At 41.2% G+C, this 465,717-nt stretch overlaps 23 protein-coding genes and 1 non-coding gene across 41 annotated transcripts; 12 read left to right on the plus strand and 12 right to left on the minus strand.

Annotated features, from left to right (window-relative positions):
- Positions 1–2,996: 2,996 nt before the first annotated feature.
- Positions 2,997–19,810, minus strand: fignl2 (fidgetin like 2). 2 transcript variants are annotated; one of them, XM_033629388.2, is made up of 3 exons: positions 19,655–19,810; positions 17,913–18,053; positions 2,997–7,683 (listed from the first exon to the last, which is right to left on the minus strand). In XM_033629388.2, the coding sequence occupies exons 2-3, from the start codon at positions 17,935–17,937 to the stop codon at positions 5,648–5,650; spliced, it is 2,061 nt and encodes a 686-aa protein (XP_033485279.2). In that variant the 5' UTR covers positions 17,938–18,053; positions 19,655–19,810; the 3' UTR covers positions 2,997–5,647. The 2 variants fall into 2 exon arrangements, with proteins under 2 accessions (XP_033485279.2, XP_078026192.1); XM_078170066.1 differs by lacking the exons at positions 17,913–18,053; positions 19,655–19,810 and adding an exon at positions 10,545–14,454.
- Positions 19,811–69,434: 49,624 nt separating this feature from the next.
- On the minus strand, positions 69,435–128,422 carry scn8aa (sodium channel, voltage gated, type VIII, alpha subunit a). Of its 6 annotated transcripts, none has more exons than XM_033628740.2 (27): positions 128,277–128,422; positions 123,933–124,266; positions 118,095–118,213; positions 114,015–114,104; positions 112,233–112,361; positions 111,264–111,355; positions 106,334–106,531; positions 106,000–106,063; positions 105,662–105,803; positions 103,091–103,297; positions 102,722–103,003; positions 101,042–101,323; positions 98,679–98,814; positions 98,202–98,440; positions 96,333–96,506; positions 95,068–95,424; positions 94,457–94,930; positions 92,452–92,569; positions 90,815–90,969; positions 88,625–88,798; positions 82,002–82,124; positions 75,180–75,464; positions 74,783–74,836; positions 74,163–74,300; positions 73,957–74,061; positions 73,566–73,836; positions 69,435–72,656 (listed from the first exon to the last, which is right to left on the minus strand). In XM_033628740.2, exons 2-27 carry the CDS (start codon positions 124,209–124,211, stop codon positions 71,497–71,499), a joined length of 5,847 nt encoding a protein of 1,948 aa, XP_033484631.1. In that variant the 5' UTR covers positions 124,212–124,266; positions 128,277–128,422; the 3' UTR covers positions 69,435–71,496. The 6 variants fall into 6 exon arrangements, with proteins under 6 accessions (XP_033484631.1, XP_033484627.1, XP_033484632.1 ...); XM_033628736.2 differs by having other exon boundaries at positions 101,009–101,323; positions 128,277–128,421; XM_033628741.2 differs by lacking the exon at positions 111,264–111,355 and adding an exon at positions 111,561–111,652 and having other exon boundaries at positions 128,277–128,421.
- A 108-nt stretch (positions 128,423–128,530) lies between these two features.
- LOC117257780 (transmembrane protease serine 11D) lies at positions 128,531–134,291 on the plus strand. Its single transcript, XM_078170412.1, has 5 exons — positions 128,531–128,546; positions 131,454–131,637; positions 133,128–133,405; positions 133,826–133,968; positions 134,055–134,291. The coding sequence occupies exons 1-5, from the start codon at positions 128,531–128,533 to the stop codon at positions 134,289–134,291; spliced, it is 858 nt and encodes a 285-aa protein (XP_078026538.1).
- Positions 134,292–140,174: 5,883 nt separating this feature from the next.
- On the minus strand, positions 140,175–191,760 carry dip2ba (disco-interacting protein 2 homolog Ba). The gene is made up of 38 exons (XM_033628693.2): positions 191,501–191,760; positions 164,215–164,286; positions 162,683–162,838; positions 161,913–162,038; positions 161,463–161,699; positions 161,260–161,388; positions 160,316–160,435; positions 158,703–158,900; positions 158,280–158,371; positions 158,090–158,200; positions 157,173–157,296; positions 156,743–156,852; positions 156,098–156,200; positions 155,702–155,766; positions 155,502–155,595; positions 155,202–155,321; positions 154,972–155,086; positions 154,453–154,592; positions 154,219–154,355; positions 151,935–152,015; positions 151,704–151,831; positions 151,202–151,316; positions 150,705–150,906; positions 150,476–150,588; positions 147,689–147,769; positions 147,413–147,536; positions 147,147–147,268; positions 145,945–146,056; positions 145,397–145,506; positions 145,121–145,251; positions 144,293–144,461; positions 143,570–143,740; positions 143,283–143,344; positions 143,121–143,178; positions 142,924–142,998; positions 142,552–142,726; positions 141,122–141,245; positions 140,175–140,986 (listed from the first exon to the last, which is right to left on the minus strand). Exons 1-38 carry the CDS (start codon positions 191,583–191,585, stop codon positions 140,734–140,736), a joined length of 4,740 nt encoding a protein of 1,579 aa, XP_033484584.1. The 5' UTR covers positions 191,586–191,760; the 3' UTR covers positions 140,175–140,733.
- Positions 191,761–198,329: 6,569 nt separating this feature from the next.
- On the minus strand, positions 198,330–217,519 carry atf7a (activating transcription factor 7a). 2 transcript variants are annotated; one of them, XM_033629583.2, is made up of 12 exons: positions 217,493–217,519; positions 211,689–211,760; positions 206,805–206,901; positions 206,450–206,562; positions 205,862–206,020; positions 205,629–205,777; positions 204,501–204,594; positions 204,270–204,389; positions 201,672–201,821; positions 201,209–201,397; positions 199,759–199,864; positions 198,330–199,592 (listed from the first exon to the last, which is right to left on the minus strand). In XM_033629583.2, the coding sequence occupies exons 2-12, from the start codon at positions 211,734–211,736 to the stop codon at positions 199,360–199,362; spliced, it is 1,458 nt and encodes a 485-aa protein (XP_033485474.1). In that variant the 5' UTR covers positions 211,737–211,760; positions 217,493–217,519; the 3' UTR covers positions 198,330–199,359. The 2 variants fall into 2 exon arrangements, with proteins under 2 accessions (XP_033485474.1, XP_033485473.1); XM_033629582.2 differs by lacking the exon at positions 217,493–217,519 and having other exon boundaries at positions 211,689–211,802.
- Positions 217,520–222,058: 4,539 nt separating this feature from the next.
- On the minus strand, positions 222,059–226,787 carry asb8 (ankyrin repeat and SOCS box containing 8). 2 transcript variants are annotated; one of them, XM_033630159.2, is made up of 4 exons: positions 226,640–226,787; positions 225,038–225,214; positions 224,838–224,942; positions 222,059–223,948 (listed from the first exon to the last, which is right to left on the minus strand). In XM_033630159.2, the coding sequence occupies exons 2-4, from the start codon at positions 225,164–225,166 to the stop codon at positions 223,313–223,315; spliced, it is 870 nt and encodes a 289-aa protein (XP_033486050.1). In that variant the 5' UTR covers positions 225,167–225,214; positions 226,640–226,787; the 3' UTR covers positions 222,059–223,312. The 2 variants fall into 2 exon arrangements, with proteins under 2 accessions (XP_033486050.1, XP_033486051.1); XM_033630160.2 differs by lacking the exon at positions 226,640–226,787 and adding an exon at positions 226,399–226,630.
- A 1,992-nt stretch (positions 226,788–228,779) lies between these two features.
- On the minus strand, positions 228,780–243,848 carry larp4aa (La ribonucleoprotein 4Aa). Of its 2 annotated transcripts, XM_033629078.2 has the most exons (17): positions 243,293–243,848; positions 240,746–240,863; positions 240,263–240,421; positions 238,429–238,516; positions 238,174–238,310; positions 237,980–238,083; positions 237,771–237,881; positions 237,629–237,682; positions 237,314–237,523; positions 235,818–235,921; positions 235,352–235,393; positions 233,349–233,594; positions 233,186–233,240; positions 232,925–233,083; positions 232,683–232,822; positions 231,647–231,851; positions 228,780–231,326 (listed from the first exon to the last, which is right to left on the minus strand). In XM_033629078.2, exons 1-17 carry the CDS (start codon positions 243,407–243,409, stop codon positions 230,934–230,936), a joined length of 2,442 nt encoding a protein of 813 aa, XP_033484969.1. In that variant the 5' UTR covers positions 243,410–243,848; the 3' UTR covers positions 228,780–230,933. The 2 variants fall into 2 exon arrangements, with proteins under 2 accessions (XP_033484969.1, XP_033484970.1); XM_033629079.2 differs by lacking the exon at positions 235,352–235,393.
- Positions 243,849–245,793: 1,945 nt separating this feature from the next.
- pfkma (phosphofructokinase, muscle a) lies at positions 245,794–259,545 on the minus strand. Its single transcript, XM_033629747.2, has 22 exons — positions 259,348–259,545; positions 256,990–257,063; positions 256,691–256,768; positions 254,284–254,473; positions 253,718–253,883; positions 253,507–253,551; positions 252,014–252,122; positions 251,809–251,904; positions 251,624–251,716; positions 251,404–251,529; positions 251,215–251,279; positions 250,732–250,795; positions 250,466–250,612; positions 249,505–249,575; positions 249,314–249,401; positions 249,049–249,201; positions 248,801–248,965; positions 248,650–248,711; positions 248,453–248,564; positions 248,250–248,349; positions 246,275–246,380; positions 245,794–246,194 (listed from the first exon to the last, which is right to left on the minus strand). The coding sequence occupies exons 1-22, from the start codon at positions 259,436–259,438 to the stop codon at positions 246,053–246,055; spliced, it is 2,343 nt and encodes a 780-aa protein (XP_033485638.1). The 5' UTR covers positions 259,439–259,545; the 3' UTR covers positions 245,794–246,052.
- Positions 259,546–263,035: 3,490 nt separating this feature from the next.
- troap (trophinin associated protein) lies at positions 263,036–273,780 on the minus strand. Of its 2 annotated transcripts, none has more exons than XM_078170068.1 (14): positions 273,642–273,780; positions 273,072–273,158; positions 272,446–272,683; positions 271,862–272,354; positions 270,688–270,806; positions 270,437–270,488; positions 268,245–268,390; positions 268,098–268,143; positions 267,915–267,994; positions 267,737–267,823; positions 265,846–265,953; positions 265,451–265,745; positions 265,137–265,339; positions 263,036–263,612 (listed from the first exon to the last, which is right to left on the minus strand). In XM_078170068.1, the coding sequence occupies exons 2-14, from the start codon at positions 273,131–273,133 to the stop codon at positions 263,538–263,540; spliced, it is 2,004 nt and encodes a 667-aa protein (XP_078026194.1). In that variant the 5' UTR covers positions 273,134–273,158; positions 273,642–273,780; the 3' UTR covers positions 263,036–263,537. The 2 variants fall into 2 exon arrangements, with proteins under 2 accessions (XP_078026194.1, XP_033484072.2); XM_033628181.2 differs by having other exon boundaries at positions 267,915–267,997.
- A 2,834-nt stretch (positions 273,781–276,614) lies between these two features.
- LOC117257784 (differentially expressed in FDCP 6 homolog) lies at positions 276,615–287,072 on the plus strand. 2 transcript variants are annotated; one of them, XM_033628105.2, is made up of 12 exons: positions 276,617–276,811; positions 278,502–278,642; positions 278,749–278,934; positions 279,797–280,024; positions 280,133–280,279; positions 282,387–282,446; positions 282,561–282,669; positions 282,770–283,068; positions 283,158–283,324; positions 283,797–283,995; positions 284,970–285,060; positions 286,271–287,072. In XM_033628105.2, the coding sequence occupies exons 1-12, from the start codon at positions 276,716–276,718 to the stop codon at positions 286,465–286,467; spliced, it is 1,920 nt and encodes a 639-aa protein (XP_033483996.1). In that variant the 5' UTR covers positions 276,617–276,715; the 3' UTR covers positions 286,468–287,072. The 2 variants fall into 2 exon arrangements, with proteins under 2 accessions (XP_033483998.1, XP_033483996.1); XM_033628107.2 differs by lacking the exon at positions 282,387–282,446 and having other exon boundaries at positions 276,615–276,811.
- Positions 287,073–291,703: 4,631 nt separating this feature from the next.
- On the plus strand, positions 291,704–300,735 carry ppardb (peroxisome proliferator-activated receptor delta b). The gene is made up of 8 exons (XM_033629083.2): positions 291,704–292,090; positions 294,571–294,972; positions 295,084–295,235; positions 295,352–295,490; positions 296,070–296,272; positions 298,254–298,460; positions 298,551–298,794; positions 300,355–300,735. Exons 2-8 carry the CDS (start codon positions 294,633–294,635, stop codon positions 300,600–300,602), a joined length of 1,533 nt encoding a protein of 510 aa, XP_033484974.1. The 5' UTR covers positions 291,704–292,090; positions 294,571–294,632; the 3' UTR covers positions 300,603–300,735.
- Positions 300,736–303,624: 2,889 nt separating this feature from the next.
- Positions 303,625–309,973, plus strand: mkrn4 (makorin, ring finger protein, 4). The gene is made up of 8 exons (XM_033628518.2): positions 303,625–303,761; positions 305,963–306,091; positions 306,198–306,442; positions 306,527–306,615; positions 306,716–306,966; positions 307,059–307,166; positions 308,896–308,995; positions 309,091–309,973. The coding sequence occupies exons 1-8, from the start codon at positions 303,730–303,732 to the stop codon at positions 309,235–309,237; spliced, it is 1,101 nt and encodes a 366-aa protein (XP_033484409.1). The 5' UTR covers positions 303,625–303,729; the 3' UTR covers positions 309,238–309,973.
- An 841-nt stretch (positions 309,974–310,814) lies between these two features.
- On the plus strand, positions 310,815–316,404 carry fance (FA complementation group E). The gene is made up of 10 exons (XM_033628341.2): positions 310,815–311,117; positions 312,659–313,244; positions 313,420–313,464; positions 313,545–313,601; positions 315,152–315,295; positions 315,371–315,494; positions 315,675–315,750; positions 315,876–315,942; positions 316,042–316,167; positions 316,257–316,404. Exons 1-10 carry the CDS (start codon positions 310,876–310,878, stop codon positions 316,359–316,361), a joined length of 1,572 nt encoding a protein of 523 aa, XP_033484232.2. The 5' UTR covers positions 310,815–310,875; the 3' UTR covers positions 316,362–316,404.
- Positions 316,405–317,438: 1,034 nt separating this feature from the next.
- rpl10a (ribosomal protein L10a) lies at positions 317,439–319,839 on the plus strand. Of its 2 annotated transcripts, XM_033628079.2 has the most exons (6): positions 317,439–317,520; positions 317,955–318,026; positions 318,257–318,337; positions 319,075–319,223; positions 319,324–319,496; positions 319,623–319,839. In XM_033628079.2, exons 1-6 carry the CDS (start codon positions 317,516–317,518, stop codon positions 319,791–319,793), a joined length of 651 nt encoding a protein of 216 aa, XP_033483970.1. In that variant the 5' UTR covers positions 317,439–317,515; the 3' UTR covers positions 319,794–319,839. The 2 variants fall into 2 exon arrangements, with proteins under 2 accessions (XP_033483970.1, XP_078026195.1); XM_078170069.1 differs by lacking the exons at positions 317,439–317,520; positions 317,955–318,026 and having other exon boundaries at positions 318,270–318,689.
- A 2,013-nt stretch (positions 319,840–321,852) lies between these two features.
- LOC117258793 (uncharacterized) lies at positions 321,853–331,584 on the plus strand. Its single transcript, XM_033629928.2, has 13 exons — positions 321,853–322,025; positions 322,121–322,184; positions 324,060–324,135; positions 324,233–324,260; positions 324,665–324,805; positions 324,898–325,029; positions 328,779–328,935; positions 329,013–329,053; positions 329,135–329,194; positions 329,274–329,422; positions 329,517–329,654; positions 331,128–331,241; positions 331,323–331,584. The coding sequence occupies exons 1-13, from the start codon at positions 322,011–322,013 to the stop codon at positions 331,471–331,473; spliced, it is 1,266 nt and encodes a 421-aa protein (XP_033485819.2). The 5' UTR covers positions 321,853–322,010; the 3' UTR covers positions 331,474–331,584.
- A 47-nt stretch (positions 331,585–331,631) lies between these two features.
- inavaa (innate immunity activator a) lies at positions 331,632–340,771 on the minus strand. Its single transcript, XM_033628469.2, has 10 exons — positions 340,698–340,771; positions 336,644–336,740; positions 336,025–336,158; positions 335,745–335,867; positions 335,413–335,647; positions 335,251–335,304; positions 334,871–335,096; positions 334,458–334,607; positions 333,665–334,364; positions 331,632–332,406 (listed from the first exon to the last, which is right to left on the minus strand). The coding sequence occupies exons 2-10, from the start codon at positions 336,705–336,707 to the stop codon at positions 332,314–332,316; spliced, it is 1,779 nt and encodes a 592-aa protein (XP_033484360.1). The 5' UTR covers positions 336,708–336,740; positions 340,698–340,771; the 3' UTR covers positions 331,632–332,313.
- A 2,471-nt stretch (positions 340,772–343,242) lies between these two features.
- LOC117258030 (protein FAM107B) lies at positions 343,243–348,684 on the minus strand. 2 transcript variants are annotated; one of them, XM_033628493.2, is made up of 5 exons: positions 348,499–348,684; positions 346,689–346,716; positions 346,142–346,292; positions 345,897–346,041; positions 343,243–343,919 (listed from the first exon to the last, which is right to left on the minus strand). In XM_033628493.2, exons 1-5 carry the CDS (start codon positions 348,520–348,522, stop codon positions 343,818–343,820), a joined length of 450 nt encoding a protein of 149 aa, XP_033484384.1. In that variant the 5' UTR covers positions 348,523–348,684; the 3' UTR covers positions 343,243–343,817. The 2 variants fall into 2 exon arrangements, with proteins under 2 accessions (XP_033484384.1, XP_033484383.1); XM_033628492.2 differs by having other exon boundaries at positions 346,689–346,719.
- Positions 348,685–350,650: 1,966 nt separating this feature from the next.
- Positions 350,651–351,019, plus strand: LOC117259007 (small Cajal body-specific RNA 2). The gene has a single exon (XR_004501809.2).
- Positions 351,020–354,310: 3,291 nt separating this feature from the next.
- smc5 (structural maintenance of chromosomes 5) lies at positions 354,311–367,655 on the plus strand. Its single transcript, XM_033629379.2, has 24 exons — positions 354,311–354,545; positions 355,943–356,084; positions 357,268–357,320; positions 357,566–357,728; positions 358,035–358,169; positions 358,408–358,548; positions 358,664–358,825; positions 359,383–359,454; positions 360,025–360,280; positions 361,160–361,314; positions 361,777–361,890; positions 362,047–362,141; positions 362,295–362,427; positions 362,854–363,027; positions 363,154–363,323; positions 363,432–363,555; positions 364,001–364,123; positions 364,236–364,361; positions 364,508–364,603; positions 364,892–364,996; positions 365,126–365,245; positions 365,431–365,610; positions 366,408–366,503; positions 367,197–367,655. Exons 1-24 carry the CDS (start codon positions 354,382–354,384, stop codon positions 367,329–367,331), a joined length of 3,234 nt encoding a protein of 1,077 aa, XP_033485270.1. The 5' UTR covers positions 354,311–354,381; the 3' UTR covers positions 367,332–367,655.
- Positions 367,656–367,799: 144 nt separating this feature from the next.
- cfap276 (cilia and flagella associated protein 276) lies at positions 367,800–370,808 on the minus strand. Its single transcript, XM_033629382.2, has 5 exons — positions 370,605–370,808; positions 368,530–368,646; positions 368,322–368,437; positions 368,099–368,208; positions 367,800–367,897 (listed from the first exon to the last, which is right to left on the minus strand). Exons 1-4 carry the CDS (start codon positions 370,677–370,679, stop codon positions 368,106–368,108), a joined length of 411 nt encoding a protein of 136 aa, XP_033485273.1. The 5' UTR covers positions 370,680–370,808; the 3' UTR covers positions 367,800–367,897; positions 368,099–368,105.
- A 755-nt stretch (positions 370,809–371,563) lies between these two features.
- elapor1 (endosome-lysosome associated apoptosis and autophagy regulator 1) lies at positions 371,564–386,260 on the plus strand. The gene is made up of 22 exons (XM_033629381.2): positions 371,564–371,680; positions 374,933–375,053; positions 375,532–375,712; positions 376,144–376,291; positions 376,382–376,462; positions 376,586–376,691; positions 376,786–376,935; positions 377,186–377,274; positions 377,485–377,662; positions 377,939–378,067; positions 378,365–378,455; positions 378,553–378,658; positions 378,750–378,887; positions 380,078–380,341; positions 380,842–381,018; positions 381,099–381,249; positions 382,605–382,698; positions 382,830–382,931; positions 383,130–383,256; positions 384,963–385,141; positions 385,250–385,415; positions 385,499–386,260. Exons 1-22 carry the CDS (start codon positions 371,609–371,611, stop codon positions 385,580–385,582), a joined length of 2,934 nt encoding a protein of 977 aa, XP_033485272.1. The 5' UTR covers positions 371,564–371,608; the 3' UTR covers positions 385,583–386,260.
- Positions 386,261–387,269: 1,009 nt separating this feature from the next.
- On the plus strand, positions 387,270–405,459 carry mapk14a (mitogen-activated protein kinase 14a). 2 transcript variants are annotated; one of them, XM_033629143.2, is made up of 12 exons: positions 387,270–387,658; positions 390,629–390,758; positions 390,944–391,002; positions 394,757–394,868; positions 396,885–396,914; positions 397,274–397,321; positions 397,427–397,541; positions 398,329–398,400; positions 399,171–399,250; positions 402,393–402,471; positions 402,631–402,804; positions 404,223–405,459. In XM_033629143.2, exons 1-12 carry the CDS (start codon positions 387,540–387,542, stop codon positions 404,285–404,287), a joined length of 1,083 nt encoding a protein of 360 aa, XP_033485034.1. In that variant the 5' UTR covers positions 387,270–387,539; the 3' UTR covers positions 404,288–405,459. The 2 variants fall into 2 exon arrangements, with proteins under 2 accessions (XP_033485034.1, XP_033485033.1); XM_033629142.2 differs by lacking the exon at positions 399,171–399,250 and adding an exon at positions 399,661–399,740.
- A 2,504-nt stretch (positions 405,460–407,963) lies between these two features.
- srpk1a (SRSF protein kinase 1a) lies at positions 407,964–421,616 on the plus strand. 4 transcript variants are annotated; one of them, XR_013491944.1, is made up of 16 exons: positions 407,964–408,073; positions 408,738–408,792; positions 412,254–412,381; positions 412,609–412,717; positions 412,867–412,954; positions 413,441–413,528; positions 413,994–414,100; positions 414,428–414,593; positions 414,677–414,702; positions 414,835–415,060; positions 415,197–415,565; positions 415,775–415,875; positions 416,118–416,225; positions 416,400–416,469; positions 418,634–420,713; positions 421,072–421,127. XR_013491944.1 is itself a non-coding variant. In XM_033628509.2 (16 exons), exons 1-16 carry the CDS (start codon positions 408,061–408,063, stop codon positions 421,254–421,256), a joined length of 1,932 nt encoding a protein of 643 aa, XP_033484400.1. In that variant the 5' UTR covers positions 407,964–408,060; the 3' UTR covers positions 421,257–421,616. The 4 variants fall into 4 exon arrangements, 3 of the variants coding, with proteins under 3 accessions (XP_033484400.1, XP_033484402.1, XP_078026196.1); XM_033628509.2 differs by having other exon boundaries at positions 418,634–418,726; positions 421,072–421,616; XM_033628511.2 differs by having other exon boundaries at positions 420,621–420,713; positions 421,072–421,616.
- An 842-nt stretch (positions 421,617–422,458) lies between these two features.
- On the minus strand, positions 422,459–429,086 carry lhfpl5b (LHFPL tetraspan subfamily member 5b). Its single transcript, XM_033628512.2, has 3 exons — positions 428,535–429,086; positions 424,781–425,020; positions 422,459–422,661 (listed from the first exon to the last, which is right to left on the minus strand). The coding sequence occupies exons 1-3, from the start codon at positions 428,941–428,943 to the stop codon at positions 422,654–422,656; spliced, it is 657 nt and encodes a 218-aa protein (XP_033484403.1). The 5' UTR covers positions 428,944–429,086; the 3' UTR covers positions 422,459–422,653.
- Between the last annotated feature and the right edge of the window lie 36,631 nt (positions 429,087–465,717).

Below are 465,717 nucleotides of genomic sequence, written 5' to 3' on the forward strand. Positions count from 1 at the left end.
CCATTGTTTTCCTCTCTCGATCCAAATCCCAGATTAGTTTATTTATCTGGCTTGAAGCTGCAGACTTCATCTGATGATGGTGATTCACTTTTTCCGTGTTCTCTCCTTAGATTTTACACCACTCGGTTTAAAATTGCCAAATGTTGCAGGGCCAATGGACTCAGTTTCTCTGTTACAATGTGCAGCACTTCCTCCATCAAGGACAAGAGTTTGAGGATACTGTGTAAAAGCTTTCAGCTCAAGAAATGCAGGTTCTTTTCTTCTTATATTAACATCTGCTGCTCAGGTTTGGTGTTGAAACATATTCTTCAGCTCCTTGTGTTATACTTTGCTGCATTTCCACTCCCTGTGCAGGTCCACCATCACTTTCGGGGTCCTCTTAGGTAAAGGGCCCTTACTGCAGCTTTGCTACATCTGGAACCAATACAGCTGTGCTACCAGGGGGCTTGGAGGTTGTAGGCTGGGTTGGGGGGGTGGTGAGGGCTTCGGCTAGTTGCTGCTTTGGCCCTGGGGGTCCATGTGTCCCTGACTTCAAAATAGACTTGATTGCTAACAGCTGGCAGTCCTAACTCACCCGGTGTCAGAGCTCTCCTCTGATGTCAACCTTGTCAGTATCAAGGCCCGGACAATGGAGGACCAGCAGCACGGCAAAGGTAGAGAGGACTGTGTCCGTGTGAAATTAGATCAGAGAACGACCTTTTCGTTATGAAGGTTGTTACCATAAATAACTTTGTCAGCTTTTGTCAAGCAGCCCGGTCACTAATAAAATGTTAGCATTATACATTTCTGCAAACTACACATAGGTTACATTTGTATGTTTCATATGTTTCATAGCCACATTTCTAAAGCGGTGTAATTCGGACATTTGAATATGAGCTGAGTTTCTCATCAGGAGGTGTGGATGGTGGATGGTGTGAGGCCTAGGTGAGACGGACCACTCTATGAGTCTTTTCCAGCCATGTTTGTGTGAGAAAAACATATTTTAAGCCAAAGTGTGATGTTTTTCTAAACCAAACCAAGCAGTTATTGTGCCTGCGCTTAACCACAGCATTGCCTCAACATAACACTAAAAACTGAAACATAAAGGAAGGTAAAGTTTCAACATATTGCTACACATAAAATACACAAATTTAACATATTTGTGGTTTGCAGAAATATACAACGCCAACATCTATTCTGGCGACTGTGCTGCAACAGGGCACCTCTAGCTCAGGCTGTACATGAACACAGTATTTATGTAGAGTGCACGCAGAAAAAATATTCTTTAATCACAATCACCACAGAAGAAATGCATAAATACTGAACACATCCATGAGCTCGGTGCAGTGACTAAAAACTTTGGTTTCCATTGTCATTAAACACCTTTGACATCAGATCATAAAAACATACTATACGACCATTTATCCCTATAACCTTTACTATCTATAAACCCAACTATGTAAAGCTAATTAATTTGATAATTAACATGTATATCTTTTATTTATTGCAAAATGTACTTTCACTATCAGTTTTTATTAGAGCAGTGTTGCGGTGAGGAAAGTGTGGCGGGGATGTGTGGTGCTATTCACTGCCACAGTATGAGTAAATAGGACAGCAGCTCATTAGCATCTTTTATTATCCAATTACAAACTCTGCTCGCCTAATTACCTCCAATCAGCGGGGAGACGAAAATGATTGACTTCCTGGAGGACAGAAATCACTCAGGACAAAAAGGACAAACTGGTTTTCAGTCACTTACTGGATGGAAAGTAACTCAGAAACATGAAAGGCAGGAGTTAATGTTTCTGCGCTTTGGTTCAGTTATCACAAAACCGGTTCATCAAACTGTGGAGGTAAATCTTTTTCATTTGTTGCAATGTACAAAAACATGAAAAACTCCAGCCGGTATATTCAATACTACACGTCTTACCTGTGGTGTGAAATTAGGATTTATGATACAAATAAGCCTCTCCTCATGTACCAATGTCACATTTCCACATGGTCTATTCTACCTTTGCAAGGTTATGTTGTTCTGTAGATTATGTCATTGAGTTTGTGACAGGGAAAGATAGGAAATAATTTTTAAACAGCTGCAGAAATGATTATCCTTCATCAGAGGATGAAGGGCAGCTGCAGCACAAGGTTGTGCTTATAACAGAGCTATGCATCATTATTAGACAATTAATTACTCTGTCATCAACACCACCAGCGTTACTGTTCTGCTGGGATTCAGTCGCAGATGTTTTGAACTCCGCTTTTGACACCACAATCCATAACTGGAGATCCTGTTTCAGGCCTCGCCTAAACTTTCACTTCTTCCTCCAGAGTTTCTCGGATTTACTTCTTCTCTCGGTTAGTTTTGAGGCTTTGAAAGATGTCAGGAAAGGCCAGAAATAGCACAGGGTGGGCCGCTGGGACGGGCAGTTGTTTACAGACAGTGACAGGGATGAAGGACCTCTGTGCTCTGGTGCTGGGCCTGAAGCCTCAGGGGTGTGCTAGCACTGCTTCTGTTGCTGTTCTGGACACGGCAACACACATAAAAACACACGCACACGTGCAGGCCGGCACCGGCAAATGTATGTGCACATAGACACACAAGACACGCACAGTATTGTCTGTTTTTATCTTTAATGCACACACATACACACACACACGGCTCACTATGTAATCTTTCACCCCACAGATACGCAGGACACACAAGCTACAACTGCAGAAATGCTTGCTTCAAATCTAACAGCACACTTTCACATGAACCCACTGTTTTATTTTTTCACCCTGACGTTACCTGCTGAGTTTACAGGCTTCTGTGCGAAGTCAAATCCAAAACCTTGTGATGTCGCCTTCGATTTAGCAATCAGTTTAAGTAACTGTGTTGACCTTAACATTGGGGTCAAGCCAGGCTCCACATACAGAGACAAAAGGTAAGCACCACCATCATGTCATTTGTGCACTCTGGTCAATTGCAGCCCCTCGACCACTGAAATCAGAGAAGAAGAAAAAAAGAAAGAACCGCAGTGCAATATTGACAAATTCTGTTTAATATTGTGTGATACTCTTCTCTTAAAATACAGTCTTTTCTGAGGTAGACCATTACAGTTCAAGAACATTATTATCATTTTTAAAACAGACATCAAAAAAGACATGAAATAAATACTTTCATGTACAATATGCCGCAAAAATGAGGTAGAAATGGTTACAGAAAATGTACAATAACCAAGAACAAAGTTACCGCCATAACAGATCAAAACGTAAAAAATAAAAACTTGTTTTGTTGGACAAACTGTCGGGGAGAAAGTGGGAGCAACAACAAATCAAAATGCTGCGGCTACTTGTACCTTTGAGTCATCGTTATTATTTAATTTCTGTGATTACACGTGAATAATTGCGAGCAGTATTTGGACCTTGAGGCAGGGGCTGTGTTGTATGTGTTTTCAGTTTCAGAGACAGTGATCAGTGTGCACAGCAGGGGTCACTCTGATTGATCTGGCTGTATGGCATGACTGAAGCCACCAGCTGGAGAGGGACGGCTGCACTGTGATATAGGGTTGCTGGACATCAATCAGACCACTTCCACTCCATGAGGAATCGGTATAAGGGGAGAGGAGGGGGAAGGGCCGGGTGGGGTGGGGAGAGGATACAACGCCACATGGCCACTGGGGCTCGTGGCTAGGGGGCAATCCAATCTAATGAGATTGCACTGGGGAGAGAGAAAAAGAGAAAAATAATGATGAGGGAGGGAGGGGGGAGACAGAAGAAGGAAAGGGCAGTGGGAAATATTACATCATTCTGTGTATACCTCCTCAGGACCATGGCAACAGTCTAATACGTACGACCTCTGTACCTGCAGTCCACTGACCGGGTTTTTCCAGCTTGTTAAAACACAACTGACGGACTGGTGGAAAAAGAGAGATCTGTCTGGATTGTCTACATGTTGGGTTTATCCACAATATGTACACATCAACTTTGGGATTTGCTGAAAGCTACATAACACGACTTCATCTTTAAGCTTTATTTCATTTTTTTTTTGCATCTGTGTTTGTATTTGTTGTGTTTTTTGGAAGGTATTTTGTGCTCAGATGTTCACTGTATGATTGTGTGCGTTGTATTTACATTTTCAAATAATATTTTGCTGTGAAACTATAAACAGAAGACATGCATATACAGGTAAACACGAAATAAGACGGGGATTTGCAGTTTGTCCAACAAAAAAAGGAATATTTTCTGTATTCTACATAGCATTTCTTGAAGACAATCATCACTTCACCATAAACTACAATAAAAATAAAGGGTAAAGAACAGAAAAGAAAACGTATTTATATATTCATATATAATAATACATGGATTTATGGCATCAAATATCCTTTGAAATACCTGAATTACATTCAATGTTACTCTTTGTAGCATATTCAAGTTTCTCTCCCGAGGTAAAAGCCCAGCTGTAGCGGGTGTTACAAGACTGTCAGGTTTCTCCTCGCTCCGTTCTCTCACTCCGCGCCACTCCTCTTCTAAGACCCTAAGATTACATACATTCTTTTTCGTATTTCATATTTCTGAGGTAAAGAAATTCTTCCTGAGCATTTCAAACAAGACTACATACTAAGAAAACAAAAGGAGAAAGTGAAAGCGCAAACAGACACGCTGTAGGAGAAGCTGTGTGTGTGTGCGCGCGCGCGAGTGGGTACGTTTTGTTCTGTGAGTGAGATTCTCAGGAAAACTGCAGACAATGAGGAATGTGAGATCGAGAACAAATGTATGCGGAAGTCAAGGACAACAACCTAACAGTGAAAAGTAAGTTGTCTGTGAATTGTACCATTTTAAATGTATAACTGTTGGTGAGTTAAATGTAGATACTTGTGAAATATATCTACAACCAGACATTTTGAGTGTAAGTGCAAGGTTTTACTGAAACAACTTAACTCCTGGGAAAGACAGCAGCATGTTCGGATTTAATACAAGTCATCTGATTTGATTTTATTTGTCAGAATATTAAGGACTAACTGTTTTGATTTGGTGAGAAGCTGTCAAGAGGGGTTAATTTATGGTGATTTTCAGGACCAGTCTGTTTTGAGAAATATAGCAACACTGCTGATTTGGTTTGACGTCTTTTTGGTCAAAAACTGTTTTTTGCTGAAATGATCCCGAGCCCTTCGTACTGAATAATTAGCAACAATCCAATGACTAAATCAACATTAGGACAACACGGTCGTGGACTGGCAATAAATAGGATCCTGAGAGTAGCAGTAAAAGGGGGGATTTTCCAAACCCTGATTATCCATAATCTTGGACCACGTCACCTAGCAACAAATAATTGATTTTGTCCCGGACCAAGGCTAATCAGGATCTCTGAGAGTATCCAAATAGTATATAATCTGATTTTCCCATTGGCCAAAAGACTAATACACTACCCCACTCAACAAGGCCTATTCATCTTTCTTTTCTTTGGGAAAAATAAAATATTGCGGATATTCATACGAAAACAAAAACAGCACACCATGGCATGCTTCTGCCAGGAAAACAACTTTGTCAGCTCTCCCGCATCGTTGAGCTTCTCTGGCTCTTTTGGCTGCATAATCTGTAATTACAAAACAACAAAACATTCCCAAGGCGTTCCATGTCAAAGCAAAGACAGGGTCGTGACGCAGTCCGAGTTCGCCGACTGGCTGCTTTCTCAGTGGTTATACATCTTGCTCCACTCTATACAAGTGTCCAGTTCTTTTGTGGTGGTGTGTGGGCGCACCTTGCAGAAGGCATTCTCAAAGTCTGTAAAGGCTGGGGGTTTGGAGGATGTGGGGTGGCCATGCATGGCCCCAGTGGGGGAGGATGCTGAGGAGAGTGCCTGCTGGCTGAGCTGCAGCAGCTCCCACACTGTGAAGCCCTCTGTGCGCTGCAGCACGGCGCTCAGCTCCCTCTCGCTCAGACTGCAGCCCTGGGGCGACAGCGCCTGCAGCAGCACCTGCCTGCGCATCCCCACATCTGGCAGGCCAACGTGATATCTCTTGGCAAAGCTTCGATGAACTGCATCTTGCAGCAGATCTGGCCTTCCAGTGGCACATACAAGAATCACCAGACCTGTGGTCCCCACCTGGGCTTTCTCCAGGGTGCTCAGCAGTGTCTGCCTCAGCCCCTCGTCTTCCATGGCCTCCACCTGGCTGAGCAACACCACTGAGGGCTGCCGTGCTTCTGCCACCTGCAAAAGAGACCCCAGAATGTGCTCTGCCTCAGCCTTCCCTTTAGAGGCCAGCATGGCTCCACTTAACCGGTAGAATGAAGCCCCCAACTGTGAAGCCAAAGACCGAGTCAACGTTGTCTTTCCCCCTCCCCGGGGGCCGAACAACAGGACAGTTCGTGGTGGCCGCATCACTGCGCTGGGCCTCAACACGGGCCACAACAGGTCCTCCTCCAGGGCAGCCTTGACATGGGTGAGCCCGGCCAACTCACCCCAGCCCAGTGCCGGGCTGCAGTCCAGTAACTCCCCATTCACAAGGTCCAACAGTCGGGGGTCTGGGCTCTTCATAGTCTCAACAGTTGGAGCACACAATGGAGGGCGTTTGTGGGCCTGGGAACGGTGTGGCTGCTGTTGGATGAAGCCCTGCTCTGTGACTCCATTCTCCCCCGTCATGCCCGCTGGAGGGCTGTACTCCCCTGCTGCTCCATACTGGGGAGACACCAGGGGCTGAGAGGAGGGCTTACTGGGCTTGAAGGTTTGAGGGTCTGTGCTGCCTGAACTACTGAAGCCATTTCCTCTGCACTCTGTTTTGTCACTCACACTGTAAGGTGAGTGTCCCCCGGTCTTCAACGGGTCATAGCTGTATTTCCTGTACCGAGAACCGTCCCCACTCTCATCCTCTTCTACACTCATCTCAAATGCTTTTCTTTTTAATGTCCCTCCAGACTCAGATGTCCCAAGGTTGGTGCTCTGGTAACTATAGCTGCCTCCTACCACTGTGGGCCTTGAGGGAATGGGAGTAGGGGCTGGTAGACCTGAGGGCAGGTAAGTTGCAGAGGGGTGGCTGTAGGTGGGGGCAAGGCTGGTCTGGGGAGGATACGTGCTAGGAGGGTAGTTATAGACAGGTGTGGTAGGGCTGTAGCTGGGCACTAGGGTGGGGGTGGATTGGAGGGTGTGGAGGGAGGCAGGGGGAAGTGCTGCACTGGGTTGGGGACAGTACCCTGAGGAAAGATAGGTGCCATTGTAACTAGAGGGGTACTCGCTGGAGCCGCTGCAGGAGCTGCTGCCGCTGTAGCCCGAGTCTGAGAGGTTACTGTTCACCACTGAAACACTACTAACCCCTGGAGGGCCTGCAGATGTGGCTACAGCCTTGGAACCATCATGGCCTCCAGGGGGCACCAGGGAATAGGAGGCATCAGTGCTGTGTGTCAGTGGCCAGGGCTCCAGCTCAGTCTTGGGGACGGTGAGGGCCCCAAAGGCCCCTGGCTCTGGGTAGGTGCCCACAGTAGGCGGCCGATCATATGGTGAGTCCAGCACACCAGAGTATTTCTCAGCATAACGCTTCAATAGGTTGGAGGCTGTGAGAGCAGAGATATCGTCATTGGCCCAGGCGTAGTTGTAGCCACTGCGACCGCGGCCAGAGTAGAATTCCGACTTGTGGGCCGGAGAGGAGGTGGTGGAGGAGACGTCCAGGTGCTGCTCAGGCCACTGGCTGAGAGGCTGGGCATGCTCTGGGTTCCAGTGCATCTTTAACAGGCCTGAAAGATGGAACAAAGAGGGAAACCAGGTCACCACCTTTATAAATACTGCAGAGTATATGATACTGAAGGTGTGGGAATTAGAGATGGGTATCAGTATCAGCATTCATTCAAGTTGTAGAGTGATCACATTGTTTTGGCTTTATTAATATATAAACATACATGTAAATCAACCCTGTATGACTTTTTTTGGATGGGATGTAGTGAATAAACCACTATATAAGAATATCTGCACAAATCCATAAAGCAAAAATGATGGATCTGGGCGGTCACTCTATCTAACGTTACAGGCAGAATGGTGAAAGGCATAAGAGTGAAGTTTGGAAATATTTCAACAAAATAAACAAAATCAGCAAGTAGTGAAAGCTATGTAATGTTAACCTTGTGTATCATAGCTAATCCCGACAATGTGTGCAGCATAAAAAGGCAGACTGACCTCATTTTCATTTGGGTGTTCTTTTCAGATCCCAGTCTTCTTTTTTGCAAGTACAAACAATTTAATGTGAGTACACAAATATGGAAATAACTGAAAATACCCTGTGGCAGAAAACTGATCTTTACAGCTTTGTGGTCATGATATGAATCATTTGGGTCCAAATAGCATCTTTAAAACTCCCCTGTGACTGGAAAGAAGAGAAAAGTTTCCCTGCATTTGCTTTGACTGATAAGTGAAATATTTCTTAAAGTCAAATTGGTACACTTCAGACACTCTTCCATGACTGTTTTCCCAATTTTCCTGTTCACACTGACACATGCTCTGAGCCCCTCCTCTCTGAGCAGCCAGTAAGAAGAAATGGTCTTTCTTCTGTTAGGAGAGGAATCTTTTTCAGTGTTGCCATCATGCATGTTAGCAGGAGGAGCTCACATTTCCCACAGAGGGATAAGGAGGTAAAGAGGAGATGGGGGGAGAAAGAGAAAGCTGCTGGAAGAAAGTGTGTGAAAGCAGATCGGTGAGTTGGATGTGTTGCTTTGTAGTTTCCCAGCTTGTGTTGGAGCAGCGATAAGATCCCACCACTATTCCCTGTGCTGCTAACATCTGCAGGTCTCCCAGAGGAGCTATTGTTATCTCCCTGTGCATGTTGCTCTGAATGCCTGCTCTCTCCGCCCTGCACCCCCACCTACCACCCACCAATCCACCCACCCACCGTACACCAGAGCTCCAAAGGTCCAGTGGCCGGCTGGACGGAGGGAGGGAGGGAGGGAGGGAGGGAGGGAGGGAGAGGGGAAGGGATAAGGGAAGGAGTGTGTGTTTTTTGTGTGTGGACAGTGGTGTGGAGGAGAGAGTGAGAAAAAGAAAAAGACAGAAAGAGAGAGGGGGGGTGGGTTTCGAAATGCAGCATAGTGTGCTATTCATCAGCACAGTCTCCCATGGAACATTGGGAAAGTGGAATGTCTGTTCCTCTGGCTGACTTCAGCACTGGCCGAGCTCTGATTGATCATGGCTGCTACGCACTGAGCACATCGCCGAGCTAACAGCAGAGAGGGCAGTTGAAAAGGAGGTTTTGTTCCATGAATTGTTTCCTCCTCATGTCCCCTCGTGCAAAGGTTTTATTTTCCAGTAAAACACTTGACTTTGCATCTAAAATAAGTGGGACATGCATGTACTCAGAACTCCTTTAAACAAATGCACAAGGCATCTGTTAATTATCAGTGTTGTGTTTATCCTGTCTGTGACTGTAGGCTCGACTGTGGATTTTCTAAATCTAAAGAGTAAGTAGATGTGTGTTATTTCACAGGATAGTTATATAGAATCATCTATTTTCATGAGACTAGCGCTACCTTTTGCTGAGGCATTACCTTGACATTCCACACATAGCTTTGCATTATTGAACTGTCACGATTCACCCTGAGGTGAGGACTACTCCAGCCAGAAACAGGGAAGTAAAAAGGAATATGGCAAAAGCCATCATTACTGGCCTCTCTGCCTTTCCTTCAGTGGACGCCTGACAATTCATTATTCATGGCTGTCTGTGTGTGTGTGGAGTCGGGCTCCTTATTGCCATTTAAATCAAATCTCAATATTCACAGCCTGCAATTCTGCTGCTGCTGCTGCTCTCACTCACTCCTTAACTTTGCCCTCTTTCTTTACCCGCTTTCCAAACCTTCCCATGTGTGTTTTCAGATTATGCCTGTTATTTATTCAGTCAGATGAGACCAGCAGACCAGATGGCCGTTGGATTATCATGTCCTTCATATTCAAATCCACTGCCTTAAGTTCCCAATGGCCAAACCAGTTCAAGTACTTCCCTAAGCCTCAGTCAACCCACACACCCACCACAGCGAGATGTAAAGGAACATTCTCACACTCGGTTCACGTTTTTTTTTTTTACAAACATGCTGAAGACATTGCCTTGTCCACACCCAGATGACCACATATTTTTGTGGTCTGACTTGCAGGTCTTTGTCCAGGCTGCAGAAACCATATATGTCCTGCAGGCCCTTCCCATCTGCAGCCCAACCAGTTTGTGAGCAGCCCCAATAATGGGGCCTGTGTGTGACAGAGATGGATGAGAGCCCAGGGGAGCTCATAAAACCTGCAGCAGGGAGGGAGGGATGGAAGAGGGAGGGGAAGGAGTGGACAGCAGGCGCTTCGTCCTCTCTAAGCGTACTGGAGCGGACATTAGAGGACTCAGTGAGGCGGGCTAACTGCTGTCCACTCCATCATCAGAGTAGCACCAACAGAGAATGGACTCCTCGCACTACCCCCTTGACCAACGTAATGACCAGCTGCCCATACCTGAGGAACCAATTCACTGTCAAATCTGAGAGTAATTACTTTCTATGAGTCTCTTGAAGAAAGTGCATTAAACTCAACGATTCTTTCTGCATGTACACTGTGAGTTAGATGAGTGATAGGCCGCCATTCACTTCCCTGATGAACACAGCAGGGTTGCAGAGCAGTTTAGCCCTTTCCATGTAATTAGATCTTGCCTTCTGCTAGATTGTGGTTTTTCAGAGCAGCAGCGCTCCACAATAAACTGAGCAAGCTCTAATCTACACTTCTGCTTAAATCAGAGCAATCATGTAGATTAATTCACTGGAGGAAGAAAGCTAAGATTAGAAGTGGGAAATCAGGACAATGTGGACATACTGTGTGTGGCAGTGCAATCATTAGATTAACTTCAATCTATCTTTCAGTGCGATGCCTCATTTTAAATTATCCCATACAACAAAGGAAAACATGCACAATTTGCAAATGACAAATTGTAATGTTGCAGCTTTTACTTAAATATTTTGAGCTCCAATGCTGTGACATTTCTCTCTCCTGCCACACCCCCAACAACTCTCTTGCGCAAATTAAAGGAGGATTATGGATTTAAAAAACACCCCACACATTAACAAAGAATGGAAAAGGATGTCAGTATGTTTGAAAATGGGAATCCTGACATTCAATTACTTTTGTTTGCTTTTGTTGTTGTTGTCAGTATAAGAAAACTGTCTCTGTGATCTGGTCACAAACAGGCTGGAAAAGTATTTAATATATTTTATCATTTATCAGTTGTGCTGTTGAATTTATGGTGAACACATATCTGTTGCAATGACCGAGTTACACAAATATGTATGGAAACTGCTTCTCTATTGACCACCGCCGGCCTTACTTGGTTGCGAGGAGGTTGATAAAAACCTTGTGTGTATGCACATGAAACTTCCCACTGCGTGTGGGTGTGTGTTCTTGGCCCCAGGAGAGACAGATGTTCTTCTGCTGACCGCCTTACTGTCTGTGCAGCCATTGTGGTGGACGTCCGTCCAGCAGACGTGCGCAGCTCGGACAATCCAGTTGGCCCTGAGACAAAGCCTGAAGGATCCTATTGTCAGGGGCCTGTCTAATTATGGAAATCTTATTAATCTATTCAGCAGCAGTCCACTGACAGCTTTTGTGTCAGCCTGGGATTTATTGAGGGACCTGTGTGAGCTGCATCCTATTGTAGGAGTGCGTGATGAAGACAGTGGCACGGCTCTCTTCAGCAGAAACCAGCTTTCCTTTGAGGAGGCCCTAAAATTAAAATTAGACCACTTATGGCTCAGGGGGAGTGTGTTAGGTTCATTTGCAATTTCTGCCCTCAAACGCTCCAATCTGTCATCTACAAAGTCACTGGATCTCATGTTGACGGGGTGAAGCCTCGGTAGTTTTTGGCCTATAAAGGCTGGTAGTACTCTAGACTGTGTTGTGGTTTCCTATAAAGAAGTATAAGTGGGTGAGGTGAAACGTTATCCTGGCAGGAAGCCCGGAGACGGAGGGCTCCAGTGCCTTTTCACAGCTCCCCTGTGGTTGCTTTCCCCTTCTCCCTTCCCGGCACTTTTGTTTTCTCTGCCCCGAGGAACAAAACGGACACGGATGCAACAACCCTTCTGGGACAGTGTGCTATTAAACTGTGCCGATTGTGAAGAGGCCGCTTGTAAACAAGAGCGCCGTGGATCAATCCAATCAGGGCTCTATTCAGGGCTGAGCTCTACCCCCACCCACCGAGAAAAAACTACATCTACGCTTCACCGTACACCTCCACACACAGGCACTTATAAGGAGAGCAATGTGCTTGTACATAGATCTATAATCCCATCATGCTCTGTTCCTAATATCTTAAAGAACATTAATAACAAGAGCTATCATGATTAGGACCTGCAGATGACTGCACTGGTGGTCAACTTTGTAATTTCAGAATAAACTACACCAAGAAAAAGGCAAGAATTTACTGCAGAATTCAAAAGCTGTTATAAAATTTATATTTTCTGCGGAGAAAGTCTGCAGCCAAATTTGTTTCTTTCTGATCCAAACGAGTCCACCGTTTCCAAAGCCCTCCACAATAACAGGGTCATTCTGTCTGTTCAACAAGGTGTAAAAGACGCTGAAAAATATTCAAGGGTGGGAACTCACTTCATGCTGAAAACAAAATACTTTCAATACTTCTAAACAGAAAGTTGCAGAGAGGGCAGTGTCAAATTGTTTTGAGAATGCTGCTCCGGCTGTTGTGTCAGCGTGTCAGGGATTCAATTTAGATAACATCTCACAAACACTTTAAAAAGAAAAGCTTTAAATGAACGCAGTTACAATACAAAGCACGCAGCCGTACCAAAAGGGGAATGACAGGCAGAAAGTGGAGAGAAGGGCAGAGTGTGACAGACAATATATTTGTGCTGATAAATCACAAACTTGATGCTCTGATGACTGCATCAGTCGTTCTGTATTCAGCAAGCGCGAGCTGATCAATGAGTTATTGGATGAAACTCCTGCTTGCTGGACATAAATATGTAGAGGAAAGTATGTCTTTCTTCTGGAATCTTTAAACACTTCTGTGCATTTAAATCCAATAAGCAGCTTTAAACAAGAGTTTGTCGTGCAGAGGGAGCAGCACTCAGAATCTGTTATTTATCGCTGTTTGTTATCTTGATTTGTCGCTCACTCTTGAAACCCCTTAAGTCCGCTGTTCTCAAGTTCACTGTGATTTATGACACTAATATCAAGCAGGGCATTCTCACTAGGCCTGCTGCCGTCCTGCCGCTGCATACTACCTGGTCCGTCATAAAAACACCAATCTGAGAGGCCGGCCACATTTCACAGCGTGGCAGGTGGAGACAGTGGAAAATTGTCTCTGGATGTTCTCTCACTTTGGTATGAAACACACATTTTATCAGCTGCTGCTGTTTCCAGCAGCAAACTGAAAAATTATATCGGATATATTGTGAATTCTGCATGTTTTAGTTACAAAACATGCAGAATTACCCCTCACATGCTGAATAATCATGTGAAGTATTGTCAAAAAGCTGCTAAAGGAAGTTCGAGGTCAGTCCTAAAGCCTCTTCCCAAAGCGCCTTAGGACAAGGATAATGCTCACACCGGACAACAGTGATCATAATTTATCAGACGTGCATAATTGGCCGTTGCTAAGGAGAATTATTATAAATCTATGTGTTAGTCACAGGGCTGCTATCAATCAAAAGAAACACAATCCCGCACTCCCACTCTGCCTCTCGCTCCCTCTGGCTCATCTGCTCCCTCTTTCATGGCCCTAAAAAGATGTAATAACAGAAGAGTGCGGGAGCTCTGGTGGGGAGTTTTCACACCTGCTGCCCAGCACACGAGCAGACGCAGCTCTTTTCAAGCACGCCTCACCAGTCCAATCCCAGGAGGAAGGAGCCCATCTCCTGCAGTGGCATTGAGGGATGTCCTCTATGCGTGTCTCTCTCTCTCTCTCTCCTTACCTCTGTACCTTCCTCTCTCTGTGGGAAGAGCTATCTGTACTCCATGTATCAGAATGACACTTTGACTTACTCTATTTTTTGTTTTATCCCCCTTTGGGAATGTTTCAGGCCAGCTGTCAGAATAGTTTTTGTCAGCGTGTGCAGCTAATGTGGTTTTATTAGAAGAGAAGGACATCATCGCACTGAGTTTTTGAAGAGAATAATGAAATCATTGCACCCTTGTCTGTGATAAATATAGTAAGGACAAAGAACAAAATAAGCTTCTATGTGGTAAATCTCCAATTCATTAGCGGTGAGCGTATATTCAGAGTGTCATTAAAAGTTGTTGTTTTGCAGAGTGGATGGAGAGGAGCAGCAGCCAAACTACTTGATGGCATTTGTTAAACATTGATTAATTGACAAACATGTTTAGAATCGCTAATGATAGTGCAGCAAAAAGCAAACTCCCATCTCAGAGCATGTTCATTTTACAGCCTTTTTCTCAGCACTCTCCAAAACTAGAAAGCCTCCAGAATAATTGCTGGATGCGTCACTTCATGCTCGTAATTTTAGAAACAACTCCCCCATCCCCCGTGTCTACTAACGCATGTCCACAAATGGCAGACCCACTATCCCCCCCTCCCTCTCAAGAAAAACAGGGTCCCTATTTTCTGTGACTGCAGGCTGGCTTTAGGGCATTGTGTCCACTAATATATCAAAGAACAGCTGTCCTAAGGCTCTGTGATGACCAATCACCCCCTCCATCTGTCTCACTCGCCCAATCTCTGCTCTATCTCCCCCTCCTCAGCTCTATCTTTTCCCTGCAATCTCCTCCTTTCCCAGATTCCCTGCTTCTCCACCTCCCTTATTCCCCCCATTCCCAGTGAGCATTCTGAATTCCCTCCTTTCTGTCCAAATCCCCCGGCCCCTCTGCGCTCCCAGCTTGTACTCGCAGCACATGGACAGCTCTGGGATTTGTTGTTTTCTGTTAGTACACACACAAATTAGAGAAAGCTCAATATATCAACAGCCACACTTCCCTCAGTGGCAGTGCATTTTATGATCACTGCACTACAAACACCTAATGGCATAACGATTAAAGCATGTTATTTCTCAAGCGTGCCTATTTACTAATTAGCTGCGCTGGTGTGAAAGAAGTTGTGTCTCATTGTCGAGCTCTGAATTCTGCTGCCTCAGGAATCCAGTGAAGTGTTGCCATCCAAATGAGCCTCACCACCTTTGCTTCTTAATTGGGCCCTTAACGGGAGCGGAGGTCTCCTTAATGAGCTGATGAACCCTCAGAGAGACAGAGCACAGGGCCAGTGGACTCACAGGACCCTGGTTCCCTAACCTTCTTTTCTTGTGGACACAAACACATGCAAACATCCACACAGACACACACACACAACCACACACATTGGGGGCTAATTAGAGCCCATTCACACTCCACACTAATGATCCCGTCTCTTATTCACACACACTTTAGCAGGCTGTGTGTTTACTGAAGGGCCTCACAGGCCCCTCCACTGCAGCACTCATACCACTCTGCCTACAATAGGGATGGACATTGGTGGAGCCTTCCAACCTGCTACTTCAGGGGCCAGGATGAGATCTACTCCTTCTTTTTTTCTATACAAACTACTCCATGACTTAGCCGAGTCATTCACAAAGACACTTGCACAAAACATAAAAACAGAGCCAGGGAGAGAAAGGAGAGGGAGAGGGGTCAGTCAGAGGAGAGCTATAAAAACTGCCAGATCTGGACTCCTGTGTGTAGTTGCTGTGTGTGTGTGAGAGAGAGAGAGTGTGTGCTGTTTTAAAAGAAAAAGTATCGCTACACCAGTGGGGGCCCCAGAAACAAGAGTTAGGGCACTCCTGTGTTGGCGGCCTGGGACTGATTTAAGAGTGTGTTTGAAGTGCAGATTACAGATTCTTTGCACCAAATCCCTCCAGGAGTATCCATGGCCCCTGGAATCTCTCTCAGGTTTCTCCTCAGGTCCGGCCGTGGTTGTTCGCCCCAGCTTGAAGTCCGCCGGACTGGCCGGAGACGAGGACCAAGGCCGGACACGCCAGAGAAGACTGAGACGTACACACACACACACTGGCTGAATGTAGGATCTAAACCACTGACACTGGATTATTCAGAGCTCCTGATAACAAAAAGAGCTGGTTGGCATACCTGTCCTAACAGTGTGTGTTTTTACACTGGGATACGTCTATGTATAGGGGCAGAAATGGCTACAGCAGGAGTTAGAAGTAACGCTGGGAAGCAGGAATGCTCCACATTCCCACAAATGGGATTCCAACATGGGGGTGAGAGTCTTCACATATCCTGCACATATGCAACGTCCCTCACGGTCGTATTTTTGCTCAGCAGAATCATGACTACAGTCTTTAACTAAAAGACAGTGAGCTGCAGGGTCACCAGCAAGCACAGGGGCGTGTTTGTGTGTCACTGGTCTGAGAGTAAACAACGTGACTACCTAACATTGCCGTGTGCGCTCATACGTTCCCTCTAGCTACACACACACGCACACTAGCAGGCTGTTCTGAAACGATCACAGGGCTGCAGAAGCTTTGCACAACAGAGCTACTCTGTAAATGAAGAACCATGAAGCTTCTCGACAGAGCGGATGAACACCAGCATTGTGCATCCAGATCATAAAAGCAAATCACACACAAAGGCAAGTACGTAGTGTACTGGAAGATTCCCATGAAGGACCAGCAGTGTGCCGGCTCTGAAGGCATGCTAACTATTCCACCAGCAGTCTGTGACATTCTTGGACGTGCTGTCAACTTTAGCAGCAGGGAGAGTTCAGTTAGTGTGGACTATCAGGGTGCAGGGAGCTGATGGAACGACCACTTGAACAGGCCTTGATGGGAAGCAGCATATGCATGCATGCGTGTTCTTACGAATTAATGGTCCATCAGTGTTATTTGAGCAAATCAGCTTAATTGGATTTACAACTATAAATATCTTCTAATGGGAAACAAACATAACATGTTCTGGGAGAACAGGCATTAAATCAACATCATCAAGAGCCACTTGTGAGAGACATATTTCATAACAACACATAAGGTCAACTACTTATTCGGCTGGCAACAATTCGAATTTCCACTCCTCTTATGAGCAGTCAAATAATAACACTGGCTATTTACAGAGTGAAATTTACAAAAAGCAAACAAAGTGTCATGGTTACTGTCAAACATCGGCTCATGATGCTTTAATCACGCTGTTTTGCCCAGTATGATTCCTCACACCCACACACTTCCCTCACACATCCTCTGCAATACATTTTTTGGATACTGAGAAACAGATCTGAGGTTTTTACTATCCATTATTAAGTAATACTCTTTAAATTCTGTTTGATTTCTTCCTCTTTTCTTGCAACTGTCATGCCGATAATGCTCCTTTGAGGTGAGTTAAAGAGCTGGGAAAAAGGGGCTGTTGAGGCCGAGGCCGCGGAGGCAGCCCCATGCTGGCCGGCAAACAATGCTGTTTTGGAGAGCCAGAGCACTGGACTCAAATGAAACCTGGTGGGAGGGTGCAAAGGGGGGAGGCCAAAACTGGACACGTCAGTTATTAGGTCAGCAATGAAGGGAGAAAAGGGAGAGAAGGGGAAAGGGGGGGGTGGGGGGGGGGGGTGGGGGGCAGCGTGTGTGGTGGTAAGTCCTGAGCTGTATTGGTAAAATGACACTGGCAGAATGGAGGGGTTTCTCCTGGTTAAACCATCAGCCCTCAAACCTCCCTCTGTCCCTCTTCCTTCCCCCCCTCTGTGTCTTCCGCCTGGTGATGAAACATTCAGACAGGGCTGGTGCCCAGGGTTTAGCATTTCCACAGTGCGCGTCAAGGAAAAAGTCAGGTTTCTGCTCTGAGGCTCGCACATTTGCACAGTTGGCTGAGAATTTTTTCCTTCTCTTTGCAAACTACAGCACACAGTGTGCACAAATGCTTATTTCTGCAGCAGGGGCTCATTGATTTAGGCAAAGTCCAACTAAGTCGAGTGGGGCTGTTCAGTGTGACATGCAAAGAGAAACAAGAGTGTACTCACTATAGGGGACAATAGGACTCAGCATTCTGTGGAGCTGGTCTCAGTAAGGAGGAATGCTGTTTTGTGAACGCCAGCTAAGGTTAGCGTCCGTCCGGCTGTAGTCCATCACTAGCATGAGCTTGCACTGACAACAGAACAGCCCTGAGAGAGAGAGAGAAAGAGAGAGAGAGGCAGTTATAGGCTGCTGCACAATGTCTGGACAAACACTCACATGTCAACCAACCCTTTCACACAAGCTCACACGGCAACACAAACCTAAACACACACACAAACACATGACCAGAATTCACCCAGAGTATGATAGAATTACTGACAACCTGAGAACCCTATCAGTGTAACACTGAGTTCACACACACACACACACACACACACACACACACACACACACACACATGCATGCACACAGTCTGCCAAATTGACACACACAAGGGTATTCATTATAGGCAGGCATTAAGCTGATTGTGAAGCTGCGTTCAACCTCTAAAGAGGGCTTTCTAAATCTGCCTCACAAAAAGACTCATGCATACCATTGCTCTGTGCACTGGGGCAATAAAGACTGCATTCTTATCAGACCAAACACTTTTGGAGCTGCATAAGCAAAATACAGAGTAATAAATATTTCCTGTAATGACAAAAATTTACTTTTTAAAGTTATTTAAATAAAATAACACCACTTACTGTCCTAATCTGTCTGAAAATTCAAATAACTCTTTTCAAAAAACAAAAAAAAAAAATTCAACCAATTATGTCCATTTTCAATGACCTGTTAAAGTGAAATGTAGTCTATCTGTGTCCTGCTTTGAGTTATAAACGTCGTATTTTAATCATGCACAGATTAAAGACAGTTTAATCCTCCATTGTTTTATTCTGATATGAGGCACCTCTCTGAGCAAACCCATGAGATTAGAGCAACTCTGAAAGTGTAGTTTTTTTTCCATAGCAGCTATTTGGATTATTTCTCAATTCTGTGGACACCAAGCACAATTTTTAATCCATACTGGTGCAAAAAAATATGGTGTAAAAACAATACAGAGATAACCAAAATTGTCTTCCAGTTTCTAAAATGTTTCAAAACATTTTTAGCAGCAAATAAACATGTAAATGTTAGTGCTGATATACAGTCTATCTATATGAAAATGTAGAGCTATTGTATATATTGAAAAACCAAAATCATAACACATAAACTCAGAAGTATCAAATTAACAGTAGCAATGCAACATAATCACATTTGCTTTTACACATGATTACAGTTGTCACAGAGACTCTATCCTTCTTAGTATGTTTAAAATCACGAGTCAATAACAGTTTACGTTCACTCATATACCACATGGAATGGTAAATATATGGGACATTACGCAATGACCACACGGCTGTCCCTGGACACCAACAGGCTTCACGTACAACGCCGCCTCAGACTCCGACCCCCTCTGCTCTAACTGACAGTCAACTTTTAACACTCAGCCCAGAATAACTAACTGGGCTACGGCAGCAAACCACAGCTTCCAATTAAAACAAACACAGCTCTGTTCCAGCACAGTTCAGAGAAAGGCTGAGAGGAGAAGGCAGAGTTTGGAGGTTTGGTTTGCTCAGGGAAATGTCTCATGGTCAGTGGCCAAAGAGGAGAGCTGCCACAACACGCTCAGCTCCTGTCCTCCAACTTAAGCCAGCCAGCGGAGCCAAGTCAAACAGCGGGCTCTGACAGCAGATCAACACAGAGATGCAGAGAAGACAGACAGCCTTACCTATTCATGCCTGCATGTCCTCCATCAGATCTGAAAGCGCTACGATAATCCCTGGAGCAGACCAGACTCGTGTGTGCACTGCTATGCTTTTTTTCCACATATGGGACACAACTCCACTCTCTCTCCCTCCCTCCCTCTCTCTCTCTCCAGCCAGTGACAACAGAGTGAGCACTCAGCTCCCCTCCCCCATGGATCTCCCATCCCCCTATCCCTCCCCTCCTTCTCTCTCTTTATGCTAAAAGTATTTAAGTAGGGAGGGAGAGAGAGAGAGAGAGAGAGAGAGAATGAGGGGAGGGCAGCAGAGAGGATGGGGGACTGACCAATCGTGTACTGAAGGAGAGAGAGGGTGATCATACTAAAACTTGGACACAGAGGACAGTGGAGAGAGGGATTTTTTGGTTGGAGGGAAATGACCAGTGTAAGTTTGGTTTGGCCTGACAGGATTAAGAAGCAGCTGAAAGAACAGTGGTGAGATTGTAGTGAAAACACAACAAGGAACAAACTCTTCTCTGACCAACTTAGACAGATGATAATCAAGTTACTTAAAAAATATCAGCAGCACCTTTTACACATACTGCTCAAGGTGGGAATGTTGCATTATTATTCTGACTTGCTGCTGTGTGTTAAGCTTTGTTGATACTCGCTTAAGACACCATGGCGCAGGCTTCTGTAGGCTCAAGAATGCACAGCGACTTAATGCGTTGTTCATTGCAATATGCTCCGAAACACTAGGGGGCACAAAAACAGGATATTCTGTGGATAAGCAACAAGTCAACCATGAATGTATAAAGGAATATGGATGTGTTGGAGGTGGGCCCCCATTTCTTTCTACGAAAGTTACATAGTGGCCATGAAGCCAAAAAAAGCTTGGTATGAAATCACCCAATGATTAGCACTGTTAGCCTATTTCCGGGTCAGCCCTCCGCTAACTTTAATGGGGATAAAATGATTCAGTCGTGCAGCTCTTCTAGACTTTCTTAATGTTGTTAGACCAAATGGATCCAATTCTGATAGTAAAACAAGTCATTTCGCGGGTGCTGTGATGCTCTAAAAATCTCTTTTCTTGTCTCGTTCACCAAGTTAATCAACAGGAAAAAGTCTTTCTGGGCCTCACAGCATCATGTGATGGTAATTGCACTGTTTGACCAGTACAAAAATTGGCGTCAAAGCCCTGTGCACTCCCCGGGGGCCTTAACTTCACAAGCATTATCAGAAGAACATTACCACAAAAGTAGGCTGCCTAGTAACAGGAGTTAAGATGATATAACGGCAAAAAAAAAAAACTGAAAATTGCATTTGTGAACTGTAATTATTACTGCTACTTACCTCTGAGTTGAAATTATTGTATACCGCTCTGGAGCCTGGTCTCCCTCCAACGTCATCGAAATCTAGCACTTGGGCAGTGACTTGTGGCATCAGAAACCAACGAAGAAAGACATCCTTTAATGTCAGCATGATACATGGCCGGTCGCTGTTATAGTTTAACGGCGCTTGGCGGCATCAGGGGGAAACACAGCGAGACAAAGACGAAAGTTAAGGCAGCGAAAATCCAAGGGGGGCAGGGCGGAAATGATGTTGACTGGGTCCAACAAACTTTGACTTTCACCCAAAAGAGCGGTGTTCACATCCTGCAAGATTCTAATGCCAAAACCTGTTCTTTTTTCCTAAACCTAACCATGTGCGTTTGTTGCTGAAGGAAAAAAGCGGCAATTTGCGGTGTTGTACTGACGTAGGGTGTTTATTCTGAAAGAGACTGTATGCACATGTTAAATTTCCTGTGAAAACGGAAGTGTTTTTTGAAAGAAGACGATGCATGTAACAGGCAGAACTTGCACGTCGTATGTGGATGTGGAAAGTCCATGACCAAAACTTAAATGTGATGAGGCTGGAGTGAGAATGTGTTGGCTTTGTCCCCCCGAGTTGTCCCTCTTTCCATTTTTAGCTTTTACAGCAATCTCTCATGTTTTTCCACACCCTGCGGCAAGAAGTCTCTTCTTTCCCCAGAGTAATCGGATCATCCCTGTGATGTCTCGATGAAGAGTTGAAGAGACGTCTGTACAAGCCAGTCTACTTTGCCAATCATCCCTTCGCCATGACAACTATCAAAGCCTACCCGTTCGACGCATAACATGTGATGATGTAATTTTTTGGGTGTGCGAATCTGGCGCCAGCTCAACTACAACGAACATAAACCCAACTTAAAACCTACAAACACTGAATGGGGGGGCTTTGTTGTTCCATTGTTAACCCGCAGCAGAGGTAGTAACAGAGACGAATCGATGTATGTGTAAAATGGGGAGCCAGCAGGACAGGACATAAGTATGTCACACATGTCGCAGATGATGTTGTGTTTCACGTCACACCTCTTTGGCTACCAGAACAACCAGCATGCAATCTAATAATCACACACTGGAACAGCATTATGCTGGTGCTGTTTGGTTCAGTGTAAAAAAGGCAAAGCCAGTGTAATGGAAAACCTACGTTACAGCAGTTATCTCTGTTTAAAAAGGCCTATCTGAAAAAGCTCTTTCACTACTAATATAGCTACTTAACAGCAGAAAAACTGTTAAGTTACTTGTTACACAACTTTTTTGAAACCTTGGCTCAGTTCCTTCAAAGGCGCCTTTGAACAACCCGACAGCTATCACACCTAAATGTTGGATCTTCTGTATGTTAACACGTTAAGGAAGAGAAAACAAGACTATGTGGTTTGACAAGCAGCTATCCTACAGTTTGGAGATATTACATGCGTAACAGCTAGCTGAACCTCTGGTGAAAGGTCTCCAGTCACTAGCACTCCAGAAGCCCTGTCCTCAATTAACCCTGATCCAGGATTGTCAGACTACATATCATAGTCCAGGTCGGTCTTCTCCCACAAACTACACACTGGATTCACTTGTCTTAAAATTCATAACAAGAAGGATGTAAAAGTGCACAGTCAATGAGGGTAGACAATCTCCTTACCAACTTATCAGTTGGGGGAAAAAACAACACATAAAAAACTTCAGTCAGTTAAGAGGACAAAACCCGGAAATAAGACAACCTTGGACTTTCTAATTTCTGGGGGGTAAGGTAGTCACGCGTGTTCACCTGGTGAGACAGCAAGCAAGCTGAGCCCCACTAAAGTGTTGAAGTTGTATTATTGGAGTCAGTTACTGTTATGTGACTATATGCCATATATTAATTTTAAGTAGTACCAACATTATTGTCACACTGATGATGCCAACAATAAATATTACAATTAAGAAAAGACGGACTCTAGCACTTCTCTCTTTAGCTGAGTAGGTTTCTGATTTTCATAGTTAAACTTTTCAGAGAGAACAAACTCCAAAAGAAAGACATGCAGTAGTTCTAGTAAACACTACAATAAATAGTGTTAAATATATTTTTTGTGTTTATGATCTGATAGTCTTGTCACTCAGAAATGTTTCTGAGCTCCTTCTATCTCATGGTCAGGTGCTGTTCCCGTTTCATTCATTCACTCTTCACACAGCTGTCAGGCTGTTTTTAGCGCCACACTTAGGGCCACATGGCCAAGTCATCTCCTCCTGTTACACGGAGCCGGTACTCCAGTCAGGCTTCAATGTTTCTGTGTTGCACAAGCTACAGAATACCACACACACCGCACAGTCCACCACATATATTCCCATACGAGTGGGCACATAGAGTGAGTGGACCAGCCGAAAATAGAGAGGGACATTGTGATCATATGTTTGGTGTCCAGAGCATCCCATGCACCCCATCATGTGACAGCATTACGGAAAGTGTTTGCTCACAGAGCAGCCTGGAGACCGGCTGACGTTAAATTAATCATCCAGTACTGTGATTTTACTTTCTCACATTTATCCTTATTGGTCCAGTGTGTAGGATTGAGGGGAATATATTGGCAGAAGTGGAATATAATAAAATAAGAATTTTTTTCTTTAGTGTATAATCACCTGAAATCAAGAATCACTGCATTTTCCTTACCCTTAGCCCAGTACGTAAAAACCAAACGCTGGCTCTAGATAGAGCCATTCACGTTTTCATGTCGGCCACTGTAGCTCTCCTACATGCTTGGCACATGGGAGAAGTTGCAGTTGGTTATAACCTGCAACCTTACTGCTAGATGCCACTAAATCCTACACACTGGACCTTTGAAGGATGATTTTGGTTTATTACAACTTACATCTTATTTTACTTGGTGAGATCTTGGAATGCACCAACATTTAAAAAAAGAAATCAGGACACAAGATCAGTTTTAAAGTGTTGTAAATAAACCCTCAAACTTGAATAGAAGATGAAATGTAAGTGAGCAGTAGAATTATTACCCAAACTGTCCGTTATAAATGTCCATGAGTTTACCAACCATCTTCCTGGTTCCACTTTGACCAGCCTTGATGTAGGGGACACACAATGCGCAGTTTCCTGTGCAATCTTGGCTTGTTTTCAAGCTATGTGATCATCTGACAGCTTGTGTTTCTTGCTTGTCAGACTCTCTTGTATCAATGTCAGGGTTTTCCTGGGTACTTCAGTGAGTACAATGTCGGTACAGATTGAAGTGACTACAAAAACAAAATCCAAGTAGTAATAAACTTTAATTACCTTTAAAACACATGGCCTCTAAAAATGCAAAGACATGTGGGTTGAGCTATTTTAGTAGATGCCCCAGCGGTCAGTGACATGGCTCAAATTGGAATGTAGGGCAATAAACCCATTGGAGGATACGCTGCAACTCATTACAGTGGTTACAAAACTTAACACACCCAGTAAGTCCCAGTTCAGAGCCACAATTAGACTCCTTAATGTTTTCCCTAATATGGGATCCTCAATAGATTTGCTAATGGTGTCTCTGTGGGGGGTTAGGTGAGAGTACGGTTGAGTAGGGATGTTGAAAGCAGACAACTCTGGCGCTCTCTCTATCACTCTATTGCCTTATTAGTGCTGAGGCAGCAGTGTGTGGACACAGGCAGCCTGCTGAGCCCAGCACTACTGGAGCACAAAGACTTCAGGGCCCCAGGACAAGAGACGAGCCAAAAACTGAGAAAAATAAGACTGGAAAAGAGTCTGAATTAGACAGAGACGGTACGCATGCACAGACCAGTGCCCCAGTCACAGGACTGATTTTGACAGGTGTCAGTCTTGAAGATCCCGCCCCTTTCTTTGACATGCATTAAGATATTTCTGCACACTTCTGACACCTCAGGCTCCCAAAACATTCAGAGGACATTTAGTCCAGTAGACAATGTGTGACATGGGTTACTGTCAGGGCTGGAGGGCTGCGTAGGTGCCTGGTGGTTTGAGGTTAATAGAGAGATATGAGAGGCAGACAAAAGAGCCATGGCAGGCTTAAAATGACTCCTGAATGGACAGAGGGTACAGGTCAACACGCTAGTGTTTGACCTCATACTCCGGGCCATGTCAACTCAACACCTCCATTCAGCAGGTTGTTCGCCCAACGATGAACTATGTTAGCAGGTCAGCTGGTTTCATCGAGCCAAACTGATGAATCAGGCTTATATTTAATTGGGTTAAACGAAAATCTGCATGCAGCACAGCCCACAGGGTGATTAGCTAAGCAGAATATCACGCTTAATGGCTTTATGGACATAGTTTCTTGACAGAGAGAGAGGGAGGGAATCAAAGTTGTAATTTTACCATGAAAGTACAGTAGAACAGACCTCCTTCACTGCAAAGTTACTTTAAACTGTGAAATGCATGCAGTGTGGTCGTGTGAGGTGACTATATTTTGAACCAGTCACATTAAATGTCTCCAATCACTTGAAAAGAATGTACAAAAATGATGTAACCAGTGATGCTTTTTGTGTTCGTAGCATCTTGCATAATAATATGTTCTTATTTTTAAAAATCAAGAAGCTTAACCGGGGCTCTCACTAACTTTTACAAACAGCTGCCAGGCTGGCATCCAGGAATTAGCTTTTGGTTGCTAAAACTCAAAATATTTTTCAACTTTGAGCGAGCCTATATTTTGAGTAATAAAGATACTATGGAGACTTACATCAGCTTAATATTGAAAATGTGACCTAAAAGAATGTTTAAAAGCTTAGTAATAGCATAATAATTGAACAAAATTCTTTGCGGTTTGGGGTTTATTTGATACTTTACAGACTTTGAATACAAAGTGTTATCTGTTCACGTGCCCACCCTCAATTCCTGGTATACAAAAGACCAGTAGTGCGCCTGTTGACCCTCAAAAATGAATACTGCTAGACACCAGTTGCTTGTTCATCCATTCTGTCCCTTTCAAATTTAGGTTATCCCGACCTTTCTGCTGATTTTAACCGTCATCCATGTGAGTTAACGTGCCAATGCAGGCGCAGTGTTGCCTGGCTCCAGTTCTGACTAACAGCAATATTTAAATGTAACTAATGCAAAAAATATCAAAAAATTGTATATTTTGGGTGCACATTTTGCTGGTTGATGTCCATATTTTTTATGTAACAAAGTGGTTACCACTGATGGCAACCAAAGGCCAAGAATTGGTTGCCAGTTTCTTAAATTGGTTGCCAATGGCAACCTGGTTATTGTTACTGTCAAGCCCTGGTTTAATTCTTACTATATCAAGCTGCTGGGGCCAACAAACATGTTATTTCCTGTCAAAGTTTAAATTTGCCAATCAGCTGTTGTTAGATAATTCATCAACTTTCATAACAGGTTAAGTACTGATTAAACAGTCAGATTTCTGACTACGGACGTGATGTCTGATCCACAGTGTTGTTTAACATGTTCAAAAGCTGCCTACAGAAAAAGTAAAATTATTACCCAAAGAGTGTTGTCAGAGTGACAGAATTGTAAAAACTAGGGCCCAAGTACCAGAGTCTGAATTATGTCAGTCTATCCTCTCCTTTTTTATCATAAAGAGTTTGAGAGTTTGAACGGGGTTCAGTGGGACGTTTAAGGTGACAGCAACGTAATATAGTAATATAGTAAACAAGCCAAGTTAGCCCTCCAAGCTAATGCATGCCAACTATGCTAATGACAGATCAGAAATGTGCTACATTTTTTAGTGACACTAGATAGGCCCTATCAAATAAAAGCTAGTGACTGTATCATATTAAGTAGCTGTGAGCTGTAAATTCAAAACTTCTAAACAGACAGCAGACGATAACGTTATTTCTGAGCATGACTGGGCAAAGCTTCTCTTCCTCCGGACAGCTACTCCTGTCTAACTCAGACTCATCCTGGCTCTGGGTCTGCAGCTGCCTGTACAGGAGATCAATGTGTAAGCTAGGAGCGCTCACTCTGCAGCTAAATCTGGGAACCAAAACATCCCCAGAAGTACAATGCACACTCACTGACAAAAATAAATAAATAAATAAATAAATAAACAAATAAATGAAAACAACTGCCCGACTTCAAGAATCTCAGTCAACTGAGGGGTCTCTGACTGATGATTTAAATCTTCGATTCTCAGGAGGTAGCCCCAGCAAAAACCTCAAAAATGTTTGTGTATTTCCAGAAACAAAGATACATACATACATAAAAAATGCACCTGTTTTTATTTAAAGTCTATAGATACTGTAATTGACATAACAGACACTTGAGATTGTAGGTTTGGGAATCAAGAGGCTGTAAACAGCTTTATGAACTGAGCGGACTAGACCTCGGGTATGAGACTTAAGGTTTCACTGCAGGAGACTAACTGTTGCAAGGACTGTGTGAACTGCCCAGATTAAAGCGACTATTGGAGAACTAAACATCAAAATCCAAACATGCAGGCCTGCAAGCAGAAAAAGATCACAGGCAAATTTTGTTTTTCAAAACACACATTACATGGAATTCCCTGTAATTTTCACCCTTCTGTGACATCATCTAAAAGCTGAAAGAGTCATGAGAAACAATAGGATGTTAAAATGTGTGTGTGTGTGTGTGTGTGTGTTGGTAGCGATAATCAGTTCCAGGCTCCCAAGGTTGGCCGATATCATTTCATTAGAGCAGAGAACGAGTGCCGGGGCTTTGGCTGAGATTAGGGCAGAGTGAGAAACTCTACCCCGGCCCCAGTTGCCCTGAAGAGGGCTGGTCAAGCAGTGGAGGAAAGGACAAAGTGTGTGTGTGTGTGTGTGTGTGTGTGTGTAAGAAAGCGATGGACGGACGGGGGGGTCAGCAGGATTATTAGTGGGAGGTTCAGCTGTTTATTATTCCAATTCTATCGCTAACAGCTGAAAATTGGAGAATTAGGCGGCAGCCCAGAGCAACCTGGAGATCAATCCAGAGGGGTTAAACCCTGTGGCATGGCTCCACACACTGACAGCGCTCACAGATACTGACGCAGCACATACACACACACCACAGAGGTCATTCACAAAACTTAACAGACACATTAGATTTACCGCTCTGAAGTGATAAGACACTCAGACTCCACAGGTCGATGAATAGCTTCACACTTCAGATGTGGGTGAGCGTTTGAAAAACACGCGGCTGTGTTAGCTGGCTGCTAAAAGCTTCAGGTTTTTGTTGAGGTTCTAGTGATTTTTCTCTTTCAAGCTACAGCTATGCATCTGCAAAGCGTCTAATTCAAACCAAAGTTTCTTGATTTTATATTCGTGGCATTTACAGAGAAACTGTTTTCACTTTACTTTTACGCTGCTGATCATGACCTCTGACCAGAGAAGAGCTTCAGAGAAAGGAAGCCGAACAAACACTTTAAACACATTTGAACACAGCAATCCATCTCTCAATACATCACAACACACATGGACTTTTTCTGTTACACTGGTATGAGCCTGTAGTGTCAGAGGGTCTCTAGTCACGTCCATGCATGTTGCTAATCTGGAGAGGGACATGTGACACTGGGAACTGTGAAACCTTAACTTTCCACGCCATGCAGGCATGTAGTCTGAGGGCATGGAAACAGGTTTTTGGACATATGGAGCTCTGTGAGTTGAATTTAGATTTTAAATGGGCTTTAGCTGTTTCAAATTACAATCTGTGTGGGTATTTTGTGTTGTTTTAGTGTCTTAGGTTTGTTTCTCAATCCTTACGGAGTTGAACATTAACTCCAGATGTGGAGATTCCCACATCAGCTCTGTGGATCAGTTATAGTGTTTGCTGGCATTTGGACTATAGCTCTTAATGCCTCTCATGTTGATTTACAATGAAAAGAGCTAAAATCACGGGCAGTGAAAAGCAATTAGATGGTGAGTGCTGCTTGTGGGATTGTCTGTGTGAGTGTGAGTGTGTGTCTGTGCATGTGCATCCCTTCAGCCTGCCAACTTTAAGCTGCAAATAAAGACAGTGAGCTAATCCACTAGCTGCAGGACCTAACACTAGTTACTATCAATAAGACACTAAATGTTATTTAACCTCAGAGTTCCCACAGTCCCTTTCCGGTCACTGAACGTTGTGTCTGCACACACTTGTGTAATGTACAACTGTCATTTTCCCTTTGAATCTACAGAGGCATGTTTTAATCTAATTAAAAGTCACATATATGTCTAATGACATGTAGCAGAGGCTCACTCCTCTTGTGTCCTACAAATGAGGGCAGGTTGATCAAAAATGATAACTGATGCAAAACAGAACCTTGCTTACTGAGGCAAGTTGTAACTTGACGCTAAAGTCACTGACATTAATTCACAAAAATGCTTACTTAATGAAGATGATTTCCTTAAATAATGCATGCATTTATTCACTGTGAATAGGTCAGCCGCAAATTGCATGAATGTATTCATTATTTCAAAAATCTTCCAATGGATTCCCTCTTTTGGCACGAGGCTGAACAATGACTCACAGAGCACACTGTGCTCTTTCAGCCTACTCAGCTGGTTGAAAGAAACTTTATCCTGGAGTTTGTTCACAGTCACAGAAGTGTTACAAATGGTACAAAGACAAGCTGGTGCTGAAAAGTAACAAATCAAAATAGACTGGCTTTAATGACAAGCACCTTGCGACAGAAAATGCTACCATGGTTATGTCAGTTATCACAAGAACATCCCACAGTTGACTGCAATAAACCTCAAATTAGCTCTGTTTGGTCACTAGAGTCGTACAGGTATGTGTGAATAAAATCTCACTTAATTATGGCTCAATCGCCATCCTCTCAAACCAGCAGTTATTGATAGATGGGAGAAAAGACTTCGAGGAAATTGATTGAAAATTGATTTAATTTTGAAAAGACAATTCATATATGCAGGGAAGGCATGAGGGAAATCAATGTTTGCCATCTGAATGCAAAACAGAGGAGTGTGAGAGAGTGCATCCAGTGACACTAGAAAGGACCTCACTAGGAGGAAATATGAGTTTTATAAATAAGACTGGTCATTTGTGTGTGTATATCTTTGTGTGTGTGTACATACAGAGCTGTAATGCTTTGCGTATATGTGTTGTACCATCACAGTATGAAGGTCATGATTTGGTGCATGCAGCGACTCTCAGATTACATATAGATTGATGCATATAATGTGGATACAAATATTACAAGCGCAAGTTCCGGCCAGACACTTTTATCTGTATGTTGTTTGCAACAGGTGCTGTGGTTAGCACAAGAAGTGACTGGTATGTGAGTCAGTCACATTAAGACGAATGCAAATAAAACACTAGAGCTGTAAGACCTGCCTGCAGCTTCCTGGTCAGCTACAACAACACTGTAGAGAGAGTTCCGTATAAGAGGAGGATGGTGTGTCAGTGCTGGTCAACCATTGTAGGCTATGTGAACCACCCAGATGTGCTGTTCACCGGACGGAACATAAACAACCAGGGGCCTAAGGGGGCGATCACACAGAGATGAAACGCTAGAAGCGCGACGCCAGTAAAACAATTGTTTTCCTATGATACGGCGTGTCTGACCGGCGTTCAAGCATCTTTTTAGACGGGCGTTTTTGTAGACGCTTCTTTTTAGACGCGCGTAGACGCTGAAAAGTTAAAATATTTTCAGCTTTTTTGAGCATCAGACACCAGTAGCTAGCGCGCATTGAATAAGCGCTTCCAGCGTTTCAAGCGTCTTCGAAGCGTCCGCGTCTCTAGCGTCTCATTTCTGTGTGATCACCCCCTTACTCCATATTACTGCTGCTATCAAGCAGTCTTTAGACACAAAAGCAGAACGGGATAAAACAAAATCTTAATGTGTACATTTGTTTTTCATTATTATTCTATTTCTTTTGTATTTCGATTTCATATCATAAAAGATGCTTTTCAGTTTCATCGCCAGTTGACAAAACGCTCTTGGTCCCCAGCAAGAGCATTTTGTCTGTCTGTGACACTTGCACTACTTCCTGTTCAAAGCAAATGAAAAGAAACTAATCCTTGTGCATTTGTTTTTTCCCCAATGTACTGAACTCGCATTGAACCAGGTTATGAACCAAACCGTGGCTTCTGTGTAGTTTTAGGTTGCGTGTCCATATAGCATTTTTTTTTGGCAGACAACCAGTGGCAAGCTATGCGTGGGTTTTGTTCCTATGATAATGATATCTTCATATAAATGTTAGCTTGGTAGCTAACGTAATGCTACATCTACAGAGGGTTGACTACACAGTTAACAAAAAGCTTGCAACATGTACGCTAATAAAAGGACAACAACAGGCAAACCTGCTCCTACAAATGGGTTTTTCTGTCTTTGTTGTAATACACTTTGGAGCAGACAGTAGCTAAAGAAGTGACAGTGACTACACAAGCGCCTTTCTAAAAAGTTCAGAGGTTTTCTACTAGAAGCGCGTGGAGTGGCTGCACAAGAAAAGTTAGAGCAGTCTGAAAGAAGACAGTGGGTGCGGTGCTTTTTCTCTAGGTGGCTGCATGCAGCTGCAAACACTCTCCTCATTGGGAACAACTGAAAAAAGACGCCAGCATTCAGAAAAAAGAACCTATGTGGACACAGAACCTTACACCTTTAGTGCAGCCTTGCCTGGCAGAGACATGAGAAAAGGCAAGATATCAAGAAGCTCACACACACAGCTCTAGATAAGTGAGAAACTGTCTACTGATCAGATGGGATAAATCAGATGATGTGTAACAACTTCAATTTTCTTTAAACTCTGGTTTCTTACATTCTGTAATGACTGAGGCCAAGTTGTTGATGGAGTATAGTTTCAGCTCAGAATTGGTGGACCAGTCAGGCTCAACCTCAGGAAAAGGAATTAGTTTCCCCTTACGTGATTGTCACAGATTCCAATGGTTCTTGTTGGTCTATTGGTCCCTCTATTTTCTCCTCCATCAACAGAGGTTGGTAGAGAGCTAATGGCTATTCTCCACTCCTTATTAAACCTTTTCTCCAGGGTCTAACTCGTGCCCAGTGTTCAGGGAAACAGGGGCAACAGAGCAGGGCACGGCTCACCGGGGTGTCTTTTCTAAAGTGTCCAGCTTGCTGGAGGACTGGACAAAGCGGGAGCCTGGTGAAAGCTGCCTGTTGTCCACCTAATCCTAGCTATGGCCCCGTCTCCATTGACAACGCAAACCCGAACAATGGTCTCTTTCAAGAGTCGTTCTCTTCACTGACACACTGACATAGACACAATACAAGAAGACACTTAAGGAATGGAAAACCTTGTCCATGATCACACATGTGCTGTTCTTCACAAATGATACGAGGAGAAAAGTGCATCTGTAAATGACTGTCTAAAATAAATAGAGTTTTCCTCTAAGAAAAAGCTCTGTGAGGAAGAAATGTGAAGGCACGTAAGATCTGTCTTCCATACCTTCACTGATGAATGCAATAAACAGAAGCCTCGAACAGCCAGTTGTACCAGACCAAAGGGTGAAATAGGCTTCACCGTGTGGTCTGGTATAAAATGATTTCTCTTCTTCGAGATCAGCTTTTCTCGCCTTGCTTTTTGCTTTCCTTTCAGCACATTTGCTGACCAACAGAAAAGGAAGATGAATGCTTCCATTTCAGATGCCGAGGCCCCCTTCTCTCATCTTCTTCGATCCAGATTTCACATTAAACTTGTAATAGCATACGACCCTGCAAGGCACAATTCTCATTCAGGTGGGCCATGTTATATGAATGAGATTTGGTAAAATGCCAATATTTATGCACATACATTCACATTCCTAGCCCTTCTCATCATTGCATCTTCTTTAGTATTAAAAGGAAGAGCAGCTGTCATCTGATACATCAAATTATACCGTGGAATACACAAACCCGTACATGTGCATGCACATGCACAAATGCAAAAATCCACCACAAACCACAGCCACGAAATGTACAACCACAGCACACAGTCCAGACGCTGGTTAGCCTGTAATAAGGTTCTCACTGCTCTGTGCAGCACTACCCAGCCAGCTGGCTGCCCAGCTTCAGCTACAGTTGTTGGGAAGGTCATCTGTCAGAGACTGAACTAGGCTGTGGCCGTTTGGCGTCCCCAGGAGGTCTGCAGAGAGAGGAGAGACGTCTCTGAAGGACACTTTCCCTCCTCTCCTGTGCTCTAATTCAATCGTTCTGACAGGGTAGCGGTGTCCCAGTGTCTGCCAGCCCAGTAATCTCTGTGTAATTGAGTTCCCAATCAGCCATCCATCAATAATGCATCTGGTTCCATGAGGGAAGAGACGACCACACTGCTCCGGCCCTCGGCATGGAGGAAGGAGACAGGATTCTGCTCCGACTGGCCAGAGAGATCTATTACTTCCTGGAGTTCACTGACTAGACTCCTCTGGCTTGTATCGGTCCACAAGCACAAGCTACTTGAGAAAGGGGATTATATGTTATATCAGACGGTATCGTGGTGGTGGGTGGAATGCAGAGCTGAAAACATTGTTGTTCAAGACAAACATAGAGATGTTCAGAAATCAGCCCACACATCGATGTTAAAAACATCACAATACAATGATTCAGCGCCAACAGATATGTGTTGTGTGGTTGGATGATAGAAAAGGTTCAAGGAAAATGTCAAGGGACATCACAGAGATACTGAACCACTTTAATGAAGCACCTCTTACAGTGTTTTGTAAAGCATGTCCATAAAAGCACACACACACAGGTTCGAAGTCTACCCACATGCTTCTCACTTTTCCGATGCATGCCAACCCATCAATTAGTGACTAAGACGATGGTCCTCCAAGGTTAAACTGTACAGCTGTCTGAATGATTTTCAATTATACAGCCAGGAAGCCCCCGACAGCTCGCTGGCTCCCACCTCCCTCTCTGGTCTCACAGGGTCATTTATAATACCTAACGCTTCCCATAGATAATTATGTATCACCACCTCCACAGTGTTATCTCCATTTTCAATTTCCGATCTCAGAGCACCTGGTATTCCCTTTTAAAGTCTCAGTTTGCCCCTGTGCCCTGTGTTATGAATAAACTGCTTTAGATGGAACATTGTGAGATAAAAATCACTGTCCAGCAGTGATACATGTGTGTTATCAGCCTTTTGATTGATGTAATGATTTGCAGGCATATTTAGTCTCATAAAAAAAACATCCACCTCTAAATATAGTTCAAATGTCAGGTATTCTTTTTAAAATATGAAATAACCGCACAAATAATTTGCGGTCATGTGCATCTCTCCACATCTTGGTCACATCATGCTCCCAGGATCCCTGTTGTGCTGTCCCTTTACCCTTGGGTCTGCCAGATTAATGGTTCATTTAAGTCCCCATTACATTACATTAGCTCTTTCAGCCAGCACACACTGTACACTCCCCAGCAAATAAATCACATCATGAAAATATTAATCAATCTCAATAAGTGACTGCACATAATCTGTTTGATGTTAAAGACTATGACAAAGGTTTATACTCAGAGCAGCAAATTACTGTCACTCACACGGATAGACTGACTCTAATAGCTCTGGAGCTATTGAAGCTATTGGCTTATCATAGCAATGAGGCTGTAAAGCTAAGGGAGGGAAAATATTCTCAGTGTTACTGCGACCAGATTTCACAACCTGAAAGCCAAGTATGTCAGTGTGAGAGTGTATTACACTAGTCAGTGGTCTGAGCCGATTCCTGTGGCTGGCTGGTTGGGCCAAAAGTCACAAAATGCCACAAAACAGCGCTGCTTGCTCAAGCAATTTCAGAAAACCGATCCTGTGCTGCATAATAGTGTGACAGTGTGGGTTCAAGAAAAATCTGTGAATTGCAGGCATGGAAAAGGCGTAGGTGTGGTTCACACCACACACCAACACCGTTCCCAGCTGGAGGTTAATTCAATCCCAGCGCGTTCCATTTTGAGGCTGCTGTCAGGCTCAGGTCTGCAGTGTGACATTGTGAGGGAGAGGTAATTACATTTTGGTCCAGTCCGGCGACTCAGCGTCTGTTCAGAAGGTGTTGTCAGTGCCCTCCTCTTATAGACCACAACCACCAGAGGAATATCCAGCTCTGGACATACTAGTGTGGACAAAAAGCTCCACTGACTGCACCATTACACTTTACAGGCTACAGAGGTTTAGACTAAAAAACATATATAAGCCAACTTCCCTTTAGAAGAATTTTTCAACACAATTATCCTGTTGTTCTATGTTAGATATCACAGGCTGCACGTTACATCACATAAATAACAAGTAGAAGCACAGAAAAAAAGCTCTAAGGTTCATCTGACAGCATTAGGGACGTCAGTTTTAGTTGATTTTGCTTTCAATAGCCCAGCACCCCTTCACAGGTAACTAACCAGTTAATTCTTAAGAAGAAAACACAAAATGACATGAAATACAAGAGGCCTTTTCTTTTAGACCAGCACTCCTTAGACTCTATGAGCTTTAGCGTCCCATTTCAAAGCACTATCCATTTAGAGGCGCTGTGATGGTAATGCCTGTTATTCAATTTTCTGTTGGCTTTGCTGACAAACAGATGGCTAGCCAGGTTAACATGCAGAAATATAGTGCCCACTGTGAGCCTTGGCCGCTCTGTACTGTACACCACCTGGGTCGGTTGAGAGCTGTGGTGCTGCTCATTAGCAATTACCACTGGTAACTCTGTCCCAGTGGTGGGGTGGCAGTGCTGCAGAAACAGTTTGGCCACCTTCTGGTCTTCCCCAGGTAGCCCCGATGAGAAAGCAGCTTCATTTTGACCCCTTTAGCATTGTTAACTGTTAGCACCTCTAGCCATGCTGGTGCTGTTAACGGTGCTAACAGAGCTAAAAGTGATAACATAGCTAACAATGCCAAAGGAGGTTTGCTGCTCAAAATTGAGCCACTTAGTCAGAGACCTGGGGGGAAACTGAAGGGTGGGCACAGTGTTTCCACAGCAATGCTGTTCGATCAGGATGGCGTTACTAGTGTTAATGACCAAATACACTAGCCCTTACTAGACCAAGGTGGTGCACAGTGCAGTAAACTGAAGAGTAATAAAATTACCCTATAGACTTACATGCATAACCTGTCAAAAATATTCTCAGCACTTAAATTTTTACATTCCTAGACAGCACACAAATTAATAACTATATTACAATCGTTCAGACTGAAATTCAAAAGTGTTACACTGTTGTGTTACATTGAGAAAAAAAATCCTAGATTAATGCACTCAGCCAAGTTGCCTCAGCTCTATATTGGTCTCTAACCGGCAGGCTGGAACAGACATATGAGCCTTTAAAGCAGCTCCTCTGCAATCAACAGTCACAACTTGTGCAACAGATCTGTCTTGTGACGGAGAGTGATATCATGGTGAGAAAGCTGAATGTAATCCAAGAGTGTTTATTTTCCATTTTAAAGGGCTTTTTTTGGAAGAGCTCTAACACTAAGAGTATCTAGTGATGACGTGAAGCATGGGGATGATCCATATGTCAGAACAAATGAGGGGACGACCACACAACACATGTAAAATGTCCTCTCTGCACACTGTGTATAAATATTTCACAATGAAATGTCACTGTGCTATAAGTCAAGGGCTGTGGACTTTGAAGTAGAAATGAAACACACCCTACTGTTTTTATAGTTCCTCCGCAGTTAGTATGAGCACCTGACCACAAAACTTCGTGATAGATTTACAGCTTTGCTGATGCTCTCAGTTCATGTGTGGTCATGTTGTACTTGTCCATTGTGTACTATTGATCAGGCCCTGGTGAAACTTGTGACTAAAGCTTAGCCCTATCCCAGCAGAATAAATCACAGTATTGACCCTGTGGTTATCAATAAAGGTAATGACAAACATCTGGCCCCACCTTTAATGGAATCGACAGAGTCTTCCTGGCAGCAGCCCAGCATTGGCCACACATAGATTGCCTTGATCTTTTCAGTGGGAACCCACTCTTAGTATGCAAATGAGAGGGGAGAAATGCAATCGCCATCTAAAGCTAAGCAGTGCTGCTATTGAATTAGAGCTGAAAATCTCCATAAACACCAAAGGAAAAACCTTAGAATGTCTGCTGACAATAAGCCTGTTTAGACTGACTAAGATTTATTCTGTCAAGGAGCTCTGACACAGTGTATCTATGTCAATGGAGGAATAAGTGGGGAGATCAAATCAATGGTCGCTTCACTCAGGTCCAGAGGTGCTGAGCTGGACTTATGGAGCGGCCTGCAGAGACAGCACTCTGTCCTGTGTGTGTCTTGCCAGACCTAGACCTACACCTGATATCTTATTATTAAGGCCAATGATCATCTGTGACAATATGCTGGCATATATGAAAACACAGACCCTAGTAATAGAAACTATATCCACAGGCTCAAATAGGAGTGTGGATATAACACTATTTGTGCAGAAGAGCCACATTGTTCCTCTAACCTTGGGATCGATGAGTGGCTGAGAGAAGCACACTGGAGTAAATGTCTGTTTTGTGTGTCTTACAAAGATGGGGCTACAGAAATTCATCATATTGAAGGGACAGCAGCATAACTGAAAACACAAAGCAGATGGATACCCTGCAGCCCAGTTAGCGTTTCACTGCAGATGACAATCAAAGGGAACATGCTCAGCGGACTAACAATAAATGACACAATTGCACTGTATTGACAGTATTGAATTCCTAAAGGTACTGCAACAGCAAGCAATTACAGCTCTCTATCACATACAATTTGAAATAACATCATTCCGCTCTAATGGAAATGTTACAACTGACATTTTCCTTCACAGGCATAATGGCAACACAACAATCTGGTGCACCACACAAAGAGAAAAGTACTGTAGTTAGGGTAATGCTGAATCTATGCAAAGCTGAAATGTGCAAAGTTTAAAGACTGATACTAAAGAACACAGAGAGGTTGTATGTTTTGAAATGAAATGAAAGAAAACAAAGCCATAACATATTTCAGCTGTATCTTTCCTGGAGTTATCCAATGACACCAGAGCTAGTGAAATTTTATCAGTGCATCATAAAATTCAGCCATGTGTCTCCAGGTTTTCATCATCATTTCTTTTGGGTTTCCACTTCATTTAGTGGATGGGCTGGAGCCCAGTGAGCGAGTGACTCATAAAGCAGGGATATACACACAACATGCAGGAGGGTAACACATAAAGGTTTACTAGAACAATTTAATTATGAGAGGCATTGGGGTCTACTTTGTCTGGGATCACCTCATTCAAATCTGAGGAGAAGCTGCACATGAGACAAACATAAAATAAAAGGTTTGTGTAATAGAACACCTGCAGATAAATGCACAGCATGAATACAGTTAATCTAGCTTTTAAAAATGGACAAAATCACACTGGTAAAGTCCACCTGATTGTGAAGAAAAATGTAGAGTCATTCTGATACAGACACTAGTATCAGAAATGCCTCTGATACCGCCTAAAATGCTGGATCAGGTGTGGGCGACTAAAGGAGTCTATGCAATGATCGGATACTTCTTAATTCATAAATTAACATTAGGGTTGTCGAGGTTGTCTCCACTTCGTTACTGTTGTAGCTTTTTAACATGCACTCCGGCGCAGATCATATCTCTTTTAGAGGTTTTGTAATCCAGTATGGAACAGCAGTGATTTTATAAAGACTTTATAAAGCTAATAAATCCAAAAATTAACATCTTCTGTGATTATTTATCTAGTTATCGGTGTTAAAAGGAGTTGTTGTTGTTGTCAGACATTAGCTGAGCGCAAGATGTATCGCATGATGCACTGTATCAAGTCAACAAATCAGAAGCTTTGTTTCTGAGTGTGAAATAGTGCTAATCCCAGAGGTCATGCGCAATAAAAAAACATTCACCCAATTCTAGTATCAGCAGATCTCTGCTCTTTGGGCATCAACCAAAATAATGCGTAGAATGTTGTGAGTGTTTAAGTAATTTGTAGATCATGTCTTGCACACTTGGATAGTGCTGTAATGCATGCGCCCAGGGTGTAGGCTACTGAGCAATCCATGGATACATATACCCCAAAACTTCAATTAAAAGCCTAGTCCCAATTAAACGCCCAGTCCTTTTTACTAGCTTGTCTCAATTAGACACCTGATCTGGTTGCCAAGCTGTTCATTTTTTAAGAAATTCTTCGCATGTATAAAGCCAGGTTGTTGTCTACCTCAAATTATGTGTCCATTCCTCGATTACCCTGCAAGTTATTTATATTCCTTTAGTCCACAAGGGTCCTCATAACAAAAGAATCAAAAGGGTTTTTCATAAAGATTAATTCAAGTTTTAAGTATTGTTTCAAGAGGATAAAGTGGTGTTTCGGTATGCTGGGTGCCGTAACTGCTGTCTAGTCTTGTCTGTCGGAGCTAGATCAAATGAATGATTCATAATTGATATATTATCTGAAGTCTAATTTTTAAAGAAGTGATTTAAATAAATAATTTGATTGTATTTCCTGACGCCCAAAATATAGGTTTGTTGATTTCAGTGATTTAAGCAAATAATTGCCTGGGCTATTAATTGAAGTTTTACCTTATATACCAATATATACGCAACGGCATAACGTCAGTACTCAACTGATAGGCAAGTTCAGGTATCGGAATCAGCATCGGAGTGAAAAGAAAAGTACATCTCTGGAGAAATGCAATGAACACCAGTAGTGGTTCATTGCAGTGGGATTATCCTAAAGTCTAAAATGAAAACTTCAAAAGATCGATAATGTTTAAACTTGTCAAACTGTAAAGTTTATCTTCATTTTACATTTGTCTCTGAGGCACTAGATAATCTATCATATTAATAAAAAATATTAACTGAGGACTTTTAAGACATGCAGTAAACTTATTACCCCCCTAAAAAAATAATGTTTTGATCTAAACAGAATCACTTGAAGAGAATCACTTATCTTCTGTTTATTTAATCAGTGAGACACAATCGTTTAGCAGAGTAGATGAACAGTACCAAACTCAGCGTGAATATTTTTCATCATTTTGTGTGATTTCTTTTATTTACGGTAAGGTGAGACAGCCCTGAACCTTCCTCTTCCCCACCAATCCTGTTACTGCCAGGATTTGTTCTGCTGGCCCTATAAAAGATTAGTCCTCCAGGAGAAAGAATGGACTTGATTAGCTAGACAGCAATTTAATGGGATTGTCAGAGGGCCTACAATAAATCAGCTTTTGTGATTAAATGGGATCTCCAGTAAAAGTTGTATGTCTCCAAATCAATAACTATTGAATGTTTGTCCCTTTGTTCCAGGCGAAGGGAAAAAAAGAAAAGAGAAAAAAGGCAAGAGAAACAAAGCCAAAATTTCCGGTGGGCTAATGACCCTGCAGCCAGTAGTGAGAAGCAGCTTACATGTTCAGTGGGGAGAGAGGGCAAGGAGCCACTCAGCCTGGAGACGAAAGGAGAGAGCGAAAAAGAGATGGATAGAGAGATTTGTATTTAGAGTAAAGAACAAAGCATCAGGGAATAGTTGGGGCATTAAGTAAAAGCAAATGGACTTAAGCAGATGCGGATGTAGAGCCATAATTGGACAGATACTGTAAAAGCTCTAAGCATCTCTGTAATGGCTAACCACAGACAGCACTGTCCTCCCTCTCTCTGTCTGTCTCTGTCTGTGTGCTCACAGGAGTATGAGTCAGGTCAAAGAGATACAATCCATGTGTATCTCCCTCATTGTGACTGAACACTTGGAGAGGGAGTTCGGCTTTGTCTATTAGCGGGAAATAAAATGGTGTGGAGGCACCGAGTCTCCAGCACAACTCGTGACCCCGTGCAACGATGGAGATCTGCCCTGGTCAATTAAGCAGCAGAACTCTGATTCCTCCATACATATTAACCACCAAACACCAGCGAGACACAGGAGGTAGTGCCCATAGATCATCACTGCGGGTTAAATAGAAAATATCATTGACCAACGGGTGTTTTTTCTTGCTAAATAGATATGGGATTTGGATTTTGCAAGAGGCATCACAAGGTTAAAAGATTTATTGACGTTCTGAGGCGTATTGTGCTTTTCTGCAAAAACACAAAAAAGAGGGCATCCATCACAGCATAACAAATGCTCATATAACAAAATGTATCCACACAGCAAAACATTAATGACTGCACTCCGTGAAAGTGGCCACTTCTTTTCCCGAGTCTGGTAACCAGCTGTACGTCTGCGGCCCTGGTCTGTATCTCGGGTGCTGTGTGCAGCGCTAAGCTCTGACTCACCCCTCCACTTCACACATCACATCAGATCAGAGGGTTAGAAGAGCGTTCCAGGTCCTACCAGCCCGCTGTACATTCCTGCTGCTTTGATACTGGGGGGGCTCCCCCGTGTCTGTCCATCATCATCGTCTCCCCTCTCCTCCACCTCCAAACCTCCCCTAACCCCCCCCCCCCCTATACACGCACCACCACAGCGCTCTCTCTCCCTATCCTCCCCCAGCTCAGAGGAATTCTCCAGCTCTGGACAATGTTTCATTTCTTCACAGGCTTCATCTTTGATAGCTTAATGGCCCCCGCTAAGAGGAGAACATGCTCTGAGAAACATGGAGCTTGTAAGTCATATCCTCAATATTAAAATCAAAGTTTCAACACTTTTGTGTGGGCCTGTGTCATCGCGAAACAATGTGCAAAACCACTTTGTGTTAGTGGAAAAAAAATCATGTTGACTCCCTTTCCATCTAAGTCCATATTACTCAGCGGGCTCGGCTAGATGTACCTTTCACAGGCTGCAGCTAGAAACACAAGGACAGTGCACAAAGAGAGAGCAGCCCTGAGCATTGTCCAGCAGTGAAAGAAAAACACAATCAGCTTGAACTCAATTCCATCTCCCTATTCACCTCCAATTCTCATTGAGCCATGGCAGCTCTGCTCTTTGTCAGGGCCATTTCAGTACCTTTCCCTTTGACATCATCACAAGACATCATGCACACAGCCTATGTGGCCCTCTTTACTTTGAAGGTCTGTTCATTTTCTAGGCTGAAGGCACAACACGCAGAGTGGCCATGCACCCACTGATCTTTCCATCTGACAATATTTTGCTATGCTTGAAAAGGAGTGAAAATCTCTCGCACTGTAGGGCTTTGCAGTGCGCTGGAAGATGTGAAAACATGCATTTGAAAAGATCCAAAGATAAAGTAATGATTTATTGATGGATTTCCGCTGCTCCGGAATGGGACAACAATCATAAAGCAAAACATCTAAAATGTTCTGCTTTTTACCTTCGCTCACCAACCTATCCAGCTAGTTTCTAGACCGGTGGCTGTCAATTCTTCAAGACCCTATATAATATAAAAAATACATTTTCACAGTTTTAATCCTGTGTCACCATGTTAATCAATCATTTACCTCTTGTTATATTCCAAATATATGTCAAAAATCAGTATCAGAGTAGGTTTATATAAAATTCCCAGTCTTTTCTCTTCCTCTAAGACCAGGTAAAACAGTTTAAAATGTTTGATGACTCATTCTGCACTCTGGGCATTAATGAAAGTTCACCCTATCAAACAAGACTTGGGGCAACAAGCTAGCCACCCTGGTCAACATACTGTAGGAGCTAACAGAGCAAAGTGGAGATTGATAGGAAAAGATGTGTGTTTCAATATCAACCTTTGTTTTAATTTTCAAAACAATGTGGCCAAAGTCTAATTTATTCATCCCTCATCCAGCAACTGATCTAACAACTAGGAGGTGTGCGTATAGCCAACGGTCCACTCAGCAGTGGACTCCGCTGTAGCTCCGTATTAGGGATATAACGAACCATCGATCTGGATCGATATATCGATTTAATTATCAATGATCCAGTATCATTGATGAAAAGCATGTCGTATATCATCATCTTTAGAGTATGCTTTTATTTTAAAAGTCTGCGTCACTGTCAAACAGTGCAGGCAGATGGCAAACAGCCAAGAGAAAGACGATGAGGATAATGTTATTTAATAACATTTGGATTTTGGAGAAAATAAGGATCAACAGACAGAGCACATGGCATATTGTATGTAAACAATGTCGTCACGAGATAAAGCATGACGTAACGTCACCTTATGCAATATAAACATGCTAAAGCTAATAATGGGTGACCAACAAAAAATAAATGTTTTGCTCATGAACCTTGACAGTTATTACTGAGCTGAATGTTGTACTTCTGTTAAATGATCTTGTTGTTAATTTGTGTTTTATGACTGGTAAAGTTGTCCTTCAGCGCTTTAAGCCAGATATTCCTGAAAAAGATGCTGGTTTGGGTTAAAATGAAAAGATTTCTTCCAGAAGGGTCTCTCTGATACAAAGCTGTGAAGGTTAACTTATCCCATTTGCTGCTTTATGTGTTAATGGAGTCAGTTTAAAGTGAACTTTACTGTATGTATTATTTATGTGTTGTTTAAGTGTTTTATGGCTAAAAGTAAAAAAGAAAGGGGTGGCAGCTTCTTCTGTAACAGACTGTGTTAAATGGGCATTTAATATCTCCTAATATTGATCGCAGACCCCTGAATCGTATCGCATCAAAATCATATCTTGGCAGACTTTGTAATATCTGAAAATATTGTATCATTGTCCAAAGAATCAATATAATATCGTATCGTAATGAAACTGGTGATTTACACCCCTAATTGTAACTGTTCACCACTTAAATATTCTGTTTCACTGGGGAATTCATCTCAATACAGAGATAAAGATGCTCTAACTTCTGTTTTATTGGGACTTTAACCCAAGGTGAGTGGTAGACAAGGTTAAAATACCTGTTAAGCAAAGAGCCTGTGTCTGGCCCTTGACCTCTTAGTTCAGTTATTTACCCATTGCACTTTGAGGTAAAATTGTACATAACATCGTAACTGGAATCAGGGTCAAGAAAAATTAAAGTCCAGCCACTATGACAAATGTAAGATAGATTTAAATAGCAAAGAAAAGTCCCTCTGCAAATGCAAAGTAGATAGAGAATAGTAGAGAATTAGGTTGAGTGAAGGGGTGCATTTGAGCTTTATACAATTGTTTGACGTTGCATTACATGCAAACAAAGGTATTAATCAAACGTAAAGGGAAAGCAAAGCAAATACAATTGGCAGTGTCTCTAAGAGAGGGTTGGAGCACAGCTGGCCACTGACCTTCAGGTGTCATTTGAGGGACAAGTCCATGATGCTACTTTTACAGCCACCCGCCGCTCCCCCTTCTCCTCTCTACCTCTGCCTGTAATAGTGCGGCTTATAGTCATTTTCAGCTATAGGACATTTTATGACAGCCATAGCTATGATTGTAGACCAGGCCAGTGGCAGCAGCAGAATGGCTGAATACATAGAACAAGGTGCAAGCTGACCCTGAACCAGCCCCCACACTACTGGTTCAGCCATGTAAGAGAAGATGGAAGGCTGGCGGACAGGCAAGATTATGGCAGGAGAGGTACGAGTGTGGGTTAATCTCAGGTGTTGTGAGCAGGTTTTAATATAGATGGTCAGCAGGGATGTGATAGGGGATAATTGCTTCTGGGGTTGTCACAGATGGTGCTGGTTGATCTGTTAACTATGGCCAGGCCACAGCTCTGTCAAGGACATTTTTACGGTTCTGATCTCCTTATCTCATCCCCACGATGTCAATCAGAATAGTATGATTTCATGTCTAATTCATTACACCTTAGTATTTTCTTTGCTGAGCAGTGACACCATAGAAACATGCACTATGAAATGGCTGATAATCAAATAACATGGAAAAAAAAAATGTGTTCAACAACAGTTCTTATAGAACAGCCACACTTTTGTACACAAAAACATAGGTGTGCACAGTAATCAGATTGTTCTGACTCTAACTCACTGATCATGAACCACAGTAATTTTATTCCCATAGTTTTCAGAGCTGTAACTTCCTACACAGAGACTGAGATACAAAATGCCTGAAAGCTGAAATAAATTCAGTCAAAACGGAAGATGTGAACATACAGAACTGTACACTTTAAAATGATGTCACACTGCTATTCTGCCTCGCCATTCAGTATAAAAGGTGCAATAACGGAATGGGGGGGACAGAGCTGTTGTGCCTTTAAGCCAGTAGCAGAAGACATAACTGCTGATTCTACGTCTGTGTAAAAGGGAGAGCCGGTAGGATGCAACCAGTGTGACGTTTTGACGATGTGTTACGTGTTATAGGATTTAAAAGGCAGCTAGCAGCAGTTAGCAGCTAACTTGAAGATAAACAGCAACCAAAAATGTCTGCAAATTGGGAAAACAATGAGGTCCGGGAGCTCCTCCTCCAACCACCATATAACCGGGACGGTAAATGTTTGTCATTGCCATATTATGTCATTGTTATTGTTTAAAAATGTAAGTGCTGCCTGACCCATATGTTATATACCACACTGGAGGCCGATGCTGTTGGGTTACACATCGTGCCTGTCACGCCTCATTTGCTTCAAGAAGGTGCTATCTTGGTAATCAAAATCACACACCAGAGCAGCATAATGCCACCGTTTGGTTCTGTGTAGAAAAGCAAAGCTGGTGTAATAGAGGGACTTTGATCTCTGTGTAAAAAGGGCTTCAGGCTAATTGGAAGAGCAGAAAGAATGAAAACGCCTTTCCCCAGGTAACACCCCCTCCAACTCCTGACTCCTAACCCTTATATTAAAAACATATAAGTAAACTCCTTTGCACTCCACAACTTTGGCATTGCAGAAATGCAATAAAAGTTACAGACATAATCCTAAAAGTTATGTTTTTTCATTTCTCTTTAGGCGGATCTTGAAAATCCCAGACTCTAATATGTTGGTAAATATCAGATTAAATCACAGGACTTAAATGTAGTTCATCAAACATGATATGCCTCAGCCGTACATGATCTATACTTTAATTATGACATTATTATGGCTGCAGTGAAAATCTATAGCTATATATTTATGTGCATGTAAACACTGTCACTGTGTCAAAGAGGTTTTATTGTTACAGCTTAATCACAGCAATTATTCCTGATGCTATCACACTTACACAAACATAAACCAACAGCGGAGAGCATGCACACACAGAAATAAAGGCAGAAAGCAAGAGTGACAGGGAGCAGCAGCAGAATGATAAAGGTCTGTGCTTGCCTCTCATCAGAGCTATTCCAAGCGGCCGCCCTGTCAGAACACGCCCCAGATGAGGTCTCTCAAGGCGGAGAGAGAGCTGTCATAACAGGACGCCTGGAGGGCCGTTCGATCAGACAGACTGCTTGGTGAGGTGTTAGACACACACACACACACACACACCCTGTCTGCATGTGAGAGGTCCTGGTTATAGCCACAGAGTACAGCCCTGCTGAAAGACAGCCATCAGTCAGGGGCCTTTATCTTTCTCTCTGTGCCTTTTTTCCCCTTTTTATCCCCTTCTTCCGAGAGAGCACTGAGAGGGAGGGAGCACCACTGACAGGTTTACTTAAATATTTATGCTGACACGGAAAAGACAAGAATGTTATCTCCAACGAGACGTGCTTCCATATCAACACATGCTCAGACTCAGCCACTCACATGAAACATTTGCTTCCTACAACCCCTCCACCTTCACTTAGAGCTAGTTAAAAAGTCATGTGCACCAGTGAAGAGATTAAGAACTCAGATAAGATCGCCTCACATGTCTGTAGCTGCTTTCATTGGGTGCTGTGAATATTAACATAATCTACCTATGTGATAAAATGGCCGCAAAAGTGTCAGGGAAGGAATCACGACCCTAATAAAAATGTTAAAACACTCTTCTGAGCTCCCCTCTCCATCCACATGAAATGACCTGCACCACTTTCACCTTAATCAGGCACACGCTGTCCTGTTGTTCACTCTCTGAGTTCATTTGGCTCTTCGCTTACACAACACAGATGGGCTGGTGTTACTGTGCGCTGGGCCCCGGGGACATGTGTGCGAGAATGAGGCAGCACTGTACACAGATGCCACATCTCATGTGATGCACATCCCATTAAAGAAGGAGGGTGGACAGCTTCTCCAATCAACAGATCACCTTTTCAAACAGCCCTTTGTTCCCCGACCCCCGGCAGCTGGCTGCAATTAGCTGCCAGGACAGGACACAGCAGTCCAGCATGCCAGTCAGTCCATTATGGTGCAGGGTGAAGCATGGGAGCGGAATCACAAGCGCCGGGGGCTGTAAATTAGATCTGTGATAGATGCTGTGGAATCTCTACCCCCTAATCATACACACCTAACTTGGAAACTTTTCAAGGCTGGTCGTACCCAAAGCAGGGCAGCACACAAGTTTAGTCTATACCATAGTGAGAATTTAGTCTTTTAGCTGGTTTCTGCTTTGTCAACTTGGCACTCAAGAGGTGATGAGTTCAGTTTACCCAGTGGACTGCCAAGTTTCCCCTTGAAAAGTCTTGTTGCTGACAGCAATAATAAATTGCAATCTGACCAATCAATTGCAGACCAGCTTGAACCCCTTAAGTCCTTAAGAATGAGAGGCTGGGGAAAAAATCAATTTGCAATTTACATCAGGCTGATGAGTGTTGAAAACACTGAGAAAGAGACAGCTCCAAGGATCCAAGTATAATTACATTCTAGCCAGTGCAGAGCTGTGGTCCTTACATCATCATGGGTTTGATAATCAATGTTACTGAGCAGAGTCTCACAGTACCTAAACTCCTGTCACTCGTGTGCACAGACTGCTCACCACACTGCCAGGTATCACACAGGGGAAGTGATTTGTGTCGCATCAACGGGCAGTAAGTGTGTGATGACAACCTCTTGGTGTTCTCGCTTCCTGGAAACGTGGCTACCTGGCTGAAACACAATGGTGCTGGTGGGAAGAGGACACCATTGTGGTTAAGGAGCATATTGAGCTGCGATCATGTCTCAAGTGCCAGAGGCTACTGCCATGTTGTGCTGAGGCCAGAGGACTCACATGCAGCAAAATCAGACCTGTTGGAGTATCACTCAGACTATGTGGCTTTTATTTGATTCACGTAGGCAGCACGGAATGATGAGTGCAGGAATCATCTCCATCCTCCACCTCTCATTTCTCTAACAAACACATGCAGCACATAAAGAGCGTCTCAACACATTCATGCAAACAGCGCAGTGCACAGCTAGAGACAGAGCCAAAAGTCATAATGAAAAACAGAAGCAGAGGGAGGTGAATGAATAGTCGCGGTTTCAACCATGTTTTGTTTTCTAGTGGAGACAGAAAGAAGAGGCAGAAAAAGGAGCAGACTCGAAGGGTTAAACGTTGGCAAAAAGCGGGGAGGGGACAAAAGGCCCATTGTAAGGGCCAGAAGTGTCCCCGGAAAGGAGGGGAGAGAAAAGAAAGCCACCACTGGCTGGTCCCCCGGACCCATTGTAAGCGAAGGGGAGTGCAGCCACGCATGACAGATGTCCCTGGCCATTGTTTCCCCAGCAGCCTCCTCTCTGCCTCCTGCTTCGGCTCTGGAATTCCATGAGATGGCCTCCGCCTGTGAGAGTTGTTCAACACATCTCGTCTCGTCTCTCGCTCTGCGTTCACCGCCGCCACCCTGGCCATGCACAGAGGGTGTATACAGAGACTGTGAAGGTGGGGATGGGCTACAGTTCTCAGGGGAGGGTTTCTCAGTGTGATGCCAGAAGTTATCCTTACTAGACACTGCTGTTCCCACCGGTCTATCACTCTGGTACTGCCTTTCTGAGACGTGTTTGTATACAAACAGAGCAGCTGTATGTATGCGCAAAAATGATATATACTTGTAATACATAGGTCACTTAGAACAGTACATAAAATCTGACATTCAACAACTTAGAAATCAATAAAAATAAAATCGATTGTATTTGTCGTCATCTCAACGACTTGAAAAAACAGCACTCACATTTTATTTTAGCCTCAGGGCTGTGAAACAAAAGCAATTACTAAAGTGTTAAGTGAAGCACAGGTGAAAGCTTTTCGCAACATAAAGAGTTGAGGTAAGCTGTTTTTACAAAGCAGTGACGTTTTGCATTCCCCATTCAGCGGCCCACCATGTGGCAGACCTACAGAGGCGGCTTGTCGGGCTGTCAGTCACAGCAACAGTGTGCCAGTGGGAAGTGAGCGCAACAAAGGCCATGTCTGGTTAATGGGTGAGAGAAATAGCAGACAATCCTCCATTTCTATGCCTTGCTACCACACTGTCTGTTCTCTGTCCTATTCTTCTCCTGGTAGTAACCACATTCTACCAACACTCGCTCACTCAGACTCCAATCAGTTCCCCCACCCCCGCCCGCCTGTTAACATTCATTTTGAAAACACACACCACACACACACTCGCATTCCAATGCATAAGTATGAGAGTGTCAGAGAAGGAGAGAGAGATCTAAACAGAGTGGAAAATTTCTTTGAAAGCAATGAATGTTTACCAGGTGGATCAATGGCTGGCTGTTAAATCATTTGGTGAATTATAATAGTGCTGAGGGTAGCTGCTGCTGCAACACCGCAAACTCTCTGCCACAATGACCGAAGCCTTGCTGCACCGACCCCAAACTAAACACTGAATCAGCACAAAATTAACTTTACCACCGGTGGGAGACACTTCCGGGTCATTATGAACAATACACATACAGCTTCCTCGTGTAAGTACTATAGTCTATACTTCTGACACCTTAATGCTCAAAGAGGAACTCCACCAATTTCACACATCAAAGTCTTTTTACAGGACCTGGGGAGTTATATTTCATAAGTAAAAAAAAAAAGTTATGTAGAGTGTATTATGGGTCCGAAGATCTGTGAGTGTGAAGTTAGAAATAAATATTGTTACCAAACCTCTGTAATCCTTATCTCTAACTTGAGGCTAAAGGCTACATTTGCTGCTGCTAGCATAACACACCCAAATCTACCACCATCAATGTTTTCACTGGAAGACAAATGTGTGGAATATAAAAGACAGTATCTCAGGTTCTGCTGCATAAATTGCTCTTCTCTTTTTTCCGGACAATGTTGCAGGAGTACAATGCTAAATGGGTGGAGTACTCTATTAACAGCTACATACAGCCTCAATTTTTGTAAGTATTTTTGGGGTATTTTTGCCTTTGTTAGACAGCAATAGCAGAAAGGTGACAGATAATGCAACAAAGGTCCGCAGCCACACATGAATAGGAGACGCTGCAATTAATTCCAACATATTGTGGTGTTAAGATGCTGTTGGGTATGCATATCAGAATGTTTGCTTTATTGTTGCTTAATGTAAATAATAATAATCTAAATAATTCCCCAAGGGATGGGTGCTTTAAATGAAATGAAAATAAAACTATCAGTTAATTAATTTATACATAGCACCTAAAATCAAGATGCCCCACAATCTCAGTTATAATACTGTATAACCAGAACTACACCATAAGTCACATCCAATCATGATTCCTCTCAGCAATGGCAAGTAACTACTTAACTAAATAAAAGTACTCCCTAATATTCACAAGAAAGTCTTTGAAGAGGGTGTTTTCAATACTAAAAAAACATCACAAATGTGAAAAGTATCGCTGAATCAGAGAGGAATGGATTCAAGTTTCACAAGGATAAGAAAACTCAATGCACTGCAACACAAGCACATAAAAAAATTCACAAGTAGATAAAAAAAACCATAGCCACCACTTCGACAACACATACGTTTAATTAATTTGTATGTTGGGTTTTTTTTTTTTCTCATAAAACTGACCGTGATTGGTCAGCTGTGCAGAGGTGAGAAAGGGGCTGGGAATTGAGCTCTCTTAAGCTCTCTTTTTTTTATTCTTTGCACAACTATTTCTTTTACTTTTTATGTGAACAACCAAGTGCAACGCTATGAATGCCCTCCAGGAGAAACAGTTTGAAAATGTGTCGGCATTATCCCCACACAATATTTAAACCTTATGATGTCAAGTCGTTTTCCTTCAGTCTGGTAAGACCATCCTGATGACATGAGCTCAACATTCTGTTTCGCTCTCTGTATCAGTCTGGACTCAGTGCTGCCCCGCCTGTATCCAGAAATTAAAATCCAATCCAGGCCAATCGATCTGCACCATAGTTGACAACGTAAGCAGCCGATCAGGAACCTCACTGTAGTAGATGACATGAAATGCAGGCCACCAGAACAGTAATGGCGGCCCTCAAAGCAAGAAGTGCCAACTCAAGTAGGGTAACGTAAGTACGGTAAACACAGCAAAAAGTGAAGTTATTGCAGAAATAGAGTCAATATAAACAATTGAACATTAACAATAGAAGGCACTCGCAGAGTTTCTTGGAGAAATAGATGTTTTCACCTTTCTTCTGACTGGATTTAGCAAAAGCTTGATTTATCAAGTGGCTCAGCGAGTGATGAAGATGTCCCCCAGTGTTTTGTTACAATGATCAGCTGAAGGAGTTTGTCTGTCAAGGCGAGTACTCCTGCCCATTTAAAGTGTTTGGAGCGGCACCAAGTCCAGGCTGATACAGAGAGCAAAACAGAATGTAGGGCTCACGTCATCAGGATGGTCTCACCAGGCTAATTCATTTTCTGTTGATCAGCTAGTCAATTAATCGACTAATTGTTGAAGCTCTATTGAGCACAATGTGACCCTTAGTTAGAGTTGACTTTAAAAGAACAGCTTTCTTCATTTTTTCTTCTACAACCATTATTTTTTTCTGTTAAATATTTTTGTATGTAAGTGACAGTGATTTCAGGAGGATTGTCTACTGACTTTTCACCTCTGCCCTCACTGCTGAAAACACATCAGTTCATGTCAGTCTTGTTTTTCTTTAATCTAACTTTTTATCCCTGGGGCTCTTTTTATTTTCTTTCTCAAGCTCAACTATTTTACATTTGTTCATCTCTGTTCTTCCCTGTCACATTTGGCTCCAGGTAAGTGCATGACTAAAACACTGTGTGCACAGGATAGTGGCTTATTTTTCTGTCATGACTGTCAAGTTAGTGTCAACAGAGAAGCAACATTAGTGTCATGCATGTTTCTCAACCCACTCATGTTAAAAGCCACGTCTGGTGTCACAGCTGAAAGCTTAGAGCCAAAACACAAGGGAAGGACCCGCCCACAAAGAGTATTTATTCTTCCTAACTAGCCTCCATAACCTGGTGGGTCTGACCTTCAAACCAGTGGTGATGTAAAGCATGACATATGGCCTAGTCTGCCCGTCCGGGCGATCTTGGATTGGGCCAGCAGACCCCTGGGTAAAGTCAAATGAATGCATGTAAACATTTAGCCCCCTGCGCACTGTGCCGTGATCCCCTGCATAGGCTTAGGTGACCCCAGTCAACATCAATCAGATAGAACACAATGGGAAGAGGCACATGGGGGAAAAACCGGGGTCAATCACACTTTTAATAAGCAAACACGGATGGCATTGTGGAAGCAGATCGGTCCTGTTCTCCTGATCGTGGGTAAGCTGGGCACTCCTGCCCCCTCAACTGCAAGCAGCAATTATGAGGAACCCTCAATGCATGAGCTTTAGAGATGAGTGGATAATCTACTTGGGCGGATTTAAGTCTAATCTGTCAATTCTGCTGTCCAAATCAAATCACAATAGGATACATATAGGGCTTGTGCACTGATATGATGATTTCAAAGCTTGGACAGAAGGAGGGCGACTCACAGAATGGCCAGGGGAGTATTTGCAAAGATTTGGCAGGAAAATGATATAACAACAAGATGAAATGCTTTTTTTGGTTTAGTTCAGATAGCCCAAGTGGTCACCGCCTCCTACAAGAGTCCAGCACAAATTGTACTGTGACAATCCATAACCTCTTCCTTACAGCTTAGCGAAGCTCTATCTCTCAGGAACATGCATCAAGTAAACAGACAGAGAGAGAATGACTGTTTTGACAGCTGCAGACAGCATTACCCTATTTTTCTGCCTTCTGAGATAAGACCTATCAGCAGAGCAGGAAATGCAGGAGCTGGTCACGCCTTCCCCGCTGTAACACGCTGCAGTTATGTTGTCATGCTGAGGTTTCAATCTATCACTGCGGCAGGGCTACGAACCCTCAGAGCTAATGACAGTTAGCAAACACTTACTCCTCCTGTGATCCTGTCTGAATGTCAGCAGGAGCAGTGACTCTGCGAAAGCGCTGTGTCTGCATGGACATAAACACGTGTAATCATATGCACAACTTCCCACACCTGTGAAAAAATATTCACAAACAGCACACTAGCATGGTGTGTGTATCCTCTGATGCAGGTGGCTGTCAGTTAAAATCTCTCGGTCTGATGGCCCAGGCCCCTCATTTCATTACCGCTCCTCCTCTCTGCCAGACACTTACAATCCCATTACCTTTCACAGATCAGCTATGGCCCTGGCCAGAGCCTCCATACACAGAGACAAACACATTGATCCAACATCTGAACCAGCAAACACCAAGGGCAGACACAAGAAGTTCCAGATTCACAGCTACACAATCAATAGGGGAGGAAGTGCGCAAGTCTTCAGAGCAAATTCGGACCAATCAGATTTTGTATTACAAGGATTTTACTTATGATTGACTGCTGCAAAAACCCAGAAAAGATTACTGCCATGTTTTTAAAGGCTGGGAATGACTGACAGTGAGCTAACTATTCCTAACTAAAGGCCAAAACACACCGGCGGCGTACGACGCGCGTCAAAACAGTCGCCCCCATTATTTTCTATTTACAAACACCACACCGCGCCGTGGCACTTTACACTATTGTCCTATTTTTCCAGCGTCGCCGCCCTTGAAAAAGCACTATTTTGTACTTCCCAGCCTAGCGGACTGGAGTGTGCAATAGAAATCCGGTTGACGCCCCACAGTGCAACGCTTTTTGTGTGTGTTGGAGGCGGCACTTGACTCGCGTCAATGACACCGCCATCATATGACGCCGCCGGTGTGTTTTGGCCTTAAGTCTCTCACCACCCTTGTTATGACAGGCAGATGTTTTAAAATCCTCCAGTTATAAACACAGAATCAATACATGAATCCTCTTTTAAAATACAGTGTGAACATTATACATATGAGCATTCAACTGCACTCTCTTTACCCCAAGGAAATGACAAGAGGCTATGAAAGAGGCAATCACTTGGTGGCTGAGGTTTGAGACCGCAGTTGTCCACAAGCATCCTTGAAAACTGCTGTAAATAGACGTCCTCAGCTGCTCCACAACCATATACACCCAAGCTGCACCACACCACCCCCTCCACCTAGTCCCCCTGTAAGGAAAAGACCTCACTCCATGCTGCAGAGCACGGTTCAGTATCCCTTTTTACACAAATGTTTCACTATAAAGCCGATACCAAGTCCCTACTTCATGCCGCCTTTGCGTTTTTACACAAAACCAAACAACAGCAGCATTATTCTGCTCCAGTGTGTGACTTTAGACAGCATGACGGCAATACGTAAGCAAAAGAGGTGTAACAGGGGTGACATATAACATACAAGTCAGCAGTACTTTATAAACAATAACAATGGCATTAACATGGCAATAACAATCATTTACCGTCCCTGTTACATGGAGGCTGATTTTGACCTCTGCTTGGAGAATAAGAAGCTCCTGGACCTCACTGTTTCACAAATTTACCAAAATTTCCTGTTCTTCTACTCTGAGTTAGCCGCTAGCTGCTAACAGCTACTTTTTAAATCTCCCACGGTGGGTTGCACCAATAACACCACATCAAAACTTCACAACCCTGCAGCTTATGATCCCTTCCTGCTGGCTTTCCCTTTTATACAGACATCTTTTCGGAGCTGTCACCATCTCCAAAGCCTGTATTGAGGCGAGACAATTTTATTCCCCCTTTCCATAATTATACAGAATAGTGAGGTGGCATAAGCTTATCCCTTTTTAGTATAAAGGAAACAGCATGTCGCCCACTTTTCGTTCACAAATTCTCATATTACAGCCTGACAGTGCACTGAAATATGTTTCTGAAGACATTCTAGACAAGAAAAATGCAAAACAGTAACAGAATCAAATGGTTTTATGTATTTTTTAAATAAATTTTTATATTGCCTACTGCCTACTTTTACCGTTTGATTGGAGTTTGATTTGAGTTTGGGGTTTAGTCCCTAGAGCCAGCGAAAATTCGCCAGATGACAAAAAGCACTTAATTTGGCAGATTTAAGCTGTGAGATGAGCAGGGAGATCTGGGCACTGGTAAGATGAAGGAAAGTTTACCACAGTTCATACCACATTGTTACGATACAAAGCTGGTTGAATATCAGCAAAATACACGTTTAATTTACAAGGAAGAAAGAAAGAAATTAAACTCCTTCTGTTCTGGTATAACAGGGTTAAGGACCAGCAGGACTGTCCTCCATTCTCACTAGAAAGAGAGGAGACAAGAAATGGAGGAAAGGAAAAGGAGAATTGAGGGCAAAAACATTTTGTGGGGACACAAATGTATAGAAGCAAATAATGCACTGAGAGAAAATTCACAACTAATGAAAGCTGCTGTGTTCTTGCTGGCTTCGTCTTGTCTCTCCCTCCTCCCCACCCCCCGCTACCCACTCACTCTCCTCTGTCAACCATGGCCGAGCCTCCATGCCCCGAGTGCGCTCACTGGAGCACAGGGCCCTGCAAGAATGGAGCCTATTCAACAGCCTGCCTCCAGATGCTCGCCAAAACAGTCCTCCAGGCTACAGCAGGGAGCAGAAGAGGGGAGAGAGCAGGAAAGGGAGATAGGAATCTGATATCCTATCATTAACAGCCCAAATAAATGGAAGGAAAAATCTCAGGCTAAACCACTGCCCTCAGTCGTGATGTTTATAGGTGATAGGCTTATTGTTTTGTCTCCTGTGGTGTTTCAAAGACCTGCTCTGCCTCGCTAGAGGAGGTGTTTGTTGTTGCAGGTAAATTGTCTAATGTGTAGCATCCACTGTGATTCACAGACACTGCCCTCAACCCCAAGTGATGCACAATCCATATAAGAGCACTGTGGGAGTTCCTCTTCAATCTAAAGTAATCTGTTATTTTATGTAACATCTGCCCTGATGCTGGGTACATTCTTTGCCTTTTCCATTCAGCTGTAGCTTAGAATAGTGAGAAAAGGCAATATCTTTAAATACTGGTTTTCTGTTTGTTATGGTTACCATTGGAAATCAGGTTTTTCCAGGATATGAACTCAATGTACAGGATCAAGCATAAAACAACACTAAATTCTCTGATGCTGCACCAAAGATCTCCCCCTCACCTTGCTTTTACATGATGCAATGTAAAGAAGTGGCCCCGTGTGAGAGAAAAGGCACGGATCGATGCAATATTAATGTATCAATCAGCACCAAGTTATCAAGCAGCAGCGGCAGAGAGAACAGCAGCACAGCCCCTGTAAGCATGACCCTCAGCTATATGATCCCTGCACTGAATTCCCTATCTTCTGTTAGTGATGATATAGATTGAATATAGACTCAAATATTTCTACCCCTCCTCCCCAGGGTTAATACCAGAGGAGAATAGTGCATGTGAGTTGTGAGGTTGGTGTGTGTATGTGTATATTTCTCCAAGGATCCAGCACATTTCTTATTAATACCATATGACTGCACTGTCCCAACATGGTACCAGAGCTTCTTTAACAAAGCAAACTGATCAAATATTTGCTTCTCCATCAGTTCCTCTATCTCATTATGTCAGACATCAAAATAGGGCTGAAAGATTGCTTTTTAACTGTTGATTAATCTGTCTATTATTTTCTCGGTTATTCAATTAGATGTCTGGCCTAAAAAATGTCAGAAATTGGTAAAAAAAAAATGTCAGTCAGTGTTCCCCAAAGCCCAAGATGACGACCTCAAACGTCTTGTTTTGTCAGCAGCCCAAAATTATCCAGTTTACTGTCACAAAAGCGTAAAAAAAACACATACTGATATCAGAGAATTTTGACTTTTATTTCATTAAAAAATCACTCAAACCTATTTATCAATTATTAAATTGGTTGGAGATTAATTCAATAGCATACAATTAAATGTCCAAACTACGAACAACGTACTAATCAGATCTTTGGATCTTTTCGGCCAGGCCTATTCAACTGGCAGCCCAGCAACACTCCTCTTTCATAAATGCATGTTTTCTCTTGTGACACAGTTCTGACCACACTTAGTACCTCCTACATCTTTTCCAAAACACTCAACCTCAATGGAAAACATCATGAGGTAAGGTGTGCAGTTTCCAACTCCAGTTTCTCAGGCGTCAGGTTTGGGACCCATTGGGTTGCTTGAAAGCCAGGTGGGACTGGACTCAGAAATTATTTGTTTGCTTTCTTTTTAATTCAAGTAAATAAAATGTTCAAAATGTAGCAACATGTTTTTATAATCAATCTGCAGCTCCCTCCTCCTTGAAAACAGACTATAACTGACGGAATTGACAAAGACTTGACAAGTTGTTAAAACTGCTGCAGTTGTATGAATTTAAGACCAAATAAAAGGACCTTAGTCTAGAAAAGGCTGGGCACTACACTTGAAGTTACAACGACAGGCTCTTCAACATGAGAGTGCAGAACTCACTGCAGTGCGCTGGTAAACTCTGACACCTAGTGGCCAAGGCCTAGAAGTACACTACATATAGACACTGGCAAGCATTAAAAGCAACATAAATAGATAGATAGATAGATAGATAGATAGATTACTCCCCTACTTACATCACACAAGTTAATTCATTTTTTGTCCTTTCCTTTTTTTCTTTATTAGATTTCCTTTAACCCGTCTGGCTTTCTGTTTGTTCCTGTATTGATGGGCGGTCAGGTTGTGACTGTAACTTGCCAGTCACCTTCCCTGTAATGGTGACAATCTTGGACCGCTTATATCTGCTCTTTGCACTCAAGTTGCCGTACTATGACAGCCTCTCAGTATCTCAACAAATGCTAACAAGAAAAAGTTGAAGGTTTTTAGTTGTTGTGGACAATTTTTTTTTGTACCATGTACCAAGTTGTACCATGAGATGGAAAAGGTCGGCCTTCAAAGTGAGCAGTCAGGTGTAGCAACTGCCCTCACAGGCTAACCTCTGTGAACACTGGAGACAACATAATCTTACACTTTAAAGTGATACAAACTTTTCATCATGGCTACTGCATACGTTTTTACCAGAGAAATGGCACAAGCCAGATAGATTGTTTGCAAACATCAAAAAAGCACAGTTTATTGAAAGTGACAAATGTTTGAAACTACTACTACTAATAATAATTATAATAACAAATCCAGTTACCCACTTAGGAAACCCTACTGAGGCCAATCAGGTAATTTCAATTAAAAGAGGCTTTACTGGCATGACCATATTGAAACATAATATTGCCAAATTCCATTTCAACTCTCTCAACTGTGTGAAAATTCACAGATCACACATGATGACGCCAGAGCTTGAGCTTGTCATTTATATGAGAGGCCAATTGAAATTTTGTACCTGACTTGTCTTTTGATTCGAATGTAAGCTTGTGAAAGTTACTAAGTAAAGCACTGAAAACAAACAAATTGGACTAGGCTGGTAATAGCGTGCACCTACCTGGACACATGGTTTAGCTGGGTTGAGTGAACCTCTTGCAGGCTGAAGAGGGGATGTCACCCTTGTTCTGTGCTCTGCTGAACATCCTGACCAGTCCACTGAGTCCTGTCCTGAAGAAACATTCATACTCCTCCGCTGGGGCACAAGCAGCAGGTATGAGGGGAAGACCAGCTCTTTGCCTAAAACATTTTGAAACCATCAAAATATTTAGTGAATAACATCATCCTATAACTTCTGTAGAGGTTACACCAACACTTTAAGCCACTGAGATGCTGCATCAAAATTTGAGTCCGAGTCAGACTTGCCAGTTGAACACTCTGTCCATCACAAACTTGTCAGTGTCCATCAAACTCGAACAAATTTCCAAGAATACTCAAAAACATCCACACATGTAACTACCATAGCAACAAGCTGCTTTAGTAGTCAAAAACTGTTTTTCCTTCTGGGTGGAACACCTTACAATACAAAGATGGGTTCCTACCATGTACAGTGATGACCGCTAATTACCTCGTGAGACCTGATACCCAATACAACATATACACCATACAAAAAACACAATTCATGCATAATCTGCTTCCACAACTTCCCTTTACAACAGCAACAAAATAATTATTTTCTGGTGTACAGATGAGCAAAAATGGCATAGCTGTTTAATTTCAATGTGTCAAAGTTTGCTAACTTTTTCTAAAATGCCTGGAAAAGAAGGCAATAAGGATTACTGAATTAATATCTATTCTGATTTCTCAGTACAATACAGTATATGTCCTTCTCAGTGGTTGATGAATTTTGTAGTACAAAATGATGGTCTGAGAATTTGATTGTGAAAGGCGCTTACGTTGCGTCTGTATTTTTTCAGTTTCTTTATTGTTTGGAAATGTATACACAGCACTCAGGCCCTAGCTTTTGTGAATTTATGGTGCCTTTTAGGCCCATGGGTGGGTATTACTAGTGACAATTTCTAAAACAATTATGATGTTATACTCAGCACTCATGGAGTGCCTCTCGTCCAATCAAATTACTCGTGCACAATTACAGACACACACAAAGTGCAACTTAATTAAAAACCTGCATACCCTTCAAGTACAGTTGAAAACCAACCAACCAATCACTACTACTAGTACTACTAGTAAAGGTTTTCAAAATTGCCACTACTACTAGTAGTAGTAGTGTTTTTAAAAATGTGTTCACTAGTAGTACTAGTTGTACTAGTAGTACTAGTGACAATTTCTAAAACAATTACTAGTAGTGCAAGTACTACTAGTAGCACTAGTAGTACTAGTACTAATGTGCTACTAGTAGTTTATTTAAAACGTCACTGGTTGCACCAAGTCGCATGCTTATAAGAACCTCAACTTGTACTACTAGTAGTACTAGTGCCATTTAAGAAGCCTTCACTAGTAGTACAGGGTTATAAAACTGGACTTTATATTTCAAATCAAATCAAATTACGTTTATTTATAGAATAAGGTAAAGCTTTCCACAGCTTGGGAGTGGCCACCGCAAAGGCCCGGTCTCCCCTGCCCCTTGACTTTGAAGGAGGGACAGCCAGGAGCAGCTAGTCTAAGGATCGGAGAGGTCTGGGGTTATTTCACTTCCCTCATTTAATTCCTGCACTTGTCACTTTGATATATTTCATCAAACTCTGTATAGTCTATATTTCATTTCAGGTTTTATATCCCATTTCAAAACTATTAGTATTCCATTATGTAAATAGATTAATTAATTAATTAAAAAAAAAAATTAAATTTCAACTTAATTCTAGTATTATTTTGTTGATTCTATCATTATTATTACTATTATTATTATTATTACCTTACTTTTGCATTTTAAGCTTCACTAGTTAACGAGTAAGACGAATTTGCACTTGACTAGTTAACATGTCGCCATTTTTTCAGCGCACTAGTTAACTAGTAAGACTTTGAGCTTTACTAGTTGAGTCCAGACATGAGTAGTGCGCAAAAAAGCCAACTAGTTGGGACTCTGGCGCTACTAGTGTGGCGCACGGCTCAACTAGTACCGCTTTTGTCCGAACTAGTCGGCCAACAGTGTCACTAGTTGGTGAAAAAGCGTTGCTAGTACAAGGTTTTGTTCAACTAGTACAGCAAAATGGCGAACTAGTTCAACTAGTGCTGCCAAAGACCGAACTAAGTTAGTTGAGGACACTTTCGTTTGATGTCAAGGATTTCTTATTAATGCTCAAAGGGCTTTCCATATGTCACCGCTCACAAAGACACCAGACATGTAACGCTAGCTGAACAACCCTGCTAACGTTATGGCTAGCTAACATTAATACTAGCTAACATCAACGCTAGCTAAAGTTAGCTAGCTATTGCAAGTTCAGCAAAGTTAACAGTGCCAGCTGTAGCATTTTTTTGCTTCATAAAAACACTCTTTAGCATTTAGATACTGACACAATATTGGGTTTACCCACCTCAAAACAACAGTTTGTTGTTTTCCCCAGAGCTAAAGTAAACTTAAATCAATTACTTATAATGTTGCTCTTCAGAGTGTGGATGGGGTGTATTGGCTACCTGTGTCTGCTTGGTGGCGTTTGGCGGTCTTGTACAAGTTCTTCCTGGTTCGTTTTGGACACATCAAAACTGATTCGTGCACACAAAAAAAAACTCTGCGATAATTTAAAAGCTTCATGAGCTGATAATATGCTTTTGTGCATGTACGAATTTGCATGCATGTATGTCAACAGTGAACACGATTTCTGAATGACTTATGTACTGCTGACTTTGCTCCCCTTGTTGGTATTTGTCCATCATTAACAGCAGTCTGTCTTCTGGTGTTGTTCCCCCGAGTTTGAAACATGCAGTGGTCCAGCCCCTACTTAAGAAACCTGGCCTTGATGGCAGCGTGCTGGCCAATTTTAGGCCCATCTCTAAGCTGCCTTTTATCTCCAAAATCTTAGAAAAAGTTGTTCATGCTCAGCTAAAATCGTTTTTAGATGAGCATAATGTCCTGGAGATCTTTCAATCAGGCTGCATAGCTTTACTAAGAATTTTTAATGACATCCTCCTGGCAAATGACTCTGGTGACCATGTAGTTCTTGTTTTATTGGACCTAACAGCAGCTTTTGATACCGTGGACCACAATACCCTAGTGGCTCGGTTACGCCACCTAGTGGGCATCTGTGGTACTGCACTGGAGTGGTTCATATCTTATCTGGCCGACAGAAGCATGAGTGTAAGCCTTGGAAACTCAGAATACAGCTCTGCTCCACTGCCGTATGGGGTTCCACAGGGGTCAATTTTAGGGCCCCTGCTTTTTCTTTGTATTTACTGCCCCTGGGATCCATCCTGAGAAAGCATGGCATCTCTTTCCACTTTTATGCTGACGATAGTCAGATATATGTGCTGCTAAAAAAGAAAAATGCCTTCTCACTCACACCACTTCTGGCATGTCTTGAAGACATCAAAGACTGGATGGCCTTGAACTTTTTAAATTTTAATGAGGAAAAAAAACAGAGGTGACGGTGTTTGGTCCCAGTGGCCTTTGTGGCCTTTCTCCACTGGCTACCTCTGCACTTTAGAGTTGATTTTAAGATTCTTTTACTAGTTTTTAAATCTTTAAATGGTCTGGCCCCACCTTACCTCTCTGAGCTTCTTCACCCCTACGCTCCTGCTTGGTGCCTCAGGTCAGCTGATCTGCTGCTCCTGGAGGTACCGAGGTCCAAACGGAAGCTCAGAGGGGACAGAGCTTTTTCCGTTGCCGCTCCTAAATTAGACAAGCCTCCTCACTGTCCATTTTTAAAAATCATCTAAAAACCCATTTTTATTCCTTGGCTTTCAACTCCGCATGAGACTCTGCTTCTGTTTTAGTGTTTTATGGTTTGTTTTATTTATTGTTTTATTGTTTTTAAATTGTTTTAAAAACAATAAACAATTATTTTAGTATTTATTTCCTGTTAATTGTTTTATGTCCCTGTGTTGCTTTGTCTATTTATGTACAGCACTTTGTTTCAGATGTGGCTGTTTTAAAGGGTTATATAAATAAAGTTGAGTTGAGTTGAGTTGAGTTGAGTCCAGTCTAAATTGTGCACTTAATTTATTATTGATGACAGATGTTTCTTATTGGATCAAATATTTTAAAATGACTTGAGTGATGAGAAAAAAATCTACCTGTTTGTCTTATTATGAACAACCTGACTGTTGACTGGATACATGTGCAGGTGAGGTGGTGCTGGAGGAGGAGAAGCTAAGAATAAAGTACATCAGAGATACTGATCTTGCTCTGCCCTGGGGCCACTTTTGAAAATGACAGGAGGCCAGGGGCCAGATACAGCAGCCCCACACAGGTCAGGAGTACATAGGGGCATTTCTAGGATTTGAGGACACTCTGGGCTTAGCCCAGAACTTTTCCAGGGGTCTTCTTCTGCACTTTTTTGATGCACTCTGGCACCTTATTTAGAGTAAAAGTACAAAAAAGTCCCAGTGTAAATCAGTCTATTTTCATTGTAAATTAGAAAATGGTTGGGGGGGCACCCAGCCCCCTACCAGGAGCCAGATTTGGCCTGCAGGCTGCAAGTTGAGTATCACTGAAGTACATGATAAAAGGGCACTGATGGGACAAGATGTAGATGAGTGTCTGTCTACTCTGGTGGATTCAGTCACCATCATGGCCTCTACCTTAAACCCTTTTCTGGGCTTAAATGCCTTATTAGTAGCTTCATTTGTAGTAAAATTGTTGGATTTAATCAATACAGCAACTGTACACTGTAGTTTGTAATACATAAGATGACTGAAGTATTAAAGCTTCTTGAGATAGATGTCCATCACTGTCTGATTTTTATACTTTTATTAGAGGTTTGTAAAGAGTGTTTTGTAAAGACAAAAATCTACCCTTTTTTTCTCAAATTTCCATCAAATTTTTAGTGTGGAGTTCTTGACACTGCAGCTGAATACACCCAAAGACCTAGATTTCAAATAATAAATGAATGAACAATGCACTTTAAGAGTCATTTCCTTGACGTCAGACGTCCGATCAACATGTCCTCACACCTGCTACTGTCTGAATAAGTGCGACTAGGCTCTAACCTTTGAACTCTGTGGAGAACACATGTCACATGTCATCCTAGCTCAGATAAGCTGTGATCCCGACCACCCTAATGAGGAAAAGGGTCACCTTCTGTGGGAGGTGACCTACAGTAGGTGTCACACTGGTACACCTGCTGTCTTTATAAAATGACAGAGATATCAATACTTGCACTCCCAGTGTATCTTCAACGTGTTGTGTCAAGGTGTAGAGGGGCTTTTCTGTGGCTACATCAATACAACACTGCATGTGCTCCAGACAAGCAAGTACAGCACTCCAGTGGACAAGTGTCAAAGTATCCACAGGTGAGTTTGTCCATTCAGACTTAACACAACTTCAGCTTTGTGATGTTTTCTGATTTAATGTAGATAAACAGTGTGTTTGTGCTCTTGGTTGTGTTGACTAGGCGACCTGAGGATGAGCCTGCACGTGTGGTGTATGTTGGTCCTGTTTCTCTGTCCGAGCACTAAAGAGATGGTTGTGGATAAAACCACACCAGTAAGGTGTGTATTCAGCCTCTTTTTGCATAATTGAATCACTGCATGTTTAGACATTTCTCAGCACATTTTAGAGCTGGAAATTAACTTTTTTGTCCACCTGCCACTGGATTCCAAAGTCTACCTGACACCCAATAAATTATCATTGATTTTTGGTGGGGGAGTGAAGCAAATCTAGCAGCCACTTGCATATTTTACCAGCATTTGGCTGGTGGCTGTTGCTAATTTACAACCCTGCACTTTAACATTTCAGCTTCATTAAGTTTCTAAATTCATTGTAGCCATTTTAACTGAAAAAAAGGAAAAACTAATATACTGGTGTCATAGATAATCCATGTCTGTTGTGAAATATATGAAATATGCAACATGATGTTTAGCACTGAAATTGACTGTAAATTCAAAAACTTTGCCTCTTCAACACCACTTTTCTTAGATGGCATTCATATCAGATGGAAAAAGGACAAAACATCATCCGGAACCTCAAAAGGCATTCAGATGGGACGTTCAGCAGCGACTTCACCCACTATCTAGATAAGATTAAAGCTAAAGATTTTGTGGATTGGCTGGCCAGCACCAAACGAGAAAGGTAAGACGGAAAGCAACATTTGAACCATTTTATGTGTCAAACAAAGTTTATTAAGTCATATTACTCAAATATTTACTTTTTTATCAGTGAACATATCTGTGTAAATTTGGATCCAAGTAAAAATGATTCACACATGGTGCCAGTATTTCAGATTGGATGTATGTTGGTTTTTGTTTTACTTAAATTCATTATATTTGACTTGCAGGTGTCATGAAGACCTGCTCCACCTTGCAGCACAAGTTTGAAACAACCCAGATTACATGTAATGTTTGTTTGATGCTGCTTTCCATCATCCAGCACCATAAAAGAAAATGAATCATCTGCAGCGACATAGGAAATATTGATCAGTTTATGTATTCAGTTTATTTTGAAATGAAAGGTACATTTTGCACAAAGTGAAGAAAAATAAAGATGTTGAATTTCTTATCTTATTTTACTTGTTATTTTTCAAATGTCCGTCCACAGGCTTACTGTTAATTTAAACGTAGTCATGTTTAGATAGCACGTGACAGAGGATGCAAGCTTTAATTATTGTTTTTTGCCTCTTATTTTGATTTTTGCTGTAGTATGAATAAACTAAGATGCACAATGAAAATAAATAACTTGAGACAATCAATTTAGGGTCTCTTTCTGAATGCATTGTGATTTTAACTGTATGCCTTGATGTTGTGATGCACACTATTTTCAAATGATGTAAGATTTTAGAATAAAAGCAGCAATGTTTTGTATTGACACTGCAGATTGATGCTTTTCAATGCAAATGAATAAATGAGGCAGTATTTAATTATATGCATTTAAAAAGGGCATGCTTCATACATACACAGGGCTGACCAGAGGTGGGTGCTGTTGTTCAGCAAATCAGAAAAATCAGGCAGCCAAACATCTCATGCTCAGCACAGGCTGATTTGGGAAATCGGCAGTGTGTGGGTGTGAAGGCATCTGTTTTGTTTCCTTTTGCAGAGCAGACTGTATATAGCATGCACTTTGTTCACACAAATTTACATCGTTGCACAATAAGGTTATGCAATGAGGCAGGCAGAAAATACAGTAATGGAGGTAACGTTTAAGGGAAAGGAGGGGCTGGTAGATTTTAGGTAGGTGGAGAGAAACTGTAGGATATCACTGCTGCTGCTGCTGCTGGTGATGGTGGTGTAGGTTTTTCTTTGGGTTCCGTCCTCCCTCCTTAGTCCGACTCTCCAGGGAGAAAGGGAGACCTGGGGAGGAGGGGGAGAAGAGGGGAGGGAGGGGAGGAGAAGAGGAAGGGAGGGAACACCAGCAGAGCACAGAACGCAGCCCTCTGATCTCAGTCAAGGGTTGAAATGGGATCAGATAGTAGGAAAACCCCCTTTTACTGCTGGCTATTCGCACGTAGTGCATGTCTGACATTTACCAGCAGGACTGCAGCAAAATGGAACAGAGGAAGGGAGTGAGAGCAATGAACAATGTAATCCCTGCATTGTGTTGCAATGGATGAAGAGTCCTTCTAAGTGATGTAAGGTTCTCATTAGTGATTAAAGGACTATAATAAAATTCATTGTCACTATCATGTGTATAAAAAGCCAGAGCCTCTCCTTAAAAAGCTAACCATGGCAAAGGGAATACTGTGGCACGTTTAATCGTTATATTTAGCCACGTTCAGGTCTGCCCACAGAGAAACCACATGCTATGTGGCAACATGCTTCAGAGGGAGGGAGAGGGGGTGAGAGGAAAGCGAGCAGAGGAGGAGGAGGAGGAAGAGGAGAGGGGAGTGTAGGTGTGGCTGTCTAAGAATTAGGTCGAGCTCCTCCGCACACTAAACACACATTTTATAGCTTGGTTTATGGCGCTGTCATCTCTCCATCCGACCCCACCCATGGAGCCTCAAAGCCGGGCAGAGGATGCCCGCGGGTCCCGCTCCCACCTCCAGCACCGGAGACAGCTCCTCTGCACCGCGCGCACCAACACCCGTCTGCAGTCGGCGCTTAACATGTCGTTAACGAGCCCAATTTTGGGATTAAATGTCCTTATATTTGGTGTGACTTTTTTTTCCCGAGCGTGGGAGCCGGTCTCCTAGGCAGCCGTGCATGGGCACAAAGTGATGGAGGCACTGGGCCAAACTGGGAGTGTGCTGCTGACTCAGCCTCGACTGCTGCATTAATTTATCTGCACTGCAGTGCTCCACCACCTCCCTTCCCCTTCTCTTTTCCTTACCTCCCCCCGCCTCCCCTTCCTGACTCTCCCTCCTCTCCACCTCACTGCACTCTCACACTGCCATCCTGGAGCATGGCAATGAAAGGAGCAGGTTCCCATTGCCTACATGTGATGGATAACAGAGAGAGACATTAAAATATCATGCAAAAATCCAGGGAGATGGAGGAAGGGCGGGGGAGGAGGGAGAGTCTAAAATAGAAGAGGGAGAGAGAGGAGCCAGGGAGACAACATTTTGTAATGTGAGGGAGGGTAGTCCATGGAGAATTTTCCATCTATTCAGTGTCTGAGGACAACTCCATGCATCATTTACATACAATTCCACCTACTCTCCCCCCCCAAAAAAGGTTTCTGACTTCCCATGAGAAGTACACACACAGATCAATATCCCCCAACATGGCTATTTCAGCCCTGTTCTCATGAGGTTGTGAGGTTACGAGGGCGATTACTGTAATATCATACCTCTGGGCTATTTACTTTATGGTGGACCGCAAACAAGAGCATCACAGCACAGATGGACTGCATAATAACGGGGCTGTAGTCCATCTTCTGCCTGTGAGGGGGATGTTAACACGGGGCTCTTAACAAATTCAATAAGTCCATTACATTTGAAAGGCTGCCTTTCACGACCCTGTTACCACAGCGCCACTCAGCTCCATTTCACAGGATGTTTTGTGATCCAGTTGCACCCACAAAAGTAAAATAATAATCACAAAATGGTGACCGCTACTTAAAGTGCACACTGAGAATATGAAATAAGCCTGAGGGAAAGTAGAGGAGGAAAGAAACCCAACACACGAGTCGTAACTGGAAGGCTGCTTTATTGGTAATAAAAAGGTTCGTGCTCAAATGAAGACAATCTTTCATATATTCTTACCAAGAGTCCAAGTGGTTGTGCAACACACCATCATATTGTACTGTATATCCTCTTTTTATCACGGTGTCAAATGATAACAGTTTGAAAAGCACTTTTTAATTTTTCAGCAAAAAGAAAAAACGCCCATAATAAACCATGCTAAAAAAGAATGAGTCCTATAATCAAATATTGATACAAAAATAAATTTCAGATGGAAACAGAAACATTGAAGAAATAAAACAGAAATATAGAAGGCAAGCTGCTTTTTCACAAGCCAAGTGGGTGACACACATAGCACTAAGAACAGGACATTTTTTGAGTTAGCTGTTTTTCTGTTAATATCACACACTGTTGAATATTAAGATGAAGTGGGGTGTCTGGATGATCCTCCGGCAGTATTTCTGACTCGACATCCCTGATTAATGTTGTGCTCACCCCCAAACCTACACCCACCACAGTTTGGAAATATGTTCTTTTTTTTGTTCGTTTTTTGTTTTTTTTCTTTGTTTTTTTTTTCTTTTCAGTGTGGAATCGACATCCAAATTCGCAGAAAAAGCAGAAAAAAGGCACATGCCATTGAGTGGAACACTAGAAACAAACCATTCAACAAAAGAAATGTGAGGATGGGAAGCAAGTACATGATTGTATGCATGTTGAGCTGTAATGGCACTGATGTGTGGGTATGGCGGGGGGAGAGGCCCTGGGGGTAGGAACCGTCTCAGGGTGTATGAGGCAGTCAGTCACACCAGCTGACGTCCTCCAGGGAGAGATCACTGGTAAAGTTGGTGGGCAGTGAGGAGTCAACTGTGTGTGTGCGTGTGTGTTTTGTGTCCGTGACTGTGGGTGTGTCCTGTATACTCAGTGAGGGTGAGAGATATGACAGTAAGTGAGAAATGTGCTGGTAACATTATCCTTTCATCATGATCAGGCTACAATCCATGGCAAGCAGCTCCAGTAACATCGCACATGAGCTATTCCCCAACATAGAAGGGTGCTGGAAACAACCAGTTTTAGACATCCACTGAACGTGTTGCACATAAATCAAATGTGACAAACAGTGTTCTTCTGTTTTATGTATATACATATAGACATATATGTATACATGTATATATCTTTTGTATTATATAATATCTATATTTCATTCAATTTCCGTCAACAAAGTGAAAAGTGTCTCAAAAAATCCAAAAGGTAACAAATGTGACAAAGGGCATAGCTGGAAGCCATTCTATATTATTGTTATTATTCATTTTTTGATTATTAGTAGTAACATTTTTAAAATTCCGTATTTACAAAAAACACAACAAAGCATGCCGATAAAATAAAAGAATATAGTACAATATTTATAGTTTCTCTCAAAAAGTTCGTTCTTTTTCAGCGATTGTGCCATTTACATCATAGCCTGCACTGTACATATACATGTTTTTGTGTTTTCTTTTTTGACTTTTTTTGCATGTTTTTTTTTTCTTTTTTTTCTTCAAGTGTGAATGTATCATTTTAAAACATTACATCCAAGATGAACATGGGTAAATTGGATGGCATACTCACTCCGACTGTGGTTTTCATTGGGAATGTATTTGGTTTCAGTGTGCAGCAGCCAAACTGATTCGGAGACCTCATATTGTAAACAGACCTCAGTTATTTGTTACAGACAGGGGGTTCTGGTACAGGCAGTGTTAAACACACCAAAATGGCATTAGTGGTGTGACGAAGGATGCCAGATTTTTGTCCAGTCATCCACTTATAAATAGGACCATCACTCCTGTGTAGAAAAAGAAATGGCAGGAACACCTAAGGAGGCAGTTGTGTCTTGTCTACCACTTGACAAAGCCTCAGGTTTTTTTATTTTATTTTTATGAAAAACACTCACAAAGCTTATTATACAACATAGCTGCGTCGATGTGAGGCCTGCTGATGTTTAATCTCGACAAGTGTTTGCATTACTACCTCCATCTCTGGCTAATTATTTTTGAAGCGGGTGATAGTACTTGAAAGCCTGCAAGTATGTGAAAAGATGGTGCGAGCCCGGGTCCAACACCACACAGTGTTTAAGAGGTCCCACAAAAGCACAATGATACACTGACAAACATGGGACTTTCAGCACTCTGACTCAGACCAAAGCTCTTTTCTTTTCTTCCGCACTTCCATTACTCTCTTGTATTCATGGCAGTCAGTCTAAAACCCTGAAGGGAGGGGCTCTACCTTTTTATTATTGGTCCACGTTTTGTGTTATTGATCACCCAGCCACCTCCCTGAAACATCAGACAAAATCCATTTGATTCTACAGTCCAAACCACAAAGCCCTTCATGGCCATCCACCTTCCATACATGCTAGGCACGACAAGGCATGTCCTTGTGACAATTCTCTGCTAACTCGGCTGTGTCAGATGGTCAGTGTCACTCTCACTGATCAAATCCTTTTCTGAGAATGATTGCATCACAAGGACATCAGAGATAGACTTCAAGGCTTTTTTTTTTCTAAAGCTGGCAACTCAAATTGTCCGAAAAGCACTACCTAAGACATCACTCACTGGGAAATTCTGATGCAGGTCCGACGGAGTACAAAAGAGGAACTTGAAATGAACGACTCAGTTAAGAGTACTGTCTAATGTATCTAACTAAACGTGGTTTTCAGTTTTTCCACTAGCCCAAAACAAAACAACAAAAAAAATATCAAAAAAATGAAACCATATTTTCGTCCCTTCTCCTGGAACTACAGCATTAGAGGGGATACCTATTGACACTTGGGTACACCAGACCCTTACTGGTGCCACTTATGGATTCCTTGGCGTGAAACATCACCTGCTCTCATTGCCGTAACAGGGACCACAGGTAAGTGACTGTATGATGGATGTAAGTAAACAAAGAGATGTAAGCCCCAGATTTGGTCCAGGACATGGCCCTCCAAATCTGTGCATCTTCATCGTGAGGATATTCTGTTTCCGAACACTCACACACTCCACACTCTGTCTATACTACTAACATTCAGAGCAGCAAAAAAACCAAACTATTTTCTAGTGTGTTGTTGGCTGATCCGACTGAGACTTCACCTCTGAGTGCTTACATCCTTTATTCACCTGAAATTTTAATGAAGGGCTGAATTAAAGATCTGTCAAAGAGCAAAACTAGTGAAGGGCAGGATCAGACAACTATCATTCCCCAAATATCCTATATATCATTATCCAAAAATCTCCATTTTCTGGTTATAGTACTCGTAATTTTTCCAGTGGACAGCCTCAAACTACAGTCAAGCCACTGCAGTGGTCTGAGAATTAGTGTCTTGTGGACTATGATTACTCATGCATGATTCCTGATCAAAACATGCCTTCATGCAAGTCATTTCTATGCATTGAACAAGCACAATAATTATTATTTATCTGGAACTCGGCCTGAGCAAGTCTCCTTCAGCCCAAGTCAAAACAATGACTAATGACCCCTACCCAGTCAGTGTGAAAGCCCATGTAGAAAATGTCTTTTTCAATGTCAGTATAACAAAGAGGAGATGAAAAGACCAGTGACATGGGCTAAATGTTATCTTTTTTGCTGCTCAAATAATGTAAAGATGCAAGTATACTCAGCACAAACAAACAAAAAATTCTTTGTCTACGCTTCTGGGTTTCCCCCTCCCTCGCTAGGGTTTCTGTCCTCGCTAAACTTGCTTGGTTGATTATTGTTTTCTTCTTGATAAAGATGGTAAACGCTGTGTTACAGACTCTCCTTTAGACTGCTAATACAGTTCTAGCAGGATCTGTATGATCCAGTCCCGTAGCATTGGAGCCTCGCTGCGGCAGTTGGCTGGGTCCACACTCAGGTGGTGGCAAGGATTTTGCAATTCTTCAATCATCTTGCAGAGATTTCTGTGCCTTGGCAGTTGGTCCCCAAAGAAATGTGTGTCATTGGCCAGCACACTGTAAGTCATTTTGTATTTGTTCCTCATTCCTCATTTCTATGAACTTGGTCACTATGAAGCAAAGTTCCGTGGTAAACTGATTGTGTTTGGTTCAGCTGTCTTTGACGACATAAGAAACCACATTGCCTCAGTAGTATTGAGTCTGTAAACATTTTTTTGTATTTTTTTGTTGTTTTTTTTTCTTACTTGCAAATGATCACTTTTTCTACATTTGTTGGGTTTGGGCTCAGAGTCTCATCTCACTGTGTTTTACTGGAATTTGAGAGTCACTGAACCTTAACACTTGGATTCCCACTCATCTTTTTGGTTTTTGTCCTTCTCTTTCCTCGCCCACTCCTCCTTGTTTTCGTCCTGCTTCTCCTTGTCAGGTTTGGTCACGCTGTCGTACGATGGGAGAGAGGCTGTGGATGGCGTGCTCTCCTTCTTCTCTTGGTTGGTCCCGCCATTCTCAAGCTTGTCGTTAGTGAAAATGTGACGCTTGAAGATGATGCCGCGCCGGATGAGGTGGCTGCGGTAGGCGTTCTGGATAGTTCTGGCGGAGACATCCTCCTGTTTGCGGCGAAGAGTGGTGGTGATGGGTTCATAGGACACCTTGGAGGGGTTGGCTGCCACAAAGCGCTCCTCCATCTGTTGCCTCAGCATGTCCAACTCACCACTATCACCAAGCACTCGCTTTGTGAAGGCAAACAGGATGTCCAGGCAGTGAATGCGATCACCACTCACCATGGGCATGTCCATGGCAATTAGTTCTATAGTGTTGGGCTTTGGCACACGAAGCGGGTGCTCTAGGGCGTCGGCAAAGTCAGACAGCTTGGCAAAAGTGATGAACTGAGAGGCAGTGGGGTCAAACTTCTCCCAGATCTCATAGAAGGTCTCAAAGTCATCCTCACTGAGTGGATCAGCACTTTCCTCTGTGGCCACGCTGAAATTCTCCAGGATAATGGCAATGTACATGTTGACCACAATCAGGAAAGAAATGATGATATACATGACGAAAAAGAAGATTCCCACTGAGGGGTTACCACAGTCGCCCTTCACAGATGTACCAGGGTTCTCCAAATTGGGATCGCAGTCTGGTGGGTAGTTGAGGATCGGCAGGAGCAGGCCGTCCCATCCAGCCGACGTGGTGATCATGAACAAAATGATCATGCTGTTGCCAAATGTCTCAAAGTTGTACAAGTCGTCAATTCCCGCTCCATGTTTTACGTAGCCAAAGTTAGACATGCCGAAGATGGAAAAGATGAACATAACCAGGAAGAGCAGTAGGCCAATGTTGAACAGGGCTGGCAGTGACATCATCAGAGCAAAGAGTAGTGTCCGGATACCCTTAGCTCCTTTAATCAGACGGAGGATACGGCCAATTCGAGCCAACCTGATCACCCTGAACAGGGTCGGTGACACAAAGTACTTCTCAATGAGGTCAGCCAGGAACATACCTGAGAGAAAGGACAGGAAAAAGGAAAAGAAAAACAAAGGAAGAGAATAACATTAGAATACAACAGACTTAACCTAATCCCATTTCGTATTTTTACCACTACCCCTTGTTTTCAAGTGCCACCTTGCCCCTCGGGACAGAGTTAAAACAGGCAGTGGTTGAAAACTTCCCCTATGACATGGGACAACCCTTCAAGACCCTGATACATTATCGGTATGCTGCATTTAAGTAAACAGATGCGACCAGTGTTGCCGGACATTGCGAATATGCTGTCTTCTGCAATGGAGATTTCTATAGCATGGGCTACAGGCATCCTTCAGCAGCTGTCAGGATGCTCATGATTTGTTCAGAACTTAAGTCTCAAGCTATCAATCAATCAAACAAGTCATCAAAGAAAAAAATAATACTGTTTCATTATCAGGCCACTAGCATTGCTCTGTAGGCGTTAGCAACCCGTGCTCCTAACCAGCCGTTCTGCAGTGATACCAATTAGAGGAGTGGTAACAAGTGCAGCAACTTCACTGCTAGTCTTTAGTTAAATTCCGGGTATCATATGCCATCAACGGAGGGGGGATGCGACATGGAAATATGAAAAAATGTGGGACTATCATGCACACATCAACAATAACAATGTAACGTTAGCTAATTAGCTGATTAGCTACTGAGTCATCAGCATACTAGCTTTTTTTATGGTAGCTATAAACAAAAGGATCACAAGGGCAATGTAGGTCCTACACTTCACCCTGCTCCTCTATCCCAACAAGAATCGGGACACCCTACCCCTAGATGTGAACACACAAAATGAAGGCGTAAGGCATAGGTGGTAGGGAAAAGGGATGTATTGGGATAGGGCCTTGTTATCATCAAGCTACTCCCTCATCGTTCTGTGTCTTCCACCTCCTTCACTCACCGACAATAGATAGAATGACCACCACCACGTCGAAGATATTCCAGCCATTGGTGAAGTAATAGTGGCGAAGGGCAAAGAGCTTCAGCAAGAACTCTGTGGTGAAGACTACAATAAAGATGAAGTTGACCCAGTAGAGGACGTTCTCCGTTTCATCTGACTGATCGTCTGTTTCCACCATCATGGTGACCATGTTGAGGCAGATGAGAATCATGATGGAAATGTCGAAGACTTGCTGCGTCACAAAGTCAAACACCATGCCCTGGACCTTGTTCTGCGAGTAGAGAGAGAGACACAAAGAGGGATGAAGTTTACTGAGGTTTCAACCCAAAGCATCATGTGTTGAAAAATCTGAACACTTCCTATGTGGGAACCCAGAAAAGAAAAAACATACCTGTGGTCGAGGAATAGGTTTTTGTGGCTTTTTAGACCCCAGTTTTTTCATGGCATTGTAATACTTTTTCTGTTCCTCTGTCATGAATATATCCTGACCTCCAAAGTAAAGGGACAAACACAGACTTGGTTATAATCCCATTCTGAAACTTTAAAATAGAAACTCCTAAAGCATAATAGGGGATAAGGAGACAGAACGGGTCTTATCTTTTTCTTCTGCTGGTTGAAGTTGTCAATAATCACACCAATGAAGAGGTTGAGGGTGAAGAAGGAGCCAAATATGATGAAAACGACAAAGTAGATGTACATGTAGATGTTGACTTCATAGTCGGGCTGGTCTTCCACCTTGGAGGGAGGTACAATATTAAAGGTAGTGTTGTATTTTAATAACACAATCAAAAAAAAAAAAAAATACAATATGACATTTCTGTAAATATGGTTATTTACTTTCTTAAGTTAAATGAAATTACTGAAGCTACTGCCAGCAGCCAGCAAACTTAACTTAGAACAAAGACTGGAAACAGGGAAAAACAGCTCATTCTAAGGTAAGGAAAACATGCTGATTCCTATTTTCAGGGGATTATACACAAAACATAGTTGGTATATTAGTTTCTGCCATATGGTCCACTTAAATCCTACACATTGGACCTTTAAGTCAGCTGGCTGCAGACAGTAGCTTCATACTTGCATACAATTTTCTCATCTAACTCTCAACAAGAAAGTGAATAAGCAAATTTCCACCTTTATCAAACTTTCCCTTTAAGACCTGCTTGTAAACAGTCTGGTATACAACATCAAAATATTAATTGAGGAAGCAATGAATATACCTCTCTGGAATCCACAGCCGCGTACATAATGTCCATCCAACCTTTGAATGTGGCCTTTCAAAAGAGAGACATGACTAAATACATTTGTAGAAACCAAAAATTGTAAATTAAAATCAAAGAAACTCAAACCGAAACTGATGCATGTCCTGTGGTACAGCTTGTGCATGGAAAGAAACAAGTAGATGAGGGAAAGGGTGTGGAGAAACACCGAATATAAGCAATGAATAAGAACAGAACTGCCTCAGAGTACTGTGAGAGCAAATGGAGTTTGAAGCAACAACAGACCCTCAGGTGGCGCACATAAAAAAAAACAACAGAAAAGTGCATAGGAAAATGAGAAAACCAAGTTAGCATGAAATTAGAAATGGAGTGAGGAGAAGAGGAGCGACACTCTCACCACTTGCAGCAGGGCCAGGTAGCCAGCGCCCACATTGTCAAAGTTGATCTTGACGTTCTTCCACCTGACCTCGGTATAGTTTTGTTTCATGAGGGCCTCACACTGGGTCTTGTTGTTGACCACGTCGACAGAAAAGTATTCCTCTGATGTCTCATTGAAACAGTAGTAGTACTTGCCCGCAAACAAGTTGACCCCCATGATACTGAAAATCAGCCAAAAGATGAGGCAAACCAGCAACACATTCATAATGGAAGGGATGGCACCCACCAAGGCGTTGACTACCACCTAGACCAGACCAGGGAAGACAGGATATGACATGAGGACCAGGAAACAAACACAGCTCTTTCAACCCCTCTGACAAGACACAACATACTGTTATGGCATTACACTGAGTACTTTAAAAAGAGCTGTTAAACCCTTTGTTACAGGTGGCATTAAGAGCAGCAGTTCAATCCTATTATGAGTTAATGTAGTCGAAAATAAGCACAGCTCACCGCTGTGATGTACGTACGAAGTGCAGGGAATTAATGGAAAGGGGAGCTGTATTGGTCCCTTTCTTATTAGAGCAGCACTGATGTGACTCTGAGATGCTCTTTGATCTGTTGAAGCATGCGGCAAGAAGTGCTTAAGGAATGCTCAAGCGCGCGCGCGCGCACACACACACACACACACACACACACACACACTATAGAAAGCACATATTTATGATGTAAAATGTACAATTCATAAACTTCTTTATGTAAAACATGATAATTTTGGGACATTTTGTGATTTTAAAACAAATAGTGTTTGCTACTACTGCCTACCATTCATTAGAAAACTTTAAAAGACTTTGAAAATGCATTTTAAAGACTAAAGGGTGACATCCTCTCTAAAACTAAAGAATATGTCAGTTTTTAGTCACACACTACAAGATTTTTCAAAGACTCGGGATCTTTCAGGGTTACTATTTGCAAGCTTATAACTAGATTCCTTTTGGGATTATTTTTCATCTTGCTCTTGGTGGAAAATATTTAGCCAAACTCCCTTTTAAAAAATGTGACATATTAATAGTTCCTTACATGTCTGCACACACACTATAAAAGACCTCGTATGTCAACGGTACTCTTGTCAATTGCATATCAGTATAATCCATAGAGATAAACTGTATTTACCTACAAACTTTACATTTTGGATTTTGTCGCCTCAACTCGCCATTCAGCCTTCTGTGTTTAGCTGCACTATTTTAGAGGGAGAAGACTGTGGGAATGAGAGGCAGACCGTTTCTATAATTTAGATCACTAAAATACACTCTGGTTGGTGGATCAGATACACGCCAAATTAATCACAGAATCTTGTTCACCCCACCAGTTTCTTCTCCTATTCCATAGTCCAATAGAACAGAGACTTGCTCATCCCCGGAGTTCCCTCCATATTCACTGACTACCCGGTTTGCTGCCTCCTGTTGATGCTGGAGAGAGCGCACCTAGCAGTTGCTGACACAGTTTAGTGAACTTCAGTGAACTTCACTATTTGCATGAGCCGAAACTAAAAACGCCAAGATAAGAAAAAAAATGACTTAAGACAGCTTGGACTGAGTTTTATGACAATCTTCCACAAAACGATTGTGATCATGGGAGCACACACCAACTGAGGTAAAACTCTCATTATGTTATTCCGACACTGGAAACTTGTCTGATGGTAACACTGCTTGCAAAGTCTGGGGTAAAAGTATAAAACAGAAATAGTGAGTTCAAACTGTACACTTTACAACATATGTGACTCTAATATTGTTTTTCAGGGTTCAAGGTTACAGACACACACCATACATAAACACACACTCAGGCACATGCTCACACACTGCTTCCCGGGGGCTCTTTTCTAAATCTTTATCTCTCCGAAGACTTAATGTAAAAAACTTTTAAATGCTCCTATTATTATTTCACCTTTACATATATTTATTACATTTATTTTAATCCAGAAATAATAACATTAAATAATAATGGGAGCATTTGACAGGTTTGTGAGAAACACAGTTTATAATATTTTGAGAAAATAGTTGTGCTCATATTTGTAAATGTTAACTTTGTAAGCTTAAAATGTCATTTTTAAAGTGTTTGCCATACCACTATGAAGTGTCCACTCTTACCACCCCAACCTTAGACAGTCAATAATCTTAATTTAATGACCCTTTCCCATAACTAAGTCAAACAATAACTCAAACTAAAGCAGTAAAAAAAATCAACTTACGAATAATAATTCCCACCACCCAAAATCTAGGCCTTTCAAGCAATCCAATCTGATTCCCCGTAGATTTATCATAGCCAGTAATAAGCTCAGCACATAGTGAACCGCTCACTACCAGTGTTAGGCAGGCCGACCAGCAGCTCTCAGGCAGACAGCTGAGCATGCATGTCTTTGGCAGACTCGTTTTATGGAGCCATATTCCCTCCTCATTACAGACACAGGGAGGAGCAGGATTCTCTCAGCGCGTACACGACCTTCACAGGCTAACTCGTGCTGAATGTTAAATTTGAGCTGTACAGAGGGCACACCGTTAAAATATTGTGCCTAATATAAAATGCTAAAATGTTTTTTCAAATATAATTATAGACCTATAAAAAACGCTCTTTCCCTCACGGTGTTGCCATTGCACTCGCTGAGAGAATGACTCCTTGCTTGATCTGAGATACAATTGAACCGCTTTCAAAAACTCAGTGTTTAAAAAAAAGAATTAGGCCATGCTGTGTGGAAAGCATTCTCAGAAAGAGGGAAAATGGCTTTCAAAAATGCATAATGTGCATCAGCAGTTATAGTACATGCGTGTTACATGGCATTGTGCAATCTCAAGAACCGCTCAAATCAATAAATAAATAAATAGAGAAATGTGTGGATAGAGAGATAGCGGCTAAAGAGGTAATGGTTGAAGCTTTGCTTGTGCGTCTGACGAGCCATTCTGATATTAACATGGTATCTGACAAATATCTGCAACACATGGCTGCTCATATAGCATGTGTTGACCTGCTCCTGGTGAAGACAGGCCATTAAAGTGATTGGGGTTTGGAGGTTACATCCAAAGGCCCCGTGATGACTGATACCCTTAATAGCTGGCAAAGATAAAACTACCAAAATCAATGTCATTTCAAAATCTTTGATGAAACTTAAAGGTCAGCAGGTTCGTCAGGAAAAAGGGGATTTACTGAAAGTGGGGTAAAGATGGCTAGAGATGTTGTCATTCCTGTACAATGCATTGCTTAAAAAAGTAAGACCAAGATTACAAAGCAGCATTGAGAGAAAGAGAGAGCAAAGTAGGTAGTCAGAACAGCCCGTTTTCATTGCATGTTAAGCAGTGCAATGTGTCCAATTGAAGCTGCACTGCTTGCTCAGCGCTGTTGAGTTGCGTTGGCCTCAGCGATGCGTCGTGCCGTAATACTCAACCAGCGGGGATATATATATACGTTCTCATCATTCTAACTCTCCAGAATCTCTTTCATACGGTGTCATCTCTCCATTCATGTACTTCCCTATTCATTTATTTATTGCTTTGACCTCAAATTTTCTGTTTTCAGTTCAAACAAAATGGTAACTCAATTGATGAACATAGACATTACAGTAAAAAATTGATACAGCAGGGTCAAATTCCTCTGTTTGTTTCCCTTTGTATGACTGGGCCACCCGCACCATTCTTACCACATACACCCAGTGAATAAGGTCATTCATAGGGGCACTGGTATTAATACACTCTATTAAAGCAAATGTGCCATGATGTCCAACCCCAAAAATGACATAATAATTAACAGGTCTATTTCCCATCCCACAATTAACGATTAAACCTATGAAATTTCAGTGAAACATTCATGACAACATCCATAAAGCCTATCCAGGGCCTAAAAGCATTGATGTCTCATGTGCAACGGCATCACATTTTAGTCGCTGGATATCTCGTATGAATGAGACAATAAATTTACAATCAATCCACCCACTAGATTAATGCACAGGCCTTCATCTCCTGCAGGTCTGTCATTTTTGGGACATACTAAAGAGGGGCGACACATTGTCTGTCTAGGGTTGAGAGTGTTGTCCGAACGCTGTAGTGCTAGTACACCTATGGGCCACCACCCACGAAGACCCAGAACTCAAAGTCAGAGTTTAACTGGGCCCATTGTTGCCTCCCAGTTTCACTTCCTGTGGGAGTGGAAGGCAACAGGAAGCCAGGGCCTGCTGTATGCGCGACAGTATGTGGTGCCATGACATGACAGCAGTAATGCCTTGTGTGAAATGGCAGCCTAGCATATTTGCTAAGCTTCTGCCTGCATTCCCAAAGGAAGGCACTAAAAATGATTTTACGTATTTAACATGGACGATGTTTACAAAAACTACAGTAATAACCTGCCACCAGAATGGACCGTTAGCGGATCAGTTGGTGGGATGGTGCAACCCAAAGTGCTGACGCCGGCAGAAGCTTAACAAATATTTTCCTCCCAAAGCCACAACACTGTGAGTGTGTGGTTTCTGTCTCAGTCCCTGATGCAGAAAGATCCTGGACAAGCAGGAGAGAGTGTGGTGACCCTCCAACGGTCCGGCCCAGCCGAACCGGGTCGAGGTGGAGTGAGTAGCGGAGGGATAAGGGGGTGTGGAAGAAGAGGAGAAGGAGGGGGAAGGGTGGGGTGGGTGCCGCACAGTGCTGCACATGTGGGGCTGAAGAGGAGGTGGGGAGGGGCTGAGGTGAGAAGGAGAAGCTCAAACTAGAAGACAAGGCAACCAGTCCAAGAGTAGTGAGTAGTAAAAGAGGAGATCAAGAGTTAGAGAGACAGAAAGAGACAAGGGAGGGCTATGGGTGACAACAACCAGGTGCAACCTATTGCTACCACCAGTCACAGAGACAACCAATTAGATGTGTTTGGAAGAGACAGCTTAAGCAACTAATCGCAAGTGATTACTCTTTGAACTACCAAGCCCATGGTTGGCCATCAGTCAATGTTGGGCCATCCATGAGCATCTGTTGCCTTTGCTTTTATGGTGTGTCCCACACTGTTGGCACTAGTTGGCTCTTCTAAGTTTTTTTTGGCCAATTCAGCATATTGAATGTGCGCCTGAGACAGCGAGCCTGGTTGTGAATAAAATCACTGATTGGCAGCTCAGCACATGAGGAAAAATGGAAGTGATGTGAAATCGAAACAAACTTGTTGTATTAGGTAATATTAATTTTTTAACAATTAAGCTCTTTTGAAGAAACGGCTCGTAATTGTTTGTGTTATTGTTCGCCGGCACACAGTAAATATAATTTGTTCTTTCAACATCGGGTTGTGTTAATGTGTGTTAATGTGCTAACTGGCTAACTTGCATCTTGAATCCATCCTGTCGGTCTTCTAGTTTCCCTTTTTGAATGACCAATACAGACTACCACTGCCTGCTGGTATGGAGAATTCTAATGTGTGTTCGAGTGCAAGTTTTTGGCCAAGATACAGGCGACGTGAGGCAATACAGAAGTCAGCCTTCATTGCTACCAGTTCTTTGATGTTGGTTTGGGGAGTCTGGGCCTTGAAGGCATGGTCACACATGAGCGAATGCAGGCAAGTGACCACCGCAAGGCGTTATTTGTTCTGAATGTGGGTAGTGCCAGATGTGATGCTGACAGTTAATGTTAGCTAGTTTGCTGGCTTACAAATGAATGTTAGCTTGCAAATCGATGGCGTGAAATATTGTGTTATTGGTACATTTTCCATTTTCTTATGTTCCACACCTGTCTACTGACTCACTGCCAGCCAGGCAGCATCTCTCATGTAGAGCAGTTTTTATTTTTCTTGGCCAATATCAAATAATATTGGCTGGTTAAACACGGCAAAAATAAATGTCTCTTCCACACATACTTCTTTGCTGCTGGTTGAGGCTGTGACTTCTCCAGTCAAAGTTCACCAAAGTTGAACTCTGTGCAATGCAAAGATGCAAATTTGCGCATTTGCGTTGCCACCAGAAGCAAATGTATATTCCCCCCTTCGCTAGCATTGAATAGAAGTGAACGGGAGGCAAATGTTTGCCAATGTTAATTTTGCAGATGTGTGATTGTGGATGGAACAGATTTCTCTGAGTGGTTATTTGGCAGCCGCCCTGGATGCAGAGTTTTGGTGTGACTGGTTGGGCAAAGGTTTTGTTGTCCTGCAGCTCCCTGGTTCCTGCTGGTTGTTCTCGATGCATTGAGAGATGGTGAGAGCTGGGGAGGGGAGGGGAAGGAGGGTGGGGGGTCTATGGGAGCAGGGAGGGGGGGGGGGGGGGGAGGGGGGGTCTCATTTAAAAGCAGTGGTTGAGAATCAGGCCAAATGAAGAGCTAACTGTTGATCTGGATGCTCTATGAAATGACATGTAAGTTTGGTTAGCTTTGACCAATTTCACATTCACTTTGGCCAATCAGGAAGAAACAAAGTAAGATGAAGTATCAGAATTTCTAGTTCGTCACTTATGTGATGAGGCAGCTTTGTGAAAATATTTCTGTTACTCTTTGGGTAATGTTTTATCATGAAACAAATCAATTTGTATGTAGATTGTTTTGTTTGTTTAATACAATTCAATTGAAATGCATGTTGTTCTGCTGGCAATACAACTTTACTGTTACTTTACTCAGTCTCCCAGCTGCATCATGACTTGTTCTTTCGCTCTAACAAAGGCATGGTACAGGATTGCGCATGGAAAGGTGACTTCTTGGCTTTCATTTCCTGGTTTTAAAAACAATCCCCCAATATTTTGGGTTTTCCTTATTGTCTTACTTTTTTTTAAGATCAGTTCTAGCATGCTTTAAACTGTTGAATGGGCATGCGGAAGGATCAGCTGCTTAGCTTTGGATCTTACCCTCATCCCTTCAAAACGTGACAAGGCTCTGAGGGGTCTCAAGGCCCTTAGTGTCCTGAGTGATTTAATGGGCCCTAGATCGGAGTAGCCCAGCGCATTAGCTACAAGGCTGACTATAGACACCTACACAAAAACAGAGAAGCAAAAGAGGTTCCAAACTGTTAGAAGTGAGAATATTCACTAGGGAAGAGAGACGGCCCTGGCATAGGCGGAGAGTTGCTTGACATACACACATAAATCTATGCATGTATATGCATGTATAATATTGCATTTATACATGTATATACACTGAGAGAGAAGGTCAATGTTTAGTATAGGTTTTATGTGCGTAGTATTTTTAGTAGCAGTACGCCATAGGGATTGTTTGTCTGTTATTTTGGGGCAGTTGACGTGGTGTGAAAAGTCCTTTGTACCTGCAAAGAAATTTGTGATTGAGAGAGAAAGAGAGGAGATAGAGACATAAGACTCAAATAGAGGGTAAATTAGACAGAAAAGAGTGCTACATGATTTAGTAAAGATACAAGCGAAGGGACTGGGGGGGCAGAGGAAGAGGAGTTGGGGAGGGAGGGAAGGAGAGAGGTTACCCTGTAGAAGCTGATAAAAACCCAACAGACTTGAGAGCCTTACCCTTGCCCCTCTAACATTGTCTCTCCATGTCGCTCTTGGGCTGAGGCATAAAATCCCATATAATTTAAGACAGACAAACTAATGGAACCTAAGAGAAAGAATACAAGTAAACATGTACAAGTGTGTCATTTTGCCATTCTCTTTCTCAGACATTAAATCAAATTGTCACACAGCATTTAGAGTCAAGTAGGAGAGCCACAGTCACATGAACCACGCACAAGAAACAGGGATGGAGGTTAAGGGCAGACCGGATATAGTTATTAGCACTGGATGGCACTGAAAGGACAAAAATACACAGAGTACAGTCGAGTTACACACAGTTAACAATAACAGCACACAACCTCAAAGAAACTGGCGCAGCCCCTCTCAAGTCCGACAGCAGCCACCGAACCATTGCTGCAGCCAAAGAACACTTTGTAGTGTGCTATCATTATTCAAAAACACTCACTAAAACACCTTATATTATGTCATTAATTCACAAAACTGTACATACAACCATTCACAGCACCATAATAAATGTACAGAACTGCTATAGCTGTAATAAATTAATGTAAATTTAGGTAAAGTGGACTGTTATGGTTTGTGAATCCCCGTATAGCTCTGGGCCACATAGCTGATCTAAGATGAACACATGTATAGTATTGCATTGTTAACAAAGGAGGAAATGGACAATGGTGATTGCGGTCAATAAGCTGCACTAATGTTCTCTGAGGGATGGTGAGAAGTGCAGAAATGACTTAGCCTTGATGAAGTCACTTCAAGTATGCTAAGACAGCCATTACATGCTGTCTGCTGCACAGGGTAGCTTTGTAATGAAGGATTCTTTGGCTGAATGCAGATTATTCTAGATGCAAAATGCAGGAGTGGGCAGCCGTATTACAATTAGGTCAAATAGAGAGAAATTTGTTTAAGATTGAGTACATGATCACAGGAACTGTATCCTTGGGAGGTCTTTTCATTTTTTTCCTTACTGTAATCTCAGTCTGGATGCTGGAGGGACGGAAACAGGGGGAGTACCAGTTCCTTACAAATAAGGAAAAATATCAACAGTGAACACATGTGAAAGCACCTCCAACCAGCCACCGACACCAACCGGTCAAACTCACCGCAAGAACAACATCCAAAGCTTACCAAAGTCACGGAGGGAGATTTTATAACAGGCAAAATCTTCATTTTGACTGATGCCAATATCAGCGTGGATTTCAAGAGACCAACTTTTTGACTGTTTAAAGGTGGAATGCATCAAAACTTATGGAAAGAACAGCAGAAAAGGTGGCAGCATGGATTCAGACTTCTTACTGTACATGTGAATGCTGGAACATGTTCAAACATCAAGTCCAGGATTTCTCTAAGTACTTACTCTCTGGCACAAAGCCCCTATTTAAATCAATAACCTCACCTTTCAAATAAGTAAGCAGCTGTTCTGGTGGGGGACAGTAAAATAAAGATTTTGCCTTGATCTACACTACAGTGTTTGGGGTAATTGTCACCTTCAGCCTGACCCCTTGGAGAGCCCCCCATTGGGGTGCCTGGCCTCTGGCCCCCCGCTGGGCCAGCTGTGTGGTAGTGACCTCAGCGCCTCAACGTCCTTCTCACAGAGCTCTGCAAGGCAAGGCCAATGACATCTGGGGCTGTGATCCCATGATGACGACAGCACAAACCAAACAGAAATAAACCAAACTAAAAACAAAGGGGAAAACACAACAAAACAATGATAATAATCTGAGTGAAAAAGAAAGATGAATGGAGTATGACACCTATCATCCTCACATTCATACTCAGCATTACTTTTTAACAAGAGTCACCTACCCTGGCTAGTTTGTCATTTTAAAAGTTTTGTATGTAACTTTTCACCAGTATAAACCGTTAGTTCTTGGCAATGGGTGAACAGGTTGTAACGTAATTTAAAAACTGAAACTTTCCCCAACTTCCTCTGTAGCAGCTTGGACTGACTTCTATGCAAAGGACTCGGGCAATATTTTTCACGGAAAACCCGAAGGTTGTGATGTTATGCGCTTGCCCATGCCTTGTCTCTCTTCAGCTGGGCCACAGTGCTAACAGTATGGAACAGTGAAGCCCCCAGAAATTCCACTTAGCCTTGCTTCCAATTTTTCCCAGTGGCCAATCGCGGTATTGAAGACAAAAAAAAAATCCTCTGCAGTTCATAAAGCATTTTCCCCATAGATCACCAATATAAAAGCAACATCTGTAAAACTGTTGACAGGGACACCCTGAACTGCAAGCAAGGTCAATTTCAACTCATTCTATTATGAATTCCTGATCCATAGTAGTTTTATGTTTTTTAAACTTTTCTCAAGCCAAGAAAAGCATTTTAAAACTACTACTGCGCATATTTACTGGGCTGCATACTGCTGAAGTAAACCCAGAAGCTGGAAAACTTTTTTTGGCAAGCAGCTCCATTGGAATGGATAGATGCAATCTTGCTGTCTGGTAACTAGTTGTTATTATACATCTATGGTTCAGCTCTGCCACAGCGCTAATAGTGTGCAACAGTAGCTAATGTAAGCTAAGAAATGGAGTGCGCTAACACCAACAAACGACCAGCACCAACGTTTGTTAAAGAGTCTACACATGCTGTTTCAGTTAAACATTTTGCAGCAACGGTTCAGCAAAGAAGGAGCTTCACTTAGCATCCTGTAGCAACTCGAATTCAGCCAGAGCAAGACCGAGCGCTCCAGTGCGGGGGGTCTGATCCCAGACTTTTGTCTCAACCACCCTAAGTCCCTATTTGATCAGCACACTTTGTTGCTGCCGCTGGCCACCAGCCTGCTATGAACCCTGGGGCTGGGGTTTGTGCTGGCAGAATTTGAGTTGCTACAGTGGCTAAGGTCTGAGCTGCTGTCCGTTTTGTGCCAGGGAAGTAGTGTCCTTGTGGCAGGGAGTGAGGCGGGGGGTCTGCGGGCTGTGCAAGCTGATTGAGATTTATTTTCCAGCCTTCTATCAATGTAATCATGGTCAATCACTGTAAGTCTCGTGTTTGTCACTGTTTTGGCCGATGCCTACAGTCAGGCACCAGAGCACGAAGAACATAATGCTGACTGCAGTTCACCGGCCTAAGGGACAGTGTCACTAGTGACAAGGATTTCTGTTTTCTGAAAGTTACATACAGAACCTTTAAACAGCTAATAAAAGATACATATGGATTATTCCTCATACAATATGACATCTTATAAAAATATACTACCTTACTTTGCAAATATCCAGCTGTGCTCTCCAGTAACTATGCTGCAAAGTTTATCTCTTAACTAATTTAACAAAATCCTCAACTTTCTGGCATTATATTTCTTGCGCCGCGACTTTTTAACCAATACATAGAAAATACAAAACCATTCTTATAATGAAAATCAGGTGGACACAAATCAAATGGGTAACAGAAAGATACAGTAACAGAAGGGAAATGAGGAGGAGCAGACTCACACAAAGAGTCAGGCACATCCACACTCAGAGAAAAATACAGGCCGGTCTAATGATGGTGCCCCCCCGTCTGAGTCCAGGGCAATGGTTTCACCCCACAACACAGAGGCACAGTCAGGCCACAACACAACCCAGACTCATCAAGCACAAGTATGTTTTTTTTTTTTTTTTTTTGGAGGGGGAGCGTTAGTGAAGACCAAACTTACCGCTGGCCGCCTGTCACCCACCATCATTACATCTCAGCACAACATCACCACATTCCTGAGGTTACACTTCCAAGAGGGAATGAAAGGAGGACGGGGAAAGAGGGGAGGAGGGATGTCACTCTCTGTGACATGTTCACAACTTGGGAGACATGGCGCCCTGCACTGTCCCAAGTGTTGGGCTTGACAACACACCTACAGGGAGGGAGTCTACAATGGCAATAACCAGAATCAGTACAGTGTGATATGATTATACTTGCTACAAGCTCTATGTGTGCTGTATGGGTCAACCTTGAAAACACTGTTTAAAAAAACTGTATGCTGAATCTTTAGGAAGTCTTTACAAACTGATGTGTAATTTTAAAGAAATACTTCACCCCCAAAATGATCATTTGTATATCACTTACTCGCCCTGATTTATGTAGAATTCATGAAGGAAACTGTTTTTCTTGCATGCCTACAGGGTGAACGAAGAATCCAAAAACTGAGAAAATCCTTAATGAATTGAGTCTGTTCTCATGCACTGTTCTTACGTATACCTACAAAAAATAATGTACCAAATTTGGTATATATCCCACTTAATCATGAGCCAGTAATTCATGTATAACCCATGTATTTGGGAGGGCTGTGATCACTTGATCAATGCGCTGATGAGAGTAGGAAAGGAAGAAGTCCGCATAACAAGGCTGGTTCGGGTGGTGCATGGGTCACAAAACACAGAACCTTCCCTGAGGAGATCAGTTTTAAATAGTTAGGTTTTAGCGAAAATGCATGTGTATGGGAATTACTGAGCATACAACTGGATAAATGACACTTCGGATTATACTGTACGATAAGATAAGATAAGAAAAGATAAGATAAGGTAAGACTGATATGTGTAAAAGTGTGTAAACAGATGTTTTGATACAGTTTTTAAAATGGACTATGACTCTATTCATGAATTGGAGACAGGCAAGAAAAAACAAGTTTTCATCACAACCGCTATGTAACAAGGGCTGAGCAGTTGTCATTTAGGGGGTGAAACATTTCATTTAGCCATACAAACTGTATATGAATGGATGTCTGCACTGTCTGTAGTAATAAATGTATGTTTGCTGCATGGGATCTGGGATACAGGAGCTTATAATGAATCAACATGGCAACCTCTGGCCATTGATAGGAGTCCATTCACAGGCAGTGGCTGAGGTGTTGGACACTGCGGAGAGGTGGTTAGTTCAAGGAGAAAGTCAGAAATCAGGGAAATTCTTATTCTATCCAATTCTGCCACTCAGGGCAGATCACTCCTTAATTCAGCATTTATGTAAAATTAAAATGCTTTCAGCTTCTGGCCATCGAACTGTTTCCCTTATTACTCCCCCATACTGAAATCTCTTATTGAAATCCCTCACAGACACCTCACAGTCTGAGGTTATGTCGTCTTTAAAACAGACAAATCAAGATAAAAACGTGGTAATCTATGTCACTAACAAGGGATAGATTTAAGAATTTTCCCTGTTCCAGTCTTTCAATCTTGACTGACACAAGGAGCAGAGAAGTACACAAAGAGAGAGGACAAAGGCACATATCAAACATCTTACAGGTCAGAGACACAGGCAAAGACAGCTTTACAGAAACACATCTTTGACACGCCCCTTTGCTCTGAGCATGACTTGAATATGGTTGTAGTCAATCAGCTTGGTTCTTGATTGGCTGACTGTAATTTGTGTTGACATCCATGCCTGAATAGCTGTGCATTCAAATGTGAATTTCTTCTAATTCTGCCTCAATACATTAAAATCGGTGTCTGCACCAAAAAGGAAAACACTGGAGAAAGTGTTTTAATTTACAAGCAGATAACTGTTGTACATATTCAAGCATCTCGGAGTGATAAACCAAGTACAAAATATGGATTGCTGCTTAATGGATTGTAAAAGGTGACTCCTGCATGTGTGCATGTGAAATGGACAGACTGCAGTAGAGTCTTGTAAAACACTGTCCTTAAAATAAACCAAATAAAGAGGCTTCTTATTCTAAACAACATGCTCTCTCACCTAATGCAAGCCACAAAGCAGATTTTCAATTAATAACCTGATCTTACAAACCTAACCACACCCAACAGACAACAATAAGGGCAACACTTAGAAATGTAAAACACTATATCCTATATCCATATCATATATATAGTCTAATGACGTCATAACAATCTGGTAAAGCAAAAGACAAATGATTACAGCAGAGATTAGCCTTAGCTCTGCTGCTTAATAGACTGTGTTTATCTTCAGTGTGTTGCTGTTGGACCAGGGTGTGGTTGAGGACCAAATAACTGCTCTTCTTCTCTACTCTACTTCACACACGAGAGGAAACAAGAGCTGAACTTACATCCACAATGAAGAAGTCCAGCCAGCACCAGGCATTGGTGAAATACTTCACAAAACCATAAGCCACCCATTTCAGCAACATCTCCAGGATGAAGATGTAAGTGAAAACCCTGTCAGCATACTCCAAAATGATTCGAATGGTCTTCCTCTGTTCGATGTACACATCCTCAAAGGCCTGTGGAGAAACAGGAAACATGCATCAGCTATAAGAAGGATGGCGAGGGAAATATTACACCTCATGATTTGATTCCACTAATGGAACTGTACACAGCACTACAGCAGTGATTTACAGTGATTTACTAGATTATGTTTGATGTGAAATATTTCAACTAACGCCTCAGCTCATGTAAATTTGCATCTGTCTCTGCTCTTGCTTTAGTAGAATTTGACATGCTTGTCAATGAAATGCATGTATCATTTAGAAATCAATATATTTTCTGCTCTCAAACTAAAGTCCCTCTCTAGACACATTTTAAAGTCTGTGAAAATACTCTCCTATGATTGATATTTGGTTTAACATGGTGTTCCGACATAAAAGGTAACCTCAATAAATAAATAAATAGGAATGAAAAAGGGGCCGGAAGCAACTCTATTCTTTTCCCCATGGATATATAAAGAGAACCGGAGACAGCGTTGAAGGTGGCCCAGGAAGCAGTTTCACCTATGGCACCCAGATGGCCAGCAGCGACCCAGGAGGTGGGACCCGTTCATTCCTGTGAAAGCTGCTCAGTGGCACAGGAGGCCAGAAAAGACCCCTGGGAATGCTCCTTAGCCACTTTTTCCCAGTGGCCATTTGTAGTATTGCAGCAAAAAAAAAAGGCTTTTTCTCACCAGACGTTTTGACATGCCATATTAGGAAAAGCACAGGTGTATTTTAAAACATTCATGAAAGCCGCATTCCACTCAGGGGAGGCCCTTGTAGTGCCCATGCTGGCTCACTGGAGTAGCTTACTGGGACACTTAATGGAAGGAAGCCATTGTTAACATCAGTTTCACCAGTGCTTTTCCTACTCTGACAGGCCAAAATGTGTGCTGAGAAACGGGTCTTTTATAAAAGAGATGTCTGTAAAACTGTTGACAGGACACCTCCAACTGCAAACATGGTCAATTATGACTCTTTCTATTATGAATTCTTTATCCATGGAGATTTGAAAATCCATGACATCATCACAATATAAAGTCTATGAGCCGAGTGGGAAGTCTCAGGCGGGGTCAGCGGGAGAAAGGCTATTGTTCATATTCAGTGGGCTGCATACTGCAGAAGTAAACCTGGGAGCTAAAAACTTTTTTTGGCAAGCAGCTCCATTGCAATGAATAGATGCCATCTTGCCATCTGTCTTGCTAAAAGTCTTTTTGGGTCCAATGGCGTCATGCGATGGACCTGGAAGTCATAACTCCACTGTTTGGCCACTACAAAAATTGGCTTTGAAGCCCTGTGCACTTCCTGGGGCCTGTTTCTCGGTCATTGACAAATTCTGGATCTGGTTGACTGATAAAATAGCCATGCGCATCAAGATGGCTATCGTTAGAGGAAACATCGGAGAGATTAAGCCATACATGTCTGAGCCTCACTCTGATCCAGACTCAGATGAAGACTCTGTTGTGCACCAAAACTGGCTAACATATGACATATCAGAATGTAAGTGTAGTTACCATCTTTTATTTGTTTATGTTGTTTGTTAGTTTGTTGTAACTGGCAGTGGCTGACATACAATAATATCTGATAAGATGCTGTTTTTGGTTGATGGTGGAAAAAAGCTCCAGGGTCCAGTTAACATCAAAAAACTGCACAGTCTACCATGTTTACTGTCAAAACTTTCTCTATGCTAACACAAACTCACGCTCTCTGTACTGACAAAAGTGCTCTGCCCTGGAAGTTTCAGGTTTCTTTGCTGGTATTGTGTTGAAGTCTGTTTCCCTGCCAGTCTGTGTTTCCTGTATCAGACAGCGATTGGCTTTCATATCAGTGATGTACCTAATTTAACATGCCCAATATACATCTGAATCTCAGATTTTGGGGAACTAAATAGACATTGCTTTTTCAGTAGAGGAATGTGAAAACACCTCTCTAATAACACTTTGCACAGATACAAGTCGGCAAAGTCAAGGTCAGAGACTTTAGGGGACATAAACTGAAGAAAAACACATCTTTGATGTTTGTATTTAACAGGCCAGAAGCAGGCCTCCTCACCAGGGCACCACTGCTGAGGAGGATCATAAAGATGATGAGGGTCTCAAACCAGTTGTGCTCCACAATCAGGTAGCAGGTTTTTCTCAGGAACCACCAGCTCTTCCACCAGCCCACAGTGATGTCGACGTCACAGCACTTATACTTTGCCACACAAGCTGAGGACACACAGGAGAAGACACAGCATTTAGTTATAGTCAGATAAGTTACAGTCCTGTGTTTAGAATTTTTTCTGCTTATCCTGAGTGGATGCCTTTTTTATAGCTCTGCATGCAGCTTTAAGTCTGACTGGTGTTTTGAACGTGGAGCAAATAGCTAAGTTAACCAAGCTTAGCTCAAATCCTGGATGTTTCTGGATTGTGCAACAACATTTCTACAGTGAAGAACCACAGTACACCTTCTCCAATGCTAAGGGTTGAATACTCTGCATTGTTATCCTATTTTTTTTCTTGGCTTTTGACAAAGTATTTGCCTATAAAAATCCTAAAGGTTTCTCTAACATTTGGAAATATATTGAACAGAATCCACGTATTTGTATTCACGCATTTGTAAGTTCGAACAGTCATCAGGCTTTTTTAAAGCAACAGAAGTGGAAGTACTCAGATGGGTTACTTAAAGGAGAACAGCACCTGAATTAAGAATTCCAATGTTATTTCCATGGCTGAGGAAAGTTCAATCAATATTTGTCAACATGAGCTGCTCCCTCTCAAAGCCAGAAACCAGAGAAGGAAGTCTCAAACTTGTGATGTCATAGGGTATTTAGTCTGGAGCTGCTCCAAAAACAATGAATGGGAGCCTGATTTTGTGGAGCCATGGAATGTTTGTTTAACTTTTATACCCAAATGAGTTATATTTTATTGTAGTGTTCTCAGTTCTGAAACAGAAAATGTAACCATATTCCCCTGGCTGCTCTCAGTGCAGCTCCAGACTTTATATGCCCATGACATCACAAATTTGAGTTTTAGCACTCTCATTTTTGGATTTGGGAGAGAGCTGTTTATGTTAACCTATTTTTATGGACTGTCTTAGACCTTAGGAAAAACATGTATGAATTTTGAAAATGAGTGTAGTCCCCCTTCAAGTAAAATTTGTGATACACACTTTAGAAATACCCTGTTACAAGTAAAGATCCTGCATTCACAATTTTAAGTAAAAGAACAATTATTACAACAACAAGTATTAGCATCAGAAAATACTTACAGTATGAAAAGTAATAAAGTACTAATTAAATTATTAAATATTAATCATTAATGCATTCATCTGCTCAAAGATGCTACTAGATCCCATAGACAAACTGGCACTGAACTGAGCTGGGGTGATTTCACAGCCCATACAGTACTGTACCTCCAAACCACATACAAAAACATAAAAAAATCCATGTTCGTCTGACATTAGGAGAGAAGGAAAACCATCCTCCCTGTTATATGTAGTTATGTATCAGTGTATTAGTGTGAGCATCATAGACAGAAAGACAGACAGACGGACAGACAGACTGATAAGTAGAGTCTCCATGGGTGAGTGGTCCTTCATAATGAAACTGCCCTTCACCCCTATCACTGCCCTATCATTTCCAAAGAGCCCAAGGGAATCTCTGTGCTGTGGAGTGGAGGTAATGGGTGCTATGGGAGCAGTTGTCTCACCTTCTGTCCAACACGCCTCGGGCTCCATGTATTCCTCCACTGGCTCCACAACCACCACCTCCTCCACATCTGGCTTGATGTCGATGGTGCTGCCCTCCGACGAACTGGTGTCATCCAGCTGCAGATACATGGACAAATGAGCACACACACACACACACACACACACACACAGATGCAGACGCACAAAGAAACACAGGAACAAAGAATCAGAGATTCAGAAACATTTTAGTTTTTATTGCATAGGTGACAGAACGACTAATTATGGAGAAAACTACGCTCTGAAGACGAGTGTGGACTTGTCAGGAAATGACAACTTGATGTTATTAGGGGTTTAAACCATTAGGGCTGAAACACTGTTTTAGTTTAGTGCCAATTTATTGTCCGTAATCTTCTTCCCAAATGTTTTTTGCAAATTCCTGTGAGACTGTGCACACATGAAATTTTTACCATTGATTCAAAGGTTCAAAGAAATATGACCCCAACTGGCCAGATGGGGGCGCTATAATTAAAGGTCAAAATGTTGAATTCTGAAAGGTCATAACTCTGACACCACAAGTGCGTTTTACACAAAATTTGGTACAGACACTCATCTGCACTCACTCTGCATATTTGCATCAGAATCATTAAAGTCAGCCTGACTAACTTTTTTTTGCCATTTTGAATTTAAAAAAACAACAACATTTTTGCAGTTTTGACATTTTCTGTTAAACCGTAGGTCCAATTTGTGCCATGTTTTCTGTGGGTCATTATTAGAACAAGCTTATTAAAAATGATCAAAAACTTGCTGATATCTCCTTGCACATTGAAGGTATTCACCAATAAATTTTAAACAGGGCGTGGCTCAGCATTAGACCTAACCCCACAGCTCCTGGGCCGAGCATCATATACTTGCAGGACATGTCCACATAAGGAACTGAAATATATCTTGAAAGTGTCTTCATATTGACCACTACGGGGCATTATAAATGCAAAAAAACGGGCGTGGCATAACACAAATCCAACTATGAATTAAAAATCGTTAGTCCAGTAATTACATAACTCACATGATACGTTTCATAACAATGCTAGACCACGTGTGTGAACTTATGTTGATAAACAAACAGGTACATTTTTGCCCGGCACAAAACCTTGTACAAATCAATGACAGTTTGTTCAAACATCACCAAAGTCAGAGGATATTTTTAATTACGCTGCTGAAACATGTCCCCAAAATATTTTCATAACTGACCAATACAGAGCAACGGCATTGCCGAAGAAGGGCATGGCTGGCACAGATATCGACGTAAATGAAGTGTTCGTCCAATCGCCATACAATCTGTTAGTTATCTTGCTGGTTTCACAAAACTGTTTAAGTTCTAGATCCTTCAAAGTGTTTAACTTCTAACAGTCTGTGTTGGCCTGAACTTCAGAATCACTGCTTGTGGCTATATTTTCCTAATTGTGTTGGCTCAGTCTTTAGTAAAGGAAAAAAACTTTGAGTTCTATTTGATTACACAGGGTTTTTTTCCCCAAACTGAGATGCACATCATAACAATCTTGGACATCACTTATCATCCACATGAAAACTGAGATGGATTATCAAATGGCAGATCATCTGCTCTGAAAGCTTCTAAATGCATTTCGTCAGAAGATGTACGTCAGCAGATATCCATTTCATCCACACTGCCTGCAAGGTCCAGCCACTTTAGATGACTTTATTGAGTAATGGAGTTATATTAGTGTCTGAACCGTTCAGAGTAGCCAGCCACACCCACGGCTTTACTGTCCCGAGAGAGGAAACTGCACAGTCTGTAGTAACTGAGGATCACAACAACAAAAACAACACCACGTGCAGCATCACAATACTTGTTGTTGTTATTCTATAAGTAAAATCAATTGTTTAGTAAGGGCTCAGATATGATGATTTTGTTTTGTAAGCTGCAGATTTTGGTCTGTTTTTGTCACTGTCTGCATGAATACTTGTAAACTATTAGAAGTGGATAATTTATGCGCTCTTCTCACTGACCTCTTTGCTGTTCTCATTGTCGGACTCGCTGCTGAAGTCCTCCGTGTTGAGGTTCTCAAAGTCAGACTCTCCCACAGCTATGGGCACGCAGACGGTCAAGTTTGGGTTGTGGATGAACGACATGTGGTCCTCATCGATCATATATTTGCCCACGCTGCTGCCAATACCGCTGGTGGTGCCGTTACCATTCTTGGCGTAGTCCAGGTCACGGTTGATGTCCACCCCGGTGTGGTTGGCAATGCAATTCAGCTTCTTGTCATACATGTCATCCAAAGGCTTCTGCTCGTCCTCCATCTGTGGTTTCTTCAGCAGACTGGCCACCAATATCCGCATCTTTGCTTTTATCCATGCAATGCCTATCTTGATACGCCTGACTGAAATCTGCAGGTTGTTGGGCTCTCCGTCGTCATCTGTTGCAGCCAAATTGTCAGCACTGAATGAGCTCAGCAGCAAGGCAAGGAACAGGTTCAACACCTGTGGACACAAAATAAGTAATCAGTTACTGGATGTCTGACCACATCATAATCCCCTAAAAGATGTGGTAGAGAGCCAACAGTCTACTGTTTCTTGGGAAAAAAAACCCTGCACACCCTCCCAGGCTGGACACTCACCACCAGGTTACCGATGACCATGACCATCATGAAGACAATGAGGCACATGGCCTGGCCCGCCACCTCCATGCAGTCCCACATAGTCTCGATCCATTCACCGCACAGTACCCGGAAGACGATCAGGAAGGAGTGGAAGAAGTCGTTCATGTGCCAGCGGGGCAGCTCACAGTCGAGAGAGATTTTACACACACAGTCTTTGTAGCTCTTGCCAAACAGCTGCATGCCAACCACAGCAAAGATGAAGACGATGATGGCCAGCACCAGAGTCAGGTTCCCCAAGGCTCCCACCGAGTTACCAATAATCTTGATCAGCATATTGAGGGTGGGCCATGACTTGGCCAGCTTAAACACTCTCAGCTAAAGTGGGTTGGGTGGAAAGAGTAGAAGGGATGCGATTGAGCCACAACATTTTAGCTGTACTAACCTGCTGCTTACCTTCAGTGGAGTTAAAACAGTATAAATAAACAGTATGTTGCCTGCAAGCGTCTATTGTTTTTCAAATCCAATTTAGTTGATACCACACCCACTTCTGCATGAAGAAAGCAGGCCGCCAGACTTCAAGGCCTCATGGTCGGCTGCCAGCCTACTGCTTGTGTACGGAGGAATTTGGGGGCAGGCTCAAAGATGCGTCTTTAGCTGGGAAACAGAGTTCATCAGTGGCTTTGAAAACCACTGTTGACAAAAAATACTGAGGAAATCTACTCCTTCTCATCCCTCTCCTTAAATGCACCACGTTGGGTTTCGATGCCCCTCTATATCCTTTATGTATCTATGTGTATTGTTTACATGTGTATGCCCCCCAGCCCCTGTTGTTTTACTAACAGTCGCTGGCTAAATTCGAGTTGCTATGGCTATTAATGAAAAACTTTGCTGATTTTTAACCAGCTCTAATATCGCAGTGTGGGCAATGTGTGCAGATGAATGGGGTTTGTCTTCCCTGGCGTGCCTCTAGTGCCCGGAGCTTCCTATTCATCTGCCAGCAAGAGCCAAACACAGTTTATATGTGCACACTTTCCACACTAGTTGACAGAGAGCTTTATCGTCTCTGAGCAGCAGGGAGTGGCTAGCAGTAGGCTGACAGCCAATCAGCAGGCCTTAAAGTCAGGCAGACTGCTTTCGTCATGCAGAAGTGAGTGTGATTTCATTTAAAGTGGAATACAGAGAATAAAGTAAACTTTAAGCTACAAACTGTGCATATTCCAAATGCTAAGATGCTAACTCTACATGCCTTCTCTATTTAGAGAGGAACTAAAATGAGCATTTACCAAACGGAATGATCGCAGGACAGACAGGCCTTCGACATCAGCCAGAGCCAGCTCCACTAAACTCAGCGTCACGATGAAACCATCAAAACAGTTCCAGGCCTCCTGAAAGTAGTAGTACGGATCCATAGCCACCAGCTTGAAAAGCATCTCTCCTGCAAAGATCCCTGTGAACACCTGGCAGGTAGGAGAGAGAACAGATTTGACCACACTGATTTGACTCAACACCTTGTTTCACAGGTGATGTGAGATGATGAAGCATGATGGACAGTGCAATTTGTGATATTTGTTGTAATCTGACTTGTGACATTATAAGCCTTGTTTCCACAATGCTGTCCACTTCAGATCAGTTTACATATCAGAACCGTTATTTTCACATTTTCCTTGTCAAAATAAAACGGTTCATCCTACTCACCCCTCTGCTGAGGTACCAAGCACTCTGATCCAATACTAAAAGATAGAGCTACAAACACTGCAGTCCATTGATTGGTCAAGGGAAAATCATCACTCTCGCTGAACAAGAGCTCAGTCACTCACTGAATGCACAATATTTGCTATGTTTATAACATCAATTGCAATAGATGTACTAAACACACCAGTCCTTTTTTGCTCTGAAAATGTCAGTGCACAACTCCATTCCATGGACGATCAGCAAGGATCAGACATTCCTCTAAACGGTGTAGAGGAAATACAGCGGGAGCTGGATGGAGCAGTGACACGGCTACTACCATTTGGTAAATACCTCGCCTGTATTTAATAGTACTGTCTGCAGTAAAAACACAAAACAGAACAGAACAGGTCTTAAGGGTACTGTGCTGAAAGAGATTAGACATTGTAAATTATCCCTATGGTAACTGCATGTTAATGAATTACCAGGAGGATGAATCCAATTATTTAAAGAGGCAGTACGTCTGAATTTTGTGTGTATGTGTGTGTGTGTGTGTGTGTGTGTGTGTGCCAGCTGTTCTGTAGTCAGTAAAGGTGAAATGGCACTTCTGTGGTCTTATAGCAGCTCTAATAAATTACTGAGGGTTATCCTCAATCATAGAGCAGACATAATGATAAAGCACACAATGTAAGTACATCCAAGGTTTGTGTGTGTGTGTGTGTGCGTGTGTGTGTGTATGTGTCTGTGTGTGTGTCTGTGTCTGTGTGTAGGACGATGACTCATATTGCATCAAGGTGACCTACAAATCTGCACCTGTGCCACCCATTGGCCTTTGCTGGTAAATGTCTCTGGAGCATAAATCATAAATAACACATCTCTGTGTTATTTCAGTTGTAAATTAATACCTGTCCATATATATGTATCCAAGCAAACACACACATCTACACTGAGTGGTTAATCATTACAGTAATTACATTTGTGATTTTTGGGATACATCTGGTTATGGGACACTGACACAACTTATATTTACAAATCTGATACTGGATAGTAAAACACCCATCATTGTGCCAGAGCTCAGATTTACTCAGTGTCCTTAAAAAAATGCTCATAGTGAAAATGGCCAGGTTGAGTTATCCAAGCCATGATTCAGGCACCATTTTAGAGCAGCTCATCGATCAGGCTCCATGAAATATTAATGCAGGCCTCCCACCAGTCAGCCAACCAGCAGAGAGGCAGGCTGGCCCACTGAAGCAAACAGCAACCAGAGAAGAGAAAGAGAGATCGCAGGAGAAGACAGGGAACATGTGTATGTGAAGAAATGCATGGATACAAGAAAACAGCAGGGGGGGGGGGGTGAGCAAGGAAAGAACTGCCAATTATGGTCCCAAAAACAACACCTCTGTATGGGCTGCAAAGAAGAAGCACAAGTGATTCTTAACTGGTTGATAAGATTAAAAAAAATGAACTAAAAGATTTCCACTCACCAGATTGCCTACAGACAGCATATCCTCAAAGTCAGGGGTCATGGGGTAGTGCTCCATGGCCATGAAGAGGGTGTTGAGGACAATACAGATGGTGATGGCTAAGTCCACGAAGGGATCCATGACAATCAGGTTCACAATCTCCTTGATCTTAATCCACTTGGGGGAGCACTCCCAGATCAGGAATGTGTTAGCAAACTTATACCAGCATGGTGGACACTTGCGCTGAGACTCCTCCAGTTCTGAAGACATAGCGCGGATCATACATCAAAACCAAACATACTAGCGTGCTTAAGCATACCGCATGCAATGGTATCAAATGATAAGACAAAATTGTATGCATTGTATGTATCTGGTACTGTTGGATATGCAAAGCAGATAAGCAGGAAATTCATGTCAAACTAATCAACCAAATGAAAGCAGCCCTAGTTAAAGAATAATGAGAGAGCAGGTTAAATAGCTGGGTTAAAGTGGCAGTACCCTCCACTAGTGTGTTGGTAATGACGCTCATGACACTGTTGGCCCGCTCTTTCCGCCCAAAGGAGGTATTGAGCTGGTCCACAGACACCATCAGGGAGCCCGACAGCTTCTTCTTCACCTCAACCTCAGTAGTCGGCTGTCAGGAGGAGAGGAAGAATCAAGCACCCATGGAGAGGACATGAACACCATCCCACATCACCACCGGTGGCCGGCGGAGGGAAGTGCACAACAGCATTGGCAGGAAAAAGTAGTTGATGATCAGATTTTTGAGGTGGGGGGGCATGTTTCAATCTTTTCTATATCAATGCTGGTTTCAAGGAAGATGTGTGTATGCTGTAAATGCATGCAGGTCTCAGCCAAAGTGGGAGCAGTGGTCTAGGGCTACTTGACCTAATTGTGTTTGAATGTAATTAGCTCATCCCGATTAAATAATAAATGGATTGTGCGATATTGTGCAAGGAGAACTGCTTCTGCATGAATGCATTTTCAGTCCTGTCATGCAAAAATGGAGGCTTTGCTGCCATTGCAATATAATCATTAGGTTATTTTACAAAATGTCTCCCAAATCTGGCCATTTTAATGTTACTCGCAAATTGATGCTACTGGATCTTCCTACTTTGAAACCATACAACTTATATTGCAACCATCAAGTCAAGAGCATTGTAAAGAGATCAAATGGAGGCAGATTGTTCAGATCCATCCAGTTGTCATGCATGAGCATGCTCCAAGTCAAAGAGAAGGAGAGGAAATTACAGACACCATAGCCATTGTTCTACTTGTCTATGTCATGCTTGTTCAAATTTAGGGTTTAAATCTACCATGCTAACTAGAATGAGACACAACTAATTCACTACTGTTGACCAGGGAGAGTTTGGAAAACAGAGAAAGGTAAAGACACACAAGGACAGCAGCCCTCCTTTTTTCTTACTTTATATATTAACAAGGCCTGATAGGATGGTGTGTGTGTTACTTGTGTATCTGTTTTGGGATATTAACAGTGTATCAGGGAAGCAGATAAAAATGTCTGTGGCTCTATAGAGCTGGTCCCCTCTGTTTCCTCTGCCTCCTACTGCAGATCTACCCACACAGGCTAGCATAGGACCTGGATGCCTGGAGGAGGAACACATCAACACACTAGAGAATGTTAACGCATCATTATATGCTGTTTGTTAACAAAAATGGTGTTTTGTTACTACAGTGTGTTAGGGCCCTGACACACCAAGCCGACGGTCAGCTGACGGTCAATGTCGAGCTGCCGGTGAGTGTCTGTTGCCATAGTTTTTGAGGTGTCCTGCACCATTGGCACTAGTTGGCCCTTGTGGGCATTTTTTTTGGATGATTCAGCATGATGAATCGGCGTCGGAGCCGGTGGAGCCTGATTGGCAGTCTAACTCAGAGCATCAGAAGATAAATGGAACCGAGGAAAGCAAACAAACAACTAAAATCAAGGGGGGGGGGGGGGGGGGTCGAAACAAACTTTTTATATTAGGTAAGGTTATTTTTTCAGGCATTGAGCTCTTAAGCTGAGACAGTTCGTAATTGTTGGTGCTATTGTTTGCTAGTGCATGGTATAAATCATTCATTTTCAACACTGGACTGTGTTTTTAGTGAGCTAACTAGCTAACTAGGGTCTTGAATCTGTCCTGTTGGTCTTACGATTTCCTTTTTTGAACGATGAATACACTGCCTGCTGGTAATTAGAGTTACTTCCTCTCACACAGGAAAAGAACATATGTGCTGCTGGTATGTCATTGGTTGTAATCTTTGCAATGTGTTCAAGTGCAAATTTTTGGTCGAGGCGACGCCTGTCAGTTTGGTGTGTCTGGGCTTTTAAACAGCACCTTGATGACATTCCACACATGAAGTTGTGTATTAAATATTAATCAGACTATAATATATGTGTGCCAAAATCTTCAATGAAGAAGAAAAATAGAATCATGTCTGTTTGATTAGTGCTTATGTGATAGTGTGAGCGTGGTGCATGTAGAAATAAATTATTTGATATGAACATTTCAAAACATTGACATTCATCGTTCAAATCAAACAACAAAATTGCCTGGAAGTCACTGATAGACCCAGTCTCACTAACCTATTAAATTAAGGGTTGGCTATAGTATATTCACTATAAAGTTTAATTATTTCTCCATCCTTTGCCTACTGTTGGAGGGCAGCATACACTGCAGGGCTGGGGGAGGGGAGGCGCGAGCGCTTAGCCAAGAGATACATACGGACTTGCAAAGATGACAGAGTAGAGGATAGAGAGCAAGAAAGAAAAGGAACGGACGAGAGGGGGGCCATGCCTAGATAGGTCTACTCATTGACTTCCTTACACTGTCGTCAGTAGCTGCCTTATCTATTTTCACCTCAGGCAGAAGGCGTCCACCGGGCCCAGGGCCGATGAGCGACACCACGCCGTTGCAATCCACCGTGCTGTTCCTCTTCCCATGGAAGCCACTGTAGCTGCTCCGCCGATAAGGGCTGAACAGGGAGCCCCGGCGCTCCTCGCACTCCTCCACCGTGCTGTGTTCGTCATCCGCAAACTCGTTCTCCGAGCCCACGTCCTTACCGCGGCCCTTGAAACTGAAGATGCTGCTCTTGCTGTTGTGGCGGGACAGGAAAGGCGAGCCGGGTATACTGAGGAGGGACTGGAGGTACAAGAAGGATGAGGAGAGGGGACATTCGTGTGACTGATGTAGCACAGGGTGTTTCTGAATTACAATTGATTGCACCATCATTTTTATGCTGTTTGTCATCAGTTCTAGAGGTCACGATGAAAGGCAACATCTGCGGGGTGTGAGAAATGTAATGCAACCAGGACGCTTTTCCCTCAGGAGGCATATTCTGCTGGAGCAATCACATGACTTAATAAACAAGAGGGAAATAGATAATTAGGTCAGTGATATCCCACACTGTCAAGGTCACACATACACATGCACACACACACACACACACACACACACACACACACACACAAACAGGACAGAAAGGCAGCAGAAACAACATGGAGTGGCACATGAGTCATGACAACATCAATCTGGGCTGCTGCTAGTATTGATCCGAATATTATTATAGCAGCACACAGAGTATACTCGCTCAACTGGAACCACATTTTTTGACAACAATCCTGTTACATAGGGCTTTTGTGTCTTACTTCATTTGGTAAATCCTGCACTATAAACCATGTTATAAGAGCCAGTGGAGCCCCAGTGAGGCCTAAGCAAGGCCACAGGATTGCTCCTTTTGAAACATTCATGTAATCACTGTGAATAATTCAGGACCTGGACATGTGTTTCTACATCACCGGCCACTATATACTCTATTATGTGAGTTCGTGCCACACCACACTGTACAATAGCAGCACTCAATCTGAAATATTCCTCACCAAAAAGTATTCTGTCCTGCAGCCACATATTCGTTGACATCTATATTCTATTCATATGGATAAAAAGCATCTCTAATCCAACTCTGGGGTTCTGGTATCTTGTTTGGTCTCTTTTTGAGTTTGGCACTAGTTACTGGTTTCTTAATGCCTGAAACATATGAACTACAAAACACTGTCATTATTGCAGCGAGCTGCACTTTGCCTCTGCTTGGTGTTTTTGGTGCTAATCATTTCGGTTTCTTTTTTTAGTCATATTTTGAGTGTAATTCATTTAATTAATTTGTCAAAAAGGAGACAAAATGCACAATAAACAAAGTTAAAGATGATTTTGACTGATAGCATTTTTTTCTCATATTTAACATTGTAATAGTGGGATCTCTTGGCCATGATGTGTGGTAAAAATCTGATGTCATGCTGAAGTTTTGACTGTGAAATTTTCTGCCACCGATCCACTACAATGGCGGTGAATTGAATTTCATGTGTGAAGCTCAAAGCATTAAAAATACAGTGAAAAACTCAAAATGTATACATGTACTTCCAACATCTTGATGACTTAAGATAATCTGTAAACGTCACTGTTTACATTGACAAAACAAAATTCTTTTGACTACAATTCAGAGGGGGAAATCTGACACTTTAAATAAGGCTGTGTTTTCCTCACCTGATTCATAATGGAAGACTTTCGACCCAGGCGATTATCAGGGAAACGGAAGCGGCTCCTTTTGCTGCCGTCATCTGACTCTGACTTGACAAACTTCTCACTGTCACCTTTCTCCTTCTCCTGCTCCTTCTGCCGCCACTTCTTCTTGCGATTACGTCGCTCTTTGGCACTCTTGGAGCTGAGCTTTGACATCTCAGAGGAACTGCATGACAGACGCCCTCCTCCATCGTCCTCTACTGCATCCTCTGACACTGTGCCCGCAGAGGTTGCCATGGCAGCCGTCTACGAAAAAACATAAGAGGGAAGTCAGAACAATGACAAAATATGACTCAGGAATACATTTTGTGCTCCATCTCTCAGAGGACTGACCTGAGCGTCTTCTTGCTGTTTCTTTAGCTGCTCCAGCATGGCCTTGAATTCCTCTTCCTTCTGCAGGGCCTCTTCCATGGTGGCCTGGTTCTGCTCCTCATAAGCCATGGCCACCACAGCCAGGATCAAATTCACCAAGTAGAACGAGCCCACAAAGATCACCAACACAAAGAAGATCATGTAGGTTTTCCCTGCCGCCCTCAGGGTCTGTTGGGAAGCAGTGCAGCAGAGGTGAGGGGAGAGGGGATGGAATAGCAGAGACACTCACGACACCTTAAGCCCCAAGTCACGCTCAGTGTCAACCTCACTGCTCATCTCTCACAGTGACTCATCAGAAATAAACAGAGTCAGATGCTGGTGGGGAAGAGGGGCCTGGTTGGGCATTTCAAGGTGCAAAAATCAATTTAGCATAAACATCTGTGACTTCCTACATGTAAATGTCCATTTTTGGTTCTACTACCATCTCATAAAGTGATAAATTTATACACATCCATCTGTGTTTGGTCTGCATAGGAATAATCTTGTACCCTGTGCTCATTAAGGTTCTCAGCATGAGCCCAAGGTTGTGCTGTTCATCAGGGAGAGCCATGAGATATGCATTTTGACCTACTTTTCCATGCACACTATACCAGCCCGTGCACAGCAAACATTTCTATGGACTGGGATGATATCCCCAGTGGAGATGGGAAGTGAGGAGCCTGAGCTACAGAGGCACGGCAGAGCAAATGAGAACATTCTGGAAAAATCTTGAAAAAAAAACCTAAATGTTTGTGCATGATGGTTATCTTCCTTTCACTGCGGGGTTTTGATCAATCTGCATGTGAATAAACAAATTTCTTATATTGTTTTATTCACTGGGGTATTTAAAGGAACACACACTTTCTTTAGTAACTGAAAAATGTGTTTTTCTGACTTGCCCCAATGGTTAACAAAGAATCCAAACACAGCAAACATTCTTGATGAACTGAAGCTGAGCAGGGATTCATTTAACAACAGCAAAATTATGTCAAAACATCCTTACAGTACTCCCGCAGTATCATCCAAGTCTCATTTATTCAGTTGTATGCTCAGTACTTCCCAAACACATGCTAAAATCTTACTATTTGTTTAGCACACTTGAGCAACCCCAATTCTAAATTAAAATGTTCTCGCTCATCAGTCTCCTTTGGTTCCACTTTCTAAAGGTGAACTACTGTCGTCAGGCAGCAGAGCACAAACAGAAAGAGGGCTTTATGGGATAGAGTAGTGAAATTCCCTCACACATCAAATATTAATTTAGTTGACATGAAGTGCTGGGAAGTGTATATAACACATTTCCAACAAGAGAAGCACAAACTGATTATCAGTCCAAACCATTGTCTTTAGTCCCAAGCATCACTAAATCTCAATTGGGCAGGTTAAAAAAAACACAAACCTCAGCAGCAATACTGAATGAAGTATGAACAGTAAGGACTTAGCCTTAACGGTATGTGCTCTTTCTGGTGAGCTACTGTGTCACCCTAACATGATTTCAATTCTGAACATCTGACAATGAAACATCCAACATGCTTCCTCAACACAGCTGCATAGTCATTATTCTGGAGATATAGTACACAATAGCTGTGAGAGCCTGTAGTTGGGAGGTGAATTTCAAAGATGGGGCAAAAATAGAAGTACGAGCTGGGATGCTCCCATCAAGTCTCATCTCCCTCATTGGCCACACTGTAATCCTGAGCTGTTAATATTTCATACTTCCTTCCTTCCACTCGGCCTCTGTATGTGGAGGTAGGAGTGTCCCCCACAGGCTTTGTGTGGAACAGGCTGACAGACAGGACAGAAGTGGCCTGGCTACAGTACACAGAGGAGGCGAGTTAAAGTGGGAACAAGGGGAAAAACTAGAGGCAGAATGATCCACCATTTTCTCCCTGACAGGTGGAGATACAGCATGAGCGAACTGTGTGCATGATGACACACATTAGAATGAGGAATCAGTGGAGAAACTTAATTTGTATCAGATCAGTCTTTTCTGCATGGAAACCCAAGTCTCAGGATATCTGCTACCATGTTCTATGCAACGGGACTGCAATGATGACTGCACAATAATGATAATTACCATGACTGATGAATCTACTGAGTGTGTTTTTAACTGATCAAAGTGGCACTCAGTCATCCAAACTTTGAGAACCCCTGATCTCAGATTTTAGTTTCAAAATGCCCTAAAATGTTGTGTTTAGCTTTTAAGTTTCTAAAAGTTTCTCCTGAGGGGAATTCCCTGCAGACTCCCCCTGGAAGGTTGGGTTGCAGGAGGTGCTGCCTGACAGTGGTCCCCCCAGTGTTAAATAGGTGGTTACGGCCCTGATTTACGGTGATATAAAAGCAGCAAATTTTCACATTTGAGGAATTAGAATCCGTGAATATTTGGCGCTTTTGCTAAATGCATCGCTTTCCACTGATCGACCAGTAAATAATGAACGAATCATTTCAGCATCACTCTGCTGTTTTACTGTTTATGGGCAGTAGTATTTGAGAACTGGCATGTGTTGCGTATGCCTCATATGAAACAAGATGAAGTCGTTAACACAATAACTTTACCAGCATGTAAAGGTTTTCCCAGAAGTCCTGTGTCATCAGCCGGAAGAGGGCCAGGAAGGCCCAGCCGAAGCTGTCAAAGCTGGTGTAGCCGTAGTTTGGATTCCTCCCAGCTTTCATGCATGTGTAGCCCTCTGGGCAGCGGCTGAGGGGTGGAGAAGGGGAGAGAGAGAGAGAGAGAGAGAGAGAGAGAGAGAGAGAGGAGAGAACAGGGCACCCAGCCCAAAAATGACTCAGCAATAATTACTTATAATGTAATCTGACTTCAGGCAGATCAAAGAGCTACAGCAGGTCTTTGTAGGATCAGCAAGATTGAGAGGAGGGCAGAGAAGGCAACTCACCCAGAGTCAGAGCTGTTCCCACAGAGAAGAGCATCCAACTGGCCAGGCAGGAAGTAGAAATTGGCTGAGGAAAAAACAAACAGCCATAATGAGTCATATCGCTCACATTCTGTCGCAGCTACAGTTGTTTATTCTGCAACGGTCTGTAAATCCATTCAGGCCAATTTCTGACTTCAGTTTTCCCATACATTTTCAATTCCGTTCATTTCAGACCAATTCCTTTTGTCTGTCCAGTGCCAAAATGACATATTGTTTTGTCGTTCCAGCATATGGGCTGACTCATACTCCTAGATCACTGCCAGCTCACCATTGGTTAAGGCCGGCCTCTACTTACTATCGTTCATGATGTACTCATTCCAGTCAAAGCTCTTGGTGGTGTTGATTGGCCAGATCACACACTTGTGGCGCAGGTTGCCCATAAAGAGCTGGAGGCCGATGAGGGCAAAGACACTCAGGCAGAAGACGGTCAGGATCATCACATCCGAAAGCTTTTTCACAGACTGGATCAGGGCGCCAACGATGGTCTTCAGGCCTGGAGAGCAGTCACGCACACATGCACACAAACCACACAGGTGATGCTGGAGATGCCAATACCCCAGGTGTGAATATTTGGAGGGTCTACTTCTACTATAAATTATCTTTTATAACTAATACTGTTAATATGCTAATCTCTTGTAGGGATGTATCACCGGGAAATATCCAGTTTTGACTGGATTTAGGTCAAAAGATGGGCGTGGGAACACTGTACTGCTTTTTTATAACATGTAACTACATAAAGAAATATATTTTCATTAAATTAATAACTTTTAAATGTAATAACACACTTAAATGTTAAGTGATAATGTATTTGTTTCATGTGCTAAACATCCCAACAAAGGGGGAAATTTATATGAATGAATCTTTAACTGGAGAAGATTTTTTTCAAAAAAAAAAAAAAAAAAAAAAAAGGTAGTAATACATTTTGGACAAAATTGACAGTTTACGTACATAACATCTCTAGAAACAAAACAAACAGGAAATATTTAGGAGCCTTCCCACTCTTCTCAGCTTTATCCAGACAGAAAATATTTTAACACAAATCAAATCAAAAAGATTTTCTTAACAAAATAAATTTGCATTTTATCGCCAATGATGGACGAAGTGAACAAGAGGGGGAAGACTGTAGAAAAGTGAGAGGAAATCCATAAGGAAGAGAGCACAGCAGCACAAAGAGGGGCCATGAGAACGACAGAGGCACAGGCAGGGGGGCTGGAAACCACATGCAGGTCATTTAAACTCCAAGGCTGAACAGGAGCAATTCAATGCCAGCGCCAGCGTGGGCACTTTCTTGAACTGTCTTGTAAAAGGTGTCATTAGGAAAGCACTGACTCCCCATACCGTGACCCTGCAGTCTGTCTCATCCACACCTTCACTAAAGACAAAATCATTTTACCTTCCAAAACAGGCATCCTCTGGCAGCGTTCACATCGGGTCCACAAGTAACGCAAACATGGAAGCAGGATGACCCGCACCCCCTGTTCTGTCTGGTCTCTACAGGTACAGTGGGCTTTACCCGCAGTACATACTCTGTCTTATTATTATAATATATGGTCTAAATTTAGGCGTACACATTTTGATAGTCTTAGCAAAGGTTACTTTTGCTTGGCAAAGTCAATTAAGAAAAACATTTAAATCAAAACAACAACTTTACTTATCTAGACGTTAATGACAAGATCTTATCGAGCAAATTAAATTAACAAAGTATGTTAAAGGGGACCTATTATGCTTTTTTGTATTTCGTGTCTTATATATAGAGTTACAGAGACGGACGTTAACATTAAACGTGGCCAAAGCTTCAAAGAATGATGTAAACGTATGTAGAAATATTTCCCTGTGCAAAAACCTCAGGTTTCGGCTCATAAGAAACAGTCCATTTCTACTGTTTCTTCCTACTCTGGCTACAGTATGACATCATAGCATGCCAGATTTCTTTATCTGCTTTATCTTTCTTCATCTGTTCCAGGCACACTACTCTAGTTCTAGTTTTGCAGACCGGGCGAGGTGGGGGTGCAGCGCACCTGCGCTTCGCCAACTGGGTGTGGCCAGGCAGATTTTGCAAGTTTGGCACACCGTGCACCTGGCGCAGCTACTCCTCTTTCCCACCTCCATCCCTCCTACCTGCGCAAGTTGGAAAGAGGGAGGAGAGAAGGCGTGGAGTGGGTTTTGCACACATCACACCAATCAAATGAGCCCCTCTCCTCACCCTTAAATGCGCTGTGTGAAGGTGTAATCAGAGTTTACTCAATTCGCCATGGCAGAAGAGAGTAGCAGCGTCAGACGGCCAAACTTCTCCCAGGAGGAAACTGATGTTTTGGTCCAGGAGGTCCAAGCTCGCAGTGTCCGAATATACGGAACTGCGAGCAGACCTCCATGGGCTGATGATGCAAAGGTAGCCTGAGAGGAGGTCACCACAATTGTAAATCAATGTTGCGTTTCTCTCGTGCGTGCACGCTCTCTCTTTCTCTCTCGCAGTCTCACTCTGTTTCTTTTCTTTTGACTTTTCCAAGATGACAGATGCTGAGTATATACTCCCTATCTGATGTTGTGGCTGTTTGTGGTTGGCTGAGAGGGATGTGAACTCATTAGTTTTGTTAATCAAATCAGGTTGGGTTTCCATTACGCGTGCCAAACATGCCAAACGGTGCCAATCCCCTTTGATCTGACATCAGATGTGACGGGACAGTCGATATAGAGATACATTTATGTGCTGATTGCAGATAGTTGCATTGAATAGTGTTTTTTTGGGTATTTATTGCATTATTAATGTGCCTGATATTCTGGAGACCTGCCCGTGAGGTTTTGGTGACGTGTGCGCACTGTTGTGCATGGTTTCAGTTGGCGAGCTTTTAGTGCACCTTGAAGCCTTTTGGCACGAAACTGTCACTGCGCCAAGCTGGATCTGTCGACACCTCCCCCTGCTGCGCCGCCACACCCATCTCAGCGCACCTCGGTCTGCCAAACTACCAAACTGAGCGCGCCTCGGGTTGCGCTGCTCAAAACTAGCTCTGCGCGGGGTTCGCCACCCTGCACTGCACTGGGAAACTAGAGTCCAGAGGGTGAATACGGGTGTTCCAGCATAGACAGTATGAGTAGCTACATTAAGTGTTTGGTTTTTTACCCTTAAAGCATGTAAACATATTCTAGTAGAAACCTTAAATACAAGTGTGAACCTGAAAATGAGCATAATAGGTCCTCTTTAAAATATCAATTGTAGTAGGGTGTTTTATCAAAATACCTCCATAACTGTCTAAAATCATTCCCTTCACTGCACATGGCAAATTTTTAGCTAGACTGAAGTGATACTTAAAAACTACATTTTCTCCACCCCAGAACTACAGGCCTTCATTAATTATTGGTAGAAGAAAAGTTCAACATTTTTAGATGAGAAGATTGATACCACTTGTGTGTCTGTCTGATATAAAGCTACAGCCAGCAGCTGGTTAGCTTAGCTTAGCATGAAGACTGGAAACAGGGTATACGAGTCTATCAGAACCTCTAAAGTTCATTTATTAACACCAAGCAACAACCTCTGGGACTGCAAAATGAACATCCAAAGCCATTCAACAAGAAAAACTACATAGAACTGTTAGAACTATGTATAAAACAAGTACAATCTGTTAAAAAATTTTTTCATTGTACCAGAGGCAATGCGATGTAGCAGAGCAACCTTGTGGGTGTTTTTACATTTCACATTAACATAAATCCATCGAATCAATGCATCCTGTAGTTAAAGTGATCCAGTTGTCTAAATCAATACCAGTTGTTATAGCCTATGCTTCCAAACCCTGCATATCTAAATGCGTCATCACTTGGCAAAACTCAATATACACAGTCTGGCTCATAACCATATACTACAAAGACAGTGTCCGTGTAGCAGCTGAAAAACACCTCACATCTGTGCCCCATGTATTTTGACTGTTAGAAGTGCTGGATTTTGTTACCTTTGGACAGAGCCTGGCTAGCTGTTTCCTACTGTTACCAGTCTTTATGCTAAGCTAAGCTAACTGGCTGCTGGCTAAAGCTTTGTATTAACTGTCCCGACATGAGAGTGAAACTGATCTTCTTACCTAACTCACTGCCAGAAAGCATGTAAGCATGTTTCTCAAAATGTCAAACTATACTTTTAAACACAGTTCAAATTACAATATGACCACTTTTTTTTGCACTTATACAATTTCCTTCTTCATATTTCCAAATGAATGTGCTATTTAAATAAAGCCATCCACAGCGGGGTTTTTTGAGTAAGCACAACATCTGTTTCACATCCTCTATCAACAGATAGATAGATGTGTGGTCAGTGTCACTCAAAAAAGGTCAAGAGGTCATTCAACCATCCCATCTGCGTCCCCAACCTCTAACAATGTGAGCACACCATTTCTTTTTTTCTGTGCAGTATATCATTCAAGTAGGTCGTAAAAAAAAGAGAAAGGAAAAAAAAAATCAATAATCAAACTAAAAAACAAAAGAGGGCAAATCAAACTTTCAATGCCATTTGTCAGCCAAGCTCTTAGTAGGCTAATATTGTAAAGCAAGTGACTGAAAAGCATCATGCAGCATAAGATATGTTCACAAACTAGGCTTGGCAGTCTTCATACATAAATAAGAGGTGTATTCTGTGGGGTCTCTGTAAGAGCTATGCCATATGAACATCTACATACAAGGTTTGTTTTGATCCCAAAATCAGGGAATGGTTGATTTCCAATTCAATCACTAGTTCTTAATGTGCAACAAAATGATTGATCTTTTAATTTTACTTGCACATTCATTTTTTAATAAAACTCAAGGGATTTCTGGCAAATTTGAAAAGCTATGATCTATTCTTAGCTGATAAATACAACATGTATAATCACCTGATTTTTTTTCCTTAAAATATTCTATCAACAGTTTTCTTTGCTACAGAACAGAGCATTTGCTTATTCCTAAAGCTGGTGAGAAAGGAGTGGCTATTTCTGAGGAGAAACACAGCTGCCTTGGAAACAAGCCTCGTAATGAGAGTGCTACTGGGGCAGAAGAGAGTGCAGACACTTTGGAGGGCCCTAGAGGAGACTGCAAAGCCTATCAAAAATGTATTAGTACCATTTTTGATAATTTTGGAGGAAAAATAAATCAAAAAATGGTTGTATCCAATTCTTTTTTGTTATTGCTTAAATCATAATTGTAATCATAATAGTGAGTAGAAAAGAAAGGGTGAGAGGATCAGCCTTAGTGTTTAAACTGAGTCTCACCTGGAATGACAGAGATAGTTTTCAATGCTCGGAGAACTCTGAATGTTCTCAGCGCAGATACATTGCCCAGGTCCACAAACTCTGTTATATATCTGAAATAGGGGAAGGATCACACACAGAACAAACACGATGACAATAACCACACACGCCAAGAGCACAACACCACCGAACCAGGAGGAAACGACGCCACTCACAGAGCCTGTCCACTGAGGAGAAGGGTGGAAGGTAAAAGGAAAGAAAGACACACACACCTAACACCGACCCCGCCCAACCGTCCCCCGCCCCATCCTGTCTTACCTGGAATTACAGAAATTGTTTTCAATGCCCTCAACACCCTGAACGTGCGCAGAGCTGAGACATTGCCTAGGTTTACAAACTCTGTTATATACCTGCAGGATCAAACCACAGTTACAACAGCTCATTATTTACATGGAGATATGAGGTGACAAGGTCAATTGACACACAGATGGACTTTGTGACTCAAATAATGACGATGTACTTTGCATGATGTTGATTACTAATGAGCATGTATTTGGCCGTGTAGAGGCAGGTACATCTGTAGTATGAATACTGGGTGATACATAGTTGACAGTGGGGACACTGGGTTTTAAACTGAATGTTGCAGACTGAAAGAGAAAAGGTCGATGAGAAGGAGAGTTAGATGACAAGAGGAAGATAAATTGAAAGAATGGGACTGAGGTGTGGGTGCTGTCAGGGAGGCCGCAGAGTGTCGGATGGAAACCTTCGATCCCCAAAGAGAACGACCAGAGGAGTCTCAGATCAATGGAGGAAACGCAGAAGATGGGTTATCAGACAGAAAGAAAGGAAAAAAGTAAGAAAGACGGAAAATGAACAATCATCTGTAACAGTGAAAGCATACTTTTTAAAACCCACCCTCTTAGAAAATAGCAATATTTGTGCACATTTCACTTCATCATCTGACAATCTGAATGACAAAACAATACTTACGCCATCGAAATGACCATGAAATCCAGCCAGTTCCATGGATCTCTAAGGAATGTAAACCCGTCTATACAGAATCCTCGTGCACAGATTTTTACAAGAGACTCAAATGTATAAATTCCTGTGAATGTGTACCTGAAAGAAAAGAAGCATTGACAGAATCAGTTCACCAGGCAGGATCAAAGCTCACTCACATCTTAATGTCTGCACCCTTGTTAGCTGTTGAAACACCCAAGAAATGACAAAGCTGGGCGTAGGGCATGGGATAAATTTGGGAGGTAGATTACTGAATATATTGTTTTTAACTAAGACAATGTGTGTGTGTGTTTTTTACAGAAACTATAAATTGGCATGATAGTTTCTTTGGAGTTAGCATTTGGCTAGCTCCAGTTTGTGCTTCTCATGCATTACTATTACATTTGAGTCACAGAGCTAGATATGCATCCTATTTTCTGAAAAATAAATACACACCAAACTTTGAACAAGACTAATGCTGCATTCACATGGAATCAGGCAGACGGTAAACAGCAGAAGGACAACACCTTCTGGACAGCACAGGATAAACAAACAGTCCGATCAGGCCCCAAGGAACATAGCACAGCCTTGCTTCCTTCTTGTCCCAGTGGCCACTCGCGATATTGCAGTGAAAAAAATCCCGTGACCCAAAAGCATTTTTTCCGTACATCACCACTGTAAAAGAGACGTCTATAAAACTGTTGTCAGGACTCTTTGAACTGCAAACAAGATCTATTATGACTCTTTCTATTATACATTTTTGATCCATGTAGGTTTTTATATTTGTCAAGCTTTCCTCAAGCCAGGAAAAGCAATTTAAAAATCTGTGATGTCATCACAATGTAAAGTCTATGAGCAGAGTGGGAACTCACGGGCGGCTCCAGAGAGAGAAACACTACAGCGCATTTTTAGCAAGGAGCGTACCTTGGAAGTAAACCCAAAAGCTAGAATTTTTTTGGCATATACATGTCAGGTGAGCAATTCTTGTTGGACAGAATAGGCGCCTTCCTGGGGTCTGGTATCTAAGTATTATTATACATCTATGAGTCTGACAGAAAGGCAGGACAGCAAAACAGAACTTGCATGACAATATGTTATGATGGTGATGTCATGTTGTTTACAAAAACATTAATAAATTATATAAAATAAAATCATTTATTGCTTATTATTTTATGTAATTATTCTAATAATGTCCAGTAATTGTCCAGATAGCCCATGTTTTCTCTTCCTGTGAGGCATCTATGTAAAATCCAGGTGTAACTTCCAGGGTGGACGATGGCAAAAAGCAAAAATATTTTAACTTACTAGATGTTGCTATGTTACCATTGGCAATATTCTCTGTGGGCCTCACCTAATTTTACTGTCCTGCTCTCATCCACTAAAATGATAGCAGGTTAATTGTCTACTGTCTGCTTGATTCCATGTGACCACAGCGTAAGAGTCCACATCCAATTTAGCAGCTCTGTGAGGATGTACTCAGGAACAACAGCGGTCAGAGATGCATGCTAACATGCTCACAGTGACAATGTTAACAACTGATGTGAAGCAAGTATAATGATTACCATCTTGGTTGTGCATGTAAGCATGTTAACATTCGCTAACTGGCACTACTGTGTCAAATTATATTGCAATCAACCCAATAGTTGTAAAGGTGTTTCACAAGAAGACTTAGCTCTGTGTCTGTAATGTAACTGTACTGTGCAGGCACAAACTAGGGGTTGGGGTTAGCATGCATGCACACTACTGAGTAAATAATATTAAATGTGTACTTACTCTACTTGTTTTGACCACTCGGGCGGATCACTGAAGGTCATGAATATACAGTTGGTCAAAATAGTACACATAATGATCATGCTGAAAAGAGTGAGGAGTGGGTTAAGGAAAATATGGATTACAGAGGCAATTACAAACATCACAATCTCATCAAACCTGAAAATGTAAAACACAGCAATACAAAACATCTACAGTACCAACAGTACAGTACGCATCTAATGTGATTATTGTGGTCCAGTGAACCCTAACAACCTTTACTGTAAAGTGTTAATGTCATAAAACCTACTCACTCATAGCACTTTAACAGGAGGTGGTTTTGTGTGCTTGCTACCACAAAGGCCATTATTTTACCCATGAAATATTTAAATGGTTTATATTTAGTGAAAATGCAATGCCATGAACGAAACAATATGTTTAAAAGCTGCAAGGGTTTCAGTGCAGAGAGGTTTACACTCACAGGAAACAAAGAAAACCTCAGTTAGCTTTAGATGCAGCCAGAGGTCGGTAATAGCTCCGGCTTGTGGTTAAGAATGGGAATAAATTAGGTAAATGTAGGGACAGAGCAATAGTAGCCTAAGTACTGCTAAGAGTAAAAAGGTTTTTATTACTAGTATTGCTGTAACTGATTGTTACGAAGGAAAAAGATCTGCATTGGACACTGCAAACAGCAGTAAATTTATCATGGTGGAGGGAGCCAATATGCTGATGATATAACTTTATTTTGACAAATTTCTCACCACATTTTTATGTCTTCGGTTTTAGTCCTGATTTTGGAAAGTTATTGTTTTAGGATGTCTACGTGAAAATTGTTATTGTTGAGATATATTTTGATTTTTTTTTTTAAGATTTTTGTGGAATTTCAGGAATTTATGAGATATTACTTTACACTGACACAATTTCAGGTGAAATACAGTTATCTCTTCAAATAAAGACAATGGTTTTGTGTGCAAACATACTGTACACTGAAATTATATTTATTCCTTCTGGTGTTTAATTGCTAACATATGTCCAAAAAATAATTTGGAGTATGTTCACATCAGAATCCTGCTCTATTTCTCTTCCTGTAAACTGTTAAAATACATCATTAGCAGTAGCTTGTGGGCTGTAATTGCTAGCAGAGCTAAATCATGGTAGAAGTACTCTATGTTTGAAATACTTGCATTTCCAAAGGATGTGGTTCAGGTCCAATTTATCCATTTCTCCCTCATCCTCCTAATCTAACAACCCTGCGAGGGAGGTGTCGATAGAGGCCAACAAATCCCTGCCGTATTTATACCTGGCCCATATTTTCCATTCCAATAAGAAATATGTCACATAACAGACACTAACTGCTGCTTCACTGTGATGGTTTGTTGTAAAAGTAGATTTAAACATTCATAGGAACTGTAAAACCTATTAAAACTTCACTGACACTGAGGGGAACATAAAATTCTGTTTACAGGCAAGCTGGCTCCAAGAGCAAATCAATCCTCATTGATACCCTTGTTAAAATGCTCAGCTTCACAACATAAACAAATAAACATATTTTCAGCCTACACAATAAATTAATGACAACTGTACGGAAGATTTTTAGATAAGTCACCTGGCTGTTTTAATGTTATTAAGGCTTAGACCTGCGCATAATTTAGGCTGTGGGTGCTTAGAGTGAAAGATGGGTGCCATCTGTTGTCAAGTTGCTACAATGGTGACAACACTGGTTAGATAACATAGTCATGGTATAACACCAGAGTTACAGTGTGGGCATATAAGTGTAACTGTAGCTGTTTTCGTTTGGGGACATAATTTGCAGTTGAAAAAAGGTAATAATTTGCAATATATCATAATATATTTCATGATAATACTCAGCATACCACAAGACATTCAAAATCGGAACAACATCGTATCGTGACTTAACTATCCTGATAATATAGGGCCGTAATGGTACATGTATTTGTGTCGAACTGTTCGGTACGCGACTTTCGGTTCGGCACGACCCTGTACCAAATTATTGGGCGCAGGATATTATTTTATTTTATTTTAATTCTGTTTTTGCGAGCCGAACCATTTAAAATACCTAGTTCTCCGACGGACATAATTGAGTGACGGACCGAGTCTGACCGTAAATCTCCGCTTTCACTTTGTGCAGCGCATTCTCGCATTTTGACAACATGGCAAGTGAGCCTGACGAACCTGAAGACCCACCCGCAAACCTTAAGTCCTCCGTTTGGGAACACTTTGGTTTCAGGGTAAAATACGAAGATGGAAATAAACAAGTTGACAAGACAAAAGCAGTGTGCCGACACTGCAGAACAGTGGTCGGGTATGTACTTGGAAACACGTCTAACATGCTAACGCATCTAAAGTGACACCACCCGAGTCTGAACGTTAACCAGCACGACTAGAAAAAGCAATCTGGTGCAAACTACGATATCGTCGTCATTTAAAAAGAAAGAGCGTTTCCCTGACCATTGCGCTAAAGAAATAACCAACGCCATCGGAGCTGAGTAAAATTGTTTAAGCTGCACTTTAGATATAAGTATGTTTTGTTTACTGCACTTTAACAAAGTGGGAAAGCTAAGTAAGTTCCTAGTAAAACTGAATCTGAGCAGGCTTTAAAGCTGACCAGCTGCACTATACTTTTTTATTTTATTTGAGTAAAATTGTTTAAGCAGAAATTTATATTTATATTTTTCATTCAAACAATGTGTTAAAAAAAACAGCAGGATTTTATTTTTCACTTTTATATTTCTATTTTCATTCAAACAATGTGAAAAAGCAGGATTTTATATATATTTGTTTCATTCAAAAAAATGTGTAAGAAGAGTTAACTGCTGGGGTGGTATGTTTTAATAAGGTTACCAATAAGTAAAAGATATTTAACAGTTGTCTATTTTTTTCATTACTGTACCGAAAAAAACCGAACCGTGACTTGTGTACCGAGGTACGTACCGAACCGTGATTTTTGTGTACCATTACATCCCTATGATAACATCATATCATAGAGCCTGTGGTGATTCCCACACCTACATGTATGTGTTAACCAAGCTAGCAGCTAGCATTAGCATTAGCCCCACCCTCCTATCCAAGTAAGGTCACTTTTTATCGCTTTTGGCTTAAAAAAACAAGATGGCGCGGCCAAATTGCTAAACTCGAGGCTTTAAACGGGTCCACAAACCAATGGGTGACGTCCCCATAGCTATGTCCATTATTTTATAGTCTATGTTTACTTGTCTTTGGAAGCATATATGAAAAAAGTTGTATAATGCCCTCTGACAGCGTTGGTTGGAGATGAAGACTACACGTTTGTGGTGTTAGGATAAAGTAGTAGTAGTAGTAGTAGTCCACTCCCTATCTCAGCTTGAGGCTAGTATCTCAAGAAGCTTTATTACGTTATGTAAACACCAGATCCCGAATGTGATCACAACCAGGATAAACCTTATAAACATGTTATTCATGTCCATATAATTATACTCATAGTGGTGCAATGCTATTTTAGACTTTTGTCTATGTATTGTAACCTTGTAACTAATGGCTGTTGATCAAATATAATTGTCAAAAAGCGGACGGTTGCTGGATAGGTTCCAGTTCCAGTGTCATTTTGGTATGTAGTAAATCAATAGTCAGATTTGGCCTACTTTATGGAAATGCTGCTTCGATCTGTTGTCTAAAACCGACGTCCTCCTTCTACCTGTTGAGTCTGTTTTTGACAGCTCTCTATATGAAGAAAGGTACAACCGTCAAATCTTCAATCTGGCTGCTGAGATGGACGGCACAGTGCTCAACCATAATAGGCTTATTGAAGAGATCCAGCCTGTTTTACTGATAAGGATGACTCATCATTTGTGCTAGCCTTCCCTTACAAAGATAAAATGGCTACCGCATGGCTTCCTGTATGCTCTTAAAGAAATTATCATTTTCTGTAATCTGAGATGTGATTAGTTTCCATCCTCATACCACCTCTCTGTATCCTCTCTTGTAGTTACAGTGACAGGGCACATCAATAGCAGTACGAGCAGAAAGACAGAACATATCATCATGAATAATACACATGAACAGGAAACCCGTTTGTCTCTGCTGTTAAGACACAATTTGAAAGGATATGAATGTATCAAAATTTTAATAGCTACTCTCCTAACCGGATTGAAAGGACTTATGAAGTACAAGGCAGGTGTGGCACTAAAACGGAAGATTGTCTTCCCCCTATTTAGCACTATAAATGTCTGTGGAGAGAAGAATAGGAGACAGAAAGAGAGAGGGAGAGTATTAATCCCTTAACAATCAGATAAAAAATAACATTTCAGTATCATTACAAACATTTACCAAAAGCAACTGATACAAAAACAAATAGGCCAGTCTTTTTCATGTGCTGTGTGCATCGTCTCTGCATAGATATATCTATACATAACTCATATGTAGATAATATGTAAAACATGATATGTGCTTTTGTTAAGTAGACAGGTGTGCATCTTCTGTTACATAAAATAATCTGAAACTTATTTGAACAGAGTGAAAATGGCTGCCAGGATGTTTCTAACATTGGTATGTTGTCCCAGTCACTCAGTCCTGCACATCACGGTTTTGGTGGTTTCAGGAGAAGGAAACGAGCAGAACCGAGAGGGGCAGGCAAGCCTCTTTCTGTGGATAACCTCATAATTGTTTAAATAAAACATGGCATTTTGCATGAAACTTTAATGAGACTCTGTGCATTTGCAGAAGTGATATGGGCCCTTGTGCTTTTAACAAGGCAACCCTCACTACATTAAGCCCTGCAGAGCTGCCAGCTCAGGGCTGAAGGCTGGAGACAGTGGAGTCAGAAGGGAGAGGAGGAGGAGGAGGAAGGATGAGAAGGGAGACGTACAGTAAGAGGCCTCATAGTGGTGTCACATGACTGCATGTAATTTGCACACTTCCAACAGAAATGAGATGCATGTTTAAAATGTTAACAAGAAAGGTAAACATCTTGGAGAGGAACGTGGAACCAAAACGAAGATCCTCCTGACCTTGAGGGCGAGACACAGATCTGTCACATGACCTCCCTGATATTAATTTGATTAAGATCTCCAGACAACTCAGAACAAGCCAGCACAGTTAAACACGATTAGATAATCTTACTCTCTAGTTACTATTATAGGTCAGAGCTGCAGCCTCTCCCGAGCGTTGATAAGCTCGTCTATACCGTAAACATTTCCAGTCAGCACTATGATCAGCCATAGTGGAAACGAAACAGTTGCTGGTAGCATGACATTTCTGTTTAACACAACCACTACACACATATGTTGTGTGCATATGCATAACAAATACACATAAACTAATGCACAAGCACACACATGAACTGTCACGTGCACACGAACCAGCATGCACAAAGCTAAAAAATGAACAACCGGGGTTGACATCCACACTCACACATGACTGCAATATATGGAGGGAGTCTTTTTTTGTAACGCATGACTAAACTGCTGCAAAGCTACTGAAAATTTCATAATCCAGAGCTGAGCAAAGAGGAGAGCAGAGGAGAGGAAAGGCAGAAAACAGGGGAGATGGAGAGCAAGTGAAGCAGGCAGGCAGGCAGCAACTGTGGCAGCAGCAGGCTGAGGAGAAGCAGGGCGGAGGGAGCCAGAGCGAGGGAGCTGGGCAGAAGACGGAGAAGAGGGTGGGAGGGGGGATGGGCGGGAGACAGAGAGAGAGAGAGAGAGAGAGAGAGAGAGAGAGAGAGAGAGAGACAGAGACAGAGACAGAGACAGAGCGGCTTCATCACAGAAGCTCCAGCCATCAGGCAGGGCTGCAGCATCCGTGAGGGCCACAGCAGCCACTTAAAGAGCCCCCTTCTTTCAACCCTTGTGGTAAATGGTAAATGGACTGCATTTTATGGCTCCTTTAGCCCGAGAGCCTCACACACACACACACACACACACACACACACACACAAAAACACATTAATACAGCCATGACGTGGGGCTCAGCTGCCATGCTAGGTGCTAACCTGCTCATGAATTCCTTGTCATGCCTTTTCCTGTCACTGCCATTTTGCTTTCAAAAAAAAATATATGTTTGCGTTCCAAAAGGAAAACCTGTTACCTATATGATACTAAAATATGAGTTCCTATGAATGTGCAAATGCTCTGCAGACATGCTGGCATGCCTTACACTGTCATCTACAATACATAAAGTGTTCTTACAGACTAAATATACATTACATGGTGGACCTACATAAGCCAAGATTTTATCATTGTATATATAGGCTACATCTTTAATCCACACAAAGGTGGACAGATGCACAGATGTTGCTAATCTTGTGTGGTAGGAAAGAGCATTTATTTCCCGATTTGACGTCAAATAATTGTTGTTGTTTTTTTACAAATACCTCAATATCGATATTGCTAAGTTAATGTTAGGTGTTGCAGAAAAAAAAGATGCAACATAGTTTCACAAAATTTGGTGGCAATTTTGTATCAGCACACAGAAGTATCAAACGTCACTGTACTTTAATGCAGCCTTCAAAACCAGGAAAAGACAACACTTTTAATACAATATCCAAAATCTGAGCCAATATCTAGTCTCATGTCACGCTGTCGTTCTGGGGAAGCTTAGTAGTGTTTCTGTGAGAAGTGCTCAGGTTTCGCACCTTCAGGTCTTCCCCCAGCAAAAACACATTTCAGTGAGCCTGGCTGCAGCAAGAAGGAGAACAAGTGTGCTCATGCATCCCTGCACATGTTGTCCATTTCATCCCTGTCCTCACTTCATCTCTCCCTCCCTCCCTCTATCGTTCCCTTCTCCTTGAAAATGATCTGTTTCACCGGCCGACGCTGACACCAGGACTATGCTCAGCATGGCACAGACCTGCTCGGGCCGCAAGCTAAGTGGGGAGGGCTGGTTGCTGTGTCATCACCCAACTAGCCTGCCAGCCCTCCGCCCCAGCTATGACACAATCTAAAGGAGATGCAACTGAAAATTTGCGATGAAGAAGATGAACTGCTTTCCTTGACAGTTATTCCCCCTCCCCTGCGAGGAATGTATCCAGAACCGGCCCGCCGCCTCTCAGTGACAAAGACACACAGAGCAACGTTCTTCCTTCAAGGTCACCACCTGATCTGACGTCACAGCTGCTCGAGCTGCCAGAACGAAAGCACGTCGGCTCCCTTTGGCATCAGAACGAGACTAGATCGAGGGCCATAATTAGATTTGCCTGAAGCTGAGAGCTGACAGGACTGCTGGTGGAGGAAAGAGAAGAGACGAGAAGCAAAACAGCACAAAGAAGCTTGCACGACTCACATGCATCAGCGACGGCAATGCAAGGCTGTGTGTGGAGACAAGAGACGAGTCAGTTGTGTGTTAGTCAGTGAATTTATCAACAGTCCCACGTATCGATGGACATGTTTGCCACGTGTCATCTGAATCGTGTCTCCTCCTTGTGCACTGGACTGGTGCGTTACATAACAGTCAGCGTGCACGATGTAAAGACAGTGAGGTATGAGACAGAAGGAGGGACAGATACTGTGCACCTGAAAGCACACACACAATATCTATCAGCTAATGATGATGACTAAACAGATTATCACAAGCGTGTTTTGTCAGGTAAGACTTGCTATGTTTTAAGGTACACTGTGTGGACAGGCACTGAGTTACACAACACCACAAAAGTGCAGCATTATTTAAAAGAATCTGTGATTGGAGGAGAGCATTCTGAATAAAAATGCCAATTTTGTTACGTAATTCTTTGTTAAAAATAGACAACAAACAGCGTTGCCATGGTAGAATATTTTGGCCTCAGTCCTGTTTATAAACACAACAGCATCAAACTGACCTCAGCGCATTTTGCATCTCGATTAATGCTGACGTTTAGACAGCCATTTTATGATAAACTATTCTTGCCTCTTTTTAAAGTAACAAACTTCACACTTTGAAACACAGAGTACAGGAGCACCAGAGTGCACAGATGGCTCAGATTTTGCAAAATGGCTGCAAATTTCAAGGAAGTTCTGAACTTTCTTGAACCTTCTTTTTCACCCTCTGTGAATATCTGGGAGTATTATTGGCTTTTATGTCTTTTGTTGTTTATATTCAGAGGCTGACTGTTCCAACAAGAGCAAGACACAGTCATCTGACATAAATATAGTGTCCCTTAACAGTTTTGGCTGACAGGTACACATAATGGGGACATTCAGGGACTCTCAAGGTCACCCGGCTGTTCTCACACTGACCGTCAGAGTTGACAGAAACCCAGGAGAGACATGTCTCCTCTAAGACAACCAGAGTCCTCTCAGCCTGCCACTGCTGCTGCTTTTCTCTCCTTCCACAGATTCATTTTTGAACAATTAGGAAAGTCTGTCATGTGGAACAACAGTCTTTCAACTGTTACTGCTTCTGACCTTTTCCCCAAAGCCCTGCGAGCACATCGGAGATACGGCCCACTCAACAGCTCAAGAGCTCCACTCTCACACTCCCCCAAGGTCCTCAAGGAGGAAAACATAATTACATTCTGCAACCTAATCATGAAATTAAAATAACCGTAAACACAGCACACCTGGAAGCCAAACGTCACAGACCATGTGATCTCTCTCCTTTGTCTGAGTAAATTCCATAGCCATAGTGTATGACTCAGCGCGACGTCATGAGGCCACTCATCTCCTGGCCATTGCGTCAGATATCAATATGTATGGTTAGACTCGACTGACATATGAGAACACCCGTTTATTTGCGTAAGCATCAATCTCCATCTGAAAAGACTTTGGTTGTTAGATACGAGTGAGACCAGAATTCTAACACTGTCAACTACAGTTGAGGAGGAAGTGGAAGAAATGAAACCTATGATCAGAAGAGTCACTCCTCTGACTAACCCTAACTCACATTAGGATCACCTCTATAGTAAATTAAACAATGAAAATACACTGTTGCCTATTTTTCTGGGGATCCTCTGAACACCCTCAAGGATCCCTAGTTGAGAACCACTAATTTAAATCACAATCATCTTGAAAATGTTCTAAATTATATGTTTGTTACCCAGAAAGATGCCACAAAATCTGTTTGTTTGAAGCACATAAGTATTAGTCTTATTAATAATGTTACAGAAATGTCCCAATCTCAAAACTCACACCTCAACTGGCTTTGCTATTACAATTAAAGACAGGAACAGAGAATTAATGTGATGCAATGTAATCAAAGAGGCAATATTAAAGCTGTTTAGCACATATACAGTCAGAATTTCAGATTTCGGGCGCCTGAGGTCGAGGGACAAATACCATTCCTACGTCGGGCTGGGTATTTGAAATTTTCTGATACTAGTGTTTCGGGATAGTTAAATGTTGTCTAAACATAAGTTGTCGTACAAGAATTGGTAAAAACAAAAACAACAAGTAATTTAAAGCAGGTACTACCTAATGAATGAGTAAAAAAGACTTTGAATCTGACTCTGCTATGGACACATTTTAAATGGCAACAATATGTATTCCGGTTCAACACCCAGCCCAAGTCAGAAACATCCTTTGCTTTAGAAGGCCAGTGTGTAGGATTTAGGGGCATCTATCAGCAGAAATGATATATAAGACTCAAGACTGTTTTCATTTTATTATAACCACCTGAAAATAAGAATTGTATTTTTTGATGCCTTAGAATGAGCCTTAATATCTACATTATGGAGCAGGTCCTCTTCCAAGGAGTCGACCATGTTGTTCTTCAGTAATCCAGAACAGACAAACCAAACACTGACTCTAGATAGGGCCCTTTGGATTTTTGCATCAACCATTGTACTTCTCCTACACACTTGGCACATGTGAGAAGCTTCAGTTGGTTGTAATCTGCAACCTCACTGCTAGATGCTACTAAATCCTATACACTGGACCTTTAAACAACTGTCGTAAAGCTGAATTGATAACGTCATTATTAGTGTGTGTGTGTGTGTGTGTGTGTGTGTGTGTGTGTGTGTGTGGGTGTTTGCAAACTCACTTTCTGAGAATTCAGGTAGTATGGGTCCAGGTCCTCCAGTGGTACCGCCACCATTCCGGCAGGGATGTCCCCGTAGATGTAGGGCAGGCTCTTCCCAGCCTCCAGGTCGCTGTTGGGCTTGGGCTTGTTCTCGTCATCGTCATCGCGGTAGCTGCTGTCCTGCTTGGGTGGCTTCTTGTTCTTCTCCTCCGAGATTCGCAGCTCAAGAGTCGCCAAAGATTCCAAAGTAAACTTCTTGAAGCTATCAGGTCCTGGCGGTGCGATAAGGGGTGCAGCCATGTTTTCATCCTGCAGCTACTTGGTCTTTAGGTTTGTACCATCCACAGTAGCAGCTCTGCAGGAGGTGCAGACAGAGAGGACAGATCAACCCAACTTCCACAGTACTTTCATTCTAAAGACCTTTTATCTGGTGAGTTGAGTAAGTGAACGCCATCTGTTTTTTAAATTTAGCTATAACATGTTCCTTTTCAGTATTAATCTTAAAGTCTTTCTTTGGGAAGAGAAATAGGTTTAGAACAAGTGACAAAATGTGTGAGGGAAGGTCACACACACCCAGAACCATGCATGTTCACGCAAACACACACATATTTACAGGTTTTGCTATGAAGTTGTAATGATTGAATAATTTGTTTAAAGTTGAAAAAATGCAATACAAACACTGCATATGCAAAATATCTGATCTCACTGAGACTGGAAAAAAGTAGCTATAGATAACATAAGGTACAACAAAAATGGCTGTCTGAATGTTTCATCCTTGCCACGTGATTTTTCTCAATCAAAAATAATGTAAACAGGAAAAAACACTCAATAAATAACAACCCCAGAACAGACGACTACAACAAGTAGACATCCTGATTGTATTGGGGAGGGGAAACATCATGATAGTATTCCCCACGATGTTTGTACATTTGTCAACCCACATTCAGGGAGAGGACGTGTCAAGCAGCAAATGAGATGCAGGAATGTTTACTTAAAGCAGCCTCCAACACTCACCACCTATGGACAAGTATTTATAAAGTCTTGCCCATTCTTTAAATAACTACAGATATAAAACAATGCTGTTTATCTTGTGCAACGCCTTTTATTTTGTGTACACAGGTAATAAATTAAAGAACAACCAAAATATAAATTATATTGCTTGTGTACTTACAAAGGCAGATGGCTGCCAGAGGCTATAAGTTACAGTAATTACAGTAAAGTGAAACATCCCTTTAAGGATATTAGGATATTAAGCTCCCTCATCCTACGGTATCTCTCTCCATTTGCCTTAATCTCAGTTAAGGAGATAATCTGAACAGAAACATGAAGAGACTTTTGTTTGATGATCCTCTAACGGCACCGGGGAAAAACCTGAACAATGGTACATCTAATATATCACATTATATCTAACTGGTACCTTACAACATGGTCAGTTGTTGGTTTAAATAGACTACTTACCGGTAGGTTTAAGACTGTACTGAGATGATGTCCAGTGGACCTTACGGTGAGCAGGTTCTGTATTTCCCACCACGAATCTCACCAAATGATTTAATACTGAATAATGAATATTGTATCTTTGCTGTCTACATAAAAAAAAGAACAGCTGGTCATTTACAGAGGTTGATGAGTTATAGAAGCCACAGAGCCTAAACAATAAGCCTCTTATTCAGCTATCATGTTTGATAGCTATGTAGTATGTGGTTATTTCAGGTCTCCTGATGCTATATTTTCCTCTTTATTAGTTATTTTGTGTTGTTTTGAATCTCAAGATATTTGTTTTGTTGTGAATCTCAAGATATTACAGAGTAGGGCTGAATATAACAAATATTTTCACTGACGATTAATCTGTTGATTATTTTCTCGAATAATCCATTAGTTGTTTAGTTGATAAAATGTCAGAAAATGGTGGAAAATAAAGATTAGTGTTTCCCAAAGCCCAAGATGACGTCCTCAAATGTCTTGTTTTATCCACAGCTAAAAGATAATCAGTTTACTGTCAAAGAGGAGTAAAGAAACCAGATAATATTCACGTCTTAGAAGCTGGACTCAGAGAATTTTGACTTTTTTTTACCCTACAAAAACACTCAAACGGATTAATCGGTTATCAGGTTAGTTGGTAAAAAATTTAACAGCTGACAATCTTTTAACCACTGCAGCTGTATTACGGGGACTTGAAAGAGCAAAATGAATGTATTTTACATATCTGAGTTTTGTCAGCTGTGTCAGGTCTTCAGGTGTGTAGGCAACAATGGCATAAAGGTGTGACTAAGTATGAGCCAACATTTCCCCCAAATGGGTCCTCCATTAAACCTCTGTCAACAAAGACCCCTTAAAGGACTCTGCTCCTTATGATTTTTTGAACAGCTGTGGAAACACCGACAGAACACACAGCACACTTAATGGCTGCATGACTCAGTAGAGCCATTTCTCAGCACACTTAGATGTAAAAAGGGTATGACGGTTACATGACAACTGTTCAAGCTGCAGGACATTTCAGGGTCAATATACTAATGTGATGGAGCAAAGAGGAGGAAGCTGAGAGGAGTTTAGTGGGAACACAGCCACACCTGAAGTGAGACATTACCTATTTGAAAAAATGACTGGAGCTATTTTCAACAATTCACCCTACGTCCCATTGGCATCCCTTGCAAACCTTTGTTTATCATCCTAAAGTGGTGGATGTAAAAGGGGGTGCAGCCTAAATAAGGAGACCACTACATCACCTATATCTGAATCACAAGGCCTGCCACTTCTTGGCTCTCCTCTTGCATAACACAATATAATCAAACATGCTCGCAGTGTGAAGCAGATATCACACACCAAAGACTCCCCTCTATCTGAAACAAACACATGAAAACATGCAGCCTGAGAGCCAAGACGTCTGTTTTAAAATGGACCCCGGAACCTCGCAGTCCCTGAGCCTTCTGCTGCTCTGCTGGCGCTGTCCGCTTCAGCACCACACGAGCGCGCACGCACGTTCACACAAACACATACACACACATGCATATGCACGAATGCATACATGCAGGGATGATAGAGAGAAAAAATCACAACCGATCTGTCTGGAAAATCCGTTTTGCTGTAAACTAGGCCTCCTAGCTGAGCTCAGCCATCGACGCCTGTATAGGCCTGCAATTACCCTGCAATTCTCTAAGTCATGATGACAACACTCGTCTTGGTGTGCCTCAGTCTCAGTCACATCCAGGTTTTGGCCGTGCTGTCATTTTCACCAAAAAACACAGGCACACGTCTTTACAGTGCCATTTTCAGAGACGCAGTGAGAAATGAAGACTTGTTTACTAAATCTGTTAATTAAGAAGGAGGGCCTGTGGACGCCATTGTCTCACTTTTTACCCTAATATATTACACAGAATATAAAAGTGCTGCTCGGCCACAGAGAGAAGCAAGAGGTTATATTGCGCAGAGAAGTGGCCCGCTACTACCAAATTGGCCAAAGCAATATTGCTGCAGTGGGTGGTTTGTATGTTGAAAATGTCACGCTGTGGTAAACGCAACCCTGCATTTGTCAAAGTCACAAGTGTGATGTCGATGTATCATAATAAATCACAGCAATATGTCGCTTTTGATATTCAGCAAAAGCCAAAAACGATTGATTTTTTTCGGGGATCTTCTGTGCGTTTTTTGCGCGTTGCCTTGAAGGATCTGCACCACACCCGTGAAGCCATGTCGACTGCCAAATCAATAAGGGCTCTATCTGTGCACAACATAGCCCTGAGTATGAAGCTAAAAGCAGCATTAAAACACACACACAGTCTGAAATATGAGGTTAGACATATTAAATAAGACGATTAGGGATCAGTTATGATGTTGCCACACCAATATCACCTAGAGGAATGTAAATTTCTTGGCTGTTGATGATGGAAGCAGGATCAGGCTACTCACATAGCATCGAAGCCTTGTGGTGTTTCAACAGCATCATCCTGTAGTCCGGGTGGTATAAAAAAGCAAAATCAGTGACCCCAATGTGAAATAAATCTTCGGGGTTTTTGGCTTTTCTTGGGCTGGAACAGTCAGACGGCGCCCTACCTGAAGCCTAACCTACGAGACATTTTCCCCCCACAAAGATTTCACCAACCCCTCTGATGCTCGACGAAATAGTTAATCCGATAAATTCCTCGCGATCGACATCAATTGATTGATAAATTTCTTTTTTCGTGCTCTGGTCCAGCCATGAGATGCTCAGCAAACGCAGACACCCTCTTCCATCATGCTCCAAAAAAAAAGATGCGGGGCAGTGTGCAGCTCTGCGACATTTGCGCAAGGATACCGACAGCGAGAAAATCTACCGTCACCTAACAACATATGCGCCGTTTTCTCAAACGATAAAAAATGAAGCATACTCACTTTGCAAGCGTTACAATGAATCCGGGAAGCCGTTGCAGGACTGCAGATGTGGAAAAGATTGGGGAGAAACTGCGGTTGTCGCCATATTGTTGCTGCTATCTTCCCCCTCAGCGCGAGCAGTTTCCCTGCATAATTGATGACTCTCAGCAGAATGTAAGGGAGTGTCGGCAAGTGCGTTTCGTAAAATCGTAAAGGTCATTTAGGCCTGCAGCCTCTAAACCTCAGTGTGTTTCACAAAACACAGCTCCCCGGGCATGGAGAGGAGCCTGGGTGAGTCTGTGCACAGAAAACGCGCACAAGGTTTTTCTGACAAAACGCATCGGCTCACAGTGTGTGTTCACTGTGGTGAGTTCACAGTGCAGGAATTTATTTTGCTGTCAGGCTGTGGGCACTCAGTCAGGGACAGCTTCCACAAGGCCACTGCATGTCTGAGATACCTCTGACACAACTGTTTAAATACAAACATGCCTAGACCATATTTATATATTACATTTACTACATATAATAATAAACTTTTACTTTGTCAAGTGCATTTTAAAACATAATGTGTCACCCATAAGTGGAATAGAAGATTTATTCCTGCCAATTTATGTCACACACGTCACACACCTCACATCTTGAAGTAATTACAAACTATTCTCATTTATAGCCTCTGCATCAGGCTGCTGCCCTCCTTCAGCACTCTGCTCTATAATTACACAAATTAATATGCAAATAGGCAGCTCTTAATCTGGTAACCTGCCCCCCTGTCTTTTGTTGTCACATAATGTGTGTGTGTGTGTGTGTGTGTGTGTGTGTGTGTGTGTGTGTGAGTGAGTGAGTGAATACACTTCAAACTAACTGAAAATCTTTTAAAAAGTGGATCATTATCTTCGCTACAATAAGTAGTAGAAGTAGTAGTTGTTGTTGCTGCTGCATTTTAAATGCTGTATTTTGTCATGATCTCATTTCAGCGTTTTTTCACATTTGATGCACTTACATCCAGTGGTGTCAAGTAATTCTACTTAGTTACAATACTCAAGTATTATTGGGAGTGTGTATAATTTACTTGAATTTTTACACTTCTGTCAACTTTCACTTTTACTACACTTACATTTCCCCTGAGCATCCTTGATACTTTTATAGGGAAGGAAGGGTGGAAGGAAGCAAGGAAGGGAGGTACAGACAAAATTAAGGAATGGGAGGGAATAAAAAACTGGATTTTGTTCTTTACATCTTGAAGTTCTTGTTTTTTTCTTCAGGTGTAATATGGGCTCCATTTGAAGGTGGTGCCCATGATAGGAGAAATCAACTTCGTTAGTCTTTAGATTGTTATTCCTTTCTTTTTATTACCAGCATTTACTTGTACTTTTACTTTCAATATTTACATTTAATATAACTGAACAACATTTGATTTTTAAGTGCAGTAAATGTCAGATATTTTAAGAATTTTCCTCAAGTAATACTCTAATAAGTGACTAACTTCTACCAAAGTCACTTTCTGGTCAGATATCTGTACTTTTCCTTAAATGTGGCGTTCAGGTACTGTACTTCATCTACCACTGCCTTCATGTGACGTCATTGACTGGAAAGAGCTGCCTTTGTTTTTGTTTGCGGTTAAAAAGATGTCTTAAGGAGTCTAACGTTAAACTAAATGGAGTTTAAAGGACTTGTGCTGTTTCTGAGTGCTCTGTGTTTGAGTGCTCTGACTTCACCACAGGACAGTGAGTACAGCCGGGGCCAGGGGTGGGAGGGAAAACATCCTGTAACAGTTAGCCTTTTTAATGTATTATTATTAGTTGTCTTTGCACTGTTTAATGACATATTCGGCTAAGGGCCGATTGTTCCAGAGAGTAGCCAACAGCTAGCTAGCTTGCAGTATTTGCCGTAACGTGTTGCCATGGTGATCGAGCTTGGTTGTTAGGCAAATGGATGTTAAGTCAGTCAAAATGGTTCACATTGACCATAAAAGTATAAATAAAAGTAAGAGCTAGTGTCTTTGAGATATTTAAAATATTATTTTCTAAAACTTCCTTTTGAACAGTTGAAAAGATTGCTCTTCTCTTTATCTCAGTGATATCTAAAGTGACACTACCTGTAACTGTGGAGAGAGAATAAATAACATCCACATGCAAATTAAAGATTGAATTCATTAGCAACAAAACACACTCTTGCTAAGTTTAACAGTAGCTAATAATAGCCAATGCTATCAAAGATACACTAACAAACTGTTGTGTCGGTTTACCAATTTTTTGGCAGTTGGGAAGATGCTAGTGCTTACGTTTTAGCATGTAACATTAGAACTATCATTACGCTAACTAGCTACATTCTAAACTGTAACGTTAGCACTAGCATTAAGCTAACTAGCTACATGCTAAAAAAATGTAACGTTAGCGCTAGTATTTAGCTAACTAGCTAATGTTACATTTTAGCATGTAACTTTATCCAAGAAACATTTGAATGGTTTTATCACAAAAGTAAAACAAGAGTTAAACATATGGTACCTAGTCAGGAGACGTGTTTGTTGTTTCCGGCTTGCAGTTCACGGAGTCCGGGGACACATAAATATGAAAACTGTTAGCACCATTCTCTTTCCGTTACATGACTGCGTTCAGCGCCGACAAAACGTAACAAAACGTTTATTTAAACAGAAATGGTGGTGTGTTGGACACCCAGCTGTGTTAAGCAGGCGCAATCCCTTTATGGCAGGGTTTAGTGCAGTTAAATTAAAATGGGTTTTACTGGAATGGAAAACATGTTTACACTGCCAAAGCAAATGTGAAAAAAAAGCAAAAATTTAATGTACAGTAGGTAAAGTTTGCCAGATATTGGTTTATATACCTGCTGATTGGGTATACCTCTAACACACACAGGTGTGACACACAGGTGTGGCCCACCAGGTGTACCCAATCAGCAGTGACATGCAGGCCAGCCCTTGGTAAATATGGGCAGGGGGACAACATTTTCATGGGTGGGCCCCTCATCCACACCCATGAGGGGGATCTATACATTTATGTATATTTATTTATCACGTAAATACATATAGCTTGTATTGCCAATGATTTAAGTCAGTAAGTAAAATGTTATACTTGATACCATTTAAAGGTTAACCATAGATCTTTTCTGCCTGCAACAACATAAACAACAGGATGTCATTTCAAAAGTGACATGTAAACTTTATTTGATTGTGTTTGTGAGGATGTGGGCAACGGCCCCTGGTTGGGCCTCCTGGTGCTTCTCGTATAGTGGGGGGCCGGGAGGCTCCTGAGGCGGCGTGGCCCTGGCAGGTCAGTATCCAGATCCAGTCCAGGCACCACTGTGGTGGGACAATCATCAGCAGCCTCTGGGTGCTCACTGCTGCACACTGCTTCCACAAATACCAGTGAGTATAACTTACACTCCTCACTGATGTGACTGACCTGTACTCGGTCACATTTGTTTAGAATTCACAATCTAAACACATCATGGAAAATTTTGCCTCTGAAGGTAACTCACAACATTAAAAAAGAAGTGAGATATATTTGGTTAAATGCCAGTTGGAAGCATTTTCCAGCTATAAAGATGTGCAACACCCAACACTTTTTTATTTGAGTAAAAACCACAGTCGGTAACTTTTATAAACATAACCTTTTGTAATATTTGTGACAACTTACACTACATGTACACAGTAGTGCATGAGACAGATAATAAAATAATAAAAAAAAATAATGTTCTTTTGCTGCCTCCTCCTCCTTGTAGTCTTTCTAATGGCATTTCCAATGATCCACAGAGGCTGAGGAAAAACAGCCAATCAGATCAGAATCGGGATTTTTTGACGCATTTCTCAGTCGTGTCAGTCACTGCTTGTGAACTGCAGTCAAAATGTCAAACTAGGCAACACTGATCAAATATGAATCAAGATGCTGTTACTGCATTGCCTATTTCTCACCCCTGATGTTTTCAGAAACATTTTTAGTGCACTGTGTAGCTGTAAAATGAGAAGTTTACCACAGCCAGTGGGCAGTGCTTCATTTTTAGTCTACTGTCAGCTGGGTCGCAAACTTTCTCACAACTTGGGAATGAGACTCAACAATCAAGTATCTTTTTCCAGCGTGCAAACTGAACCTTAAAGCAAACAACATGAAACAACTGATAAGCTCCAAAGAGGCACAATTATCTGTGAACGAAGTGCATGTGCATATGTTGAATATGTGAAAAGATGAAGGCCTGAAGCTTAATGCTAAAAACAAATAAATTTAGAAGAATGGTCACAAATTAAAACTAAAGTAACAGGGGTGTCACAGAAATACATCTGGATTTACCATTAGCGTGTCCTGGATGTGACCAGACGTCATAGTAATTTTACACAGATTGAGGGTCAGTATTTTGCTCCCTGTCTTAGAGTTTCACCAGTGAAGGTTTTGTAGGCTGTGAAGAAGAAAAAAAATGGCCTAAAAAGTGATGATAGAAAGGTAGTAGTTGGGTTGGAAAACACATATTACCTGTAACAAACTGTGCAGTAACAGTTTTAGGGCCCTCGGAGATGAAACACCCAGTGGTCCATAAATTCAGCCATGAGCTCAGACTGAGAAATACTGCTGTGATTCAGCCTAGTTTGACCCAGCATTGTAGCAGTGTGATTTCCACCTCTGAGCTGTGGTGATTCATTTTACTTTTCTTTTTCCAGAAGTGTTCATGCCTGACATTTTCTCCCTCTTGCAATGTGTGTGTAAGAGAGTGTGTGAGTGTGTATTCATGTTTATCTGATATTTATTCTCTCATCACAATATCAGTTTAATATTGACAAATTGCGGAGCCCTAATTTGTGTTCGTCTGTAAAGGAAAAGGTAGTCAGAGTCATAAACAGTCATATTTATTCTGTCCTGTGTCCAGATGGATCAGCAGGAGACATTTCCATGTGGTGGCAGGACTTCATGTGATATCCGCTCCAGGAGATCAAACCCAGATCCGCTCCATTAGTAAGATCAAAATGCACAAGGACTACAATAACTTCACGCATGACAACGATGTGACCCTCATGCTCCTCAGCTCTCCCTTCAACTTCACTGACCATGTCCAGCCTGTCTGCACTCCTCACAATGTGACTCATGAGTTCAGCCTCAACTTCAGCCACTGTTTCATCTCTGGATGGGGGAGCACGTCTTACAGAGGTTAGTTTGAAAAGTCACAAATTCACTGTCCATGAGTAGATGCATGTGTCCTTCTGCGCAGTGGTATGGTTGGCAGGTGTGGTTTGGTAGAAAGAAAATAGTTACATAAAACTGCTCACAAAAAGGTCTGTGGATTATCTGAAAAGAGATTTTATTTTTTGGCACACCTGCCTCCATGTCTAGGTGCCCACAGGAAGAGTTATAATTGTGTACAAATACTTAATAAACTTAATATCTGCTTATAATTACAATAAAGTGTTATAAATCATTTATTATTTTTATAGAGTTTTTATAAGTGCTAAATGGGAGATAAAGTTAAAGCATTGCCTTTTTCTGCTGTATTTTTAAATGTTGCTCTTATATATGATTCTTATATATGCTCTTTATAACTGAAGTACCATGTTGGTGTGTGTACTGCAGGCAGGCAGATGAACAGACTGCAGGAAGCTGAGGTGGAGCTCATTGACAGGAGAACATGTAACCTGATCACCTGGTACAACGGCCTCATCAATGAAAACATGATCTGTGCAGGACTGGAGAGCGGGGCGGCTGATTCCTGTCAGGTAATGATTCTTTTAAACATTTTCAGAACTCGACACAGGTTTTACTTTATTAAGACATGGCTGCTGTTTGTGTGTGTGTGCCTCAGGGTGACAGCGGGGGCCCCCTGCAGTGTTACAGCGAGGACGAGGACAGGTTTTATGTGGTCGGAGTGACAAGCTTCGGGGATGAGTGCGGACTTCCTCGCAGGCCAGGGGTGTATGCCAGAACCAGCAGGTTTGCAGGTTGGCTCAAGACGAGTCAGACATCATCAGCCTCAGCTGCACTCAGACTGAACACAAGACTGATCTCAGCTCTGCTCGGTGTTGCTCTGAGGCTGCTCTGAAACACACACACAGTCTGTCAGCAATAAATATCACTGCTACATACACCAGACTGTTTGGATATTTTTAGCCACCTGGATTAGTGTTGAGACATTCCACTCACATCATCGTGAATCTTTTAGCTTTCACAACATTACCAGTGAGCGTGATTGGCCTGTTAGATCTACGAGAGCTTGTTTTTAATGGCCTCAAAAACCAAGTATCTCAATGAGCATCTTACTCTGAGTGACTGTCTCCAATATGAAAACAGTGTTTTCTGCCAAAGTTACAACAGTTTTTGTTATTTCAGGAGAGATTTCTGTTTTTGTGTTTTATCTTTAAACAAGTGTACATACTACATCAGGTTCATAGGTACACAACAGAAGACGCAGGAGTTCTGATAAGACAGTCGACAGTATAGTTTCAAGGCATTTCTAAAGAAAGAACATAATAATAGAGAAAAAACATTAAATGATCAAAAGTAAATAAGTAAGTAAAAAACATAAAAAGGCTTTTCAAATATCAGTATATTTCTATTATGTTTTCAGAGTTGATTGCTTTTGTTTTTATTTGTAAGAGTGAGATAATTAAGAGGTGAGTTCAACTCTATTAACAGTAGAGGAAATATTAGAAACAAAAAAAAGATTTTACATAATCAATTTTCTCAATAGAATAAGAAAATGAATGTTTTAGAAATGTGTTGCTCATATTGTGGTCATTTATGGTATGTTTGAGACTGAAGTGGTGATTAACATCAGTGTGTGTGAGAAAGACAAAATACAAATCTGAAGAAAAAAGTTATTATTTCACTTGGAGAAAGATGAAAATTGACATTTATTTATGTTTAAGTAGGCTTAGGTACTATCAAGGTGTTACAGTATACCATGGTATTTAGAAATCATGAAGGTATGATTTTCAATACCATCAAAAATACAGCATTCCTCCTACTATTAAACTGATACGGAGATGCTGTATTGATGTATTGTAGTGCACAGCACTCGCCACCAGAGGTCAGTCTATACTGAAGGAACAGGCAGCTGAGCTGAGAAAGATGGCGAGTGGTGGGGATAACATAGCAGGAGTAGTAATAAAGAAAAATTTCTCTGCCTCTGTTTGGGAGTTTTGCCACATACAACTTTATCTTGAAATGACTTCCTCCAATTACAGAAGCAGTTTATCAGCCACATTATATTATTCAACACATTCTCATTATTCTGTGGGCCTTAAGTATTTATACCCAGGAAGACTTGTCTAAGTAGGCTGATTTCATATTAGAAACACATTATTGTAGGCTAGACAATGACATACATGCTACAGTAGCTCAGCGTCTACTTTTCAAAAAAAAAAATTATACAAATACCATCATATACTCGATACCTATGTGAAATTTCAGGAAGGTATGAAGATATGAAAAAATCGACACTGCCCAAGCCTCATGTTTGGTATTATTAGTTACACTTTGTGTTTTTTAAAGATATTTGGGGGCTTTTTCCTTCACTTGATAGGACAACTATAGCATGAAAAGAGCAGAGAAAGGGAGAATAACACACAGCAAAGGGTCGTGGGTTGGAATCGAGCCTGCAGCTGCTGTAGCATGAACATAGCCTTTGTACATGGGATGCCTTGGTATACCAGGTGAGCTAGCGGTTGCCCCATTAGATGCACTTTCTAATATGGTCACCTTAATATTGGGCCTTCGTAAGCAGGCTTTAAGCAGCAGGCAGGTATAACCCATTAATGAGAATAATTTTAGGTTGCAAGGATCTCCTCCTTCAGCAGGACACTTGCTTTGAGTTTTCAATTAATTATAAAGTCTTATACAGTGGCCTGTTAGACCCCTCACTTTTCTGGTAAAGGTTTCAGAGCATCTGGACCTTACAACAGACTGCTTATCAGACAGTGAGAAGCCCACGAGTATTTATAAATAGATCAGCAACAATCATAACTGCTTTATTACCAGATAAAATACTGATGTATTTCAAAACCTGGCAACACAAGACTTGTTCTTTTTACTGGTATGAAGACTCTTGAAACTATTAGAACTTAATTTAACAATTAATGCTTTAAAATAATATTAAAACATCTCAAACACAGCAGCATGGTTTGCACAAAGGCCAGCTGTGATGTTAAGTGAAAATTATTTGTAGTAAATATGATAAATAAAACCACAAATGCTTAGTGAAGAACCTGTCAGCCAGTTAATAAGCTAATTTTTACTATTATTAAAGATCATTTTTCATTATTTCTTAAAATATTAAGTGAGGAAAATTATGTTTTAAGATGTCGCTATTTCTAGAAACTTATAAATATCAGGTGGGTGTTGTTAAAAAAAACTGGGCTGTGATGACACCACAGAGGGAGCAAAATTCCTTCAGATGAAGTAGTCAGACTGCCACCTGGTGGTAGGAAGAGGCTATTTCACTTTAATGCAGCAGCTGCTTCCTGAAGCTTCCAGAAATGTCTGGAAGAGGAAATAAGGAAAACAAATACACACAAGAAATTCTGACAAAGGATTTTTTTTTATTTGACATGAAACACATCCAATGACAGTGTGACAGTGTTTTTTGTCAAGTAAGACATGTTGTTAGAAGTTATCGCACCATTGACTAGTTCAGAATGTCTTTGCTGCAGCTCGACGATGCATAGTGAACAGACAGTCGTTGAGGTATACATTGTGGGCCCTTGAGTTTGTTTTTGTTTTTGTGTGAAAGATCCTAATTTCATTACCTCACATGTACATTGACATTTTGTGCTTAGAATAACTTTGGAGGTTTGATATGCACGCCATTCCTCACAACACGACAACTGGAAAACTGAAATAAATATTAAAATGGAAATGGTGGATGTGTCAATTGGCATTGTCCATGTTTAGAAGGTTTTCATCAGGTCTCGGAGCCGATGAAATCGGGTGATGACGAACAACTTCAGAACTGAGTGGTGAGTGAAATGTTGGCATGGAAAAAGAATGACTTATTTTCACACAGAAAGGGCATCCAGGAAGAAACCTTCTTTGTCACGACATTGGAGGACAAAAGTCTGTCAACTTTCCCTTATTGAATAGCACCAATGTCTATTGAAAAGGCTTGACGGCCAGCATGACATTATAAAACTTTATTAAAACTTGTCGGAGTGAAACAGTAGCAACAAAGCAATTATCACACAGCAGCTCAGAAGCTTCACTTTGTTATTCATGAGTAACTCTAACGTGCCCCAGATACTGGCTCGCATACATGTCTTCGGTGTCCGTCACTGAACGGAGAGTGGTTTATTGATGTGTTGTGCTGTATGTCAAGCTGCTCCTAAAGGAAAACCAGCTGTTTGCAGAAGTTGTGCAGATTTAAAGGATGATTATATGAAGAAAATATGGATGAAACCCCTAAAAAAAACATGTCTGATTCCAATCATGGATGGAAATAATTAAAATACAGTGGTGGCGACATAAAAAAGAAAACAAATAAAAAAAATTCAATATTCTGGGATCATTTTCTTACAAAAGTCAAACCTTGTTGCACCAGAAAAAGCCAAATATCACTGTTGAACTGGTCACACGCACTCACACACTCCCTCACGCACACACACACACACACACACACACACACACACACACAAATAAAATGATACTGGGAAAGTGCACATCGTTCCCGCCAAAATAATCTGAAACCTTTTTCTCTTTTGCAATGTGATACCATTAAATTAACAATGCAGAAAAATGCTGTCAAGTATGAAAGATCAGTCAAGTTTTTATCGACAAAGTTCATATCCATGTACACATTAACACCAGTAATACAGTATTTGACCTCTAAAATACAGTTTACACACAACATCCTTACCCTCATTTATTGCCTCCATTTCTTTTATAAAGGAGGATTTTTAGCATTTTTAAATCACGGGTTGATTACTGATTGTTGCTCTTTCCTAATTTTTTTTTCAGTGTTACAGACATTCAGAAAGAATTGGTTTAAATGGTAATGATGAAATGAGAAAGGCATGACCGCAAACGGCTTCATGAAAAGACCAAGACACCCCCCTTCCTCTACAAAATGTGATATGAGTGTGTTTTGCGTTATAAACTGGCGTCCGATTCCACGTGAAAAATGTGGAAATAAATACGCTAAAGTACAGCTAGAAATGAGGGATTAAACATAAAGATTACTGAAGTTCCACAGGTTTAGTAAGGCAAAGTTCTGTCCTCTGTCTTGATATCTTATTTTTTTTAGAAATTCAACAGTCCGTAATCAAAAATGTCACAATGGTGCAATAAAAAGGCACTGACTTGCCTTCTGAAGATCTACGTTTATCTACTCGGCTGTGAGGCTAACGTTAAAGGACCAGCGTGTAGGATTTAGTGGCATCTAGCGGTTATGTTGCAGATTGCAACCAACTAATACTCCTATGCTCACGCTGCACTTTGCAAGCATTCAGGAGAACCATAGTCGATATAAAAATAACAGAGGTAGCCACCATGATGTCCCCCATTAATTTGTGGAATACCATCCTGGAGCCTCAAGTCTGGCATTTTGGCCATTGCCATCTTGGATTCTGGGAGCCAGAAGTGACCATATTTGGATGATAGGGTTTAGCTGTGGAGGAGCGAGGTGTGGGTCTGGCCCCACCCTTAATTACGCATAACTGTAAGCCTCAATAAATACAAATTCACCCCCTGTACAGCCTTCAGACATGTTGGAATCAGCTGTAGACATAAAACCAATTTTTGTACCAGGCTGTTAACAGCTGTAAAGTTGGGCATTTTAACTTGGGGGTTTACTGACTCACTCTTAGAGCCAACCTCAAGTGGCCAGTCGGGGAACTGCAGTTTATGCCACTTCCACGTTGGCTAGCCTCGAAAGTTGCCGCTTGAGGAGCACCTATGGTGGCTTTCAGGTGACAGAAGAACGAAAAAGACCCTCTTCTCCAGAGCCAGGTTTGTCCCTTAAGGACTACTGTAGAAACATGGCTGCCTAATGTGGTGGCCAAATCCCACTCCCTATGTAGCTATAAACGGCTCATTCTAAGGTAACAAAGACACAATAATTCTTAGTCTCATATGATTATACACTAATGAAAAGAGTTATGAATATCAGATTCCATTTCTGCCGATATATCCTCCTAAATCATACACACTGAACCTTTAAGTGAAAAATGCTTTTTTCTTTAAAGTGGGAAACTACACACGACTGAAAGCTAGCGGCTCGCTTCAGTTAAGCTAAGCAGGAAACTGGTGAACTATCCTGTCCAGCCTTTCACCAAAAAAATCTCAACTCAAGGTCACCTTACTCAGCAGATGGAGTCTGTCTGGAGTCCGTGATACTCCACCTTCTAATGAAGACTGAGCGATACACTGCTGACCGTCTAACCAACCAGTCCACTGCTGTGTGACCCCACGGCTTGTCACAGTTTTTGTTTTTTTGGCCTGCATGTTGACACTGATTGCATTCTAAAAAAACATGCACACCTAAACACCAGGTATAGTTTCAACTCGTCCTCTGAAAATTGGTGCTTTTTAAAAAACATATTAGTACTTAACAATCATAAGAACTATATAACAGGCCGAATTTGCCCATCAAAGATCACCTTTAATATCCAGGTTTGTATATTTATGAAGCGAGTCTTTCTTTTCCCACACCAACAAATAATTCAAGTGTATTTTTTTAGGACAGTTTGTAACGCGTGAATGCCGACAACACGTCTGCTGGCAAATCCAGACTCTGATGGGAGGTGAAAGCCACAGTGCACCTGGTAGAGGAAGGTAATTTGTCAGGAACGCCCCCGTAGGGCTGCACTCGCTGGTGGCACTTTTTAATACTGATGTGGATTTGCTCTGGTGAAAGCAGCAAACATGGAGGGGGTGTCTCCTTGAGGCAGGTGAGACAGGAAGTGGACTCAGAGGTGCGAGGACTTAAAGTGCATGAGGGTGAAAGTTCCAGCTCCTCTAAGCAGTTCCAGTGTGCCATCCTGCCTTCAAGAAGCGAGGGGGTTATTAAAAAAAAAAGAAAAAAAAGAAAAAAGAAGAAGCACACAAGGATGAATGGGTCAGGATAAAAACCAAGGAATGAAAGGAGGGGAGGATTTCTGTCTTTGATGAGAGCATGTTATTAAAAATGTCTTTAAAAAACATGAATTGAAAGCCATGAGGGAGAAGTGGGATGCAAGGAGAGGATAAAGTTTCCTCCATTTGACAGGTGGAATCTACTATCAAGAGGAGAGAGAATATCCTTCCCCCTCAGTAGATCTCAGTGAGCCTGGACTGCAGCGGTTGAGCAAGTGGAAGCAAAGAAGGAACTGTTTTCTGAGAGGGAAGCACGTTCTCGTTACTGGAACTGTACTCATTCCCACACTGTTTGGTGTTCTGAATGTGTGTCTGAGGTTTAACATCGGGGCTGCTACTGAACGCACCCCAAAGTTCTTCTCCCTCACGTCTGTTCTCAGAGCCTGGCTCAGTTTTCTGCATTTTCATCAGTTGGTGAATCACATGTTGTAGGCCACGTAGATGGGGTCCAGTTGGTCTGCCAGGAAGGAGTCTCGCAGGTGCATCCGCTGCTTCTCTCCTCTGGAGTTGATGGGGATCACCCCGGGGTCCACAATGACCACCACCCCGACAATGAGGTGGTGCTCCTCCAGGACCACGTTGGTGACGAGGGGCACCAGGTCCAAGGCCTCTTGCTCCGAGCCGCTCAGCTCCGCCACCACCACCAGCAGGTTGGTCCATGTAAACACAGCACTGAGGAGCGAGAGGTGTACAGTCACTTTTTCTGTGTGAACTACAGGCTATGGTTTTTCTCAGTGATTAAAGAAACATATATAAATATATACACATATATATATATCATGAAAATGACCGACTGAAGTTCCTCACCTTTCTGCAATGCAGCGGTGTGCTCGGGACACAGACGTCTCGATGTCGATGGGGTGATAGCGTAGCCCCCTTAACTCCAACGTTTCATCAAGAGAGCCCACCACAAACAAAGCATCATGACGATCTGTAACAGCAGAACAAAAGCATTCATTCATGGTTATAGACGATAGTGAGCAATAGTACAGATAAATAGAGAAAGTAAAAGAATAGAAAATGAGGTATATAAAGCAACTAAGTGACAGTGGTATGGTTAAGGTGCTGAAACTGAACTAACCCTTTAAAACACCAAAGTCACACAACACAAAGAAACTGCTGATCAAAGCAGCAGCTCCCTTGTTCAGCGAAGTAAAAATTATGTTTTTATCAATGGAGTCTGGCTTTGAAGGGAGTATAAATTAAGTTTCACTTTCCCTTCAGTTCCCTGTTGGAAATGACCGGATAAATGAGACTTAGATTATGTCGCACCAGTAAATAAAAGTTTTGATTTAGTTTGGCTGTTGTTACCGCGAACCCCTTTGACATAAGCTGGGTGTACACTGTAGGATTTAAGCACGTTTCTGACCTGTCACACCAAATTTTGCTGGGCATCATTTTTTGTGCAGTGCACAAGGGAGAGTGATCAACTGCTCCTGACCGGCTGTCGGATGTTTGGATAAATTTCTGACAGGTCACAAATTTTGAGCTAGTTTGTCAGTGCTGCTAACTTGTGCGTGTGTGTGTGTGTGTGTGTGTGTGTGTGTGAGAGAGAGAGAGAGAGAGAAAGAGAGGGAAAGAGAGGGAAAGGAAATTTGGACTGATTTATTTTTGCAGAGATGGAGAGAGCTCACTTTGGAACATCTGTCTCTACATTATGTGAACCATACCTCCACTAGCAAACAAACTTCTACCTGCCCTCAGCTCTGGAGCTTTCAAACTAATCTTAACTGACAACTGACAATAACTGGAGCAGTCCGCAGAGGCAAACGGACCTATTTATTGTCTATTTTAGAACCAAACAACATTTTCAAAACAGGCTTGAATCATTCAGTGTATGCCCAGCTTTTAAGTCATCAAGACATTTCTCTTTTTTTTTGGATTCTTCATTCACAGGAGGACTTCTTCATGCATTCAATGTATCATGGGGTGAGTAATAGATACACAAATGATCGTTTAGGGGGTCAAGTATTCCTTTAACATCTCTGGTTGTATTTTGCCATTGCGGGCAATGTTGCAATCAAAGTAGAGACATGCTTTTGATCCTTTTTGTATCACTATAATGGTAACTGGTTAACTGGTTATTTTATCCATCAGTAATTTCTCAATAGATTTTTCAAAAACTTAACATCATGATTCACTATATGCTGATGTCGTATATATAATGATTGTGGATGTTAACGATCAATCACCTCAACACTCCATAAAATACAGACTTTTTTTATTTGTCCTCTCACCTCCGCTCGCATCCAGCAGCTCAGTCCTCTTGATGAAGCCCAGGTAGCCCGTCCTGGCCCACAGTGTGTGAGGCTCCCCAAAGCTGAGTCTGGTGTTGAAATGATCCGCCTGCAGGCTCTCCTCCCCATAGATGGTGTAGTAGCCACTGGCACTGTGAGGGCTGTTCACCCAGATCTGAACACAAAACAAGACAAAACAAAAAGGTGAATGAGGCCTGGAGTATTTTATATTTGTGTGACCCCTATCAAAAAAATACATCCAAATGTATTGATTTTCACTCTGTGCAGGTGTATCCACACAATATGTTTCAGTCAGAGGAAAAGGTCTAATTTTGGTAATTATGAGCATCCCATGATCCTCTGATCACTCACCTCCCCAAGATGTGAATCTCCCAGTGGGCCTCTGGTCTCCGGGTTGACTATGATGACCCTTACTCCTGGTAGGATCTTGGAGGAGAACATAACAAGAGACTTCAGCTTTAGAGACAATACAACCACGTCTATAACCTCTCTGTGGCCTGTGAGAGCATCACACACATTAAGTCTTTTTGTCAATAATCAATACTTACAGTGCCGGACTCCATGAGAGGAAGACTTTGTGGCGCTCCTCGTTCCACCAGCCTCACCCTGAGGGACAAAAAAACGGCTGGTCAATCTTTCTGTTCCATCTGACCAACATGCCGTGTTTGTTTTCACCAGTTAGATCATGTGACAGCTGTCTCCAGTCTTACCTGTCATGACGCAGAGACTTCATGTCAACATAGACGGTGGAGGGATCTGGTCCAGAAGTGCCCTGAGGACGCAGAGAGGAAAATTAATACTCTGAAATCTAAGTTATCTGACTGAATCGGAAGCATTTTGACCTGTTTATCTTTCAGTAATATTTAAGATTGGAAAACTGAATGTTGACTAAAAATGCAAATGATACACAAGAATAAGTTAAATTAGGGAAAGGTGTGAACTCAGAAGATAATTCAGTGTGTGTGTGTGTGTGTGTGTGTGTGTGTATAAAACCAACCTGCATGCAGATGGCCAGGTTCACCCTGGAGCCAAAGGCAGTGCTGACGGCGCGCGGCGACAGGCCGAGATCTTTGAAGAGCTTGGAGAAGGACTGCGTGAGAGAGAGGCGAGGACGCTCCTCTGCTATTACCACACAGCTCCGCACACACGACAGATTCAGACCCCGCGCCTGGAGACACGCACGACTAAAGGTTATTCACACTTGGAACAGTTAAGCACAGACTGAGCCTGATGTGAACATGAACTCTGCATTAGTGGACATTTTTATCCAAAGTGCTTTGAGATATTGAGCTACGCTGACCTACAAGGACCAAATTTAGGACTTTAAAGTAAACAGACATAATCTTCCACATGCTGTCAACACTTACAGTCCATTTCATAAGTATGTGATTTATCTGTACAGTGACCATCTGCTTGAACTGGTTTGAATGGTCTGAGAGAATTGACAATGACAGTTTGTTTTTTCTTTGTATCGTCCAAATATCTCACCTCATTTCCTGTCTTCTCTCTACTGTAACTCACACAGAGGCATTAAGTGCCCAAAAAATAAATAAAAACTATGATTTTTAAATGACTGAATCGGAAATTAGTTGCCTTCACAGCAGATAAGATTCCTGTTTACCACTGTGTAGTTATTATTAGAATAATGACATAGCAGTAATTTCAAAGGGGAACCACATGTTGTGTCATTACTTCGGGTGTGTTTGAGTGTGATTCTGACCTTCAGTATCTCTGTCTGGGTGCCCAGGCCTTTGGTGCAGAGCTCCATGACAGAGTAGGAGCAGAAGGTGTCTCTGATCTTGTACTGACTGAGCGTGCTCAGCCACACAGGCAGCGAGCTCTCCAGCTCCAGGGGAGGGATAAGGATGGACTGGTGACCTGAGTAAACACTGGGCAAAAAACACACTCGCTACAGCAACAATGCCACATTTAACAGGAACGGCATGTTATGTGAAATATATTCTGTCTGTTAGGGCTTTTCCATAAACATGTGCTGGCTTGATTTGACTCAGCGTGTCAGCCCAGCAAAGCAGGGATGTATACCTCCATTACAACAGGACTACACACTGGAAGGTATGTCTTTGACTACTGACAGCTTGTCTTGTGTTGATGTTTAAAAGCAGCGGGCAGATAAACGGCTGAAGTCCCATGTTATTTTGCTGCGAGCGTTTTAGTAAGAGTAAGAGCCTTTTGTCTGCAGCTCTTCATCAACATCTCCCTGTAGCTGTTTCTACTTTTACTTTCCCTCCCTGTGGTATTAGTAGACTGTTTTTTATTGAAGAGTAGCCGCTGACAGAGTCCCGCTAATTTAGTGATTAACACATTTCAGTTCCTGTAAATTCTTCACAATAAAAGTCCCCCGTTATTTTGTGATTGAAAAGCTTTTACTGAGAAGCGTAACTCTATGCTCAGCACGTTTAAACTGACAATGGAAATGCAAATTGATGCAGCATGGTTTCTCTTGGTGTGGCCAGAAGTGCCAATGGGAAAGCCCTATGTTTGTGTTTGTGTGTGTGTGTGTGTGTGTGTGTGTATGCGTGCGTGCTACCTGGAGAGGCACCACAGGACGAAGCCCAGGCCACAGTACGGGTCCAGGCAGATGGCTATTTGGCGTGAGGAGTAGAGCTCACACTGCAGCTTAATGGAGCGGCACAGAGTGCTGACTGCAGCATGAGACATCTGACGAGGAAAAGACAAACTCTTAAAAACACTGCATGCTGTCATCAAAGTTACACAGAAAGATCCACCTTTAAGTCCCTCTAGCGAAAGCAGTTACTTTATATTATATATGATGATAAATGCATTATTTGTGAATTGAATTTACCTTGACTCCGGTCAACATGCCTGTTGTGGACACACTGAAGTCCAGGTAGGCCAGCATCTCGGCTGTAGGGGGTTTATAAATGTGCGGAGGCCGCTTTCTGGGGAGATCATCTGAGAGAGGAGGGAAGTGGATTGTTGTTATTTTCCTGGACAAAATAAAACACAGACTTGCACTGTTTTACTGTTAGTGCTGTGTTTGCTACTGGGAATGTGCTGCAACCTGGTAACTGTTAAGTGCTTTTTTTATGTTTCACATGCAACCTGCTGATCATATTTAAGACCACAGAGAGCAGCTTTAAGTCGACATTAGGCTTCCCCAACATGATCAAAGTTAGGCAAAGAGCAAACAGGACACCTTGTGGCCAGAAGAGGAACACATTTCTTAGTCTCAAGTTTCACTGCTAAATCCATGCACTGTCAGAAATGTGTCCTAAAGTCAGTGAAGCGCACAATCCCATGCTGACAAAGAACTGTGCTCAGTTGCTTCAAGTCATGCCTAATGCATCTAAGCTGTTCTAATTTGAACAGATCTCAAGTGATCTCCAGCACCTGTGTCGATGATAGTGGGCCACGTCTTGATGTTGACGCTGGCAGCAGCCTCCCTGGACCTGAGGATCCTCATGAGAGGCTGAGTGGTGAGGATGCAGGCTGCTTTGCTCACCTGTAACACCAAACAAACACACAGAGAAGTTAATTTAAAGATATAAACTACAATCCTTCAAAGGTCCAGTTTGTGAGATGCTATGGGACCTACTGGCAGATTTTTTTTTTAAATTTAACCTTTATCTAACCAGAAAAAACCTCTTGAGATTAAAAATCTCTAAGTATCCTGGCCGAGCAAGCAATATAAAACAGAAAATGAACACAAAATAAGATTACTACAAATGAAAGCTAAAAAGTATGTAAATATATGGAATATAATATAATATTCACAACTGTTTTCATTAGTTTATAATCACCAGAAACTAAGAATCTTGGTGTTTTTGGCTCAAAATGAACCCTTCATAGCTACATAGGGAGCAGGTCCTACAATATGTCATGTTACACTGCATGTTTCTACAGTAGCCAAGAATAGACAAACCAGACACTGGCTTTAGACAGGGTCTTTCCCGATTTTACGTTACCTGAATACCTCTGTAAGTTCTCCTTAACATTTGGAAACGGAGGGGTGAGGGGAGCAGTTGGTTGCAATCTGCAACCTCACTGCTAGATGCCACTGAATCCTACACACTGCACCTTTGACAATGACCTCAGATACAAATCCTTCACTCAAGGTGTCACTCAAATAAAAGGCATTTAATTATTGTTATACTTTATTGATCCCTGAGCCAAATTCAATTTTATTTGCTTCCCTCAGGGGACAGGACTTATAGGGGTCAGCAGGAATACTACTTCACTGAGTCTGGGTGGGCCTCAGTTACTTGCTTTAGGGTATTTCAACAATTCAGATCAATGGAGCGGTACATAAGAAGTAAAAGTAAGGTTTATTTTGCATTTTCTTTGCATATGATAGATGTTTTAGTGCTTGAAAGCGATCTAACATTGAAAAATTAAAGTAGTGTTACAATTTTCAGTGATAAACTGGCTGATTGTATGTTTCATTTAAGACAGATGCTGTAAGTGGCAAATATTTGCTTTGGTCTTTAGGAACACTGGATACATGAATTTCTGTACTATGCTTTAATGTTTGGTTGAAAAACGCTATTTAACAGAAGCATCATTAACTGGAAAAATCAGTGGTGCACACTCACATCGATGATCATGCGGACAGTGGGGAGAGTAGCGGCCAGGTTCTGTGGGTGAGGCGGCCTCACCGTCACAGGGATGACCCCCGCATAGAGACAGCCGTAGAAGGCAGCTATCAGGTCAACACCTGCAGAGCAAAAAAGAGATCAACAGAAAGCTTGGGTAAATTAGACAGCTGTACTTTTTCTACTGTATATTAAAACAAAGAGAGATGTCCGTCCACAGTGATCAGTGTGTGTGTGTGTGTGTGTGTGTGTGTGTATGTGTTTACCTGGGGGATAAAGCAGCACCACATTGTCTCCTGTGTTGAGGCCTCCTCTCTCCATGAGGGTCGCTGTGATTTTCTCTGCTCTCTTGTGCAGCTGAGCACAAGTGGCTGTGCACACTGCCACCCCCTACAGCCAGAAGACAGGAAGTATAGCTCAACTCACACCCAACAAAATGGATCACCATAAGTACCGTAACCGAAAGTGAAAGGAAGATAAGTATGCAACATCTGTGTGTTACTGTGTGTGTGTGTGTGTGTGTGTGTGTGTGTGTAATCTACCTTGGCGTTGAGCAGCACATACAGGACATGGTCCGGGTCAGTTTGAGCTCTGAACTGCAGAGCTTCAGACAGAAACTGGTGCTGGTAAAGAGAGTGTGACATCACATACACATTAATGGTGGACTGACTCGACACATTAATTGCACACTTAAAAAACACAAACAAAGTTGCATCAGTGGCAAATAATAATCCATTTAAAAATGATCCAACAGATAGAAACACATAAAAGCTCGCCACACTGGCACCTCATATACCATCCAACCAACAGCCCAAAATAAACTCTCTCAGTGACGACAGATACATTTGCTCGTTTGAAACAGTGTGGAAAAGAGGACGGAAAACATTTTAAAGTACGGCAAAGATATTTTGTGAAGCTTTTGACCTCTCACACAGAGACACACAAGCGCACAACAAGAACCAACAGAATATTTTTTTTGCCAAGTGCAGGGTCATGCTGGGACCATCTGCACCTGGAGCCACTAACAAGCTTTGGGCCTTTCAAACAAAGGGTCATGAAAACTTTGAAAAGCTTTGGAAACAACATGATAGTGCTATTTTTAAAATAAAGACAAAACAATATTAAATGTATTATTAGCCTCTTGATCAGTCGTGTGAATAAGCTGAGGAACTGGCCAGTGCACAGGATCGAAAAGGACAAGACGTGAAAGTAAAGAAAGTCCAGATAAAGGCAGACGCTAAGTGAAAATAAGGCAACACTTAAAGTAACAGAGAAATAAAGTTCACACTGTGACATTCTCTGGACAAACAGATATAATTTACAGTGGTGTCATATTAAAATAACGGGCCGAACTCATCCTTTGTGCCACTCTCTCTCACTCAGACAACAGGTCGTGCTCTGGTCAACATTGAATCAGGACTCACATCATGCAGACCGGCTGCTCTGACCACTCATCAAGCCATGCTACACGTGGGAGCATCACAGTGACACAGCGAGCAGAGGTGCACACCGAAATGTTCCTAATTATTACTTTTACTGTGGGGTTTATTTTAGGATGTTAGCATAATGCATCACAGTGTATGATTATATAGTCTTCAGCGGTCACATGTGGTGAGAGACATATAGATCTGCTCAAAGTCTCTGTTACCTCCTTAAAGCAAGAAAGATGAGAAACTTCACTTTGAGGGCACTACATTAATGTCACGTAATTTGTTTGGCAGAGCTCGGCAGCTGCTGGCCAATTCCCATCTTAGAGGTGATGGCAGAGAGAGTCTATTATGGGACACTAATAAATGCAGAGCGGTATTTAACTTCATTTTTAATATATTTCTCTGTATTAGTTTAATCGTGTGGACCCCTGCTGGCCAAGGAACCAGCCTGGACAGTCATCTCTGTGCGTCGGGCCAAAGCTGCTGCTGGTGGCCATCAGGCTGTCGCGGCTGCAAAAGCACATCTGACTGACAGAAGCAGCAGGAGCAAAGACGAGTGGGAGGGGGGGGGGTCAGGCTAGAGCCTTACCATCATGGTGGGCCACATACAGAGCTAAAGCCCAACCCAAGCAAAGTTAAAGGCAGAACAACAACAATAACAGAGATTTAGGATCAGACATCAGCATCCATTTTCCCCTGACTGTTACAGAGTCATCTTTAACCTGGCAAACACATTCAGAGCTTTTACAGTTTACACATCAGCTGTATAGATTTGTGTTTCCATGTTGTTAAGATTACTTTTAATAATCAATTTACGAATTAATGGGCTATAAAAACATAAGGGAATAATTAACAGAATATCTCAATTTCATAGAGCCCGATGTTACATCATCAGAAGATATTCACCTTACAATGTTGTTGAAACAGCATCACATATTTGGCTTCTTGATAAATCAAACAATTAAATTAATTATCAAAATAGTTGCCAAATATTAATCTACTAATTATTGCAGCTCTAACATAGTGTGTAACATACAGCAACTAGTTACAACAACAGTATTAAGTTTATCAGTAAAAATGTTGTAACACAAGTTGTCATAAGCTGCGGTTACACTGACAATATTTCTTCAATCCAATTAACTGATCAGAGATTCCAACTTAACTGTTTACATGGACATTAAATGACGTGATCTGATGTGCGTTAACATGCCTCACCTTTTTTGAGAAAATTCAATTCATTCAATAAACAAAGTAAAGAAGGAGAAGAGGTGGTTCTGCCTGTTAATACAATTTAGCATTAAGTAACCCAACTAATTACAGCTGCAAATTACAGATGTCCCTTAAACACCTTACATGCAGACTATCTGTAGATGCTATAATTTACTAATGTTTCCTAAATGTCTCATGTGCAGGCTACTGCTACTGGTAGGGATAGACGATTGTTATGTCCAGCGACTCCACAGTTCAGCTGGCAACAATACAGAGGACTACTGTTTCAATTTTTTTTTTAAATTTCTGAGCTATTCTGTTAAAATCAGCAGAGAGAGGCCAACCAGAGAGAAACCTTAAGATTACGCATATATGCAGTAATATTTTTCTACTGAAAAGATTATCAAAGGTTTGCACCACCCCTCTCAAGCCGACTGAAAATGCTATCTTTGATTAAGGTGGTTACATGAGACACTTTTATTCTTATTTGGCTATTATTCTGATTATTAGGGTCGATGTAAACGCACTTATTGATCGTTTTGGTTATAACAATTCACATATATTCAACTGTTGAAAAAGGGACATCCATTTTCCTGACACCTTGCTGAAAATATCTTACTAAACTTCTGATAACTATTCTTGGGTCGGTGTGGTCAAAGTGTGGTTCATGGTCTGTGTTGCAAACAGTACCTTTCTGATCAGGTCCTGGTCCTCCACCACACCCAGCTCTCTGCCTGTAGCCTGGGCAATCCGCTTCCCTGCCACCAAGTTCCCGACCAGCATTGAAGCCGGGCCGACATCCACTGAACAGATTGATGACAATCAGATTTTAATTTGATGACATACTTACAACATCGACTTTGTCTTTGGTTTGATGTTTAACAGTAAGCATCAGTAAATATGGTCTACGGCGGCCTACCTGGCTGTTTCTGGCGTGGCTTGGGCATGTTGGTGACACAGGTGTGCGGGCACATGAGGATATTACAGGGGTGCAGGTTTCCCTCCAGGAAGTTCTGCTTCGTTTCACAGATGTGGATGCCTCCGAGGGGCGTCTTTGGGAGGGTGTTGGCCGGGACGAGTGCGAGGCAGTACAGGCCGACCTGGTGGATACTGTCAATGGCCTGTGAAGAAAAAACAAAGTAGACACAGTTTATCAGACACTGTCCTTATGAGAAAAGGCTGCTAAGTGTTGTTTCTCATTGTGTATGTTTTAAGGTTTAAGGTTTGAGAAACTCTGTACAAACAAGTCTTTTTATCTTTAAAACTTATTCAAACCTTTTTGAAAGGCACATAACTAGAGGCACAAAAGGGAGAATCTGTCACATAACCAGAGTTAGAACACATAATAACACATCATAACAAGGAATAAAATGTATTGAAAATTTAAACCAAGTGATGCTTCATATTCGATTTTACCTGCAGCACTCGACTCATCCACTGGAAGCTGTCCTCCTCACTGGCGTCAGGCCTCTGCTCCGCCACAATCACTATCCTCTCATCATAAAACACCGTCACTGAGAACACAGCGATCCTGCATGAATGACAACAGAGAAATGAGCACTCACCCAGGGAGAGGCTGCAGGATGTTAAGAGTTGTTCAGCTGGGCGTTTACCAAAAAAAATATTTTTTATTGTTTTACTTCATTTAAGTAGTTAAATTTACATTTAAATTGCTGCATGCCCAAAATACCAAATACTCAAAAAGAAGAGATTATCAATTTAAGGGGATATACAGGAACTATTTTTCTTACCTATTTCCCAATAAAATATCACAAACATATAATTTCATATGCATCCACGCACCCAGTTATGGGGTGAAATTGTTCTCACACACACACACACACACACACACACACACACACACACACACACACACATATAAAGCACACTGGCTCACAGGGAGCAGTCAGTGTCTCACCTCCCCCTGTAAACTGTTTTGACAGGCTCCACTGCCAGCGCAGTGGCCACCAGGTCGTCAGCGTTGTGGCGCCGCCCGCTCACCATCAGCAGCCCTTCAATCTTCCCCACAACAAACACCAGACTGCCCTGTGGAGCAAACAGTTTAACTCAACAAGGATGCATCACGCCTCCTTTCTTCAGTCAAAATTTCAGAAAGATAACTCTTTATTTTAATCTCTGTGTGCCTTACCGGTCCTACAAATCCAAGCAGACCAGTCCGAGTGAAGGGAATTTCTCCTATGGGTGCTCCAGCTTGGTTGACAGGGATCACCTACAGATAAGCAGAGAAATCAAAGATTGGTCTCAAATGCTTACAATAAACATTGTGCTAACAGTTTAGTTCAGAGGTGGTTTACCTAAAAATACTTGAGTGAAAAAAAGTGCTGGACAGAAACATGGATATGTGAATAAATACAATGCAACAGTTTCATTGTGACTGTGTCTCCATCTAGTGGACCATTTAAACTTGTGCTTCCTTCCCATTCATCCATTTTCTAAACCAGATATTCCTGTGCAGGGTGGAGGGAGACTGGAGCCGAATCCGCACACACTCAACAAGAGGCAGGGGACACCCTCAGCAGGTGGTCAGAAAGTTCATTCTCAAGAGTTAATATGACTTTTTAAAGGTGCCATATTATGCTCACTCTCAGGTTCATACATGTATTTTGGATTTCCTACTAGATCATGATTACATGCTTTCCCCTGACCTGTTTTTTAATTCTGTTCTGTTTCTCTAATGCAGCAGGTGTGGGCGGGGGGTTGTCCCTGTTGTGAAAACCTGGGCTCAGTGCTCTTGGGCTATGGAACCCTGTCAGTCTGACTGAGACACTTTCTCTCCTCAATGCATTGTTTGTCACCTTCACACTTCCAACACACTACAAGCAGCAACTCTGCAGACACACACTTTCACTACTGATTGCTACTTTAGTTTGATTTTGTGTTTCCTGTGTTTGAAATGATTCTTTTTTATCTAAATAAATTATTCATCATTTTGCCTTCAGACTGCATCCCTCTTTTTTGTCGTGTCCTTAGAGCCAGGTCATGACAAAATTGGGGGCTCGTCCATCCTTTGAGGCCTGTTTTTGCACAAGGTGGTATGTAGCTTTGGTGTGTGATTTGTTACTGAGATTGTTTATGACTGTTTGGTTGCAATTTGTTCCGCAGATTGGCTTGTGTGTAGCGCATTTTGACACTGGTCCAAATTTGTGAATGAAGTGGTCGTCATAGCTGACGTCACTTGGTTTTGAAAGGGTTTCCCTGAGGAGTCCCGAGAGTGCGTTCTGGCATGTATAATTCCTTTGTGTCCTGTAGCAGGAAATAGGTGCTTTTGTTGGGGGAGTCGCAGTGATTTGTAATCGTTTTTTTGCATGATTATTTGGGTTGCATGGACTGAGGAAGTTTTTTGGGGGGGTTTCTGTGTGAAGAGGTAAATCAATGTAAGGTGAGTGTTGTCTGGCTGGTGTGCTTAAAGTTACTTTGACACAAACGGGTATTCCCCTGTCAGGTTCAGTGGGGTTACCCCTTTGGGTTTCGTCTTGTTTGTTGTTTTACTTGTTTTACTTGTTAGAATATATCTGTATTCACTCTCTGTCTGAAACGCTCTGTTAGCGCATCTCTTAAAGCTTCGCCTCCTAAAAAAGCCAAGTCTGCACCGACTGGTCAGTGTTTACGGGTCTTCCACATTTGTGCTCTCGACGTCTCTTTGCTGTCATTGCAGCCAGAGTAGTGTAAAGACAACAGCTTAGTCCATGTTTACTTCCTTTCAGCTGATGTCATTCACACACACTGCAAAAGATTCTAACAGGAAATACAAAGGGACCAATTTGGAACAGTTATGTTGTAAAGTTTGAAATGGTCTATATGGTATAATTTCGATATGGCAACTTCACGAATGTCCTTGCGGCTTGTTCAAAGGCACAGTTTCTGAATACAGGCTGTGTGCATTTCTCTATGGGCTGAGCGTTTTGATATTTTCACTGTATTTATAAAGCACTTAAAGCTGCTTTATAATATAAAAAGAAAAATGAAATATATATATATACACACACATATAAAAATGAAAATCTGACTCTTTACAATATGGGACCTTTAAGTATTGATTTATTGTCCCATGCAAAATGTTTATTCAACATGGGGCATCGGTGGCTTAGTGGTAGAGCAGGCGCCCCATGTACAAGGCTGTTGCCGCAGCGGCCCGGGTTCGACTCCAGCCTGTGGTCCTTTGCTGCATGTCACTCCCTCTCTCCCTCCCCCTTTCACACTTGTCTGTCCTGTCCATTAAAGGCTTAAAATGTCAAAAAAATATCTTAAAAAACAAAAAGCTTATTCAACAGCCACAGTATGTCAGATGATTATAATCTCTGCTCCACTATATTGGAAGAAATTCTATGTAGAGATTCAACATCAAAAACAGATGTGGAATGAGTCGCGTGATATATGCAGGTTTTGAACATGGGTTTCAAACTTTGACTGACCTCAAATGTGTTCTTAGTGACACCAGGCAGGCCATAGTACATGGTGCCTCCAGCCCGAGAGTTGATCACAATCTCTCCTATTTCATCTGTCTTGCACAGCTGAGGAGGCCCGTCCGGTTTTACAATGCACATCAGAGCTGAGACACACAAACAGGTCACAACAATAAGTAAGATCAGATAAAGTCAGAATGTGCAGTAAACAGGGCAGCTGCAGTGTTAACTGTAGTGGCCAACCTCCAGGCATGATGTGGCCCACATCCTGAACCGTGAGAGCAGAGTTCTTGTCCTCTGTGTTCACCCTGATCACCCCGTGGCTCAGCCCGCCCATCGACAGGATGGCTCTGGCTGGTAGTGGAGCTCCTCGTGCACCAGGCCTGCAGGGAAGGCACAAAGAGAAGTGATGGTGTGAGAGAAGTAATGACGGATCAGACGGTAAGGCTGCAGAGAGGATTGGTGAGGTCTGCTGATGCACAAAACAAGCCTAAGTTTCAAAGTGTTTTTAACTTGAACACGGGTCAGACAACTTTGGCGTGACCCTGATCATTGGTGTGAAAGAGGCATTATTTGTCCTCTCACCTACAATCATTTCATCCTAGACAACTCCCATATCCATCCCTAATGTTAAGACATTCTAAATTTAAGTGACTTAATGGTGACAATTATGTGCAAAGCTTCTCTTGTTGTTGCACTATATTTGACCCCCTTGTATCAGAGTGTCTCTTCCCACAGCATGTGAGTGTGCAGATGTGGTACCTGCGTATGGCCACAGTCAGGGCCTCAGGAGAGGTGGCACACGGACAGATCACCTCCGGCTTCAGACCATGAGACTGGAACACATTCAGGAAGGCATCACACGACGACACTGACCCTGATAACAAACAATGAGATAAAAGCATTACCAAAACAGGGTCATACATAGAAGCTCATATCATTGTAGTTCTTTCTTACAATGAGACCATGTTTCTGCAGGAGAGGTGACTCACATGGGTTTGCTCCATCAGCCACGATGAGCATACGTATGGAGGACAGGTTGGTGTCCTTCTGGTCTTTGTGGGCCATCATGGCCCAGTGGAGGTCACGGCACTTCACCAAGGCCACACGTGCTATCAGAGGGTGAAGGGAATATGTTATTTATGGTGCACCTACATATTGCAGTTTCAATATGCTGCATGTCTAATTTTGTTTTTGTTTTTTTCAAGCATATATATCAAATTACGTGGACAAAAGAATAATAAAACTATATAAACATGGAAGATAAGAGTAAGATTGGACATTGTCTGAACCTTTGTGAATGTGGACTCTCTGCACCCACGACATGGGACATGCTTTCATGACAGCGTACGGCACTGTGATGGTGTGGATTCTGTTCATTACACTCTGGGAAAAAAATACAGCATTGTCAATGTCACATTGTGCCACATACCAATGTTAAAAAGGTCAACTGCTCTGGATATACAGCAGAAATTGTTGCATTCAATCTCACCGTTAAGACACCATGCCACAAGCCCATATCCTTCTTGCAGTCCAACACATTGACCAGTGTCTCTCCTAAGACAGAAGACACAAAGAGACATAAGCGAGGATCAGTGCCATCATCACCAGCTAACTGTATAAGAGATGCATAATCTGGGTAACACTCAAAATGTAATTTTGTGGTCCATTAGAGTGTATATCCTCTCTCATCATGATTCTCAGCTAATCCTCTCTGAGGTGCCTCTCTGCTGAAGAGCTCAAGAGCTGAGCACTGCTGAACTTTTAAAAATCACTTTTAATGCTTAGTTTTCTAAAGTATCTCTCCTCCTTACACACACACACAAAGAGTGTAAGAGAGGCAGAGAAGCAGGAGAGGCACAAGTTATATAAGGAACTGAGCTCTGACCTTCACAGTAGTTGCAGGCCTGCGTCAGGGCCTGACAGTGGGTCAGCATGGAGATCTTGGACACAGCAACTCCCATCACCGTCCCCTCCTTACTGGCTTTGTACTTTGGTGGAACACATTCATTCACACACACCCAGACACAGACACACAAACAGAAATATCGACAAAGTTAAATGAAAGCACAAGCTATCTAAACACCCAAGTTGAACACACATTTGGTTGCCTCAAGTCACTTGTGATGCAATATAAAAAGAAATGACTCTCAAACCAAAAGTAAATGACAATGATAGGATTGCCCCATGAAAATCAAAGATTCAAAAGACCAGTCAAATAAGGGTCAAGAGTTAGATCTTAAACGTCTTTTTTTAATAGGCATAAAAAAGGCAAAAATCAAAAAGAACATATAGAGATTTTAAAAATTTGGGGTCGATAAAAAATAATGAGAAACTGGAGAAAAAATGCACTATAAAACACACAGAATATTAAACTTTAAAGTTATTACATGTTTTTTCAAAGTCGTTTACAAGAAAGCGTGTCACCTACTTTTAGTTTCTTGTGCAGGGCAGATGCAGAAAAATCAATCAAATTTTGTTGGATAACCAAAGTAGAAATGCTAAAAGTGTAAATGTAAGTTCTGAGGAGTACCTCTATGTAGGCGGTGTCTGTGTTGGCGGTGGGGATGTGAGGCTGCCAGTCTTTGGATGGTTTGGTCAGATACTTGGTGTCTGTCACTACCCATTTCATCCTCGGCCATCCTGGTGAACACAACCACAAGGAAACACACATTTTAGCTGACGCAAAGCAAAAAGAAATCGTGTTTAGATACACTCATTTGGAGGTGCGTTAAACTGACAATGTTCACCTTGCAACCTCCTGGTTTCAAGGCCAAAGGTGAACAGCCGATACTTTACGAGCAGAGTGAACACAGATCCACCCGTTTACACACTGTGTCCTAAATTGGCCTGTGAACACCCCACTGTGTAAATAATGAGTCCATCTAATGGCTCCCAAACTAAGACAGAAATGACTGCTGCTGAGCAAGCAGTATTGAATTGGGGCATTTAGGCTGACTGACCTTTGAACTGGATGATCTCTCCGTTTGGTGTCTTGGGCAGCCCTTTGAGACATACCTCACTGGTCAGTGCCAGACTAACACCACAGCTGCCCAATAGGAAGCCAATCTGCTGGCTGCCTGCATCCTATGGAGAGAGACAAGGGTCAAGAAACTTGTGACACACACAGAGAGGCCACAATACTGTGACAATTAAAAACCACACATGTGCTCCAGCTGTCAATATATTTGTCATCTGATAAATCCATATTCTTTATAGAGTATATGAGCAATAAGGCATTATATTTACCATATACACAGTGATGATTAAAGGACATATATGGCATTTTAGGTAATAAATAAAATAGTTGCTGAGTTACAACTGACTTAAGTTAAAGGGACAGTTCACCACAAAATCAAAAATACATTAGTACATATTTTTCCTCTTACCTGTAGTGCTGTTTTTCAGTCTAGACTGTTTTTGTGTGAGTTGCCAACCGTTGGAGATATCAGCGCCAAAAAAATAAATTTGAAAAACTAAACAGCAATGTCTCTTTCCAGAAATCCTGACCCCAGGTGTAGTTTTGTAGAAAGAAAATAGTTCCTACATGAAACTGCTCACAACAAGGTCTCTGAATTATCTTGAGTAACCGGATCATGATTTCTGGAAAGAGACATTGCTGTTGAGTTTTTTCAATATATTTGTTCGCACTTTGAGCACCACAAGCTGAGTGCTGTCTAGTTCCATTATATTAGAGAGAAGGCAGACAACTCTACGGCTGATATCTCCAACACTCGGCAACTCACACCAAAACAATCTAGTAGTGAACTTTCCCTTTAAGTGACACAACATTTAAGATAATTAAGATGCATATTGTCAAAAAATCTGATTAAATATTTCCACCACAGAGGAATTCATTTGACAACAGTGACATCATTACCTGTCGTGACAGTGGTACCTCAATGGGCACAGGGATGACCTCAGCCAACAGGCAGCCATAGAAAGCCACCCAGAACATACCAGGGTCGCTGTTTGGATACACCAGTGCCACCTAAGAAACAAAAAAGTTATTTTTCATGTTCAGTCATACTTATCATACAGATACGGAGTTGCGACGGACAGACTCTTACCCGATCTCCAGGTTGTAGGACAGGGTCTGTCTTGGTGCCCAGTTTATTAAGCAGTGTGTAAGCCAGTTTCAGGCTGCGACTCCATAGTTTTCCTGTGGAGAAGAAAAGCGAATGATGATTTTAAAATGTCGTGCTTATTGTTTATTTACCACGTTGTATAACTGATCCCGGATAGATCAACTCCACAACCCACTGTAGCTCGTGTAGGAAATGTACTGTACATGTAGGTGTTGTTCTGCTCAGGCGGGCCAACACATATTTATTCAGTTGAAGAGGCTCATATGCAAGAGATAAACCTCGCATTTACATTTCATGGGCACAGTAACATGACAGTAACAGTAACAGTAAAAAAAACAGTAACTTTGGGATATACAAATATGGGATATACTTTTTATTATTTCTATGAGTCGAGGTGCTGCTCACCGTATGTGAGTGTGTAAAGGGGTTTGCCGGTGATGTCCAGAGCAGTGAGGGCAGGGCTCTTGGCCTGGGTGGCCCCCCAGCGGGCCAGCGCAGCCTGTAGGGCAGGAGGCCAGTTACTGACCACGCCGAGGGGCTCCCCCTTCACTGGGATGATCTGACGTCCCTCTGGCTTTGGGGTGTTGGGGTCTGGCTGGGGCACTGGACAAATACAGAGGCACAAATGAGAAGGGAGGCAGGGGACGATTAGGAGAAGCCAACAGAATACAACATTGATTAGTTTAGTTTGAAATACTGGTTCTGATAATGACTTTATTTCCGACTTTCATTCCCTGTTGAGCATCCATTAATTATACATAAATACTTATTACCAGTTGTTTTTGCAAGGTCAATAGCTGTATAAGTAATAAGCATTTTTGTTACTTTGTTACTACAAAATAAAATTAGAAGGTTTGGCGAATCAAATCAAATTACATTATGGGTATGTCACACAAGGGCAAGTGCAAACAAGTGCTCTCAAAGCCACAGTTAAGTTTGGATTTTCAGTAAAGCCCAGGCTGCATGTCAGATTAGATTCTACCTGCTACTGACTACATTTTACATGTACATACATGTTAAAAAGAAGTAAATTTCATAATGTTCAGGAGTCTGACTGCTTTATTTTTTATTATCAGCATTTACCTCTACCTTTATTTTCAATACTTCATTACATTTAATATGTACAGTAGTATTATTAAGTACAGTAAATATCAGATACTGTTACTCTACTTCTACCAAAGTCATTTTCTGGTAAGATCTGTGCTTTTACTCAAGTGTGGTTTTCAAGTACTTAATTTACCACTGAGTTTTCTATCATTATCAGCAGAACTAACTTCAATAGGGGCCAATGGCTGCGCAGCCTCTACCAGTCATGCCGGGCGTACATCACTGACCGGAGCTGAAGAAGGGACGATTGTGTTACATGATCAGAGGGTACAGCTCCAGAGAAAGCAGGTCTCTTCTGCTGTGTGAGTGTGTCTCACTGTGATGTTCTTCATTTTAACATGTATTTACATGAACCTTCTGACTAGACCGCAACAGTCATACATATAAACAAATAAGTACGTGAATGTCACCACTTCCTGTTTCAAATTATAGCCCTCAAGGGTTTCACACGTGTTCAAGCCATATACTAGGTTTTGACTTAGTCTCATGTTTATTTGTTTAAAGAATCATGGGGGAAGTATTTTAAGTAATTTGAAAACACACACACACAAAAAGAGATTTTTATGGTAAGTTTGATGTTCAATTCTAAATTTTTATATTTCTTTAGGGATTTTTTCATTAGAGTTTGATAATCAGTGATCCAGATATAATTATTTGTTAAGGTATCAATTTCTTCAGTCATCCAGTTTTAAGTCAAAGATTGTTCATTTCTGACAGCAGCAAGGAAAATAACAATTGCGCAGGATTGGATATCATCAGATTAATCAGCTTCCCTGGATTTTTCCTGCTTCAAACTGCCCTTATCATATCGACCTCAAGAAGCGACCCATCCAACAAACTGTGAGATATTTTTTCAGCAGACTATGTGGGATTATAAAAGAAGTGAGTAAGATGCAAACTTTGTGTCTCACCTTCTACAATTTCCTCAGAGTCATCGAGGAAGAATTCGCTGAGTGGGGGTCTCTTCGGCCGTTTAAGTGTGTTCAACAGCTGCTGGATCTTAGTGGACACCCTGCTACTGACAGGCACGCCTGGACAAACACCGAGACAACAGCCCACCGTCACAAACATACGAAAACAAACAGCCCAGATGCCACAAGCACACACCCACACATGCATTTCTATTCTAACACAAATACTGATCTACTTAATCACGCACTCTCGCACAAGCAGAACCCTACGCACTAGCACGCAGTCAGGATCAGAATCAGCAGCAGGAGGGACTCAAAAGGGAAATTGGTAGGAGACACAGATTGGACAATCTTTAGGAAAATCAACTGTAGGAGATTCTCTATGTCTAAACCTACAACACGAGACAAACATGAAGACAGAGAGACAAACACCAGGCTGGAAAGCAAGCTGATTTGGGGCTCTTCAGCATCCCTCCCCTTCCCCGATTTCGACTTATATTACCTTTTCTTTTTCCTTTTTTTTAATGAAAGGCAAGACAGGGACGGGATTAACGGACCCAAAAGAAAGAACACAAAATATCTGTGATTAGCAGCATTCACCACACAGTGAGATGGGGATAATGTTGAAGATGATTCTGGGTGAACATAGACAGATTGTTTGTGGAACTGAACGTGCTCCAGTCAGCTTTGTCACTGCAATGCTGTCATCCATACGGCTGATGCAAAACAGAAAATGTCACTCAACTGCCATGATTAACACATGCAAATGGTTTGACTGCAAATCTGGAGAAGGTCGATGACCAGGGGACAGTAACCAAATTCAACACATTTCAGGAATAGAAAACTGGGATTCTTCTCCCTACATTAGTGCAAATGTACACCCATATATATACATTTAAAACACCAACAGACATTTACAGACATCTTAGCTTGTCTGAGTTTACCGTCAGCAGTATCCAGCATGCTGGAGCGGCTCTGTCCACGGCTCATGCCTCTGACCGCCGGAGGCAGGTCCACCCTTGACCCTCTCTCCTGGGGAGTGGAGGACGTCACATCTGGGGGGACGCTGTTTTCTGGAGGACAAGAGAAAGTGTCATAAATGGGAACAACAACTAGCCGTCACTGTTATGCATCTGTTCATATTTACCTATCCGTGTGTGGGCCAGTACATCTGCCAACAGAGAAGCTGCAGGTTGTAGCTGGGGCTGTGGCTGGGTTTTGGGCTCTCCATGGGAGAGGGTGGAGGAAGCAGACGAGGACGTGGAGGAGCTTTGGACGGAACGGTTGATCCAGTAATCAGGGCTCTGCAGGCTCTGGGCTAACACTGCACTGAGAGCTGCCTTTCTGCGCAGTGAGCCCTCATCCTCTGATGCAGAAGATGTGTCTGATGGGAAGAGAAAACCCCAAATATTTAGAACATATTTACAGTTTTGAACACGCTTATAGTTTTTGCTTGTCCCCCTTAAAAGGGGCGTCAAAAGGTAGAGTCAGCTGCAGAGTCGTTCGTTCAGTGGGACTGAAGGTTTCTGATTGAAAAGCAGGTCCCATTATCATTACAGTCACCAGTTACCCACTGAGTGGGAGGAATCTAGTTTACCTGGGGGTGTGCAGGTATCTATGGGAGACTGGACAAAGGCTGAGCGTCTCTTGGTTGGCATGGGCAGTGCCATCTTCTCCTCTTTGTGTTTGGCCAGTGCTGCCTGAACAGCCTCTGTGTGGATGTCTACACAAATGATACAAACATACAGACAAAGACAAATGAGTGAGATGGACAGAAAGACAGAGGAAGTGACAGGCTGATGATTTGTTATTGCTGGATAAAATGGCAATGATTAACTGATAAATCAATTAGCTGTCAACTATTAAATTGATTTGCGACTAATTTGATGATCAATTAATAAGTTTGAGTAATTTTCTAAGAAAAAAAAAATCTCTGATTCCAGCTTTTTAAATGTAAACTGCAGACTGAATATCTTTGGGTTGTGAACAAAACATGACATTTAAGGATGTCATCTTGAGCCTTGGGTAACACTGATCACCATTATCCACCACTTTCTGACATTTTATAGACAAACAATAAAAAATAAATCAAGAAAATTATCCACAGAATAGTCAACAATAAAAATAATCCTGAGTCGCAGCCCTACCACTGGGTGGTATTTATTAACTCCACCAAGGACATTATGTTTTCATTTGTTTGTTTGTCAGTTAAATTACAGAAAAACTAAAGGCACAGTTTTCATGAAACAGGGGATTCGGCCTTGGCAGACGTCTGTGCTCTCCAGGTGCCCTTGTAGTTTAATGTGTTTTATTCATTTATCTGTTTAAGTGTGTGTTTTCTATGTGTCCTGTATATAAGCTGTGTACCTGATCTGTAGCGCTCGTCCCTGGCCCCCCCACTGCGGTGTGCGCGGTGGTGTCTGGAGGCTGAAGATGTGGAGGGGCCCGGAGCCTCAGGACTCGGGCTGGGGTCGGCACTGTGACCCGGGGAAAGCTGTACATCTGGCAAAGACAGATCCACATCTACAGAACAGAAGCACATAATATGTGCACAGTCAATAAAACCACATATAGGGCAACATTATTAATAAACAACAACAAACATGAGCTTTTAGGAAGTTGCACACTCTGGCTTTACATAATGCCATTACAGCCACATGAAGGCATAAATATTACATTAAACTCAGAGAAGCTCTCTAAATGTAGCCTCACTACAGAGGCTCTGAGCATGAAGTGAAATAAGGACATGCACTTGACTGATGCAACTTATACTGTTAACGCAGTACATGAAACTAGGCTAGAGTCAGGCAAATATATTTTTAGTCAACTCCTCTCAGAGGGCCTGGGCAACAGAGTCCCTGTGTAGATGATGGCTGAGAGGAATAAGAGGCCCGTTGGGAGGGGTGCAGGAGCAGGAGGTGACCTTTGGAGTTTCAAAGCTTCCCAATACCTGCTTTGACATTCAGGGCAAGCTGCCCAGAAGCCACTGATGACCATCAGAACTTAATTCAAGTGCTAAATATGGAAATTATCCATATTAGAATTAGATTCCTGCAGTCCTTGTCAACTCCCTGTGTGCGTTATCACTTCAGATGTATAATGTTGTAGCTCCAGCCAAAGCAGGCCAAGGTTACACTCGCAGGAAAGGAAGTTACGTATTCCACTTTTCAAAATAAGCTCACAGTGACACATACAGAAGGATTTTTTCATGCTAATGCTAATATGGTGCAATTCTTCCTGAGGAAACACCACACCCTCATGTGAGTCAGCTGACGGAGAAAAACTGAACAGATCAGCTTACTACTGAGGACAGAGGTGACTGGCTCATAAGGGTACAGCGAAACTCTGGTACTTCCCTACTTCTGTTACCACTCGTAAACTGATACTGGTTGCAAACTGCGTTCACGAGTTCACAATGGACAGAACAAACTCTAAGGCTTACTGTGGTTTTGTTATTCTGGGGATTTTATACTGCGGTGTGGTTTTCAGAGAGGTTAGATGTTTCTGTATGCTTTGTTGTCATGTGTCTAATTCCCATTTTGGCCACTAGAGTGCCACAGACAGCCAGAAATTCTCTTTGACAACTTGGACAAAGAGAATCACAGACACACTGGATATTCAGTGAAGCTACTTTTTTATTAAGCTGGAAAAAAAAAAAAAATCAAAACCACAGAGATTTTTCTTTGTAATTCTCCACACAGATGGGGAAGAACTATCAGCTGAGATGCAACAATCATACTGAAGTCATGACTTGATGATATTCTAATGGAATTGCTTTGGTTTTATGACCAGCACCAAAAATGCTGACAGGGGAGATGAAAAATTACGTAGAAAAGAGAGAGAGAGGACTTAGATGTGAGTTAAGGAAAAGCAAAGAGCAGAAGAAGAGTTGATCTTACTTGGCAAACGGGGGATGTAGGAGGCCAGCAGCTTGGCTCTCTTCTTCTCATAGCCCTTCTGCGTGATGTCACCTAGGAGAGAGGACAGCGACACCACACCGTTATGTTAGTCATAATTACCACACAAACACCAGGCAACTGCGCACACAGACCAACACATAAACCAGATGAAGTACACGTAACACTCCTCTGACACACACATACAGCCTCTGCTTTGGCTAATACATTTGCAGGGGTTGAGTCATAATAATAATCCTCTTTAAACCAAATCTACTGAACTCCACATGTTGACAGCTCAGTCCATTTACAACTAGGCAAGGAGATAACACCATTGTTTGGCCTTACATTAGCCCCGGTGAATAAACATGATGAGTGCACAAAAACCTCCTCTGGGCTACGAAACCCAAATATGATTACGGCAACTAGCAGATAACCGTGCGTGGCGGAGAACAATGGCCAAACTGAAGGCTATCTGGAGCAGTTGGGATAGTGACAAGAGTGAAAAAGGAAGCCATGTGAGCTGGTTTCACATGGGACTCAACGATTTATCTTCTCCACCTCCCCCCTCTTTTTCCCACTGTAAACCCAGCCCCACCCCTTCCTCATTCGGCCTTGGACTGGCAGGACTCCCACAGCTACCAAAGTTTGTTGGAGAGGGACAGAGGCAAGACAAAGTCCACTTAACAGGGACCCCAAAACACACAGTCTACTTGTGCAGCAAACATGTATGCAAGACACGCCCTATCCAGTTCACGAACATGTTTACACACTGTCCTTGTACACACTAACAACCCCACAACTCTCAGTTATTCCCCTTCCCCTGTGTCCAGTGATAACACCGTATGCTATGTCAAGTGCAATGTGCCAAAGGACTGCTTAGCCTCAATCCCAGCACCTCCTCCAGACTCTGACCGGTGACAAGGAAAAACCCTCATCCAAGCAGCTGAAGAAAATCAAAGATAACGGGGAGGAGAGGGTTGTGGGGGGTGAGGTGATAAACACATGGTCAAAGTCACCAGCAGAAGTGAGAGCAAACATAGCTTGGTGCATGTATGAGACAACAATGGAAAGAAAATGAGGGGAAAGAGGGGGAGCCAAAGTTCAACAGCAGATTGAAGGGTGGTGGGCTGGATAAGCCGGCACTGGGTGGGGAGTCCCATGTGTGACTCTGATTCTGTGTGTCTTTAAGCTTTCTCACACTCTGGTCACTGTCCACTGGTGTGTGGTGTTTGCCTAGAAAAATAAGTAAATCAAAGAGGGAGCTCCCCTCAGGATTGAGGATTTGGATTGCCAGTATTTGAGTTTTGTAGACTTTTTTTTATTTCTGATCCTTCCCATGCAGGAAACTCTGGAGATTTCACAACACCGTGAAATCATGGGAAACAAGGGAGGAGGGAGGGCGCAGAGGGAGTGTACATCATTTGCAAAGAAAAAAACTCCAGCAGAAACAAAGTCAAAGACCGTTTTAGAGAGAGTGTGTGATTGAGTGCTGAGTGCTTTCTCATTCTCTGCGTAAGAGAGCTCAAATGGGGTGGCCAGCAGTCAGCTCCGACTTCATGCCTGGGTACACACACACACTGGCCTCAAATGTACTTGGGACAAAAAAAAAAAAGCAAATGTGTGTTACAGTCTCTTCTTCTTTGTTTCCTCAACTCTTAGGCGTGCTACAGGCTTGTTAATGTGGACAAAAATACTCAGAGACAGACGTGAAAGTGCAGCAATCAGCAGCAAATTGATTGTAGTGGACTGGAACATCATTGTTGTCAGAGACGGGCTTCTGTCAAAGCCTCGTCCTGGTGTCCAAGTGGTGCCCAGAGGGAGGAAGGGAGGGATGGAAAGACGGAGGGAGGGTCATTAACACAGACAGAGGAGAGTCTGTATTAGTGTGAGGGCATAACAACAGGCGTGGACTGGCACGGCCACACTGGCTCTGTGGCTGGCAGCGGGCAGAGAGACACCGAGGGCTCTGGGTTGAGAGAGTGACTGTGACAGCTGCTTCAAAACAGAGGAAAAGCTGTATGTTTTGAGTGCAAGAATGTGGTGTTTTGAGTGTGAGCATGAGCAAAACAGTACAATGACTGTGTGTGCGTGTGTAATCTGAGGTCAGGGGACAGGATATGAGTGTTACCCCACCCTGTGTGCGCGCTGCCAAAATCGTCTGCCTGTGTCTGTCTAGAGAAAGAGGAATGTGCTGATTGGAGAGCACCATGCTAACAGAGAGGGCCAACTGGCCAGGAGAGCTAGCCCATTGGCCAAAAATTCCCCTGAGGTGCAGGAAGTGAATGTATTTGTGTGTGTAAATGTGTGTGTACACAGCTGGTGCAGGTTAAGGGGTGCTACAGTACACAGAGGAATGAATGCTGACTGAGCCCGGAGCTGAGTTGCATTACAGGCCTTCTCAGTGAGATGTGTGTCAGTGTGTCAAACCAGAAGGATCATGTGTGTTTTGTTGTCCTGGCATATGCTGGACCTGCTCAACACAGTAGCAGCAGAGGCAGGTTTAGCAAAGTGTGTGTATAAAAGTGTCTCTTAGATGCATTGATTCAGTGACAAAGGTCATCTCATTTCTGTAAGCAATCATCATAATCCTTCCTCCTGCCATCCAGGCACTTTAAAGTTTGTCTTTATAGAGCTAGTTGTGTAAACAGACCGACCAATGTGGCTCTTTCAGAGCTTGTTCAAGTCAAGATGACAGTGACCCTCTGACTTCTTCTTTGAACGGCTGCTGTTGACCTCTGACCTCGGGACCAGTCAAATGGAGGGCTGATCCTCTCACAGCTGACAGTGCAGGGTCACAGAGGGGATAAACACACACATAAACAGCACTCGCAGTTGCACCAATAATTACAGAGAGCCACATTCTGACAGGAAGGGATTTTACAGTAAAGTCATGCATCCAGGCATTAGTGACCACTTCAGTTTTAATCCGCACTGGCATTCTCCAGCACATTAGAGCCTTTTGTGTTTGTGCAGCTCATCTGTGTGCTCACCATGATGGTTGAAGCCTTATCATAGAACTGGGCTGTCTATGAAGCAGAAAGACGCAAATACTTTTGAAACTGGTGCAACATGACCAGAGAAAATAGAGGAAAAAGGCTGTTACATTCACTTTTCGCTCAAGGGGTAGAGAACCTTCAACTCCCAGAATGCACTGCGCCGCACCCAGCCAATAAATGCTCCTGCTGGTGGGTGACATAATGTGAGTTTGGCTGGTTTAACAAAGAAAACAACATGGTGGTTGGCTGTTTACGGTTTAACAGTACATTAAAATATGTTTCTTAAAACTTCCTGTTCACACATTCTTGTATTACAGCTAAACAGTGCACTTAAATACGTTTTTGAAGACATTTTAGGGACATAGCCAATATAGTAACAGAATCTTGGTTTGAAGTTGAGTTTATTAACATTTATGCTCACGGATAACTGAAATAGGAATGTCAGTTTCTATTTTTTGTTTTTTTGCATTTGATCAGCCAACACCCATTACCAGTAACTAACCAATTAATTTTTAAAACAGAAAAGACATGAAACACAAGAGGCCTTTCCTTTTAGTCAGGTGCTCCATTGAATCAGTGAGCTTTAGGGCTGTATTTCAAATTGCTATCCATTAAGAGCTGGACAGTCAACCCTCCGCGTTAACATGTGGAAACATGTCCACTGCGCACCCTCTGGTCTCCACTGGTATCTTGGCCGCTCTGCACTGTGCACCACCTGCATTGGGTGGGAGCTAATGTTAGCTTGTTAGCACTCTCCTTTATTTAGCTATTACAGCTGGTAACACCATCACAGTGGTGGAACGCGTTGCAGCAGAAACACTGCGCCCACCCTCCGGTCTCAGTTACTCAACCCTGTTGAGTAAGCAGCTTTATTTTGAGCAATATAACCCCTTTAGCATTGTTACTTATGTTACCACCACTAGCCATGCTGACACTGCTAACAATGATAACCGAGCTAACACTAATAACATAGTCAACAACATGAAAGGGGTTTCATGGCTCTAAATTGAGTCGCTTACTCATCAGGCCGAGCTGTGGGCAGACTGTAGGGTGGGCACAATGTTTTCACAGCAACACTGTTAGGTCTAGATGCCATTCCTGGCAGATAATAGCAGAATAAGTGGGGCTGCTAGCTAGCTCCTACCAGATCTGGGTGATGCGCAGTGCAGTTAACTTTAAAGTAGCAAAACACACCCATAGGCTGACATACATAAGTTAACCAGTCAATAATATTCACAGCGGTTAACCAATTAACAGTTCACTGTTAACATTCCTACACTGAATAGATGCAGAATTTTCATTTTAAAAAAGTAGAACTATACTCGATCGGTAATTGAAGTATTTGATCAGCACTGCATAGTTTTAACAATGATATTCTATAAACAGAAGATAACCCATTACAAGCTGCGCAAATGGTATGAAATGGTATACAGTTCCAGTCTCCTAAGTGGGCATATATCTGAATCACACCGCTTTTAGAAGTGTTGTACACGTCATGTGGCTGGAAGAAATCTTATTCAAAACAATACAAGGCCATATACAGTAAAAATGTGATGTTTGTTCCTTATTTTGCCACTCGCTTTTATCTATCTGAGTGTAAGATCACGCCAGTTGTTGCCAGATCTTGCTAGTGTGTTGCTAAAAGAAAGAAAAAAAAATCTAAACTTTCCAAGAAGTCAGCTGGTGCTTTAAGTTCACTCTGTTTATTTGTTGTCCAGATTGGTAGATCTATAATATCTGTTCTCCACAATGTTCAGATTGTCGCTTACGTTAAAGGAACCCAAGAAAAACATGAGCCGTCTAGTTGCCATGGTACTTAAAGGGCACTGAACATTAATGTCCTGATAGTCGTTTCCATGGGTTTTTCCAGCCCACAAAGCAGCTGATACGTTGAATCATCTGACTGTCTGAGGCTGACACACTTAAAATGCTGCTTCTTAGGTCACTATTAACAATGGACTGCATATTTGGCTCTCTCAAACCAACCTAAAGAGGAACACTAATACCACATCAACGGTGAATAAATGATGCGTAATGAACAGTCAGAGAAAACTGGGAAGGAAGGCTAAGGTTATGGTTCTGTGTGCACGCTGTGTGGGGGGAATACATAATGAAACTCAAATGGACTGGGACAAATCCTCACCAAAAGCACCTAAAACCTTGTGCAAGACTCCAGGTCATTCAGCAATGGGTGAAATTAATATTGGAAACAGAGGGAGGACTTGAAAGGATTTTTTTCAGTTTGTGTTAATAATCTGAACAAGCAGTTTAATTCCAGCTGCCATTATCAGCAAAGACCAGTTTGGGGAAAGTCTCAGACGTCTACATAAAACTCCAGCAACAAAGTCAGTGTGCTCCCCGGCTGTAATTTCAATCAGAGTAACACCTGCTGCCAAATTTTATAGTACAGCGTTCCTTTATTCCCTAACTGATATTGCTTGGCTCATGAAAAACTGTTCTTAATTTTGGAAAATGCTCCTCTGTGCCTGAGAGGCTTAGTGAAGCACTTTTTTAATGCCAAAGTTTTCCATCTGTTTTGTGGTCAGAACACATTTTCTTAAATGAAAAAAGCCACTGGCAATTTGAAAAAGCACAAGTTAAAGTGCCTTTTTGTTTTTAAAGTTTAGAGGAAGTACCCTGTGTTATAGATGAATATGACAGAATATGAACATGTCTCTGCCAGCAACCCAGGGACCAGATGATTAAAACACTCCCAACAGTGTATCAAAGCGATAAAAATGAGGAGCCAGCACAGTTTCCAGGGCTCTCAATAACAGTCAGAGGTTACTGCTGGGCTAATGCTTCCTCTCTTAGACAGAATGATGAGCTAATAGTTGACGCTAGCAGACAGGAGTGTCTGGGCTGTAGTTAACACCCGCCCATCCACCAACCTGCCCAGCACACACAGGAACAATCAGATTAAAGTGAAGCACAGTGCACAAGTACAACATTTGTGACGTGTGTATGTGTGGTGGGGGGTGGTGAATAGCTTTAGGCATCAGGTGATTAGCCTGCCGGCACCCCAACGACACACAGTTCATGTATGAACAAGTGTACAGCACCTTTCCAGTCTTCCAACCACACAGTGCTTCTACGCTACTCGTCACTTTTTACCCATTAACCAGGGCTGCACAATGAATCCACATATTATCGAAATCATAATGTGCAATTTTTTAAATTGTAGGAGCTGCAACTGTTTGATAAAGGCAACATGTGTCACAATTTAACATCACAATGTAGCACCGTGGTTCAACAGAAATGACACAGCCTACAAATCATATTCCAGATGTAGGGGAACATGCTTGTTTGGTTCAGACTGCAGCAAAAATCACATGGCTGAGGCTACCATACAGAGTGCCACCTGCTCCTAAGCTAAATGTTGTTGTTGTTGGGTTCAGTGTCTTGCCCAAGGATACTTTGACAACTGGAGGAGCTGGGGATCATACAGCCAATTTTCTGATTGGTGGACGACCTGCTCTGCCTCCTGAGACACAGACATGGAGTTGTTTTTGGCCATGACAAGCAGTTTTAAAGCTTGCTCTGTTGCTTGGTTGGTAAAGAAAAATTTCCCCACCCTTTGGCGCCCACAGTTTTTACCCTTAGAGCCTGAAATCTGGCATGGAGGTCGCAGCTATTGCAAAACTTCACACTTGTTCACCTCCCTGTCAAGGATGTGGCAACAACCCTGATGTTTCATCTCATTGTGTCGTTTTCTGTTGATGTTGCAAACACAGAAGACTTCCATACTATGTACAGACCACTGCAACCCCCCCAACACACACACACACACACACACATATATGAATTTATCCCCCCCACTGGTAGAGCTCTGTAATTACTGCGGGGGCAGATTAGCCTGGTGGCATCCAGCTCTGGGAGGAAGCAACACAACTGTTTCTGTCACCCACCATTTCCTCTTGCCTCAGAGTATCAGTTCCTCACCCTGTATGCACACACAGGTTACCAGATGATTGTACAGAAACACACACACGTCAGTGAGGATAACTGCCCAGATTACACAGATAGCGGTAAATAAAACTCCCCTTTCACATCATCCAACGTTTGCATTTTTGGCTCTATCCTAATCTGTAATCTGAGATTACATTTGAACCTAACAGATTACATCGCTCCGTCTGGACATTTGTATGTACTTGTTAAAAGGATAGATGGCAAATATGTCTGAACTGAGGCTAGCATAGTGTTTGACTATCTTCTACCCCTGTGAGGTCACAGACGGGCTTCTAGCCAGCAATGCTGGTTCGATCTGCACAAAGCCGTCTTTGTTTATCAGTGGTTTATTGTCTGTGATGAATGAGATGCTAACATACTGCACTGTTACAACTCAATCTCACGAGAAATAGATACCAACAAAAGAAAGCCATTCTCCTGTAGGGTCTTGGGGAGCAGATGACAGCAAGGAGAGACACACAGAGCACAACCGCAAACAGAAACAGCCACAGTATGCACATTTACATGTAAATACACACGTAAACACAGGGGCTGAGAGAGGAACTAACGTCACCCACAGGATCTTATTTATAGAGCAGAAACACAAAAACAACAGGCAGACTGTGCTGAGAACATGGGTAAATAGCGCTCGGCAGGAAACACAAATGAATGAGTCCAACACCAAGACCATTTAATGGCACCTGGTCGTTGGTTAAATTAGATGTTAGATGTTAGATTTCCACATTTCATCCTCTAAAATGGAAGTAGTTAGACGAGAGGAAATAAAGTAAATTCCCCATACTCTAGTTTTGCATTCCAATGCATGATTTATTCTTTCATTTTTTATATTAATACCATAAGCTGGAGCTGAAACAATTAATTTAATAATCAATTAGACTAAATTAAATGGCAACTATTTTGATGATTGGTTAATCATTTGAGTCATTTGTCAAGAAAACACCAAACACTTCCTTGATCCAGCTTATAAATTGTGAGGATCCACTTATCTTTGTCTTATGCGATAGTAAATTTAATGTCTTTAGGTTTTGGAGTCAAGCAAGCAACTAGATAATGTCAACTTTAGGAAATTGTGATGGGCATTTTTTCACTATCAAATAATTAATTGATTATTTGAGATGAAAACAAGCAAATTCAAACTAAAAACATGATGAGTTGCAGCCCTACTGTGAACACACACAAGATGGTCTTGATCAAGTTGTCTGCATTTGAAACATTGCTTGGTCAATACTGTCATCCTCGCAGTATTTTAAGAAGTCAGGGCTCCAGAGAGCAACCATTTTGGCCTCTCTCTACTTCCTCTGTCCATGCTATGTGCCTTAACAATAATAGTAATAATAAATAAAGCTTTTTTAAGCAACGACTGCATTTTTAAGCACTATATTGTGCTACAATTCTGTAGCCTGTGCTATGAAACTTTCCACCTCTGTAGCACCAGTGTTATGTGCAAAAAAAGTTAACGTACAGCCCTGTATAATAATTTACATCATATTTTAGGAAATCTGTCTGTTCCTATACACCCATGTGTATGGGAACTGACAAAAAACTAACACTTAAAATGTGTTATTTCAGCACCAAAAGGCGTGGTGAAAAATTCTGGGGTGCACCTAAATTATGTGCTGGTGGACGTAAATTATAAAGTTAGGCACACCAGTGCAAACGATGTAAAAATTTAGTCTGGAACCCTGCAAACTATTTTTCTCTGCCTCTATAGATGTGATGTTCTTGTGGATTTTGTAAAGTAAATTAACTATAAAAGGAATCACGAATCCCTGTTAGCTTAGTTGAGATATGGGAGCTTGACAACTACCAGAAAACTGAATAAGCATCCACACCCTCAGGACTGTGTATAACTCTGAGATCCAAGTCTGCAGGTACTCGGCAGCTGAATCACAGTTATTAAATATCAGCAGCGTTGAGGTCTCACTCGGGGTATTTTGTTCATGTCTGGAAAGAGACTGAAACATTTATACAAAGGCTCTCAACTCCAGGGCCAATGTTTTCCACTCCAAAAGCAGGGCTTCAATTCCTCTGGGACCCAGCTCGCCCATGTGGGGGGTTTTCAGACAGACAGGCAGGATGAAGTGATCTCGGGATGGAAGGAGATATCTCCCAGCCAGCTGAGAAAAAGGCCAGGGGAGTGTAATTTCTCTTGACAGAATCTCCATTGGAAACAGAGATTTGGTTTGTATTTGGTTGCTTAGCGGGTGGAGCCAGTACGTCTCGACAGTTAACTCAACTGTCAGATCCTGACTGAGTGGGGCTGGGCAGAATATGGTTAGGTATCATTCATCACTGTACATTTTTGTCACGCTCTTGCTATGGAGACACCATTGTTGAAGCTCTATCTGGAATTGTAGTCAAGAGCTCCAGTCATGAATTTAAGGGGAAATATATGTATATGTATATGTATATTTATCTATCTATATCTATATATACAGATCTATCTATCTATCTATATCTATATCTATATATATATATATATATATATATATATATATATATACATACATACATACACACACACACACATATATATATATATATATATATATATATATATATATATATATATATATATGTATATATATATATATATATATATATATATATATATATATATATATATATATATATATATATAAATAAAGGGGACATGACATTTTACATACATGATATTTTTCTGTTAATTGATGAGTTTCAGCCATAAAAAATGCATCAAAGTGCTTAAATCACATGTTGTAGCAGGCAGATTAAGACTAGAGGTGTAATGATACTTCATTCTTGATTGATATATCAGTTTAATCGAGCATAGCGTTAGTTCAGGCAGGACACGAAGTCAAGCTCAGCTCACATCCCAGCTACATCAGGTGATCTCAAACAGCCCAATCAACTGACGGAGCAGCTGACTGATCACACAAGTCCTTTCTATGCAACCAATTGGCGAATCTCATTCAGGGCACCCTATTTAAACTGCTCCAGTCTGCCTACTGTTGCTGCTTCTTCTTCAAGCTGCTTTGTAACCCGCCTCCACCCCAGCTCCGCCTTTTCATGCTGTGTCTGACTCATCAATGTCATTTCTGTTTGTCACTGATGCTGCTCTGTTCTGTTTCCAAGGGGGTCTTTGCTGCTGCTCTCCCTTTCTTAGGCTTTCCATGTAGGCGCATGGAAGGGCAGGGAGGTTTGCTGTCTCTGCCTCAGGCTTTCCTCCTCTGTCTTAAAGCTTTCCACACAGGTGCATGTAAGAGGCTTTCTGTGTAAGCCTGAGGAAAGGAAAAGGAAAGGAAAGAGCGGCCCCAAAACAGAGCCATACCGCCAAATATAATACTGCGAATGGAAATAAGGTTTTCTTTGACTAAAGTGTTCCTGGCTGAAATGGCACTAATGCATATCATCATCTTTAAGATACACCTTTTTTAATCCCCATGGCACACACGTGTCACTATTACCACCCAAGTACAACTCCTTCCTTCACATTCAAACAGTGCTATTGGCCTAGCACCGGGCAGACAATGGTAAGCAGCCAAGAAAAAGACAATCAGTACGTTTACATGCACAGTTTAATTCCACTTTTAATCGGAATGAAACGCCATTCCGATTAAAAGTGGTCATGTAAACGGTCATTCCGATTGAAAAACGGTCATTCCGATTGAAAATTAAATCCGATTAAAGGGGGTGGTTTATTCCGTTTGTCATCCCGAATGAAAGAATTTTGTGTGCATGTATACACTCATTCCTCTTTAAGTTCATTCCGGTCTTTCTGCGCATGCTCGTTTCCTTGCCGTTCTGGCGCAATGACGTATATAGCGTGCATAGCAACGGGCTGAGATAGAGCAGTTGGACTCATTGCACTCACCGGTTTCCATTCGCCACAGCACGGTCTTCTACTTCCCTTCTACTCCTCAACAGATGAAGCATTAGCAGAACAAGGTTGTTGTCGTACTGCTGCTTCAAGAATATAAGCAAAACACGCCCAAAAAAGGCACTTAGAACGGCGTCATCAAGCATCTTGTTATCCGGAGCGAGGACTACAGTGTTTTCTTCTGGTAAACGTAAACACGTAACATCTGCCCCGCCCCCTATCCAATCAGAAACCTTCCCTGCCCCAAACCTTGCGCAGACTTGAATAAAGGCGATTGAACTGATCTCCCGTGTAAACCCTCATTCGGAATGAATATTTCCCATGTAAACTACCTGGAAAAACTTTAATTCTGAATGATTTCATTCAGATTTATTTCATTCCGAATGAGAAGCCATCATGTAACCGTAGCCACTGAGGATATTTATTGATATTTTCTCATATCAGTTGCAGGCCCCTGAATTGAATTGAAATCAGATCATGGCAGACTTAGTGATATCAGCAAATATCAGATTGTTGTCCAAGGAATCGATATGATATCGTATCATGATGAAACTTGTGATTTACACCCCTAACACAGAATGTGTGTTTAACTCTCATTTGGAAGCTCCGTAAAAAGAAATTCAAGGACAACCAACACTTTGAATATACAGGAAGTTAACAGTGCAGAGTTAAATTTTTTCACCCAGAATGACTCTGACTGCTTGATTAAGTAGCCGTCAGTGACAGTCCCGGTTGATTCCTGAGTACCATTCAATCATACAGCACCATTTATCATGAACATCAACAAGACAGCTTGTCTTTCTCTCTGTCCTTTCACATACTGTGACACATGATGAGACCAGAAAGAATGTAGTTTTGTTTTTGCTAGTTAATGATTGGTAAACATGATTATTTGGCATATCAGATTATTTTATTTTAGTCTATGTGTTGCTGTGCAGCCATTTTCTACTGCGGGTTGGTGTGGCAGATCATATTACAGCTCCTTTTACTATTCTGAGACATTTTCTTGGGAAAGCCTTAATAATTTAAAGAGAAGAATAAGCAGACTGAGATCTGCATGTTACAACAGATCAGTTAAAAAAAGGTCCTATAACAGCTTTTAACCAAAGATGTGTAACACCTGTGTTTGCCAAAATAGAGAAGGTAATGAGTTAAGGGAGTGAGAAGCACAGAGGATGTAATGAAAGGTGTGAAGAGTATTGAAAACTGAAAGTGAAAACATGTAAGAGGCGTTGGCAGGAAAGGAGCGAGATGGGGCTTATAGGAAACGAAATCAGAATGTACATTATATACGTCAATATCACTGTGAGGCAATAACACAGCCCTACACACAGACACATGCTGGCCAATTTAAAATTCAACCCTCCCTAACTCAAACACCGTATCATTTCATCAAATCAGACCTTCCTGTACAGGATAAAAACACTTCAGTGCAATTGTGTTGGTGGTGCCATGATCAAAATTGAGATTATACACACTATGAACTGGAAGAACCATCCAGCAATCAGACTGGACACAGTCAGCATCCTGGAGTTGTTTTTGCCAAAGAAATAAAACTAATGTTCCTTCCAAGCTTTTAAAGTCTTCACGTGCTGTTTGAGTGCAGACTGAGTATTGCTCTACCTCCTCCATTACTTCTATTACATTGTGCATTTTATATTGGCAGAGACAGCACTCTCGAGCCAGCTGTGTGAGTACAGTGGGGTTTGGAGCCGGGGACAGTTACAGCACTGAGAAAGCCAAAGTGAAGGAGAGTAAATTTACCAACCCCAAAAGACTGTAAGTCAAGCCATATCACTGATTCCTGACTGTGTAATTTATCTTTCATCAGAATGTATTTTTATTCAAAATGTATCAAACCAGGAAAAGCTTCATTAAGATTAAAAGTCTCCTTTAAAACAGTGTCATGGCCAAAAGAGGCAGCTGCACATCTAAACAAAGTTGCAGAGACACAACACATAACAGTTACAGACAATAAAAAAAACCAAAAAAAAACCAAAGCATACCAGAAAATCAGGTCGACATATCTTGGATATACACCTGATTCACCTTCCTCCAACTCCTTCAATCTATAACTTGACCTCTCATCTGTGCTTCTGTTAATTTCACAAAGTATTTTCCTGAAGACATCAACAGCATGCTGTACAATCTTGGCAGTGACAAGCTGTTTTTGTTTCAGATAAACTCAGCACACATGACTTCATCACAATGATAAAACTGGTGCACAACTGTAGATGGTTCATTGCTGAGTCAGACAACTGACGTCAGACAGCCACAAGTGGGATGCATGCAAAAGGTTAATGTAGTTTATTCTTCAGTCAGGCTGCCTCTAAGCACACCATAACCGCAATGAGCTGTTTGTTAACAGGTGTTTGTGATGTTACTGCAGGTGCACCAATGAGTGACAAATCCACAACTGATTTCTGGTCAGATTAGCTGGCTACCCTGCCACTAACTGGAATATCTGTCACCTAGAATTACTGCACAATAATGGCTTAAAATGATACTGGATTTCATTAAAGGTCCAGTGTGTAGGATTTAAGGGGATATATTGCAGAAATGGAATGGAATATAGTATAGTGAGTATGTTTTCTTAAGAGTGTAATCATCTGAAAATAAGAATCATTCTGTTCTCTTTAGCTTACAATGAGCTGTTAAGACCTACATAAGGAGCTGGTCCTTGCCCACTGAGTCCGCTATGTTGCACTGCCATGTTTCTACAGTTTTAGATAGGGCCATTCGCATTTTCGTGTCGGGCACATTAGTTAGCAGCCCCTCTGTGACAAGAGCATTAGAAAAACACTGATTGTTTAATGTGAAACTGCTTTATTCTGTGTTTTAACAGTTTAAATCACCAGGTCCGTTTGTTTTGGAAAGCGGGAGACCTCTGCAGATACTTTGGCTCCCATTAAAAACCTGCTAAATGTCTGGATCTTAAGTTATCAAAGAAAAAAGGTGAGCACAGATGAGCAGGTGCTGGGCTAGCAGCCTGTCTCATGCCAGTTAGCATCAGGGACAGACTGATTTGTAATACAAAACAGCTTTATTTAGGGTTTAAATCACATGGTCAGTTTGTTTTGGTGAGGAAGAGACCTCTGCAGATAATTCAGCTCCTGGTAACAACCTCCTGAACAATGAACACTGAAGGAATTCTAACCAGGAGAAGTTTCAACTGGTTGCAATCTGCAGTGCTCCCTGCTAGATGCCACTAACTCTTAAACACTGTTCCTGTTAGCAGACCTTTTAAACATTGTGACTCATCATACAGGCTAAATCACAGGTGTAATTAATTAGATTCCCTATTACACCTGCACTTTATTGACTTTATTGACACTGAATTTACAGTCAGCCACTTCCAGAGTGGCACTGTTATTGTATATGTTGGCACATTCAATAAGCTTACTGGGTCATGTAATAAAACTGAGCCATCGTTAATGTTATTAGTAACACCTGCCTTCTTCCTGCGATGACAAAATGTGTGCTGCGAAAAAAGGTCTGTAAGGTGCCGACAAATGTTGATGGAAAGCCAATTCAAACTAGGACGGAGATATTAGATTAGAGGAAAGATACCACTCTCATGTGAGTGTGAAGTGGGAAACCAGAGCCAGGAGACAGTGAGCTTAGTTTAACATATTGGTTAAAAAAATGGTATTGTTCATAGTGGCTCGTTGTCACACACTCATGGCTTACAGGAACTCATTAAGTGAATAGTCGTCATTGATTTTATTAGTGACACCTCTGCTTTGTTGTACTATGACAAGTTAAAATGTCTGCAGTGAAAAGGCCTGTTCCTCTGTACTAATGGACCTGTTTCACTGCAGACGTTTGGACTTGTCATAGTAGGAAAAGCACAGGTGAAAGTGATAACATTAACGATGTCTCAGTTCCATTAAGTGTCCCAGCAAGCAATTCAAATGAGTCAGCATGGACAATACCAGGGCTTCCCCTAACTGGAATGCAGCTGTCATTAATGTTAATGAATACATGACATGTCAAAATGTCTGCTGTGATAAAAGTTTATTGACCTGTGCGACCTGTGTCTCATTTATTTTAACTGTGAGGGCTGTGTAACCAGGTCAGTGGGTTGACTCTGACTTAATTCAGCACATTGCAAAGAACAGGAAAAAACAGAGACTTATTTAGACAGAAGCATCCTGGCTCGTTTGCTGCAAGACAGACCAGTGTTTCTGCATTGCTGGGTAACCAGAGTCTACAGAGCAGTGAAAGTGAGCCAAAGGTGTTGAGTTTCGCTGTGGCGGTGTTGTAGTTAAGAGATGGAGGGGTCAGAAGTGTGGAACAGACCTGACCTGAGGTTCACTGGGGCTTGTACATCATCTGAACTCGCATCTGTCTGTTCTGTTGCCCACATGTGGTCAGTGAGTACACAAGACAACATAACACCAAACACCTGCCATATAAACTGAGCTTTGACTGGCAACATCCTCCCGATGTTCCATCTCCAGATGACACACGCACCAATAATGCCCCTTGCTTCTGCCAAATTGCTCAAGGATGATGGGTTAAGAGGACATTAATGTGGAAGGAAGAACGTTAACCAGGCAGCTGACTCATTAAAATCAATATTAGAAGCTCATAACAAGCCAGGAGCGGCCTTTGAGAAACACTCACATCCCGAGGTGTTGAGTCTGCAGCTGACATTGAAACCGCACAGGCCTTATTGCCTACGTTCCACTCTCTGGACAGCTCATGGTCCTGACCTCCCACCACCCACTGCTCACAGTCATTAAACAGCCTGTCATCACGATGGGAATCTATCGCTGCTCTGAAAACGATGGCCCTGAATGTGCGGGGATGCTCAACAAGGTGCAACACAAGAGGAATGTGTAAAAGAAAAAATACAGTGTGGCGAAAAATAGGCTGCCTGTCACGCTCGAAGATACATAAACCCCTCCGTCAGCAAAAACATTTCACTTCAGGTGTAGCTGTAGGTGCAAGGTCACAGGGGAATGGCAGTGAGGCAATGTTAGCAACAAGCTACTCACTACAAAACAGGTGGATAGGGGATTCGATTTCCTTGTTTGTGGAAACCTACTTGGCATTAAATCAGATTCTGATGCATTTTAAAACCACACTGCTTGAGCTTAGCCACCAAAAACAGATATTTTCAGAAACTCTTTCCAAAGTGGATGCATTGAAATCATCAGTCTGACAGGCTAGTGTGACCTGTAGCAACACTAATACATGATTACCATGTTATTTTTGGAAACACTGTCACAGGCACACTCAATATATAAGCACTAACAATTATGGCTGAACAATTAATCAAAATCTTATTGAAATCGCAAAATGGCTGACTGCAATTTTCAAATCAAAGGAGGCACAACATTTGTTAAAGGTCCAGTGTGTAGGACTTAGGAGGATGTATTGGCAGAATGGAGTAAAATATAATAATTATGTCTTCTTTAGTGTATAATGACCTGAAAATATAAATTGCTGTGCTCTCCTCACCTTAAAATGAGCTGTTTATTTGTACAAAGGAAGCGGGTCTCCGTTTATGGAGATCACCATGTTGCACTGTGTTGGGAAAAGAATGATTTTATGTGTTTTACTCTAAGTTGTGTTTCACTATATAAGTTTTAGATGTGTGAACAATGAGAATACTGAGATGATTTCAGCTGATCTGAATGTGTTTGCTTTGCAGAAGTGGAGAAGTACAGGAGAGGAAGAGACATGAAGTCTGAGGAGCACATACTGCAATGCTTAGATAATTAGTTTCATATATGGTAAAAAGAATAGAAAGTGATATACAGATAGTAAGGTACAGCATGTGTAGGGAGTTGTGTTGTTCTCTTGTCTTTCAAAACAGGAACCACGCCCCCACCGCCAGCGGGAAGGAGTCAGATTAATACGAGGCAGGGGCGTGGTGTGGTGAAGGAGGAAGTGGAACCGCCAATGAGAAGAGGACAACGCCTTGCGTGCACAATGACACTCTGTTACGCTCAAATATACTGGGTCAGGGAAAGGACAGGAGGTCAGACTTCATGAACTGACACACCTTTGTTGTTCGTCAGGGACGTGAAGTTGAGACCCAGAGCTCTGTAATTTTATTCCTGTACTGCTTAATAAACTACATTAACTGATACCGAATATCTTCTCCTATTGCTTCATTAAAGAACACGCAGGACTGAGCTCACACATAGCACATTGGAGAGTAGGATGAGACTCTTAGTCCAACAACTGCCATGTTTCTACAGTAGCCCAGACAGGACAAACCAAACAATCATTTTCGTGTCGGCTACCATAGTGAGAAGCCTAACCACAACGAGCAACGCCGAGTTCCACTGATTTATAACGTGAAATGGCCCCATTCAGTGTTTCTAGCAGTTTAAATCACCTCCATTTGTTCTGGAGAGGAAGCGAGAAGAGAGAATTCAACTTATGGCTAAAACCTCCTGAACGTCTGGATCTTATGTTATCGGAGAAAAAAACGTGACCACAAATTAGCATGCCAAACTGTGTAGAAAATACATGGATTTGTAACGTGAAATTTCATTATACTGTGTACTTTTTACCAGCTTAAATTAGCAGGTCTGTTTGTTTTAGAGAGGAAAAGACCTCTGCAGATAATTTTGCTCATGGTAAAAAAAAAACCTGAACGTCTAGATCAGAAAGGGGTAAGCACACAATAGCATGTTGCGGGCAAGCCGCCCATCTCCGAGATGCCAGACAGCGTTGGAGATGCACTGATTTGTAACGTGAAACTGCTTTATTGAGCATTTTAGTGCTTTTAATCACCTGGTCCATTTGTTCTTAAGAGGAAGAGACCTCTGCGGATAATTCAGCTCCCAGTAAAAACCTCCTAAACAGAGAACATTCAAGGAATTCTAGCCAAGAGAAGTTTTAGCTGGTGTCAATCTGCAATCCTCACCGCTAGACGCCACCAAATCCCTCTAAGTCTTACACACTTCAACTTTAAATGCGAAATGTGTGTCAAAATACCATTTTAAATTAAATATTGTCATGCTGCAGAGACGTCCTGGCCTACCCATCATATTCTGCATACTTCAGAGAACATCTTTGTTTAGTACAGATCCCTGCAAAAATCCCATCCTTATAATTTTAATGTGTATATCAATGAAAATGAGAATAAAGATGTTCCATCTAATATGGCAAATCATATCGCAATATCAGTCAAAATAACTGCAAATAGATATTTTTTCAAAATCGTTAAGCTCTACAACAATTGCTCCGAAATGGGTGAGAGGATATACCTCTATATTCTCTACCTCAGGTGTCTCAGATTTATGTGCCAACTGGTGAGCACATGGTCTGAGTACCAAGAAAAGTTTAACTGGATAATTCTGAGTATGACTTTGACTCCATTGGCTGTTTCATCACAATCACAGCCAGCTGATAATATCCAGACAACAATCATCTGTGTGTCGTCACTGTCTGTGGGAGCATGTCTAAAGCACGACACAGACCTGCTGTACAGCGAGGGCCGCCTCCTGATACGGGAGTGTGAGAAATACTGTGTTGATACACTGTCACTATTCATGATGACATGTGGCTCCACAAACCATCTAAACAGAGTCAAGCATTACGAAATCTAGTCGAATGCTCATAACGACAGCCATAACAACACAGATCAGGCTCAGAAGCAAACAACCACTCTCAAAAAGCAAATATGCAGGAAATGACTGTGGCCAGAACTGCAGCGGTGCTTCAACCAAGTGTCAAAATATTAGACAAATGCCTCCATTCAAGGCAATGAACATACAATATGTGGACCTACATCAGCCTGGAAGCCCCTGCTATTGACAGCTAAGGATTACGAGGTTGAAGCCCCACCCATTCGATGTGTTTTCATGGCCTCTGTTTTACCTCTGTCTCTGGGGAGTTGAATTAAAGGGGTCCATGACTACACGCCAAGGTTCAGCACAATGTGTTCTGAGGGGCCAAGATGGGAGATACACATCAGCCTGTTGAGAGGGTTTCCTGAGGACCTCTACTCACTGGTATTTTTCGATAACCCCTTGGCTCTGCACCAGAATTAGGAAGAGAGCTATTCAAATGTTCGGCACAAGTCCAAAAGAAAACAAAAAAATACAACAACCCAATGAGTGACTGAAAGAGAGAGCAGCTGACCTTTTGGAAACTTTCATTGTACATATACAGCAGGACTGCTTTACCCCTGAGCTCTGGTTTCCCATCAGCCCTTCCTGTGACGCAGGCCTGCGCCTTTCATATATAGTAACTGACCAACTGCTGTGAAAATACCCCGTGTTCTCCACACCCTCTTCAAAGGCTGTGATGATCAGTTGTGGCTGATCAGCTGAAGAAACCGAGCGTGAGACAGAGACTATAATATGATTTACAACAGACAGCATTTCAAGAGTCAATACCCAATCATGGCTCCAAAAGGCATCCCTTTCTGCAGTCAAAAATCATGTGGAAGCAAATAATAGAATTTTATTATGGAGAAACAATGTCTTTAAAGATCTTAATTTCAGAAACTTCCCTTTAGCCTTCAAGTCTTGGAGGATTGCGTTGAAAAGGGACCTCACCGATCTGTATCTAAAACATTTACACAAATATTTTTGTTGAAAGCTTACTAGCCATCTAAGGTGTAAAATGACATTAATGACCAGACGTGTCTGTGAGAATGCTTGTTTTCCAGTCTGCTCAGCAACCCAAGGCACAGTACAAGTATCTAATACAACTAATAAAACTATTCCTTCATGTTCAATGAAGCTTTGACATCTACTGTGACTCTGGCACCAAAATCCCTGGTGATATTATCTAAAAATCAAATCTGGAAGCCATTCATCAAGTGAACATGAGCCCAGTGAAAGCAGCAATGTACACTCGGTAGTTTCGTGTCTCACAACGACTGGTGCTCAAAACCGCAATGTTTCCCTCAAGCAGTTGGACACACCAGCAAGTAAGCTTGTAACCACTCCCTGCGTGCACCTGCACCATCATACAATAAAATGACTCTGACAACAAATAAAGTTGAACATATATTCACAGCAATGACGCACACTGTTGATTTTCACAGCATATTGGCATGAAGTGAAGCCAGTAGCTTCCTGCAAGGTAGGATATACTCTAAAAACTCGTAGCTTAATTCGGTCAGCAATACTGTTTAAGTATACAATTTGTAGGTGACATGCTACAACCATCTAAAACCATTGATATGATGCTTTAACAATTAGCATACCCATAGCAACTTTCTCCATAGGTCAGACAGCAAGCTGATTGGCCTGAGAAGGGCAGTTCTCAACAGGCCGCAGTATTTCACACACAACCCATGGGCGTAACAGTGACCCACATGTAGCAGCCAACCAACCAGCCAGTCTGCTGGATGTAGAAGTGTGTGTTTGCTACTGCCTGCTGTCTCCTAGCCAGGAACATTAGCCTCAGCAAGAAAGAAATACACACAATTAGGACTGACTCCTTGGGACTTTGAGAGGGTGGCCTCCACTGCAATAATGGCGGAGCTTTTGTGTCAAAGAGATGCTTGTTTTCTCCTCCTCAGGCATGAAAGCGAATTTGTCTTGCCAGCCAGGTCTATTTATATTCACAAGAGCATTCTTCAGCATTAGCACAGTCACATGGCCCGCCGGGCGGTGGATATAGCCTGGCGATACATTGGAGGGGCTCTGCATCAGCTCAGGCTGACAACACCAAAAGACACAACAAGACTTGGTTTCTGTTTCGCCATCAATGAGTTCAACATTTACCCTATGAGGTATAAATCAGGGTGTGAATCAGTCAGCATTGTCTGGTGTGTCACAGCCTGGGCCCCTGACTAAATGACTGCAGGCCACAAAGGCGCAGAGTGATTGTGCAATGCACCATCAGAGAGGTGATTCGCCATCAGCCCAGTCAGATTACAGGTTGGTCAGGTGGTGAATGGAGGTGGGTGTTTGTACTGACTGGAGGAAAAGGGGCTGATATTACAAAATCCCCACTCTTTCTTCACTTATGGTGAGTCACAGTTTGCATCCAACTCAGTAAACAGCCCGGTGAGACAGGAGGCTAAAACTGGTTCTCTCACTTTGTGGTGGATGGATGTGCCCTGGAGAAGAGGACACGCCTAATTGCAGTGACTCACGGATTTACAACAGGCAGGAAACAGGTCTGCCTAGGCTGTTTCTGCAAACTGTGAAATATCACATCAGTGGATGGGAGATAATGTTCAATGTGATGGGAACTTCTATTCATAGACTGTAGGGAACTTCCCCATTAATTTAGCTTCTATCACAGGAAGGTCAGAGCACAAGGTCAGCACCATTTGAGAGACAGAGTCCTGCTCAAGGGTACCTCAGAAGAGAGGATGCTTGTTAGCATGGGTGCTTCAACCAAGGCCCTTCACTCCACTCTACAGACATTATCTCACTACTTCATGGTTTCCATGCGTCATCTCAGACTGTCACAGCACAGTAACACATCAGTCCTGTCACTGGGACGAATACTGTGACAACACTGTGTTATCATTCAACAAAATTCTGTTGTCTACATGATAAATTTCAAGCGAGTTGTAATTGGGAAAAAAGTAAGAATGATTTTGTCAGATATGTACCAGTGGAAGGATTTATTTCATGGAACATCAATCTGAATGGCGGCATGGTGATGCAGTGGTTAGCACTGTCGCCTGGTTCGAACCCAGGGTGGGGAAGCCTTTCTGTGGGGAGTTTGCATGTTCTCCCCGTGTCAGCATGGGCTTTCTCCAGGTACTCCGACTTCCTCCCACAATCCAAAGACATGCAGGTTAGGTTAATTAACTGTCTCTATGTGTCAGCCCTGCGATTGTCTGGTGACCTGTCCAGGACGTACCTTGCCTCTCACCCATTGCCAGCTGGAATAGGCTCCAGATATTGTGACTGCAATATGAGTCGCGATTTTAGTGGGAATGGTGGTAGTGGTCATTTTTGCATTTCATTTTCACTGGAAAATAATATAAAAATGATAGGAATGTGATTTTTGCTGGGATCTATAACCAAACAAAGACATTCTCTTACATCTGGAATAATATTTTTAGGCCAGGGCATCTCCATAACTTCATTTATAATGGTCTGTCGTGACACATTTTACCTTTGTCAAAAAATTGCAGCTCCTGCGATTTAGATATCGCACGATAAAATTTTGATTAATTGTGCAGCACTAATCTGAACATTTTATATGTAATACTATGTACATTTCCCACACCATAATGTGAAGATGCAAAGATTAATTGCTTACTTGTCTATTATTAAATTAGTCACCTAGTTATTTGACGATTGATTAATTGGTTTGAGTAATATTTTTAAGAAAAAAAGTCAAAATTCTCTGATTCTTAGATGTGAATATTTTCTGGTTTCTTTCATCCTCTATGACAGTAAACTGAATATTGGGTTACGAACAAAAATAGACATTTAAGGGCATTGTCTTTGGCTTTGGGCAACACTGATCAACTTTTTTTTTTACCTTTTTTTTTATTTTATACACTAATTGATGAATTAAGAAAATAATCAACAGATTAATAAACAGTGAAAATGATCATAAGTCAGTATTAGAAAACAAGCTATCCTTAATAATATTGCTGATTTCTGTGATATTGCCCAGCCCTGCCTGACATCACACGTGAGCTTGTCCAACAAGTCAAACATCTTCTGCTGTGTGCAAGTCTGCAGGGCTCATGAGTGGGATGTCAATACATCTCCTGGCAATAATTCAAAGGAGTCCGGTTGGCTTTTTTTTCTCTTCTTCCTATGCATGCCTCAACTTCTACCTGGGGAGCGTAAAGAAGTCACGCTCACTAACCACACACACCAACACACCCACCCACGCCACTCTGTGAGGGTGTCCTGATATTTAATGAGAGCATGTGAATAATTCAGCCTACAACAGGTTTGGAGGAGGAAAAGGGACTGCAGCCATCATTAACTATTCACACTATAACAGCATTATGACATATAATGCACACACACATTTGTCAGCGCAAACTGTATACACACAAACACACATAAAGAAGGACCTTTGCCAAGTGCACCCAACCATCTGCTTGGACCTAAGGCCTTGGCTCAGCAGCTACAAGGAAGCTGATTTGTGCTTTTTGGACCTGCAGTATATACTACCCAAATATCTAAACAAAAAAGCTCATTCACATGCAGTGGGAAATTATAGTGAAAGGTCTGAAGTTGTCTTGCAAGTCAGACTGGGCAATGAATCAATTTTATTGTTTGTCATCCGTCTTTATAATCATACTGTTACATAACGCTCATGATGAAGTATCATGTTCACAGTTGTGTCTAAATGCATAAGTTAAATGTGACCATCTGTCACAGCATGACATCTGAGAACATACATTTTTTGGGAAAATTATAGCATTATGCTCCAGAAAAGCACTATGAAACCATTTGACTCAATAAGATAAACACAAGTTCAACTTTTTAACATGTCATTTTGAATATTTCTGTATATAGCACCTCAGGAAGTAGTCGTGTAGTCTGTAATTTCGATGTTGCCGGTTTGCTTTGGCTGGGGATATTTGTTGCATGTCATTGTCCCATATCCCCCTCCCAAAAAAATGCACATTAACACTCCTCGAAAATACTAATTATTGATAACATATTGAAGCGATAATGCTGTGATAATTATAACTGTCAGTTTTGAACACATTGTTCACTTGTATTTGCAGGACAAGTGCTCGAACATTTGGCAGAGCTGTTAACAAGTCATTTTGTATCAGGCCTGCGAGAATCAAAAGCTGTGAAATGTTTGTTATTTGGGAAGAGATTTCAGCTTTACAATCAGCGTGAGAGGCCGTAATTCGTCTTTTCGTGCCAGCATAGATCTCCACCTTAAAAACAAAAGCTCTGCATCACGTGTGATTGAGTTTAAGGAAGTGTCTGTCACATGTCTCTGTAATCTGTCTCAAAATAAGCACTTAGCCTGACTACTTACTAAAACAACAGTTCACTGCATATCCCATTCATAAGTAAGAGAGAGACAGAGGTGAGATGTGTTTTCATAGCCTTCCTTCCTGGTTGGGAGGAGAGTCTTCCTCGAGGATCCATCAGGCTTTGTCCTACATGCTGTCACTGATGGCTCGGGTCAGGAAGATGGATGGCCGATACAGACTGGGTTCATATCAGTGCTGTCATCCTCTGCTGAGGACCGTCTCTCCTAATACAAAAATGAGCCAAGCCTGCTTCTGCTGCATCTGAATGCTGGCTGGCTGGTTGATTGGCCTAGAAAGGAAGCAACTGGCAATAATCTGGAATCTCTGTCTGCACATACTGATCACAGATGCAAAACAAAGAGTCTGTATCTCCGTATAAACACAGGCACAAGCATGTGCACCCGAGACGTGAGTTTAGAAACTTGAAATGAGGCTGGGAGGAAATGCCAGGTTGTATTTCAATGTCAAAATCTCATCTTGGCCTGGACCACCTGCTACTAACTCACAGACGAAAAACTAATCTGTGTGGAATTCTGCTTTTGTCAGCAACATCTGACTTCTGTGAAACATGGCTGACAGACAGTACGGGATGTTGACCAGGTAGACCAGTTCCAGCAAGGAACCAGACGTGACCTTTTACCCCCAGGCCCAGCTGAGAGTTGGCAGGGTGAGAGGGGTGAACCACTCCCCTCAGTAGTACACACCACACGTCATCTTCTCAAGTATGACCAGTTATCGGCCCCTCCCTGCTCTTCCTATGGAGGCAGCTCATTCCAACGTGCACACAAAAGGCTGGGTTCAGCTGAATGGCCTAAATGGCAGCAGAGCTCCTGGCCACGGCGGTTCAGACCAGCTGAATGGTCCTCATTGTGTCCCCATGGTCACAGGGGGCTAGCAGAACTGGGTTGTTTTTTAAGAGGCCATTTGGCAGGCCTGTGTTCTTATCCGAGCAACGCAGGAACAGGCATTTCCACTTGGATCAGAGGAGGGCTTGTTATGAACTCAAGAAAAATGGCCCATAAGGTGATGACATGCCTCATGCATCCTGTCATAAGGAGGCTAGCTGGCTTCAGACACATAAGAACCTAAAATACGGCAAACATTAAAATCCTTAGCTAACAAGGGTGGTTAAGACATGACCACCAGGACAATGTGAATATGACTGTTTCTTGTGCAACTCGAAAAATCTCTATTTTCACAAGCACTTGCAACAACAAGGAAGAGTGCTCGTGACACTTCCTGTTCACAACTGTATTACCACATGAAAGTTGTCAAAAATAAAAGGTGATGTTTTTCACTGTAATCTTATATCACCACAAGCCAGCGTTAAGTCCGGACACGACACTGATTGGAACCTAAAAAATGCACTTGACTATGGAAGGAACAAAGGGGTGGGCAATATGGACAAAATCATATGCAATGGTACGCTTAATTTTCTGTCCCAATATTTATACGGATGGTGATGTGATACATTTCCTGGCGAATAAATTGAGAAATGGTTCATGTGTAAAATAATCAGGCAGAAATGTCTTTTTCTGGCTGATCCAGCAAATGAAACACCAGACATATTAAAGTACTTTGTCACAGTGATGCAAAAATCATATAAAATTCAATATTACCATAAAACGGTCCTCATCATTGATTAATGCTGTAAAGCCCTCTGAGGCGAATTGTGATGTGTGATATTGGGCTTTATAAATTAAACTGAATTGAACTGAACTGAATTGAATTGATTTATAACATTAGCCACAATACGTCGAGACATGCTAAAGGGATAGCTACCCCAGTATAAATCATGTATGAGCAATATGGCAAGATCACAGCAGATAAGTCACATCTATCCATCTATCTATACACATGTACATACACACATCATGTACATATTGTTATATCAGTCACTTTGTAAACTTATCTATTATGTAACTGTGGTAAACTGTGTATGTATAAACCCTGTGTAATTAACGGGCTAAAACATCCAAAACCACCTTTTACATGTCAGGCCAACATACTAAATACTGGCTGACCTACACCTGAATTACACATTTACATTAGAGGTCAGTCTGCTCTTCAAATACCTGCAGATGCTCTAATATGTCAGCTTACTTTCAATGCTGGCAGATATGACCAATAGTCTTATAACTAACAGTAGTTATCTTGGAAAAGTGAATTTGTATTCATTTATTGGAGTATGACATGTATATTAACTGTCAAATGCAAAAAAGGTCTTTTAACAGGTCTGATTGAAATGGTTGACCTACATTTGTATTTAGAGTCCTGCCAAAAACTGTACATAAAATACTGGTTATCACTTTCACAAACCTTATCACACCCCTAAAATAACCAAACGCCAAGCAGTCTCTGGGCAGTCACTGCGCAGGATGACTGGATTCGGGCACCGAGGAAAATGGAGCCCAGGTGCCATGAGGCAGGGGAAGGAGGGGGGTTCTGTCATTGGGATGTGACAGTGTGTGTCAATGGGGTTTAGAGCAGGACAGGGGCTAACAGCTGCTCTGGGGGAGGGGTTGATTTGCACTATGCTTTGGATGAATGAATGGTTGAGATGTTTGCAAACTACGACAAACAAGACACATCCGTCACCCACCTACAGCCACAAGAGCAGAGCAAACACATGGGACGAATGCACCTGACTCAGATCTCACACAATTTGACCACAAGATTGAGGGTGGTGAAACCTATGATAAGCACTGCAGGTAAACCTATAATTCAAGTAATGGCAGGTTTACACAGGTGTCTCAGGCTCTGTGCATACATCCTGCTGATCGCTGAGGTCATACACTAGGTTTGCTAATTACTGACAGTCATTCATAACAGTCTTCACATGACACCAAAACATATGATGACTGTAGGCCTGGTCCTTACATCTCCACACTAGTCACAGTGACTCACAGCTTCTGTGTTTCAGCTGAAACCTGGACACAGATGCCAAATACAAGGTTGGTAATGATGTCAAACTGGTAGCCATGTGGTCCCAGATGAATCAAACTCCCACCATATGAAGAGGTATAACTGGGATGACAGGAGAAGGGTCAAACCCTGATAGCCAGACCTTGCCTCTGGCATCCCAGTCTGTCAGACATCACACACACACACACACACACACACACACACACACACACACACACACACACACACACACTGAGCCATGGCTTTGGCGTTAAATCTCACACTAGATGAGGAGATTTGACACAGAAACACATCTTCATATCGACGTTTACCTTTAAATGAGCCACTGTATGAAAGAAAGCAGACATAAGGAAATGGACGAAAGCCTTTATGTGCCTCCTGCTGCTTGTCATGCACTGCTAGCTCGCGTGCCCACATCCTGTGTTAGCACAAAATAAGCTAGCTCCAGTGCCTGACGTGAGCTCTCATTCAATTTATCAGACACACAAAGTGGACTAGAGAAAGGTAAACTACTGGTTTAATTAAACTACCGGTTAGCCCAGACAGCTGAGAGCCACAGCTAGCTTGAAAATCTGCTATAGCATCCCCCCCCCCCCCCCCCCCGTTCAGCCCCCTCCCCTCCTTTACCTTCAGACAGCTCCAGATCCAACTCCGCCAATTGGTCTCTAACCTCTTTTGGCAGGGCGGACAAATCCACGCCGCGGTCTGCCATGACTTCGCCGATAAACACGAGTGCTGTCTGGTTGAAAAGGAGCCGGGTCGTCGCGGGTACGTGTTAAAAAAATAAAAATAAAACGTCCTCCCTCAAGACACAAAACAAGCATCAGAGTGGGAGAGACAGTCCATTCGCACGGCTGGCCCCTCCGCCATAATGGGAAAAACTCACCAACGGCAGCAGAGCGGGTCACGTGACTGCCTTTACCTCGCCTGTAAGTTTAATTCACTGCATCCCAGAATAAAAGACACCGAAACTGTTGCTCCCCCTGGCGTCTCTCCGGCACAAACACACACTCCTTTTACTTCAACTGCACTGTGCAACTTCATGTCATTCTCACTCTCATTAAACTTATAATGGATGCCTTCAGGGAACCCCAGAGGATTCACAGAAAAAGTTAGACTTTATTATTTGGCAAGATCATAACTGTGTGTGTAAGCAGCAGTGTTAGAAAATAACTAGTTACATGTAAATAAATTATAAAATAAATGCAACTATAATTAGTGGGTCTGTTCCTTATTTATGTTAGGGACTGTTCGTTATTTATGGGAGGTAGCAATGGGTGAGACATGTCAAATAATTGTCGCATGTCTAAAAATAAAAACAAGTCCATGATGGGTCAATCCCATGTGCACACTGAGTCCATCAGAAGCCTTTAGAGACATTTGACCAAGAATCAGTGAATTAAATGTGGCGGCAGGACACAGCTGTGACAAAACAGAGGAATGGGGCACACATAATAATTTCAAAACTCAGATAGCTCACTTTCAGCAAAACAGATAGTAATACTCAGGTGGCTGATGATGAAGAGGAGGATGTGGACCGCACACAGAATGTGGAGACAGGGAGATGAGAAAACGTATCTTTTTATTTTGTCACATATAACAAATTTTCACAACGAATATGGCAATAAAACGCATCGGAATCAGCGCACAAGGTTTCTGTGCGTAGCAATTTTTTTTGGATGACAGATTGAAAAAATGCATCCGAGAAAAACAGACTCATTGTGCAGGTGTGTGTTTTTTATTTTGGCTTAGGGGAGGGACATTTAGCTTTAAATGGCTGTATGCTGTATTTATTTTAAACAACCCCGATCCCTCAAACCCACTGGCAGGTTTGGAAGGCATGTTTTCTTTAAAAATCAACAAATTACACCATTTGTTATATTTAGATACTGTAAAAAACAAGCGGCAACCTCTGCAGCTAAAAAATGAAGCCAGTATAGAAGTACTAAAAGTGCAGTTCATCAAATGGCCACTTGAGGCTGGCTCCAAAACAGAGTCAGTCCTATAGACACTCATGTTAACATGCCAAACTTTACAGCAGATATAAACATGTTTACAGCCTGGTACAAACATGGTTTGGGTCTCTGTAGCTAATTTCAACATTCATGACAACTGTTTGAGGGGTGAATTTTTTTCTCATAACTCACCCATTTACATTTTAATAAGGTCTGAAGTTACGCATATTTAAGGCTGGGCTGCTTGAGTGACAGGCTGTCTGTGAGGTGTCGCCACAGTCTGTGAATCAGATCCACACATAGCTCCTCCGCAGCTCCACTCTCTTGTCCAAATATGATCACTGCTGGTTCCAAAAAAAACAAGATGGCGACAGCTGAAATGCCTAATCTGAGGCTTCAAACCAGCAGTGCAAAAACCAACAGCAGCAACCTTTACAGCAACCTTTATAGTCAAAACAGCCATTTTTGGCCCAAAAAATAAATAAAATCTGTCAAAACATATTTGACCCTTATAATGTAAGTAACACAGCTTATTAAGTCTTAATAAGCCTCTAAACATTACTAATTGGTCTAAATGAGCCATTGCTATATTTTACCACAAGGTGGCTACTCTGCAGTGGCCTATTCATAATAATTTGGTACTTAAACTTTGCAGCATTAGCAGTGAAAGCAAACAAATCTGTCCACACATTATTAAATTCTCTATTTTCCTCTGACATTTTTTTAATTTTTGTGGTTTTGGAATCCATAGCTACTTTAGCTAAGAAAAAGTAAAAGTAAAAAGGTGCAGAATAAAACATTCATTCTGTTGCTTTGCTGCATCTTTTCACAGCACAGGAATGCCTCATTTTGATGTAGCCTATTTCCAGACATTTTTCAGCTTTATCGCCCCATGAGTAAATGTATTTAGTTACTTTCCACCGCCTGGAGCTGAATGCTGTGGCTAGCAACGGTGGAAAAAGTACCAGAATATCCTCCTTAAACCTGGATTAGGAACTGGGCAACTGACCAGGGCCCCAAAAATCCCAGGTTCACTGTGTGGTAATTTGATTAATTGCACATTTGAGCTTACACAAGTGATCATACAAACAAACTGACACACATTAAAACTGGGGCAGGGGTTTGTGCCAGCACTGGAGTAAGCCTGCTGGCTGGTTCATGGGACTGTAGGCAAAATACAAACACATGGATGCTGTTGATACAGTAAAAAATGCCTGTCACAAATCCACAGTGATCAAGTTGATGTGTTCAAATGTCTTTTTGTTGTGTTGAAGCTTGAACCAGTGAATGTTTCACACTTGGAAAGGACTGAAACAATTGGTTGATTTTCAAAATACAAACTGAAACACAGACTGATGGACACTATGCCCACAGTGCACAAAGTGTTGGGAGAATGGTGGGTTTGTAAGGTCACCAGCTCTTTTGTGTCCCATAGTGGGTTAATCTGAACCTAATCTTGAGATGAAGTACCTGATTTTAAATTGTTCATGTGCAAGTTTATATGAGAATGCTTCAAAAGACCAATGCGGCATTGTGACTTTAACCGTTATAAAAAATAAATATACCCTTCAACCACTCCCTCTGCAATTAAGGGCCGCTTACAAAAAGTTACAATCATGTTTTCCTCGTAAGAAACATGGACATTGTCTTAAAAGGACAAACGAGCTTCAAAGTAAACTTAGCATAACAGCATAATTGTAGGCTACTGTGTCACTTGTGTTCCTTCCAGAAGTACTTGAGTGCAGTACAAAAACATCAACCTCAAAAGCAGGGCCAAGGATTTTAGAAATACGCAGGACATGAGTCCAGTCTCTATAAATACACCACAACTACTCAGAAATTTTCATATTTCTTGAAGTTAAATGTTTGATTATATCTTCTGGAAGTATTATTTCCAAACATGAAGGTCAAAATGCTGCTTCAGAGGCTTCCTCCACACTACCAGGAGTACAATCTTAGACATTGACTGCGTTTACATGCACAAAATATTCTCTTTTTGCCCTTATTCTGAAAAAAGACAATATTACGAATAATGAAAAGGAATAATCTACTAATATTCCTGTCCACATGCAGCCATGCTCACTCTGATTAATGTGCCCTTACGTTGTGTTTACCAGGAGCTGCTTGTCATTTTGCATCTGGGGGGCGGACTTGTTTAACCTGCAAACACAGCCTCCCTTTTTCATTCCTTCAACCACCTCCTTGAGAAGATTGTTGCTGTGATTCATGCATATCAAGAAAGCAGTTGATATCCAAGTCTTTCATAATGTTTAAAAGTAGGTGTGTTTCCTCAACCAGCCAGAAATGAATGTGGGCTTTTCTTTTGGGCATGCATCTCTACCCTACAGCCCTGCAAACTGTTGGCTGGGTAGTTTGTGTACAACGTATCCATGACAATGCACAGAGCCGACTGTAAACAGACAAGAGGTGTGTTGCAGACTGCGGCAGAAACCCCAACTGAGACACATATTCTGAATGCGCTGCACACATGTCCAAAGAATCCGCCTAAAACCTGAGTAATACCGGCATATCCCACGAATCTTAACTGGGATACCATTCACTCTAAAAAAGGTCTAATTCGGAATAAACTGAATATGCTGTTTATATGACACACATTAAATTAAAGATACTGCCATAAAATAATAGTGGAATATTAGTGTGCATGTAAATGGAGTCACTGAATAATTTATCTGTTTCTATTTATGTCCAAAAATAGTCCAATTTAAACATTTTGAGTGTAAAAAAAAACAAGAATTTGCCTGTACTATACTTCATTAATTTACATTTTTAATTGTAGATGCCTGTAAGTCCAGAAAAATGCAGAGAACAAGATCTCATATCTTTTAACCAACTTTAAGACTGATTCTGGTGTTATGTAGGAATATGGTTATTAAAGTGAGTTAGGTTCATCTACATTTTGTCAACAGGCAAAAAGTATAAAGTAAAAATATGTATACAGAAGTATAAAGTTCAGTGGTAAGTTTAAAGATTTTTGGATTGGTAGAACACTTACATCTATGCAGTGTTTCACTTAATTGTTGGGCTTTTGGTCTATTAGACCTTCATCAGAGCTTACTAATGTTTCCAGCACCTTGCCAAGACTGAGCCAGGTGGAGTGGCAGCTATTCTGCATCAAGTCTAAAGATTTTTAACAAAAGGAATGTGAACTTTGATGCAGAAGAGCTTAACTCATTTAGACAAAAATGAAATAAAAGATGGATAAATATAAGAAAAAATGTTTGTGGCAATTAAAAACTCAAAAGTTCAAATTTCAAACTATGTAATGACTGTTAGGGCCTAATTTCATTATCAACACAGCAAGAGGGTTCCCGGTTTATATCCAGGGTGGGGGAGCCCTTCTGTGTGAAGTCTACATGTTCTCCCCGTGTCAGCGTGGGATTTCTCCAGGTACTCCGGCTTCCTCCCACAGTCCAAAGACATGCAGGTTAATTGGTAACTCTGAACTGCCCGTAGGTGTGAATGGTTGTCTGTCTCTATGTGTTAGCCCTGTGATAGTCTGGTGACCTGTCCAGGGTGCAAAATTAAGACATTATGAATACTTTTTAAGAATCAGCAGAACAAAGCAAACAAAACATACACTTTATTCTCTCAGCTACACTGCCTCACCACATTTGACCAAAAACTGACTAACTGCGAGTCTTCAGATGTTTTGTTGAGATTGCAGCAAATCCAAAGAAGACATCTAAACTTAAGACAAACGCACAAACTTTATAAATGTTCATTAAGATGTAGTTTCTTTAATTAAAACTGCAGCACTGTAAGTGTTCATAGTATTCCACTTGGACATGCATGGAAAAGTAAATATATTCATATAGTACAGATATGTACAGTACAAGGACAATTTTTGAAATCATCAGTCCAACAATGGGAGTGTGAAAAACCATTAATACACTATATGCAACTTTCACATGGTTGCATTTTTCATTAAATTGCTCTTTTCACAACATTTCTAGGTAACATCAATATGCCAAAGACTGTGATGACGATTGTTAGTTGACCAATTACAAAAATAAGTTAGGACAGTCAAAAGACAACCAAATTCATCTTTAGAGTTAAACAACGGGGGGTAAAATCACTTTTTGAAAAAGACATTTTTTCTGTAGAGAAACCAACCAAACAAAAGAGAAATCTGTGTTAAAGAAATTAGTTTCTATATTCATCAGTACAATCAGAAGCATTATGACAAAGGTGTATAGTGCTGAAAATAGCACGGGACAGAAGAATACAACGACAGAAAAGGTGCCAATGACATGAATTACATGAAAACATGAAAGCTAAATATAGTTTGACTTTTCATTTCATATGAACAATCGTCTATAAGGGACTGCCAGCCAAATATAGCGCCAGCTCCGAAATACAACAAAATGCCGGGGGTCGCCATTGGGACTGTAGGACGAGAGGTTCAGTCAAAAGGTGGAAAGGTTTTAAAGTTGCTGAGCAAACTCCCATTAACATATACAGTACAGATAGGAGAAAATAGATTTTCTTAAAAAAGGATCTGATATCTCTGAAAAAGACTGCGAGAACTGCAAAAACCAAAAGAACAGAAATACAAAGCAACAATAAACTTGTATTATTTTAGTGCATAAAGACATGCCCTTATGTTAATGGACAGATATCTTGTTTTTTGAAATATCACATCTTGCAAATATATGATCGTGTTACACCAACCAAGGGAGAAACGTGTACAGGAACAAGGAACAAGAAAAGCAAACTGCTTATTTAGGTTTTTCTGTAAAAAATATACTGATATCTTGGTAAAACATCTGGGTGGGGTTTCTAAAGAACAGGATCTGATCTTTTCCCCTCACTCCTTTACCAGCGAAGATGTGTTTGCTGTGTCTCTCCACCAGATGACAGACAAGTATTGGATCATTTCACGTCCCTGAAAAGAGACTAATGGCTAAAATAACCATTAATTTTAAAGGCTTCGAGGAATCTTCAACGAGTGAATATTTTGTTTATCATTTGATGAAATTAACAAATTAAGACATATATTTCCTAAGGCTCCTTTGTTTCTCACATGAGCAAATCTTTTTTGGGGATATCGGAGGCACCAATGTGATCTTAAGGCAAAAATCATCAGACATTGTGTGTGAGTGTAAGTGCAAGTTGACAAGCAGTGATATACTGGAGATTGTGTCACTGTGACCTCTGAATCACAAAATAGCAGTCAGGCGTTTTACTTCCTGCCACCGTAACGACACGCGGTGGTCTTTGGAGATTCAGATAATCTGATTTGTGGTCATTATGGCTTAGTTTAGGTTTGGTAAAGAGCAGAGAGACTAAGGGGTTCATCGCACTTCCAACGAGCAGCAAGGATGTGCAACCATCCTGAGAAGTGTGAAAATAACAGTTACAGTAAGTCCAGGGCCCACACAGAGAAACACCAGAATACTTTCATATAAAATGGAAAAGGCGTCCACTTACATACCGATAAACAGCAAAAACCTGCCTGTTTCAGAGGAAAATGAGGAGGAGAGGTTGAATTCCCTTCAGGTAAAAAAAGAAATTGCTCAAACAAACTAATTTTAAGGTAAATACACTGTCAATGCAACATATTTTGGTTCTGAGGACTAATCTGGGAGGATTAATTAAAAGAATATAGCTGCACATAGCTGTATCAAGAACATAACACCCTAATAGAAAAAGTCACATGCCAACAATCCAGCTATTAACGTATCAGATTAGGAATAGGCAAACTGCTATGTTCTGATGTACATAAATATATACGCACAGAGCTAATCACACACACAGTTTATCAATTTTATCATAAAGGGGAGTAACTGAGGTAAGGTTTTTGGGTCCATGTTGAGATCACCATCAGGTGGAACCATTTACAAAAGGTTTGGGTGAGTGTTTGAGATCTGAGTCACTGACGTCTAGACACCTACTGCATCTCCGGAGCCGAGGATGTATAGGGACGTATGCTGTGATGGCATGTGTGGGTGTGTGTGTGTGCATGGCTAAAACGTCGAGGCGCACAAGGCACTATTCCCTGCTGAAAACAGTATACAGCCCTGCGTGTTGTTTGGTATCTGATTTGATCGAGAATGTTTATGCAACACCTGTGTGTTAGAAACTGTGCACATGTGCCCACATGGGAAGTTCATTATGGCAGTACACTTGGAGCGATGCAGTCCTACAGTCCAGTGAAGAGTCATTTTGACTGAGGGTGAGGAGAGATGAGCGGGGAAGCACAGAAGGGGGAAAACGAGGATGGGAGGTTGGAGTCCAGCCCCTGTAGTCTATGGCAAAGTGAACAGGAAGCTCTCTCAAAAGTCTCAGTCCATTCCCAGAAGGCTGCTGCTAAGCTCCAGGCCACAGCATGATGGCTCCGCAGGAGGGTCAGAGAGAGCAGAGTAGCACAGCAAAGGGCGAAGGGGAAGATGAGAAATCTGGACTTCTAGATTGGGGAAAGTGGGGAAGGGAGAGGGGGGGTGTCCGCTGCTCTTTTTTACCCCTGGTTGACGAGTGTGAGCCAAGTCTGGGCCGTGGTGGCATCGCTCATCATCTGGCAGCAGATTGAGACTGTGCAGCCATGATAATGTGAGAGGGTCCACTCTCAGCCCGCTGCTGCTGGCCCATTCCTGCCAGCACAGACATTGCCATGGCCTCAGCTGCTGCCCTTGAGCTCAGGCCGTTGTGCCCCGCGGAAGGGCTGTGCGCCAAAGAGCTGTGCTGGATCACCGGGGCAGGGGAACCTGTAGGCTCTGAGGTGTCTTTCATGCTTTCCTCTGCAGCTACACAGAAAAAAAGACGACACAAGTTTAAATTAATACTGTTTAGCAGCTCTTTTAACAGTATCCCCAATGCATTTAAGAATTCTGTCCTGAATAATTCTGAATGAGAAAATAAATACAAAGAGCAACCAGGTGAGTAACATGGCATCATTTTAAAAAAGTTCACCTAAGTAGGCAGTCTTCTTCTGTAGGGTGGTCACAGGACAGTCCTTGTGGGCCAGTAGCAGCTGCTTCAAATGAGCCACCTCGTTTCGCAACATAGACACTTCATTCTGAGGGATCAGAAAATAAGCACATACAAAACTTTTCAATAATTAATAGAGCAAAGATACTCAACTAACTTTGCCCAGGGGCCGCTTTTGCAAAATGGCAGCAGGCCCAAGGCCAGCTAATAAATGAACAATAGTATTCATCAGAAATAATAAATAATAAAGCAAAAATTAAAAATGCGCATAACTGATCTTTCTTTAAAATCTTTATTTTCAAGATAAATGAATGCCAAGAGGCAAATCGCAGTCATGGCAGCCCTGCAGACGTCAGGTGTGCACCGGGGCATTTCTAGGATTTTAAGAAGTATTTCGCTGCTAGAAAGATGGAAACTAGGATGCCTATGCAGTAGAAAGGCACAAATACTATTAAAATGGGTGCTGCAGAACCAGAGAAAACAGAGAAAAAGGATGCTTTGCTAAAGACGCAGAAAACCTACAACTACCAGAATGCCCTGTGCCACCCCAGATTAAAATAAACCTCCCACTGGTGGGCGACGTAATGCAAATTTGTTCGTTAAAAACAATGGTGACTGGCCGGCAAGAAGCAATCTTGTATTAGCTCAATTATGAGCCAAAACATGCTTATGAAAATATTTGAGGCGAGAGACAGACAGCTAAGTAACAGAATCTGGGTTTAAATTTTATCTGTGTTTTTACTGTTTGATCTCAGGTTTTTGCTGACTCGTTTTCACCATGCAGGAAACAGTATTGCACCAGCTTCCTGTTCACAAACTCTCACGATTGATCCGTGTCTATGCTCTTTGCATCCACGGTGGGGGCATGGGTGGCAGGTCACTAACTAGCCCAGACCTGTCGAGGGGTCCAGGGGATCCTGCCACAGCATTTTTTTTTCTTATTTTGATGAACAAGCTCTATTTCAAAGCTTTTTAATGCAGAATTCTTATCATATTTAGATATACAGTTTAACCAAAAGAAAAATCATCACTTACTCTGGGTTATATTATTGAAAACAGTTTTTTTTCTTTTGTGAAGTTTTTATGTTTTCAGACAAGAAAAGCTCTACAGAGGTAAACAGTCTGGTTTCCACTACAGTCCAGCCGGCGGTGGAGAAACGGTCATGAAGTGTAAAAATAACCTTAAAACCACCAAATAACACAATAAAGATGTGAAACAAGTTTTAGTGAATCCAACAGTTTCAAGTCCTGTATCCTCAACCACTTGTAAAATTACCTTACACTGCCTGAAACTGATGGAAAACACCTTGCAAACTTCCACAAGTTGAAAGCCTGTCGACTCTGCACAGCGAGTGTGACTACGCAGACACTAACACAGGCCTCCCACAGGCCACATTTCATCCCCGCCCACCCACTCCACAGGCCCACTCACCGACAGTGAGACGTTCAGGGTGCAGAGCTCCTCAGCCTTCTTCTCTAGGGAGCTGACCCACAGTTTGCGTTTCTGTCTGCAGCGTGATGCCGCGGCCCTATTCCTCTCGAGGAAACGCTGCCTTCGCTCATCTGGGTCATCGTCTGCCGTCCGCCGCCGACGCCCACCTGTAGGCTGTGCTGGAGATACCTAGAGGGAGAAGAGGGCAAAGGGTGAGAGGGAAACAGAGAGACAGGGAGGGGAGCGGAAGACAGACAGAGAGAAAAGGGAAGTTTGAGTCATAGTTTCATTATTTTAGTCAGAGCACATTATAGTCATCTCTCGACAAGTACAGCCCAATTTTCTGGAACTATAACAGGTGATAGGACATACATAAAACACGGTTTAGCTCAATTTCTTTTGGTTATGTCTTAGATTTTCCAAATTCAGTGACAGGCAGGTGACTACAGACAGCACAGTGTACCTGAGGTTGTGCAGGTGATGGAGCATCTGGATGTTGGACGAGCAGCTGGCTCTGCTCTGCTCTCTGAGGTACCATGGGGCTGCCACCCATAGACATGACCCCCATGCTGTGTCCTGATGGGCTCTGCTGGGACAGTGCAGCCTTCAGACGCTACAGGAGAACAATGATATCAAAAACATCAGTGACAAGCACAGGAATTTAAATACACAGCCCAAACCATGTTAACCCATCGACTCATTTACAGTATCAGCAACAATAACTTGGCCTGAACCTCCGTTACTAATCTTCAATACAGCCTTAATTAAGTTGTTGATCACACTTGTGCACCAGATGCACTGAGGGATGAAAGCTGATTTATCTCTAGTGACAAATGTTTGTGCCGTGGTAATGCATCTGCTTCTCCAAGATCTCTCATGTTTTCATAACATAATCAAATAAGCTCCAGGTTCTGTTGCACTTTGCTTCAGGAGAAACCTAAATTCTGGAGGGCATGAATTCTGAAAAGGTGCTCTAATTCTGCAGAGATCAGCACCCATGCTGACTTGACAATGTCTCACAGTTCCAGCTCGTTTTCAGCAGTACATTCATGTGCCATCCTGCTCTTACTTCAGCTCTGGAGGCTTTGCAGCTGGTGGGTACTTTCTGAAGTTATATGTTCCTGGAAAATTTTTCAGAAGATGTTGCCTTGTGATATGGTGATTTATCCAGCTGGGAGTAATGACTAGAAAATAAGTGACTGTGAAGGCATGAAACAGGTCTACAGCACACAGAGTGTCTAAATTTCTGCATTGTATCAGGGGTTTTGAGTGAGTTAAATATCTTCTTGGTCTCACTCCCATATTAAACTGCAAAGTTGTCCACTAATATCACTAACTTTAGCTAACAGCACTATCACTGATGACATGACGTAATTCCCATGACACTCGCGAGGTGCCACTAGTTGCTATGACACAAGTAGCTTTCTACAAGATGTCATTCCTGACCTGCAGTAACCACATGGTGTATTAAATGTAAGATATTAAAATCAAAGTATTGAAATATGGATGACTACAATGAGTATAATGTATGCATTTGATATCACCTTCAGGGGCTGCACAAAATGTTTCTGAGGGCCACCACTGGCCTGCAGGCCCCACTTTGAGGAACTATGCGCCACAGAGTGCCCTCAAAAATTCCACAACTGAATAAAAAACTAGTATCCATGTACACTTTCTGCCAACAATACCACAATGCAATGTGCCTCATTTTGTGTGTGCCAGAAATTACCATTGTGTGACTCCACATCTGTCAGTGAATAGTAAGTGTCCAAAATCTGAATTTAAAGCTCACCAGAACTGTTTATCATACAGGGAATAGTGATCAGTGAACCCAGGGCCATGTGCAGGTGCGGACAGTAACAAAGTACATTTACTTGAGTACAGTACCTATGTATATTTAAAAAAAAAAAAAAAAATAATTAAAAAAAAAATATATCCTTCTGACACCGATACATTTTTATGAAGGTCAGCAAATTAATGTCCTTTTCTGTCCTGTTCTGTTCAATAGGCCATACCCTGTGTTCCTCAGCGGAGAAAAGACAATCACAGTGAACTACTCCTCCTACACCTGTCAGTAAAGTTCAAAGTGCATGCTGCATTTTTTGAAAAGTTCATTTTGAACTTGGTGGTGGTAATGGTGGCTACAGCAGATACAAATGACAATTCCTCACCCACCAGAGCGCCCATCTGGAGTCCATGTTTAAGACTGTTCAAATATGTTTGCTCTGTTTAACACACACACACAAACAAACCCCATCAATCCCTATAAAAAAGTTGTGTCAGAACCCCGCCATGCTGTTTTGTTTGAGTGGAGTGGGGGGTGTTATGTAAAAAATGTAACAATAGCTGTTCATTTATCGATTTAGTTGCGTTTCTGTAGGCATTTCTATATACTTTCTAGCATATTCTATAAGCTTTTTATTCTACATGTGCTACAATCAAGTCAGTGCATTCAATAGGTTGTGTCAGAGTCATTTGGTTCTGCAATGTGGCAACAATACAGCAATGCTTTCACATTAAAAAAAACAACAAAATGTACTCATAAAAGTCCTCCAGTAATTGCACACAAGTACAAATCTGATTTAACAACTTTCACTTGTATTGAAGTAATACTTGACTTGGAGTATCTATCCTGTGACTCAAGTGAGGGAGTTGTGTAATCTGTTCACCACTGTCCATGTCTGTGACTCGGCTAACAGAACATTCTGCACACACACACACACACAAAAACACCCCTAGCCTTCATTTTTTACAGCTGATCTTCCACTTATGACTAAAGAAGTACCAAGTTTGCGTATGTTGTAATACTGTAAACAATGATTGTAAACTCAGTCTCATTTGAAATACAAGTGATCCTTAAATAGAGCTCTGTGTGCACATTGCAGAATCATTAAAGCAGTTTAAACTGTTTTTTTTGTTGTGTAAGTGTTAAATAAAGAAGTAACTGCAGTAAAAAGTCATATGATGAAACTTAGCCAGTGCAGAGGAAGACTGGAGGGTGAAGATGAAGACAAAAAGAACAGATAAGCAGATATAAATAGTGAGCTAATCTAGTGCTGACCATCTTGGCCTCTGAGTGGATGCTGTAGCCAGAGGGGGAGTTAGAGCCGCTGCTGCTGCCTCCCAGAGGAGGACCGGGGATCCCAGGAATGTTGGGTACCATGCACATGGGTCGGGCCAGCTGGAGACCACATAAGATTAGATGCACAAATGCACATGTATTAACAACTTGGACCAACTTCTTAGCTATACAGTTGAAATACAGCATATTTAGACTGTTGCTCTGCCTTACATTGATGACAGACTGCATCTGTACCGGACCAGGGAGCACAGGCACTGCCTGACCAGAGGGAAGCATCATCATAGGGTAGTGGCTGGTTGGTGAACTACAGGCAGACGGGAACAGGAAGTTCAGTCGTGTTTATATAAATTACAATTTTTATACTAAAATGTTTCTGTTACATAGCAACTAGCACCATTTATGAAAAAATATCTACTTAAACCCCACAAAATCCAGTTACATCCATCATTAGTCATCCAAGCTGTGCATACAACAACCATCTAAACTCAAAGCAATGTAAGTCAAATTTCACTCAAAACCACAAGATACAGCAGACTGTATATCCGATTAATGATTCGGAAATGTATAGTTGCACCAAACGAACATATTAAAACGTGAGCAGCCACAAAAAGCATGATAGCATAGGTTTTAAAGGTTCCCTTATAAGCATCATATGTTCAACACAGGGTTGGAACAGCAGATAGAGAATATGGGAATGTGGAGTGTGTGTGGAAAATGTGTCTTTTAAATGAGACCATATGCTTTTCCTTATTTTCTAACATATATATAAAATTAAAATGTCGGATGTTCATGTAAAACATGGCCAAAGTTTTAAAATAATGAAGTAAACATATGTAAAGGTAATCCCTGTGAGCCAAAACCTGAGGCTTCAGATCACTCTGAAAAATCTGCTCCAATGTTTTTTCTACTTTGGCTACAAGCTGACATCAGCCTGTGGTGTATTTCTTTACGCAGTCATCTGCTCCAAGCATACCACTGCGTGTTTTCATGCTACTGTGATTAGTATTTACATTACGTAGCCTACACTGCTACACAAAGCTACATGCTAACAGGGAATAACGTAATCTTGATTGTTGATGTTGTAAATGTCTCCCTGATTTTAGATCAGATTCCTGCTGGAACATGTCTGGTTATGTTTAGAAGCTAGGCGCTGAAACAGAGCGCTCTCAGACAGAGGGTGACTACAGGTGTTCCAGCACAGACAGTATGAGGAAATTAAGTTTTTTTTAACATTAAAGCATGTAAACATTTCAAGTATAAACCTGAAAATGAGCATAATAGGTCCCCTACTCAAGGCAGTCATCAGAGGTCAGTAGAGGGATGCTGAGTTTGACTCACCCCAGAGTCCGATTGGAAGGTGGTGCCTGTGTGATGACAGATGTGGGTGATGGCATGGTGGGCTGAAGGGAATCAAAGCCCAAGTGTAGTGGGAGGGAACCTGGACGCACAATAGTCGGGGTGGGGGCTGAACTCCTGGGTGGTGTGTCCTGGGAGAATAGCGGTGAAGTAAGAACATCACTCAAGGATCCACCCTCCTCTCTATACACTCGTGCTGTCCCATTCTGTCCTACCTTTGCTTTAACCAGGGGCTCTATGTCTGACTCTTCAGAGATAGATTCAGGACTGCTTGGCGGCAAGGAGTCACCGTCTACAGGTTCCTCCTCTTTCACCTTCACGTCTGATTGTGACTGCATACTCATGTCCACAGCCACAGAGTTGGGAGCAGGGAGCTGAGCAGGACAGAGACGGTGAGAGGGAGGTAAAGAGTGTTAGTTCACTCGACGATACTCCCAGACTACGGTACATTAGTAAAAAGGAAGCAAGTTTGTTTTTATCACACAAACCAAACAACCACAGCACCACTTCATGAAACACTATTGTAAGTGCAATAAAACACACTGACCTACTTAAATAAAGTCATCATAACAAGCTGCTGCAATAAATCTAAATTATGAGAATACACAAGCAAAGTGCACAAGGCAGGAATTTCTGCAAGCAATACATTTTGACTACATCAACACTTGAGGTAAGAAAGAAGGAAGTAAAAAGTAATTTTGCGCTATGTGGGAGTCTTGTAGGGATTTCCACTAGTTTCTGTAAATAATAATCCATTACGCACACAGATGAAAACATTCAGAAAATCACCAAGCCTTTCTTACAGAGTTCTTTGCTCTCTTGTCATCATCGTCTTGTTCGAAGGAGCTGGCCAGCTCGTTGAACAAACCAACCTCCTCGCAGTTCTTTAGGAAGCGGGTGGGAGTAGGTGTCTGGTCTGATAAAAGGGAATAAACACAGATAACTATTCAAAGAAACGCTTTCACACTTAGTTCTCACCCAGCATTTAATATAGAAATCCATGAAATAAATGTGTCTTTGGAGCTGCTTTTTTCCTTGAGACCGCAATTAAAGTGTTGGAACACAGTGATGCAATCAGTCTTCATCTGAATACTGTGAGATATTATTTAACAAAGAGGAAGAACAGAGCTGTGTCTTGTTCTCATAGACCAACGGTACCTGCAATAATGACAGAGTCGGTCCTGGCTGGACCAAATTTCAGTGTCATCTCATGCTTGTGTTTGTGTACAGCCAAGTGGTCCTCATTGGTAAACCTCTGGAACAGGCAAACAGAAAGACAAGAGGAGAGATAAGTACATCATATGAAGCAGCCTATGGATAATTGTCAACTTGTCCTAGTGACTTTAGGAAATAGCCTGCAGTACCTTAGCCCAGATATCATATTGCAATAATTACAGACAGATAATCTCTTGGAGATGTAGCACAACACATGCAGCCTATACTGCATATGTTATACAACCATAAAGAACACTATATCTGTGGTGTACAATTCCTCATAAAGCCCTGAATGGGCCCATTAAAGCCGCAGGACATGGGCTCAAATATCTTAACACAAACTAGAGTTATCTAGAAAAAGACAAAAGGCTTATAGGGATAACATCTGAAATACTTTTTACAACACACAAATGTAGGGATAGAGTAATGGTTGGAAATGTCAACAAATTATCAAAGAAGTATGAAAACGACTGGTATGGAGAAATACCAAAAGCAAACGAGTTGATACATCACAACAGATACTGCAAGTGTGAGGTGTTTTCATCGAGAAAAATCCATTTATTGTGTTAGTCCGACTAAAACCAGACTTTTAAATTACATGTGAACTTGTTAGTCCAACTGAAAATTCTCAAAGTCGGACTAACACACCTAGATAATGCGACTGAGAGCCAAATTACTCCTGCATATATACACCTAATTGGACCAAAACTGGATTTGGCACTCTGCGCATGCTCCACAGTTTCCACTCCGGGCTTTGACCCAGAAGTCAAATAGCATTAAATGCACAACAGAAGAAGAAGCTGGTAACAACATGGTGAAATCTAGATCTAGAACAGAGCAGTTTTTGGACGGACGAGGAGACACAGTTCATGCTGTTTCAGCTGAAAGAGTAAAATATTTTAAAATACATAAATGAGAGGAAAACACGGAATGGCAACCTGTTCATAAAAAGTGGCCGAACAGCTGGACGATGCCTGATTATTTAGTCTGTGCCGTAATAGGTCAATCAGAAAAAGGTCCAATGCTAACAAGGTGAAAGGGGGCATATTGCCACATATCGTGGCAGAGTCGGACATACCTTGATCAATTAATCGCTTCCCCTTCCTGTGCTTGTATACTGGGAGAAGGACAGCAGTGCAATTAAATGGGCTGGTAAAGCTATAACTGTAGCGCGACTAAACTGTGCATGTAAACATACTGACTGTGGTCAAAGTAGTCACTGTATAAAGCATGTGAATGATGTAAACTGTGTCTCAGAAAGGCTCCACATTAGTCTATGTTCTGTTATTTCCTAACAGGTGTCCACAGCAGAAACTACAGGAGGTCTGGTACTTGGGCAAATCAATTTTGGAAACAGCACCAAGAGCCATCGTCTGAGACACAGCACTTCTTCTTTGGAGAAGTGGTGAGGTGAATCACACGTAGGAGGAATAGTCTTGGCTCTGGTACCAGCCTATTCACCAGTCGCTGCAGCCTATTTTGGGGGCCGCGTTGCAGTTGCGAGTTCAGTCGTGAGAGAGTGAAGTGGAAACACAGTCAAGTGTCAGGGGGCTTATTTTTAGCCCTATCAGGCAGCATCACCAATACAACTACATGTCTCATTTGTCTCTTTCCTCTGAACAACGTGGCTGGATCTCGTGGAGGAAACTATCTCCAACTAATCTCCCTGCATGAGATACTGGCAGCTAGGATTACCGCTCGCCACACAGGACATGCCGGCCATCATATAATGGGGGGCTGTTTTTGTTGTTGTTGTTAACGTGGTAAAAGGAAAACCCTGGGCAAAGCCAGGAGTCAATCATGCTTGTTCTATTATGGGCATGATTCAGACTTTCCTGGTAGACAACTGTTGGTTGTAAAGAGCAGAAGTAAAGCGGCATTTGGTCATAAGGCGCTTGTATGTATCATAAAGGATGTTCTGTGTCTGTGTGTACACAAATAAATATAAAAGATGACTAATGTAAAGGCCTAAAATGTAAATGTCTACGCTTCATAACAATTTGTCAGTGATACATAGGATAGTATAAACTGTAAGACTAAAACGTATGCAAATTTTTAGATTTTAATTATCAATAATTAATTAATATTTTTCTTGTTTGCCTGTTTGTGTTTTGACAACATTTAAAGCCCCCTTTTACACTGCCTGTTTGAGGTAGGAATGTCATGCTGCTATTCCGCCTTGCCGTTCCTTAAAAAAAGAAGTACACTCGCAGACCGGGGGGACAGACTTGTCTCGCCTTTAAGCCTGCAGTGGAGGGACTAACAGCGCAGAACTGACGTCTGTGTAAAAGGGACAGCTGGCAGGACGGGATGAGTGTGACATTTCAACTACATGTTATGTGTGTGACCCACCACCGGGAGATTTAAAAAGCAGCTAAGAGCTGTTAGCATATAACTCAAACAAGAAGAACAGCAGGAGACACTGAGGTCCAAGAGTTTCTTAGCCTCACGAGCAGAGGACGAGATGAGCCACCACATAACAGGGACGGTAAATGACTGTTATTGCCATGTTATGTCACTGTTATTGTTTAGAAAGCACTGCCAACACATGTTACATGTCACACAAGAGGCTGTTGCTATTGTGTTTAATGTCACACCTGTCAAGCCTCCTTTGCTTGCAGGATGCCAGCAAGCTATCTAAAATCAAACACTGGTGCTGCTGTTGCTTGGTTCTGTGTCAGAAAGTGAAGGCGGCGTAATGAAGGGACTTCGTAGCGGCCCTGTTTCGCTATCTGTGTTCAGTGGGCTTTTCATTATCAATGGACCTCAATGAATGCATGTAATAGGTGTGGGAATGTCACATGAGAGATGATTTAACAATTATCGCCACATCTTGATGCATCAAAATTTTTTATTTCTATGCGATATGTTTTTCTTACTGTTACTACTTGCTACTTTTAAAATAGCATATTTTCAACTGTCCATAGTTTAAGAAAGTACTTTCCCTACTGTCAGCTACTGAAAGAAAGAAACGAAACGCTTTATTTTGCTAATTTATGTGTTTCATTTTGGCTCAGTGTGAGAGTCTTTACTGAGGTTTACGGGCAATTACAGTCGCACAGCTAGTTTCTCTCCTCTCTAGGGCTCTGCTTTCTCTACACACACAGTCGGAGCGGGGCACAGGAGGACAGGAGAAATAGGTGAAGTGAATGTTACTTGACATAACGACAAGTCGTTACATTCCGTACAATTATTCAGCCATTACCTTTTATTAATGCAATAGTGGTAACAAAATGTAAACATGGTTTACGGAACAGTGATGCACACGTTTACGGGCGATGTTTACGGGCCATGTGTATGGGCCATGTGTACGGGTGAAGTTTCTGGGTAATGTGTTCAGGCGATCATAATGTCAACAATTGGGTTTTAATTTTCAGATTATTGACCTTTTCTGCATCGAGACATAATCTCTCAGGAGAGAATCGCGATACCACTGAGAATCAAATTTTTCCCTCCCATGTGAAAAGGGTAACTCGCTGGTTCAATCCCACAGATCATAGGCAGCTTTTTTTTGCCAAACAATCTGATAAATTCACTGTGCGCGACCTACCTAACACCAAACTGCAGCTAAACAAAGCTAGCGAAAAACGCTAGCTCATTACTGGAGCATTTAGCAGCTACAGAGTCACACATTTCCTGCATAAGTTGGCAGAGAACAAACCAGAGCTAAAACAGAGTGAATATTTGATTCAAATTTGTCACACTGGACAGAAACACTCCAAATTAACGATAATATTGCTCCATGGAAACAGATAACATTTATGCCCCAGCCATAAACCTGCACTGTCATTAACGTCACTTTGCCTTGAAAAGCTTCCATGTAACTCTGTTGTTTTAATTGACAAATAAATTAATAATGATACCTTCAAATGAAATATGCAGGGTATTTACATCACAGAAACATGCCAAAGTAAAGTTAAAATGTTCAGGGAAAGGTCCCCTCGGTGTCCATAATATTCTGAGATGAAAATAACCAAACAAATCATCATTAATTTATCCAACACACACATTTAACTGCTTTACATGCCTGTTGTTCAAACCACAAATCCCCTGTACAACAGATTGCCTCTGATCACAGAATGGAAGACGGTTTATGAATCATAAATGTTTGTTAACCACATAAACACTTTCTTCCTCCAGACCCCGGGAGAGATAATCCATCACTAGCTCCAAGGATATCGCACCCAAAAGGATCAGACAGCTAATAGAGCACAACATCAGACATGATGTTTCCTGTGTTGAATAATCATGAGTCCTAGAACACACTAGTTTTAATTTGCTGTGATATCAGGCCAAGCCCCGACAATGCACCACGTTACTGGCATGTGAGAGCACTATTGGCACTCAGCTGAGTCACTGCCGTGGCTCAAACCTGTGTCTGCAGGCGCTAGAAGTCAACAGTGACAGGTTGAAACAATAACTGTGCTCTGATTACTCACTGGAGCTTCCAGTGAGTCATTGCTGAAGGAGACAGCATTTGTCTCACAAGACAGCATGCTAGCTAGAATGCTATCGGTGTGATGATCGTTAAAAGTGTTGCATAAATCACAGCCAGTTGGCTCATTCTGGCAATGCGAGAAAAGTGTGATAAGTCTTTTTCAGGGTTCTCAAGTTATCTCGTTGTATAAATGAAGGTTTATTCTACTCAATTCAAGTGTCTGAAGTACAATATCTTTTCTGTTTTGCAGTTAATTCTTTGGGGCAAAATACAATTACTCATAACTAGGTACAGTCAACTGCTGGAGAGTACTTACAGAAGGGCAGAAATACCTGGCACCACACACATGCACACACCTGAAAGCCAGGACAAGTAGGGAGAAGACTTACCTGTCCACAGCCAGGAGCGTTGCACACAAAAGGTCGGTCGTCCCCCATTTTTGCAAAGAGCTTGCAATGTAACTGTGGGAGAGGAGAAGAGGAGAACATTGCTGCCGCTTTCTGCGATTTGTGAAGTGGCAAATCCTGAAAACAACAAAACAGGGATGCTGTGGCTTGTAGTCTTTAGTCTGAGCAGGAAGCCGAATGCTATTTAAAAATAACCCTGGCAAAGAGGAAAACATGCACAGAGGCAGCGAGACGAAGTTTCCCTGGTGATACTTCCTTCACACAGGGGGGCTTCTGGTTGGCCAATGAGGTGGCGCTTACATGAGAGAACGACAGCTAGCGTCTACACAAAGACATCTCCCTCTCCTTCTGTCTCATTTTCCCTCACTTCCAAATCCCTCCTTTTCTCATTACCACTCCCTCTCCTCACCTCTCAAGCACCTCCCAACCTTTTACCTTCTTGTACCCCTCACTGGATCTCTACCCCTCTCTAATTCAGCTGTTTCTCTGTTCGCACAGTCTCTGTTTTGGTCATCTCTGTCCACTTTCTGAACTCTCGTGTAAATCCACATCACAGATATCTTGAGACAGGCAAACACTGACCTTACAACGTACCTCACTTCTACTTGTTGTCCTGTTAAAATCCAACTTATATTATTTTTCTGTATTGAGTTTCAAGTGACTAATGGAGAGGGTCACCAAACACTACTGAATACACTGACAAAACTCTAATTTTGGACAGAATACATGAATACTGACAATGTAATGATACTTTTAATGTGACTTTTAGTGCTTTCACATGTGGGTGAAATAGTCTCTGAGAAAAACTAATTGATAGGCAGAGGCAAAGACGACCTTTGAACTATATTGATTATATCTTCACTTCAAGTGCACTGAGTTATATCATTATATAAATATTACATTGATGTACCTCCCACATCTACATTTGCTAGCTGGTTGCCAAGATGAATTACACTCTGCTGCTATATTAGGGCTGAACAGTGTGATCTAATAGCTATGCCTCAATACACTGCTGCATTTAACTCTAAAATTATTCATGTAATGACAATAATTTTTCAAATATATCAGTATATCATTGTACCCTTTTTATGTTGGCTAAACTCTGATATGTTTGTCCAGATTTATTACAGTACGACCAGTTTCAGTTTGGACTTTGGACTTGGGGCTCAGGCTGGGCATCAATATTATATCAACATTGTGACATGCAACTAGATATTGTCTTAGATTTTGGGTCTTGTAATATCATAAGTGTTGTCTTTTGTCGTCTTCTAAACTTACCAGACTGTTTCAGCTTTTTCATTATTTGTATTTACCCTCTTATTCATTACAACCACGTTACTGACGATTAATAATCAAAAATATTGTGTAAATATTTTGTAAAAGCAATAGTTAACCCTACAATATTGTGGCAATATCAATATTGAGGTATTTGGTCAAAAATAAATGATATTTGATTTTCTCTATATCGTTCAGACCTATATGGGGCTATCCGGTTGGTTAACGTCCTGGTGAGGTGTGTGTTGTGTAAGCTATTCCCATTTTAAGTATATAGAATTCACACAATGAAACTGCAGAGGGAGTAAATTTAGGTAAATAAGGTATTTACAATGCCGTTATTCAATGAATTACCTTGATTTTCCAGGCCTACGCTGTAATAACATAATATAAAAGGATTTTATTGGGGTGCTATTAACACAGCATAAGTATCATAACGCTGCAAAAACAGAGGCACATAAGGATAGCATTGTTAGACATGTGAATGTACTGGAAACACTTCCAAAGCTTTCCTACACTACCTAGACTACAAACTAAATACTACATCCCTCTCTTCCTGAGTAACGCTATTGTCAAGAGTTAAATATGCACATGCTTATGTTTGGTTTCTCCTCCTGTTGTGCCTGAAGCTGTAGTAACATAAACTAAATCTGTGGGAGGCTCACTGCTTCTATCAGCTGTCTCCACAGAGGATAATAACTCCTCACAACGCCTCCCCCCACCATTCCCCATCCCCAACTCCACCAAACCACCCCACCCTTTGCTGCTCTGCACAGCTGAACAACACTCCATGTGAAGACAAACTGTGAAGTTTAGAATAATAGTTTGGTGATTGAATTTAAATCAGACATTTGGAGGGTTGCTGATGTCGATGGACGAAAGACATTAATGTTTTGTTTGTGCATTCATGTTTTAGCATTCTCGACTGTCCCAGAGTGACAGCAGCTATTACACAACACTGACAGCGCAGCAACTTCGAACATGCATCAAGGACCTTGCTATGTATACACGTAAAAAGATTTCAATAAACAAAAGCCACAGACTACCGCAATACTCAGTAAGGTTTCGGTAAAAGAAAGTCGTCACAAACAGGGGTGGTGTCCGATTTTATAATAATATCCCTTCAAAATATACGTCTTAGATGTCTTTTGAAATCCATCTTTTAAACTTGTGTTTAATTATGATGATGATGGCATGAAAACCTCTGAACTTCTGTGTTGTATCAACTTGTTTGTAAAGCTTGTTTAATCATGTTTATTTAAAAAAAATCTGCTCATGCATAATCCAACTTAATATGTACAGCTCTTCTACAAACCGAAAGGCAACACTGGTTCAGCATGTTTAGGATTGTTATATTTCTGAGTCTCTGGCCACATTAACCTCTGTTGTACCTACTACATGGATGGAGCATGTAGCCTAACATTATTGAGTGGGACAGATTATTCATTATGTTGGCGAGGCATAAATGTCTGAAAGTTTTCCCAAAGTTGAAGTCAGTATATTTTCCTCCTTCCTCCCTCCATTTCTCCCTCTGCTGAGGACAGCTGCCCCTGAGCCAACACATGATTACTGAAGCCTTGCGCTGGAATACCATGACGCCGGGCCTGTAACAGGCCTAACCGTTGTGTCTCTCAGCTCCATGTCTTTATGGAGGAAAGGGGTCTGCATCGCGTTTGCAAGCAAAAGCCCTGTCCCTCTCTGTGCAGATCAAAGGGCCGATAAAGCGGAGCAGTCTGATTTCTTGCAGACCTCCCATGCTCTGGAGAAAGGCAACAGGTTGGTGCCAGGGCCCTCACAAAGCACTCCCAATTCCCAGAGTCTATTTGGGCAGAGATGTGTCTGCAAACGAGATACTCAGTCTAGCTCGTTATACCGAGGGTGTGGACTGTGTGGGGAAATGGACACATCTGGCGTGAGGAGTGGGAACAGATTTCAGAGTTTACATCTTACTAAAGACGTGCTAGACATTAACTTGGCTGGCAGGCACCAACATGAAGAGTGGGATTTGATTTTGTGGGAAGTCCACCATAAATTTCAGATGACAGGGGTGGAAAATACAGTTTGTTTTCATAGCTGCCCCAACCAATATCTTAACGTGATTAAAACAGATGTGTTAAGGTTTTTTCTTCAACATTTATTGCTTGGCTCTTCAAAAACTGCAGCACTATCTGTAATCCTCTGCGAGATTCACATGAACACCGAAAGAAATCAAGCTGTAAATTTACTATGACTGTCAGATGCTTCTCATTGAGAATAAACTTTGAGGGTAATTAATGAGTTGACAGTGTAAAGTTTTACTGCATACAGTAACATGCTCAGCTTCATGCAGACCTCAACTCTGTGGGAGACAATAAATCAGTCTGCTAGTCACATTAGTCCTGATGCACATCACTAATATTCATTACAGGCATGGATATCAAGTCCAACTATTTTCACCTCCTTTCATCCAAGGTGACATGGAAGCAGTCAAAGTGCCCTAATTCCTGTCCCTCTCATTGAGCTGCTGCCAAAGTCCCACCGTTAACTTGGATTTCTCCGACTCAGCAGGTGTAGGGGAACGAGTCCCAGCTATAATCAGCCACAGCCATCCAGTGTTTGATGCAGCCTGCTAGGAAACTGACTAAACAAACTGTATTAATAGCTTGCACCGCAGCCATGACTCTGGAATCTGAGGCTTGAATTGCCAGAGGGTAGGGGAGACCCCTCAAAAAGAAAGAAAAAAAGAGTACAAGAGGAGGAGGGAGAGAACGAAATTGTGAAATATAAAAAGACGATCAGCGATTGATCAATCGAAGGATTACGGATATTTGCTGGACCACAGGTGAGGTCCTGAAAATGTGGGCTATGAGCTTTAGAGACTGGAGATCTGGGCTGTGGTTGGGTGTGTGCAGCAGCCAATATGTATTTACGTAAGTAAAGTGAACCCGAGATTTGGTAAATGGAACAAATGAAATCCTATATCCATGTCTGCATAGCAAACAAGGTCTAAAAGCTGAATCCATGCAGAGCTAGCAGACAATGCAGGACAATACAGGATGGACCCAGGGCAGCTTTCTAAAATTAAATCAGAAAAACTGTGCCGAGGTTATTTGTGGTCGGCAACTTTTATAAGCACTTGCCGTGAGGTTTTTGGCTCTTACACAACAAATTGAAAGGAAAAAAGACTATATCACTTGATGTTTTCTGTCTCAAGTAGAGCCTGCACAGCCTCTGGTGCTGACTATAATTTTGCTAAATCAGTAACTGTCAGTAAATACTGAATTAACAAACCAATTATAAAATGGACGGATTTGGATGAATAATTGATTTCTAGTAATCACTGACATCTCAGCCAAAGGCAAAAAATCGTATTTAAAATCATACATGCTGCACATTTTTTCTTTTAAACATTACATTTATTCACCGTTGTGCAATATGATTATGTTTCAGTTGCAGCAAAGAATATTTATGTTGCATAAAATTTCAAATTTATATCATCACTCAGAAAGGGTCAAGATGTTTGGCCGGACAAAACAGGCTGCACTTTTCTCTGGTGTAACTCTATGTGATGGAATGAGGTACAACTCTGCCAAAAACATGACCTACATTCCTAATGAAGGTGTTGACATGCATGGGGATGTGGATCCTGGGGCGTTCAACAGCTCAAATTGCAATACTATGGATATCATTATTACTTGAGACTAAAACTTCTTTAGAGGCTCTTCTTACCCAGACCCAGATTATCATCACAGCATAGTCTACCGCCAAAAAAACAGGCAGGCAAATATTTTTCGTGGGGTTTCGGGCATGTAAAAGATGTCAGTGTCAAACTTAAAATCCCAAAGTCCTGCAAACTTTAGTTCCTTCTTCCAGACAACGCCGACTGCCTTGAAAAAGTTTGTCTATTTTAGCCTTCATTACTGTCTGGCGACGTACGAGCACACTTAGCCCTGCCTTTTCCCGTAACAAGACCGCCTTTTCTTCTCAGCAATTGGTTCTATGCACGTCAGTCAACGGTATCTAACGCATGCAAGGCTTTGGACCCTGTCAATAACATGGGCTAGCTGAATCTTATTGGTTAGAAACCCGAAATCAACTTTTTGTATCCACGAAAAACTAATGGCTAGCTGGTGTGGCTAGCGTTAACAACAGGCCGAACGCACATTCAAAATGTGTAATAACAGCGCTACTACCAGTTTCAACGGTGACGACAAACACACATCAACACTAATTTAATTACATTCGAAGTGAACTGATGTATTTTACAGGCGTTACGGGCAGTCAAATTCACAAAAGCAGAAAAAAAGCTAGCAGTTAGTTGGTTAGCGGGCTGACACTTGAGTGCAAAGCGAGACAGTGGGTCCGAATGAAACGTTGTAGCTGCCACAACAGTTTTGACAATTAAACAGACGTATTGTTTTAACATTTACAAACACTTAAAACTGCCGCGCCAATCGCTACTTTGCCATAGTTTGGTGTAGTCGACATATCTATAGGGAATTTAAAGGCTAATAAAGTGTTTACAAACTCACCCTTGCGCCCCTCTCTCTGGCTCCCCTCTCCTCTCCTCTCTCTTGGAATTTGACACTCCCCTCGACGTCAAGTCATCGCGAGAATTCAGCTCAGTTCTCGTGCCCAGCCGTTAACACAGAACATGGTCGAGACGTCGATTTCTCTACTGTGTTTCGACAGTTCTTTCGTTTGTCCTTTAATATTTAAATACCGAGGAGATTTGACCTCAGTGTATACACTGGAAAATATTACCTAGGCCAGTGTAGATACCGGAGAAAGATGCAACAGCGGTGTCCCCAACACGTGGTAGTTTAGAGCTGTTTAGGGGGTACCCCTGCGCTTTCACTATAAAAAATTCTAACTGTATAAACACTAGACAGGCACGTGTTAAGTGGCAGCCATCAAAATGAAGTTTGTGATACTGAATGATGAAGACGTTTAGCTCAGTCCGGTCACGGAATTCAACACGTTAAAAAGTATGTAAAATCAGATTATAGCAGCCAGTTCTGCCACTCTGAACGAAATCTTTTTGTTTGTTTCATGTTTGTGTGTTTTAAATATTCATAACAATAAGGATTTCATCTTCTAATCTACAAAGTACGGGAGACTGAGATTTTCCATGGGTTCCATATTGGCCCCATGCCATTTGCCCACACGGATGGCTTTACCCAAGTGGACCCCACATGGTTATGTTAGGGCCACTGGGTACTAAGTGGGTATGAGCCCAAAAAATTTCGTCCTGTTAACGATTCATACAAACCTACATACAAATGTTGACTGGAGGACAGTTGCAACACTTTTTGCATTTCTCTCAGTTACTCTGAGACTACTTGGACTGCACCAACAAACTTTTATATATTAAACTTAGATCTGTCTGCTAATTACCCATACTACGTGTTTACATATGACATATCACGCACAATATTTGTTTGAATGGAAGAAGTGAGACTTTGCCACTGACCCCAACCCTGGGGACAGTTGCAACATGTTAAAAATACATTGAATTTCACAAATTAACTTTTGCTTTTTGTCTTAATAAGCATAGATGGCTGAAAGTATGCATTGGTGTACAATGATATAATAGCATTATTGATTTATTTAGTAATTTTCTTTATCAAATTACAGTTATTGGGTTTTGTTTGTGGGGACTCCTCTGTTAGTAACCTTTTCATCACTTGGCATACTGAAAACAAACAGGATAAAATTTCTACTTATTATTATTTATTATTTATTGGACACATGGTAACGATGTCACAAGTAGTAGTAGTAAAAAAAAAATACCTATATACCTCCAAAATGTCTAGCATGTTTCTAATTGGAGGAATAAGAGCTGTAAGAGCTGTTGCAACTGTCCCGCACTGCAACCGTCCCCAGTCTCCCCAGCTCCCTTGTAGTGAACTGGAAGAACAGTTCTCACATTAAATATCTATAAGGCTACTACTATTTAACCATTGTATAGTCTACAACATGAAGGAAATGCAAAAACATTAACACACACACACACACACATTAACAAACATCAATGTAATCAATACTTAACATAAAAAGTAAAAAAGTACATTAATGTTTATACCAAAATAACCAATTCCGTTAATCAAATGTATAGCTGTCTAGCAGAATCCCCTTTCATAGGACATTTTAGTGAAGTTAAATCACATAAAAGTCAATTTCTGAGACTGTGAAAAAAAGAAAATTATTTTGTAAATTGGCTTCATGAATAAAGAATTACCCTCATAGTAGTAAACTGTCCAAGACAATCACCAAAGCCATCATTATCTTTATGGGTGGGTGATATGTTAGCTTGTAATAAATCAAATGTGTGTCCTTATAAGAAGTAGAGTGCATATAATTAAATTATTTTCTTAAAAAGCTCATTAGAAGTTGAACTTGTCACTGGGGGAGTTTTTCTTATCCAGATTGAGAGTCTAAGGATAGAGGGTGTCCTATGCTGTACTGATTGTAAATCCCCATTCAGGGCAATTTGTGATTTTGTGATTTTTAGGCTATATAAATAAAATTGATTCAAGTTATTTCTGAGCCATCAGAATGCAGTGCTACCACACACAGAGGAACACTTTGTAGATACTGTTTTGCCCTTTGCTATTTAACTAATTAAAATATATTTCTTTAGATTTTTAAAATAAAATCTCAGCTTAAATTACTGTTGCACAATGTGTCACAATTCACACGATAAAAGGAAGTAGTTGAATGAACAAAACGAGGGGGGTCTTTCCCCTCTCGCCGTGGTTTCCTTCCTGATATTCTCACCCTATTCTCTTTCCTTGGAAGTGAACGTCCTGACTGTGGCAGTATGAGGCAGCACTGTATACAAGCCTACAACAACAGGCCAAAATATTATTAATGCATAAACATAAAACAAGATGCAATGGTTCAATTTAAGAATATGCTTAATCAGCTTTTGTTGCATGTTTGAGAATGCATGAAGTATTAAAGACGAGGCATCTGATGTAATCCACAGCAACTGTTACGTAACATCACAATTTTCCTCCAATATACAAACCACACGAAACATCTCACTCAGAGGCCTTTTAACAAGACAATAAATGTGAATTCAGGGACAAGCTTAGAGAGACCTCCAGTGGATAATCTGAGAACTGACCGTGCTCGAGTTGACTTCTGTATTCCTGTAAAGCAGTGTCCTGGACGTTTGAGATCACTCCCTGCTCCAACAAAGCTGATTTAAACCAGAGTCAGAGGCAGTTTCTGAAGAAATGTTGTGTGGATGCTAGTTGAAAAAGTGAAATGTGTTTAAATAGTATAGCCTAAATGTCACTGAAAATTTAAACAGTACTAATGTATGAAAGATGTGCAATATTGTAAGTTTTCTTTAAGCTGATGCAAAATTTAATTGCTGGCTTTAAAAGTTGAAAGAAGTGGAATAATTTAAGGTTTGCTGAAAAGCTGATGCTACACTGAACTGCTGGCTTAGATGTGTAAGAAAGTAAAGTTTAAGGAATAGGTGACAAGTGTAATGTGTTTAAATAGTATAGCCAAATGTCACTACAAAGTTAAATTGTTTTAATAATGTAAGAAAGATGTGCAATGTTGTACGTTTTAAGCTGATGCTAAACTTAATTGCTGGTTTTAAAAGTTAAATAATATCAATAATGTATAAAATATGTGGAATATTTTAAGGATTGCTGAAAAGCTGATGCTACACTGGACTGCTGGGTTAAATGTATCAGAAAGTAAAGTCAAAGGAATAGATGACAGTCAGTATAAATGTCACTGAAAAGTTGAATAAGACCAATAATGTGTGATAGGTGTGAATACTTCCAGCATTCACACCCAATGGTCAGCTTGTTATTAAGCAATTTCAGGACTTGACAATGAAATGATCCTTTAAATAAGCTGTGTTGGAGCAGGGAAAGAAACATGCAGGACAAGAGGTACTCCAGGAGAGGTTTGGGAATTAAAGACTAATGTAAAAGCAAAATACAATCAGCTATTCTTAATGCTTTGCCAAAGTCACTAGTGTTAATACAAAGAAAAATGCATTTTTCATATATTCACAATAAATCTAAAATCCCTGTTAAGCTGTTTCTTACTGTCCCCTCTTACATCACAAGGTCTTTAGGTCTCCAGTATTTCAATAACTTCAAAACAGCTCCAAGTAACGCTCCTGACAGTTACTGTATGATGTGGTTTCTCACATTCAAGTTCCTCTCATTGTAATGACTGTGATTCAGTCTAATGAGTGCAGTCAAACTGCAACTATACTCTAGAGGCTTTAAGTGATCACAGCTGTATTCGGTCCTGAAAAGAAGATGCAATTTCACATGGTTACTGAGCTTTTAAGGCAGTGTTTAATTAGAAGTCCAAGCAGCAATACTTCCTGCTGGAGCCCCGTTGTTTTTGCTGCCATTGTTACCTCTTCTTCATCTTTTTTTCGTCAGCTAAAAGTGTTCGTGCAGGAAAAACCTCAAGACCGAAAGTGACCAAAATTGGCAGGTGGGCTGCAAATTCCACCCCCTACTCAGGGACATGAAATGGCACTCATTGACCTCAAGGTGGCACTCTAACAATCAAGTCCATGTTTCTGTCATTATCTCAAACTGCTTGGCCTAAAGTCAAAATTGCTGCAATGGAAGTTTTGTGACTCTTTCTCAAAACCCTATTGTTGAGATCTCGTCAGAAACCATTGGGCCAATCGTCCCAACACTTTGTCAGGATCATCTACAGGCCTTTACAGTTATATATGCAGTTACAGCATTTTAACTGTTGTAAGCATGTTAAGTTTCCAAAAGAAATGTGATGTCATTGTCTCAACTTGCAAGAAGGTGTGTGAAAAACCATGTTTCCCCAGTGGCTTTTTCAGGAAGACACCTTCTCTGGGATACAGAGTCCCCAGGGGGCCAAGTCCTACTTGCCAATGATGTAGCAATTCATGTAAGTGATATGTTTTCAAGTGTCAGTCGAGGTCCTATAACGTTGAAGTTTGCAGTCTGCTTATACCTTGCTCATTGCTGCTTGTGGCAGTATTTCTGATTTGTTAGATGTAATATAGCTTTTCATTTAAGCACCTTAACTTCACCATTTTTGTGAAGAGCAATGAAAAGAAGAAAATGAACGGAATATAAAGGCATTTACTTTCATTGACAAAGAAAAAAGCACTTTTGCAGGTGTACACAAGACGTGATCTAAGGGGTTAATTGTTTACAGAAACAGAACAAGCAAACAAAATCAAGCACAAAATTGGTCAGATTTCAGACAGATGCCATTACAAACGTAAATACATCTTGCAAGCTTATTTAGTGAGTCTTTCACTAAAAGACATTAACTTAGTAATCATGCCGTTTCATGGTTGTAACATTTAAACATTTAATTTAAAATAAAGTATTTTTTAAACATATGCTGCAAACAAATTTGGACCTGGGAGCACCTTTGAAAACCCACACTGTTGCAAGTTAAGACTACAAAGATCTGTCATAAAAAAAGAACATTTTATTTCTCCTTGGCAACTGCATCCTTCTTTAAAACAAAGCCCAAATAAATAGTACATCACATATGACAGCAGGCATGTTGACATCACTTTTATCAGCGCTGCACATTTCCAGAGGGCTAGATAGAGGCAAGATTAGTGTGCCTGGCACATTTTGTTTAACCAATGATAATATTCTGCAACATTACGTTGCTTCTAGATAAATAAAAGGGTTCCCATCTGGCACAATCTTTTCTGCTCTGATCAAGAGTGTTTTTTTTTTAATTATTATTATTATTATTTTTTGTTTTTCCTTAGTATTGCAAAAATGATTGCATTGTGAGTTCACTGAGAAGTCACTGAGAGAAAGATGGCCACTCCAACTATCATATACACTTCATAACTTTTGTTCCTGAGCGCTACATCAGAAACTGCATCCTCTCGATAGGCTGCACCATGAGACATTAGCCCTCATTCATAACCCTATCTTAAATTTTATTTTAATCTTTCAATGAGCATATATTTATTTTACCAGCCAACTCAATTTAACATTTTTTCATGATCTGTGACAAACCATAATAGTATTCAATTCATTTCTTAAGATATACCATTAAATACTTGCTGCAAATTTTGCCTATGAAAAATTAATCGTAAGTATTTAAAATTTCAAAGACACACTGCCTCTCCAACCACCACATAATAAAAAAAGATTTGGAAAGGTTTGTACGTGTATCCTGGGACAGAAATCTGTATTTATTTGCGAGAAGTTTGATAAATGAGGGCCACTGTTTGACAACATCCTATAATTTATTGGAGACACTTCCTTGCCAATAAATGCTGTGTGATAAGCTGTCTAATAATCAGCAATGTCTGAGAGCTCCCCAATGGTTTCATCACCTCAGTCTCTCAGCAGCAAATAGTCTTTGATAGTCTCTGGTAGAGGAAGCTCTTTAACAGCCGTGGGGAGGAACTGAACACCAAGACTCTGCCGGACAGCACAGCGTGCAAGAGAGCGGAGCGTGGGTGCATGAGCCACCATGTTGGTCAGCCTAGCCAGCAGCTGAGGATCCTTACTCAGCTCCCTGGGAGGGGTGCCATCAGCCCGTCGGATTTCAAACCGCCCTGCTGCCCGGCACAGCAGCTCCAAGCACTCCTCCTCCTGTTCAGTACCCAGGCCCCGGGCCAACAGGGCCACCAGTCGAGAGATAGGGGTCTGGCCCTTCAGGTTTGTCACATGAACCTGGGCTCCGTAGTCCAAAAGCACCTTTACACTCTCTAGGTTACCCTTCATTGCTGCCCAGCTCAAGGGCGTGTCATTGTTGTAGTCCCGGGCATTAGGACAGGCCCCGCTCTCCAGCAAGGCCCTCACACACTCTGGGTTATCTTTAAAGGCGGCCCAGTGAAGTGGAGTGTCCTTGTTGCCGTCCAGGGCGTTTGGCTGGGCCCCATACTCCAACAGCAGCTCCACGCAGCTCTCGTCCTTCTCAGCTGCATAGTGCAGTGCTGTGCGGTTATATCCATCCAAAGCATTCACCTGATAAGGAAATGTAATGCAAATAGCAATGTTATGCTAAGGAGTTAACAACACTTTGTGCCATATTTTAACTGTGCAAGCAGAATGGCCTGCACAAAGTGGTACATCTGAGGTGCATGGTCTATGTACTTGATGTTTTGGTATGTGCACAAGTATGTGCAGCAGCAGAGAGTGTGAGAGGGCTTGCTGAAGTGCAATATAGATCAGAGGGTGTGGTTGTTGGCCACCAAAATATCACACAGACGAGCAAAGAGAATTTCAAGGTCAGGAAAATACCAAGCTGTTGTAGTGCTGCTCGCACCGACACAAAACCAGAGCCCTACAATCAGAGGCTTGGTTCACTCAAAGTAAAAAAATAAAATAAAATAAAATACGGAATTACTTTTTACCAAATAGTGATTATCTGACTAATAATGACAGTGTTTCTAAAAGACATGTTGCTGCTGAATTCCATTATGTTGTTTTTTTGTTGTTGTTTTTAAGTGTTAAGTATAAACATCTGACACTAGAGAGTTGGCTGTCAAACAGCAAACTTCTAGTGGCAAAATTTACTGAATTCTCATTCTCATAATTTCGGTTCCATGTTTGCTAACTGCAAGTTGTTTGTCTACATACTGTGTTTGATTTTTGCATGTTTTTTTGCACGTATTATTAAATTTCAGATGTTAAAACTTTCTTGAAAATGCCAACAGGAAAGCATTTTAAAAACAGGTCCCGCTGACACATTTGTCGTGCACTGATGTTTAGTGTGATAATTAGCTAAGATTCAACTCTCTGCGCATTGATTTTCATATCATACAGTGGCTGTCTGGAAGGTAGTAAACTAATCTCAAACCTTGTGGTATGCTATGAGGAGTGGTCCTGTTTGTAGGAGTTATCCATGACATACCTCTGCACCCTTCTCCAGCAGCAGCTCCACACAGTCAGCATCAGCGACCATACAGGCGCAGTGCAGGGGCTTAAGTGTGCCATGCATCCGGTTCACATCAGCTCCCTTAGGGCATACAGGAGATAAATAATGTCAACATAACTGTTGGAGCTAAGGGATGTTATTTGTTTGAAGTTGGACTGGAAGATGAGCAGGCCTACCTTACGAATGAGATCCTCCACATTGTCGTGTGGGAATGAGCGGATGGCAGCAATGGTGCGAATGAGCCGCTCAGACAAAGAGTATTTACTTTGAATGCTTTGCATGATGTACCACATAGTAGAGCTCATGTGTAACTGAGGACCATGGCACCCGGGCCGGGGTGACACTACAGCACACTGAAACACATTTCCAAGAAGTTGGGGTTAATGGAGATCTCTGGACCTTGAAAGAATTGTTAAAAAAAAAAAAATTGAATGGTCTCTCAGGATTTTTTGGGGGTGATTAGACTTCTTGTTAGGTAGTGGAAGGGAGTGTATGTCACATGATTATGTCATACCTTTTTTAATATAGAAATGCATTTATTCCAGCACAATTTGACCAGAGGTTTCCAAAGTACATTGTTGCAAAGTTAGTGACCTTCCCCATGGAATATCACGATCAAAGTGTCGTTTGATTGTGACAAATAAATGTGCACATATTGTAGAAAAGTATTCCTTTAATGTAGAATTACATTGGCAGTACATAGTCGGGTCTTCTAAGGCGACTTACATTGAATATTGGGGCTCCAGAGGAATCTCCCTTTATTTGGGAGTCTGTTATATATCCAACCTATTTTTTTTTAAATCCACATGTCAATTTGCCAAGACCAATGATCTCGAGGAATTTATTTGTTGATCTTAAGATCGAAATTTCATGCACCCATGCATGATAACAACCACAAATAATAACTTTAATTACCAAAATGAACACTGGTAACATTTGACAAATTAACATATTTTCCCTGTTCTTTAGTCACAATTGTTTTGGGGTTAAATAAAAAGCGAAAGGACACAATATCTGCTCTGCCCTGGATGGTGTTTGCGTGTACTATCATGAGCCGATGCATAACGTTATTCTGCGGTTGCTGCTTCATCAAAGTGGCCCGACAGATGTCTGGCAGCAGATTATTAGCCATGCAAGTAACTAGAGGTAAACAAATGACTGTCGCTGACAGCTAACGCTAGCTCATCTGACTAGAATATGCTCCACAACAAAAGGGGGAAAAAACGTGGTGCACGTTTTAAACCAAATGACACCTTTAAAAATAGCACAATAATTGCAATATACAAATTATAAGAGCCGATTGACGATGCTGGGTTGGTTCAGAGTAAAAAAATATCCCTGGCTACATTTTCCACCGGCAGCTAGCACTAAGTTAGCTAGCTAGCAAGCTAACGTTAGCATCGAGATGCTAGGAACAATCGACTCTCGTAGGTGGAAAAAAAGCAAATGACATTCACTTGAAACACTTGTGAGCGCTCTTTCAAATTATTTTCGCATCAATCGTTGATAAATTACCGATGCTACTTAAACAACGTACCGTTTTTGGTCCACGGTTTGAACGTCTGTCGGGTTACTGTATCGACTGCTGCTCGTTCACATAAACAAAGCGTCAGAGCTCGCTCGGCACGCCCTCTGCCTCGAGCTCCTGTTCCCCTGTATTTAAACTGAACCGACCCCAACGGCTGCTCTGCTTTAACTTCACATAGTTTGATATATTCTGTGAGTACCGGCTTTTACCATGTCTGCCTCGAAGGCTCGTCTTTACCGAGTGTACTTACTTTCCAAAAATAGCCATGTATGTCCACACCGCCAACCAACAGCGTGCTGTGAATGCCTCCAGCCCATGACCATGTTAAGGTACAATCGAACAAGTGGCTTCACAAATCACTGAAGACTGACAGGTCAGGCAGGCAGCCCCTGGTGGACAGCCAGACCAACGAGCCACAGACTATAAACATTTATGTTTTCAAGTTTTATAAAGTCATAGTTGCGTAATGTCGTCTGGGCCCGTGGACACAAAATGTCAGAAAGGGGCGAAAACAGCTGTGAGAAGTTCTAACGTCATCAAACTAATAATTTTTGTCACCGACAGTTCAGATTACATGAATATTTAACACAGAGAATAAGCAAATGATCCCATTTGAGAAACAAATGCTGAAAGAACTGGGTGTTTTTTCTTTGATTACTCGATCATTAAAATGTGCTGAGATCAGTTTTGTCAATTGATTAACCAGCTTTCAGCACTTCTTCATTAACATCCAGGTCCAGACGCTCATTATTCATCTGCATCCTGATTTTGACAGAACATTTTATAATCACCAGGTATCATGAACCAGATGGTTTTGGAGCTGATCAAATTAAAGATGAAATATTAGTTGACTAATCAATTTGTCAGTCTTGCCCAGTAACTATTTTTATAATTAATTGTTTACATAATTTTTAAGCATAAATACCAAACACCTCCAACTTACAGTCTGTCAGTTGTCAGGCTTGGCTGCTTTTCTTCAACTCCTGTGATAATAAACTGAGTATCTTGTGGTTTCAGGCTGTATTTTGGACAAAACAAGCAATTTTTTTTATCACCACCGTGAGCTTTGGGAAATGGTGATGGTCATTTTTAAGTACAGTGTGACATCTTTACCTCAATTAATTGATGTGTATGGATCTGCACAGGGATAAAAACTGATACCCAAACTGTCCTTAACCCAACTGTCACAAATCTACATTTTTGCTTTGTTTTATCCATTACTGACTTAATGACTTTAAAGGGGAACACTGCCTAAATTAGGAATTCCAAGATATTATTTCCATGGCCTAGAAAAGTTCAGTCAATATTTGCGAATATGAAACTATTCTCGCTCTAACCAGAAACCAGATAAGTCTTAAACTTGTGATGTCCAAGTCTGGAGCTGTTCCATAGTCAATGAACAGGAGTCTGATTTTGTGGAGCCACACAATGTTTGTTTCCTTTGTTACCAAAAATGAGCTTTATTTTACTGTAGTGTTCTCTGAAACACAAAATGTACCCATATACCCAGAACATTCCCCTGGGTGCTCTCAGTGTCATCTAGAGCATTTTCCCCAATTCATTGTCAGTGGAGCAGCTCCAGAATTTAAACCCCATGACATTGCAAATTTGAGTTTTAGTGCTCTAGCTTTTGGATTTGGGAGAGTTGGAATAAGATGTATGCATTCTGAAAATGGGTGGAGCTCCCCTTTAACACTTTTTTTTTTTACAGGCTATCTGTAGTGTCACAGGCATTCTTTATCTTGAAACACATATGGATGCAGACATAGGGCAACTTAGTCAAAGAGACATTTCCCTTTTAGATTTGAAAATCAAACCATTAGAATCCATCCCAGGCACACAATGGCTCAAATCACACAAGACCCTGATACTTTGACAGGAAATGTCAGTTCCTGCTGGCAGATAGCGGAGCTCTAAGGGGAGGAGAGCCGAGAGAACATTTTAAATTCATCTGTATAGCTAATGCCTTGAAACAGGGGTTCCCAACTGGTTGCTGTGGTCCATAAATGGGTTGTGGGTCCATTCTGAATGGACCACAGGTGACTCATGAAAATGTCAAATTTGTGTAAAAAAAAAACAAAAAACGCAAGCACTTTATTTTGAAGTACAGTGAATTAACATCACAGTTTTCATTTCAAAGAGCCGTTTCTTGCTGTAGATTGAGTGACTAACGGACAGCTACTTGACAGACAGCAAACTAGCTAAACGACATGGCCAAATGCAAGTATGATGCTGACTGTATTAAAGTGTGGACCTTGAATTAATGACTAAGGAGAGATCTGGACCCCATGGCTGAACCAGTTCGGAACCATTGCGACCCATTCAATCACTGATACGTGTTGTGTACATACAAAACCCAGGAAATGGAAAAGAAATGTGACACAGGGAAGCCAAATCAAAATAATTTATTTTTGGTGACATTTCATACAGTTCTAGGATTGTGTCTCAAACACTTGGTTGATCCATTACTATATTTCCTTTTTGCCACCCCAACCCAAATTAACAGAAAATAACCCAAACAGATGAAGGGGGGGGGGGGGGGGGGGGTGTTGCTGTAGGTATTTGCAAGCCTGTCAACATCAACCATATGCTTCTAAAATGATTCACATTACTCATGAGTAAGATTCTTTTTAAAAACAAGTTAGTGCATTTATTTAATTATACTAAATCACTAGCTGCTCATACTCATTAATGAAAAAGAAATAACAGCCCCAGTGATTGGTTACTCGTTTTACTGCATTATTAAACCCAAAGTCAATGCATCAAGTATTTTTCGCTCAGCTGACATTTCCAACAGTATATAAATGTCATATGCGTGATTTTATTTTGCCAATGCGATTTCACACAACTTTGGGGAAACCAGCCTACCAAGATTGGGAGAAAAGCGTTGTGCATCAGAATTAAAATAAATAAATTTAAAAAGCAATACATACAGTGAGTCAAACTTCAAATTCTAAGTCAATCGTTTGTTTTTCAAAATTAAAAAAAAAAGAAAGAAAAAAAAAACAAAAAAACAAAACAAAACAGCAAACTCACCCTAAAAGCACAAAACAATCTGGTGGATACCTGCTGTCAAAAGCCTCCCTCCGTAAATTCAGTACTATTACAATTACATTCTCCCACACATTTTCTAGTGAAGGGTTATCACAATATAGCATAGGCAACTACACCTCTACAGCTTCTTCAAAATCCAGTTTCACTGGGCCAAAAGTTTCCCCAAGACTACATTATTTAGCAGACCTCGTCAATAAAAATCAAAACTTTATCCTAGCACACTATGATCGTAGGCAGCTGGCACATAGCACGTGAAAATGTTTCAATTTTCTTTATACCCACGACTTGGCTGCCAAACATCATGTAGCTATCATCCTCAGCTAACAGCACTGCTCAGTCTATTTTTGACACTATGCCATTGTTAAGAACAATTCACAGATATAAGCTTAACCTGGATATCCTGTGATGATGTAGAAAAGCCAAACCTCACCTAAACCACCAGGCGCACTGAACAGTCAAATCTCATCATTAACCTAGTCTTTTATTCTCTCTGGAAAACGTCACCCTACTACCAAAAAACAAACATGTAAACAGAGAACCTGACTGATTATCAACATGACAAATGTTCTGAATCCATCAGAGTGGGTCGACCCCATAAAAACAGTTCAGATAGATGGAGATAAAACTTAACATGAAAAACTTTGGACCAGGCTAGCAGGTTCACCGTGGCTAACAGGCCAGTGAGCACCCCAAAGTGGATTTCGGCTTCAAACAAAACCACACATCTGACTGCGGCGTACATCGACAGTTTCTGATATCCGACTGATACAATTTAAGCCAATTATGAACCAGGATCAAAATACCACCATAGAACACATTTCATTAATATACATTAGAAGACCACACTGTCCAGTTCCAGGACAATGATCCAGAGTCTCTGATGTAAAAATCAAAAATCATCCATTTCATTACATCAGTGCAACAGCACACTGAAGCACTTCAATCATGTTGCAACAATCAATGCATACACAGACATCAGTCAACCCTTCAGTCATACTTGCAAACCTAAGCACACAAGAAAAAAACAACTGATGTCTCATTGCGTGTTAGTGATATCTTTGTATATGTACATGACATATATGCATGTTCTTTTCTTCTTAGTGCATATTGTTCTTGCAGACATCTATTCTTTAAAATAAAAAAAAAGGTAGAGGGCCGTTTACGCGGCCCAGCATCCCACCTCTCCCTAGTTGAGCATAAATGAGACGGCCTCCAGGTAAATCGCACTTAAACTATTTTAAGCATAATGCTGGAGGCCAAAACATGATTTTTGTTTCCTTTTCGAATCACTCAAAGTTCTTCAGGTGTCATTTTGCCCATTAGTCCTGGATGTCCCGGTCTTATTGTCATTTTAAAAGCTTTTCTGTGGACAAGTTCCAGGGGGGAAAGGTGGCTACCATAATGTTGTTGCTTTTACATTATTCATTTTTATATAATTATATATATCCATGTATATATTCATACATCTTTTTTCTATTCATATCAAGTTTTTACTTTGGCGATACTGGTGGGATATTCTGCTCTTTGCCAGTGTGCCTGTAGCCTCCCTGGGGGGAGCTGCGTCGGGCCGGAGGCGGGCGCCTCTGGTCCCGAAATTTGAGGCCCCCGGTGCCTCTGGGGCCGTTGCTGCGGTAGTAGCCTTGAGAGTCACGTTCACGTGGTGGTCGGCTCTCCTTGCATTCCCATCCCCCCTCCCTGTCGTGGCCTTTCTCTTGCTTGTCTCCAGGACCACTGCTGGAGCCCGGATCCTCGGCCTTGTTCACGCGCAGCTCGCGTAAAGGCTGGCCTGTCGCAGTGCCTGTGGAAGCTGGGGCAGGGGCCGCAGGTGGAGGGTCCTTGGGTGGCCGTTGGCAGACCTCAGCATAGCTGAGCTTGCGAGGCTCCTGAACCAAAGCAGGGAACAAGCACAATTTCAAAAGGGATGTAACACAGCCATTTATACATTTCATGATTTCCCTCATCAAACCCTCAGATCTCATAATCTGAACGCTCATCGGGGTAGGAGTGAACATCCTGGACATTTGGTGGGAAAGGCCAGAGAGAGATAAAAGACAGAGACACTGAAGACGAGTGACAGGTAGAGAGAAGGGAGAGAACCACAGCCAGTCAGTCCACTACCTCACTTCCCTCTATGCGCAAAAGATCTCATCATCGGGTACTATGTTCAGGTGGAGGCTATTGGTACAAAGAACCACATTCTCACCTGTGCAGGGGTGGGTATAGTGGCTGTAGCAGGGGTCGGCGTGCTCGGTGTCGCTGGCGTGGAGGCAGCAGAGGACTGAGGCCTGGAGCTAGGTACAGGCTGCGTGGTGGGGGGTGGGTTTACGGTGGTTTGAACAGGTGTGCGTGGAGCCACTTTTGGAGCGGGAGGCTCTGCCCGTTCAACCCTCTTCTCCTGACGGGTAACACTGTCAAAACAAGTTTCAGACATTCAGGTTACCATTTTGAAAATTTTATTGCAGGGGTTTGAAACTCAGTGTTAACACTGAGTGTGAAGCGAGTGTTTTGCACAGTGAGATTACACACAAAGTCCATGCAAAGATAAGAATAGACACAAACTCGCATAACTCAAATTGCAGTGATACTGTGTTGCAAAAGCCTATGAGTGTTGTGATCTAGCTGAAATCCTCGAGTTTACTGCGGAACAGAAACTGAGGACAAACTTATTGTCGCCGTTTTTGTGCACACGGAGCTCTACGACTCAACGTCAGTACTGCACAGGCACAGAACAAAAAAAAGGATAGGACTTGGAGGTTAGTGAGTGAGCCATAGGACTACATTTTAAGGTCTCAAAATATGTTTTTGTCACTTGTGTAAGCCATTTTGTTGAGTTGCTTCTCGGCAAAATGCCCTGAGTAATTTGAAATTGGTCTTTTATTATGAAAGGTAAGAAGTGAAAGGAGTCAAGCTGTAACGCGATGCCGTGACAGTATGAGAAGTAATAGAGTGTCGCCATCTTGGTTCATGCTGGGACAGGCTATGGAGCCTCCATGTTCACATCACTTGATTCAAGGTATCTGTTGAACTAAACTACAAACCAAGTTAGCTATTAGCTGCCTTCCCTTATTAGTTAGCACATCTTTAAAAGGCAAATATTTGTCAGTTGTGGATACTTCAAAAAAATACTCTAGCGACCGTATTTGCAAGAGTAACGCAAGGCAAAATTTCACTTAGTATGTGAACACAGTGTAAGTGCCAATTATTCTGAATTAAGATGTAAAGATCCAAGACAGTCATACCCAGGGGCTGAGGGTCCAAGTGGTTGTGAAGCAGATTTCGCTGCTGCCAGGGCAGGACTTGAGACGGCCACAGTCTCCTCTGCGACTGGGGGTTGGACTGAAGCTGGACTCACAGTGGCTTCTTTATTGGCTTGTTCTGTCTGTAAAAAGGAAGAAGGCATTCACATTATACCTCTGATTTCCCCCTCAGTGCAGTGTATCCATCAGATTTACAAACTGTTACAGTCTTCATTCCTTCTTACCTTGTCCCTGTACAAACCGCGCACAACATCTGACATCCGGTTTTCTAGTACTGGCTCTCCCTGTGTGCTGACTACGCAGCCAGGAAGAGGTGGGAAATTGGTAGCTGCCAAGTCAAACTTGGGTGGAGGCACCTTGACCTCTGCTAGCGGTACAGGCCTCTGAAAGAGGAAATTGAAAAGGAGCCAACAAACAAAGATGATGAGATGGTTTACACTTTTAAACCATAAACGTTTGAGGGCAACATAAAAATTGCAATTTACCGCGATTCGTTCATCTTCTCGCCTCCTCCGTGTCCCTCTATAGGTTGTGCTCCGTCTGAAAAGCAAATAAATAATTTGTCAACAGCAACCCAACACTCAAGGGTCACAGATCAAGGCACAGCCGATGACCAGCAGCCATTATAGTCAGGCGAAACAGGTTTACCTTCCACGTCCAGCCATGCCGCTGTCATCACTGGGGTCCAAAGACGAGGAAGAGGAGGAGAGATGTGAATACGCTGAGCTCAGGTCAGAGGCCGTCTGGACTGGGTTAGTGGTAGTGGTGGGGACTGTGGGAACAACAGGAGCAGGAGGCTGCGGGCTGCGTAGTCCAGTCAGACTCTCCAAGGGGACGGGAGTTATAGACGCTGAGGTCACCTCGCTTGTCCTCACCTGGGGCTTCACATGGTTTCTGTCACACAGGGGAAAAGGTCAAGATGAGTAAAGTCAATATTAGGTTGAAAATACTCTCAAGACATACTGGTAACCAGTGTTTCCTGTAGAGCTTTTTGTTTAGGGGAATAATTTTGTCCGCAGGTCTTTAAGGGTAAACTTCAGGAGATGTTACACTGACCATACTGGTGGTTTTTACATGCCAAGTCTACATGAAAACAAGTGTGTTGGCATGGCTACGCATCAGTGTGGACTTAAATGACGGCAGATTCAGGCAGACACGTTAGTCTCTGATGAGTAGCTTTGGAAAATCAAATCCCCCCCCACGGAAACCAGTTAAAGTGGTCACGATGTCAAAGTGAAGGCATAAACCGACAATTCTGTCTGATGTCAGGCAACACAAATGTGCCAGTGCCATTAATATCTTTATGCTTTGTAAAATGTTCAGCAGCCATCACAGTAATGCAAATCTAAACCAATGTGCTCTGACATGTTAAACCACCGTATGGTCCTATGAGCAGAGCTTGTGCTTGGACATTAATGCCGTTACATACAGAGAACTGCACTGTAATCACAGTGGTTACGTAATGGCAGTTGGAACAGACAGCAACAAGCCTTTATAAAAAACACTATCAACAATTTTCAGATAATTGAGGCTGAAGCGGAGAATTGAGTTCAAAGGAAACACTTGTGTTCACCATTTGCTGGAGGAATAAGACAGCATGCTGTGTCCTCGGGGTAAGACATGCGGGGGGGGGGGGGGGGGGGGGGGGGTACATTTGTGCTCATGATTGACTGAAGCTGTACAGACTTTGATGTTAACATACTGTATGTTTGGACACTGTAGCCAATGAAGGAGCTGAGAACGCCCATGTTAGACCCAGACAGTACACTAACACTTAAATGCAGCACGCTAACACTTTGAGACAGATACTGTTCTGTCAAAGACCGAGCAGCGTGATTCACATGGACTGATCTTGTCGTGAGTGTGTGACCCTCAGATCTCATAATCTGAACGCTCATCGGGACGGGAGTGAAGCTCCTGGCTTTGGAAGGGAAGGACAGAGAGAAAAAAGGAAAGGAGAAGGAGAAGATGGAGAGGAGAAAGAGAGAACAAAGCCCGTCACTCCACTCCTCAGTTTCCCTCTATGCGCATCTTGATCTCATCATGGGGTCGGACTTTAGAAGAGTCCAGTGCGATACTTCTTTGTGAAGCTGCTTTTTCACAACATAAACAAACTCGCAAAGATGTCATCTTTTTGCGAAAGATTTAAAGCATACGAATTTAAGCTTGACAGCTTCCTGACCTAGAGTCAACTCCAGACTGTCATCATTTCTTTGTTATAGCATATAACACACGACATGTAATAATACACAGACAGAGAAAGCAGCAGTACCACCAATATAAAAAACAACACAAAACATAAAATGGGTGGTTAGTTGAGATGTAGAGAAACTGTTACATGTAATAATGTCAATGCAGAGACGACATTTTGGAGCCAAGGAGGCCATAACTGGAACAAGCCAGTTGCTCAGAATCAGATAGCAACTGCTGCCATTTAGTAGGCAAGCCTACATTTATCAAATGACATGACAAATCCAGGATGTCCAATACCTGGCGACAAACATTTACACACTGATGAGAAGGATCATGGCCATAAAAGTCTGACTGGCAGAAGGCAAGGGCCCCGTTATGGATTTAGTCATTTGGCTGTTGCAGTATGATAAGAGATGAGGGTAGCGATGAAGCTTATTATAGCAGTATAGCAGTGGTACCTGAAGGCATTTATTACATTCTTTCTTGAATAGAGGGGGACACTGTGGGGACAGTAAGAAGACAGGGAGGGAATACAATTCCCTGGTGAGGTCACATTATCTTTGAGACAAAATCAAACTGCAGATGATCTGATGTTTACAGTTTAACATCATGCAAACAATGACACAAGTGGTAAAATATGTCAATTAGAATATGTTTACGCAAATACCAGACTTAGATTTAAAGGTCCAGTGTGTAGGATTTAGAGGAATATATTGGCAGGAATGGAATATAGTATAAAAAGTATATTTTCTTTTGGTGTATAATCACCTGAAAATAGGAATCATTGTGTTTTCTTTACCTTAGAATAGCTGTTTATATCTACATAGGGAGCAGGTCCCTGACAAATCTTACACACTGTTCCTTCAAGTCAAAACTAGAAAAAAGTCAAAACAACAAATAGCATGTGGGAAAAGAAATCCTTACCGGTTTCTGTTGAATGGGCGTGTGATATTAAGAGAACTGGAGCCAGTTTTGTAGTGTCCTGCAGAGCCAAATCCATTCACAAAGCTACTGTTGGGAAACGGTGCCTGCACAAGGAAAAGTAAGACATTATTTACAAATCCTCTTTCATGTGGTATATAAGTACAATGTGTCAAATAATTTACTTCAGTTGCTGCCACAAGGATCTGAAAACACATCTAATGTAGATCCAAAACTGTTCACAAGACTCTCATCATGCAAAATATCATGTGTTTATGTGTATTGACGATTTAAATTGCAAGAAAGGAAAAAACTAATCTGAATTTACTAAATGCATCTCTCTTCAGGAGGTCAGGAGAAATATGGCACAGACTAACAACAACAATGCAGTTTTTTGGGTGATAAAAGACTTTGGTCAAATGCCTTATGGCTTCATTTACTGTAGGTATACTATGCAGGACTTTCCTTAAAAAAAAAGAATGTACAGAGTCACACAGAAGTAATCCCTCTCAATCATCACTTATGACCCACTGGAAGTGTGGAGGTGTATTTTTCTGCCAAGACTCTGCCCTCTGCCTGTATTTTCTGTGCTCAGGTTGTGTACTCCCACGGTGCTCAGGTGAGGTCGGGCTTTTTAAAAAGGTAGCAAGAATAATAAGAGTTAATCTAGGGTTACCTTTTACTACTTTTTACTTTAACTATACAATCCTACATGGTAAACCTTTACAGGACCATGGAGAATAAAAAAAGACATCTCATGTGAGTGGCCATGATTTATGCCAGATTTGGCAATTTCCATCTGCAGTATACACGCAACAGTCATCAGACACTAAAAACATTCATTTCCATACAACACCATTACACAGTCTCTTATACAGACAAACCTACAAGCTCACAACATAAAAACACCGGCACATTCATCCAGTACAACTACAAAATTACCATTCATTCCAATTAAAAACCTGAATCGCGGTCAAATTGATGTCGACATGACTGCTTGCTCAATATGTATTTTTTGCACCGTGGGAAAAAGAATGAAAGTCTGTGCAAGTTTTAAACTAAGCTGGAAGCATATTCCAGTGTTTGATGGATGGAAATGAGAAAGCAGATTGTGCAAAGGCAGTCTGCTGCAGTGGGATGTTTAAACCTGAGTCTAAAGCAGGTCGAGAGGTTCTGCTCATTTGTTCAGATCCGAGCTGAAAAAAGCTCTTCAGTGCTGGTGTTGAATTGTAGATTATCGTCAATACCAACAGGACTTCTCAAAACAGAGTGAGATTTTCAGAAGTGAGGAGGCTGTATTAGGACAGTGTGTTACAGTGATGGTGATTTAATGATTTCTTTGCTTTTAAGGGTTATAATTTGTGTCACATTTTACAAATTTAATGCTGATTACACAAAATGAACACATGGAGTGAGTGTCTTCCACTGAGAAGCGTGAAGGGTGAGTTCCAGAGTAGGTTTGTGTTCATGTGTCTAATAGCAGTGTGAGTGCATCTCACCAGAGGAGTTTCAAAATACGGCGTGGGCGAAGGCGTCCAGGTGGGAGGTACAATGCCGTAGACTGGGTACTGCTGCTGAGGGTAGACGTGCTGCATGTAGAGCGGAGAGCTGTACTGGGACTGGCTCTGGGACTGCTGAGCGTACAGGCTGCTGTCCATGCTACGGTAGCCATTCTTCGCAAAGAATGTGTTGATGGCCTTTATCCTGGCCTGTCGGCACGGAAAAACAAGGAAAGAGCACAGAGTGAAATAACTAAAAACAACCTCACAAAACGGGCCTTTCCGAAATGACAAGGGAGTTTTAATGTAACTCACCATGATGGGTTTTCCCTGAAATGTTTTTACTTCCTCTCTTAAATACTTGTATGCCTATGGGAGCACAAGAGAGAATGAAAAGGCAATTCAAGACAGCACTCCAACTGGCAGTGTGAAAATGACTGCAATTTGACTGCATTACCTGTTGGGCGTCTGTGTCTGATTGGAATGTGATGTACCAGTTGTTGTTGTGTGCAAACTCAACACTTATCACCTTTGGACAGTTGTCATTTTTGAATAGTGACTCCACTTCCTGTGAATTAGACACAAACAATCATCTCTCACTTTACTCACAGGTAAACATCAGCTGTGCAGTATTTACTGCCAAGTGTCTGCACGAGTTAGCATTACCTCGACAGGTGTGGTTTCAGGGACCTCCCTCAGGATGATAATGCACCGCTTGTGATTAGGACGTACTTTCTCCCCTTTCTCATCCACTTGTACCATAGGAGAGGCTGAGGGGAATTCAAGGTATTTAAAATCAAACACATTACAGATGCAAGCAGCTTGTTTTAACATACAACCAGCTTAAACTCTCCACTTACATCTCAGCACATCCAGGATGAGGTCTATGTCAGTGGTGAGGACCTTGATGCCCTCCATGCTGGCTATAGTCCAAATAGGGACAAACTGGTCACTGTCCATCTGGGACATCAGGTACAGATCCTTTGAGAGGTTTTCTCTGAAAACACAAAAACAACAAATCCATATAGATTAGTCCTCTCTTTACTTGGGAAATAACTAAGTCCACTTCGCAAATTCTGCAGCATAAAAAGGTGATTTGAGTGCTCGTGTCTTACCTGGAGAAATAAAACTCCAGCTCCTTCTTCAGAGACTCTCGAAGATTCTCAGAGGAGATCGGAGATTGTTCTTCAGTTTTGGAATCCACTGAGAACCAAACACAAAATGTCAGTGATGATACAACACAACTGCTTATGAACTCCACTATCATGGTGATTGTAGTGTGTTAATTATATGTTTGTCACTGTCAGGGCTGTCTCCAGATCAGGCTTTTCAGAGCAGAAACAGATGCATTACAACAATGGCTGTGACGTCATCTCAACCACAAATTCCCTTTCACTCAATCTAAAGAAATACACTGAGCCTGACTGTACAGTGCAGGTTGTCCCATTACCTTTTAATAAGCAGTGATATACAAATTATGTGAGCACAATTTGCTCATAATTACACCTGTGAAAACAGCTTGGGCTCTGAATCGCACTCATTTTCTTTCTACTTTCAGAACATACTGTAACTGCCCTCAAAGTTCGTACTGTTGCATGGACCATGCATACAATTGGGACATACTACTTTTAACATTTCCCCTTGAACTTTGACCGTCTTGTCCGTATGCAGTTTATTCCAAGTTGGAGGTCAATAATTCCGAGTTGGAATTCCCGACTTCTGGTCTAAATGTGTCACAGTGCACCTGCACGGGAATGCATGGATGCCTGCAGCAAACGGATGTTTGTATGTCAAGTCCCTGAGCTTTACAAGCATCTACAGAGGACCCACATCAATTACAGCACTGCCATTAGCCCAGAGAAACTGCATCTATAATGAGTCAACTGTCTTCCCCATGTGTGCTCATTAAGATTAAGTACAACAGCTCAAAATCGTGTCGACTGGTGCACAGCGAAATAGTGTGAACCACCACGGCCAATAGCAAAAAGTTGTGTGGATTTGTTTTGTGTGGACACAGATATGCTACCAAATATTTGTATCAAGCACAAGTCAGCTGAATGGAAACAGCAGCTTATACGTCACAGAAGGTTTCACAACACAAACACCACATAAAACACTAAATAGGTTCGTTTATGTCGACGAACTCAGGCTAGGTGGATCTCGCACGGGTTTCTGACTTGGAATTCTGACTTTAATGACTGTTCTATTGCACTTCTGTTGTCAGAGGTAGTATTTTCCTGTGTTCTGAGTACAATGGATTGCAGGCATATATCCATCACAGTCTGTAGTGTGAGCTGTCACCCGTCTCTGAGTCGATGTGACGCATGTTCCGCGACGCCGAGGATAGTGGGTCCGAATAGCCACAAAAGCATGCTGGCTTGCATACTGCAAAATGCGGCCAAATGCAGGACATCCTGGTATTTTTCGCATACTAAAAGTAACCTTTTAGGCAAAGGGTCAAACAAGGGTTAATAGTATGTTAATCATCCCACAAGTCAAACACATGATTTACATTTGAACATGGTTAATGAAGTACAAATAACTGTATTGGTTAGGTGTGGCCCAGTAGTCTGTGTTCCAAGTTTCACCTGGCTGCAAGACAAATATCCCGTTGGGGACGATAAAGTTAATTGAACTATGTGGCATGAGGAGGCAGCAGTCTGCAGGTTTTCATTCATCTCAGCCAAAGACTACCCGCTGAAATCATCTGCTGAGGTGATTGGTTGGTATGAAAACCTACAGAGTGATACGGGTCAATGTGCTGCAGTGAAAAGCACATCGGTGAGGCAATACTTGCACAACAGTATTGTAGTGGGAACTGTTTATGATGTTAGACCACACAGTTTCACATCCTATCTAGAGACTAAAAATTAATGAACGCAATGACAGAGTTAGCTGCAGTCACAGTTGGTGTGTGGAGACGACTGCATGTGCTGTGACGTGACTGACCTGAGGTCCCTGTCGTGGACTCAGCGGGGGAAAAGCCCAACTCTGGAGGGTCCATTCCATTTACTGCTATCTCAGCTGTTGCTGTGGAGCTGCTGTCATCCAGGGCCGTGAATCCCACAGGGTACTGCTTGCACCCAGCAGACGAAGGCTCAGAATAACCTGTGAACAAGGTAAAGAGTTCAGAACCAGCAGATTTTTCCAGGGCTTCTTCACCTTGTCCATACATCTCCCAAGGTTTTGCTAGTACTGTGTGTAATTTAATACATAGATGTGTGTTGTTGGCAAAAAGGTAAAAAAAACTCCACAGCTAACCATTTAGTTTACACTTGAGAACAAATGTAAAGAGTCAGTGTTTGTATCATTACACAGGATGTCACTGTCCAAAGAGAATGCTGTTTTCACACTCTAATGTTCTGTATGAGAAAAAACAAGCATGAGTTTAAATATGGGATATTTAATTGGGCTGATGTATGTGCGTCTCACCCTCACTGATGTCTGAGGGGGGCCAATGAGGGCTGTTGGTAACAGCCTCGCTGGGGGCCACAGGCATCTCCTGCCACACCTTGGCATTTGGGTTCAAACCGGCGCCCTTAGAGGTGACCTTCAAACCAGCAAACAGCAGGATCAGGCAAGTTCAACTCTTATCAACATTAAAAGCAGAGAGATGTTTGCATTTGAGCATATTCAAACATTTTTTACACACACACACACACACACACAAAATAGAGACAACAAGTATTTATTAAATTGGACTGCTGCATTTTGAAAGACTAATTTCTGTATTCAGGCAGATTTATAATATGTGAATGATATGTTTTATCTGCAATTGAGACCTACACAATGATGTACATCATGTATTTAATATTCTCGCTGATTCACCCCAGATTTGCTGTCTCATCTCTGACTGGCATCACACTCATTCCCAGACTACTGTTAAAATATGATCTGTTCAAGACATTTTAAACACACTACAGCACATGGCATGTTTTGCACCTATCCTGTCAAGCTACTAACACTCATTTATCAACACAAACACATTGAGTTGCTTTTTATATCCAACGTTGAGCACTCAGCAGCAAACATTTTCAGTGCACTACGAAACCTAACAGGCTGTTAAATGTAGGAAACCTAAAGTCGTAAAGTTGGAAATCTGAGGGGAACATGATAACATGATGTAATTATGAAAATAGACATGGAGAATATAAATGTAACAATACATAAAACATTAGTTGCCCAGCGCCACCATTATGCTTCAATTCACAAAACACTTAACACTCGATAAAATACAAGACAATGATGGAATTAAAACAATTGACGGACCAATTTGTTTGTCAGAAACTGAAATTAAACTTTACCTTTTGTTGTTTGGACAAACATTACAGCAGTACTGTTTGTGCAAAGGCACCTCTGCTATCACAAATGCATTAACATTCAGACAAAACACAAAACAGGAACAACAACCAAACTTTGCATTTTTCTACAAGGGGAAAAGCATGGTCTCTAATAATGTGGTTCAGGACTGAGACCAACCATCACTACACCTGCTGAGTTCACTAATTACTCTAACCTTATATTGAGGGGCCACTAACTAAAATCACCTGGTGCAATCTAAGGATGGCAGGAACACCTGCATACCATTGGGCCTCAATGGCATCTAATTGGAAACCAGAGAAGTGCAATGAAATGTACCACAAAGCGCCCCTGCAGACAAAGGAGGCTATTAACCTGTTAACCTTGAGAAGGAGAACCATTATAAAAGCCTCTAGTAACCACAAAGTCTGTGTGGTAAATGCTGATAAAAACAACAAGCATGATGTCAGCAGTACTTTGTGTTACTTTAACCAACATACTTGTGTGTTTGATGCACATTAATGAAGGATTAGATGTGACACTCCATATCAAAAGGGCTCTGGGGGTGAAACCCTGACCCTGCAAAGATCTGTGGCCAAGAATAGATCACATACTGTACCCATTAAGATATATGATGTGAACCTGACATGAACCAATGGTGGATTGCTCTTTAATCCAAAGAGGAATGGATGACAACTGTACACTAACTCTGAAACGCCAGTAACTGTCAAATTTTCCAGCTTCTTCTTTTGACATTGTCACTTGCCACCTGCAAATAGATCCTCCCCCCTTTTAGCTAAAGCACCCGGCCTGACGAGTGCAGCTGACGGTCACAATATCACTCAAGACACTTCTCTCCTCCAAGTAGACAAGACTGGCTGTGCCACACGTTTAGGCCTCAGTCTCGTTAAAAAGGAGCACTAACATTTATGTGCCGTGCAACTTGACACATGGTTACAATGCATGCTTCTGTGTTACAGGCCGTGGTGAGCCAATTGTCAGCTGACTGCGCTGCGCAGCACAGGCCAGGTATTTGCAACGCATGTCACTGCGCTAGCTCCGTTAGCTACCAGCACGATTAGCTAACAGATAACGATGGTGAATGAACGTTTACCCTTCGGCCAGTAATCTAACGTTAGGCATCGATTACCTACACATCGAAAACAACTCAATCAGTACTTATATGCTCCCAATACCACTGCCGTCATTCTTAGTTCCAGCTGTGTCATAACTTAACTTATAGGCTAATGATTACTCAGCAAACTACTTAATGAGCTTGCTTGTTACAGTAGCTAAGCTAACGTTAGCTAGCTACCTACGGGAGCTGCAGTGGAGAGCAGGCTAACGAGAAGTGTATAAAATCACCTGCCTGTACTGGCTGCAAGTTATTAGTCGTGCAAGTGCCGCTGTGTCTGAGACTGTTTTCGCTTGATACTCGATAACACCTTGCGATTAAACCCTGTCAGACAGCGATTACGCAAATAGCAGCAAAGTCAAAGCCAAGCTGAAACTTAGTAGCTTAAAATATGTCTTGGTTGCGTTAATTTTAGCTGTTGCTTCATGAACATCGCTGGTCGCGCAGAGGGGGGGGGGGGGGGGCGTACAGTGCTAACAGGTCTCCAATGAGCAGCATCGCTTAGCCAGCTAGCTCGCTAGCTAACTAAAGAAGGCCTCACTCACCATGCCGCCTGACCCTCCCTCGCTCCCCAGCGGAGCCTCGTCCTTCCCACCGGTCTTCGGTCCGGGATCAGCCTCCTCCTGCAGCAGCGGCGGCTCTACGCTCTGATCTGAACTCATCAGCCGCTCCTGACTCACTTCCACCCCGTCGCGTTCTCCCGGCCCCCGCCTGCCACCACCTCCTCTTTCCGAAATAGCGGCTGGGTTCAGCAGTCGGTCTGGTTCTCTCCTGTTTGACTGGATTGGCCAGCAGCTCACTGAAACTAGCTTACTAGCTAGCTAGCCGGCTAGCACGTATGCTACAGACTAAAGCTAGCGACCTAGCGTGCTATGAATCAACGAAGCGGGCTAACGCCAGCTAGCTCAATGAATCAAACTTGCACGCTGAGATACTAATGGTATAAGCGATGCCAAACCATGACTCTTCTTAGACCACAGTCCCCGCTGGCGGCTCGTCAAATATTACACCACACACCGGGTTCGTGAGGCGCATTCCTAACCGGGCGACCGGAGCGGACACTGGGGACACGCACCCTTCCTCAGCGCAGGCACACAGTCCGCCGACGTCCCGGCTGCCACCGCGAGCACTCGGTGACCTCTGCACAAACCATTTCCTTTTCCTTTTCCGGATTCACACTGTAGTTTTCTACAGTAATTTTTGGTGTAATGAAGTCCTTGTTCTATTATTTATTTACCGTGGAGTACAGTGTACATATGCAGGCTTTCCACGTGTTTTGTTGTTCTGTTTAAAATGATAAAAAAAATTACTCCCATCTTTTTTTTCTAAACTGGAAATTTAAACAGAAATTCAAGCCAGCCTGAGAGAAGATCTCAAAAGAAAAATTATATTTAATTTTCTGATTTCAAAACATATTTGTACAGTATGCTTGTAAGAAGCAAAATGATTTAAATATACAGCTCCAAACATGGACTTTTTCCACTGTAGACCTGAACATCCTTCAAGTCAATGATCATTTAGATACTCCTGTTCTTGTATTATTTTATATAATGTATTTAGGCTATTTATACAGACACGTCTCACTATAATGCATCTATATGCTCCCTTATATGGCAGCAAGTATCTACATTTTTGAGTCAATACACTGCTATCATGGTATTGCTCATAATGGGTGGTGAGTCAATACCAGCTGATTTCATGAATGGTCTCTTTTGTGGAGAATCAAAGAAAAAAAGCTGTGATGAAATCACTTCTCATCCCACCTGAGATGCAATCAGGATCAGGTGATAAGCCACTGAAAACAATGTAACTAACCCTAAAAGGTTGTTCAAAGACAGGTCACACAGACAATTGAATATAGCTTGTTTGATTATTGGTGTAGATTTTTAAAAAAATGGTTCTACTGCTTATATTCCCTTCAGAATAGTGAAAACATATTATGAATTAGTGACTGGGGTATTCAGGTATAACCAGTGGCAGCGTTCTGTTTGATGTGTGGCACCTGGACTCGCTGTTAATCTGCTGCCATTGACGTGACACTTCCAGGTGTCCTATGACCTGGATGACTATAAATCTTTTCTTTACTGTTTTAATTTCCTATTTATTACTATATTGTACTATTTATTGCCTGCTGCACTATTATTTATCTACTGATTTATTGATTTATTTATTTGATTTATCTATTTATTCATTACCTGTTTTTATGTTGTGTTATCAGTGTGTTTTATGGCTGCAGCAGGGGTGAAAAAGCCCAAGACAAATTTCCCACTCATGGGACAATAAAGTTAATCTTGAAATCTTCATAAATATGTTTATATGTAACTGGGTGACAGATCTTACAGGCTGCTAGCTTAACACACATAAACCATGTCTAAATTATATTAATCTGAAACTTCTACTAAAATAACTCTTTACACACAGGCAATTTAGACACTGTTTTTCAACCAGTAATGGTAAATATGCTAAATGACTTATCTGAAGTTGTATTTGGACTTATTTTGTGGGACCATACCAGACATATTTTGTTAAACATCTTAAATATGTCTGGAAGGCCTTGTCAAAAGAGAACAGTACAACAAGGATGTCACAGATTACAGAGACCTCAAAGCCCCCACTTTTAAATTTGATGAACAAAATTTCAGAGGCAGATGAATCACCTCTACACTTAAAAAAGATTCCTTGAGCCATGCTTTAAATCCAACAGGAAGTCGGTCATTTCAAATTTACTGTGCAATTTTCGGGCAATTTTCCAGGCACCATCCATCTTTACCTGTCCACAACTGCAGCTGACTCAATAAACAGTAGTACGTGGATGCAACACGATGGATTGATGTATCAGTATTTCCTGAATGTTTACTTTTGCAGTTGCTGTTTCTCCCACTCATCTTTGTCATAAAAACTGCAGCAACCTTTACTTCTGAGTAGTCTAGAAGCATTTTACTGTACATATACAAGGATACTGTTGCAAATTAATACTTTTTTATGTGAATTGTCCTTTTCTCAGGACAGTTCACATTCTGCTCTATTTCACATAAAGGACAAACAATTACATTTTTGTAAATATATCTTTAATTTGTTTCATGATATCTAGTATCTTTTTTCAAAACCAATTCACTGAAGGTTTTAGAAGCTGAGAGAGCTACAGAGCATCGCTGCAGATTGAGATTACCTGGACTTCAGTGACTAGAAAGGATAAGACTGCAGCTCTTTTACCAAGGTGTGTGGACAACTAATGGGATAAGAGAAATACTTCATGTAATGGAACAGAAAAATTGCCTCGCTCTGTTCTTGGGAGCAGACTAAGCCTATTTCACGATAGGACTCCTCTTCTTGATCACATGCTCCATGTCGGCATGTTCAGATGTGTCTAGTTCGATGTCGTACTTGGCCAGGATCTTCATGATGGGCCTGATCTTCAGCCACCACTGTGTCTTAGGGATGCGGTGCCTGCAACAGACAGAGGAGGCAGATTATTCACCACTGAACGTGTAACCAGGACAGTACATTATATGGGAAACATGTCTTACTCAAAATCTGTGTCTCCTTTCAAGTCAGCAAGTGGTTGGAAGGTGAGCGCCCTCTTCCTCATGCCCAGCACACAGGCAGAGTCCGGTGTGTTGGCGAAGATACGACCTAATGCACGCAGGAAGTGAAACAATACAGTTAACATACCATGTAGTCATCATTACTATCAACCTCCAAAAAACAGTGTTATTAATTCTTGTAGGCAGTGGTGGAGGAAGTATTTAGATCCTTGATTGAAAAGAGTGTTTCACCCCCCAAATTATCATTTGTATATTCATTGCTCACCCTGTGTTATGTTGAATTCATGAGGAAAACTTCAGCTAATGAAGAATCCAAAAACTGAGAAAACGCTTGATGAACTGAAGTAAAAGGGGTCCGCCTTTAACAGCAAAACTATGACAAACATCCATCCAACTCTCACACACCTCGTATAATCCAAGTCTCATTATTCAGTCATATGCTCAGCACTTCCCAAACAGACAGCCCTTTCCAACAGAGAATTGAACTGAAATTACTATCACTATTTAAAACTGAAGTGGAAGTAAAACTTCTTAGAACTTGCTCTCCTCAAAGCCAGACTCCATTGACCAAAAAAGTAGTTTTACCTCAGTGAACATGGGAGCTGCTGGTCTACCTCTGCCTCAGTCCGTGAGTTTGTTTGTGTTACTTAAGTGAATTCAAACTAAGTCCTTAAAACACCAAAGGTACACAGTAATACAAACAAACTAAACAACAGACAGCAGTGCTAGACCAGCAGCTCCCATGATCAGTGAGGTAAAATTAAATTTTTTGTCAATAGAGTCTGGCTTTGAAGAGCACATAGATCTGTTTCCCTTTCAGTTCAGTTTTAAATAGTAAGATTCTAGTGAAAATGCATGTGTTTGAGAAGTACTGAGCATACGACTGGATAAATGAGATTTGGATTATACTGAACACACGAGTAATGTGAGTTTGTAAAGGGATGTTTTGATGTAGTTTTGCTGTTCTTAAACATATACTACTAGGACTCATCAAGAATTTTCTCTGCTTTTGGATTCTTAATTCACCATGGAGGCTAAGTTTTCTTCACAAATTCATTGTAACACAGGGTGAGTAACTGATATACAAATAGCCATTTGGAGATACAAAGTATTCCTTTAAGTAAAGTAGCAATACCATATTGTAAAAGTACTTCATTACATGCAAAAGTCCAGTAATTAAAATCAAGTTGAAGTAAAAGTACAAACGTATTAACAGTTTTGCATCATGTTTTTTATATTTTGATATATATCATTGTGTATCGTATGTATTTATTTTTACACGTACTCAGGTCTTTACCGAAAATGAGATCCCAACGTCAGAGGGACTTACCGGATAAATAAAGGTTTTGCAAAATAATATACGCTAGTATCAAAACTAGAAGTATTCATTATTGCCCCCCGTGCTGTGAGTGTTATATGACTACACATTACATAACTGGATTATGATTATTTATGCATTAATGTGTATGTGGCATTTTACTACTAAATTTTAACTATTTCATCAACTGTAGTTTGATACAACAATACACCATATTTTATAAGACAATCATATAATTTGTGCAAAGTAACCAAGTTTTTTAATAATTTAATTCAATAGTTTATTTATAGATTTTATAGTTTATGTAGAATAAGCATATTTATTTGTTCATAATTGCTACTGACTAGTTTACAAAAAATAAAAACATAAGAGAGAATAAACCATGACAGAGATGGGTTTCCTTTTTGAGGACATATATAGTAAATGGCACAATTTTTAATTTACATGCATTCTTTCTTTTTTCTTTTATCATTCCTCTTCAAACACAGGCATATTTCTGGTACACTGAATCACTTGCAATGGCCTGCTTTCTCTATGGGCCCCCCACCCCATGTACAGTAAATGTACTTAGTAACTGCTTGTTGGTATTATAAATTCTCAAAATGTGCAACAGAAACATTTGATTTCAGGCTCACATACCATGCCTATAACACTCCTTGAGTTTCTCAGTCAGCCACAGAACAGTCTTTGCACCCATCTTTGTGCCGAAGTTTCTGTCGAAGGGTGTTGGAGTGCCACCCTGCAGTCAATAAAGAACAGATCATCATCAATCAGATTGTAATTTAGGGATTTGGGGACAAAACTATTCCAAGTAGATTGGGCGCTTCAGAGCATGAACAGACCTGCTGCATGTGTCCGAGGACGTTCTTACGGCAGTCGAAGACTCCTTTGCCTTCCTCTGAGTACAGGTTGAAGATGAAGTCAGTGGTGTAGTTGGCATTAGAGTTCTCATTCCTAACGTCGAATTAAAGTGACACATTATTGTGCTGTTATCTGGAAAGATACAATCTATACATTTCACACCTGCATTGAAACCTACCTGAGAATCAAACCTCTCTTCACTGTTGTCTTCATCTTCTCCACGAGATGACTTACGTTCACCTGAAGTCCACAGACACAAATGTCACTGTCTGAGCTGCAGAGACTCTTTAATGTGAAACCTGGATCAACAGATGCTGTGATCAGCTCACCTGCAGGTCTTTAATGGCAAATTTTTCCTCATAAATGTAGGCGGCATCAGCTCCAGCAGCCAGACCAGCCATGGTGGCCAAGTAGCCGCAGTATCCTCCCATAGTCTCAACGATGAACACACGGCGTTTGGTCCCTGCCGCAGACTGCTTGATTCTGTCACAGGTCTGCAGAAAAGAAACACAGGAGAAATTAATTTGGCTGTTTTGTTTGGTACATATTTGTGTTTATATGTTGTTGAGGCACTGACAGCGGTGATGGTGTTGAGGGCGGTGTCAGCACCGATGCTGAAGTCAGAGCCGGGGACGTTGTTGGAGACAGTGGCGGGGATAACCACCATGGGAATGCACATCTCCTCATATTTCTCTCTGGCCTGAACCAGCTCCAGACCTCCCACAAAGGCCTGCAGCGAGGGACAAGATGATTTGTTTCAGTGGTGTTCTGGTGAGGGAGAGATCAGCCAACACTGACATGACCTCTGGTTTTAAAGAAGAATTGCTGTCATGTCTTTTTACCTCAAATCCACCGATGATCACCAAAGCGTGGATGTTGAATTTGGCAATATTCTGGCTGATTTCCTCCAACAATTTACCTGGAAGAGTTCTTTGGGAGAAAAATTACACAGCGAGAAGTTGTAATATTAGGACAGAAACGGTACCGCCTTAAAAAAAAAAAAAAAAAAAAGGACTAGTGACTCATGTTTTACCTCTTAGTGCCCAGCATTGAGCCTCCTTTTCCAGTCCAGCCAGACACTGAGGTCCAGGTGATAGGCTCAACCTGAAATGAGAAAAAAATACTGAATATTTTATAAAACAAATTTTAAAACATGAACAACTGTTTGGAAACAGAGGCAAATAACTCAAGGTTTGTTTTACAGTGTATCAGCTGAGCTGTAACGTTAGCTAGCTCAGTGGTGCTAGGTGAGCTAGCAGTAGAAACATGCTTCCTTCTGCACGGTGATGCAGTTGACAGATGTAGTTCATCCATCCATCCATCCATCCATCCATCCATTTTCAATGGCTTATCTGAAGCTGGGTTGCAGGGGCAGAAGGCCGAGCAAAGCACCCCAGACGTCCCTCTCCCCAGCAACGCTTTCCAGCTCCTCCTGGGGGATCCTGAGGCGTTCCCAGGCCAGATGAGATATAATGTATAATCCCTCCAGCGTGTTCTGGGTCTGCCCCAGGGCCTCCCACCATTTGGATGTGCCAAGAACACCTCTAACAGGAGACTCTCAGGAAGCATCCTGATCAGATGCCCAAACCACCTCAACTGGCTGCTTTCAACATGAAGGAGCAGAGACTCCACTCCGAGCTCTCTCCAGATGTCTGAGCTCCAGTCTGGTGTCGCAGATTGGACCATGGGTGTAGTTTATTAGAAAGAAAATAGGTCTGTACATTATCTACATTAACCGCGGGTCATGCTTTCTGGAAAGAGACATTGCTTTTGAGCTTTTCAAATGGATTTTTTTGGCGTTTTAAACACTACATCTAGTCCCATTATATTGGAGAGGAGTCAGATATCTTTATGGCTGATATCTCCAACACTCTGCAACTCACACCAAAACAATCTAGCTTGATAAATAACAGCACAGGTAAGAGTAAATATACGTATTTTTCACCAAATCATAACAAAAGGAGGTCTGGGCAAAGGGGGGAATATATATGTACCTGTCCATGAGCCAGACCGTCAAAGCCGTCATGGACAGCCAACATGGAGTGACCCTGGATGATGCCCATCCTGACTGCAGCACGGACGGCAGCGTTCATACCAGCGCAGGGAGCTCCAATGTTCATGATGGCCACATTGATGTTGCTCTGGTCAGTAAGAGAGAGAGAAGGAGATGACAGAAGAGTAAGTTATTGAGAAAAAAAATAATGGTGTAAATGGTAAAATCTTGACTTTTAATTTATCTTTATTAACGGACGGTCCTTACCTTAGTGTCTGGGGGGTTGATGTGAGCCAGCAGCTTGTATGTGTTCCAGTTGTTCTCAAAACTCCTGCACACCATAAATAAGGTTGAGTAATGGTTGTTCAGAGCTATACACTCTTTTCTTTTTACTTGTTTGAATTCTGGTATTAATCGATTTCTGTGATAAGACTGATGGGTTTGTACTTTCTGTTTGTACTTTATCTTGTATATTTCCTCTGTTCATTGCATTGAGACTGTGCTAATATGAAGCCTGGAGTGTGACAACAAAATTATTATAGACTTTCACAGTATCTAAGTCAATTAATAAATTGACCAAATTATAAAAAGTCAAATCTAACTAAAAAGATCATTTCATTTACCAGGTAATAATTCTGTTTCCTTCCCATGTTTTCAAATTATGAATTAATAATGATGCTTTAAAATGATGTATCAATGGGACTGCTCATTATGATTACACTCCGCTACATTTAAGAGGACAATACTCACTTTCCCCTGAGCTTGATGGCCTCATCAAATCTGCCCTCGGCCATGGCGGCAGTCACATCTTTGGTCTGTAGCAAAGTGAGCGACAGAGACAAAAATGAAGAAACCCCTTACTGGGATGTCAGGGCACACAAAATTCCAGAACACAAAGAGGAACACAAGCAATAAAGTACAGTAAATATTTTGACGTACCACTTGCACACACTCCATGAGCGGCAGTCTGACTGCCTGGTTCCCAGACAAGCTGACCACACAGGCAGGAGTATCTGGAGTGGCCTCCAGCAGCGCCATCACTGCCTCCACACCCATCCTGCTGCCCTGGACACGCACACACACACAGTCAGATCATCAGGTGTCTGTGTATGAGGTGCTCACTGGCCTTTATCTGTTGGTGTTTTATTGAGACATTTACCAAGATTCTGTCGAAGGCGGACGGTGTTCCTCCTCTCTGTACGTGTCCGAGGATAGTGGTGCGAGTATCAAAGCCGAGCCTGTCAGTCACCAGCTGGTGAAAAATGAGTCCACCTGTTAGCGGCATGTTGTCTGCACAACTCAAAATAACACTTTACCACACTGACATTAGAAAGAAGGACTTGCCTTCTTGATCTGGTCAGATGTAATTGGTTTGCCATCTCTGGACATCGCACCCTCAGCCACAATGATCACATTCAGACGACATCCTCGGGCTCTTTGCTAAAAACAAAAACAAAAAGAGGGAATAAAAATATGTGTGTGCAATCTGACTGACACTATGTTTACACATGATGAGGGAATCTCCATCTGCAAATAAAGACACACATACATCTGTCAGCCTCCTGCACAGGTGGTTCTCCCAGTCATCATCTGGTGGCATCTCTGGAATGAACACCCAATCTGCACCGCAGGCAAGAGCTGTCACCAGGGCCAGGTACCTGCAGCCAGACACAAACACAAGATAAACCCATTTACCAACAACATCTGTACCAGGGGGGGAGCAAGACACTCAGGACTCAACTCAAACCTACAGTAAGGGTGTCTGGGACATGCTACCCTGGAGCGATGTTTTCCTTCCCATTTTCAGCTGCTGTACGCACCATTTTTCAATCCATTTGAGAAAACAGAATGCCTAAAAATCTGTACATCCTTTGGGGATGACATGAAAGTTGCAATTAAAACATCCTGAAGAGCCTTCATTGTATTTTACATCTAATTGTTCTCCACCTGTCTTCATTATTCTGACACTATAACACAACAGATACTGACTTACTGTTCGTATTGCCACCTGAAGAGAGGCAAAATTTGTCTAATGTTACTTCTTTTAGTTATATAACAAAATTGGTGTAGCTGCTATGCTCTTCAGCACTGGTGCCAACTCTCTATATGTATAAAAGGTGCTCCAAGTGTAGCCAGCTTCAAATCTAACTCATCAGCTGTTCTCCTTTTGTTAACTGATGTATGTTCTTTTAGTTGATCTAATGCACTCTTCCCTTTTAATCTTTTATTCCTGAGGCTCTTTTAGTGGTTTTATTAGTAACTGTATTCTACTGTGACTCATTTATCTGCTCACTTGTTGAGCACTTTGAATTGCTGATGTGTATGAATTGTGCTATTTAAATAAACTTGCCTTGCCTAGGAATTTTGTGTGAAGGAGGTTACTAATCTTGAAATGTAATTTTGTTTCACTATGCTGGAGTGTAAATGTTAAGCTGACAAGTCAGTTAGATCTATGCCATAATCATCTGGGCTGCTCTAATTACAAATTAAGGATCAACAATCCAAACTGAATGTGGTCTTTAATAGGCCAACAGAAGAACATTTACTCTAATATGTGAGATTTCTTTAGGGAACAGCACAGTAGGATAAACAACAGGGGCATAAATTATTATCTGTACGACACAAAGTTGAAGGTATAAACCTGAAAGATTCAGGGCTTTTGAGAAAATATACGTCAGGCATAAGTAAACATTATTTTGAGGGCATCTTGCATCCTTATGTTGATATACTGTGTGAACCCTATTGAAACAACTTGTTGAGGTATGAAATTCTGTTTTTTTTTGCCCTTAGTTTCAATAGCCAACAATAAATATGTGACAAGAAATGAGGGGAAAGACAGATAGGATGCAATGACTCTCTAAACAGGGACATTATAAGTACAATGTCACCATCTTAAACCACTTGGATTCCTTGAATGAAGCAATTGTTAAAAATATCTGTGATGGTTTTACTGTTCATAATGTTATTTTTTACCCTGAACTAAACACGAAACAGCAATTTGTTTATGTGATGCATGTTGAGATAAAAACACAAGGTACTGACCCACAGTGTCTGCCCATCACCTCCAGGATAAACGTCCTCTGGTGGCTGTGGATGAACAGAGAGCATTTTTTACAAATACAAAAAAAAAGTAGAGTTGTTAAGAATATTTTGTATAAGAAAATGAATCTGTGAATAAATCTGTGACTGAGTAAATAAAACTAATCTTGTCCGTCACTGTATGCATGGAGGGAGCGCTACAGTGATATCTGACCTCTGTGCAGTTGTGGTGATGGCATCCACCACCTCAATGATGCGGTGCAGGGCGGAGTCAGTGCCAATGGTCATGTCGGTGCCACAGAAGTCGTTGTCAATGGAGCCCACCATGCCCACGATGTTCAGGTGGGAAGATTTCTTGGCTTCTGCTTCTGTGATCTTACCTGCAGAAATTTTTTAAGAACAACGATAGTAACATTGATACCAAGAAACATATGCCTGGAAACAGTATTTCTTCCTTTACTCGCCCGTTGATCATAGATCTGTTGAATACCTTCCATTTTATTGGATTATTAGGATCATACACTGGGGACCATGAATGTGTGAACCAAATTTTATCTTAATGCATCTAACAGATGTTGAGATGTTGAGGTTGAACCAAACTGACCATAGCCAATAGGTCCAAGGGGGTGAAAACTTTTTAGAGGCACTTCCTCATGAAGGCACATGATACCATTTTTTAGTGATGGATGAGGAAACAGAGAGTGCAGGCTGAGATTTTGACACAACTGAGGGAATACAGCTGCAGGATTTTACAGTTTCCCTCAACATTTGTCTCTTTACCAGCTTGGATGAGGTCACGCAGCAGTGCACTCCAGTCAGTCCTGAACTGGTTGGCTCCTGTCAGACTGCCGTCTCCTCCGATCACACACAGGTTGGTGATGCCCAGCTTCACTAGGTTACATGCTGCCTTCAGACGACCCTCTCTGGTGCGGAAGTCCTTGCAGCGAGCGCTGCCAATGACAGTACCTCCCTGACATGTGAGAGGAGAAGATACAGTAACTGATGCACAAACATCTTATTCCTTTAAAGGATGAAGAATGTAATAATGCAGTGAGTGCTGACATATAACCCCACAATATTTTCCACCACAGGTATCCAATATTTACTACTTGAAAATATTAGGAGGGATGTGCATTAGAGCGACTCATTAAGATGCCTTGGAGTCACACTGAGTGAGGCTGCATCCTGTTTTGAGTAAATAAAATAGACACTTTAGAAGTGATATCCTTGAAATTTACCATGGCTCGTTCCCAAAACCACCGCTCACTTACACACACTTCATAAATCTTAGCTTCATCATTCCATCTTCACCTCCCAGGACTGAGATGATTGAAGGAAACGTGAAACAAGACCGAACTGTATGATTACATCTCCATCATCCTTCAGTTACAGGGGACAAGGTCATTTAATGTCATCACTCAAAATTCATGTTTCTCGTGTTATCAGCGCCTGTAATGAGGAAGATGTTGACTGCAAGTGGAGTAGATGTGTTAAAGGTTAAAGGATCAGTTTGCCCATATAACAAAATAAATAAATAAATCTTCTCATTAACCTCTGTGTCCAGCCAGGCCAAGGTCAATTTTATCTGTCCTTCAGATACTACTGACCACCTACTGACAAGGAGAGTTTGCATGCTGTGTTAGAGGTATGACTGTCAATACTGTCCTAGCTCTTAAGAGGGTGGATTGACGGTACCAGAGGTATTGAAAAACAAATTTAAAAAGACATGGAATATCTGAATTATGCATCTAAATGCTTCCTTTTGACACTTCAGACTGTTTTGTAATAGTAAAATGGTGTCAAGGACTGAATGATAGTGTGGTTGGATCTCTATGATATAAAACCTGTGTTCCTCAAAAAAAAACAAAAAACAAACCAAAACTACATCTGCATGGCTGGACAGCAGTAAAGGTATGTGTCCGGGAAACACAAACAAATGCAGACACATCTGATTATTAAAAAATTATCAGTGGAACTTATTGGATCCTGAGTAAAATGGTAAGACTAGGACACAGAAGCTCTGGCTTGTGTTGGAGAGGTGATGTTACTTGTGGCCCTCTCTCACACATGTTGTATACATGTCCCATGATAAACCTTCTATGGTCTAAGATTATCACCTTTATTCAATGCAGTGATGACTTCCTCACTGTTTGCCTACTAGGTGTTTTGCCAAAGAAAGATGGTCTTAATGCTCGCCAGATCTTCTGGTGCACAATACTACTTATCACTTGATGTGGCATTATGCTGTGACACTAGAGAACTAAAGGAGATATATCAGTGAAGGAATGGATAGACGACATAGCCAAAATTTCCTCCTATGAAATATTATTTTCGAAACTGATGGAGAGGCAAGATATCTACATTTAAATATGAGGGGTTTTTATTACAGTAACGTGATGTCCTGAAGAGCTCCAGCCTTTCTAATTAAAGGTTCAGTGTGTAGGATTTAGGGACATGTATTCGCAGAAATGTTTTATATTATGTATTCATCAGTGTATAATCACCTGAAAAAAGGAAAGTGTTGGGTTTTTGTTACCTTAGAATGAGCTGTTTATATCTATGTAGGGAGTGGGACCTCTTCTATGGAGTCTGTTATATTGATCTACAGTAGCCCAGGACGGACAAATCAAACAATAGCTCGAGATAGGGCCGTCACCGGTTTTGCATTGGCCACTGTAGTTCTCCTGTACACTTGGCACACAGGAGAAATTTCAGTTCGGCAAACTCATCCCCGGATGCCACTAATCCTACACACTAGATCTTAAAAACACACACACACACACACACACACACACACAAAATGATCTGGGTACAAATCCACTGGCTAGCCAGGGCCCTTCTGTGTGGAGTTTGCATGTTCTCCCTGTGTCAGCATGGGTTTTCTAGGGGTTCTATTGCTCCCATAATCCAGAGACATGCAAGTTAGGTTAACTGGGGACTCTAAACTGCCCATAAGTGTGAATGTCAGTGTGAATGGTTGTCTGTCTCTATGTGTCAGCCCTGTGATAGTCTGGTGATCTGTCCAGGGTGTACCTCGCCTATATTTTGACATTTTGCTGTGATACATTTTACAGGTGTTGAATGTATGGTTTTCCTTTGAGAAAACAATTTAAAAAATGACATAAATAAAAAATAGAACACCACAAACGCTGCTCTGAGTGTGTTTACTCGGCTGCACATCACTCACCAGCTGCAGCATCATGGACACACTCTCCCATGTAGCCGGGCGAATGTTGTCTCCTCCGTCCACCAGACCCTGGTAGCCCTGCAGCAACATGTTAACACACACTGAGGTTGAACAAAGACACAGTTATGCCTGATGTACTGCTTTTTATCAGTGTCAGAAACAGCAGATATGTTCATACAAGGAATTGTTTTGATGTTTTGGTGCATGACGATAAAGTGCAAAGTTTCAGGATCCCTGTGCTGTCTTTATTTGCAGCATCATGACATGTCAGTGCACTGTACACTGCATGTGGCCCGTACCTCATGGACAAAGTAGACTTTGGCTCCAGTGTAGAGACCGACTCTGACTGTGGCTCTCACAGCAGCGTTCATACCTGAGACACAAATGACACATGATGACTGAGGTCAGATTTACTCACATTATAAGACAATGTCAGAGCCTGTTCAACACTTCTTGTCAGATATAATCTTAAGACCTAACTTTTTAGTGACTTGACCTGCACACTGGCTCCAGATGAGACAAAAATAGTTTGTAGGACTGTATGTCTTGTGTACCATCTCTCCCTAGGATGTCCAGTACATTAAAGGCCACAGTGTGAGCTTGTGTTGTGGCCGCCTGGCATGTTGCAGCTCTTGTTTCACCAGACAGCAGCTGAGGATTGGGGGCGTTTCTCTTCTTCATACCAGAAAAAGGTCATCATCACTAAAATTAGCCTCAAAGACGTTAAAATAAGGGGACACTTGGGCAGATAACAGAAAGGGGTAGAGCAGGTTTGGAGAGACTGCACAGGAATATGACATGAAAATGAGATACTGTCCAGTTAAACTTCAATTAGAGTTGATGGAGTCATTTGTTATAGGAGCCTAATGCCTGTTTTTATGTTTAACAAAGGAAAACACAGCCTGTGTTAGGCATTAGATGATCAGTACATTTCATGTCACAGTTTTCCTGGCCAAAATAATTCCGCTCATGATATCATCCCGATAATCATCAAAATACAACTCTTAAAGCTGAACTTAAACACACTGGAATCACCTTATCTTACATTTAGTTAAGAAACAAATAGACGGGGCACATGTCTTTTTTTTTTCAGGCTTTTCAACTATTTGAAATGGCATCATATCTTTCTTTTCATCAATGTGATATTCAGCTTATTGAGTTTCACAGAAATAGACAGATGAAGGTTCATTATATAATCATGCTAAGCTTTCTCTGCCCACCCAACCCCAACCCTCCGCCTGCCACCCTCCATGGCATGGCACAGCAATGCCCAAACTAAAACTAAAGAAAAAGATCAAATTAAGTAAAATGAAATTAAATGAATTTAATATAATTGAGTAAATAAGTAAATGGAGAGGGATGAAAAGAAAAAAGATAAATAAAATAAAATAAAATAAAATAAAATTTAACAAAAGTAAATCAGTAAAATGGGAGGGAGACTAAAATAAAATAAAATTAAAAAATAAAATAAAATGCAACAAAAGCAAATCAGTAAAAGGGGAAGGAGACAAAATAAAATACAATAAAATAAAACAAAATGTAACAAAAGTAAATCAGAAAAAGGGGAAGGAGACAAAAATAAAATAAAATAAAATGAAACAAAAGTAAATATGTAAAAGGGGAAGGAAACAAAAATAAAATAAAATAAAATAAAATGTAGCAAAAGTAAATCAGAAAAAGGGGAAGGAGACAAAAATAATATAAAATAAAATAAAATGAAACGTAACAAAAGTAAATATGTAAAAGGGGAAGGAAACTAAACTAAACTAAAATAAAATGTAACAACATTAAATCTGCAAAAGGGGTACAAGACAAAAATGAAATAAATTAAAAAATAAAATAAAATGTAAGAATAGTAAATTGGAAAAAGGGGAGCGAGAAAGAAAGAGAAAAAATAGAAATACATTTCAAAGTTACATGGTTTGATTAACTGTTTTGACGGTCGTGAAGTTGTGCCATATCACATTACAATATCATATCTTCGAATATAAAATATGCCAATGCTTGATTAAAATCTTGTGGTTTTTGAGGTTGGTGTGTGTGCAGCCTGCTTTCACAGTCTCTTTTATTGTTGGTTGCCCAGCAGGTTCTTTGGGTGCTGCTGGACATGATATCCATGATAATCCCAGTAATGGAAATTCACCACAACTAACTGTGATCCGTGATGAAATTAGATATCAGATCCCATGCCCGGCCTGTATAAATATCTTAATGATTTTCTTAATCTACTACACAACTGACTCTGTGTTTTGTCTGTCACATGTAAGGACATTTAAAACTTTGCTGGACCTTCATAAAACACACGTGGTGTCATGAATCCAAGACATAATCTTTCTATCATCACAGCCAGACATCCATCACCCTGTGACAGCTGGCCTTCAACTGTGCCACTCTAACATCTTGGAAAATGTTGCTTGCCCTTTCTGTTCTCTGGCTCCTGAACTTAATCAGATGTCGTGCAGATCAGAGCATTAACATGATACTTTATTGGCTCAGAGGCCGCAGCTCCTGCAGCTGGTTGGGATTCAATGTTGTGCTCAGTCTCATCATCAGGGAAGATGCTGTCTGAGGGCTTTTACTCCCCTCTGACTCATTTTAGATTTTAGTACTTCAAAATAAAGCTGTGATGACATAATAGAGCCTCATCCTCTGCTTACCTTGGGCGTCTCCTCCTGACGTCAGCACAGCAATGGAGCGTCCCACCCCCATTGTTGTGGGGTCCGTGGTTGGGTGGAGATCCTTGGACATGTTTCCAGAGGATCCTGAGCAAACAGGTGGTCACGACGAAGGGGGAAAAAAGAGAAAGAACAGAGCTGCTCTTCTGTCACTCTCTGCTCCTCAGGGGAGGCACGAGTGAAAGCACGGGCTTTATAGACTACTGTTCCCGAGCCCCCTCCCACTGACACCCTCTACCCTCCACCCTCCACCACTCACTCACAACTCTACTAAATATACATCAGGCCCAGTGACCACCTGCAGGAGACAGTTACAGACGGGGAAACACAATGACACATGGCTCTTATGTAGCAGGAAACAGTTTGAAGGCATTATAGTTTCAATTAATATGTACAAAGCAACAAAAATAATTAAATCTTAAACTTTTTGGTTTATTTTGACATTTCTACACATGAAATTAGCCCTGAGCAGAACAGCTCATGTCAATTAACAGATTAGTTGTTCAACACAAAATCAAGAAATTTTATAATCTTGTCATCACAGCTAGTAATGATGGCATCCCTATATCAGTGACACATGTGCACAGTCCAAAGCTGCGACGAAGAGCGAGCCAGTGGGATGCACACACACAGGGACTTTCATGCACCAACATGCACGTGCGGCCGGAACGTCCACCAAAACAAAAAACGGACAAGCTTGGATTACAACACACTGAGGCAGCGTGACTTCATGCTCTGCTCAGGACGCTGTTACTCCTCTATATCTTTACGTAACGAATAATTGTTTGCTGCTACATCAGTGCTCTGAATTTAGCAAACAAACCACACAATCTAAATCGGCAGTTGAAATGTACCTCTTTGTACATCCCCTTTTATATACATTAAACACATGCATTAAACTAGTGGGACAACACAGCTTCAGCCATAGTACGACGCCACTGGTGCGGTGTGGGGTTTCTGCTTAAGGGCACCTTGCACCTGCAGAGTGCGGACTGGAAGCTGGAGAGGTGCCACAGGGACTTAAACTGGCAACCCTCCGGTTCCCAATCCAAGTCTGCGTGGACTGAACTACTGCCGCCCCAATATAATAATAATATTTTACAATATACTGCAATATTATAAGCAATGCGATACATTGCGATTTTAAAAGAGAAGCTAGTGGTGCACCCTTTATGACTCTGCCTGTTTCATAGGCCTGTGTTCTTTGTGATAATGCTAGAGTGGAAAAGTCAAATGACTGAAGATAGCTTACAGCATGAGTAGTTGGGAGTTTAAATCTGTAGCAAAATCAACCACTGCCACGAATCTTTGCATGTAAATTAATTAAAAATCATGTGTTTTTGAGAATTGATATAGTATCACAACACGTATCGCAATACTCATGTGCATTGGTGTTTTCTTTCACCCCTCGCGTTGCCAGACGCTGATGCACCTTGTCACATGTTTACTGAAACATGCTTAAATTCTACATCAGAGGGGTATTCCAGGTAGGAGGTTCAACAAACTCTGAGTCTAACCCTGAACTCTGAGTTGATTTACCCTGAAATGGGAAACTCTGAGTTACCGGTTCCAGAACAGCTGATTTGAGTTAGTTCAGTCAACTCTGAGTATGTTCACTCTGAGTTCAGCCGACAATAAAAAGCCATCATCAATGGAGCTCCGACTCCATGATTCACCATGGCAACAGGTAAATAAAAGACAGCGCCTCCATTTTAATCCAGTGGATGTAGAGATATTAATGCATGTGTAGCAGACGGTGCATGTTTATCTTTAAAAAGGAGAGCCTGAGTCAGAGCGAGGAAAATGTAAATAAGTTAACCATAAAGTTAATAAAAAAGTTTTATTCAGTGTTGTCTGTTTATTCATCATTTATCAGACTTGCATTTCCTTAATGAAGATAAAGTGGTGGAATCTGACTGTATCAGGCTGTAGATACATTACATTATATTAATAATATACAATAATATATTTGTTCAGATTTAATCTAATGGGGAAAAACACAGGAGGCAGCAACTGAAAAACAGGAAGATTTAAAACATATAGGCTAGGCTATAGATCAAAGACATAAAGACATGACTGTAAACTCACAGTCTGACCCAGTAATAATATGTTTGGTGATTTGCACTTGAAAAGACATTGAGGTTAAAATACAGTAGATTTTAAAATGTTGGACATCTATTTGTATCTTGACTCAACAGCATTCAGTGACTTTATTTCAGCTACAAATGTAGTAAATTTAAAGGCACTGAAATGCTGCATCATTGCTCACTCAGAAATATTAACATATAATCCCCAATATTAGGCTATAGGAATTATGTTCCATCAGTGCAACCAATGACATCAGTGATAGAGATCATTAGTCATTGATACTACATGTCTAAAGCTTCATACCGATTTTTAAAATTTAAATAATTAGACCTACACATTATGTGCAATAAACATTTCGGAGCTGCTCTAACAGACTGACAGTCTGATCCTTGTGCACAGTGTTATAAAAAATAATAAATATAAAAAGGACAGAAGTTTGATTCTGAGCTGAGGGTGAATTCTCGCTGTGTAATATTTGAATGTTAAGACAAAAACCGATGTCCAAAGAAATGACTGATGTGCATAAATTCAGTAACTTAAGACAGTCCTGAGTAACAAACTAGCAGGATTTAGACTGTGACAGACGGTAAATCTCCGCTAATTAATGCGCTTCGATACAAGCTTTGACACGGACTGAATGAATGAGGAAATGAAACAGCGTGCAAGAGGGAGGAGACAGAGAAAAACTCAGGGTTTATTGAAGAAAACCTGTCAGCGAGCAGGTTATGTTCACAGAGTCTGTGAGTCTGTACCATGGTGATTGACTCAGAGTTTCAGTTACCTCTCTTTCTGGAACAGATAACTCAGAGTTTCCCTCATCTCAGGGTTAACTTACTCTGAGTTTTCACATAACCCACTTTCTGGAATACCCCCCTGGTCCAGAGGCAAGCTGGGGAAGGCAGGAAAACCTGGCATATTGTTTCATGCAATTGAAATGATCTTCATGTTCATATCTTTAATGCTGAGTAGGTGATGTAAACTATGACAGCATTACATCATACTTTAGAATACATAACTGCCTGAAGTTCCGATAAGAAACATTATCAACCAAAAAAAACAACATAAAAGTGGGGGGACATACAAGCCATAGATAAAAAGAAAATAAAGGTCCAATCAAAGCCGCTGATGCCAACAAATCTCTAAAAGCTCAAGGTAACATTATCAAAGTGCTTGTTTTCAGTCCGAAACCCCTAAATTTCAATTAACTATGTTTCAAAAGAGAGAAGAGCTACAAATCTGATATCTAAGTGGCTTGAACTAACAAATATTTGATGTTTTCTTCATGAACTACTTTTTAAATGATTTCTTGATTATCAAAGTCGTTGTCATCATTTCGGCACTAAACCTGACTATTAATCAGCTCTAAAAACAATGGTTCCCACGTGTCCCATAATACAACCATATCATTACATGACAGGTATGCCCACATCTTTCACACTCCATGCTGCCAGTTTGTAACTCAGACTTTAGGAAGATCCTCCAGAAAACTTTATACAACTGTGGGATTTGTACAAATTAGTGGAATGCCCCTTTAAATAATTTATAGAGCTGAGAGAAAAATCATACATTACCAGACAGTTACATATATACATTTATTATAAACACTGTACATTACAAACATTTATCATTTTGAACCCACACAAGATACTGGTGAGATGCGCCGAGCCGTCCTGATCTATATGTAACCTAAAGCTATAACACTGATAACGGCCGGAGTCTTCAATAAAAAACATTCGTAATTTTTTTTCAACATTTAGTTTTTGATTTATTTAACAGACATTTTTTCTAGTAGGCGTGCATCTACATTATTGACAAACATGAGTGCCTGCAGTGTAAAAGATGCATTACTTCACAGAAATAACCCTTATTCCTTTAGAAAGCATCTCATGAGAGTGTTCATACACATGTTTAAGACAAAAAGGTTTCTAAAAAGATTTCCTAGCAGCGTTCTTTGGACTTGTATTAAGGCTGGCAACAACAGTGTTGGACAAACAAAATCAGTTCCATTAAAAAAGACTCATCAGTACACCAGAGTGAACTTATCTTATCAACAGTAACACAAATACTGTACTTGTAGTGCAAAGTCATCTCTCCTCAGGTGGAGAGCTACATGGAGACGAACAGCTGAACGAGAGGTCGAAGCCAATCGGAACAAATCTCTGGAAAATAAAACAAAGATAAATATTAATATCAACTTGTGTGTCTGTTTATATATACACAGACTATATGTATGAACATGTTTATAAGTGCTATGTTAAACTAAATGTGATAACTCTTTCGGCTGTGGCACTGCACTGTGTTGTAAATTAAAGAAACAGTTCAATAATTTAAGATAAGATAATCCTTCATTCATCCCACAGCGGGGACGATTTGCAATAAGCTAATGTGCTTTCTTGTTTTTCAAGGCAATGAATCCTTTTAATGGGCACTGAATTTGTAAAAACTCTGAATATCAAAAACTGATTTAGTATGCAGTTTATTACAGTATATTTGTACTAAACTAACACATCAAACTAATAGATTTCCTCATCTCTGGTTAAAGACAGCAAACAAGGAAATGTGTTGTTCCTTTAATGATCGCAACATTTTCTATTGATGGTCCTGAAATTTGGTCCTGACGTTTATAGTTCCCTCAGGATTAATTAAAATAACTTTGGTTATTTGGTTATTAAATGTGTCCAACGCTTCCTATCCTCAGCTGTGCTTTGTGTTTAGTGCTTTGAATTTTAACTGAGTTGGTGAACATAATAAATGTCTACCTTCTAAACAGCAGCATATTAGCATGTCAGTTATTAGGCAAAAAAACAACACTATTTGTATCACGAGACTCATTTGTCCTTACATACACTTATTGTTTACATAAACAGATTGAGAAATGATTCTAAACTAGTTATTTAAAGGGCTATTTTGCCAATTTTCAAACAGCCTTGTATCATAACTGTGGGAAGCATGTGTAATGCCCAGTTCAGACAAGATGAGCTGAAACAGGCAACTACTTGCAATGCACCATTCTGCAACGTTCTAAAAACCCGCTGGTTCACACCAATGCAACTAGATGAGACGGTGTATCATCTCTATGCAACAACTCTCTGTACTTATGCTCAGCTCAAATACAGATTTTCACTGGCTTGAGGGGTGGAGCTAAAACTACAGATTGTACTTCGCATTTCTGTATGCCCACCACCATGGACACAAAGAGTATAGACGCAGATTTAGAGAGAGACTTGCACTTAAGAGGCTAAAAAAAAAAAAAAAAAAAAAAAAAATCAAACACTAAAATTAAGCAATGCTGATAAAACCACTATTCTGTTTCTGCGTAGCCTTTTTCTCACCTAAAATGTTTTCAGAAACATATTTTAGCTTAAGGCTTAACTGTTATTTGAGATTGTTTGTTACCAGCCAACCGCCATATTGTTTCCCGTGTCCAAACAACCAAGCTCTCATTACATCACCAACCAGTGGGGGTGTTAAATGGTCTGGTGTGTCACAGTGTATTCTGATAGTTGTAGGTTTTCTAACTCTTGAGCAAAAGCGAATGCAACAGCCCTTTTCTCTATTGTATCTGGTCATGTAGCACCAATTTCAAAAGTGAAGCAGTGAAATACTCTTTAATGTAAAAATGCTACACATGGTGCTGTTAATACTTCTTTTCAGGACATTCACGCTGTCAGCTGCATACTCACAGAGGACTCCTCCATGTGCAGGATAGACGCCAATGGGTTCCCACAGCGGGGCCGAGGGGGGAGAAACCCAGGAGCATCTGGGACAGACACTGAGGTGTAGGAGGCCACCTCCTCGTCCATTCGAAGCTCCTCCAGAGGAGGAAGACGCTTACGCAGCATCGCCACTGCAGGACTCAGGGAACAAGTCTTCTGAACTATGAGGTCTGTAACAGAAAAGACTGCACTTTTAAGAGATATTTACAGTCACCTTTCAGGAGTATGTTCATTGTATGTGTGACACTGAAAGATTAATCATGATGGGATGTGAGTGTTACCTCTGTGCAGACTCTGAACAGGAGGGTTGATCTGACAGGTTGGCAATGACACAGATGACACGTCTTCATGTACTGGCAGCACGGGGATGTGCTGCTCATGTCGGGCTGAGCTCTCCTGCTTCTCAAAACGAGGAGCTCTTAACAGCGCTTTGCCCGTTGAGAAAAAAATGACAGACTCTCTCTGTGGTGCTTGAAAGAACGACTGTCCTCCCACAATCCTTTGCTCCTTCTCCTTTTCATCCTCCTCCCTGTTTGTCCTGCTCATCTCTACCTTTTCTTCACAGAGGGATTTAGCCTAGAGGAGTGACAGATGACACCAAACAACACACAGTGATTTTACAATACATTTTAAATTAATAACAAAAACTTAATTGAATATAGATCCCAGCTCTTACAGTTGCGGCTTGAGCTGGAAGCTGCTCCGCTTGTGTCTCAGGATGCTTGTCCATCACATTTGTGCTGTGCTCGTCTTCTTGATCATCGAATAATCTCTGGACAATCGTCTGCCAACAAACAAGACAGTGATGTGTGTTAATTTCTGGTTAAAAATATATGCACTGATGGTAATATGTTCTGGTTCAAAGTTACTGCATCAAGTTCATTTTATTGTGGTTATTACATATTAAAAAGTCTCTTTTAATGCGACAATGGTGTAGCATCATCGCTGCCAACTTTTAAAATTTGCAATCCGCTCTGCAAATACTGATTTTGATGATGCTTAAATTTGTTAACATTTTCAGATCCCCAGTTACAATGGGTTGTTTTCACATCTATTTGCACAAAGCTGTTATTCAATATCTTAGGGTGCTTTCACACCTGCCCTGTTATGTTCGGTTCAATCGAAGTTGGTTTGTCCCCTAACTGCAGTTCATTTGGGCATGTGTGAACACAGCAATCACACTCGGGTGCGTACCAAAACAACCGGACAGAGAGCTTCTTGAGGAGGTGGTCTCGGTCCACAAATGAACCCTGGTGTGGTTCGTTTGTGGTGAGAACGTTTTTCAACCTCGATCCGAACCAACTGCAGTCACATTACACAGGTCGTTGCTTCACAAAAAGGTAGCAACCAGGTGCCAGACTGTAAGTATCATGCATCCAAGAGACACAGCATTGAAAAACACAAATACAGCTGGGCAAAGCGCCAGAGAGAGTAAATCTGACATTGGCTTTTACTGGCGAGCATGTTTGCTGCAGTCACAGACAATCCTGCATATTATACCTTTAACTTCGACTGGCTGTACTAAAAAGGCACAGAAATTGCAATTTCAGCTATTGAGACCTACAGAAAGATTTATATCCTTTCCTTCCATTAGACAAACAGTGCAGTGGTGCATAGGTATCCATAGGGACTTGGTTTGGGAACCAGTGGGTTGCTGGCTAAAGTCCCTGTATGGACCAAGTATGGAGCGTGGACTGATAGCTGGAGAGGTGCCAGTTCGCCTCCCGGGCACTGCTGAGGACTCCCTTGAGCAAGGCACTGAACCCCCAACTGCTCTCTGATATCTCTCCATTTAATGCATGTTTAGGTTCTGTTTGTGCATGTGTGTGTATTTCGGGCCTGTGTGTATATGAGAACAGAGTGAAAAAAATTGAATTTCCCCTCGGGGATTAATGATGTACATCTTCTTTTAAAATTCGGCACAGGGGATAACATTAAAAGGTCCAGTGTGTAGGACTTAGTGCCATCTAGCAGTGAGGTTGCAAAACTGAAACATCTCATGTCACATCTCAAAAACTTTGCGTGGTTCCAACTTCTCAGATATGAGGATTTAATACTTTTCCTTTTAATTATTTTGATTTATTAACCTGATTTATTTTTTTTTGCATTGCATACGTAATTAACATTTTCAACCAGGGGCCAGTGATCTGAATGTGAGAGTATTTAACAATCACCACACCCACCGACCTGGGCTATATTCACTTTCATCAAGCCCTGTGCATATTGTACTGCTGCACATACATGAACTAAAATAGAAGGTGTGCATGGAGACGCCCACACTGTGCACTTAATATTTAAATTTTAACTAAGGGTTCAATGCATGCTTTTGCACAGCCGTAGAACCGGGCATGGCTGTTTGTTTACGTAGCGTTATCTTTAAATTTCTGAAATGTTGCATCCATTGAAAATCAGAAAGTGATCATGCCTTTGTTGTAGCTGCCTTGAATTAATAAAGAACAATTTTTTACTCTGGCTTTGACTGTGCCTGAAATCTTATCTGCACATAAAGCTGATGTGTAAAAGCTCTCTAGACACATTGTAAAATTGACATGATTTCCTGCTCTCACCTCCTGGTGCGGCTGAAGGTTGGTTTTGCAGCTCCGCAGCCCGGGAGTGCCGACGTACGGTGACTTTTGTGTCGACAGATGCCATTTCTGAAAACAGCAGCGTGGTGAGATAAGGGAGTGACTGTGAGAGACACCATGTTCCAAACGGAGCGTAAACATATGATAGATCAGTACTGACCATGGCAGACATGGGCTGATGCCTGGTGTTGCGGACCCTCTGAGGAGTCCATTTCTTCTGCGGAGTCTCTTTGAGTGCCACTGCTGAGGATAAAACAGCAGCGTCACGTCAGGGTAAAGAGACAAGGAGATAAGGATGCATTAGGTCTCATAAGATAAAAAGAACAATGATTCTGCATCTTACCTCCGTTCGCCTCTGCATGATTCTTCTTCACTGGCACTCTCTGAGCCTGACAAACAAAGCAACACAGTACATGAAAATGTGTTTCAAAGGCAATGTAATAGGATGAAAATAAAAACAGCTGAACTGAAAAATTTAATGTAAACACACTGTGTAGATGGAAGTGCCTCTGCCTGAAGGACAGACAGAGTTTCCGGGTGTGGCACCCACAGGCCCTCCAACCTTCACTCCCTCGTTCTGCAAGATACTTTCCAGTGCAGCGGGGTCCGGGGAGAACGGCATCGACTTCACTGATCCTGTAAGAATAGCACGGATTCAACTGGCATGCAAAGGCCGAATCATTTACATTGCATTGTCTGTTATTTAACTTTGTACTAGGGATGTCCTTAACGACTAATTTCCCTGACATTTAAACAAAGGCTTAAACTTAGACTCTTTGACTTGTCTAAAAGTAGGAAAACAACTGTAAAACAGTCAAAATTATAACCTCCAAGGCTAAAAATTTCTGAAAACAAAAATGATACATCATAAAAGATTTTTGAACTCATCGATCACATTTTTCAATAACCAAATTGTATTGTGCATGCTGTGTGGCATTTTGTGTATTATCCTAGAAAACATGGCAACAACTCACTAAATAAAATGAACAAATAACATCGAAAGCAATATTCTTCAGGAAAATAGATCTTTAAGAAACATACCTGATCACCACTACAACATTTTCATTGGGTGAATGCAGTCGTATAAAATAATAATTTTGATATTAAGTTTGACTGACTAATATTTCTGCTGCCAACTAGCGGGGGTAGCAACTTTAATCGACTAGTTGTGCACATCCCTACTTTGTACTTAACACAGTAATATTGAGTACTGTTCAGTTTTACAACTACTACAATTTCTTTTCATTTCTTATCAACACAAGACATCACTTTGGATTCTCTAAAGTTGCAACTGCATTAAGTTGCCCTATAGATAGTCTTGAAACAAAAAAACACAATACATGAATTAACAAAGCAATGGTTCTGCAATTTGTCAAACATGCTCATTCGCTTTCTTACTGAGAGTTAGATGAGAAGGCAGACACCATTCTCATGTTTATACAGTAAATATGAAGTGGAAACCAGCTGCCAGTTAGCTTTGCTTAGCACTAAGGCTGGACACAGAGAGGAACAGCCAGCCTGACTCATTGCAACAGAAACAAAACCTGCCCACTAGCACCTCTAAAGCTCACTTGTTAACACATTAGATTTTGTCTGTGTCATTTGTACAAAAACTTATGTATAAAAACATGGTGCTGTGTGACAAGAGGTTATGTCCTGCACTTTTTCTTAGCTGGGTTATGGATGTATAAAGAGAGTTGGATTCAGCAGCAACACTCACCCCTGCTGCTAATTGTTCCAGTGGGCACTTGCAGTACTGCAACTAAAAAAACCCTGTGGCTCAAAAACTATTTTCCCCATGGACCTCCATTTTAAAACAGACGACTGTAAAACTGTTGATAGGACATCTTGAACTGCAACCAGAATCACTTAGTATTCTTTTTTATAAAGGTATACTATGCATGATTTTCCTGGGGGGAAAAAACAAATGTATTGACTCATAAAAAAGTGATCTCTTTCAATAATGACTTACGATCCACTAGTAGTGTGTGTGGCAGTGTTTTTTTCTGCAGAGACTCTGTCCTCTGCCTGCATTTTCTTATTTTGCTGTGTTTGGGATGTTTCTGGTCACAGTGTGCAGATGAGGTTGGGACTTAATAAAAAGGTAGCTACCAGGTACCAGACTGTAAGCAGCGGGTATCAAAAAGGAAGCTACAAAAATCACAAACACAGAGACAAAACAATGCAGATATGGCGAGGCTAAGACCCAAGCAACTGGGGTTGGCTTTCACTTTCACTGGTGATACTGTTTACAAATATTAACTGACAATTCCAACTTAGTACAGGCCTACCTTCACAAATTTTAAACCACAGAGGTTTTATATTTGCAAAACTTTCCAAGTAATTTTTATGTTTATCCTGATGTAGAAATGTGTGGGTGAGACCAGTGGGAGAAACACTAATGTGCATGGCAGTATGGCCCTGACAGTTACTCTTGGGCAGGGCCAGGCTAGCTGTGTCCACCTCTAACTGCCATCTGACTAAGTGCAAGAAAGTGAATAAGAGTATTACCCAAAATGTCAAACAAATGTGTGAAAAAATAGTTTGCAGCTCTACAAATACATAAATGTACCAAGACATCACTTCACAGTTCTGTGACTGGTTGAAAAACAACTTTTATATCTGCTGTGATCACACTCTGTATTTTCAGGTAACACGTTATGTTTCTAATCTTGTGCTTACCCATTGTGGGTCTCGCTTTCTGTCGACTCTTCATGACAGACACTCGCTGGGGCTGCAAACAAGGGAATCACCAGCAAATGATTATTTAACACATTCAAAAAATTTCTGACGGTAAAACAATTTAACACTGAAATCACTATTTAGACAAAGATAAGCACTGAAAACGTCAATAACAACCTGTCAGTGTAAAGGCAGGGACTAAAAGATATCATACAAGGAGGGAGTAAACAACAACTACAAAACAAACTTACCAGATAGTTATAGGGTTTGGAGTGTGGAGTTCCAGATCCCAGACCTGTGGTGCTTACTCCTTCGTTTCGGAGAATACTCAGCAAAGCCGTGTGATCAGATTGAAAGTTCTCTCCTTTTTCTGAAATACATAAGAAACTCTGTTGATTGCTATTTACATGAAAAGTAAACAATGTAGTCTACAAAGCCACAACAAAAATGGGGCAGGCAATGACTAATACTCTGATGATTCTAGCTATCTAATTAATAATAAGCTACAACTGTGTTCTTGTGCATTTTGGATCAACCTTGTCTCCTGAATATTATATTTGTACATTACTAAACTTTTTTTTTTACGTTGTTGTGGCATTATAATCACTATAATCACTGCCTGGATTATATTCAGAGAAACACTACATTTTGGTACCGTGTGACAGGTGTACAAAGTGCAGGACTTTGACACATAGGCAGGGGAATCGAGAACCAGTTCCAAATTGTCGGATCCACCAGAATAATATGTCTCTGAACTTATCGATTAATATCAATGATGCTGGTATGTTTTTCTGAAAGTTACACATTGCAAAACAATGACATTAAACTCATTATTCTACACTACTGGAAACTTAAAACAAGATGGAGTCATGGCGGAGAGGAAGAAATGGTCCAGAGTGTGGCTCTATTTCAGAGACAGATAGCAACAGTGCTCCGGCTTGTAACGTTTGTAAAATGAAATTTTTAGTGCCACTGCTTCCCAATTGAGCAGCACGTCCATTACCAAGGATAATATCCTGTCATAATATTATTGGGGTCATGCAGACAAGCTTACTAGATTTTCCTTTGACCAAGAAAACCTAAATAAAGACAAATGCTGAACAAATATACTCTCATTTCACCTACACTGTGTTTGGACTCAGAGTTAATAAGATTACGTTGAAAACTTGTGTGGGCCTACCTTCTTCTACACATGAAATGGATCTGAAATCAATAAGGGGAACAATAAAGAATTGGACTAATATGCAAAATAACGGCATCAAAAAATATCAATAAAGTCTTATCAGTTTCCATCCCTATTGACACCAGAACCCCAGGTTCACGTTCAGATGCAAACATAGGACGAAAATATATTCTGTCATATTGTGCACAACACAAATGGAAGTGTACTGTTCAAAAGCATCAAAAGCAACACATTTAACTTACCACCTGAACTGCCCTGCATGGTCAGCTGCATGTTCTGACTACCTTGGGATGTCTTGGCTGGATCTTTGAGACTGAGCAGGCTCATGTTATCTAAACAGGTGTCTGCATTAACAGCAGGCTGTGCAGAAGAAGCAGCGCTGGACTGATGCATTGCAATATTAGAAACGGAGGATAAAGGATTGGACAAAGTGGCTGAAGTCTTAAATGTGTTGGAGGGCTGGGATGTATTTTCTGACACCTTTCCACTTGACTTCCCCGTGCCTTTAGTTGAGTTCACATTACGGTTTAACCTAGCTGCAGGTTTTGTATTCAAGTTTTGGGTTTTTAGACGAGCATTGCATAAATTCTTATCAGGCTGGACAGCATGAGTGTCAGTCCTTGATTGTGAAACAGTGACAGGGTGTTGATTTTCAGTGGCTATTCTTGAGCTCTTGGGTTGAGACAGGTTGAAAGGTACAGGCCTGGTGACTGGCTTTTTCTTCTTAAGTTTCCCCTGTAGGAAAATGATGAAGTATTAAAAACATGAGATTCATCTTATTAAACAGAAAATATTTAAATCTTAAGGATGAGAAGGAGGCACTTACAGCCAGAGGTTTCTCCTCCCACCTACAGTGAGACTGACTGAAGTCGGACGGAGTCTGGAGATGAAGGCTCTTTGCAAGCACTGGAAGCCTACTCATACCTGGTCGCACAGGTGCCTTCCTACCCACTTCTGAATTTCCTGGATCCTGGTTCTCAATATTTTGGTTGGAAAGGGGAGGCGCAGAGAGGAGTTTGGAAGGCTTTGGGTGCGGTGGCATTTTGTTATGTTCATTCTTCGTTCTGTATGGAGAAAACCAGTCAATTAAAAAAAATAAATAAATGCAATTAGAGTTGAAAGTTGTTTGAAATTGTTTTCAACTATTGCCAAAAGAGTTTCTGAACCAATACCAAGACAACTGTTTTCTGCTTTACATTAAGAAATGTAAGCATCTTTCTCTTGTTTTGGATTTAACAAAAATGACGAAGTTCTCAAATGTTATGTCGTAATACAACAGCAATACAAGAACTGTCAAAAAAAAAAACAAACAAAAAAAAAAACCAATAAGTGAACAAGATTACAAATATAACAGGACATTTGATGCAAGCTTTTGGTACTTTCAGGCTGGTTTTATATCCAGCCATGAAGATATGTGAGAAAATGTCTCGAGTGCTTCATAAGCTGTCTTACCTCATGAGGTCACTGTGGATTTTGTTCTGACTTTGCTGACGAAGGACTGGAGAAGAGTCCATAATGACAGCAAGGCGTGAAGAGCAACTAGAGGAGCAACAAATGGCAAACACAAATGAGCAACCAAGCATGAAACACAATAAAGGCTCTTAGCAAACTGTGCATAAAGGTAGAGGAAATACAAAAATCATGCACCAGCAGAAACATAAACGTCAGACTAAAATTACTTCCAAAGTTTAAACAATTTACAGTTTTAACAATCTCCAAAGGTAACTAAGTAGCAACAAAAACAAGCAGGTGAAGTAAGCTGGAGCTCCATGCATCAGTAGCACAGTAAAACATGCATCAGGCACTAAATAAATACATTTATCTGCCTGAACAACAGAGCACATACTTGACAGATGCCAAACCTGCGTACGGTGCAAACCAACGTGTTAACTAGGCAACATTAAGGAGAGTAGATTAGCTTTAACCCGAGCAGATGGCCTAACGTTAGCTGTTAAATAGGTCTTTTCTCCTTAGCACACGCTACATTCGCACGTAGAGCCGTTTACTAGATACGTTACATACTTTAAAAATAGAAAAGGACCCCTGTTACTTCCGTCTGCGCCTCCAGAAAAGCAGTTCTGGTCGATTAATTGTAAATGTTTGGGTTATCCAGGCGTTTTGTGCAGATTTAAAGAGCTCTTGTTGAGTCCTTTCTCACCGCAGTGGGCTGTCAACTTCCTGGACTCGCAGCAGTTTGTAAAAAGCGCGCTCCGCCATTGGCCGCAATAGGAAGCTGTCACAACCAATCACTGCGCGAACTTCAGTCATGACGATAACGTCGACCAATGAGAAACGGATCTTCGTAAACAGCTCCATGGTAACGACGCGAAAGTTGTTTTACCACGTGACTTCCGTTTACCGCGGCCTCCAAGCAGAATAAAGTAGATCTTTGTCGTCCGCCACAATGGAAAATGTCAGTAGTTATCCAAAACATTACAAAACAACTGCACACAAAGCAGTCAGTGATACAAAGAAGCTGTTTAATAGCTGTTTAATTAACATTACCTCTCTGTTATTTTATTAAAAACAGTCTCTATTCCAAATAGGTGGGAGCACTGTGTAGAATGGTCATAAAAACAGAATGCAATGATTTGCAAATCCTTCTCGTCATACAGTATATTAACTTATATTCAGTACAAAGACAAGACAATTAATGTTCAAATTGATAAACCTCCTTGTTGCTTTTGTAAATATACACTCTTTCTGAATTTGAGGCCTGCAGCACGTTCAAAAAGTTGGGACAGCAGCATGTTTACCACTGTGTTACATCACCTTTTCTTTTGACAACACTCAACACAGGACTTTTTTGAGTTCTGAAATTGAAATTCTTTTTCATTCTTGCTCGATATACAGCTTCAGTTGCTCAGCAGTCTCTGATCTCCATCTTCATATGTTACACTTCATAGTGAGCCACACACTTGCAATGTGAGACTTGACTGGACCGCAGGCAGAATGTGGCTTGGCATTGAGTTGCTGAAATAAGCAGGGACATCCCAGGAAGAGACGTCGTCTGGATGGCAGCATATGGTGCTTCAAAACTTGTATGTACTTTTCAGCATTCATGGTCCCATCACAGACATGCAAGTTACCCATAATGCCAATGGCAGTGACACAACTCCATACCTTCACTGAAGCTGGCTTTTGAGCTTTGTGCAGGTAACAGTCTGGATGTTTTGTTTCCAAAAACAAATTAAACAAATTAATTAATTACTTGTCAGACAATGGCACACTATTCCACCTTGGGTCAGTCTATCTCAGATGAGCTCAGTCCCAGGGAAGTCTGCGAAGTTTCTGGATGTTGTTGATATATGGCTTTGTTGCTGCATCTATCAGTTTAGACTCTGCCATGCAAAGCCAAAGTGTGTTTACCAACAATGGTTTTCCTAAGTGTTGCCAAGCCCCTATAGGAATATGCTTTATACAATTATGTTGGCAGTGTCATCTGAGGGGTCAAAGGACATGCTCCCTCAATATTGGTAGTTAGTCTTGCCCCTTATATGCAGAGATTTCTCCAGGTTCTCTGAATCTTTTGATGACATAATGGACTGTAGATGGTGAAATCCCCTTTTTTTTGCAATTATGTGTTGAGGAATGTTGTTCTTAAACTGTTGAACCATTCACCTACATACCTGACACACATCATGATGTGGTAAACCCATAGGGTAAACCTCGCGCTATGGCTATTTCCTGTGTTTTCATGTGAACAGCAGTCTTGATTGGATGCTCCTTTCATACCCATGCGTGACACTATCACCTGTTACAGTTAACCTGTTTATCTGTCTAATGTTACAGATGTTTTTAAACATTTTTATAACTTTCCCCAGACTTGTTGCCCCTGTCCAAACTTTTTTGAAACTAGTTGCAGGCATCTAGTTCAGTATTACTGTATATTCACAAAAACAATAAAGTTTATCAGTTTGAATATTAAAATATCTTGTCTTTGTTCTGTCTTCAACTGAACATAGGCCAAACTAAATCATTACTTGAATCGCTCTCGACAAAATGTAAAATGTGGCTGTTGATTCAGACATCTGGAACTAGGCTAACATTGGCTAGCAGGTACTTTTGCGGTCTGTTTATTGTTAAAACGATGAAAAGAATCATATAAACAACATATTTAACTGTTAGGCCCAGCTAATTAAAATAGCCGTTAGCTAACGTTATGAGAGAGGTACACGCTCGAGCTAAAGCTAGCTAACGGCTAACTTCATTGTAAGCTAACTGTCGTGACAGTTAGCTCGTTAGCAACTGACTCGGTAGCAATAAAATAACTTCATAATAAAAAATTTTGTTACCTCTAAATCACACAAACGCCACTTATCGACTTATTTATATTTAGCAGTAACGTCACTTGTAATTTCTCGACGATTACCAGCGTTTGATGAGAGCAGAGGATGGCAGTAATGTTAAGTTTAACTTAGCTAACGTTTAGCTAAGTCACGGTATTTGAGTGCAGTTTGGAGGTATTAATACTTTACTGCTTAAGTATTTAATTTTTATGCTATTGCTTTTGCTATTATTATGCTTCTCTGTATTTATTGGACTACTTCAGTTACTCCTTACTTTGAAGAATAATATTTTACTGATAAAACACGATGCACTCATTACACAATATAACAACACTTTGTTACAATGGCACCCAACAATATCTCCAATTCGACCATACAACATACAGCATTATGATTCTGATTAAATCTTAATGCATTCTTCATAACAATTTAATGGTATAAAAATAAGACATACTACAATAGCATAAAACTATAATGTTATAACAGCAGTTTAAAGGGCAATAAAGGATTTTTACTTGTATTAAAGTTTTTTATATTGTGGCATTACTACTTTAAAGAATCTGAATACTTATTTGACCACTGGAAGGCAGGATCAGATCATGTAGTAAACAATCAGACCCTCCCTCTCCGTCAGTGACTGTGTTTGTCCTGCAGGTGTCGCTGCCTACAGCCTGGTAAAGCCCCATGCCCGCCTGAGAGCAGCAACACAGTGTGGGTGTCTGCCTGTCACCCAGGGGCCCTGTGTCAACAGCAGAGGAAGAAGAAGAGACGTAGAGGAGGAAACCAGAAAGTTACTCTGCAGCAGACATGGACCTGCGGTCTGAGCTGCTCAAGTCCATCTGGTATGGCTTCACAGCCCTGGATCTGGAGAAGAGTGGTAAGGTGTCCAAGTCTCAGCTAAAGGTGAGTGAGGGGTCCTCTGCCTGATAAATGAGACTTTATTTCATCTGACAATTCACTCACTGTTTTACTCTGCTGCCTCATTTCCTACCTCAATTCATATTCCATCACGTGGGCTCGCTCTGAGGTGGAAGAGGTGAAAATATTTGAAGTGCTCAGCAAACTAAATGTCACAAATGCATCTGTTATTTGGCCTTTGTTACATTTGATTCCGTGCTTCAGGAAATAAGGTTGTACGCAATCTGTTATTACTTATCATCCTCAATATTTCCTGTGTTTTTAAACCACATGCTGCCCAACAAGGAACAAATTTGTTCCTTATATTTTGAGTAAAATGCTTTCACTGCTGAAAGAGGGCACAATATGCACCTCTGTCTGGCAAGAGCACGAGATTAACAGTTTGCTCTCAGTCTGTATATGAATGGGAGCCCTCATCTCCAAGCTGTGCTTACACTGGGCCTCCATGTACCAGCTTGTAGTGCAAAGGGTCCTCTGGCACTGGACCTGACCACAGAACAGCAAGTTGAATAGACATGAGCCCGTGTACGTCAAAAGAACATTGTTACAGTGAGAGCAGGGACAAAGTGGAAACATGTTGGTGATTGTTGTCTCTCGCTACAGGGCGTCAATGAAGCCACTGTACTTTTGTTGATCTCATTGTTATGTCACTTCTTGGTCTTGCTGTGGATCAGACTCCATTTCCAGCCACCTCCACGTTTCTATGATGGGCTGCCTGCCGCTGCTGGCTCACAGCGAGGCAGCCTCATGACTAGGCTTATCCCCCTCATGCATGCAGCCTGTGCACAGGCACCATGTTCTCTAGACGCTCTCAGAGGCAAGCAGTTTGCATGGCGTGGCCTCAAAACTGACAGATGTTGTACTGCACAGGAGACTTGAGACAGGATGTGGTTACAGCTCAACACACGGAGACTGGTTTTCTGATAACATGCAACAGATAGCTCAAGACATTGCGAAGACACTCATTTGAACACATAATTGCAGTAAAAGAAGTAGCAGAAAAACATTAAGTAGTTCATAACTTACTAATCTTATGACTTGTGAGCATGTCCCATTGGTACTTAACTGTCATCTTGTAATTTTTTTTACCTTTTACCTATTTTAATTTGTTATGTTATTTAACTTATGTCATTTTTATTCGCATTTTTAATCTTATGACTCCATATTTGTCAGTCTCCCATATTATTTGTCTTTGTAGTTCGCCAGTCGCCTGTATAGCACTTTGAGCTGCACTACATGTATGAAGCTGCTTCACAAAATGAATTTGATTTGGTTCTTTTTAAAACAGATTTTTTTTAAAAAGTTCTTTTTGCAGTTCAAATATTTTGTCTTAAAATGTCTGCCATGCAGTATGTCTTTAAACAACCTTGCCTCTTAGACACTTTTTTTTCTCCACACTGGCGTATGTGCTAACAGAAATATTTTTAGAAACACAATGCAGCACAAATTCAAAATTTCAGTTCCCTAAAGATTCCTTTAATTTTTTTGCCCTTTACTACTTACTGGAATGATACCATAAAGGTTTTAAAGCCTGCAAACACAGTAATTAAGTTTTGACTGTGATTTAACATCAGCATTCATGCCGGTAAAGCCTATTTGATGTATCTCATTAACTCTGCATCTCTCTTCTGAAGTGTGCTTAAATACTTCTGTCCTGTTTATTGTGATATTCCAGGTGCTGTCCCACAACCTGTGCACAGTCTTATGTATCCCACATGACCCAGTTGCTTTGGAGGAGCATTTCAGGGACGATGATGACGGTCCAGTTTCCAGTCAGGGTTATATGCCTTACCTCAACAAATACATCCTGGATAAGGTGATAGAAACACAACTCTATGCTCTTTTTGTTTTGTCAGATTATAATGCTGTGTAGTCAAGGATGCTGATTCAGTTTTTATAATCTCTGCATTTTGTTGTTGTAGGTTATTGAAGGCTCTTTTATTAAGGAAAACGTAGATGAACTTTGTTGGACGCTTACAGCAAAGAAAAACTACCAGACGGACAAAACTAGCAGCACCGTTCTGCCTGAGAAAGATGCTTTTCGGCTTTGGTGCCTTTTTAATTTTCTCTCTGAAGACAAGTACCCTTTGGTTATGGTCCCTGATGAGGTAGGTTAAAGTACAGTACAGATTTAAAGGAATTTCTTCACAAGCACTCAATCTATCTATCTTCTATCACAAATCTTAAAAAATATGCTTTTTCCTGGAAGTTCAGGGATTTCTTGTTAGTCAAGGACATGACAGGACTGCAAAAAGCATTTAAACAAACAAACATGCACATCTTGAAATCGTAGTGGCTGCGTGTAATGATAGTGACACTTGTGTCTAAATTTAGCCACATGGATATTTCAAGTTATTGTGCTCTGTTGTTGAGAACAATTCAGAGACTGTAGTCAGTAATCTGTGACCTAAAAGTGATGTTGGATCTTTTTTTCTTACAACCACTAAGTACACCCCCCGGCCGAAACCTTCATTTCTTGCCATCATGGAACGCGGTGCTCTTTTCATGCAACAGTGTGGGCTTGTTTCTCACTTGCAAACTCTCGTTTTGGTTTCCTGTCGTGTGTTTTTCACAGCTGCTGCCAAGAGAAAGCCCTAAATTTCAAGGGCAGAGTAGTTTCTATCGTGCTGAGTTTAAGAAAACATTATACAGTTTTATTTTAGTCTGTGCTTCACACACCAACCACTGTGCAAAGAAATCTGTGGTGTAAAGAGTATTACAGCGTCGTAAATACTGTCACTAAAATCTGTTTCATTAAGAATCAACATAAATAAAAGTAGGACATGAGAAAGGACATTGTTGGGTGCAAGTTTTGGTGTTTCATGTTGAAAGTTGGAAACTGCAAAATACAGTGTTCAAATAAAGTAGTGCCAGACTGCTCTGATCTAATTTACTGTAGCAAAGATGGATAGCTCAAATGAAGCACGTTAATTTTCACTCTCAAGACCTTTGGTTTCTTTTCTTTTTCAGGTGGAGTACCTCCTCAAGAAAGTATGCATGGCTATGAGTATTGAGTTCAACTGTGTTGAATTAGAGGACTTCTTCTCCCAAGACTCGGTGCAGCAGAGTGGCATTACTGTCTGGGTTTTTCTGGAGATGATGAACTCAGGAAAGATAACCAGAGGAATTGACAAAAGCGTAGTCAGCATGGCTATAGAGGAAGTTTACAGGGAGATAGTTGGTGATGTCCTCAAAGAGGTAGGAGAGCCATCTGTCACTAGAAGTCTGTGTTTGGGTTCCTGACATGCTCTGCATTGTGTTGGTGACAGTGTATGTGTTTATGTTTGTCGGTTGGGGTGCATGCAGGGTTATCTTTGGAAGAAAGGCCAGCTGAGGAGAAACTGGAAAGAACGCTGGTTCACCTTAAGGCCGAGCAATTTGTCCTACTACACCGGGGAGGACCGCAAGGATTGCCAGGGAAACATTGTTCTGGATGGGAACTGCTGTGTGGAGGTAAGCAGCTGGAGTCGTCTTTCAAAGCTAAACACTGTTAACACTGCTAAGAACTGTGGCTCTTAATAACAGTGTATTCTTTGTTCAGTTATCTGGAAAAGAAATACATACTTCCTATTTGCTTTTTTTTTGTACATGTGAGTCAAAATGTCATTCTTTTAGACTGCAGTTTCTGACCTTGGGGTTGGGAGTCCCCCAGGATGTTGCAAGATGAGGGTGAAAGAGGTCACAAACTGGTTAACACATTTTTTATGACTTCATCTTTGTTTTTGAGGTTTTTTGGAAAATTACTGGAGAACATTACCCCTTCAGGACTCCAAAAAAGTATTCAAATAAAACACTTGTTAAATTTTTAACTATCTGTAAACATGTGCAACCCGTTATGAAGAATGGCAAGGGACTGTGTACAAATTATTGGGGTGGGGAGGAGGGCAGAACATTATGTCTCTCTTTGTTTAAAGAAGAAAAAAAAAGCAAGGCGCACCCCTGTGTTATCATAATTGGGACCCTTATATCTGAAATTAATCTAACAGTATTGAATGGAAAAATTTTGGCATTAATAACAAAACACGTCTAAAGAATTTAAGGTGATTTAACCGAATTTAAACCTTAATATTTTTTAATTTATTTTACCCCACCAAAATTAGCATGTATATGCATTTATTTAATATGGGTAAACCGACTAAAAATAGAGAGTAGACTCCTTTACCACTGGCAGTAGACAAGTATGCATTACAGTTGTTTTTTGTGTGTCATGTCCCCATCATGAACGTGTTGGTAAACAGGGTTAGTAAACAGTAGAGAGCAGCATGGAGGTCAGTGAAAATGTTACAGTGGTTACTTGTCACCTGTCACCTGTTCAGTCTCTCTTTAAACTCAGTGCAGACTAATTTGGCATGATGTTTAAGTACTGCTTGGATGGAGACGGACGAAATTTGTGGCTAAGATGACAGAGAGTCATAAAAGTTACCAACAGTCATCCTGGAAAGGTGCGTGTTCACTCGGGTGACATGTTTCCATCACTGCAAATTGGAGCTGGAGCCGGTAAATACCTGTGATGGGAATGTATGCTGATTGTAACCCTTCCCACTTAAAACAAAAGACAGATGGGTTATAGAGTGCTCCACTGATTTTGTATTAACATTGTCAGACTCACAAAGGACATTTGAATAAAAAAGTTCAAAATCAATGCAGCAGAAAGAAACAGAGATAACCCGCTGCTTACATAACCCACAGTGAAATTTGACAGCCAACAGTTTGGTCAGAGATTTGTGTGTGTTAGCTAGTAGTGGCTAGTGTTGCCTTGTGCAGAGATGAGGAGCGGGCTGCAGAGGTCTAGTAACCTCACTTCTTACACTCCAACAGTTTATCAGATATCAGGCAGCTCCCTCTGGAGCCACAAAAGCTTTACAGAGCTCCCCAGGACCTGTCCCCCTTGTTAACATCTTTTGATGCAGTTTACTTAAAATAGACACAACTTACTGTTGTTCTGCTTTCTGTTAAGATGCAGATTAAAGTGAAGGTGGGAGCTGCTGAAGAAAAGTGACAAATGACGTGTCACTAATAACTTAAGGCTCTCCCCCTCCCTCCTAAAAAATGCAGACTCCCCTCCCTTCAGCAAGGAGAAAATTACAAACCCTCCCGCTTTTCTAAACCTCCCTGCCCCCAGTCATTTTCGTGCAGACCCCAAGTAGACATAGCTTCATATTTAGGTGTCACTATCCGAAAAAAGTTGGGAACTATCAAGGTTATAAAAAGTACAATATGTGGAAACTGAATGTTGCTATATTTCAAGATTTCCTCACAAATCTCAGAGTTCAGGTGAACTGAACCAAAGCTTAGTCCGCCAGCCTCACTCTCACAAATGACCCGCTCTGAATGTGAGCCTGCAGTGGAGGAGCTGGAGTCAAGGGATTGTTACCTGGGCTGCTCCAGATACACAGTCAATTATTAGCTCATCAATGCCACACAGTACCTCACAGAGGAATGACAAACACAAATGTGGTCAATTTCTGTTATTTTGTTTCTAGCAAGAGCACTACACACTGCACCATGTGTTACTTACTAAGAAAACAATCAATCATTCTAAAACCATGCTTTATTATAGGAAGTAGACGAACAAATATTGTTTGGTCGTTCAAAATGGATCAAAAACGCCCTTTTCCCTGTGAGTTCACCATTTTTTTCTCCTCACCACTGTTTATTTAAGAAATGGTCACAACAAATGATAAACATGAAGAGATATTTATTTATTAAAATGAATGTTTTCCTTGTTAAACAGGTGCTACCAGACCGGGATGGGAAGAGGTGCATGTTTTGTCTGAAAACTCTCTCCAAGACTTATGAGATGAGTGCCTCAGACACCAAACAGAGACAGGAGTGGACTACAGGTCAGAGGAGCCTCACGTTTACTGATTTTAATCACTGATGAGTTATGGATCGATCTTAAAAGCTACATCTTCATATCAATAAATCATATCTTCTCCACAGCGATTCAAACTGCTATCAGGCTGCACGTGGAGGGGAAAACGTCCCTCCACAAAGATTTGAAGCTGAAGCGACGGGAACAGCGTGAGCAGCGGGAGAAGAGACGGCAGGCCAAGGAGGAGGAGCTGCAAAGGCTGCGCGCCCTGCAGGAGGAACGGGAGCGTAAGCTGGCCGAGCTGGATCTCCTGAAAGAGGCGCAAAAGCAGGCTCAGGCCCTCCTGGAGCAGGACGAGCAGAGGAGGCGCCAGCAGCATGAACAGCTCCAGCGGGCTCTGGAGATTCAGCTGCAAGAGGCTGAGGAGGTGAGTAAGGAAGCATTGAGGGGAAAAAAAAGAGTTTGAGGCAGGAGGATGTGTGTTTCATGTGTTTGCTTCTTGCTGTGTGTCTCAAGGCTCGGGTCAGTATGCAGGCAGAGATGGCTCTGAAAGAGGAGGAGGCCGAGAGGCAGAGGAAGAGGATCCAGGAGCTGGAGGAGATGCAGAAGCGTTTGGAGGAGGCGCTGCAGCAGGAGATCAAAGCCAGGCTGGATGAGGAGGCCTTCCGCTATGCTCAAGCAGGGTAGAGTGTTATATGCAGCCACTTATCTCTGCTAATGTGTGATTAGTGACATGTATACACTCTCACAGCACAATAAGAAGTCATTTGTTTGGTTAAGAGCCTGTTAACAATAATGTGTTAGCTGTAAGAAGGGAGGAGCTCTCATGTGCAGACAGCAGATACCAAACTCAGCTGTTGAAAGGAGTTCATGTTGCGTTATGTTCCTGAGGAAGTTGAGCTACCAGCAGAGGAAGTTGTTAAACGCTGCCATCAGTCAGATCTATTGTGTTGCTGTTTCTGTGCTCTCTCAACCTTTTCAAGTGCTAGTTTCTGATAAAATGATCACATCAATCTACAAGCAGCCTACATCAGCCACTGTGCACCTTTGCTCCTTATAATGCCTGAAACATTAAATAAATATTTCAAACAGCGTGGGAGGCAATCACATATTGTTTATTAAAATGTTATTGTTTGTGCTTTGTGTTGTGTTCAGGTTACTGGCTGAGGAGGAGGAGAAAATGAAGGCCCTAATGAGCCTGCAGGAGGAACAGGAGGAGTACATCCTGAAGACGCAGAGGGAGAAGCAGGAGCTGAAACAGGAAATGGAGGCCAAGTCCCGGGCCCTGGATGAGGCGCAGAGGCAGCTGGAGGAGGTCCGCGCCAACCGGCACAGGGTTGACCAGGATGTTGTGGTAAGAACCGAACAGTCAAATAAGAAAGTGAAGTCCAAGTTATAGATGTCTTATCTCTCAGAGGAAATGTAGATCTAAATGGAGATCTGGTGTGACATCTGAATAAACCACTGAGCCAATAGCATCAGCTGCTGCTTGGGCTCAAGTTTTATGTTGCACGAATACAGGGGTATACACAATTGGGGTTTCTCTGACAGAAAATTTTGAGCATCTCACACATGATTTCCTGTATTGTGGTTCATTTCTATGCCCCAATTTCTGCCTCTTCTGCATTAATTTATGGTGTAAATGTCTTGATAAAAGTCCTCTGCTACTTTCATGTTTTTATTGCGTGGGACAAAACCACATGTTCTAAATATTGAGAGGGACGTGTCCTCTACGTGTCGCCTTCCAACTCCCACCTGACATCCAAACATTTGCATGCCTTTTTAGTTGAATTTACAGCCTATCCTGCTGTTAGTAATTCAATAAATTGTAGTTATAAATCCATAATAACTGTTATTTGACCAGGCCAAAGCTCACTGAGATATAAACTCTCATTTACAAAGAGACAAAATGACAGCATCTACATGCAGTTACAGACAGCATGGAGCATGATACAGGCATTAATGAAGCAGCCTCGTATGGTCTGTCTTCAAAACAGTTCAATGATTTCAAAGTCCACAGTTTTAAACAAGTTTCAAACAACAATGTCTGACTGGTTCTCTCATGTCTCCTATTTACCAAGGCTTGCTCTGTCATTTGAAGACTTTATGTGACTCATTTTATAAATTTTGTACTTCGTTTGTGCCTCTATATTGTATTTGTCAGTATTTTTTTCTGTAATTTGACAGAAATTTGTTATCTCAATGTGAAAAGGTACTTAATACTGATATTTAGATTATTTATAATTTGTGGTAATGTTAACAGTAGTTTACATCTTTATTGCTTGTAGATGTCGGGTGTTTTAATGAGCTGCTCTTTTTCTCTGACAGGCTGCCCAGAGGAAACTTCGCCAAGCAAGCACCAACGTCAAACATTGGAACGTCCAGATGAACAGATTAATGCGACCAATCGGACCAGGCGGTATGTGTCCAGACCGCACTAGCACAGGGATACTCAACTTGCCTTGCTCGCGGGCCACTTTTGCAAAATAACAGGAGGCCAGTTAATGAACAAACATTAATTAATATAAAAATAATTCACATGGACCTCTGTCAGGATCCTCCCTGACACTTTTTATCATTAAGCAAGCTGTATTGTGATGCTTTTTGATGCGCTCTCGAACCTTATACCCCCAAAAATTACAAGTGTGAATCCACTTGTTTTCATAGTGAAACAGAAAATGGTTGCCAGGCCACCCCGCGCCCAATCTGCCCGCAGGCTGTAAGTTGAGTATCTCTGGTGTAGCATTTAAAATGCTTGCCTTTCCAACTCTCTCACCATCAGAGTAGACTTTGACATTAGGGGTTTTGACACGTGACAGTAGGGAAGGCACAGGTGTGAATGAAAAAATTAATAGCTGACTTCTTTTTAGCTGCTTCAGGTTCATGGTCCTTGTATTGTAGATACCGGCTCACTGTCACACTGTCATGGCTGACTGAGACACTCAAAAAGACCAGAGCTATCGTTTATATTCTTAATAACAACTGTGCTTTTCCTACTATTGCCCGGTTTCCATCCAAATCGATTTTACGGAAAAGTGGCAAAAGAAAACGTGAATTAGTGCTCATTTCCATCCACTACCATTATGTGAATATTAGAAGTTGAGTGCGATTCACCTGACAGGGGCTATTATACTGTTTCAGAAGAGTCCCACGTGGTGACATAATTAAAGGATTTCAAGTGAAATCTCAAAAACAATGTGGAGTACATGATGTGAATATGACATTTCTGTTTGTTTCATGTATTAATTTGACAAACATCACTGTCTTCGCTCCACACAGATCTGATCTTTTCAGTGTTTCCCTCCAGCTGTTTTTATGTGCAAGTGTTTTTCCCAGAGTGTTGCATAGGTTACTAAATGCCAGCGCTGTGGTTGCTTTGACATTTAACGTTGCTTCGGATGAAGACTTATGTGAAACCATTTTCTTAGATCAGAGTATGTGAACCAATAGATGGTGATTATATGTCATAGCTTGCTCTATAAATATATTTCCTGAAATTTCTTTTTCTTTTTCAAAACCAGCAAATTCCTTCTCTATTTCAGAATCCAAGCCACTGTGTCTGTTTTCTCTCGCCTGCTGTAAACATTCACTTCATTATCTGAAGTGTTTTGTCTGTGCTGTTTTTTTAGAGAAGCGACCATCGCTGGGAAGCTCCTACTCCAGCTTCCAGATCCCGACACAGAGAGATCCCGGGCTGCGTCTAAGAAGGAGATCAGGATCAGAGGACCAGGACGAGGAGAGCAAAGAAAACGTTGACAACAGAGCTGCAAGTGATCTAGAGAAACGTCACTCCCATGCCTCTAACGGAGACATGGACATCCCCTAAAAAGATGAATCAGAGAGGCTGCGTGGGTCACCTTGTGTCAGTCTGTGAGGTTTTCTGACAAGAAGGGCAAGAGATAAAACAGTGGAACATCTACAGAACTAAACTGAATTTACTACCAACGGTACTACCATTTCTATTAAATGTTGTATTTACTGACCTCATTTCACAGACAGAAAAACATTTTAATGAGAAGACGCATTTGCAGAATCAACTAATGCTTTGACTGCAGCCTGTGTGAGGCCTGTCCTGGACATATACGATACCTCAGTGCAAAGAAAATGAGCTGAACGCAACATCCTCAAAGTACAAAGTGAGTTGTGATGTGCAAAGGCTAATACTTACATACCATACAAGGAAGCTCATATATTTAGCTCTGTAATATAGGCATATAACAATGTTGTAACAATTTTTACATATGTATTTTTCGGCTGGAGAGTAGTTTGACTTTCTTGTGGGTAAGTCTTTAGTTTACGTCACTGTCAGTCTAAGAGTGTTGCTCCTTACAAACAGGAAAGAGAGAGAAAGAGAGAGAAACTCTCGTCGTAGTTCCTGTTTCTGTCAGTTAACATTATTGTAAATAAAAGAGTGGACTGATGCCTTTAAAACTCTGCCTGTATCTTTACTGTGTTAAATTATGTGCAACATACAATTCAAATAAATTGTGATCTTCACTGTCAGTAAAATCTCATTTGATGAGCTGGTGAAATAATAACAGTTAAATACACTTTAAAATAGGTGACGTTTTGATTGCAAAGACCACACAGTGGAAACAACTAGAGCTCACTCCGCTGAATTTGCAAAGCACACATCCGCTTGAGTTTGAATTTGAGTCCACGTCATTTGTTCAGCTGAAATGTGTCATCGCTGACTAATTTGACAGCTGTCGCTCATAAAATCATCATATGAGCAAACAGAGACATCCACTGACACACCAGCAAACTACACATTGGATGGATTCATTTTTATGATCTAGTCTTATATAGTCTTATAGTTTTACCATCAACAGAGTTTTTTCTTTTTTCACTCTGCTTTACAGTAATTCATACTGTGAGTCACAGGAACAATTACAAACCACAAATTAAAAATGAAAACTTTCATAGTCAAGTGACAGTTATACTTATTTTCTATATATTTTCTATATACAGTACAGGCCAAAAGTTTGGACACACCTTCTCATTCAATGCGTTTTCTTTATTTTCATGACTATTTACATTGTAGATTCTCACTGAAGGCATCAAAACTATGAATGAACACATGTGGAGTTATGTACTTAACAAAAAAGGTGAAATAACTGAAAACATGTTTTATATTCTAGTTTCTTCAAAATAGCCACCCTTTGCTCTGATTACTGTTTTGCACACTCTTGGCATTCTCTCCATGAGCTTCAAGAGGTAGTCACCTGAAATGGTTTTCTAACAGTCTTGAAGGAGTTCCCAGAGGTGTTTAGCACTTGTTGGCCCCTTTGCCTTCACTCTGCGGTCCAGCTCACCCCAAACCATTTCGATTGGGTTCAGGTCCGGTGACTGTGGAGGCCAGGTCATCTGCCGCAGCACTCCATCACTCTCCTTCTTGGTCAAATAGCCCTTACACAGCCTGGAGGTGTGTTTGGGGTCATTGTCCTGTTGAAAAATAAATGATCGTCCAACTAAACGCAAACCGGATGGGATGGCATGTCGCTGCAGGATGCTGTGGTAGCCATGCTGGTTCAGTGTGCCTTCAATTTTGAATAAATCCCCAACAGTGTCACCAGCAAAACACCCCCACACCATCACACCTCCTCCTCCATGCTTCACAGTGGGAACCAGGCATGTGGAATCCATCCGTTCACCTTTTCTGCGTCTCACAAAGACACGGCGGTTGGAACCAAAGATCTCAAATTTGGACTCATCAGACCAAAGCACAGATTTCCACTGGTCTAATGTCCATTCCTTGTGTTTCTTGGCCCAAACAAATCTCTTCTGCTTGTTGCCTCTCCTTAGCAGTGGTTTCCTAGCAGCTATTTGACCATGAAGGCCTGATTCGCGCAGTCTTCTCTTAACAGTTGTTCTAGAGATGGGTCTGCTGCTAGAACTCTGTGTGGCATTCATCTGGTCTCTGATCTGAGCTGCTGTTAACTTGCGATTTCTGAGGCTGGTGACTTGGATGAACTTATCCTCAGAAGCAGAGGTGACTCTTGGTCTTCCTTTCCTGGGTCGGTCCTCATGTGTGCCAGTTTGGTTGTAGCGCTTGATGGTTTTTGCGACTCCACTTGGGGACACATTTAAAGTTTTTGCAATTTTCCGGACTGACTGACCTTCATTTCTTAAAGTAATGATGGCCACTCGTTTTTCTTTAGTTAGCTGATTGGTTCTTGCCATAATATGAATTTTAACAGTTGTCCAATAGGGCTGTCGGCTGTGTATTAACCTGACTTCTGCACAACACAGCTGATGGTCCCAACCCCATTGATAAAGCAAGAAATTCCACAAATTAACCCTGATAAGGCACACCTGTGAAGTGGAAACCATTTCAGGTGACTACCTCTTGAAGCTCATGGAGAGAATGCCAAGAGCGTGCAAAGCAGTAATCAGAGCAAAGGGTGGCTATTTTGAAGAAACTAGAATATAAAACATGTTTTCAGTTATTTCACCTTTTTTTGTTAAGTACATAACTCCACATGTGTTCATTCATAGTTTTGATGCCTTCAGTGAGAATCTACAATGTAAATAGTCATGAAAATAAAGAAAACGGATTGAATGAGAAGGTGTGTCCAAACTTTTGGCCTGTACTGTACATTAATGATTTTAACCACCAAAGCATTTGATATTAGTTTTAGTTTTAAGTTATATCTGGTAACAGAATTACAAAACATAGCAAAAGGGTGCACACTTCAATGGCTCAAACTCTCAGTAGGTTTTAACTTTATTGTTTCTTGAGGAAAACACATGTTTGAAATAGCAGTGCTTGAATGCTAAAAAAAAAAAAAAAAGTAAAGTTAAATGTGTATACCATGGTCGGATAAACCGGCTTGTAGGGCTGAGACCAAAAATGAGCTGCTGGATGGGCTCCCTTTTATTCTTATGCTGGACTCCGGGATGCTGTGCGGTGATTGTACGCCAGGTAATGAAAGTCTTAAAACTACAGTTTGGCACAGAGTTTCTCTTCATCACATGGCCAACAGGTCCGGTAAGAACGCAGTTTGTCCCCAGATCTCAGAAATTACTTTGGTTTACTACAACGTTGCCAGTTAAGTGATCGAACTAAAAGCTGGAGCACTAAAAATAAAACCCAAGTTGGAATAAATCAGTTGTCCTTTAAGGTGCTCATCACTTTGACCCTGCTGATACTTTAGTATTATCGACTGTCAAGCAAAGTTTCAATTAAACACACTTCTATTATGCTGCACAGTGAATCAGAGGCTCTTGAGGGGCCTAAGGTGTTTGTGTCACCTTCTTGCTTTGCCTGTTTGACAGTGCTGTTAAGTAAATTTACTCAAGTACTGTACTTAAGTTAGTGGTGTAGGGAAGTTACCACTGACCACTGCACCCAGTGCACACTATGTGTTTTAGATAGATACTGACTATTCACATATATAGCAAATGGCACCATTTTTAAATTACGAACATTTTGTTATCATTGCACGGTGAACACAGGAACTTAGTCAAGGTGGAAATCTAAATCAGTTGCAAGGGCCTCTTCTTTCTATGGTCTACTCCACCTCTAAGGCCCCATCACAACCACAGTGCCTGCACTGTCTTTATTTACACCTCTGAATGAAGCACAATTTTGAAGTACTTGTACTTTTCTTGAGTATTTCCATTTTCTGCTATGTCATATTTCTACTTCACTACATTTCAAAGGCAAATACTGTACTTTTTACTCCACTACACTTGATACCTTTAGTTACATTGCATATTTTGACTTATAATACAAAATATAATCAACAAATAAATGTATGTGCATTACCATGGATAAAAATAATTCTTTACTGATGCCTTGGTGAAATTTAAAAGCTACATAGCAGTACATATATTTAAAAAATGCAACATTAAAGCGATATAGGCAACATATTTATGCATAAATAATAATAATTCAATACACTATTCTGAAATGCGTCATTTTTTTAAAGGTGTACTATCATTTTTTGTACATTATACTTTTAAAATATTTTGATGCTAGCACTTAAACCTTTTTTTTTTTTTTTTGCAAAGATGCAAAGATTTGTTTTTACATCATTACATACGGTGTGGGAGCATTTCCATAAAAGTGTCAGGTTTACATTTGTGCATTTGAAAGCATATTTTAAAAAATAAAAGTAAAAGAAAAAGGACAAACATACTTATCCAAAACCATAAGAAAAGAGGCCAAAAAAACCCAAGCAAACACCAAACAAACAAACACACACATACACAAATATTTAAATGAAATAGAAGAATACTTATATATATATTATATACAGAGAGGATGTACTAAAAACTAAACCTTAGGACATTTTGATGCACAAGCATATATTAATAAATTCACAAATGGGTCAGAAATGATCAAAGTTGGGAAAGAGGAACCCCATTTTTGTCATTTATGTGAATATGACAGTATATTTAATGAAATCAAAATAAAAGTTAAAGTTAATGTTGGTCCAGGAAGAGTTGCAAATCCAAAGAAGGCAGAATGTTAATAAAGGGACCCCAAATTTTCTGGAAGGTTGATGTGTTTTTCCTTACATTATGTAATATTTTTAAGTATTTTTAAACTTTAACTGAACTCTTACTTCAGTAAAATCTTGACTGCAGGGCTTTTATTTGTGACAGAGTGTGACACTGTGACCCAAGTAAAAGACCTGAGTACTTGCTTCACCAGTGCAGGTGAAGAATAACCATTAGATTAATAAATAATCAAACTCTATATAGCTAGTAACGTAAATGTATTTAGACCAAAACACAATTTTGTCTCAAAGGGCTAGAAATGATTATTTCTGCAGACATTATCAAAGCTTTTTAGTATCCGTGCAGATCCAAAGTTAATGTCCATGTTGCAGAAAACAAAAAACAAGTGTGCATACTAGTGATACAGAGACCTTGACTCCCCAGCAGAAAGCTGTTTACTGGATCCAGTGTGTATATATGAGTTGTGTGTGTGTGTGTGTGTGTGTGTGTGTGTGTGTGTGTGTGTGTGTGTGTGTATGTGTATATATGTGTGTGGGGTTGGGGGGGAGGGGGGGGGTGTCCTGGCATGTGACGATGTTGGAGGAGGAGGAGGAGGAGGAGGTGGAGGGGGGGGAGTGTAGCAAAGCAAAGCAAAGCTAGGAACAACAAGGAGAGAGTCGGGGAGGGATTATCAGTGCACTGTGCTTATCTACATGTGATATGGTTGCGAACAAAAGTATCCAACGGTTTTTTATTTTCACCCGGAGCTCAGCGATTTGACAGCCACATGAAGGCCCGGATCAATCTAAGTTTATGTTAGCAGTGTGACGTGAGTTAGCTCCCGCTGCTAGCTAACTCCTGCGGCTGACTTCAAACAACTTGTCAACAGCCGATCGATCCTGGACGAGGACTCGGGACTGTTTTCGCTCCGTGTTTATTTTAGCCTGTTTCTCGTAGCGTAAAAACCTCCAGAAGCAGCAGCAGCAGCACTATTGGGAGAGGTAAGCTAACTTGGCAAGGCAGCTAACGTTATTTAAAGGCACACACGGGAATGTGGGTCAGCCACGCTAACAGCTAGTAGTAGTCAGCATTCAAGGTTAGTAGCTAACTAGCTAAGTTAGCTAGCCGTGCCGACTCGCTGTCGACGGCCGGCTGACAGGCTAAACCTACTCATTTGGACTTCTGATACTGTTTTCACGTGAAGTAAAAAAGGTTGACGGTAGCCATGTTTATAACTTATCCGTCTTTTAATTTCTGAAATGCTCGTATCCAGTTGCAGTCCTGTCAGTGACTAACAATTCGCAGAAATGTTGTCAGAACCAGTGTGACAGGTTGTCTGCTGGACGACAAGTCCTAACAGTCCCAATCTGGGTTGTTTTGTTCCCTAAATGTTTTATAGAAGAGTTTAGCCTTTGTCCCGCTTTGGGCCATCATGTAAAGACAATATTCATTCGTAAATCAGTGGTAAATCTACAAGGAGTGGACGCTCTGGATGTGTTTCATGGCACAGCTACACACATGGACGGATTAATCCGCTAGGGGGCCGCGGGGCAAATATTTAACCCCCACCCCCAAAGCCCTCTCCCCTACCGCCAGCGATCAACACTGCTCAGTGTGTACATAGTGCATGCACCCTGTCCCCTGAAAGCACCCACCAAGTACACTGTGCACCCTCCCACGGACCTGAGGCAAACAATAATACAGATGTCTTCCAGCTCCGTCAGAGACAAAGTTAACTTTTTAACATAGTGGAGAACACAATGAAATGTTTAGGATACATTCATGTCTGTGGTTGGCTCAAGACTCCTGAGTTGTGGACCCTCTGGGTTCATGGTAGTGGGGTCCTTATTTGTTGCAGGCCTGCACATTTTAATTTATTTTTATCCTTGTAGAAATTTGTAAGAAGAGGTGGCAGCGACCTTTTTAATATCTCTGGGTGTGTGGGCATGATGCCTATAAATGAGCCAAACTGCTTTGCAGCTATATGTGATCTTTGCATCAATATAATGAAAAGCCTTGATCTGTCCATTATGTTAGATATGCTGCATTAGCAACAGATATCATGACTGGCTATTTGCTATTTATTTTAGTGGTTTCTCAATTCACTTTTGATAAAATCTACTATATCATGACATGTTAGATTAAATATGCCATGACTCGAAGATTTTATGCATATCACCCACTCCTGTTAAGTTGTGGTCTTCATTAAAGAAGAAACAATGTGTAAGATTTAGGGGGATGTAGTGGCATCTACCAATGAGGACTACAGATTGCAACCAGCTGAATCTTCTATGCAGGTTTGAACTCCCTCAGTGTTCATTGTTCAGGAGGTTTTTACTGTGAGCCACATTATCTAACGATGGCCCTTCCTCGCCAAAACAAACTGGGCAGGTGATAAAAATAGGTAAAAACACTGAATTATTCAGTTACACATTGCAAATCAGGATTTTTCCAGCGCTGTTTGGCATGTCGGAAACGGGTCATAAGCCCAGCACCTCCGAATGTGTGCTCACCTTTTGTCTCTGATAACTTAAGATCCAGACGTTAAGGAGGTTTTTACCGGGAGCTGAATTATCCATAGAGGTCTCTTCCTCTCCAAAACAACTGGAACAGGTGATTTAAATCGTTACAAACACTGACTAAAACAGTTTCAAGTTAAAAAAGTATGTGTTTTTCTGATGCTATCGTCGTGGAGGGGCTGCTAACTATAGTGGCTGACACAAACAAAGGAATGGTCCTATCTAGAGTCAGTGTTTGGTTTGTCTGTTTTGGGCAACTGTAGAAATGTTGACACAACATAGCAATATCCGTAGACGAGGACTCCTATGTAGGAAATGGAACACTCAAAGGAAACAAAAACACTATACATTTTATACATTATACACCAAAGAAAATATTCATATTATATTACATTTCTGCCGATATATCCCCCCAGAATCCTACACACTCGACCTTCAAGGATTTTTAATGGTCTGAGGCCCCTGCTTGTCTGCTCCACTTGCCTAGTGGGTAATCCCAGCCTGCCTACACACAGTGTGTATATCATGTCATAAGCCTATTACTAGCAAGGACATTCCCTGGCTGCTCAAACACAACCAGTAGAAATGGACTGACTCAGGAAAGGACACCTAAATAAACACCCTGTTAAAGATTAGTAAATGCACAAATTTCAGTTTTAAGTGACACAATTAGACCTAACATGAAATAGCTACATTATATATAAATTTCTACTGGTGCGTATTCATGAAAAGTGGATATTTAGGGCAGCATTTTGGCCCTGCAACGTGTTATGACAAGCTTAACGCTCAGTTTGGCCAGTGAGTGGTCGCTTTTATTGGACTGTTAACTGCTAACATGCTGGAATTAATAGCAAGTTAGATGATATGTAGACTTTTGAGGCCAGTGAACAGTGATGTGGTGGTCATTCTTGCTCTGTCAATTTTAATATTGCTTATGTAAAACAAAGTATTTCATTCTTCAGCAGTGGAACTATGATGGCAACGTGACAGGAGGGGAGCCGCTGAGTCAGCTTCAACAGGAACCATGGAATGGTTTCAGCAAACTGCTACAGAGCAGCACGACAGGGTGAACGGCCACTGCAAGCCCAAATCCCCCCAGGACACGGCTGACGTCAGGTGGACACCACCAGAGGGAGAGTCTGGAGGTTCGGACAGCTGTGGGGGGACTAGTCTTTCGGAGCTGACGGACTTGCAAGAGTTAAAGGCCAGGGAAAGTGAGGATGAAGAGGACAAGGAGGAGAAGGAGGTAGTTCCTCCCTCTAAAGGCCTGAAAGGGGACCAGAAGAAAAAAGAGAAAGAGAGTCTGGATCAGGAGGAGAACAATCACAGTAAGCAAAACAGCAGTGCAGCAACTAGCTACACAGGTAAGGCTTTTATTTCAAAATCCTGTGACTTGCCTCCTGGAGAGTCATTGGAAATGGTGCATAACAGATTTAGATGTCGGAGCCTTATTATTCATGCGTTTTCTCATGCAGACCTGTCCCATACCTCGTCGCCCTCGCTGTCAGAACAGCTGCGTCTTGGCCGAGAAGACAGCACAGGGTCTGGGATCAGCGTGGAGTGTAAGGTCTGCGGGGACAAGGCCTCGGGCTTCCACTATGGTGTGCATGCCTGTGAAGGTTGCAAGGTAGGACAGTGTGTGTGACACAGCAGATGATCAAACTAAGATGCTTAAGTTTGATAACAACAGTTTTGTGCCATCCGATATGAGTTGCTGAACCGGTTGTGTTGTTTCTCACTCAGGGCTTTTTCCGACGAACCGTGCGGATGAAACTGGAATATGATCGCTGCGAGCGGTCCTGCAAGATTCAGAAGAAGAATCGTAATAAGTGCCAATATTGTCGCTTCCAGAAGTGCCTGTCTTTGGGAATGTCCCATGATGGTGAGAGGGAAAATATTTTAGCTAACGTACTCCAAAAATTAGGTCACGTTATTTAAAATAGTTAAGCCACGATATATATATATATATATATTTTATTTTACAAGTCCAAGACTTGAATGAAAATGTAATTTACTACGAAGGGTTTCCTTAAGTAGAATCTTTTTAATCCACATTGAAGAAAAAAATCAGCCTGTTTATTTAAATTAATTGCTAATCTCCTTTTGAATCTTTTCACATATTGGGGTTGCAGGAAGTGATGTTCAAGCTTGGTGTATGTTAACTTGGAATTAATTTCCCCTGATTAATGCTTATACTGTTAAATGCATATGTGCACCCTGTTATTGGCATGACAAAACAATAACCATTTTATTTTTCTGTAGTCCAATGCAGTTTAGAAACATACAGTTAATGTTAAAGTATTACTATTATTATCATTTTACTAAAGTGGGTATTTTGCTAACTAGGGGTCTCGTCCTTAAACTAAAGCAGGTAACATAACCCAACCATGCTACTGACAAAGTGAATTACCCGTGAAATATCCACACAAAATAAGACCAGCATGTGTGTGTGTTTGCTCAGCGATCCGATATGGACGTATGCCTGAGGCGGAGAGGAAGAAGCTGGTGGCAGGGCTGCTTGCAGAGGAACTGAACCTCAGCAAACCAGGTGGCTCAGACCTGAAATCCTTGGCTAAACAAGTCAACACAGCCTACTTGAAGAACCTCAGTATGACCAAGAAGAGGGCCCGCACAATCCTGTCGGGCAAAACCAGCAGCACCTCGGTACGTTTTAGTCAAATAACATCTCAGTCCTGGTTGTACAGATATATAAATATGTGGATTTATTGAAGTACATAAGTTATACATGATCATCATATGGTCACAGGAATATATTATCACATCTGTTGTCAGGAAACTGTGGCTCTGACCTCCTGTGGTCCTTAACTACTGGTTGCCTGAAATGCTCTCTGTTAAGAAATTTAAGCGAATTATATTGTTTTAATCAGTTTATCTTTTTGTGGTTAGTGCATATTCTGAAAATATGTACAATAACCATAAAGTACCCGTTGATATATAATCTATTCGTATATTTTATGTAAGGATACTCCGATTAATTGGCCACCAATTGTTGGCTGGTGTCCAAGTGTTGGTTAAATGTGGGAGGAATGCTGATGTGAAACTGCAGCGAGGCGAGTGATGAGTCAACCTGTCTTTTTCATCAGATAATGATGAGATAAAGTCACGTATACATAAGTTTTACTCAAATGGCAAAATGATTGGTTTTTGGCTGCAGAATACTGAATAAAATGTTCAAAATAATCTGATGACCGAAGACTTAAGTGTCAACAGAGTAGAACTAACTAAAAATAGTTTTCTTTAATGCAGATAAAACTAAAATGTCAGACTTTGAGTAAACCAAAACGTGACTAAAAAAACAGGATGACGTTGACTGTATACTATAAAAACTTACAAGGACATTTGAAGCAAGACTAAGACAAAATAAAATATGGCTGACAAAAATAACACTTGCTGCTTTGGTATAATTTATTGTTCTGTGTGTTGTGCACATTTTAGCTTATATTCTAATTTACATTTTATAAAATTATATTTATTTTACTTAACCTGTCATTTTGTATATCAGTTACCCACTGCGTGTTACCTTGAATTCATGAAGAAAACTTTTTTCCCTCTCATGCCTCCATGGTGAAGAAGAATCCGAAAAAAGGCAAACGTTCTTCATGAATTTAAGTAAACGGGGACCATGTTTTACAACAAAACACAACTATATTAAAACGTGTGTTAACGAACTCACACACAATTTGTGCAATATAATCCAAGTCACATTTATCCAGCCGTATGCTCAGTGCTTCTCAAACGCATCCATTTTTGCTAAAATGTTAGACTGTAAAACACCTATGTCTAGGAGTAGTGCACCCTGAGCATGCCCAGACATGAGCATGAGTTCCACTTGACCAGAGTGCAAACTCACATGCTTGCCCAGGCACACTACTTGGCTGTGCATGAGATTTATTTTTTTAACCAACTATTAAAAATCATTATGTAATAGTGAAAATAAATGTGTTTGGGAAGTACTGAGCATATGACTGGATAAATGAGACTTGGTTTACACTGCATGAGTTGTGTGAGAGTTTGTAAAAGGATGTTTCAGTATAGTTTGGCTGTGTTAAACCTGGTCCCTGTTTATTTCAGTTCATGGTGAATGTTCTATATATTCTGCTTTAACCATGGAGGCATATGCAAGAAAATAAATCTTCAAGAATTCAAGGTAACATGCAGTGAGTAACTCTTATAAGAATGATCATTTTGTGGGTGTACTGTTCCTTTAAGCTGCTCCCAGTAACCAAGTTTAGGTTGTAGTGAGGTTGTTCAAGTTGTGTCTCTGAGAGCAAGAGTACAATATGTTGCACAGATACACCCTGTGATCTGTATAAGCTGATAATGCTTCCAGTAGTAGTAGTTCAGTGATCAGCCCTAAAAATCCTGATCAAAGCACCCTTAGTTTTATTGATTTATATCTCTAACCGCTTATTCTGTTAGGGGTCACATCAGGGCTGGAGCCTATCCCAGCTGACATTGGGCGAAAGGCGGGGTACACCCTGGAAAGGTTGCCAGACTATCCCTTAGTTTTATGCTAATGCTAAATTCCTTACCCCCTAAAAAGTTAGACCTGGTATTTATTCTAGTTCTAAGACTTTGTAGTTATGGGTGGTAATCTAGGAATTGATTTTTCTCCTCCTTTTAGCCGTTTGTGATCTACGACATGGACACACTCTGGAAGGCAGAAAGTGGTTTGGTATGGAGCCAGTTAGTTCCTGGTGCACCCCTAACCAAAGAGATCGGGGTCCATGTGTTCTACCGCTGCCAATGCACCACAGTGGAGACGGTGCGAGAGCTCACCGAGTTTGCCAAGTGCATTCCGGGGTTTGTAGACCTCTACCTTAATGACCAGGTGAGTCACTGTCCACTCAGTGTGCTGCACAATAAAATGATTTGTATGTGGCTGTTTACTTTAGGCACTAATATTCAATTCTTTCTGCAGGTGACTTTGCTGAAGTATGGTGTGCATGAGGCTATTTTTGCCATGCTGCCCTCTCTCATGAACAAAGATGGACTGTTGGTAGCCAATGGTAAAGGCTTTGTGACCAGGGAGTTCCTGCGCAGCTTAAGAAAGCCCTTCAGTGAGATCATGGAGCCCAAGTTTGAGTTTGCTGTCAAGTTTAATGCCCTGGAGCTGGATGACAGTGACCTGGCCCTGTTTGTTGCTGCCATTATTCTCTGCGGAGGTGAGAACGAAGGGTTTTTAGTGAAGTATGAGGAACGGCACATTTGCTTGTTATTTTCAGGGTGTCTGCAGGTCTTGAAAAGTCCTAAAAGCATTGAATATGGTTACCTCAACAAAAAAACAGCTTTAGAAGGTCTGAAAAGATCTTAAATTTTATTTAGTAATTTATTTATTAAGTAATGTCAGTCATTAAATGTTAAATATCTGATTGCAGGCTGTGGGCTCAGTGCTATCACCCTGTAGCAAACGCTGCCATTGCTAGGAAGCTGTTCATCTCATTATGGGCAAACTGTCGATTATAAAGTTAATGACATTAACTTTAATGAATTATTAATTTTCAGCTGAAAAATCCAGCCATCCATCTGTCTGTTTTATGCAGCTTATGCTGGGTCCAGGTTCCACTAACTCACTAAATCATATCATTAAAATGTATTGTTATATAGTGCCACTACTAAAAAAAAATCAAAACATACTTTGGTCAGTATGTGAAACACTGCATTGTGTCACATTACAAAAGTCTTTAAAAAAAAAACCTAAAATTTCTTCCAGACATGTGTAAAAGTATGTAAAGATAGTCTGCTATGATTGATATTTTGTTTAGCATTGTTTTACCTCATAAAAACAAAAGAAAAATAAAAACAGAAAAACTCCACAAAAAGGCCCGGAAGCAGATCTAGTCTGTCTCCCTAATTGGGAAATTCTGGATCTGGCTTCCACGTCTGATTGCTCTAGGTTTTGCATTCTGCTTTAGACACTGGCACAGCTAAAACAAAGTCTATAGGTAAGTCTGGCTTGGAGACTAGAGCTGGGTTGACCTGTAAAGAAGCAGTGCACATCAAGATGGCTATCATTAGCATCAGAGGAAATGTTGGAGAGATTTAGCCTTACACAATTGAACCTCAGTCAGACTCAGACTCAGATGAGAAGTCTGTTGTGCACTTAAATCGGTGACTAGCAGACATATCAGTATGGTAAGTGTAATTAGCATCTTAAATTTGTTTATGTTGATTGTTAGCTTGTAAGTAGCAGGGGCTGATACAGCATTACTCGTAGTGAAACATACCATGATACGATGACACAATGTGTTCACATTATCACTGTTATGTAATTATAACAGAGGTCTAACCAAAGTTTGCAGAGAGATACATTCCATTTGACTGAGATTTTTATATTACCTGTAATAAGTCTGCTCTGTGGCAGTGGTATCAGGAGTGTGTGCTGGTGTTGTGTCAAAGTCTGTTTCCTCATCAAACAGTGTTGTGTATTAGACAGAAACCGGCTTTAGTCTTAGTAATGTACCTTACCTAGCTTGCCCGGTGTATGTTTGAACCTCAGATTTTAGGATCGCTCCCTTCAGTCGAGGAATGTGGAAACACCTCTCTGGTGATGCTTTGCACAGATACAAGTCAGTGTAGTCAAGTCAGGTCAGACATTTCACGGGACATAAACAGAAGAAGAAAAACACATTTTTTAGTGGAGGACGGTCTCTAAATTTAACTCTGCAGAAACCCTGTATGTTTGCTCAGTGTAACTCATCATAACATGTCCCTTGTTCTCCCAGATCGTCCCGGGCTAATGAACGTGAAGCAGGTGGAGCAGAGTCAAGACAACATCCTCCAGGCCCTGGACCTCCACCTACAAGCAAACCACTCTGACTCAGTCTACCTCTTCCCCAAGCTGCTGCAGAAGATGGCTGACCTCCGTCAGCTAGTTACTGAGAACGTTCAGCTTGTCCAAAAGATCAAAAAGACTGAGTCGGAGACCTCGCTCCACCCTCTACTACAGGAGATCTACAAAGACATGTATTAGTGTTCTCCAGCACAGACTGCTTTTAGCAATACTGTTACAGACACATTCATGATACTACACTGCATTCAGTACAAGCACTGTTCCATGTACGGGCGTGGATTTTAACGTGCAGATGAGGCAAAGTCACGTGGTAGGGCTAACACAATCAGCAAAGTCTTCTCAATGTCAGCATTACCCTCAGCACAGTTGTGTGTGAGTGTGTGTGTGTGAGAGTGTGAGAGTGTGAGAGTTAAGCATCTGGAATCATTTGCTTCAGGTCCTAGTTTCCCACAACGGTCACTTAACAGAGAGAATGATTTGTTTTCTCACCGAGGCTGCTCCTGTTACATTCTAATAGCAAAGCTGACCCCAGAGCAACGTCTGTAGAGAGCTTCTCCTCACTCACCTCAGCTCTGTGTTTGTCTGCGAAGGGAAAGCATTTCATGTTCTTACACCAATGGCATAGTCGAAACAGAAAAGAGCAGTCAGTTTGTACTGTGCAGAAGTTTCTATATGATGCCAGTGTCTTTGGTAGAGTGATTGTTCTCAGGCTTTTGGTAAAGCTGAAGATGCACAAATTGGTTTTTGTTTACATCATCGCCATCATCATCATCATCATCATCATCATCATCATCAACAACTGCTACTTTGCCATTTGGTTAATAGAACACAAACTGGGCTGGCTCCAGCAGTGTAGAGCTCTCTCAAAGCACCTGTCTGTGCAATACCTTTTTCATTTTTCAATAAATGTAGAGATCCAAGTTATATAGGTTTTGTCTTAAAGCCATCTACCCAAGTGGTAACTAATGGACTATGCTGCACAGATTTTGTCTCTGAAGCTGACACTATAAACACATGACCCATTGAAGTACAAGGGACCGCATGTTTGTTTTTGTTTTTTCTTTTGATATGCAAATTATCATGAATTTGCCATTTTCAGTTTTTTTCCCTTAGTTTATTCTTTGTAATTATGTTACTAATTATTTGTAATTGTTGATCATATTTGTAAGGGCAAAACATGAATTACCATCTTGTTTTATGTATTAAGTATATGTCTTCTTTCATATTACATGCCTGCCTATTTAGGTTGTACCAAATATATCGTCAAGCATACCAACAAATGTTTCCTTGATGAGGAATTTGGATTTTTACACCTTAGCAGGATTTACTTAAAACCAGCACACTGTCCCACGATGTCATTATTGGAAAAAATTGATGATTAGAAATCCAGCATCTGGCATCACAAGTCGTTTCTGTATTCACCCGAGATATCACCACAGTCCTTGATTACTACCCTTTTTGTGTGCAGTCTGATTTGTCATGTTTGGAGAGCCACCAAGTGTAACAGCCTTACAACACTGTAGCCAGGATTCATACGTATCCAACTGTTTTTCTTTCCCTTATATTCTGCAGGACTTCTTTTTCCACTGTACTCTGAATGGACTTTAGTATGTCAGCACTGGTGCACACTGTCCACCTTCAGAAGTCTCCTCTTGTGCTCTTAATCTGTCTTGATCCCTATCTACCTCTAATGTATGATATGTGACATTATTCCACTGTCTCATCTGATCTCTGACATTTATTTTTTTGCCTTAATTCCTGCTATTGGTACACATCGTTGCAAATTTGCTATCATTGGTTGATGTGTGGTGTGCCATACATAGCAATGGTTGTGGATGGATAAAACTAGAGAGAACACCAAAAAGTTGATGTAAGCTACCTCTATGCCTGTGTAAGTGGTGGATTGACATATTTGTTCCCACAAACATGTTAAGACTTGAAGTAATTTCGTCCTTAAAGCCACATGTAACCTATCTGCAGATCTAGTTTAGTTACATCTCACTTATAAACTTTATTAGAAATATTAATACTGATTTTTCTCAATTTTTTTTATCCCTGCTGGTAACAGCTGTGGCCGGAGGCATTATGTTTTGGAGCACAAACGTCCACTTGAACTCAATGACTAACTGATTAGACTTTTCTGGTCAAAGGTCACTATGACACACTTTGCCACAACTTAAGAATTAATGTGCTAATTATGACAAAATCTCACGCAAATGTCAAATAGAATAAAATCAAGTGATGACATATCGGAAAAGTTTAAAGGTCAGTTTCACTGTGACATAAAGTTCTACATAAACACTTCTCTGGCTATTACTCAACGCCATAACTAGGGAACAGAAAGGGGAACATTGGTCAGACACTGAACTGGTAACATTAATCTTGGGTGTCCACCTCCAAACTGTACTGATTGTATTGATCTGTGCAGCCTGATTGAAGATGTGTGTGAGGCCTCCATGTTGTAGCATACATAGCTTCTTTTCAGCAACATCTGTATTTGAAGCATTGTCATGGCTACATGAGTCTGGACAGACTGAAACTTCACTGGTTTATGGAGGCATGCTAGTTTTGATTATGAGACAGATTATATGTATAACCTGAGATCCTGTGTAATCATATAAGGACATCTCATTTTCGGTTTACTTGACTTTATACTTCATACTACTTAACTACTATCTAGAGGAAGTAAAAGTTGTCACAAGGTTTCTTTTGGTGCACATGTGGATGGATAATTTGCACAATACACTAATCCATGTAAAAAGATGGCAGCCATCTCTGCCAAGTCAGTCTGCATCCAATCCCGATACAAAAGTGGACAAGGTCCAAAACCTGATCACATTTTATGGTTGAAACTTGTTTATTTATGATTAATAATGTTTGTAGTTTGATAATGGAATACAAAGTGACTAATTTTAGTAGCAGTGACAAGATAGGACAATTAGGAAGTACTCATCTGAAGACATTGGGACTTAATTATCATTGTCAGTTTTTAATTTTTTATACTGATGGGGACCTACTGATCCCAAATAGCTGGGAGAAATTAAAAATGCATACCAAACGGGGATAAAACACATGCCTGCAGTTTATCAGCTTCTCTCACTTGCTAATATACTCCCTGGTGTGATAGCAGTGGGAAAGTTCAGACAAGTAATTGGATGAATGGGAATGTGAACGTGATGACGTTAGGAACAAACGTCAACGTCACGTTTCTATTGGCTAGTTGCTAAGCTGATTGGTAGAAGGAACCGGCTGATAATTAGGTGGTGAAATGGACGGCGTTTGGCGGCACTCTTAAAACACACGGAGGATGGACTCGGCCCGTAGTGGAAGTATCTGTAGGTAAGCGGCAGTGTGTTGTACTAAAACGGCATTAAAGTGAACAAAATGGGGGAAAGTAGCTGCTGTGACGATGAGAAACGTTACTAACATGTCCGTTAGAGAATCTGTGCTACTTTCAAGTGCTGTCGTGCTACATTGGATGTAGACGTTAAGACGAAAGAGTAACTTTTTAACGATTAAAAACAGTAATTTTGTTGTAGATACAGTAAGACAAGTTTGCTTTTCCGTGGATATTTGAGACGTTTAGTATTGGCGTCATGTAAAAAACGTTAAATGGGTGGGTATCAAGAAAGGTTAATTTTTATCCTTAGACAAGCGTTGAAATGTGAACGTTGGCCGAAACAGTTAAGCGTTAGCGTTAGGTTCAATCAGTTACTGGGATTGAAGTGCACTCTGTCCCATTTATTAGCTATCACAATCAGTGTTAAACTCAACTGTGATTAAATACCAGTGCTTAACATAACGTTAGCCAGAATAACTGAGGATGTTAGTAACTTTAAGTTTATGCAAATGAGGGATCTTTTGATTTCCGACAGCACGTAAACACATATAGGTTGGTTTGCGTGATCGTCGTGTGTGTTGGAAAAGTTTAAGCAGTCTCACTCTTCAGATAATTAGCTTAATATATTCGTCATTTTAGAAGATTACAGCTGCGAGATGTTATTGCCAGCTTTTTCATGACATTTGTAGATAACGTAAGACAACAGTTAACGTTAGCTGTGTTGAATTTTATTGTTTTTCAAAGGGTCTGAAACAAGTTCTGCCTTTACCTTGCCCTTAGCCACTGCTAGGTCCACAAACCGTTGCGTTATATAGGATTGTTCCTTTGGTTTACATACCTTTTTATGAAAATAACTTGTGCAGCTGCTACAAACCAGACAGATTTGAGACTTAAACACAAACTGACTTAACCGAATTGGGACTTTAAAGCAGAAGTCCCAGGTTTTGACTAGCTTAAAATCCAGGAGCAATAAAATAACCCAAATCATGGTCATATTTTAGGATTTTTCCATCCATTTACATACTTATTTTTCGTATGTAGTTCGTAGATAACTTGCGTAGTTGTTTCTATCGTTTTGATATTACTAACCAATGACACTTGAGAATTTCACACAAATTGACTTGACAGACATCAGACTTGAAACCAGAAGTCATAGGTTTTGACCTTCATGAAATCTTGGAGCAAAAGAACGCAACTCTACAAAAATGGAAAGATTCAAACAATTGCAGACTTATATGTTGATGATACATTTGCTAGCTTCCAACAAACTATCTGAAACCTCCCTGCTCATGTATTTTTTTAAAATTCTTACAAATTAGGCAGTAGGTTAAAGAAAAATGTAAATACATTTTCCCAGAAATCCCAAAAGAATCTCCCTTTGAAACATATCTGTATAACAGGACATGCACTACAATCAAAGGACTAACCTCTCACGTATACAGCATCATCAACGACAACTTACCTGGCTATGATAAAATATCCACAAAAGGAAAATGGTAAAAAGATCTATGTTGAGTTTTTAGTGGGCAGGAGTGGCATCAACTATTGGAACAGGCACAGGCTGTATTAATCGCAACAAAACATAGGCAAATCCAATTCAATATAATTCACAGAACATATTACACCCCCTATAGGCTACATAAAATTGACAGTAGCATTTTTCCCATGTGTCAGCGATGTAAAGCCAGTGAAGGTGATCTTCTGCACATGCTTTGGAGTTGCCCAGTGATAGAATAATTTTGGAAATACAGTATCTTAATAACCTCAAGGACAGTAGGCGCGCAAATCAAGCAGGACCCAAGGATATGGATAACGGGGGGATGTGAGTTCCGTTATTGTGAACTACGACAAGAAACACATTATTCTACTTGCCAGCACTTGCCATCACCAGCACACTGGATTAATGAACTTGCCTCTTACTGTATACATGAAAAAATATTATATAATGCAAGAAAAAACTAGAGGGACTTGAGAATTTCACACAAACTGACTTGACCGACTTGGGACTTGAAAGCAGAAGTCCTAGATTTTGACCTTTTAAAACCCAGGAGCAATGATATATAGCCATAAAAGTGAGGCAGGCCTTGCATTGCTACAAACTTTTAACTATTTAATATTTGTGCTAGTGCGTTGAATGGACCTGGCCTTGGCTATGTGATGCTTCATGGTAGGAATTTACTCCCTTCCCTTTTCATTACAGACATTTCCTAAATGGATATTGCAGATTTGGATCAAGATGTAATTATCGCCATGAATGGCCAGATATAATACCATCGCAAATATGCAGATACTTTCAGAAAGGTGGATGCTGGTATGGTGACAGCTGCAGGTAAGCTTTTTATCTTCCCTCCATGTCCTCATTTGTTTGTATCTAAATGATAGAGGATGACATGCAGCCAGATTTCCTTAGCCCATTCAATATTTTCCACCACTAGATATCTCCATGTCCCTCAACCTGAGGTTGATGCAGCTGCTGCAGGTCGAAGAGGTTCAGAACCTACTGTGTCCGCCTCCAGTGTGGCTTATGCTCCATCTGACAGAAGAGGGTCAGAGCCTGCTCTTCTGCGGTCTGAGGTGACGTCCAAGCAGGAATGCAGCAGATCACAGCTGTTTCCTATCTTGAATCCTCAACACAACAGTGGGCGCCTGGCAGTAGATATTGAAGAGGAACAATCACAAGGTATTGGATGTTTTCATGGGTGACACTGACTTTGGTCAGCATTTTTCCACACTTGACTATCTTTTTCTTTTTTTTTTTTAACAGATGCTGACACTCCTATCAGTGCTTCTTGGGAGTCTGTCCATAGCTCAGAAGTTGCTCAAGCATCTGCATCTGATGGAGGAAATGAGCAGGTTTACTTCATTTTAAGTCTGATCTTTCTGCAGGCATATTAGTAAATCAAACAAATTGAACCCAGGAGGCTTATACTGACCACAAAGTTTCTGTGCTCAGGAGACTTCTTCCAATGAGACGACGGAAGACGGTGCTGCTGCTGCAGCCTCTAGTACACAGGGGAATATAGAGGAAATGGAGGCCTTCCTCCAGAGTCAAAATGTGACGTGTGGCATCTGCATGGACAAGGTGTATGAAAAGACGCCAGGAAACCAGGTTTTTGGAATCTTGCCAAACTGCAATCACGCCTTCTGTTTACAATGCATTATGACCTGGAGAAAAACAAAAGACCTTGAGCCGGATGTGGTCAAGTAAGTTTCAGGAATATTTAAATATTTAACTGCATCTGATGACTCGTGTAAAGGACCTGACCTAACATCAGTGTTAAATAATTATTCCTCAGGAGCTGCCCCCAGTGCCGAGTGAGGTCTGCCTTTTATGTGCCCAACAAACACTGGGTTGAAGGACAGGCAAAGGAAAGCTTAGTTGCTGCCTTCAAAGAAAAATTCAGGTATGGTGTGAGATTGGGTTTTGACAGCAACACTAATCCCCACAGCTGGGCTGAAGGTCTGACACGACCCATGACCTCTGAAACTGTTTAATGTCCACGAGTGCAATTTGAATTATTTTTGTCCTACCAGAGCACAGTTAAAAAGAACGATTTACAATTTCAAGGTTCTATATTCAACATTCAGGACATTTAATAAAATGGCAAACAACTATTTGCTACATAAAGATATAGTAGAGTAATGGTATCCTGAGCAAAGAATCAAGTCACACTCCCTCTGTGTGTGTGCTGTAATCCGAGCTTCTCCATTCTCTGTTTTGGTAGCCGGGCCGGCCATGCGTGCATGTCCCACTGGCTATCTTAATAGCTGCTGCTCTGCACCATGCTCATGTAGCAGTTACCACAGATAACATTGTCCTGATGCACAGTGCTATGAGGGTGTCGTCGTGGAAGCTTAACGCCCACACTAGAGCCCAGGATTAGGAAAGCAGTCCTGCCTGCTGCTGCTGGATTTTCGAGTGCTCCAGAAATGAGTCCTACAATCTGGAAATGAGTTAGTCAAAGTCAGTGGGTTTTTGAATGGGTGTACAGCTTCATGGTGGTGTTGATGTCGAAGTTGTGCACCTGTGGTGTGGTGTAGTGTAGTGTAGTGTAGTGGAGTTTATAGCCTCACTTTGGCCTTTTACTTCTGGAAATTGCATTTAGGTTTAAGAAATGATAGAAGTGGTGTTTATTTGTGAAGATTACCTCACTGAACAAAACTTCAGTATCAAATGTTTGTTTGCCACAGAGGTCATTTTCTGCAATAATACAAAATGTAGTGTAAAAGTCCCCTAGGCTTTTTAATGAGGGAACCAGGGAGACATGAACTTCCATGTTGGCCTACAGAAAACCATCATCCTCTATGCAGTCCTCTAGTTCACACTCTGGTTCCCCCCCAGATTAAACCTGTTAGCTCTGTCAGCACTGTGGCTGGTGTTGGCACTGTTCGTGTACAGTGCTGCTAGTCTTCCCTTATTTTGTACTGGCTGGGTGTGTAAGTACTGTACATTGGTTTTAGTCATCCTTTTTTTCACACTGGACGTGCCACTCTGGCTTGACTTTTCTGGCTCATCTATCCCCTGCATTTCCACTGATATTTAACTTCTGAAAATAAATTTTTCTTGACAAGTTGTAGAGTGAAATTCAAGTGGAGTGATGAAAATGCAAGCAGTATGTAAACTATATTAACAGCAACTCAAAATATTTACCGTAAAATGCTACCAAAAAAAGTCACTGACAATAAATGTTTGGATGAATTCCACATCCACATGCTAAAATCACCCTTTTCTCACTCTCTATAGTGGGAAGGGATTATTCTTGAGGTGTAAAGCAATTTGCTAAAATATCGTAACAGACAAGAAATGTATCAAATTGAGGAGATAATGATAAATGTGACATTTCACAGGACCTGCAAGACTTAACCCGATGGATTTGATTTTAAACAATGTCTATAATGAATACTGAAGGTGCCACATTAGTGCTGAATACAAAATGGGGAATTAAAAAACGTCCAAATCTGTTGCATTAATTATTAGAGCGTTGCATTTAATTTCCCAGAAATATGTTGAGTTAAATGCAAAACTGCTTGAAATCTCTGAAATTACATGAATGGCCATGATTGGTTTGAGAAATGACCACATGCAACTGAGACCCACCCTCCTGTCCTGTCCCCTCTCTCTCATGATTCTAGTAAGAAAAGATGCAGGTATTATTCGCGCTACAGATACTGCCCCTTCAAAACAGACTGCCTTTATCGGCATGACAAATCTCCACGCCGCGGGTCATTTCCGGTAAATATAACCCTTTTTATATGCTATCAATTTCTTACCACCATTAGTATACATGATATAATGTGTTTACTTTTTATTTGCTTCTTGCTCAACAGTATTTTACAGAAGATGAAGAATTTGATGTAGATCTGGTCAGTCGTTTCATCGCCATGACCCTTCTCGGTGGTTATGATGACGACAGCGACAACGAAGATGATTACTCTAGCTTTGCTATATTCCTACCTGAGGAGTATCGTGTCTGAGCTTTTTCTTTCTTTTTGTCAGTGCCTGAAACCACTGAAAAACTGTAAAATTGGCCCCCAGAAGAGCATATGGCTGTGTTATGACCCTTCTGTCAGTATTGAAACTTCTTGAGTAGTCATGATCAAGATTCAGGATGTCAACATGCCCCATGGAGAGCCCAGTGTGTTAAGGTTTTTAATCACAGTCAGACTACAGCAGGTGATTTTACCGACCAGCCCTCCTTCAGCCAGAGAGGATCTAACCTGTGAAATCACCTGCTACTGTTTGGAAACGATGACGTGTACACTCGGCTCTCTACGGCACATGGTCTGTTGCCCTGTTTTGATGTACACATCCCCGATGTGATGCATCTTTAATCTCTGTCTTATGGTGTTGTGGTTATCTATCTTTGCATTTATTCCACTCTTGTGGCCAAAATGCTTAAAACATGTTGCCGATAGTTAATTTTCCTTCTACTTGCGATTAACGGGAGTGCTCAACTCTGACTTCGCTAAGCGATTTGCACCATTTTGATATTTTAAAGATTTGTGTGGATGGTAGTTTTAATTGTCTATAGATAAAAAGTATGCTGTACCACTTGTCGCCGATGTCCACTACTAACGATAGGCTACCTCAAGTGATAGACACCCTTTTCCTAGTTTTGACAAGGTCATGAAATGTCAAGATTTTATTCCTTTTTTTTAAACAAGTTGTACTTGTACACAGAAAATAAAACATTGCTTCACTCACTGAAAACCTGTGTCATGCTTTCAGTGACGTTTTTTGGATTTAAAGTTTAAGATTAAATTGATAGGCTAGAATCTATAGAGTGTACTACTGGGTGGAGCACAAACTAAGTGAAAATACACATATAAAAAAGACATGTCAGCATGCCTTGCAGTATACACCGCTTAATTAATTGGAATATTTTTTCCAATCAGCGCTTTTGAGCATTAAAGCTGGAGAATCATAATGCAGACAGGATAATATTTATAAATATTTATTCATGTGTTGCTCAGGTAGTATTGCAGGGGATTGGGTATCTCCTTTCTTTGGGTTCCTGCTCATGTAGGGGTAGAAGGAAATGAAAAAGTAGATATATTGGCTAAACAATCATTAACATGACAGGTAATTGACTGGCAAGTACCACTAGGTAAATCAGAGGTCAAAACTATCATAAAGGACTATAAACATGTAAGTGCTGGTAGATTGCAGAGTGGGAGCCCAAGGGAAGGATAGGATAGGACGTACTGGATTAAATTACACACTCCATATAATAGGGAAGCATCCCTCAGGACTATGTTCACACCATAATGAACTGTAAACAGATAACATCTCCTAATAGACTGCAACAGATCTGAAGAAGAAATAAGGCAGTTAATAAGAGGACTAACTGAAGGAAAGTGCAGTATTACATTTGGGAATCTACTTGTAAGGACATCAAGGAATATACATAAGATTATTTTTAATTATTTAAGAGTAACAGCAATAATAGAGACAGTTTAGCCACTGTCTATTTTGTTTGTTTCCTGCCAAGCTGCTGCTCCACACTCCAGTCCAGTAGGTGGCGGTAATGCACCTGAAAGCTGGTTTCTCCAACCGCCGTTGAAACGAAGAAGAAAACATGTCACCATAAATGGCGCGGTGGGTATGGGAGGATGATACGGTGTCAAACTTCACCCGATAGAATGGACGCTGGTATGTTTCTGAATCGGTTTGACGGGCAGTCGAAGCTGCTGGTCCGGTCCCTCCTGTGTGGAGCCTCCGGTGCTCAGAGAGCTGTGGGTGTCTTCCACAGGCAGCACCGAGCCAACCCTGAAATGTCGCTGTCTAACTTCATAGAAATCCTGTGCCAGGACCAAGTTATCTGTCCACTTACTGAGGCACAGCCACTGACGGTGTAAGTAAAGATACACGACGTAAAATCCATGTTACGGTAAGGTAGAGTTAAATTGTCACTGTAGGACCAGCGGTCCAAACTCGCTCAGTAAACCATAATGAATTATAGCAATACAGGTCCTTTCTCACAGCAGCAGACAGTTTACTCGTCATATCACACAAATGTCAGCATTAAAGGACTGTTCTTTACTATCAGAGGAGGGGGGTGGCAGAGGTGTGACCCTCCCCAAAGCTACAGATATTTTTCCTTTAGTCTCCGTGAGTGACTTGTGGAAATTCATGACGCTCCCTTTACCATAAAGTAGTTGTCAGACTTTTAAAATTTACCATTTGATGTTTACATATATATATTGGTAGATTTTCAGATTTTTTCCCCCACTTAAATCTTTATCAACATTTTTTGTAATAACAGCATAATGAAATAATAAAATAATTGAAAAATAATAAGAGCCAACAAAACAAAAACTGCTTGGGTAGATGCATGATACACACTTTTACAACAAAAATTGGCCATTCTTTTTAATTATTACTCCAGTCCAGTGTCATCATTTTGAGTCCTGTATAGAGTCCATTTTTCTTCTGCTTCTTGTAGTCTTAGTATGTGTGTCAGTTTCACCATTAAAAAGATTTCTTCCACAATTGCTAGCCATTGGTCGTTTGATGGTGGCATTTTTTTTTTTTTTTTTAACCCCAACTCCTGGTGATAGCTTTCTTACTTGCTACTAGCAATATTTTGATCAAATATCTATCACTCGAGTCGCACTAACATCTTCTTCGGAAAGATTACATAGATAAAGCGCTAAACAGTTGTTAGGGACCTCATATCCTAGTATGTGGTCAGTCTCTTTACATATAATTTTCCAAAATACCATTATTTTTCTCACATTTCCAAAAAATATGAGTGTGGTCTACATCATAAGACCCACATTCGCGCCAACACTTCTGGCAACTATGGAGATGCTTACTTTTCTTTTCGGGTGTAACTGAGAAATGAATCAGTTTCTTCCATGAGAATTCCCTCCAAGTTCGTGAATGAGTGGTTGAGTGGTGCATCTTCCACATATTATGCCAATCTTCATCTGAAATTTTTACGTTGAGTTCTTTCTCACATTTAACCTTGATATATTCAGTTGAATGTTTGTCATTTGTATTCAGTCCTTGATATAGATTTTCAGATTTTAATACAAACACAAGTAAAAGTCACCCTCTCCCCACCCTCAGAAATGAACAGTACAAAAACATAAGATGACAAAAAAGGCTCTTATAGGTAGTATCTATTAGCACCAACTACAGAATAGATGTTTCTGTTCGTATGCATATACAACGAGTACACAAATGTTGTGTGATGCCTCTGCTCTATTGTGGCATGTCAGATTTATTTTTACTTTACTTAAGAATTTCAATGCTTTTCTACTTCTTCACTGCATTTCAGAGAAGGAATGCTTTTTACTTCCCTACATTAAGTAACACATGTATAAATAAAATGAAATGTCATATGCCCATGCCTATGCCTCACACCCATTTTTTCCTTATCTGTTCTAGTAAACCGTTGGTGTGCCAGTTTCCAGCATTATTCAAACAGAACCTGCTGTCCTTCATCTATCTAGTCCACTCATTTCTTCCTCGGACCGCTGTCCTCCATCTTCTCAAGTGCCTCAGCCAGGACCCTCATCCAAGCCCCTGGGTCACCGCTCTGGTTAGACAGATGGAAAGAACCCTGGGGTCCCATAATGAGGAGCCTCTGTACACGCCACGGTGCAGCCACAGACTCACTGAGCTGTCGCAGCGTTTGCTGGGTGTTGGGGAGGCTGGAGGATGGGCCAAGTGCTTTGGTGGTCACACAGTAGAATCTGAAACTCAGAGTGCATTTGGTTTATCAGAGCTGGGGACACAACGTAAAAGAAAGGTCAGCTTTGTCAGTCTGGACTCAGACGGTGAGGAAACAGGACAGCAGAGTAAACGGATCAAGATGGACATCTGTGGTAGTGAATGTCTCAATGCTGAAGAGCAGAATGCAAAAGAAGAGACATCAGGAGGATTAGGAAATGATGCTGCAGCAGAGACTCGTGCTGAAGAGCTGCAGCCAGCACCAGGCGGTTCATGTGATGCTCTGCCTGAACAAATAAAGGTAAAGACAGGCTTTATCTGTCCTGTAGACACTGGAAGTCTTTCCATTAAATAACATATTGATTAGCAAGCTTCCAGAGTGATTAAATCAAGTGCAGTAATTGGACCATTATATTTACTTTTCACACTGGTTACAGTTGAAATAACAAAATGTGATCTATTTTATATTTTTGTAGGTCTCTGCTCTTCAAATAAAGGAATTACTGGAAAGTCAGACAGAGGTAAGAAGAACTGTCTTCTGTCTTCCAGCCGGCACAAACTGACATTTGTTATTACTATAAATATTATTGTCTGTTTGCAGTGGGACCAGAATTCCGTGGAGGTGTTTAAAGTGCTGAACGACTGTGACCCTGGTCAAGTATGTCCTCCAAATTTTATAGCTGACATTTACTGTGCATTAAACTGTATTTAAAGGTGTTTGCAATATTTTATTCTGTCCCATTATTGTATATGAATGAACAAAATACTAGATAGGTACATAAAAAAGCAGTTTGTTTATTCTCTGTAAACAGTTAATAACAGAGTTATAAGACATACTTTACACAAATTTTAATTAAAAGTATACATAACAAAGGCAAATTCTTGATATGTTAATTTATCACATTGAAAAAGGCATCTGACTTGATGTGACTGAGAGCAAAGAGTAATTCAGTGCTCATGTGTAGTCCGCTAAGTGTTAACCAGATCTCTCATGGACTCCATTATCATCACTTCACAGTATGTCTGTCACATTAACATTCAGTTGGATAAAAGGGACCCAAACCCTAACAAAGGTGTAACTTCTCTTTTTCAGAAGATAAGTATAGATAAATCTTTTAATGTACTGCTCCACAGGTTCAGTATGAATATGGACTCAGAAATAAAAGTTGAGTTGAGTCAAGTTCTCACAAAAAAAATTAACACAAGTTTACATATGTCAGAATGTCAGACAGTGTTGGGGTGTAGTGACTATGTGTAATTTGCGCATTTTGTTCTAGCATGATGGTAGTTGAGCTACATTCATATTTGCTGAGTGATTCAAGTACTCAAATTACTTATTTGCCTTTTTTAGGCCATTAAATGAAAGGATCTCTTTTTAATTGTTATTTTCCCATTGCTTCTCTACTGTAATTGAAACCCCCTTTGAACACAATTAGTCAAGTAGTTTTCAAGATTATTTTTTGGAGCTTTCATTTGATAGGACAGTGGTAGTGTGAAACAGGGAAAGATCGGGGATAACATGCAGCCAAGTGCCGCAGGTCGGAATTGAAGCTGTGGCCTCTGCGGCAAGGACATAGCCTTTGTACATGGGGCGCTACCTGCTCTACCAGGTGACCTACTTAGCGCCCCCAGTTAGTCTTGTGTATTAACTATTGCTATTTATTAAGAAATGTTCGGAAAAAAAATTGCATGCTATTTTAGAAGCTGAAGAATGAGGTTGAGTAATCCTGCTGCAACACCTCTAGTTTCTGACAGGCAGGTGTCTGACTGACGGACATAAACCAAAGCTGACGTTTCTTTAATGATGGGGTATTATATTTTTTTGGTTAATGACCAGTGATCAGGTGGACACTTTTTGCATGGACATTGTCATTATGATCTCGTTTTTTTTTTTAACAAAGTAATTTAAACTACTTCTTCCAATTAGCTTTAGTTAACCAAACTATATAGTATCTCCCCAGGCTTGCTTTGCTGTAGTTTAACTTCTTTCAGTGTGAGGTAATTATGATGCTTACACAGTAGCTTCCCTAACTCTGATTTCAGAGCTGTTATATTGTACAGATATCACTGAATGTAAAGCAGCTCTAATATAAGAAATAACGTGGAGAAGCCACCCTGGAGAATACTCTCCTAACCACTCATGTTATACCTTTGCTTACTGATGGATGGTGAAAGGACTAATCCCACATCTCTGCCTCTCCTGTCCAGGTGGAGGTGTTTTGCAGCATGCTGAGTTTGCCTGATTTACCAGAGCAGACTCTGCCTAAACTGTGCAACAGTATATTGGCTCCCTCTCTGGACTTCAGCTACAGCACGGCAGCAACACTGCTCAAGAGCCTCCTGCTGCAGAAGGTCCATCTCTGAATATGCAAAGGATGAAAAATGCGTCGCTGTGTTTGATACTGACAGGATGTCATCTTACTGTAGGTCCTGTCCCTGTCAGAACCGGCCTCAAGATGTCTAGTCTCTGCAGTGATGTCACTGTGTAGCCGCTATCCCAGACCAATGTGCCACGCTGTGATCGAACCAGTTCTTGAGGAAAAGAACATAGGTGAGGAAGGGTTTTTAACAGGTATTAACAGGGAGGTCAGAGTCAGTTAGTTGCAGAGCAGCTGGCATGGATTCAGTGTCCAGGTTCAAGAACAGATAAGCAGGACTTGATGTCATGATCTTGTTCCTCACCTCTTGGCCTGAACGTCAATGGTTCCTTTACTTTGAACTTTGTTTTCAGGGAATCCACAGGCTGAGCTGCTGAACAGACTGATAGAAAACTGCCTGGATTCACATTACAGACTGCTGGTGCTTCAGTAAGATAAAACATTTAAATGATGTATTTACTGATTTAATAAGTAAAAGAAGCACTGAATAATAAAATGCACTGTTATTATTATTAGTTGTTTGTTGATACAGTCTTCACTCGTCTTCCTCCCAGAATGACGTTCAAAATAACATGGAGTGAGGCAGTGCTCTCAATTATCCACAGCTTGCTCGACTCCAAGGTGAGATGACTGTTGATTCATGGGAAAACTACTGCAAGGCCACTTAGTCATAATATTCCTTGTTATTGAGATTCCATTTTTGTTTTTTGTTTTTTTCAGCCTGACCTGAGTGAAGAAATGTTCACACAGTTCACAGAACAGCTCGTCAGCCAGAGTCCTCAGTTCACAAAGTCTGTGAAGTTTGCAAAGATGATGCTCACAGTCCTCACCAAATACAGCAGTCATGTAAGTTTGTAATTCAGATGCATAATGGCTGAACAGTGGATTAGGTAGTATTTGTAATCTGTCTGCATTTGTGTTAATCTGTATTTCAGGTGACGGCTGCACACAAACACTCCCTGCATGGCTGCCTGATGTCAAATGAAACCTTCCTGAAAAAGTCTCTCCAAGCTGCTTTGAAAAGAATCACACACACATGAAGTTTCGTCAGATCTAGTGCCTGTTAATAAAATGTTAAAATACGTTTTTGTCTGATTCTTGGCAATGAATCTTTTTATTCCACCTCTTTGACACAGGATATTACAATTCCCTCTGAGTCAGGTCATACAGAAAATATTTAAAAATAATACAACAATGATAAGGGCCATTCTGCTGCATGAATGCTTTTAGTTTAAATACAGTCATCTGATAATGCTTCTGTGCTGTTTTCTAAGATTTGAAATGCAGGGCTCTGACTTGTAAGGGAGTTTTTTTTTTTTTAATTGAGGTATTGCTTCTTTTACTTTTTTAACATTTACTTCTCTTCAAAACATAAATACTGAAAGTATACCTTACCAGTATTTTTTGCTTGGCTAATTTTTGACCATTTATTTTGATAAGCACATACATTGGCATAAATACTATTCAAGCAACAAACATATTTTTACAAAAAAAGTATTAGAAACATTATAAAAAAGAGCCAATATTATACAGTTATCATTTGTATTAATTATTTATATGTGTGTAGTATTGATGAATGACAAAGGTCATTCAGCTGCATAATACTTTTCATTTTAACATGTAAAGTACATTTTTCATATAATATGTTAGTGCTGTTCTGTAATATGTTGAATGCATGACTCCATCTTGCAGGGAAGTATTTCCATATGAGATATTGTTTGTTTTACTTTCCTTAAAAACAATTCTGCCACTGAAAAACACATACATGTGTTTGGCTTTTAATACACAGCTTTTTTCTTACGCAGTTTAATAAAAAAAAGACAGGATCTATTGAACTTTTTTTTTAAAAAAAAAAAATTTAGAACCTTTACATGTAGTCAGCAGTCTTCAACTAACTTTTACAGTTTACTTTGTTGACCACAGTGCACATACATTCTCATAAAATATGTATTTAAAAATTAAACAAATATTTAGAAATATTAAATTAGTGATACGGTTAATCAACATAATACAAAGTCGTTGTTTTTATATTTTTATTTAGATAAATGTGTGTTAGGGTTGTAAAAAAAAAAAAAAAAAAATAAAAAGCGCCTGCGCTTTTTGATGACGTCAGCAAACACCGCCTTTATTTTGCGTAACTTCCCTCTGAACTTCCTTTTTCACCGTAGCGAGACGTGAGGGAAGACCTGCTAAAATGAGGTTAGCCTTATTTTAACTAATAAATGTCAAGAAATAAACTGTTCCCATGCTCACGCTAAGTTTTATCAGTCATGTAAGACTTTAGTTTAGTTATCTTACGTGGCAGTTATGTCATTTTGTACAGTTATGTAGAACTAGGTGTAGGTTAATGTCCCCTCCGGGGCCGGTTCATCTGCCGGTGTAACGTTAGGACACGCTGAGTTTTAAGATGTAATCCACTGTCATCCACACATTTAAAACATGTTAAAGACAATAATCAAGCATCGGATGTACAAATTAGCTCCTCTAGATAATATTTAAGGAAATCTTTACTGAATTTATCCCTGTTGAGAATATTTTGTGGCTCCCGTAGATCAACGGATGAAACCGGGTTTATTGAGCTGTTCCTCTGATCAATATTTGCTGTAACGTGTTTTCTGATATTTCAATTACAGTAAGGTCTCCAGGGATACGTTGTACGAAGCCGTGAAGGAGGTCCTGCAGGGCTCTCTGGCCAAGCCAAGGAAGTAAGTTCATCAGAATCTGATTAATGCCATGTAGTTTTTCACATATTAAAAAATTTTCTCTGGTATATGGACATGAAACATGCAATAGATAAAACTTAGAATATAGTTTTTTTTCTTTATAAATGTATACAGTTTCACTGTTTAAAATGAAAGGGCTAGTAAGGAATGAGCATTAATACATTCTTGGATGTGTGTTAGGAGACCATGTGTAACTTTGTGTCTGTCTTTAGGTTCACAGAGTCCGTGGAGCTGCAGATCAGCTTGAAAAACTATGATCCCCAGAAGGACAAGCGTTTCTCCGGCACTGTCAGGTTCGACCTTTTACTGTTTCACCCAACCTTTTCCCTGTGTGCTTCCAGCCCTGTCTGAGTATCAAAGCAGCCTGTTACATGGTTGTAAGTAGTTGCTGAAATCTCAAAACTTGTCAAACAAAAAAAAGTCCAGACAGGCCAGGAGCAGACATGGAGAAGTACTTTGGGTAGTCTGACTGAGCTGACCCAGCCTTGGCTGGTGGAGGTGAAGCAGACGGACCCCTACCCTGGGTCTTAAAACATGAGGGTAGGCTTTGAGTGGTTGAGCTGGTAAGTTCACGTCCTCAAGCCGACCAATTTACATAATGTTACCAAAGAGGTCAGCTGGACACCGACCACGGTGGTGGTATGGGTAAGAACTTTTCTATTACACAGCAAAATGAGGAACGTGTCATTTGGGGTTGGCAGAGTATTTGAGTTTCAATATGTCTGTTTTAGGAAAGTAAACCTTTTTGTAATCACAAAAGTAATTGTGTAGAGTATCCAGTTGATCTACAGAATGAGTTTGAACAAGACTGGCAATTGACTCATATGGCATGATGTATGCATTAGAAGTGCACATGCCAGTTGTCATCATCGTTATGCAGACTAAGCTCATGGGCAAATGCAGTAAATTAATTCTGATAATTGATTCACCAAATTTCCTCTCAAATATACCCTGCCTTACATCCAACTGATGCCGCTGTGTTTGACGTGAGGTCGTGAGCAGTGTCTCTAACTGCTTTGTTAATCTGCAGGCTGAAGACTCTCCCTAGGCCAAAATTCTCCGTGTGTGTCCTGGGAGACCAGCAGCATTGTGATGAGGCCAAAGCCGCTGAGCTGCCACACATGGACATCGAGGCTCTCAAGAAGCTCAACAAGAACAAGAAGCTGGTCAAGAAGCTTGGTACGAAAGTAGACATCATGACCCACAAGACGCTGGTTTGTGATGATTGTCTGACAGGTTTTTCTAAACATGGTCTTTTTTTCCTGCTCCCTCCTTTTAGCCAAGAAGTACGACGCCTTCCTGGCCTCTGAGTCTCTGATCAAGCAGATCCCTCGTATCCTGGGTCCTGGGCTGAACAAGGCCGGCAAGTTCCCCTCCCTGCTCACCCACAATGAGAACTTGAACACCAAGGTGGACGAGGTCAAATCCACCATCAAATTCCAGATGAAGAAGGTAGGCTCAGCACCACTCGAATAAATAAAACAACTTCATTTCTGTTAAATTTCAGTGAGAAGTTGAGGTCTAATTGAAGAAACGGATTGTTGGGTGACTGAACAATAAATGATCTTTGTGTCGTAGGTGCTCTGTCTAGCTGTAGCTGTCGGACATGTGAAGATGACAGAGGATGAGCTTGTGTACAACATCCACCTGGCTGTCAACTTCCTGGTGTCTCTGCTGAAGAAGAACTGGCAGAACGTGCGTGCCCTGTACATCAAGAGCACCATGGGCAAACCCCAGCGCCTCTACTAAAGGACAGCTTTTCTATTAATAAAATGTGGAGATGCTCCAAAGTTGACAGTTCTGGGAGTTTTTCTTTTTTGAGTTTGAAATTTTGGTTTTCATACCTTCATATAATTATCATATTTTGAGTTAAGGATGGTGGGGGGAAAAATATTAGTCCCTGTTAACCTGCCATCTTTCCTCTAGTACAGATCCATACCTGTAACAGAAAAATAGTTAGAAAGAAAATTGCCTATTGATTACATTGAACTAAAACAAAAGAGAAACAAGTGTAGTTCTTTTGTCCTAGTGAAAAAAGGGTGATAAATTGTTATCAGTAAATGTGATGGTCAAAATTGTGGTACATACTGGGAGTATAGAGGCAGACAATCCCACAGAATGTGATTTTGATTGCTGATATACTCTTACTAATATAGGCAACTAATATAAAAATAAGTGAGAACTGTGTCCTGACATTTGAGGTGACAGCATTATCAATAATGCCACTTCTGAATCTTTACTAATTTTGACTGAACAATTTTTAACAAACACGGTATGTTGAGTGAATTCTCAGAACTAGTGATGGCTGCACAGTTAAACGTGAAAAATGGGAATGAGCAGTGATGCACTGACTACAAAGACCTACATAGGTAAAAACAGAAAACTAAACCAACAAAACAGACAATTTAAGACCAAAAAAAATAATGAGCAACATTTTATCAACACTAGATAGCCATATTTTCTATCCTACATCATACCCGAGAGAAGATTGTGGCAAAAATGTATTAATTTCAGCTCAAAAAACTTTTATTACCCTTACCTTAACCGAGAATCGTCTCACTGGCGGAAAACCCTCAAGGCAAACTTATCCCCAAAACCACCTAGGTCACTCAAGGTTAAGAGAGTAAAGAAGTACAAGACGATGGCTGCACATAACAGCAGTAGAGAAGCTAGTAGTGCTGCACTAAGTTGAGTCTCAGTATCCCCAAAACATTCAACATGAGATTGATATGTTTTTGATAGTGATCCTGTTGACCCCAGTATTCAAAACCAACCTTTATATTATCAATGCTTTTGGGGTCAATACTCCCAAATCTGGAGCAGCCCATCCCTGGTTGAGTGACATCTAAAGGCCTGAAGCACAGACTGCATATAAATATATGTATATCTTTATTCACAGTCTCTGGTCTGACATATAAAAATAATTTGGATGCTGAATTGCCTGTAGGTGTGAATGTGATCGTGAATATAGTCTGGTGACCTGTCCTGGGTGTAAGTTTGCCCAGTGTCAGCAGGGATAAGGTCCAGCCCCCTGCAACCCTGAATAGTATCAGGCTTATCCTGTTGTATTTATCAGTTACAGATATGGGATGGGTGTATGTAACAATGTGACAACCCTGGAGATGCTTTTTGAATGAATCAAACTTGTGACTGGCCAACCTCCCAGTGTTCTGGGGTGGTCTAAAGCAGGTCTGATTTTGGACTCACAATGCTCTAATAAAATGGATGTTTTTGGGACAAGGAAGAGATAACGTGCTGATGATAATGAGATCCACCAGTCCTGACTCAACCTGTCCAAAGGGCCGTCAGTGAGGCTCATTGAAAATTGGACAGAGCTTCATTTTTGGGTCACCAGGACAGAGAGGTGCTGCAAAACAGCAGACACATCACCCACTGCATTATAGTAAATTATTTTTGAATTTCCTGCCTTACAAGGTACAATAAGGAGTGGTTTTAAACAGTAAGACATGACCCATTTGTGTCAGGTTTTGCGACAGGAAAGGTTAAAAACCCTCTTACAAGCATTCACCAAACAATTTAGGATGGTTAAATATCCCCTGTGTTTATCTTAAGTGCTGTGATTTTGTGAAATGTTTAGTCAGGACCTAAATGTTACGCTCTGAGGTTAATGGGAAGTGGTGCATTTGATTTATCACCTGGGACAATACAAGTGTTTTATTTACTGAAGATAAAACACAGCAGCAGGTACAGCCCCAGGTACCCATGAGCCTCTTGGAGCCGTCGTCCTGCTCTGCTCTGACTGTGGATCTCTTAATAGGATTATCTATTCTCAGTGCGGGAGAAAGGCCAAAGGAGAAATGAACCAAACACGGACAGGAGCTTGTTTGTGTTGTCAGCAACAATGAAAACTCAAGTAATGACTGTGAGGAGGATTTGAATAATTTAATCTGGGTTTTACCTGAGGAAGACATTTGGATTATTCTTGTGAAGACAACAGCTGATGTGATGATGACCGCTCAGGTGAGTCGAATAATCTACCAGCTGTCCTACCTGCTCCTGTTAATACTGATATACACCTCATGTGCAGTGATTCTGTGTTTGTGAACGACTTTCAGCCTGATGCAGAGACAAACAGCTACAGTCCCCCCACCATGCTGGGCAGTGAGGACAGTGATGAAGGTAACACAGCTATAAAAATGACCTTAGAAAGTCCAGGGGCCTCATTTATAAAACTGGGGAGAATCCACACTAAATGTTTTTGTACGCACAAATGAGGAAATGTACGTACGCCAAAAAATATTCAGATTTAAGCTATAAAATCGAGCATACGCCTGCAAGTGCGCAATTTCCTTTTATAAATCAATTTGGAATTGTCCACATGTGGACTAGGCTTATATCCCGCGAGTGGGAACATGCTGCTGCTTTTAATGCAGTGAGTTCATCAAACAGGACACTAACTGACTTTTCTTTAAGGTCAGATAAAAAAGGGGGTGCACCCTGACATCTTTGCTAATGAACACAATCCATATGTTTAGGTGGTAAAGATGTGCAGGGTGAGTACCACTCTGTGAGCCTGACAGCACACTCGTGTTCCCTGCAGCCATTTTACACACAAATCTATCTGAAAACTAAAATTGTACTTGGTGACACACTCACCGGCAACTTTATCAGAGACACACCTGTTCAACTGCTTTTTAAGGCAAATAGCTATTCAGCCAATCACATTGCAGCAACTCAATGCATTCAGGCATGTAGACATGATCATGACAACCTGCTGAAGTTCAAACCGAGCATCAGAATGGGAAAGAAAGGTGATTTAAGTGACTTTGAACGTGGCATGGTTGTTGGTGTCAGACGGGCTGGTCTGATTTTTTACTGGGATTTTCACACACAACCATCTCTAGGGTTTACAGAGGATGGTCTGAAGTAGAGAAACTATCCAGTGAGCAGCAGTTCTCTGGGTGAAAATGCCTTGTTGATGCCAGAGGTCAGAGGAGAATGGCCAGACTGGTTCAAGATGATAGAAAGGCAGCAGTAACTCAGATAACAACTCGTTACAACCAAGGTCTGCAGAAGACCATCTCTGAACCAACACCACGTTCAACCTTGAAGCAGATGGGCTACAGCAGCAGAAGACCACACCAGGTGCCACTGCTGTCAGCTAACAACAGGAAACTGAGGCTACAGTTCACACAGGCTCACCAACACTGGACAATAGAAGATTGGAAAAACATTGCCTGGTCTGATGAATGACATGAACAACATGAAAGCATGGATCCATCCTGCGTTGTATCAACGGTTCAGGCTGCTGGTGGTGGTGTTATGGTGTGGGAGATATTTTCTTGCCACACTTTGGGCCCCTTAGTACCAACTGAGCATGGTTTAAACACCACAGCCTACCTGAGTATTGTTGCTGACCGTGTCCATCCCTTTATGACCACAGTGTACCCATCTTCTGATGGCTACTTCCAGCAGGATAACGCACCATGTCACAAAGCTCAAATAATCTCAAACTGGTTTCTTGAACATGACAGTGAGTTCACTGTACTCCAATGGCCTCCACAATCACCAGATCTCAATCCAGTAGAGCACCTTTGGGATGAGGTGGAACAGGAGATTCACATCATGGATGTGCAGCCGACAAATCTGCAGCAATTGTGTGATGTCATCATGTCAATATGGACCAAAATATCCGAGGAATGTTTCCAGCACCTTGTTGAATCTATGCCACCAAGAATTAAGGCAGTTCTGAAGGCAAAAGGAGTCCAACCTGGGACTAGTGAGGTGTTCCTAATAAAGTGGCTGGTGAGTGTATGCACAGTACTAGAAGAGATTGTTGAAATCTGTTGATGCACTGTCTCCAAAATCTGCATATGCATGGGTCAGAGTTTCCCTAATTTTACATATATTTCCTCATCAAGTTTTTTCTTTATAAATCCCAATTCATACTTAGAAAGTGGCGCGTGCACATTTTGTGCGTGCACAGTGGTCATAAATGAGGCCCCAGGAACCAGTATCATGGCTCTGCATTCAAACTGGGTTGTATCTTTGCAGCAGAATCCAGTCAAGAGGAGCAGCCAGTCATAAACTGGAATGAGCTGTCCATCATAGAGCGTGTAGGCCTCAACAGGTGACACTGTGATATTTATCTGACACACAGGCTATCATATTATACATATCACTCTTTAATCTGACTGTTCATTAAACTTTCACTTGTTTCCTGACAGTGTGGAGATGTCAGAGAGAGATCTGGAGGTGAGGTTACCATGATATACCACACATTACATGCTGTTTATACTCAGATAAAGTCTAGATATGCTTTCCAAAAGAAGTAAGTTTTTAGGAGAGACTTAAATGAAGTCAGTGACTCAGACAGCCTAATATCCTTGGGCAGGTTGTTCCAGAGCTCTGGCTCCTTTAATCTTCAGTCTGGACTCTGGAACAGACAAAAGACCTCTGCCCGAGGATCTCAAACTGCACAAAGGTTCATAAGGGATTAAAAGGTCTGAATGTAATCAGGAGCCAGGCCATGAAGGGCCTTAAAGTAATCAATAAGATCTGAAAATCAATCCTAAAACAAAGATAGCAGACAAAACATAAACATCTCAGCTTTAAGGGTGCATCGAGAACCTGAGTCAAATAAATGTTCTCGCTCTCAGGCGGCCTTCTCTCAGATCGCTATGGCCTTTCACTGTGACCAGTACACCCTGAAGCAGAGGCTGCAGGCGGAGGAGCACGCCCGCAACCTGGCTGAGGAAAACATCCAGCTGGAGCTGACCAGAGGCAGGGAGACCCTTGAGGTGCAGTAAAATGTCAGATGATGTGAAATAAGCCTGAATAGCAGACACCAGAGAGCAGGTGCACATGTGTGTGTGTGTTTGTGTGTTTTCAGATGCTGAAGGGCCTGTGTCTGGACAGTAAGCGCAGTAAGATCCTGCAGAGGCTGGAGCTGTCTCTGGACATCCTCGCTGGGACTGTGGAGCGAATCTCCAACACAGCAGAGGTGCTTGGTGCTGTACACCAGGTACACTGACGCTCCTCGGATCACCACACTCAAGACTGTGGTTCCCAAGCTGTGGGTCGGGGCCCCAAAAAGGGTCTCAGACTAAGTGAGGGGTCACAAATGATTTAAGAGATACATTGCTTATAAATCATGAATATGTTTGTTTTTCTGATTTATCTCTGATTTCTGCTTTTTTCCTTATGATAAACTGAATACTTTCACATTATTAAAGCCTATTTTTTTTTCAATTAGTCAAATAAACCAATTTGAGAATTAAAAATAACTTTTTTGGTTGAACAATTGGTAACCACCAATTTAAGACATTCTCATCAAGGGTTTATACGTTTCTATTCATAACTTAATCATTGGTTAAAGGTATACTATGCAGGAATTGTTGCTTACTTTTTGTAAACACAACATTCTGACTATTGTAGGAATGTTGCATTTGTTGTAATGGAAAAGCTGATACTTTAGCAGGCTTAGTAAGCTAATCGCCAGCACCTACCTGTCCAGCAGGAAACAGGCCAACTCCACATTGCTCTTCAACCTCTCCTTTAGTGCTCACCAGTGAAAGTGAAAGCCAACCCCAGATTCATTCTTGTTTTGGAACAAGCTCTGTACACTTGTTGTTTCACCTTGCTGTTTGTGCATATTTCCGCATTGTGTCCATGATTTTTGTAGCTTTCTCTTGGATGTGTGCTGCTACTATCTGATCACTGCTAGGGGCGTAACGATACATGGATTCAGACCTACAGTACAGGCCAAAAGTTTGGACACACCTTCTCATTCAATGCGTTTTCTTTATTTTCATGACTATTTACATTGTAGATTCTCACTGAAGGCATCAAAACTATGAATGAACACATGTGGAGTTATGTACTTAACAAAAAAAGGTGAAATAACTGAAAACATGTTTTATATTCTAGTTTCTTCAAAATAGCCACCCTTTGCTCTGATTACTGCTTTGCACACTCTTGGCATTCTCTCCATGAGCTTCAAGAGGTAGTCACCTGAAATGGTTTCCACTTCACAGGTGTGCCTTATCAGGGTTAATTAGTGGAATTTCTTGCTTTATCAATGGGGTTGGGACCATCAGTTGTGTTGTGCAGAAGTCAGGTTAATACACAGCCGACAGCCCTATTGGACAACTGTTAAAATTCATATTATGGCAAGAACCAATCAGCTAACTAAAGAAAAACGAGTGGCCATCATTACTTTAAGAAATGAAGGTCAGTCAGTCCGGAAAATTGCAAAAACTTTAAATGTGTCCCCAAGTGGAGTCGCAAAAACCATCAAGCGCTACAACCAAACTGGCACACATGAGGACCGACCCAGGAAAGGAAGACCAAGAGTCACCTCTGCTTCTGAGGATAAGTTCATCCGAGTCACCAGCCTCAGAAATGGCAAGTTAACAGCAGCTCAGATCAGAGACCAGATGAATGCCACACAGAGTTCTAGCAGCAGACCCATCTCTAGAACAACTGTTAAGAGGAGACTGCGCGAATCAGGCCTTCATGGTCAAATAGCTGCTAGGAAACCACTGCTAAGGAGAGGCAACAAGCAGAAGAGATTTGTTTGGGCCAAGAAACACAAGGAATGGACATTAGACCAGTGGAAATCTGTGCTTTGTTCTGATGAGTCCAAATTTGAGATCTTTGGTTCCAACCGCCGTGTCTTTGTGAGACGCAGAAAAGGTGAACGGATGGATTCCACATGCCTGGTTCCCACTGTGAAGCATGGAGGAGGAGGTGTGATGGTGTGGGGGTGTTTTGTTGGTGACACTGTTGGGGATTTATTCAAAATTGAAGGCACACTGAACCAGCATGGCTACCACAGCATCCTGCAGCGACATGCCATCCCATCCGGTTTGCGTTTAGTTGGACGATCATTTATTTTTCAACAGGACAATGACCCCAAGCACACCTCCAGGCTGTGTAAGGGCTATTTGACCAAGAAGGAGAGTGATGGAGTGCTGTGGCAGATGACCTGGCCTCCACAGTCACCGGACCTGAACCCAATCGAGATGGTTTGGGGTGAGCTGGACCGCAGAGTGAAGGCAAAGGGGCCAACAAGTGCTAAACACCTCTGGGAACTCCTTCAAGACTGTTGGAAAACCATTTCAGGTGACTACCTCTTGAAGCTCATGGAGAGAATGCCAAGAGTGTGCAAAGCAGTAATCAGAGCAAAGGGTGGCTATTTTGAAGAAACTAGAATATAAAACATGTTTTCAGTTATTTCACCTTTTTTTGTTAAGTACATAACTCCACATGTGTTCATTCATAGTTTTGATGCCTTCGGTGAGAATCTACAATGTAAATATTCATGAAAATAAAGAAAACGCATTGAATGAGAAGGTGTGTCCAAACTTTTGGCCTGTACTGTATATATCAGTTCAATGATCAACGATTTAACATCACTGATGCAAAGTGAAAACACACATATCGTTATCTTTACCCTCGAGAGATCCTGTGGCCTCATATGAAGACATCACATTTTGGGTTTACTTGACCTTGCATGTCATTCTACTTAACTTAGACCTGTTGTCCTCATTCGTGGACACTTTGTTGTGCCATCTAGTGGTAGTAAGAGCACAATACACTAATCCATGTAAAAACAAGAAGGCAGCCATCTCTGCTGAGTCAGTCTGCGGCCGATCCCTACATATAAGTGGACAAGGTCCAAAATCTGATCATATTTTATGGTTGAAACTTGTTTATTTATGATTAATAATGTTTGTAGTTCGATATGGAGTACAAATGTGACTCGCTACAGTAACAAACTAAGACACTGTTAATTAGGAAGTACTCATTTGAAGACATTGAGACTTTATTATCGTCTCATTTGAGGACACTGGGGCTTAATTATTTTTAACAGTGTTTCGTTTTTTGTAGTTATCGGGTCCTACTGATCCCAAATAGCTAAGAGAAATTAAAAAAACATACAGAACAAAAGTTCAGGTCTCAGGAGGTTAAGATACATCTTCATTTTTAAATCCCCATGGCACATCTTAGTCACCATCCCTGTCCAAACATACCTCCTTCCTACTGTAAACCTTCAAACAGTGTTAGTGGTCTAGCGCTAGGCAAACAATGACAAGTAGCCTAGAAAAAGACAATGCGGACATTTACCGATATCATCTCATTTTGATCACAGCAGGCTCCTGAACTGAATCAAATCAAAGTCATATCGTTGCAGACTTTGTGATGTCAGCAGTTATTATATTGTTGTCTAAAGAATCAATATAATATTGTATCGTGATGACACCTTAGTTGCTGCCTTTTTATAAACCAACCTCATCTGAGCGTTGTGGGGATACACGCTTATTGACATCTCTACCACAGCAAAATAATAAGAAAAGAAGAGTCTCTGCAGAAAAATACACCATCACACACTTCTTGTGGATCATAGGTTATGATTGAGAGGGATTACTTCTGTCCATACATTTTTTAGTTAAATCTTGTGTGGTATACCTTGAATAATATTATTTATTAGTGTGGAAGCCCACAGTGTACAAAAAGCCACCAATCAGTACTTTAATTTCCCTAAAACCCATTAAAGATTTATTACTCACCAAATAAGCATTAATCAAAGTTTCTGCAGCAGGTAAAAACACATTTGTGTATGTGAGTACACTGAGGATCATATACAGCAACCAATTTGCTTATGTATCACAGGGTCTTGATAATGATATAGATTATTTATGTACATTAAAGCTATTAACAACAGCTTAAACGTTTTGGTTATATATAATATTACGCTTTCTCTGATAGGAGGCCCGGGTTAGTCATGCCGTGGAGCTGATGGTGGCTCATGTGGAGAATCTAAAGATGCGACATGAGAGAGATGCGGCAGAGCTGGAGGAGGCCAAGAAGACCATCCAGCAGCAGACCTCCTGCAGAAGCATCATTGACGGCAGAGCATCACCAGGTCTCTGACGTTCTGTCTTGTGATGTTTGTCTTGCTCTGCCATCACATGCAATATTTGACTGTGCCCCTTCTTTTAGATCAAGATGACAGTGGGGGCAGAAAGAAAAACTCTCAGCAGGTATGCAGATAATTGGCTTGTTGTTCCATCTGATATGGAAGCAGCTACCTGTTCATCACATCAGTCTGCCTTTTATTTCAGTTCTTCCAAAACAGTGGTCGTCGCAGAGTCAGTATGTCACTGATTCCCAGTCAAATCCAGGTAAGGAGGTTTCTTTAGTGAACGTACAAATGTTATATTTCAGAAACCAAAATAAGTATCTTCACCTTTGTCTCTACAGGAGGCTTTAAAAGGAGAAGTAAAGAAGCGAGCCGCTCCTCCGAGGTCCTTCAGCAAGGAGTCCTTCCTCACCTGCTCGTCTGCCCCCCTGAGCTCCAAGTTCAGCTGCCCTGCTGTTACCAAGGACGACGACTACTCAGTAGATGACAGGTCAACTAGAGACTCTGAGTTTATGCTTTGTATTTGGGCCACATGATCAGAGAGTCTACATCACCTGATTTCCTTTTTCTGTTTTTTCCCTCAGGCCAGTGGATCCAGATGAAACTCCGTCTGAAGCTCTAGCTGCTGCTGAGCCTCCTCCACCTCCCAACCCCAACGTCAACCCCACCCCAGAGTGCCTCCCATCAAAACAACCAGCCATCAGAAAGATATACAAGAAAAGGTACAAATCCCTGTCGTGCAAAAAAGCAGAAACACCACACGCTAATATAGCTTCCAGTGAACACCAAATTTTCTGAAGCTCTTGATTTTTCTTGTTATTGCTCTTCTTTGTCAATATTGTAACAGTTCACCCCCAAATCAAAAATGAACATTTTCTCTTTTACCGGTTGTGCTATGTATCAATCTACATTGTTTTGGTGTGAGTTGCCAGATGTTAGAGATTTCAGCCATAGAGTTGTCTGCCTTCTCTCCAGTATAATGGAACTAGATGGCACTTGGCTTGTGGTGCTCAAATAAATAAGCACCAAAAAAGAAGGAAAGAAACATGCATCTCCTGTACATCCTAGCTGATTTTACAGCTCAACCAAGAGGATGCTATTAATGTTTACATCTCACTCTGTCTTGAGTAGATGGACGCTTCCTTCTGCACAGTGACAAGGTTGGTGGGTGTAGTTTGGCAGAAAAAAATAGTTCCTACATGAAACTGCTCACAACAAGGTCTGTGGATTATGTTGAGTAACCAGGTCATGATTCCTGGAAAGAGACATTGCTGTTGAGTTTTTCAAATGTATTTTTTGGCGCTTTGAGCACCACAAGCTGAGTCCCATCTAGTTCCATTATATTAGAGAGAAGGCAGACATCTCTACGGCTGATATCTCTAACATTTGGCAACTCACACCAAAACAATCTAGAGTGATAAACAGCACTACAGGTAAGAGGGAAAATATGTAGGTTTTTTTTCTTTTATTTTGGGGTGAACTGTCCCTTTAATTAACAGCCCTCATTCCTGTTATTAGTATCACCTGTGTTTTTTCTGCTCAGAAAAAAAGATTAATTCCAAGAACAACAATACAAGTTTCAAATAATGTTTTACTAAACGTTTAAGTTTCATGCAAGTCCAAGCATCATTGAATTATTTTTCAGAAAGCTTATTTGCTGTCTGAATTGTTGGTTCGTCTGTTACACAAACGTGCAAAAGGTCACATCCTGAAATCTTAAACTTCATAACAGCTCCCAAACAGACCATCAGGAGTTGTACTATTGAAAGCTAAAATGTTGAGGCCCTGTCCTTCCCTATGTTTCATGATTATATACTCCTTAGTTTCTGGGAAGAAATGCACTGATTGTTGTTGTTGGATGGTGCTCAGTAGGAACCCACAGCTCGTTTTTGCCAAGGGACCCTTGAGCGAGTTAATTGTACCTAAATTTGTAGAATGGTGTTAATTGGTATTGATAGTGACAGTTTCATGTGAGATAAGGATTACTTTTTTCAATGTGTGGAAACATCTATTTTATTCTCTGCCCTCTGTGGACTGTGAACCTGGGAATAAACTATGACACTATATATTAAAAACCATTACAAACTACAGCCTCAAAAACATCAGTGAAGGCCTTTTTTGCTATTTTGTCCACCCTTTGCAACACTGCATTGACACTGTACTGTAAAAACATAATGTAACTGTCTTTGTTGCAGCTCCTCTATGGATACTCTGCGACACAGACACAAGGGCAAAGCTGAGCTATCAAAGAAAAAAGCAGAAAAGGATAAAAAGAGCACGAATATTTACCAACAACTTTCTGTGAGCACGTAAGTCAACACATGCTTTAAAGGACAACAGTGATGATATTTCCTCTGGACAAACACTGACCGACTGCCTGCTCTCCTCAGGTGTGGGTCTGTGTGGAGACATCGTCCTCTGACTCACTGGTTGTACCGCTGTCGCTGGGCACTCCTCTGCGTGTACCTGTTTGTGCTTTTGAGTGTCGTGACATTAACTCTCTTCTTGTGGAAGCATCATGAGGATGCACCTGAACCATGATCAGCATGTTGTCTGAAGTCTGTGACTGTACTGTGAACAATAAGTGCGTAGACCAGCTGAAACACCTCTTATCAGTGTTTATATATGAATATAAAACATTGTGTGAAACACCTTTGCTTGTTAATGTGTTTTTAAAGACTTAAGACAACAAAGCCACACACTTTCAACTGTATTTTTTTATTATAAATATACAAAACATATCAAAACTGATACAATCACTTGGTTAGTAAGAAAACACCATACTGCAGTGAACACATTCATCAAACCACCATTTAAGGCATCAGTGATTAATTATTAAGAGTTAATGGCAAACGTTAAAATTCAGCTCACTTCACATCATGGCTAGATGTTAAATTTTAACTACATAAAGAAGAGCAATACATTTTAAAAGGTGTATCAACATTTTAGTAATAATTCTTCATGTTGCGAGGGAGAAACTTTCACAGATAAATAAAGTAGAATATTAATAATTATATTAGGAATGAAAAAGCTTATTTGAAAACTACTGCAGATTAATTTCATGTGCAAAATGTGTGCCGGACACAAAGAAATTACTGAAACCACAGCAAGTTTGTTTTAAAATCTGTTTTTGTAAGAACCTAAATTCACCTCAGGAGGTTTAGAAACATCTATTAGAAAACAATTTAAAATAAATAAAACTGCCATTACACCTTACAAGTTTTAAATTAAAAGACGAGAGAGAAGTGTGCTCATCGGGGCACCGATAGCTCCATGTTTTCTGCATCATGTCAACACACAATCTCACAGAGAGTCTTAATAAATACAGAGATAAATAAACACATCCTACTGAACACACTGCAGAGGAGCAGAGGTCTCGAGTTACACCTGGCTCACGATCTCAGAATCCTCTGCAATGAACCACTGCATTGGAGTCCCGTCTGCAGCTCTCTGGAGGATCACATTACCCGAACCCTGTGAGGACAGTCATGAAATCAGTGTTCAAGTTATGCATTTTGTACATGAATATACTGTACATACAATTAGTTGAGCAAAAGAACATTAATCAGCAAATTTGTTGGTTCCAGCTTCTCAAATACCAGGATTTGTTGCTTTTCTCTGTCTTAAAAGAGCTGCACATGTTGTCTGCACTCAGCTCTCAACATGGAGGTGTCTATACCAGCAGCTAGCTGCTAATGATGCTAACAGCAGCATGATTAATGTAATTAAATACACCTACGTTTTTTCTATCATGACATGTCAAAATGTCTGCTGTGAAAAAGTCTATTAGCTAGCCAGTGGGTTACACACACAGGGACCCACATGCACTAACACGCACATTCTGCTGGATCCTCTACCACACCAAATAACAGAGAAGCTCGAAATACAATGCACACAGAAGGAGCGTGACTTCATTCTCTACTCGACCAAGCCCCCAGGAACAGCGCCAGGCTTTAAAGTCAATTTTACAGATTGGTTGAATGTCGAATTACAACGTAGGGGTATGTCATGTGATGCCATTCAGCCTAAGAAGTGTCTTTCTCATAGACTTACATTGTGAAAGAGACATCTGTAAATTAGTTGATTTATTTTATAGAACATCTCAACCACCATGAAATGACTTGTTTCACTATCAGGATTTGATCCATTTGGTCTGATAACAGTCAAGTTGTAAGTTCAAGTTAGCAGAGGGCTAAACCCAAAGTTAGCCAATTGGCCACGCTAGGCCAACTCATGTCTCCAGTTACAGTGCTCTATGGGCTCCACAGTGCGCAAGATCCAGGTCATTTCAACAGCGGAAATCAAGCTTTTTTGGCTTTGTGCACTACAGAGCAAATTTTATAGGAATGACTGTCACACCTCCAACATTGTATCCAATTCTCTTTATACATCTATTCTCAGGACGCCCTTACTCCACTATATTTTTACATAGCATATAGTTGTTTGCTGCCATATTAATGTTCTGAATGTCACATACAGCTCCTTTAACTTCACTGTAAACTGAATATTTGGGAGGGTTTGGAGTGTTGTTCAGATGAGCCAAGACATTTGAAGACGTCACCTGTGACACCAGGACACTGCTATGGACATTTTTTACTGATTTTATGATTTTTAATAGAGCAAACGATCGATTCATCCTGATAATAATCAACAAACTGGCTGCAGCACCGATACATATTAAAACTCTCGTGTTAGCAGCCTATTTTAGTGTTATATCAATACCAGTACCAACCTGTTTAAATGGAGGCAGATGAGGTGAAGTGGGGCTCTTGACACTCAGGGGGCTCTGCTGATCCACGCAGCTCGGACGTAACTTCTGCAGCTGATTCCTCTGATGCCAGGACTTCAACTCCTCTGACACGATCTCCCTGGGCATCAGTCTGATGGCGTGGTTCGGGTACTCCTTCAGTGAGGGCGTTCGCACCAGCCTGGTGTAAGGTGGAGGGGGCTTTAGGATTCTCCTCGGAGACGATGCTCCCTCTTGCCACTGTCTTTGCTGAGGGATGTGTGTCACAGGAGGAGGGGAGGAGATGAAGCACGTTCCCATGTCCAGGTCTTGAGGGGAGAGGGGGCCATCTTCTGCCATTGCCCTGGTGTAGCCTGGGCTGGGCTGAGACTGGTTGTTGTTCTTATGTGAGCTGGAGAAGCTGGAGAGCCCTTTCTTTTGTGCGCCAAAGTGGAATCCATAAGGCGGCGGGCAGAGCTTCGGAATCTCAGTGGGTCTGTCCCTGCCTGGAGAGCTAATATAGGAGGAGGACGAGTGCTCCGAGCTGCTGTCCTCTGAGCTGGACTGGTAAGGGCGCAAGGGAGAGTACTCTGGAGAGCGCACCTTAAAGTCAGTTACGCAGCACCGCTGGGGCAGCCTGGCTCGCCCTCGATTGTTCTCTGAGTTGAGGCACTCCTTGTCAGCAGGTGTCTTACTTTTAGGAAGTCTGAGGAGACACACATAGAAAGAATGTAAAATTATAGCACACACACAGTCATACTCTTTGTGGATTAGAGTACTATCTGACTTCTCTGTATACCTGAAGGACTGGGAGTACTGTCGGCGTACATGCAGCTCTGGGGTGGAGGGGGCGCTGGTGGAGTGGTTGTGACGCAGGGCTGCGTTCTTTATAAACTGAGACAGAGGAATGATGCTGGTCTCTGCAGACACCTGGGTTCCTGCTGGACTACTGCACACGACAAAAAAAGAAAGGGTGATGTTAGATATGCAATACGTCCTGTAGGTGGTACCTTTACTGAACCTTGTGCCGCCCCTCATAAAAGGCGAGCCAGTGGCAGAAGTACAGCGTCACACAGACTGAATACTGACAGTAATCCCCTTGTTTTGTTTTGTGTTTTTCTTTTTCTTTTCTGTCTTATAATGATGTTGAGACACACTCTACATGGTGTAGTTGTGTATTCAATGTGTTGCTATCACACTTCAGACTCTTACCTGGACCTGCTGCTGCAAGCAGACAGAGGTTTTGTGGCCTTCTGGTAGGGCTGATCCAGACTCGACTCTTTCCAAGGAGAGTTCTGGATGGGAGAGCGCTCGTACTCCACACTGAGCTGGCTTGATGATTGTAAGGACGACTGAAGAGTCGTGGCTGACAGCTGGAGGGGGTCTGAATAGGAAGTGCCCATCACTGGAGGAGACAGAGGGATGGGCGAGTCCACATCTGCGGAAGATCACGGACAACATCAAACGCTCTGTATCATGCTGCTCCAAAATATCTCCAATCTACATCATCTGTCACAAATATCTTTCTAATTCATACTTTGTTTTATTGTATGTTTTAAATCAAAGCATGTATAAATGTACTCCCCACTCACCATCATCCAGGGCCACCACATCAGACAGGGAACTGTCATCAGACATGCTCAGATCTGCAAACAGGAAAGGAAACATTTTAAAAGTGTGCATCAAACCCCCTCTGTATGTGTTCATGAGTGCAGTGCACAGTTTGGCCTGAGGAGGGCAGCAGTGTCAAGCACCTTTGTTTTGGCTGGCTGAGATGCTGATGCATGGTGAGTTGCATTCGCTTTTGATCCTTTGCTGGAAAACGGCCTCCTGCAGCGTCTTCACCTTCTTCTCCTCCCTCTTGCACTGCTGCAGCCGGCTCTTCCTCTGTGGCTTACTGAGATTGTCCTCCAGGGAAAGCTTGCGGGCCGCTTCGTAAATCTGCCGCTGCAGGGCCAAGTCAGTTTCCAGCACTTGCAACTCTGAATCCTACGGTCAAGAATAAATGCTAACATTTAGTTTTGGCTGATGACTTGAAGTCTTTTTTGCTTAATCTCTGCCTTTAAACACTGATGGAGGCCCGCACCTGTTTATCCAGATGGATCAGACCTTCGTCAAGCTTGAAGGAGGCTCCAATTCTCCTTCTGATGCGAGGTGGCTTCTCTTCGGGCATCAGAGGATAGTCTGAGGGCAGTTTACCTGTCAGCTCCTGTGAATTCAAAGTAAAAGTGTTACAAAAAAGTAATGAAATGCATTTCTGCACATCAGCAGCTCATTTGGAAGTACTGAAAAGTTCATTTTAACTAATCAAAGCATAAAATAATACACTGATAATGTGTACATGTTATCATCTACACAATACTTACTGCCTCCCTGATGCAGAGCTTCCTGAGCTCCAGCAGGCAGAGCTCCAGACGCTCCTCCAGAGACTGGTGCTTCAGCTTCAGGGCTCTGGTGTTGGTGGTCAGGTCCTTCACCGGGGACGTGGGGCTGTCTGGACCTGCAGTGAACACAGAAGAGATCAGATCAGGCTTTCCTCATCAGGATCTGTATCAGCCATAGAAATTTCTACTATATATAATTTATATGCCTCTTACAGATGACCCAGGAATTCTTTCATCCCATCTGGCATTACATTTATAAACAAACATATATGAAGTGTTATTTTTTTGTGCCTACATTGTGAATCTAATTTCCTTTGGGATGATAAAGTTAATCAAAATTTACATCTGCCTTGAATTTATTGCAATTTGTTGATTATTTATTTAGTTTATTCAAGACTTTTTCTTAAATGTTTAATAATCTTAAAATGAGCTGGTGGTGTGTTGTTAGAATAAATAAATATAACAATATGACATGCAACATTTCCTTAGCTTGCTGTTTGAATATCAGGAGTATCATTGTGTTTTACATTGATTATGCAAGTCGAATCTTTACATGACATAAGTGGAAATCAGATTCTGTATTTTGTGTTGATGTTCTTACCAGAGTGCACGATAATCCCACTGTCAGTGTCACTGATCTCCTCTTTACTCTCGATGGCCGTCATCTTGACTGTCTGCTCTTCAGTTCTTAGAAGTACCTGTTGAAATAAGGACATTTCACAGTGATTATTGAAAATTAGATTGATCACTTCTAAGACTTCAGATTCCCCTGTTGTCTTCCTACCACATGGCTTCATTCACACTCCCTCCTGCTGCTTTACTTAACAAAAGTGAAAAGCCGGCGAGTGTCCTTTCACACACTTATCCATGCAGCTCTCCATCTCCCTCCTCCTCCTCCTCCACCTCTTTCTCCTTCTCATGCTCCCTCACAAAAGAGGCAGACCCCCACGGTTGACTCGGCACATGTTCAGGGGTTAATCCGAATCGTGGTGCCATGGTGACGGGGCATGGTGCGGCTGGCTAGGGGAGCGTGTCGCCATGAGGCGTGTCAGAGGGCGTTTAAAGAGCCCAGACCCCGAAAAAAAAAGCAGATGGCAGCAGGAATTACCCCACTCATGGACTGCACCTGTTCCCCCCACGCAACCCCTCCCTTCGCTCCCATTCAACCAGTGTCCAGAAAACCCTCTGGGGGCTTTGAAGTGGAAGAATGTCTCAATGCTGGGTTTGTCTGCACAGCATCAGATCACAAGGTCCCTGCTGACTCCTGTGCAACGCTGCCCATTTCACTAACACACTTTCACAAACAGGCATGTTTATGGCCTGCTCTGTTCCATTGTTGTTGTCCACCAAACACCTGACTGATAATAAACAAAAAAACGAGATGCGGAGAGGAACGACAGCCAGGAGAGGAAAACAATGACAACAAATTGGAGATAACATTTAGGAATAAGACGGGGCTTTTAAAACCCAGCATGGGGGGGGGGTCTGTTTTGGTGATATCACCATGAGACGAGAGAGAGAACTTACTGCACTTATTTCCAGTTTTTTAGGTCAATTAATTTTTTCTGGATCTCACATGCCTGCCTCTACCCTAGGCTTTTTTTAAAGAACGCCAGCAGATCACAAGAGACAGCGTTACAGGCACTAACATGATTACAGGATATTATTAGCCTCACTTATTGCTTCAATGCCACACATTCATAAAATGATAGTTCATGAACTTGATGACTCCTACGGCAGTTTCTGTATTAATATCATGCAACCAAGACTCATGTAAGAAGTAAATGATGTGTCAGGAATAAAGGGGAAGGGCAAGGTGAGATGAAAACAGACACCACATGCATGAGTGTGTTTCTAAGGCGGCTGTGTGTAATCCTCAACTCTCGTCTCATCCTCTATGTTTGCAGATTGGTATCAGGCCCTTTCCTGTATGGACCGGGAGGATACAGATAGACAGGATATTATTATGCGTCCCATAGGCCTGACCCATTCAATTCCACAACTCATGTGAACTGACGCAGCTATGAGCAGCCATGTAGCACAATGAGGCACAGGGCAGCTTGAGTCAGTAAAACAACACTGCAACAAAGGCCCTGTATCCACCAACCAGCCTCAATAATCTGCTGTGGGCGCAATATCTGCTGACAACTCTGCTTCAGGCCCGAGCAGCGTTGTTGGGCCAATATTGAGACAAGGCTGCAGTGAGAGGTGGGGAGAGGAAGAGTGCTGAGTTTTTACTGTGCAAGGTCGAGGCCTGCTGTACTCTCAGACACATGGCTCCATGCTGCAGCAATCTAAACCTAAAGACGTCAACAAAAATCCAGTCCGGTAATCAGAGACAGGCAGGGTAATGTGGGATTTACCCACTTACACCCCATAACTCTCTGAAGACTTTCACAAGAGTCTGTGGTCGGAGGTCTAGGCTGAGTGAGTGAGTGAGTGAGTGAGTGGGTGGGTGGGAGGGTGGGTTCGCGTAAAACAGCAGATCTCAGTAGAAGTTGCAGCTTATTGCCAAGACGTTGATGCCATTTGTCATAGCTTTCATAAAAACCTGGAGACATGGCAGCGTTGAAATCATACTGTTGCAGAGAGCCAAAAAATAATACTTTTTCTCTTGATTGAGTGTAACAGGAATAGCAATCCATTTCCTGGAGGGATAGCTGCTGATAGCAGTCTCCACCCAGCGTGATTGATGTAGTCATAACATCTTAATTGCGGCATATGTGATCACTGCTAATGACGACTATCTAGGAAAGTGTAAGGGATGGGAGCTGACCATCCCACCCATCCTCGCTGTTCAGCAGACCGTGACAGAGTAACATCTACGGAAGTGGGGTGTTTATTGCAAGAGATCATGATGTGGATTCACTGTCTCACAGACTTCCCCCACCACCCTTTCCCATGAGCCTTTGGAGCTGCGATCTCCTGGAATGCAGCCACCACCGCCGCGCTCATTACCACTGTGGTCGGCCCTGGAATTACCGATGGGGACCAGCCTCGCCGAGGAAACAGTGAGGGATGCCTGAAACCAGACCGAGGCCTGTTCAAACCCTGTAATTAAGACTCTCCACTGAATGCTGATACTATGGAAGAAACCAAACGACTTTACAGCATGCCTTATTTCAGAGTCTGATGAAAAGCCAAAATCCATTCAGCAAAATGAATCCACTGTGAGCACAATATGGGCTGCTGGAAGAGAAGTGCATCAATGTGGGGGAGCGGCAGGAGGAAAAAAAAGTGTTGTGTTACAAAGCACGTCACTGGAGTCAGATCTTTGTCTTAAGAAGCAGTGCTGAGTGTGGAAGCTCCACAGACTGCAGCAAAATGCAGTCAAGTGGCTGTGATGACATAAAAAGCCAAGGTTATGAGCAGTCTGTATCAAATACTCAAACACTTTCAGCCTCTTTCCTTTGTCAGATCAACATTGTTAAGGAGTGCAGGGGTCTTAGTTTTCCTGCAGAGACAATACAGGGGTAATAAGCACCATATCGGCCTGCTCTCTGGAGGCCATATGCTGGCCAGACACACAAGCTCTGTCACAGCCCAACGACAGCGTAAATACACAGGGCAAGAAGAGATGCTCCATTGTTCTCCACAGGCTGAAGGGCTGACTGGGGATCATGACACCTTGTCCCTCTGAGTCATCATTTCTGAGGCCTCTGAATGGACACTGATGGTCATCTCAGGCTCTTAGCAGGATGTGGTTCCAGCTTTTCACCCACACTACCCACCGCTTACAAAAGACCAGGGGGGACTCCAGGGGCACAGCAACACTGAGGTGTTGTCTTTAGCACCACAGTAGCACTGCATGCCTGTCAACATGTGGACTGTAGGAGATTGTGTTTATTCAGCTCCTGTGGGCACAAACAACTGCCACCAACCAGCCTGCCGCCCCACATAAATCCTGAGGAGTTGTTTGTCAGTGAAAGCAACCTGTTCATATTCACGGCGCGACACAGAGCATGTGATTGAACTGCAAGTGACTCAACACAGTCTTCCAGATAGTAGCTGGTTTGTTTTCATTAATCATACTCACTTAGTCTGATTGCTGTAATGTGGAGGGGTTTTGATTGTTTGTATAAGGATACCTTTATTTAACAGATGTTTAACAAAGTTTTGCAAATATTCCACTTCAAATCATGCATGTCAGATTTTACTTAAATAAAAGTAGAGGTATTATCTATAAAAGAAACATACAGTACCAAAAATATGTGCATCATATTTTTATGTTTTGCATTTAACATTTTAATATGTAAAGTGACTACTAACTATAACTGTCAAATGAATGTAGTGGGGTAAAGTACAATATTTCCCTCTGATTTTAGGTATTAAAGAAGAAGAAAGTAGCAGAAAATTAAATACTCAATTAAATTACAAGTACCTCATGATTGTAGTTAGGTACACAACTTGAGTAAATGTACTCAAAACACTGAAAAAGAGTGAACACTTGTCTTAATGACATGTTTGAAGAGTTACATACAGCCCAAATAGCAAACTGAGTTAAGCTAACCTATAACGTTAACGGCTGTCTAAAGTTTACCGACTTACAACAGCATCCCTCGCCTCATCCACTTCACCCTCGCTTAGAACTGGTTATTCTAATGTTTTCTCTTTGTATATAATATTATTACTTACAGAAAGTCTGGTGTACTCACCTAATAGAGTATATTTGCTCCTCTACGGCATCCTCTCAGCAGCAGGAGGTGTTCAGACTTTCTCTGGTCAGAGAGCGACGCTTGGGACATCTGTTTCAGTCAAATCCATTGTCCCGGTGAGGGGGGAGCGCTTAACTGACTTCAGCTAAAGTGTTTATTTGCTGACAAATATCTCCTTATATTTACTCCAAGACGTATTGTTTGCTCTGTATACTCTCTTAAGATGATTCATTTTCACTTACGTAATTTTTTTAACGGGGAAATGTACATTTAGTGGTGCCGCGGGACTCCCCAGAGTCATTTTGGAATGGTTTGGTCCGACGCTGCTCTCCAGACACGCTCTGCGTATTGACACCGCAGCACGCGACTCACTGAGGGGCTTTTAATTTGAGCAGAGGCACAAAAGAAGAATAGGCAGAGGGAGAGGAGTTTTGGTAAAACCCAGGACAGCTGGTGAGTAAGTGAATAAGTGGTGGTGGTGAACAAGACCACAGTCACCTCTTCCTTCCGCCATCATGATGAAAAAAGACCAAAGAGGGGTGTTTGGGACAAGATGAGCCACACATTCACCCAAGAACAGGCAACATAAAAATTCAAATTTGATATACTTTTATGAGTATTTCTATTTTATGCTACTTAACAGGCTACTTCCACTCCACTACATTTCAGTGGGAGTGTTGTACTTTTTACTCAACTATATTTATTTGACAGCCACTGTTACAGTTACTAGTCCAAAAATACATTAAAACATTGCCTAATTATATTTTAGAGACAGATGTTACTACTTTTGATTGCTGATAGCATACATTCTGTTCAGGCACATATATATAAAATATAGCTTGATGTTTAATTTGTTCATTTTGATCTTGTAATATTTTGCCTTGTTTATTCATTTATTATTATTTTCTGTAACACAAACAGTAGTGAAAAGTAACATTTCCTCAAATACGTAAGTATGTAAGTTCAAAATTTGTATACTTATATGAGTATTTCTATTTTACGCTAGTAGACAACTAATTCTTCTACTTTAGGAGGGAAACATACTTTTTACTCTACTACATTTATTTGACCACAACTGTTTCTAGTTAATTTGCAGATTAAGATTTAATTTTTAATTTTGATTGATTTGATTTTATATACTTTATTAATCCCCTGAGGGGAAATTATAAATCTCTTATGAGCATGGACAACATTGGTGTAGATTTCAGGGGGTGGATGCGTAGGTGACACACTCCCCTCAGTATTTAGAACATGTGCATTTTTTCCCTCCAGTAAAAAACATAAAAGTAGTAGAGGGCTTTTATTTTGACATAATTAGAAATACTTACACCATGAAGGTATACAGAAAATGCACAAATTGGTGGATACAAATTCACCAGAATGCAGAAAATTAAGTGTTTGATGCTCAGAATTGAAGTTGATGTTGTAACTTTTTGCCTTATTTAATTTTTTATATCATGTGCAGTTGTAAAGAGTAACATTTGCTGTACAAATTTGATAAACATTTATGAGTATTTCTTTTTTATGCTACTTGACAAGTAATTCTCCTACACATTTCAGAGGGAAACATACTTTTTTCTCCAGTACATTAATTTGACAGCCACTGTTTCTTTTTAATTTGCAGATTAAGCTTTAGATCTTATGAGCATGGACAACATTGGTGTAGATTTCGGGGTGGGTGAGTGGGTAAAGGACACATCCCCCTCAATATGAATATGAAGGAGCACCTGTAACATAAATAATTTCCCCTCGGGGATCAATAAAGCATTTCTGATTCTGATTCTGATTCTGAACATGTGCATTTTCCCCCTCCAAAAAAACATGCCAGTTGTAGAGGACTTTTATTTTGACACAATTAAATTTATTTACATCATGAAGTTATCCAGAAAAATGAAAAAATCAGTTTACCGAAATACAGGAAATTAAGTGTTTGATGATCAGAATTTGTTTGGTGGGGGACCCCCAACACCTCAGTTTTATATGTGTCCACCCCTGATGTTGAAATGAAACCAGCACTCTTGACAGACAATATCGTGTGCTGTTACATATTGAGCTAAGAGTATATAAAGTAGTTAAAATCAGCTTCACCTCAATGAGCTACAACAGAAAAATGCAAGTATTTTTACTTTTGATTCTTTATTTTGCTGAATATATTGACTTAGAAGATCTGATTATGTCTTACAACACTGAGTACATGTCGCAATTTGTGTCTAATTTGTGTATGAGCTACTAAAGTAATCCAAATGCAACTCTGATATAACAAACAGGCTACTTTTATTTGCTTGCAGTCGGTGGCTTCCCTGACCATCCCAAATGTTTCCAGTGCCTTAACCAGGCCCTTGAGGATTCCTAGCCTCTATATCCTGAAAAGCCTCCTCCAGATGGCCTGTGCTTTCTCCTCTCATCCCGTGATGGAATGAAAAGATCAGCTAATTAAACAAAGTCCCATATCCATGTGAAAGAAGCGTGAGAGTCCTCGGGGAGAAGAGCTGCATGCAAATCAGCCCCCAGTGCTTTGCATTGTGTCCAACAAACAACACATCTCTGCAAACCATAGAGCCTTTATTTCCACATCACACGGCAAATACACTAAAAATCAAAAGTCATGACAGGAACAAATACACAGACATGCACACTTGTGGGGGATTTCTATCATTACAGCTCTGTTGAGAAATGTCTCTGTTAATAATCATGTAGTGGTCTTATAGAATTTGACTTATGTGACCTCTCCACAAAAAACAATAAAACAGCCTGATACTTCTTTAATCCAAGAGGAGGCATGAGAAGTTGAAAAAAAAATTAATGACCATAAAAAAACATAAAAAATATCCATCCTCTTTCCTTCAAACACATAATTGTGAATAAAAAATGAGCACTTCCACTCCCTCATCAGAAACACAACAGTGACAGAGTTATAAGATTTTCTAAATATGTGTTTTCTGGTACGCATGATTCCTCACACAGATTCTGATGTCTCAAAATGTAATTTAAAATTCACTAAGAGATGTGTAGTGAGCTGGTGTCTGATTTGATTTTTTATGTGTAACTCAGCAAACAGTGAACATGAAGATAGGGCCACTATGGTGAGATTCTGCAGGGGCTGATGGGAGCCGTGGGGCCTCACTGCTCAGACGTCTGTGTCCGCCTCAGGTTGTCCTTCACACGGACAAACTCTGGGATCTTCTGCTGGTTCTCTCGCCGCCTGATCTCCTCCTGCTCATACTGGGAGAGACAAAAGACAAATCAGCTCTCAGCCAGCCAGTGTCATACACCATCCAGTTAGTCCAGACTAAGGGCAGTATGGTAACAAAATTTGAGTCACCGTGGTTAAATAGTATTTTGGCATAAACACAGTCAGATTTAAAGGTGTTGCTAATAATTACTTATATACACGGGTAGTTGTTGGTTTCCAGCCTAGGGGTTGTGTCCCTGGTGTAGGGATCACAAGATAAATCTATTGAAACCAGTAAGAAAGAAGAAAAAACAAAGTTCTGCTACACACATTTGTTTTGCTCTTTTGGACTGTTCACTCACCTTTGCTTTTTTTAACGAAATACTGAATAATTTGACCTCTTTGGATGTTGAACTGTTATTTAAATGAAGCCATCTGAAACGTTTGGTGCTTTTCTCTAAGGGGTCAAAGACAAAAAATTTGGGAGACACTGGTTTCACCTTTAACAATGCAGTGTATTTATAAGTGTATCAACGAAATCTAAATTTGAAACTTCAGCTGTCAGGTAGTGAAATATTAAAGGTCTATAGTGTATGACTGAGGGGCATCTATTGGCAAAAACTGTATATAATGGATGAAGTGTATGATGGCGTGTGAGATGGATCGGTAGTTTGCTGCGACTTCTGCAGTGATGTCTGAAGAGGGAGCTGAGCCAGAAGGCAAAGCTTTCGATTTACTGGTCCATCTATGTCCCAACCCTCATCTATGGTTATGAGCTCTGGGTAGTGACCGAAAGAATGAGATCGCAGATACAAGCAGACGAAATGAGTTTCCTCTGTAGGGTGGCTGGGCTCAGCCTTAGAGATAGGGTAAGGACCCAGACATCCAGAGGGAGCTCGGAGTAAAGCCGCTACTCCTTTGCGTTGAAAGGGATCAGTTGAGGTGGTTCGGGCATCTGATCAGGGTGTGTCCTGGATACCTCCCGCTGGAGGTGTTTCAGGCATGTCCCACTGATAGGGGGCCCAGGCAGACCCAGAACACACTGGAGGGATTACATATCTCATTTGGGAACACCTTGGGGTCCCCCAGGAGGAGGTGGAAAGCGTTGCTGGGGAGAGGGACATCTGGGGTGCATTGCTTGGCCTGCTGCCCCTGTGACTGGGCATCGGATAAGTGGATGAAAATGGATGGATGGATGGATGTATATTATATTCACAGCTATGTTGTCATTAGTGTATAATCACCTGTAAATAAGAATCCTTGTATTTTTGTTACCTTAGAATGAGACATATATATCTACATATGGTGTGGGTCCTCTTCCACAGAGGCCGCCATGTCGTTCTACAGTAGCCTGGGGCCTTTCATGTTTTTGTGTTTTCGCTTCAGCCACTTCTCCTACACTCCTGACTCATGGAGCAAATTTCAGTTCTGCAACCTCACCACTAGATGCCCCTAAATCCTACATACTGGACCTTTAAGCACAATATTTTCCTTTAAAATTTAATAAAGTAGAAGTGTAATGTTCCAGAAAATGGAAATACTCAAGTAGTGTAAAAGTACCTGAAGGGCCAATACCAATAGTCATTAGTGGAAGGTAACTAAGTACATTGATTCAGTGCTTAAATACAATTTTGAGGTGAAATTGAATTGTTAAAAGGGAGTATTACTGCATGCACTTATCACCAGGAAGCATCACATCTTAATACAGCTTTGTACCCTTTTGACAAAATTGTATAAATATGTGATGCCTCCTGGTTGCGGAGTGCATGCATTATTTATCTATATATGTATATACTTTTTAATATATATTATCAATGAAAAATCCATTCAATTCAATTTCATCTTAAAATTGTACTTTGTGTTGTACTTGAGGAAATGTTGCGTTACCCTCCATATTGGCCCTTAGAGTCTCTTTTATGCCCAAAGCCTTGTGGTAACAATGAAAACAACTCCTGTGTGTTTGGATTTATTTGTATTTACCATTCATTTATTCATGACTGATTGTCTCTCAGCTGTTTGTTATGTACCTCTTGCAGCTTCTGCTGCCTCTTGCGGAGCTCCTGCTCCAGGTCTGAGGGCTGCTGTCGGGCCATCTCCTCTCCCTTATGGAGCTCCAGTCTGCGCTGCTCCAACACTCGCTTCAGCTCTGGTTTCTCCTCCAGCAGCAGGCCACTGCAGGGTCAGTCAGAGTCACAGTTACACACACAATCCACCATGCACAGCTCTGTTTCATGCTGACCACGGTAAGATCAGAGAGAGGTGTTTCCTGTACCGTTTATGGCTGAGCAGCAGTTCCCGGTGCAGGTTATGGTAGCTTGGCGGCTCCACTGAGGAACCGTTAAGTTTTTTTGGCTGAGCCAGCTCGTCACCACTGCAGTCTGCTGTGGACTGATGGGACAGAGATGTGCGGCCAACAGACGTCTCTGAGCAACACAAAACAACTTATATCACTACTTGTTGACCATCTGTTAACTTCTAACTGATCAGGTTTGATCTAGATTAATATTATCGTTTGACACAACTGAATGTTGTTAATGTGAGATTTCAGTCACAAAGTAAAAAAATGGAAAAAACAACAGTAATTTGAACAATCAGGTAAGTACTTAGCCTATACAAATAAACTGTTAATCAAATATTTGATTGATAGATCAGTTAATCATTCTAATAGACTTATTCATCAATTTGGGAGATCACATAGATAAAGCAATCAAATATTTGATTGGTGACATGTGAGTGACACTTCTATTAAACATATATTCTAATCATCAGTATCATTAAGTGTTTGTTTTAACTTAAGAGTATGTTTTCTCTTTAGATACCTTTTTTGTGATGTCCATATCCTGGTTTCTGCTGATCAGAACATGTAAAATAATATAAAAGAAGAAGCACCCTGTTAGTAATTTGTCACGTACATTATTATTTCAGAGCCACCAGCTGAACCAAACACGTTAACGGTGATGTATCAAAATGTCTTTATTCTGATCTTCACCTGATAGGACAGAGGGTATAATTAGATACTGTAAGAGCAGGAAGGGACAGTGCCCGCTGCGTAACTTAAGCAGGTGAGCTGTGTTTACTTGTAGCACGAAGGTGATGTAACAGCTCTGTCAGTGACATAGGTCTGGCCAGACAGTGATTGTCTTTGGCAAAACATGACCAAAGTTCCACCAGTGATTAAAAGGGAATGTAATGTACAACAGTGGATAGACATACTGTAGGACAATCAGGCAGATAGCTCCCTGCCACACCCACTGAAACCAGATAACCAGGAGGAAGGGATCATATTGAGCAGGTAACAGATGGTAGACGCTGTTGTTAGTGATCTGAGGAAGCCTTTCTCAGACGAAGTCATATATTTCTGTTGTAAACTGCCCTGTAGCTGACCATAAGATCCCTGAGCTCTGCTCCTGGGATTCTTGGAGCTCAGAGCCGTGTTTGGGATTGTGCCTTTTACTGTTCCTGTCACAGACATAAGCCTCCAGATCCTGTCCCTCCCCGGGCCCCTGCAGAGAGGTTGAGCTGACAAATAACCTGACGGGTGTCTGACTTGATGCAAGCCATTGTTCCAGTCAGAGCCTGCAGGGCTGGGATGGAGCCCAGCAAAATCACTCCACCTAATCTCCTCTTTCTCTCCAGAACAGACACTCTGAATTGTTCTATCACCTGCTGACTGTCTGAGATCATCTTACCTTCAGAAACATCAACAGTATTGACATGTATTGGAACATGAAACTCCCTAAAATGTAAAGATTTTGTTCTGAAGTACACTGAATAATTTGAGAATCAATGGACCATTTAAGTACGCATGAAAAGCAATAATACATTCATTAGTATAACTTCAAGTTTTTTTATTAGGAATTTAAAAGCACACCAACTCAAAGGAGAATTATCAGACAAAAATCCCTAAGGATAGCACTTAAAACATTACTTAAAACATTTATTTCCAAGGCGGCCCTCAATGGAAACAACAAACAATACATAGAAACATGCAAATCATTGCACACAACACACAAATGTCACTATAAACCTGTCTAACCCTCGTCCAACTCACAACCCATGGTTTAACTTCCCTCCCTCAAAGGTGAACCATCAATCCTCCCCACAAATCCTCCTTAACTTTCGTTTTAAAAATGACCTCTATCTTTGTTTAATATGCACGGATAGGTTGTTCCATAAGGAGAGCGTAGCATAGAAAAATGAGCTTCTGGCTATTTTACTATTAATATGAGAGACACTGTATAACATAATGCTTGCTCTTATTTTGCACTTATGTTGGTTTCCAACCATGTCAGTTTGATGGTTACTATACTCAAGGGCCCCTTTGTGTATTATATCAAACTGAACTAAAGCAGTTTCATGCTTTAATGCACTGAAACATTTCTGGACATCTGATTCAATAACTGAATAGATAGATTGTCCCACCAATAGTGTGTTATTTTTGTCCATAATGTACATAATATGAAGAGAGATCGAAACTCTATTAGACATATAGAATTCAATAAAAACCCTGACTGTAAGCTCATTGAGGTTACACTTACAGCCTGACAGAACCTGTGACAGATGGCCACCAGACCGGACGATGACCTCTCATTCACCAGACATCAGTAAAGGTGGAAGAAAACAACTCACTTTTTTTGCAGTTGACCCCTCCATGGCAGGATGGCGGAGGTCCACTGTTTCTGTCCAGTAACAGTGTTCCTGTTTTAGTCCATTGTTAAAGGAATCACACCTCCTCACATAGTCTGTCTGATGTCCGTTTCCCTCCTGCAGCCAAGTGCAACATATTGCTGTTGACGAGGGCTCCTCAGACTCAATGTGCTGTCTAGCAGTAGTCAATAGTGGTAGTACACACTGAAATCTTATTACGCCATTCAAGATTACCTCACAACCCCCACAGGGTATTGGAGGCTAGATTAGGTAATTGCCACAGACACAAATGCAGCTTAAAACCAACCTAACACAGCACTGTTACCAGTCGACGACAACAAAGGGTTCTAGGCAAGCCAACATACTGTATATAATGGGAGGCAGTAAGATTTTTCACTTGATGTTTACTGGTTCTTATTGATGAAGACTTACCTTTGCAACAGACCCTCTTGGTTTATATGTGGTTTCGCTTAGTACTCAGTGTTTGTAGCACTACAGCCTGAAATTATATGGCAATGTAGCTGTTAAATTAATGGGACAATACAGGCAAATGATCAGTAAAAGAAATACAACAGATGTGCTGTATATAGGGTGTCCACCGTCCAGCTAAAGCTAATATGAAGCTGGTTGGGCCTTTAAGGGTTAAATCAACTATAGAAAATGAATAGAATAAACAAATTCAACAACAGAACAGACCAAACAGTAGGTGCAAAAGTGTCTGTGTGTGAGTGTAAGTGTGTATGTACATATATATGACCACTGTTGATTCATTAAAAACTCATTAAAAGTCTTATTTTCTGTTGTTTCAGCCACTGTTTTTCAACTATGTAGTGAATACTGTAAGTTCTGATTATGTTTTTACAGTAATTCAGGTGGCCTATGAGCCTTTTATTCAAAAACATGATGTACTGTAACTTGCTCGTAGTTCAAATGGCAGATTTTACTTTTTATTTATTTATTTTTATCTATTTACCACTAGAGTGCTGTCTTTTCCCGGAAACCTGTTCTGAAGAAACAACCATATACTTACTGTAAATGTATACTATCAGTGCAAACTAATTTAGATCTCATTATGTATTTTCCAGCCATTTATGATTATGGCTATGATTGTGGAAAACACTGTGTTTACTATCGGTCAATTAAAGAGCAACTTGCAGGTAGATTTTTTTTTCCTGAACTTTTTATATGTTTTAAAATACATAATAGCAGAAATTCAGAAAAAAGAGTAGCTGCTCCTAAAAACACTTTTTGTTTTTGTAAATTAATCCTTCCCACGCCATATTTATTTGAATGTAATCCATTTTACAAATATACTGTAAAATGACTTTTTCTATTTGGGATTTTGTGTTATAATTCCGAATGATATTGAACTGAGAGCCCCTGTTTCATTTATTTTGAATTGTTTATAAACATTTTGTTGAATCCACCTTTAGCATGAACTGTGAAGGCATCAAAACAAAACAATACCTAAAAATACTTATATAATTTAGTTGTAACATCACTTTTTGGTGTGTTTGTTTAACTTCATTGTTCCTCTTTTGTATTACTTCATACAGGCCCAATTACTTATTACTTGATTTAAAAAATAAATAAATTATAATCAGCTTTAATAACCAAGTAAGTGTGTAAACTAGACAGGGCGGCAGAGACACCTGCACACCAATGCAACTGGGATAGAAAGCTACAAAAACATCCGCAGGCTGAGATCAATGCAAAAATAGTCTGTTTATTTAAGATATCTGTGCACAATAAAAGAGAAATAGTGAGTAAAAACAGTAGCAAACATTTTACAGCAGCCCTAAGACTTTGCAATTAAGTGTGTGCACATACACTGTCTGCACATACACAGAAAAAGACTTACAGTTAAAAACAGAGATGATAAGGCTGAACAAAGGTTAATATAAATATCTATCTATCTATCTATCTATCTATCTAAACAAACAATATGGTTCTTAAATAATATGAGACTGTAACAGGTAATGCAAGAAATGCAAGAAATATTAAGTACACAGGAGAAATAAGGGAGGGTAATTTCCATGAATGGCCACATGAGGGCGACACCCCAACTATTTCATGCTTTCAATGTCCCATGATTCCTTGCGGCTTTCAGCTTTAAAACCTGACCCGGAAATTCTTGCTTCATAGTGTGAATGGCGTGTGAGTGGGGCGTGTGTGTGTGAGTGCTTGGCGAGTGTTTGGCGAGTGTTTGTGTGAGTAAATGTGCGGTGTTTGTCTGTGTGAGTGTGTATTGCTGTTAAAAACCTACACAGTGATCTTATTTGATCTGGTCTGAGTTTGGCTCTGCTCCGACCAGAGATGATAGGAAAAGCGCTCGCGAGCCTCCATGGCGATGAGCAGTTGGCGAGATGTTAACCTACAGGGCCTCCACGCTTTATGTTGTGGTCAGAGGTGATGAATTGATCAGATATACTAGTTCTGGGTGAGCTTGGGTTTATCTCAAGCGTCACTGTGGACAATGAGTAAAGAAGCGATTCTGATCTAACCACAACAGAAGAAGAAGAAGGAGGAGGTCTGGACGGGTTTGAACGGTTAAAAGGACGTGCGTTTAGTTCACGAGACACTTTCGTCTGAAGTAGTTTCATTGTTCAGTTATATGTTAAAAAAGATGTCGTGGTTACTTGAGGACCGTCTCTTGTTTGGTCGAGCTGGTCAAACGTTTATAAGCACTCTATACGTACATAAAGGTATATAAAGACCTGTAAGCGCTATTTTAAGTTAGCCACTGTGCCTTAAGACTACATCGTCATATAAGGGCTTAAGCTAAGTGGTTAAGTGGAAATCATGAGCCTACAGTAGGGGAAAGTCAGTCAGGTAATACTGGACATAAGTTTTTACATCTTTGGCTCTTGAAAACTAGTCATCAAACACGTTGCTACAAATGAGCTTTACATATAACATTATTTTTGTCGGTGAAAACTAGTAAAGGCACACCAAAGGTGAAAGAAAACACTGGTCCCACAACAATAAAGCCATGTGGCATGCTGAATTTTCTCTTTTTGGTAATAAAGTAGGCTACAGAAGCTAAAACAAACAGGGTACAGCAACACAAGTGGTTGTAGGATGTTGCATTTCATTAAATGTTTAACTTAGAATCACAATTCTCTCACAATACACTTTACCTTGTATAGGAAAGGGTCAGGGCGGTCCGGTAAAATGGGACATTTCTCTTTAGTGAAACCAGCGTGTCTTAAGGTAACCATGTGCCAAAATCACAAGTTCTGACATTGTGTGCAACACATTATAGACATTTTAGTATTTTTGTCACCTAAAAATCTTAAAGATGATGCATTGAGGCCATGTCAGTCTCAGAAGTCTAGAATTTGCCATCATTGTTAAACATAGCTCACACACACACATCCATTGTAAGACCATATGGCACCACGGAAACAAGACAGCAAAAAATAAAAATAAAACAGGGATAGCCTGGGAGAAAAGTGGACGGTCTTTTTTATTGAATAGCCACAGGTTATGTGTATGAGTCATTGACTAAACTGATAAACTGATTTATAAGTTTAAAGACGAAAAATGACTATTAAATTTTTATCTCACTAGCTGTCCCTGAACATGTTATCAAAGTGAGGTAGGGGTTCTTGATGTGTTTGGAGATCCAAATTGGCAACATATTTTCTTTATCGAAATATAGCAGAGAACTATAAAAAGTTGTTAAAGTACCACTCAAGGTGGTCCTCAAAATTTGATGTGGTTTTCTTGGTAATCTACCAAAAATAGTTGCAAATTACCTGACTACGGTCTACATGCGTCGTCACCTCAGGGTTCCCTATTGTTGATTGCCTGTGCTCCCGTTTAAAGGATAGGTTCACATTTTTTTAAACCTGTGTTGACACAATACATAGTCATATATACCTTGAAAGTATCATTGGCTGCTGTAATAGTTCCTGTCCATACTGGCTATAAAGACATTTCTCAAGCAAGTGGTAGTTAATGAGGTAGGTGTACTGCTTGGTAGATGGGTATGTTGCTGAGAAGGAAGTGGGTATACTCTCCTGTTTATTCCAGTGACCTTTTTGGGTGATAGGTGGGTATACTGTAGAATGTCCAGAAAAAGAGGTTGGTATACCCTCTATGCATGCGTAAAACCTCTCCTACACCAATGCATGTGAGACCTTTGCAGTCCCGGTTAAGCAAATTGTGTATGCCGTGTATTTTAGCCTAAAACTCCCTCTCAGTGTCACTATCCCTGTGCCACAGACCAGCAACAAATAACTGGGGACACACAAGGTGGGAGTTTGTGCTAGAATAACAATGTAAAATGTAACATAACTTTGGTAGATCCCCACCTCATTTGACTAACTAAACAGCCGAAGCATTGTATTAGCTTCAGCTAAACTTCATAGTGCAGTTTTGCACAGAGCATCGGGCATCAAGAGGAATCACTTCATCCTCTGTAAATGCAGCCTACATGGACAGGTCAGTGGCCTATTGTTTTAAGGTGGACTTGAAAAAAATATGAACCTCTTCTGTTATGTCTCACAGCAAAATCATGGCCTCATTTGTTCAACCTCATCTGTCTCCTTCCCTCCCGTTTATCTGTCTTTTCAAATAAAAGGAACAGTAGTCTATGTATACACTCAGTGGCCAGTTTATTAGGAAGGCTTACACCTAGCCGACACCAATTAAGTCTTAATAAAAAAAACCTGAATAAACCCCACCATAATGATCTGTTTCCATTAACTTTATGAGGGTAGAATGAATACTAAAACATCTCTTGGTATAATAATATTAAACAATTCCACAGCACCACAAATTACATTCTCCAAAATGACTGTAAAGATGACTCAACACCTCTCTAATTTCATAAAAAACAACATATGATCACACATCACATCAGACCTGGTAATCGGGATATAACCAGGGACTATTCATGAATAAAGGAAACTAATGAATAAAATAATACTAATAAAAGGATAAGTCTTACTATGTTCTTTACAACTAGGGTTGCAACGGTATGAGATTTTCACAGTACAATAACCATTTCCGAAAATATGGTTTCACGGTATATGGTATCACACAATTACTATGACCATTTGACCCTTACAAGAATTAATAAAGAAGCCTAATTTTGGTTTGACAGACCTTTTATATTCACTGACAGAAAACATTTTTGTAATGGAAGTATGTGTATAAAGTCTGACAGGCAGTCATGCAGGAAAGGAGATTTGCATGTGCAGGAGATCAGTTGTAGATAAGCAAATGTACATAGTATAACCATCAATTTTCATACCACAGTATACCCTGAAACTGGTATACTGCTGCAACTGTATAACATATTACATTTGGAGTCAGTCATATTTTTTTATTTACATGAAATTTCCTCATCAATAAAACCAATAATCCTAAATTCCACCCAGGATATTTTTGTATATATAAAGCAGGAGCACATGACAAATAGATTTTTTTGTACTCCAAAGAACTAGATCTCTCCTACACATCTTTTTCAGGAGATATCTCTTATTTTAATACCACCACAATATTTATCACTATTAACAATCAGCTGAATTTATATAATACATTCACATCAATATTTTTTTTTGAGTCATATGCAATTATGTTATTTGTAAATTTTTTACAAGTGCCAATAGCCAACAAATAACACATAAGACGGCTGAGGACAGTTGAGAAACGTTTTATTCCTAAGAGAGTATTTATCAAGCTATAAATAAAGTCTCGCGATAATGAACGTTAGTTTTGTTAATGACGCTGGTCTTTGTGTATACACGTGATCTCTTTTGTCCAACCGGCTTTCAGTAACCATTAGGCGAAGCGCGCGACGGTGAACGAGCCTGCCTGTAGTTTCCTAGGCAGGCTTCTTTTTTTATCTTCACCATGGCTTCATCCGGCAAAAGACGACGAACCAGTCATGTCACCAGCAGCTCACAGACCGTTAGCAGTGGGGCCAACGTGTTTGCAGGCAGCCAGCCCAACGGAAACGGAGGAGAGGGCAATTTTGTGGAGGGATCCATAGTTCGGCTCACCATGAAAAACTTCCTGTAAGTTACTGCTGCTCAGCTGTCACTCAACCACACACAGGACGACATCTGCAAATCGAAACGTAACCGCCGCCAGCCTGGTACAATGTCATAGACTCTGCTGGTAGCTAAACGGCTAAGCTAGCACACATGCTTGCACATTAACTTGGCACTGATTCAAGGTTGTTTGTATTTGTGTAAGCATGACCAAGCCGTGAACCCACTGAGTTTATATGCTAGAAACCAGGGGTGTGTCAGTTGCTAGTGTCATGTTAAACCGATGTATTCACACTGTAAGTCACCAAATCATGTCTAAATATTATATATTTTAGCTCCAATTAAAGACGTTAAGTGACAAATTAAATACAAGTCTTGAGTTGGACACTAAATCATCTTCAGGATCTTAAGGGAGGAGTCCAAGTCAAGTCTCTATGATGGCTAACGTTTGAATAATGTTCACTTTTTTTCCAGCTGTCAGTTTATTAGGTACACCTGGTTAAAAACCAGTATGGTGCAACAGTTCTGTCATGCAGCTTTTGTTTAAATTACTCGTGGCCATTTTGGTTGCTGGCTGTGATGCTGTTCACCTGTTTTATACCAAAAGGTGTTTCTATTATATTGTTCACCCCCTTTATAATAAAGAGGGTAGACTGAATAAATATTTCATCTACTAAAGTGAGCAGTCTGTCCTACTAAATAAATAGACTACACTAAATATGACACACCTTTAGTATGGAGTAATATACTTCACCTGCACCACAAACTACAGCCTCTTGGAGTCAACACCCACAGCAAGGTGGCTGTCAAAAAGCTTCAACTAGTACAACCAGATGACCTGCCTGGGTGCTAAATATTTGAAGGATTGTCTGTGTTGTACTTGTAAGTGCTTGAACTCCCTGCCTTCCACTTAGGTTTTAAACAACTCAGCTCAGCTTAATGTATATAGCACCTTTCATACAAACATGCAGCCCAAAGTGCTTCACATGGCAAAATTGGACACAAAACAATAAAATATTAAAAAGCAAACCAAGCAAAAAGATGCTTAAAACTCCACGGAATAAAAAGAGTAAATAGATAAATAAATAAAATAGAATAAAGAAGGGAATAACCAATGGTTAAAACTGAGGAATCAAGACTGTAATGTAACTCCATATTAAAAGCCAGATTAAAAAGGTAGGTCTTAAATTTACGTTTAAAGATATCGAGGGAGCTCGCCATTCTAATATCCAGAGATAATGAATTCCACAGTTTAGGGGCGTTAAAACAGAAAGCGCTCTCATCAGTACTTTTATGGGACACTAATTTAATTTGTAAAAGTTTTTCAGTTTTATAATATTTTTTGATGTTAGTGGAGGTGGCCCACCTCTGTCGTAAGACCCTGCAGGGAAACCTTAAATACCTACCTTGTGCTCCCACAGGACCTATGACTACTCTGTGGTGTATCCTGGACCTAATCTGAACATGATTGTTGGAGCCAATGGAACTGGCAAGTCGAGCATCGTGTGTGCCATCTGTCTGGGTCTGGCTGGCAAGACTGCTATCCTGGGCAGAGGTGATAAGGTAAACAGCACTGGTAGAAGTACTCTGGACTTGGCCCAACTTTGATTTCTTTCCAAAGACCAGTGAGTAAATAAAACGCATGATATAAGGGTTAATACATTAAAGGTTTTCAGCTGACAGCAACTGCTTGCAGTAGGTAGTAGGCACTGATATTTGAGTGTCTTTGGTTATCCTCTTACACTGCTTGTAATGGTTTTACTCAGATCCCTGAACCAGTGCCAGTCAGTTTTCATTTCATTTCATTTATTCCTTTTGACCCCTCCCCAGGGTATAAGGGGCAGACAAAAAAAATAACATTAACAAATCAGAACAGGTGGCAGCCAATGCACAACAAAATAAATAAAACAGAATTTGTGTACATACATACAAGTCAAAACAAATCAAGAGAAACTATTCAAGATTTTCTTTAAAAGTCTTTTAAACAAATTTGACAAGACCTTTACTTTTCGAGATGACATTAACTTTTGAAACTTATAAATATTTGGATTTGCTCTATAGAACTGTCCGACCAACTCTCTTCTCTCTTTATCAAAAAAAGAACACACAAGTACATAGTGATATTCGTCTCCTCGATTGCCAGTCAAACAAAGAGTACATTTCCGGGGGACATTTTCACGATCATACCTGCACTCAGAGTTAGATAACTTATGATTTCCATACTGAAACTTAGACAAACAAACTCTTTCGGCAGGTCTTAACATAATCAGATAAGGTTCAAAAGTGAAATCAAACAATTATAACTATGACATAAAGGGTTACTTTGTAATTTCTCATGCCATCTCTGTAGTTCCATGTCAGATAATCTATGTTCAATCATTAATTTTAAATATTTAGGGTTCATCCGTCCAGCTTCATGCCATAAGTACGATAAACCACAATCATCAAGAATATTTTTAACTTTGGAAATCCATTTACACTGAAAAATATTGTCATCATACAAAGTCTTGAAAACAATAAACACAGTCAAAGAGATTTTTGCTGTATTATGACTAATTAAGTGTACCCAAAAGTTAATCATTCTCATGTTTACCTTTAAATCTAAACTATTTCGACCAAACTCTCCATAAATAATACAATTTGCTGTCAAATAGTCAAATAGTTATAAAGGTATTTAAGCTGACAGATAAATTAATTACAAATCTGATGATGATTATTGAAACTATTTGTTTATTTTTTTCTGTAGGTTGGGCTGTATGTCAAACGTGGGTGCCATAAGGGATTCATTGAGATTGAACTGTAAGTTATGTGAAAGAGTTACTTTACTAATATCAAGCTGTTATAAAGGTGAAATACATTTGTGTTGCATGTCTTCAGAAATTTCAGATAAAGCAATTTAGAAATCATGTTATATTAATCTTGCTAACATAACTCAGCATTTTAGAAATACAGACAGTTTAACCTAAGCTGATATCACTGTTTTGCCAGCAGGTGTTACAGCTATTTAATGATTTAGGAATAATAATTCTTTGTTGTTATTCCAGGCACAAGGTTGGTGGTAATGTAGTGATTAACCGAGAGATCCATGTGGAGAACAATCAGTCGCTGTGGATGCTGAATGGAAGACACTGCAACCAGAAAGCAGTGGAAGAAGAAGTCAAGGCTCTGCGTATCCAAGTCAGCAACCTCTGCCAGTTTCTGCCTCAGGTATGTTTGAGCCAGTTGTTAAAATAGCTGCTGAAATTGTCCATTGGGTCAGGCTGTTAAAGTAGAGTTGTCACATTATGGGATATTTGCACAGTGCAGGTATCATTTATGTGAATTATATAAATCTCATTTTCAAATGTATTTGTCAGTATTTAATCAAGGGGTCAGTGGGCCGATGTGGAGGTCACATTTTATGCATGCAAATCTTTACTTAAACAATTCTAACTTGCCTTAAATGTTATCCCCAATAATACTTTTCTCACTGTTTTCTGATTTCCTGTTGATGTGGTTGGTGTATCCATACAGGAAAAAGTGGGAGAGTTTGCCAAGATGTCCAAAACTGAGTTGCTGGAGGCAACTGAGAAGTCAGTGGGACCACCAGAGATGTACGAGTATCACTGTGAGCTCAAAAACTTCCGCAACAGAGAACGAGAACTGGAGGTAAATATAATTCATGCAATTCAAAGAGCTGTGGATTTTTTAGAATCCCTTTCAGTGAACATCTAAGTGGAATTCCCCTTCCTTCTTTTTGTCACAGCTCAAATATTTAAAAAAAAAACATATCACAGTTGCACCATCCATTATTTAACTTTTTCCCCATATTTAGAAGATGTACATGCAGCATTTCAGACCTCGGGCTCTTCTAGGTTTTCCATTATTGTTACTGGTTTCTTTTTAGAATGTTGTGAAGGAGAAGGCCAGTTTCCTGGAGAAGGCCAAGCAGAGGAACGAGAGGAACAAACATGACGTGAACCGCTACTACGAAAAGAAGAGGCATCTGGACGTGATTGAGTTGCTTGACAAGAAGAAACCATGGGTGGTGAGTGGTGGAAATTACACACTGTGTATGAGGGGGAGAGACAAATAAACACAGCGCGCAGTCAGAGTAAAACTGAATTCTTGTGTCTGTTTTGATCCTGTCCCTCGGATGCTAGGAGTACGAGACCACCCGTAAGGAGCAAGAGGGTGTGAAGAAGGAGCGAGATGAGGCCAAGAAGCAGCTCTCTGCCCTGAAGCAGTCCCAGGCTCCCATGCTGAGGAAGATCCATCTGATCGACAACCAGATGAAACCAACTGATGCACAAATAAAGGCTAAGGTGAAAAAACAAGTGTTACTACTCTCTGATAGGTCTACAGTACGACACTTAGGTCTGAAAGAAGGAACATGATTAATGATTTATTTTTGTATTTTACTTTTAGCATACTTAGTATTAATGATCTGTGTGTATTCATGTAGCTGAGAGGTCTGGCCGTTAGCTCGCACTCATAGTTTTGATGCACTTATAATTGTTTATGAAAAGCCTCTTTGGGCATCCATGAGGATTACACATGAATTAAGTGCCTTTTAAATGAATCAGAGCATTATGCTGCCCACGGAAACTCATAATAAAAATATTAAGACATTTAAGAGCGGCACACTTGAGAATCCTGCCAGCTGTTTATGATGTAGTGTGGGTTCATTCCTTAAAAACACATCTTCACTGAATATGAAGCAGTAGTAATCAAAATCAGTTATAAGCCTCTCGAAAGTAGGTTTAATGTCATAATTAAAATGAGATGCCAGGATTTTTGAGCATGTTTTTAGCAGTAGAATTATAGGAATATAATGTTTGTGATAGAATTATGATGATAATGTGAGCATTTTGTTTTTCAGACTGCTGCTATCAAAGACGCGTCTCAGAAGTGCAAACAGAAACAAGATCAGTTGGATCGAAAAAACAAAGAGGTGAGACTCAGAAAGGGTTAGAAAACTTACAGCGCTCACAGCTGATAACAAGTGATCAGTGTTGTTGACATCCACTGTAACAAGCCAACAATGAACATGCCACTTTACTTTAAAAGGACTTCTATCTGAGACAGGGAGGCTGCAGGTCCTTGAAAAGTCTAGCAATGTCTTTAATTTGGTGAAAAAGTACTAAATTTAAGTGTTTGATACGTATAGACGCCTTGTGGGACCCTGCACCCAAGAATGTCCTCCTGTTTTATCTTTTCATGGCTCAGTTTACTCTTCCTTCACACTCCACATTTGTTGATTGCTTTAACTAATTACAGCAAATTATTTTTTGGGGGGAAAGATCCCAAATGAGTCAGTTAATTTAAAAATAATGCTTCGCCAGCTTAGTATCAAGTCAGAAGAGATGGTAACAGAAATTGCCATTCAAATAACACAATCACTATTTTCTTTAATAGCTTTAGCTAATGCCTTATTTTAATATACTTTACCACAGATTAAAGTAGACTTTATCTGCAGCTGTCGTTTATAATGAATGAAAACTCTCCCTGTTCTTCTCTAAAGATTGACGATATCAAGCAAACGCTGAGGCTGAAGCAGATGGAAGAGGAAGACCACCAGAAGAGAATCAGCAACACCAGACGGACCATTGATGACTTGAAGGCAGAGCTCGCCAAAGTTGGCGACCAACCCGATGTGACACCGCGGATCAATGCCGTCAATGTCGAGCTGAGGAACATGCGGGAGGAGAGAGCCAAGATCGAAGGAGAGAAATCCGATCTGCGCAGGGAGAAGGACAACCTCCATGCTGAATACAAAAGTGAGTTTCTCATAAACTATGCAGGTTACATAAATCTAATTATTTAAAGTGGAGACACACAACTTTTCCCCCCATAGCATTTACGAGTGGTATTATTGTTGATGCCGCTGTCACAAAGACAACAGATTTGCTTTCCATTTTCCTCAGAGCCTGACAGCTACCACAGTTCCCACAGTTACTTTAGGTGTTCACCGTCCACCATTTTTGCTACTGGAGATAATAACGGCAAAGAACAAACATTGATACTCTTTGGTTATCGAGGGTTGCTACTTACAGCTACTGGGAGCAAACAAAAGCACCATCTTCTTCCAGTTTTGGTTGCACAGTGGTTGAAGCCCTTCCTTTGTGCCGTAACTTGAGCCTTCATTTTCCCGGCAGATTGTACTCAATGGCAGACAAAATTGGCATTGTGAAAGCCAGTGGTGTCCATACAGGGACACACCACTTCACCTTTTTTTAGTCCTGATACTGATACCTGGGCTTTGGGCGTCGGCCAGTACAGCGTACCAGTCCAATACCAGTTTTTAATTAAAGAGATTGTTGTTACCTCCCTCAGCTATGCGTCACGCTGCTGACGCATGATGTAGTACACACACGTGTAACCAGACATTAATGCAGAATTTAACGGAATAGATCTGCCCCATTGTTACTGATACTGATCCAGCTGTTTGAGTCACTATTGGCCCAATATCTGATGTCAGTATGGGATCGGTGCATCCCTAATTTTTTAGCCATAACATTGTGCAATCAACATAAACTTCATAATGATAAATTAAAGCAGAAAGCTTGTCTATTTTCACTTTTAACATAAGATGCTGCTAACATTTATAGCATAGAATGTGGTTCATGTGGACGATGTGTATTTATTTTAATTGCCAGTGTTGGAGAGAAAGCTCAGGGACATGAACAACATGATGAATGCCAAAGAGGAGAAGCTGCGAGGACGCCACAAGGACACACACACTGCCCTCCAGTGGCTCAGACAGCACAAACATCTCTTTCATGGAAATGTCCATGAGCCCATGATGCTGGTGGTGAGTTTAGAGTCCCACTAAATCATGTGGATAACACTTTATTTTAACCCTACCCCATTTAAAAACTACAAGCAGTATATAAACTTTTAATACAATTTAAGGCTGAATAAACACATTATTAATGATGATATAGTAAAACACAGTTGGAATTATTAATTGTTGACAAATGCTATGCATTAATTAACACTGGGAAATGTCCTTACATTTGCATACAACTACATTACAGTGTATTATAAACCGTTTATAAAGTGCTTATAAATGTTAAAATAAAATATTAGCACAGCGAGTACCTAAAGCAGACTGACAGAAGGTTGGGATTTAATTTCTTGATTTTATTCTTATTCTTATGAAATCTCATCGTAGTGACTCTCACAAAACATTTGACAGCAGTCAGTATTGTGAGTGTGATGCTCTCTGTTTCAGTTGCATAGTCCACATGATAATCCTGTCCTCTTTCCTCAGATCAATGTGAAAGATCATCGCTATGCTAAGTACGTGGAGAACCACATCTCATTCCACGATCTGCGGGCATTTGTCTTCCAGAGAAAAGACGACATGGAGAAGTTCATGACTGAGGTCAGTGCGCTGCAGGTTATGATGTCATGTTGACTCTGGGTGGAGGATGAAAATCCTTCTCTGTCCAAACTGTCAGACAAACCAGAACTTTGTGTGTGACCTCCAGTCTTTACCCTCCCAAATAAGAAGTTTCGTTTGATCTGTCCCGACCCTCAGGTCCGTGACAAGATGAACTTGAAAGTGAACTCCATTTCTGCTCCAGTGGAGTCGTGTTCTGGCAGGAAGCCATCCCTAAATATTGAGTCCCTGAAGTGAGAGAAAATTTATTTTACTTGAGGCTTAATGACCTGAAATCAACATCAACTGTATTTATTTTATGGTCTATTATTGTTGTAATTGTGTCTGTGATCCTTACTTTTTAGTTTTATACATACTTGATGTTTAATTTTCTTACTCATTCAAAGGCGTTTTGGTTTCTTCACCTACCTGCGTGAGATGTTTGACGCCCCTGATGAGGTGATGAGTTACCTCTGTCACCAGTACAAGGTGCATGACGTCCCTGTGGGCAATGACCAGACTAAAGCCATGATTAAAACGGTACGTGCCTCTTCCCACATTATTTAAGTTCTCACGACAAACAGCAGAGAATTAGGGAAGTAAATCTCATTTAAAATTAAACTTCTGCAGTGAATTTACCACTGGATGTGAAGAGAATTGTTGTAGGTTGAGATGCAGACACCCATAATAATCATATAATCACCCAATTAAATTATTTATTTGGACCAAGTGCTTTTAGTCAATTAAAGATGCATTTTATCACTGTCTGATTTAGTTGTACTGTATTTTATGTTGGGTAATTAAAATCTGACAGCCGTACATTCTTCTCCTGACATTTCCCAGCAGGATCATTGAAGTTCAGAGAATTTGCGATAAGTTCTCAGTGTTTGTATTTTGTCTTTTTCTATTATTAAAAAAGGCGCTACTGCTGACCTCGATCTTCATCTGTCATTTTCTCTCTCACAGGTGATTGAGGAGCCCTACCTCAGGGTGTTATACACAACAGAGGAGAGGTACACATTAAAGAGGTCCCATTACTCCAACAAGATCAGCACCAGTAACTCCGCAGTTCACCCTTCCCAGTACCTCACCATCACTGTGGACGCCGAACAGAAACGGCAGCTGGAGCAGCAGATGAAGGTGAGGGAGAGAGGCATAGCCCTTTCCTTTTTTTAACTGCAGCATTTCATAAATCTGGTGCTCCTTCGAGTATACCTTGAAACATCTAACATGTTAGAGTTTAACTGTTAACCCCTCTGTGACTAGGCCTGTGAGGTGAAGTTACGAGACATCGACGAGCGGCTGAAGGCCCTGCAGGCAGAGGCCGCTGCACTGGATCGCCGTGATAATGAACTGTTGGCAGAGAAGAAGCACCTGTCTGAAGTAAAGGGCAAAAAGAGGCAACTGGAGCAGAAAATCAGCACCAAACAGGACAGGCAAGTCTGTCTGAAATACTTTTAGCAAATTTTCTCTGTAGAGTTGTGTTAGATTGATTAATGCAAATATATCTTAATTGGTCTAACTTCCTCTTCCCATGTGTTTAGTCTGAGGCAGATGGAGCGGAGTGTTATTGACCTGAAGAAGATTGAAGAGGAGACTAAAGAAAAAATCGCAGCTGTTAATGCCCAGAAGGTGTCCATAGTCGCAGCGTTCATGGCCCAAATGAAGGTACGGATACATGAAGACTTTGAACCATAACTGTTTTAGATTTGATAGCTGTGGTAGGATGATATTTAGAGAAGATTTTTATGCCTCAGCACTGGTGGAAGCCATGACTGGAGGCATTATGTCCGTCCGTCTGTCCGTCCCTCCTTGGTCAAAGGTCACTGTGACTCCACAAAAACGGTTGTTGGCCATAACTCAAGAATTCATAAGCTAATTATGACAAAATTTTACACAAATGTCTCATAGGATAAAATGATGTAGTAATGACATTTTATATCCAAAAGGTCAAAGGTCATCATAATGTTCTGCATAAACACTTTTTGCGGCCATTACAAAAGGGGAGACATTTAACATTTAAAAGTGCACACCTGTCCTTTATAATCTGCCTCTGCCATTTTGCTGACTTTCCTTGCGCCCTCCATTTCCCTTGTCTCTCCATCGTCTGTAGCTGAGAGCCAAGCTGACCATGGAGAAGGTGCACCTGGCTTTGGAGACGGTGGGGTTGACAGCTGAGAAGGCCAAGCTGGAGAATGATTGTCGAGAAGGTGCTTCTGAACTCAAGACCCTCGATGTAAGCGTAACACACACACCTTTATATACATCTATCCTGGTGGACTGTTCGTGATATTAACTCCTGTATGTCATGATCTACTCCTTGTTCTGCATCACATATGTTCTTGCAGCAAAAATGCGGCCGTCTGGAGCAGAGGAAGATCCAGCTGACAGAACAATGCAAAGGCCTTCTGAAGAGAGCAAAAACGATCTGCAGGATGCAACCTGATGAGTCATTACCTGAAGACCTGCGTAATGTTAGTCTTTATCACTGTTTGTTATGTTGCTAAATAAAACTATCCTTCTCATGTGTTCCAGTTACTGCTGTGGAGGTTTTTGAACACAAAATGTTAGTAATATTAATTAATCAAATGTTCACGGTTCTTATTTTTCATGGACGCAGGCATTCAGCAAACTGCCTGACACGCTGGACGAGATCGATGCCATGCTGAATGAGGAGCGGTCCAGAGCTGAGTGCTTCACTGGCCTCAGTGAAAGTGTAAGAACACATGAGAATCAGCTGAAATTATTTCTGTATAATCATAACTTTATTCTCAGAAAGCAAACTCAGGAATTAGATAGATTTCAAACCATCTGTGTTGTCCTTTTTTTTTTTTTTTAAATATTAGAGTTCACTAGAAACAGCCTTTTGTAGGAAAGTGCTGTTTTATTGTAATTTATTAATTTCTTCTTAGCAGTGTATTTATTGTTTTATTTTTGGACATAAATTTTGAGTGTGAATACATCTTGTCATGTACCCTCGTTAATTCTCTCCTTCTCTGCAAAGGTTGTCGAGGAGTACAACAGGAGAGAGCAGGAGATCAAACATCTGGAGAAAGAGCTGGAAGAGAAGACCAACGCCTTGAACGCCTACCGGCAGAACATATCTGAGGTACATGATCTGTCGCTGCAGTGATCCTTGAGTGATTTTTTTTTGTTAAGAAATGTGGTTCTTTCTGTGATTTCTTTTATGACAGCAGGCCATCCTTGATAACATGATCTGTGTGTGTGTGTCTCACAGGCGAAGGAGCGCTGGCTGAACCCGCTGAAGCAGCTGGTGGAACAGATCAATGACAAGTTCAGTGATTTCTTCCGCTCCATGCAGTGTGCAGGAGAGGTCGATCTGCACTCAGAGAATGAGGTAAATGCTCACACGCAGGGAACAAAACACACGCTGACATCTCGGGGACAAAGTGCAGTTTCAGTGGTCGTTTCCTGTATTTTATGTAAGCGATGAGTATTGCTCATAATTAATCATTCACATAAGATGTTGGTATTTGTAACAATTAGAATTTTCCCCCCATTAAATGCTGTCTGTCATTGCAGGAAGAGTATGACAAATATGGGATCCGAATTCGAGTGAAGTTCCACAGCAGCACTCAGCTCCACGAGCTGACTGCCCACCATCAGAGCGGAGGAGAGCGCAGCGTCTCCACAATGCTCTACCTCATGGCCCTGCAGGAGCTCAATCGCTGCCCCTTCAGAGTGGTGGATGAGATCAACCAGGTAGTCACACTCACACACTTAAACACACACAGTCGTAACAGCTTTTCTTCTGTGAGAACATGTACATTAAAACAGAGCTGCAGAAGAAGCAGACATACAGTGAGTCCAGGAAAAAGGGTTCTTAGTCTCACATTTTAGGATTCATGAGCCAAAATTTAAACGCTTTATAATTGGCCATGACGTGGTGCTCTAGGGTCCAACCTACACCAGCAATTAATCACTGGATCCTGAACCCATGTTCTAACATTTCACCAGATTTAGGTATTAATGGGGTAATAATGCAGCACATCTTCAGATAATAAAACAGACTAAAGGCCTTTAAACACCGGGGTGTGACGAATTAATGACATGAAAATGGGAAATACTCGCCTGCAAATATTACATCAAAACTATTCATATCAGCAGCAGTACATTGCTCTGAAAAGAATTCTGTTGCTTTTGTGCCACGTAATATTCACATTCTGTGTTAAAGTATATTCTTGTGACTTGTGAATCAGTCCCATCAAAAAAAACAACAACAAAAAAAAACCCTGGTGTGTAAAGGCCTTGAAACATGCAGGGATAAAGCATGTTCCAGACCCATTTGTTCTGTCCTCTGAAGATTTTGCATGTTTGTTAATGATTTAACAAATTGACCTTTCTCTTCACTTATTTAAGTTGCTGGCAAAGCAGCTTTTTTGTCACTTTTTCTACACATACGCAAACCATTAACACACACAGGTGAAGTTGATATACTCCTGATATACGCCTGCTTGCGTATGTGGATGTGACTGAGACTGTTTCTCCCTTATGTGTAGGGAATGGATCCTGTAAATGAGAGAAGAGTCTTTGACATTGTGGTCCGCACAGCCTGCAAAGAGACGACATCCCAGTACTTCTTCATAACTCCCAAAGTGAGTGTTTGTACCTTCTGATGATCTCACTGAGTGTGTTTGTGTACATCTGCTGTGCATTCTGCTTGAGTGGCTATAATTGGTATTTTTATATTAACAATGGATCACATGGCTACTGAGAGATAGAGAGGGATACAACATTATCACCCAACTCTCCAGTTCCCCTCAGCTCTACAGAATGTTTTAACATCTTTCAGCTCATTGTTTTGGTTTTATGACCTTCCACTTTTCTGTTTTGTTTCACTCTCACTGCTCTTATTATCGTTGTTTTCAGCTATTCTAATAACCCACTGTAAACTATCTACTCTGCACCAAGGAACAAATTTAGCGACCAGCTGATGAATATAGCACAGCATTTAGCAGCTGAAGAGTCAGATCTATTCCTCAGGAATTGACTTACAGTCACCAAGTGACCAGAAACATGACTCTGTATAAATGGTAATGCCAAGTGTGGTTCTGCTGAATTTGTAAATAAGCAGCTGTTTGCTATATACATATTCATAAATTTAAAAGGTGATGATATGTCAGTCTTGTGTTCTCGGCTTGTTTCTGCTGTCCCTGGGTGGTTAAAATAATCTGTTAACATCGGTAATAATTGGTTTAACATGTTTTGTGTCAATGTGTGTATCTGCTGTATTATAATGTCACCCCTCAACTTTCCTCAACCTTTGCGCCTGTTGTATTTTTCCTCAGTTGCTGCAGAATCTCAAGTACGCTGAGGAGATGACCGTCCTCTGCGTCCACAACGGTGGTCAAATGCTTCCTCCCAACGAATGGGACGAGAAGGCTTTCATCAAACGGTGTCTCCGACGAAAAGCCAGGGCTTGAACCTACCGTCCGACCTGTCCTGACCTAAGCAAATTAGTTTCCAGTTCAACGAGTTCCAGTTCTACAACTGTAAAAATTCAACTGACGTTTATCATTTATTATAAATATTTTGTGTTCAGCTGTTTTATTTCAGACAGAATATGCTGTATGGACCTTGGAAAGAGTCTTTGACAAGCCCCACACTATGTCCAGATGCGGTAGACATTTTTTCTATTAATGCAGAACCACTTTTGAGAAAGCAAAATACTGTATGTGCAACTGTTTCATCTCTTCCTCATCAGTTAACGTTTTTATATTTTAATAAAATACTGCTGTTTCTGTGCTAAATGGCTATGTTAACTTTATTTAGAATGTTCACATCTGACCGTCCCTCATTTGTATTCTTGACACCATCAGTGTAAAGGCATCTCTTTTTTCACTGTATTTGTTTTCCACAGCATTTGTATAAACACAAGCAGGACAAAAAAATCACTGAAAGAACTCCTTTATTTACGGGGCTCTCATGTTGGCAGCAGAGATAGTAGTAGTGTTGAATAGAGGCTGCCATCATTCTCTCTGGTCAAGCCCTGTGGAGAGGAAAAAGGACGTATTGTTATTTTGGACCCACCTTACTCCACACATACCCAGATTCTCCCAAAAACGTTAGTGGGGGTACGCTGGAGTCAGACTCTGGGACTTAAATCAGAAGTTCAGGGTTTCTTCATGTTAGTTTCTCCACACACGCACCTGCTGCAGTTATTAGGGTTTATAATATAAGTAAACGTCACCTGTGCTTCACTTAATGCTGTAAATGGAGCGCCTCTGTGGATCGACCCACACTCTGATATCTGTCTCTTGTTCCTTTTCCAGCATGTCCTGCTTTGAGTTTTCCTCCTTCCTGTAAGTTAACATTTAAAATGATTAACACGGTTGAATTAGACTCCTGAGATGCCACTATAACAGTGTAGTTGTACTGTGCCAGGCCACAAACCTAAATTCACAAACACCCACCTGTGATCCTCAGTGACGGTCTCCTTCTGGTATAATATCTGGTTCTTTCCCAAGAAGAAGTCCTTGTGGTGATCGTAGACGGACTTCAGGTGGAAGTCGAGGCTGTCGTTTGGAGCCTGATGTTGAAAAAAAGAGTGGTGCATACAAAGTATTGACCTTGAAATATCTTTCTGGTTTCATAAGTGAAGGTCACAGCAATGGATTTTACCTGATGCTCATAATGCATAACACTCCGCCGAGAGCTGGACAAAGTGGCTGTATCATGGAGGCGACTCCAGGGTTCCTCTGTTTGGGCGAGGTGAGTTGGTTTATCATATGTTTTCCTCTGCACAGTGGGAAAGGGGAAAAATTAATGACAAACTTACAAAGAAATTATATCTGTTGTGATGAAAATTACAGTTCAAATGATTTGAAGACCCTGACTGACATATTTCAGATTTTATTTACCACAGATGTTAATTCCCTTTAATTACTGAAATCCACATAATAAGCAAACAATGACTGAGCTCAAACATGTCAAACAAGCATGTTGCTTTAGCTATAACCTATAGTGAACAAAAACACTTCAGAAATATTAATGTTTCTTGAAAAATTTAAAATGCTTGGAAATATAGTTTGCTTAAATGAGAACCTCGGAGAAATGAGTTTTTGTGACTGTATAGGGGACAGGATATACAAGGCTAACCATGTACATACTCTGTATATTTACATTTAGATACTTTCTTCCATTTGCTAAGTGCTGTTTGAACACCATCATTTGATTTCCCAAGGTATACTTTGCCCAGATATAAACTGGGCAAGGTCCTGTTGGCAACCGGTTTGTGATGATTTAAATACAACTTTGGGGATATGTTATTAGAATATGCACAACTAAGGCACAGTTTCAATTGATATGATAAGAGCCTTGCAACTGGACCAGATTAATTAAATGATCTTAAAGGAGCACTTCACCCAAAAATTGACTATTTTTATATCAGTTAGTCATGCCGTGTTGCCATGTATTTGTGAGGAAAAATTATTTTGTCATATATAGTTTGTCAACATATTGATTTGTTGATTGGGGACCACATTTAACAGCAGCATAACTCTATCGAAACATCAATTTTACAAACTCTCATACAACTCGTGCAGTATAATCAAAGTTTCATTTATCCAGTCGTGTGTTCAGTACTTCCCAAACACATGTATTTTCACTAAAAACCTGGCTTTGATGAGAGCATAGATGAGAGCATAGACAAATTTACTCTTAGTTCAGTTTTAAATACTAAGTTGTATTTTTTTTGTAAAAATGCACATGTTTGGGAAGTCCTGAGCACATGACTGGATAAATGAGACTTTGATTGTACTGCAGTTGTGTGACAGTTTGCAAACAGATGTTTTCATATGGTTTTGCTGTAGGTAAATACAGTCCCTAATCAATCAGTAAATCAGTACATTCACCATTTTCCATGGAGGCATGCAAGAAACACAAAGTTTTCTTGGTGAATTTAGAGTAACTAACTGATAAACAAATGGTCATTTTGTGGGTGAGGTATTCTTTTAAGGCCCTGTTTTGAAGTGAGTTCCTGTGTCAAGATCCAGTTTTAAAACCTTAATTATTTCAGTTTTGTGCTTACATGTTTACGATTCTAAACTCATTTGTGTTAAAGTAAAATATCACACAGTTAACCACGGGCCATGTAATATTTTAGCAGGGGGTTAGTTAGAGCTCATCAGCATATTTTTGCCTGAGGGTTAATAAGGCCATGTAACTAATTCCCAGTATCAAACTGACAAGAAAACACAAAATTTAGTAACTTTAATAATGTTGATGTAAAAAAAAAACTTGCTTTGCCCTGGGGCCACTTTTGCATAATGACAGGAGGCCAGGGGCCAGTCACAGCAGTCCCACACAGATCGGGTGAACGCAGGGGTGTTTCTAGGAATTAAGGACATTAAGGGCATGGAAGGAACCTTCTTTGATAAACAAGCTCTATTTTGATACTTTTGTATGTACTCAAGCACCGTAGTTATATTAGAAGTATAAAATAAAATAAAAAAAATCCCAGTGTGAATCAATTTATTTGTATTGTGAATCAGAAAATGGTTGAGGGGCCAACCAGCTGCCTACCAGGGGCCAGATTTGGCCCAAAGGACGCAAGTTGAGTATCACTGGTTAACAGTATGTTGGACATCTGACCCTTGTAGACTGCTTAAATAGAGAAAATAATTATATTATTATATTTTGTTAAGCTAAGTAACACGGACACCACACAGATATTAAGTTTTAATCGTTAAACCCACCTGCTGGAGCCGGAAGCTGCTCAGACTGAAGTTGTTCTCAAACTTTTTGGAGGGGAAAGGATCCCGGCTTGACATATTTACTGACAACACGAAGCTCAGCAGACGAAAAACATAATTTATTTACAATTGTTAGCCTCTATTCTGGTTAATGAAGAACCGGACTAGAATGTTCACAGCCTGGTTTCTAGGCAACCACAAACTTCCGGTTAAACCCTTTCAAAAGAAAACGACTGTTGGCGGATATTTCCCTTTTACCACGTGCTGTGGGTCAAAAATGTTTACAAATATAGGCCTAGCCAGAAAGATCTGTGGAGATATATCTCGTTTCTTGCTTATTTGATTTATGCCTTAGACTTTGCTCCTCTCTAGGGTCTTTGTTATTTTAATTGTATGCCTGGTGATCTATAAAATGACGTGCTACTGTTTTCGTTGTACTTGCACTTTATAAAAACCCCAGTTTTGTTTTTTTGTTTTTATTTGTATTTTTTCTTTGCGACGCTTTTGCAATTTCACAACTTTTCACTGTACAAAAAATGTATAGTCCTTACGAGAACATGTATGTTTCTCTATGTTTTTTGTTCTATTGTGTGTTCAATAATAAAAAAAAAGTCTAAAAAAAAAATGTTTACAAATTATTCGCAGGCATTTAATTGCTATATATTTTTGTAAAAATGTCGCTTGCTACCTTGAAATAAATACGTCGCTGTTTTTTTTTTTTTTTTACTTTAGCCGTCGGTCGCTAAAAATACTAACTAAGACTCACTTCTACAGTAAATGTCCTAAAATGCTAGCAGACGGCAGGTAAAATACATCTCAGCCTCATGTGATTCAACAGTCAGACATTAAACGATGATTCAGAGTAAGAACAGCCAATCACCTCCCAGTATTTGCTCACCGTTCAGAGTGAAGCCCCGCCCCCAGCCGCCGGGCGGGCAGCACCTGAGGGCGCAGGTCAACCTTCTGCTCCTCCGTCCCCATCACTTCAGCACTGACAGGAGGCGACGATGCACCTGAGACACCTTTTACTGGGGCTGCTTTTTGCACAAGCCTCTGCGGAGCTGCCCATGTGCAAAGAGGTGAGGACATTCATTTTATTTTTATTAAGTAGCCTTTTCTACCTCATGAATAACAACCCATCCAAAGCTGAAATTAGGTGTCAGTTGATGTCAGTGTCAGTTGATCGAACTATAACAGTTTGATGTACATATTAATGTTTCATTTCTTATGGATGAGGAGTTGACAGAATTAATTTAAAGCCAGCAAAATATGAAATTGTTGCTCTGAGGTGTGACACATGTAACTTTCTGAACATTTTAAAAGATGGCTGACCTGCTTCACCCAGTTTAACATATGTTTGAATATGCAAGAAACCCTCCTCAAGTGCTATGTTTGACTTTAGGCTTTAAAATTCAACACATAATAAAGAAAATAGACATGAAGCGTTTTCTGATGGCACATTTAAATTGGCACAATCCAACAGTGTTGATTTTAGTAAGACTAATGTTGGCCTCCTTCACGTATTGTGAGTGGGAAATGAACATATGTTACTAACAAGTGCTTGAAGTGCTCGCTTCAGTGTTTACTAGAACTTCCATATGTTACGTCTTCTGCTCCTCGCCCTTTTATAGGCTACATGTTTCCTATTTGCATAACACCAGTACAGTTTGATAACACTTAAAACATTTCTTTTTTATCAGCATATGTTGAACATTACCACACCGTGTGTAGAGTTAAGATACCAGAGAAGGGAAAAGTTAGCACAAGGGATGTGTGGTCTTGTAATATGAATCTGTTGGGCTTATAGGTGATGATGATTTGGGGAAGGAGGTGAGTTTGTTTCCATGCCAGTCTATTGACCACGAGGCTCAGTGGTCATTATGTCCTGTTGCCTTGGTTCCCTCATGTTTGTTTAAAGGAGGCGATTCAGCTCCAGCACATCCCCAGTTTGATGCATTTTTACATCACGTCCTCCCACCCAAACACACGTTCATCATCTGACACCCTAACCACGGCTAATGTTGCAGCTCTAATTGAAAACACAGACCTAGAGTAGTGCTGCTGCAGCTGCTGCTGCTGCTGCTGCTGCTCTGTTTCTGTTAACTATTAATCCCAAAGGGCTGAGTGTGGGCTCAGATTAGTCTGATTTTCCTTGGAATATAACAGCCTGCTGTTGACCAAGATTACTCCGTGTGCTTGCTCTTGCCTCGTTTCGGAAGATGTTAGATTAACAAGATAACATTATGTTACATCCCAAATTACATCAGTGCGGGTGGAGCAGTGTTTGTCAGTCACCTACTGTCAGTATCTCCAGAAGGCATCAAAGCACGACAGACAAATACAACAAAAGCTTTGCACCTGAGCTCCTGCTGTCTCCAAAGTCCTGTGACAACTCTGAAAATTACATGTTTACAAAAGGATCGGATGAATCAGCATTTGTCCCCCCCTGGCTGAGTAAATAAACCCTGAAGGGAGTTAAACCGGTGCAGAGTTGGAGCACATCCTTGATGAGTGAGATTAAAACAAGAGTTGAGACGGCCTCCTGGGCAAATATTAGCCGTGACTTTTATTTGGAAAAGAGGCTTGTCTGGTTTGGGAACAGAAATTCCAGAGGTATAAAACAATCTGGTGGCCTAATTTAATAGCAGCTCTATTTTCTGTTCACATGTAGCAGTGTTGTCACACTACTGGAATTTATAATGTAGATACAATACATTGAAAAATATTGATTGGCATTACTATTTTTGTTACCATGGTGAAAATGGACATTGAGGGCATAAAATATATTTTTACAAAAACAGAATATTCACGACCAATTCTATAAGTGCAACACACATCAAGGGACCTTGTATCACTGCTTATGAGAGTGTGTTGAGATCAAAATTCTGGAGGTCGGTGCTACAGTTTGTGTCTCAGATGACCTCATCCCCAATACCTTAAGTCCTGGGTTCTGCCTGTTAGACATGTTTCCAGACTGTTTTATCCTGCCTAGGAAAGAGAAGATGATGGTTGAATTATGTTTGTTACATAGCTCAGTTAGGCTCTGCTGGAAGAATGTGTGTTGACCCTCTCTTGGCTGGTGGTTGACGGATTTAACAGTGAGTTTAGCGCTTGAAAAACTCACCTTTATAGTGAGAAATAGGGCTGCAGAGTTTTTTGATATTTGGGAAATGTTTTTGGAATTTGTAAATAATGGTGACAATGAAGATGCTATGAAAATGTAAGGCTTAGATAAAGGATGAGGATAGTCTGCTGTACCCAGTCTTAAATGTGTGCTTAAATTATATGTTTTTTGTTTTACAGCAGTATTATTATAATTTTTATTACTGTATTATCATTAGTAATAATAATAATGATAATAATAATTTTTAGTTTTTTACAATTACTATGATTATTATTTTGTTAACTATTATTTTTTTTTTATAAATGTCATATGTTCTAACTTGGTGGGGTGGGGTTGTATATGTTTAACTTGTTAATCAATAAACATGTGTTTACTAAGCATAGATATAACAAGGCCATAACATGACACTGATGACTTTTCTTGGTTAGTAGCAGAGAACAGCAGACTGTAGCAAACACTGACAATAAGAGAAAGCAAGAAGGCGTTGTTGATATCAGTACATCGATATTGCAAAAAAAAAAGAATATTGAAATCATTTTAGATGTTCAGAATCAATATGTAGCGATAAATCATTATTTTTGACAACACTAGCATGTTGGGCTGCACAACATGTCCTCTTTTCCATCATCATTGCAATGACAAAGGCTTCATTCCAACAACTGGCTGACAAAGCCAGTGACAAAGCTAAACTTTAAAATGCAACAATCATTCTTTTCTATTGGTTTCTTTTCTGGTCAGTTCAGTTTGTTCAATAAAATAATAATTTCCTTTCATTTTTCCAACTAAACAAGCAACTTGTTGTATTTTATCAGTATATGTTAAGCAGCAGAAAGGCAGAACAGAGTACACTGTATTATAGCATATTTTCTGCATATCGTGCAGCTGAGGTGTGCAGTGTCGGAAAACTCAGAGGATTACCAAAATCATTAGGATTCATCCACTAGGAACCATGAATGTTTGCACAAAATGTAACTACAATCTGTGTAATGGTTGTTGAGACATTTCAGTCCACAAATGTTAAAAAGGAAACATTAGAGAAAATTGTGTAGTCATAGTTTTCCTAATATCAGGCAGCCTTACCTGCATATTGACTTGCATCTTTGTGTATCAATAAAATCTATGTCATGTACTTCTTGTATGTATGATGTGCATATAGTGTGTTTTTATCCAGCTGTGTGAAACTAACACCTGTGTTTTGTCTCTGCAGTCAGATTATCACTTTGAGTACACAGAGTGTGACGTACTCGGGTCACGATGGAGAGTGGCGGTTCCCAACAAAGCTGACATATGCACAGGCCTCCCCGATCCAGTTAAAGGGACACAGTGCAGTAAGTGTCCGACTCTTATATCTCATTTTATCCACACCCTCAATCTGTATCACAGCTTTAAAGGTCCAGTGTGTAGGATTTAGGGGCATCTATTGGCAGAAATGGTATATGATCATAAGAGTCATAGTGTTGTCGTTACCTTAGAATGAGCCTTTAATACCTACATATGGAGTGGGTCCTCTTCCAGGGAATCCGCCATGTTGTTTCCACAGTTGTTCAGAACAGACAAACCAAACACACATGGCTTTAGATTGGGTCATTCATGTTTTTGCATCTTCCATCGTAGTTACACGTTTGACTCATGGGAGAAGTTTCAGTTCTGCAACCTCACCTCTAGAGGCTAATTAATCTCACACACTGGACTTTTAATGAGTAAATATTGTCACCACACTTTATCCTCTCTCAGTTTTTTGCCATGTTGTCCACAGCTTCATGATACTTTTCCTCTGTGGCCTCTTTCTTTCTTTTCCTCTCACAGCCTTCTCCTGTAGTGAGGGGGAGTTCCTTGACATGCAGTCGCAGCAGTGCCAGAAGTGTGCTGCAGGCACCTACTCGCTGGGCACTGGCGTGGCCTTTGATGAGTGGGACAGCCTGCCGTCTGGTTTTGTCACCCATGGGGTGACCGGCAATGGCGGGGATTCCCACACAGACTGCTCCAAGTCAGTATATGCCTCAGTTGTCATATGATTTTAAAAGCAGGTTTTACTGATCAGTCAAAGCTCTCACTGTTTCTTAGTTTCAAGTGGTGCTGGGTATTATACTGATATTGTGACATGAGACTAGATATTTTCAGGTTTTGGATGTTGTAATATCATATGTGTTGTATTTTCCTGGTTTTAAAGACTTCATTAGAGTAAAGTGATGTCATTTTCTTACCCCACTTAGTCATTATATCCACATTACTGATGATTGTTTATCAAAAATCTCATTGTGTAAATACTTTGTGAAAGCACCAATAGTCAACCCAAGAATTTCATTGCAGTATCAAGGTATTTGGTCAACGATATCGTGATATTTGATTTTCTCCATGTCATCTTAGTTTAGTTTCAAGAAACTCATCAAACTGTTTCTGCTGCTGCTGTTTCTCCAGTTCAACCTGGACGCCAAAGGGTGATCACATAGCCTCAAACACAGACGAGTGCACTGCAACGCTGTCGTATGCTGTGAGCCTGAAGCAACCTGGAACTGTGACCTTTGATTATTTCTACCCGGACAGCAACATTTACTTTGAGTTCTTTGTAAGTGCTTTAAGACGACTGTTGATGTTGACAAAGATGGCTGTCTTGAGAGGGGGATGTTTGGTCACCTCTGACTCAAATCTCCTGCAGGTTCAGAATGACCAGTGTCAGTCTACAGACTCTGAGAGCCGCTGGATGAAGATCTCTGACAGCTTCTTCAGCAAACACGGGGTTTGTCTCACTGTTGGTCTTTGTCACACCTGCTGCCGTCTGGTTTTCATTTGCCGGAGAATTCAGATTGTAAGACCTTTCAATGTGTTTGTTCCTTTCTCATTTTCACATCACTCTGTGCAGGTTGAGCTTAAGAGCGGCAACAATGTGTTGTACTGGAGAACCACTGGGTATACTCTGGAGGGCAGCACTATCAAACCCGTGCTGTTAAAAAACATCGCCATCTCAGGTAGATTATCTCTGTAGTGTGTCATGTGCAGCAGTCACTCCTCAGCTCTTTCCTGTTAATGATTACAAGTTGATTGATGTTGTTTTTTTCCCAGGAGTGTCCTACACCTCAGAGTGTTTCCACTGTAAACCCGGCACCCACAGTGCAAAAGCAGGATCTGCCCGCTGCACCCCTTGCCCTGCTGACACCTACTCCAACAAGGGTGCCACCGTTTGCCATCAGTGTGAAAAAGACAAATACTCAGGTTTCTATTTCTAATGCTCTGTCCACAAACACCAGTCGTATCACTGACCAGCACACGCTTTAACTCATAGATATATATGAACGTACAACTGTTATGCATTTGCATATTGTCGCACTCATGTGCAAAGTACTCTGTATGCAAATACTGCATTTACTGATTTACTGCTTAAGTGTGTGAGGTTTGTCTTATCTCTGGATCTTAATGTGAGCTGTGTGTTTTCCCTCGTCCGGCTTGGTTTGTATTTTTCCAGAGGCTGGCTCAGGGAGCTGCAAACCGAGACCTGCGTGTACAAACAGTGACTACTTCTACACCCACACACCCTGTGACTCTGAGGGAAAGGTAATGTAGGTTTAGTAGAGGTGAACACACACACACACACACACACACACACACACACACACACACAGATTTCACCTTGAAACAGCCAGCAGCCATCTGGTGTAACTATTAGGTTTCTGTAAATATGGATTGCCTGGGCTGATTGTGTGTGCCACAGAGCATCTGGTGCCTTCTTTCATGTATTCATGTCTGGCTTGCTGTGCGTCTCAGACTCAGCTAATGTACAAGTGGATCGAGCCGAAGATCTGCTGTGAGACTGCCAAAGAAGCCGTGAAGCTGCCTGCATCAGGGGAGAAGCAAACCTGTCCTCCATGCAACCCGGGTTTCTTTGTCACCAACTCTTCCATCTGTGAACCCTGCACCCAAGGTTTCTTCTCAAACGGCACAGGTGCAGAATCACTACCCTCCTCCTTATATGCATGTCAGACTTTCATTCATGTGTACATACCAGAGACCTTGACATTTGATACTAAGTATATTGATAATAATAAACGCTAATCTACAGCCTTTGTGGTAATAAGAGTCCCACAGCAGCACTATAAAGATCACTAAAATAGATGGATGTAAATTAGTACAATAAACTATCAAACTATGGTTCTTGTTTTATTTTCCAGTTTTTTAGCACATGCATACTCTGACAAAATAACACATTATTTACTCACAGCCTGCAACGAGTGCCCCGTTGGAACAGAGCCAGTGGTGGGTTATGAGTACAAATGGTGGAACACGATGCCGAGCAACATGAAGAGCACCGTCTTTCGCCGAGAGTTTGGCGAATCTGAACACAGCACAGGTGAGAAACATAATATTTGGGCAACACAGTGTAGATGGAGAGGGCAGACAACACAGCAGTTAAATGATAACCATCATAGTCAGAAAAAAAAACCCCTAAAGAAGGGTGACCGAAAACAGCTAGAGGTTGAAGGATGGCACGAACAGTGAGAAAGTGAGGAATCTGGGGACCGCAGACAAAAAAATATAAACCATATAAACCTTGCTAGTTGGATTATTTTGTCAAACTACTATGTCAAAGCTGAGAAATTAACTGTGTTAGTTGTGATATTAAATGTTATTTTGTTTGTAATGACAGCATGGGAGGTGGCTGGAGAGTACATCTACACTGCCCCCGGGGATCAGGACACAGACTACCTAATGCTCACGCTCGATGTCCCTGGATACAGGTGAAGTCAAACATGTCTCTCAAAGGAGTTAAACATCTATATGTGTACACTATATCCAAGTTGGAAATGCTGAATGAAAGGTCACTTGTGTCCACAGGCTGCCTCAGTCTGTGGCCAAAGACAGCGAGACGAGTGAACTTTCTCGGATCACCTTCGTCTTTAAGACCACGTGTACCGCTGACTGCAAATTTTACTTCCTGGCGGTGAGGAGAAATGTTCCCACATATAAAAAAGTAAAGCTTGACATCACTATGATGTGTGCGGGTGATGTGATGTGAGTGTATTTCTCTGCAGGGTTACAATCAGTGGAATAACGAATTGGTGGAGCACTGGAAAGGCAGCAACATGCAACAGTCATACTCCTATGTGATCCAGAGCAACAGCACCACCAGCTTCACCTGGACGTTTAGAAGAACAGAGGAACGTAACGTGGTGAGACGCAGTCATATATACCCAAAATGACTCTTCATCTGTGACCTTCATACAGCTTCACCCCCTCAGCCTTAAACATATCACGCCGCAGAAGGAAGTGTGCATCTACTCATGGACAAGAGGGTCATGCTTGTGACAGTGCAAGAAGAAAACATTGATGGCACTAATGTTAGCTAGCTCAGTGGTGCTAGGTGAGCTAGCAGTAGATGCACACGTTTTCTGCACGGTGATACAGTTGATAGGTGTATTTTGTTAGAAATAAAGTAGTTCCTACATGAAACTGCAAAAAGGTCTGTGGGTTATCTTGAGTAACTAGGTCATGATTTCAGGCAAGAGACATTGCTGTTGAGTTTTTCAAATGTTTTTTTTTTTTTGCGCTTTGTGCACCACAAGCCAAGTGCCATCTAGTTCCATTATATTGGAGTGAAGACGTCTCTACGGCTGATATCTCCAACAGTCTGCAACTCATACCGAAACAATCTAGACTGATAAATAGCACAACCGTTAAGAGGAAATAAATGTTTTTAAAGTTTAATTCCTGGCAGTCAGTTGGACCTCTTAGTTCTTTGCTGTGCTTCATCAGAGTGAAAATTTACAGAGAAGTAATGCGTTCATTTGGGGAAACAAATCTGCTCTTTTTTCTGAATTAATGACATAATAATGTTGTTAATTCAGAAAAATTGGGCTTTTTTCTGAAGTGAATGCATTATGTTTCCTGAAAAAACTTGCTAGTAATCTCTGACAGTAAATGTGAAAACAGTGTGCCGAAAACTACAGGTACATGTAAGAGGAAGTCTGACACTCCATTAGATTTATAAGAGAGTGAGAAGATGAGGCACCAAATTTAACAATAAATACGGTGAATTTATTTACAAATTATGTCATTAAATGTTTCAAATCATCACTAGAATTTGTTATGTCAGACTGCTGTGGCGTCAAGTTTTCTTTCTCTGATTTGTGGAGTTCTTTTGCACAGAGTGAGTTTCCCCCAGTTGCTGCACTGAACTCTAGAGGGCAGTCTAGAGCTGTGTGTCTACTTTGAAAACCTTTGAATGACCTTTGCACATAGTCTGACTGAGAGCTGAGAAGAAAGCATGAATAGACATAAAATAAATCCTAAAAAGGACAGACAACTACTCTGTGTGTAGAGTGACTCAGCTGGTGACTAAAACTGTCTTCTCTTCCCTCAGGAGCGGAAATACAGCTCTGACTCTGCAAAGATCTTCTCCATCCACATCACCAATGTGATCGGAGGTGTGGCCACTGAGTGTAGCCGCTGTGCCCTTAATTCCGCTATGGCCGACTCCGCCTGTGTTCCCTGCCCACCGGGACACTACATGGTCAGCGAGACTGGAGCGTGTGAGAGCTGCCCGCCGAACACCTTCATCAGGGCCGGTCAGCCGGTCGGAGAGGCTGCTTGTGTTCAGTGTGGACCAAACACACAGAGAAACAAGGTGATGGGAACAAAATCTTGACCACTAAAATTTCTAAATACAAATTCCTGACTTAACTGATCAATGCACAAATGTCTGCAGAGCTGTTGAGGACACAGAGGTCATGTCTTTGAGAGGAGTTTACTTTCCACAAATTATACACAGTGGAGGATGTTAAAGGCTGATTTTCACATTTTTAAAGACTTTATCTCTCTAAGTATGACTGTTTTAGTTTGCAGAAATAATCTTCACTATGTGCCTCCTACTTGCCTTGTTTTATAAAATTTACTAATATATATCGACCCACATCATGTAGCCTTTACTAATGTAATTCTATACAAAACAAAAACACACAGAACTAAAACACAAAAACCATATAAATTTAGGACTTACTGATAGGATGACCTCTATATTCCACCTGATATCGGCATTTCCTGGTTGTCTTCTTTGGGTTTCCCACAGTCGGTACATGAGATTATTCTACCCACTGAAAACACAATATGTTCCTCTCCATCCTCCAGGCCTACACAGCTTGTCTCAGTGACTGTACGTTGGATGTGCAGACAGGAGAAGGCGCGCTGCTGCACTATGACTTCTCTCCTCTGTCCAACGTCAGCGGCTTCCACAGCAGCCCCCGCTTCACCAACAAAGGCCTGAGATATTTCCATCGCTTTAATTTTGGCCTGTGTGGGAGAGAGGTGAGAAGCTGTGATCCTGGTGACTGGTGTTTTTCGTAAAATTTTAGTTTGATGTTAAAGCTGCTGTGTCTCTCTTACAGGGCAGAGTACCAGCTACCTGCATGGACAATGTGACAGCGAGTGGGAAAGAGGTCAGAGGTTACGTCTGTAGGGCCACTGTGGTTCCTTCTGAAATCAGGAGTCAGAGTGTGGTGTCCACCCAGCCTTTCATCATCGGTGACTCACTTGCCGGTATGGACTGAATGCTGCATCCACCTATTGCTGTAGAGGAGAAAATATTTAGGATTTCCCCAGATTTTGTCATTTGCAGTACAGTTGTTTAAAATGCCCTGATTTTAATTAAGGGGACACAGTTTTATCATTTGTATTATATATTGTTTAGTCTGCTGGGACGTCTCAACAATCATTGGATAGAAAACTTTGTACAGACATTCATGGTTCCAACAGGTTGAATCATAATGATTTCGGTGATCTTCTGACTTTGCCACTTGCACCTCCATGAGCAAACACTTCAGTTTATGACCAGCCAATGTCATCCCCATCAGCGTCAGTGGAACTTTGTACTTAGTGCTAATTAGCAAATGTTAGCATGCTAACACACTTATCTAAGATGGTGAACATAGTAAACATTAGACCTGCCAAACATTAACGTCAGTATTCTCACCGGGAGCCTTCTGCACGCTGATGTTAGCATTTAGCTCATAGCACCACTACACCACAGTATTGGGGGTGAAGATCTTTAGGCACCTTATGATTCCATTCTGATTCAGAGGGCTGTGATGCGATTATAAAACGATTATTGATGCATCACATTTTTTTTTTATTTCTACGCATGATTTATTTTTTGTCAATGTGTGACAGCTTGCTGTTTTTAAATTATAACTTTTTGCAGTGGTGAAAGAGGCATTCAGATCTTAATGTTCAGAGACAGCAAGAATAAATATGTGTAATAAGTTTGTCACACCATAAGAAAACGTGTTATTAAGCACCCAGCCACATGCTCTAAGACGCTAGGGGGGTGTCCGCTGAATGTGCTGAAGTCATGCCCACTCACTCGCAGTAAAGCTGCAGCCTCTTTTAATTGTAGCACTGCCATGGACGCTCCATCTAGCAGCTTCATTGGACTTGTACAACCATACATGTTTAAGCTATCAGAGCCAGATTCACATTTGGAGTCTGAGGTTATTGACCTGCCCGAAAATCAACCTAGTTCTTAGTCTGCAACAGAATGGCCATTTTTAATTAATCTTTAAATTAATAGATAGTTCTTGTGCTTCATTGCGTCATTCAGCAGGCTTTTAACCTGGAAAATCCTGGACATAGAAATGGTGAAAAACAGTTTAATGGTCTTTTGTCCCCCACCTTTACACAGCACAGCCTCTGAAGCCGTGAGCATGGCTGCAGACTTGTTGTCTCATTACTGTGTAGTACAGTGTAGTTTTACCTCCTCAGGTCCACAGTCAAATAAACAGTCAAAATACACGTCGCTTCTTAGGGCTGATAGAAGATAAAGTTGGAACTGGAGGTTTACACTGTGTACATGTCATAGATCAGATAAATATGTTACATGTCTTCTTATTCTGAAGGTGTGACGACAGACACGACCCTGAATGGCATCTCATCTCCAGAGTGGCTGTTTCCCGCAGCATCCGGCCTGCCAGATGTCATCTTCTATTACAAGTAAATAAGATCACAATTTATCATTTATTTATTTTCATTCATCCACTGTGATGCTTAAGAGTACATATTTGATGCTTGTGAAATTTGCCACATATTGGAAGTTAAGATCTTTATGTTTGTGATGTTTCCAGGTCCATTGAGACGACTCAGGCCTGTAAACAAGGCAGGTCGACCACCGTCAGGCTGAGATGTAACCCCACAGTGACTGCTAAAGACCACATCACGCTGCCAAGGTAGCTTTCACTGCGACCAAGCTCAACTTTTGACCCTACAAGAGTTGCTCAGAAAACTTTTGATATTACACACATACTGTATTACAGCAGTCACACTGAGCTCTGAGCTCTGAGCTGTGGACAAAGAGGCTCCTCTGAGATTTTTTTTCATCACATACAGGTTGTAATCATCCCTCTTATCTGTGTTTTCCTCCATAGTAACTGTTCAGAGGGGACGTGTGATGGTTGTACTTTCCACTTTCTGTGGCAGAGCCAGCATGCATGTCCACTCTGCACCAAAGACCACTACAGAGAGATTATCAGCGCTTGTGTCCAAGGAATACAGGTAGAGCTGCACAGGCACGGTCATACTGACAAAAATAATTTTACCTCCTCAACCCCACAAACCCATCACAGATCCATCACAAACTTGCATTGTTTGGAGAAAAATATTGAAATGTTTAAAATTTCTATTATGTCAGACTGAATTACAGGGTTAAAAAAAGATAATATCATATGCAAGACAAAATTTCCATTTTATATGACACTTTAACTCTAAAGAGGGGCGTCTTGCATTTCTTTAAAAGGGAACTACACCCAAATTCATACATAGGAATACTATGGTCTATGACAGTCAAAAAGTCTTAGTAAAAATGAACAACTCTCTCCCAAATGCAAAAACTACAGTGCTAAATCCCTCAAAGATGTCATTTGTTTAAAGTCTGGAGCTGCTCCACAGACAATGAATTGGGAATGACGGCAAGGGAAAGCCAAAATCACAAGGCACACCTGTATTTATATCTGTGCACATTAGCTGCTATAACTTGTGTTATCACTCTTATCATGACATAAGACAATAAAAACAAGAAAAAATAAGACAGGTAGCTTTCCTAATACTGTCTACTGACTCTTTTCTTTCGTTGGTAGGTTGTCTTCACTGGTGCTTTGTTGTAATTTGCAATAAAGCGGCTTTTTCCTTTTAAATGTTATCACCCGTCACACTGGCTGCCAATCAGGGCTTTTCATGACTCACACACTTATAATTCCCACCTGCGAATAGCGACAAATAGATTCCCTGTGAAGGTTTTTCAAATTTGATTAAATTAAATTACATTTTTTAGCTAGAGTTTGCCTCTTTATTAGGAAATGGGTGCACACAGCATACTGATACAGCCAGCTAAAAATTAATTCATCACTTTTTGTATAGGCCCAGTTGAATATTGCAGTAATAATGTGTGGTTATCACAAAATCCCACAGCACACCAGTGTGCCTGCTGCAGCACACCATTTGAGAACCACTGTTCTAGATAACACTGAGAACAACCAGGGGAATGTTCAGTATATGGGTGTATTTTCTGTTTCAGACCTGAGAACATTACAATAGAATAAAGCTCATCTGGGTATAAAAAAAAGAAAATAAACATACTGTGGTTCCACAAAATCAGTCTCCTATTGATTGGTCTCATGTTTCTGGCTTTGAGAGCGAGAAGCCCATGTTGACAGACATTGATTGATGTCTATAAGCATGATGCCGACACAGTGAAACACTGGAACACACATATATAATGTTTAAGTAAGTTTTATGGGAAATTTAAAGCAATAGTATGACATTTTGAGAAATAACACTTATTCACTTTCTGGCAGAGATGAGAAGATCAATCTTGGAACACATCAGCTTTCAGTCTGAGGATGATAATCCTCTGGGGGCGATGGCCAATATTTTGAGCTGATCTGATGTAGCCGGCTGATATCCAGCAACAACACATCCTATTCTACGTGCCTGTGATTTTGTCTAATCTCTATAAACAGATATCTGTACATGAATGCAGGATGCAGTTGTAGTCTTTTGCGTATTGTTTTTATAAAACTGCTTGTGACATCTTGACCGTGGCTTTCGCTTGCAAATGAACATGTAGCCCATTCTGTAGAAAATACCACAGTACATATAGTGTATCGCCAGTCAGCCTGGAAATACAGAGATATGAATTTTTGTCCATATTGCCCAGCCTTAACTGAGGCAAATCTAACTGTCTGTGTGTGTGTGTGTTTCAGAGAACCACCTATGTGTGGCAGCAGCCGTTGCAGTGTTTCGGAGGAGAATCACTACCACCACAAAAAGTCAGTGCCTGTGTGACTCTGGATTTCTGGCTCAAGTTTGGTGTTTCCACGGGAACGATCGCTGCTGTGCTGCTCATCAGTATCAGCTGCTATTTCTGGAAGAAGACACGCAAGTGAGACTTTGGAGCTTAGCATTTCTTTTGGTGTTTTCTAAAGCACTGATATGTCATGTTAATAAATAAGATTAAAGCATAGTAAAAAAAACTCTCCCATCTCCACAGGTTGCAGTATAAGTACTCCAAGCTGATGATGAGCTCCGGGGGTAAAGAGTGCGAGCTGCCCACTGCAGACAGCTGTGCAATAATGGAGGGAGAGGACGCAGAGGACGACCTCATGGACCTCACCAAGAAGTCCTTCTTCACCAAAATTAAGTCCTTCTCACGAGAGGTCAGTGACCCCTTCATTGACACATATTGAGCTACAAATAAGGCAGCGTCTCATGCTTTATGTTTTTATCCATGTGTTTTCAGAGGACATCAGATGGATTTGACTCGGTTCCACTCAAATCATCTTCGTCACACCATCAAATACTGGAGGAAGACTCTGATGATTAATTCAGAGGATGAACAGATTCTTCTATCAAACTTTAAGACAAACCGATCCAACAGACGGAGTCACAGAAAACAGACTTTTTAAATTAATGAATAGAGTGACAGTTTTATTGAGTATTATTTGTCATATGTTAGGCTGCCAAACCTAATATTGCAATAGAAAGTCTCCATATTGGGGATATTCTGTATTTTCAAAGCCAAATTGTGTTTTTCAAACTTAGATGAGAACTAAACCGTGGATAAAGTTACAATTTTTGTACATGTGTCAGACTGTGTACATTTTACATAATTGTGAGGGTGTATTCCATTCTTTTTTTTTTTTTTTTTGGGCTATCCTGTTTTTTATTAGACCAGCCACCCAGTTCAGGCTTATAAAGTTACTGGCAACATGTGAATTATATTTGCTACAGCTTTTGATAACCTTTTATGCTGCACCTAAGATTATGATATAATCTTGCTTTGTATTTTCTACAATAAAAAAACAACACAAATGTCCATCTCGAGAAATTAAGAATAACCTCAAATGCTGCCTTAAGACCATATTCCAAAGCATAAAAATTTCTTAATAAATCACTTTGTGTTACATACATTATATGATACTTTTATGTTACTGCTTCATATGTTCATGTGTATTGTCATGTGCCTTGGATTGAAACAAAATATAGCTTTATATAAAGAGTATTTCTTCTGTGGTTGTTGGTTTAGTTAAGAATAAAAAAATGTGAATTTTAATGTCATGCACATGTAATAGATGTTTTAAATATTTAACCAAAGACTTAAATCGGCGTGTCATGATTCCAAATAACGGAAATACAAAATTTTAATCAAAAATGTCTCTCTTCTGCAATTTTCCATGGAAACACATAAAATCATAAAAGTATCACTATAAGCAGTAGTGGAATGTAACTACAAACATTAAGTGAAACACTGCACTTAAGTATCTATTTTCTGCACTGGTACTACTACTTCACTACAATACAGAGTAAAACATTGTACTTTTTACCCATTTTTACATTTTTCTGACCACTGTTAGTTACTAATTACTTTGCACATTAAGGTTTTCCTCCCAACTGGCTAATTTTCACCTGCAGTCCTTTGGCAAGATGTTTTGATACCAATAAAAAAAAAAAATCACAGAATAAAAACAGCAGAAAGCCATTAAGACAGCATTAACTCCAAAAAACAGAAATTCTCAAGCCATGTAAAGCAACAAGCACCAGCATCAGCAATATAATCTTATAAAATATGTATTGTTTTAGATTAAATACCAGAAAGTGTATAAAATTGTTAAAAGTGTTGTAAAGTGTAGTAGTGCAGTTTACACATTAATGCATCAATAATCCAAAAATATACTATAAAATAATGTTATGAATATTTTTCACTTTTGATACTTCAAGTACATTTAGTTGATAATACTTTTGCAGATAAGTAAGCTTGAATAAATTGGATTTTTTTTTTTACATGTTCTCTGCCACTTTTTAAGTTAAGAATCTTAATAATCTTTCCACCACAAACTGTCGTTTTATAACTCCATGATTTCGATTATTGTTTCGATTAGGGTGTTTCATTTTTTCCCGGTAACACCTGAAAGCAGCACTGGTTTTAGTTTCCGTCTCTGTCCTCGGGCTCAGCTCGGCTCAGCTCGGCCGCGCTCGGCTGTCCCAAGTTGTTTTCTCTCGCGAGAGTTCGCGACGTGTTGCAAGCGGGGTGAAATCTCGGGAGCTGTCTGAAGGAACAAATAGCGTGAAGATTTAAAAACGTGCATTTAGCAGACGGTGATTCTGCAACATTTCGCAAGAAGGCAGCACCGTGACTTTCGATGATTTAAAGCTCTCTATCGACGATAAACGTTTAATTTCGCCTCTTATCGTAACTTGGAGGAAGTTAAACTCTGCACGGCTCGGAGTACCCACCTCGGAGCAGAAAGTCAGGTCGGTGGTCGGCAGTTGGTTCTGCAGGAATGTCGCAGAAAGAGAGACCCAAGTTTTATCGACAGGAGGTCAACAAGACGATATGGGAAGTCCCAGAGCGGTACCAAAACCTGTCCCCGGTTGGCTCTGGCGCCTACGGCTCCGTCTGGTAAGTCACTGTACATGTTAGTTTGTGAACGTTAGTGTAGCCTAGTCACCTAACTTAACCTCCATTCATTTAGACGAGGCCTGCGCTGCAGATGCTAAAGTTAGGTTAGCTGGTCCCGAGTGTTGGCTAGCAAGGTGGAGCCACGATGTGCTTTCGAACAAGAAACCCTGTTGACTTGTTATTTATGTCGTGTTATCCACCTGTAAAACTTGTATTAAACATGGCTAGGTGCATATTTACTCACACAAGCCGCACTGCAGGACGCTGCTCACTAACTATAATGTTCAACTGTTGGAAAAAAAAAGTACGTGCGTCTTTATCTGAGCAGTGTTACGATCCAGAAATGACTAATCGATCAGTATTTGTAATCACGCACTGCAGCTGCAGGTCCTGTTTTCAGAGGGTACTTTTACTTTTATTTGGAAAGATAGACTTAATTTACATAATTAGTGCAAGATCCCACCAACAGGTGATGTAATCTGAGTAAGCAGAGATGAGGTTAACAGATACTGTTGGGTGTCGCTAATGTGTTTTGGAAAAATCTCGAGAGCAAATGTTTTTGATCATGTGGCTATATTCCTGTTATTGGTGCTTTCATATAAATATGTAATATAAACTGATATTATCTAAGTGTAAATAGTGTTAGTAGTGTTGATAAGGTGGCCAAAAGATTAATGATTTCAAAGGTCTTTTCACTCATGCACAATAGTTAGATGAACTTTGTTTTGATGGTTGATTCATGAGTCGATTGACAAAAATGCATAAACAATTTGGAGCATTGATTAATCGTCATCAAGCTGGGAAAATTACTTTAACATGAGGATTTGTTGTTTTTCTGTTTATACAACTGGAAATTAAATATCCTTACTTTTTGGCTAGTTTTCTATTATTGCATAGATTAAATTATAATTATGTTAATTATAAAAAGACTGATTGGTTGATAATGCAATTCATGACAGGTCATTTCAGTGTCCTATTTTACAACTTTAATGAAAATGTCTCATTTAGGGGGTTCTGCAATTAATGTTTTCAGTTATGACAGACACATTTGCAGCACATAATCATTTGCATTTACAGTGCACATGAAATCTTGCCTGAGATTGTTTTAGCCAAGCTGCTGCTGAGGTGGATTTCCTTAATGCTCCATCTGGGCAAAGTGTAAGCTTTCATGGCATAGACCCTTTGCATTGGCCTGGTGATTAAATAGGTTGTGCTGATACTATCTAGGACACAACATTGTTGTGGTACACTTGATTTAGTGGGCAGATGTTTGTTTTGCAAATGGAAGCGGACAGCTGTGCTGTTGCTGGGCAATAGGATAATCTGTTGCTGGTCAGATTACTGTCAGCTCACCAGTGCATTGACTGGCATTGTCGTTTTTTCCAAACAGTTCACTGGCTTATGTTGTCAGTGTTTACATGATGGACTAAGTGCACTGTGAAGTTTATTTAAACTGAAACTGTGTGGCTTCACTGTTGAGATGGCACATAACTGAACATTTTACAGTTTATAGAAAACACTGATAATGATATCAGGTTATCTCAATAAGCATTATGGACTGCATTCATACAATGACTTTGTCCAAAGTGCTCACCAGTCTTTTTCACATACACACATACACACGTACACACACACACACACACACACACACACACTGATGGCAGCAAGCTACAATTGAAGGCACTGACCTGACCATTGGGAGCAATGTGGGGTTCAGTGTGGACATGCAGACAGGAGGAGAACTTCCAACCCTGTGATTAATGGACAACCTGCTTTTCTCTATTTACTGAGCCAGCCACAATATTATAGATATTTAGGGCTGGGTGTTATGAGGAAATAGAATATCCAGTTTTTAGACATTTTTGACCAAATACATAAGTATTAATATTGCACCAATATTGAAGAGTTGACTCTTGTTGCCTTCACACAATGTTTACATACTGAGATCATCATCAGTCATCAGTAATGTGGATATGATGAATAAGTTGTTAAAGGCAAATACCAGAACAACTAGAACACTCAAAACCAGGAATAGACAACACTTACCATACAATATCCAAAATCTAAGACGATATCGAGTCATATCACAAAACAGATATAATATTAATATATCTCCCAGCCTTATATTTAGTTATCAGAGTCAAAAAGTTGTCAAAGCAGTCAGTGTCTGTGCAGCTTCATTTTTCATTAAAATATAATTGCTGACACATTTTGACCAGAGGCCTTGGGAAGCCCCTTAATCTGCTTTGAGAGCTTATTTCCATGAGGTCGAGCAGTTTCTCTCTCTGAAATGCATATTTGTTATTCTTTTTTCTTAAATTATTATCCATATTGAGCCTAATTTGGTTGTAGTGGATTTGCTCTTGCTATAGATACAGTTTTTTCAGAAACATACACATGCTTTAATAGCTTGACACATGCACCTACATTTGTATTATGAGAAAAACATGTAGGTATAGGTTGATGTGCATTTGTGCTTTTGGTGCATCCCTGTTCACACTGGTTTCTGAGTCCCAGCAGTAGTTACCAGTGGCTGTCCAGCCACTGGCTGTGACTATGGTTAGGTGAGCTGAGCCGGAGGAAGTGTTGGGTTTGGCTTAGAGACAGTGAGCCTTCAGAGTGCAGGACAGATTGCAGGCAGGGCTGCTCCCAATCTGCTGAGAGATGACATTTTCTGCTGATGTCGCCCTTTTCCGCAGACTTCAGCAGCTCTTACTGCACCTCATTTGGTTTTGAGTGCAAACTCAGCCCATTTTTTCATTTTTTTTCTCATCTGCCTAAAAATGACAAGCCTACTTTTCATGTCAAGTTAATTTCCAGTTCAGAGTGTTGATTTTAATCACACATAGGTTTTATTCTTTAAATCAGTTCATGCTGACAAAAAATGTTGCATGTAAGTGGGGCTACAGAAACAAGTGTGCAATTACTGATGACATTAAAGCTTACACTTACACCACTTTTTTTTAACAGTTCAGCACATGATATGACATCATTTTCCAAGGTAGCTGTGAAGAAGCTCTCTCGGCCATTTCAGTCCATCATCCACGCCAAGAGAACGTACAGAGAGCTGCGGCTGCTGAAGCACATGAAACATGAAAATGTAAGTCGACTTGTTTCTGTTCCTTTTTCTTCTGTCTAAAGGTGAACAGTCATATAAGTTGTTTCCTTATGCAATACCTCACACTGTGTTTGCTTATTATGTTGCATACATGCTTATATTAAGGACAACAACTGCCCATTGTTGTGTGTGTTGTTAACTCTACACTGGTTTTCATATTTTTGCAGGTCATTGGCCTCCTAGATGTCTTCAGCCCTGCAACAAGTCTGAAGGAATTCACTGATGTGTAAGTTGAATGTGTTTACCTCAATGACAGTGTGCATGATCAGTGTTCAACAGACTGCAGCCTTTAGTTTTGCAGTAGACAATGCTAGCTGCGGCTGGGAAACACCTGGACACAGGCCAGCTGACTAAATACACTGGAACATTTCTTCGGCTGTTCACTATGTTAGTTATTCATCTGCCACAAGAGTCATTTCACCACCAGCTTCCTTCTCTTTGTTTCCTGCTTTCTGGCTTTGTGAAACAGATCTGCTTTGCTGGAAAACAGGTAGTTATTGTTTGTTGATGTTAGAAGTCGTTAGAACAGGGAAGTGGACATCTAGACTGTGAGGCAATCCTCAGACGTGTTTGCTGCCTCCCCCGTCCTTTGTGGAATGCCTCTTTTCTCTTCTCTACACACTGACTGACTTGTATCAAGATCTAATTGTGACGGATTTCAGTCGACAGCCGACATAAGAATGTGTCTCAACTACACGCTTGGAGTCAGATTTCACTGCCCCGTTCATTTTTAATTTCATACTTCAAACATGCCCTAATGGAAAATTATTCCTCCAGATTTGACTCATCCTGACTATTTGGGAGCTGTGTGGGAGACGGCAGTGCAGCATCAGGGGACCCACCTCATGTCTGAGGCCTTGGTCAACTGCATTGGCAGGATTATTTCTAATACCTAACATGCATGTCATTCGTGTGGGAGGAACCCCACTGAAATACTGGGAGAATATCGACTCCCACTACCAGAGGACAGGAACTTGGAGACAGTGCTCCTTGATTTTTAACCAGGGGAAATTGCAGTCACTGGGAAACAGAAAATGTTGCATGCTTGAGCTTAGTTATATAACTACAGATGAGGATATGCAGAAGCTATTTTGTGAGTAAAGACTTTTTATAAGCCTTTTCCGAGTAGTTTGCTATATGCAAATCAAATATATTCACATTTGTGTCACATGAAGACAGTCTGAGAATGCTGTCAGGGTTATACTTGCAATGCAGGGTCTCCACACTCTAATACACTGTATGGCATTTGCTATCTGAAAGAGTGCCTCTGCTCGTTCCCCCTAGAGTTTAAGGCTATATTTCATTCTCCCTGACCACTAGAAATGATGTAGATATGTGTACATCCCAAGTATTATACGCTGTTTCTGGCAGTCATCTAGTAATTTACTTCTTAAACATCCACCTTTGCTGTAAAATACTGCAGGAAAACCCTTATGCATGCTGCACTACCTAGGCTGCCTCAAGCCTCCCTGAACCCTCAGAACAGGTTGTGTTTCAGGTGCAGTCATGCCTGCACTGAGAGCTGTTCACTGTCAGATCATCCAAGATACATTTAAATGCAAAATGTAAAAAAGCTTGGGCTGATGTAGAGTACTGTACCAAAGTTGACCTTTTTCCCCTCAGTCATGTCTCCAAATAGCATCTCTCTCATGCAGCGTGTCTGCATGGCATTTTCATATTTTACAAATTGTCCATTATAAGACTTGATATCTTCATGAATTAAATTTTTTTAAGGAGAATTCCGCCGATTTATCCATCAGTCTATTTATAGGTCTTGAGGAGTGCTACTGCTAGTGTGAAAAAGTGGTGTAACTTATTTTGGGAAGGGAACTGCGAGGGATGCAATGTTGAGGAAATTAAACTTGTGACATCACCGGCGTTACTGATAACATGGGACATTTCACAGTAAGGAAGATATCTGTAGAGCTCTTACTTTGATCTTTAGATCTGGAGATCTTCCCCTTGCTTTGAACAAAACAAAACAGGAACATTTGGTGTTGGTGTAGCAGCGACTACTTTTCCTTTTAATAAACCTGCTTACGTTTTTTTTTTTTCTTTTGGGCTTGGCAGCAGCTCCCTCCTCCTCTCCCGCTTCTCCCACAGGGTTTGCTCTCCACCCAAAGATCACTGCTTCTTCCTCTTTCATCCTCCTGGTCTCCTTCGGGTTGTAGTCACCCCGGTAGCACGAGTCAATGGATGCTGCCTGGCACATGTTTGATTCTGGCAGAGCTCACTGCGGTCACGCCATCCACACTTTGGAGTTGGAGCTCTGTGCTGTGACTCTGCTGCTGCTGCACAGAGCAGACACTCACAGTTTATAGCTGTAGCATCTGTTGTCTGACCAAGTATTGATAACACATTTTACACATTTTACAAATTAGAGTTTTTTATTTTAAGGATGTGGACACTGATAGTCAAATATGAACAAAATGGGTTTTATTTAAAAAGCAAAACAATGGTGGGGCAGTGCACAACTAATGTTATCAGTGTGGGACTGGTGCATGCTCGAACACTGTTTAACACCACCTACTGCCACAAGCATAGAAGCTGCTTGAAACCTGATAAATTGTCCCAAGTGATGTCACTTGAGTCAGCATCTTGAGGCTGAAGACTGCAGGTTTTAAAAAGAAAATGTGTGAAGTTACAGATGTAATCTTAACAGACATCTGTAGCCTGCTCTTCACCTCTGCTCGAGGCTAGTGACTTGAGGCTACATTAGCTGCTACAAGCATAACACTGTTGAATCTCTGACTTAATTGTTGGCAGTTTAATTGCATTGTGGGTAATGTAGACAGTAGCTTTAGACAAGAAAGAAGAATGCATGGATTAGGAAAGACTATATTTCTGGCTCTGATGCATCAGTTTTGATCCTTATAATATCAACTATCCATTCTGAGGCTATCATTGTGCAGCAGTGCATTTCTAAATCAGTTCTTTATTAATGTGCAGCATTTATATGTCAAATTGGAACAATACTTTGCAGAGAGACATACTTCTTCATCACACTTAGAGCAGTGGAAGCTATGTTTGCTGTTGAAATGCAGATTAGCATGTCATATAAGACTGAAGGCAATACAAGATCACACACTTGATCACACTCAAGGAAGAATAGACAGAAAAGAGAATACACAGGTGGTGTGGAGCTTCTCTTACACTACATAAAGAATAAATGCTGAGTCACAGGTTGTCAGAAAGAAATATGGCTCTCTTATCTGCACATCTGCTAGAACATTGGAAATGTTTTGAGTGCATTATGACATCCAGGAAAAATCCCAGATATGCAGGTGCTGTAACTATGGCTCCCCTGGCTCTAAAAATACAGGCTGAGTCACAGCGCTGTGGTAAGGCTCCTCCAGCCATGCTCCTGTTTCTATAGGAGAGGAAAACAGAGGTCACTATTTATATCCCTTTTTTTCCAAGGCGGGTGAACTTTGGAGTGTGTCTGCGTCCCCGTGTGCTGCTCAGCACAAGTTCAAGCATAACCAGGTGCTATTTTAAGGCCTCGCTCTGTGTGCTGTGTGAGAATAGAAGAGTATTCACGAAGAGGGTATTTGTTGAGCAGCAGACTGACGAAGCAGCACATGGCTCTGTGTATTTTGGCTGTAACATCCTGCTCTCGCCTTCTTCCACAAGTGCTGTTTGGGCATTTTAAACAGCTCTGGGATTAGATTTGAATTATCCACTGATGCAGTCCCATTAAGCCCATTTATCTGGGTGTGCTGTTAAATGACGTTCCATTTGTGAAGGGCTTGGCCTTTCAGTGCCTCTGGAGAGAAGTGCGAGTGAAAAGAAGTAGCAGCTAAACCGGTTTAAGCTCACGTAGCCATATGGGAAATTAGTTTCACTGCAAACAACTCTGGAAAAAAAAATTTTTGGAAGTGCAAATATATTCATTTATATCCTTCTGGCTTTTTGTGGAGTGAAAAACTGTTGACATGTTTTCTGATGGTTGTGTCTGTTTAAACTTTTATGATTGGCAGGTATCTGGTGACTCACTTAATGGGGGCAGATCTCAACAACATAGTGAAATGTCAGAAACTCACAGATGACCACGTGCAGTTCCTCATATACCAGATCCTCAGAGGGTTAAAGGTGAGGTTTTAGTTGGTCAACAATTTGGAAGACTCACTCACTTATCTTCTTGCCAAGAATTAAGCTACTTCCACACTAATATGTTGTTTTTACTGAGTTTTGAAATGAAAACAGTCTTTGTACACAAGCATTTTAGCACTGTTACAGAATGATCTTTGTCCATACCAACTATACCTGAAAACACAATGACTATTCATGTACAACATGGATATATAAAGAGACCGGGATACAGCTTTTGAGGTGTCACCCCGTTCATTCCTATGAAAGTTGCTCAGTGGCGTGTGAAGTAAAAAACCACCATGTATAGAATTCCCCAGATGACAAATACTGCTTCTACATCACTGGGCCCATAGAGCGAGCGCACGAGAGACTTTCACCATTTTAGGCAGCTGCTTAAGGTTTAGCACTCTTTAGCTAACTTGAATAGCAATAAAATAAAATAATCTTGCGCCTCTTCTAGACTTTTCAGATGTTATCAGACTGAATTGATTGATGTGACGCTGACAAAAATGTATGCACTGATTTTAAGGACACCTCTTCAACTGTGTAAGTCTATGAGAAAAAGTATTTTTGGCCCCAGTAGCTTGACACTGAGTTCAGAAGTTATAATTCCACTGTTTTGCCACTATAAAAATTGGCTTTAAAGCCTGATGCACTTCCTAAAGGCCTTACGTATACTAGGCATGGGGTGCCAGTGGAAACAGGAAGCAGATTGTCTACTCTGAGTTCAATGTCAATGCGTTTTTGTTTTTTTTTGTTTTTTTCTTTTTTCTTTCTTACTTTACAGTTGGATCAAAAATCTCCTTGCCAAGTCATTTTTTACTTTCCCTTATACTTTCTTTTTTTTTGGCAGTTATTAAATAATGATGAAGACTTAAGTTAACTGTCATGAAAAATGATCTCATTTTATTCACCTTGATCTCAAACTTGCGGCAAACTGCGCAATATATAGTTGGACTTTCATCCACATCCCACCAACTAAACTCCTGTTTTTTTTTAACCACTTGCATGATCGAGCCATTGTTGAGCCCTGCTACTTTGCAGTAGATTGCACAGTTACAGAAAATATTATAGAGGAAAAGTAAGACCAGAGAGACCAGACAATTGATAAATAAATAAAAGTAACACGATAAGGCGGTCAAAGATGCAGAAAACAGGGGGACATACTAAAGTGGTACTGGAAGCATTATCCATTGCAGTAGGACACCATGTCAGTGGGAAAGGAGTGAAGTTAGCCTGAAAAAATAGGTATGTAAACCTAGCTTTAATGTTTTTCTTGACACGTCGGGACTGCTGGGGCTCAATCAGTTTGTGAACGTGGGTGTCTTTGTCATCTTTTTCCAAATGCTTCATATCCACCTGACAAGACTAAAACCAAACCCTGCAGTTTTCAAGCTAAAATTAGGTTATAGTGTTTTCAAAATTCTCTGTTTTCGGAGTTCAGAAACACCGGAGTGTTGTGATGTAAATATAGCAGTAGTTGTGCATTTTAAAATGAAACCATATTGGTGTGGATGTAGCCTAAGATGAGAAGATCGATGCCACTCTCATATCTGCCTAGCTCAGCATAAATACTAGAGCCCTGAAGTCTCTGCTGGTTGCCTGGCAACCCCACAGTGAAGATAAGACCATGGGTAGTCCCTTCACACGGCCACAAAGTAGACCGGCACACAACCTCTCTTAAAACCACCACTTTTAGTTTGTACTCTTTGGTTTTTGTGCAGGCATTACATGTTAATAAGTGAGCTCCAGGAGTTGGTTACATTCGAAAAGAGCCAAGCTAGCGGTTTCCCCCTGCTGCTAGTCTTTATGCTAAGTTAAGCTAACTGCCTCATGTCTGTATTTAGTAGACAGTTATGGTAACAGAGAGTGGTAACAGTGTCTCATCTAACTCTCAAAATGTTAGATGAATCAGTGGTTCCTACAATGTACTGACATTATCTATAGTGTTTAATCAATACATCTCCAAACTGATAATGGAATTTAATGCTCATGTTCTCCTCCATCTCTCTGCAGTATATCCACTCCGCAGACATCATTCACAGAGTAAGTGCCGTGTTTGTTTTTTGTCTGACAAATGTCAGACTTTGTCTTTGACTCCAAATTTTTAAAAAATTTTTTAAAGAAGTGTGTCAGGGTTTATGACAGCTTCCACTTGGCAGAGTCCGGCCTGTGCCTTGTGCAAACACTGAAGAGAAGTCGTAAACAGGACCTTTACTTTTACATGGTGTTGATGATGTCATGCTTCTATTTTAATGTCAACAACAAAGGGACAGATTTATTTCCACCATTAAATAGGAATAGTTCTCCAGTTTAAGATTTCAGATGTGCTGTCCTTCCAATTTTATGGGCATCTCTTGAACTTAAATTACACTAATTCACATTCATGACTTTCCTTTCCACAGGATTTGAAACCTAGTAATCTGGCGGTGAATGAAGACTGCGAGCTTAAGGTCTGTGAGCTGCTGCTCTTATAAAAAAAATACCAGTTTGTACTGAGTCCACACATGTGAATATTTTGCAAACAGCGTTTTGTTTTGCACTTCAATCACTCCCAGATTTTGGATTTTGGTTTGGCACGGCACACTGATGATGAGATGACTGGCTACGTGGCCACCCGCTGGTACCGCGCACCAGAGATCATGTTGAACTGGATGCATTACAACATGACAGGTAGTTTTTTGATTGATTGATATGTCCCTATTTTTGTGACATGCATATGAAGTGACCAACCCTCATAGGTTTACAAGACACAGTTTCAGTGGTCAAACATTTCATTACATTACAAGATTACAGGTTATTTTACAGCTTGGTCTTACACTAAGTATATTGCCTTCTCTCCCAAGCTTTACAAATGAAGTCTGCAACACAAAAGCTCCCATTCTGAAGCATGACTTAAGTTTTTCGTGGTCATCTAGCCAAAAGAAATCAGGTCATTTTTACTAAAACGCACATTTCTTATGTCCTTTTAAAGCAAAACATGAACCTCATTCTCAGTTTCACCTGGCTCACACACTAAAGTCTATGCTCCTCTAGTGTGACATTAAACCTGCTGGTCTCTAGAACTAATGGTAGTGTTCCTGAGTGTAACTGTGCTTTGTCTTATAAATGATACTTCACATAAAGTTCTACACTGACTGTAGCTATTCTTTATGTGAAAATAAGTTTATATAGTATATCAAACACAGACTATTTTGCTTTATATTTGATTAACATTTTGCCCCTGATTCCCTGAATATCACACACACTAACCTGTTCTGTAAAATCAAAGACAAATTGTTCAATTAAATTAATGATTTCAACTCATGAGCCCAGGGATAACCATGAAAAATGTCCCAGTTGAATCTAACATTGTAAATTACATTTAAAAGATCATCCTCAGTGACTCTCTGCACCTATCTATCATGATAAATGAGCTGTTTAATGAGTGAATATTAATGTTTGTGCTTCTCTGTTTCAGTGGATATTTGGTCAGTGGGCTGTATAATGGCAGAACTCCTTACTGGAAAAACTCTTTTTCCTGGAACTGACCGTATCCTTTTTCATTTGAGAGTACAGTGTGTTCAGAGCTCCCATAGCTGGAGAGACATCATTTGTATAATAAATCAAATGGGTTAAACTCACATTGATGTTGTTGCTGAAGTGCTGATTTAGGATGTTTTTTTTCTCGCACAGTAGCAGAAACTGAGCTGCAATGCCTCTTTTCTGTGCCCTCTCACCAAAACCTGCTTTTCTGCTTTCTCTTCCAACACAACGCTGCCTGAGGTGTATTTAAATATTAAAAATGTAACACAGATAGTACCTGTTTCCACGCTTCACTCTGGCTTGACACATACCCTTCACAGTAATGTTTCCACTGACGTGCTTCAGCTCTCCCTACACCGTCAGTATGCACCGTTGGCTCGGGTCCACTTTCTGCCACCACTGCCAGTCTTTGTATGGGCCTATCAATCTGCACTGTCTGTTCTCAATATTTTGTTTATTTTTCTCTCCCTCTGTCAGTGTTTTCAGACTTACGGCTGAGCTTGTACGTTAAGTGTACCACAGGGCTGCCCACTGCCTCAACCTTTACTGTGTTGTAAGCTGTCCACTTGTTTCACATACTTTCTTTGCTCTGTGAAGACGTGTGTGTGTGTAGGCTTTTTCTTTTCTTGCATCTCATGTGTGAAATATAAAGTAAATGCAGTGAAATTTAGCATCACTGATGGTTTTTAAGTGACATAAGTTTCATAAGGAGGATGAAGACAGATTACAAGTTGTCCCTTGTCCAGCCTCTGGTCTTCCTTTACCGTGTGCCGGTAGACATTGATCAGTTGAAGCTAATCATGATGCTCGTCGGGACACCAGGGCCTGAGCTCTTGATGAAAATATCTTCAGAGTCTGTGAGTTCATACGATGTGCAAGGTTTCTCTCTAACCAGTTTTCTCCTCTAATCTTGGCACTCTGTTAATAACCTTGGTGTATCTGCTACCTAACTGACAGCATGTTTTCCAGCTTTCAGCGTTGTTGGTTTCAGACTTGCTTCCTGCCTCCTTAACTGGGTGAATTAATTTACATTTGTCATGATGTGTGATAATGACCCAGGTGATTGAGCTCTGGCTTTCACTGATTGACTGTAATTCTTCTCAGTCTTGACTGTTTTTTTGTCACATTTTGCTTCCGAGCTTGAAGCTTGCTTTTAAGTATAACATTGTAGATCATGTAGTCTTTTTAGCCGCAGTGTTAGATTGAGAAGCAGCTTCTTAACCAACTGTGCTCTGTCGCTATACTCCCCTTGACACAAGCTTCATAGATATAAACCAGCTTCAGCAGATAATGCGTCTAACAGGAACGCCCCCAGCATCTCTAATAAACAGGATGCCCAGCCATGAGGTGAGCAGGATCCACAGTTACTTTCTTTAGACCAGACAGTAGGCCGCGGCGGGAGGACACTCAGACCTGATGTAACCTTTGCTTTGCTTTTAAAGCAACGCAGCTCTTGGCTTAGTGTCCTATATTTATCCTGACACTGCTAACCCAAGATGGGACCATACTAACATATATAAAATAACAATAGCAGCATTTGATGCCAAGATTGAACTGTGTTAATCTTTCTTAAACTTTAATTGTCTTACCTTTTAAGTGGGGTTGTATGAGGTACTTAAGTTGAGCTCCTAGTCAGAAATTTCACCTTGAATGCACCCGGGAGTTAGATTCTAACAGTATTTGAAACTTAATATATTGCTTATTTGCACTTTTGTGTTACTTTTGTCTCATTAAATCTGTCATACACACAGCCCTGTCCAACTTCTATCTGTGGACATGTTGCTACAGTGTTTGTATGCCCAAAATACAGTGTAATGTATTGTCATCAACTCATATTGTTAACAGTGGCACGCCTGTCTGGAACTGGTATTGTTAACAACTTGGTTGTCCGACTTGTTGTACCGGAATGCTGTCAACTAGGGTGTGTTGTCATTCCCAGCTCTGACCTCCAGCTCACGAGGTAAATGGGACGCTGTGTTATCCATGGTCAGTGTAAATACCTGCAGTAGATGGCTGTTGGCACACTGCTGTGGACAGGGGGCAGCAGCAAAACATCAGTTTAAGTGTACTCTAGGATATTTTCAACACTTCCCCTTGCTGTCAGACGGCCCTCTCTGACAGGGAGCTGAATCTTCAACTCGTCTAGGCTCTCTTTAAAGCCACCAAACCCTGTTGACAAAAAACATTCGTTAGCATAGCAACAGAGCTGCTGATCTACCGCTGCCACAATCAGTTTGTGTTATTGGGTAAGTTCAGTGAATCCAAACTAACCCTTTAAATCCCCAAAGTCAAACAATGACTCAAACTAACTTACCGATTTAGGCAGCGGTAGACCAGCATGTCTGTAAAATTAGTGTTTTTGTCAAAGATGGTGGCTTTAAAGGAAGCAATGTAATGGTTTCATCTCCTTGTCAGAAAGAGCTCACTGACAACAAGGTGAAGTGGCAAAAATCTGCTAAATATAGAGTACATCTAAACTTATATTTATTTTGTGCTGACTGCCATCTACTGTAGGTAGTACACAGAGCGTGGATAAGTACCTCATACAACCCCACTTCAAAATAATATTCAAACTATCCCTTTAAGTGATAAGGCTACGAAGGTGTTAACAGCCACACTAATAAGTGCACCACTCAGTTGACTCAAACTACTTTGGTCAAGTGAGGTGTGAGGAACAGCATTGCCTGTAGAAGCTACTTTCTGCGATGTAAGATTTTAATTATCAAGTTTAATCCTAGTAATTGTATGTACTCTGACACGCTCGCTGCATGAGATTGTAACAATGACTGCCGGAAGTGGCTCTGAACGTGTGTGGTAAAGGCATTTGCGTGCTTGTCATTTCATTCGGGTGGTATTAAAATACCTCCTCAGAGTTAAACATGCACACTATGTGCTGTAGCGAGGCTTTCTGTTGGTAATACAGCAGTTACTAACAGCACTTTCTGTGTGTAAGATGCATTATTCTGTGGTTTTCTTTCTGTTTGTGGTTCTGCACACTTGACTTCTTGATTCTGTCAACATGTTTTTGTGTAATTTTCCAAATGATAAAATACCTGCCAGCCTACAATCTAAAATTTTCTTTTATACCGTGAGAATTATTATCAGGAAAATCATAATGAGTAAGATAAATAAATCTGTCTTTTTTCCACTGGTATTTTCACAGGGTATTTTCTCTTTTACAGGATATTTGGGGCTTGCTGTTTTCAGTTTTTAATTTATAAGAAAAAGAACTGCATTTATTTAGTTTTATTATTTAAAAAATACTAAAATAGAGTAAAAAACATGATGAAAACTGTATATTGAAATAGTATTTGCATCACTTAAACCGTTGAACTGGACACAGTGACAGAGAGGGCCACATCACAATGTTTTTCCTCTGTGTCTTGCTGTTGTGAGGCAACATGTCAGGGCTGTCAATCACACGTTTGCCGCAAGCTACATAGCAAAGCTATCAACAGCTGCTGCGTATGTGTTTATGACTGCCTGCATCTCACTTCAGAAAGTCAGAAACCCCACGGCGCTAAAAACTTACCTGAAACTTCTCAAAAAAAAGTGGACCTCTTTAGTTTATGTCACTGTATTTTAACTATTCATTGTAAAAGGAGGACCTTGTTTGCTGTAAACTGCACTGATCTGCGTCATCATGCACAAGGAAACACAACAACCTGTGGTGCGTGGGGGCATGAAAATAAGGGTGAAAATAATTATTTTTCATTGAAGATCTGTAAAAAAACTAAAACAGTGAGCCTCAAGTGTACTGCAGACACCACCATATATACTCTTATTAGTATTTCTATATATTCAGGGTTATGTGACACAGTGTAGTCAGATCTGTACATAGTGATAAGTGAGCTGTAATAATCTGATGCAGGTGGCTGTATTGAACAGAATCGGTAGCATGGAAATATGTGAGCATTATGAAACAGGCGGTGCTGAATGTGGGCGACATGTTGCTGCTGGTGGGAGCTGACATTTGATTTACTGTGTGCATTTTCACAGGCCAGGAACTACATCAGCTCCTTGGCACAGACTCCCAAGAGGAACTTTGCTGATGTGTTCATTGGTGCCAACCCACTCGGTAAGACCAGACATCTGCTTTATCGTGTTGTGGTGACACAGCCCTGCTAACTGCAATTAATCTTTTCTTTTTTGTTTTTATTGGTTTAAACTAAACTTGGGTCAAAACTCTCAAATCAAAGACAAGTTGATATTTAGCTGTGTTTACATGTTTTTAAAGCTGTGGACCTCCTGGAGAAAATGCTGGTTCTGGACACAGACAAGCGGATAACAGCGGCCGAGGCTTTGGCTCACCCATACTTCGGCCAGTATCACGACCCAGACGACGAGCCAGAGGCCGAGCCCTATGACCAGAGCTTTGAGAGCCGCGAGCTGGAGATTGAAGAGTGGAAACGTATGTCATTATTCTACACAGAAAGTCTGTAAAAAAAAAAAAAAAATCACATAATTTAAGTGATTGGTATGCAAGAAACATAATATAAAGGTTTGTTTCTCGAAAATGTTATTTATGTTTCCTGACATGTCCCTCGTAGTGGGCATTGTGTCAGTCTTTTTCACAAAAAGTAGATTACAGTACAGTACATTCACATTACAGCTTTAAACACAGGTTTGAATGCACCAAATGCATCCTCAGTGTGTTGAGATCCGATTGCTCAGAGCACATTCGGAGGAGATCTGGGCCACATATGGCCACATTCTTTTAGCAAAGTGTACACTAATGTTTCCTGGGCCACCACCTAATCAGCTGATGGCATTGCTTATCTGACACCCCATCGGATAAGCAAACCATTTTTTGCTGCCTCTACACAGATCAGATGCAGTGTCCTCTGAGCCACTCTCCTCCCTGCAAATAGTCAGGTCAACATCTGCCTGGTTAGCACAAGCTAACACAGCAGCACGTATTCAACGGTCACAACAAACTCTCATTTGACTCTGTTGTTAAACCAGATAATAACCGTAACATAATGTTAGCCGTGTAATGATGTGCACTGTATGTGTGTGCGGGTGGACTCTCACCAACTGTCCCTGGCGTAGTGGACCCCACACTTCCGCAGCAGTAATCTCGTAGTGGTGGGGAGGCAGAGGGACTGCAGCCAAGGTGTGTCATGATAAACAGAGAGAGCAGAGCGAGGGGGGGCTGAGCAAATCAGTGGGCTGCACGCAGGTCTACAATGAAATGTGTTGATTTTTCCCACTTTTTAAAAGCCTAGTAAAGAGTGTGGATAATGCACAACAAACAACACTGCTTAAAAACAATGCCACATTTGGACAGATCTATTTGCATGTAAACTGGGAAAGTAAGATCTGATCACTAGTCGTCACTTGAGACGCACGTGGGGATGTATTCTATTGCCAGATGTGAACAGACAGACAGACAGTTGTCCTCTTGTGATTGGATTACCTTTACCCAACAAAGGACATGGGTTAAAACGTGAATTTTGAAAGGCTTAAAATGAACATACAAATCTTAAATCTTTATATCATATAGTTAAGACTCTCATACATAAGAACAACAGAATATATCTATAAATTTGATCATATATGTCCCTTACTGCCATAAAATGTGTTAACTTCAATCCCCACTTTTTGAAAAGACAGAAGATGTTCTCTTGGTCACACCCCCATGTTTGCACAGGAAAGCCCAGGATGTGCCTCTCACAGTACATTAGGACTTAAACTGCATGAATTGTGTTTGAGATAAAGGCCTCAGTGTCATGTCCTCCACGGAGAACAAATATGAATTGCTGGGTCTGCCGTACTGACAGTATAAAAACCCTGATATGTATTTGAACAGTGTCTCATTTTTTGCAGGATTAACCTACGAGGAGCTGTGTAGTTTTGAGCCACCTATCTTTGATGAGGATGACATGGAGTGAGGGGACGTGCTTCCCACATCGACCCCGGCCGCCGACAATTTGTAACAACCTCAAACATGTGCATTCGTGTTAAACTCTAAGACACATTTGTATCAGAGTGCCTGCCAGCCTTTGTCAGTCTGTATTAACCAAGAAAACTTTGTCCACGAGTAGCTCTCGTTAGGAGGTCATTACCAGCGCAGGGAAAGGAAGAGCTCGACCAGTTATCATTATTCTTATTTATGAACCACTAATGTTGAAGGTCTGTTGCTGGGAAATGTCACTTCTTGCCAATAGCTGAAATCATTTTATATTCTTCATATTTTTTTTTTTTTTTTTTTTAAATTTAGATTTTGATGACTCGTCACTGTGACACTGAGATGCTGAAACACCTGGACCTATAGCTGTGCTATTTTGTGTTTTTAAATTTTCTGTGGAGTAACTTATGAATAAGCTTCCATCAATTGAAAAAGGAATATGCTAGTCTACCACTCGCCCTGCCAAGCTGTCACATATAGCACTGGGTCACATGTGTTTGTTAAACGATTCAATTATATTGTTCCTGTATTTAAAAAGAGATGATTCTGAAGGGTTTCATATCTGTGACAGAAGTAAATTTGATGTTTTTAGGTATTTGACAATTTGAGAATGTGCCTGTTCTGTGTAGTCACTGACCTTCAGTGCTCGCCAACTGAATATCACACGTTTTAATGGTTATTTTGATAGTTTAGATGCTCTGTGAGTCATATTGTGGCAACACAGAAATATCTGAGCCTCTGCTGTTTGAGAGACAGTGCTATTCAACAAGACACCCGAGTAGGAATAAAAATATTCGTAATGGGTACACGCTCTACTCAAAAATATGTAAATATCTGTGCGTAATTTTTTAAATCTCTGACTTATTGTGCTTACGTTCTAAAGCAATCACTTTTAGTATGTACATCAGTTAAAGACTTGTGTGTGCGTTTGCGAGAGTGTGTTGTTGGTTTACAGGAATTTTAAGTGTCATGCTAAAACCTCTAATAGAAATACTGCTTAAATGTGTAAAAGAGGGATTTCAGATGTATTTATACTGTGTGGAGGTGGTATTTATAAACAACAATCGAAAGATCCCTTAAACTATTTTCAGTCCAGCAGAGTAACTACTATCATCAGTCCTTTGTTTAACAAAATAAAGACTTATTTTTAAGAGACCTAAGTTGTTGTCATTTTTAAATTCCTTATTTTCCAAAGACATTTTTATCAACAGTGCCAGTCCTCAGTGATTTCACTTGATAATTAATAAATTAATTGATGTGGATGATTTTACCAAGAGGACAATGACCTGCATAGTGATTTTGCATTTTGAAAATACATGATATGTCATTACATTTACTGGCACAATATCAGATTTTCAGTACATGATTATCATGGCCAAAAGAGTTCATGATGACAATATCAAGATATTTGTGGAAAATTGAAAAAAAAAAAAAATATTATCAGTCACATTCATCCTTAGCTTTATTTATTGTGTGTATTTTTTTTTCCTTCTTTTTGGCAAGCGAATTGTACTCAAAATACAGGTGTAAGGATGTGGAGAGTGTCTGTAACCAGAACTGCAATATCATAAATAAAGAGTAATTCCACTTACAGGACAGTGAAAAGGCAACCAGATGGTGTTCAGGGAAGGAGACAAACTGATAATGTGAAGAAAGCGTAATGAATTAAGATGGACTGGATTACTTGTGTATCATTAACATAATGTCAATATATACTTTTTAAAATGGTTATTGTCAGTGTCGGTATATTGCTTCATCCCAGTGCATATTTTGTGGTGGGGTGAAATCAACTTAACACAGACATAACGTTTGGACACGTTTTCCAAAAAATAACCAGATATTCCAGTGCAGAAAAGCCAAAGTTTTGGTTTAATGGTAATTTGAAAATAGTGCATAGACACTAAAGAATACTTTGCAAATTGGCTAAGCTGTTACTTACAGTTTCCAGGTGATTTGCCAAGGTCAGTGTAGATTTCTGACCCACCATTTCCTTTGGTGTATCTAGCACTCAACTTTTGGGGTCATCTTTGCATATTTTAAACCTATTCTAGACACTTCTTTTAATTTATGTCAGAAAAATAAGATTAGATCATTTAGAATATTAATAACAGCTGTCTTAGGTTATATTTTGGACCCCAAGTACGACCCTGCAAATGTTAATACTGCTGGCAGTGGTAGTGTGGGGCATCTTTTTGCACACCACTGTCAGTTTCAGTCTCTAAAGTGGATTTTTTTTTTTTCCATAGAACCGTCAGACATTTGGTTTGTTATTTGAATTAAAATTTAACACAGGCCACAGATAAACCATTTCATCACCTCACCCTCCATCAAGTAGATTATTTGACACTGTACACACACTTCAAGGCAGGCATGTCCAAAGTCTGGCCTGGGGCCAGTTGTGGCCCCCTGACCAATTTAAAACGGCCCTCAGCTACACTATATGTGGCCCACCAAACAATATTGGTCAATCAAGCATGATCACTTTGCATTTTTTGTCTTCACCTACATACAGTTTGTAGACATGCATCATGAAGGAACTACACAGGCAAAAGGAATGTGTTTACACAATAAGACGCTAATAATGCATCTGTTCACTTTAGCCTTCAACTAGCTCTGACTTTCCTGATACAGGTCTGAAACTCTTTACACTTTTACTTTCTATTTACGCTTCACGCTGCTCCAACTCTTTTAAAATCTTACTTGACTTTATGATTTGCAGTTTTACAACTCTATTATTTAATGAATCAGTTAATCCATGTTTTAAACTGTTTTAAATGTAATTTTATATTGAACTGCCTTGTCTGTTTTATGTCCAATATGTCTATTTTCATTTGAAGCACTCAGTGCTTATACTGCCCTTACTGTAAAGCACTTAGTGCTGCATTTCTTGTATGAAAGGTGCTATATAAATCAAGTTTATTATTATTATCATTATCATAATGTCAGCAAGAAAGTATGTTAGTATGTCAAATGTATTAATATAGTGCTTTTCATAGACATAGGCAACAAAGTGCTTGACAAGGCCAATATACAACATACAAGAATAAAAACATAGAAGATGGGGCGTCTGTGGCTTGGTGGTGGAGCGGGCGCCCCACGTGCAGGGCTATTGCCGCAGTGGCCCGGGTTCGAGTCCAGCCTGTGGCCCTTTGCTGCATGTCATCCCCTCTCTCTCTCCCCCTTTCACACTTAACTGTCCTGTCCATTAAAGGCAAAAAATGCCCAAAAAATATCTTTAAAAAAAAAGAAAAACATAGAAGATAAAGCAACTCCCAGGGCTACAAATCAAAGCAAAGGGAATGGTTACCTAACAGCAGTTGTTACTAGGTAGCAGACATGGCTCCATCAATGAAGCGTTTGTTTGTGATTTATTTTAAATAACCCATTTAATGATAGAAGCAGCTGCCCCCCAGGTATTCTCACATGATCTAATCTGGCCCCCATTCATAAAACTTTGGACACCCCTGCTTTAAGGCAATATACTGTAGCACTGTCTCACATTGAAAGCAAATAAAAGGTTAAATAGATCTGGCAGTGCCATTAGTACTGCCACATGTGACACTTCTTTGTAGCAGGCTGTTCACTCTCTGTGTTTGCCTGCAGCTTCTGTGGAGTAAAAACCATGAAACATGGTCTGGTGCTCAGGTGGAGACATCACTGGGAAGCTCCCCCTTGAGCAAAACGACCCAGTGCGCATGCGTGGAACATTCGATCACTGGTGGTGTAGCTAACGGCTAAGCTACGATTCCAGCCAACATGGAGAGGAAAGGTAAATCTTTACACCGACACGCCGCACACTGTATGAGCAATGATAGCCCGTGTGTGTGTTGACAGTGCAGTTGATGTTCCTCCGCGGTCACAAATGTAAAATGTAGCCGAGCTGCATGCGTTCAGAGGGTGGTTTAATTGAACGCGTCTGTCACGCACTGTTGAGCTGGAGCGAGCTACGTTAGCTCTCTAGACATTAGCTTTAGCTTCAGTGGGACATGTCAGGATTATGTAGCTGCGTTTAGCTTTATAGCTCTGTCCGTGTAACCCCCAATACCTTTAACACCGACAACATTAAACAGCCGCTATTGTGTTAACCGAGCAGCTAGCCACCTGAGTAAAATTACTATAATGTTACACTGTCGTTACAGTCGTTTAGAAGAACGGTTACCTGGGTAGGTAGCTTACTGATGTAGCTTTACTTAACGTTAGACGGCTTCCAGTATCAAACCGGGTGACTGGCAGCCCGACAGATAGACCGTAATTGTGATTTAGATGTTGGAAATTATAAATGTGGGATAAAACAGTGCATAATGACCGGGCAGGATGAGGTAGTTGTACGCTTTGCCTCGGACAGTGTCATCCTTTTTGTCTTGAGTGTCAAGTAGACAACAAACGGCTTCTAGACAATGGCAAGATAACTGGTCACTGGTTTCTTTTGACAGTTCTGGCACTCCAGGCGAGGAAGAAGAGGGGGAAAGCAAAGAAGACCACCAAAAAGTGAGTTTATCTGTTCATTTTGTATATGACAACCTCAAGCATGCATTTGGTCCCTTCAGTCAGAGTTGGTTGATTGTTACAGCTTGACACATGCACTGTGTGTGCATGGTCCAGATGTTAAGGTGTGAAACTAACACAAGGTCCTTGACTGCATGCTTGCATTTTATTTTGGTCTCTGCATGATCCAAAGATAAGGAAGTGTAAGCCTGGTTAACATACCTCAAAAGAGCACTCTGGGTTGGTTTCCATAGCTTTCCATTTTTGCATGGAGGTTCAAGTAAGGGCATTAGCATTATTCATTAGGACAGTTATTTTTATGAGATATAAATTGTACGCTGCCCGTATAGAATGTGCAGTGTTCATTGCCTGAAATAAACCACCCGAAGACTATGTCCTACTATAGAAATAGTTTATGAATGACTGCATAAAGATAATGTGACATGTAGGGCTCGAAATAGACCGCTCAAGTGTTGATCTCCAATACTGATTGTTTTGGTGCACCTAACTATTTACTAATCATGCCATCAGTGGCATCCTCCGGAGTGTTACATAACAGCCTGAGCTATATTTAAAACCAGAGAATGAAGAAGCCCACATCAGCCCACCGAAGCATGGTATTTCACTGAAAACGGCACTACTGCAGATACTCACCTCCTGATAGTGTTATCCTCATAGCTGAAACATTCATCATCATATGATATTAAGAAACTAATTAGAACGTAAAACAGTACAGTTGCATGCAATGGTGATGCTTGCATGCTGAGCACCATGTGCACAGAAGAGCAGTAGCACTTGTAGTGAAGGACATCACGGACATAGCAGCTATAGCTCTGAATCAGTTGTCAGGATGAATATCAGTTTAATTTAAGCCTCTCAGGGGAAAATATACATCAGAACAACTCAAATATTAGACACGAAGTTTCCTTCGCACCCACACTAATAAGCACCACCAAGAAATAGGTGCACCCACCCAAAATTAGAGCAGCCATGTATTTTCCTTTCATGAAAATCTGGCTAATTGGAGAGTGTGTGGCTCCACATTTAAGTAATGATATTACTTTGATGCCACCCTGTCTTCATTCTTTGATTGTCAGTGAAGAGCTGTGACTGAGTATGAGAAATGAGAGGATTAATTATCACCAAATCTGATTGCTTCCTACAAATGTGTTATTAATTACAAGAAACTCCGTTATGCAAGAGTAGCTAATGCATTTCACATTCATTTAAAAGTCAAAATTCAGTTCAAATGATTTAGTAATTAATTGCCGCAGTTTGTTCTGGTGCACAAACATGCCTTAAAAAACCTCTCTGCTTCAAATAAGCGTGTCAGACATGAATAAGTAGGTTGCAGATTATGTGGAAACCAGCAGCTCATTTGTGAGACACTACAGACCAGTTTGGGAATTTATTTGAATGTGATCTCAGCTCTCTTGGCTCCCGTGGTGATGAGCAGCCTTAATCTGCTCTGTGGAGGAAGTAACATCAGGCTGCCTGGCTTTCAAGTTAATATTAGGAACTGAACTGTTGGCAAACACAGATATAGGATGTAGCACGTAGATACACAAAGTGCTCAAATGCCAATGTGATTTTCATACTTTATAAAATGACTGAATATGGTGTTCTGTGATTAGAAATATTCTTAGCTGTAAAGCCACTTCATTTTTCCTACACATTAGCAGCTGTCAAACATGATTGGTTGAAATGCCAGAACAGCTATATATTAATTTCTCATTTAAAGAGTTGTATGACTAAATTAATGAAACCTCAAATAATTACAGTATTATTCTTGTTAAAAATGGAGGTACGTTCTCGTTATAAAGCAGGTATACCCCCTTAAGAAAGGCATTATATATTCAAAATTGACACTTAGGCCACCCTGTTGTTCATTGATGCCTGCATTGATGTATTATTAGCTGCAGTTATGGTCAAAACACTGGTAACTACAAAAAAAAAAAAAAAAATAATAATATGAATAGACTTTCCGACAGGTCCTTTCTGCTTGTGCTAAATGTCAGTCATAATTATGTGCGGACACTTAGATGCCTTATTTTTTTTCGGGTTTTTGACATGTAGTGCATTAAAACATGATATTTTCCTGTAGTAATCTACAAAACCTATTCATTTTCCTAATGCTCTTTTTATAATATCTTAATTTTTGTTCAGTCTTTTATGGCTTGCTCTACATGTACTTTGTCTCTTCCATCTGACAACCCAACATAATGACAAAATAATTGAGCTTGTTGTAACTGTGGGACCCCAGTGATACAGCATTACACCCAAATGTTTTATTTTTATGATGATGCATTATTTTTTCCTTTTCTAATGCAGCTGCAGTTTTTTTTACCCAGATCCTATTAATTTTAATACAGTATCTACCAATACTGAGTACTCAAGTCCTGACTGAACAGTGTATTATAGTATCACAGTTGCACAGTGCACACTTAACCCAAAATAGGACTGCATTGAGATAAGTAAAAACCATTCATATTCAGACATGTGTTGACAGCTGCGTAGCAGCATAGATTTCTTTCAGTGTTTCCTACATTTTGTGTGTGTGATATGTGTGTAAGGAGGAGTGTCAGTGGGGATGTGTTGTGGCAGGAAGAGTTTGATGAGATTTTGACAGCGTCTCTTTATCTCCAGTATAAATAAAATATAGAAGTTCCAATGCAGTTATCAATCATCAGCAGCAATTCACAGGCGTGGTCCACCTGAAAGATGTTTTTATAACTTAAGTTGCCTTTGCTCGCTTACAGTCTCTTTCAGTGTGCAAGCTGCTGTGTATAGTTTGTGAGTATTTTGTTTCTAGCAAATAGAGAGCAATTAAAATTGGTTTCAGCCCCAATCTTGCCGATTGGCTTTGGACGCCCTTCTGTATTTGTTTGAGCTCCTGTTAAAGTTCAAAGTTCTTCAAATTGTGGATTATTCTTAATGGTGTTCAACATTCATTTTAATTAAAAGTGGTAATACATTCTGTTGGTTAGGTCAGGGCAGATAATGTCAAACCTAAAACACTTAAAGGTAGATTACAACATAACTTCCAGGTGACGTGATGCAAATGAACAACCTGTCCAAGGTTTAAAGGTCTGGTGTCTGGCCAGTGCAGCTTTGCCATTGTGTTCCTGTGGGAATAAAGCCAGCTGCTGCTCTATTGTTTTGTCTTGGGAACAATTAGCTGTGATGCATTAAGCAGGATCTAGGTGTGGTTAAATTCATGGGGTGGAGGCTAATGACAGTTATTGTTAACAAACTCTGTAAAAGATGTAGAACATTTGTGTTACCCTTGTTAGACAGTTGTTTAATAGGAGTGCATTCATATAATTGAATGACAGGTAATTGGTAGCAAGTGCTGTAAAGATAAACGCTTAAAAAACTTCCATTCTCAGACAGGAAAGAATATGTCAGGGCATCTGTTCCTTATGAAGTCTATGATGGTTTGTGTGCATGTGTTTGTCCATCAGGCAGCCAGTCAATCCAAGAGCTCGACAACATCCCCAGCAAGAAGCCTCGCCACAGGAACCCGAGGAACCTGAGGAGATCCTTGGCTCTGACGATGAGGAGCAGGAAGACCCCAATGACTACTGCAAAGGTGAGTCCTGTCTTATTCAGTAGGTTAATCTACATGCTGTGACCCAGTTATTATAAATAACCAGATTTAAATGTTTGATGAAAGCGTTGCTGTGGTTTACAGTAAATAAACTTCCTTTGTAACTGGGTTATGCCAATTTATAATCTTAATTTTAGACAACCCAGTTAAGTTATTTTATGACAAACTGTCTAAACTGTTTAGTCAACCTGTATTTTCTCCTCTTGTAGGTGGCTACCACCATGTGAAAGTAGGAGACCTTTACAATGGAAAATACCATGTGATCCGGAAACTGGGCTGGGGACACTTCTCCACCGTGTGGCTCGCCTGGGACATCCAGTACGAGAAAACCTTTTTCTTACTGCACTGTTTTGTTTTTGAGGCCTGAAGTTGGATACAGATTCAGTAGCAGCTGACTCTGAGACTGTTGTGGTACGACCTTATACAGTGCTTCCTGTTAGCGAACGTTGCTTGCTCTGTGGTTGCAGGGTTAAGAGGTTTGTTGCAATGAAGGTGGTGAAGAGTGCGGAGCACTACACAGAGACAGCAGTGGATGAGATCAAACTCCTCAGATCCGTGAGTAGATGAGTTAATTGCACACAGAAGATTCTGTGAGTTGAAATCAGGAAGTGGAGTAAATGTATGCAAATATGTACTGATGACATTAATGCAGACACACTGGGATGATAAAGTTGGTAAAGATAAATACTAGAACAGCTAGAACAGTCTGGTAAGTTCAGAAAATGACATCACTCTACTGCAATACAGCCTTTAAAATCAGGAAAAGACAACACTCATGATGTAACCATATCCAAAATCTAAGATCCTATCTAGTCTCATATCATGATATCAATATATTGCCCAGCCCATTACAGACTTTACATAATCTGTGACTTCCCCCATGGTTTTGTTTAACAACATTCGGCATGTTAGACATGTATGTTCAAGCAGTATTCCATGACTACAGATAAAGACATACCAGCTCTGTATTGGTCCAGTCTAACACTGTTAGGTGTAAAGCCTAAATGTTGTGGTTGTGTTGTTCTGTTTCTTTGTTCCCAGGTCAGAAACTCAGACACCAATGACCCCAACAGGGAGATGGTGGTCCAGATGTTAGACGACTTCAAGATCTCTGGTATTAATGGAACTCGTATCCTTTAAAGCCAGATATTGTTAATGCTTCCTGATCGTATTCAGATTTGATCTCTTTAATTGCCTCCTATTGGGAAGACTAAAGCCTGTTAATTCTTAGAAAAACACTTTGACAAGGAGAGGATCATTCCTTCCCCTGTTGTCAAATTTAGCTGTGAAAGCAGTATGCAAGTAACAATGTAAACAACAGGTGATGGGCATAATAGATGAAACCTTGTGTGTCCCAAATAGACTTCCACCTATCACAACACTTTGGCTGAGTAAGATCCACTGAATGCCACAGGGAGAGCTGGAGCTGTAACATGACACTCCCTAACAACACTGTAGTGTTTGCACTTCTATGACCCACCCAATAATGTTTATAATTATCATGTAGGTGAGTTGACCATAGAGCCTTAGCATGTTTAGGAAAGTGTTTTCTGTGAGGCTTTACTTGCATTACCTTAACTGTTGTTGTCTTCAGATGTCTGCATGGTGTTTGAGGTGTTGGGGCATCACTTATTAAAGTGGATAATAAAGTCCAATTACCAGGGGCTGCCCCTGCCATGTGTGAAGAGCATCATAAAACAGGTAATATTAGCCCCACAGTGTCACAGCTTGTGTATGCTGGTTTCTCCTGATGGAGGTTTGGTTATAGCTTCCACTAGTTAAAAGGGCCAGGTAAACTGTAGGTGGAGTGACAGGTGGAAACAAGTCAGGGCGGAGCATTTTGTGCTTGCATTTTTTTTCAGCTAAGGAGCTTTTGTCATAATGTAAAAAGTAACTGATTCATAAATGTTGATACAGTATGCTTGAATAATTGATTTTACATCACTAAGTATTGATTTATTTTTAGTTTGCTCAGATTGCTCAGATACACAGTTAAACCTTTAAAATCCCCATTTATTCATTTTCCAGGTACTCCAAGGCCTGGACTACTTGCACACAAAGTGTCAGATCATCCACACAGACATCAAGCCGGAGAATATCCTGATGAGTGTCGATGAGCCTTATGTACGGAAGCTCGCAGCTGAAGCCACGGAGTGGCAGAGGGCTGGGGCTCCTCCTCCCTCCGGTTCAGCAAGTATGAGACAAACACTTGTTCATATTTACATTCATGAGCTCAGTTTGGTCACAGGTTGTACTCATCTGATATTCTCTTTTCAGTAAGCACAGCGCCTGCTCCAAAGCAGGTACAACCTTTTATTATTTACTTTTTGCATACTACATCAGCCTCCCATGTTCTCAGTACAACACATTTAAAGCAGTCCCACAAATGTGCAACTCTAAAGTTTTGAATTTGTTTTTTTTTTTTTTCTGACAAGACGGTAAAAATGTCCAAGAACAAGAAGAAGAAGTTAAAAAAGAAGCAGAAGCGTCAGGCGGAGCTGCTGGAAAAGTGCATCCTGGACCTGGAGGAGATGGAGAAGACCACAGAGCCACGAGAGGATGAAGAGGATGAAGATGAGGACCTGCAGTCTCCAAAGGGACGGGCCTGCGCTCCACTCAGACAGGTGTCTGTGCAGGAGATAGTTAATGAGGAGATAGAGGGTAAGAAGCCAACGTCACAGAAGGAATATTTGCTTTTTAATTTTTTATTGCTGTTGGTTAAAGTTCTGTCACAGCAATCCCTGGTATGAGTCACGAGTGTAAAGAAATGTCTTCCGCCTGTTCCTGATATTTTCAGAGAGCAGTGTGGATGCAGATCTCATAAGGGTGGGACCAGAGGGACTGTTGGAGGTGAACTGCAATGGCCATGTGGAGTCAGACCAGAGGCAGTCCCAGTGGAGGGAAGAAGACCAACACAATGGCAACGCAGAGCCCACAGAGCAATGTGCCAGTCAGGAGGAGCAGCATGGGGAGTCCCCTGTTCAACTCATGTGCAACGGTGTGGACTCTGCGGATCTTACAGAGCTGGACACTGAGACTGAGGGCAGGGGTGCTCGTAGTGGAAAAACTGAGAGACACCATCCTGCTGGGCGGGAGGAGGGAGAGCTGCAGCAAAGCATTTTGCAGGAGGAGGATGAGGATGAGGGAGGGCACGACAGACTGAACGGTCAGTCAGCCAAAATCAGTACATCTACTAAGTGCAAAGAGTTTTTTTTAGTAGCTGTTTGCTCTGGCTGGGCTGCTTTTGAAGTTTAATAAAGCCTCAGCCATGTGAACTTTGGAATATTGATCGTTAGGCTCTTCTTTTATTAGATGTTTAGTCCATTCTTATCTTTTCGTCTCTCTCTCTCTCTGTCTCTCTCTGGTCTCACATAGGCAAGCTAACAGCAGGATCCCTGCTAGTTAACCCCCTTGAGCCAGTCAATTCAGACAAGATCAAGGTCAAGATTGCAGACTTGGGAAACGCCTGCTGGGTGGTGAGTAGCCTGCTAATGACCTGAGGGATTTCCTGATTAGGGATGAAGCCTCCAGCTAGGGACACATGCAGTGTCATCTAGCTACCAAAATAGAAATACTTAAATCTTTCAGCCCTTTGTTTAATGTGTTGCATTGAACTAAGCTTTGAAATATAATGGCAGATAAAGTCAGATTCAGTTCTCAGACTCAGCTCTGTCACACATTTTGATTGTCTCTCCCCCTCTGTCTCTTTCTCTTTCAGCACAAGCACTTTACAGAAGACATCCAGACACGGCAGTACAGGTCCTTAGAGGTGCTCATTGGTGCTGGATACAGCACACCGGCCGATATATGGAGCACAGCCTGCATGGTGAGAAACTGCACTGACAATCAACTATCGCATTGTGTCGAAACCTAAGAAAAAAATCACAGTCCAATGTACCTTGAAGTGTTATGAGAGCGTAGCAGCTGGTGTGTGGGAGTAAAGATATTCCTTCATACGGTATCTTTTCCTTTGTTTATGATGATTGTGTTGTCTCCTCAGGCCTTTGAGCTCGCCACAGGGGACTACTTGTTTGAACCACATTCTGGGGAAGATTATTCCAGGGATGAAGGTATTGCTGGGACTTCCTCTTCCTGCCTATTCTCTGGTTTATCCAGTTATAACTGCGCAGCATTAATCCTTCTTGGTGCTATATTTAGCAGTATTTTTGAAATGTATGCTTTACTGGTAAGAGGCTTTATCATTGGTGGTAATTTTAAACACTTACTGCTGCTGTGAAAAGCTTCATGATGTTTTTTTTTGTATGAAATTTGCACTTATTGGAGTTGTATTGCTATTATGAATTATTTAAAATATCCACACATCAAATAAGAGTTTCACAGTAAGCATGGCAAGTTGTGTCCTTCGCTCCAAATTTTTCAATTTTCATAATAAGCTCCTGTGCACTTTCTTTAATTTCCCACTGTGCTAACACTTAAATGGGGTACTCCATTACAGTGATTTCAAATGGTGTCACATTCAGAGGAAATTAAGGTGTGAATCATGTGATGATGAGTACCAGCATTCCTGTGTTTATTTCCTCTCTAACACCTCAAACCACACTGTGACTGCACTGGAGAGGGGGCCATCTCTCATTTCCTCGCTCATCTTATCTTCACCTCTTCACTCACTCTCGGTCACGTATCATTGTTCTCATCCTTATGCTTTCTTTATGTTAATGTTGGCTCGCTGCTTAACTTGAGGTTTCTGTACTGACATGATTCTGCTGCAGCATGTCAGGTATGTGCTAAGATTCGTTTTATTGGCACATGCCCCGCAGCTGTGAATCGGGTTCCTCACACCTACATTGCATGAACTCATGATGCTGTTGCTTAATATGATTCTACAGCTTGTTCTGTTGTTTTTTTACTAATCACTCATCATGTATCAATATCTGTCATACACGCTTTAGTGCGTATGCCTTTGGCTGTGCTTTAAGCCTCATTTTCAGTCTGGTTCCATTTCATTTGTTTTGTTATATGAAAGTGAATGGCCTATATGTGTTTAAATGTGTGTAGCTTTTGATGTAAATAATATAGACGTCCTATAGATGTGCTTTTTGTCATACGCTGTAGGCTGTCATCATCCATTGTTCCTAATACATTGATACTAGGGCTGGGCAAGATATTGATCCTATATCGATATTGTGATGTGAGAGAACAGTGAGTGTTTCCCTGACAATTGTACGGCTTGGTGCTCTGCCAGGCCAACGGGAGCCCCCGCCAGGCCAAAAACTATTGTAAAGTATATTTCAATAATGCGCAATATCCAGTCTTGTGTTTCCCCTATTTTCAGTCATGCAGCGATGCACTGCCATGAACTGCAGTGGCGCAGTCAGTTGAAAAGCTGAAGTGAAGATGACGTTGTCGGGACTGGTTACAAACAGGCTCACTCGTAATCAACACGCGTATGTGCTGAGTGACAAATTCAGTGTTTTGTGTTTAAAGCTGAGCTAGACCAGAGAGCTTTCGGTTAAAGCAGATTGTGATGTTGTTTTGCCACCATGTTGTCAGTGAAGTTTGCTGGGAGTGATATAATGTGCCCCGGCGGTGCTTTTTATGTGGTGTGAGCACTGCAATGGACTCTGTTTAAAAAAAAAAGAAAGAAAGAAAGAAGAAGCCTTTGAATGCTACATGCCACCAGTCGTGGTGATTTATGAGGCACTTTGGCCTTGTGTGCTCTGAATAATTTGGCACGCAGTTAACACACTCCTCATAATTGTTTGAATGAAAACTCAACTGGTATCTGCTCTTGGTGTTCTTTGCCGCTGTTTTGAAAGAAGTTAATAACAGGAGTAACAGGTGAACCAGATTTAAAAGTGACACGTTTTAAAGTAAGTGCTGTGTGGTGGATTTAATTCATGGCGATGTGAAGAGTGGTTCATGTGGATTTTGAAAAGTATCTGAAAAATATTTTACAAACATTAGTGTTAAATTTTCGAATATAATTTGGTGCGGGAGACGACCCCATTTATCCACATTAATAGTGATTATTTATCATAAATCTCACTGTGTAACTGTGAAGACAATGATAGTCAACCCTACAATATTACCGCAATATATGGATGACATTGAGTTATTTTGTCAAAAATATCGTGATATTTAATTTTCTCCGTATCGCCCAGCCCTAACTGTTCCACATAACTGTTTGCCATCTCTCTCCTATCCCCTCTCCTCCCTCGAAACTGTTACCCTCTGACTCTCTGTCTCTCCTCCTCGGATGTGCCTCATTTCCAGACCATCTTGCTCTCATGATTGAGTTGCTCGGTAAAATTCCTCGTCACTATGCTCTGAGTGGGAAATACTCACAGGAATACTTCACCAAGAGAGGTACGCCACCCCTCTGTCTGTGGCTCGCTCTGGGAACGGTGGATGTGAGGTGAAGGGGGAGAGTCAGCACATTCAGTTCTACCAAAGTTGTTGGTGTGTGCCAGCCAGTGGGCAAAATAATGAATACAGCCCAATAAATGTATCTTACTTTGAACAGTGCCATCAGACATTGATACAAGTGTCAGTAGTTGTGCCAAAGATTGCCTGGCAGAGGTACACTCACTACCTTCTTAGTTGTAGCCAGATGACTTGGCTGCCAGTACTGTATTGATCCCTGTAGGGGAAATTCTCATTACTTTTTTCCTCCATGGGGTAGTCAACTGCTTTTAACTAGCAGTGTTTCTTTTAATTACAGATGTGTGTATGATATCAGTTTCCGAATATAAAATGGCATCAGAAGTTTTTATGAGCGTTTGTAACACTGTGATAACTAAGAAGGGGTCTGGGAATAACACCTCATCCATAAGGGATCTCCAGCCTGAAATAGTTTGAGAACCTTTGTGCTCCAGATGGCCCCTGTGGAGCTGGCAGACATGTTCAAGAGCACTTCTGCAGGGCAGATGCCTGTTTCTGGGGCTTGAATCTGAATCCTGGTCTCTGTGCTGGAAACCCCCTGCTGCCTTCACTGTGGCACAGAGTCTTAATAAGATAACCTTTGTAATGAATCAGTGCACTGATTTCCTTACTGTGATCTTATTACATTTGTTTAATGCAGTAATGTAATGTGCTACTGTTCCTAAATTCAGCAACCACATCATAGTTACCAATCAAACAGTTATATTGTTACTTACGTTACATAAGTTCTTCAGTTTTCTGTATAATGGCCGGATAGTCTAGTGCGCCTCTGGAGAGCCTCTTTAGCCTTGGCAGTCTGTTACTGACTGAAGGAGGAACATGTTGTCTGTGAAACGATTTAAGAGACTCTCACTGGGTATAACCGCTGCTTTAGTGATAAACATGTCAAATAAGCTGCACTAGTCTACTAAGAAGCCATGGTTTGGTGAGTGAACGACTCGAGTGAGTTTGTTTGGCCAGTTAAATGCAGTTTATGTGCCATTTAAAAATCTTTTTTCTCCTCTTAAATCTGTCATCAATATCTAATAATGTCAGGAAGGCTAGTCTCGTATCGTAAGGTAAGATGGGGATTTGTGCTGTTATGTGGGCACATGTAAGGACATGTAAGGTTCAATACTATAGATTTAATTGGCGATAACATGACAGTACATCTCAGGCGGTGTTGTGGAGTACTGCAAAATTAATGTAACAAGAAGTGAAATAAATTACTTTCTTCAGGGAGTAAAAAAAGTAAAATAATGCATTACTTTTTAAAAAAGTAAGGAGTGATGTGTAATATATTTTTTGAGTAAGGACCCCAACACTGCTGATTTCTTACGTTATTTGTTGATATGGTGAAGTATTTGAAGTGTGAGAAAAATATCGAGACCTCTGCGTTACTACTTTAAAATGAGGATGAGGCTTCAGCAGGTATTAACAGGTGTATATGATAAAAACACTGCCAACTTAGTATGAGTAAGTGAAGGTGTTTGCTTTGAGACTGAAGGAAAGGCTTATCAGTTAAAGGCTGATTACGGTGAGAAGGAGTATTATTCCCTCCTAGTTGTAGCTGGAGCGGAGCTGGAAACAGTTTAAGAACCTTAGAGCACTTGTAATGTCTGGTGGCTAGGTTTGATGACGTGATTTCTAACTGTAGGTCTGCGCACCCAAGCCTCTGCAACAATCTGGCCCGTATATGTATGTGTGCTGTCAGCCTGACCTTCCTCAGCCCTCCACCCACACACCCAGAGTGGGCCTGTGACTGGGACACTGTCTGACGAATGTGTTGTCTGTCTTGTCTGTCTTGTCCCTCTCCTCTTGGAAATCGGCTGCCGTGTAGACCATATAGCGCTGATCATTGAGCTGCTGGGGAGTGTCCCACGCAAACTCATTATGAGCGGCAAATATTCCAAGGATTTTTTCACCAAGAAAGGTAAAACAAAGACGCATCAGTGTCAAGATGAGAGACGGCTTTCTGCCTGTCGTTAAGATCATTGCTTAGAGCTACTTATATTTTCACACATCTGTTGTGTGAAGTTTTTAAAATGTTTTTTTACCTGAACTTTAATTGTTAAAACATTCCCATCATTAGATATTACTATTTAAAAGAAATGCCTCTCCTGGAAAACAGTTAATAATTATATTATATTATAATATATTTAATGTATGTTATATCTAGATATTTGAATATGTTTTCACAAACTAAACTAGCTCATGGTAAATTTACATGTGGGGAACTGTGGTATGTTCCTGCACGGCTCTCTGATGCTGCGCTGTCTGTCCGTCTGCAGGTGATTTGAAACACATCACCAAGCTGAAGCCGTGGGGCCTGCTGGAGGTGCTGATTGACAAGTACGAGTGGCCCCGTGAAGAAGCCGAGTGCTTTACTGACTTCCTGCTTCCCATGCTGGAGCTGATCCCAGAGAAGAGAGCCACAGCCGCGGAGTGCTTGCGTCACCCCTGGCTCACCCTCTAGTGGAGACCTCCAGCCATTGCACCTCCCTCTCCCTCTCACTCTCTCCAGAGACTGCAACAGATCACTTTCCAGTTTGGGCATATCAGATGAATATTTATTTCTCTTTATTATTTTGTTTTGGATTTCTTATGTTCTTGTTATTGAACTAATGCTTCTGTGTATGTTTGCTTTGTGTTTGTTGGTTCTCCTCTCGGTGTGACGACGTCAGGAATCCAGTGGATTATATTACTTTGTGGTTATGTTGGCTCCAACCTGCTGTGCTCCGTTCACCCACCCAAACTAAGCAAACCTGTTATTGTACTGCTAGTGACTCATCCTTGTTTGTTACACTCCTGCACTAAAACCCAAACAAATCAAGGATATGTAGCCTTTCTTGGTCATTTTTGTCCCCTTTAAAAAGGATTCGCTATCACTTCTTTTCTCGTGCATTTTCATTAGTGCTGTGTTGTTGTTTTTTTTAAGAATTATTTTATCTTCTATTACACATGTAAGGTATACATTTTGTATTTGTAAAGTAGGCTTAGAAAGTTGCACACTGGGCTGACATTTACACTGACTGTGGTAATGTTCACAGCATTTTTCCAGACAGAGTTTCCACTGTCTGATAACGTAGGTCATATTATTTAGCCATAACAAATCCGTTGTCACCTGGTACTTAGTGTGATTAGTTAATTATAATAAATGAGATCTTTCATTCTCATGGGAGGCTGGTATTCTCATACAACTATTACAATTCAGGAATATAGTGTTCTAAAGGTTTCAACAAGAGGACATGTTAAGAAGCCCAATTTAAAGGAAAAAAAGTGAAAATAAACTGTATATATCTGTACCAAAGAGTTTGCCTTTATGTATATTACAGTTATGTACAGTTTTTAACAGATCTTATATCTTAGCTAAACTTATTTAGCTGGGTAGCTGTGTTTTAATAAAGCGTATGGAAGATGTGTTCGCGCTCCATTGTGTGTATGGCCAACTGTTCAATAATGTCACTGTTTTTAACCATAGAAATGGTGAGATCCGATGTTATGTAATGGTGTCCCAAATTGATCATATCAGAGTAACCTATGTATCTGTTGAGCCTAGGTCAAAACAACAATTTACATCAGTGTCAGATTCAAGAGCATAGACGTACTGTAAGCTGTCAACTTACAAAACTGTACAACACACCATACAATAAAAACAGATGTTCATACAATACAAAGTGACTGTATCCAGCTTGTTTCTCTGGGTTTATTAGGTTTGTGACTTCAAGTACGGAATTTATTGCCAGGATGGTGAAGCAGGCAAAGACTGCTACATTTCAATTAACCAAAAGTACATCATGACATTTCAGGATGCTTGCTCATTGCCCTCAAAGCACATCAGCATCACACTTTGGTCCTGGAGGTCTGTGTTCATCAGTTCTCTGTAAAAGAGGAAAAAATGCTCTTATGAAAGAAGTCCTGTCTTTAATTGACCAAAAAGCAGTTGTTAGAGCTGTAAAGAGCAAAATCCTCATTCATTTTTATAAGCTACAACATAGGAAAATGTTCCGTAGCACAGTTTTGGACCTGGCTCTGCACCCACATGCCATGAACTGATCTCCCCCTTAGATTACTTTTGTAGCAGTAAGGCTACATTGTTTCTAGGGTGAGTCTTTCCCTCCATCTTTCTGCTGAAATTGACTGAAAATCCATATTTTAAAGCTGATATTTAAAAAAAATCCTTCATCTGGAGCCCTATAGAGCAGTGGTTTCCAACTGGTCCAGCCACAGGTTCCAGATTTCACCTCAGTCATTAGTTCAAGGTCCTTAGAGTTGAATAAATTCAGCGTCATGCTTGTGTGTGGTCATATCATTGAGCTAGTTTGTTGTCTCTGTTAAGTAGCTGTCTGCTATTCACTCACTCTACAGCAGGAAATGGCACTTCAAAATAAAAGCTATGTGCCGGAAATTCACTGTACTTCAAAATAAAGTGTTTTTTACAAACTCGACACATTCTTGAGTCACTTATGGGCCATTAACAATGGACTTGTGACCCACTTTTGGACCATGACCCACCAGTTGGGAACCACTGCTCAAGAGGGTTCACATCTTTGTCGCCTTTTTCCACCTCTGATGAGTTTGCACCTCTGTGAATACCTTTAGTTAATGGAATCAAGACACTGGGCCTTTACCCTGTAATACTGGTTTATAGACACAAACTAAAACAGTAAAGGAAAACATTTTCTGAGACCTCTACGTCATCAACAAGATCAACAATTATTGACAAACCTATTGTTGACAATCTGGCACACATAAAGGAACACTTCAGCCCCCAAATGATCATTTGTATATTGATTACTCAACCTGTGTTACGTTGAATTTTTGAAGAAAACTTTTTTTTGCATGCCCGTGGTAAAAGAGGAAAACTGAGAAAATCCTTGATGAATCGAAGTCACAGGGAGCCACGATTAACAAAAGCAAAACTATAACAAAACATCTGTTTATAAACTCTCACACAACTCGTGCAGTATAATCCAAATCTCATTTATGCAGTGGTATGCTCAGTACTTCTCAAACAGACAGCCCTTTGCAGCAGGGACCTGAACTGAAAGTAAAACTTTTTCAAAGCCAGACTCTTAACAAAAACAACCACAAACCATAATTTTACCTTGCTGAACACAAGAACTGCTTGTCTAGTGCTGCCTCAATTACTTAATTAGTTTGAGTTATCATGTGACTTTGATGAATCCAAACTAACCCTTTAAAACACCAAAGTCACACAATAATACAAACTAACAAACAAACCGTACTCGTTAAAAATTTTTACCTTGCTAAAAACCGTAGCAAGGTAAAATTACCGTTATTGTCAGTAGAGTCTTGCTTCAAAGAGGGCATAGATAAGTTTCACTTTCAGTTCAGTTTCCTGTTGGAAAGGGTTGTCTGTTTGTGAAGTACTGAGCATACAACTAGATGAATAAGTTTTGAATTACACTGACTGAGTGGTGTGAGAGACTGTAAATGGATGCTTTGATATAGTTTAGCCCCCTGTGACTTTGATTCCTCAAGAATTTCCTCAGTTTTTGGATTCTTCGTTTAGTGTTGAGGCCTGTGAGAAAATCATAACATGAAGGTAACTGATACACAAATGGTCATTTTGTGAGTGAGGAATACCTTTAAAACACTGGGCATTTGCTACATAATACTGGTTTGTAGACACACAAACTAAAAATCTGTAGGGATAACCTAGATTAATAACCCCTATAACATTATTAATATCATATTTGACACAAAAGCTTCTGAGTCCTCTACATTTTCAACAAGATCAATAACTGCTAAACCCCATTGTTTATAATCTTGCACATGTTAACCATCATCCAGTGGATTATCAGTGTAATGCAGGAAGTAGAGGCTTCTTATACACCAAATCCAAGTTAACTGCCTCCTTGTTGGGCTCATATGACTTGCAAAAAAGTACTTGTACTGTATGTGTCCTAATGTTTTAAGATAAACATTTACTTGATTGAAGCAGCATTAAACTACCCATAATGTTGTTTGCATTACCTCCTCCTCCCTCCACCTCGAAGTCATCTGGCAGCAGTTTGTCCTGCCGGTTGCCAAGGGTGAAGGACAGGAGTGCCAGGAGCAGGGCGTCCAGGATGCTGATGATGGCGAGGATGTAGGCCCAGCGCACTGTGCAGTTCCCCAGGCTGTACTTATCTGTCCTCTGGCCACACATCCTCTTCACCTCCGGAGAGTCCCAGCCGTCTGGGTAGATCATGCAGCCCATCACCATCAAGGCAGCTGCGGGGGAAGAAGACGGTCACTGAAATGGTGTAGCCTTGCAATAATTACCCCTTGTGTGTGCTCTTACTTTGATAAATAATTATTAGGGAGGTTCTTCTGAGCCCCCGGTGCAGGATAAGGCACAATGTACCCCCATAAAGTACCAAAGGGTTCATTTATTTATGGCACAGCGGAGCAGAAGATGCTCAGCGGGGCTGTTTGTATGATGTACTGTTATTAAAGTTGTTAAATGTTAAATACTCTTCATCTGGTAAAGTGTCCTCTGGACCTCTGCCACAGCTACTGTGAAAAACTTTAGGTTAAAAAAATGGATTTTGTAGGTATGTGCATTTCAAGGAATGGCCAAGTTATATTCAGTGGTGGAAATCAAGGTTGTTACAATTAACTAAAACTAATTTAAAAACTAGAACAAAATGTGGGGAAAAAAACAAAACATTTTAGTTAACTGAAATAAAAATAAACTAGAAAATTAGCTGGAATTATACGGTTTACTTACAAAACTAGATATAATAAAATTGATATATTCTAAAAAATAATAAATATTTAACATTTGTCAACACAACAACCATGAGGAGGCATTGGTGCATATGTTTATTGAGACTGAGATGTCCACATGACTCTGAGTTAACTGCCCTCATTAAGTCTTGTGTTTGTATTTTATTTTATTTTGTATTCTATCATGTATTTCCTAAATATTGCCCCTGATAAATACCCCCAATATTACAAAAAAAACAAACAAAACAAACAAAAACTGAATTATAACTAAATATTTTTTAACAATTAATGCTAAACTGAAAGGAACCCCCCACCCTGAGGTTCGAACCTCCCACCCTGGGTTTGAACCAGGAACCCTCTTGCTGTGAGGCGACAATGCTAATGCAATGCTAATTATACATATTAATAAAACAATAGTTTGTTTTGGGCTCCATGTCTCATTTCAGATGTCTACCAGAGATTCGCAGTTAAATCAAAGAGACATTTAACCCGTAAACCTCTCAGATGGTTTCATTTAAATAAGTGTTCAAAGTCCAAATAGGAAAGATCATCCATTATTTCACAAATATGCTCTAGAGAGATTCATGAAGGCATGACATGAAACCCACTTTTATTCCTCTCTCTAATTAAAACTTAGCAGGAAAATGAACACTTGAACATACAGCAGCATGATGAAAACTACTTATAATGACAGAGACCATCTTTGGTAAAGAATTATTTGACATGTCCTTTTTTTTAAATACAGTCTATGTTCTGAAATGATTCACATAACATGACTAAACTTAACAGAAAGACATACACATACACACCATTTCGCCAATTGTCAAAGAGAGGCATCATTGGACCGGTGACAAGTGTTTGTGATGTTGTGTGTGTGAATGCGTGGGTCTGTGTGCGTACATGGTTTGCTGTCTCCCATTAATCATCTTACAACCTCTCAGATTTTTCTGGTGACCCTTTTGAAGGACCTGACCCATAGCTTGAAAACTATTGTAAAAAAAAAATCACACACACACACACACACACACACACACAAAAAAAACTACCCGATTGTATCTAAATGCTGCTAACACACTGCTGCATCAGTGTAAAGCATATAATAATGTGTATATGATAATATATCAGTCACAAGGGGACATTTTGCTGCAGGACGAGTACTTTCAGTACTTCTGTACTCTGACACAAGAAAAGGACATGAGTATTTCTTCCAACAGTTGTTATATAGGCTCATCCGACTCATTTCCTCATCCCTGGTGTGTTTCAGGTGTGAGTTCAGATCAGTAAACAACACAGTAACACCTGATATTGTTACATGTAAGCGATCCACCATCAGAGGTGTCAGAGTCTGGGCTGAAACTGGATCCTTATTGGCTTCCACAGTGAAGAACAACACATCTAGTACAAACACACACCTCGCCTGAAAACTGAGAGGTGAGAAGATGAGTTTATCACCTCACACTCAGTTTACAGTTCATAAGAGACGCCTCACTCATCCCTCAAACATGCAGCTTCGTCTCAATTTTGATATTCCGGAGCTGAACTTTGGCTATGATTTTAAAGGTTGTGTTGAATTTGTACTTAAATGACAAAATGTAAAAAGTTGGCTTTTTTTTGACAATGAGATGCAGACACTGAAACAACTACAAGGTTTCAAAAAGTGGAGTAAATGGTGGAGTCACTTACTCCTTAGTGTTTCTCTAAAAGACTGTGTGACCTTTGACCTTAACTTTACTCTGAATATGAACAGCAATAGACTCCTGTGTATTTCAAACCTTCATCCTAAACCCAGTGAATTGTTTGGTCACACAGTTACTGTACTGCCACTGTATTTTTAGCACAATGCATCAGTTTCAATAATCTGATGATATTTTAAGGATTATCACTGCTGTAATCCCCGTTGTTAACCAGCCTCACAGTAAATATTCAACCTTATATTGAATTATCTTTCAGCTTCAGTTGATTGTAAGGTCAACTGATCAGACACGACTTGATAAAATCAAAAAATATTTGCAACTTGACTTGGACTACAACACCAGTGACTTGTGACTTGGAGCTTTTGGAGGAAATTTGCAGAAATTTTTCCAACATGAGGTGAGTTAAAAACAAAAAGCGAGGACAGAAACATGCAACATTATTTCTGTTGTGCTACTGGTTAATAGTGCTATATGCTATTTAAGTGCAATGTCAGCACTCCTTTTCTTATAATTAAATTCAATAGCACTCATTTTAACAAATTTGTTCAAACAAATAAATGCAGTTCTTAAAAAGCATTCATGATTTTTGTAAATTTAATATATTTTTACCTTGTTGTAAAAATTTGGCCAAGAGCTGTTCTGACTCAAAACTCAAAGTTTAAGATGCAGGACTTGGTGCCTGAGTGCAACCATGTGAGGCTTGTATAATTACTTGTATAATTCAAAGGGAGCTGACAAAAATAATTAATGTTAAAAGGGTAGGTATAATAAGCTAAGGTTTCAGCCTGCACCTTTTTGGTCCTGTTTTGTTTTTAAAGCATTAACTTAAAGTTTATTTATTGTCTATCTACCAGTGTATATGAGTTTTGCAAGTTGGAAAATGACTGAACTAAATTAAACTAAACTAAACTTAAGACCTGAGACTTATGTAACCTGCAAAACAATGACTTTGGTCCTTCCTCTGATGGTGTCACTACATTTACTTCAGTAAATGACTTAAATACTTATTTTACCACTGTTATATACGTTATATTATTATTTCCACTGGTGTTAATATAATTTTACAGCCTAATGTATTTAACAGTGGTGAAAGGAATGGTATTATTTCCACTGGTGTTGAAGCTAGTTTTAAGTACTTTACATGCTGTTGGGTACTTACTTATATGCGTTTTGTTGTTGTTGTTTTTTTAATGTGAAATCTTGATCTGAACAGTAAGAAGTAACTATATCTGTCAAAACAAATGTAGTGGAGTAAAATAACCTCTGAGCTGTGGTGCAGTAGGAGTAGCCTATGAAGTAAAGACCACACTCTTCCTCCTTACCTGAGGCCAGCTGCATCCAGGCACAGATCTTGTACACATTCCCAGCGTTGCAGAAGAAGAACAAGCTGAAGCAGACCATGGTGCCCACGATCAGCAGCATGGAGGTCCCCACGAAGAACATGGCGGTCCTGAAGGCCGGTGAGGGGATGGAGCTGAAGTCCAGCACGCTGCCCTTACAGGTGAGCTCCGAGGTGAGCGCGTTACCGATGCAGTAGTGGAAGAGGCCGAAGTATCCGGCCTGAGGGGTGTTGACGCTGTCCCCGATCCAGTAGGGCTGGATAAAGACCACCACGGTGATGATGACGAAGCAGATGGTGAACACGGCCCACATCACTCCGATGGCTCGAGAGTTTCTCACATAGTTGGTGTGGTAGATTTTAGCAGCCTCCTGGGCAGGAAGCAGATCCATGTCCACGAGCTTCTCTTAAATATGTCTTAAATATTCTGCGCCTTCAGAACATCTGAACATTTTCATCCAAGTGTTTAAATCCACATGTGAGTCTATAAACTCCTCACCACAACACACAGACACACACACCTGTTGCTGCTGTGGCTGCTTTGCGGTGACAGACTTGGCTCAGGATTCAGCACCCTGGACAGCACCCACACCTCTCTAATTAGTGACGTCGCTCTGACGTCAGACTTTGACAGCTGTCTTACAAAAAAAAGTAAGTTAATACTTTCCTTAACCTACTTACTTTATCATTAATCTCTTATTTTGGCTTGCTAAATACCCCCCACACAAATGCAAATGAAATTGTTGGGTAACACTTCATAAGTCAGCCCGCGTTTTAGAGTGTACCTCTCGCCCACTTTACACATTTATACATTACCTAGTACTTTCATACTAAGGACAGGCAAACAGTGCAAACTTCATAATCCAGCCCGGTCTCTGTTGTTAGTATATACTTAGGTGGAAAGTAATGCCTAGTTTCCCTGTATGTTTTGGTGAAAGTACGCTGTAGATGTGAGAACAGCACCTACCATGTGGTTTCTGTGTAATTAAATAATAAAAACATTTTATAACTCATTACTGTGTATTATAAGATATATGTAGGCTATATTATTCCATTACTGTATTGTTTGTGTTTCATCCTCGGATGGCACTACAAGACTTCCAGAGATGTGCACTTGAGAGAGGTAAGTTTGCTTTGACCTCCAGCCTGCCTGTTAATTAGGCAATTTGCAGAATATAGACCCATTTCTTGAAATATTCATATTCAAACTCATTCAATGAAATGTAAACAAAACATAAATATTAAAACCCTGGAGTGTGGGTGAAATTGCCTAATGACACATAGGCTATATTAAAGGTACTGAATCAACTGCCATGAGCAAAGGGCAAAAGCATTTGTTTTTATTGCACTTCATACATATACAGATTCATATGAGGAAATTAAACCATAAGTTTCGGGAAATTACATAAATGACGAGTTATACTCTAACTCCCGGGAAAGTATGTGGTAAGTGACCGGGAGGAATTATGCTCTAACTCCCGGGAAAGTACATGTAAGTTCCCGGGAGTTATACGCTAACTCCCGGGAAAGGGGGCGAGAGGTACACTCTAAAACGCGGGCTGACTTATGAAGTGTTGCCAATTGTTCAAACCTGTTTATTTCTGTATTTAGGATGAATATATGAATGCCATAAAATATTTAAAGAACTCTAAACCTATGAGGACTGTACTGTTATATATACAAGGACTGATAATGGATCATCTTATCCTGTAGTTGGTGCTATGATTTAGTCTTTTTCTCTGCCTGTACTTCTGGCCCCTGTGTTGCTTTTGATGTATTTTATGTGTTTTTTATTTGTCTTATATGATTTGTCTACACTATTGTCTTAGATAAAGACTAAAAAAACATTCTTTACTGAAAGTAAAAGTCTGTTGCTAAGTAAATTGGTCTGTTTGTATTTCATGCAGAGCTGTATATTATGGAATTGCCCAATTCTTTTTTTTAGAACTTAATTTTAATTTAGTTTTCATCAACAACAATACAGTGTATACAATTAGAAATTATTCAAAAATGACCTAAACATAAAAAGAAAGCCGCACAGACATCCATGTTGACATCTTAGGTTAGGTTAGGTTCTTTAATGTCCCCAGGGGGATAACTGTTTTCACACATCATCAGTCAGGTTGGTTTCAGGGCAGCATACACAACATATAACAGATAACAGACCTTCTTCCCACATATTCCCCAGATAACAAATAACAAATAACCCTCTCCCACACATACCACAGAAAACCATATAAACATAAACATGACATAGACAGTGTACAGGGGTGAAATATTCAATCTACATGTTTTTGTTTAGGGCTGTGATGGCTGAGGGGACAAAACTTCTTTTAAAATGGGCTTAACCTCACTGGTTAGACAAAAGCACATTTAAAATAGAAAAAAAGGAATGAAAGATAATAGTACTAATTGTCCACTCCACATTATAATCACACAGATAACATACAGGTGCAAAATGTGTTCTACAGGCAATGACATATAATGTATTTATGTGATATGTGCATGGCCGGAATATAAAAGTAAAAGTTTGGCAGAACCCTACTGGATGATAAACCTCATCGTATTGATACTAAAGACGGATTTTTGTCATCTTAATAATTATGTAATGTGTTCCATCTGATAGAGGTCCCAGACTTTGTGGGAGGGTCTGGTTTCAGCCATCTCATGGTCACGGCTGCTGTAAGTAATAAATATAAGAGGTATTTCTAATTCTATTTTTGATTAAGTGTTGTCAGGTAAGAAACACTTTCTTCACTTTCTTTTTAATGCAATCTTTAAAGAAGCTTTAATGTAAAAAGGTAATTCAGGGAGCTGGCCCTTTGATGGTGACCACTAAGTAACAACCACAGTTAAAACCACCAAAAAATGTCTTTGAAGACTTAAAAATTATTCAAATATCCATATAATATATAGCATACGAACTTTAGAGGTATACAAAGCATATATTTAGAATTGAAACAAGATGTTTTAATGTGACCTACAATCAGTGTTGGGGAAACAACATTACAACTGTAGTTTACCAAACTACTACCTACTTCACAATGAAAAGTAGTTAATTACATCTCAACTCCTCTTGAAAAATGTAGCCTGTCAAAGTAAATTTAGTTCCCAAAGGTGGTTTGACTACATCCAAACCACATCACAGGAAATGATCACAATCTGAGTCTGGAATCTCCTATCATTACATGGAGGTACAGCTGATCTCACAGTGAATAAAGTGTACTATAGGTGTGTTTGATTTGGGGACTTTGGCAGGCCAGTGCTCACAGGCAGCCCGAGGATGTGTTTTAAGGAGAGGACTAGGAGCAGTTTGGGTGTAATCCAGAAAATACTAAATTCTTAGGGGAATTCAAAGTATTCAATTGCAAATGCAATACAAAAGACATGCACACCCCAACGTCCAATAGGGTTGGTGCTGAACCAAAAAACGTCTGGCAATGTAGAAAACAAATCAGTCTGCACACCTAGCAGCTCCCTTTTAGAGGGAGTTTAATGCAGAGTGCCCACGGCTCTTCCTGCAGACATCTTGGTTTTAAATGATTTTGGTCAAATGACTGATTGTCGTTAAGTGACAAATGTGGCCAATAAGCTGAGGCACTGTGACATGTATATGTATGGAACAAACACCATGAGAATACTATGAATATGTAGTTTGTAATAAACTATATGACTTATATAACCCAAAGTAGTTAACTACTGAAAAGGCTATTTGAATGTAGTTTAACTGCCACCCAACTCCTGCAAACTAGTTAAACTAAAATTTAATGAAAGTACATTTTTCCTCTGGGAAAGTTAAGCCCAGGGGTGTCCAAACTTTTCTGAATGGGTGCCAGATCAGATAATGTGAAAACACCTGAGGGCCAGCTACTTCTCACAAATGACACAAATGCAACCATTTCATCTTTACACGGAAAAGTATTCACCTTTCCACTGCTCCTAAAAGCAGCCGCCCTCGCTCTTGACTTTACACCTCTATGCTGTGGCCTTTTCTGCTGCCTGGTAGGAAATATGTGATGTTAGAAAACTGTTCATTTGCTTCTCTACCATCTGTCTATGAAAACACATAAGTTCTGTCTGTGTAGTTCCTACGTGGTGCATACAAACTGTATGACAGTCCTGCCATTGTGAGGTGAATGAAAAAAATGCAACATTATGTTAATCATAAAATATATTCTGATAGAAGCTGAGGGCTGTTTCAAATAGACAAGGCTGGTTTAGTCTAACCTGTAACCCTCATGTCTCCTCAAAAGACATACAAACAGTATGTTACTTTGGCTTCAAACTTCCAAGGGGTAATTTTTCTGTTCTTACTGCAGCTTATCTGCGTTGTTTTGCTGTTTTCATTTAGTGCTAACTCCTCTTTACTTCAGTGTTTTTAAATGTCATAATGTGATATTTAGTGGATTCTGCCCGACAGTTTGCTGAGCTTTATGGCTGATGCCCAGGAAGCTTAAAATAAAGGCTTGCTGATATCAAAATTCAATATTGCTCCAGCTGAATTGTCTTATTGAAGAGCTGCTTATCTGGAGACTTACTGCCCGTGACAGGAACACAATAAGGATTTTATTTTTGATAAATTTTGTGGCAGAGGATGCTGGGAGTTCAGCAGCCTGAGTCTGTGGTGGCTTAGAAATGGCACAGATGTGAAAAATCTGATACGTGTGGGCAGCTTCAAATCACACAGCACACTTGTGTTTGCCAAAAGCAGCTGGTCTGTGTCGCTTGATACCAAAGCAGAGATCTATCTCTCAGTCACTGCTGTTCGGGAGACTGTTTCCTTCTATTTTAATTGCTCCTCTGTGGGCTGATAACTGATCATATTCAATACCAGAATTGAATTTTGGGCAAGAACAGTGAATCTAATTTGCTGCTGCCCCACTTTATAATTAATCACTCTAAATGACTGATGTTTTTACGTAAATGTTTTAGTAACACTAACTGTCTGTTTGAAATTACAACACACATATGGTTTCACTCTTTGCACATGTTGGTATTGTGCCACAGTCAGTTCGGGGTGACAACCCTGGCCCGAGGCTGACAGGGGGCAGCCGGACAGAGCATGCCACCATCTGTACCCTTCACCCTCCAGTCAGTGCTCATAACAAGGAGCTTGAGGGCCTCCTACGTGACAGTTTGCCATGTGCAGAGAAAAGTATTCAGGGATGAGCAGTTGTCCTGCATCCCCACAGGCTCCCTGACAGCTCCCTGCAGCTCAGGAGGGACAATCAGCTGCCGGTGGGGGGTAGCAGAGAGGGAAGCATGAGCTGTGCATAAAGACAGAGAGGGTGGGGGGGTGAGATGGAGAGGAGACGTTACAGCTTAGATAAAAGACTAATCAAAATCAGTCTGTGAAGGACAAATGTGGGGGTAGCCGCTTTTGAGAGCTGCTCTAATGAGGCGTAATCCCTGATACATGTGACAGCCTCTAACGGTCTCGTCAAGATTCCATCAAGCCTGCTGTTTCTTCAGTGATGCCTTGAAGAGGAGATGTGGTGCAAGCATCTCGGTGGAAAACATGGCAGAGGATGGCCAGTGCGTCAAGGCTTCATGCACACACGAGCACGGATATGCTTCACACTTTTAGGAGGATTAACCTTTTTATTTGTTTTCTGACATACAGCCTTGTTCCAGGCTTGTTTTAAAGTCAAAACATTAAAAGCCTGTAGTGATATGAGGGAATTAGTGAAATCCAAAAATCCACTTACACTGCACTCAGAGCTCCTGGTTATGAATTAAAAGATAAACCGTGTCCAGTTGTTCTGTTTTAGCTCCCAAATGAAGATGAAATGTGATGTCTAACTTAAAGGCCGACGGGCTGGATGAATTGTAGCTGTTAACACGAGGCGTCTAATAAAACCTTTCTAAACCCATCTTGATTTTACAACACTTTTCCCATCACAGACAGGATCTGATGTTAAAGGTGTTTAACTGTGTTACCCACTTTATTGCTCGTAGGTTTGATTTTAGAGGTTCCACCGTCTCCTGAATATAAATTGAAGTAGCGCCTGTCTTTCACTTTAATGAGGAGAATGAAACTTTGTTTGCATGGGCTCTGCAATCATTCCACCGTCTGTCACTCCATACGGTTTTAACTATTTTCAAACAATGGAGGAAGCAGAATTGTCTTTTTGTTTGTCTGTTTGTTGTTTTAAATTATTTATCTATGGGCCACAATGCAATCTACCGAATTTCCGATGAGAATGTTGTCCCTAGTGTTTCCTGTTTCACCCTCCTAGTGTTATGTTTGGGTGTGTTCTGACTTGCATACCTTGTCCTTTTCCTTTTAGTATGTACTGCAGCTGCCCTTAAAAAGTACGTACTGTTGCATGCTGTATGAGCACAAATGGGACATACTACGTCCTTATGACATTATGCCCTGAACTTTGACCCTCTTGCTTTTATATCCATTACCTTGGAGATGAAAGAAAAACACCAATTCTCCAGAGACGGAGATCAACCCAGAGAGCTCTGCTGTTGTCACGTTGCAATGTATGTAGTACAGCTATGAAGTTATAACTGCACAGATTGCAGATTGTAACATATTATATTTGCGACAGTGACATTACATCTGCAGTTCTCTGTCATATTATGATATTTTGTTCACTTAAACCATCAGTATTCCTAGCATTACTAATTGATTGGTCATCAGTTTCTTGAATACACTGTCATCCACCATTGCAACTTCTGAGATCTGTCAATCAGCTGTCAACCCTTCATCTGTTTGCAGCTCAGTGGGTGTAACATATCATTTACTGCGCAGAAGATTGTGGATCAGAACAGTCAGAAAAGCATACTGACTTGCATACAGCAAAATCAGACTGGATGTAGTGGAACATCCTGGTATTTTTGGCATACTGCATTTCACATAGTATTTATTGGGACATACTAACTGTGCGTTCCAATACCCATACTACCATACTATATAATATGCCAACAGAAGATTCAGTATGTCCCAATACATAGTATGACAAATGCAGTATGCCAAAAATACCAGGATGTTCTACTACATCCGGTCTGATTTTGCTGTATGCAAGTCATCATGCTTTTCTGTCAGTTCTAACCCACAATCCTCTGCACAGCGGAAGATTTGTCACATCGACTGAGTTGCAAACAGATGATGGGTTGACAGCTGTCAGAGGTTGCAGTGACGGATTCAGGGCGTCATGTAATGAGAAAGTGGTATGTCCTGATTGTGTGCATACTGCATGCAACAGTACGTACTTTTTAAGGGTAGCTGCAGTACATACTAAAAGTAAAAAGGAATGTGATTTGGAGTGCACCCTAAATCTTTTTCTGATATACTATACAGTATGGTAGTATGGTTGACTTACTTAGTCAAGTGTGGCTTGACGAGGCTAGCTGCTAGCGTGAGCATCAGAGGCTGTGCTAACTTGAACTTCCGGGTTAGCTGCTGAATGCTTTGCCATGAGGTGATATTTCAGGCTTGAAGCACATCAAGGGTATGAAAATTCCTTACTGCAGAAATTGTAGAGAAACGTGTTCCTATCAACAGTTCCATCTGGGCACTTTTTAAAACGTAAATGTTCCATTCACGGTGCCGAGCAGCGTTGTCTCGTCTGCCTCCATCATGTGACAAAGCCCCCGTGGCCTTCAATGACGCACCAGGTCTAAGGATACCACAGAACAGGATTAATCAGCATTAAGTTTTTCAACACGTTACTCTTTCTGTGATTGAGTAAACGAAATTAATGTGTTATTTTGACAGCCCTAGTTGTGAGTGTGTTCTTCTTTGAACACAGGGATATTTCTGAAGTGGCAAGTTGATTCACTCACAGGGGCCCGTTCTCTGCTCCAGAGAGAGCGGGCCCAAACACTCTCTCCACTCTCCTTACCCCATGGGCCCCAGTGCAACTGCACTGCCTGCACTATCTATCTTAACGCCCCTGCATCTACCCCAAAGTCCGCCATGTTGTTTCTGTATAGGCCAAGTACGGACAAGCCATTTGCCTCGGCCACTGTAGCTCTCCTACACACCTGGCACATGGTTTCACATGATTGCAATCTGCAACCTCACCGTTAGATGCCACTAAATCCTTCACACTGGACCTTTAAAGTACAATTTGCTGACACACTTTGCAGGACTTTTACTAGTAATGGAGTATTTTACATTGCAGTATTGCTACTTTTACTTTAGTACAGGATGTGAAAGCTTCCTCCACAACTGTCAAACAGTAGAATAAACACGGCATCTTAATTATAACTTCCCTTCAGCAGCACTGTGAGACTGTGGTCTGTGGTTATTTAATTAAATCCCATATTGTTTTGGGAATAGTTATAAACAATTTAAACTGAAACAATAAAGACATTTACAAAGCTACACTTTGGTTTTTCTTTAAGTAAGAGCTGCCGGATAACAAAGGAGCCGCAATTAGATTACCACAAACCAACTGAAGTGAATCTGAGGTTTTCGGCTCCCCTGGGGGCCCCGGGGGCTTGTAGACAGTTTCTCTGCCTGTTTGGGAATCCGTCCTAGCCATCACCTCATCCAGGCTCTATCCTGTTGCCCGAATTTGGATTTCCTGAGTGCAACCAGCTGACAGAAAACTGGCAGAAAATCAACCCAAATTCCTGTCTTCAGAAAGCCTGACAGACAGACACGGTGTGTATTTTTAGCCTTATGAATAGTAAATAGTGGAGATGTGACAGGAAATGAAAGAGGAAAGAGAAGGGAAGACATACATCAAAGTAAACCAGCTTGATTTAAATCAGGGATGTTGCAGTCACACGGTCATCGTCTCAGACCCCTGAGCCACCAGGAAACCCAAACATTGTCTTTGTTTTCTGGTAATTAGCTGCACTTTTATGTCTTGAAAGTGAATAAGAAATAATAATCAATGTTAGAATGAGACAAATTGAATTGCTGCATCTCTCTACACACGCTGTATGGAGCATCAGACCTATTTACACTTAGAGGACTTGGAGGGTTGAGCATACATTAGGCTGCTTTACCTCGGATGAGTGAATTTCTAAGTAAACCTGATAGCTGAGCTCTTCCGCCGTGTCATTCTTATACCTCAGGGAGTCAGGTTTGTTTATCCGTTTGTTCAATAATTCCTCTGCCTCACTGCAGTTCAGATACACTGTTAAAACGATCTGCCACTCTGGTTTCCTGTGCAGAAAATACACAAGCGTGAGAAGAGCGAGGAAGGGTACAAGTAAGTGAATATTTTTCATCTGGCTCTCTGCACGACAGATCACAGAACACAAAGTGATGCTTTTTTATCATTGTAAAGTGAATATCTCCAGGCTTTGGTCTGTATCTCTGACACAAAACGGAAAAAGAAATCAATAACATCATCACCCAGGACTCAGAGAACGTGGGATCGACAATTTATAATCTTTTCTGACACTTCAAAGATGAAACAATTAATCCCTTTAATCAATAATAAATAATCAGCAGATTAATAAGTGATGAAAACAATCTTTATGTGCAGCCCTAAAGGGAAACTAGTCCATCACAGTGTGACACCACCATTAACGTGCGGGGACTGACATATACAGCAATTTGATGGTTTAATACTAAAAACCCTTGGAAGGTCAAACCTCTGGTGCACTATATCCATGATGCCTGTGCTTTATGTTGTTTGCCATGCATAATCACACACAGCACTGGTCAGGTGATCTGACTCAGGTGACCTGTGACTCCAGGATCACAGTTGCAAAGGGGGGGTAGGGCGTGGCCTGAGAAACAAAGAGGAAGAGAATTGTTTGGGGTGGGGAAAGAGGGAATGTCTTCTGGAGGTAAATGGAGGAGAAAGGTGGGAGCCAGGCAGCAGTCAGTGGAGAGGGGAATAATCATTAAGCTCCTTTTTATGTTTGCTCATCGTCCATCTGAGGTGAACAAGGAAATCAGTGGATTAAGGGACCATGACTATTGATCAGACTGGACTGGCTGGAAATCAAGCCAAGGCCAGATTACCATTTCTCAGTTCTACATCTGGTGAGTTTGATTTTTTTAAAGGGAGGACATATATTTCATTTTTGTTTTTTGGACTTTTTGGTTAGATTATGCAGTCTCATTAAGGAGGACTTTTTTTGAGTTGGACAAACCTTGTGGACACTCAAGTGGACACTGTGGTTATTTTCTTCCTTTTTTGTGAAGCTAGGTGCATTCCTTTGTTTGTTGTCAGGGGGGCTGTAAAGGCACCCAAATTCTGCAGATGCATAGGTCTTAATATAATAGCTCTTAATTGTTACTAGGCTCAAAGCTTGAGATGATTGTTTTACTAGTGATGAAACCACCAGGAATGAATCACCTGACTTTAGTTCCCCTGAGCTCTGTGGAGTGTTTTAGTGTCATTGTTTTGGTTTTCTGGTTCACAGCATCATTGTTTTGGTTCAGTCACGCGTAAAAAAGTTCTCACACCGTAAGACTTCAATTAATAGCCCGGGTTATTATTTGTTTCAATTACTGAAATCAACAACCCTATATCTGGGACAGGCGTCTGTATGGGACAGGCCTTTAATTCCTTTCACACAAAACTGTTCAGCAAAGATCAGAAAATACAATCAAATCATTTATGTTAACTAGCATGAATATTACTTGAATAAAAATTAGGCTTCACATAATATATCACTGATAAATCATTCATTAGATCTAGCTCTGAAAGCAGAGAGTTACAGCACTTAAGGATTATGGCACCTGGCATACCGACACAACACCACTTTATCCTTGTAAAACAAAACGCACAACTTGGATTAACTTTTATGAAAAACCCTTTTAATTCTTTTGATCTGACGACCCTTATGGACTAAAGGAATATGAATAACTTACAGGGTAATCGAGAAATGGACACATAATTTGAGGTAGCCAACAACTCACTTTTATACATCCGAAGACCCAGCCTTTAATTGAGACAGGCCTTTATTTGTCAAAATGTGTGGCTAGTAAAATGGACAGGGCATTTAACTGGGACTAGGCTTTGAATTGAAGTTTTATGGTAACTCTTATTAACTTATCAGTGTTCTATGGAGGACAGCAGCCACATAATTGTCAGCTGACGAATCAAACAACAGTGTCCATCTACAGTGTCCATCTACAGCTTTCCTAACTGACAAATTCCTTCCTTCATGGACGATAATGTTCATAGTATGATTTTATTTAAGCCTGAATGACAAGTCTCCCTTGACTTGTTTGTATGTGTATTAGAGCTGCAATGATTAGCCGAATAATCAGTCAGTCAGTCGAATGAAAATTAATCACCAACTATTTTAATAATCAATGAATCACTTCAGTCATTTCTCAAGCAAAAACTTCAAACATTTGCTGCTTCAAGCTTCTAAAATGTGAGAATTTGCTGCTTTTCTTTGTTGTTTATGAACGTAAATCAAGAGTCTTTGGGTTTTGGACTGTTGGTGGACAAAAGAAGCAATGGGCTCTGGATTTTTTTGTTGTTGTTGATGTTGATAGACTTAATGACTGACTGATTAATCATGAAAAGAGTTGTCAGATTAATTTATGATGAAAATAACTGTCAGTTGCAGCCCTAGTTTCTATGGGCCATGTGGTCGTGGTGCTGAAACGTCACTCTCCTCACTGAAATTTAGCGGTGGATCTGGCTGTCGGCTTTGATAACTATCAAATGGTGTGCCGACTCCACCTACTTGCCGCACCACAGTTGTACACTGGTGTGGTAATGGTGTAGACTCAGTACATCTTAATCAGCTCATAGAAGTCTTTGGTGTTTCTGTGCTGCAGTTTGTAATTGGCTGATGTGCTGGTACCAATATACCTGTGATAGCCTCATAATATTCAGTCAGGCTCTAGGTACACTATCATTATTGTTCACACAACAAAATGACATATAATATATGAAGCATTAAATCAATTGACCAGTGAGCATGGACGTAATTAGTTTTCAGTGTTAATCCAACTGTAAAAGTCCAGTCGGCCAAATAAACATCTGTAGATGTTGTTATTGGTCAGTCCAGAGCCATATCAACTCTGAGTGGACAAACAAGCCTGTGAAGCTTAAATACCCCCTACAGTTGACACTTATTAACTGCTGGGTGTAACCTGTGATCAAAGCTATAGTAGAGGGTATACTACATGTTGTGGCAGGATGCACACAGGCTGTTTAATTACATCACTCCTTAAAAGGATGTCTGTGAGTTTCCACCAACAGAGACAAACCTCTGCAGATTGTCACTGCTGTAGGAGTTAATGTGTATGAATGGATTCAGTCACAAGCCATTAAACATCCCCTGGTCCTTTTGTAAATGGGCAAGTCCTACTTCCTTGGTTCATCATATTTCTTTCCATAATCCAATACGAGGTGTGTGAGCTGTTGTAAAATGGCCCGTGGCACTTCTAATAACCTTGGCACCTTTATTACATTTATGGCCAACTTTCATCAAACAAGCGACATGCTTATTCCGTGATGTGATTAAGGTCTGCTGCCGAGACGCAGAGCAGAGTACATCATAATGTTTTTCTGGGTATGTGACAGATATTCTATCATCATCATATGTTTTTTAGCTATAATATTGCTTAATGTTATGTGACTCATCTTGCCTCTTGCCAAAGTGTCTGCAAGAAGGCGCTTTTTTAGGTCTTGGATTTATAACAAACAAGCGCTCGGGCAGATTTAGATGCCAGTGCCAATTAGAGATGAAGAGGCATTTCATCTAAATATTAACTGTCTTTTAAACTCAGGGTCCTGATTTCTTTTATGACTGTCCCACAGGAGCGTGCTGCCCATTGGTGCTGGTTTGAGGAGAATAATAAGATTAGTTAGTCTTCTCTACTTAGTATTCAGTTTGCAGCAGGGTTGTTGCAGCAGGGCAAACTGTCAGTGTATCTCCAATATCCCTTCATTTCTACAGTTTTAATCTCACCTGCTTTCTGCATACTGTAATATCCTGCTAAACACCCCCTTGTGTTGCATCAGTAACCTTCACTCTCAGCTGTACTGTGACTTTGATTCCCTGCAGCAACAATGTTTGAAGATAATGAGCTCTGTGAGCTTAGTGCAGGTGTTGTAATGGCTGCAGCGGCTCTTCCCAGGGAAAGAGATGAGCATCCACATTTTTGTGCTCCTCTCAGAGCAACAACCCAAACCTCATCCTCACCCTCCCTGATGCCTGACCACGCACTAACCCCCCCCCCCCCCCCCCATCATTACAGCACACCAGCCTCATAGATGCTTGTCCAGCCGGCTCTGAGGCCAGTTTTATTTCATCCCATCTCCTTTTTAGAATTGGCGGGGTTTGGCAGGAAGAAGCAGGAGCTGATCCACAACTCAGCCAGACGCTTCTTGTTATTTCTGAGGAAAGTGCACAATGGGCTTTCAGACCCTCAGCGACCCGGCACCACTGTATTTGGGATAACCGAGGCATCTGCAGTGATTACAACCCTTGGAACGTGTGTTTGGTGTCACACTAATGAGATTTTTTTTCCAACACAGATGCTCCGCTTTTGTGCAAAAAAAATAACACATGAAAAATGCCTAAAATGCTTTTCCTCTCTCACTGCATTGATGAGAAATATCTTTTATTAGCCAAGATCGTCCAAGAGGGGGCAGTATGCCATTAGGTGTATTGAGCTGGGTCACTTATTAGCATGTATGCACAGAGGATAGATTAAGAGTGTGCTCCTCCCATACTTCCACTGAAACATCCAGATGAGGAGCAGACTGTCCTTCTTGTTCATACATGTGTATTTGCATGCAGTGTGTACACAGTCACCTGCAATAGACAGGGAGGTTTGTTCAAAAAAATCAATATTAAATATGCCACATGAGAGTCCTGTAATGTTTTTTTTGTCTTGCAAGGTATGCCTGTGTTATCTTTTGATGTTGAAAAGGACCCTGAGAGTATTTTACATAAATCCTTTGTGATGTGATGTTCTTTGAAGAGGCTTCTGAATCCTCCAGACTGATTGTATTAATACACGAAGTCTTTAATCACATTGATTTTCATATTCAAACACCTCCTTCAAAAGTAATTTCTTCCTCGTTTGGATTTATGAATCATCACGTTTATTCCCTGGATGTCTTGCAGACTCTGGGATTGAAGCCCTATGTGTGTGTGTGTGTGTGTGTGTGTGTTAACATGATATCAAGTGTGAGATGGGGTCATCATTCAGTCTTCCTGACAGACTGAATCCCTGTGAAAACACTGCTGCTGCTTCTCACAACACAGCTGCTATCAGTGCGACGACACCAGCTCCATCTCCGAGCTGTGCACACGCGGCATGAGATATCAGGTAGGGGTGCAGTTATGCAAGGGCACGCATGGCAAGGAGGCACATTTATCTCAGGGGGTGAATCTCATCATTATTCTTTCCTTTTCAACCTCCTAAGACCCGAGGCTGTGAACTTTGATTGCGTGTGTATTCTCTCACATGTATAATATCAGAGGCCCTCCAATGATTAAAGAAAACACACCTATAATTTCAATCATGATGTGCGGTGCCCTTTTGAAATGTCACCATCAATACGTCTGTCAAGTGCTCTGAAACAGAGGCGAGGGCAGCTGCCACACAGCAGTCGATCTCCCTTCAATTCTTGTAGGTGCTCATTTAGGTTTTGTGTGGTTTGTCATGTGTCCACTTTCAGATTGTCACTGCATGTGTCTGTGAGAGTGTCTTGAATTCTGTGTGTAAGTGATGCTCCAGCAGTTATATAACCTTGTAGCAGAAGTGATAGGAAGGAGGACCCCCCCCCCCCTTCGACAGTAAAATTTGGCGAGGCGGTGCTATGAGAGCTGTGGGGAAATTCTTGCTGTTAATTGGACTGTGAAGAATTCCTACTGCAGATTCAGCCCACTCTCCATGTCACTCTTCTTCCCCTGCAAGTTCACACCACGGATTGTATAAAGGGTATTAGTTTACAGCTTGTCCTCTATTTCTCTCTCTCTGTCCCAATTCTATAATTGTATTCAGCATGGGCGACAAAATATTTGTGATATAAAAGATTTGCTGTTACCATACAAGAAATCAGTGTAGCAGTGCAGATTCTAACTGTGAACGATACATGAGACATGCACTGACAGACATCAAGCAAACTGCCACTTTGGGAAGCCTCTCCAAAGAATTATTATTCTGTTTTTCTGTCTGAGAGTTAGATGGAAAGATCAATAGCACCCTCATGTCTGTATGCTAAATATAAAGCTAAGCTAGCAGGCCGTTATCATGAAGCATACAGACTGGAAACAAGGAAACAGCTGTAGTCTGGCTCAGTTCAGAGTAATAAAATAACGCTTAATGTCTTGTTTGTTTAATTTGTGTAAAAATGTGAAGTTGTGGTGTTACGGGAGGTGCTGGACTATTTACTGGGGACAGTGACTTCCTCGAGTCTTGTTGCCAGGCAACCAGTGGACACTCCAGGATGTGTTCCAGTAAAATTTAAAGGTGCTGCAAGGCAGAGATTGTTGCCTTTGAACAAAGCCAGGCTAGCTGTTTCCCTGCCAGTGTTGACAGATGGGGTTACATTTTATGTCACTGAGCTAGTGAAAATGTTTTTGGGCCCCTTCTGTTAATTTCAGGCACTGTTTGTATGATTTGGGTTGTTTACCCCAAATAAAGGTTTGGTCATATTCCAATGAATCGCCTTTAGTCTTAATGCTAAGGGACTGTTCTTTACTTATCAGAGGAGGGCAGCGGCTTGAGTGTAACTTGTTTTTTTATTTTATTTTATTTATTATTTTGATCCTCCTGAAAGCTAAAAATATTTTTCCTTAAGCCTCCCTGAGTGACCCCATGTGCTATATCGTTATCATATCTGTGTCATGGACTTGCATGAGTTCCTTGAAGACGTTTCAAGAAACTCAAGCAAGTCCAGTCTCCAACGATATAGCACTCAGGACTACCATGACCTAGATGTCTGAGAATCTTCCCCAACATGTCCCTGAGTGACTGATGGAAAATGAATGACCCTCCCTCCACCATAAATTAGTCATTAGATTTTAAAAACTTATCCTTTGATGCTTGAAAGTTAAAAATTACAAAATCCTAGAGTTAAAAAAAAGTATTAGTTTTTTTTGTTGTTGTGCATGTTGGTGATTTAGTGCAAATGGTTAATTGTTTAACCATATTTGAAAAGAGACTAATTAAAGACTACTTTAATCTCAGATTTGATTATGTTTTTTTCCTGATGAAAGCATTTGTCGCACATAATGTGTCCTAGGACCATCAAAAATTTGAAAATCAAACAATAATTTCTGTTTTTACAATATCCAGCTATGATAATTGTTTTATTTTTGGTGTGTTTCAAGCGTGCCTCCCAAAAGCCACCCACTGGTTTCGAATTCATGTTTTCTGTAAAAGACAAAAAGAATAAACATACCCTCCAGAAACAGGCCTTCCAAACCCACTAAACATATGGGTTTGAAAGGTTTTCTTTAAAAATCAGCGATAAAATAAGTAAAAAAAAATGCAACAATTTCAATTAGTATGCCCCTCCCCTAAGCCAGAAGTCCCTCCCCAGGGATTAAAAAATTACTTGACATGCCTCTCCCTTTTTGCACCACCCCTCCCCCACATAAATAACTCACAGTCCCTAAACTAAGCTAAACAGCAGCTGGTTGGTATGGAAACCGAAAAATGGCCATGCTTGCAACGTCACAAGTTAATTATTATCTTTAATAAACAAGCTTTGTCATCTCAAGATAATGAGATAGCCTGTCATCATTAGAGAAAAAAAGGTTGTTTGAATTAACTTGTGATCTCGAGGTCATGGCATTTAAAGAAAAAAAAAAACATATTTCAAGCATGGCTGATTTCTTTGTCCGTATTAAGCAGCTGCTGGTTTCAGCTTCATGTTTACATGATCTGTTCGTGTTTTCAACGACTGCCATTAAAACGAGCAACCACAATGCATTAAGCAGAAAGTCACCAGTGAACACAGTTACTCGTTACACCATAAAACCAGACACCACTGTATTTGTACTGTTGTGTACTGTACTGATAGTGACCAAATTATGTTTATTTGTGGTTGATGTCAGACCACCACTAGTCTCTATATACAGACTCTACATTCAGTGAATGTAGTCTGTAGGCAAACCCTGGAGATCTTGCCTCCGGAAGAAGAGCGGAAGAGCCCTGGTTTCCGGTTGTAAGCTGTTTGTAGTCCGCGTGATATTGACCAATCACATATGAGCCGGCTGCAGTTGTTGCCAGGTTAAACGTCCGTGCGATGAACTAACGAGGCGGAACATAATTGCTGTCACTGCAAACTCTGAATCCATCGCAATGGTTCAGCATATTTACTTACATATAAACGGAAGTCAGAAACGGAAATTCGCCTCCTCCGCCCAAATCAAACCGGAATGCCAAAAAATCGGGGGTCTGCCCCCAGAGGCTGTATCAACGTCTGCCAGAAGTCAGACGCCGAATACAGCTGATGGGTTCCGAGAATGTACCACCACAGACCCTTGACAGTGTTAACCATGTCTTTAGCCCACTGACTTTAGCTAGCTAATTTAGATTTTAAATTTTTTTTTTTTAAAGTTGAAGTTTGCCACTGCTGTTGGAGCAGCTGTAAACTGCACAGGTTCTCCCAAATTCCCAGACATCAATGCCAAGAGAAACATTATGTAGAAAGTAAAGGTAAAAGTTGAAAGTTGTAGCCTACAATTCTTAGGACAGCCTACATTAAACTGTGCACACAGACAGACGCCGCTGCAGTTATGTTGACTTACTTCTAGTTCTTCCCCAGACTTGTGTATAAACATGAGAAAGATACTGAACTCATCATGAGTTTCTCACAACAAAAGTAAATGAGCCTATGTTGGACTAGGCCTTTTAAAAAGAAATCAAATTGCTTTTCTAAGGTTGTGTGTCCACATTTTCCTTGAGCAGAAAAGTGGTGGCAGAGTGCTGGGAAGCTAGGACCACTTTTTTTTTTTATGAATCTCTGAGATATGTGTGGGTTTTGTTTCTATGACAGCAATATCTTGAAAATAGCTAACACAATGCAACAACAGAGTGCTGACTACACAGTTAAGAACAAGCTTACAATGCGTACAGTGATAAAAGAACAACACTTGCAACATGTGCTCTCACAGATGGGCTCCTCTGTCTTTGTCGTGATAGTTTCTGACTAATATATCATATAGCTCAGGATGCAAATTTGTGAATCCTAGGACAATGAGAAACTGACCCGCCCTACTCTCCCTGTGATTGGCTGGTACTTGTTGCCTTCGTTGGTTGGATTTGTTAGGTTTATGCAAGAAGAGTGGGACTGGTTAAGATTAGGTTAAGACTGTCAGGGTGAGCCAATCAAAGGCAGAGTAAGGCAGATTAGGGGGGCCATTCCTTTGCTACCCTTGAATTTGCAAAATTGTGCTCGGGATAGAGAGTATAGCTAAAGAAGCCGCAGTGACAACACCAGCACTGTTCTGAACAGGTTGCAGATTTTCAAATACAAGCGCTCGGAGTTGCCGAACAAAAAAGTCAGAGTGCTGGGCGCGACGCCTTTTCTGTGGGAAGCTGTGTGTGGCTGAATACACTCCCTCCTCATTGGGAACAATTGAAAAAACACTGGTGCTCAGAAAAAAAAGGCTTGTGGACACAGGCCTTTGAATTTAATACTTTATTTATGTTGTTTTTGTGGTCTTACTGGAGCGGTCTCGACACCATCTGCAACTCTTTTTAATGTGCTGCAGCTGTGAGCCGGTCCTCCATTTCCTTTGTGCGCTGCATTGTGGGACAGAAGAGCCGTCAACAGCACACTCAAAAGTGAAGTGAATTTAGAGGGCATACTGATATACTCAGCATATACACATATTCAAAACCCTGTTGGCATTAATGGAGTACAGCCTCTGTGTCTTCCTCTCTCTTCCTCACACACTTTTTGAAGGAGGCTGCTCAGATGAACAGTAGCCAAACAAACACTATTTGCATCAAACACTGATGAAACAGAGACTGGTGATGATGCCAGTTCATGTTAACTCACTGTAAACAGGGATGAGTAGCTGAATAGAGCTTCAAAGGTAGTAGCTGGGCATGAAAAGACATTTCGATTCTCTTTTCTCAACGTTTCAGATTGAGTAAAGTTTGCTGCTGCTATCTTTCCTTCAGTGTGTTTCGTCCCTGCTAGATATTTCCTTGCGCTGGAATTACAATTTGTATTAGCTTTGTGAGTTGATTTGTCACAGTAATGGAGGCATGGGTAAAAAAGAGCCCAGAAAAACCAGCTTAGTTCTAAATCACTTCACACCGCCGGCCGTTTAGCCATTAACTGCTTCTCTTTTACCCACAATGGAGAGGAGAGGTGCTCCATCACATAAAGCAGTGGCCGCGGCTAAATACTGGACAGCGTGAATAGAGATAAGAACTTTATTAGGCATGTGCTGACCCCGTACAAACATCAGTGTTCAGCTTGTCTGTTATTTTTTCCAATCACAGACCAACAATCTAAATGTGTGCATCCAGGTTGTCTGTCCTTTTGTCATCATGCATACAGGTCGCTCATAAAAACACGTTTTCCATAGAGGGTATACATAAAGGGAGTGTAAAGGTTAGGCTGTGTAAACTCTGCCCACAAAGGACAAACTGTAAACGTGTGATTGCAGAAAAGTGTTCACAATATGTAATGAGTCCCTTCTCTTCATGACCTGTCGACTGGTTTGATTGTGGAGTATAATGGAGGTGTGCGAGCTGTCACTTTCTACGGAAATTGTCAAGTGGCAGCCGTTGGTGGTGGGCTGGTAACGAATAGCTCAAGGGGTTAAAGACTGCTGGCTTTAACGACACCACAGCAGGCCTGTATGGCTACCCGCACTTCCCACTGATGAGTTTTTTTTTCCCAGACAGTGATGACATCCCCAGGCCTCTGTGAACATGTGAAGCCCATCAACTCCTAAAATCACGCTGCTCCTGTAATGAGTAAAACCATAATGGCAAATCCTGCTCGAAGCATCCTTTGGCTGTGATGGCTGCACCAGAGGGCATGTACGCAGAGAGCGGGGTGCTTCAGCTGGCAAACAGCCTTACCTCATTATCTAGATATGAGCGCCACAAGGGTCGAATAATGCAGGGGGTGTGGAGTCACATTAATCATACTGTCACATATTTACAGGTCCACTCCAGAGACAGGAGTTCACGCCCTCGCATGCTCATACTCGGAGGATGACAACCACCAGTCAACCACAGTGGTATTTAAGCACATACCACAGGACTATATTCTTCTACCTTGTTGGCAGGACCCCTTTGATAATATTTGGGGATGTGTGCTGTAATGGTAGTCCTCCTTTGCAGTTCCGGCTCAGCGGTGCTCCCCTGCACCTGCATCTGATCTCTGTGTGGGAGGAATCCTGCTATTTCTCCTCAGTGAGCCATCAGTGGTGCACTGTGCCTGCTGTGAATCTTATCATGCAATGTTCACATATCGCTGGCTGTGTATTCATTTCCACCCAAACTGCACAAAGTGCACAGGGGATAAAGGCAATGATTTGCATGGATATAGCTTTGAGAAAACACTGGGGTGAAAGTCCCTCCTGCCCACGCTGGTGAGCAAACTCTGATCAGGGGTAGAAGGGAAATGCCTCCCTGCCTCCAGGCATCGCAGGGGCAGGAGGCTGCAGGGGTGTGGCACTCAAGATTAGACCCACTGCTTGTGACAAATAGATGAGGTCAAACTCCTCTGGGAGGGGCTAGCGTCTTCTTGTGTCCCTTAAAGTTGTACATCAGCCTCACCCATGGTGGTGATGCCACTCACTAAGATTAGTATTAAGCATCTAAATCATTCATATATCATTTGAGATAAGCAGAGTAGCTGCTGAGTTTCAGTCAACACAAACTAAATTGCTTCAGTTAGCATCCTGAGGTAGAATGATTAGTGAGCGTGTTGCTGTTGTATGAAGAAGCTGAAATGGAAAATTTAGATGATGCTGTGGTCTGGGTTGCATCGGACGAACAGATGATACATTTCTCTCAGGCTCTCTGCCTCTGAGGTAATTCAATTCATTTTCTTTTATTGATTGACACTGGAAACCTTAACGTTTGCGGTTCACGCAAGCGGGCAGCAATAATGAAGGAATTTCTTGCAATTTGGCTCCTAAAAATAAATTGTAGCTGTGGAAGCTGCCAAGCAGTCACAAGCATGAGTGTATGGGTTTTATTGTACTTCTACCCCCATTGAGAACCATTTTTGGAGTGACAACATGTTTGCAAATAGAGGAGATTGTAACCACTGCTCACTGTTTCCAGAGCATATTTAAGGGGTGGTTTGGTGTTAAGGTTTGTCATGTATATGTGATGTTCATGGTGTTGTCACAAGTAATATAAACATTGAGAGGATACATTTAGTTTTAAATGTTGACAGACGGAAACATTTGATCAGGTCTTCTTCAAAACACTGTTTGAGGTCTAAGGATTAGTTTTTAGGGTTATGATTAGATTAGGTTTAACTCAAACTTGCAGTAACTGCAGAAACAAGCTGTGAATACAACATGGACATACTATCACATTTTAAGTCGATCTGGTTTGCTTCTGCAGGAATGCGGGCTCTGCACCGGACCATCGTGTTGCAAGCTTTTGATTTACTGGTCCATCTACTTTCCAACCCTCACCTATGGTCATGAGCTCTGGGTAGTGGCTGAAGTAATGAGGTCGTGGATACAAGCAGCCGAAATGAGTTTCCTCCGTGGGGTGGCTGGGCTCAGCTTAAGAGATAGGGTAAGGAGCTTGGACATCCGGAGAGAGCTCGACGTAGAGCCGATGCTACTTCGTGTCGAAAAGGGTCAGTTGAGGTGTTTCGGACATCTGATCAGGATGCCTCCTGGGCGCCTCCCGTTGGAGGTGTTCCGGGTACGTCTCACTGGTAGGAGGCCCCGGGGCAGACCCAGAACATGCTGGGGGGATTACATATCTCATCTAGCCTGGGAATGCCTTGGGGTTGGAAAGCGTTGCTGGGAAAAGGGACGCCTGGGGTGCTTTACTCAGACTGCTGCGACCCCCGGCTAAGCGGATGAAAATGGAGGGATGAACGGATGGAAGTTGATCTAGTGAACTTGTTAGCAGTGGGGTTGCAGCAGTATACCAGCTTCAGGGTATACTGCGGTATTAAAAATTGACAGTTATCACGCTGTGTACATTTGCTTATCTACAATATTGAAAAAAAATCAAGTGGATGAAGAATCTGACCCTTATTTTAGTTGTTTTCAAAAGGGAGACGTTTTACACATACTTCCATAAAAATATGACTTGAAGTTATAAGTATAGTGATAAAAGATTTGTTCAACCAACAATAACTCTTTGGTTTTCTTTCTTTTAAGGGTGATTATAACTGATAATATCAATTTTGTAATACTGAGATTCTGTGACAGTTATCATGGGGCGAATATCTCATACAGTTGCAACCTTAGTTAGCATACAGTTGCTTATGTACACATTTGGCATTTATGGAGCGACATTAATTTGGTTTTTGTTTTTCTGTGAAAATGTTTGTCCACTCTCCTTTTAGCTGTTTTTGGTCTCCACCAACTCCTGAGGAAAGTATTTCACTCTGCTAAACCCTCCACTATGTTCATCAAGTGATTTTTATCTTTGTCTGTCTACTGGGCTGGTAGTATTACAGTGGGGTTTTTAGAGTTTTTTGTTGCAAACTGCAGCCTGACTTGGCTGAAAACAACGTTAATGAGAACTGTGGGAGTAAATCAAAAGAGTAAAGTTGAGGGCTGGAAACCAAAACAATAAGCTAAAAGACGATAAAGCTCCAAAACTACTGTGTAACTTTGTATTGTGTTGTTTGTCTGTGTGTGTGTTTTTTTCCCGTACAACTTTATATTATGCTATTGGGCTGTGTCTTTGTTCTGACCTGCCGAGGAACTGCAGATCAGAGTCCTGCACGGGTCCAGTTTTCAAGATCCGACCTGACCCGGCGACGTACAGACCCGCACCCGAACTGCAAACCCGCGCATCAGGCCAATTAGTACCGCAACCCGTTGAAACACGACCCGCAGCCCGACCCGTAACCCGGATTTAAAGTAATCATTTTGGGTCAAATTGGCTGAATATTGAACAGCATATCGCCACAGTTAAGGTGCCAGTAAGTAAACAACAACCTGAATGAAGCAGCTCGCACAATAAAAACCTGACTTCAGCTCCATTATCAACCCTCTGTGTTCTTCTCCCATACGACTGTAAAAGCACTCGTTTGTTATGTTTAATGCTTTTAAACTTTTAATCTATGTAAAGGAACTTTACATGTGTATTAATACATTACTTTCTGTCCAGAGCGACGTTCAGCAGTTACGAGCTGTCACATGTTTTTAGAATCCATCGAGGAGAGAAGTAATCCATCAGGGAAACACTTCAGAAACATTATAAAGTGATAGTTGTACGTTTTATCCACTTATTTCTCAAATACTTAAATAATTATTTACTGTTTTGGAAGCGGCGCTTGTTAGATGGTGGCAGCCATGTTGATTCTGTTGTCCAATCACAAATTGTGTTATTAGATGGTGAAACGCATGTAAACAGCTGAACCAATGACTGTTGCGAAATAGCGGAGGTGATCCTCAGAGAGTAAATAATGGCCAAGATAGTTATCTGTAGTTTACCGAACTAATGACTGATGTGTTTATCTAAAACCCGCGATCCGACCCGCATGTTATTTTTTCCACCCAGATCCGAACCCGGGAAAAAATGTTTTTTTAAAAACCACGCGGAAATCAGCTGTTTTTGTGGGTACCCGACCCAGTGCAGGACTCTGCTGCAGATACAAATTAGCTCTAAGATATAATTTGATGTGGTGCATCAAATGGTAACATTTATGTTTTGAACTGTACACGGTCCCTTTTAAATAAATAAATAACATAAAATAAACAAAGAACTGAAGATAACTGAAGAATTGTGTGATAATTCTCTGTGGGTTCACCACTAGGAGAGAGTGAAGGTGTCCTCACAAGTATAGAGGAACAAAAGTGTGTGTTAATAATAATTAATTTCTTTTTGAATTCCCTCTGGAGAACACAGGGAAAACCTGTCAACTTTGCATTGCTTTTGTTTGTCTTGCTGACATTTTTACATTTTCAGCCTTTGAAGATATTAAGACTTTTTTTTTCCATTAAACCCTCCAACACGTCTCATTCTGCCAAACTTTCCACTGGAGAAAGAACAGCTCTCTTTAATTTTGCATCTAATTTTGCTGGAGACCGTGTGGCTCTTTCTCTGTTTGTAGATTGTTTCTGAGTGTTTTGACTGTTGTACATAATCACATTTTTAGGGATTGTCTCCACCCTCTTCAGAGCTGTCGAACCACTGAGGTGCCAGAGCGTCACAACTCATAAAGTCTGATCTCTGAGCCCAAAGCTTACTGGGGAGGGATTTCATACTTGTGAATTAACTTCAGATTGAAGAGGAGACTTGACCTCACTAAAGCTGCTGAAAATAACCTGCAATTTAAACAGGCACTCGACCAATTTTGCATGTCAAAGTAAATTTACCAGTGATAGGGAATACTCAGCCCTATCTCCAGACAAGAATGTCGATATTGGATGATTCTGCAAACCCCAGATAACAGTCAGTGACAGTGTTTGTATTTAACGGTGTTGTGTATAGGTGTGTGTGTGCAAGAGTGAATGTGTGTGAGAGTGTGTGCATCTGTCTTTACCTAGCCCTACCTAGTATATTGCAGGCCACATTTTGGCCTTTGTTGTGGTTCAAATACTGACATCCTGGTCTCATACTGAATCAGAGCATCTGCAGATTAATTCCATCCCAGATATGTCATGATTCACTAAAGTTAGGTGCGATAGATTAATTAATCCCCAGTTTTGTTAATTTCACCACCATCTTGACTGCAAGGGAGCTGGGAGGGACCAATCCACCAGGTGCAACTGTGACCTGTTTTTTTTTCGTTTGCCACAACATGAGTTTTTCCAAAGCGTCTTTGTAGACTTGCAGATTTTGATGATTTTGTAATTTTCCCTAGCATAAGTTTGTTAGCAGGCTATGTAGTTACAGTCATGTGAAAAAATTAGGACACCCCATTAAATATTCAGTTCTTTAATAACAAATGTTCACATATCGATGTCTGATCTTGTTTTTCTTTATCTCTGGGAAAGAAGGTGATTTAATTGCAGGTAAACAACAAAAGTTAACCTTGTTTTACTCATTAAACAAAAGATATCAATAAAAATGCATATTCTAACTGAGGAAAAAGTTAGGACACCCTACCCCCTAATAGCTAGTGTTACCCCCTTTGGCTGAAATAACTTCAGTGAGACGCTTCTTGTAGCCGTCTACCAGTCTCCGACATCGGTCTGAGGAGAGTTTGCCCCACTCCTCAATGCAGAATTCTTTCAGCTGTGAGATGTTTGAGGGGTTTCTTACATGTACAGCCCATTTCAAGTCACCCCACAGCATCTCAATGGGATTAAGATCTGGGCTTTGACTCGGCCATTCCAGGACTCTCCATTTCTTAGTTTTCAGCCAGTCCTTGGTGGATTTACTGGTATGTTTTGGGTCATTGTCATGTTGCAGGGTCCAGTTCCGCTTCAGCTTTAATTTTTTTTACAGATGGTCTCACATGTTCATCAAGCACCCTCTGATAGACGATAGAATTCATGGTGGATTCTATGATGGTGAGCCGGCCAGGTCCTGCTGCAGCAAAGCATCCCCAAACCATGACACTTCCACCTCCATGCTTCACAGTTGGTATGAGGTTCTTTTCCTGGAATGCTGTATTGGGTTTACGCCAAACATGTCCTCTCTTCTGACGTCCAAATAATTCAATTTTAGACTCATCTATCCAAAGAACATTATTCCAGAAGTCCTGGTTTTTGTCTATGTTCACTCTGGCAAACTTCAGTCTGGCCTTCATGTTTCTCTTAGAGAGCAAAGGTTTCCTCCTTGCACACCTCCCATGAAAGTTAAACCTGTGCAGTCTCTTTCTGATTGTAGAGGCATGCACTTTCACATCAACAGTAGCAAGAGCCTGCTGTAGGTCCTGTGATGATACTTTAGGGTTTTTGGAGACTTCTTTTAGCATCTTGCGGTCTGCTCTCGGGGTGAACTTGCTTGGACGGCCAGACCTGGGCCTGGTGGCAGTTGTTTCGAATGTCCTCCACTTGTAGACTATTTTCCGGACGGTGGAATGGCTGATTTCATATTCTTTTGAGATCTTTTTGAATCCCTTACCAGACTCATAAGCTGCTACAATCTTCTTTCTGAAGGCCTCAGACAGCTCTTTTGATCTCACCATGGCGTTCACTGTCACTTCGGCAGTATGGAGCACACCAAACTAAATGTCTGAGGTTTAAAAGGGCAAGCCTCCTTCAAAATGCTGAGTAATGATGTTCTAATCATGTGCACTTGATGTGATACACCTGTGTGTGATTTTAGCCATTTTAAGTGGGAATAAATGTGGGGGTGTCCTAATTTATTCCTCACCAGAAATTGCATTTTTTTAAAATTACATTTTACAGAAAGTTATAAAAATCTTTTCTTAAGTTTTAATTGTTTAGTTATATTACCTGAATCTCCCAGTATTGTTAGGATTGATATTAAATATCCATATGTCCAAAAACACACAGGCTTTCATAGGGTGTCCTAATTTTTTCACATGACTGTATATGGTTTCTTTTTTTTTTTTTGGTCTAGTTTAATTACGTTATTGATATTTCTTCATTGTGCTATAGCCTACAGACAAAGTTAATACAATTTAAAGCCCAGATATGTATAACATCGATCAAAGAAAAATAGACTAGGTGTGTATGTGTGTAGTTTCTAAAATGTTATTTTTTAAATGCTTAATGACAACCTATTTACATTCCTCACTTTCTACAGTGTCTACACTTTGGAAAGGTCGAGGATAGGATATCGGACATAAATTGGGAGGGGTAAAGTCATCCAATGTGGACGTAATCTTTAGGAGCTGAACAGTTGTATCGTGTCTTCTGTAACTTTGGATGAAGCTTTGTGAAAAATTACTGAAGTTGCATCCCTCGGCTATGTCGGTTTTGGCTGTGAGACAACAAACTTTTAACAGAAATGGGAGACGAGTAAGTATCTGGACTCAGAGGCTACTAGTAAGACAATCTGAAGAAGGCAATCACACTCTTGATTTATTTCTCATGTCAGCAGCTACACACTTTAGTCGTGATCATGAAGTGTTGTTCCAAAGCAGGCAGCTTCAATCATGCTTACTTTACCACATAATGTAGAGCAATAAAGTCTCAGGAAACTCATCACAACTTTTATTTTACAAGTGACCACAGGTATGGCAGGCGACAGCCAGCCTTGAACCTGCGTGACAACGACTGCAGCTGAACGCAGAGACAAAAACATGTGGCAGGCAGGACAAACAGCCCAATGCGCTGCCATCAGATGATAGCAGCTAATTAGAGAGTTTTCTCTTCTGCTCGAGGGGCTGTCTTATGATTAAGAGAGCCCAATGAATATGTATATGATGTGAGCACAGGGATGGCTGGATCTAGGTCAGGCTGCTAGTGGATGATGAGTTGCCTGTGAAGTGAAGTAAGTAGACGTGCTGCAACACCACGATATTCAGAGACACCCACGAGAGGCACGCAGATGTGAGGGACCTTGACTTTTCCACATTATGTCTTCTAACAAGTTTATGGGCTCTTGGCATTCAGAGGGAGGCGGTCTCATCCAGCTGAGGAGCCCTAAATGACTTCTCTGGGGATCATTTTCCTCTGTTACAGCTTGGCATTTAAATAGAGCAACTGGATGCATTGATTGGTCCATCTACTCGCTCTGCAAACAGAATGTGAAGCTGATGTTTCTTCAGAGATGGTGAAGTGATGTTGTATGTTGCCGGAGCCCAGAGATAGTCTTACTTTGTTGTAGTTTGTAAAGAGAATATATGCAAACCATTCAGAGTCCGAGAACACCAATAAGTGAGAAATAGTCAGAAATATAAAGGCAAGAATTCAGCTGTCTTGTGTTAGGTATCACAGCGAGGATTGCTAATGATGCTTTAAGTTGTTCTGCAATCACTTCTCTCTCCAGGATCATTACAACAGCTGACAAATTTCACAGCTTGTGGTTTTGCTACCAACAAATGACTCTGGCTCACATTATCAGCATTAGTAATACAAATGGCCCAACAAGCAGAGTTCAAAGTTAAAGTTTGCTTTGGATATGAGTCAGATGAGAAAGGACCTGTCTGTTGCAGCCAGCCCGCCACACAGCCGAGTCCTTCCTGCTGTCACAGATGCCTAACCAACAGATCTGTCAAAGGATATGAGAAAAGCCCCCAGTATTATTTTCTTTTATTAAAATGTGCAAGCTTTTTTTTCCCTACCACTTCCAATCACACTTGGGAATCATAAAAGGTTATATGACTCCTGCATGCATGACAGCTCTCAATAAATCCTATGACTTCTTTCTGTATTTTTTTTCTTTTTGAGGGAAAATGATTTGAATGAATTACCCGTGTTACGTGTGCAGCATTTCAAAGCAAAGCCACAGAGCCATATCTGTGATCCTGCGCTTTTCAAAGCGTACTTACATAACTGCAACTCTACCTGTGACTGTAATTCTCAGCCTGTTAGAAGAGATTCACACCACAAAAAAGATTTTATGTGTGAATTCTGCAGGAGGTTTCAGCCAAAACATACAAATGACAGTCTGAAATATCGCCACTGTACTCTATAACAAGAAATGCCTCCACTTTACGGGGCTGTGAATCTCTTTCTCAACATAATGAACTCCCTGACGAGGAAGTGGCAGAGCCTCACCACAGTATAACACGGCCGTTTCCTGTCACCACCACTGAAAACAGCTACGCTCCACTGTTTTTAGTGATGGCGGCGGAGCGGCTGCCAACATTACATTTCCTGGTGCTCAATCAGTGTAACGGATGAGTCTCTGCTACACACAGTGATGCTGAGAGGCACATGTATGCATGCGTTACTGTCATGCATATACACACATTCCCATATAAAGAAGCTCTGTCCTCTCGTGCCCTCACGTCTCACCATTTCTTTGTCACACAAGATAAACGAGCTAAAATCTCACACTCTGCCTCCCTGCATGCTCAGTGAAGCTCCATCCACCTCACATCAGTGCAGCTCAATTGGACAGTGCAATGGAGCAGAGATGGACTAAACACCACCTTTCTGTTGAGTTCAGTTGTTCTCTCTACTTTCTGGTGTGACTATAGATCCGCACACTCCTCCCTGTGTTATGACATGAACATCATCGCGGTGGAGGGATTTAATGCTTCCTGTTTTCTTCTCTTCAGAGGACCATAGCGCTGACAAAGTGATCGGATCATCTGAAAAGGAGAATGACAAATGTGTTTGCAGCCTGGCATCAGCGGCATTGCGGATTTATGATACCAAAGAATGAGAGTGGAGCCGGTAGTCTTGCAAAAGAAAATCATCCACTTAAAGCTTCATGTTTAAGATACTATAAAATATAAAATATGTACAGCAGTCAAGGATGGGAGAAACTTTTTGATCCTGTTTGAATTGAGCCATGAATTACACATGATGTTTGTCAATTCAAAACATAATTTCTCAAGTCAAGTAAGTTGTAGTTTCTCATAGCTTTGTCTATTTAGTTTCATGTGAAACTGCTCAGTGAACTCCATCTGGTCTTGCACAATATGCGTCTCTCACACCTGCAAGATAGCTAGCTAGGTAACTTAGCTATGTTCCACACACAAATGTAATGTTATCTCCACTGATGTATTTTATCCAGCGACTCCTGGTCTTGTTATCAGGCGGCATGCGAAAGAAAAACGAAGGAAGGAAATATTAAAAAGCCTTTGTCGTAGTGGCTAAATCATTAAATGACCCAACATGCGTCGACCACTGCAGGTCTTTGTCAGGGCTTTCAAAACATACAACACAGGTATGGCCACACCTATATAGTGGCAGGAACCAATCAGAGGCCATCACATGACCCATATAATGGCATGGCAGGTGAAACAAATATGAATGAAAAAATAACAAGTTAATAAAATACAGAGTGATATGAGAGGAGATACCAGGAAAAAATGAATTTAAATATATACATAGACTGCAAGTCTATACCCTCATTGAGACCAGGACACTGGATTGCCTTCCCGTGTATCCTATTGTTTCCCCTCCATGAGCACCCGACAGAAGATTCTGATCTACGTTTATACAGAGCAATCTTTCTCTTTTTCAGGGTATGATGTCACTGAGTGATTTGTGTGGTCGCTCTAATTACGTATACTCGCAGTCTTATAGGCTACTTCAACATATTTACAACAAACTGTGACTTTCTTGCCTTGTAAAATCCTCTTAGACTGGCACAATTCAAACTGGATCAAAAAATTATTATGCTCATCCATTCGTCATGTACTGATGTCACTCACATGATGTATTTGCCTCACATTACAAATTTAATTTAACCCAGAACATGCTATTTCTAAACCTGACAAAGTAGTTTTGTTGTCTAAACCTACACAAGAGGTTTGAGCAACTTTAACTGTGTGTTACAATGAGTTGCACCCAGGAGACAGCTGCATGTCACATGCAGATGTTAAATGGTGCATCTCAAATGCCAAAGGGTGACTTAGTGTCGGTATCACACGCCAAAGGCAGGCATCGGCATTTGACAACCTAAGAGCGTCTGTGTTTGATGACCTTGGACAAAAACGTGTTGATATTACTGTAGAGTTTTCATCTTATTCCTTATCTTTTGCTATGCTGTTGCTGTCTTTGACTTAGTCAGTTCTCTTGTTTTTCAGAATTTCTCCCTTATTTTGTGAGTGAAGAGGCACACAAGCTGTAGCTGCTGCAGGGTCTGTGTTTGACCAATCCATGATGGTCAGCCCTGCAGACTCTGCTGTGATAGTGATAAGTACTGTACCCCGAGCACTGACTTTTTTCACACCTGAAAATACTGCAGAGGGACTAAATTTGCCCTTGGTTCCTACGGTTGGTAAAGTTCCTGAGTTCCTCAAAAGGTTTTTTGTTTATCAACACTGAACTTTTTAAAGTTAAGCTGAAACTGTTTCATCGATAGAATATGAGAAAGATAAACATGGCTGGAGTTATAGAACAGTTACATAAAGTGAAAAAGTAAGAACTATAGTCAAAATCAATGATATGCATAAAGACATTTTTAGCGCACACAAAGCCTCACGCAAACAGATCTTAATTGCAAGAAGTTCCACAGTCAGTATTTTCAATGCCATTTTTTCTTGCCTTCAACTAATAGCCTGCACTTTGTCTCTGGACAGTATGATACTGTTTACTCTCAGTGGGAAAGAAAACAAAACACTAAGTTCATTCTGTCAGTAGTCAGTAGTTTTGTGCACTTGAACACAACAAACTTTGCCACAGATGGCATACTTGTGAAAAACTGAAAAAAACATGAAACTAAAACAAACAAAAAATCCCCTATTAGCAACAATCATCAAGGAAATTCATATCCAATATTTCTTCCACGGTCCATTTACAGTATGTTGTTTCACAGATGTTCATTTCAAAGTGGATGCATGTTTTCAGACTGCTCATTAAATAGATGATGAGATTCCACTTTCTACTGTGCCTCGCCTTTTCTGAACCTTTTCCATAAAAGATGCAAAAATTGTGCTTAGAGCAGCGTTTATTATCATTGTGATTAATAAAATTAAAGTGTGTAGGCCTAATCATGTGAAGGCGGTTCACTGTAATGATTATCCCACAGAGAACTGTTGGAAACTCTGCAGCTATAGGCAGCTTTTGAGTCTGTTTAACCCATGGTTTGGCTTTATGACACATTTAGACTACTATATGATTATATCAACTGAGTCTCACTGCTCTCATCAGCTGCTGTTTCCCACAGCAACAGGCAGCCATACTCAACAAAAACAAAAAAGCTCTGATAAACCCCCCAAACTTTATCTGCACTACCCTGTCTCTGAAGTTGATGCAGACCAGAGCTAAGACGCAAAGTAAATATTGGACTTTAATTTGTCCGGAGGCCAGGAACACGACTCCAAATGAATGTTAATCTTGCTCTGTGTCTACTGGATTTGTAACAGTTTGCCAGCAGGATGGCCACAACAGCTTCATGAGCAGACCAACAATGACACTGTTAAACAGCACAAGGAGGTGTGATGAAGTAGGGCTGGGCGATATGGAGAAAATCAAATATCACAATATTTCTGACCAAGTACCTCTTTTTTGATATTGCAACAATATTGTAGGGTTGAATAAAGCCTTCACAAAAATATTTACACATTGAGATTTTGTGATAATCATCAGTAATGTGGATATAATGACAGAGTGCTAGAACAATCTGGTGTTCATAAAATGACATCACTTTACTGTAACGCAGCCTTTAAAACCAGGAAAAGACAACACTCAGTATTACAATATTCAAAATCTAAGACAACATAGTCTCATATTGCGACATCGATATAATCTCGATATATTGCCCAGCCCTATCCTGATGTGGGTGTGTTGCTGCAGGTACAGGTGAGTCATTTAAGTATGACCCAGAAAAGTCTGGTTTGAGTAAAATAGATGGAGCTTGAGGCTAATTTAATATACATAACCGCCATTTTGTGACCTCGGTACTCTGCATTAGCTATGCTGTGATTCTGGACGAAGGGGCTTCCGAGTCAGACCTACAGGGACAGGTCATGACGTCAAGTTTCTTACCTGGTTAACCAGCGTAGTACCGGGTTGTTTCGCCAAATGTACTTTTTGATCCCGCAGATGTCAGGGCATCATATTTGTCTGATATGATCGAGCCTGACACCGCCCCGGCGGCCCGGCCTGCGCAACAAATTTAACATACCATTACGTACATACGTATTTAACGTATGTTCACTTCCGCACTCCACAGCGGTTTTAAACAACAAAAAGTTGTCAGTGAGTCTAATTTATTAGTGGGTTAGGTTGTATAACAATTATGTCAGACTCCGACCCCTATTATAATTTTAAATTAGAATTTTAAATGCACTATCTCATTTTTAAGTCGCTGAAAACCCCCCGTCCATTTATAACTTCTCTGGTGCAATATCAGTTTTGGTCAGTAGATGGCGGTAGCGACATTGTAACGTCAGTAACTGACGCTGTAATCCCAGAGGAGCAAATTAAACCAGTATGTGTACAACACAACCGTCTAAAATCAACAGTCACAACTATTAAGAGAGAAAAACAGGTCCTGTCTACAGCTGGTCTTCTGCTATTACAGGTAAGAAAGTGAAAAAATGCTACGTGCGGTGTTTTATGTGTTAAAAAATAAGGTAGCTAAATTAAGATATGCTAATGTTAGTGCTTCTGGGCATTTCTAAGATGCTTGCTAGCTCTGTTGACACTTGCCCGTTGCTTGTAACGGTAGGTTTCACTTGTAGTATAGATGATGGGATGATTATTTTGTTGACATGGTTGGTGCTATGGAGAGCCAATGATGTAGAAAGTATTTTGTCAGTGGTGGAAGAAGGTTTAAGATGTAACACAATGTAAAAATGGCATGTTACAGGTAAAAATCCTGCATTCAAAATGTTACTTAGCTAAATAGCTAAGCAGTATTAGCAGTAAAGTATAGCCTACTTTAAGTGGCTAAAGTAAAACTGGTCATTATGCGAACAGATTTCTAGTATGGCTTGCTGGTAATGCTAATTTAAACTACTTTAGATACATTTGGTTAGTTTTATCTTAAACATTAGGTGACATCATATTTATGAGTTCCCATGGCTTGTATATAAAATCACAATCTGTGAAGTAGCAAGTAATTCTAGATGCACAGTAAGATGTTGTGGAGTAAGAAGTACAATACATTCACTTCAGATTAAGTGATATTAAAATATAAAGTAGCATAAAATGGAAATAAATGTCAAGTACCACAAACTCTTTTTCTTTCCACCGCTGGTTATTGAATGAGAGGCCAGTTTCATATTTGTATTATTCGTTCATTTCATATGGCTGTTTATGATGTGAGGACAGTACAGAGACTACATGATGATAAACAGCCTGATGGTAGAACAGTCATGATAGTGGAGAACTAAAACTGTTATGTTGCTGTGTTTTGCACCTGATTCAGCATCATCACGATTCAGTGTGTAAGACATACAGTGCTTATGTCAGTCTGAACGAGGCCTGCTGTATGCTGCAACTGAAGTGCTTGTTGGATGGTCAAACAGCATCAGAAATCCCCCCACGACACTCTGTTCTATTGTCTGAATGACAGGTGGAGAAAGACAGGTGTGTGGAGGTAAGAAAGTAAGCAGCTCTTGAACTTGTGTTTTGAGCTCTCTTTGTTTCATTCTTCACTCAACTATTTCTGTCACTTTCATTTGTAGCCTACAGGTGACTGCGACAGTATAAAAGCCTTAGCAGAAACTGTCCGAAACTCTGAGCTGTCATCCCAGTTTGATCAATTATTGCGTCTCACCCTCCTCTATGATGGCAGGGTTTTCACCCAACTGGCAAGTGTACTAAATAAAAAAATTTACCTTTAGATATGGCTGGACGACATGTGTCCGAACATGTTCATTTTGAGCATACCCTCGCCTTGTCTGTGATATGTTGGTGGCTGTGTATCTGTTTGCTTGTTTTGGCATTTTTCTGTCCCCCTGGTGGCCAAAATTGAAATGATGAGCTTTAAGGTTGTCAGTTTCCCCCTCTTTTCAGTCTTTGTGTTTAGCTAACTGAATGCTGGCTGTAGCTTTATATTTACTATAGACATAGATTGGTATAAAGTTTTCGTTTTACTTCCGTAAAGAACACGAGTGTGTTTGCCAGTCTGAAATATTCTTTAGCTTCTCCAGGTGGTAGGCTACTAATTAACTTTGCGGAGGAGGCTATGTGTCCGGTTCAGTTTTATTGCCTGTCAGCAGGATTGTGGCAAAATTACTTGTCGAATTTTCATGAAACTTGGTGGTAGGGTGTAGCATGAGTATGAAAAACCCATTTCAGAATGGATCCAAAACAAGGGGAAGATACTTTTTTTTCTCACACTTTGGTTAACATCGTGAGATCAGGCATTTGGCCTTGACAGAGGTCTGTTCTCTCTGAGTGCCCTTCTAGTTTAAAATAATTCACATACTGTATTTGCATCAGACATCATATATCATTATGAGAGCTGTAGTGGTACTTGATGAGGTGAGTGTACAACCTTCTGCAGACTATGAGATTTTAGCAACCTTATAAGTTTAGTGCAGCTGCACTGTGTGACATGGATCTAATAAGCTTGGGTTTGACATCAGGTTTGATGTATGCTGGAGGACACATCATACAGGCAAGGCCTCTGCTGCCACAACTCCACAAGGTTTTCCTCTTTGCTGGAATCCCACACATTTCTTTTAGCGCATTTTGCCTCCATGGCAAACTGCTGTCTGTCTGTTTGTTTGGGTTTAGCACCATTGTGTTGTTTCATGCTGTATTTCTATTGGTTGGTTAGTAGACACGGGTCGTAAGAACAGTCACACTGTGAGATGGTCATCCCAAATTCCTGACACTTTCAGAATTTGATCCCAGGTTGTCTTTGATTGCAAGTCCATGACAACAGCCATCCTTGAACCTTTCTCACTGTGTGACAAAGGGACACCATTTAAGAGCCACGACCAAAGATACTGCCACTTTTCTTTCACAATGGTCATTTTTAGTTAAAATCACTGGGCTTACTACTATTTAGAGGCTTAGGTTTCCAAGGAGGAAGTGGGTACACTCTCCTATAGCCTATATTCCAATGGCTTTTTGGCTGATAGGTGGGTCTACTGCAAACAGACAGAAAAAGAAGCGGGTACACCCCGTATACTTATGTATACCCCTCCACTACATCACTGGTTACTGTTATGCTGTCTTGCAAATGTAGCAGAGTAAAATGTTCTCTGTTTTACTCCTTAATGTTGTGCAGTACAGCAAAATTATGCCAAATGAAATGAAAAAGTGCCCTTTCTGAATATACTGTACTCAACACTTTCAGGCTCTGCTCTCGTTGCTATAGGCTACTCTGCACTGCACAACACCAGTGATGTTGGAATTTGTACCCCATAATCTGGCTTCCTCCCTCTGTTGATGCTGAGCAGGTCTGGATGGTACCAGTGTGCGCGCATGCACACACACACACACACACACACACACACACACACACACACGGACTCCCTGCGGAGAGGGTCCATACAGCCGTAATTACACTCCTGCCACAGCCATAGGAAGTTGGGCGGCTGCGGGTGGGAACGGTGGAGGGCCTCACAGCAGGCGGCTGGGGGAACAGAGCACTGAGGGGGAGCTCAAAATCAACCAACCAATGGACCACCATGAGGCCTAATTACAGAGTGAACACGACTAATGATGAAGCTGCACTCTGGTGGTGCTGTGTCCGAAATGTGCGGCTCTCGTCAGCCCAGGTCTCGCTCTCAGGTGTAGAAGTGTAACTATAGCAGAGTGTTACCGCTGTGAATAGACCTTCCACAATGCTCGCTTCAGAAATGAGGCTTGGAGAGTGATGGAAAGCCTGTAGCATGGATCTCATTCAGTTTCTGTGGCTGCATGATTAATACGTGAACACTGGTGTTTCAGTTTGTAGCGTACATAGAGTATGATTTCCATATATCATATATTGAGGCAGCTTTAAATGCCTTTGTATAAATCGGTGATTTGGAGAGGGTTTATTTGTTTTTTGCCCTTTTGCCTCTGATAACTGTGCAAATGGCTTCAGGGGACACGAGGAGTGATTTAAAAGGATTTCTTCAAAAACGTTTTGCAAGAGAGAAGCAATCAATCTGTGTAGTGATCCTCTCCTTAGAGATTTCCCGGTAGTTTGTCGCTGTGACTGATGGGAGTTGCATGCACACACACACACACACACACACACACACACACAAATTCACTGCAGGAATGTCCACAGAATCTAAGGTAAAGCAGTTTACCCATGAATTATGTTTGACAGGCTGAGTTTCTCCTCATTTTACCAGGTTGTTCAATCAGGAAAACGATGAAACACAAATGGAGCTCCCCTGGGAGAACATTGCCTCCCATACAGCCTCCCAGAGATGAATATACAGTAGGTGTGGAGGCAAAACAAACGTCACTTTTTGCTGTCAGGATAAACGAGGAAGGAGGCTCTGACTTAATCTGTAGGAGTTTGAGGAGCTGTCCAGATGCTGAAAGAGCTCCATGCAGCCTTTCAATTAGTAATAAGAGCTGGTGGCTCTGAAGGAACTGATGTAATCTTAACACAAGGTGAAAATAAACTATTTATCCATTGCGTGTGACCTGAAGGTTCAGCTGGAACATTTTATTTTGTCGTTAAT

The sequence above is a fragment of the Epinephelus lanceolatus genome, chromosome 8, assembly GCF_041903045.1.
Source record: "Epinephelus lanceolatus isolate andai-2023 chromosome 8, ASM4190304v1, whole genome shotgun sequence".
NCBI classification, from domain to species: domain Eukaryota; kingdom Metazoa; phylum Chordata; class Actinopteri; order Perciformes; family Serranidae; genus Epinephelus; species Epinephelus lanceolatus.

Excerpts from the sequence above, each read along its gene's own strand:
- fignl2 (XM_078170066.1), bottom strand. The coding sequence starts at position 10,599 with ATGGAAAGGGCTAAACTGCTCTGCAACCCTGCTGTGTTCATCAGGGAA. Across the intron at positions 7,684-10,544 it reads GTTCATCAGGGAAGTGAATG|GCCTGTTAAAGATGCACTGG; the intron begins GCGGCCTATCAC and ends TCCATCTTTCAG.
- scn8aa (XM_033628736.2), bottom strand. The coding sequence starts at position 124,211 with ATGGCTGCACCCCTTATCGCACCGCCAGGACCTGATAGCTTCAAGAAG. Across the intron at positions 118,214-123,932 it reads ACTACCTGAATTCTCAGAAA|ACATTTATAGTGCTAAATAG; the intron begins GTGAGTTTGCAA and ends TTCTCTCCACAG. Across the intron at positions 106,532-111,263 it reads AACTATCTCTGTCATTCCAG|GCCTGAAGACCATCGTTGGC; the intron begins GTGAGACTCAGT and ends ACTGCTCTCCAG.
- LOC117257780 (XM_078170412.1), top strand. Across the intron at positions 133,406-133,825 it reads GGGGAGCACGTCTTACAGAG|GCAGGCAGATGAACAGACTG; the intron begins GTTAGTTTGAAA and ends TGTGTACTGCAG. Across the intron at positions 133,969-134,054 it reads GGGCGGCTGATTCCTGTCAG|GGTGACAGCGGGGGCCCCCT; the intron begins GTAATGATTCTT and ends TGTGTGCCTCAG.
- dip2ba (XM_033628693.2), bottom strand. The coding sequence starts at position 191,585 with ATGGCAGACCGCGGCGTGGATTTGTCCGCCCTGCCAAAAGAGGTTAGA. Across the intron at positions 158,372-158,702 it reads CCTTTACACACTCACATACG|GAAAACTATGGAGTCGCAGC; the intron begins GTGAGCAGCACC and ends TCTTCTCCACAG. Across the intron at positions 155,087-155,201 it reads GGCTGATGGAGCAAACCCAT|GGTCAGTGTCGTCGTGTGAT; the intron begins GTGAGTCACCTC and ends GTTTGTTATCAG.
- atf7a (XM_033629582.2), bottom strand. The coding sequence starts at position 211,787 with ATGTTCTCCTCTTCTCCTCTCCCACAGTTACATTGCAAGCTCTTTGCA. Across the intron at positions 206,902-211,688 it reads ACGCTCCTGGCTGTGGACAG|AGGTTTACCAATGAGGACCA; the intron begins GTAAGTCTTCTC and ends TGCCTGTTCCAG. Across the intron at positions 204,595-205,628 it reads CCTTCCAATCGGACTCTGGG|TTCACCAACCAGCCACTACC; the intron begins GTGAGTCAAACT and ends GTCTGCCTGTAG.
- asb8 (XM_033630159.2), bottom strand. The coding sequence starts at position 225,166 with ATGAGCTCTACTATGTGGTACATCATGCAAAGCATTCAAAGTAAATAC. Across the intron at positions 224,943-225,037 it reads TGGAGGATCTCATTCGTAAG|GGAGCTGATGTGAACCGGAT; the intron begins GTAGGCCTGCTC and ends GTATGCCCTAAG. Across the intron at positions 223,949-224,837 it reads TGCTGGAGAAGGGTGCAGAG|GTGAATGCTTTGGATGGATA; the intron begins GTATGTCATGGA and ends TTTCCTTATCAG.
- larp4aa (XM_033629078.2), bottom strand. The coding sequence starts at position 243,409 with ATGAGTTCAGATCAGAGCGTAGAGCCGCCGCTGCTGCAGGAGGAGGCT. Across the intron at positions 240,864-243,292 it reads AGGGAGGGTCAGGCGGCATG|GTCACCTCTAAGGGCGCCGG; the intron begins GTGAGTGAGGCC and ends GCTGGTTTGAAG. Across the intron at positions 233,241-233,348 it reads GGCATGGCTGGACGTGGAAG|ACGGAGCACAACCTATAGAG; the intron begins GTAAACCTGTTT and ends TTTGCTTTTCAG.
- pfkma (XM_033629747.2), bottom strand. The coding sequence starts at position 259,438 with ATGTCCAAGGATCTCCACCCAACCACGGACCCCACAACAATGGGGGTG. Across the intron at positions 250,796-251,214 it reads GCCATCAAGCTCAGGGGAAA|GAGTTTTGAGAACAACTGGA; the intron begins GTGAGTATTGTC and ends TATGGTGTGCAG. Across the intron at positions 249,202-249,313 it reads TGATCATCGGTGGATTTGAG|GCCTTTGTGGGAGGTCTGGA; the intron begins GTAAAAAGACAT and ends CCCTCGCTGCAG.
- troap (XM_033628181.2), bottom strand. The coding sequence starts at position 273,133 with ATGGACTCTTCTCCAGTCCTTCGTCAGCAAAGTCAGAACAAAATCCAC. Across the intron at positions 265,954-267,736 it reads ACCTTCAGCCGCACCAGGAG|ACGATTGTCCAGAGATTATT; the intron begins GTGAGAGCAGGA and ends GTTTGTTGGCAG. Across the intron at positions 265,340-265,450 it reads TGTTCAGAGTCTGCACAGAG|ACCTCATAGTTCAGAAGACT; the intron begins GTAACACTCACA and ends TTTCTGTTACAG.
- LOC117257784 (XM_033628105.2), top strand. The coding sequence starts at position 276,716 with ATGGACCTGCGGTCTGAGCTGCTCAAGTCCATCTGGTATGGCTTCACA. Across the intron at positions 283,996-284,969 it reads GGGTTGACCAGGATGTTGTG|GCTGCCCAGAGGAAACTTCG; the intron begins GTAAGAACCGAA and ends TTTCTCTGACAG. Across the intron at positions 285,061-286,270 it reads GCGACCAATCGGACCAGGCG|AGAAGCGACCATCGCTGGGA; the intron begins GTATGTGTCCAG and ends CTGTTTTTTTAG.
- ppardb (XM_033629083.2), top strand. The coding sequence starts at position 294,633 with ATGGAATGGTTTCAGCAAACTGCTACAGAGCAGCACGACAGGGTGAAC. Across the intron at positions 294,973-295,083 it reads TGCAGCAACTAGCTACACAG|ACCTGTCCCATACCTCGTCG; the intron begins GTAAGGCTTTTA and ends TTTCTCATGCAG. Across the intron at positions 298,795-300,354 it reads TGCCATTATTCTCTGCGGAG|ATCGTCCCGGGCTAATGAAC; the intron begins GTGAGAACGAAG and ends TTGTTCTCCCAG.
- mkrn4 (XM_033628518.2), top strand. The coding sequence starts at position 303,730 with ATGGACTCGGCCCGTAGTGGAAGTATCTGTAG. Across the intron at positions 306,443-306,526 it reads TGAAGAGGAACAATCACAAG|ATGCTGACACTCCTATCAGT; the intron begins GTATTGGATGTT and ends TTTTTTTAACAG. Across the intron at positions 307,167-308,895 it reads GCCTTCAAAGAAAAATTCAG|TAAGAAAAGATGCAGGTATT; the intron begins GTATGGTGTGAG and ends TCATGATTCTAG.
- fance (XM_033628341.2), top strand. The coding sequence starts at position 310,876 with ATGATACGGTGTCAAACTTCACCCGATAGAATGGACGCTGGTATGTTT. Across the intron at positions 313,465-313,544 it reads TACTGGAAAGTCAGACAGAG|TGGGACCAGAATTCCGTGGA; the intron begins GTAAGAAGAACT and ends GTCTGTTTGCAG. Across the intron at positions 315,751-315,875 it reads TACAGACTGCTGGTGCTTCA|AATGACGTTCAAAATAACAT; the intron begins GTAAGATAAAAC and ends TCTTCCTCCCAG.
- rpl10a (XM_033628079.2), top strand. Across the intron at positions 318,027-318,256 it reads TCTCTGGCCAAGCCAAGGAA|GTTCACAGAGTCCGTGGAGC; the intron begins GTAAGTTCATCA and ends GTCTGTCTTTAG. Across the intron at positions 318,338-319,074 it reads CGTTTCTCCGGCACTGTCAG|GCTGAAGACTCTCCCTAGGC; the intron begins GTTCGACCTTTT and ends GTTAATCTGCAG.
- LOC117258793 (XM_033629928.2), top strand. Across the intron at positions 329,195-329,273 it reads TGATTCCCAGTCAAATCCAG|GAGGCTTTAAAAGGAGAAGT; the intron begins GTAAGGAGGTTT and ends TTGTCTCTACAG. Across the intron at positions 329,655-331,127 it reads AGAAAGATATACAAGAAAAG|CTCCTCTATGGATACTCTGC; the intron begins GTACAAATCCCT and ends TCTTTGTTGCAG.
- inavaa (XM_033628469.2), bottom strand. The coding sequence starts at position 336,707 with ATGACGGCCATCGAGAGTAAAGAGGAGATCAGTGACACTGACAGTGGG. Across the intron at positions 335,097-335,250 it reads TGTGGTGGCCCTGGATGATG|ATGTGGACTCGCCCATCCCT; the intron begins GTGAGTGGGGAG and ends GATCTTCCGCAG. Across the intron at positions 334,365-334,457 it reads CAGTACTCCCAGTCCTTCAG|ACTTCCTAAAAGTAAGACAC; the intron begins GTATACAGAGAA and ends GTGTCTCCTCAG.
- LOC117258030 (XM_033628492.2), bottom strand. The coding sequence starts at position 348,522 with ATGGAGGGGTCAACTGCAAAAAAA. Across the intron at positions 346,720-348,498 it reads AGGGGTCAACTGCAAAAAAA|CAGAAACCAGGATATGGACA; the intron begins GTGAGTTGTTTT and ends TGTTCTGATCAG. Across the intron at positions 346,042-346,141 it reads CTGCTGCTCAGCCATAAACG|TGGCCTGCTGCTGGAGGAGA; the intron begins GTACAGGAAACA and ends CTGACCCTGCAG.
- smc5 (XM_033629379.2), top strand. The coding sequence starts at position 354,382 with ATGGCTTCATCCGGCAAAAGACGACGAACCAGTCATGTCACCAGCAGC. Across the intron at positions 364,124-364,235 it reads CTGAACTCAAGACCCTCGAT|CAAAAATGCGGCCGTCTGGA; the intron begins GTAAGCGTAACA and ends ATGTTCTTGCAG. Across the intron at positions 365,611-366,407 it reads TGGTGGATGAGATCAACCAG|GGAATGGATCCTGTAAATGA; the intron begins GTAGTCACACTC and ends CCTTATGTGTAG.
- cfap276 (XM_033629382.2), bottom strand. The coding sequence starts at position 370,679 with ATGTCAAGCCGGGATCCTTTCCCCTCCAAAAAGTTTGAGAACAACTTC. Across the intron at positions 368,647-370,604 it reads GCAGCTTCCGGCTCCAGCAG|AGGAAAACATATGATAAACC; the intron begins GTGGGTTTAACG and ends CCCACTGTGCAG. Across the intron at positions 368,438-368,529 it reads TTATGCATTATGAGCATCAG|GCTCCAAACGACAGCCTCGA; the intron begins GTAAAATCCATT and ends TTTCAACATCAG.
- elapor1 (XM_033629381.2), top strand. The coding sequence starts at position 371,609 with ATGCACCTGAGACACCTTTTACTGGGGCTGCTTTTTGCACAAGCCTCT. Across the intron at positions 376,692-376,785 it reads AAAAAACATCGCCATCTCAG|GAGTGTCCTACACCTCAGAG; the intron begins GTAGATTATCTC and ends TTTTTTTCCCAG. Across the intron at positions 380,342-380,841 it reads CAAACACACAGAGAAACAAG|GCCTACACAGCTTGTCTCAG; the intron begins GTGATGGGAACA and ends TCCATCCTCCAG.
- mapk14a (XM_033629143.2), top strand. The coding sequence starts at position 387,540 with ATGTCGCAGAAAGAGAGACCCAAGTTTTATCGACAGGAGGTCAACAAG. Across the intron at positions 387,659-390,628 it reads GGCGCCTACGGCTCCGTCTG|TTCAGCACATGATATGACAT; the intron begins GTAAGTCACTGT and ends TTTTTTTAACAG. Across the intron at positions 397,322-397,426 it reads ATGAAGACTGCGAGCTTAAG|ATTTTGGATTTTGGTTTGGC; the intron begins GTCTGTGAGCTG and ends AATCACTCCCAG.
- srpk1a (XM_033628509.2), top strand. Across the intron at positions 412,382-412,608 it reads CCCCAATGACTACTGCAAAG|GTGGCTACCACCATGTGAAA; the intron begins GTGAGTCCTGTC and ends CTCCTCTTGTAG. Across the intron at positions 415,876-416,117 it reads TGGGAAACGCCTGCTGGGTG|CACAAGCACTTTACAGAAGA; the intron begins GTGAGTAGCCTG and ends TTTCTCTTTCAG.
- lhfpl5b (XM_033628512.2), bottom strand. The coding sequence starts at position 428,943 with ATGGATCTGCTTCCTGCCCAGGAGGCTGCTAAAATCTACCACACCAAC. Across the intron at positions 425,021-428,534 it reads CTGGATGCAGCTGGCCTCAG|CTGCCTTGATGGTGATGGGC; the intron begins GTAAGGAGGAAG and ends CTTCCCCCGCAG.